Below are 453,167 nucleotides of genomic sequence, written 5' to 3'. Positions count from 1 at the left end.
AAGCATAGACCTAATGCATCCCAATTATCTCGATTTAAATGTGGTCTTGCATTGATTCTTCAACAACTCAGGGTGTACATTTCTTGAAATTATGTAATCATTAATTTTACCATTATTTCATGGTTATAAAGCAAAGGTTAATCTTTTGAGCAAACATTACTACATTATAGACAGGTGAGTCACTGAGAGTGGCTCAATGTACTATCATAACAGGTTGCTGATCTGGTGCAGACTGGAAGTAAAAAGGGGCCGTGAATCAGATCACAAGTCTGACTGGAAATTGGTTGGGGCTGTACCCTACATGGTGAGTAACCAATTTGCTCAGACCAGTAGCTAGTTTGAAGGGCTTATGAATTCTAATAATAGAAGTTACCAACTACTATGGAAATAAAAATTGGATATTTCAAAGTTTCCAACAAAACATTAGAACTTGTTCCTCTGGCCACAGATGCTGCGTAACTCAATTCTAGCATCTACTGCACTGTTATGCTTTGATTTTGCCTTTCCAAAACATGGTTTAGGGAGGCAGAGATGCCTGCTGGTCATCATCCTCCATATCATTGGTGAACTGCCATTGCAAGAGCCATCTGCTTATGAGAGTTCATTTGTTTTGTGAAAGAAATTTCTGCTAATGTTAGCAAATATGGAAATGGAGTCCATACACATTCAATAAGTACACCAAAAAATACACAGTCTTTAGACATCTCAGACCCAATACTCCTTATTGTATGGGTGGATTACATAAATTCTTCACAACAATTCCAAACAAGTTACTGTTACCTTTGTAAAAGGTTTGCACAGAACCCCATTTTATACAGGCTAAAATAAAAAGCAGCAGGGGAGCCGGGGGTGGGGGTGTGGTTGGTTGTCCATGAAACTCATTTCACTCAGGCATTCTCTCTACTTATTCTTGTTAATCTGAGGTGGATCCCAAGTACCTCACCCTATAATCTGTCACACTAAGTGTGAAGTGACATGATCTGATCTTCAGCAACTTTTTGTTAAATCAAAATAAATCCCTGACACTCAAAAAGCAAATAACTATTTTATAGACACAGAACAAGTTAACTCAACTATTAAACCAAATAAAACTCCTCTAATGGATTCCTGTCCAGATAAATACAATTGCTACTTATTTGACCAAAAAACCGCTCTCTAAATTACAAGCAGGGGGCTGTGTCTTCCAGAATATTCTGGGCCTTGGCTTATCAAGATGACACTTTTGAAGCACTAAACTAAGCCGTTACTCTGGAAGTTGCTCCCTGCTTTTATATCTGTGATGACATATCAATACCACCCACAATAGGATTGGTCCTCGGTTGCCAAAACCATGAGATTTAAATTTAATTGGTCTCCAGATGCCCAATTCACAGACTGGCCAAATTCAAAAAATCCAAAGCCTGTTGCTTAGCCTCACGATACATATATTTCACTTTAGGCACTTCATACATATTTACCTTTTTTTGAAAACTTTAAGCACTGAAAAAAAAACACCACCTTTTAAAAAGGTACCAGGCAATGCTTTTTCCCTGGTATTTAACAATTACACAAACACCAATCCACTGTTACTCTACCTAACTCTGTAATACTATAAAAAAATTTTCCAAATTGTAGTCTCTACCCCACAGTCAGAATAATATTTCTTGCAAGTCACGTTTGTGATCTTGGATTAATTCAAGACATGAACACGTTAATACCATTCCAAAGAACAAATCCCAGCATACAGATTGGATGAACTGTATTTTTTTAAATTCTAAAATATCCATGTTGGAAACATTGATAGGTTAGAGAAATTTCAAATACCAGGCATTTAAGTCACTAACAAAATAGTAGCAAAAAGTGAAATAACCTCCGATCAGACTCCATCTAACAAGGGATGTGTCTACATGAAGACAGTATAAACAGTAAGAAATTTCAAGTAATAGATTTGAACAAATATTTCTGATTTAAACAAACCTTTTGGCATTTTAAAATCTATTAGCTGTATTTTTAAAAACTGTGCACTTTAGCCAAAGGTCAGGTTGCTGCAAGGGGTGAAGCTTTGGCAGAAAGAACCACAGAATGCACAAGTTCTTAGTTAAAGTCACTAACAGTAAGGTTCTCAAGCCCCTTGGAATCAGATTGTTCACCCTGTCCAGATAACGCAGGTCTTCTCAGATGCAAGCATGTATAATTCTCTGGTTCAGTTGTTGACATAAGCAAGCATCGGGTAGTAACATTTAACCTTTGTATCCAAGCGTCAGGAGTCAGTCAGCAATAGAAGAAGCATCAGCATTTGAGGGTAGAAAGCATTTAGATTCCACGGAACAATGAAACCTATGTCGTCCGAGAGTAGAATGCATTGGCTAAGGTACTTGACGATTAATTCACAACCTGACAGGCAGGAGGAACAAACTTCAGACGTACAATTGTTTTGACAGATGTGTTGTAACCTCAGTTGTATTGGAATGCTCCAAGCCTTCTCTTGTACCATGGCATCAGACTGTCCAATGCTTCTCTCCCTTCATTCATTGGTCAAATAAAGATACCCTTAACAAGTCTCAACACCAGGTTAAAGTCCAACAGGTTAATTTAGTATCATAAGCATTGGAAACGCTGCTCCTTTGCATCCATCTGATGAAGGAGCAGTGCTCCAAAAACTCGTGACGCTAAATTAACTTTTTGGACTTGAACGAGAGAGATTTTATTATGCCCACCCCAGTCCAATGTCAACATCTCCGCAAAGATACCAGGACACTGACTTCATGAGTTATTGTATTGGCTAAAGGTTTTGGTGATGCGTGGTCACAAGTCACAAATAACCCAGATAATGCTTCATTTACAGTCCAACATCAATGTGTCATCTCGTATCATATGCTTTTCTGATGAGTCAAATCATCTACCATCTTTTGGCTTTTAATGATTGAATTTTTCAAAAATTTGCACCTTCATAACCACAAAACACTTCAAAAAGATATTGTCACTGCTGTGGTACAGACAAAAAACATGTTGGGTAATTTGAACACGACAAGCTTCACAAGCTTGCAATAACGACTGGATTTTTTTTCTTTGCAATGAGGAGTGAATATTGGGGAAGAACACCAGGGACAACTTCCCTAGCACCTCTTCCATGTTCACCTGACAGGATGCCAGTTTGACATCTCATCCAAAAGACAGCGTTTTCAACAATGTGGCTTTCCATCAGTATGACAGCATAGTATCAGCTCAAATTCCACAATCTTCTGACTAGGGGCAGGAGTGCAGAGACACCAGCTCCAATTTGAAAAATCTCCCATTTCAGCTCCCCTGTCACCAGTAATTAGGTCACTCCCAGAAACAGCATATTCCTACAGGCTTCATTCACAAAGTAAGCTAGATTTCCAAATACAGGTTTTCAGCATTTTTTAAACAAACATTTGTTCATGGAAAGAGGACGTCACTGGCTGGGCCAATATTTATTGCCTATTCTTGAAGTATCAACCACTTTGCTGTGACTCTGAAGTCAGATGTAGGCAAGCAGACTTCCTTACCTAAAAGGAACATGAATGAACCAGATAGTTTTTTTAAAAACGCAATGGTTCTACACTCATCAGTTTTTAAGGATCAGATGCTTCATCATCTGTGCTGAGATTTGAGCCCACATCATGACTCTGGATTACTAGTCAAGTGACAAAACCATTGTGCTAATAAAATGGGAGGAGGGGGATATGGGCCAAGGGAATACCGTACTTATACAGATCATGTCTTTTTCACCACGATGTCACCTTAACAAATACTAAACAATTAGTCGTGGGACAAAGTAAACAAAAACGTATACACCTTAGAGCACTAACGACAACATAGTACATAAAAATTAATCTCACCACCTTAAACAATTAAATGAACAGAAAAGCTAAAAACACCGTACTTGTTTATCAATATCTATAAAAGAGCAGACACTTATGACTACAAATGTCACTCTTAATGAATTAGCCTGCTTGCCCTTCAGTGAGAAGGAAAAATGATGAAAGGTTTGTTACTTGATCACTAACAAGTTGAAGGTCTCAAGGTAAAACCAACTAACCCTACATATTTTCAACAAATATCGCTTCTGAATAATTTATACCGGTAAGATTAATACAACAAATAAATTAACGCCGGGCACCAATAACAGTTTCACAAGTAATAACTTACGGACAATCACTCATTCAGCAACTTCTCCCAGCACGGCGTTTGAAACTAGCCCCAGCTTTAGGAGTTTTGAATTTCCCGCGCCAGCTCAATGTAGCTAAACATGTAATTTACACTCTAAGCTGATTGGAGAGTTAATAATAAACTCCCCCAAGAATCGTGCGAAGAACCCAATTGGTTAAACTGCCCCTCTTAATTTGTCCCTCTGTTAATTTGAGTTGGTTTTACTCGTCGGATGCACGACAAGAGCTACCTGATAAGTCTTAAAGAGCAACCCAATTGGTTAAACAGGTGTCGCGAGTGGGTCTGTTTGAGTTGCTGATATCTATTTCTCCATTTAAAAAGGCTATTTTTATATATTATCGTTACTTTTTAAAATTAACAATCTAGTAAACGGCAGTCTTTGAGTTTAGTACTGTTTAGTTTCACGATGTCAGTAATTGACTTTTTTGTGCGCAAAAAGGGGACCTCGTTCTGTATTATAAAAAATGCAACAATTAGATTAAACAATTCCAGTCAGCCTGCCTATTTTAAAAATACAATGCTCCATTGTGTTTTCACTACCTGCTTAATTTCATTCGAGGGGAAATGGAAACTAGAGTAAGGGGAGTGGGGGGCAATTTTCAAATGCCAACCAGCTATTTCTGGCCACAATTGGGAGTGGGGGGAGAGAGTCCCTTTGGCTTCCAAGATCCCCCTTGCCTTTTTCAGGTTGTAGACATTGGAATTGATCACACCACATATGAACATGTGACATTGAGAACGTGCCAACCTCCAGGAGCAGCCTGTGGAATCGGAAGATATGAATGCCCCAAACTCAATAAAGAGGACAGTTATGCAAAACAAACTGAACCAAACACGCTCAGGTCAAAAATGTAACGCCTCCTCCTTCTCAGCCAAGTACTGAATGTCATTAAAACAAAGCGCTACACACGATACAAAATAATATTCAGGAGAAGCACATATTTTCCAGAATTGTTCTTTTATTGATATATTCAAAGCCCTAATTACTTCCTAATGAGCTCAACATGTTGAAAAAGAAAAGAAAGGCCCCATTTAACTGCTGGATGTTGAGGTTCCAGAGGCACAAATCAATAAGGAACAAGGGAGTTCTCCTCTCAGTCAACATTGCTCAGACTAATCTGATTGGTATTTCTGGGACTTTGCGCGCAAACACATTGCCATGATATCACTTCATTGTGACACTGACTCTGACAAGACATCCACAAAACCCCAGCATTTGGAGATGTCTGAAGACTGATAAGGGGAAAGGGTGGCATAGTGGTATTGTCACTGGATTAATAATCTGAAGCACCAAGCAAGATGCAGGCGCCTGGGTTCACAATCTTATGGCAAATGATGAAATTTAAATTCAATAAAAATCTGAAAGCTGATAATTGATCAGCTCTCCCGGACGAGGAATTGTGGGTGACATGGAAAATGATTTCAAACGGACCTTTTCCCAAGACACAAAATATTCCAAATCAAACCTAACTATAAAGCTGTATCGAGTGTCTATTACATGTCTGAACCACTTTAGTCATTTTCTTGAGTATTTTTCTCTGACACCTTTCAAGCTATTGATTGATTATTTATTGAGAAATTGGGTAACTGAAGAGACCTGGGAATCACACTTTACCTGAAGGTCTTTCATGCCATTAATTTCTTCCTTCCTGTGAAATTGGGTTACTTGCTGCGGCGAACATCAGAGATGCAGCCATATCTTACCACAGTGTGGCACCACATTGCAGCACTCACATACTGTGGCCCCAGGATTTCTTTGTTGTAGTTCCGATTTTATCTTGGGCAGGATAGCCTGAGACATTAACAGACATATTGCTACCTTTTAAGTCTGTTAAATTCTAAAGCTTCAGCACAATGTGAATAACACTAACTTCCTTTTCTCTCTTCAGTGACAATCTTCCATTTAACAAGTTGTCACTTTGATGAAGAATACCCTGGTTCGGGCAAAGGACTAGAGTTATTTATATATGTGAACATCATTAATTAAAACTGGAAGGATTCAATTGTAAGTGGGCGATGTTTCTAAAAATACTGTGGAAATGTACTTTATGTGCAGATTACTGGCTCTCTGAGGATTTGTCTGTTTCTCAAGAAGACTTACAGGAGAAGTAAGTGGGAGTATTGCATCTGTTTGTACATTCCCAAGTGTTGAAAGATGTCTATGAACCTAACAGCCAGAAATAAATGCAGATCAATCCACTTCTCTTGACAATTCTTTTTGTTATTGTGGTATTTTTATGTGGCTATGGAAAGCATTGCTGAGAAGACAAAGCACCTTAATTGTGTTTACACAAAATCACCATCAAGGACTCCTCAGTTAAGTGCAGTGTATAGAATGCCATACTAAAAGCCAAATGACATTTGAAATCACTGCCAACCAAATATGATCAGCTGTCAAGTTTCTGTCAAGTCCTGTCCAAACAGCATTTTGTTCCCATGATTGCACGCCACTATGCTGCCACATTTACAGAGAAAATTTCAGACACTGCAAGTTGTGTGCCACATTTTACAAGGCTGTGAAATAAAGAGCGTTTGAACTTATGATTACAATGATGAGCAGCTAATAAGATGATGATATATTATTTTCTTTGGAGGGTGTCATTTACAACTTAAATTACACTATAAAAAATTACAGATGAGAAACACTGCCAACTGAATGCACTTGATTAGTTCATTAATATTTTGGGATGACAGATTATTCATGAGGGGTTGAAAATGCTTTCGAGCTGTCACAAACTCAATGCCTATTGCAGACAAGCAGCTAGAGATTTTCAGAAGCAGAAATTGGGCCTGACCCGTTCCACTGGATTGTCTTGGGGAGGGATCAGGGGCAGACAGTTTTAGGTGGAATTCTCCCATTTTGAGATTAAATGTGATGGTGGACACTCCGGCGGTGCCTGTCCTACTGGCCAGAATGATGGCTTCCTGCACCAGATCCTTGGAACCTTTTAAATTATGTATCGGCGAGTTCCCTCCAACTCTCCTGGTGGGCTGGCAGCTGACTTGTCTGTCCGCTCTCAACTGATGGGTCCAAACGTTCCAGCACCTATTTAAATACCAGTCCAGCACATTCAAATCACTCTCTCCAGCCCACCTGTCTCCACCAGCCCCTACAATGATATCAGCAGCAGAGGTAAAGGAAAGCAGCCTTGGGAAAAAATCTGTTCCTTGATTCAACCAGCCTCCGCACCAAGCCCATCACCTGTGAGGTGCCCATGCCCCACTTGGGAGGACATCTGGAGTCTTCATCCATCTCCTTCCAGTAAACGGAATGGTGGGTTTGGTGAGCTTTTCACACAGCCTTGTCGAGTTCCCTCCCCTCCATTTTCCCTCCCTCAGATTGGAAGGCCTGATGGGACACCAGGGAGCAGCTGCTTTAATGAGAATTCATGAGATGCAAATTAATGCAAATAGAATTCACACCACCTCAGGAGTCATGCAAGAGCGATAGGAATTCCTTTAAAATTATTGGAAAAAAATTAAGCCTCTAATAATTTAAATAAACCCCAAATTCGAACACATTATCATTGATACTGGAAAGAAGAAAGAAAGCTAATCCAGTTCAAAAGAATGAAAGGCTGTAAATGCATAAAATTAGGTGCAAGTCTCAACATCAGCACAGATTTGCACAACATTTCACTGGGTGGGTACACATGGCAGTCAGGAATCCTTGCACTTACAACTGGGTGGGCAATTAAGCTCATTAAGGAGTCACTTGAAAGTGATTTTAAACAGACAGTTCAATTGGCCAGGTGGCCTTCACCTTTTCACCATAACCTTGATCCAGATCAAGATGAAATGTCAGGGCTGAAATATAATAAAAAACAATGTGGGTGGCTCAACAACACTGTGATTAGTACTGCTGCCTCACAGTGCCTGGGACCCGCGTTCAATTCTGGCCTTGGGTCTCTGTCTGTGTGGAGTTTGCACATTCTCCCTGTGCTCCTCCGGGTGCTCTGGGTTTCCTCCCACACTCCAAAGATGTGTGGGTTAAGTGGATTGGCCATGCTAAATAGCCCCTCAGTGTCAGGGGGATTAGCAGGGTACGTGCATGGGGTTGTGGGGATAAGGCCTGGGTGGGATTATGGTTGGTACAGACTTGATGGGCTGAATGGCCTCCTTCTGCACTGTAGGGATTTTATGATCCTTTTTGAGTTCTGCTGTCAGGTGCTTGAATGTGCTGCAATTCTTTCATCCCATTTCATTTTTCAGGTCTGCAGCTTCTTGAGGCAGCCCCACAGCAGCTATCTGCCCTCAGTGAGCTTGTTAGAAGTGCCTGCACCTTCTTGGTGCCTGCCCCCACCACCAGCACACCCCCCGCCCCTCCCTTAGCCTGTGCCCTCCCACCCATTCACTGGCCAGCCAGCATGGAATGACGTTTGGGCCCTAACACAGCAGATCTCGTCTGTTTCCAAGCCTCTTGCTCACACACATTCAATGAGTGCAAGTTTCAGGCCCCTATGTTTTTCTTAATTGCCTCATCAGTTACTCCTACCATTTTCAAAACAGTAGTAATGGGTGACTTTTAGACAGAATATGGAAACAACATTGATTAGTCGTCAATTCACCCAGCATTTAAAACCTCACCGGCACAGCAGAAAGTTCCTTTGATTTGCAATCAGATGATGGAGCTACCATCATATGCTTCAAATTTTTAATAAATCCTGGGATAAAAATTAAACAGATGCAGAATCCTCAACCAAATAGGTTTTTATCATCCTTTCATAGAATGTGGCTTCACTGGCAAGGCCAGAATCCCTCATTGCCACTACTGAGTAACTTGTGAGGCTATTTCAGAGTTAAGCACACGGCTGTGGGATAAGTCTCGAGTCACGTAGATTAGACTAGTGAAGGACAGCAGATTTCCTTCCTTAAAGGACGTTATGAACCAGACGAGTTTTTAAGACAACTGGTGGTTTTCATGGTCACCAATACTGAGACTAGCTCTTGTTTCCGGAGTTATTATTTAATTGAACTAATTAATTAATTAGCTGGATTTAAACTGCTACCATGGTGGAATTTAAAACATATCCTCAGAACATTAGCCTCTGGATTACTAATCCAGTGACATTAGCACGATACTATCTCATCAACCCCCATTAGCAACTGAGACATTTGCTGCTGTCTGTAAAACCTTTTTATACATTACCCGTTCTCATGGGTAAGAAACAACTGTTAAAAAAAGATTTGGTAAACAACTTCAGAAGTTCTTAATTCAACTCTGATTGGATTGAGTTCAAATCCTACGGGGGAATCAATTAACAGCATGTTTCTTGGGAATTCTATGCTATGCAAAATGTCCTTTTAGGGGGTGGGAAAGAGACCAATGAGCTTGCTTGGTTAGTGCTGAATATGATTTTAATCTTGCAAAGTATCGAGCTTTGCAATTGCAGAATGAAGTGTGTGCATTGCGGTTAATTCTTGCAGTCCATCAGTCTGTTCTCTGTCCAGTATTTTGTTGGAAGAAGAATCTTGTAGAAGTTTGAAACTTGTCACAAATTAATTTTTTTTAAAATTAGGCATTAGAAATGTTAAAAAACAGAAATAAATAGCATATCAGCGCATAATGCCTTTCTTTACATTTACAAGCACTGTAAATGACAAGCTCATTTTGTAGCAAGCCATTGGTTGTGCTGAGCTTTCATTTTCATACAGAGTGGTCAGCAAAACAAAATGCAGTGTGCACAATCACAATCAGTTTATTTGGAATCATGAGCTTTCGGAGAACTGCTCCTTCATCAGGTGAGTGGAGCAATGCTGCAAAAGCTCGTGATTCCAAATAAACCCGTTGGACTTTAACCTGATATTGTGAGACTTCTTACTGTGCCATCCCCAGTCCAACATCGGCTCCCACATCATGGCTACCATCGACACCGCAAACCGCCGGCTCCAAGTGGACAGGATCTCCAAGGAGATTGCGCATATCAATACAGACATCAAGTTTCTACACTCACCTCATGAAGGAACAGCGCTCCGAAAGCTTGTGATTCCAAACAAACCTGTTGGACTTTAACCTGGTGTTGTGAGACTTCTTACTGTGCCCACCCCAGTCAAACTCCGGCATCTTCACATCACAATAACAATGGAATCTGGGCCCTGGTGGACATGTTAGCTTGTACTTCAGCATGGCTTACATTATTTTCCAATCAAATCCTACTGTAGATTGGAGCTTTAGTTTCTTTTTAAGTCGTTCCAGTTGCAGCCAATGCTCTCTGATGGTTGTCATATGGTTATTGGAACAAGCAAGCAGAGTTATCAGGAAAGAACAACTCATGCTTGGCTTCCCCATCGATTTTCATCTTTGATTGGTATCTTCTTAATTTGAAGAGTTAACCATCAGCCTAAACATGGCAGCAAAGAAATGTTGAGATGGCCTGGGACAAGAATACAACCTTATTCTCTGATTTGATGCAGGAAATAGTTTCTCCATCTGCAGTCACCCTGACCAATATGCTGCCATGCAGATGATAAAGTTCTGTTTGGAACCAACTCTTTCAGAGTTCATCCCTTCTAAATGTATTAAAGATGATTTTTAAGTCAACAGAGATGATAAACTCATGACTTGCTAATGCACTTCCCTTGTTCTGTGATACTACAAGTGCCATGTTAATGATGGGTCAGACTCTCCGACCTTGCCTGTGACCGGGATTCTCCACTCTTGCTAGCAGCAGTGATGGAGCGTGGCCAGCTGGAGAATTCCGGACAATGTTGTGACCAGGAATAATTCTTGAGTTACAGGGATGTGGCCAATCACAAAGGGCGGCATGGTGACGCAGTGGTTCGCACTGCTGCCTCACAGCACCAGAGGCGCAGTTCAATTCCCAGCTTGGGTCACTGTCTGTGTGGAGTTTGCATGTTCTCCCCGTGTCTGCGGGGTACTCCAGTTTCCTCGCACAATCCAAAACATGTGCTGGTTGGACGCATTATCCATGCTAAATTCTCCCTCAGTGTATCCGAACAGGCACCAGATTGTGGTGACAAGGTGATTTTCACAGTAACTTCATTGCTCTGTTAATGTATTTGTGGCACTAATAAATAAACTTTAAATGGCATTGGTCATCAGTCTCAACCTTACAGACAAGCTCAAACTTTAAAAAGTAGTCTGAAAAAATATCATAAAGAATTGACCTTGAATTATTTTGTGGTAAATGTTTCTGAATCCAAAACTCTTTCATCCGGTTAAATACTGTTTCTTCTATTTCTGACTTGCAATCTGTGCCAAGTCCTGACAGAGTCTCAATTCTTCACTAGTCAGATTTCATTGCATTATATTTTGGACTTTATTAACTTTCCAATGGGAGGCCTAATAATTGCATACCCTTTATATTAGACATTTTGAATAGCTGTATATTCATGAACAAATGCATTGGAATGCCTTCAAGATTAATAGTGTTGAATGCATCCAAGTACTATTTCTCATGATCTTAAATGCTTTCACTGCTACAAATTCCCGTTTACTGTTGGAGGAAAGAGCTCCTGTCAGAGAAAATACATCTGTTTCATACTATTGTATGGTTTTGGGAGGTAAATCTTTGGAACATTCAGCTTGTTTTCCAAAATCCAAAGACTTCTGGCCTGATTTAAACTATTGACTTCTAAAATATCCACAGCGACTTGCTTTACAAATGTTTATATTTTACTAACATTGTTCTTTTACTTCGTGATGTGACTCCTCATTCGAAACCAGCTGAGGCAAAGTCAAATAATAGACAGTCCTATGACATGAACAACAAAGTCTCAAGTGTTTCCCTGCTGTGTGTGTGTGTGTGTGTGTGTGTGTGTGTGTGTGTGTGTGTGTGTGTGTGTGTGTGTGTGTGTGTGTGTAACATTCTTTGCAGGAAATGTTTATCTATTTTAAAATATGACAGCCGTATCGACAGAGTTTTACTTCTAAATCACAATTGATTAATTGCATAAGTGAAGCACTGGGTTGAAAAAGCTGTGACATTGTGAAAGTTTCCATTCCCACCAGCAGTGGGAATCCAGGCTGGTGGGGCACTTAATTCGGTGGGAGGTAAAAATCTGTTTGCTGATGGTGGGGTGAACTCTGTAAATTTTCTTTCTCGGTGGCTTAAAGGCAGTATGGGTTTCCCAGTGAACATTTTCGTTCATTAGCACCTCATGCCTGCCAATTAATGAGGGTGATTGGAATTATCCAATCCTCTATACACACACCCACAAAGCATCAGACAATGGGGCACTACTAGAGTTATAATGCTTTCTCCAAGTTATGTCAGTACAACAATAACCCCATTCTTCTGCATTGCAGTAATATGTACAATCATACTGGGATAACTTGATTCAAGAAAGCAGGGTTGGTTCATCAAGGCTGACGAGTGACAGTCATAGGAATCCCACCCATTCCAGAAGAAAGTCTGGTTCTTCCACCTTCTCTGCCCCCACCCCCACCCCCAGCCCCTGAGGTTCTAAATTAGAGCAAACTGGGTCAAAATCCTGGAATTCCCTCCCAGCAGCACTATGGATGTACCTACACCACATGAACTGCAGCGATTCAAGAAGGCAGCTCACCACCACCTTCTCAAGGGCAACTGGGGATGGGCAATAAATGCTGGGCTAGCCAGTGATACCCAAACCCGTGAAAGAATTTTTAAAATGTACCCCCGGGGTGATCTTAGTGGCTTGTCCAACTGGTCAGTCGGCATGGTGGGCTGGTAAGATCAGGCGAGAGGTGGAAAATCAGGTTTGTGCCCATTGTTTCGTCTCTCATGAGGTTACCAACCCTGTTTTGCCAGCGAAATCAGCTTTGAACCCATAAAGGGCCGATTTCAATATGCATCACCTAATTTAAATATCAATAGTGAGTCCTGGACGCTACCCTTCAGGCTCACTTGCACTTACTCACTCTCCTGGAAGGTCTGTGAGATTCAGATATGGTCTCCTGTAGGGCAGCGATCAAGAGGGTGGGGACAGCAATTGGTTGGGAGGTGATCGAGGGGTGGGCAATCGGGGATGGGGGAGAATGACAGGAGATCTCCCATTGCATTGTTTATACTTTGTCGACACAGTTTTCTGGGAGATCAGGGCATCTGCGTAATGGTGTCCCTGGAGCTCAGCAGCCGGCTTCCTGGCAAGAATAGGCTCCACCCCTTCCCCTTGGCTGGCGAGAATGACATTTGGTTTTTTTTTTCTAAGTGCTATACGATTGTGTCTGAGAGCTTGCCCAAAAAATGGGCTCAGTTTTGTCTTGGTTTCAGACTCATTCAGAGCTCACAATTTTCTTGGTAAGATTGCCTCCCTAGAGTTTCAAAATTTGAATAGCTGGCATAGAGATGCAAAACGAAATACCTGGATTATTGAAACAAGGTCCTTGTGCCCTCAATTCAAGAATCTATCGTTAGTTTTGACAGTGCAGTACAATTTCCTTTTCTTTGAATACAAGTGTGAGTAAAGAACACATTAAACGTGGAACTCAGCATGGAGTCCGGTCAAATTAAAAAACACTCAACAGTAACAAAAGTGACTTGTTGCTTAAACCTCCAGTAAGGAAAGCTCATGATTTCACATCAGCATTTGCTCCTCCAAATAAAAACTAAATTAATGTGTTAATTTTTTAAAATAGCAGTTTTATTAATGTCTCGCTTAAGCAATGCTGAAACTTGATCCTATATATTGAGTGCAGTACAGTTTCCAAATTACAATGTTGCACCTGTTTGCTGTCCCATATACGGACATAAGTTGGACTCTAGAATTCCCTAGAAACAGGCTATTTCCTGCGCCACACACTGGGGATCAGGAGTAGCCAATGAATGCCCAATAAAGGATGGCTAATGATTTTTTTCTGGAAATACTTGTTAATGATTTTTGCTTACTCAGGAAATTGTGTGAAGTATAAAAGGCAAATTCCAAGAAGACGGCACAGCAGCTTCTGCCCCATCTCTGGTAAGTGATGTGGTGGTAACACTTTTTTTTTACATGTGGATGGTTCATGCATTCACTTGCCCATTAAATTTATCAACAAATCTTAGTATGACGTGAAATTGTGAATATTCTGAAGTTATGTTTGCCATTTCAGCTACTTTGTTAGAAGACAAGTTTTTTTTTAAAAACGAAATTTGTTTTTATTTTCATTCTTAAGATAGCGAAAGAGGTCAGAGGAGGGGCTTTTTTTTAACTGCAGCAATTTGTTGTGATCTGGAGAGCATTGCCTGAAAGGATGGTGAAGGCAGGTTCAATCGTAACATTTGAAGAGCACCTCAATAAGTTCTTGATGGGAGAACATTGGAGAAAGAGTAGGCAGATGCATCTTATTGGAAAGCTCTTTCAAGGAGCCCGAACAAACATGTTACGCTGAATGGCCACATTCTGTTCTGTAAGATTCCATGACACTGTAATATTTTATTTTACGGTGTTCATGGGGGGATTGCCATGTACATATTAAATCATTTCATACCAGATGCAAACAGTGCAATCCTAAAAAGAAGCTAAGGCGATTCTTTTAGTGTTTTATTTGCATCTTTTAAAAAAGCCTCAAGTAAGAACAGCAATTACTTGAGTTGTGCTTTTCTTTGCACTTGCAATTTCGGCATATTTTCTTTTTTAAAGAACAGTTAATTTTATCTCTTACTGAAGAGCCACAATTCATTAATCTACTGACGATAAATGTCAGTTGATTTAAGTTATGTGTTATTTTGTCAGCAAATGCCAAGGTATTTTTAATAATTGAAAATCAGTTAACATTTCTGAAGCAATGTCCACAGACAGAAAGGAAGCTTAGGGAAAAGATGAGGGAAAAAATAAAAGAAAAGAGAAAGTTGGGAGGAAGGGTAAAAGCATGGTTGAAGGAAAAGATTTTTGGGAAGTTCTGAATGGAGGTATGTGAGTTGGCGGATGAGAAAATATAGAGAGTAATAACAAAGGACAGGACAGAAGAGAGGAACACTGATTGTGGGCCATAGGGAGGAGAGAAAGAAGAAAATAGCGGAGATGTGTACAGATGTGTTGTGAGATGAGATGTCTGAGGTATGCTGAGACAAAATTATGGAGGAGGGACAATTGGGGCTGGATTTTACCACTTCTCTCATGACAAGCTAAGAGGTGGAGGGGCCCATAAAATGGTGAGGGATTGTGAGGGATAGAGGGCCAATGTCTTTCTGCTGCCGTGTCATTTTACCCATGTAAAGGTAAAGGGAAGGTAAAGGATCGCATTCCCACCCAAATGAGCGATTTAAATGGACAATTAAGAGCATCTTTCAGAAGCGAGTGTTCATTTTTGTTGTGCTATATGACAGCTCCAGGCTGTTTATTTTCATTTTAAAAGGCTGGGGATTTAAATAGCTTAAGGTTAAGTCACTTAAACAGTGTTATGCTCCAGAAATTAGTGATTATGGGTCAGGGCCACAAAAGGGAACAATGAAAACTGGGTCTGTCTGAACTCCACATTAAGTTCAAATGGCCATGCTTAGTTTTGGCTTCTTCCTGTATGATTCACACTCCATCCCCTTCCCCTACCAACAAAAATGGGATATGTTGGAAATGGGTGTGGGAATTCTGTCACCACGCCATTTTACCAGTGTTCAAATGTTCAAAGGCTCCCTTTTGTAAAGGTCTCTGAAGTTGCCCCAACTTGGTGAAAATCCAGCCCCACATGAGCTCCTGCCTTCCCCAAGGCCTCGAAATTGAGTAAGGCCAGCAACAAAGGTCACAGGTGGATGTATCCAGGAATCACAGTGGGATGTTAAGATAGTGGATTTTGGGACACATCAAGTAGGTTTGCAGAAATATCTCGTCCTCTCTTTCTAGATTGCTTTATTCTTTTTTTGCACCCAGAGGGAGTTCTCTTTCTCCTCGATTAGTTCCCTGCAATCAAGTCAAATTCAAAATGGTTGGCAAAGGAGAGTGTGGAGATGATGTCGATCCCATGCCTTATCTGGCTCCCAGTGAAAAGGAGAAACTGGACTATATGAACAGACCCTACGACATTAAGAAGTCCTGTTGGGTCAAGGATGAAAAAGATGGCTTTATTGATGGACAGATCCAGTCTGAGCAAGGTGACCAAGTCACTGTGAAGACTGGCAGGAATCAAGTAAGTAAAAATGATCTTACAGGTTTGTATTGAGGGAAATAAAGAACAACATCTATTTGTGACATTTTAAAAATTGCATGAATGCATCTTGTGCTAAATGGTGAATTTCAGCGTTGACCTCATTTGCTTTGATAATTGGAGGTCAGGGGAGTTAAGATATTTACCTGAATTTGACCGTCAGTCACTGGTATAAATATCTTGAATTATATCCTTCGAATTGGCTTCAATTTATCAGGATTCGCGTAAGAGTGATTGCAAATGTTGCTTAGAATTTCCATGACATCTTTTCTACTCCAAATGCTTTCTGACCTTATCACATAGCAACCATATCAATAAATTATGCATGTAAAGGTGGGCTCTTCAACCTTGTGGGGGGCACGGTAGCACAGTGGTTAGCACTGCTGCCTCACAGCACCAGGGACCCGGGTTCAATTCCAGCCTTGAGTGACTGTCTGTGTGGAGTTTGCACATTCTCCCCGTATCTGTGTGGGTGTCCTCCATCTGCGACGGTTTCCTCCCACAGTCTAAAGATGTGTAGATAAGGCGGATTGGCCGTGCTGAATTGCCCCTTAAAATTGTGCAGGTTAGGTTGACTGGCTACGGTAAATCGTTCCTTAATGTCAGGGGGGAGTGGCTAGCAGGATAAATACGTGGGATTACGGGGGTAAGGCCTGGGTGGAATTGTTGTTGGTGCAGGCTCGATGGGCTGAATGGCCTTCTACTGCACTGTAGGGATTCCATGAGTCTGTGAAAGGAAATGTGTTCAAGGGGACTGTCAAGACGTACATTAGGTACTATTAGGCTTAACCCGCAGTAAGGTTCTAAGTTGAGCCGAAGCTGTAAGACAAGAGGACATGGGTACAAACGAATATTTGGGAAACACTAAGCACTGAGTCAGGATTCACTTCTTTGTACATTGTGGTCAATGCCATGAGTGGCTTTATGGACAGTGTAATGGAGTCGAAAGCTCAGGGATCATTCAAGAGGGAGTTGTATGGATAGAAGAACGTGGATGGAAGAAGCAGAGATTCCCATGGAAAAGTGAGCTGTGTGGCCCAAACAGCTTCTCTCATCTGTTCTATATCTTTGTGATCTTTATGGCGAGAGTATCAGGTGCTGTGTGCTTGCAAATATACTATAGCATGTCCTCATTTACAAAATAAGGCACAGTCGTAAAGATGTTTTCTAAAAATTGAACGGTGAAAAGGAGAATGTGAAAAGGAAGAATGTGCAGGGTTACAGGGAGAAGATGAGAGGGGCACAGGGTGAATTGCACAATCAGACAGCCACTACACATACCATGGGCCAAATGGCCCTCTTCAGTGCTGCAATCAATCTATGAATTTGTGAAAAAGGAAGCCAAAAATAAACTGTAAAGTTACTTAGCGTTCCAAAAAAAATTAGGATCTATACACCAACTTCCCTTGAAATCAAATGGCAAAACACAAAGCTTCAAGCTGATCAATGGTATTTTGGATATTCCATTTTTATATGATGTTATTTAGATAAAATAAATATCTTGGCAATTTACACTTCTGTCTGTTTTGCTTGGTAACAATCAATGGTAATAAAATCCTCATCATTTAATTGATGACCACGTTTTGCTCCAAAATAACAATCTCTGATGTGCTTTTTTCAGACTGTGACAATGAAGAAGAATGATGTTCAGCAAATGAATCCACCAAAGTTTTACCAAGCCACTGACATGGCCAACCTGACCTATCTAAATGAGGCCAGCGTTCTTGTGAACCTACGTGATCGCTACATCAATATGCGAATCTATGTATGTCACATGGGACTCTTCTGTGCCTATCCATTTTCGTTAAAATTGGGAGAAACTGGTGGGTGGGTGGGGGGTCGGGGGGGGGGGAGTGGGGTGGGGGAGGAGGCAGTGGGTGAGGGGGGAGCAAGCGGTGCTAATAACCTTGGTTAGGAAAGGAGGCAGGAAGGAAGGAGAGAAGAAGGAAGGAAGGGGAATAAAAGAAGAGGAAACAAAGGAAGAGGGTGGGGAAGGAAGACAGGGAATGGAATGAAGGGGAAGGGAAGGAAAGGGAGAGGGTAGGAAGGGGGCAGGAAGGAAGGCAGGGAAAGGAATGAAGGGGAAAGAGAATGAAGGGGAGAGGGAAGGAAGGGAGTGAGAAGGAAGGGGAGAGAGAGGAAGGGAGTGGGAAGGAAGGGGAGAGAGAGGAAGGGAGTGGGAAGGAAGGGGAGAGAGAGGAAGGGAGTGGGAAGGAAGGGGAGAGAGAGGAAGGGAGTGGGGAAGGAAGGGGAGAGAGAGGAAGGGAGTGGGAAGGAAGGTGGGGGGAAGGAAGAGGAGAGGGAGGAAGGGAGTGGGAAGGAAGGGGAGAGAGAGGAAGGGAGTGGGAAGGAAGGTGGGGGGAAGGAAGGGGAGAGAGAGGAAGGGAGCGGGAAGGAAGGGGAGAGAGAGGAAGGGAGTGAGAAGGAAGGGGAGAGAGAGGAAGGGAGTGGGAAGGAAGAGGAGAGGGAGGAAGGGAGTGGAAGGAAGGGAGAGAGAGGAAGGAGTGAGAAGGAAGGGGAGAGAGAGGAAGGGAGTGGGAAGGAAGGGAGAGAGAGGAAGGGAGTGGGAAGGAAGGTGGGGGGAAGAAAGGGAAGAGGGAAGGGAGAGAGAAGGAAGGGGAGCGGGAAGGAAGGTGGGGGGAAGGAAGAGGAGAGGGAGGAAGGAGCGGGAAGGAAGGGGAGAGAGAGGAAGGGAGTGAGAAGGAAGGGGAGAGAGAGGAAGGGAGTGGGAAGGAAGGGGAGAGAGAGGAAGGGAGTGGGAAGGAAGGGGAGAGAGAGGAAGGGAGTGGGAAGGAAGGGAGGAGGAGGAAGGGAGTGGGAAGGAAGAGGAGAGAGGGAAGGGAGCGGGAAGGAAGGGGAAAGAGAGGAGGAGAGGGAAGGGAGGAGAGGGAGGAAGGGGTGGGAAGGAAGGGGAGAGAGAGGAAGGGAGTGGGAAGGAAGGGGAGAGAGAGGAAGGGAGTGGGAAGGAAGGTGGGGGGAAGGAAGACGAGAGGGAGGAATGGAGTGGGAAGGAAGGGGAGAGAGAGGAAGGGAGTGGGAAGGAAGGGGAGAGAGAGGAAGGGAGCGGGAAGGAAGGGGAAAGAGAGGAAGGGAGTGGGAAGGAAGGTGGGGGGAAGGAAGAGGAGAGGGAGGAAGGGAGTGGGAAGGAAGGGGAGAGAGAGGAAGGGAGTGGGAAGGAAGGGGAGAGAGAGGAAGGGAGTGGGAAGGAAGGTGGGGGGAAGGAAGAGGAGAGGGAGGAAGGGAGTGGGAAGGAAGGGGAGAGAGAGGAAGGAGTGGGAAGGAAGGTGGGGGACGGAAGAGGAGAGAGAGGAAGGGAGTGGGAAGGGAAGGTGGGGGAGGAAGGGGAGAGAGAGGAAGGGAGTGGGAAGGTAAGGGGAGAGAGGAAGGGAGTGGGAAGGAAGGTGGGGGGAAGGAAGGAGGAGAGGGAGGAAGGGAGGGGAAGGAAGGGGAGAGAGAGGAAGGGAGTGGGAGGAAGGGAGTGGGAAGGAAGGGGAGAGAGAGGAAGGGAGCGGGGAAGGAAGGGGAGAGAGAGGAAGGGAGTGAGAAGGAAGGGGAGAGAGAGGAAGGAGTGGGAAGGAAGAGGAGAGGGAGGAAGGGAGTGGGAAGGAAGGGGGAGAGAGAGGAAGGGAGTGAGAAGGAAGGGGAGAGAGAGGAAGGGAGTGGGAAGGAAGGGGAGAGAGAGGAAGGGAGTGGGAAGGAAGGTGGGGGGAAGAAAGGAAGAGGGAAGGGAGAGAGAAGGAAGGAGCGGGAAGGAAGGTGGGGGGAGGAAGAGGAGAGGGAGGAAGGGAGCGGGAAGGAAGGGGAGAGAGAGGAAGGGAGTGAGAAGGAAGGGGAGAGAGAGGAAGGGAGTGGGAAGGAAGGGAGAGAGAGGAAGGGAGTGGGAAGGAAGGGGAGAGAGAGGAAGGGAGTGGAAGGAAGAGGAGAGAGAGGAAGGGAGCGGGAAGGAAGGGGAAAGAGAGGAAGGGAGTGGGAAGGAAGGTGGGGGAAGAAAGAGGAGAGGGAGGAAGGGAGTGGAAGGAAGGGGAGAGAGAGGAAGGGAGTGGGGAGGGAAGGGGAGAGAGAGGAAGGGAGTGGGATGGAAGGTGGGGGGAAGGAAGAGGAGAGGGAGGAAGGGAGTGGAAGGAAGGGGATTAGAGAGGAAGGGAGTGGGAAGGAAGGGGAGAGAGGAAGGGAGCGGGAAGGAAGGGGAAAGAGAGGAAGGGAGTGGGAAGGAAGGTGGGGGGAAGGAAGAGGAGAGGGAGGAAGGGAGTGGGAAGGAAGGGGAGAGAGAGGAAGGGAGTGGGAAGGAAGGGGAGAGAGAGGAAGGGAGTGGGAAGGAAGGTGGGGGGAGGAAGAGGAGAGGGAGGAGGGAGTGGGAAGGAAGGGAGAGAGGAAGGGAGTGGGAAGGAGGTGGGGGGAAGGAAGGGAGAGAGAGGAAGGGAGTGGGAAGGAAGGTGGGGGGAAGGAAGGGGAGAGAGAGGAAGGAGTGGGAAGGAAGGGGAGAGAGAGAGGAAGGGAGTGGGAAGGAAGGTGGGGGGGAAGAGGAGAGGAGGAAGGGGGTGGGAAGGAAGGGAGAGAGAGGAAAGGAGTGGGAAGGAAGGTGGGGGGAAGGAAGAGGAGAGGGAGAAGGGGTGGGAAGGAAGGGGAGAGAGAGGAAGGGAGTGGAAGGAAGGTTGGGGGAGAAGAGGAGAGGGAGGAAGGGAGTGGGAAGGAAGGGGAGAGAGAGGAAGGGAGTGGGAAGGAAGGTGGGGGGAAGGAAGGGGAGAGAGAGGAAGGGAGTGGAAGAAGGGGAGAGAGAGGAAGGGAGTGGGAAGGAAGGGGAGAGAGAGGAAGGGAGTGAGAAGGAAGGGGAGAGAGAGGAAGGGAGGGAAGGAAGGGGAGAGAGAGGAAGAGGAGAGGGAGGAAGGGAGGGAAGGAAGGGGAGAGAGAGGAAGGGAGTGGGGAAGGAAGGTGGGGGGAAGGAGAGGAGGAGGGGAGAAGGAGGGGAAGGAAGGGGAGAGAGGGAGGACGTGGAGGAGGTGGGGGAAGGAAGGGGGAGAGAGGAAGGGAGCGGGAAGGGAAGGGGAGAGAGAGGAAGGGAGTGGGAAGGAAGGGGAGAGAGGGAAGGGAGTGGGAAGGAAGGGGTAGAGAGAAGAGGAGAGGGAGGAAGGGAGGGGGAAGGAAGGGGAGAGAGAGGAAGGGAGTGGGAAGGAAGGTGGGGGGAAGGAAGGGGAGAGAGAGGAAGGGAGTGGAAGGAAGGGGAGAGAGAGGAAGGGAGTGGGAAGGAAGGTGGGGGGAAGGAAGGGGAGAGGAGGAAGGGAGGGAAGGAAGGGGAGAGAGAGGAAGGGAGTGGGAAGGAAGGGGAGAGAGAGGAAGGGAGTGGAAGGAAGGTGGGGGGAAGAAAGGGAAGAGGGAAGGGAGAGAGAAGGAAGGGAGCGGGAAGGAAGGTGGGGGGAAGGAAGAGGAGAGGAGGAAGGGAGCGGGAAGGAAGGGGAGAGAGAGGAAGGGAGTGGGAAGGAAGGGGAGAGAGAGGAAGGGAGCGGGAAGTGAAGGGGAGAGAGAGGAAGGGAGCAGGAAGGAAGGGGAGAGAGAGGAAGGGGAGGGGGAAGGAAGGGGAGAGAGAGGAAGGGGTGGGAAGGAAGGTGGGGGGAAGGAAGGGGAGAGAGAGGAAGGGAGCAGGAAGGAAGGGGAGAGAGAGGAAGGGAGTGGGAAGGAAGGGGAGAGAGAGGAAGGGAGTGGGAAGGAAGGGGGGGGGAAGGAAGGGAGGGGAGGAAGGGGAGAGAGAGGAAGGGTGCGGGAAGGAAGGGAGAGAGAGGAAGGGAGCGGGAAGGAAGGTGGGGGGAAGGAAGGGAGCGGGAAGGAAGGTGGGGGGAAGGAAGGGGAGAGAGAGGAAGGGAGCGGGAAGGAAGGGGGTGGGAAGGAAGAGGAGAGGGAGGAAGGGAGTGGGAAGGATAGGGAGAGAGAGGAAGGAGCGGGAAGGAAGGTGGGGGGAAGGAAGGGAGCGGGAAGGAAGGTGGGGGAAGGAAGGGGAGAGAGAGGAAGGGAGGGGAAGGAAGGGAGGGGAAGGAAGGTGGGGGGAAGGAAGGGGAGAGAGAGGAAGGGAGTGGGAAGGAAGGGAGTGGGAAGGAAGGCAGGAGGAGGAATGAGGGAAAGAGAATGAAGGGGAGAGAGAAGGAAAGGGGTGGGGAAGGAAGGCAGGAAGGAAGATCTTGTATTTTCATTTGCAACATATCCTCTAGAACTTTGCAATCCATCTGTACACAGAAAGTTCCAACAAATATCAAATGAGATCAATGCACAGTTAATGTGTTTTGATGGACTTTACTGAGGTACAAATGTTGGCCAGGCACTCGCTTCTCCTTGTCTAGTACATTTCGTATGAAAGGTGGCACTTCAGACAGAGCAGTACTCCTTTCGAAGTATTAAAGTGCCAGTCTAGATTCTGTCCTCAAGCACTGGCATTATTCTATGTCTTACTGACACAAAGATAAGACAACTGCCACTGAGCCAAGGCTGACATGTCTGTAACAGGAATAGAGGTCATGTTATGCTAAACCTGCCCTGAAAATTCTGAATGCTGTATCTGTAAAGAGAGACTTCACAGAAGGGGTGTTCCAGAATTTTCAAGGACTGGGAAAGGACGAGTTTAAAGTCAAGGACTGTGTAGTGAGTGATTTTAACACAGTCAAGCTGTAGAGCAGAGCTATCACCTGTCAGAAGTCAGACTTAAAGCTTAGAAGAGACAAGGGAAATCTGGGAGACACGAACCATCATTGCAAATGAAAAAGGGTATATGAAGGAAGAGAGGTGAGATGTGTATTTATTATCCTCTTCAAAGATGTAAGAGCTAAAAGAATCCCCCCAGTCCTGAGAGTTGTATTCGAGTCTTGGAATAACTTGAACTTCATTGAAGTGTTTCAGATGGAAATGCGGGTGCTCGAATATAGCAAACAAAGCTTCTTCGAAGTACTGTGAACCTATAAAAGTTCCATGAAGTTAGAGGAGGTACCGAGATCAGGGCTAAAATTCACAAACATTGAAAGTGGTGGGTAGTATTAATTTTAGAAAACACGCATTGTTTCTTGAAGTGTTGAAACAAGTGAAGTTACTGCCCATTATGCCAAAACTTCTTTTTCATATTTCGCATCTTTTTTACATGGAGAGATGGTGGCACAGTGGTAATATCACTGGACTAGTAGTTATGAGGCCCAGGCTAATGTTTTTGGGACATGGGTTCAAATCCCACCATGGCTATTGGAATTTAAATTCAATTGATCAAATCTAGACAATGTAAAGTTAGTCTGAGAAATGGTGACCATGGCAACTATCATCGATTGTTGTATTAAACACATTTGGTTAGCAGAGGTGTTAGTACTCTCTACTGTACATTCTCCAGTGTGGATGTCCCAGATTCAGATAGTAGGTTGAGTGTAGGTGTACAACCAGACATGGCAGCGTGCAGAAGAAGCTACAAAGCAGGCTTAGTGGGCTGAGAGCCAGAAAAGTGAGTACAAAATCTAGGCTTCTGATGGAGCTGTACGCTGTCAGAGATGCTACCTTTCAGTGGAGCTGTGAAACCAATGGCTCATCTGTCTTCTCTGATAGTCATAGAAAACCTCAAGGGACTACTTAGAGGAAAAGCAGGGAAGCTGTCCTTGCTGCATTCGCTCAGATTTATCCCTGAACCAAATTACAGATCAACTTATCAATATCTCATTACCATTAGTGGGACTTCTGCTGTGTGTGAATTGCCTACATTACTATAGAAACCACATTTAAAAGCTATTTCATTGGCTGTAAAGTGCTTTGGGATATTTCTAATGATCATGAGAGGTGCTATATAAATGCAATCCTTCTTTCATGCACAGTAATTGGCTTTGGTTCATTGATGGATCTTCATCATTCCTGTTGCTGAGACACTCATGAAACGAATAATTACTTTATAATTGTAACTTGTCATTTTGGTTGTGTTTCATTTTTTGTAGACCTATTCTGGGTTGTTCTGTGTAACAGTGAACCCATACAAGTGGCTGCCTATCTATGGTGCCAGAGTGGCCAACATGTACAAGGGCAAGAAACGCAATGAGATGCCCCCTCATCTTTTCTCAATCTCAGACAATGCCTACCATGACATGCTCGTAGGTAAGAGATGAATAGAAAGACTGTTTTAGAGATTTTGAAACAAGTTGCATGTACAGAGTATTTGCACCTTCTCTTTATCAATGAATCTTACCACATCCATTTTACTTTTAATTAAACTTACATTGTTATGGCTGGAAGGCTTTGACAAAACATCTATTTACACCATTGTTTCAATCAATGAGTTAGAGGCAGGGCAGATCTTTTCACTGGACTTAGATCAAATAGAGTCTATTTCAACAGTACATGACAGCAAACAATCTACAGAGTTGAATTGAAAAGAATAGGAGGAAACAGCACTCATGACTAAAACTACAGTAACCTTAGTTGATAAAAGTAGGGTGATTTCTCTAGAAAATTGCAGTGAGTGAAGAACAAATTATCAAAGTAACACTAAACCCAGTCACGTACAGCATGTGGTCTCCAGATGGGAGATCATCTCCTTTCTGGCTGGGAAGAGTGAGGTTGCTGTATACAGCCAACGTTTTGCTCTGCTTTTCTTTTCTTCAGTTCTTCTTTTCCATATTTCCCACCTTTTCTATATGAGGAGATGGCAGCACAGTGGTAATATTACTGGACTAGTAGTTATGAGGCCCAGGCTAATGTTCTTGGGACATGGGTTCAAATCCCACCATGGCTATTAGAATTTAAATTCAATTGATCAAATCTCGACAATGTAAAGTTAGTCTGAGAAATGGTGACCATGGCAACTATCATCGATTGTTGTATTAAACACATTTGGTTTGCTAAGGTCCTTTAGGGAAGGAAGTCTTCTATCCTAACCTGGTCTGGCCTACATGTGACTCCAGACCCATAGGAGTTGACTCTTACCTGCCCTCCTGAAATGGCCTCATAAAGACAATTAGGCCAAAACACTGACCTGCCAGCGTTGCCAACATCCCATGAAAAGATACGAAACAAAGTCACTATTGCCAGAATTCTACCACCCCGCCTGCCACGGAATCGGAGCAGGTGAGGGGTGGAAAATGGAAATGCCTGTTGATCTCAGGCGGGAATTTCCAGTCTCGCTCGAGAGAGGCCATAAATCCCATCCTGTATGACTTCCACTCTGTGGAATGGATTTTCGGCTAGGAGACATGTGTTTATACCACACTTTCTGTACGTCTCCCAATCTCTGTATATCATTCACTCTGTATTTCTCTCTCCCTCTCTTTCTCAACCTGTACCCTTTCTTCTCATATCTGAAGGACACCTAGAACCACCAGCTCATTTATAGCCCTATGATTGCAATTATGCTGTATTGTGCTATTATGTTTATTCTGTACTTTCTCTGGCTACATTGGGAGGATCAGAATTGATTTGGCCATACATTCATGCCTATTCACACTAGTACTCACACACATGTACAGTCATATTCGCACACAGGCTGGTCCTTCTCAGTCATTTAAAAACTGAATTATACTGGAAAAAACATTAGTTAACAAATTACAAATTTAAACATAAAGTTTAACGTTTATTACTAGTCACAAGTAAGGCTTACGTTGTCACGGCAATGAAGATATTGTGAAATTCCCCTATTCCAGTGCCTGTTCAGGCTAATGCATCTAACCAGCACTTCTTTCAGACTGTGGGAGAAAACTGGAGTACCCAGAGGAAACCCAGTCAGACATGGGGAGAATGTGCAAACTCTACACAGACAGTGACCCAATTCGGGAATCGAACCCGGGTTCCAGATGCCATGTGGCAGCAGCACTAACCATTGTGCCACCATGCCACCCACATGACATTTCAGTTAAAGGGGAAGAAAAGTCTCCAGGTACATGTTATCACTGTTGGGTACTTACCAAAGAGAATCTCACTGGGCCTATTGTCGGTTTATAAAATTGAGGATCTTTAAGCATCTCAGTTTATAGAATCATAGAACCCTACAGTGCAGAAAGAGGCCCTTCGGCCCACCAAGCCTGCACCGAACACAATCCCACCCAGGCTCTACCCCCATATATCACACCACTAATCCCTCTAAACTACGCATCCCTGGACACTAATGGGCAAGTTCTCAGCATGGCCAATCAACCTAACCCGCACATCTTTGGACTGTGGGAAGAAACCGGAGTACCCGGAGGAAACCCACACAGTCACAGGGAGAATGTGAAAACTCCACACTGACAGTGACCCGAGCCAGGAGTTGAACCCAGGACCCTGGAGCTGTGAAGTAGCAGTGCTAACCACTGTGCCGTCCAGTGGTTACAGTATAGGTTACAGTGTGAGGCTCCATACCCAATCATTCGCTATAAAGTGCTAAGTGGAATTCATGTAAGACTGGTGTAGACCAAGTACACAGCACCTTGCAATTCTTCACTCCATCGTAATTGATTCAATACTGTCTGCTCTTTTTTAGTGGAATAGGGACTGTTGTTTAATTACTTGGTGCAAGTTAAAGCATGAATGCATGGAATTACAGGAAAGGAATACCAACAAGAGTTTAGTTCTGCCATGTGATATCAGCAACATTTGCACAGGAATTTGCTTTCATTTGTCAGCAAATGGTGCTGAAAGTGAGCAGCAGTGATTTAGTACTGTAATCTCTCACCATTGTAAATTCATTCTCATAACACACCTGGGCCTTTCAGTAATTCTGTTTGTATCTAATTTTTTTGGCAGAGCGTGAAAACCAATCTATGCTCATCACGTAAGTGCCTATCGAGATGAACCTGTTACAGTTTTTACTCACATCATAAACTACTGGGGATAATTAAAACTCCATCATTGTGTGAAAGATATTATGGATGATTACTATTATATAAACACACGAGTAAATCTCCATGAACATAATCACAGTTAATCAAAGAATATGTTTTTACAGTTGTTTTTGATATGTGGAAAGCACTGGCAAGACTGCATTGTTGATGAGTCTCTTGAACCAAAACCTGCTCTGATAATAAATGTTATGGGCCTGAATTTCATCATGTAACTGCCAGAATGGAACATGAAGTTGAACATATTTTGTTCCACTAGAATTCCTCCTTATGGGATTATGGAGGCTTGGAAACTCTGGTGGGGGCAGCATAGAGATCTTTGACTGATACCGCCCCGATTCAGCAGCTTATTTCTGGAGGGTTTGCAGGATTTCACAGATAAATATTCTCAGAAAACTATGTGACAGGCCAAGAGAAATCCATTTTGTTGAGAGCAGTGACAAATTGTGTCTTGGACCTCATAATTGCCTTTAAATGCTTCAGGAAAAGGGCATTGGGTCTGAAGGAGAGTTTAGCCTTTGGATAAAGAGGAATTAATTCTTGCTTCACTGCTTCCCATGGAGCCTCTCTGTGTTGCAAACCTGAATGTGCAGGTGATCCGAGCCCACAGAAATTGTGACACCTTCTCCATTGTTGTATGAGCAGACAGTGAAGGGCCATTCCACTGTGCTTCCACTGCAGCCTGATATTTCAGCTCCTTGATCTTAAGCTGTATTTGTTCTGAGTGTCTATTAAGCCATTATGTCAGCAGTCAAAAAGTTATATTATGTCACAAACAGGATTAGCAGCAGGACTCACAGCTGTCTATGCTATAACAAGCAGAGTCCATTTATTCAGCAGAGTCTATTTGAACAGGACAATTAAGCACAATCAGCAGATGGTCTATTTACTTGATGAACTAGAAAAAAATACAAAGCAACGTTTCCCAGTAAAAGCAGGATGACTCCTCCAGCAAAATACAGTTAGTGGAGGATAGTTACATCCACATTACACGAATGAATAAGATCACTTAGAGCAGTGTGGGCTTCAATTGATGGAAAACTACCCAATCACCTCCCTTTTGGATGAGAATCATGATGTTGCTATACACAACCATATTTGCTTTCACCAGACCAAAATGACAGGCAGACCTGCGAAAACAGAGCCACGTTGTCATAAGTCTGTTCCGTCCCAGATGGCTGTGAACCATCCTTTGTGCCTTCATGTCTGAATGGGCTTGCTGCTGATCTCAGTGTGGGATCAGGAGGAGGAGGGAAGATTCATCACTGACCCAATTTCCCCTGCTGCATCTTCCTTGTAAAAGATGGGCACAGGGTCCATGGAACACCTCGGAATCTAGATGGGAACAGATTCATCAGGGTCCTTGATCTCATCCAGATCCCCTGGCATCGTTGGGGGTGAAGATTTGCTGCAGAATTCACCTGCTGTCATTGCCAAGTGTACCAATCAGATACCAAGGTGTTTCAGAGGGGAAATTCTTTCTGTTTCGACCTGCCTTGATCTAAAACTGATGACAAAAGTTCATCCATTTCTATGCTGCAAAGACATGTGGGCTGGGTTCTCCCAGCCGGCTGCGTTGTTCATGTACTGCAGCAGGCCAGGAGACATCAGCGGCAGCCGTTTCGTGGGATTCACGTTGGGCACCCGGAGCTCCGCACATCCCCCAGGCTAAGTTTCTTTGCATCAACAGCTCCATCCTGGAAATCGGTGTGGAGCTGGTTATCATATTGAAATCAGCATTTCAATACGATGAGTGGGCCAGTGATGGTGTTCTCTGGGCCCGCTAGCATGTCCCCCCAGCACCCCCCCACCAACCGCCCCACCCCCCCACCCCCCGCACCCTCCCGTCGAGAGTGGTTCCCTCCAGCTGTGACTGCAAGAGAATCAGTGGGGGAGGAAGGGACTGAGGGCCAGCAGGGTTTGGGGGGGCAATGCTGGGGGAGGCAGAATTGTGGCTGGCCAGGGGTCGGAGGAGGGATCAGACCTCTCCGGGCAGCCAGCAATCTGGCAGCAAGGGGGTCCAAAGGCCAGTGATCGGCGGGGGGGGGGTTGCAGGACTCGCCACTGGTCGGGAGGCCAACAATGTGAGGGCCATTACACATAGGCCAATCACCGCCTTGACAGATAGGCGCACGTGCAGTGGCCCGCTCAGCGCACACTGCTGGCCTTTCGAGTGGAAATAGGCCCCACCCCCTACTTTCCAGGGTGAATCCCGCTGAGGCACTCTGCAGTGTTTGGTGTTGCAGATTTACTCTGATAATTACGCTAAAAAAACCCAGTGGGAATAATTCCTGTTTTCCTGTACGTTGGGAACTTGGATTTTTTTGGGAGCATCCCAGTCTTGGATTTTCAAAAGTTCAAAGAGAAAACCAATCTGAATGTATCAATAATAATTTTTAAAATGTGCCTTTTCCAACTTAGCGGAGAATCCGGTGCCGGGAAGACTGAAAACACCAAAAAGGTTATTCAGTACTTTGCCAATATGGGTGGTGTAAAGTCAGCTGAAGGTGAAACAAAGGTAAGATTTGAATTTGATGGAATTGTGAAGTGGTGTACTTTGGTCGGAAGAATAAGTAGAGACTAACTGGGACAATTTTAAAGATTTCAGGAACATTGAGACACTGGGGGTGGAGGGGGCGGGTGGATGTATCTACACAAAGCACTGAAGGTGGTGGGACAAGTTGAGAAGGCTTTGAAAAGTGATCCTTGACTTTATTAACAGCTTATTAACATCTATGAGCATTAACGAAAGGAAGTCATGCTGAACCTTAGCCCTCATCAAGTATATTATGTTCAATTCTGGGCACAAGTGTGTAGAAATAATATTGAGGCCTTCAAAAGGGTACAGATGAGAATTACCAGAATGGTACCCGAGGGCCTTCGATTATGTGGAGAAACTGGAAGACTGGTGTTGTCCTCGAGCAGAGAATGCTAAGGAGAGATTTGAATGGCTTCAATTAGATAAATAACAAGAAACTGTTTCTAATGATGGAAGGGTCAGAAACCAGAGGAGAGAGACTTAAGTCAATTGGCAAAAGATTGGTGATGTGAGGGGTGAATAATTACATTATTATGATCAGAAATGCACTGAAAGTAATGGAAGCAGATTCAACAGTAACTCAAAAGGGAACTAGATAAATACTTGAAAGTATCAAAAGAATGACAGGACAATGGAGAAAGTGCAGGGTGTGAAATTAATTGGATTCTTTTAAAGAATCAGATCAGATATGATAATATCAATTGCCTCTTTCTGTGCCTTATTATTCTATGCTCTGACAGCAATGGGGAATATTTTCACATGTCGAAGATTGTTAGAGATACATGGTGCTTACAGGATGTCTTGGATAGGATTAGCATGTCTTGAAAGAATTAAGATTTCCACAATAATGGTAATTTGACAACGAGCAATGTATGTCCATTTAGTTCCACATGTATATTGTTCACTTTTTAATCTCAAAGGAGACCTTCCAAGAACCAGATAATATGTTTTTATTATTTATCTGGAAAATAAAGTGAATTATCCTTGAATTTAAGTACCTCCCAAACAGCAGTATATCATCTTATAAAGTACAAAAGCCATGGCTTTTAGGTTTCTAAACAGCTTTGGACAAGACAATGTAAAGACAAGTTTATGATCTTTATTTCTTTCATTTATCCTCCTAAGCATTTCTTCCAGAAAAAATTCTGATAATAAACTTTAAATTTGTTTGAAACATGCTTAATTCAGCCAAAAAATTGACCCAGCTTTGTGAATCAGTTTGAATCACCTGAACTAATTGGAAACCATAGAAACCCAGTAGTGCAGAAAGAGGTCATTCGGCCCATCAAGTCTGCACCGAACACAATCCCACCCAGGTCCTACCCCTCATATCCCAACATATTTACCAACTAATCCCTCTAACCTACGCATCTCACTAAGGGCAACTTTTAGCATGGCCAATCAACCTAACCCGCACATCTTTGGACTGTGGGAGGAAACTGGAGGAAACCCACGCAGACATGAGGAGAATGTGTAAACTCCATACAGACAGTGACCCGAGCCAGGAATTGAACCCAGGTCCCTGGAGCTGTGAAGCAGCAGTGCTAACCACTGTGTTACTGTGCTGCCCTAATTATGACATCGTACCTCACAAAAGATATATTAAATCTGCCCTCATATAAACACGAATCAAAATTTTGACACAGTTGTTAGCATTGCTGCCTCACAGAGCCAGGGACCCAGATTTAATTCTGGTCTTGTGTGACTGTCCATGTGGATTTTCCACGTTCTTCCTGTATCTGTGTGGGTTTCTTCCGGTGCTCCGGTTTCCTCCCACAGTCCAAAGACATGTGGGTTTGGTTGATTGGCCATGCTAAATTGCCCCTTAGTGTCGGGGGATTAGCATGGTAAATGTGTGGGGTTGTGGGCATAAGGCCTGGGGGGATTGTTACCCGTGCAGGCCTGATGACCCAAATGCCTCCTTCTGTATTGTAGGGATTCTGTGATCCTCTGGTCAGCTAACTGAACTAAAAGGTCAGTGATCAGCATAGTGATATAGTGAACTAGCGAACTATGGGATCTGGGCTGTACCAATAAATCTGAGAATTTCAAATCCCACTACGTGGTTGCGTTTAGCTTCTTTTGAGAGGTATACTACCACTGTCTCACAGCAACAAGGGTGGGACAATAAATGCCAAAATTTTAACATTTTTATTGCTGTTACGTTAATACAACATTTATTATTTATCAGCACTTAGATCTGAAAATTGCAAAGTAAGTTTGGGATGAAGGGTCATTATTCACCGAAAATGATTTTAGCCTATCTTGGCTCGGAAGGGTTTTAATAAATTCTTTTTGATGTTACACTTGGAATGAATTCAGTGTAATAGTCTTCGCTGAAAATGAATAAAAATAAATCCTCATGCAGAAAAGGGTGTTGAACTGATATTTTAACTTTCAATTCCTCTTCCTCTTTGTCTTTGTAAAGGGCTCCCTGGAAGATCAAATCATCCAGGCTAATCCTGTGCTGGAAGCTTTCGGCAATGCTAAAACTACCAGAAACAACAACTCCTCACGCTTTGTAAGTCCATTTTCTACTCACCTTTGTGTTTGTTCCGTTAAAAAAGAGATCATGCTGTTACATAATTAAACTTTTTTGTCCTTTATTTTGAGTTCATGATCAACTACTCTGACACTTATGAATAATTTTTGTTTCTGTGTTCCACGGGGTATGGTAGCAGAGAGGTAAGGGTACAATAGCAGAGTTATGTATTAGACTTATAATCCAGAGATATAGGCCAATAACCTGGAGACATAAATTCAAATCCCACCACGATAAGTGGGCATTTGAAATTCAATTAATTCAAGCAATTTGGAATATAAGTAATGACAACCATGTAACCACTATCTTGCGGCACACAACAACACTCTTATGGCACATTAGGGATGAAATTCAATTAATTCAATCAATTTGGAATATAAAGTTAGTATAAGTAATGACGACCATGTAACCACTATCTTGTGGCACACAACAACACTCTTATGGCACATTAGGGATGGGCAATACATACTGGTCTTGCAGGGGTTGCCCAGATCCCCAAAATGAATAAAAGGAAATCTATATTTGATGACCAATATTGAAAATAAATTAGGTTGGATGTTTTATTCCATAGATTTGATGGAAATGTTCAAAACTATGGACGGGTTTGGTAGAGTAAATAAGGAGGAACAGTTTCCACTGCAAGAAGGCAGACAATGCCAGAAGGTTTTGTTCCTCAGTGGGCTGACAATCTCTGCAGTTGGTGCAATCCTTAACGAACTGGATGACAGTGGAAAATTTAGTGAAAGCTATAATATCAAATGATTTCTCCACTTTGTATGTATATCATGACCTGCTTTAGACTGAAGATTAATGTTAATGGGAATGGGTAACTAAATTCAACTTCATTTTGTTTTGTAATTCCCTCAAGGGTAAATTCATCCGAATTCACTTTGGTCCATCTGGGAAACTGGCTGGTGCTGATATTGAGAGCTGTAAGCATCTGGTTTTTCAGTATTCTTTTTTATTTGCTGCTGTGGTTGATAGTTAAAGAACTTTAATCCTCCAATTCGAACATGGAGATGTTTGTAACATACTTCTTCATTTAGATCTGCTGGAAAAGTCTCGTGTCATCTCACAACAAGCAGCTGAGAGAGGCTATCACATCTTCTACCAGATCCTGTCAGGAAAGATCGCATCCTTATTAGGTAAGTACGTCTTTGTTCATAAGCATAGTTTACTCATGAACATACAGGAATGAGCCAGTCAATCAAGAACGCCCCACATAGTTTTCATGTGATCAAGAGGTGTAGTTTGTGTTGCTGTCTGAAAGTAAAAATCCAGCTTAGCTTCAAGCTTTTATTACTCATCTATTTGCCTCTTTCAGCTGAGCGAATCAGCAGTCAGACCTCTTAACATTATGAAGATCCATCAACTGGATTTTTCCTTCCTGACCATAGTGGGAGTGGAAATTCCCGCTGAGAGTTAGTGTGCCTTTCACAGGCCTGTTAGATTTCTAGTCCCACCAGCAACGTATCCCAAAATCCCAGTCATGGGGTGGAATCTTCCCAAGCTCCTGCTGTCAGGTTCAATGGTGGGCCGATGGGAGCACTGAAATCACTTCCACAACAGCGTAAATTTACAGCAGGTAGGCCAGTGTGGAACCAATTTGCATCAAAATGAAGCCCAATTGGAATCTTCCCCTACGCCTAATTCTCCGTGACACCAGCAGTAAAACACACAGGTCCAAAACACACCTGGACCAATGTGGCGTGCAAAAGTTGGAACTTATTTGAGGAAGGCCTGGGGCAGCTTCCAGAATTCGGGATGGAGGCCACAGTGAACCTAGACCTTGGAATACTACAGCAGTGGGCTGGGGGAGCATTTATCAGGTGGATCACAGAGCATCAGTGTGCAGAATTCTCCTGAAACAGGATAAAGTGCCCATACCAGCAGGAAAACTGGCAAGTTTCCCTGTGGTGCTGAGAGAGTCAGGTGGGATTAACCCAGTGATGGATGCAAATTCATGCATCTCAGGAAACCTGCTTTTCTGAGATCAGGACGCCCTTTACCACCAATTCCCCCACCCAAGCGGGGCATCTTCTCCCTCTGACCCACAAATAACGGGTCACAACCCCACACCATGCAGGTAGACGCGACCTCCCCACCCTGCCAGTGAAATTGGCATCTTCTCTTTGTCGGTAAACTTCAAAGGGGTCTGCTCACACCTACAGCTTCTGACAGGGAGAAAGGGAAATCTCTATTGCAGAATGGAATGCTGCAATGATTCAAGATCCTGCCAGGCGACAGGGTGGCATAGAAGTTAAAGTGACCTGGCCACTTCAGAATTTGCACAGCTGACAGGCAGGAATGCAGATATTGATCACAGAACTGCCTGAAATCAGCATGCCAGGAGTTATCTTCAGGTCTGCCAGAGCTAGAAGGGGCAGTCCAACCACGAGACTACATCCCAGAAGAGAGTGAGGAGGTCAGCCCCTTGTCCCCAGCCCAAGCTCCCCTCAACTCCCAGGACCCATGGGGGATTGTCCCTCTGTAACCTGGCAGCGGAGCAAATGCCCCTGGACCTACCTCCTTGACCTCCCCTCAGGGCCCAAGGCAACAGGCCAGGATGTCAACAACTGGGTGCCAGGAGGCAATGCACTGTTGGCACTGCCAAGGCATGTAGCCTGAAAGGAGGGGGGGGTGGGTTCTGAGAGAGAGTCTGGAGTGAGGTGGGCTTCGTAGAAGGTCTGGACAAGAAAGTGTGCTGACTGAGGCATCTGAGGGGAGAGGTGAGTTGGCGGGAGGAGTCAGTTCATGCTCCCCTGGGGCCTAGCACACTAGGCCCATGCTGGTCATTACCAGCCCCAAAGCCCACCCAGTGTATTTCTACTGGAGCAGTGGATGAATAGTGGGGGGGAAGGGTGGGGTCAGAATTGAATGGGTTGTCAAACCTGCTAATTATATTACAATTAGCGGGGTTGCATAATTATCAGCTAGTTACCCATGATAGGCAGGAACCTAATCAGGGCCAGCAGAGTGGGCCAAGAGCATTGGGACAGGTTTGGTGCCTGGTGCCAAACCCGCTTTTTGTCTGACCCCCGATTCCCCCGACCATCGCGATTCTCACCAGGAGCTAGCGGGTGTCTTTGAGGAGCTCCATTGTCCGCCCTCAGAGTGTTCCCAGAGGCCCACTTTCTTTCTTCAGGAGATCTATCTTATTTCTTCAACGGTGGGCCAGTCATGTGAGGCACCTTTTAAATATGGCACCAAGAATGTGATGGCGGAACACACACTATCAAACCCACCTACCATGGAGGATGGTGTAAAACCCCAGGATGTATGATGAATTATGCCAAAGATGGAAGATATGGCATGGTTTCCTGCCACCCTCTGTCCCCACCCTTGTGATGGGACTTAGTCCTGCATGAGAGAATTCCACCCATAGGGCGAAATTGGGAACTGCAGTGGACAGGGGTGGACCGTGCAACAGTCCATTGGCCTTGGCTGGCATATTCCATTCTTCGGGAAAAATCCACCCTTATCTTACATAAAAGAGCAGCATCCCATCAAAGTTCATGACACAACTGATCACATTGGCAGCTGTCTTAGAGTTTCATCAGACTTTGGGTTAAGAAGCAAATATGTTTGCTTTTAAGCTGCCAAGACATTTAAAATAAGCATTGTTATGCAATACTTTCTGTTGGTAATCACAAATGAAAGAAATCAAGTGACGTAAATGAAAAAATGTGCATAGGCATGCGGACAGCTGACTCTTTCATTGTACTATGTATACAAAATGCAATAATTTTATTGCAGAATTGTTACAGTACAGAAGTAGGCCATTCAGCCCCTGATGTCTGTGCCTGTTCTCTATGGGAGCATTTTACATTGTGCCACTCCCCTGCCTTCTCCATACAGCCTTGCATATTCTTCCTTTTCAAATAACAATCTGATTACCTCTTGGAAGCCCTTATTGAATCTGTCTTTAGCACACTCTTTGACACTGTATTCTGGATTCGAACCACCAGCTACAGGGAAGACTCTTCCTCAAGTCCCCATTGCTTCTTTTACAAATTACCTTAAATCTGTGCCCTCTGGTTGTGACCCTTCCATCAATGGGACATTTCTTCCCCTTTACCCTGTCTGGCCCCTCATGATTTTGAAAACCTCGATCAAACCTTTTATTCAAGGAAAAGAGTACTAACTCCTCCAATCTATTGGTGTAAGTTCAGTTCCACCTCCCTGGAAGCATACTTGTAAATATTTTTTTGTACTTGTTCTAATACTTACACATCTCTCCTGGTGTGGCATTCAGAACTGGATGCAAAACTTCAGTTGAGTCAAACTTAACAAAATGTCTTTGCTTTGAAATGCTGCGCCCTTAATTAATAAAGCGCAGGATGCTATCTGTTTTATTATGTTTGAGTATACACAGGGCTGACCTTTCCACCAGCAGGATCTCTTGGTCCCACCAATGGCAACCCCTTCTGGTGCAGCCAGCAAACAGCACAAACTGCCTTTGACATTGGCAGGACTGGAAGATAATGGCGAGATGCCTGCACGGCTAGCATTTGATCAATGCGTGTCACTGGTGCAGCTGCATTATGAACTTTCTTTACGTGCCTCATTCCTCAGTGTTCTCCAGATCTGAGGAAGTATCGGTGCTAAACTAAACAATCACCAGGAGAGGAGTTATGGAACAATAACAGCTTTTCTGAAATTCCTTTTTATATTAAATCGACCCCAGGAGTTTCACTGGAGTAGGATCAGGCAACAATTAGCCAAAGAAAAGATTAGGATAAAGGCTCATTTTTTATACCTTGACTTCCTCAAAGACACATCAATTCAATAAATCTCCTTTACTGGAATTCCTGTTGGATAATTCCTTCGAGAAACACACCAGCACTCACTTGCTCAGTGCTGCTCGGTGTAGCTGGCATGAACTCAGTTGCTCGGTGTTTTCATTTGGATGCAGCTATTTCCATAACTACGTCTGCCCAGAACCAAAAGAAATTCCAGGAGTTTTCTGAATGTCTCCCTCCTGGATTCAGCAAGTATTTAGTTAGCAAACTCTCTGAAAATGCTCATGACTGTTTGGTTCAATATGCTGAATTCAATGTGTGTGTGTGTGTGTGTGTGTGTGTGTGTGTGTGTGTGTGTGTGTGTGTGTGTGTGTGTGTGTGTTGTGCATGTGTAGGTTACAAAGCAAAGTGACTATTCTAAGTGGGCTGGAAATGAGATCCATTAAAATCTGTCTCCTGTCATAAATTAGATGCAGCAAGCCAGACGCTGGATCATTGTCCCATATCTGCTCACACCTCAGCGCCCACTCTCACCCTCCCCTGTTTTCCATGTGCTTCTCTGGGTACATTATCATATTGGGCGTTGCCCCTTTGTTTTTGAAAATATGACTTTTCACATTTCAACTGACCAGAAATTTTGCAATTTGAACTGAAACAGAAAAATTGCTTAAAAATGCAAGGCCACATTCCAAGGTGAAGGTGAGAATCAAAAATTCACCCTCAGAATGGTGTAAAGAGAGAGACATTGATCATAATCTAGTGTGAGTAATAAGGAGCCAATCAAACAAGATTTTCCTGAGTCAAAGAAAGAGGAAATTTATTAACCTCTGAACCCGAGAAAAATAATTAAAATGTGACATTGTGCATGAAGTCATTTGGGCCCACACTCACTCACACGCACACATACACATATTCGCACACACACACACGCACGCCCACACACACAGACACGCACACTCCTTGCACACACACACACACACTCACACATACACACACACACTCACACACACACACTCACACATACACTCACACACACACACATACACACACTCACTCACACACACACACTCACACTCACACATACACTCACACACACACACACATACACACACTCACTCACACACACACACTCACACTCACACATACACTCACACACACACACACACACAGTCACTCACACACACACACACACACACAAACTAGGGGAGCTTGAGTCCAAAAAAGAGATTCAAGAAAATTCAATAAATTGTCCTGTGATTGTAGTTGGGAAACAGATTGTAAATGCTACAACAGATTAGGGTGAACTGGTTTCTCAGGCGTAGTCAGTTGAAGAAGTTGTTGCAATGATTCCAAGATGTTTGTTCACTGGTAAGTTTCTGATAGAATTGGCTTCTTAAACCATGCAACTTACTCCAAAGGGGAGAGAGGGAGAGAGAGCAGCCCTCAGCCTGTTTCCTCTGCTGGAGACATTCTTGACACCACTTGCGTCATTTGCAATCTCTCTTTAGTGGATGGGCATAATTGCCTAAGGAAGAGACATTAGAAATGCAAACGAACAGATATTGAAACAATAGCTAGCACAGACAGACATACCCAAAAGCTTTTGGCAATACAAAATGGGTAAAGTCATTTCTAGATACAGCTGCCCCTCCACTAAAGAGAGATTGCAAATGACGCAAGTGGTGTCAAGAATGTCTCCAGCAGAGGAAACAGGCTGAGGGCTGCTCTCTCTCCCTCTCTCCCCTTTGGAGTAAGTGTGTTGCATGGTTTGAGAAGCCGGCTCGATCAGAAATTTACCAGTGAACAAACATCTTGTATTAATTGCAACATCTTCCCCATCTGACGACACCTGAGAAACCAGCTCACCCAAATCTGCTGTCGCATTGAAAATCTCTTTCCCAACGACAATCATAGGACACTTCATCGTATTTTCTTTTGCCTCTTTTATTGGACTCCACCTCTCCTAGTTTGTGTGTGTGTGTGTGTGTGTGTATGTGTGTGTGAGTGAGTGGTGTGTATGTGTGAGTGGGTGGTGTGTATGTCTGTGTGTGTGTGTCTGTGATGCGTGTGTGTGTTTTTTGTGTGGTGTGTGTGTGTGGTGTACGTAATGTGTGGGGTGATGTGAGTGTGTGTGGTGTCTGTGTGTGTCTGTGTGTGGGTGTGCGGTGTATGTGATGTATGTCTATGTGTATGGGTTGTGTGTGTGTGTGAGCGTGTGGGTGGTATGTGTGTGTGGGTGGCATGTGTGTCTGTAGGCGATGTGGGTGGTGTGTGTGTGTATATTTGTGTAGGTGGTATGTGTGTGTGGCTGGCATGTGTGTCTCTAGGTGATGTGGGTGGTGTGTGTGTGTGTGTGTATGGGTGTGTGGGTGGTGTGTGTATGTGGGTGGTGTGTGTGTGGTGTACGTGATGTATGGGTGATGTTGTGTGTCTGTGTATGTGTGTGGGTCTGTATGTGTGGGTGTGTGTGGTGGATGTGATGTATGTCTGTGTGTGCGTGTGTGTGTGTATGGTGTATGCGGTGTGTGTGTGTGTGGTGTACGTGATGAATGGGTGATGTATGTGTGGGTGGTGTGTGTGTGTGCGGTGTGTGTGTGTCATGTACGTGATGCATGGGTGATGTGTGTGGGTGGTGTGTGTGTCTGTGTGCGGTGTGTGGGTGTGTGCGTGTCGTGTACGTGATGAATGGGTGATGTGTGTGTGCGGTGTGTGTGTGTAGGTGGCGTGTATGTCTGTGTGTGTGTGTGGATGGTGTGTGTGTCTGTGGTTGGTGTGGGTGGTGTGTGTGTCTGTGGTTGGTGTGGATGGTGTGTGTCTGTGGTTGGTGTGGGTGGTGTGTGTGTCTGTGGTTGGTGTGGATGGTGTGTGTGTCTGTGGTTGGTGTGGATGGTGTGTGTCTGTGGTTGGTGTGGGTGGTGTGTGTGTCTGTGGTTGGTGTGGATGGTGTGTGTGTCTGTGGTTGGTGTGGGTGGTGTGTGTGTCTGTGGTTGGTGTGGATGGTGTGTGTCTGTGGTTGGTGTGGATGGTGTGTGTCTGTGGTTGGTGTGGGTGGTGTGTGTGTCTGTGGTTGGTGTGGATGGTGTGTGTCTGTGGTTGGTGTGGATGGTGTGTGTGTCTGTGGTTGGTGTGGGTGGTGTGTGTGTCTGTGGTTGGTGTGGGTGGTGTGTGTGTCTGTGGTTGGTGTGGATGGTGTGTGTCTGTGGTTGGTGTGGATGGTGTGTGTCTGTGGTTGGTGTGGATGGTGTGTGTCTGTGGTTGGTGTGGGTGGTGTGTGTGTCTGTGGTTGGTGTGGGTGGTGTGTGTCTGTGGTTGGTGTGGGTGGTGTGTGTGTCTGTGGTTGGTGTGGATGGTGTGTGTCTGTGGTTGGTGTGGATGGTGTGTGTGTCTGTGGTTGGTGTGGGTGGTGTGTGTCTGTGGTTGGTGTGGATGGTGTGTGTCTGTGGTTGGTGTGGGTGGTGTGTGTGTCTGTGGTTGGTGTGGATGGTGTGTGTCTGTGGTTGGTGTGCATGGTGTGTGTGTCTGTGGTTGGTGTGGGTGGTGTGTGTCTGTGGTTGGTGTGGGTGGTGTGTGTGTCTGTGGTTGGTGTGGGTGGTGTGTGTGTCTGTGGTTGGTGTGGGTGGTGTGTGTGTCTGTGGTTGGTGTGGGTGGTGTGTGTGTCTGTGGTTGGTGTGGATGGTGTGTGTGTCTGTGGTTGGTGTGGATGGTGTGTGTCTGTGGTTGGTGTGGGTGGTGTGTGTGTCTGTGGTTGGTGTGGGTGGTGTGTGTGTCTGTGGTTGGTGTGGATGGTGTGTGTCTGTGGTTGGTGTGGATGGTGTGTGTCTGTGGTTGGTGTGGGTGGTGTGTGTCTGTGGTTGGTGTGGGTGGTGTGTGTCTGTGGTTGGTGTGGATGGTGTGTGTCTGTGGTTGGTGTGGATGGTGTGTGTGTCTGTGGTTGGTGTGGATGGTGTGTGTCTCTGGTTGGTGTGGATGGTGTGTGTGTCTGTGGTTGGTGTGGATGGTGTGTGTGTCTGTGGTTGGTGTGGATGGTGTGTGTGTCTGTGGTTGGTGTGGATGGTGTGTGTCTGTGGTTGGTGTGGATGGTGTGTGTCTGTGGTTGGTGTGGATGGTGTGTGTGTCTGTGGTTGGTGTGGATGGTGTGTGTGTCTGTGGTTGGTGTGGATGGTGTGTGTGTCTGTGGTTGGTGTGGATGGTGTGTGTCTGTGGTTGGTGTGGGTGGTGTGTGTGTCTGTGGTTGGTGTGGATGGTGTGTGTCTGTGGTTGGTGTGGATGGTGTGTGTGTCTGTGGTTGGTGTGGATGGTGTGTGTCTGTGGTTGGTGTGGATGGTGTGTGTGTCTGTGGTTGGTGTGGATGGTGTGTGTGTCTGTGGTTGGTGTGGATGGTGTGTGTGTCTGTGGTTGGTGTGGATGATGTGTGTGTCTGTGGTTGGTGTGGATGGTGTGTGTGTCTGTGGTTGGTGTGGATGGTGTGTGTGTCTGTGGTTGGTGTGGGTGGTGTGTGTGTCTGTGGTTGGTGTGGGTGGTGTGTCTGTGGTTGGTGTGGGTGGTGTGTGTGTCTGTGGTTGGTGTGGATGGTGTGTGTGTCTGTGGTTGGTGTGGGTGGTGTGTGTGTCTGTGGTTGGTGTGGGTGGTGTGTGTCTGTGGTTGGTGTGGGTGGTGTGTGTGTCTGTGGTTGGTGTGGGTGGTGTGTGTGTCTGTGGTTGGTGTGGGTGGTGTGTGTGTCTGTGGTTGGTGTGGGTGGTGTGTGTGTCTGTGGTTGGTGTGGGTGGTGTGTGTGTCTGTGGTTGGTGTGGATGGTGTGTGTCTGTGGTTGGTGTGGATGGTGTGTGTGTCTGTGGTTGGTGTGGATGGTGTGTGTCTGTGGTTGGTGTGGATGGTGTGTGTGTCTGTGGTTGGTGTGGATGGTGTGTGTGTCTGTGGTTGGTGTGGGTGGTGTGTGTCTGTGGTTGGTGTGGATGGTGTGTGTCTGTGGTTGGTGTGGGTGGTGTGTGTGTCTGTGGTTGGTGTGGATGGTGTGTGTCTGTGGTTGGTGTGGATGGTGTGTGTGTCTGTGGTTGGTGTGGATGGTGTGTGTGTCTGTGGTTGGTGTGGATGGTGTGTGTGTCTGTGGTTGGTGTGGATGGTGTGTGTCTGTGGTTGGTGTGGATGGTGTGTGTGTCTGTGGTTGGTGTGGATGGTGTGTGTGTCTGTGGTTGGTGTGGGTGGTGTGTGTGTCTGTGGTTGGTGTGGGTGGTGTGTGTGTCTGTGGTTGGTGTGGATGGTGTGTGTCTGTGGTTGGTGTGGGTGGTGTGTGTGTCTGTGGTTGGTGTGGGTGGTGTGTGTGTCTGTGGTTGGTGTGGATGGTGTGTGTCTGTGGTTGGTGTGGATGGTGTGTGTCTGTGGTTGGTGTGGATGGTGTGTGTGTCTGTGGTTGGTGTGGGTGGTGTGTGTGTCTGTGGTTGGTGTGGATGGTGTGTGTGTCTGTGGTTGGTGTGTGTGTCTGTGGTTGGTGTGGATGGTGTGTGTCTGTGGTTGGTGTGGATGGTGTGTGTCTGTGGTTGGTGTGGATGGTGTGTGTGTCTGTGGTTGGTGTGGATGGTGTGTGTGTCTGTGGTTGGTGTGGGTGGTGTGTGTGTCTGTGGTTGGTGTGGGTGGTGTGTGTCTGTGGTTGGTGTGGATGGTGTGTGTGTCTGTGGTTGGTGTGGATGGTGTGTGTCTGTGGTTGGTGTGGATGGTGTGTGTGTCTGTGGTTGGTGTGGATGGTGTGTGTGTCTGTGGTTGGTGTGGGTGGTGTGTGTGTCTGTGGTTGGTGTGGGTGGTGTGTGTGTCTGTGGTTGGTGTGGATGGTGTGTGTCTGTGGTTGGTGTGGGTGTCTGTGGTTGGTGTGGATGGTGTGTGTGTCTGTGGTTGGTGTGGGTGGTGTGTGTGTCTGTGGTTGGTGTGGGTGGTGTGTGTGTCTGTGGTTGGTGTGGATGGTGTGTCTGTGGTTGGTGTGGGTGGTGTGTGTGTCTGTGGTTGGTGTGGATGGTGTGTGTGTCTGTGGTTGGTGTGGGTGGTGTGTGTGTCTGTGGTTGGTGTGGGTGGTGTGTGTGTCTGTGGTTGGTGTGGATGGTGTGTGTGTCTGTGGTTGGTGTGGGTGGTGTGTGTGTCTGTGGTTGGTGTGGATGGTGTGTGTCTGTGGTTGGTGTGGATGGTGTGTGTCTGTGGTTGGTGTGGATGGTGTGTGTGTCTGTGGTTGGTGTGGATGGTGTGTGTGTCTGTGGTTGGTGTGGATGGTGTGTGTGTCTGTGGTTGGTGTGGGTGGTGTGTGTGTCTGTGGTTGGTGTGGATGGTGTGTGTCTGTGGTTGGTGTGGGTGGTGTGTGTGTCTGTGGTTGGTGTGGGTGGTGTGTGTGTCTGTGGTTGGTGTGGATGGTGTGTGTCTGTGGTTGGTGTGGATGGTGTGTGTCTGTGGTTGGTGTGGATGGTGTGTGTGTCTGTGGTTGGTGTGGGTGGTGTGTGTGTCTGTGGTTGGTGTGGGTGGTGTGTGTGTCTGTGGTTGGTGTGGATGGTGTGTGTGTCTGTGGTTGGTGTGGGTGGTGTGTGTGTCTGTGGTTGGTGTGGGTGGTGTGTGTGTCTGTGGTTGGTGTGGATGGTGTGTGTCTGTGGTTGGTGTGGGTGGTGTGTGTGTCTGTGGTTGGTGTGGGTGGTGTGTGTGTCTGTGGTTGGTGTGGATGGTGTGTGTCTGTGGTTGGTGTGGATGGTGTGTGTGTCTGTGGTTGGTGTGGGTGGTGTGTGTGTCTGTGGTTGGTGTGGATGGTGTGTGTGTCTGTGGTTGGTGTGGATGGTGTGTGTGTCTGTGGTTGGTGTGGGTGGTGTGTGTGTCTGTGGTTGGTGTGGATGGTGTGTGTGTCTGTGGTTGGTGTGGATGGTGTGTGTGTCTGTGGTTGGTGTGGGTGGTGTGTGTGTCTGTGGTTGGTGTGGATGGTGTGTGTCTGTGGTTGGTGTGGGTGGTGTGTGTGTCTGTGGTTGGTGTGGATGGTGTGTGTCTGTGGTTGGTGTGGATGGTGTGTGTGTCTGTGGTTGGTGTGGGTGGTGTGTGTGTCTGTGGTTGGTGTGGATGGTGTGTGTCTGTGGTTGGTGTGGATGGTGTGTGTCTGTGGTTGGTGTGGATGGTGTGTGTGTCTGTGGTTGGTGTGGATGGTGTGTGTGTCTGTGGTTGGTGTGGATGGTGTGTGTGTCTGTGGTTGGTGTGGATGGTGTGTGTCTGTGGTTGGTGTGGGTGGTGTGTGTCTGTGGTTGGTGTGGATGGTGTGTGTCTGTGGTTGGTGTGGATGGTGTGTGTCTGTGGTTGGTGTGGGTGGTGTGTGTGTCTGTGGTTGGTGTGGATGGTGTGTGTCTGTGGTTGGTGTGGATGGTGTGTGTCTGTGGTTGGTGTGGATGGTGTGTGTCTGTGGTTGGTGTGGGTGGTGTGTGTGTCTGTGGTTGGTGTGGATGGTGTGTGTGTCTGTGGTTGGTGTGGATGGTGTGTGTCTGTGGTTGGTGTGGGTGGTGTGTGTGTCTGTGGTTGGTGTGGGTGGTGTGTGTGTCTGTGGTTGGTGTGGATGGTGTGTGTGTCTGTGGTTGGTGTGGGTGGTGTGTGTCTGTGGTTGGTGTGGATGGTGTGTGTGTCTGTGGTTGGTGTGGATGGTGTGTGTGTCTGTGGTTGGTGTGGATGGTGTGTGTGTCTGTGGTTGGTGTGGGTGGTGTGTGTGTCTGTGGTTGGTGTGGATGGTGTGTGTGTCTGTGGTTGGTGTGGATGGTGTGTGTGTCTGTGGTTGGTGTGGGTGGTGTGTGTGTCTGTGGTTGGTGTGGATGGTGTGTGTGTCTGTGGTTGGTGTGGATGGTGTGTGTCTGTGGTTGGTGTGGGTGGTGTGTGTGTCTGTGGTTGGTGTGGATGGGTTGTGTGTCTGTGGTTGGTGTGGGTGGTGTGTGTGTCTGTGGTTGGTGTGGATGGTGTGTGTCTGTGGTTGGTGTGGATGGTGTGTGTGTCTGTGGTTGGTGTGGGTGGTGTGTGTGTCTGTGGTTGGTGTGGATGGTGTGTGTCTGTGGTTGGTGTGGGTGGTGTGTGTGTCTGTGGTTGGTGTGGGTGGTGTGTGTCTGTGGTTGGTGTGGATGGTGTGTGTCTGTGGTTGGTGTGGATGGTGTGTGTCTGTGGTTGGTGTGGGTGGTGTGTGTGTCTGTGGTTGGTGTGGGTGGTGTGTGTGTCTGTGGTTGGTGTGGGTGGTGTGTGTGTCTGTGGTTGGTGTGGGTGGTGTGTGTGTCTGTGGTTAGTGTGGGTGGTGTGTGTGTCTGTGGTTGGTGTGGATGGTGTGTGTCTGTGGTTGGTGTGGATGGTGTGTGTGTCTGTGGTTGGTGTGGATGGTGTGTGTCTGTGGTTGGTGTGGATGGTGTGTGTGTCTGTGGTTGTTGTGGATGGTGTGTGTGTCTGTGGTTGGTGTGGATGGTGTGTGTGTCTGTGGTTGGTGTGGGTGGTGTGTGTCTGTGGTTGGTGTGGATGGTGTGTGTGTCTGTGGTTGGTGTGGATGGTGTGTCTGTGGTTGGTGTGTGTCTGTGGTTGGTGTGGATGGTGTGTGTCTGTGGTTGGTGTGGGTGGTGTGTGTGTCTGTGGTTGGTGTGGGTGGTGTGTGTCTGTGGTTGGTGTGGATGGTGTGTGTGTCTGTGGTTGGTGTGGATGGTGTGTGTGTCTGTGGTTGGTGTGGATGGTGTGTGTCTGTGGTTGGTGTGGGTGGTGTGTGTGTCTGTGGTTGGTGTGGATGGTGTGTGTCTGTGGTTGGTGTGGGTGGTGTGTGTGTCTGTGGTTGGTGTGGGTGGTGTGTGTCTGTGGTTGGTGTGGATGGTGTGTGTCTGTGGTTGGTGTGGATGGTGTGTGTCTGTGGTTGGTGTGGGTGGTGTGTGTGTCTGTGGTTGGTGTGGGTGGTGTGTGTGTCTGTGGTTGGTGTGGGTGGTGTGTGTGTCTGTGGTTAGTGTGGGTGGTGTGTGTGTCTGTGGTTGGTGTGGATGGTGTGTGTCTGTGGTTGGTGTGGATGGTGTGTGTGTCTGTGGTTGGTGTGGATGGTGTGTGTCTGTGGTTGGTGTGGATGGTGTGTGTGTCTGTGGTTGGTGTGGATGGTGTGTGTGTCTGTGGTTGGTGTGGATGGTGTGTGTGTCTGTGGTTGGTGTGGGTGGTGTGTGTCTGTGGTTGGTGTGGATGGTGTGTGTGTCTGTGGTTGGTGTGGATGGTGTGTCTGTGGTTGGTGTGTGTCTGTGGTTGGTGTGGATGGTGTGTGTCTGTGGTTGGTGTGGGTGGTGTGTGTGTCTGTGGTTGGTGTGGGTGGTGTGTGTCTGTGGTTGGTGTGGATGGTGTGTGTGTCTGTGGTTGGTGTGGATGGTGTGTGTGTCTGTGGTTGGTGTGGATGGTGTGTGTCTGTGGTTGGTGTGGGTGGTGTGTGTGTCTGTGGTTGGTGTGGATGGTGTGTGTCTGTGGTTGGTGTGGGTGGTGTGTGTGTCTGTGGTTGGTGTGGATGGTGTGTGTCTGTGGTTGGTGTGGATGGTGTGTGTGTCTGTGGTTGGTGTGGATGGTGTGTGTGTCTGTGGTTGGTGTGGATGGTGTGTGTCTGTGGTCGGTGTGGGTGGTGTGTGTCTGTGGTTGGTGTGGATGGTGTGTGTGTCTGTGGTTGGTGTGGATGGTGTGTGTCTGTGGTTGGTGTGGGTGGTGTGTGTGAGTGTGTGTGTGGGCCTGAATGACTGCATGATGTCACGTTTTTATTTTTTTGCCCTTGGCTTAAAGGTTTGCTCTTTCTTTGATTCAGGAAAATCTTGTTTGATTGGCTCCTTATTGCTCACAACCTTGATAAATACATTCTGATTTGGAAAAGACATAACATCATGAAAAATAAACATTTGTTGTGACCAATCAAGGACATTGAATATAGGGGAACCAGTTCACCCTTTCTCACCTGGTCCTAACAGAGGTGTGTGGGTGCATACGGTGATCCATGTTCTGCTGACTGCTCCTTTTTGGCTGCTTGCCCCAAAGTATTTGGCTTGCCTTGCTTTGTGAAAACAGCAGATGGGCCATTATGAGTAATAAGCACACTTAAACATTTGGGAATTATATCATTACACTAGACAAAATTTCTATGTTTAAATATATTGATCTAACATATGATGCAAATATTCAATTTTATGATTTAAAAATCACTTATCAATGGCACAAATGCTACCCAGTGCCCAGCACTTTTGCAAGTCTCCCTGAGGGAAGGAGTGAAATCTACTCCCTGCCATTCACTGGAGAGAACTTTACCAGCATCCTGGAGACAGGATCATGGCACGGGAGGGGTGGTAAAAATATGGGGAGCCAGCTCTGAATAACTCCCTGATGCAAAGCTGCCGTTGGACCACTTTACTGATGGCAGGCCTGGCTTCCTGTCTGGAAATGCCAAATACTGAAAAGGCTATTTTACCAGGCTGCCAAACCTTTGCAAAGTGAGGAGGTTTCCAGCTGAATGCCATTCAACCTACTCCCATCGCCCTTTTAGGCAATGCATTCAGGATCATAACAATTCATTCTTTATTCTGCCCCCAGCCCCATATCTCCCCAGCGTGTTTGTCAATCATTTTAAATCTGTCTCCTCTGGTAGCTGACACTTCCACAAGTGGAAACAGTTTCTTCTTATGTAGTCTATCACTCATCATTTTGAATATTGCATTAAATCCCCTTCATCCTTCTCTGCTCAGAGGACAGTTCTAGACTTTCTCGCCTCTCTTCTTCACAGGAGTCCCTCATTCTAGATACCATTCTGGTGAATCTCCTCTGACCACCCCCCCCTCCAAATCGCTCACATTCTTTTTAAAGTGTGCTGCCCAGAATTAAATACAACACTCGAGCTGAATCCTAACCAGTGATTAATGAAGGATGAGCATAACTCAATTGAAGGATAATTGGCACAATTATTCAGCTAGGATTGCTACTAATGTACTTCCAATTGCATGTTTGTACAGTGACCACAGAGAAGTTTGTTTCCTTTGCCATCTTATTTCAGCACTGGCTCACTGGGTGGCACTCTCACCTCTAGGTTGTAGATTCAAATCCCACGAGCAAGCCATTTGCACGCGCTTCAAAATAAATTCATTGGGGAAAAGGCTGTAAAGTGCTTTGTGACATCCTGGAGTTGTGAAAGGTGTTGCATAAATGCACGTCTTCTTTTTTTTCTTTTTCATCAGTTGGAGATGAAGGGGTGGTCCGTGAGCATTAACTGTAAAGATTAAAGGAGATAAGGAGTTAATGGTTTTCTTGTTTTCCTCATCAGACACACTGTTATTGGTGGGCGATCCTAATCAATACTTCTGGGTATGTCAAGGTGTCATCAACGTGGACAACATGGATGATGGTGAAGAGTTGGAACTCACTGATGTACGTATTTTAACATGAACTGAAACCAATGGCATGCAGGTACACCCAAAGTGCTGTTAGGATAGGAGTTCCTGGATTTTGATCTAGTGGCAGTGAAAGGTTTACAGGGATTGAGCCAGGGGTGGCACAGTGGTTAGCACTGCTGCCTCACAGCACCAGGGACCTGGATTCAATTCCTGGCTTGGGTCAGTATCTGTGTGAAATCTGCACATTCTCCCCGTGTCTGTGTGGGTTTCCTCCGGGTGCTCCGGCTTCTTCCCACATTCTGGAAGACGCGCTGGTTAGGTGCATTGGCCCTAACAGATGCCAGAGTGTGGCAACTCGGGGAATTTCACAGTAACTTCATTGCAATGTTAATGTCAGTCTTATTTGTGACTAATAAATAAACTTTAACTTTAACTGAAGTCAGGATGGTGTGTGACTGTAGTAATTCAGCCAAACGTTGGTTTCCCATTACCAGCACCCTTTACCATGAAGCAAAGGAAAAAGCCGTTCCTGCCACTTACAGTCAAGTGGTCTTCACCTCAGAACATACAAGTCCAGTCTGAGTAAGTTTACAGCTTAAAAACCCACGCTGACTGCTTCCTATTGGGTGAGCTCCCACTCACTCAGTAAGGCAGCTCGTACTCCATGAAGCCCACAGGTCGATGTATTGATGATTGCCCATTGCTTTCGTGGCTGTTATGACATCTCTTGTCCCTTAGATCCGTGATTCTCCCTCTCTGCGAGGAGGTCATTGGTGAGGGCCCAGGAGTAGGCTCCTCTGCCTCCACGCTAACCTGTGAGGGCCTCGGCACATTCTGAGGCCTTCAGTCTTTCAATGGATGTGGGCATCTTTGGAGAGGCCAAAACGTATTGCCCATTCCTAATCGCCCTTGAGAAAGTCGAGGTGAACCACTTTCTTGAACTGCTACAGCCATGAGGTACAGGTGCACACAGTACCAAGTCTCACAACACCAGGTTAAAGTCCAACATGTTTGGAATTGGTTGGACTTTAACCTGGTGTTGTGAGACTTCTTACAGCGTTCACCTCAGTCCAATGCTGGCATTGCCACATCATGTATAGTTGCACCACTGTGCTGTTAGGGAGAGAGAGTTCCAGGATTTTGACACAATGGTGAAGAAACGGCAATATATTTCCAAGTCAGGATGGTGTGTGATTTGGAAGAATCCTCGCAGGTGGTGGTGTTCCCATGTATTCTCTGTCCCATCCTTCAAGGTGATAGGGGTCGTGAGTTTGGAAAGTGCTGTCGCAGGAGCCTTGGTGTGTTGCCAAAAGTCTAACTCCGTCAGGTTGTTGTTCAACAGCTCTCCCAATTTTGGCTTGAGTCCCCAGATGTGGTAAGGAAGATTTTGCAGGGCTGACAGGTCTGCGTGTGCCATTTGGCTTGACAACTCTTCTGGAATGGCTATTGGGAATCCCTGGAATTGATTTCAATCTCCAAGAGGCTAAACAAAGCATTCTGTGACCATCTAAGATCCTGGCAATGGAGGCCAGGAATGTCCACCAGCTTATCAAAGCCCAGGCTTGGGTACCTGTGTCAGGGTCTGGCTGCCAGCCAATCACAGCCTCTTTGAATCATTGAATCATAGAATCCTTACAGTGTAGAAGGAGGCCATTTGGCCCATTGCATCTGCACCAACTCTCCGACACCCCACCCAGGCCTTATCTCCGTAAACTCCCATAGTTACCCTGTTAATCCTCCAACCCGACACATCTTAGGACACTAATTGGAAATGTAGTATGGCCAATCCACCTAACCTGCACATTTGTGGATTTTTGACCCTACATACGTCAGGAACCTACTCCCTCAGCCACAGAAAAGCCCACCTCGGTGTTGGTGAAGGTTAGTTGATGGAAATATTTGAATGGTTCCAATCAGTTGAGGTGATGCCCACTTGGGCTGCAGAGCTGGAGGAAAGGCCACTGGTTACAAGGCAAGGTGAGACTCAGCTGAGTCTGGCCAGATGCTGCTCTAATGATTATCTAATGTTATTAATTAGTGTTGGATTGAATTCGTGCTGACTGGCTGCACTGTGGTGTGCTGCAGATTTCCATCCCCTGAGAGCAATTGGCAGGGGAATGAATTGTTCAGACTCAGTCATGGAATTTCACTCAGTGTCACAGGCCTTTTCTTTTCGTTTCACCCACTTGCATCACAACGCCGGCTTTCCATTATGTCACTTTCATCGGTGTCTCCTGACATATGCGCAGCCAGGGTTGGCAACCCGATGTGCTGTTCTCATTTCCCGTGTCTAGCTCACTCCAAGCTTTGAAGAATGTCATTTCCTTTTCCAATGCTGTGTAGGAATGCATAGCTTACCCAACTGCATGCCAGACTTCCTTTAGGAGCAAAGAGCCCATTGGGAGCCTACCCTGCAAATTTAATGAGCTCCAGGGACCTAAGTGGGCCAGGGTCAGATTTCATAGTTAAGAATCCATTGCTAGAGTCCATTTTAATTTGACAAAGCACAAATCATTTTCTTAAAGTTAAAGTTTGTTTATTAGTCACAACTGAGGCTTACCTTGACACTGCATTCAAGTTACTGTGAAATTCTCCTAGCTCAGATATTAACTCTAAAGCTTCTCATGATTAGTTTTATACTCGCATTTTTGAGATTGGAATTGCCATTAGTTTTGAAGCTTCATTTTCTTTCTAACCAAAAATTAAACAACACACAAAATGCTCAAATAAAATGACACTGAATGTCTGATCAAAAAGAGAAAATGCTGTAAAATCTCAGCAGGTGTGACAGCATCTGATGAAGGGTCATCCAGACTCAAAATATTGACTCTATTCTCTCTCCACAGATACTGTCAGACCTGCTGAAATTTTCCAGCATTTTGTTTTTGTTTCATCCGCATTAATGTGCTTTTATTGATATAAATGTCTAAACACTAGGTTGCCTTTGATGTACTGGGCTTCAGTGTTGAAGAAAAACTCAATATCTACAAATTGACTGGGGCCATTATGCATTTCGGCAACATGAAGTTCAAGCAGAAACCAAGAGAGGAACAGGCAGAAGTCGATACTCCTGAAGGTATATTTCCTAATTTCAGTTTCAGTCACACAAAATAGCATCACAGAATCCCTAAAATGCAGAAGGAGGCCATCCAGCCATCGAATCTGCACTCACAGAGCATCTTACCCAGGTCAACCCCGTTCTATCCCCATAACCCCATGCATTTACCTCCCTCATTCCCCCTAACTGACACACTGCCAGGTACCTCTACCTTGACAATAGTGTCAAGAAGTGCATTGGCCAGACTGCATAACCTATCAGTCGTGTCATTTCCAAAAAATGTGACAGGAAGGTCTGTGCAGTAAGTAGCTTCTAAATAAATCTGGATAAAGTACATTTGCACAGTATCTTATCATTTCAAACACAGAATCGCTTTGACTTTGGGCAGTAGTGTAAAGTAGGTGATAGTGAATTACTAGCCTGTTGTACGTCTTTCCTTATTTTTATTTCCATGAAATTCACTGTGGAAAGGAAATTGAGCAGTGATGTAAAATGTACTCCACCTCTTGCAGTGACCATGCAGTGATTATATTCACTGGATTATATTCACTGGAATTTAGAAGAGTGAGAGGGGTTATCGTGGAAACTTATAAGATTCCAGTCGGGTTTGAGAGAGGAGATTCAGAAAGAGTATTCCTGATGATGGGGAGTCCAGAACATAGTTTGAGGATAAGGAGTAAACCCTTTAGAACTGAGGCAAGGAGAAATTTCTTCACCCAGAGGGTGATAAATGTGTGGAATTCACGACTACAGAATGCAGTTGAGGTCAAAATGTTGTCTGATTTCAAGAAGAAATGATATATACATTTTGGGGCTAAGGGGATCAAGGGATATGGGGGGAAGGGAGGAATGAGAATATTGAATTCAATGATTAGCCATGATCATAATGAATGGTGAACAAGCTTGAAGGGCCCACTCCTCCTTCGAGTTTCTATGTTTCTTTGTGCTAGAAGGCATTGGTGTCCATTGACCTGGCAAAGTATTGCATTGGTTTGCCATTACCTTCTGCAGAATGGTTGACCAAAAGCTCTCCGACTCTTGCTATCTGCTATTAGACTTATTGGAAGGTTTCACTGGCTGATGATCAACTTGTTTGGCCACGTTATGAATATAGTCAACAGGGGTGAGATCCTCTGGCCTCCTCGCTGCACGTTTCTCACCAGCGGGAGGCGGCACATTGTTTGCCAGCAGTGGGATTCTCTGGTTCCATTGCTGTCAATGGGAATTCCCACTCACGTGTGCAAGGTGCTGCCAGGACTGCAGAAGCTCACTGGTGTGAATCGCCGGAGAATAGTGACCACACCTTCTGTGGTCATCAAGTCCTCAAATGGGAACTGATCCCAGAGCTTCTGGCCTAGAGACACTACCCACTGGGCCACAGGACCTTCCATAAAAAGGATTAGTGATTCAATATCACCCCAATTCTACACCGTGGCTGAAAGTTAAATTTACTCTAGTATCTCTGCAACCTCACTACTTTTATTGTCAGATTATTAAAAATTGTATGAACAAAATATGACAATACTTTATTGTCATATACAGCTGATATGTGATTTATACCGCACCAGGTCTGAATGAATTATTACCTGTTAATAGAGGGTTTTTTTGCTGTATCTCATTGAATAAATGGTCATTGTTTCAAACATGACACAAAGCTACAGAGCAAACAGCACTGTGTGAACATGCCCTTTAGACTTACTTTATCAGTCCATTCACAAAGATGTGACATCAAACTAGCTCAAATATGGAAATGCAGACTGTTGACAATTTAAACCATACAAATAAAGCTGCACTGTTTCTCATGTTTACAACCTCTTATCATGGAGTACTCACTCCAACTTCTCCTGTTTCCAGTGGCTGATAAGGTTGCCCACTTAATGACTCTCAATTCGGGTGAGTTACAGAAGGGCATCACCAGGCCAAGAGTAAAGGTCGGCAATGAATTTGTGCAGAAGAGTCAGAATATGGATCAAGTAAGCATTAATTTTTAATTTCAACTGCATCTATATTATTGAATTTCTTTTTCTGCTTCGAAGATTTATACATCAAAATATATGAAATTAACAGCAATCAACCTCCACCTGCATTTATTTTACTTAAGGCCCAGTTTTCCCCTTCCTCTTCTCCATTTTAACTCCAGTTGAGTTACAACTTCGAGGAACTAAGCACTGTCCAGTACTTAGATGATAAAGTGACTTCTTCCTGTGTGAGTCCAGGCTGCAGATGCGAGCAAAGTATTTGACCACAGGGAGTATAGGAAACAGGTCTGGCCTGTCCTCACATGTGTCCACTTTCCACCAGGGATCAACCAGGAACAGGAACCAGGAGCTGATTTATCCCTTCCTCACCTGAAGGTAGTGAGTCAAATTAGAACACTTCTTGCAAAAATCGACCCTGGGATTATTTGTTACACATTAGCCAGTCACATGAAGGCATCACCAGCTGAACCACTGGGAAATCCACACAGTCAGATCAAGTGTATTCCTCTGGTCATTCGAAAGCATTGGAGGACAGTAGTCATATTTTAAAATGTTTTGGACTTGGAGGATTACAAAGAAAAGAAGTACGTTTTCTTCTTCTCAACTCACTATTGGGTGATACAATTGTGCATGCTCTCACAATGACTTTATCCCTTTTCCAGCCCAGGACCATTGAGACCTGATGCATGACCTGATTGCTTCCCCATCTGTGTTCAGATAACTTAACCCAAAATAAACCAAGAAATAAACACTGGGCTCAATGTTAACTTCTTGCACCACAATGTTGGCAATCTTGTTGGGGAGGGGCCATGGCATCAGTTATAATGGGGTGGGGACAAGTGATATACAATAACCCAGTCCTTTTATGCGCTGACCTGGCCCATACCACATTGTTCCTACAAAACTCATTTCCAAGCTCCGTGCCCTAGGGCTCGGCTCTTCCCTCTGCGACTGGATCTTGAATTTCCTAACCCACAGACCATAATCAGTAAGGATTGGCAACAACACCTCCTCCACAATCATCCTCAACACCAGTGCCCCACAAGGCTGTGTTCTCAGTCCCCTATTACACTCCTGATACACCTATGGCTGTGTGGCCAAATTCCCCATCAACTTGATTTTCAAATTTGCTGATGACACTACTGTAGTGGGTCGGATCTCAAACAATGACGAGCTGAAGTACAGGAATGAAGTAGAGAATCTGGTGAACTGGTGCGACAACAATAATCTCTCCCTCAATGTTAACAAAACAAAGGAGATAGTCATCAACTTCAGGAGGCGTAGTGGAGGACATGCTCCTGTCTACATCAGTGGGGACAAAATAGAAATGGTCGAGAGCTTCAAGTTTTTAGGTGTCCAGATCACCAACAATCTGTCCTGGTCCCTCCATGAGGACACTATAGTTAGGAAAGCTCACCAACTCCTCTACTTTCTCAGAAGACTAAGGAAATTTGGCATGTCAGTCAAGACTGTCACCAACTTTGACAGATGCGCCATAGAAGGTATTCTTTTTGGTTGTATCACAGCTTGGTATGGCTCCTGCTTTGTCAAGACTGCAGGAAATTACAAAGGTTCATGAACAAAGCCCAGTCCATCACTCAAACCAGCCTCCCACCCAGTGACACTGTTTAGACTTGCTGCTGCCTTAGAAAAGCAGCCAGCATAATTAAGGACCCCATGCACCCTGGACACGTTCTCTTTCACCTTGGTCTGGGAAGAAGATACAAAAATCTGAGGATACAAACCAACTGACTCAAGAGTGGCTTTTTCCCTTTTATCAACAGACTTCCGAATGAACCTACCTCACATTAAGTTGATCTTTCTCTACATCAAAGCTATAACACTACATTCTGCACTCTCTCCTTTCCTTCTGTATGAATGGAATGCTTTGTTTAGCGCACAAGAAACAATACTTTTCACTGTATACTGATACATGTGACAATAATAAATCAAATCTAATCAAATCAAATGAACCTATTGCTTGCCAACTCCCACCTGTGCCCCATCCCACAGAGTGATTGTACACCTACTTAAAATCAAAGCCATTCCTATATTGTAAGAGCCTGTGGCAGCCATTTGACTGCTGAGCCATACTATACTGTGATACAACCAGAAAGAATACCATCTAAGGTGCATCTGTAAAAGTTGGTGAGAGTCTTGGCTGACATGCCAAATTTCCTTAGTCTTCTGAGAAAGTAGAGGAGTTGGTGAGCTTTCCCAACTATCGTGTCCTCATGGAGGGACCAGGACAGGTTGTTGGTGATCTGGACACCTAAAAACTTGAAGCTTTCAACCATTTCCATTACTTTGTCCCCATTGATGTAGACAGGAGCCTGTTCTCCTCTACGCTTCCTGAAGCTGATGACTATCTCCTTTGTTTTGTCGACATTGAGGGAGAGATTATTGTTGTTGCACCAGTATTGTCAAGAATTTTTAAAAATTCATTCCTGGGACATGGGTGTTGCTGGCTGCCCTTGGAGGGCAATTGAGAGTCAACCACATTGCCGTGGCTCTGGAGTCAAAGAACAACACAGCACGGGAAACAGGCCCTTCGACCCAACGAGCCCACACCGCCATCTTAACAATGTGTTTCTCCTCCTCTGCCCTTGACCCATGTCTATGCTTATGGTACCCCCATTGGAAACCAGATTAAGGGGAGAATAATTTAGGGACAATTTGTTACACCAATCAGCCTATCTTTGGGGTGTGAAAGCAATGTGAAAGCAAGCACATGAAGGCCAGACCTGGTAAGGATATCAGATTTCCTTCCCTAAACGACATTAGTGAACCAGATGGGTTTTTATGATGACAATACTTTCATGGTCATCAGTAGATTCATAATTAGAGATTTTTTTTATTGAATTCAAATTCCACTATCTGCTGTGGCAGAATTCAAACCCGTGTCCCCAGAACATTCGCTGAGTTTCTGAGTTAATTGTCCAGTGATAATGCTACTAGGCCAATGCCTCCCCAGTGATACTGATGAAAGAAACTTTATCCTTGCTCTTTTTCAGTGCTACAATGCGATTGGAGCTCTGGCAAAGGCTGTTTATGACAAAATGTTCAAGTGGATGGTTTTCAGAATCAACAAGACCTTGGACACCAAGTTACAGCGTCAGTATTTCATAGGAGTGCTGGACATTGCTGGCTTTGAGATCTTTGAGGTAAAGATTCCTATTGTGCTGCAACTTTAAATCTCAGCAAAAGGAAACAACACTCCTTTGTCACTGACAATTATTAAGCCAAAAAAATTACCCATCACAAAATAAAATCTTCTCTCCACTGAGGGTAAATTTTGACTTTGAATGATACTGTAAAAACAAATGGTGTCGGATAAGCTAGGCCTCAGTGAAAATCTGGGAGCTGTGAAATCAGAAGAAAATATTGCTCATTGAATGAAAATGAGAAAATGCTGAAGAAAACCCAGCATCTGTGGAGAGAGAAACAGAGATAACCTTGAGAGTCTGGATGACTCTTCTTCAGACTCTTGTTTCTCCATAGATGCTGCCAGGCCTACTGCGTTTATTCAGCACTTTGTTTTTATTTCAGATTCCCAGCGTCTGCAGTATTTTGCTTATCACTCAAAGTCTAAATAATTCCCCTGTGTTCTGAAAAGCATAACCCACTCATATTGTGAACAGAAATCCAGCTGAAGGGAATAAGTCAATGGATCAGAAATAAAGGATGCAGGTTCTATTTACTGTCAATCGGAGTTAGACTAGATGTCAATCTGTGCTGGTAATGAAACACATTGGAAGATGACAATTCAGGTGGATTCGGTGCAATTTTTGCAACACAAATAAATAAAACTCTGTTTCCTTGCAGCAAGTGGTGCTTTGTAGTTAGTTAGGTATGGAATAGTTCTGAACCAGAGCTCTGGGCTGGAGGTTCAGCAGACAGAGGGATGACATATCCACTTGTGCTGAGTCCAAAACAAGAGGACTTATACATATTACAGTCACAAAGAGAGAATTCATATTACCTGGAGAATAGTTAGAATTTGGAACCTGTTACCACATGGACTGGTTGAGATGAATGACATGAGGGGCAGCGGGAAAAACATGTCAGGGAGAAAAAAAGGAAAGGATATTTTGAGAGGATAAAATCGAATGGGAGGAGGCTCATGTGAAGCAGAAACACTGGCATAGATTACTAGGCCAAGTGGCCTATTGCTGTAAAGCCTCTGTAATCCATTGCAGCCTCATGGATAAAAAAGTATATTTGAAAACTGCGGCTTTGAGAGAATGAGTGGATCAACAGCCAAAAGGTGATTTTTTTTGAAAAAATGAATTTAAATTTTGCATTCTAAACAAATGGGCTGCTCATTCTAGATGTGAAGGTAATGAAAATTATCAATTAATTTTTCAAATGTATATAGATAGAAAAGGAACTTTGTTCTTATTCTCCGCTGTTCTTATCCTTCCACAGTTCAATAGCTTTGAGCAACTTTGCATCAACTTCACCAATGAGAAGCTGCAACAGTTTTTCAATCATCACATGTTCGTCCTGGAACAGGAAGAATATAAGAAAGAAGGAATTCTTTGGGATTTTATTGACTTTGGCATGGATCTGCAAGCCTGCATTGAGTTGCTGGAGAAGGTAATTCTGTCAAGGAAAGTTACATCAGCACATCTCAAAAGAAAGATCTGGTGGATTTATTGTTCTATGTCCTGAGGAGATAGAGTGTCACAGTTTATTTTCTGAGGGTCCTCTTGAGCACCTGAGGACATTTCGTTCCATTAAAGATGCTATATAAATATAATTTGTTGTTGGGTGCTGGAGAGTTGAAACAAAACAATAAATCTTGGAGAGGGAGAACCAAATTTATGGACTAAAGATTCCAGCTGGATGCATGAGAAATGCAAGGGCCTGACTGGTCAAGCCCCTGACCCTGCTTTGTGGATTTTCACACTCACCAAGGTAAGGCACTGTATTGCCGACGAGTGAAAGCATTTCAGCTGTCCAATGCCAACATCACATATTCCAAGTATTGAATAATGTGATGCAATGCAAAGCTAGCTGTGCCAACACTATACACAGCCACCAGATGGGCATTCTTTCTGCATTATTGTAGCACTTTCCACCTTCTAATTCTCCCATCAGCTTCACATCCTTAAATAAAATTTCCAAGTCACACCTAATTAAAGGTGCATTTTCTGTCTGTGGTCCGTATCCATTTATAATTTGAATCAGGTGTTGCAAATTTTCTTTGTATTGCAGCTTTCACTAATATATTTTGATCGCTAGAAATGGCACAGTTTCAATTGATTACAATGACTATTCTTCTTGTTATTTGTTTCCAGCCCATGGGCATCTTCTCTATCCTGGAAGAGCAGTGTGTGTTCCCCAAGGCCACTGATGCAACATTCAAGGCTGCCTTGTATGACAACCATTTGGGGAAGTCCAGCAATTTCCTGAAACCTAAAGGCGGGAAAGGCAAATCGCAAGCTACCTTTGAGCTTGTCCACTATGCTGGCACGGTAAATGTTTTTGCTGCTTCCGGAGAAGTGCATCACTCTGAAATTCCACAAAAGAAACTTGGTGGTGGTGGGTGTTGGACAGTGGGGAGTGAGGGTGTGGTTAAATTGGTCAACATTAATAACTGCAAACAGGCTTATGGCAAGTCCTGTCTGAAGTGAATTAGTAAAGAAAATTGAGCATGGTGTAAACTGAGTGTGCTGAATCAGCAACAACCCATTTCAAGCAACAGTCACTAAACAATTACATCCGCCCCCTCTGTTAAACCTAAAATGACCAACTTGCCATTCATAGCACGGCAAATCAATTCTGCCATATTTGTGCTTGAGATAAACCTAGATATTGTTCTCAACTTGTTAAACAACAGAAAAGCTGATTAAAGAACATTCCACAGCCATGCCATAGATTTGCACATTCACCAACAATGACACAAATGCCGGAATTTTAATGTCTTGTCCGCCCCAGAATCGGGGAGGGTGAAGCTCACAGAACGGCATTCTCCAATGGCCTCGGGTGGGACTTTATAACAAAGAAGTCATTTATGATGATAAGTCTAAGTGTGATAACACACTACCCTTACATATTATCATTCATTCCTATGTGTTCCATATTGCAATACTGTGCACAAAAATGTTCCATATTAGTTAATAATCACAGGAAATATATTTGTAGTCTCAATTAACATTATTAATGGACTCACAATATTGATCCTGGTTTATAATGATTTAATTTGTTGTTCTCAGATCTGTGAGACTGAAATTTACCCAGAGCCGATTTTAATTTGAACACTGCTGTCCTGATGAAAATCAAATAGTCGGGCAGGTGAAATGTCTCAGTTGAATTCGATAGACCGATTCCACTGCCTTTCTGTGAGTTATGGTCTTAATCACACCAAATTGGCAGCATGTAGTGTCAGGAACAGAAGAAGTCCAGGACGACAAATTATAAGGTCCCTGGTAGTCCAAGAGGAACAGGATTACTCCCCCCTCATACAATGAATAAAAATTCATATTTCCCTTGACCTAAGGTTCCTTACCCTGTTCCATCCCCGAAACATGAACACCTTTTCTGAGTCATGTTGAGGTCCAAGCTGGAGATGAGGACAGGATTTTTCAGCCCTGACTGCTATTGGGATTGTCTGATCCCACCAGAAGTCAATGGACTTTCAGTTGGTCCATCGGATTTCCAGTGGTAACTCCCACCACTGACAGGGTTGGAAAATCCTGGCTGAATTTTTGGAATTCTTTTCCAGAGAGCAATGACGTATTGGTAATTGAATATTTCACCTCATGAAGGAACAGCATTCCGAAAGCTCATGATTCCAAATAAACCTGTTGGACATTAATCTCATGTGAGACTTCTTACTGTGCCCATCCAGGTCTAATGCTGGCTTCTTGAATATTCTTCATGAATATTTTTAAGGCAGAGGTAGATAAATTCTTGATAAACAAGGGACTCAAAGGGTAGCAGTGATAGGCAGGAAAATGGATTTGAGGCCACAGTTAGGTCAGCCATGATCTTATTGATTAGGACCAGGCTCAAATGGGCCAAATAGCCTACTCCTGCTCCCAATTCTTATATTTGCGTTTCTTCTGGACCTTCAGACACCAAAGTTTGAATTTATGCTTGTCAGCTACTCTTCCTGCTCAACTCAGTTGATTAAAATCTCCTGGATTTCAGATTGCGGACATTAGGATGTCATCCAACTTGGTCCTTGCTTGCAGGCTTCCACATTCAGTTAATGTTGCTTTTAATACTATATTGCTCTTTCTCCTCACCAGGTTGGCTACTGCACTCAAGGTTGGCTGGAGAAGAACAAAGATCCCTTGAATGAAACCGTGGTGGGTCTTTTCCAGAAATCTTCCCAGGCCTTGCTGCCTGTTCTCTTCAAAGAAGAGGAAGCATCAGGTGAGTTTTTGGAAATATAGGTTATCCTTAGGGTGAGCCTGAGAAAAAGGATGAGCAAAAGGTGGAAACCAATGCCATCAAGTGTTGAGAAGTGAGTAATGCAAGGATAAAATACAAGTTTCTTTCATAAGTTTCTGGTGAACTTGGTAAATGTTTTAACCTTGATGAATTTTTGATTGAACTTTTGTCAAGCAGTTTGGTGTGTCTTTCCATGTTTTGGGCATTAACAATCAGCATGATCCGTGTGCTTAGGCATGGAGATACCCATTAACATTAATCTGTCTCCTGCATAAAACAGTGAGAGCTTTTATTTATTGAGTGCAATTGTTTATTTGGCAAAACCATCTCTTTGCAGGTGGCACTAAGAAGCAGAAGAAAGGCTCGTCTTTCCAGACAGTTTCTGCCTTCTACAGGGTAAGAGCTCTGCATAGATTTCCCAACAGAAACAGTCAGCACCTTCTCTCGCTTCCTCTTTGAACTCTGCTTCTCTATTCTTCATTCTCCTTGCCCTCATTTGTGTCCCTTCACATTTCCAGACACAAGGAGGAGTTAGTCATTATTTTCACTCCGTTCTTTACCTACGCCATTCTTTGACCTTTTTTTTGCCTTGTCTAAGTTCACCTTGCAACAACCTTTATTGTGCCATTTCTCAACATTATAGGAACAATTGAACAAGCTGATGACCACACTGCGCAGCACAGCTCCGCACTTTGTCCGATGTATTGTGCCAAATGAAAACAAACAGTCAGGTGAGTTCTACTCTCACACGCCATTCTGTCCAAATGGTCAATGCTAGGATTTATACTCCACTCAAGCCTTCTCCTGCTTTTCTTCATCTAACATGATCAGCATATCCTTCTATTACTTTCTCCCTCATGTTCTAATCTTTCTTCCCCTTTACTGCATCTATGCTATTGCCTCAACTATTCCTCTGGTAGCGAGTTCACATTCTCACCACTCTGGGTTATTGAAAATATTTTTATAACTGGGCAACAGTTCGTTGCTCAAGAACTTGATGGAATGGAAATGAATGGGAAGGGACTTGACAGATTGGAATTTGAAGATTGAGTGATAATAATATCCATTAAACAAAATTAAATGTTAGGCCCAACTGTATTGGAGTGTTGTTAATTGTGAATGTGTGAATTATATTCTAGGTGTGTGTGATGCTGGCCTGATTCTTCACCAGTTGGCTTGTAATGGTGTGCTGGAAGGAATCCGTATCTGCAGGAAAGGTTTCCCCAATAGACTGCAGTATCCTGAGTTCAAACAGAGGCAAGTACATCTAGGCTTACCTCGATACAATCGCAACACGACCAACACTTGAGCAAGTCCATTGGTGTCACTGGAAATAGGTTGTCACCTTCCACTTATCACCATAGGAATCAATTAATTGTTTTTATATATCACTTTGAATGACACAAACATTTCCTAAAGTTCTTGACAGGAGCATTGTCAAAGACAAAATTTGGCACCAAGTGACATGAGGAGATGATAGAACAAGTGACAAAAAGTTAGGTCAAGGAAGTGGATTCTAAAGGAAAAGAAAGAGAGAGGTAAAGTGTTATAGGAAGGGAATTCAGAGCTTTTGATTCAGTCATAGCCATCAATGGCAAGGTAATGAAAATCAAGATGTGCAAGAAACTTATATTGGAGTAGCAGAAAGATCCCAGGAGGTTGTAGGATTGGAAGAGGTGACTGAAACAAGGAGCGACGCTATCGAAGGATTTGAATACAAGGATGAACATTTTAAGATTGAGGCATTATCAGACCAAGAGTCAATGTAGATCAGCAAGTAAAGGGATGGTGGATAAATAGCTTAAGATATGGGCAGCAGCGCTTTGGATGAGTTCGAGTTTGCAGAGGCTGTAAGATGGAAGGTTGTCCAGGAGAGTAAGGTTGAGTAAACAGTCAACAAAGCCACAGCTAGAGTTTCAGAAGCCAATGAGCTGGCAAAGGGGCAGTTACAGGTAATGTTACAGAAATGGAACTTGATGAAATCAGTGTTGGAGAGCATGTGGGGTTGGAAGCTCACCTCAGGATCAATTAGGATACCAGGGTTCTGATTAGTCTGGTTCAACCTCAGACAGTGACCAGGGAAAGGGATGGGATCAGAGTTTGTGGGCTCCAAAATCTATTATTGTGTCTTAATCACTGCAAAACAGAAAAATAAACTTAAGTTAGAGAGACAACAAACATAATACAACCTGCAGGCCTACATAACATTTGCATTATTTAACTAACTGTTTTTGTTCAGGTACCACATCTTGAACCCAAATGTCATTCCGAAGGGATTTGTTGATAACAAGAAAGCATCAGAATTGGTCCTTGGTTCCATTGGCCTTGATGAGAACGAGTACAAAATTGGACATACAAAGGTAACGATGCATCATCAGGTCAAATAGGAAAACTCTTGAATTCTAAAATTACGCAGAAGTTACTGCAGATATGAGGATGCATTTGGGAGAAAGGATAGATATTGCCATATTACTTTCAAATTTGGTTGTACATTGTTGTTTGAAAAACACGTGGCCCTGATATCCATTTCCCTGTCATGAGCACCTTTTTCTTAATCCAGATTGACTCTGTGCCCAACACAGACCCCCCCACCAGCACCAGGGAATCCTTCTCCCCACCACAGAACTCCACCCCCGCCATGGAATCCACCCCTCTCAGCAGACACAGGCCCGAACTGCCTCCATCTCCCAGCCCCAGCAGACACAGAACCGCTGGCACCTCCCCCACTGCACTGCCCTCAGCACTGTCCAAGCGCTGTCCCATAGCACTGCTAGGGGGCAGTGCCAGGGCAATGCCAAGGTAGGGCCTAGGCATGGCTCTCTCTCCCCGGGGCTGTACTGATCTGTATGCTCTAAGCAGGTTCTGTTTGTCAGTTCCCCAATTTTTAAATCTATTTTAAACTTTGCTAGTTGTGATGTCATGTCGTTGGGTGAGGGTGGGGGATGTCACAAGAGAGAGGCCCACTAATTATATTGAAATATATTCAAATGCCATTCCCATCATTGCATGGCAGTAACACTGTTACATCACTGTCAGGGGAGGGGGGGAGTGAGGAATATCTAGTGGAGAAATCCCACCGGTGTAAAAATTATTTTGAGACTCTCCCTGGATTCTCCACCCCACCCACCAAAAACGGCAGCAGAATTTGCCCCCAGTATTCCAGTTGAGGTCTAACTCGTGTCTTGTATAAGTTCAGCATAACCTCCTTGCTGTTATACTCTATGTCCGTATTAATAAAGCCCAAAATACGAAATGCTTTAAATGCTCAAACTGCCTGGCCACCTTCAATGATCTATGCACACAGGCACTAATCTCTGCTCCTGCACACCCTTAAGAATTTTACTTTTTATTTTACTGCTTATCTCTCTTTGTTCGTCCTACCAAAATGTATCACCTTGTATTTATCTGCATTGAAATTCATTCCCCACTCATCTGCCTGCTCCACCAACTTGTCTGTGTCCTTTTGAAGTTCTACATTGCCCTCTTCAAAGTTTACTAGGCTTTTAATAGGGTAGAGAAAGAAATTATTTTCTTTGCTGGAAAGTTCAATTACAAGGGAGCAGAATCTTAATATTAGTTTTTTTATTCATTTCCAGGACATGGGCTTGGCTGATTGACCAGCATTTATTGCCATTCCTAGTTACCCTTGTTCAGAGTTCAGAGTCAACCACAGTGCTGTGGCTCTGGAGTCACAAGTTTGAGGGGTTGAATGGTACTCTCCTGTTCCTATGTTCTATTCAATCTTGGCTGTCTTATGCAAGACCAATTCTTACTTACATCAGAAATGAAACAGAGTAAGAGATGTGAATTCACAGAAATTTAGGATGTATTTCTTTAGTTTAGTGGTTGCAATTATCCTTAGTACTTACTGCTGTGCTGGGATGCTGATGTTTGTGATGCAGTTTACTGGCGTTAGATACAGATGGAGGTAAAATCTCCCATTTGAGTTTGTTATACAGTTCACGTTATTTTTGTGTACTTCGCAGGTATTCTTCAGGGCTGGTGTTTTGGCTAAACTAGAGGATTTCCGTGATGAGCGACTGGCAAAGATTATGACAATGATTCAGTCTCGTTCCCGTGGGTTGCTGATGCGTATAGAATTCAAAAAGATGTTGGAGAGAAGGTGAGATTCTGCAATCAGTAACACTTTATGTATGATTCCTCCAATTAAAATGTATTCTGCATCGTCTTTAAGTAATATTTTTCATAAAATCAAATCTCGTCACAAAGGCATTGCGAGAAAAAAAAGGACAAGGCCTATTTAATTTGCCTTCTGTCATCCTGACGGTCACGTGGTATAATGGAGCTGTTAACAAATCTGAGCAATCAATCTCCATTAATTAGTCTACAGCAGATCCAGACATGACATGAGGAAAGCCCCTGTGGTTGAAAGCTTTAAAGCCAGAAGTCTAAAGGCACCTTTCTTTTCCCCAAGCACACTGCACTTAACTCCACACGTCCATATGTATTAGAGATTTATTTTGTGCAAACCACACAATCACATCATTCAAATGAACCGAGATTTTATGCATACCTGCAGCAAATATAGCAGTTCACAATTCAGTTTGGAAATTCCTGACCAGTGTCCTGACAGCAAAACAACTTCAACCCAGCCTCCCAAATTCTCCTGGAAACATTTTATCAGGTTATTTGCACATTTTGGATAAGCACAGGAATGACTGTCATGTAATGACTGGGTAAAATATAATGAGAAGGTGATATCGGAGTGAATAAAGAGGCAAGTTTTTATCTACTGCTAAGATGTACCTTTCTCCCACTCTTTTATCTCCAGAATGGCATTGATAGTTATTCAGCGTAATATCCGCAAATTCCTGCAATTACGTTACTGGGGCTGGTGGAAGCTTTACACTAAGGTATTTATTACAATGTGTTTTTCCAAAATCATATCATGTAAAAAATAACTTCTGATGTTCTTATGCTGAGCTATAGAGATTCAGATCGGTATTAATCCTTACATCAGCAAGGTCAATGTCGGGCAGAAAAGGCAATGGCAGCTTTGTCTGCCTTATAGTGCAGCACTAAACTTCAAGTTCCACACCGTATCACTGGCAAGGCAGCCTCCAATTTGCACGTCCCACCAGCAACTTAAAAAAAATGAAGATCAAGGCACCATTTTTAAAGGCTGCCCCACCACACAAGGAGTGAATCAGCTCCTGAATGCCCTCTCCCCCATGCCCCTGAGCACTACCTGGGCACACCCGGAACTCCCTGGCACTGTCCAGGCAGGGACAAGGCGGGTATTCAGAGTGTGCTGGGATGTCAGGGCAGTGCCAGGGGGTGCCTGGGTAGTATGTGGGAATGATCCTCTCCTCTCACCTCTGGATTCCCCTGGGAGGTCTACTCACCAGGTGCGCAACTTCAGAGACCAGTCATGATTGATGCTGTTCTGACATCATGCCAAAATGGATGGATGTTCAGACAGGGGGTGGGGTGGGGTACGATTCTGGCATAGCGGATTGATTATCATATGTTAATTTATTCTAATGATGTTCCTGTGGAAAGTACCAGCCTTTGTCTGCTTTGGGACTTCCTACTAAGTTAAATGCAATATGAATGCAGAAATAAAAGCAGCAAAAGCTGGCAACACTCAACAGCTCTGACAGCATCTGTGAGGAGAGAACCTGATGAAAGGTCATGACCTGAAACTTTGAACTGGATTTTATAGCCTCGATTGAGTGAGACCTGGAGTTCCGGCCTGAGGTCAATGGACATTTCTGTTGTCCGCCACTTGCCCGCTTCGATTCTGTGGCGGGTGAGGTGGTAGAATTCTGGCGATCAGCTCTGTTTCTCTCTACAAAGACAGTTGCCAGACCTGCTCAGTTTTTCCAACATTTTCCGTTTCTATTTCAGATTTCCAGTATCTGCAATATTGTATTTTTGGATTACTATATCAATTCAGGTTGTTCTTACTGTCTGTTCCACAGTACCTGTCGTTGCTAGCTATGCTTTGGATAGCAGACTGATTCAATCCTGTTCTTTGTAGGTTAAGCCTCTGTTGAACGTGGCCCGTCAGGAAGATGAGATGAAGCAGAAAGAGGAGGAACTTAGGGCTGCGATGACACAGACCAATGATCTCCTGAACCGTGTCAAGGAACTCGAGGAGAAGACAGCAACTCTCTCACAGGAAAAGAATGATCTCTTACTGCAAGTCCAGGCTGTAAGTAATCTGCAACTAGCAAGCAATAAGTCATAGCCATGTTAACATAAGAAACTTTAATTTACCCGGGACTAATTTAGCCAATTCTACTTTAGTACATGTGTAGTGATTAACTTCATTATGACAGTTGTCTTAGTTGACGTGCAGCATCTCTGAAAGTGCAGCACTTCCTCATTACTGCTTTGGATCAGCCAAGGTCTGTGTTTCAGATTCTGAAATGAGACTAGAACCACAACTTTCTGACTCAAAGGCAAGAACGGTACCCAATGAGCCAAGGTTGACAAAGCATACATTTTTCTTCATTCAGTCACCCTCACCTACGTGTAATTCTGTTTTATTTTTATATATAAAGCATACGAAATACAGGAACTGTGATCATATCAGACATGTGCCTATGATTCATAAAGCAATGATTGTACTCGATAATAGTAACAAATATTTTGAATTCTGGCACTGATATTAAAAAAATCAAATCAATAACTTTTCACTGCAGAGTACAACAGCGCACAAGTTTCTCCTATCTCTCAACAAACACTTCATCCATACGCTGACATACATCCGCATATTCATTATTTACAAGGATTAAGGTGATGGACATGGGGAGAATTTTGTTTACTCAGCAGATTGTTATGATCTAGAATGCATTGCCTGAAAGATAGTAGAAACAGACTCAAACACAATTTTCAAAAAAGATTTGATAAATATGAAAATGAAAACAAGTTGCATGCCACAAGCAAAGAGCAAGGGATTGGGTCTAATTGAATGACTCTTTCAAAGACACAATGGACTCTGTGATTCTATGATATTATCACGTCGAAGCAAACGGTCTAAGCAACATCACCAGGAAATTACCTGCATTTCCCTTTTCCTCATTCACAGGAACAAGAAAACATCACTGATCTTGAGGAACGTCTGACTCAACTGATGAAGACTAAGATGGAGTATGAAAATCAGATCTCAGATATGAAGGAACGGCTTGAGGAAGAGGAGAACGCCAGCTTAAGTCTCTCAAATAACAAGAGAAAGCTCGAGACAGAACTGTCTGACCTGAAACTGGATCTTGAGGGTCTGGAGACAACACTTGTAAAAACTGAGAAAGAAAAGCAGGTACCATGAAAATTTACCTGCTTATTATTTCCCTTGCAAAGCCATTAAAAGGCCGAATGTAGTTACATTTAAAGTCTGGAGACTTATAAATGTCTACATACCTGCAAGTCCATTCAAGACCCTATTTCCCCATACCCATCCCAAGGTTTCATTGATATCCAGCACATTCATGGACAAGTGAAGGAGGTGGAGCCTTTCCCAACAACTTTCTGCATTGCTGAATTAATCTTTGGACAGGAGGTTCAGACTCCAGGCAGACCCCAATTTGAAGATAGAGCAAGATTCTAAACAATAGAAATCCACCAGGACTGATTTCCCCTGGATTTCTGTGTCCTTACCTTTCCATTGCCACCCCAAATTTGGGCAGTAATAAGACAAAAATTGTACCCCAAACTCACCCCCAATAGTACCCTCAACCCTGACCCACTGATGTCAACTGAGAATTTAGAAATGGCCATGCTTATCTCATACTTCTAAAACAACGAAAAAAACCCCTCAAACCTCTCCATCTGCTATGGAATTCCCCTCAGTCTCAAACAGTCTGAAAGACGTGCTAATTAGGTGCATTGGCCATGCTAAATTCTCCTTCAGTGTACGTGAACAGGCGCCGGAGTGTGGTGACTAGGGGATTTTCACAGTAATTTCATTGCAATGTTAATGAAAGCTGACTTGTGACAATAATAAATAAACTTTAAACAGCAGCTTGTCTGTGCACTTGCATACATGTACAAATAAAGACATGCACACATTTAATGGGCAGGATTTTCCACTCCTTCCTGCCAGTGACCACCGCTCCCCCCCCCCCACCCCCCTCACCATAGGTTCACCAATTGTGCACGGCACAAACAATGAGAAACCCCATTGACAGTGGCAGGGTCTGGAAGATTCTACCACCAGCCAATGACAGACTGCCTCCACTGCTGAGAATCACATGGAGGGTGGGGTGCTGAAAGTTTAAAGTTACCATCCAGTCATTACCTGTTTTATTCAATCTCACTAGGCTCTAGATAGCAAGGTTCGCTCGCTGACCCAAGACCTCAGTCAAAGAGATGATTCAATTGCCAAGCTGCAAAAGGAGAAAAGAGCTTTAGATGAACTTCACCAGGTTGGTATGAGTCTACAGAACCCCTACACTACCAGTTCTATTGGTACCTTTAATTATTTTGAAATTTCCTATTATTGTCACTGCTCTGTTATCCAATGAGTTTGTAGCTACATACAGTTGAGCTAAGTTGCATCAATCCATTGAGTGTACGGTCTGTGAAAATGCTATTTCTTCACGTCTGGTGTTGAGATTCAGATCACTACTAGACTAATAGAATTAAAGCAGCTTCTATCTGATGGTGTTCAGTGTGTTGTCAGAGTGCTCATCATGTTTACACATGACTGCTTTGCTGCTTGTAGCAATTAACAATACTTTTCGTGGAAATGATGCCACAGGACTTCCTTCATAATTGAACCTACTGAATGTTGATGCCATCATAAATAAGTGCTTACTGTGGGATTTATAAATAAACAGCATCAAATCTTCAACTCCATGACAACACAGTGATTCGTAACTAACTTCACAATGGGTGTATTTACACCAGATGAACAGTAGTGGTTTTGGAAGGCAGCTCACCACCACCTTCTCGGGCAATTAGGGATGGGCAATAAATTCTGGCATAGCCAGTGATGCCCACATCCCTTGAAAGAGAATAAAAAACCTTAGTTAAATCAATGTACTTGCAGCTCTATTAAAACCAAAGTATCTGGAATCATCCCTCAATCAAATAATATTTTTGTCCTGTACTATTATTCCAGAAAACACTGGATGATCTTCAATCTGAGGAAGATAAAGTCAATCACCTCACCAAGACCAATGGAAAACTCAACTCTCAGATCCAAGAGGTAAAATATGTTACTGTTTGCCATGGTTGTCCAAGTTTTTTGCCTTCACTGGCGACATACTGACATACTTGTTTGTTAAGGGTCCTTAAAGGTTGTGCAAAAGGTTTAGATGCATGTTCCCATTAATGTGGATATATACATATCCAAGTGTCCTGATTTGGGATTTATCCATCCATAACACAACAGTGGGATGAATAAACATTTCCAAATTTACTGATTTACCACATTGAAAAGGGTAAATCTGAAGTATAAATGAGAATAGAATGGAATTTCTCAAGGTTTTGTGGACAGGATATTTAAAGGTCAGTGGTGCATGGCTCACGAGTAGCACTTTGGAAATCCTGGCCTGTGATTAGTAGCATTGTAACATCCTTGAGACATCTTCCCTCTTTAACTTGGATCAAATCAACTTGTCAAATGCTTGTAGTCAAACACTTGACCATTGTTTAATCACCTGACAGCTGGAAGATAACTGGAGCCAGGAGAAGAAGATCAGGGCTGAGGTGGAGAAAGCTCGACGAAAGGCTGAGGGTGACCTGAAGATGACAATTGAAAACCTGAATGAGATGGAAAGAGCAAAGATTGACCTCGAGGAGATTCTCAAGAAGTGAGTGGTTTACTTTTCAGCTATCAAAATATACATCTATATATTGTGATATTTCTTGCTGTGGCTCAGATCATCTTCTTCTTTAGTGCATTGGGATTATTTTGCTACAAGCAACATTAATGGCATTACATAAATCTAAGTTGTTGCAGAAGCATTTTCTCTGAATATAAAGTGTTAACCATTTTGAAGTGATGAATTAGAGAAATTGCTTCCCCAGTCTGAGTGAGGAATTATGACAATGAGTTTTTCTTGTAGTGCCCGGCATATTCATAACCCTTGACGTTACATTATGTGAACATTCACTGTTCCAATAGTGTCATTTCAAGACATTAACATTTTGTATATTTCCTATCTATGATACAGTACACAGATGTTAGTTCTAGCAAGGGCAGAATATTGTGGGAGCTAGAAATCTGAAATAAAAACAGAAAATGCTGGAAATACTCTGCAGCTAAAATAGCATCTGTGAAGAGAGAAACAACTCTCAGGTCAATCACCTTTCCATAATTAAGGGAATAACTGCATCCTATTTAACATGTGGTTACTAGGCAAGCAAATAAAGTCTGACTGTGCTGAATAAGTTTCAAAGCTTTTTTCAATGTATTACAAATGCACTATTATAAAGGGACAATTAAGAGTTGTTAACATGTTCTATATTTCTACTACCTACTACGTCAACTGTATTCTTTCTCGCTTGTCATTGTGACCATTTAACATGCACTTTGCATTCACATGCTGGCTGATGTCATGGTAATGCTACTTTCTTAATAAGAGCTACTTTTTACTTGAGGATTAGATACAGTAGAAAAATTATCTCACTCAGTATAAGTGAATATATGAACAAAATGGTAATGCAGGAGTAGTACAAAATGTGCTTCTCTGGAATTGATAACAAGAGGGAATTCAAAATAAATTCTTCCAAACCTATGAAAGGAGCACCAAAATTTCAAAATAATTTGTTAGAAACTATATTGCTGTCATACCCAGAAGTATTACTTACAGCCTTTACTCATTTTTATGAGGTTACAAGTCTTTAACAGTCAGCTGCATTGAAGAAAAACTGAATTATTGAAAGAGAAAATCCTGCTCTAAGGTTCTAAATAACTTTATTCATTAACTTACAGTTGTTGCTGTGTGAATGCAATCTGGGCATCTTCACTTCACTAAAGAATCTACCTCAGCTATTGATTGGAACCCCTCTGTCACGGTCTTGATTGCAACTTTACACCTCTTATAATTTTTGCAGGAGAGACATGGAGATCAATTCCTTGAACTCCAAGTGGGAAGATGAACAGTCGCTGAATTCCACGCTGCACAGGAAACTTAAAGAGCACCAGGTAAAAAAAAGGCGCAAATCCAATGAAATCATGTTCTTATTGAAAGTAATATTTATTGGAAAGAAACTTTCAGAAGTTTTTTTCCAAAATTGGCTGATGCACTCAAAGTAGGAATGGGGTGGAGGGGAATTGTAATTTAAACTCACTCACTGGATCTAATGGACATTAGACCTGCCCAATGTTAGTCTTTATAGGTTGATATCTCCTGTCAAATGTCTAACGAATCCAAATTAACGACAAACGAAACCAAATATTAACTTAATCACAACAATCATTTTTATTCCACACTCGTAATTATCTGCAAAGTAACTGCTTAATGTATGTGTTATCTTGATTTGCTTTCAATACCAATCTCTTGGAAGAAATATTTTGAAGGAACTAATCTGCAGTTTTGCTTCACCTCCGTGAATTTCCAGCCTTGGGTACCATTTGTGAATGTGAGCACCTGGTCCCACGAAGTCACTTTATTTTCTGCAGATTAGTATTTAATATGTTCACTTTCAGGGTAACATGATTTGAAAAGTTCTTCAAATGTCATTTTATGTTGACTTACCCTGATTCAACATGTCGTTAAAAAAAAGCTCTTCTGCAAAATGCAACTGTACTGCTGTAATGTTTAGCAAACAGAGTGAAAGATTTGAAATGGTAATGCTACTGTTTGTATTTCCAGTCCCGAATTGAAGAATTGGAAGAGGAACTTGAGGGAGAACGGGCCATGAGAGCAAAGGTGTGTAAAACAAAATCAAATACAGAAATGAAAGGTGTCTTGCACTGGAAGCAATCTGTCATATCCGTAGTAACCTATAGTTAAATATAAGCATCTTTGTCAAACTGTGATTGTTTTACTTTTTGTCTGTATGTAAGGGATACTTAATGATTCCTCCGCATTCAAGTCAGAACTAAAATCCTGGACAGTCGAGTGGAAAAGTATCGAGTGGGGTCAGGGGGAAGTGTTGGGGTCTAGGGGCAAGCAAAGAGTAAGCAAAGCTTTGAATTTGGGCGTCAGGCCCTTTGTCTTACTCATCTAGAAGATGCTGAAGAAAGAAACTGGCTACCATTAAGGAGCAAAGTGTGCAGCTTCTGGAAGGAACAGTGACTGAAGGCTGTAGACACTTGGACAGGTAGCACAGCAGCCAGTGGAAACCAGTTCAAAAGGGAAGGAAACTTAAAAGGGGCACAGCTAAAGAGGAGTGAGTCACGTTTTGTGGAAGAGAGAATGACAGAGTGACGAAAGTCATAAAAACATTGAACAGAGAAAACCGATCAAAAGGATAACATTTCCACCATCTTGTTTAAAAGGAGCAAAGCAACTGAGAAACTGGAGTGGTGGGTGGGGGAGCTCATGGGAGATTTTACAGGCCTTTGGAGTCAGCTTTGGAGGTGGGTTGGAGGGAGCAGCAGCGGGAAAGGTATTAGGTGGGGCAGGGGGGGTTGATTGGGCGGGTGGGGTGTGTGTGGGTGATTTGCTGACACGGTCCTGCATATGGTCATCACTTTTCCAGAGGTGGGCTGAATCCAATGACGGTGACTTGCCCGCCAATGATAGGAAGCTAATTATGGCAAATAATCAGGTGATTCAGTGTAATCTCCCAGCCACCCTATAATTTTCACATGTGCCAGTAACACAGAAGAGGTGACTGAAAATTGGGCGATCTGAACGTTGTGAGAGCTCAAGGCTTTCTAACCTTGAACAGTAAGAAATGGCACACCAGTGGTCTTCAGTTGTAGAAGCTTTCCATTGTGTGAGAAGCCTTCGATGTTTCAGTGGGGGATCATTTTGGGCTTAGTGACCATTATTCCATAAGAGTTCAGGTAGTCATGTTTACGGACAAGAGTGGCCCTTGGGTGAGGGTGCTTAATTGGGCAATGACCACTCACATCCAAATTAGACAGGAACTAGGGAAAATGGATTGGGAGTGGCTATTTGAGGGCAAATCCACATCTGGCATGTGGGAGGCTGTTAAGAGCCAATTGATTGAAGTGCAGGACAGGAATGTCCCTGCAAAAATGAAGGAAAGAAATGGCAAGATTTGGGAACCATGGATGACAAGGAAAATTGTAAGTCAAAAGAAAACAGGAAGCATATGATAGGTCTATGTATCTAAAAACTGACAAAGCTCTTGAGGAGTACAGTGAAAGTAGGAAGGAACTTAAATGTGGAATTAGGATGGTTTAAAGGGGCCATGAAGTCAAGGAGAATCCCAAGGCTTTTTATGCATATATTAGGAGCAAGAGGGTAGCAAGAGAAAGAGTAGGTCCACTCAAGGACAATGGAGGGAAGTTATGCTAGGAACCACAGGAAGTGGGTGAGATCCTTAAAGAGTACTTTGTATCAATATTCACCAAAGAGAAGGACATGATGGATGTTGAGGTCAGGGTTAAGTGTATTAACATTCTTGAGAATGTCATTATATCAAAGGAGGAAGCGATGAGTTCCCTAAATTGCATTAAGATAGACAAGTCCCTGGGGCCAGATGATATCTATTCCAGGTTACTGCGGGGGGCAAGGGGAGAAATCGCTGGGGCCTTAACATCCCCAGCTATATCTTTATGTCCTTTTTGACCACAGGCAAGATTCCAGGGGACTGGAGAATAGCCAATGTTGTTCCGTTAGTTAAGAAATGAAGCAGAGATAATCCAGGAAATTATAGGCTGATGAGCCTGACAAGAGTGGTGGGGAAGCTTTTGGAGAAGATACTGAGGGACAGGATATATGCACATTTGGAGGAAAATGGACTAGTTGGTGACAGGCAGCATAGTTTTGTGCGGGGAAGATCGCCACCAACTTGATTGAGTTTTTTGAAGAGGTGACAAAAATAATTGATGAGGGAAGGGCTGTCTGGGCTTTAGTAAGGCGGTTGAAAGATCCCACATGACAGACTGGTACAAAAATTAAAATCACAAGGGATTCATGGTGGACTGGCTAGGTGCACACAGAACTGGCTTGGTTATAGAAGATAGGAAGTAGTGATGGAAGAATGTTTTTCAAAGTGGAGATCTATAGCTAGTGATGTTCCGCAGGGATCAGTGCTGGGACCTCTGTTGTTTGTAGCATGTATACATGACCTGAAGGAAAATGTGGGTGGTCTGATTAGTAAGTTTGCGGATGACACAAAGATTGGTGGATTTGCTGTTAGTGCCGGGGATTGTCTGAGGATATAACAGGATATAGATAGATTGGAGACTTGGGCACAGAAATGGCAGATGGAGTTTAATCCAGAAAAATGCAAGGTGATGCATTTTGAAGAATCAAATTTAGGTGTGAATTATGCTGTAAATAGCAGAACCCTGAGGAACATTACAGAGGAACCATACAGAGGGATCTGGGATTCAGTTCCTTAAAAGCGGCAACACAGGTGGCCAAGGTGATTAAGAAAACTTATGACATGCTTACCTTTATCAGCAGGGGTACTGAGTACAAGAGTTAGGAAATAAAACCTTGGTTAGGCTACATTTGGAGAACTGTGTACAGTTCTGGTCACCACACTAACAGAAGGATGTGGAAGCTTGGAGAGAGTGCAAAGAAGGTTCACCAGGATGTTGCCTGGTCTTGAGGGTGTTGGCTAGGAGGAGAGGTTGAATAAGCTTGGATGGTTTTCACTGGGAAAACAGAGGCTGAGGAGCGACCTGCTAGAGTTCTACAAAATTATGAGAGCATAAATAGGGTGAATAGTCAGAGGCTTTTTCCAAGGGCGGAAGTATCAATTATAAGGGGTATAGGTTCAAGGTGAGGGGGGAAGTATAAGGGACATGTGCGGGGGACGTTTTTCACAGAGTGATGGGTGCCTGACATGCTGCCTGATGCTGCCAGAGGAGGTAATGGAAGCAGGCAAATTAGCAATGTTTAAGAGGCATCTGGATGAGTACTTGAATAGGGAGGGAATAGAGGGACCAAGTAAGAGCAGAAGATTTTTTTTAGTTTAGTCAGGGCATCATGATCAGCACATGCTTGGCAGGCCAAAGGGCCTATTCCTCTGCTGTACTTTTCTTTGTTCTTTTGAACAAATGTTGTTGGAGGTGATGCAGTTGCTGGCATTCTCATCAGACTGATTGCAGCTCTTTTGTGTTCTTCCTCCCCCTGCTGCTGCATTCCTCTCAGTAACATTCACTCAGACACCGTGAACTTTGGCCTTACAATGGGACATGCTGAACCAACCTCCCCTCCTCCTAAACTACCTCCTAAACTACCTGGAAAGAAACTCTTATTTGGGCCACTTTCCCTGAAGGTTAAACCAGAAGGCATTCCTATTGCTGCAAATGATGTCAAGACCCAAACCTGATGGTCAAAAAGATTTCTGATTCAATAAAGTTCTGTCCTGGGTTTGAGCTAGAATTCTCAATTAGAGAGAGTGATAAGAGGAAAGGACACATCTGCACAAGAGGAATTGGAAGGAAGAAGTAAATATACTGAGGAAGTCAAACAAGGCCAAATTAGGATGACTCAATCAAACATGTGACAAACAGAAGGGTAATATAAAGAGGGGAACATGAAGGTGGAAATACAGAAAGATCCTGTCAAACAACATGGGCTTATCAGAAAAACAAGTCATAATTGAGGTTAGAAAGTAAATCAAAGATAATTAATGCCTATGAACATGAGTATAGAGACAAACTCACAATGAGCACAGAACAATAGATTTCCAAAAATGTAAGAAAGTGAAGTATTAATTTGAAACGTTGAATTAAACCATATCAACCAAGAGAAAAGAACAAAGACCTTTCAGCTGACCCAGCATGTAAAACCTAATTCTAAAAGAAACACTACACATCGAAGATAAAATGTTATTTCTCCCTGCAGCAATTAGCAAACTTCATTGGTGGATTGTACACTTTTTACAATTGATATTTACAGATTCATGCGTGCATTCAAGCATTTCATGTATTTGAAAGGAGATCATTATACACGGTCACTACCTAAGCTTCCTCTGCCACTACATTGTGGTGGAAGAAACTCTTAAGGTAACCAATTAGAACAATCAAAATGGCTTACGTGACACATTTAGTATAGTCAGTGAAATGTGAATTTACTGTAACTTTAACGTTCTATGTTCACTGTGCCTCAGTGATCCATAAATAAGTGAACTACATCGATCACCCCTCTGCTGACCAACCTAAATCAGATCCCAGTTTGGCAAAACCTCAATCTTAAAATTATCAACTTTGTTTCCAAATCTCTCCTCAGTCTCATCCCTCCCCATCTCTGTAATCTCCTCTAGCCATGAACCCACTGAGATCTCTGCATTCCACCAATTCTGGGCTTTTGCACATCCGTGATTTTAATTGCTACACTTTGCCAGCTGTGCCTTCAGTTGCCTAAGCCCTCATCTCTGGAATTTCTCCTTAAATATCCCACCTCTCTATTACACTCTCTCCTTTAAATTACTTGTTAAAGCTTCCTCATTTTTTGACCTGTCAAATTCTGTTTGATAACAGTTCCATGAAGTGCCTCAGGATCTCTTTATTATGATAGAAGGGTTATATAAATGTGATTGTTGCTGTAAGTTGAATAACCAACTTCCAAAAGAGACCTTTACTAAAATTAGACCTCCAATCCGTGCAGGTTGAGAAGCAGCGAGCTGAATATTCTCGTGATCTCGAGGAGCTCAGTGACCGGCTGGAAGAAGCTGGTGGAGCCACAGTCTCTCAGGTAACTTCACTTTCCAATAACAAGTTTGTAACTCTCATCTATACATCCCAGCATGACAAAAGAACCAGAAGGGAAAGGGACAACTTACCTTTTACACAGTGAGTTATTGTGATCTGGAAAACACTGCTTGAAAGGGTGGAGGAAGCCAATTCAATGATAGCTTTCAGAAGGGAATTGGATAAGTATTTGAAACAGCAAATAATTCAGGACCTTGGGGTGAAGAGGACTAATTGGATAGCTTCTTCAAAGGACTGCAACACACAGAATAGACCAAATGGCCGCATCCGATGCTGAATAATTCTATGTCAGAATATTTTCTGTCATTTAAACATGTGTCCTATTTTTGATCTAAGCAGTGTGGCGAAGTACTACACCCCTAATAAACAAAAAGCCAAATGTTCATTATTAGCAGATCAGAAAAAGAAAATCCAATGAAATTAATTTTTCTTTAGCAATGAGATTGAAATTTTGGATGCAAATCTGTAAGAAACCTCTGCCCTTTCCATGTCTATAGATTGAGCTGAACAGGAAACGTGAAGGGGAACTTCTCAAACTGCGGAGGGAGCTGGAAGAAGCAGCGCTGCAGGCTGAGGCCACAGCTTCTGCACTGAGGAAGAAGCACACTGACTCCATGGCTGAGCTGACAGAGCAGATTGAGAGCTTGCAGAGGGTCAAGTCCAAACTTGAGAAGGACAAGCAAGTCATGAAAGCTGAAATTGATGACCTTAGCAGCAACTCAGAGAACCTGCAGAAATCCAAGGTAATGGAACATGGACAACTAAAGGAATTCTGACCCAATCTGCCTGTTGGCTGGAAGGGTGGTACATGTGTTTGGAATGTATAGTAACAGCATTTGCAGATACAAGATCCACAGTGCCACGCTGCCTCTGATTTGGCACTTAAGTGGAAATTATCAATCAAGTTTAGAGAAGTTCCCAGCAACATTAAGTGGAAAGTGTTGAAATTACATTCTGGGGCACTGGGACTATTCATATCATGACTATTCTCACTCGATCAGGGCAAACACAAACACACATCACTGGCATGGTTCAGCCTCCAGAGAGGACTTCACTCTACATTAAACTTGGCGACACTTTATCTGGGAGCCCTTAGCACTAATGATAGGGGCTAGGGATAGATTTTCTGAATTCTAATATCAAACAAACCAACTCGGCTGGGATCCAAACATTTCCAAACAATATTAATTAAGCCATCATGGTTGAACTTTTGAGTAAAATAATTTCCATTTGTAAGAGTGCCTTCCACAACTTCAGGACATCCAGCATCCTGATAGGGAGGTGGCAGCATAGTGGTAAAATGATGAGACTAGTAATCCAGAGACCCAGGCAAATGCTCTGGGAGAATGGTTTCAAATCACAACATGGTTGGTGGAATTTGATTTCAATTAATAAATCTGGAATGTAAAGCTAGTCATGGTGACCATGAAATTGTCATCAATTATTATAGAGACCTATCTGGTTCACTCACGTGCTTTAAAAGAAAGGAAATCTGCTGTCCTTATCTGGTTTGGCCCACACATGACTCTTAACTGTCCTTTGAAATATTCAATTCAGGGGCAAGTAGGGATGGGAACTAACTGCTAGCTTTGTCAGTGATTCCCTCTTCCCAAGAAGGGAAAAGGAAAGTTCTTTATTTGAAGTATTTTAGTTTTTACAGTGCAGTAATTGTTGTAATGTATGAATGTTGCAAGATATACTCTAAAGGGAATTGAAAATTGCCTCTCAAACTGGAAAGCATCATTATAAATTACCAGTAGTTAAGTGTTGAGTCTTTAGTAGAAACTTGCATCAATACAATGCTTTTCACAAACAGTAGCCATCTCACAGTACTTTACAGCCAATGCGATATCTTTTGAAGTCTGACTCTTATAATGTAGGAAGTCTGGCAGCTAATTTATAAGCAGCAAATGTCCACAAACAGCAATGTGATCATTGACAGATAATCTGTTTTTCCAATGCTGATTGATGGATAAATATTGGCCAGGACCCTAGGGGTCAGGGATGGCTTCACGACTCCTCCTTGAAGGAGCATCATGGGATGTCTTCCAACTACCTGAACAAATAGATGGGCCACAGTTTAACATCTGATCCAAGAGGCAGCACCTCAAACAGTGCAGTGTTCCCTCATGTCAGCCTTGATGTTTGTTCTCAAACCCTGGAATGGGATTTTATCCCAGAACCTTGCAATTCAGAGGTAACTGTGCTACCAACAGGGCCACAGATTGCACACTTTAGCAGGATTGCATTGTTGGTAGAAGGAACTGGGTAGGGTAGATCTGATTCAACAGGAGGAAAGTGTAAAATGTGCGCGTTTTCAGTGATGTATAAGCATTCCTTTTTCCTGTGTGCAGTTGAATGCTGAAATGCAGGTTCGCAAGTTGGAAGACAACTTAGCAGAGGCCAATGCCAAGTACAATGAAATGGAAAGAAATATGAATGAAGTCAACACTGTGAAGACCAGATTGTCAGGTAGTATATAGCTTATTCGCTGTCATGCCACTTTAGATTCTAAATCGTTATTGTCATACAATTTTTCAAAACATAAAATATTTTACCTCAATTTGTTTTCTGCATGTGATAAAGTAGAAGCAGTGTCTGTTACAAGCTGAGATTTTCTTACCAGCAGTCGTGTATTGATGTGAAATTGCTGACCTTAAAGTAAAATTAGCCAGGAAATGTGGGCAGTACTTTTTTTTAATGGAATTTATCCTGAATACTGTTCTTTCCAAATTGGGCTTGATAAATTCTTCAGCACTTTGGACTCAATGTATTTGTGACTTAATTTTCTGCAATTTAGTTTCCTATTTCTTTTACATCTGTTTTGTCCTGGGCCAATTTCCAACCTGGTCAATGGGCAATGCTTTTACAACATTGAATCTCTTATCCCGACAGTTTCTCTGCAGCAAGTGATCTTCTCACTGCTGGAGTCTCAGCAGCATTGACGCATCACAAGTTGTACTGGATTTCGTGACTCATTTGCCAAATATTCTTGGCCACAGAAGAGCACAGATTCAAAATTACTCTTAAGCAGCACTTGACACATTTGTGCAATTTTTCTTTGTTCCGTACATTGATGGGAGGGTTAAGTTGATTCCTTTAAACAGGTTGACATCTCCATTGATATAGTGGACAGAGAAATCTCATGAAAAATGTCTATATTCCCTGCAGACATTTCCAACAGTAACTTCTCACCTTACATGAAAGCACAAGGTCTCAACAAAGATAGATTGAGGTAAACGAGCTTCAGAACAGCTTCAATTTCCCAACTAACCATTCTTCTTCAATTTTCGTTTGGCCAGCTGAGAATAGTGAGCTGAGTCGTGCATTTGAAGAGGCGCAGAGTAAACTGAACCAGCTGATTAGGATCAAAACTAGCCTGTCTTCTCAAGTTGAAGATCTGAAGAGGCAACTGGAAGAGGAGACAAGGGTGAGATATAATCACAACTGAAAAAAACACTCATGACTTGATTTTAAATCTAATGTAAAAGTGACTGGAGAGAAATCATTCCATCTGCGGGATGTGTGACAGTTAACAATCTCGACAACATTTTATTTGAAAGGTTTAGTTTTGTCCTGATCTACATCAATTGAGAACTGAATTAATAGTGACCAAGCTAACGTTACATAGCACCTCTCTCTGGATAGATCTGATTTACACTGTCACATAGAGACAAGGTGAATAATGAATCTGCAGCCCATTTTGCAACTCTCTCTTTTACTTTCAATGACTCATTAAAATTTATCCCACCTCCATTCAATTTTGAAAACATAAAAAAGCATTATGCTCACACAAAAATCCACTCCATCAAATTAGGGAGATCTTTTTTCTTCAGTATTGGTGGATTTAATAGCAGATTCAATAAACGAACGAATCATCTTAGAAGAAATTTCACTAGTTGTCCCCTTTTCTTACTGCTTGCACATACAGGTTAGAACCATGCATTTGGCTCGTGGCCCTTTGTATATTTTGTTATTCTTTGCAGCATGGTAGATAATAACACTGATACAATATGTCACATTACAGGCTAGAAGTGGAGCCATGGTGGGTCTAGCCAATGCTAAACATGACATGGACTTAACAAAAGAGCAATTGGAGGAAGAACAAGAGAGCAAAGCTGAGCTGCAGCGACTAGTCTCTAAACTAAACAGTGAGGTGACAACATGGAGGACCAAATATGAAACTGATGCCATTCAGAAAACTGAAGAATTGGAAGAGACAAAGTAAGTGAGCAGACAACAGTCATCGATCTGAAATATTGGATGGAATTCTCCAACTCCCCTGAGCAGGTTTTCCCGTGGTGGAGCAGTTGCCAGTGGGACCTTCCACCAAAGTCCCACCAAAGTCAATAGTGATTTCTATTCCTTGTCCAAGCGCCTGTTTGAAGGAACTTGGAGTGAGGGGGTCAATTTTAGTGGGAACAGAAGATCCCGCTGGCAGAAAGGGCTGGAGAATTCTGTTCATTAACTCTGCTTTCTCCACAGATATTGCCTGACCTGTTGAGTGGCATTTTCTGTTTTTTTTTGTGAGTGATCAGGCAGTTAATTGAACATGTTCTCAGTTAAATAAGAGTATACACAATAGGAGCAGGAGTGAGCCATTTGGCCATATGAGCTATCCATGGCTGAACCTCTACATTAACTAATCGACACGAACATCCACTTTCCAGCCCTATCCCCAAATTCACTAATTTCCAAAGTGCCCAAAAATCTAGCAATCTCATTATTGAATATACTCACGGACTGAATATCACAGCACTCAGAGAATTCCAATGATTCACAACCCCTTGGTGGAAGAAATTTCTTTGCACCTCAGTTATAAAGAGCAATGGAGTTCTCCCTAATGCTCTGGTTAATAGTCATCTCTTAACCAACACCTAAACAGATTACCTGGTTATTATCACCTTGCTTTCTGTGGGATATTGCTGTGTGCAAATTGGCTGCCACATTTCCTTGAGTAAAATAGTGATTATGAATGTATTACTGGCTGCGCAACTTTTTGGGACATCCTAAGGTTAACAAGATGCTATATAAATGCAAATCTATTAAAGTATTCCTTTTTTTTGAGACCTGGAGACATGGGTTTCTTAATAACATGGACCTCCCAGATAGCAATGTAATGCAAACACCTCAACCTTTGTGCTGCTTGACTTCTCGTTGAATGACACATCTTCTGTTATGATGTTTTTTCATTTACAGGAGGAAGCTGGCTGCCAGACTGCAGGAGGCTGAAGAAGCAGCTGAGGCTGCACAGGCCCGAGCAGCTAGTCTGGAAAAATCTAAACAGAGGCTTACTGGAGAGGTGGAAGATTTGACCATTGAACTGGAAAAGGTACGACTTCGAAAGAAACTGCAAATGCAAATTGGATTGATTTTTTCTGACATTATAAGCACAGATCAGCTAGCGTTCCCAAACTTCCGACACCAACCAGGAATAAAATAATTAATCATCAGAATTATTGCAAGGAACCACCAACATAAAGTGTAGTGGCAGTTTTTAAAAACCGCCAATATTTTTCATTTTTAAAATACTGAAGAAAAATTAATAAATAAGTTTGTTGAGGTCATGTGATGAAACTTTCAGGAATGTTCCCAATCAGAGTTGGCAATCCTAACAGCAGTGCTGCATTCAATGCCTGGTTCACTCATTCAAAATACTTACCCAAAAAGTTACAATCCTCTTCATATATCCTCCACTGCGCTCACAGACATCCCAAGAAGATTCAAACCAAACAAAATACAGGCATGATCTCTGTAAGGTTATTTTTGTATGGAATATAGTTAATGCCTGCTCTTCTAACTGTTCCTAGGCAAATGCTGCTGCAGCTATTTTGGACAAAAAGCAACGCTCCTTCGACAAAATGATGTCAGAATGGCAGCAGAAATATGAAGAATTGCAGGTTGAACTTGACAGCTCACAGAAGGAGTGCAGGTGCCATGTGACAGAAGTCTTCAAACTTAAAACAGTCTATGAAGAGATTATTGAGCAGCTTGAGGTTGTGAAGAAGGACAATAAGAATCTACAAGGTGGGAACTTGACATTCATCATAAAACATTTTTATAACACAGAACAACCAGCTAGTATTTTGATCCTCTTTCATATTACAAAGGTGGCTTGGGTGTCTTACTACTCAACACAGATGAAGCAGAACTACAGCAAAACGCACACGCACGCACACACACGCCTGATTATAGAGGATTACATGCAGACATACAGATACAACAAATTTCATATGGCCAGTTCACTTTATTTAGCAGGATTGGCACACTGTAAATGTGGAATTCATAAAAAGCTTCTCCCTTTTATCTTATGGAGAATCTGTTAATCTTCAGTTCATTGCTGAAAAGCTGCTCAAGCCATTTATTTCTCAATCCATTTTGACCACCGTATTTTCCACTTCCAATTCAATTCTGAGATTGCTTGACTACCTCAAACAGTGAGATTTGATGCAGAAATCAGTTATCACATCTAAGTGAAATATAGCCATTTCAATTTTGTTATTAAAGTATTTTGATTTTGCTATATTTTCATTCTGTCTGTCACACTGTAATGCAGTAAGTTACAGAAGCTATTTTAGGCAGTTACTCTATTAATGACAGAACCACAAACAATATTGTACCAAAGGTCTTGGTATATTAGAAAGCATTACAACAAGGAGCCTCAACATAATGAAGGATTTCCTTCACAATATCAATGGCAAATCTACCATATGTTTCACTTTTATGAAGAAATGTATAAAGTGATCCCATAACTGTGCCAAAGGTTCATAATGCTACAATGCTGGTGTGCCACCGTGCAATAGAATCACACATTGTCATGGGGCAATTTGAATGTTGTGCAATCATATACTGTGTCTTGGTGAGTTGTCATCTCCATTGATTTCAGTGGAAATAACAATTGAGAGAGATGGAAAACAGGCTGCCAATTTGCTGTCACCTATCTTACACGATCGCCCATAACATTTTACGCAGAAGGGGGCCAATCAGCCCATTGTGCTCAAAGGCCTGTCCACTTAAAGCATGTTACTTTGCCTCTTTCCCACACCTTTTTAAAGCAGAAAATATGGAAAGTTTTTGTTTGCCTTGTGAACAATGGATGTATTACTTTTCAGAAGTCTAGCTTCAAATGTTTTGATGTAAACAATCATGCATTTCACTGTGCAATGTTCTGTGAATCTTCAGATGAGATTAAAGAATTGGTGGACCAGCTTACTGAGGGTGGAAAGAATGTGCACGAGCTGCAGAAATTGAAGAAAAAGCTGGAAGTTCAAAGGGATGAACTGCAGCTAGCTCTGGAAGAGGCTGAAAGTTCACTGGAGGTACTGAAATCTGATTCAGTGAATGTCATTCAAAGCAAAGGCTTTAGTCAGAATAAAAATGCAACTTGTATTGCATGAAGCATTAGCACCACAGTATAGGCTTGGGAACTGTCCCAAACATTTGTTAGTCTGCTGCATGCACTAGACAAAGTAAATACCTTAGACAGTTCATTTTGAATCATGAGCATGCAAAATTCAATAGGTACGCTTATACCAAGTTGTTTTACTCTTTGATGATATTACAGCTATAATGAAAGTGCAAATCAAACCTAGACTTGACATCAGAACAACTTGGTGTAAGAACCCGTAACAGAGACAGTCTCAATCCAATTAAAATGGAAGTCACTTCAGGTCCTTTCACACGTAACATTGATGTGAAGCTTGTGATGTAAATGCACTTACATGGCCAGTTTATGGGTGAGGGGAATATATGGGAAAACTAGACTGTCACCCTTAGCTGAATTGTCACATCAAAGGACTGTTGATACTGAGATGCAGTGGCTAAATGCAATGATAGAAAGCTGTAAACATAGAGTTCTGCACAACAAAAGCTCAGCACCTTGCTAACTGCACAATGCCACAAACCAGTCAACTTTTATATCACATTTACATAATACTGGTCTCATGTCTTACCAAGAAAAATAAAATTCCATAATTACTTCCATCCCTGTGTGATACTCCATTGCTGAGATTCTAGCCTTGTGTGCATCCCGAGCCCCTTCACTCCATTAATGGTGAAATAGTCTTCAATTGTTTCTCTGACAAAATGTCCTCAAAATTCATGTTTTTGGCCAAACTGTCAACAGTACCTCAGATTCTGTTCTTTTGGCTCAATATCTATTGTGAGGCCCCTGGAGAATTTTCTTTATGTTATAAATCCTACATAAAAACAAGACATAGGTATTTTGTGCCTCATCAGCTGAATTTTCTTTTCTGTGCTGACAAGATTTGATCTTGCATTTAGGCAGAAGAGGCTAAGGTCGTCCGCGTTCAACTGGAATTGGCACAGGTGAAGGCAGACATTGAGCGGAGAATCCATGAGAAAGAAGAGGAGTTTGAAACCACAAGGTATGTAGTGTGATAGTATTGTCATTCTACAACTTTTAAAGGTACTCCTGATTTTGATTTAAGCAATATGATTGCAATGATTTAAGAATTATACCCTGCATTGAAATATCAGGATTGAACATTGCCAATAGTATCTACTTGATACTTTATTCTTGTAATGTTAAATAATCAACTTTCTCTTTCAACAAAGAAAGTTGCATGTTATTGGGTAAAGACATCTCCATGACATTCACCACTGTTGGTCGCTATTGGTAAGGTTTCTAATGCTGCCTTTTCCTATTAACTTACAGAAAGAACCACCAGCGTGCCATTGAATCATTGCAGGCCAGCTTAGAGGTTGAGACCAAAGGCCGTGCTGAGGCACTCAGGCTGAAAAAGAAAATGGAAGCCGATGTCAATGAGATGGAGATCCAACTGGAACACGCAAACAAAAACAATGCAGAGTTGGTCAAAACCCTAAAGAAACTCCAGCAACAACTCAAGGTACAGATGAGTTGTTGCCTTTTGCTTCATTGTAAATTATTGCAATCTCATCTTGCAAGAAAGGTTGGGTAGTTTCATGTTAAGGAGGTAAGAAACAAAACTGAGGTAATTGGAATAAGATAAATACAAGCCTCGTCATATAAAGGTTACTTAACTATGGTAGGATTACAAATATACTTACAACAGCGAATGCATATACATCATCCTTTAAGGAGTTAACAGTTCCAAAATCCTTCACAGGTGTGTTATTAGAAAAAGTTACCCTGAGATGCAAAGGAGGTATTGGGGCAAATGAGAACGGTCTTAAAGCAGACAGTGAGATAAAGGAAAGATATTTCAGAGCTTAGGGCCCAGGCAGATAACAGAAGAGTGAAGGTAGTTGAGATTGTGCAAGAGCTCAGAATTGGAGGAGTGCAGGAAACTCAATGAGTTATTGGAATTCAAGAGGTTTCAGGGACAGCGTGAGGCAAGGCCATGCAGGAATCAGAAAAGAATTCTTACATCGAACCATTGCCTGACTGAGAGTCAGCCAGCAAATGTTGACACATTCAACAATCTCATTGCTGACAGGATGATCCTTTTGTCCCCTCAGGATACACAAGCACAAATGGATGAGGATTCTCGTAGACACGAGGAGCTGCGTGAGCAGTTCAACCTGTCAGAACGACGCATTAGCCTTCTGCAGACAGAACTGGAGGAACATCGCAACACTCTAGAATCCAGTGAACGATCTCGCAAGCTCACAGAACAGGAGTTGGTAGAAATTACTGAACGGTACAATGAACTCAATGTGCAGGTAACTACTGAAGTCAAATATTCACAGACTATTAGACAAAGATCACTAAAAAAGATAAACAAACATTTTGCAGAAGTAAAGGAGTCACAAATCAACATTGTATTATAATATCTTTACAGAGAGCTTGGTTTTATACCCAAAATGTATTTTCTATTCTGTCTATCTGGATCCAAACTGAGATAGGTTTTGAACAGTCTCAGTCTTGTTCTTAAAAACCTAGACCACAAGGTTCAAATTCCAATTAGAAAATGGAAGCATTGTTTGGACGTGGTCAGATTGCTAATCGGAGTTTCTAGTTAAGGCTCATTAATACTGAAGCTGCATTATAAAACGTTATAATGTATTGACACAGGGCCTGGAGCACCATGGATGAGTAAAGCAGATGGAAGAGATCTTACCAGAATGGGAAGTCTTTATTTGAAGTGGTTAACTGATCAGACTGGACAGAATGAATTAAGTGCTCAAACTTTCTATTTTCATCCCCTTCAGAACAGTACTTTGCTGACTTATAAACGTAAGCTGGAAGGAGATCTTCAGTCACTCACAAATGAACATGAAGAATTGATCCACGAGTTCCGTTCTGCCGATGAGAAGGCAAAGAAGGCCATGAGTGATGTATGTTTGCAATCTTGGGCCACCATGTAACTTAGATGTTCTTGTTCACTGAAATAACATTAATCTACCTATTCTTTGTATGACATAATTTTACTTAGGCTAATTAATTTGTAAGTAAACCAAATTAACATTTTACTTACGTCCAAGCAAGAAACAGACATCTCCTAACTTTTCATTGTCAACTTAAAAAGGAAATCATTTTCTATGGTGTTATTATTGTTATTTTATCATTACAATTGAATGTCATATTGAATTTTTTAAAAGATCACAATATTGAATCTAAATTTCTTGTTGCTTCATTACATAGATTTTAGAGAATAATCGCTGAATTGTTTAAATTGCAGATCTCTCAGCTATTGATAATTTTGGTTCAAACAGGATATGTATAAAATGTAGGCTGTTTACAAGTCATTGCATCAATTTCATTTTCTCTTTTGTTTAACTAGGCTGCCCGTATGACTGAGGAGCTGCATCAAGAGCAGGAACATTGCATGCACCTGGAGAAGATAAAGAAAAACTTTGAGATTCAAATCAAGGATCTGCAGGTTAAACTAGAAGAAGCTGAACAACAAGCCCTCAAAGGTGGTCGACGCATCATCCAGAAACTGGAAACCAAGGTGAGAAGAGCAAGAAAATAGGAATGAATGAGGGTTGAATTACCATAGAAAATAGTTCAGCTTCAGAGTGTTATTTCATTGCATCATAACACCTGAGATATTAAAGGGAGAAATAAACCACAGACCATTGATTTATTAATCTAAATATAGAGGCCTAGATTTTCACTCGCAATTGGGGAACTTGAGTCAGGAAATCTCCCGGTTGCCGCACCCATCTCAGGAAAAAGTGTCCTCCCACCCAACCCAGCCAAAATAGGATCTGTCACAAATGGAGATGAGACATGGCCTGGACCGTCATTTTTCGCCGTTGACTGAATTGAGTCATCTTCTGGCATAAACCTAAATTATTGCTAAATTAGAACATATACGTGAGTAAAGGAAGATTTGTGTTGGATTAAAAACATCTCAGAATATTTCGTGAGTTAATATTGACCTGCTAGTTGGAATGGTTGATCTTACTGGCCCTTAGAAATGGCTGTCACATGTCTGGTTGTAATGTTTCTTAGATATCAGAAAGAGATTGGGACATCTGGAGGTCACGAAAGATGCTGTATCTAAGGTGCTGGCACAGTGGTTAGCACTGCTACCTCAGCGCCAGGGACCCAGGTTTAATTCTGGCCGCAGGTCACTGTCAGTGTGGAGTTTGCACGTTGTCCTCCAGGTGCTCTGGTTTCCTCTCACAGTCCAAAGATGTGCTGGTTAGGTTGATTGGCCGTGATAAATTAACCCTAATGTCAGGGGATTAGCAGGGTAAATATGTGAGGTTAAGGGGAACAGGGCTTGGGTGGGATTGTGGTCAGTGCAGACTTGATGGGCCAAATGGCCTCCTTCATTGTAGGGATTCAACAATAAATGCATATCGTCCATCCTATCTTTATCTTTTTTCTGGTCCACTGATCCTGAATTCTGATGGAAGTCCATGTTACTCCTCTCAACCGAGAAATTTCACATTTATTTAATATTTATTTCCCATGCTTTAGATTAAGGAGCTCGAGTCTGAGCTGGACTCAGAGCAGAAACGTCACGTTGAAACAGTGAAGAATCTGCGTAAGAACGAACGGCGGCTGAAGGAGCTGATCTTCCAGACTGAGGAAGATCACAAGACCAATCAGCGCATGCAGGAGCTGGTGGAGAAACTGCAGAACAAACTGAAGAGCTACAAGAGGCAGATTGAGGAGTCTGTAAGTGAACTCAACATTGTCCTTGCAATAAGTGTTTAAAGAAGAGGTCATTGAAAGCCATTATTCTGAATAAATCACTCTGGAAATTCCTCTCGAAATCCCTTTTTTCCAATAAAATCCACTTCTTCATCCATGTTTTAGATTACCCTCCCTTTCTTGTCTTGGTGCCATATTTTTCATTTTGTCCTCTGCGCCTATTACCTTCATTGGGAGCAGGGGTATGACCTTAGATGGCTTTTATGTGGTTCAGAATAATGCCAAAAATGTGGTTTTGAGTACCCCCTCCTCCAGGCTGAAGTAGATTTGGGACCCACCTCCTCGTCGTGCCCCTGAGAGTGGAAGGCAACGGCAAACCACCAATCACAAAAGCTGCCAAGAAAACAGCACATGGTGAAGCATCAACAGGCAATGAGCTTGGACATCAGAAGCTCTCGCCATCATTTGTTTCCTTTAAAGGACCGTAAAGAAAGTATCAGAAAACGGCGCAGAATAAAGTGTCCTCGGGGACCGACTGGTCTCTTGTTACAATGAGAGACCAGCAGAACAGCCACCCACCCCAAACCCTCCCGTCCCACCAGGAAATTTCAAGGCTATAATATTATTTGTATTTTCAGTGTCTAAGTTGGTTTGTAAAGAAGACTTCATACAGAACTTTACTCAATCTACTGGCCAAATTCCAAGCCCCACCTCCACAATATTACTTTCCAGTTGCCAAATAAATCAACTGTGAAAGATTATCCATTTAGTAATAGGGATGTTAGTTTTTCATCTCAATGTCAACCAATTTGGAGAACGTATTCTCCAACATTCAGCTGCTGGACTGTTACAGTTGTTCCTGATAGAAAGGACCTGGTGATGACAACCCCTTTCACAGTATTACTTTGCTTTCATCTCCACAGGAGGAACAGGCTAACCAGAGCCTGGCAAAATACAGGAAAACCGTGCACGAGCTGGATGATGCTGAAGAGAGAGCTGGCATGGCAGAATGTGCACTGAACAAACTTCGCACGCGGAACCGGGTTTCTGCAAGCAAAAGCTTCAGCACAGTCGAGGTCATCCAGGTGTCTTCCAAATCTGCCACTGAAGAGTAGAAGGATGCTTTCCCATCTCAGCTGGTAATTTTGACCTTTTTGATCGAAAACACATTCAAAAATTATTTTCTTTTTGTTTTTTTACTAGTTATTTGCTTCAGTATTTTTTCTGGCTAGTTTTAAGTTTTTTTAAAAAAAATGTATTTATTTGTGTCACAAGTCGGCTTACATTAACACTGCAATGAAGTTACTGTGAAAATCTCCGAATCGCCACACTCTGGTGCCTGTTCAGGTACACTGAGGGAGAATTTAGCACCTAACCAGCACATCTTTTGTCCAGTGAGAGGAAACCAGAGCACCCAGAAGAAACCCATGCAGACACATGGGATAATGTGCAGACTCCACACAGATAGTGACCCAAGCCGGGAATCAAACCCAGGTCCCTGGTGCTGTGAGGCAGTAGTGCTAACCATATCTTTGATGACAGCTTCTTCACAATTTCGTGGCAGTTTTAAATTATACATCTGTTTCAGTTGATCATTTTTTTCCTTGTATACCTACTCCCAAAACAGTGAAAGCATCTCTTTATATGTTTTCAAGGACTCATCCAATCAATTGCCTTCCACCTATATGATCTGAATGTATGCAATTAACAGATAACAGCCTCAAGTTGCAGCCATGCTCCATAACTTTCCTGACCATCAGCAGGTGTATAGACTAGAAAATCATGTCAGGCAACAGGACTTCACCTGATCTCATTCTTATCTGATACCCACATACACCTGCACGCAAGTTTCACAGGACATCAGTCCTGAATTAAGGACTCTGGCCAATTTTTCTCTAACCCAATCAAGGGTGACTGAGGCCATTTGAAGTACCTTTGTTGAATCCTGATTGAGATCAGCAAACCGAGCACAAACTGGAGATCAAACTGGGCAATTCATTCATCCAGTGAACATCTGGGTGGGGGGGATCAGCCCATATCAAAAATTCTTTTTGTTGGTAAAGCATTGATGTTAAAGTCATGGGGGAAAAGACCCAAAAGGGTTACTGGGGAAATGAGCTCTGACCTGTGAATATGAGGATTATCTCCTTGTCTATATTGAGTTAGCCCAGATAGTCGGCAATGCCTCTAAGGTGATACATCTATGGAATCTGAGCTCCTCCTTTCAGTCACTTTTCAAAGATCCCTGTTGGTCAACAGCACCTACAGACTAGATCAGGACTAAGGCACAGAACTTTCTGGGCAGTGATTTCTTGCATGGATGAAGAAACATGGGCCAGGATTCCCCCCAAAAAATTCGAAGTGTCGAATTCGTGGGAAAACTGGAGTAATTCACACTGTTTTTTTCCCAATGGGATTCATACTCGAATCTCCCACACTCTGTGCAATGCAGAGGCCACCAGCGTGAATATCATTATATTTCAGCGGGTGGGGCCTATTCCCACACATGAGGCTAAAACCAGCAGGCCTCGGCACGGTGGCCCCAAACTGTCAGTCTTCCTTTGCTGGCCAGCTTGATCACTGGTCAGCCTGGGATCCCCACAGTCTTCCCTCACAATCCCCTCCCCCATGGCCCGATCGCAGTCCCCCCTGGCTATTCCTGGGCCAGCCCCAAACAACCTCTCCCCATGTCCCGGACTGCCCAATCTCCGACCGCCCCTCCAGCAGTGATGATCCCCTCAACCCCTCCAGCAGTGATTGACCACCCCACACCTAGCCTGCCCCAATCGTTAGACTCCCTCCTGCCCCGAGCGGATCCCAATGCAGACCCCCACCCCCAAAGATTGCCCCCTAGGCCCCACCTCCAATAGGCCACATAGGCAGTATTGAGGTGCCCCCTGGGCATGGGCACTTTGCCCCCTGGGCAGTGCCAGGGGACACAGGCTGCCAGTACCGGGATGCCCATACCCAGGAGGCACCACCCCTCACCGCTTGACCCCTTGGGGGACCCCAACTGCATCCTCCTTCATTCCACAGGTCATCCCACTAGTTCCCTAAAAGTGGGGAGCCAGTGTAATCCCTGCAGGAGTGAAATAACCCTGGCGGGGTGAGAGAACTGAGTCCCGGGCCCACGAATAGCATTTAAATAGTATGTAAATTACTATTTAAATACTAGCCCCACCTCCCAGTTGATTTCCAGCACTGCGCAGATGGCAATGGAAATCCAGGCCTGGGAGATGCAAGCAAGACACTATGATTAGTCAGTAATTCCATTTTTGCTGTATCATTGCCTAGCAGGATGGTCGAACGTGGACGAAGGTATATGACCTTTGGTTTTTTTTTCATCCAGCAACGGCATATCCTGATCAAAGCTCCATAAAATTCACAACTCTAAGACTGAGGAAATCTACAAAATATAATTGTCAGAAATCTACCGCCTGCCCACTCCGGAATTGGAGCAGGCAAGGTGTGGACAATAGAAATGTCTGTTGACCTTGGGCAGGATTTTCTGGTCTCGGGTCAAGCGAAGCTGTAAAATTCCAGTTAATATGTACAGTAATAATATGTACAATTATGAAGTAAAGGAACGTAAGAGATTTCCATCAATCTTAAACTTGTTTAATTTACTTTCAGGGTTATGTGTGTCTTCCCTGACAGCTGTCAATCATTAATTGAAGGCGATATCTGCCAGAAAACCTTCCAGTCTTTTCGAGGAATATTGAGTTATTTATCATTGAAAAGTGCAGAAGTGAAACATCTCTCTATTTTTTACCAAATTGTTGAGCTAATTTGAAGTGGTCCATTGTCTTCCAACCTGCATAAAGTGAGCAAACATCTATGTTGGTAATGCTGACAGTTGGAAAGGAAGCTTGCTCCCTCAAGTCAAGGATAGAGTGTGCAATTTAATGTATAACCTGGCTGATTGTGTAAATACCCATGCACCCCAATTACCTGAATAAATGTATAGTGCAGTAATAAGCTCAATGCAGTTGTCTTTTGTGTTCATTCAATGGGAATTCAATTCATAGAAATTAAAATCATCTTTCAAATGTTGCTCTTGCCGACATTTGATGACATCTAAAACTGGATCATGGTACGGAAATAAAATGTGTTGCACTGTACATGCGAGGGGCCATAATGCAAGTCCAGTGAAGCTGCAATGAGAGCCTCTGCATACACCTGATGGTGCGTGAGTTTACAGGGCAACAGGTCAGCTAATTTAAATACTTTGACAGTACCTGTGTGCACTGTCTGGTATTTCAATAGGGAAGACTGAAAGTGCTTTACTGAGTTGAGGCCAAATGCAAATTGTTAAAGTGCTATATTGTACAGAAGGAACAAACATCCAATCAGAACACACTTACTTCACTCATTTTCTAAGCCCCTTGATGTAAATAAGAAAAATAATAAACCACACTGTCTTACCATGAGTCAGCGGTTGGGTAGTTCAATTTAGTTTATTTATTAGTAGGCTTACATTAATATTGCAATGAAGTTACTGTGAAAATCCCCTCATAATACTGGCTTTGATGAGTCAAATCTTGAAACAGACCAACATGTACATGAGTTTGGTCAGCATTAGTTTTATAATATGGTCTACTCCTACTCCCAAATTGCACACTTGTAACTGGTTTTCTAGGCCTCTCTCTCAAGCAGGTCAACCCTGACTGATTGACTTTGAACATCAAACTTTTGTCTCCAAGTAAGAATATATAAATGATAAGCATGCAATGCTGGGACTGGTCTTCCTTGATTTAAATAGACTTGGGGCAACATTAGATGAAGTCAAATAATGAGCGGAAGGTGTTTCCTTTTAATGCAACACTAATGTTTTATGTGTCAGGACAGCAGTCCTTTTCAGTGTCTTGTTTCAGTGAGAGGCTTTAGTGAACAAGTCTTAAGACGTCTGCCTTCTGAGACAGCCTCATGGCATAGTCACATGACTATGGAAGCCAGATATGTCAATAAGACAGTGACATTTCAAAATCGAAACACATAATTTTTTTTATAACCGTGATCATAGTGTGCAGCTAGCATTAAAAAACATGCTGCTGACTGTCTGCATGCTTTAGCAGGGACCACAAGTTTGTGTGAGGTTATTACCATATTAGCCTGTACTACTTAAAGCCAGTCTGCATCTCTTAAAGAGAAGGTGCATTTTGGCTTGATCACACGCTGGCAGTGGCTGGGGAAGAGGGTCCAAGCTGAAACAGCACTGAATAATGGGACACAGGATGGAAAATATGCTACAAAGTTCTCTGACACAGCATTAGAGGCCATGGTGTGGGAGTTGGATCAGAGAAGAGAGGTGCTCTATCCCAAGGAAGACCCTTGAGACAGACGTTACAAAGGCACTGGGAGCAGAAAGTCATCACTGCTAGCAGTTTTGCCTTGAATGCAGTGTCCGAAGAAGTTCAATAACAGTACACAAGAGGTCAAGGTCAGTGAATGTTTCTTCAAATAACATATGCTTTCAAAGAAAGCAGGAGCCTCAAACACTGCTCCAATTGCTATTTCCTACCTCCACTTCACTAACATTCCAACAATCTCCAACAACAATCATTCATAGCCCACATTCATAGTTTCCTCTCACCCTCACACACTGAACAGTGCTTCTAGCCTCAATTCCACATCTCTCAACGAGCACATGCTGTCAGCAATTCAACCATGACAGGCACATCACCCACATACTGCACCACACTCACTGACACGTATCCTTCTCACTTATCGGACAACATGGTGCAAAAGCAGAGGTAGCAGACACTCACCAAGGGAATGTATGACTGCATGTCTTTGCCTTGATAGAGAAGGTGGTGCTCATAATTACTGGAGCCATGACTGAGGCCATGGTGAATAAAAGAGCTGAAACTATCATATGTGATGGTCTGTTCATACCTATTCTTCCTCCTTACGTTCCATTGCTCCCTCATCCCACAATCTCTATTGACTCACAAGCTACAGGCAGCATAAGCATGCACCTCTTCCTTTCTCTCCTCTGCAAACTGCAACCTTACCCTTCTGCCTTTCCCTTTTCAGACACCCAAGGAGTGCAAACTGGCCAGGCAGTGGAGGAACAGCAAAAAGTGGAAGAGGAAGAAGACACTGATGATAAAGAAGTGCCGTTCTTCAGTCTTACACTCACAGCCATGAGCTGAGATACTGTCACTGCAGCCCAGCACTTGTCTTCCAATAGATTGCTACAATTTCTGAGGTGCCCACTTGGGGAAAGGCACCGAGTCAATGGAGAATGAACCTCCTGCCCTTTCTCAGGGTTACAGCATTCCCACCCCCCCCCCTACCTCACCTCACCAACCCAGACCAATTTCACTCCTCCAATGCCCTGTGGTTGCCGGTCAGTCAGCTAGCCCAGATTGCTGAACACATGCCGAGGTGGTGGAGTCGGAAGCTGGGTCCTCAAAATCCAGAGCTGCTTCAGGAAGGCCTCTGTGGCCACCTTCAGCTTTTGCTTGTGACAGTCAGCAGACTTCCATCAGCCATGCTGCACTACATAGGAGCACGAAGACAAGCGAAGACACTAAGAGAATGCACAAGGTGATAAATTGCCTTTTGTATGGAATATTGGATGATGTGACTGATAAAAGTGGTTTGAAATGGTTGTTCTGTGGTGGCTTTTATCTCATCATTATGGTGAAGCAATGCTGTCATAGACAATAAGAGATGGGGCATATGATTTAGGACTGAAGTAACTGATGAATAGGAGTTGCCTTACTGGTATCGCAGTTGGATGAACCAGTCATGGACAGCCTGGTCAGGAAAGTAGGTATATTGTTTGATACCCCCCCCTTTCTTCCTCCTCCTTTTCTTAGTCCTTGATCCTTCTTTTCTTTCTCCTCAACCCTTCCCTCCTCAGCTGAAGTCCTGGTGGCCAAGACTGTACTCTCACAAGAAGGTAAGGCTGTGTGGCATGCAGCAAAACATGAACTACACTCTGTTGAGTACTTCAGAAAGGTCCATGAAGCAAACCTGTTAAGGAGTCCAATTGGCTGTCTAATGACATTTCATGTGGCAGGATGGCTCTCGTCATATACATACTGCCCACGAAGGTTAGTGGGGTGAAAAGTGAGGACAAGGGAGACCTTATCTGAAAGGGAAGGGTGAGATGAGTGAAGTGGTGCTGCTGAGATATTCCATTTTGTTTCTGATTCTAGCACCCACAGTATTTTGCTTTTAAACAACTGACTTGAAATGAGTTGATGATCCTTTTAAATATGGCTGGGCATTCCTTGCTGATGCTGAACAACATGTCTAGCGGTGTGTGTGTGTATGAGTTTAAGAGTGGGTGCTAACTGGAGCATTGATGTTAAAAATGTCCCACTGGAATCACATCAGTGTTCACAATGACTATCACCAACTCTGCGTATTTCTTGCGCACATTCCTTGCAGCCATGCAAACAACCTCTCCAAAATGGCAGCCCATACAACCCACATCAGGAGTATGCAGGTGAAATGGATGCCATTTGGTATTAAAATGGCACTAAAAGAGGCAGCTGCTATGCAACTGGATTTTGTGGTGACTGAATTCTTTCACATTCTAACTTTTTAAACCTGTATCTTTTCCTAGTCCCTTTCTACCTTGGCAGCCACAGGAGTTAGACTTTTCAGTGTCTGTGTCTACTGACAGTTTCACAGACAGACAGAAGTCACAGTGTTGCTCATCGCAATTGATGAGTGGTATTTATTTGAAGTATCCAGTCAAGCTGCCCAGCTATTTATAATCTGGACCCTTAGAAGAACACCTTCCATTTAGTATACTTGCCACCCTTCGTCTTTTCTAAATAACCTGAGAGAATATATATTGGCTGGATATAGACTGGTTATATTGTAACAGTGATGCTTTAAAAAGTACTTTGTTGGTTGTAAAGAGTTTTGGAATAACCTGAGTTGTGAAAGGCACCACATACATGTATTTCTGTCCTTTTTTCTAATCACAGTTTTTCAGCATCAGAACTGTTTTCCCAAATTCGATGAAAATACTTTAAATAACACAATGTGGCCCACTAATTTAAATAAAATAGAGATGTCAATGAACATGTTATACTCAGTTCTTGTGCAGGCTTGGTGCACTGAAAGTGCTTCTGGAGCACGCTATCACAAAGCTTCAAACCTCAGGCTGTTGGCATGAATTATTAACTCCATGTTTTCCAAGATTATTTTCTGGATGATGCATTGCTTAGTATGGTGCTAACCCACACAAATTAGAAAGGACAGTGGTTCCAACCCAAGCCTGCACTAAATTAGCTGAGCTCAGGCAGGCAGCAGTGCAGGCAACACAATCAGCCTCAAGGGCAAATACCACACAATCATAAAAAAGCTCCAGCGCAAGAGTCCATTCAGCTAGCATTGCCTCTGAGCAACCAGAATTCTTGCTTCTGTATGCTACTCCAATGGCACTGTGAGGAAGTGTCAATGTTTAAGATGCCATATGAGGCCAGGATTGGGCTGGGTTATGATGCCCCTCCATGAGGAACAGCCAGGAGGAACTTGGCACTTAGGCCCATGCTGAAGAAATGACTAATTAATGAGTAATTGAAGAAATGAGCTTCTGGAGAACTGCTGACATTCATGGGCCCTGTCATGAATCAGTTCATTCAGGAAGCCAGGGAGAATAACCAAGAACTTGCATGTTTCAAAATTAATGTTTTGTGCTAACTAGCCAAGAATTAATTTTAAAAATAAGAAATCCCTATTGAATAAATGGTGACAAATCATATTTTAGTTTCCTAACCAGGAAGGAAAATCTAACCAAGACAAATATTTATTAATGTACACCTAGTAATTTATCAGTGTCCCACAGCTCTGGCCTTTGCTGATATATTATACATTTCTGACATTTATATGAACTAATATATGAGCTGTGCATGAGGCAATGCACTGTGCAGAAACCAATCTATCTTTTATTCATGCATAAGACATGTAATTTAGCTGCATAAATCTAGTGCCTAATAGAAACATTTCACACCAGTGAAAATAAAGTAAAAATTCCATTAATTCAAAATGTCATTTAAGAATCTCCATTGTGCAGAATTCCAGAAAAGTATGAAACTTCGGATCAAAAGTATGTGCAGAAGAAATTTGGATGATGTTATCCTGGAACATTTCTCAGTTAGGGATCCTTTATATACTTTGCCAGAAGTTTTCTGTAAATCCTCACTGATGCAAGGGCAAGAGTCTTGCACTGATTTCTCCTGAGGAAATTCTTATGTCCATCTCAAGCAGAGTTAGAATGGTTTCATTTCTCCATGAACACATTTAGAGTTGTTTGTGCTGATACTGAGTTAGATTTACCAAAATCCTGCTCAGCTCATTCACCCAGCCCAGACATTGTCCTGTGTGGGAGACCAGACGGCATGAGATTCCTTGACCTACTGAATGGGCATAAATTTACACCCAAAAATTTAGGCACAGTCCAAATCTGCATAATTGGGATTGTTGGAGTTTGGGAGCCACCTTTTTCTTTATTGAGACCGATATTCTACTGAACTAATACTATTATCAATCTCAGAAAGACAAACATTGCCAGGGAAGGCACCCATTCCCCTGCACACATTCACAAAGTCGAGGTCACGGAACTAGCCTTCCTAATGCTCAACCTAATAATAGGGAAAGGAGGAGAATCAGCAGAAGGAATAGGTTCTGAGGCACCATAGCTGAAAGCAGTCAAACACCTTTTCTGCATTCACACTGTTGCCCACGTTGGTCATGCTATGTTTGCATCTATTTTCTGTATTTCATGTTTCTGGGTGGGCAATCACGATTCTGCTGGTGGCCAGACCAGCACAGAAACCAGTGTAAACTTCAGCATAATTTCAATGTGAATGAGATTGGAAAATTCTGGCTTTTTCCCCCCTCTTTATACGGATCTGACTCCATGTATGGACCAAATGAACTTTGACTTCATTTATTATTGTCACATGTATTAGTGTATAGTGAGAAGTATTGTTTCTTGCACACTGTACGACAAAGTATGCTGTTCATAGAGACGGAAAGAAGAGGATGTAAAATGCAGTATTACAGTCATAGCCAGGATGTAGAGAAATATCAACTTAATGCAAAGTAGGTCCATGATGGCAGCAGGGAAGAAACTGTTATTGAGTCAGTTGGTATGTGACCTCAGACTTTTGTATTTGTTTTCCGATGGAAGAAGGTAGAAGACAGTGTGCCCAGGGTGAGTGGGGTCCTTAATTATGCTGGCTGCGGGAAGTGTAGACAGACTCAGTGGATGCGAGGTTGGTTTGCATGATGGATTGTAATTGTAATTTGCATGATCGATTGCAAATCCTCCTGGTTTTTCCAAAATAATAAAATGCCTTTATCTATCTGACTGAATGCAAAGTCAATGGGTGCTACCTTACTGGCTCACTGCCCCAGTTGATTGGCACAGCAAGTGAGAGCAAAAATCCGATTTTGCGCTGTTGCATAGGATTGACTGCATTTCAATCCTATTGGCGTGGTGGTTTCTAGCCTTCTGCCTTTGCTGGCATGACGTCAATTCAGCGAGAATCATTGCTTGTTTCTATTAGCGAAGACCAGATGTGAAGGCCACGCTGGGAGAATTAGAGGCCAGGTGGTCGGGAGCATGGTCAGGCAGTACCCATCGGGCAGTGTCCAAACTGACAAAGTGTGGGAAAATTACAGTGCCAAACCTGTCCAAAAAACAGATGTGGAACACACCTGTTTTCAGACTTTAATGACCCTTTATTGGGAAAATTCTGCCCATAGAATTCCTTTCCTATTTAACAGTTTGAATCAGATATGGGCAATCCCAACATTACAGTTTTCTACACTTGTCGTGGAAGCAATGTGGGGTTGGATAGATACAGTAAGAAGTCTGACAACACCAGGTTCACAGGTTGGACAGATCTCAATGATCCTGCCTGAAATCAGGCCGGGTACCAGTAGACACTGGGGAAAGATGGGTGAGCAAGGCCCATCATCAGATTTTTATTGAAGGTCAGCACTGTCTGCTGCACGTTGTGTCGCTGTGCTGTAGAATGTGAGGTTGCTATGCAGTAGGGCAAAGAAGGGATCCAAAGTTCACCAGTGCCGGAGGAAGAGGTTGGGGAAGTGGAAGGCGATGGAGCAGATAGATGCGCAGACATAAACTTTTCCAAAGCTGAGCAGTTATCAGCCTTTGTTCCGTTCCTCCTTTCATTCATGAACAGATCAGCAGCAATTGTGGCAGAGAATCAGACTTTACTTGGAGAGCAGCAAACACCAGTGGTGGTGAGTACATTGGAGAAAGATACATTTGGGAAGGGAGGCATTGTGGAAAAGACACAGACTGCGGGGGGCCAAGGAAGAAGGAGCGGCTGCGTGGGACATAAGGGAAGGAGAGACTGCAGAGCCATGGGGAAAGGAGACACAATGAGGACCTGGCACTGAGATGCTGCAGAGTCACAAGTGATAGAAGAGGCTGTGGTGTGCGTGAGAGTGAGTGAGTGTATGTGTGAGAGAGAAAGTGAATCTATGTGTTAGACTGAGTGAGTGATTGTGTGAGAGAGTGTGAGAGTTTCAGAGAGCGTGACTGAGTGTGTGTGAGAACAAATGAGTGGCCGCAATCTTACAGCCTTGTCTCACCTGACTTTCGGTGAGATGATAAGATGGTAAGATCAGGCACGAGTCAAAAAATCAGATTTGCACCCGGTTTTTCATCCCCCTCCCGTCACTGTTTTGCCAGCAAAATTGACTCTGTGCCCTGGAGATTATTGTCAGGCTCACTGACCTCTATCACCTCACCAGCTGAGGTTCTTCCTGAATCACAGAGGCGGCATGGTGACACAGTGGTTCGCACTGCTGCCTCACAGCGCTAGGGACTGGGTTCAATTCCCGGCTTGGGTCACTGTCTGTGTGAAGTCTGCACATTTTCCCTGTGTCTGCATGGATTTCCTCTGGGTGCTCCAGTTTCCTCCTGCAGTCCAAAAGACTTGTTGATTAGGTGCATTGGCCATGCTAAATTCTCCCAGAGCTTGACGGCTGAAAGATTTTCACAGTGACTTCATTGCATTGTTAATGTAAGCCGACTTGTGACACGAATAAATAAATGTTTAACTTTAAAAAGTATCGTGATCAGATGTGATGGCCTTCCCAGGAGCATCAGAGGCCATTGAAGCCCCTGGATGGTCAAGGGCAGGAATGGGCAGTGCCATGGGCCAGAAGGGCAAGGGGGCAATTCTTCTGAGGTAGGGAGCAAGGGAAGGGGAACTTTGAAGTGGGGGTGGGAGCGATGGCATGAGAGAAAACCTTTAAGAGTGGGGTGCAATCAGCGAGGGAGTGGCAATGTCTGTGGAGGAGTGTCCCGGTTTCTGTGGGGAGGGATGTTGGGGGAGGGGATCTTGGCAGGAGATCTCTTAGTACACTTGGAAATCAGGGCACCTGCACAATGGCACCTCTAGGGCTCAGCAGCCGGCTTCCCTCTGCTGCCACTCTGCGTGAGAGATTGGTGGTGGGGGAAGAAGGAGGATCGGTCCGGGTGGGTGGGAGGGTCCATCAATCCGGGCAGGCTAGGGACCTGCAGGGACAATTGGTCCAGGCAGGTGCAGGAGTCACAGGGATTGGTCATCCAGGTGCATAGGGTGTTCACGGATGTCAATCGGTCCAGCTGGGTGGGGGAGTCGTAATAGGCCATGGGCTCCTGCAGTAGCTGGAATGGGAGGCCTGCTTTAAGTATGGATCGTGGCTGAGAGCAGTTGAGGCTGAGTGACAGCTCAGTGACAGCGCAATGACGCCCTCTGCTGCTCTCAGCTAGTGTTTGGGCGATTAGACTCTGCCCCTCCCCTACAGACAAGGAACGGTTCTTGAGGCTTTTTCATGCACTGAGTGCATAAAATCGCAGATTTAGACTCACCCAAAAAACAGATCAGAAACTCTCCCATTTTCGCACACATCATGGACACATACCAACAGATATTCACACCCATTCACAGAGCGGGTGAGGGTGAGTGAGTGAGCATCCTGAGACTGGGAATGAACCAAAAACACACACTCTGACCATCTCACAATCCAATGGTCATCTTCATTAATTTTTTAAATTATCAACTTATTGCTTTGACTTTGCTTTATTTTTGCTCAGTAAGTTGATTCTTCTCTGAATGCTCAACTTGTTTTTCAAATTCATGTATTCTTCTGAAATTTGCTCATCGATCCCTTGAGTCAGAAAAAAATGGACATGAGGCTGTCCATGCAAAAAGGTTGGACAAGCCTTCCATAGATTCTTGAGTTATGGCAAGTCAGTGATTTCCTGATGTAACAAGGGGCTTGCTCCAGCCCCAGCCCTCCACTCAGCAACAAATGAAGGTTAGCTTCATTTCTTGTATAATTAACTGGTGGGCTATCTGGGAAGCTGTTCCGACACAGTTGAGAGGGGATACATATTGCTGCCGGCACCCATTTCCACTGGAATTTAGTGCCTTTTAGAACAGATATAACTTTGACTTACATAACTTACAAACCAACTCCACCCTCTCAATTCTTGAGCCATGTTTGTTCCCAAAAACAGACAGAATTATGGGTCACTAGTATGTGTAAGATTGTTTTGCATTTGTAACAAAGCTGAAGGTGTATTTTGATAAATTCCAGCTACATGTTATGTAAATTCTACTGGTTTTCTGAACGTAGATAGCAGTAATTTCAAAATAAAACCAAGGATGCCAACTCTCAAGACATTTACTCGTGTGATATCTGATCACACAACACCTGCCCACACTTATAAATGTTACTGTAAAAACAGAGTCTCTTTTAGTTGTATCTCTGTCAATGATTTTGAGGCATTCATTGTCAGACGAGATGTTTGAGAACCAGAAGGCCTCCCACATGTAGATGGAACAAGTGTAGTGGCCCATTAGTTGGAGATTTGGAGAAACAGCCTTGCTTACAGCACAATAAGAATATCATGAGGAGTTAGTGCCGTAACTGTTTTTGAAGTTCAGAAGGAACTAGAAAGTTGGCACCACCATAATAGTGTTGAGGTAATCACAAATCAGGAAATTGATGCATTCACCCTCAATTTTGGGAAAATTCCAGACAATCCCCCAGGCAAGATGAACAACCTTAAGTATGACATTCGTCCAAGGACTGTAATGGAATATCTCTGTGATTAGATCTGAGAAAGATTTTATAATGCTCTGAAGTTGCAGATATCTGAATGTGAAGCAGCCTTAAAGTAACAGCACCTCCTTCGTCTACAGCTGCACAAGTTTGGAAGCTGACCTTTCTTTGTGCAGCTCTGGCAGACTGGTGCCTTTGGAACGTGAGTCTGGCAAAGGATTTTTTGAAAAATGAACACACTTTGGTGTACTTTTTATGAATGAAGTACTTGAGAAGGGAAGACTGACAGACTAATAGGATGTCCACCTTAAACTTAAGACTTAAGACAACTTAAAGACTCAAACAGAATAAAATGGTTGGGTAGGGGCAGTAAGGCCTACAACATAAATACACACAGAGGTCTCGCTAATTGACTGGCTAGGTTCACATATCTTTAATCAGATACTATAAATCTTACACAGCTTTTCCTCGCCATAAAAAGTAATTACGGGATAATATGAAATAAAGCAGTTTCTCATGCCCCTTAACTCAATAACCTGAGAAAGAGAAATATAACCTGCCTTTATTGTGATGTTAATTTTTTTTTAAATAAGACTCAAGTGGAAAAGACAACTTCTGTTCACAATGATGACAATGTGAAGATTATTTATTGAATAACTTGCGCAGTGCAATTATTCACCACTCAATCATTTTTGTCACAATAATATTATTGTATTTTATAGAGTGATCATCTGACACAAAGGTCTGCAATTTATCACAGCATTATTGTTAATATTTTACACATTGCAGATATATGCCAATACACGTTTCTTCTTTTGAACTCTACAGATGTACTGCTTTCCTATAATTTTTGAAAAAATTATTTTTCTAAAAGATGATCTCCTGGGAGGTTGAAGTGATTTTAACTTTCAAGATTTGAATGAGTTCTCAGAACATTACGAGAATTTTCCGACAGAAATATTAAACATGAACAACATAAGAACTGAATGATTTCAAAAATATAAACATCAATATGAAATGCAGTTAAAATTATGGGACTTAATCTGAAAACTGACTGGGAAATCTCACATATTACACTCAGAATAATGGAGCACTAGATGCCAATCAAACCAGTTTCACAGAACTATCCAATTAGTTCCACTGTCTCTTTCCCCATAGTCATGATGTGGGTATGCCGGCGTTGGACTGGCGTAAACACAGTAAAAAGTCTGACAACACCAGGTTTTAGTCCAACCTATTTATTTGATAATATACTCACAAGCTTTCGAGGGACACCCTCGAGTGTCCCTCGAAAGCTTGTGAGTATATTATCAAATAAATAGGTTGGACTAAAACCTGGTGTTGTCAGACTTTTTACTGTCTTTCCCCATAGCCCAGCTATTATTTTCCTCTTCAAGTGTTTATCCAAATTACGTTTTAAAAATGAAAGCACATTATTGCAGATGCTGGAATCTGAAACAAAACCAGAAAATGCTAGAAAATCTCAGCAGGTCAGACAGCATCTGTGGAAAGAGAACAGAGCTAACGTTTCAACTTTGGATGATTCTTCGTCAGAATTTTGAGCTTGCACCAATTACCTAAAGTCAAAGTCCTTTAGCAATCAACCTCCCACTCTCAATGGAAACAGTTTGTCGTATTTACTTGATCAAAAGGCTTTATAATTTTGAACACCTTTATTAAATGCCCCCTTAATTTCTCTGCCCTGAGGAGAACATTCCCAGTTTCTCTTCATATAACTGAAATTCCTCAACCCTGGTTTCATCTTGGTAAATCTCCAAGACTTTGACATCTTTCCTAAAGTGTTACTCTGAATTGGATATAATACTTCAGCTGATGCCTACCTGACCAATGACTTGTCACACAACTATTGCTACTAACCCCCAAAAAACTGGGATTGAAATGGGCTGAAATCATTTTTAACCCGAGAATAAGGGTTATATCTCAATTCTGCCCATATTCAGTTTCTCTTGAACATTTAATTTCTGTTTGGAGGAGGCTATGGGTAGACCTTCCACCCACAAACCCCTTCCCCTGCCCACCATCAACTGATGTGAAGCATGGGTGGGGGATGGTGCGTGGTCAGTGGGGGTGGGGAGAGGAATTCCTGAGAATCACCTGGATATTCCTTCCTTAAGATTCACAGGGCAGGATACGCAAATGACTCTCACCCCCAGAATTGAAGGGGTGGTGGGGGGGGGGGGTGGTTTCTTGCTTAAGGCATTGGGGAGCAAGAGATACCCTCAGCAACACATACATCAACAAAATGAAGGTGCAAAAAATTCAAGGCCGTTGTTTATATGACAAGTTATATGTAAAGCAAAATGAAATTGACTGGCAATGTTTCCTAAAATGGAGCAGGAATGAGGCTCTGCTGTCTGGCTGTCAATGGCGTCATCCACTCTAATACACACTGGTCAGTAATGAACTGCAGTCGAAAACAGATGTCCCATGCAAAGCTGCTCTAGCAGTGGCCACTGCTGCCAAGCTGCACCACCCTTCTATGATTCTATGATCAGTTGGTGTTTGACTGCAACATGTAGAGAAAGACGCAAGAGTGACAGAAGTGGCAGGAGGAGGAAATAAAACATTAAGTGCGTCTCTACCCAATGAATAGCACTGAAAAGAGAGAGGGAGCAAGAAGGGGTGCGTTTTGGAAAAAGAGAGAAATTGTGAATTCAAATTTTGTCCAGTACCATATTTATACAGTAAGTATATTTTTAAAATAATGCTTCTTCAAGGTACATTCATGACTCATTAGATAGCAAAGCAAGACATAACTATACGCAGCAAGACCTGGACAACTTCCAGGCTTTGGCTGAATAATAGTAAGTTATATCTGTGCCACACGAGTGCCAGTCAATAATTCCCTCTAACAAGAATAAATATTTCCCCTTGATATTCATTCGCATTACTATCACTGAATTCCCCTACCATCAACATTCTGGGAATTACCACTGACCAGAAACTTAATTGGACCAGCTATATAAATACTGTGGCTACAGGGTGGAGACTGAAATTCTGAAGCGACTGACTCATCTTCTGACTCCCCACTATCTCCAAGGCACAATTCAGGAGTGTGATGGAACATTCTCCACTTGTCTGGATGAGTGCAGCTCCAACATCACTCAAGAATGTTGACTCTATCCAGGGCATAGCAGCTCACCTTGATCAACTACCATCTTAAACATTCATGTCTTTCACCATTAATTAACAGTGGCAGCAGTGTGTACCATATGCAAGATGCACTGTAGCAACTCCCCAAAGACTCCTTTGATGGCACTTTCGAAACCTGCGATCTCCACCATCCCAAAGGACAAGGGAAGGAGATGCATGGGAACACACCACCTGCAGGTTCTCCTCCAAGCCACACACCACCCTGACTTGGAACTTGATCGTCTGTCCTTAACTGCCATTGGGTCTATATCTTGGAACTCCTTTCCTAACAGGAACGTGCGTGTACCTACACCATATGAACTGCAGCAGTTCAGGAGGGCAGCTCACGCTCTCAAGGGATGAGCAACAAATGCTGGACTTACTAATGACAGCCACTTACCAATGGGTTTTATAAACTAGAAAATTGACAGGATTATTTTGTGAGATCTCTTTTGGTCAGTCAGCGGGTGAGGAAAACAAAGTTCTCTGCCAAAATGGAAAGACTGAAGGACAACAGTCAAGTGTGTAAAATTAAAATAATAATAAATATATATATTTAATTGCTTTAATTTTTTTGTACATCACTTTTTTAAGCTTGAAAATATACAGGAGGATAAAACTTATCGATTGGAATTTACAGTTACTTGTGACAATTGCACTATAGAAAGGTTAAGCGGGGAAGTGTTCTTACCGAGAAGAAAAAGGGTCCATTCGTCATGGAAAATAGTGACACAATGGATTCCATCACAATTTCATTGCACACTCCTGCAAGTATAAAATAAACATGTCAATGGTTTTCAGTAAATTTTGATACCCTGAAGCTGTGTATTTTTGTAACCTTTTTCTTTTTTGCTGGCTCTAGACGGAGTGCAGAAAAGGTTTATCAGACTGATTCCTGGAACGATGGGATTGATGTATGTGGAGAGATTGAGTCAGTTAAGATTGTAGTCACTGGAGTTTAGAAGAATTGATTTATGGATAAACATATGGATGATTGGAAGAGTGTAGGTTAGATGGGCTTTAGATTGATTTCACAGGTCGGCGCAACATCGAGGGCTGAAGGGCCTGTATTGCGCTGTAATGTTCTAGGTTCTGTGAATGAGTGGTGGGAGGGATCCTATAGGAACCTACAAAATTCTAACAGGACAAGACAGGGTAGATACAGGAAGGATGTCCCCGATGGTGGTGTGTCCAGAACTAGGAATCAGAGTCTGAGGAGACAGGGTAAACCATTTAGGACAGAGATGAGGAGAAATGTATTTACCCAGAGTGGTCAGCCAATAGAATTTGCTACCACAGAAAGTAGTTGAGGCCAAAGCATTGAGGATGCGATCTTATGACCCCATCCCGCCCAGCTTTCGGCAAGGCAAGGTGGTAAGATCAGCTGGGGGGGAGGGGTGGTGGGGGGAAATCAGATTCATCCACAGTTTTTTTGCCTCCCCCAATTGTACCAGCATTGTTTTGCTGGTAAAATCAGCTTTGCACCCAGAATTAATTGTCACTTTAAACCCACATTCCTGCCTATCCTGATAACCTTTCAATCTCGTTCTGCATTAAAGATAAGGATAAGGATTGATCTAGTTCTGCATTAAAAATATTCAAAGATTCTCTTTCACTGCCTCTTGTGGAAGAGATTTCCAGAGAGTCACAATACTGAGAAAAAAATTCTCATCTCTGTCTTAAGTGAGTGACCCCTGATTAAACAGTGACTGCTAGTGCTAGATATTCCAACAAGAGGACACATCCTCTCCACATCACACTGTGAATACTCTTCAGTGTCTTAAATGTTTTGAGCCTCTTTGGTGGAGCCCGTCACCAAAATATCATCCAGGTCATACTGGATGCCTCCGTAAGCCACTCAATAGTTGATCCAATGCCTTCTGGAAAAGGACTGGTGCTGATATGATGCAAAAGGTAAGACACTACTAGTGGAAAGATCCCACTGAGTTACTATCATCAGAGGTGGTTGGGACTCTTCTGCGACTCTCATTTAGAGATCGGCCTGTGACAAGTTCATCTACGAAAATTTCTTCCCCCCTGCCAATTCACTAAAGAGGTCCTCAATGAGAAGAAATGGGTATTGGTCCGCAAACAGTGTTGGGTTGACGGTGACTTTGAAGTTCAGATTCTAAGCAGGCCATTTGTTTTGAAACTTGGAACAATTGGGGTGACCCATTCACAAGTGGTTATTGGTTCCAGTGCCCCCATGTTCACCAGCTATTCTAGTTCTGCCTCTGCTTTCGGCTGGATGGCCTACAGTACTGGTTGCGCCTTCAGACTCCCTGGACAAATCTCTGGCTTCAGGTGAATTTTAGTGTTGACCTCTTTCATCTCCCCTCGAACATGGCTTGTAGACTTGTTCTCAGGTCTGCCAGCCTATTCACTGCACCCCAATTTAATTACAATTTCTGCAACCAAGAGCATCCAAACAAAGCAGGATAGTTGTTCCTGATTATGTACAATGGTAACTCTGCACATTGATTCCTCAGTTCTACCTTCACATTTCCTTTCAGTGGTACCATTTATTCTGTGCAGGTATGTAAAATAATCTTGGCATGCTTCAATGCCAGTGTTTTATCTTTATACAGAATAAGCAATCAGTGGCACTGCTGCCCCTGTATTCACCTCCATATTAACTGTCTTCCCTTCCATCTTGGGAAGGACCCACGACCAATTGGCTGAGGTTAAGTTGAAATTCTGTAGATTTAGGCTCTTCTGCATCCTCTACAGATTCAGCCGATTCCCTGTCCCCTTCCGGGCTGGCGACATGCAAGTTATACCTTGTCCTTAGGTTAGTCTCTCTGACTCCCCCTTTCCTCTCTCAGTTGTGCCCTACAATTTCGGGCAATATGCCCCACCTGCTTACATCTATGGCACTGAACTTCACGAGTCAGGCTTGTTGACTCTTTGGGGCCATTCTGCACTTCAGTTACTTTGTATGCTCAGGCACCGACACCCTTCATTTGCAGCCAGTTCCATCGTGATTGCTATTTCAAAGGATAATTTAAAGTTTAGGACCTTTCTCATTAAATGTTTTCGTTAGATAACTCCATTACAGAGGCCACAAGCTAAATAATCCCAAAAAGCATCTTGAAGAAACCCACTAAATTCGCAGTGTTCGACCAATTTTTTATAAAATGGCCACAGATGAAGTGCTGGGCTCTCCTTCCATCTGAACCCTGTTATAAAACTGAAAACGTTCCGCTATCACTGGTGGCTTGGGTGCAAAATGGTTCCCTCACACCTCACACCATTCCCCAAGGTCTTTCTCCATAAGCTTTTCTGGCTACACCAGATTTCTAAGCGTAGTGAATACCTTACTCCCTCTGGTGCTGAGAAAGACCACTACCAGAAGGTCTTCATCCACTTTATTAGCTTTTAAATATGAATGAAAATGCTCTGTATCTAACATCCATCTCTCCATTTCTTCATTGAATGGCCCCGTTGTTCTGAATTTCTGCCATTTTCACATCTTGCTGGCAGAAACTTTTCCCAGCACTTGCGTTTCAATAGCCCCTCAAAGCCCAAGTCCCCTCATTTCATGTTCTTCACGCGAGCCACACCCTCACCAACCATGCTCTCACTATCCTTCCTATCAAATGCAGCCCGACTCCCCTCACAATTGCTTTCTCACAATCATCTCAGTGCTCCCAGCGTAGAACTCCCTCTCTTATTCTGGCCATTGACTGTGGTCCGAGTCGTTTGCCTTTGGTCCATTTTCCAGCAAGTACCTTTCTCTAAAGGTGTTGAATGCAGCCTGTGTTGCCTAGCAACCTCTTTCCTCAATGCCTAGGCCACTTCCCTGCGAGTTTATCCCAGCACCTCATCAATTCATGCCATTCTCAAAATCTTCTTTCTTCTGAAAAACCGGCAGTAACAAGCAGTCTGTGGGCTGTGTCTCAGCCTTGTCGCCAGGTCCAATTATGGACTATAAAGAAACCGTGAGGTAAATGGGTGTAAAACAAACAACAGTTTACCCAATGTAACAGTAGCACAGTCAGTACAAAATTGACCTAGCACACTCCACCCTTTATGCCCTGGGTCATCGAAACCACACTCTTAAAGGGGCGTATACCCAACTATGTACATAGCAACTTTCTAATAGCTTTCCTAATTACTTGCTGTACCTATACACGAGCCTTTTATGATTCATGCACCAGGGCACCCAGATTCCTCTGCACTCTACAGTTGCTCACCATTCAGATAATAAGCTTTTTTTTATTCTTCCTGCCGAAGTGGACAGTTTCACATTTGCATTTGGAAAGGAGAAGGAGGGAAAGGGCGGGAGCATGGATGGTGCAGATAGAGCAACAAGAAGAGGGTGAGGAGTGGAGAAAAGGAGAGGGCAGGGAGAGGACTGATATGGTGGTGTGGTGGGGGAGACAGAGAGAGCAGCAGAAGGGAGTAGGGACTGTGGTTAGAAAGGGGGAAGCTGTAGGGAGAGGGTGGAGCGGGAAGTAGTGGGCAGGTGATTAGGGGTGGGTGGGGGGAGCAGGGTTGTGGAGGGGAAGGGTGGGGGCTGGAGGTTGGGAAATGAGAAGGGAAGAGAAAGCGAGGAGCTGGGGTGGATGCAGAGATGGGTGAAATTAGTTGGGGGAGGAATAGTTTGTGGGGGAGGGGCAATTGGAAGGGCAGGGGCAGTTGGTAGAAGGGATGGGCATTAGGTGGGAGTTGGTGAGGAGGGAGAGAGCAGTTGGCCATGGGGATGGGGCAGTTGGGGGAGGGAAGGGGCATTGGGTGGGGGTTGGTGGGGAAGGAGAAGCTGATAGGGGTAAAGATCATTTGACTATGGGTGAGGGCTGTTGGTCAGGGGATGGGGCAGTTGGCAGAGGAGAGGGACATTGTACAGGGAACAGGAAGTCACTGGTGGTAGAGAGCAGTTGGCCATGGGATGGAGGCTGTTGGCGATGGCGTTGGGGCAGTTGGTCGGGGGATGGGGCACTTTGATTTAATTATCGCGTGTATTACTATACAGTAAAAAGTATTGTTTCTTGCGCACTATGCAGAGAAAGCATAACTTTCATAGAGAAGAAAACGAGAGAGAATGTAGTGTTACAGTCATAACTTGGGTGTAGAGAAAGATCAACTTAATGTGAGGTTGGTCCATTCAAAAGTCTGATGGCAGTAAGGAAGAAGCTGTTCTTGAGTCAGTTGGTGCTGAGTCAGACTTTTGTATCTGTTTCCTGAATGAAGCTGGAGGAAGACAGTAAGTCTAGGGTGCGTGGGGTGCTTAATCATGCTGACTGCTTTGCTGAGGCAGCAGGAAGTGTAGACAGAGTCAATGGATGGGAAGCTAGTTTGCATGATGGATTGGACTACATTCATGACCTTCTGTAGTTCCTTGCGGTCTTGGGTGGAGCAGGAGCCATACCAAGCTGTGATACAACCAAAAAGAATGTTTTCTACAGTACACCTGTAAAAGTTAGTGACAGTCATAGCTGACATGCCAAATTTGATGGCCAGGGGATGGGGCAGTTGGTCAGGGAGTGGGGGCAGTTGGTCGGAGGATGAGCAGTTGGCCAGGGGATGGGGCAGTTGGTCGGAGGATGAGCAGTTGGTCGGAGGATGAGCAGTTGGCCAGGGGATGGGGCAGTTGGTCGTGGCAGCGGGAGGAGTTGTCGGGGAGAGGGACAGTTGGTTGCCGGGTGGAGCCATAAAAGGGGTGGGGCCAAAAAGGGGCGGGGCCGGGTCTCCTGTCACCACAATCCTCCGCGCGCTGCGTCTGACGGCAGACGCTGCTGTGGTGACGTTGTGTGCGTCAGTTCCGGTGTTTGGAGGCCCGGGGCCTGGGCTGCGGATCGCCATGGGGGAGCAGGCTGCGGGAAGGCGATTCCACACACTAACAACTCTGTAGAAAACACCTTCCAGCACCGCCTTCAGCGCCGACTGACATACCACGGGAAGGAGGGAGGAGCCGCTGCCGGATCCGCACTCAGAGTTGGTGAGAGACCCGAGAAACAAGCCTGTGCTGTCTGGAGATTAGGCCCGTTCTCACTGGGGCAGTGACAGGGGACCCACAGCCTCCCGGTGACCCCCAAACCGTTACTGTGTCCCCCCAAACTCCATCGCAGTCTGTGCTCCCCAGACCCCATCACAGCCTCGCTGTGCCCCCCCCAGACCCCATCGCAGTCTCTCTGTGCCCCCCCCAGACCCCATCGCAGCCTCGCTGTGCCCCCCCCAGACCCCATCGCAGCCTCGCTGTGCCCCCCCCAGACCCCATCGCAGCCTCGCTGTGCCCCCCCCAGACCCCATCGCAGCCTCGCTGTGCCCCCCCCAGACCCCATCGCAGCCTCGCTGTGCCCCCCCCAGACCCCATCACAGCCTCACTGTGCCCCCCCCAGACCCCATCACAGCCTCACTGTGCCCCCCCCAGACCCCATCGCAGCCTCGCTGTGCCCCCCCCCAGACCCCATCACGGCCTCGCTGTGCCCCCCCCAGACCCCATCACGGCCTCGCTGTGCCCCCCACTAAACCCCTTCACGGCCTCGCTGTGCCCCCCGCTAAACCCCTTCACGGCCTCGCTGTGCCCCCCGCTAAACCCCTTCACGGCCTCGCTGTGCCCCCCGCTAAACCCCTTCACGGCCTTGCTGTGCCCCCCGCTAAACCCCTTCACGGCCTCGCTGTGCCCCCCGCTAAACCCCTTCACGGCCTCGCTGTGCCCCCCGCTAAACCCCTTCACGGCCTCGCTGTGCCCCCCGCTAAACCCCTTCACGGCCTCGCTGTGCCCCCCGCTAAACCCCTTCACGGCCTCGCTGTGCCCCCCGCTAAACCCCTTCACGGCCTCGCTGTGCCCCCCGCTAAACCCCTTCACGGCCTCGCTGTGCCCCCCGCTAAACCCCTTCACGGCCTCGCTGTGCCCCCCGCTAAACCCCTTCACGGCCTCGCTGTGCCCCCCGCTAAACCCCTTCACGGCCTCGCTGTGCCCCCCGCTAAACCCCTTCACGGCCTCGCTGTGCCCCCCGCTAAACCCCTTCACGGCCTCGCTGTGCCCCCCGCTAAACCCCTTCACGGCCTCGCTGTGCCCCCCGCTAAACCCCTTCACGGCCTCGCTGTGCCCCCCGCTAAACCCCTTCAAGGCCTCGCTGTGCCCCCCGCTAAACCCCTTCACGGCCTCGCTGTGCCCCCCGCTAAACCCCTTCACGGCCTCGCTGTGCCCCCCGCTAAACCCCTTCACGGCCTCGCTGTGCCCCCCGCTAAACCCCTTCACGGCCTCGCTGTGCCCCCCGCTAAACCCCTTCACGGCCTCGCTGTGCCCCCCGCTAAACCCCTTCAAGGCCTCGCTGTGCCCCCCGCTAAACCCCTTCACGGCCTCGCTGTGCCCCCCGCTAAACCCCTTCACGGCCTCGCTGTGCCCCCCGCTAAACCCCTTCACGGCCTCGCTGTGCCCCCCGCTAAACCCCTTCACGGCCTCGCTGTGCCCCCCGCTAAACCCCTTCACGGCCTCGCTGTGCCCCCCGCTAAACCCCTTCACGGCCTCGCTGTGCCCCCCGCTAAACCCCTTCACGGCCTCGCTGTGCCCCCCGCTAAACCCCTTCACGGCCTCGCTGTGCCCCCCGCTAAACCCCTTCACGGCCTCGCTGTGCCCCCCGCTAAACCCCTTCACGGCCTCGCTGTGCCCCCCGCTAAACCCCTTCACGGCCTCGCTGTGCCCCCCGCTAAACCCCTTCACGGCCTCGCTGTGCCCCCCGCTAAACCCCTTCACGGCCCGACTGTGTCCCGTCCCCCAACTGTCACTGTGTCCTTCAACCCCCATCACGGCCTCCACACATATACACACACGGCCTTCTGGCAAAACACCCCCACCCACCCTCTTCACGGCTTCTGGCAAACCCCCCCCTGACAGCCTTTGCCCTTTACCAGACATGTCCCCATCACCCGTTCCACCCCATTGCACCCCCATCGCTGTCTTCTGCCCCTTCACCCCTTGTGCCCCTTCTCTCCCCTCCAACCTCATCGTCTGCCCCCAAAATGTTCCTCACATCAAGAACTGTGGGTTGATTTGTGATGCTGTCTGTGCTTTACAATGTGTCTAGTGTGAGAAAGGCTGCCCTGTAACTTAAGGGGGCTATGTATGTATTGACACACACGGCCCTGTTGTATTCCTGGCTCTGCTGACGTGGTTATGTGAGGTCAATGTGTTAATGTTTATTCCTCATCCCTGCCTCCTTCTCCCCGCTTCCAAAAAGAATGTTGTATTGGACCCAAGTTCCCAGCACAAAAGGAGACATTAATATTCAAAGCAGTTCATATTTAAAAATGAGCAGCCCACTCTCCCCCAGAGAAAGCTAAGTTGCCATTGAGATATGGATATACCCAGCCTGCTCCCTCAACCTTGATGTGTATTTGTCCAAGGATGGAAAATCATATAGGCTGCTGATGATTATATATGTTTTATGTCTAAAATTTGTACAATTCATGAGTCCATATTTTGTCATCAATTGTGCAGACTTTCTATGCAAGAAAAATTTGATTGCAAAGCAAATCATGGCGCAAGAATACGTTGGCTTTGTTCAGTATCATATTATAAATGAGAGGTGCTTGGAACCACATGCTGTTTGATTTGCATCAAGCACCCGGTTGACGTGATTCACAAAAGGGTTATGTTTTCAAACTGAAAGAAGTGACTCCCATTCCTCTGAGTCATAATTCATAGCCAGACTGGAGCTGTGCTGTGTCCTGCAATACACATGCAAGAATTTCTGATAATTCTAAAATCCAGCTTCGACAAGAACAGCTTACATGATGAAATGACAGTGCAGACAGGAGGATCATGGGTTTAATCCTTGACTTGTTCAGAGGCAGCAGGGTTGCCAGATTTAGTTGTGGCTTTTGGGCTTGGAAGGGGAAAAACCAGCCAAGGTTCCTGTATGTAGAAATTTCCTGAGAAGGTTGAGTATAAAAGCAGAAATGCTGGAAATAGTCAGCAAATTAGGCAGCTTCTGTGGAGAGAGAAACAGTTAACATTTTAGTTCAATCTTAATCTGAGCTGACAAGATTTGGTACAAGCTGCAAACATCACTCCTCTCTTTCTCCTGACAGTCACTGTCAAAGCCTAAATATTAATAGGCACTTTGAGAGGCCTCAGAGTACTCTGTGACAATGATGATTTTCCTAGCATTGAGACCTTCCTGAGCCTTGTATGCCACCTTACACCATTCTTTAGTCTCTGGTTAAGTGTGTTAAGGCCATTCCTCCCTGTGTGTCACTGTTTGGGCCTTTGCATCCCCTTCACTTGAACTTTTGTGAACTCATTGTACTGTCAGCCTTGGCTCAGAAACTGATAGATGATGAAAAACTTGTTCTCCCTTTCTCCAATTCTGGCAGGTGCTTGCTCAACCTGAGGCACTGCTGGGTCTTGAACTGATCCTGAACAATTGTCAAGGCGCTGTTGACATTCACTTTATCATCTTTGCATACCCCAAGAGCAGAAGGAAGAGTTTATCCAATTATCAGATTATAAGGTTTCTTTGCCACTGCTTCCAGGGTCGTGGCTAGCAGTTCTCCTTGAACCAATATCAACAGAAACAGATTATCCTGTTTATTTAGTTTGCTGTTTGTGAGATCTCGGTGTGCGAATTATTCACAGATTTTGTTTACAAAACTACTTTGTTTCCAAATGCAGCCCCCCCCCCCCCCCGCCCCCCAACCACTTTGGTCACCTTCAACGACAGATTGCCATAATGTCTGCAGTTTTCTTCGTGCAACCTGATATTCTTTGAGATGCATTGAGCTATTGTATTTGTAAACTGTGACATTTCTTGTAAGAGTGATGAATATAATGAAAACAAAATAATATACTATAAGCCACTCCCTACAAAGGTCCATCCATCTTAACTGGACCGGCAGATTTATCACATAACAGTGCATATTAATCCTGACACAGAACTTAATGTCCTAATTAAGCAGCTGTGTCTCAATTAACTTGAATACAGCAAGATGCTTTACAACTTTTGTCAACACTACCTTCCATAAATTGGACAATGGGGGACCATCCCTGCAGCCAAACATTTTTTCAAGACAAAGGAGTTTAATGTTTTTGAGCAAAGTAAGAGCGTGAAACCTACTTTTTCCCCGGTGATAACATGGCTGAAAATGAGATTTGTTTTTAAATAGTGAAATAAAGTTAATGCGAGAGAATTACATTTAAAAAAAATGGGCAGTGTGCATTGTCTGCTGTATTTCCAAGTATGCTCAGAACCCACAACTTGGTGGCAAGAGAGGAATTGGAATGCGTACTGTGCGGGTGTTGTAGGAAATTTGGAAATAAAATGCATCCAAATTTCTGTCCCTTGGTTTAAAAGGAAAGGATTGATTGCCATAGTTCAAATGCCTGGCATCTAGAATTTTAGTGCTGGCTCATATCAACCTTTTAAATGGAATCTTTTTGTAGAAGCTGCAAATTTGGAGGAAAAGAAAGTCTGGTGATTTATCAATTTCCTGACTTCAGTAGAACCACTTGGAAATAATGGGAAATAGTCCAGTGAAAGCACAACAGGGAAAGTGAACGCAGGCTATTTTTATGTCAGTTAGCAGTATTCCAATACAGTGTAATCGCAGACATATGAAATTATCTTATTGCTCCACATCAACTGTGGCAAACTGCCCTCACTTCAATTGTAGAGTTTTTTGCTGGTGGGAAAGACACACTCATGGTTGTGGAATTTTCATTGGTGAGACGAGAGAAATAACAGAATAACTTGTGGTGATGAGTTGGGAATATTAGCTGAAAGTATTATGCATTAGTCTCAACATATTAAATATACCTACCACTTTAATTTCAATCCAGTATTTTTATGTTTCCGTATTTAAACGGAGAAGATAGGGGAATAAGACAGGAACAGGCATTTGTCAATAGATCTGTTATTTAAAGCTATTTACTTAACTCTGTTTGGATATGGCAAGTCATGTGCCGTTTTCAAATGGAGCATATTGAACTCTGCCTGAATTACTAAAGGCTCACCTCAGACCTCGGGCTGAGGCACAAGTAAACAATGAGCTTACGTGTATTTTGCACCTTTTCATAACATCAATGTGTCCCAAAATACTTCACAACTGATGAAAAAGAGTAACCATCATTGTAATATAGGGCATTGCAGCCACTCATTTAGACAGAGCAAAGCAATGATACAGATAACTAAACCTCCCATACTTTCTCTTCATCTGTGCAAATGGAATCAAAGCATGGGAGGTGGCAAAGGAGAGATTGAAGGAAGCCATGGGTGATTGAGATACTTTCCCCAAAATAGTTTATTCCAAATAATAATATATACATTGGATTTATGTGCAAGTTAGAGTGTTTACATAGTGAATATCATGGTTTTGATGACATGTCTTTTTGCACTTAACCCTTTCCCACTTAAGAGAAAAATGGGATCAAGGGTTCACTCTGATGCAAACGAGAAAGACCAGTTCGTGCTACTTAGGCAGTATGTATTAAACACTGTTATTTATCATTCTCTGTATATTGAGTTATCGATTGAACAATAAGGAAGTACAGGACCAGACTATGCTGTTCACTTGTGCAGTTTGCAGAATAACTTCTTATCTCCTGATGTCTCGGAGATATTTATGGTTACAGATCTTACATTGGTATGAATAGAGGTACAACAGGATGGTTTGTGGTGATGGATTCGGAATGATAGTGCTGCTCTGAAGAGTGCTGGTTGAGGGTATGCATTAGTATCTATTTTAAATACCCTACCTCTTAACTTTAATCCAGTTTTTTATGTTTGTATATTTAAAGTGGAAGGAGAAATCAGTATTTTGGCCTTGGAGGGAATGCAGAGGAGGTTTACTAGGCTGATACCGGAGTTGAGGGGGTTGAGCTATGAGGAGAGGCTGAATAAACTAGGCTTGTACTCGTTAGAGTTTAGAAGAATGAGGGGAGATCTCATTGAGACATATAAGATGATGAATGGGATGGATAGGATAGAGGTGGAGAGACTCTTCCCGCTCAGAAAGGACAGTAGGACTAGGGGGCACAGCCTCAAAATAAAGGGGGGGCGGTTTAGAACAGAGTTGAGGAGGAACTTCTTCACTCAAAGGGTGGTGAATCTCTGGAATTCTCTGCCCGTTGAGGTGGTGGAGGCTGCCTCGCTAAATATTGTTAAGACGCGGGTTGATGGGTTTTTGATAAGCGAGGGGATTAAGGGTTATGGGGAGAGGGCGGGAATGTGGAACTGAGCCACGACAGATCAGCCATGATCTTATTGAATGGCGGGGCAGGCTCGAAGGGCTGGATGGCCTACTCCTGCTCCTATTTCTTATGTTCTTATATCTTGGTGGGACTTGCAATAGTGTAACACTGCAGATCTGAATTGTCATTAGCCTGGACAGATTTGTGGTCTGAATCGAGATCATCGAACAGAACCATAGGATCCCTCCAGTGCAGAAGGAGGCCATTTGACCAATCAAGCCTGCACTGGTTACAATCTCACCCATGCCCTATCCCCATAACCCCACGTATTTACCCTGCTAATCGCCCTGACATTGAGGGGCAATTTAGCATGGCCAACCAACCTAACCCTGCACATGTTTGGACTGTGGGCGAAAACCAGAGGACCTGCAGGAAACCCACGCAGACATGGAACATGTGCAAACTCCAGACAGATCGTCACCCAAGCTGGGAATCGAACCCAGGTCCTTGGTGCTGAGAGGCAGCAGTGCCAACCACTGTGCCACCATGCTGTCCTGATGTGCTTTTGAAATGATGTGGAGATGCTGGCGTTGGACTGGGGTAAACACAGTAAGAAGTCTCACAACACGAGGTTCATAACAGGTTTATTTGGTAGCAAACGCCACTAGTTTTCGGGGCTCTGCTCCTTCGTCAGGTGAATGGGGAGTTCTGATCAAATATAAAGGCACACAGTTTACAGAATACCGATTAGAATGAGAGGCTTTACAGGTAATCGACTTAAAGCTGCAGACAATGTGAGTGGAGATAGCATTAAACATAGGTTAAAGAGATGTGTATTGTCTCCAGACTGGACATAGGTGAGATGTTACAATAGTGTAACACGCTATTTGTAATCCCCATGACTTGCCTGGGCTTGCAACATCTCACTTATTGTCCTGTCTGGAGACAATACATGTCTCTTTAACCTATGCTTAATGCTATCTGCATTCACATTGTCTGCACCTTTAAGACTTTATTACCTGTAAAGACTCGCATTCTAATCTGTATTCTGTAAACTGTGTGTGTGTCTTTATATACCCTGTTTGCGATCAGAACTCCCCATTCACCTGACAGAGGGGCACAGCCCTGAAAGCTAGTGGCGTTTGCTACCAAATCAACCTGTTGGACTTTAACCTGGTGTTGTGAGACTCTTAATGTGCTTGAAATGAGCAATTTTTATAGGTGCAAGATGTTAAAATGAACAAGTGTGTAGATTGTGCATAAGAAAATTGTATTGGCACAGCAAGCAAGAATTCATTTTATATTTTGAACTAATTTACTGGTGCACGCAACTTGCTTGTCTGAACAGAGCACTCGTCACATCATTACCAGATAGGCTTTGAAGAGCTTCATTCCATTTCATCTTATTCTTCCAGAATAGCAGCTCAATCCCCTGCCAGTTAAGTGTTCAGATGCTGAAATGAATCCAGTGTTTCTAGTCTTAACCACTGTTCCAAGTTAGCTGTTCTAGCTGTCGGTCAACTTAATAGGAGCAACCCTTTACCATCCAGCAAGATAATCTCTGCCCAATTTCCAAATTCCTACTCTATCCCTATTTATTTATCTTCTCTTAGTGTCCATATATTTGTTGAACACATGACCGAACATCGACAACTCTCTGGGATAGCAAATTCCAAAGATATACAATCCCCTAGCTGAAGAAATTTCTCCTTATCTCAATCCAAAATGGCCGATAGTATTAGAATATGACTCCTATTTCAATATTCTCCAGCCACAGATCACCTTGACATCTGAACCTAGCAAGCCCTCTCATGGTTGTGAACTCCAGAGAATGTGGGCCCATTCTATTCTCTCTCTTAGAAGACAGCCTGGTCATCTTGGGAATCAAAATAGAAATGCTATCCTTGTTTCATCCCTAATAGGTTAAATCTTTGTCTATAGATTGGATCACAATAATGATAAAAATTGATTTTTTTTGGCTTTGCATTGTAATTTATTATATGGAGGGCAAGGACTTTAAAGTCCTTTAAAGTCAAATTCCATTTGCCTCTGCAGTGTCCCCCAAGCCCTCAATCTCAATTTGAACTGAGTTATAGCCTTTAAACAAAACAGTAAAGCTAATTCATAGAAGAATTCATGAGAATCTTTTCTGAACCTCAAATTTAAAATTCTCATCCTTATTTTTGAAGTCTTTGGTGATCTTGCCACCCTCTGTCTCTAATCTGAGCGTGACACCTCGCTGAAAAATATGTCTTTGTCATTCTGGTATCTTGAGCATCCCAGATTTTTAATTGCTCCAAGATTGGCTGCTGTGTCATCAGATGCAAAGGCTCCAAGTTGTGGGATTTTCTTCCTGAAAGTCTCTACCCCTCTTCCTCCTTTCTGATGCTTCTTAAAACCAACCTCTTAGACCTTTGGCCATCTGCCCGAATATGTCTGTGGCTCAGTATCAATTTTTGCTTTATAACACTATTGTGAAGTGTCTTGGGACTTTTTTTTATCACTTTCAATATGCTGCATGAATGCAAGTTCTTGTACAGAGTTGCGAGGACACAGACTGTATGGCACCTGAACAGCTTGTGCCAATCTCCAGATGCAATTTTACAAGTCATCCGCTTCATCCTGGACCACAATATCTTCACCTTGAACATCCAGTTCTTCATCCAGACATGGTGACCAAATTTGCACCTCAATATGCCAACATCTTCACTGCACAGGACCTTCAACCGCTGCAATACAGTAGATACATTGATGACATTTTCTTCCTTTGGACTCATGGTGAACAATCACTGAAACAACTATATGCTGACACAACAAGTTCCCACCATCGGACTCACCATGGACTACCCTCCAGAATTGGTTGCACTTTTGGACACATGCATCTCCATCAAGAACGGTCACCTCAGCACTTCACTGTACCACAAGTCCACGGATAACCTCACGATGCTGCACTTCTCCAGCTGCCATCCTGAACACGTTAAGTAAGCCATCCCGTACAGACAAGCCCTCTGTATACACAGGATCTGCTCAGATGAGGAGAATTGCAACAGACACCTCCAGACGTAGAAAGATGCCCTCATAAGAACAGGATATGGTGCGAGACTCACCAATCAACAGTTCTGATGCGCCGCAGCAAAAAACCGCACCAACCTTCTCAGAAGACAAACATGAGCGGTGGACAGAATACCCTTCGTTGTCCAGTACTCCCCGGGAGCAGAGAAGCTATGACATATTCTCCAGAGCCTTCAACGTGTTATTGAAGATGAACGTCTCACTAAGGCCATCCCCAATTCTTGCCTTCAAACAACTGCACATTCTCAAACAGACCATTGTCCTTAGCAAACTACCCAGCCTTCAGAAGAATAGTGACCACAACACAACCTTACCACAGCAACCTCTGCAAGATGTGCCAGATCATCAACACGGATGCCATCATCTCACGTGAGAACACCAACCACCAAGTACACATTATGTACGTTTGCAACTGGGCCAACGTTATCTACCTGGTACGCTGCAGGAAAGGATGTCCCGACGCATGGTGCATTGGAGAGATCGTGCAGATGCTACGACAACAGGTGAAAGAACACCGCTCAACAATCACCAGGCAAGAGTGTTCTCTTCATGTTCAGGAACACTTCAGCGGTCACGGGCATTCAGTTTCTGATCTTCGGGTAAGCGTTCTCCAAGGCCTCCTTCATGACACACAACAACGCAGAGCCACTGAGCAGAAACTGATAGCCAAGTTCTGCACACACGAGGACAGCCTCAACAGGGATCTTGGGTTCATGTCACACTGTGTAACCACGGCTCCTCTCTCCTCCCCCTCCCCCTCCCCTCTCCCCCCCCCCCCCCCCCCCACACACACACACACACACACACACACACACACACACACACACACACACACACACACACACGAACGACTTGTCTGGGCACAATCTCACTAACTGTCCTGGCTGGAGACAATACTCATCTCTCTAACCTGTGCTTAACTCCCTCTGCACTCACATTGTCTGTACCTTTAAGACTTGATTATCTGTGAAGACTCGCATTCCAACCATTATTTTGTAAATTGAGTTTGCGTCTTTATATGCCCTGTTTGTGAAGAGAACTCTCACTTGCCTGATGAAGGAGCAGCATGTGCAAGCTGGTGGCTTGTGCTACCAAATAAACCTGTTGGACTTGAACCTGGTATCGTGAGACTTCTTACTGTTACGTTGGAGCATGGCTCTTTATGCACTCTTCTGGTACTTGGCCCAAGTTGCAACTTTATACACCCACACTGTGAAAAATGCCACTGTCTCTTTATCCGTGACCAATGCCAACCATGCTTTCCAAAAGGATTTGCTGGGGAATTACCGAAAATGTCCCTGTTGCTTGGAATCCTCCCTTGATAGGGCAAGTGCATCTGGGACTAAGGTAGTCCCTAACTGAAAAAAGTTAGTTCAGGAGCAATGAAGGATTAAACCTGAAACTTCCTGGTCCACTTAGTTTGGTATTGCATACCAGATAATGCATTTATTTAGCATTTAGAAATTTCTACTGTAAAATCTTTTGCTTTTCTTTGCAATTTGATACCTAGGTTGAAGTCCCTGACAGGCAATGTTGAGAGGCTATTCAACTATAGGAACCATTCTGTCCTCACCATTGACCATACTAGCACACTTCCATAGGTCTGTTTGATCTTTGATACTGTTACAACCAGTCTAGGTTGCTAAATTTTTGTGTCATACATGCAACTGCTTTTATTTGATAACTTCCTGGCTTTTTAAATTCTGCAGATCTGAAGGTTTGGGAAGGTCCATTATCAGTGCTCACTCACAGTTAAATCTGAGCATAGAGATGAGCATTGGCAGCATGGGAGTAAATTAGTGAGAACGTTCATGTATTCAGTACACAGGGCCCACAGAGCTCACTGGCTAATCCAGCTTTACAGCAACAATGTATGCTAATTACACTGGTTCCTGACTCTTTCTAATTGGTTTTGGCCAGGCAAGCATGTTCACTGTGGTGATGCTATTGGCTATTCCAGATTCCACGCCAATGTAAGAACGTTGCCTAAAGCCAATTTATTAGCAACTTAGTTCGCCCTTAAAGACAGTGGGCGTGATCTTACTGGCAGTTCATGCCAAGCTCCTGCTGCAGCAAAGTTGGAGAATTTGGCAGCAAGCCAAATCGCAGCAGCAGGATGGGAAAATCTCGTTGGTCTGACAGGTCATAAAATTCTGGCCCAAGGGTTTGACTACTCCTGCTTTATATCAGCTTTTCTGCTGGAGGGAAGTGGGTGCCTGGAAGATCTGGTAGTTTCCTAAATTTTTCCAATAAGTTACAGTGAAATATAAATCAGAAGCTTTCTCAGGCTAATAGACTTGCCGAGGCATGTCTAAATTTTAAGTAGCAAAATTATCACGTCATGGGTACTTTTGGGCAAATTCCTTGGGCTTGTATTTCTGCATTCTAGAATCATTGTTCATCTAATGTAAATTTACTCTCTTGGTAAAATGCTTTTAGTTAGCATATCGTAAATGTTTGGAAATGAAGAGAAAACACCTATGTTTGGAAAATGACCCAGATATTTGGGCGTGATGATATTTCAGATGCTAGTTTTGCAACTTCCCCTATATCACTGCATGATAGCCCTTGTATGTATTCACACTCTCTTGCTCTTATTAGCCACCTCATTCTGTTCTCAAGTTACCAATGAAAATCTTACAACTTGAAACAAAAGCATTTGCCCCAAAACTGCCTGTTCTTCTTTCCTGCTGCAACCATCAGCAGCAGTAATTGAGGATTGGAAACTAGTGCACAGAAGAGGTGTAGTCAGAAAAAAAACTTACTAAGTCAAAGAGAGCAGTGAGGAAAAGCTTGGTTAAATTGTCAAATAGGACAGTGAAGGAGATTTTGAGCAGTCTCTTTCAGCCCGAATTGGTGGCAAAGGCATGTAATTAGTGGTGGGGCTGAAGACACTGGCTTTGGTCTTGTCATTGTTTACCCGAAGAAAATTGTGGATCATCAAAGACCACGTCAAACAATGAGATGCTGGAGAAATAATGCAATGTATACATATCAGTGTATATGTGGAAGGGGATTGCATAGCTGTAAAAGGGAGAAGAGACCAAAGAGAGATGTTTAAGGGACCCCAGAGGTAGCTGTCAGGACAGGACGATAAGATGGAGAAGCTCTGCTGACAACTGTATGAGTGAAGATATTTGGTTTGACTTTGTCAAAGGTTGCAGAGAGGTCGAAGAGGGATGATGTACCATTGTCATTGTCCCAGCTTTCATTTTATGGCTTTGAGTCAGACCATTTCTGACAGGTGGAAATCTGATGTGATTAAAATAGATTACGAGAAAGGTGGACAGAAATTTAGGAGGTAGCAAGATGTTCAAGGACTTTGCAGCTTGAGTATACGTACTGATGCATTGATGAACGGTTGGTATCAGCTGGTATTGAAATGTGACCTGAGGTGCGACTCCCACCAATTTTTGTCTCTTTCTTTCCAGTGGTTCATGTTATGTCAATCATAGTGCGCCTCATTGGTTCTCATTCTGTCTTATTTGCTTTCCATTGGCTGCTAATACTCCCAAATCCAAAACTGCTTTTCTCTCTTAACATTATTAGAGTCTTGCTGAACAGAGTGAAATGTTATGTTCTCTGATAGTTTACCCATCGACTTTATTCTCTCTAGTTGTCTCTTGCCAGTTGCTATGACTCTGGTAACTAGGAATTGAGTAACCTTGCAGCAGATTATAATTTAATTGCCTATGTGCCAATACCAAGTTACTGTGTTCTATAACATGCATCTTGATATTTGTTTCCATCTGCTGACCTCCATTCAATTTTAGGATAGATTTAGACTTTGGAACATGTGATCAGTATTAATGCATTTCTACAAAGTGCCTGTCTCTGGTGTTTTAATGGAGGCTTTAATCCATTTAGTTGTAACCATGCAATGACTCTATTAAAATATCAGATAAAGGTTTTGTGTGTAAGTTTTAGGTGCTTTATCTGTTAATGCTTGGTGTAGTTTCAAGACATTGGTATAATGACATTGGTTTTACTGTGATTACTGACATGACGGGTGCTGTTCGTTGTAGACTAAAGACTTGAGTGAAAGTTGGAGCTGCTGGCGACCAGTCAATTCATCAATCATCTGCTAGAAAATGGGTGCTTGTAGGATCATAAAAAGAACTTGTGGCATTTTCAGTATGGTGAAAAAAAGAGAAACTCATTCATGGCATGTGGGCATTGCTGGCTGGGTCAGCATTTATTGCCAATCGCTATTGCCCTTGAACTGAGTGGTTTGCTTTTGGCCATTTCTGAGGGCATTTAAGAGTAAATGACATTGACCAGATAAGGGCAGATTTCCTTTCTTAAAGGGCATAGTGAAGCAGATGGGTTTTCCTCAAATCCTTGTAAATGTTCCTGCCCCCGTTAACTTTAAATCTATGCCCCTGGTTATTGACCATTCAACTAATGGGAGAAGTTTCTTCCCATCTGTGTCCTTCAACGTTGTGTACACCTCAATGAGGTCTCCCGTCAGCCTTCACTTTTCTCAGGAGAACAACCCAAGTCGAACCAGCCCCTTCTCATAGCTGAAATGCACCCACCCGTTTGGTCTAATTTTTCCTCTAAATTGCTGATTTGCCCCAAATTTCTATTATATAATATTTTTGAGAAAAGAAGATCTTGCTGAAATAGAAATTTCCAGTTAGCATTTAATTGCTGGCCCCCTCTCAAATCTGCCGCCTCCAGCAAAAGCTGCAAGAAAATCCCACTTGTTCCAAGTTTCCTTCCAAGCCACACATCACCCTGATTTGATGAGAGATCACTCATCTTTCATTGCTGGGTCAAAATCCTGGCACTCCTTCCCTATGTGCACTTCAGAGGTTCAAGAAGGCACTACCACTTCAAGGGAAATTAGATATAGGTATGAAATACTGGCATTAAGAACATAAGAACATAAGAAATAGGAGCAGGAGTAGGCCATCTAGCCCTTCGAGCCTGCCCCGCCATTCAATAAGATCATGGCTGATCTGTCGTGGCTCAGTTCCACATTCCCGCCCTCTCCCCATAACCCTTAATCCCCTCGCTTATCAAAAACCCATCAACCCGCATCTTAAAAATATTTAGTGAGGCAGCCTCCACCACTTCAACGGGCAGAGAATTCCAGAGATTCATCACCCTTTGAGTGAAGAAGTTCCTCCTCAACTCCGTTCTAAACCCCCCCCCCCTTTATCTTGAGGCTGTGCCCCCTAGTCCTACTGTCCTTTCTGAGCGGGAAGAGTCTCTCCACCTCTATCCTATCCATCCCATTCATCATCTTATACGTCTCAATGAGATCCTAACGAGTACAAGCCTAGTTTATTCAGCCTCTCCTCATAGCTCAACCCCCTCAACTCCGGTATCAGCCTAGTAAACCTCCTCTGCACTCCCTCCAAGGCCAAAATATCCTTGCGTAAGTACGGCACCCAAAACTGCACACAGTACTCCAGCTGCGGCCTCACCAATGCCCTATACAGCTGCAGCAAGACCTCCCTACTTTTATATTCAATCCTCCTCGCTATGAAGGCCAGCATCCCATTCGCCTTCCTGACCACCTGCTGCACCTGCAAGCTGGGTTTTTGCGACTCATGCACAAGGACCCCGAGGTCCCTCTGCACCGTCGCCTGCTGCAGTTTTTCGCCACGTAAGTAATAGTCCTTCCTACCATTCTTCCTACCAAAGTGGACCACCTCACACTTGCCAACATTAAATTCCATTTGCCATTTCCTGGCCCATTCGCCCAGCCTATCTAGATCCTTCTGCAGACTCTCCACACCCTCCGCACAATTTGCCGTTCCTCCAATCTTGGTGTCATCAGCAAATTTCGACACCCTACACTCGGTTCCCTCCTCCAGATCATCTATATAAATGGTAAAAAGCTGAGGCCCCAGCACTGACCCCTGGGGCACTCCACTAGTCACCATCTGCCAATCCAAATAGCACCCGTTGACCCCCACTCTCTGCCTCCTATTTGACAACCAATCCTCTATCCACGCTAACACTCTACCCCCAACTCCATGTCCCTCGACCTTCTGCAATAACCTCTTGTGAGGTACTTTGTCAAACGCCTTCTGAAAATCTAGAAAGACCACATCCACCGGCTCTCCTCTATCCACCGCCCTAGACACATCCTCATAGAACTCCAGTAAATTTGTCAGACACGACTTCCCTTTAATGAAACCATGCTGCGTCTGCTCTATCAAGCAATTCCCTTCAAGGTGCCTCGCAATTTCCTCCTTAATGACAGATTCTAACATTTTACCTACCACAGACGTTAAACTAACCGGCCTATAATTCCCCGCCTTTTGCCTGGCACCCTTCTTAAACAACGGCGTAACATTAGCCGTTTTCCAATCATCCGGCACTTCCCCGGAATCCAGCGACGTCTGGAAAATAACCACCAAGGCATCCACTATCACCTCCGCCATTTCTTTCAGAACCCTCGGATGCATTCCATCCGGTCCTGGGGACTTGTCCACAATCAGCCCCTCCAGTCTGTCGAGCACCGCCTCTCTAGTAACAGTAATGTCATTAAGACCCTCCAGTCCTACCACCTTTCCGTCGCTAACACCCAGCAAATTATTCACGTCCTCCTCCGTGAAGACAGAAACAAAAAAGTTATTCAATACCTTAACCGTATCCCCATCCCCTACCACTAGGTCCCCTTTCTCATCCTCTAAAGGACCAACGTTCACCCTAGCCAGCCTCTTCCTTTTTATATATTTATAAAAACTCTTGCTATCCTTTTTTATATTAAGCGCTAGCCCAGCTTCATAGTTTCTCCTACCCTTCTTTATCAACTTCTTTGTCAATCTTTGTTGACATTTAAACCTCTCCCAATCTTCTTCTCGCCCACTACTCTTAGTTACTCTAAATTCCTCCGCTTTTAATTTAACACTTTCCTTCACCTCCTTCGTTATCCACGGCTTATTACCTCTCCTCCTATGGTCCTTTTTGACCATCGGAATAAATTTCTGCTGAGCACCAAGAAAGATCTCCTTAAAGATCCTCCACTGCTCCTCAGCAGACCCTCCCTCCAATGCGCTCCCCCAGTCCACATTCGCCAATTCTTCCCTCATCCTACCGTACTCTCCTCTATTCAAACAAAGTTTGACGATGTGGAGATGCCGGCATTGGACTGGGGTAAACACTGTAAGAAGTCTGACAACACCAGGTTTAAGTCCAACCAATTTATTTGATAGTAAACTCACAAGCTTTCGAGGTTAAACTCTTTGTCAGGTGAATGGAGTGTTCTGGCCTCAGACAGAGCATATAAAGCACAGACAGTTTACAGATTACTGATTAGAATGCGAATCTTTACACCTAACCTGCTATTCAAGTCTTTTTTAAAGTGGCCGACAATGTGAGTGGAAGAGGTTAAAGAGATGTGTATTGTTTCCAGACAGTACAGTAAGTGAGGTTTTGCAAACCCAGGCTAGGTTAGGTGTAAAGATTCACATTCTAATCGTAATCTGTAAACTGTCTGTGCTTTATATGCTCTGTCTGAGGCCAGAACTCTCCATTCACCTGACAAAGAGTTTAACCTCGAAAGCTTGTGAGTTTACTATCAAATAAATCGATTGGACTTAAACCTGGTGTTGTCAGACTTATTACCAGTGACACCCACACCCCATGAATGAATAAGAAAACTAATTGTGTAACGTCTATTTATCTTTTCTGTAATTTTTAATTGTTGCTTTCCTTTTTGTTCTGAGGAGAATAACTCAAACAATTTTAAGTTCATAGTCCTTGGACAGAGGAACAAATCGTTCTTTTGCCCTCCTATATAGCTTTTTTAATCCTTGGTAGTTGCAAGTCCAGAGATCACAAACGTGACTTGTAATGATGCCTTTACAGCTCATACTCTTGCATGAGTTTCAGTAGATCTGATTCTAAGTATCTTAGATTTAATTACTCTGTTCATTAGTGCAACAAAGAATGTCAGTTACTTGAAACTAATCTAACTGTTCTGTGCACAAAATACTCCTGTAGCTGTTTAACATAACCATTGAATCCCTACAGTGCTGAAGGAGGCCTCTTCGCCCATCGAGTCTGCACCAACTCTCGTAATGTGTATCTCTCAGGCCTAAAGCTGGCTCTGTCCCTATAGTAGTCATGATGCGGGAATGCCGGCGTTGGACTGGCGTAAACACAGTAAAAAGTCTGACAACACCAGGTTTTAGTCCAACCGATTTATTTGATAATACTCACAAGCTTTCGAGGGGACTGCCTCTTCGTCAGGTGAATGGAGTGTTCTGGCCTCAGACTGAGGCCAGAACTCTCCATTCACCTGACGAAGAGGCAGTCCCCTCGAAAGCTTGTGAGTATTATCAAATAAATCGGTTGGACTAAAACCTGGTGTTGTCAGACTTTTTACTCTGTCCCTATAACCCCACGTACATCCACTATGGCCAATCCACAAGTCTTTTGACACCAAGCGGCAATTTAGCATGACCAGTTCACCGAAGCTACACATCTTTGGATCATGGGAGGAAACCGAAGGAAACTCACGCAGTCTTGGGGAAGTACATACAAACTGCATTCAGACAGGCTGGTGTTGAACCTGTGCCTTGGAGCCGTGAGGCTAACCACTGTGGCACCTTAACTGAAACAAGCTCAATTTTCAGACCAAATTCAGGAAAATAACTATAGATTTCATCCTATGAATTAAAAATGCACTTCTGTAGCAAACATAGCGGAATCCAAAAGATGTCACCCTGTATGCATTACCATTTTATTTTAAATAGGGGCAGAAAAAGACAAGGTGGAAATTGATTATCATTTCCTACCATAAAGACACTTAATTTTTAACTAATAGAAAGATGGGGAGAAGGCATGACCTGATTTTAAGCTTTTCAATGTTGATGTTGGACTCAATCCCTCAATACCAAACGTGAAAGGATTTAATGGAAAAGGAACAACTGATTGAGTGTATCCTTTCTTGTCTTCAAGCTTGTAGTATCCAAAATGAAAGTTGGAATTTAGGCTTTGGACATGATAAATGAGTGATTGTCTCGGAAAGTTTCTGATAATGGCACATTCTTGAAAGATGATCAATGTAATGTCTGAGAGCTTAGTGCCTTGTGTTTTGAAATAAGAACTGAATGAAGAATTGCACTCTAAAATTGACTAAACTAATATAAATTACTAGTTTTTGGACACTGTTTACACATTTGAAATTTTTTTTAGGATTTAAGGGTTAGGGCTTTCGGAAAGAGTTTAATGAATTTCAAGTGAAAAAAATGTGGTTACATTAAATCTTGCATGTCCCATGTTTGTTTTTGGGAATTGGCTATTTTAGCCATAAAATATGAAAAATGTATTGCAAATTTTCAAAAAGTTGCCTTTTAGTTTTGAAAATGGCACCAAAGGCTGGATTCTACATATAGGAAATACATCGAGTCATAGCCATATATGGCACGAAACAAGGCCGTCAGGCCCTTTGAATCTATATCTGCTCTCGGTAGAGCAATCCAGTCAATCCAATGCCCTGTAGGCCAAGGTGTATATTTTCTTTATACACCCAACTCGTTTCCTTTAGAAATAATTGTTTTCACTTCCACTACCCTCCTGGGCAGTAAGTTCCAGATCAATACCATCATATTGGGATGTAGCAAATGTATTCCTTTTAGTAAGAAAAGACCTTTGCTGTTGATTTCAGCTTAGCAAACATGGATGAACTTCAATGGATAATTTGAATTTCTTGTAACTGGAGGTTTGGGAAGGGCTGTTCGTGTTGCTTTGTTGATTTAGTAGATTTTTAACTACAAAACCATGATCTTGCAGTGTTGACAATTTGGGCTCTATCCAATGATAATGAGAAACTGCAGTGTGCAATGGTGCAGAGGGACCTCGGGGTCCTTGTGCATGAGTCGCAAAAACCCAGCCTGCAGGTGCAGCAAGTGGTCAGGAAGGCAAATGGGATGCTGGCCTTTGTAGCGAGGGGGATTGAATATAAAAGTAGGGAGGTCTTGCTGCAGCTGTACAGGGTCCTGGTGAGGCCGCAGCTGGAGTACTGTGTGCAGTTTTGGTCGCCGCACTTACGCAAGGATATTTTGGCCTTGGAGGGAGTGCAGAGGAGGTTTACTAGGCTGATTCCGGAGTTGAGGGGGTTGAACTATGAGGAGAGGCTGAATAAACTAGGCTTGTACTCGTTAGAGTTTAGAAGAATGAGGGGAGATCTCATTGAGACGTATAAGATGTTGAATGGGATGGATAGGATAGAGGTGGAGAGGCTCTTCCCGCTCAGAAAGGACAGTAGGACTAGAGGGCACAGCCTCAGGATAAAGGGGGGGCGGTTTAGAACGGAGTTGAGGAGGAACTTCTTCACTCAAAGGGTGGTGAATCTCTGGAATTCTCTGCCTGTTGAAGTGGTGGAGGCTGTCTCGCTCAATATTTTTAAGACGCGGGTTGATAGGTTTTTGATAGGCAAGGGGATTAAGGGTTATGGGGAGAGGGCGGGAATGTGGAACTGAGCCACGACAGATCAGCCATGATCTTACTGAATGGCGGGGCAGGCTCGAGGGGCTGGATGGCCTACTCCTCCTATTTCTTGTGTTCTTATGTTCTTAATATGGAGTTAAAAGTTGTATACGGCCTGAAGTTGCATGTGCATGTTTGTGTGGCCAAGAAGATGCACAGTTTGGAACACAACTGAATTGGAGTAATGATCTGTAGTTTTTTTGGATCTGATTTGAGCAGAGATTCCAGTGAAATGTGCACCTGTTTCTTCATTGTCAACAGGAATACACATCTGAAGTTCCTTCAACATTAAATTAGCATAAATACATTGGCAGCAATAGGATGCTATGGAGTGCATTGCGGTGCTCTGCATAGTGCCTCACCATGAATCTCTTGCCTATGGTGCTCTTCTTTGTCCATTATACTGACCAGTGATATGTCTGGTAGGTGTCTGAAAAGTCTCAGCTGAGGCTGGCAGCATTCTAAATACAGGCCAGATTTCATTCAGAAAGATTCCACAAAATATTGTGGCAAAAATCATTCCCAAATTGTAGAAACCAGACGTACGCTGAAATCAAGTAACCTTGATCTATGCAACTCCTAGATCTTTTGGCCGTGAATCTAAGTAAGTTTTGTTAGTCCAGGAAGCTGAAGTGACTTTGTCTTTTATGTATGAATTGGAAGTTTGAAAATGAGCTGCAGAGAATTGTATTGACTGCATCTCTGAATTGGTGCAAAATCAGAGAATATATCATGTGGAAAACAAAAGGAATTACTGGGATTTCGACTGATAGGTTGCGGAAGTTCGCACATTGCAATGCTTGAATGTAAAACCAGTACAAATCAGTTGCATGTAAATTTTCTCCAGGGTAAAAACAAAAGACAAGTTGCTGTTGCACTGTAGTTGTGCCGTGATGTTCCGCCTCAACCTCTCTAATTTGTGCTCTACGTCAGAGAGACTAAACGTAACTGGGTGACCACTTTGTTGAACTCCTTTCGTCCATCTGCAAGCAGGACCCAGATCTTTGTTTGACTTGCCGTTTCAAGACACAACCCTACCCCACTGTCCACATGTCCATCTTTGGCCTTCAGCAGTGTTCCAGTGAAGCCCAGCGTAAACTGGAGGAACAGCAGCTCATCTTCCAATTGGGCAGTTTACAGCCTTCTGGACTGCAGATTGAGTTCAACAATTTCAGAGCATGAACACTCTCCTCCACCTCCACTCCATTCCCTTTCACTTGATTTTATTTCTTCTTTTCATCATATTAATCCATTTATATTACTTTGTTCTTACTTTTATTTGTCCACTCCTGAAATCCGACTTTCCATCTTGTTTTTGCCTCCCCCCGCACCCCTTGGGCCTTCTGTCATACCCCTTCACTCTGCATCTTTGTTTGCCGTTGACACATTCTGACCTCTTAATGCTCACTATCAGAACCATTCCTAGCTTTTATCACCATTTACATTCCCTTTTTCATTTGTCTATGCCATTCCCACCTTCCTACATCTTGTCCTATTTTCCTTCTGTCCAGCTGTGAAGGGTCATCTGGATTTTAAACATTGGCTCTATTTATCCACAGATGCTGTCAGATCATCTGAGATTTTCTGGCATTTTCTGTTTTATGTGTAAATTTGTATTCACTGTCTTTATCATGTTTCGATTATATCTTAAAATTCTATGAATCAGTAAAATTGACAATGTTCCGCTTGTAAAACGATGTGTGAAGAAGAAACACTTTGAAACCCACTGATTTATAGCAATAATATCTACAATTCAGTGTGCATTTGCTCTGTGGTTTAATCGGGGAGCTCAAAGTTTGCCTGTTGATTTCCTCTTCTGAGGTGTGGCAGCCATTTCCTCAGCCCCAGTTCATGCTGGTGAAACCAGATTGGCATCCTGATGATTTAGCTGGCAAGTCTTGGCAGAACTGTGTATGAATATAAGGTAGGCTTAGTTGCCAGTAATGACCCACTATTAAAAAAGTGCATTGGTATTGGGCTAGAAGCTAAATTATAATAATAGGTTACATAGACTTTGCTTATGTTCTCTTGAATAAAGAAGATTAAGGGGTTATTTAATTGAGATTTTCTAAAGGATAAAAGAAGTGGATAGATATTGTTTCCACTGGGGCTGGGAGGAGTGTAGCAAAAGGGATTATATGCCAGCAATTAGTGCTGGCTGCTCAAGGGCATGTGGAGTTGAGATATATCAACCATGCCCTGGATGAATGGTGGTACAGTTTTGAGGAGCTGTGGTTGATTTCTGTGACATTCACTGTATGCAAAGATGGTCAAGCAGGGAGTTCACTGTTGGCATTGAAGATCATTGTATGAGGTACACGCTGTGGAATAAGCGAAGTTGAATGATGGAGCTTGCATTTGTATATCATACTGTGGTTTCTCTTGATCCTATAAATATCTTGAAATTAACTGACAATGAATTGCTGTTATATTTTATTTAGGTAAAAGCATTGGTTGCAGGTTAACTGAACCAGACATCAGTGTGAATTGTAAATTGTCTCACTGGCTACTAAATGTCAGACAGAACGGTAAACTACTCCAGGTTTAAGTACTGTGTTTTATATCGGTCACATAAGCTGCACTCTGCAGTGAGATATGATGGGTCCAATTGCCCTTTGATTACTTAATCAATAAATTGTAATCGTCCCGTCAGGGGCAGCAAGCTTGATCAATGCACGATGTACTATTAAACAGAACCTTTGCACATCATTGTTTTCTGGGAAAACTTGAGTAACTCAGCTGGACGTGATCTGGTTTAAGGTCCTGTTCACAAACCTTAAAGAGCTGCCGTGCAGGACACTGGAACAAATTGCATAATGTTACCATGTGATGTGCTTTCAGCTCCACTTTCCCTGTGAGAGACTGCTGATTGTCAAAAATAGCAATTGAACACTACTATCTCGACCAGTCATCAGATTTGTCTGTGTTTGTAGTGGGTGGCACCATTGTCAGTAACATGGCATCAGGCCTTAATTAGTTAACAAGGAAAGAAACTGGATGGACCACCTGGCATTGACCTTGGCACCAAAAAGAGCAGTGGCACACCTAGCCCTATCAAGCCTGCAAAGGTTACCTTATTAACATTTGGGTCTTGTGGAGAGCTGTTTGACAGACCATTCAAGTGTAATCTGGCATAGTCATACTCATGGTATCATACCTTACGGACACTTTCTCAGTCACCACCATCACTATTCCCAGATATGTCCTGTCCCTTTGGCCAACCAGAAGTGTTGGCATAGTCGTATACAGTCGGGAGGGAGTTGCCTGTGACTCCTCAACATTGACTTTGGTCTCCATGGTATAACATCCTGCTGATTGTCACTTAGCACCACTCCTGACCAAGTTGGCCAAATACTGAGGATAAGCCTGTTAGACTAGGTCTACAGCAGGTAGTGGGGACCCAACAGGAGCAAAACACTACTTGATTTCGTTTCCACCAACTTAACTGTCAAGATGCATCTGTCCCTGACAAGCTCAGTAGGCATGATCACTGCACAACCCTTGTGTTGATGAAGTTCTGTCTTCACCTTGAAGATGCTACCTGTTGTGTGGAAAAACCACTGCTAAATGGAATAGTTTTCAGTTCTGGCAACTCCAAATCGGCACCCATTAGGTATTGTGGGTTGTCAGCAGCAGCAGATTTGTATTTAACCATAATCTGTAATTTCATGGCCTGGCACATTCTCCACTTCTACCATTAGCATTAAGCTGTGGGATCAACCCTGATTAAATCGAGAATGCAGGTTGGCATGTCGGGAGCAGAACCAGGCATACCTAAAATGAGGTGCCAGCCTCATGAAGGTATAACACAGGGCTACTTGCATGCAAAACAGTGTGATCAGCAGGTGATAGACGAAGCTAAACAACCGACAACAAACATTTCTAAGTTCTGCCATATCAGTCATGAATAGTGGTGGATAATTAAACAACTAAAAGGAGAACAAGACTGCACAAATATCCCCATCTTAAATGACGGGGAATCCCAGCAAATCAGTGCAAAAGATAAGGCTGAAGGATTTGCTACAGTCTTCAGCCTGAATTGTTGATCCATTTGGCCGACATCACAGTGCCAGTCTTCAGTCAATTCGATTCGCTCTACGTGATATCAAGAAATGGCTTAAGTCACTGGATATTGCAAAGACTATGGGCCATGACAATATTCCAGCAATAATTATGAAGACTTGTGCTCCAGAACTTGTCGTACCCCGAGCTAAGCTGTTCTAGATTAGCAACAGCACTGGCATCTACCCAGCAATATGGGAAATTACCCAAGTATGTAATGTACACGAATAGCAGGATATATCCAACCTGGCCAATTATGCTCCATCAGTCTGCTCTTGATCACCAGTAAAATGATGAAAGGGGTATGAAGCAGCACTTAGTTCACAATAACCTGCTCACTGATGCTAAATTTGAATTTTGCTGAGGCCACTCTGCTGCTGACCTCATTAAATCTTTGGTCCAAACATGGACCAAAGAGCTGAACTCCCAAGATGAGGTGGGAGTAATTGGCCTTGACATCAAGGCAGCATTTGAACGAATGTGGCATCAAGGAGCCCTTGCAAAATTGGAGACAATCGAAATTAGAGAAAGCTCTTGACTGGTTGGAGTCATAGCAAACATGTCTAATGTGGTAATAGTGGTTGTTGGATGATGGTCCTCTCAGCCCTGGGACAAAGCAGCAAAAGTTCCTCAAGATAATGTCCGAGACCCAACCATCTTAAGCTGGTTCACCATTGACGTTCCATCCATCACAAAGTCAGATTGCCATTCACAACTCAACATACTGAAGTAGTCTCTGCCCCTATGAAGACGTGGTTAGTGACAATTTACATTCAGGCCACACAATTGCTCGACAATGACCATACATAACAGAAGACAATCAGCCTAGTGAACCTTCTCTGAATTGTTCTAATGCAGATTTACCCCTGAAGAAACCAAAACATCGCGCACTATTATTGGTGAAGTCTTGCCAATTTCAGTTGTAACAAGACTTCCCAACTTTTAAACTCCATCATCTTGCAATAAAGGCCTACAATTCATTTTCCTTCTCAATCACTTGAAGTACCTTCTGTGATTCATACACAAGAATCCTCATGTGCAGCATTTTTTAAATAATACTGTGCTTTTTTGTTCCCCCTGCCAAGGAGATAACCCCACATTTTCCCATATTATGCTTCAACTGGCAAATTTTTGTTCACTTCATCTATCTATCTTGACTGCTTCTTTGTATCCTCATCACAACTTGCTCTCCTGCATATCTCTGTGTCATCAACAAATGTGACCACAATGGAGTTGGCCCCTTCATCCAAGTCTTTGATGTAGATTTTAAATAGTTTAAACGCCAGCACTTAACCCTGGCACTGGACAGGCAGGCAACGTAACCTTCATAAGTCACTCCCTCGGCTGCAGAGAACACCATCTATTCCCTTACAATATTCTCCCCTATTAAAACTACGTTTCCTTTTTCTCCTCTCATGTGGATGACCCCCATGCACCATCGTGCTATATTCAGTTTGCTCATTTTTCCTCCAGTTCCTCCTCCTCATTCAAACAAACTGCAAGAACATCAAGAGAAAATCCAGGAAAATGTCAGCAGGTCTGCCAAAGCTGTCACAAAACCTCGTCTGGACTTGAAACGTCAACTGTTTTCCCTCCTTATAGAAGCTGCCAGACCTGTTGGTTTCAGATTCCTGCATCTGCAGTAATTTGCTTTTATTTTAGATCATAGAACCCTACATTGCAGAAGGAGGCCCTTCAGTCCATCGAGTCTGCACCAAACACAATCCCACCCAGGCCCTACTCCCATATCCCTACATATTATACCCACTAATCCCTCTAACCTACGCATCCCTAGACACTAAGGGGCAATTTCTTAGCATGGCCAATCAACCTAACCCGCACATCTTTGGACTGTGGGAGGAAACCAGAGGAAACCCACACAAGACCCGAGGAGAATGTCTGTGTGGAGTTTGCACAGTGACCCGAGTCGGGAATCGAACCCAGGACCCTGGAGCTGTGAAGCAGCGGTGCTAACTACTGTGCTGCCCATTTTGCAAGAACGTGAAACCTGTTGGACAAATGCAATGAAGGAACAATGATGTTCCTTCATTCTTAACCTCTGGATCTCCATGCCTATTGTCCCTGAAGTACTTAATCCTTGGATGTGACTGCCTTTTGGAACAAAATGTTGAGGCTCCTTTTCCTGCCCTGATGCATTGAAGTGTCTGAAGCTCAAACTCCAGGTTCTCAATTCTTGAGCTGAAGTTCCTTGAGCTGTGGACAGTTTATACACATGTGGTTGCTATGGATCACACAGACATCCACTAGAAGCCACGTACAACAGCTGCAACACATCACCTGCCCTATCATCATATGTGTTTTAAACTTGAAGCCTAGCTAAATAAAATTATCACGTCACAATTATCCATAGTTATAATACAGAGATGAATGAATTAGGTTTTTAATTGAGTGTAATACTTGTTTTGAGTGTAATACAATGAAGCACCATCTTCATTGGGCCTGTCAGAACAACCCATCATCAGCTGCCAAGAAAAATGCTTTTACTGTTGCTTGCAGGACAGTCCAGAATAACCTGCATAAAATGCAGGATGCCTGGCTGAGCGCCAAGGCAGATGAAATACAGGGATACGCTGACAGTAATGACTTGAAACGGTTCTATGAAGCCCTCAACACTCTCTACAGACCTCAATCTCTTGGGAATTCCCCCCTCCTGAGTACAGATGGTACAACTCATTACAGAGAAGGCTCAGATCCTGCAGAGATGGGCTGAACACTTTGTCTTCAACCGACCGTCATCTAATAACAATGAGGCAATAAACAGGATTGCCCAGGTTCATATCAGTAGTGCCATGGATGACCCAACGTTAGTAGCCAAAGTCATGAAAGCTATCAGCCAGCTATCCAGTGGCGAAGCCCCAGGGGCAGATACTGTACCCACAGAGATTTACAAAGCTGCTGGTCCTGTACTTGCTTACTGAGAAGCTCGCCGAGATGTTCCAGTCCTTTTGGAAGCAAGGATCCATTCCTCACAAACTTAAAGATGCATCCATCGTACACCTCTACAAGAGGAAGGACAATCGGCAAGTATGCGACAACCACCAAGAATCTTGCTGCTCTCCATCACAGAAAAAGCCCTCACAAGAGTCCTGCTAAATCGTCTGGTCGCTCATCTGGAACTGGGCCTGCTTCCGGAGTCAGTGTGGCTTCCGCAAAAGTCGCGGGGTATTGACATGATTTTTGCTGCGCGCCAACTTCAGAAACGTCAGGAGCAGAATCGTGAGCTGTGCACAACCTTTGTTGACCTCATGAAAGCCTTCGACACTATAAGCCGACAAGGTCTGTGGAGGATCATGTCAGAGTTTGGCTGCCCTCCCAAATTCATTCAGATGGTATGCCAGTTCCATGATGGCATGATAACCAGAGGACTGGATGGCGGAGAATCCTCCATTCCCAGTCACCAGTGGTGTAAAACAGGGGTGTGTGCTCGCACCCACACTGTTCAGCATGATGTTTACTGCCACGCTCAGTGATGCCTTGCAGGGCAGTGTTGCTGGAATCAGCCTCAAGTACAAAGTGGATGGAAAGCTCTTCAACCTGAGGAGACTTCAAGCTATCACCAAAGTGAAGGAGACTGTTCAGGGAGACTTCCTCTTTGCCAATGACTGCACCCTGTATACTGGCTCCAGAATCAGAGATACAAGTCAGTATGGACAAATTTTCCATGGCTTGTGACAGCTTTGGACTCACCATCAACATTAAAAAGACCAAAGTCATGCACCAGCCTGCTCCTCGTGCACCGTACACAGAAACCATAATCACATTCTAAGGGCAGAAACTGCAGGCAGTGGACCAGTTCACTTATCTTGGCAGCGCCCTCTCCCAAGCAGTGACTATTGATACAGAAGTTAACTGCAGAATAGCGTAGGCAAGTTCTGCTTTTGGTAGACTGCATTCCACTGTATGGGAACGTCAAGGAATCAGCCCAGCAACAAAACTGAAGGTCTACAGCGCCGCAGTACTCACTCCCCTCCTGTATGCCTGTGAAACGTGGACTGTGTGTCGAAGGCATGCAAGACAGCTCAATCATTTCCACATGACTTGTCTTTGCTCACATGGGGCGGGGGTGTGTGGGAGGCAGGCACGCAGAAGAAACGTTTCAAAACACACTCAAGGCCTCCCTGAAGTTGCTTGACATAGCCACGACCACCTGGGAAACGCTGGCACAAAACCACCCTACCTGGTGCTGCCTCATCCACAAAGGCTGTCAAGCTCACGAAGCAAGGTGTATTGCTGAAGCACAATTTAAGCACGAGCTGTGCAAGTCCAGAGCCATCAGTGCAACAACTACAGTATCTACACAAGTCTGTCCAGTATGTGTCAGGACATTCCTTGCCCAAATTGACCTGCTCAGTCATCTTTGGACACACCACAATCAGCCTCAGAATATAAGAACATAAGAAATAGGAGCAGGAGTAGGCCATCTAGCCCTTCGAGCCTGCCCCGCCATTCAATAAGATCATGGCTGATCTGTCGTGGCTCAGTTCCACTTTCCCGCCCTCTCCCCATAACCCTTAATCCCCTCGCTTATCAAAAACCCATCAACCCGCGTCTTAAAAATATTTAGCGAGGCAGCCTCCACCACTTCAACGGGCAGAGAATTCCAGAGATTCACCACCCTTTGAGTGAAGAAGTAGTTCCTCCTCAACTCCCTTTATCTTGAGGCTGTGCCCCCTAGTCCTACTGTCCTTTCTGAGCGGGAAGAGTCTCTCCACCTCGATCCTATCCATCCCATTCATCATCTTATACGTCTCAATGAGATCTCCCCTCATTCTTCTAAACTCTAACGAGTACAAGCCTAGTTTATTCAGCCTCTCCTCATAGCTCAACCCCGTCAACTCCGGCATCAGCCTAGTAAACCTCCTCTGCGCTCCCTCCAAGGCCAAAATATCCTTGCGTAAGTGCGGCGCCCAAAACTGCACACAGTACTCCAGCTGCGGCTTCACCAATGCCCTATACAGCTGCAGCAAGACCTCCCTACTTTTATATTCAATCCCCCTCGCTATGAAGGCCAGCATCCCATTAGCCTTCCTGACCACCTGCTGCACCTGCAGGCTGGGTTTTTGCGACTAATGCACTAGGACCCCGAGGTCCCTCTGCACCGTCGCCTGCTGCAGTTTTTCGCCATGTAAGTAATAGTGCTTCCTACCATGCTTCCTACCAAAGTGGACCACCTCGCACTTGCCAACATTAAATTCCATTTGCCAGTTCCTGGCCCATTCGCCCAGCCTATCTAGATGCTTCTGCAGACTCTCCACACCCTCTGTGCAATTTGCCATTCCACCAATCTTGGTGTCATCAGCAAATTTCGACACCATACACTCGGTTCCCTCCTCCAGATCATCTATATAAATGGTAAATAGCTGAGGCCCCAGCACCGACCCCTGGGGCACTCCACTAGTCACCAACCGCCAATTCGAATAGCACCCATTGACCCCCGCTCTCTGCCTCCTATTTGACAACCAATCCTCTATCCACGCTAACACCCTACCCCCAACTCCATGTCCCCTGACCTTCTGCAATAACCTCTTGTGAGGTACCTTGTCAAACGCCTTCTGAAAATCAAGAAAGACCACATCCACCGGCTCTCCTGTATCCACCGCCCTAGACACATCCTCATAGAATTCCAATAAATTTGTCAGACATGACTTCCCCTTAACGAAACCGTGCTGCGTCTGCTCTATCAAGCAATTCCCCTCAAGATGCCTCGCTATTTCCTCTTTGATGACGGATTCTAACGTTTTACCTACAACAGACGTTAAACTAACCGGCCTATAATTCCCTGCCTTTTGCCTGCCACCCTTCTATGACTAATAGTGTTGAGGTCCTCATCAATGATAACGGATGAACAATGTACTTGTATCTCACCAGCGCCAGTTTTAACTACTGCTTAAGTTTAGAGAAATAAAACCTGAAAACCCATCACCTACTTGCTCACCTCATTAATCTCTATGGTGTTCACGTTTCTAGCCTTGCTGTTTCCGGTTCCCTCTCTTGGGCCACTCCTTTTTGTAAAAGTCCAGAAAAGCACCTCCTACCTTCCCCCAATGACTCCCCTCACCGACCAAAATACCAGACTCGATACCATTGCGGTAAATTTCAAGCTTCAACTTTGTGTAACTTAATTTGTGCATCTGCTAACCTCCTGTATTTACTTTGGATCAAATTCCAATCTAAGTCTGCAACTGCTGGCTAGGAGAGCAGTTCTAATTCACTAACTGCAGCTGCCGATAGCAGTGAGTTGTTTATTGATGACTAACACTGAATTAAATTATAGTTAAGTTAAATGTTGAAAAGAAACTTGACTAGGTTTTAGAGAGCAATTAAACTGTAAAACTTTCTTGTTTATCAAAATCCTGGAGTTAAGCACTTAGTCTCATGACATTCAGTCACAGAAACTGCTTCTCCTCAAAAATTGCAACATGAACTGATGTGGCGACTGTAACGTTTGTTTTTGGAATCATTGCCTAAACCTGCCTCAAGTTTCTTCTGAATGAGAAGCTGTTGACATTTTTTTTGTTCCTCTAGCTTTCCTTGCCAATTTTCCACTATTCCCATCTCCTTTCCTGATATTTACCCAAAGGAGTACAAGTCCATAGGATCTTCATGTAACTCCATAACCTCTTTTCCCCATAGGTACTGTCACCATTTTTGGAAGTCTTCCTGCTAATACCAGTCAGTCTAGAATATTAGCAAAACCTGTCCAACATGTTCAAAGGAAGTCAACACTGCTCTCTCATACCACTGTTATTTAAAGAATGAACCTAATTTTACCTTGTCACAGTTTAAAGCAAATAGTTATATGGGCTTTGTAATTAAACTATGATATGCACAACATTCTTTCACTTTTGCACAGCAAGGAAGTGTGTGAAAATCTGAGGAGGACAAACTTCACAGGAGGAAACGTACCCCTGAAAAATGTTGTTTGTCTCTATTTAAAATGATAAATTAGTTTAGTTTAAAAACAAAGTAACCCTTACTTTTCAACATGTCAAAGTTTAGTTCAAGGATCACATTTAATTCCCTTGTTGGATATCACAGACATAGTTTTCCACCACCATCTGCTTGCAGGCATTCCACCCCCACCCTTCAATCTCGGACTTAGGCCCCCACAAAACCTGGACTTAGTCAGAATTGGCTGACAAGTGATGAGTAATATTCACACCATGTGAATGCCAGGAAATGACCATCTCCAGCAAGAGAGAATCTAACCATTTTCTTTCATTCAATGGCATTATGATTGCTGAAATTGTCACCAGAGCCTCCTGAGGCTCATCTTTGACCGCTTTGGCTCAATGATGTCAAAGTACCACAGCTTCAATAGCAGGTCAGAATTTAGATATTTTACAGCAATTAATTTGCCAAAACCTTTCCACAAGTTATAAGGGGAAAGTCAGATGTTTGATGGAATATTCCCCACTTGCTTGGATCAGCGTAGTTCCAAGAACACTGCAAGCTTGACACCTTTCAGGGTGAGGTGACCGCATGATTGTCACCCTGTCAAGTATGTTAAACATTGACTCACTCTGACAGTGACAGCAGTGTGTACCATTTACAGAACATGTCCCAGCAACTCACCTGAGATATCTTTTATAGCAATGTCCAAACCCAGAAGCCCGTTTATCACCAAAAGGAGAAAGGGCAGCAAACGTTTCTAAATCTCACCTCACCCCATGGTAATGTTGTTTTAAAAGAACTCTTCGTGTCTGTATTGCATTTAAAATCAGTGGCATTTTATCGTCAGTTTATAAAACTTTTTTTGACTTGCCAGTAATATTTCTTCTCCCGATGTCAGTTGATTTGAATCATTTTGCAAAACCAATAGGAGTAACGTTGTTACAGTTCACTGCACCTATTCACTTGGTATCATTGCCCTTATTCTCCCTGTGCACACATTTGCTGGATGCTCCTCATTAGTTTAAGGAAAGAAAACAAGATAACTGGTTGTATGTGCAGTGTACTTTCAAATATGACCTACAAAACAACCAGTACTAAAACCTGACCACTTAACATTTTTATTTGCAGGCTTTGGGCAAATCAGAACATGTCATATAATGGTTTTTGCAATGTGTTCACAGTGGAGGGAGCTTTAACATCTGTGACTCTATACCGTAGGTTGAGACTTAGAAATTGACCCCCACGTAAGGCTAAGTTCTTTCTTGTCCAAGTGCATGTTTATTCTTGACTGATGGGTTGATCCCCAGTTTTTGAGTTAATAAATGTCTCTTTAGAGCAATTTTCACGTTCAGAGTCGACCTCAATTTATCAGCTCAGAAATATATATTTAGGGTTATAAGTGCTTTATTAGTTGGTGTACAGGATCAAGCAGGCAACATCGGCTGATTTGCTCAGATGTGAGGGAGTTTAAGATGCACCTACACAGAACAAACCAAGCTCACTGATCCACGGAGCAGACTGTGCATGGCAATCGATGAACAGAAATGGGTCCTTCTACAAAAACAATGAAGTACAAAGCCACTTTAAAGCTAAACATAACATTTGCCAACTCATTACTGTGCTGGAGCAAGGGAATTTGGCATTGATGACAAGCTGGTGTAAGAATGGAAGGAGGACAAATTCACTCTGAAGAAAATTCCCAACACCAAATGTGTAATCTAAACAGGGCGCATCACTGGCCTGATCTTGCAAATGATGTATTAGATTGGACTCTGATTGTCAGGATGGTTGCAGTGTTATGAGAATGCAATACATAAGTGCATTGTGAGCCAGATATAAATATGCACCTGAGACATAAAGCAGTGATGTAGTGACTGTACCATGAGAAAACCCAATTATCAACAAACCCCATCTTAATAGCCTCTGTCATTCACCATATATCCTGATTGCCCTTGTTTGTAACAGTGGTTGCTGAACAGTAGGTAATGGAGCAGTGGGCTTGCAGAGAGAACCTTTGAGGAAGTGGACTCTCCCCCTGCCCTCCATTTCCTGAAAGGAAGAACCCACAAAACTGCCTTGTTCCACCATGTAGCAACTTGGGCACCATGAAGAAGAGACAAACAATGAGATTGGATGCTGTGGTGGATGTGTGGAGTATCAGGACAATATCAGGAACCAGTACATGGCGGGGGGGGGGGAGTTTTGTGTGAACAACAAAAAAAGTAGCCAAGAAGAGATTAAAATGCAATGGCGAGTTTTTGTGGAGACCACTGACCTCATGGAGCTGAGATTGCCAGGAAGGTCCCAGATCAAGTGGAGAGGTGTTACCTGAGAGATTTAAGCACAGGATTGGAAGAGGAATTGGTGACTGACAGGAAGAGATGGAGAACATCGATCAACCGACATTGTGACCCCCAGTAAAATGGGAGGAACTGAAAGGAGGTGAAAAATTGGGCTTGTGCCCACACTTGCTGCCAGGTCAGCACGTGACTGCAGGTTTGGGGCAGTCTGAGCTGAATTCAGTACTGTTTCTTGTTTGAATAGAAGCGGAGATCGCTGGGTGCCTAAAGAATGTGGCATCAAATGCACCTTGAACACCAGTGGAATTGCTGAGATGACACCTCCTCCCACTGGCTGCCCATTGTTTACATGCATCTGAGGGTTGATTGCCAAATCTGCAATCATTGAAAACTCTACACTTGAACACTCAATCGAGTTACAGCCTTGCAAAACTGGTTATCTCGGTGTGTTTATGTAGAAGTTGTATACAGTTAAAGAAGCCTTTTATTCAAAGCTGAATGCGCAATTAACTGTTGCTGACTGACTGAGGCGTTTCTGGACATATCGAGTATACTCCATTGAATCAATAAATCTCTCTGAGCATACACACACTATAACCTGTGCTTAATTGTGCATTAACATCTTATCATAGTGAATACCTTCCAATATATTTCCAAATATGAAATTTTTAGTTTAATGTCCATGTTGGAGCCAAGTCTTAATGTTCCAGATTTTGTCGATTGAAGATCTTGGAAGATATTTAAGCAAATCGTTCATTGCTGTGCAGCTTGAACTGCACAGTTCCCCTTCTGTTTTGTAATCAAGTAATTATTGACGCAGTTAAGCTGAAATGCTAATGGTTGACAATACATTGGCTGAAGTATGTTGTCCGTTATTTGCAGGTATGTGAAACGTTTGGAGTGCTAGATTCTGGTTTATTGTGCGGCGATGGCTGAACGAAGAGTGGAGGAGGAGGTAATCAATGTTTCCATGTACCAAGGAAATTCCCACAGTGGTAGGTACTGCAATGTCACATCAATGTTGCTGTTTTATTTCATGTAGTTTTACTGTGTTAATGAATGATGGCAAAAGTAATGTGTTAACAGGAGCTGCCTTTGCATAATTTTTCACATGATTAGTAATATTTCTTCAGCACGGATACCATTCCATTTCTTGTATTTGTGCAGTTTCTTGTGGAGACTATTTCAGCAATGAACATTCAGCCCTTCTCCATTCAATTAGGTCATGGCTGATCCATTTGCATTTATCCTGCTTGGTTCTGTAACTTTTAATATACTTACCTAACAAATCTATTAATTGGCTTTGAAATGATCCTTGTCCCCAGCAACTTTTTAGGGGGGGTAATCCAGGTTTACATTCCCTTTCACAGTTTAAATTGTACACAATTGCATTTGCCAAATTCATATTGATGATTATTTGCCTCCAGAAGTGTAAATTGATTTAGATGTTGTGTAAAACAGATCACATATGCTGCTCCATCATCAAAATATGTTGGAATTTGTACAATTTTAGTATTTTTGTAATATGAGTGATTGCATTAGGAGATTGAAGTGAAACAATATTTCCCTGAAGGTTATTCAAGTAACAAGTTAATGTTGAGTGCTTGGGAGCTAAAGCTATGTTGAAGAAATATTTCTGGAATGGAATCAATTTTTATTAATTTTTTTTCATTTTGGCTCCCTTCTGATGAAATATCCATGAAAATATCAAGGTGGTGGAGGTACTAATTGGGAGCCAAATCCCTTATGTTCAGCTTTAAAAACTTGTAATTTCTTTGTTTTAATACTTAAGGTTGTTGCTTTCTTTATAAGATGAAAGCATGACAATGCAGCTGTTATTTTGTTTAAAACTGTTCTTTTATCTCTTTTCTCTCTTACAATTATTCTGACTCCCTGTTTTCTGAACAAATCTAATGGGTGAACGCGTACGTTGTAAATGCTTTTACCATAAATATCTATTATATTGAAACTGATGTTTACCCCTGACCCCCAACCTTTTGAGTTAACAACATGCAGTTTGTATGTGATCACCACCACCTTGTTATACTGCTGTATCTTGCTAAAGTGCTGAACGTATATTTTAATAGAACCATAGAATTCCTACTGTGCAGAAGGAGGCATTTCGACCTATTGAGCCTGCACTAACAACAATCCCACCCAGGCCCGTTGCCCGTAACCCTACATATTTACTCAGCTAGTCTCCCTGACAGTAAAGGACAATTTAGCATGGCCGATCAATCTAACCTGCACATTTTTGGACTGTGGGAGGAAATCGGAGCACCCAGAAGAAATCCACGTCGACACAGGAAAAATGTGCAAACTCCACACAAAGTCACCCAAGACCAGAATTGAACCAGAGTCCCTGATACTGTGAGGCAGCAGTGCTCATCAATGTGCCACCATGCTGCCCATACTTGTGAGAAATTGTACTTTGTGAATTTTTATTCTCTCCTAAATGCTGGAACTGGAGTTAGGAATTAAACATTTTGCCATTTTGACATTTGGTGTTGTGTTAAATACTCCTCGTTAAGTTGTCTCCTGGGCTGATTGAAGAGTAAAGCTACTTGGATTCTGTCTTTGATGTGACACAATCCCAGCCACAAGAATATTGGTGCATTGGGCTGATGAGATTTTTCAATAGTTTGTTAGCCTCTTAGTGAGACTGCTTATTGTGCCGTTTTTATTTCTTAGTCCTTCATTCAGTAGCAACAGAATTGAACATGTCTCAGCTTAGTCCACCCAGCCTTAAAGCTGACAAAAAAAAAATGCAAAGCACCTCAGAATTTAAGGAGTGCAGATTAGGTAATTCAGTTCCCCTTCCTGGTTGGTTTGGAGGGGGTGGGGCTGGTCTTTTTCTCCCAACGCTGTTATATGACTTGGTTCAAAATACCCTTTTCAAAAAGATAAATTATAAATTTATTCAAAAGGGAGACACACGGGCTGTGAGCTGTATTCTACTTCTCAAAGTCCTTTGTGTAAGCTGTTAGCTGCCCAGAATAGAGCACTCCGACCAGATAGCAGACTACAGTTATTCAAGTCGACCAGTGTAACTTTGCACAAGCATTCTGCAGGCACAAATACATTTAAGACTGCCTCTTATTTTGCATTTTGAAGTTGTGGAGAGAGTATGATGAATGTAACTAGGAATTTGTATAATTGGAAGGTAGACCTGTCTTTCATAAAGTAGGGCAGGGTATGTTGTCAGTTAGCCTTAAACCCAAACTACTAAGGGAAAAAGGCAGTAAAATTTGGGCAAGCCGCAATCATATTGACAGTGGTTGTGCTTTTTCTTATTGTAAACAATTAAAACTGACTAAAATATGATCATTTTTTAGTTTGAAGGAAGAAACACTGCAACTAATGGATATGTAACCCATAATAAAAAAGCAATTATGCAAACATAGTTCGTCAAGCAGAACCAATCCTTGGACTTCACCAGCTTGACAGTGTGAAGATAATCCACCCTGGCATTGGCCTGTAGGAATTGTTCCCTGCTCCGTTCACACTTTATCCTAGCATCATATTTCACTCCATCCATGTTGTGTTTCTCACTCTAACTGTCCAAGGCTTTTGCATTTATTATCAAGCTGCTCAGTCTCCTGACCATATTATTTGCTACCTGTGGGCAACACAACGAGAGTGAGACAAAGTGTCAACCAATGTTGTAGTTTTGTGTTGCATCCAAGTCATTTATTCTCCAATTTCTGTTCCAGTATGGAGAGACCCTCGCCATACTCCAGTCATCACCATCACAGATGATTCTGACTCAGATGATGATCCACCAGTTGCGGCCATTGAGAATCAACTGTCAGAGGATCAAGATGTTGTACTCATTGAGGTATTGCTTTGTTTTTCTTGTACTTGGGGAAACAGATGTGTATAAGAACCATTGTGAAGGTTTCTCCAAGGACTGAGTCTTTCGAGAGTTTACAGTGTCAGTTGCGAAGACTGAGCAATTGATCACAGCAAGGGAAATACCAATGGATGCACTTTTGGAGAATGATCCAGAAAATTGGGTCCCTTCGTTTTTTTGGAATATATTTTTGTACCTCCTTCTTTGAAACATGTTAATGTGCCTATCTGTATGTGCTACAGTTCCACAAGCTATTGTAAACGAATATAACATTTACCAATGCATCCATGTTGATTTGTCATTTAATGTCAGATGATTAACCCCATTCAGCCTGAGTTTTTGACTACCTTGGATGTTTAATAAAACTGAATCGGTTGGCAAAAAGTAGTTCTTGTATACTTATGAAACATATGTGCTCTAACTCCATTTGCCCAAAGGTTTTGAATAAATTTTCGTACACATCTCAAACTTTTATCCATAATGGATCATAGAAATCATAGAAACCCTGCAGTACAGAAAAGGCTGTTTGGCCCATCGAGTCTGCAACAACCGCAATCCCACCCAGGTCCTACCCCCATATCCTTACACATTTACCTACTCATTACTAATCCCTCTAACCTATGCATCTCAGGACACAAAGGGCAATTTTTAGCATGACCAATCAACCTAACCCGCACATCTTTGGACTGTTGTGCACGGCAGCTCTTCTATTTGCCACCACTGTTATCCTATTTTAAAAAAAAGACTTGCATTTAAAAAGCATCTTTTCTGATCTCAGGATATCCCCGAGTACTCTAAGCCAGTTGAGTACTTCTGAGGTGCGGTCACTGTTGTGAACTATGTGACAGCTAAATTGCACACAGCAAACTCTCACAGTGACTAGATAATGAAAATAATCTGATATCTAGCAAGAATGTTATTTCACAAGAAGCACAATACTATACAAAAATTCCTTCATGCTGTAATATTTAATCTTTCTAATTATTTAGCTCACTTTGATCCAGTTTGTAAGATGGATATTTCAGCGTTAACCTTTTAAAATGTTCAATGCTTCCTACATTGATGGAGGGGTTTTTTCTTCTTCTCTCCATTCCCCTCCTCTTCAGTTCCCCCACTCACCCCAACTGCCCCTGTAATACCCCTCTGTAGCACCTCTGTCCCCCCCTCCATTTGTTTCTCCCCGATCTTTCAATCTACACCCCTTTTCCCCCTTTCCTTTAGTCCAAATACCTAGAATGTAGCTCTGGAAACTCCTTCCTCAGTCTGTCTGCCTCTCTCTGCACCTAAGATGTTCCCTTAAAAATATCTCTTTAAACTTCATTGTCACTTGCCCTGATATCTTCATGTATCTTAGTATCATATTTTGTCAGATTACACTTATTTGAAGATCCATGGGACATTTTACTATGCTACTGGTGCAACTTAAGTTTAGGTTATGGTGGAGGCAGTAATATTGAGATCAGAGACAGTGGGGATAAACACTTTCTGGAACTGTTCTGGGGATTCAAAGTATTTCATCAAGTTTATCAATGGTTTGGATGAAGAAATGGGATTTCTTTATATCCTAGTTTGTGGACAACACCAAGTTAGGAGCCAGAGCAAATGGTGCAGCTGAATGAGAAGTTCTAAAGGGAAATAGATTGAGCAAAACCGTGGTCAATGTGGAACTGAAGTCACTTACTTTGGACCTGAGATACTCAAATTGAAGTATTTTAGAAATTGAAAAGCTTCAAATTGGAGAAATTGAAGTTGCTAGGATTTCATTGTACACAAAGCGAGTGAAGAGATACAAAATCCAGCTTTTAAAAAAAGGTAATGCAATGGCAGCCTTTATCACAGGGGTCTGAAGCACGACGTGAGGAAGTCGGGGAGCTACTCCATGGTTTTTGAGAGTGTGTTTTAATTTCTGTCAGGAATACTGTGCTTCAGTCTGAGCAATGAAAGACTTGGCAATGGTGCAGTGCACATTGACCACCAGTTTGAAAGGTTACATTGCCAGTCTGCCAAAACTTGATTTGTATAAACATAGGCATGGACTGGTGACTCCGAGTAAGCTGTTTCTGTGTTTTACATCCCATGTAACCCTACATATTTCCTTTAAGACAAAAGAATGACTATTGATCTAATTGTGGTGCTTAAAATTTTAAGTGAATTTGCTGTGATAGATGAGAAACATCTATTTTCTCTGGAGCGTGAATTTACAACAAACGGGCAAAATCTAAAAATGAGAACCAAGTCATTTCAGAATGAAATCAGGAAGCGCTCCTTCCCATGCACTGTAGAAAATTGCAAATCTTTTCTAAACTGTTATGATTGATTGGGTCAGCTGAAACTTTCAAGAGTGAGATTGTTGGGTAAGGGTATCATGGAAAATGGTTCAAAAACAGTTAAATGGATTTTAGTCACATCCATCACATATCAGTCATGATCTAATTGAATGGAAGAGCTCCCTGGACTGTGTTCATTCTTCGTTACCTCAAGACATTGTTTGTTTCCTGTTTTTTTTTTTCCGTAATCATGTTATGGTTGTCTAATCAACAATCTACCCCTTGCTTCATTGCACTCATAGTCAAATCTCAATCATTTATTAAACTGTTGAATGGGAAAGGGAGTGTCCAAGTAGACAGACTGGTGAAATATACAATGTAACTAAACTAAAACATGTGCACAGTTTTGGTCCCTTAATTTGCCAAAGAATATATTGGCCTTGGAGGGAGTACAGAGAAGGTTCACCAGGCTGACACCGGAGATGAAGGGGTTGGCTTATGAAGAGAGATTGAATAGACTGGGCCTGTACTCGTTAAAGTTTAGAAGGCTGAGGGGGGATCTTGTAGAGACACATAAGATAATGAAGGGGCTAGATAGGGTAGAGGGTAGGGAGATCCTTCCCGCTTCGAAAGGATAGCAGAACTAGAGGGCACAGTCTCAAAATAAGGGGTCGGGGGAGGGGTGCGGTTTAGAATGGAGCTGAGGAGGAGCTTCTTCACTCAGAGTCGTGAATCTCTGGAATTCCCTGTCCATTGAAGTGGTGGAGGCTACCTCGTTGAATATATTTAAGTCACAGGTCGATAGATTTCTGATAGACAAGGGAATTAAGGCTTATGGGGAAAAAGCGGGAAAATGGAGTTGATCCACTTCAGATCAGCCATGATCTTATTGAATGGTGGGGCAGGCTTGAGGGGCTTGATGGCCTACTCCTGCTCCTATTTCTTATATTCTTATGATGTAATTCAGCTGCAAAAAGTTGAATCACCCATTTTGCTAATTCAAATAAAATCAGTACTGTAATTGTTGCGAATTAGAATTCATTTTGTGTTTTGTTTCTGTTCATTGCTTGATGAGTCATTTGATAACTTGAAGCTGTTTAAGTTAGGACTTATTTAAAGTTGCTTTTTTTCCCACAATATTTTATCTTCACTCTGAACTCCCATGCGGGTTTTGCTCAGCTTGTGATGAATTTTCAAAAATTAATGTTGGACTCCTTGATGTGCAAGTGTATTCTTGCCTGGCAAAGGTACTGGCCCAGCACTAATGAGTCAGATTTGCAGATGGTGCTCGACTATTTGGGCCGTTTCACCTGAGCAAGATGAATAAGGTAAAATATCTAACTGAGGATAGTGACTTTTGTAGTGTATTGTATTGTAGTGCATTGCATCATGCTATTAGCTATTATTCATGAAGTGAAATGATTTTCAAAGTCTGATACAAGTTTGCATTTGGCTTGCATTTCTGAAGAAAACTGAGTGACAGCTCAAGTCCTTGGGATCAAAGAAGAAGAGAAATACATAACCCAGAATTTCTTCTGACTTATGCCCATTCCACCGCCCCATCTTCAGCAATTCAATGGGAACGTTGCTGAAGTGTGGACAGAAGACTTGCACCATTAATTCCTGCTAATGTTTCATCATTAAGCCCCTTTAATATATGTAGAAATTTGACATTCACTTTTTCAGACTTAATTTTTAACTACTTGTATTTTGTCAAATCTCTTCCAGACCCCAGTTCGACAAATTCGACCTCCTATCATCATCCAACCTGCATCTGGATGGCGAAATGTGCAGCAAGAGGAATTACTGATTGAAAATCATGGAGGCAAAGGAAACTTTCAGGAAGAGAGGAGGTCTATCTTGGTGGCTCAACCTAAATTTATGTCAAATATGGTAGAGGAAAAGGCAGAACCTGACCAAGCTCCTCAGCGAGTCAGCGAAAATCAGGAGATTGCCCCAGGGGATCAGCATCACATTGCACAAAGGAATGAAGAACAAAATCGGGTGGATCCTGGAGTTGCTCTTGGTCCCATTCAGGATGTGCAGGCTCCAGGTGTCCAAACTGATGAAATTGAACTGCTGGCCATTCCTCTTTTTCCAGCAGCAAAAGTGATGGAAGCAACACAGGAAGAAGCATCTGTGATACTAGTGAGGGAGCAAGACTCTGTGTTAGCTCAACCAGACATTTTACAGGAAGCTGTAAGAGAAGAGGTTCAGCAGGTTGATGATGAGCAAGTTGGGCAGGCGAACCAAGGGGAGGGTGTAATAGATAATATATTAGGCTTGGAGAATCTTGAGGAAGCGACTGGTGAAGGCCAAGAGATTTTGAAGTCACTCGTGAAAGAAACTGTAAGTGTTTATCTTTGTACATTGAATCTCTCTTCAGTCAGTTTAACCTGTTTCAAATGAACGTATTTCATGATTCCTAACATGCTTCCTCAGCATGTAGCAGAAACAACTGTACAGGGCATGGGTAAGATTGCATGCGGAGTATGGTGTACTATTTCATCTACTTATCTTTGGAAGAACGTAGTTGCAATGGAAGCAATTGAGAGGGAAGGGTCATGAGGCTGATTGCTGGGGCGAAGGAGGTATCTCATGAGGAAAGCTTGAGCAGTGTGGACCTATACCCGGAGTTTCTTCGAGCGAGAGGTGATCATATTGAAACATGGACGATCTTGAGGGGTCTTGAAAGGATAGACGCTTAGTAGATCTTTCCTCTCGTGGAAATCTAAAATAAGGGGACACTGTCTTAAATGGATGACTCCTTATTTTTAAACTGAAGTTGAGGAAGAATCTCTTCTTAGAGGGCCATTAGTTCTCTTCCATATAGAACAGTGGAGCCATTGTTCACTTTGGTCTTAAATATATTGATTGTTGATCAACAAGATAGTTAAGGGTTATGGGTATGGGTAGGAAAGTGGGGCTGAGGCCACAGTCATATCAGCCATTATTAAATGGTGGAGCAGGCTCAATAGGCTGCATGGCCTACTCCTGCTTTTATTACTTATACTCTAATGAAACCGCCGTATCAAAAAAGGAATTCTTTCCTGGTTTCTGTCAGGTTTTAAACATGAGTTCATTGAGTATCTGAGAGCAAATAATTCATAGGAATAAGCTATTTAGCCCCTCAAGCTTGATCTACAAGCCACTGAAATTATTACTGATCTGTGGCCTAACTCCACTCACTTCCTTTTCCTCATATTAATATATTTGGTTAAATAAAATCGACAATCAGTTGCCACTAGCAGAAGTGTTCCAAATTTTGACTATCCTTTTCATGGAGACCTGTTTCCTAATTTCACTCCTGAAAGGTCTGACTCAAAGAAGCCAGTTAGTCTGTTGTGTTTGGTTTCCTCCAGTCTGCCCGATTTGTTCCCTTCAATATCTTAAACTTTGAATCACCTTTCAAACCACCTAAATTCTAGGGAATACAGCCCTGGTTTGTTTAGTCTCTTCCCGTAGCTTAATCCTCAGAGTTTCATTCTAGTAAATGGACACTGCACTTCCTCCAAGGCCACCAATGCCCAGAACTACTCTCAGTATTCCAGATATAGTCAGACATGACTTTGTATAACTGAAATATGACTTTTATTCCTGTAGATATAAAGGCTAGCACTACACTGGATAATGTGATCGTATTCTATACATGTTCATGAAGTTTTAATGATTATATACCTCGATTCCCAGTCTCGTTGTACCTCCATTATTTCCAGCTTTCCAGCATTTGTGTAGTACCATACTGTATTCTTTTTAGGTCCAAATTAGATGAACTCACATTTCCATACTTTGATTTCTGTTTGTCACTGTTTCGCCCTTTTGTTTAATCTATCAATGTTGCTTCCATCGCATCTGAAGGTTGACACATGAGTGTGGCATTCCTTCCACTGTAGCATAGACCTCAATTCTTTATTGAAATACTGGATTGAAGCTGGAAACCCAGAATTCTGACTTGGAAAATAATGCTGTCAATTGAACCCTGCTATGATCTATTTTGATATCCTAAACTCTGATAATTTGGGGGAGCCCAGTGTGGCAGCACAGAACCAAAAGGTTAACATTTCATAAAGTATTGCATTCTGATATTTTAGTCAAATTGGAGATTTAAAAGATTTATATTGACAGAGTCCTGTCTTCACATTGAGGATACTCTGCACCATGTTGTTACTACATTACCACTTTACTAAATAGGATAGATTTCGAAGAGGTCTAGCAACTCAAAACTGCGCATCCATCAGGCATAGTGGCATCAGCAGCAACAAAATATAGTCAACATCCTTAACCAATAACCTCACGACACGGCATATCCTCGACTCCAGTAGATCCGGTAGAAGCAGCTGAGGGACTTCACTGGTGCGTTCTGGGAGAAGTTGGACCAGTAACATCTACCAAGAAGTGGGAAGCAGAAGATCTGGTGTCGAGGAGTGGCAAGCCCAAAACACTACATTGGTGTTTCCCTCCTTCCTTCCTTCCCTCCCTCCGTCTTTAAAAAAAAGGCCACTGTGATGAGGTAAAAGTGAAGGTAAGAGATGTGGGAGATCTGTGATGCTTCCAGCGTCTCAGACGACAACATCTGCAGGAAGTGCAGCCAATTGCAGCTCTCCAGAGACTGCGTGGACAGGTTGGAGCAGCAGTTGGATGCACTTAGGGAAAGTGTGGTAGTTAGGAGCTTTAGAGATGTGGTTGCACCGAAGGTGCAGGCAGATCGATGAGTGACCACTCGATGGCAGGCAGTCAGTGCAGGAATCGCCTGTGGTCATCCCTCTCTCTAACAAGTACACCATTTTGCATACTGTTGGGGGAGATGACCTATCAGGGGATAACAGCAGCAGCAGCCAAAGCAGTGGTTTTGATAAGCAGGGAGGGACAGAGGACTAGAGCAATAGTAATAGGGGACTCTATAGTTAGGGGTACAGATAGGTGCTTCTGTGTATGTGAAAGAGACTCAGGGACGGTATGTTGCCTCCCTGGTGCCAGAGACTCGAATGTCTGTGAATAGACAGAAAGCGTTCTGAAGGGAGAGGTTGAGGTACATATTGGTACTAATGACATAGGTAGAAAAAGTGGTAAGGTCCTGCAGCAGCAGTTTAGGGAGTTAGGAGGAAAGTTAAAAAACAGGACCTCTAGGGTTGTAATCTCAGGATTACTCCCTGTGCCACGTGCTAGTGAGGCTAGGAATTGGAAAACAGTGCAGCACAACATGTGACTAAACAGTTTTTGCAGGAGGGGGAGGGTTTCAGATATCTGGACCATTGGGGTCTATTCCAGGGCAGGTGTACAAGAAGGATGGGTTGCATCAAAATTGGAAGGGCATAAATATTCTGTTCGGGAGGTTTGCTAGTGTCATATGGGAGAATTTAAACTAGTTTGGCAGGGGGCTGGAATCCAAAACAAAATTGAATGAGCTGAAGGGGAACCAGAAAGTAGGACCAGTAAGACTCTTGAGAAACAGCAGGCCAGGTGGGGTTGCTTATCAAAGAGGGTTTGGTGGACTGAAGTGCATTTGTTTCAGTGCAAGAAGTTTAACAGTTGAGGTCGATGAATTTAGAGCTTGGATTAGTATTTGGAATTATGATATTGTTGCCATTACAAAGACTTGGTTAAGGGAGGGACAGGATTGGCAGCTTAACATTCCAGGATACAGCTGTTTCAGGCAGGATCGAGGGGGATGTACAAGAGGTGGGGGGGTTGCACTATTGTTTGAAGAGAATATCACAGCTGTACTCCGGGACAACATCGCAGAGGGCTCATACAGCGAGGCAATATGGGTGAAGCTCAGGAATAGGAAAAAGTGTAGTCACAATGTTGGGGGTTTACTATAGGCCACCTACCAGCAGGAGGTAGAGGAACAGATATGTAGGCAGATTTTGGCAAGATGTAAAAGTAGCAGGGTTGTTGTGGCAGATTTTAACTTCCCCGATATTAACTGGGATTCACTCGGTGCTAAGTGCAGGGATGGGGCAGAGCTCGTAAGGAGCATCCAGGAGGGCTTCTTGAAACAGTGTGGAGATAGTCTAACTAGGAAGGGGCCATACTGGACCTGGTATTGGTGAATGAGCCCGACCAGGTGATCCATGTTTTAGTAGGGGAGCAGTTTGGGAACAGTGACCACAATTCAGTAAGCTTTAAGGTACTGATGGATAAAGATAAGTGTAATCCTCAAGTTAAGGTGCCTAATTGGGGGAAGGCTAATTACAATAATAGAAACTGTAAATTGGGGGCAGAAAATTAAGGGCAAATCAACATCTGCATGTGGGAGGCTTTCAAGTGTAAGTTGATAGGGATTCAGGACTGGCACATTGCTGTAAGGATGAAGGGCAAGTTTTGGGAAACTTGCATAACGAGAGATATTGTGAGCCTAGTCGAAGAGAAAAAGGAAGCATTTGTCAAAGCTCGGAGGCTGGGAACACTTGAAGCAAGTGTGGACTAGAAGGAAAGGAGAAAGAAACTTATCGAGTAAGGAGGGCTAAAGGAGGTCATGAAGAGGCATTGGCCAGCAGGATTAAGGAAAACCCCAAGGCTTTTTATACATAAAGAGCAAGAGGATAGCCAGGGAGAGGGTTCGCCCACTCAAGGACAAGAGAGGGAATCTGTGCATAGAACCAGAGGAAATGGATGAGGTATTAAATGTGTACTTTACGTCAGTATTCACCAAAGAGAAGGACTTGATGGGTGATGAGTTTGGAAAAGGATGTGTGAATAGTTTGTCATGTTGAGATCAAAAAGGAAGAGGTATTGGGGTTCTTCAGAAACAATCAGATAGACAGTCCCCAGGGTCTGATGGGATATACCCCAGAATACTGAAAGAGGCAAGGGAAGAAATTGCTGGGGCCTTGAGAGAAATCTTTGTATCCTCACTGGCTAGAGGAGAGGGTCAGTAAGAAGTTTCACACCAGGATAAGGTGCAACAGATTTATTTGGTAGCACAAGCCACAGGCTTTCAGAGCGCTGCTCCTTCATCAAGTGAGTGGGAGTTCTATTCACAAACAGGGCATATAAAGACACAAGCTCAATTTACAAAATAATTGCAATTGTGTGTTGTCGTGTGCTGTGAAGGCTGCTTTGAAGAATGCTTGCCAGAAGATAGAGGCCCATGACTGCTCAAGTGTTCCCCATTAGGAAGAGAACACTCCTTGCCTGGTGATTGTCGTGTGGTATTCATTCGTCCGTTGTTGTACGGCCTGCATGGTCTCCCCAATGTGCTATGCCTTGGGCCATGCTTTTCTGCAGCATATCAGGTCGAGAACTCCCATTCACCTGATGAAGGAGCAGTGCTTGTGCTACCAAATAAACCTGTTGGACTTTAAACTGGTGTTGTGAGACTTCTTACTGTGCTTCCCCCCAGTCCATCTCTATGTTACAGGGGAGGTCGCAGAGGATTGGAGAATAGCTAATGTTGTTCCTTTGTTAAAGAAGAATAATCCAGGTAATTACAGGCTGGTGAGCCTTATAGCAATGGTATGGAAATTACTGGAGAGGATTCTTCAAGACAGGATTTATTCCCACTTGGAAATAAATGGATGTATTAGTGAGAAGCAACATGGTTTTGTAAAGGGGAGGTCATGTCTCAGTAACTTGATCAAGTCTTTTTAAGGAAGTGACAAAGATGATTGAGGGAAGGACAGTGGATGTTGTCTACATGGATTTCACTAAGGCCTTTGACATGCAGACTGGTGTAGAAGGTGAAGTTGCATGGGATCAGAGGTGAACTGGCAAGGTGGATACAAAACTAGTTTGGTCAAAAGACAGAGGGTATCAGTGGAAGGATGCATTTCTGAATGGAAGGCTGCGACAAGTGGCATTCCTCAGGGAACAGTGCTGGGACCTTTCCTGTTTGTAATATATATAATTGATTTGGAGGAAAATGTAACTGGTTTGATAAGTTTGCGGATGATAGAAAGGTTGGTGGATTTGTGGACAGTGATGAGGATCCTCCAGGGATACAGCAGGATATAGATCGGTTGGAGACTTGGGTGGAGAGATGGCAGATGGAGTTTAATCCGGACAAATGTGAGGTAATGTGTTTTGGAAGGTCTCGTACAGATAGGAAATACACAATAAATGGCAGAACCCTTAAGAATATTGATAGGCAAAGGAATCTGGGTGTACAAGTACACAGGTCACTGAAAGTGGCAATGCAGGTGGAAAAGGTAGTCAAAAAGTCAGACAGCATGCTTGCCTTCATTGGTCGGGGTATTGAATTTAAAAAATGGTAAGTCATGTTGCAGCTTTATAGAATATTAATTAGGCCGCACTTGGAATATAGTGTTCAATTCTGGTTGTCACACTACCAGAAGGATGTAGAGGCTTTGGAGAGGATACAGAAAAGATTTACCATGATGTTGCCTGTATGGAGGGCATTAGTTATGAGGAGAGGTTGGAGAAACTTGGATCGTTCTCACTGGAACGACAAGAGGTTAAGAGGTGACCTGATAGAAGTCTACAAGATTGAGAGGTATGGACGTAATGGATAGTCAGAAGCTTTTTCCCAGGGTGCAAGAGTCAATTACTCGGGGGCACATGTTTAAGGTGCGAGGGGCAAGGTTTAAAGGAGATGTACGAGACAGATTTTTTACACAGAGCGTGGTGGGTACCTGCAACCCACTGCCAGGGGAGGTAGTGGAAGCGGATACAGTAGTGACTCTTAAGGGGCAACTGGATAAGTACATGAATAGGATAGGAATCGAGGGATATGGTCACTGGAAGGGTAGGGGGTTTTAATTCAGTCGGACAGCACAGTCAGTACAGACTTGGAGGGCTGAAGGGCCTATTCCTGTGTAATTTTTGTTATTCTTTGTTCACTGCACCATTAACACCAAGGAGGGGAATTAATGAAGCATGCAGAGGATGTGGCAGGACAAGTATCAGGCACACCTAAAAATGCGGTGTCAATCTGGTGAAGCTATGGCCCAGGATTTCTTGCATGTCAAACAGCATATACAGCATGCTAACGAGAGAAAGAGCTAAGCAATTCCACATCAACAAATCAGGTCTAAACTCTCAGTCCTGACACATCGAGTCATCAATGGTGGTGGACAATTAAATAACAAAGAGGTGGACACTTCTCAAATAAACCCATCCTCAATAATGGGTGAACCTTTTGCAGTAATCTTCAACCAGAAGTAACAAGTGGATAGTCCATCCTGGCTTCCTCCTGAGGTGCCCAGCATCAGAGATGCCAACCTTCAACAAACTTGATTCACTGCGTATGATTTCACAAAATAGTTGAAGGCATTGGACCCTCAAAAGACTATGGGCCCTGACAATATTTGAGCAATAGCAAGCAAAGACTTGTGGTCCAAAACTAGCCGTGTCCCTCACCAAGGTGTTCCTGCAACAGCATTGACATCTACCTGATAATCTAGAAGATTGCCCAGGGATGTCCTGTCCGCAAAAAGGAATACAGTCCAATCCAGTCAATTCCCGCCCATCAGTCTACTTTCGATCATCAGCAAAGTGATTGAAAGTATCAACAACAGCATTATCAATATGCATGATCTCAACAGTAAACTGTTCACATGCTATGTGGGCTCCACCAGGGCCATTTAGTTCCTGACCTTGGTACAGTGTTCATTCAAACATGGACAAAAGAGCTGAATTCTGAGGTGGGATTGACTGCCTTGAGAGCAAAGGCAGCATTTGGCTGATTGTAGCGTGGAAGAACCCTGACAAAACTGGAGTAAAAGAAAATCAGGGAAAACTCTGTTTTCGAGCTTAGCACAAAGGAAGTTGGTTGTGGTTGTTGAGAGCTTAATCCTCTCCGTCTCAGGACACCACTCTGTGAGTTCCTCATCATAATGTACTCGCCCAACCGTCTTAGCTACTTCATCAATGACTTTGCTTCCATCAAGTCGCAAGTGGGGTTGTTTGCTGCTGATTTCTCAATCTTCACTAGCATTCTCAATTCCTTATACTGAAGCAGTCCATGTTCATGTGCAGCAAGATCTGGACAATATTCAGGGATGGGCTGATAAGTGGCAGGTAACATTTGTGCCACACCAAGTGCCAGGCAATGAATCTCCCCAACAATGGAGAATCTAACCATCTCCCCTTGACACTAAATGGAATTACTGTCAATAAATCTTTCACTATAAACATCCTGGGAGTTACTATTGTCCTGAAACTGAACTGGACCAGCCACAGAAATACATGGAAGATAAATGCTGGCCTAGCCAACAACGCCTACAACATGAATGAGCACAACACAACACAACACAACAACATGAATGAACATTAAAAAAAATCTATAAAATAGGTTTATATATCCTGGCAGTTAGTATATTTTATCGGATTTAAATTACAACCCTGATTCTGCTAATCTTAAACAGCACAGTTAACTTTCACTTCTGTCTGCCTTTTCTTTATAATGCTTTGATTGTCATTTCAGGTATAGAATTATGTGTTACTGAGGCCCAATGATCACGAAAGCATTTCTTTTAGATTTGTTTTCCCTGTCCAGATTGCCTAATACTTTGTGCATCATGTCCATCTTGCATCGAAGACTTTGAAACCTATACAGAGTTGCTGTGTTCAAATAGTTGTCTGAACGAAGCTCTTTACTGCTCACCTTGAATTATCCTGGTGTGGTTGAGTCAAGACACAGTAATTAATAAACTACCAAACAATAAATATTGTAATTCAGAGATCTGTTAAGTTGCATGATCATGGCTAATGTGAATGATCAATAATATAAAAAAGTTATCAAATTTATTAAATGAAATTTTAATATTATAGTGCTCGAAAGATCTTGCTGCATTGAAAGATCTTGCTGCAATGTGGAAATGATGTTTTAAACACATTTGCTGAAACATAGATCCTGAAAGGCTGTTGTTTTAAACCTTTTGTCTTGCTGCAATTATTTTTCTTGGTGCTTACAGCTTTCATTTTTATTACTGAACCAGCTGAATATGTAGCCAAATGTACACTCTTTAAGATAAGCCAGCTAAATGGTTGCGCTCTTGTCCAAGTTGGAAGATCATGGGTCAAACACCTCTTGAGATTTCCGCACACAATCTAGGCGAACGCTCCAATTCAGTACAGAGTGAGAGCTGCATTGTCAGATGGACGTAAAAGATCCTGTGGTATTGCTGGAAGAGCAGGGACGGTTTCCTGGGCCAACACCTAAAAGTAAAGTTGATTTGTTCATTTACTCCTTCACTGCTTGTTGGACCTCATTATACCCAAATTGTTTCCTCCATTCCAAAGAACGCTTTTGCCTACAAAGGTGATAATAGCTGCTACGTAAGTGCATGTTTGGTCTTTCTTTAATGAACTCCATAAGTTTCCAATTCCTCGAAAATCTCGTCATTCCAAATTGCTGCACCATTTTTTACTTTGAGGCCTACGTGTCACAAGAATCTGGAACTCATTTGTTCCTGCATGACTGGAACTTGATTTCTTTCCCTGATCTTTATTGATTCTTTCTTTCCCTTGTCATTAGTTACATAAATAAAATCCTTTTTACTTTGTTCCTATGTTCTTTCGGCTTCTAAACTGGAATGTTTCGCCTCCTAACCTTTTTTCTTGCACCACTGTTCAAACTTGTATCCATGGAAATGAATTTGTGCCCAACTTTAACCACCACGTTGTCCATTGGTGCTTCACAACTCCTGTTCTTTTCATCCAATTAGAAGTGCCAATTCATGGTTATGCATTCCTTCTTATACCACAGATTTGATGCGGTAACTTTCAGACGACCTGAGGGACAGAAGGGTAAAGTATCAACACAAAAAAAACATTGAAAGTTTTTAATATTTTCTGATGGCCTGAAGTTATCATCTCCACTGCCTCAATCCCATGCTCACTTGCTGACCTCTGTTGGCTCCCAGTCAGGCAAATCTAAGTTTTTGGTGATTTTCACAGAAAATTCACTGCAGTGTCAATGTAAGCCTACTTGTGACAATAAACAAACTTTAACTTTAAAATTCTCATCCCAGCTTTTGACTCCCTAACTTGCCCCTCCCCATTTCTATTGTCTCCCCCAGATTGAAAACCTCACTGAGATCTCTAAGCATCCCAGATTTTCATTGGTGTGCTGCTCGCAGCTGTGTTTTCTACCTAGGTCTGAGGATCTGGAATTCACTGCTATGTCTTTCCATCTCTTTATTTAACATGCTGTGCTTCATCAAGTCTACTTTTGACCAAGTTTTTGATCATTCAACCTGCGCAAAGATATTTTGGCCTTGGAGGGAGTGCAGAGGAGGTTGACTAGGCTGATACCGGAGTTGAGGGGGTTGAGCTATGAGGAGAGGCTGAATAAACTAGGCTTGTACTCGTTAGAGCTTAGAAGAATGAGGGGAGATCTCATTGAGACGTATAAGATGATGAATGGGATGGATAGGATAGAGGTGGAGAGACTCTTCCCGCTCAAAAAAGACAGTAGGACTAGGGGGCACAGCCTCAAGATAAAGTGGGGGCGGTTTAGAACGGAGTTGAGGAGGAACTTCTTCACTCAAAGGGTGGTGAATCTCTGGAATTCTCTACCCGTTGAAGTGGTGGAGGCTGCCTCACTAAATATTTTTAAGAAGCGGGTTGATGGGTTTTTGATAAGAGAGGGGATTAAGGGTAATGGGGAGAGGGCGGGAAAGTGGAACTGAGCCACGACAGATCAGCCATGATCTTATTGAATGGCGGGGCAGGCTCGAAGGGCTAGATGGCCTACTCCTGCTCCTATTTCTTATGTTCTTATGTTATCTCCTTGTGTGGGTTGGTGTTTGTTTGTTCCTGTGAAGCATCTTGGGACATTTTAAAACACAGGGTGTTGTTGTGTTGATTTGTTTCGGTATCTGGAAGAGGGTGGGTTGTCCTGTAGCACGCTTATTGAAGCATTGGTCAAAATCTGTATTGGCATCTTTTCTGCCTCAGTGTAGCAACATTTCCTTTTCCTTTAGCAACTGTTTCAGCAGAGAGTGCTGCAACTGTGTTTGAAAGTAAGCTGCTGTGTCAATCATGTGCAAAGTGACCTTGTAAGAAATGCAAAGTAATATTTAATTGCAGCAATGAGAAAGCTGACTTCACTGGGGTAATCCAATTTGGAGATGGCAGAGGAGGTGCAGGATAATCTATTATTAAGAGCTTAAAAGGAATTGGACAGATATTTGACTGTAAAAGAATTTCTTTTGGCAGCTTTCCATTATGGGTATTTTTCTTGCTCTATAAACTGATGGCTCAGCGTATTCCTCAGTGCACCCTGGTTCAGGGAGCATAGAGGAGCAGCATTAGGCATATCTAAATATGAGATGTCAACCAGGTGAGTTACAACACAGGACTAGGTGCACGACAACAACACAAGAAGCATGTTGTAAAGATAACATACGGAGCCCATTCTCAGCTGATCAGATCAAAGCTCTGCCGCGTTGTGCATGGTGGTGGACAGTTGCAAATGATTGGACGAAGAGGCCCAAGAAACATTGCCATTCTCAATGGTGTAGAATCCAGCATATGTGGCAAAGACCAGGTTTCAGCTCAGCCACCACCTGATGCCCCCACCATCCCTGATACCAGTCTTGAGCTAACATCACTTCATTTGACATGAGTGCACTTAATACAACAAAGGCCCCATCAGCTTCAACACTGTAGTGTTGATGACTTGTTCTTCAAAAATAGCTGCATCTGTAGCCAAACTGCACCAGTTCAGCAATAACTTTGACATCTACCCAACAAAGTGGAATATTACCCAAATATGCATGTCGACAAAAAAGCAAGACAAATCAAATCTGGCCGAGTACTGCCCCATCGCTCTTCTCAATCACCAGCAATGTTACAGTCAGCAGTTCGAGCAAGCTTTTTACTTAGCAATAACTTGCTCACCAATACTCAATTTACACTTTGCCGGGACCACTCGATTCCAGATCTCATTGCAGCCTTAGTCCGAAGATGGGTGGAAGAGCTGAATTCCAGAGATGAGGAGAAAATGACTACTGTTGAGTTCAAGGCAGGAATTGGCAGAGTTTAGAAGGAGCTTTAGCAAAGTTGAAACCAGTTGTGAATTAATGGAAAATACTGTGGCTTTAAGAGCAGGTCAGAGCTGGAAATTCTGTGGCAACTCATCTCCTGACTCCCCACAGCTGTTCCATCATCTACAGAGTGAGGAATGTGATGGAATACTCCACACTTGCCTGGGTGAAAGTGGAGCTCCAGTGACATTCAAGAAGCTTGATACCATCCAAGATAAAGCAGCTCGCTTGATGAGCACCCCATTGCCATCTCAAACACTCACTCCCTTCACCACCAGTGCACATGTCATCATGTGATAGGTATCATGTGCAAGGTTTAGTGAAGCAGCTTGCTAAGGTTGAAACTATATTCGGCCCCTACTCACTGTCACTGGGTCAAAATCTTTGAATTCCCTCCCTGATGACACGGTGAAAGTCTGCATCAAATGGAGTATAGCAGTTGAAGAAGACAGCTTGTCACTTTTGGAATGCTGTTATGAACGTCAGAACAGTAGCCTTGCTAATGATACCCTGCAATTGAATTTTTAAAAATTGCCCTTTCAGATCTGCTGCTTTGGTTTTGAACCCACCAGACTAATAATGGTTTGAAAACCTTTTACCTGTAAAGATATGGAATACTGCAGTGTTAACCCGTTGCCTTGAATCCTGCATGCAGCTGAACAGTAATACAGTCTGCAATAAATAGACAATCTTAGAAGCTACAAGACAGTGACGACTGTGGAAAAATAGTTTGCCCCCTCCAACTTCGAGAACAAAATATTCACCAAGAATTTGAGTTACCATGGCATTGGGTTAACAGAGTAATGTCTCTGGTGCATAAGAGTAATACAAATTCAGTTTTGTTTTGTGGACAGTAAACTCTTCTTGTATCTGATATTCCGCTAACCAAGATTTCATTTTTCTCAAATGCCATTTCAATTTAGCTTGGCTTTTCTTGCAGGTAAATCTGTTTCCTGATATAGAAGAACAGTTTGTTGAAGAACTGATTATGACAAATGAAATCTGGGATTTGAATGTGTAAGTAAATTATTACAATTATTTGGAAGTGAACAGAAGCTTTGTGATCAACAGAAAAAGATGGTAGTGGGATCTTAATTTAAAATATTTCATGTCATTATATTGCTCTGTGTGGCATTTTTCTTGGTTGTCCCAAACAATGCCACCTTTGCACTAAGAGTTTCCTCAAAACACTGATTAGGACCATATCTGATGAGATTAAGTTTTTGCAATCATCAAGCAGCACAGCACAGAAGGTGGCTATTTGGCACCTTACATCTATACCGTTTGTAAGAGCTAGCCAATTAGTCTCACTCCCTGACTCTGCCTCCATATCCTTAGCCATTCTACCAGAATCCTTCATGATTTTGAACATTACTATCAAATTTCCTCTTGACCTTTCGTGCTTTGAGATGAACCACAGCTTCTCCAGTCTCTTGATATAATGTGAAGCCTGTTATATCTTGTTCTATTCCAACAAATCTCTCCAACTTTTGGAAGGCCTTGATAACCTGATAAAAATGTGAAGCCCAGAATTAAATGCAGTACTTCAGTATGAGCTTTTCAAAAATATCCTTTCTCTTGACATTGTATTCAAGTTGTTCCCTTTCTAACCCAAGCTTTAACCAAAACGATTTACTGAAGTGTATGACTGCATCGTAGAATGAGGGCCCAGGAGAGAAATCATGGGCCCTGATGCTTCTCCTGTTGTGGGGCCCTTTTGACTAATTAAGAAAAAATATTTGTATGTTTTTTATTAAGCAAACAGTCTCTCTCAGTGCTGCCAAGACATCAAAACCATTTTTTTAAAAGAGACTTTCATCCCGAACCAAAATGTGAAAATGATATACCAGGCACTTATTGTGTTCTTGGTTGACATTATGCTTCATGTTGAAGAGGAATAGGGGTTCAAGGCTGATGTATTGCATTTGCCGTTCCCAATGTGGTCTGTTCTATATTGGAGAGACAAAATGCAGACTTGATAACAGCTTTTCGGAACACCTTTGATTCACCCGCAAGCAGGACTCAGTCCTTCCTATCGCTTGCCACTTCAAAGCACCACCCTACTCTCTTGTCGCCATGACTATTCTTGGCTTTTTGCGGTGTTCCAGTGAAGCCCAATGAAAACTGGAGGAACCACAGCTCATTTCCGATTAGGTGCTTTCAGACTTGTATTGAGTTCAACAATTTCAGAGCATGAACACCTCCAACACCACTCCATTTCCATTTATTTCATTTCATTTCATTTCTTCTTGTCAGATTAATCTGCTTTTATTACTTAATGTTTTTATTTTTCATTTTCATTTCTGCCATTATTTCATTTGTCTACTTCTAAAATGTTGCTTTTCATCTTCTTTCTCACTGCCCCCTCACTTCCCCCAACTCCACCCAACTAAGGCCATCTGTCACATGCTCACATTATCTTTTGACACATTCCAATCTCTTAATGGACACTATTAATACCATTCTCAGCCTTTATCATTATTTAAATTCCCCATATCTTTTGTCTGTGACATCTTTGTCAATTTCTCTCTCCTCCCCCATCCCCCACCATCCTTACAGTATAAATCTTGTCCTATTTTCTATGTCTTCAGCTCTGATGAAGGGTCATCCAGACTTGATGCTAGCTCTATTCTCTCTGCACAGAAGCTGTCAGACCTGCTGAGATTTTCCAGCATTTTCTGTTTTTGCTCCAGCTATTTGCTGCGTCAGCTATAAAAGTGCAACAAAGTAGCAGAGCAAGAATGCCCCACACATCACAGCTATTCTGGGAATCCAGGGGAAAGCCCCTCCAAACCTTCTAAGCCCAGGAATTCCAGGGGAGTTATTTTTTCGAGACTATCTTTGCATTTACCTATAAGTCAAGAGTTGATGAAGTGAATTCAGTGTGAGGAAAGTTAAAGGGGTGGGTCACAAAAGGAATCGATCTTTAGTTTCAGATGAGTAGGCTTATTTGAAAAATGTGTTCGTGCCCAGGGCTAATGGGGGCATGTTGCTCACCACTTGGGGACAAGCATTAATTCCCTGTACAGCCATAAAAGGTTTGGCTTGATTTGACCAGAGGGTGGTGAGTGTCTGGAACAAGCTGCCAGAGGTGATAGTAGAGGCGGGTATAATTTTGTCTTTTAAAAAGCATTTAGATAGTTACATGGGTAAGATGGGTATCAAGGGCTATGGGTCAAATAGGGGCAATTGGGATTAGTTTAGGGGTTTAAAAAAAAAGGGCTGCATTGACAAGTTGGGCCGAAGGGTCTGTTTCCATGCTGTAAACCTCTGTGACTCTACAGTTGTTGAGGGAAGGATTTGCAGTTTTGTTGTGTAAGAGAACATTTGAGTGAGATGCACTCTCTTACAATCTTGACAGATGAATACTTCTTGAAAATTTAAGAAAAATGGATCTGGCATGCCATTGCTCATATTAAGTTACAGGATCTTTACTGTCTATCTTCCATGAATTTATTCTCTTAATGCCATTGGTTTTCCATCTGGCTTTTTTTTTGGCCTGATTGTTCTCATTTTGTTTGCTCAAGCAAATTACTGTGTTTGCTTCCATTCTCTTCATTTCTTTCTTCCATTCCATCTTCTGCTTACAACGCAACCACATTCCCTTGCAGCCAAATACAGAAGCAAAATACTGGAAGTCCTGAAAACTTGAACTCAGAGTAAAAAATGGTGGAAAACCCCATGCTGGGCAGTATCAGCAGAGAGAAAAAAATAACAAAGAGCAACCCAGCACGGGAAACAGGCCCTTTGGCCCAACGAGCCCGCGCCACCTTTTCAACAAAGCATTTTCCTACACCTACACCTAATGTTTCAGGTTGATTAGTTGCCATTGCCTGACATGCTAAAAACTTTCAGCATATTTTGTTCTTATCACATACAACCTAGTACATTAATTAATCTTGTCGCCATTCATTCGTTGTTTCTCCACTGCACTAAGCTGCAGAACTGTCATTTTTCAAAATGCTTATTATACCATGAATAGTCTACAGTAGAATTCTTAACAGAAAACTTTGTTCTGATTTGTTCATCCAGCAGCAAGAGTCCTTGGTAACAAACAATAATAAACAAGAAAATCAACTTCACAAAGTAAATCCAAAGTGAAGTAAAGGTTAAATAAAGATCCTTCATTATGCAACCATTGGGAGCTAATGCATCCCCCCAATCCCCATCTACTTCCTATTTCTAGCACAGTATGTTGCCATTGGTTATGTTATAACACTGATGGAGAGCACAAGATTTGAAGAAGGTAGCAGAGCCATATGGAAGTAGGGGACAGGTATCACAGTGCCAGAAGTGGGTACCTTGAATATAATTTCAACTGTAATGAAATGTGGCATCTCGGCTTTGGGAGTAGAAACTGCTTGAAGTCTCAGCAGCAGCATGAACAATGAGGGAACTACTGCTTTTTCAAATGTTTAAGTTAAAATGTCAGTTATCTGGAAAGTCTACCATGGTAGGCTAGAGGCAGATCTATGAGACATCACTAAAATAGGAGTCCTGGATAAAATCCAAGTCGGAGTTGAGGAATGGTGTTGGCAAAAGAATGAGCCAGTGTTGTTGCTGAAAGGTGTCTGGGACAGCAGGTAAATGGTTTTCAGAGATGTCCTCAGAACAATGAAATATGTCAGGGCAAGCTGATCATCTTGGGATGTTTCTTTGATTTTGCTTACTGTTAGTTCTATGACATCCATACTGATTTATAATTTTCCAAGTGGTTCAACTTGATGGCACAATGGTAAGCATTGCTGCCTCACAGCTCCAGGGACCCGGGTTCAATTCCCAACTTGGGTCACTGTCTGTGTGGCGTTTGCACACTCTCCATTTGTTATGCATGGGCTTCCTCCTCAGTCCAAAGGTGTGTGGGTTAGGTGGATTGGCCATGCTAAATTGATCCTCAGTGTCCCGGGAAGTGATAGTTTAGAGGGATTATTAGGGTAACTAAGCAGGCCTAGGGCCTGAGTGGGATTGTGGTCAGTGCAGACTCAATAGGCTGAATGTCCTCCTGCACTGTAGGGATTCTGTGATTCGGCGCATTTGAATATTATATCCCGGTTTCAATTTGTGGTTATAAACGACTCAGCCCTGGAATGGCATATTCCTGTAATCAGATGACTGAACACGGAAACTTTCTGTGTCTCAGATTTCACTTCCATGCTGACATCGGCCACGTTCAATTCAAATATCATTTCCTCCTCTTTCCTCCTGGTAGGTGTTAAGAGATGTAGGTTATATGTAAAATATCCCATAATTATTGAATAAAACTCAAAGTTTGCTTGATTCATGTTTTTCAACATGGTCGTAGATAACTAGCCACACCACGTGCAACAGAAAGTATGTCTTGAGCCAAGGCACAAACCCTGGTGCTTTGCACCTTCTGCACCCCTCTCTCCTGGACCCCTTAATAGAATAACTTTCCTTTTCCTGTTCTCCATCACCTATGACTGAACACCCTTCTTGGTCTCACTTTGCCTGTCCACAGTCTTGGCTAAGATTCATTTGTGCGAATTATTAAGAAACTGAAAGCTGCTGCTTCAAGGAAATATTTTCATGATGATGATACTTGACTAAAACTTGATTGAAAATGGCAAAAAATGTCCTCCACCTACCCATAATCCTGATCGTTAATGAGCCATGTGAGATTTTATTCTATTTCCAGTTTTTTTGCCCAGTTGGAAGTACATTTTAATGAACAAACCTGAGAGGTTTTGTGAAACTAAGCGATAAATTTCCCACAGTCCTCCTGCAATTTTATGAAGTGTTCATTTTGTAGCAGCTTGTGATTTTAGAATTCTGGTTCTCTATAATGTTACATTGAACATTGCCATCAAATCAGAGAAGGCAAGATAAGACATTAACCAAAACTGTGTACTATATAGAATTGCTGAGGGATATGAAATGATAAATCACCTTAAGGATTGGCTACTGATTGTTACAAAATGTTGACTGGCAATGTATATGAGATTTAGAGAAAATATAAGTTAAGAGAAGACATTTTTAAAGCTACGAAATCCTCTGTGGTTACAGTGTACATTGAAACTTGCACATTGGCTTCCATTGAAGATATTTTCTTTCTCCCACCCTTCGTGCATTGACTAAGCAGAGACCATTTAATAGCACTGAATGGATGATTCTGTGCTTCTGTTCAACAAAAATGGAAGCTGCTTGTGAGTTTATACAAATCCTAACTTGCCTTCTGTCCTTATTTTCAGCTTGTGCAACCACCTCCTGGAAAATCCTGATTATCCGAAGAAGAATTTAATTTTCACATACAGCAGCAGTTTGCTTGAAAGTAACGAAGAGGTAACTTGGCTTATTCTTGTCATTCCATATAGAATATTCTTTTAGCTTAAGTGCTCAGGGGCAACTGGGTTTAACTATTGTGATCTGCAGTAGGTTTATCTCCTGCCATGGGCTAGAGGGACATGACAGAGTGCCTAGCCTAAACTGTCCTGATTATGGGAATAGTGGGGCGAGAATGTGTTGGGTTAAAGAAAACTTTGTACTTTAGAATTGACTTACTTTGGTGTTCTTTATTTTTTTCCACTTAATAATGGTTTTGAGTGGCCACCAACATGTTGTTTGTGCCAGTTTTCCTCCAGGTACAAGATAGCTATCTGAACAATTCTTGCGCACTAATGAATTTGTGCATATGTATGTTTTCTATTGAACAGAAACCCAAACTGGATTTTTTTGACTTTTCAAAGCTTGCTCCTGTGAACCAGCAATGTTTTCTTCAGGCTTCTGACCTCCTCATGGCAGATTTCAAAATGTTAAGCAGTCAAGACATCAAATGGGCTTTACACGAGCTCAAGGGACACTATGCAATCACCCGCAAGGTTTGCACTGCCAGATGCTATTTCCTGGTTTTTATTTTATCTTTTTCTGTTTTTAGTTTATTTATTGATTACTTACCATACTGAAGAAATGAAGGATCAACACCAGTACTGACATTTAGATGGCAATGTTACATGAACATTTGTAATATACACTGTCATGTTTTGCAATTTACCTGCTCCTATATTAATGTGTGAAGTAAATGAAGTTTGGTTGTCGAGGGCTGTGGAAACTTTCTGCTAAGTATTCTAAAGACCATGATCAGGAATAATGGCATGGGGTACTTAGATTGGAGGTTCAGGCTAACGACTTGTTGAAATTGATTTTATCAGCCAAATTGGTTTATTTAATGTCTTTGGAAAATACGCAGTAGGAAAATGATTCATATTTTACTAATTTTAAGATCAACAGGTTAATTGTGAATAAGTAATTCAAGCACACTCTGTGCACAAACCTGCTGTATGTAAATGGAGTGGACTACCTGTGTCCACTCGGTTAGTCAAGAACTTGAGTGTTGCCCTACTGTCACCTAGGGCAGATGAAATAATGGCAGACCAAAGACCACAGAGAATTCATTTTGATGCATGCTACTATAAGAGAAGCTTGGGTTTTAAACTAACCAGTCATAGGTGTGTGCTAATCAGTTAGTAGATGAGCCATGTACACCAGGAAGGTTCCAGGGACAATCTCTCTTTATCTCTGCTCTATGAATGCTGATCCCAGCTGGGGCAGTAGAAAAGAACTACAAGTTTGATTGTCTTAGGCTGTGTTTTTTTTTAAAAAAAATTGGGCTTGTTTCCTGCTCTTGTATTGTCCAGTGGTTTGTGTTGAAAAACGCCTCCTCCACTGGCAACCATGCTTTCAGCTGTGTCTGCTTAAAGCACGCAATCGCCTCCCTTGACTTCACTGCCTCTCTCCTCTCCTCTCCTGAAATCTATTGATTCATTCAGTTTTTGGTTACCTGTCATGATGTCTGCTTATCTGGCTCAGTATCAAATTTTGCATGGTGGCTCTCGCGAAATGCCTTGACGTTTTATTCCATTAAGGCACTATGGAAATGCAAGTTGTTAACGTATCTGGAATTGGAGGGCAAGCAACAAAATTGAGTGAGGGGAAAAATAGAAAATGTTGTTTTGCAATGTCCAACCTTTGCAGCACTCCATTCTTGTGACTAGATATTAACCGTGTTCTTTAATCTGGATTACACAGTTTAGTGGCTGAAGTTAAGACTGAACTGTGAGACAAGTATGGGTGTCAGTAATGTTGGATTCAAAATTGTTCCCTAAATGATGGAAGTTGTACATTTGTGCTGTGAGTTCAGTGTATTGGGGGAGATGATTGATGTATTGACATGTTCTTGGTTCTTAGCCTGGCAAGTTGATTTCCGCAGGTAATACTCTTAATGCTTGCACAAAAGCAAGCCGAGGTCATTTGAACAAAATGATTGAAGTGCCGCTGCCTTCCAGATTTGCATGGTGATTTAATCGCTCTGAATGTAATCTGGCTTTTGTATTTTGAAAAAAATATTTTTATTTTCATTTGAATAGACTACAAAACTAATTGTTGCTCCGAGGAACATTTTTTGTGATTGCAACAAGTTAAATGCTACCATTTGTGGTTTGAATCGTACATTAAGTAAATTGAGTTTTAACTTTTTCAGGGCATTCATTTAGATGCAGCAGCATATTTAGTAGGGTCAAAGCTGCTTAGGAATTCCTTCCATTTAGAAATAAAAATTGCACTCAACTAGTTAACCATAGGACCTTTATGGTACCTGCTTTTCCTTTGTAATTCAAATCTAAGACCAACTGTTTTTATTCTTTGACCTGTGCACTGTGACTGCTGTTTTATTGTTTTCTTGCTGTTTGTAGGCCTTATCAGATGCAATTAAGCAGTGGCAGGAAAACTCACCACAATCCAGTCAGAAAAAGAGCAGACGAAAAGAAATGAGCTCATCTAATTCAATCAATTTTAAATTTGAACAAGGTGAGGAATGAAAGCTGCTACTGTATGGAATACCCATGACTGTTCTGACAGTTTGGATTAATGTTCCTTGAAATAGTAAAATCTAATTTAGCCATAATTTTTAAGTGCTTGTTGTTGCTTTTAAGTGAATGGGTTGGGCTCCAATTCCATTTGTAGTTCATTTGAGTAATTCGGAAAAACAATCCATCTCTCCTTGCCACAAACATGTCAAGTACTCGGGGTGGGCGTTGATATGCATCATGTATCTCACATTCTGATTGTGTTGCATGTTTATGTATCAAAATGCATACAATACACATCTCCCAGTACATTTGCAAAAATATTGCAATATTCAGATATAACCTATTCCTAAGGTTATTCAAAATGGAATGTTGGCAGTCATTTTGAAGAACAGCTTGAAAAACCACAGATTATTTACATCTTTTCTCTTCCTTGCGGGATTTGTCATAAAGACTCTTGCATTGAATACCCAAGGTAACACTTTTGTTAACAGTCTGGGAGAAGATGCCTGCTAACATATGGAAATGTGTCCTTTTATTGTGCTTGGCAACCTTCATGTTGCTGTGGACTCTGTTTTAATCCCACTCATTGGAAACAGTTTAAAGTCTTCCAAGAACACCATTATAATGAAAGCCAGATAGTGTTGCCATAATATCCCTGATTACGCCATGAGTTTGTACCTCCACTGAAGTTTAAGTATTTCAATATGACCTTAAACATTGCTTTTGTGTGCCTCATTCACTTTGAAACCATTTAAATGTAAAGTAAGTGTTAACCGTCTGCAACAAGTAGAATTTTGAAAATCAAAATAGGCTTGTGCATTGGATTTCCAAAAATATGTAGTTATGTTCATTTTTGCACTGCTCGAAAGATTAAACTTGGAAGCTTTTAATTCTAGCTGTGTATTGCATTTTTCCTCAGGTGCCTTTAAAATAGAGAGACGGATGCGCTTTCTAGAAAACAAAAGACGACACTGGAGATCGTATGAGCAGGATGGCCTTCATCCACTCGTGCGACAAGAACTGAAATTCTTCCATCAGAAGATGAAAGAGATGGAAGAGGTGAATGACGTGTTTAGAAGGAGAATGTGAACTTGGGGGATTGTACAAAACTGGAAGCTTCAAGGTCCTGAAAGTTTATCTCAAGTAATGTGGTTTTGTGGCCAGGATTCTGTTTTCTTCAGTATCTCGAATCTAGATGAAAGGCATTGTCCTGCATTGTATTATTGATGGTGAGAGGGAAACCTCTGATCGTTGCAGATGAAAAAGACGCTTCACTTGGATACAAGATGTTCAGGAAAGATAAATAAGGATAAATGGGGTTGGGGGGGGTAGTGACAGTATTGAATAAGGAGAATGTTACAGTACTGGAGAAAGGAGATGTTTTGGATGGGAAAATTTTGGTTAGAGTTGAGAAACAATCGAGGTACCACTGCACTAGGTATATTCTTTACGCTGCCAACTAGCAGGAGACATATAAAAGAGCAAATTTGTAGGGAGATTATGGAGATGTGCAAGAATGATAAGAGAAGTGATAATGGGGTCTTCAGTTATCCTAATATAGACTGGGGTATAAAAATATGAAAGGCCAAGAGGGACAGGAGTTTCTGAATTGTCTACAGGGAAATTTTCTCTATCAGTATGTTTCCAGTCCTATGAGGGACGAGGCATTGCTGGATCTGGTTCTGGAAGATAAGCCGAACTATGGGAAAAGGCAAGGAGCAATCAAGAGTAGGGTGGCACAGTGGTTGGCACTGCTGCCTCACAGCGTCAGAGACCCAGGTTTGATTCCAGCCTTAGGTTACTGTACAGGTCTCCCTGTGTCTGCATGGATTTTTTCCCACAGTCCAAAGATGTGCAGGTTAGGCGGATTGGTTATGCTAAATTGTCTCTAGTGTCCAATGATGTGTAGGTTGGATGGGTTCGTCATGTGTGGGGTTACAGGGATAGGGTTGGGAGAAAGGGCCTGTGTCTGTCAGTGTCAGTGCAGTCAGTGGGCTGAATGGCCTCCCTCTGCACTGTCAGGATTCTGTGATTTTAAAAATAGTCAATTGAGGAAGGGTCAATTTCACTGGGTAAACAGGAGTGAGGGACTTCAGTGACATGGATAGATTGGAGAAGGTAGAGCCACTCTCCTTAGAGTAGAGAAGCTTGAGAGAAGATGTGATGGCTATTTAAAATCTAATGATCCAGGCGGAGTTGGTACAGAAAGATTGTTCCCATTGGTGCAAGGGGAAGCGATGGCCGACTGGTATTATCACGAGACTATTAAACCAGAAACTCAGCTAATGTCCTGGGAATCTGGATTGAATCCCGGATGGTGGAATTTGAATTCAATAAAAAATATCTGGAATTAAGAATCTACTGATGACCATGAAAACTTTGTCGATTGTTGGAAAAATCCATTTGGTTCACTCAAGTCCTTTTAAGGTATAAAGTCTGCCATCTGGTCTACATGTGACTCCAGGGCCACAGCAATGTGATTTGACTCTCACCTGCCCTCTGAGCAAGGGCAATGAGGGATGGACAGTAAATACTGGACAGCCAGCCACGCCCATGTCCCACAAATGAATACAAAAAGGGTCAAGAAGCTTAGGACACAGATACAAGATGAATGGCAGAAGAACCAAAGGTGGCCAGAGGGAAAACTTCTTGGCATAATTGGCTGCAACCTGGAAAATCGTGCCTTTCAGAAGGAATTTAGATGTTTATCTGAAGTGAAACTGAACACAGTTACAAAAAAAGAGAAGGGGAGCAGGACTAGCTGAATTGGCCTGAACTCGATAGGCTACTTGTGCTATGACAAGTCTATCTTTTTACTTTTCTGTGGGAAAGCTTCCATGTGAAATATACTTTTTCACACCAGCATAGTTTTGCTTAAATCATATTTGTGACTTAAACAGCGTAATTTCACCATGTCTCTGCCCACTCCCCATTCCCAATTCTAATTCACATCCTTCTCCCATTCCATTCTCTTTGTCCTGTTTTGCTTTCTAATTCTATACTATAGCCCATATTTTAAATATATTGTAGTGGATCTCTTGCCCCATTTCTCATGGTGAGTTGGGTTGCATATTGCTCTGAAGGGGGTTGACGGTGTTGGATGTGAAAATAGAGGCTGATTTGGGAAGGAGTCAGAAGAAATCTTACGAAGCTTGCACCAAATTTAAATAACATACAGCCCTTCCAGAACCTGCTCCAAGCTTGAGTAAATGTGGATTTTGAGGGATAAGGATAAAGAAAAAAAGTTGTCATTATGTTTTAAAAACTGGGATATAAAATATCCATTTGAAATGTGTCACTCAGCGACCAACTCTTGAACTTTGGGAACAAATACTTCCAAAACCAAAAACTTGAGAAAGTTTAAGGAAAAAAATGCTTGTGTTGCCAGCTCCCTGGCACCCGAACCAGTTCATGCATTGAGTAACTGAGTCATAGTCTGGACTTCACTATTCCAGCTGAATTTGTTGACCTTCATGTGGGCAGGACGTGGCTGCTACAATGAGCCTTGGCACCTCCAATTTAGGAAAGGGACTGAGAATTTGATTCTAGATTGCAAGTGCCCAACAGGATTTGTCCTGATATGCTGCTCCTGTAGTTAACTGTCCCAACTTTACATTTGAATAAATTGCTTGGATGCTGGAGGGTTTGTGGTCCTTATGGAACTGTATCTTAAAAGGGAGCCTTAAATAAAGATCACCAAATGGGGGAAGAGCAGCAGGCAAAGAAAACTTCAGAAGTTGGATGGTTTGCAATTCACTCTTGGAGTAGTACTTATAAATCTCTTTCTGTTGCAGTATGCAGATTTTCAATTTGCTATGCAAATGAATGAAGAACAATATCAAAAGGTAAGCACAAGATAGACAATACTCCCAAGTCAGCATATTAACTTTGTCATTTCCAATTTTGGAGTAGCACCCAATTTCATAAATCTTTTCTAAGTTACCTTGTTTTCTTTCAAAATTGGCCATGCTGAGAGCCATCTGAATGTTCCATTTGTGCATTTAAGTACCGATGCATCACCTCAGATTTTGTTCTGTGATTTGTTCTGCCCTTTGGATTCTGGTTGAAAATAGGCATGTTAAGAATCATCCATGCATTGGTTTGTTTCATGAAATTTTTTTTAATTTTATTCCATTCCATTCCAATCCAATCCGATCAAATCAAATCCAGTTCTGAATCCCAACAAGTTAGGACATTCCCGATCCAAGCTGACAAGACAGGGCTCTCACCTCCTGTTTTGGGCTTGATCTACATGATCCAAGCTGATAGGAGTAGGTGTAACTCCTCCTCCAAGGCTTGATCTCATTTGCATCATAGCCATAAGGCCGAGATGTTGCCTTAAAAATTGCTTCAAATGAAGCTAAAATGTAACCTAATGACTTCAATCAAGTACAGCATGTCATTACTACACTTGACCTTAGCCAAAAGGCCGAGAAGTGATTGTTTCATGAAATGCTGTAATTAAATGCAAACATGTTGAATTTTTGCCAACCCACGTTCCTATTCCTTCTGTTGTCTGTCTGTTCTGTTTTTCCCCTTTCAGTTGTGATAAAGGCTCAGACCAAAATGTTAAGTTGTCTTTCCAGATGACACTGAACCTGTTGTCATTCCTAGCATTTTATTGTTTTAAAATCTTGTACCTTGTGGATTTTTAATTTTCTTAAAGTAACATTCACCTTTCCCTTGAAAAGCTTTCTGAATGATCTACATAATGTCTTGTCCATTAAATGCATTGCATGCATTTTTGAATGATGTCACCTGATTTCATCAGGAAAACGTAGGATCAAGCATTTGCAATACATTCTTCAGGATCCGGAAATTGGATAGCATAGAAGGCTGTCTTTCAAGTGCCAGACTCCAAAATGGTGGGCAGAAAGCACTTGCTTAAGCATGATCCCCAAACACTCCATATTTGCTCCCCCTCCTCAACCCAACACTTCCCACACCAACCATTATGTATGTGCACTACCTGCAGCCCTGTTTTTAAATTGTGTTTTCCACTCCTCCCACAGCACTGTCTTTATCCTATTGAGGCCCAAGGTTCAAACTCCCTGTCTTTAAGATTTAAGTATGGACATGCCAGAATTTCTAACCCAAGATGTTTAAAAATATTTTTTTACATGTTTTTCTTGTAAGGCAATTCTTCAAGGTGCAAGTATTCAGATGTTTTCTTTGCAGGAGAGCTGCAGTTCAACAGCTTTACTGTTGTTCTGAACTGTTAGTCAGAATTATTGTGCTGTCAGCAGCCAGTTATCTCTTTAATAATGCAGATATTCCTGCACCCCCGCGACTGAAGTCACCAACAGCAATTGATAAAACGGCCTCTTCAAAACAAAATTGTGTACGTTGTGTTGCCTTGCTTTTTTTCTACTGAAATCTCAGTTGCATTTCTCCATTTGAATGTCCAAAGTCAAATTGATTGTAGTGTTTCTGTCTGGTTCAAACAAGCCTGCTTTTTGCTCAAACATTAATGCAAGTTCCAAGGCGTCCATGGAGATGCTGGACTCCATGAAAACACTTGAGTAATTTTGTTCATGAAGGCCTCAAAATGGAGATTAGATATATTGATGAACAATGCTACGGGTATGATTAACAGCAAGCCAGAGTGATTGATGCAGTCAGCACAAATATTGCAAATAAAGCATTGTTTTGCTTAATCGCCATACTTCGTCATTGCCTTCTATTAAGAATTCAAGATGGTTTCAATAGAAATGACAGGAGTTTTCAAAATATGCTTGGAAAATCTACCAGTACTGTTCTATTCCAGCTGCTTAATTCAACTTACTTGGACTTAATTAACAATACAAAAAAAGTCAAATTGTCAAAAGTATACTATCCAGCATGTGGACAAAATTAATCTGCAATAAATCCAACTCTTGCTGCTTACAGGATGGACAGCTGATTGAATGCGGCTGTTGTTACGGAGAATTTGCCTTTGAGGAGTTGACACAATGTAGTGATGGTCACCTCTTCTGTAAAGAATGCCTCGTGAGATATGCACAGGAGGCTGTTTTTGGAGCTGGCAAGGTAAGGACACAATTTAAAAGAAGTGCCCTTTGAAAAACCAGAGGCTCATGTCCTTAAGGTCTAAGTGCATACCTGGAATAAAAAGAGCTTAATTTCTATAATCATGTACCTTTTTGTGACATTACCTGGTTCCAGCTATTTCATTGTACAAGCTGTCCCAAGTTTTGTCGTAAACTGCATATTAACAGATGCAAGAGATTGGCCAAGCTGTTGGTTTCCTCACCATTGTACTGTATTGTATGAATAACAAGTTGAAATGTGATATTTATTACAGAAAGCTAAACTGTGGGTTGATTCTCCATTTTTAATTGAGGATGTGATCCGATGCCATGACAATTAGCACTAGCTCTTTATTGACAATAAGGAAATGTGGCTTAAATGTCGGCACAGTGCACTGAAGACAGAGGGAAGCACAAGGACAGTATTGAACAGATTAAAAATGACACAGTATTTGAACTGCTAGAATGCAATAGTCGGGGTGCTAAAGCTCATCTTCCTTCGCATGCCTTTGGGTCGAGAAAGGAAAAGACATCAAGCTAGTACTTCTGATCCCTAACCAACAGTCACAGTGTCTTGTTCAGAATTTAGGTGAGCCAAGTAAATACTTCAGGTGCCAATTGGCATTCGCTATCCAGGCACAAATATGAACAACAGCCAGTTGGTTGAGATATTAGTGTGTGGCCCATCAGAGTGTATGCCAGGGTGAAGTTAGCACTGACTGGATGGAAGCAAACACATTTCTCTCTCAGCTGTGGTATTGGAGAAACAGTCTGAAGTCCATCAGGATTGTGTGCTCAAATGAGATGCCAAGACAAATCCAGGTTGTGAAGCTGAGATGGAGTATGATATGAAGGATCAGAGATGGAGCAGGGAAGATTCTTTTGAGGAATAAAGGAGAATTGAGGACAGACTGAGAGAAGAATCTTGATGAATTGGGATTAAGCAGCAATTAATAGTTTTTTGGGTTGTGGTTCTTTTGGCATTCTGTGTAGTGCAAAGTTTGCACTAGGAATGAAGATCATGTTCTGATAATTTAAGATACTTTGCAACTCAGTTCTGTGTCTAATTAATTTTATGAGCAAATACAATTTTGATAACCAAAACTGTTTGGTATTGAATGTAAGGTGGCCAAACAATCAAACCGAAGTGTTTCCTGATATATTTGCATCTGTTTTCCTTTGTTTCCAGTCCCAGTTGAGCTGTATGGATAGTTGCTGTAGCTGCACGTTCCTCAATGGTGAACTGGAAAAGGTGTTGCCAGAGAACATACTATGCAAATACTATGAACGTCAAGCAGAGGAGGCGATTGCTACAGCCTGTGCTGATGAACTAGTACGGTCGGTATCCAACACACGCTGTCTTCTACACTTGTTCATTAAACAGACCTTGACCAGTGTTCAACCAGCACCTAGCTCATTAGGCACAATTGCGAGTTGTTTCATGTAACTACTGACTGTTTATATTGAACAGTTGTTAGATCTGAAAATGTAACTTAATTGCACAGTGTTGGCTTTCACTTTATTTAAGGAATAAGAAAGAGTTTTATGATCCGTGTCCAAAATTGTTTTGGAACTAGAGGTGTTCTTGTCGCGCACAGTCATTGTTGCAAGGTAGGAAACACAGGAACCAGTTCGTCCACAGCAAGATCCCACAAATAGTGGTAATGACCAGACAATCTGATTTTAGTGATGTTGTTTGACAGGTACATATTGGCCAGAATACCCAGGATAACTTCCGTGTTCTTTAAATAGGGCCCGACGAGATGCTGGTTTTGATGACTCATAAGAACATAAGAAATAGGAGCAGGAGTAGGCCGTCTGGCCCTTCGAGCCTGCCCCGCCATTCAATAAGATCATGGCTGATCTGTCGTGGCTCAGTTCCACATTCCCGTCCTCTCCCCGTAACCCTTAACCCCCTCTCTTATCAAAAACCCATCAACCTGCTTCTTAAAAATATTTAGCGAGGCAGCCTCCACCACTTCAACAGGCAGAGAATTCCAGAGATTCACCACCCTTTGAGTGAAGAAGTTCTTCCTCAACTCCGTTCTAAACCGCCCCCCCTTTATCTTGAGGCTGTGCCCCCTAGTCCTACTGTCCTTTGAGCGGGAAGAGTCTCTCCACCTCTATCCTATCCATCCCATTCATCATCTTATACGTCTCAATGAGATCTCCCCTCATTCTTCTAAACTCTAACGAGTACAAGCCGAGTTTATTCAGCCTCTCCTCATAGCTCAACCCCCTCAACTCCGGCATCAGCCTAGTAAACCTCCTCTGCACTCCCTCCAAGGCCAAAATATCCTTGCCTAAGTACGGCACCCAAAACTGCACACACTACTCCAGCTCGGCCTCACCAATGCCCTATACAGCTGCAGCAAGACCTCCCTACTTTTATATTCAATCCCCCTCGCTATGAAGGCCAGCATCCCATTAGCCTTCCTGACCACCTACTGCACCTGCAAGCTGGGTTTTTGCGACTCATGCACAAGGACCCCGAGGTCCCTCTGCACCGTCGCCTACTGCAGTTTTTCTCCACGTAAGTAATAATCCTTCCTACCATTATTCCTACCAAAGTGTACCACCTCGCACTTGCCAACATTAAATTCCATTTGCCAGTTCCTGGCCCATTTGCCCAGCCTATCTAGATCCTTCTGCAGACTCTCCACACCCTCCGCACAATTTGCCTTTCCACCAATCTTGGTGTCATCAGCAAATTTCGACACCATACACTCAGTTCCCTCCTCCAGATCACCTATATAAATGGTAAATAGCTGAGGCCCCAGCACCGACCCCTGAGGCACTCCACTAGTCACCAACCGCCAATCCGTATAGCACCCATTGACCCCCACTCTCTGCCTCCTATTTGACAACCAGTCCTCTATCCACGCTAACACCCTACCCCCAACTCCATGTCCCCTGACCTTCTGCAATAACCTCTTGTGAGGTACCTTGTCAAACGCCTTCTGAAAATCAAGAAAGACCACATCCACCGGCTCTCCTCTATCCACCGCCCTAGACACATCCTCATAGAACTCCAGTAAATTTGTCAGACACGACTTCCCCTTAACGAAACCGTGCTGTGTCTGCTCTATCAAGCAATTCCCCTCAAGATGCCTCGCTATTTCCTCCTTGATGACGGATTCTAACATTTTACCTACAACAGATGTTAAACTAACCGGCCTATAATTCCCCGCCTTTTGCCTGGCACCCTTCTTAAACAACGGTGTAACATTAGCCGCTTTCCAGTCTTCCGGCAGTCCCCCGGAATCCAACGACGTCTGGAAAATAACCACCAAGGCATCCACTATCACCTCCGCCATTTCTTTCAGAACCCTCGGATGCATTCCATCCGGTCCTGGGGACTTGTCCACAATCAGCCCCTCCAGTCTGTCGAGCAGTCTCTAGTAACAGTAATGTCATCGAGACCCTCCAGTCCTACCACCTTTCCATCTCTAACACCTGGCAAATTATTCACGTCCTCCTCCGTGAAGACCGAAAGAAAAAAGTTATTCAAGACCTCAGCCATTTCCCCATCCCCTACCACTAAGTCCCCCTTCTCATCCTCTAAGGGTCCAACGTTCACCCTAGCCAGGCTCTTCCTTTTTATATACTTATTAAAAACTCTTGCTATCCTTTTTTATATTAAGCGCTAGCCCAGCTTCATAGTTTATCCTGCCCTTCTTTATCAATTTCTTTGTCAATCTTTGTTGACATTTAAACCTCTCCCAGTCCTCTTCTCGCCCACTACTCTTAGCTACTCTAAACGCCTCCGCTTTAAATTTAACACTTTCCTTCACCTCCTTCGTTATCCATGGCTGATTACCTCTCCTCCTACGGTCCTTTATGACCTTCGGAATAAATTTCTGCTGAGCACCAAGAAAGATCTCCTTAAAAATCCTCCACTGCTCCTCAGCAGACCTACCTTCCAACGCGCTCCCCCAGTCCACGTTCGCCAATTCCTCTCTCATCCTACCGTACTCCCCTCTGTTCAAACAAAGGACGCGTGTCCGGGAACCCACTTTGTCATCCTCCATCTGCACCAGAAACTCCACCATACAATGATCACTCTCCCCAAGAGGATCCTTCACCGCAAGGTCCCTAATTCTACCCGCCTCATTACATAACACCAGATCCAAGATAGCTCGCTCCCTCGTCGGCTCCAACACACACTGTTCAAGGAAACTATCCCGGCAGCATTCCAAGAACAACTCCTCGAGCCCACCGCGTCCAACATGGGTCGACCAATCAATATGCAGATTGAAATCCCCTATAACTACGGCCGTCCCATTCCTGCACGAAATCTGAAAGAAACCACCAAAGTGCAGAACCCCACCAAACATTGCACTGGAATGCTCACCTAGATTTTGTACCTTGTCTGTGGAATGCTGTTTGTTGAACTTCCCACACAAACTTAGTGTCGCATCTGCTGTCTTTACTTCAAAAACAGTGTTTGTAAATGCTTCGGAAGATAAAGATGCTGTGTAACGTGCAAGTTTTTACGTTTTCCCATATATAGGAGCGCTAGAATTAGGAAGTCTTGCTGCATTTATATGCAGTTTTGGTGACTGTGCATGTGGAGTGAAGTGTACACCCCCACTCACCCCAAAACCCTGTCCCTCACCCATGCCCTGATACACAGAAAGGATTCACTAGGTTTATTTCCCCTAGAGTGAACATCTTAGTCATCACAAGTTAATATCGCCTTTTTTTTGTAGTATTTTACTTTTGCACCTTGCCTGGTTTTGAATATTGCATTTCATGATGCACCAGTGGGAGACTGAGAGAGTTGGACCTATTGTCAATCCCTACTGCAAGGTGCAGTGCATTGCTTCAATGTGCTGCTCCATCTAGTGGTCTGACTGAGAGCTAACCAAGCTTGTCCTTCCAAAACAGAGTTGACTCACAAATGCTGCAGACCTGGACTTGAATGTTCAATCAAGAGTGACTGGGTTGCCTTTATTAAGAAGCTTATGTTAATTGTACCTTATTTTCTTTAATGCATGAATGTGTTGCTGATTGCTCTGCTTCCATTTAACTGGATGAACTTGCTGTCAGTGACCTTGTCTGCTAGCCTATATTCAACCAAGTCATTTATATAAACAGTAAATGTTGAGGCCCCAGCACAGATCCTTGTGGCACATCACTGTTTACAGTCTGCCAACCAGAAAAAGATTCATTTCTGACAACTGTTTCCCATTCTCTAGCCAATCCTCTGTCCATGTCAGTATGTTAACCTGTACATCATGAACTTTTATTTTCCGCAATAGCCTTTGATGAGGCCCCTTATCAAATGCCTTCAGGAAATCTAAATGCTGTGTACCCATCAGATCCCCTTCATCCACATCACGTGTGACTCCTTCAAAGCACTGCAATAAATTGGTTAAACGTGATTTCCTTTTCACAAAACTGATTGCCTTGAATTTTTCGAAGTGCCCTAATATGACATCTTTAATAATAGCTTCTAACATTTCCTCACAACAGATTTTAAGCTAGCTAGCACGTAGTAATTTCTTGCTTTAAGTCTCCCTTTATAAATAAAGGAATTACATTTGCTATTTTCCAATTTAGTAGAGTTTTGGAAAATCAAAACCGGTGCATTAATATCTGAGTAGCCACTTTTAATCCCCGAAGATGAAGTCCATCAGGATCAGGATTTGTCAGCCCGCAGCTCCAAAAATCTACTCAGTACCGCTTCTCTGGTGGTTGCAATTTTCCTGAGTTCCTCCCTGTCTGATTCCCAGCTATTTCCTGATTCTCAGCTATTTGAGATGTTACTTGTATCCTCCATAGACTGGTACAAAATATCCATTCAGTTCAGTTGCCATTTCCCTGCTTTCCATTATCAGTTCCTCTGATGCACTTTTTATAGGACCAAAGTTCACTTGGTTAACTTGGTTCTCTTGTTTAAATATCAATAGAAATTAATCGTATCCGTTGTTATATTTCTAGATAGCTTTCTCTCGTAGAGTCCCTACAGTGCAGAAGGAGGCCATTCAGCCCATTGAGTCTGCACCAACTCTCCAACAGACCCAATCCCCCTAACCCAGTGAATCCCCGTAACCTACGCTTGGGACACTAAGGAGCAATTTAGCACGACCAGTCAACCTCAACTGCATATCTTTGATCTGTGGGAGGAAACTGGTGCACCTGCCCAGGCAGACGCAGGGAGAACGTGCAAACTTCACACAGCCAGTGACCCAAGGCCGGAATTAAACCTGGGATCTGGCACTGAGAGGCAGCAGTGCTAACCGCTGTGCCACCATGCTGCCCATATTTTGTTCAATCTTCTGACTTGCCACTAGTCTTTGCGCTATTATATGTTCTTTTTCTCTGAATTTATTCTGTCTCACTGTAGTTGGCTTCAGAAGGTGCTGTTGTGAGAAACTATCCTAGAAACATTCTATGAACACTACTATTGCCCATCTGATGTTTCCAGTCTGAAATAAATTAAAATCCCCAATGATTATTGCCACGCCTTTCTGACAAGCTCCAATACTTCTTCCTTTATATGCTATCCTACTGTGCAGTTAGAAATTGGGAACCTGTACACCACTCCCCCATACTGACAAGTGACTCCTTTCTAATTTCTTATCTCAACCCAAACCACTTCTACATCCTCATTTTTTGAACTTAGGCTATCTCTCTCTAATGTGCTGACATCAACATGAATTGCCCTCACTGCTGTCCTGCCTAAGATCAGCGAGCAGCACAAATCGGGAAGTGAACCTGGGACCTCGCTGGCTGGATACTAAGTAATAGGACTGGATAATTAAATGTACTTCTATGTGGAATATTTACTGGTTAAATTTATGTTTTATGTCACGTTCTTTGTCCCAGGTGCCCATTCTGCAATTTCCCAGCACTACTGGACAAAGACATCAATATGTTCAGCTGCCCCAACCCTCGTTGTCGAAAGGTAAGAACCTGCTTCCTTATTGAAAAAAGAGCAGTAGCCCTTTGAGTGTGCCTGTATGAAATTTGGTTGAAGAATTTTAATCTGATTTCGTCATTCATAGTTCAACATCACACCGTCCGTTGTGTTTTTCAGAGTCATGTCCAATCAAGGTTATGTGCAATGGTGGCATAGATGTTGAAAATCACCATTAATATACAGCCATTAAGTCAAAAATACTGTCTGCAAAATGCAATTGGTTTTATATACCTTTCAGGGCATGTGGAGGCAGACACACTGGCATCATTTAAGACTTACCTGGAGAGTCACATGAGCAGACCGGGAATGGAGGGATACAAACGAATGGTCCAGTTGTACCAATGAGCAGCACAGGCTTGGAGGGCCGAAGGGCCTGTTTGCTGTGCTGTTCTTTGTTCTTTGATCTCTTTAATAAGGATTATTGTTTGTTGCTGCAGATTTCCCAAATGCCTTGCCTTGGGAAATATGTAATTGACAGTTATCTCATTTTGCTCCCGATGTGCTGCATAACTTAACTATCAGCGATAACTAAAATAGTTTAGATCAGTACTGCATCACCATATGATTTGCTAGAATTAACCAGTGCCTCAGTTAGGGTAAAACTAGAAATAAAATCATTTTTTAATGCTAACTTAAATCATATTGTGCTTTAACTGCTTTATTTTTTCAACTCTATACTGTATCATAGACAATTAATTAACACTTCACTAATGCTGGTACAGTGTTGTGTGAATGAATGTAATATAAGATGTTAGTGAAATTGAGTGAAGGAGAGAAGTATTCAGTCATTGAGAAAAGGGTATGCCATCTCATTCCAAGATCAGATCAGAAGGTAGTTAAAACTGCACTTGGACGTGTTACGTAAACATAATCACAGGTATCTGTATAGGAGGATTAATCTGTTGCCAGGAAGATGTAGGCAGATGCAACTTCGAGGGGAAATGGATTTCCTGAGCTGGTGATTGGGAACAATATTGTGCGGGGAAAAACGCATGCTTTTCAACATGGGGATTTAGTGTCTATTTGTTAAATTGTCTAACAGGTAGGGGGTTATTTCCTTCATACTGACATGTCTCGTTTTTTGTCAAGAAATAAAATCTGAGTTGAGTCTGCGCACTGTGACTAAAATGCATGTAATTTGACAAGCAGAATGTTGTATTGCCTGAAGCAGAATTGATCTTCAAGTGTAATAATAACTGTGCAAGTCTGGGAACGTTTTTTTTGTCCAAGCAATTAGCAGTGTTGGATTCAGTTAGTTAGTGTTGGATTCTGTTCCTGCTTGCACTGAAACAATTGGAATTGGGTAATATCAATTTAAAACTTCAATTGGTTTATGAATAGTGTGTGTAATGTTTTGAGGCTGCTATCAGATTATAACATTGCAGTTTTTTAAAAGTTTTGATTGCACGTGTCAGGCTTTGGTTCCAAGTAAGTTTGTACATTGTGCACACTGCTTTCTGTTTCTATCCATTTCCTTTTTCACATCTTTGGCATTTTGTGCTCTACTTTGTGACGTTACTGCTGGTGATGTGACGGTACTTCTGTTGGCAAAGGAAATATGACCTTTGTTTGGCAACACTCAGTGACTCTCCTTCCCATTCAACAAGTACAACTGAGATATGGAACTCAACAGACAAAAACGATTAGTTGACACCACCAGGAATACTGGATTAAAAGATCAGTGAAATTAACATAAAATGCTGCAAACATATGGGAAGATAGCCTCCTATTTGGCATGGAGGTGCATTTTTACAACTAACCTGAATAACTTGCAATACATTAGTTCAGTGCCACTCATAAGCAACTATTTTGTGATTTTTTTTGAAGCAAGTATTTCATTTTTGGTTCACAAATGTCAGGCAAAATCATATGGAATCCCCACTAGATGGTGCTGTTGGACTGTGTGTTGATGTGAGGTTCCAGGACTGAAAAATCTGACTATCAGGTTTGGATGGGCGGTGGGGGGTTGGGTATTGATAATACCAAAGAATTTCTGTGTTCTGAAATTGGCTCTGCACTGTGCCTGAATGTGCTGTTTGTCACTTGTGTTACAAATAGCACGCTTGCACCTTTTGCAAAGCAATCATCACTTGTGGCAAAATTATTAAGTGTTTAGCATTCAACACATTATAAAACATAGATGTAATGTGGTGAAATAAAAAGTGAGGAGGAGAGGCCAGTCAGATTCTGTTTTATGTCTGGCCAAACAACGGGTACTGTGGCTTATGAGGCTTTTGTGGACATCTTTTCAAATTTTGTCTTGTTTACGTTTAGCTATATTATACCAAAAAAAAGCAAAATACCAATCCATCAATTTCACAAGTTGCTCTTTACTCAAGCTATTGTGAGATAGTCCGAGGATAAATCAGTTCAAGATCTAATTTGGTGGGCAGATTTGAAGGAAGGAGAGACTTGTGGTGAATTGCTGTTCAGATTATTTAGCTAAGAGTTAAGGATGACCATTTTGTGATTTCGTATTACTTGCATCCTTGAACTTGCATTGTAAAACAGTGTGGAAAAGTGCTGTGATTTTTACCTTCCCCCGCGGTCCCCGTTCTTTGCAGAAATGTGTCCTGCTGAGAACAGAGTAAACTTAGTGGTGGGTATGTAATCGTTTCTGTAAAAATATGATTGGCACATTTTGTTATCGAAAATGCAGAATGATTTAAAACCTTTACAGGCTTCCTATAGATGCTCACGGTACTCAATCTAACAGGAAAAACAGTCACTGAAAGTTAATTCCTGGCTGACATCCAAACATCCAATTTATAAGGCAGTAGCCATGGAAACCACTGAAGGGGAAGTTATGCTGACCTAGATAAATGTGCCAAGTGCAAGTTAAATCTTGGAATCTGTGGAATGAAAGTGCCAAACGGAAACTGAGTTGCAGGCTTTCTTTTAAATATTGAAGACAGTTGCTTCCTGTTCTTTAAGGAATATATTTTTACAGGCTTGTCGGGGCAGTATCTTTTACGTTAGTTGGCATGCAATGTCATGAAATACTGAAATTAAAGTTAGCACAGAGGGATCACAAGTGTTGGCGTTGAGCTATAAGCAGAAAAGTGCAAAAATGAGCTAATAATTTACAGGCAAGTTTATTTAGTATATGTCCCTGGAAATGTTTTGGAATGCTGTTTATATAAAAATGCAGCAAACCCAGTTCTTGTACTAAATCTGTTTCTAGTTGCAGTTATGTTTGAAATGTTCAGGATGTTCCCTGGCATAAATTCATTCTAGGCTTTATTTGATTCCTGCTGTCACTGTGCTTATCTAAGTGCCAGAGTTTGTAAGAAAAATATGGCAAGTCGTGATGAATTTTCCTTAATTTATTAAGTTACACCAAGGTTGTCATATGGTGGTGGAATTTTAAATATGCTTCAGTGCTACAGCTGAGGATTTGTCCTGTTTCAAATCATAAAAATCTTCCTCTTTTTTAATACGAGTGCATAGCTCCCATAAATGTTGCTTAATGCTCTGTTTAAAATTGTTTCTTTAATTGAGTGAGTGTCATTCTTTTTGGGAAGGAGATAGCACAAACTGGTTTTAATATTGAAGTGTTAGATGCAGGTGAGATGATTTGCCGACACTTTGTTTCATGTCTTCATCTGTGGTTGGATCCAGATTAACTGGCCAAACACTCCAAGTTTGTGAAGTATGAGATTTAAGCTTGCAGCTCCATGACAAGGTGTTATCGTTTCCCTTATTGAATGAGCCCTCCAAAAGCAATTTCTGTTCTTCAAAATCTGGCCAGGTACATTGTGCCAGAATTAGCTTGTCATGGTTAATTCTGGAGAGAGCATTACTCAACCTGGTATGCTGGCCATCTTCTGCTATTGTAGCTTTGTTTTACTTTAGTCTGGCAGCAAAGACTGGTAATAAAATTAAACAAGTATTGATAATTTATTTACTGTCATTTCAATGACCAACTCCATGGACACTGAAACATGTAGAAATATACATTTTTCCATCAACATTTCTGATAAATGGACTCTGAAGAATCTTGAAATGACTTGATGGTGAACTCAAACTAATAAACAGAGCACTTGTGTTACTATCTAATCCTCGGATCTAGCCTTGCTTCTTTATAGTCGTCTTCTCAGCAAATGTGTGCAGTTTTTAGCCTAAGTTATGTTTTGTTGGGGGGGTTTTCTGGAGCTTATACTTCGTTGTATTTATGTTGCATATTCTATTTATTGGTGTCACAAGTAGGCTTACATTAACACTGCAATGAAGTTACTGTGAAAATCCCCTAGCTGCCACACTCCAGCGCCTGTTCAGATACACTAAGGGAGAATTTAGCATAGCCAATGCACCCAATCAGTGCGTCTTTCGGACTGTGGGCGGAAAGTGGAGCACCCGGAAGAAATCCATCCAGATACATGGAAAACGTGCAGACTGTCACAGGCAGTGACCCAAGCTGGGAGCCTAACCTGGGTCCCTGGTGCTGAGAGTCACAGATCAGCCTTCCATCGTGTGCAGTGCTCTTCCAGATGTTTCACATATGAGGTCAAGTTCCAGTTCATTTGAGGCACAGTAAAAAGTATAAACAAAAAGCCCACTTTGATAGAATGGGACGTGGAACAGATCTGCTGGCCTTTGCTGAGTGCGGTGGCTGGCTTATGTTCTGCAGTTTCACAAGTTGTTTTCCACTTCGACTGAGGTGGCGGAAGGCCTGTGAAATAACTGGGAAAGAGACCATGCCCAGCATCTGTTTTAGAGGGCCAATATGCAATAGGATTGAGATTAGTTATTAATAAGGAACTGAAGGCAGTTAGTAAGGTCCACCTGACAACACACAATACTCCTCTTCCCACAACCACACAATCATGCATTTTAAATGTTTCAGCTGGCCACCATGTCCAGTAAATTAACTTACTATGCGAAGATAAATCTTTAATGAATGGCCAACGAATAATTGTGCTATTACTATAAGCCATAGTAGCAAATGAGCCATTGTAGCAGAAGTTTTAATCTACCTTTTAAGGAGATTATGCCTCCATTAAAATGTAACAGAAAATTTCTGTTAAACTTTGTCATTAGTATCAACGATGGTGTTTCTGGCCCTCTGTTATAAGGTTAAAATGTATAAGGTTTGTTATAAGGTTTCAAATGCAGACAACGTTTGAAATGCACAGCAGGTCTTAATGTGAATATTCACCAGAATTTGGTTTCAGAGGTTTTTGTTGATTTTAAACCAGACTTATCCTCCATGAAGAATCATAGAAATCAGTGGGGGAGGAAACAGTCTTGTTTGTGGCAGCCAAAAAACACTATCCAGCCTAATCATATTTTCCAATTCTACTTATCCCTGCAGCTTGCAGCCCTCCAAAAGCGTATCCAAATCATTTTTAAATGCTGTAAAGAAATGTGTGTTTTTGGGACTACAGCTCATGGCATGCAGGGTATTCTGGCACAAGTGGGGGAGAGGGACAGGCAACCTGTTTGGAGAGGGTGCTCAAACGGCGGTGACAGGGTTTGGGGGCATTACAGTGCAAAGATGAACCCACAATACAGATCAGTTGGGAGCAGACTCAGAGAAAACAAAGCACCATGCACTTGATGTGCTGCCATTAACTCTGCTTCAGAAGGCCTGGGGCTCAAAAAAGATCTGGGAGCCATTGACAGCTCTGCTGTGAGGAGTTTTGATTCACGGAACCACAGGGGCAGTATTTGCTTGGTGTAGCTGAGAGCTGGGCCATGCAGGCTCATTAGGGGCAGTTGTTTGGTACAGCTAAGGAGATTGAGGCTTCAGGGAAGTTGAGAAGCAGTTGTTTGCAGCATTGTGGCTCAGGAAAGTGTCAGTGTTTAGGGTTGGCGTTTAACCTGGCCAACATATTGAGATGCAATCTTGGATGGAGTTCACCTCACTTGTAAAAGAAGGCCAAGAAGGCTGGGTCTTGGAGTGCGCCTGAGAGAGATCTGAAATATTTTGCTCTTTGAGGCTTGTCCCTTTGGAACTCAACTGCAGTGGATCTGTCATCTGGGGATTGGCTGGGCTCTTCGAGGAAGAAAAGCTGAAATGTCTTGAGTGAATCAAAATTTTAAAAGAATTTTTATAACTGCAATCATTGACGTCTGGGTGGATGACTGAGAAACCTGGAGATCTGTCTTGGTTGTGCCTGCCATTTAATGTGCAGTTTGTAACAATTGGGTTGCCTATTCTAGAATCAACAATGCAATGAGGGTTTCTTACCCTTTGTTTCCTTTCAGGCAAAGTTTCAGACCTCACCACCCTCTGGGTGAAAGAACTTCTCCTCCATTCCCATCTAATATTTCTACAACTAATTTAAATTGAAGTCCTCAAGTTATTGCTCAAAGAAACTCTGTCCTTTGTACCCACTGCCTCAAGGCCCATTTAGAATGTTGTGCATTGCAATCATATCTCCCGTCAGCCTCCCCGATCCAAAAAAAAATCCCCAGCCAATCCGTTCTTTGCATGTAACTAAAGTTCCTGATTCCTGGCAGCACCATCATACATGTTTTCTGTACCTTCTCCTTCCTTGAATGCAATGGTGAAAACTTTACACAGTGTTCCAGTTGCAGTCTAGCTAGTGTTTTGTACAGTTCTAGAAGAACCTCCCTGCTGTTTTATTCTATACTTAGAAAATGATCATGTATGTCTTTAGCACTGACCCTTTGGGGACATGTGGGCATGTACTCAAGTCCCTTGCTTTCTCTACTTTTTTGAGTTTTCTCTCATTTGTTGTGTTTTCCCTCCCCAAATGCATTACCTCACACTTCTCCAGAATGAATTCCATCTGCCACTTTTCTGCCCACCTGACTCTTCCAGTTGCTATCTTCTGTGCCTGATCTCCAGCCAGTTGAAGAGAAGCAGAATGCCTGAGCTTGTGGCCAAGGGTGGCATGTCATAGAAGGCATCCAAGCAGGCACCAGCTTAAGTCACCAACACCCGGAGGAAAACCCTCAAGCAGTGCTAATCCACCAACTTGTACAGGGTGCTGACCCAGGCCCACCCTTCCACCCAGATCTCAATCCAGACCATGAATGTCATGAATTCTTTTGTGGCCGACATCTTCAAGCGCATTGCCTCTGAGACCTCGCACTTCAACTACAACAAGCGGCCCACCTCCTGCTGCAGAAGGAGCTGGCCAAACACACCATCTCCATGAACACAAAAGTGGTCACCAAGTACACTCACTCTATTTCAGTCAGCCATGCTGAAAGACTAAAGTATATAGCCCTGGTCTTCACCAACAGTCACACTTTGCATATTACCTGCAAACTCTGAATCATGCCCCCAAATTTAAATCCAGATCTTCAATATATGCCATATAAAGCAAGGGGCCTGATTCTAGCGCTTGTTCGGGTCAATGCACCCAACCAGCACGCCTTTCGGACTGAGGGAAGAAACCGGAGCACCCGGAGGAAAGCCACGCAGACACGTGGAGAATGTGCAAACTCTGCACAGTGACCCAAGTCAGGAATTGAACCTGGGTCCCTGGCGCTGTGAGGCAGCAGTGCTAAGCCACCATGTCACCCCACACCAATGCTCAGAGTGGACCAGGCAAACACAAATCCATTCCTTGTTTGCACCAAAAACGAAATTCAAATTCTAACAATCCAATTCATGGTCTTCACAAGAGAGACAAATCCTAAGATCCAAGCTGACAAGATATGGCTTTGCATCCACCTTGAGCTCGATCTGACGCCTGATCTTACCACTAAACTTGGTACCCTCATTGAATTTTTTGGGAAAGCAATAAAAGGATCGATTAAATTAGGTGGATATGACCATCCCTTAAATTCATGATGACTGCCCTTGATTAATCTATGCCCTTCCAAATGACAGTACTGTCGTCTTATTTACAAAAAGGCGAAGCAGCTTCCCCATCACGCAGTTGAAATGGAAATTTTAGGTTGTTGAAGCATTTGGACCTTGTGCAAGTAGGGCTCTCCACCGGTTCAGATAGATTTATGTGGTGAAAGATGCCTGTTCACAAAATAACCTGATGGATCTGATATTCCAAATGAATGTAATTGGGCATAGTAAAGCTGACTTCAAGTCCGATGAATATCTGCAACAGTCCCAAGATACATTATTTTTGGTTTAAAAGGCAGAATGAAGCTATCATGTCACCCAGAAAGTATCTCATCAGATGGCCTTTTAAAATAATTCTCATGCAGTCAGCATTTCAGTAATTGCGTAATTCACTGCTACAACACATGCATCTTTCTGTAATTTAGTTTTTTTGTCAATGAACTTTGGCTACACCTTCAGCAAACATTCCAACAACCCCACTGTTTGTGTATTGCTGCCACTGTCACATATTCTGGGGATGATTGGAAAGCAGTATCCTGGGAGGTGGTCAACTTTTGAATATACTGATCAGCTTTTCCTTGCCTTCTGCATTGATGGCACTGCTCCCTCACAGCACCAGGGAACCAGATTTAATTCCAGTATCTGGTGACTGTCTGGAGTTTGCACATTCTCCGTGTCTGTGTGGGTTTCCTCTGGATGCTCTGGTTTCCTCCCACAGTCCAAAGATGTGCGGGTTAGGTTGATGAAAAATTGCCTTTTAGTGTTGGGGGACTGGCATGGTAGATATATGGGGTCACGGGAATAGGGTCTGGGTGGGATTGTGGTTGATGCAGACTGAATGGACCAAATGACCTCCTGCTCTGTAGGGATTCTGTGAAGTGTGGGCTTGTGTTTCCGAGGTTACTTGAATGAATCAGTGTTAATTTAGTGTTTTTCTGTTCTGAACTTGGCCAGCAGGTGGAGCATTTTGTAACAGTTGAAGGGTGATGGGCAAAAAAAATCTCAGCCAAGGCTGGAAAAATATTGGTACCAACATTCGCTTCTGGACCTTTTGGTATCATTGCTACCTAGCGAACTAAATTCAAAAGTTTAGGGTATTGAAGTTTGGTCGTTTTCAGCAGTCCTTTTGAATGGAAAGCTCCATGAGGTGAAACATTTTGTGCAAGTTTCAGCCCAGCTTCTTGTGATTGGGCAATTACAGAGGAACATTGGGAGATGTTGAGAAATTAACAGCTGGGACCTTCTGTTCTTCCTGCTGACTTCAAAATTATGGAATCTTCTCCGGCAGGAGGTCATTTGGCCCAGTGTGCTTGCAGCAGCTCTTTCAAAGAGCTGTCCAATTAGTTCCATTCCCCTGCAATTTTCTCAAATTGAAGTAGATATCCAATTCCCTTTTGAAAGTTACTTCTGAAGTTGCCTCACCACTCATTCAGCTTGTGCTTTCAAACCGTAATTAACTCCTTCATAAAATAATTTTCCTTCATCTCACCTCTGAGCCTGTCACCAATTACTTTAAACCTGTCTGCTGATTGTCGATCCTCTGCCACTGGAAGCACTTACATTTTATTTCCTCTATCAAAGTCCTTCATGTTTTTGAATACTCGTATTGCGTCATCAATCACCCTATTAAATCATGGGCATTAATATCCCAGTATGTTTTTCTCCTGACTTAAACTGCCTGTGAACTGGAAAGATGTGATTTTCAAACTGTATTTTGAGAGATCCAGAAAATATTGTTCCACTCCTGGGGACCCCAGTCACACATTCCTGGGATAATAGTAAAATATCATGCAAGCTATGCAAAAGTAGTGTCATCACTGCAGGAAATGTTGCTTATTAATGTGCAGTGGCAATACTGTGCTGGTGAAGTATCAAATGTGGGATATCCAATTACAGATCCAAAATCCATTCATCTTGAGGATGCCAGCTCAAAAACTCTGGAAAAGAACACCATCAAAAGTAATAAATGCTGTTTCAGCTTAACTGCTTGAAAATAAACTGGGTAGGTACTGGTCAAAGCACTGGAAGTGACGAGGTTAAATGCAGCTGGAGGCAGTTTGATGCTTTTGCACATTTGGGAATATGGTTCACACTCTTTCAGATCAGAAAAAATGTTAAACAGTTTTAACTGACAGTTTCTACCTTTGGTTAGGAAATCCCTCAAGAGATTATACAAATAAATTGGGTAGAATCCATAATCAACTAAGCTGCCATTTTTCACTTCTATTTTTTTCAATTGTTTTTATTCTTTAACGGGATATGGGCATCACTGGCAAGGCCAGCATGTGTTGCCTATCCTTAATTGCCAGAACTAAGAAGCTTTCTGGACTATTTCAGTGGACAGTTAAGAGCCACCAAATTACTGGAGGTACAGGTAGGTCAAATTGGGTAAGGGTAGCCAAATAATCCTTAATAAAGGATGTCAGTGAGCCAGACAATCAATAGCTTCATGTTCATCATTACTGAGTCTAGCTTTCAATTCCAGATTTATTATTTGGTTGCATTTAAATTCCACTGGCTGCCATAATGGAAAATGTTTGCGACCAGCATTTTGACTGACGGTGGTGGGATTTGAACCCATTTCTTCAGATCATTAGCCTAACCCTCTGCTGGCTTACTTATGGTAGCAGTCCCGATTCTGAGATACAAGTTGTGGATTCACATGCTACTTCAGCAATGTCACACAGTCTAGGCTGACAATGCAGCATTGCCTTGGCGCTGTGTTGAAATCTCAGATTCTGTCACTCAAATCAGACCCAAGCTCAAGTCATTCAAACTAAAGTTCCACTGGTCTTTTTTTTTCAGGTGGATATCAAAGAAGAATGGTAACTCCCAATATGGCCTGAGTAATGTTTATTCCTCCAGCCACATCATCAAAACAGATTTAACTTGTCATTTGTCTCCTGGATGGTTCTGGGACATTCCTAGACTCAATGTTTGCTACACTTCCGTATGTCACGGGAGTGACTACATTTTAGAAGTAATTAATTTGGTTTGTTGCGTTTCGGGACCCCTGAGATCATGAAAGTTGTGATTAAATGCATATTTCTCCTTTTCCTATTGGAGTCAGCTATTTTCCTTCCATTTTGTTCCTAGCTGTTCCAAATATGGTGTCATAATTAATCTTAAATGGAGTTCACTCAACAAAAGTCACTCCTGTTTAATAAAACCAAATATATTGCCTTTTGAGTTTGTTGTTCCAAATAGAAACCCACATCAGTCTAAATGCTGGTCACTAACATTTTCCATTGTAGCTTTGGAGCATCCCCTTCCTGCCCCCAATCAGATACATTTCTCCCGAATCTCTTAGGATTATGTTGGATGTACTGTGCAGGAGCGGGCCTACTTAGTTCACACCACTGTTTATGCTCATCTCAAGCCTCCTCCCATCTTGTATAATTCTACCATTGCAACCATCCCCATCTCCGTCATGCCTGACTTGCTTTCCCTTAGATGCAACTATCCTGTTATCTTGAACCACTCCCGATGATCGCACATTCCACATCCCAACACTCTTTGGTGAAGAAGGTTCTTCTGAATTCCTTATTGGATTCCTTGGTGACTATCTTATATTGATGATCTCTAGCTTTGCTCTTGCCTACAAGAGGAAATATCTTCTCTGTAACCAAGCTATCACAGGTTTTATTATTTTAAAGACCTCCATTAGGTCAATGCTCAGTTGTTTTTGAGAGGGAAGACCCCCTTGTCAAAGTTTCCTGATATGTATACCCAAGCATTTCTGGTATCATCCTTATAAATATTCTGTACACTTTGTCCAGTGAGTCATATCTTTATAATATAAAGGAGCAACTAGAACTGCACGTGGTACTCTTGGTGAAGTCAAATCGAGGTTTAGTGCAGATTTAGCATAATTTTTGTTTTTTTTAATTTAAGCTTCTTTATATCAAACAAATTTGTATCCCTTTGCTGTAGTACACCTGGAAAATCAGGTTCTTGTCTTCTAAAACTGTTAGCTCATTGTTTGAGCTTGATAGAATGGCATTTGAATGAGCCCAGCAGTTTTTGATTTGCAGTCTCTTGCTTTTAGAGTCACAGAGCAAAACAGCACGGAAACAGGCCCTTCAGCCCAGCTGGTTCATTGTGCTCTCCCAGCTAGTCTCAATTGCCTGCATTTGGCCCATAACCCTCTAATCCTTTTCCATCCATGTACTTAACCAAATGCTTTTTAAATGTTGCTGTTGTACTTGCCTCAACCACTTTCTCTGGTAACTCATCTCCTATACGCACCACCTCTGCGTGAAGAATTGCCCCTCAGGTTCCTGTTAAATCTTTCCCCTCTCACCTTAAACATATGCCCTCTTGCTTTGGATTCCCCACCTTAGAGAAAAGACCTTGGCTACTCACCTTATTTATGCCCCTCAAGATTTTATAAACCTCAGTACGGTCACCCCTCATTCTTTTTCTCGGCACTTCAGAGCTGTTTCTGAAATCTTTCATATTTCTGAACATCTCCTAATTTCTTTCTTCCTGGCATATTCTTCGTTTCCATTCCAATTCCAAATGAAGTTCCTTGGGGTAGTGATAAATTATGAATGATGACAGAGAAAGAAAGGAGGGTGGATCTTGTACATGATGCTTGTTTAATTGGACACATATAATAGCATCTGTTAACTTTAAATATGAAACCACCTTGCATAATTGTAGGCATGTGTTAGATTATATTTAGAAACATGTTATCCAGTAGATTCCATTTTTAAAAACAATTCTCCTGATGCAGACCAGTTTAGGGGCGAGAGAGAAAATAAATACATATCTCGGAATTGAAGTGGAATTGATTGTGACATAAATAACACCAGGCAAGCATGCAAATTCAGCACCAACTTCAGAAGTCTAATGGGATGTCATGACAAGGAGCTGATCCAAAACAGCTTGCACAATTTAAAAAAATAAGTAGGTCTTTGCTGAAATGCAGTTTTCCTTGAAAACCACCCCACTTTATCATTGATGGCACTCGATATAGTGCTTCTTTTTTTGGCATTCGATGTGGGGAAAAAGGAAAAAAGAGTCACAAAATATGAAAGACATGCAAGGTGAAAATGAATGGGATTTGCTTTACTATTGTCACGTATTCGGATACAGTAAAAAGTATTGTTTCTTGTGCACTAAACAAACAAAGCATACCGTTCATCAGGAAATTGAGCCAATGAAGGTGATTTTGGGAGCGATAACCAAGAGCTTCATGAAAGAGATAGAGTTTAAAGAGGAGTGCACAATGGAAAAGCATGCACAGGCTGATGTAGATGAAAGCGTGTAACCCTGGAATCTTTGCAGTGCCGAAGTAGGCCCTCTAGCCCATAGAGTCTGCACCAGCTCTCTGAAAGAGAATTCCACACATGCTCTTCTCCCTCTGCCTGTAAATCTCCCATCCCCACCCCCACCCCGGTTGAAGGAAACCGGAGTATCCGGAGGCAGTTGTCACATGCTTGGAGAGTGTGCAAGCTCCACACAGACAGTCGCTCAAGGCCAGAATTGAACCCAGGTTCCTGGTGCTTTGAGGGGGACACTGCACTATGCTGGGGCAGACGGATTGGCAACCTGTACAAGAGGTCAGTGTCAGAGAAATAGAGTGTTCACTGGAGGAGAGTTTAAGATTGGGGTTGGATATCACAAAGATGTGGTCATATAGGAATGTAAAACATGACGGGAATCTTCAGTTTAAAGCATAAAGATACCAGGGAACAATGGAAATCAGTAAGGTCTCGGTGATGGAAAAGCCGATTTTGATGGGTCATGTTATTCAGATAGCAGAGTTTTGGATGGGCTGAAATTGATAATAGAGATTAACAATGGGAGACTGGTCAGAAGACCACTGAAACAGTTGAATATGGAGGGAAAGTGCATGGATGAAGGCTCGAGCAGCAGATTGGTCCAGGTGAGACAGCTGGACAATATGAAATGGGGGGCATCAGTGACGAGGATTCAGCATTAGAAATCCTGTTTTTAATGGAACAGGATGCCAAGGGGTACAAGCAATCTAGATCAGATATAACTTGAGTGTGCCCAAGAGGATAGAAACAATGGCATAGGGACAAATCCTTTGAAGGGGCTAAATACAATTGCTTTAGTTTTTGCAATGTTAAACACAGCAAATCACAGCACAGCTAAGACTGGACAAACCAGCTGCCAAGGCAGTGACAGTGCTGGGGTCAAGGCAGATGGTATGATCGACTAGTTCAGAGGCTGCAGAGGGAGCAAGGTGGGTCAGGTCACTATGGTCTCAGCCACAGAGACATTTGTGACTTTGACTCAACTGCTATTACTGCTGTGGCAAGGGCACAAATGATTTGCAAGGTGCCCTTCATCCCATCTACGTTTAAAGTTGCATAACAGCATTTTGGTAAAATGTCTTGTTGATCAGAGTGGGAATTTTCTTGTGCTAAAATGCAGAACAAAGGACCAGAAATGAGCATCAGCCTTTCTAAGTATAAAAAACCCTCTTATTTCTGCGACCCTGCTAAGTGTTTTTCTACATCAGCTCCATTGCCTCTGTAGCCTTTGTTATAATCTGGCCAGCAGTATGGAACATGCTGCTCCAAATGTATTCTTACCAAGATTTCCATCAAACCTAGCATAAGTTCTCCAGTTTTCAGCTCTATCCCTGTGGAAATAAATCTGTACTTGACTTGGTTTTTTTTTTATATGGTCAGTGCGCAGCTGTTTTTCATAATTTGTTTGTATTTCTAGGTTCCTTTGCTCCACTACCCCATAACAGACTGGTGAGCAGAAATGCTTGTGTAAATCTTGTGTAATTTGAGATTGTTCCTTTGTTGTAATGCTGTTTTATATTTGAGTTAATAAACTGATCTTTAAAAATTAATTAATGGGATGTGGCCTTCACTGGCTAGGTCAGCATATATTGCCCATTCTGCCTGCCCTTTGAGAAGGTGGTAGTGAACTACCTTCTTGAACCACTGCAGTCCATCTGGTGTAGGTACACCCATTGTGCTGTTAGGGAGGGAGTTTCAAGATTTTGATCCAGCCACAGTGAAGGAACAGTGGTATATTTTAAAGTCAGGATGATATGTGGGCTTGGAGGGGAACTTCCAGGTGATGGTGTTCACATGCTGAACTTGACCTTCCAGATGCTTAAGGTTGTGGGTTCAGAAGGGAATCTTGTGTTCCTGCACTGCTGCCATTTTGCAACAGTGGTGGATGGGGTGCCAATCGACTGGGCTGCTCGAACCAGATTCAAGTTTAAAGTTGATTTATCAATGTCACCAGTAGGCTGACATGAACATTGCAGTGAAGTTTCTGTGAAAATCCCCTCATCACCACACTCTGGCACCTGTTTGGTCAATTTAGCATGGTCGATGCACATAACCTGCACAACTTTTGGACTATGGGAGGAAACTGGAGCACCCAGTGGAAACCCACACAGACACAAGGAGAGCATGCAGACTCTGCACAGTCACCCGAGCTGGGAATCAAATCTGGGTCCCTGGCACAGTGAGGCAGTAGTCTCAACGACTGTGCCACCTTGCCACCCGCTGTTGAGCTTGTGTTGTTGGAGCTACATTCATCCAGATAAGTGGAGAGTATTCCATCACATGCCTCGTAGATGTGGACAGGCTTTGGGGAGTTACTCACCGCAGGATTCCTTGCCTCTGACCTGTGCTTGTGGCCACAGTATTTATATGTTTGGTTTCTGGTCAATGGTAACCTCACATGATCTTGATAGTGGGTGATTCAGTAATGGTAGCACCATTTGAGTGACATGGGGTGATGGTTAAATTCTCAGTCATTGAAGCCTGTGTTACTTGCCATTTGGTAATGCAAACTTGGATATTGTCCAGGTCTTGCTGCACATGAACGCAGACTGTCTCACTGTGTGGAGTTGTGAATGGTGGTAAATAATATGCTGTCATCAGCAAACATCCCCACTTCTGATATTCTGGAAGGAAGGTCATTGATGAAGCAGCTGAAGATGGTTGGGCCGAGGGCACATTTGCTAAATGAATAATGGTTTATTAATTCCGAAAGGACCTTTTATAGAGGTGCACATTTCCCTCTTCTCTAGTTACAGGAACTCAAATTGTTGACTGTCCAATTTTGCTTGTACTCATTATTTCATTTGAGATTTGTTCCTGACAAGTTCAAATATTTATTCTAGTAATATTGGTGGAAAAAATTGGTAGAAAATCAGGCAACTAGTTAATTTTCAGTTGTTGTAGGCTCCACTTGAATGTTAGTAATTTGTTTTGACTTGTGCTGAGTGTACTTGGTTTAGATTTTGGTTTCTCTGAAGTTAATCTCTGCGTTGACACCTGTATAGGCACACGATTGACTAGAATGGGGAGACAGGAAATCCGTTTATATTTCTCACCCTCCTTGCTCTTCCCTGACTCCTGCATCTGTTGGGATATGTGTCTGTGTGTGGCAGTTGCTAATTTCTGATAACTGCTCCATAGTAAAGATGAATCTGTCTTTGTACTGTTTAAACAACAAGGCCAAAATGCATAATTAAATTGGACTTGCTTTTTTATTTGAATTTTCACACACAGCACAACAGGAAGGAGGATGGAAAGAGATGAAAACATTTAAGGGAACTTGGAAGCTATGTCAATTGAAGCTGTGTCCAATGATTTTTGTTTTGAACCATCTGTAACAATTGATATTTTCATGTCTGGCCAAAGTTTCCAGTTTTGCCACAGGTGGACACTTGATGTTTTGCTGCAGTGCATTGATGCGATTCACTCTTCTGTTCTATCTGCACAGCTAAGAGGCTTGGGAATTCTTTTGCATTATTGAAAGGAAACACCAATTCAAGTGCTCAGTTGGCCTCTTTCGTTGATTGAACTCATTAAGAAGAGTTGAATAACTGAGTCATATTGAGCAAAAGGTCATTGATGCGACCCTGCACTAAGCTGTGTTGGTTGATGTTTGTGAAACCGTTTCCATTGGCCTTCGCGCTCCTGAATTAGGCAGGGGGAAATTCGCCAGACTGTCCACTTCAAATGATCTGCAAACCATACTGAACCTTCTTACATGTGTGAGTACTGATTGAAGACAGGATTAAGATGGCTGTGACTTGCCTCCTGCAGACGAATATCCTGTAGGCAGTCACTTGTGTTTGCAGTTGCAAGTATTGACACCCTAACAAGGTATGAGAAGCCTTTGAACATCTTCAGTCTCATAATGCAGCAAAGAATCAATGGCTTCATGTGGAGGGAAAACAGAACATTTAACACAGGGGAAAGAAGTGATAGAAATGTTTTTGTAGCGTCAGGCAGTTGGAAGTGTTTTCAACTGATCATCTCCACTTGCAAACACTTCCCTTTAACCTGGAAAATACTTAACTAAACATCTGCATAGCTTTCTTGTTGGACATGCAGAAAATTGGAGATAGTGGCAGAAAATTGGCACGGTTGAAACTTTGTATTTGTGCTAGGTCCCTATGTAAGAAAAAAGACTTCCGTCGCAAGATGTACATGTGAAAAGGGGTGTAGGCACTGTGAAAGGGCAAAGCCACACTAGTGCTACAAGAATATGATGTTGCTGAGAAGTGGGGACTCCATTATTAACAGTGACATTTATGCTTCTGTCTGAGTGTACGCACTATCTTTCTTGACACCTCGTTTCCTTTTGGTATGATTGTCACATTCATCCACGATGGTTGGTGAGGGGATTTTTGTGTGGTGGCCCAGAATAGGGGAAAATAAGAAGACTGAACCAGAAAAGGATCAAATTAGGTCCTGTGGAATGACTCACCAGGTTGTGACTATTGCATGCCTGCACTGCCTGATGAGAGGATGAGTGCTGGCAGCGCAGTGTTTTTACATGCTCTGCAAGACCTTATTACTTTTTTAAAAAACACTGTGCAGTTTTGTACGCTCCATTAGTTGAATTCGAGCAAGCTGCCTGCTGTGAACCTGCTCGTTAAATGTCATGCCCACTGAGATCCTGTCAAATCTCATTTCCAGATATGCAGTGTAAAAAGAAATGTTCTTGTGGTGCATGTTTGCTACTTTATAAAATGTAATGTACAAATGATAAAATAAAATTCTGTCAAGTAATGCTAACGCTGCTTCTAATGAGCTGCCCAATGCTGCAAGACACACAGCCTTTGCACATTTTAACTCTCGTCCCTGTGGATGTTTCCTTAAAAGTGTACTCTGCTTCTTTAGCACGCTGCAGCTCCAATCTCCATTATTTCCATATTAGGAAGCAATAACGTTGCAAGTAGTCCTTTTCAGTCTCTCATCGTTTTCACTTCCTCATAGCATATTGTGTAGCCAGGACATTAACCAATTGCATATGTAGAAAGCTGTACAGAATCAGTTTTATGTTTGCTTTACATGAGTGCCAACACAGAATAAATAATTTTGAATATATTTCGAAAAAAAACTCTCCCTTCACTTGTAATTCAGCCTTGTCTTCATAATCATCCTTGTTCTAGAATTGCTAGACAAAGGACTGTAGACATTGACCTCACAGATCCACAGAATTGACAATCTTAGCATAGTTGGTAAGTATTTCTTCTGCAGCGTGACTTTTAAATGTGAGCTGACTTATACATTAAATTGTTACGCTGCAATCTTTTATTTTAGCAAGGATTAGCCAATAAATGTCACAAAATGGAGGGAACTGTTAATTTTTGGATTAGTTGGTTTAGCTTGTATATTGTTTCACTTTGGTAATTACATTCTTGGGTGTTTTTAATGTTGGTTTTAAAGCTTGTATTAATACTTAAGTCATTTGTGTGTTCTTCCACCAGCATCGCTACTGATTCTGTTGAATTGGAGAAATAATTCCTCATGTTTTGTTTTAATCCCTTTCAAGTAGAACCCCATTTCCAGAAACAATACCATAAGTGTTCATGTTTATTGATTCCAAGTTGACTGCTCAGGTCAGCATATTAACATTCATTTCTCAGTGTGCTCCAGACAGCGTCTTGGGTTCAATGAGATTAATCAGTTCCATAGTGACTGTCTCATGATCAAGAATTAATCTCACTGCCCAATATCTAGTCAGATGGTAGGGTGACCTTTGAGATCACAGCAGTGAAAACTCTGCTATAGGAATTGGAGACTGTCATCTCCAAGTTTCTCCACATGACCATATCTGAAGTGAATGTGACTTAATGAAATGCAGCCAGATGCAAATCAACAAGCTGGTTAATTTCACAGTTGTTAAATGAATCTACCAAGTAACATTTGCAGTAAATTGCACGTCAGTTCAACAAGCCAGCCTATGGTTTCAAAAATAAATGATGCGACACTATTCCTCTAAGTGGGCCAAACAGTGACACTTTATGGCTAGCCTTTTCCTCAGAATCTGGCTGATTGCAGCTGAAGAAAATGAAGCTGGCTCTGAGGTGTGACGCTCGCAGCAGAATTTGATTCTCTTGTTCCCATAGTTGGACAGGAAGCCAGCAGCTTGACCTCTAACCCTCTGTCCTGGTGTTGGCCTGTCGGCTGCCATTTAAACTAGCTTCACAAAATGAAACTGGAAGGATGGTTTGAGGATGGGCTAAATATTCTTAATGGATGCTGCATTCTACAAATTTGTCAATCTGGGTCATGTGTGCACCTAGCAGTTCTTCTGTCCAGAGCATTTAACTTTGGTGAAAGCAATTTTTAATTGAAAAATAACATTTTAGTATGTCTCAGCAATTGCAAAATGTCAAAAATTATACTTAACGGCTTGACAGCCATGAATCCAAGTTCAAATACTAAAACAGGTAAGTTTCACTGATTTGCGGGGTGGGGTCCACTGTAGTGGAAACCAGAAGGAGCCAGAGTGAAAGGAGCACAGGGATTATAGGGCTGGCAGAGATATCCCACCAAAGATAGGGATGGCTGACTCACCTGCATTTTTTCCTTGTTAGTGATGGGTAATTTAGCAAAACCTATGGTGAAGGATTTGGGTTTTAAGTGATACGGATGACTGAAATAAAAATGTTTTGGTTTCTCAGACATTTGCATGCATACACGCAAGAGATTCAGACTTGAATTCTGATGCATGAGGGTTGTCGACTTCAGCTGGGTAGATATCAGGGTGGCAAATATGCTCAGTTGCTTCTAATAGCCATCCAGTGAATTGATCAGTTATGACTCTGGAGTGGTAAAAACAGTATTGGAATTGCCTGTGATCTGTATTGTTGAATAACCAGTTGGCACTTGCTGCTGCATCTCAACATGAAGCATTCTCTGAGATATCACAGGGCTGCTGGCACCTTTAAAGTTCTATCCCAATTTGAGGAGACAGGTCCAAAGGTACTTGGGATCCATTTTCTGACATATTACTCAAAGCCATGTAATTGATTAATGCTCTGGTCAAGAATGACGTAGTGACCCTGTTACTTGTATTTGGGCCAACTGAAGAAAATGTTTATATTCTACAATGTAGTATATGTAGATTAATCCAGATAAACAACAGTCTGTTCCCAACAAATGTTACTCAGATTTTGCTTGGATCAGAGCCTGAGATTATAAATGGCCACTTGGTAAATTTGCAGGATATTTTACCTTCTCCAGTCCTCAAACCTCCGTTTCTGAACTCCTTCACTTTGGGACCCTTGCGTATCCCTGGTTTCTTCTGCTCCACCATTGGCAGCCATGTCTTTGTCTGTCTCAGTCAAAACTCTGAAATTACTTCTCTGTCTCTGCCTTTTGTCCTGTCCCTTACAACCCACCTCTTCGACCAGCCTTTTGGCAACTGCCCCAACTTTGTTTGGTGCAGTGTCAGATTCTTTGATAGTGTAACTGTGTAGCACCTTTGGATGTTTTACTGCATCGGAAATGCTACATAAATGGAAGTTGTTGCAATGTACTTTTTGGCTAGTTGGTTGTTTTCTTGGTGTAATGGTTTAGACATGGTCTTTGTGTGGTCTCCTAAATCCTGAATCAGAACTCCAAAATCTGTTAGTATTAGCAACTTGAAATAACTGAAATTACTGGGGTATGGATCTATTCCACACACATAATAATTGGCTGCATGTGCATTTGTGTATGCTTGTGTGTGTTCATGCTTGTTGGACAAGGTCGATGTTGGCTGTGATGACCTCTGCCTCCCCCACAGCCACATACTTATCAGACTTGTTTGTAACATTGAGTTTGTCAAGTAAAGGGATATTGGAGTTTTTGAGTCACAACACACTGAATTGTTGCTTCATAAATTCTACCTTCACTGTTTCCTTGATGCTTAATTCAAACAGCTACCATAAAAGGACATTGCTAGTGCGAACCACTACCACAGGAAGACAGAAGAGATGTTATCAGCATTTCTTAATGCATGCGTGGTTAATAGTAAGCACCGAGGTTGAGGATTGAAACACATTTTCTAAACTATGGCTTCTAAAACATTATTTCCTGTCACAAGCATCATGAAAATGTAGCCCCCATAGTATCCTAAATAGCACCTTGTATATGTCAGTTTAAATAAAATTCTCTTAAATTATGCACTTGTGTTTTTACTGATGTTGATTTTGAAGTGCTGAGGAGGATTTCACGTTGCAGTACCTTGCACCAAATTTTCTTTCGAACTGATTTGTGAATTCCAACCCTATTTGTCCGCCCCCTCGAAACCTAGTTCTTAAAGCACAATTTATAAATTGAAAAATAGCTTATGCACAAGTGTTACAGTTTGTGTTTTCCAGCACCATTAACTAAATAAAATATCAAAGCACGTGACAAAACACGTAGTTGCCGTTTTGTGAAAATTGTAAGTGAAGGGAGATCTAACAAACTGCCTGGGTTTGGAAATAGCAGCTTCATACTTAAATTTCTGTAGAACTGATTGCATCAAAGGAAGCTGGACAGGACATGGGTGATTAGCCAGTGGACTTGAAAGCAGGAATGGGAAGAATGAAGTGGCATAAGCAGTCAGGAACAAAGGGCCATAAAGCTTTGGGAGGGAGGAATGCCCCAAGGCAGTGGTACTGAGGCCAGAGAATGAGGGCCGAGGGGCAGATTATACTGTACTGGAGGGAGCAAGCAATGAAATATTGGCTGGAGCAGTGGTTGCACCAGCAGACGCGCGGAGTTGTGGGCAGCAGGGGCAGCGGTGCGGTGGGAAGATGGCAGGCAATGTGGCACAGGGATTTGAAGTTGAGGATGAAGTTGAAATCATTCCTCCAGGAGATGGAGAGGCAGAGTTGCTCCACAAAGATTTGGGTAATGGTGATGTAGGTCTGTATCGATGGTGGTCAGGATGTGGATGACAACATGATGTCATTTTCTGATTGAGCCCTAGATAATGGAGAGTTGTTTCAGAACAGCTGGTAAGGGGAACATTGGAGGTGATTGAATTCCCAAATCGTATGCCCTTTAGGGATGATCAGCTGGTACCATTGTAGCTGACTTCCCATTGATAAATTGTTGCCAGTGTCGCGCCTCGTGGAATAATTTTAAAAAACAGCTAGATATTGTGTTGACAGGTCTGTAGATCTTTGAGGGGTTTAGTCGCTTGAATGGGGTCCTGACTGGTGTGTCGCAACCAAAATAGAGTTGTCTCGGGCAAATTACAGCATTATCTATCTAACTCTCGTGCAGATCATGCTGAGCGTTGCAGTGACCCAGAGATTACATTAGGTTGTGAAATCCACCACTGATTTTTGATTCACTTACAAAGTGATGAAACTCTGTGTCATCTGCATGCATTCATTTATCAGTGACAAGTTGCATATTCCAGTGACTGTCTGCTGCTCAGGATTCCATCTCAGGTATAAAGCAGTTGGAACGTTGTTTCACTCTGTGAAGGAAAATCATCCATTGTGCTTGCTATGAATGTATCAATGCACAGCCTGCCAATGAAGATTGGGTGCGAAGTTTTGATTGGAGTTGTTGGCGCCAGAAGTTCTCAGGACGAGTTTCCTTTTGTGTTCTGCTCAAAACTATGTTTGCAGTGTTGCAGTTTGTTTGAGCTGTTTCCTTCGCATCTTCCTCTTAACTCCTCTGCAAGAGTAAGTTACATGAGTGCCTAGCAACAGTAGTGTAACTTCTCCAATTGGCCAGTCTTCATGAAGTGTCAGCAAGCTATGAAGGGGAGCCTGATTCTACCTTCACTCAAAGATTGCAAATCAGCTGCGATCACAGCGTAACGATTAAAATAGGAGTTGTCTTTTCTTTTGACAAAAATATAAAATCTGGCAAACACGTTACAAAATGTTTCCATTTATTATAACGTAAAGTAGGATGATATTTACATTTTCTCCAGAGATCAGCATTCACTCAAGTGCTTCAGTTCAGTATGAGAAGATAACACATTTGAAAATGTCCGCTTTAGAATGCAGAATACTTTACAAGTGATATACCTGGTTCATGTTTCACACAATTCAAATTATTCATACAGTCTGAGGAGTTTTACCAGTTAGAAGGGAGCTTTCATTTTAGGAAGCAAACTAGTCATACCCCTCCTCCTTCCCCACCCTTCTGCCAAACCAATCTGCCAAAAGTGCAATAATTAGCAAGCAGTGTCAGGCATGTGGGGTTATTGGGCCACTGAAACCCTATTGCTCCTTTTAAGTTAAAATGCTCACCACTGGCTTCCAGAGAGAGAATGCAACTCAAAACCAGAGTTCAAACTACTAGAGCAAATGTGCCTTCTGAAAGGGTTAAAATGGACTTTAGAATTTGAATCTAAAATTGTTGCCTAATTTGGTCAAAGTTACAGCAGAGACAACCTGCCTGGTCGAATCATATGAGCAAGAGGAAATGGTTCTTATCAAGGGAGTTACAGATCGACACTCACTTCCTCTTTAATGAGGAAGCAGATTCTTGCATGTTCCATTTTTTATGATCTATTTCTGACACAACACAATGTATCTATCTTTCCAAAAAAATTTGCTTAGTAGAAAGGTTTTGACCGGAAAGTTTAAGAAGGAAGTTATCACTTTTGTTTGACATGCTGCAGGCATTTTCAGATCTGTTTACTGTTGGTATGTTTGCACAGAAGCAATGTGTTGCAGTGAAACGGAGAGCATCATCCCAAATTTGGAGAAAAGCTTGGTTTCCATAGTTTCGAACTCTGAAACTGCTTCAAAAGAAATTTGAACTCTGTCCAATGCTGAATTCTCCAGAGATAAGACAAACATTTAAGCTGAAAGCTGTACCTTCTTCCAGTTTCTTTTCTAATTAAAAAAAAACTTTTAGAGTTGCTAGAAAAGAAAAGCAAAGTAGAATTCAAGCCTTAATATCTTGAGATTTAAGCAGAGTCAATGTTAACTAGTGATAGCACAGATTCAAATACTGATGCCAATTTAACTTTTCTCCTGGGCTGCTTGCAGCATTGACCATGGGATTTATCTTCAGTTCCTGGAAATTCCTCAGTAATCTTGGAGGGTTTGTAATCTGAGGTTGTAAACTCCCACAGGTAGGCTGCCATGAAGTTGACACACTGTCACCGTAGCAGCTGGTCGCACAGATTAGTGACAACTCTACCTGACCAGACTTGCCCGGCAGAAACAATATCCTGAATGAATTTTCCTGCAGCAGAAGTCATCACCAGGAGAAGGAGGGTTGAAAAACTGAAGACTTGGTGATTATTTTAAATTGCAACTAATAGGGGGTTAAGTTTGTACTCCCAATGTTGTTTCCCTGAGTGACAAAAATAATTTACTTCTGCTGGTAAAATCACATTTCGCTAATCTCTTGGGTAAGTTCCCATTTCCACTCATACTGCTCTGGTGTCACAAGAGGATAAAAGGGGGATCTGAAAGACCGGATGAATTACAATCTTAGCCAACAACAAGATCAAATTGCATTTATAAAGCATCTTTCATAAGAACATAAGAAATAGGAGCAGGAGTAGGCCATCTGGCCCTTCGAGCCTGCCCCACCATTCAATAAGATCATGGCCGATCTGTCGTGGCTCAGTTCCACTTTCCCGCCCTCTCCCCATAACCCTTAATCCCCTCTCTTATCAAAAACCCATCAACCCGCTTCTTAAAAATATTTAGCGAGGCAGCCTCCACCACTTCAACGGGCAGAGAATTCCAGATATTCACCACCCTTTGAGTGAAGAAGTTCCTCCTCAACTCCGTTCTAAACCGCCCCCCCTTTATCTTGAGGCTGTGCCCCCTAGTCCTACTGTCTTTTTTGAGCGGGAAGAGTCTCTCCACCTCTATCCTATCCATCCCATTCATCATCTTATACGTCTCAATGAGATCTCCCCTCATTCTTCTAAACTCTAACGAGTACAAGCCTAGTTTATTCAGCCTCTCCTCATAGCTCAACCCCCTCAACTCCGGTATCAGCCTAGTAAACCTCCTCTGCACTCCCTCCAAGGCCAAAATATCCTTGCGCAGGTGCGGCGCCCAAAACTGCACACAGTACTCCAGCTGCGGCCTCACCAATGCCCTATACAGCTGCAGCAAGACCTCCCTACTTTTATATTCAATCCCCCTCGTATCCCAAAATGCTTCACAGGAATGTTATCAAACCAAATGTGGCACTGCCAGTTTTTTCCCTTGCAGAAATTTGAAATGGCAGCACTCAGTATTTGTAGCTATGGAAAATCCAAAACAAAAATTGAAAATGCTATTATATATAACTGGTCAGCCAGTGCCTGAAAGACCAGTGGATCAGCGTTTCATGTGTTCTCTGTCAAATTTGTTTCATGCACTGCACCCTTGGAAGAGCCCCTGCATATGTCCACCTTTGATTTTTATTAAGTAGTGTGTAGGGCAGTAATTTTCTTGGAACTGCTCCCATTTGCAGCAGACAACGTAACACCTCAGGAAATTCCTGACCACCATAATAGCAGTGTTGTTGGTGGGTGACTTTCAGCTTGGAATCTTGGATTATGGTTCAGCTGACTTTCATTAGAAGAGATGAGAGGTGCTTATCTGTGGCTGCTAGTGTTTCGTTTAAACAGAGACTTTCCATCTTTTATCGTTCAGGAGGGTATGAAAATATTGACGCTCACAAGCCTGGCTTTTTAACTTGAGGAAGATGGAGTCTACTATCTTAGAACATAACATAAGAAATAGGAGCAGGAGTAGGCCATCTAGCCCTTCGAGCCTGCCCCGCCATTCAGTAAGATCATGGCTGATCTGTCGTGGCTCAGTTCCACATTCCCGCCCTCTCCCCATAACCCTTAATCCCCTCGCTTATCAAAAACCCATCAACCCGCTTCTTAAAAATATTTAGCGAGGCAGCCTCCACCACCTCAACGGGCAGAGAATTCCAGAGATTCACCACCCTTTGAGTCAAGAAGTTCCTCCTCAACTCCGTTCTAAACCGCCCCCCCTTTTATCTTGAGGCTGTGCCCCCTAGTCCTACTGTCCTTTCTGAGCACCATCTTTCTTGCACCATCACTTTACAACACATAATAATTAACAAATACAGCAATCCCTCAGAGCAGACAAATGGAAAATGAATGACTTCGGGAACTCTTAAGATTGTCCCACAAATCCTCTGGGATTTTTGTGACCCTATTTTGAAATTCTATGCTGTTGGTTGACTTGCTTTGAGTTTACTGCCAGTTGGAAATAATAAGTAGATTTTTTTTCCAGCTGCTGCAGTTCATGTGGATATGGTTTTCTAGAGATTTCCAACAGAGGTCACTCTCTCAACAGGTTTTAGTCCATTTAAGGCTTTTAACTGCTATTTCAAAGCTGATTGGCTGAATGAATTTATGCCGGTGCTGTTTATTGAGCAGAGACATTTCTGTTTGTACAGCATAAGTTGTGTTTACTCTTAGACTTGGTTTCTGTGAAAGACCATTGTAACTGTGAGTGAAGACCATTATTCGAGGTGGAGACCACTATTATACATTGTGGTTTGCACCATGGTTTTATTTCATTGTTCAAAGGAAAATATTTTAGAGGGGCCCAAAATAGAAGAAAATCTCAATTTTATACTCAAGCACGCTGTTGAGTTTAAAATATTCGAGCAGTCTTTCAAAATCATACAGTTGTTTTATGTTTCCAGCCAATTTTTGGAAAGTCAGTGCTCAGCTTAGCTTTTGCATTGGAGGAGTGACTTCCAAGTGTGCGGTGGGCTGAATTTCATACAGAACTTTGCTGAGTGCAGAGGGCTCCCTTATCCAGACAGCGTTATCCAAGATCCACATTTCAAAGAGTCTGTGATCAGTTCAGGAGCCTAGCTCTCTGATGAGATGTTAATCTGAAGCCAGGTCTGCTCCGTTGAATGTAAAAGATCTGACAGTAGCATTTTGATGAAGAGCAGGGGAATTGTCCCTAGTGTGCTGACCAGTAAAATCCCCCAACTAACAATTTAAGCAGGTAGTCTGGTCATCATCTCAGTGATGTTTGTGGGTGCCTGCTGTGTGAAAATTCACACCCATATTTCCAGCATTAAGCAATGCATACACTTCAGAACCACTTCATTGATTAGGGATATGTCTTGAGGGTATCATAGGCACTGTATAAATACAACTCGATATGATATATATGTTAAAGAATGCAACTGACAGAAGCAGATTGTCTGCGGTCAGTTCTACCTTTCTCCTAAATAGAAGAAAATGTTCTGCAGACATGTACCTGTCTGCTATTCATTTTCGGAGCACGTAGTTGTACGTTACATTAAAGTTTCAAGTTTATTTTTGATTCTTGTCACAAGTAGGCTTACAGTAATTCTGCAATGAAGTTACTGGAATCTGTTCAGCTACACTGAGGGAGAATTTAGTACGGCCAATGCATCGAACCAGCACATCTTTCACACTGGGAGGGAAACAGAGCACTTGGAGGAAATCCACACAGACATGGGGATAATGTGCAGACTCCACATGGACAGTGACCTGGGTCAGGAATCAAACACGGTTCCCTGGTGCTGTGAGGCAGCAGTGCTCACCACTGTGCCACCATGCTGCCCTTCATGAGATGTTTAAATTATTTTTATCTCATTTCTCACTGGTATTGCCTTTGATGCTGGTTCTCCTTACCAGATTAATTACAGGAATCTTGTTAGAGCACTCTGTTAACACCATTTGTTTGAAGGAAGTTTTAAACATTACAGTTTCCAGTAAACTTGGTGGCGGGTCGCCAGATTATTAAATCACCAGTGCTTCACCAGAAATCGTAATCCCAATTTTTTTAAAACTAAGTTAATTTGGATTCTGTATTTTAATGTGAACAAGCAGTTATGCCCTTGCCTCTTCTTTCTGTAGACCAACAGGAGACTTGTATAGCCAGTTATACCCTGCTTCTCTCATAAACTTTATTCGTAGTTTATGCAAGGTTCCGGTCCCCCAGAATCCAAATTGACTGGCAATTACGCACGGCCTTTCAGCAATTCTTAGTAAGTATTTTGCCTTAAGCAACAGTGATCAGTTCTCCCCAGTAACTCTTTGGAAGCATTGCACTTTGCAGTGCTCAGTTTCATGCCTCTTGTCCATTTATTATGAGCTATTTTATTTATCAAGGTGAATAGAGCAGTATCAAGTAAGCTTAGTGCCCTTTAAATATGACAATGAATCAGCTAATGATTGTAGTGTTTGATTTGTGGCCAGTGCAGTGCTACTCCACATTAGTGTATTATTAACACTACATTTCAGAGTGATGGGTGTTTTTGTGCTTCCCCTTTGTCTGCTCCAGTCTTGGGGCATATTTACAGCTCAGCATTTGAACCAGAATCAGAGTTAGGTTCTCTTTCTGTTAGTTGCGTTCCACAGTATGATCGTAAAGTCGATGAATAGTATTTTCTTCGGTTGATAATACTATCGGTCCACTGGGTGGCACAGCGGTGAGCATTGCTGCCTCACAGTGCCGGGGACCTGGGTTTGATACCAGCTGGGGTCACTGTGCGGAGTTTGCATGTTCTTCCTGTGTCAGCATGGATTTCCCCTGGGTGTTCTACTTTCCTCTCTCAGTCCAAAAGACGTGCTGGCTTTGATGGATTGGCCATGCTAAATTCTCCCTCAGTGTACCCGAACAGGCGCCAGAGTGCGGCAACTAGGGGATTTTTCACAGTAACTTCATTGCAGTGTTAATGTAAGCCTACTTGTGACTAATAATAAACTTTAACTTTCAAATTTTTTGATGGTTTAAAGTGGCCTTCTCCTTCCAAGAAAATGCAATAGCCAGTTCCCCAATCTTTCAGTCGTATTTGGCTCAACTTCATTTGTTCATTGTCAAGTTTCTTCAATCTTATGCCATGTTGTATTGGGGTTTTTTTCTTTATTTGTGTCCATGTGATACTGGAACTGCATCCTTGGCTGTCTCTTGAATTTTCAGAAGTATCATGAGGAAATTCTGAAGTTTCAGATTCAACAGAACTGAAACTTCTTTCAGTTGGCTGATTACCTGGACCCACAGTTGCAGTTTTTGACGGATTTTAGGTCATGCAGCTTCTAAGTGTTAGTGAAAAATCATGACCCTGAAAACTTGTGCTTTCTTATGGACTGCATTTGTTGCAAGCTTTTTTGAACATAGCTTAATAAAAATGCCTTTGTTTTGTTGTTTGATTAGATTTGTGAATAAGCATAAATAACTTCAAGAGCACTTTGGGAAATAGTGTCCAGCTGTCAGGAAAACAAAATGGTTTTTGGCCTGTTAAATTGGGTGAGAATTATTCAAGGAATTGATTGCTGAGAAGTGGATTTTTGTGTAAAAAAATTTCAGCCAAGCAGGACAAGATTTTTTAAAAATACTTCATTCCTACCTGAGTTACAAGACCAGTGTGTGGAGTGGACAGGGCAATTCCTTAATCCATCTCTTTTCTTGCTCCAGAAGCAATTCAAATGAATCCAATTCATGGTCCCCACAAAAGGGACATACAACATCCAAGCTGACGAGCAGGCATGACAGCTGATCTCTCACTTGATCCTACACTTGATTCTTGATTTGATTTATTATTATCACATCTATTGGGATATGGAGAAAAGCCTTGTTTCTTGTGTGCCATACCATCAAAACATACCGTTCATAGAGTGTGGAGAAGGAAAGGAGAGGGTGCAGAATGTAGTGTTACAGTCATAGCTAGAATGTAGAGAAAGGTGAGCTTATTCTATCTTAGTTAATGATCCTAGCCAAAAGGACAAGGAAGTATTTCACTGAATATACAACACATTAATTAAATTATCTTTTTCTAACTTGTATCTTTTTTAATGTTGCTGTTCTGTAAACTAATTTTGACAATTCTTCACAATGCATTATTCATTGAACATGCAAAAAATGTTTGTAGCCATATATCTCTGTACAAATTTGGAAAGTAATCCCCAAACGGTAAAGCCTTTTGTGCACACTGAATTCTTTCTCATTTACTCATACTAAATAAGCTAGGCTTTTTACTTTGTTATTTTGTTTAACTGACATCCTTCCTCTCCTTAAGCAGACAAAGAAAGCTTTATATGGTAAAAGTAATGAGCAGTCCATTGACCACAGGACGTGGTACACAAGTTCATGCAGATACTTAACCTGTTGATAGCATTAATCATTTTCAACTCTGATCAGTTGCTAGCATGCTTGTATTTACTGCAGCTTAATGAAGAATATATTTTGCATATGTTGCCTTTTTCCTCTCATTGTTACAAAATTACATTTTGAAGATAAATTTTGAATTTGATTTCATTTCTTCAGGCAATTTTGTCATCTCCTTCCTCTTGCCTCTTCTCCTGCTCCCTCCCCCCCACCCCCGAAAAGGGTAAAGTCTGTCTATAGGTTTGTCTGCAACCACCTCGGAATGCGTATTGGCGAATGGTCTGTGTACAACAGGATGTGGTGAAACAATCTGGATTCACATGGTTACCTGCTAAGTGGCCCTTCTGGGAACTGCCCTAATTGTAGATTGTCAACTTGAAGAGCTTAGGGCTGTAATTACCTGGCTGAAGGGAAAAATGGAATGTAGACTATACAGAACCATTACAATTAACTAGAGGTTTGTGGTTCTGAACATTGCAGAGTATAATCGGTTAAACCCACAGACCCAGCATCTGCAGAAGCAAGGTGCACTTGAAAGGAATCATCAGATTAAGCACAAACTACTTGTATATATGTAGCATATTTAACATAAAATATTTCAAGCAATTTCCTAAGAATGATATGATAAAAACATTAATGAAGACGTTTTTTGTCACCAAGCCATGGAAGGGGAGATTGGGAAAGACAACCAAAAGATTGATCAAGGTGAAGAAATAGAGGGAGGGAATTTCAGAGCTTATAGCCGGACAGCTGAAAGCATTGGCAGAGTGATCAAAATCTGATGCACAGGAGACCAGAATTAGAGGAGTCGAGAGAGCTTACACATTGTCTTAGTTTGTGCAGGTAGCCATTTGCAATGGAATGATGCCATTGCTCACTGACGTGAGAGAGAGAGACATCAGTCCATCTGAGTAGCCCATGAGGCTAACAAAATCTTTCCTCTCTGATGAATGAGGCATGGCACAGTGGTTAGCACTGTTGCCTCACATTGCCTGGGACTTGGATTCAATTCCAGCCTTGGGTGATTGTGGAGTTTACACATTCTTCCATGACTGTGTGGATTTTCTCAAGGTGCTCTAGTTTCCTCCCATAGTCCAAAGATGTATAGATTAAATGGATTAACCAAGATGAATGCATGTGATTATGGTGTTAGGGTGGAGGTAGGGAAGGTAAGACGCTCTTTCAGGGAGTCAGACTCGATGGGCCAAATAGCCATGAAGGGATTCATTCTATGGTTCTGATTTTATTTAAAATTGTCATAGGAATGTCGATGAACTCCACCGCTGACTCTGGTTCAATGTTTGGTATTGAGCCATGGATGAGAAGAATGCAGGTTCAATCTTTGGGTTGTGCCGAGTTCATTAATGTCAAGCAAGCAGTGATGGGGAGAACTTAAAGAAAAAGAGGTAGAATTCTTAGTCTGAATTGCTGATCAAGGACTTGCAGGTTAAGTACTCATACAGCTATAACTGGATTTAGTTGTGATGCTTTCCATAGTGGAATTACCTCACCATGGTTCTTCATTAAACACGAAGTTTGGTTCATTAGGAGAGCTATCAGAAAGTAGCAATACCAGTGGAATAATGCTGCCCAACAAGAGCCATGATCTCTAAAAGATGAATAAAAAAATCAAAGTGTAAATTTGGTTTTAGGCTTCAGCACACAGATATTTCTGATTATGCTCTGCCATTGATGGGTGAGTGGTAATTGGGGTTGCTTGAAGGGAGTTGGGGCACTTGGGCCCTGAAGATGCTTCTTAGGAGTGCAACCCGGAAATGAGCATGTTTTTGCCATTTTTCCAGAATGTCCTAGGAAACTGTCCTGTTGTATAAACAAACCGTTTGAACAACAGTGACTCTGAGAGCTGATCGAGTACCACTTTAACACAGACTGCCAGATGCCACAAGAGTGAAGATACCTTGCACAAATTACACATCTGCATTTCTAAAATACATGTACGTTTATTTATAAGATTATTTTGGTACAGTTGTAGAAATAAGCAGCGCTACCTGAAGTTTCTGTTAACTTCTGGTGAAAAATGATACATTGATGTGTTACAAAGTAATAAACTCATTTAAACAATGAAGGCACATATTCTGTAGTGCAGATGCCAATAATGCAAATCATAGTTTTGTTATCGTGAAGTAGGCTGAAAGGTTACTTTATTAAAAAAAGTGTGTCAAATCTGATGTTTTGATGCAATCTGAAAATTTTATTTGATAACCTTACTTCTGAGTAAGGTTTCCCAAAGAAACGTGCGCCATATCTCAATGAGGATAGATGTTCATAAATACGTGGAATGTAACTGCTGAAACCTCATTGACACAAGACTCTACATTTTCAAAATTGCAATATTTAAGGCCTTAGCCACTTCAAGTCAGCGGAAGATTCAGTTTAAAAGACTGGCGACCTCTTTTCGAGCAGTTGTTAAATTTACGGTCGGTTCAGTCCACAAGTGCAGACATTACCTTCCTTCCCAACACGGGCAAAAAAAAGCCTGCCCAAAGTTACTGATGCATTTTAGTTGCAAACAGCATAATCTGAGAAGGCCCTTTTTTTAAAGCTCACGTTTGTTTTGCACTGCCCCCTCCTAACCCTTCACCCCAGATTTCTGCAATTACTAACTTGTATTCATTCCAAGAGTTGTATCTCATCCTGTACTTCATCCAAGAATCTAATCTTCAGACATGAGATTGGACAGTGAATGTTCAACTGTAGGACCACCGAAATAAGCCCCACTCTTCTGTTATCCACAACTATTACTTTCCAGCATAAGAAATACTTTGCTCTACCATTCAGTCAGATCATGGGTGATCATCATCTCAACTTCACCTTTCCACACCGTAATGACATCACTTGATTCTCTCTTTGTATCCAAAAATCCATCAATCTCAGTCCTGGATATATTCACTGACTGAGAATCCACAGCTTTCAGAAATAGGAATTCCAAAGATTTGTCACCTTGAGAATGAAGAGGTTTCTCAGCATCTCAGTCCATCATTGGCATTCTCTTATTCTGAGATTGATTCTTAGTTCTAGACACCCCATCCAGGGAAACAGTCCTCCCCACAATATCCTGTTAAGTCTAAATATTATTTTTTTCAATGAAATCATCTCTCTCTCAACTCCAGAGAATATAGACCTCGGCAACTCAACAGAGTTTCTCATGACAGGCTGATTTCCCATCCCAAAAACAGTCTTGGAAATCTTGGTTGCCCTTCCAGGTATATCCATCCTTAATAAGGAGGTCAAAACCATTTACGGTATTCCAGGTGTGGTTTCACCAAGACCCTATCACAGAATGGTTCCAGCAAAGAAGAACATTTAACCCTTTGTATCTGTGCCGGCTGTCTGCAAGAACAACCCATCAATAGTCAATATCTTGTCTTTTCCCGTAGCTCGATAGATTTCCCAAATAATTCAATTCCCTTTTGAAAGCCACAATTGAACCTGCCTCTGCCACACTCTCGGGCAGTACGTTCTGGATCATAACTACTCAGTGCAAAGAGAAATTTTTCCTTGTGTTGTCATTGCTCCTTTTGCCAATTACTTTAAACTAGCATCCAGTGGTTCTCTATTCTTCCACCAATGGGAGCATTCTCCATCCAGATCCTTCACAATTTTTAATATTTCTATCAAATGTCCTCTCAACCTCCTTTAGGCTGAACATTCCCACCTTCTCCAGATTGTCCACATAATTGAAGTTTATCATGCCATTCTTGTGAATCTTTTCTGCACTCCCTCCAATACATCTTTGAAGTGTGGTGCCCAAGATGACTCTGCATGTCTATTGCTGGACAGTGAGCAGAAGATCCTGTATGTTGAAAAAGTATTTTAAAAATGGAGAGATACATTGGATGCTAGTTTATAACTTAACAAAATACTTGATTGAGGTGCTAATTTTAAGGGAAAAATGGTTTGCCTCGTTCACCCTTCCTCCACCAAGTAGTGGAAATGAAAGCATTGTTGCCCCCTCCCCCATTCTTTTACATGACTCTAGCCATGCAAATTGGGATCATTCCTGCTTTGAATTCCTTGTTCTCAAATTGCACATCTGGATTCAGAATCATAAAGGTTGAAGCCAGAAAACTGCTTTTAACCTGAACTTTACTTGGCCTGCTTTTGGGTTCAGCTACTTCTCTGATTCTTATCCCACAGTGGTTAGCACTGCTGCCTGACAGCTCCAGGGACCTGGGTTCGCTTCCCGGCTTGGGTCACTGTCTGTGTGGAGTTTGCACATTCTCCCTGTGTCTGCTTGGGTTTCCTCCCTAGGTCCGAAAGACATGCTGGTTAAGTGCATTGGCCGTGCTAAATTATCCCTCAGTGTACCCGGACAGGCACAGGAGTGTCACGACTCGGGGATTTTCGCAGTAATTTCATTACAATGTTAATGTAAGCCTATTTGTGACGAATAAATAAACTTATTAACCTGCAGTTTGTCGATGAGTGCTGCCAGGCCCAAATGCTGGAAACTAGTTTAGTGGCTTGTTTTATTTCAGGTAAATTATCTTGCTGCTGCGTTTCGGCGAAGGGCAGAAGCAAATTAGCTTGTCTGGCATTCCAGCTCCAATCTTCCAAAACTAAAGCAGCCAGCAATTCACCACCATATTGTCTGTCAACTGAATCTGTACAAAGGCATCTTGGAAAAACTAAATGACTTAGATTCTGTCCAAGTCGTCACTTTACATCTGGTGTAAACGGTGTTTTGATGGGAGAACTGAAGATTCTCCATTGTCCAGAGAAACTTCCAACAAAGCTGCCTTAAAGTTGTGGTAAAGTCATCACCAGTTTGTATAAAGAAAATGCAGATTAGGCCAGAGCAGCAGTTTTAAGAAATAGATTAAAACAGCTCACAGCAGATTCAGTAAAATCAACTACAAGCATAACTTGGTTTACCTGAAGAGAGTTTTTGAAAATCTTTCTCTTTATTCCCCCTGCTATCCCATCCTCCATCCCGGATCCGGCCCTCTTCAGCGAAATAAGGCCAGCCAGTCACTGCAAGGTGGTTGTGGTTTTTGGGGGTTTTTTTTTGCAAGCGTTCTACAGCTGTGACATGGTCACACTTTTTTTTCCCCCAGCACTTTCCACTACAATGCTTCACCTCAGGAAGAGAGGTGCATGTGTGTTAAACGCATGCTCTGAATGCTTTATTACCCAGGAGGCTACGAGACACTTCCTGCAGCATTCGTTTAGTCTGGCAAGCTGTTAGAGCATTGCTCAGCTAAAGGGGGCCCAGAGTGGCATTTTTGCAAAACTGTACACCCAATAAAAGGATTTTCTCACCACCTTCCAGTAATTGTACCAGATTGCATAAGCACATTTGAGGAAAATTAGTTCATAAGCTTGCCACATTTTCTCCCCTTCAGACTCTTGTTGATGGTACTGAATGCAAATTACTGGATGAGCTCAACTTTCCCTTCAACCACACTTGGGGAGTTTTGAAAATTGAACAGATAGGCTTCAGAAATCCATGGAATGATTCAGACGGCTTGACATGATTTAGTTTCCATATTATTGGTGATGTCATATGTTGCTTTGATTTAAATAGACCCAGCTGAGATTTATTTCCCTTCAATTTTAAAAGATATTTTGCAAATCAATTTTGCAAAAACAAAACTTCACACGTCATTCTGCACTTTGGGCAATACCCTTCAGTATGTCCAGGATTGTTCTAATTTTTCTTTGGAGCTCCTGAAACTTTCCTGACATAGTAATTTTTTTTTCAAGTTGAGGCAAACTCCTAACGATCAAGATCGGTGGGTTTTCTTTTCATTTCTACCTGTTCCTTTTATTATTTCCCTTGTCGATGTTGAATCATTGAATTAACGATCTGTAAACCTGAATCTTTAGATAATTAGTGAATTGATTTTGCTATTTGTGGTGAGCCCAAAACAAGGGGACAAAACTATAAGGTAGTCACTAATAAACGCAGTAAGAAATTAAAGAGAAACCTCTTAACCAGACTGGTTAGAATATGAAACATGTTGACAATGGAGTTGTTGAAATGAATTGCATGTATAAGGAAATGAGGTGAGTAAATGAAGGAGAAGAAAATAAAAGGAGAGTTTGATAGGGTAACATGAAGTTGAGTGAAGCAAGGCTATTGTGGAACATAAACACAGACAAGGTAGCAGATGTGTGGGAACACCTCCCAAATCACACGCCATCCTGACTTAGAACTAACTATATTGCTGCTGCTCCACTGTGATTGGGTCAAAATCGTGCAACACCTTTCTTAATAGCGCTCAGTGTTCCTGTACCACATGGACTGCAACAGTTCAAGAAGGCAGCGCACCGTCACATTCTCGAGATAAGTTCAGAATTGGACAAAAGATGCTGGCCTTACAAGCACCACCCACATCTCATGAGTGAATGAAAAGAAGATTGGTGCTCTACAGAGCAGTAACATTTTCTCCTCTCATTCCTTTCTCCTCAGCCAGCTCCACACACATGTGTGCATGTATGTCGGTGTCCTTGGACAGTGAGTCAGAGAGGAATTTGTGTTTAAATTCCCCATCTTCTTCTTCTCCTGGGTTCTAATTAAGCACATTTCTGGGAAACAATGTTTTAAAGAAAATACTTCTGATTTTGAACAAAAAACTGAAGCTGTGACCTTTAGTTAGATACGAATGCTTAATGTCGTTCTTCGAGATGAAAAGTGCAGAGGTGAAACTGCTGCAATAGATTGCAGTTTGAAGCTTAAATAGGATGAAGTGGGGGAAAAAACTCATTTGTATAAAGACATCAAAAGCCCTCGTCCATTTATCAATTATCTGCACTAAAGAAATGATGGACTATTATTTCCGAAAATAGGTAACATTTCGGGAAATAGACTTTATCTCCCCTTTTGACCAGCATAAAACCTGTTTCCAAGTTTATCTCTAATATCTCTAAATATTAGCAAATCTTACTTGGGAAATTAATGCCAATTGCCATGAAGGAATGATGAGAATTGTTTACTGTGTTTTGATGATAATGGTATCACAAAGAAAGACAACATACTTATACATGTTGCTTGTCTATTTGTTTTAAAAACATGTATTGAAATAGCACATTTCTCAATTTCGACACAGTCCAAAGTGCTTTCTAGCCAATGGAGTATTGAAGTGATGTCACTGTTAGAATGTAGGGAACGCAGCAGCCAATTTGTGTAATGTATGGCCTGATAAACAGCATTGTGGTGATGACCAGGTAATTTGCTTTTATTGTTGTTAGTTGAGGGGTAGATACTGATGAAGGCACTGGGAGAATTACTCTGTTGTATTAACAATAGTGCTATGGCAAGTTTCACATTAACTTGAAGCCTTGGTTTACCATTGCAACTGAAAAATAGCACCTCTGACAGTGCAGCACTCTCTCAATATGTATATTCATCGCCTTGAATGCGTGTTCAAATCTCTAAAATGGAGCTTTGACCACGTTTCTGACTCAGGCACACATAACACCACTAAACGAAGTCTGACACTTCATTTAGCATCGTCAATGCACCTAACCAGCACATCTTTCAGGCACTTTAGTGGTCACAAACATTGGGTATTTATATTTATCCACTAAGTTTATTCCCTTCATGAATAAGCACCACACCGAAGTTTCACTCTTGGTGTAGAATACTAAATAGAAGTTGTCTTTCAGATCTCTGTTCGTAATATTTTAAGAAAACGTACTGCATGGTGTGAAACTGAATCATATCAGACAGTAAGATTCCAGTTGTGTTCCAACTCCAGTCTCTGCAAATTCGCCGACCTTCTCAATGCTGATGGGGGAGCAAGGGTAGAGATTGACCAGAATTGCCTGTTCCTGATTAATATTTAGTTCCTGCTATTGGAAGGAGACATTAAGTGGTTTGGTGGATTAGGCTCAGCTGTGTTTGGACCTTCCAGCACTTGCTGTCTGGGTTCACATCTGGAGGAGCTGAATTTTTAAGCCTTAGTGTATTGCAAATGCCCACTTTGTGTGCATGTATTATTAAGTGTACAGTTGTGCCACTTTATCCGTGACCACTTCAAACACGTGTTCATTCTTTCAAATGGATTTGCTTTCTCTATTTCAATTATTTCTAAAAGCTAATTTAAATCGCAAGACCGATTCCAGAGCAGCCCACCATAACATTGGTGTAAAAACAGTGACATTTATGTTGTTTAAAACTATCTTCCTCGAAAGTAACATTTATGAATGGGGAAAAAGACAATTGAAAAAAAATTCATGCAGTCCTTTGCATGCTATGTGCTTGTGTGGGAGTAGCCATTAGAGGGCAGCGTTGGCACAGTGAACAAGTTGCAGTCACGCCCACAGCTCTGCTGCAAAACTGCTGTGTTCCAGCAGACAAAGTTAACAGATTGTGGATCAGCAGAGCACAGAATAGTGTTGAATGACATAAACATGGATAATATGTTATCTTCACAAAATGCTCTAATTATAAAGCACTGACATTGTCTATTAAGGTTGCACAGAGTAAACTTGTTCCATTTAAGCTGAACTTCCAAAAGGAACTTTATTCCATTGACTTAAGCATTTTTTATATTCATTCATGGGGTGTGTGTGTCGCTGACTAGGCCAATATTTGTTGCCCATCCTTAATTGTCCTTGAGAAGGCCGAGTGAGTCAGACCTTAAAGCACTGCAATTAATGATGTAAGTGCATCCTCTGTGCTGTTAGGAAGGGAGTTCCAGGATTTTGACCAGGTGACAGTGAAAGAGAGGCAATTTATTTTTAAGCAATATAGTGTGTGGCTTGCAGGGGATCCTGCCTCAGTGGTGTTTCCATGACTCAATGACGATGAAGGAACATCAGGATGGTGAGTGGCTCGGAGGGGAACTTCCAGGCGATGGTATTCCCATGTATCTGCTGCCATGCACATATATGGTCCATTTCTGTTTCTGGTCAATGGTGTTGATAGTAGGGGATTCAGTCAACATAATGCCACTGAATGTCGTGGGGAGGTGGTTGAATTCTTTCTTGGTGGAGATGGTCATTGTCTGGCTCTTGAGTGGTATGAATGTTTTTGCCACCCATCAGCTGAAGCCTAGGTTTGTGTATAAGGACACAGACTTCTTTAGTGCCTGAGGAGTTGGTACTGAACGTTGTGCAATCATCAGCAAACATCCTCACTTCTCAGCTTATGATAGAAAGGAGGTCACTGAAAAAACTGCTGAAGATGATTGTGCAATGTCATTGAAATAAATGTCAAGAAACGAGACAACAGTATTTCCAACTGGGAGTAGTTTACTTCAAATCTAACCTGAATCAACCGAGGAATAATGCGGTGATGTAACTCATCAGCCAAAATAAATTGACGTCTTAGAAACTAAGATGGCTTGATTTGTTAAGAATTGTTTGACGTCCTGATGCCTGAATGTGTATGCTAACCAGACTGTGATACAATAGTGTATACAGCCTTAAATATCAAGGTCATTGTTCTGAATGCTACTGTAATTAGTGTGTGATCAGTCTCCTGCTTTCAGTTTGAGCTGTTGTGCAAGATTTATGATAAATCTCGATAAATTCTTCTGAAATGGTTTCAGTATTGGGTAATGATGCATCTGCTATATCTGGGTGAGTCTGTATGCAAACTGCATGGCATCATCACTGCACAGCTGCCACTGTTATTAACACCAAATAGATGATGATCATTGTATTAAAGCAGACTGGGGAGAGATGGGTTTTGTGTCTTCAAAGAAACTCCATTTTAATTCTTTGGAGAAATGGATTTGTAAAACATATCTGCAAACAGTGTATCAAGAAAATATCTGAATGGCCCTAAAATGATTCAAGTTAATCTTGAAATTGATGAAAATATAACTACAACTTACTTCTATTCGATCGTCCTTTCCAATGTTACATTTTTAATGTGTAAATAGTATACACACACAGTTATAATTTTATAGACCTGTGATCTAAGCATGTCAAGGAACAACAATGTAGTGTGCTATAGGATTAAAATTAAGCTGGAGCTTCAGTAGGACTTTTTTCCATTTTAATTTGCATTCTAAGCATTTTAGCATTTGTTTCTTCTGATTAAAGCTGGTGTTTTTTTTGTGCGGTGTGCCATTTAAGATCCAGATAAGACATGATGAGTTCCTCCTCTGACGTCTCCGCGTGCCTAGAATGACAATTGGGCGATGGTGCAATATGCAGTACAGCACATTTGTCTGCTCTTATTCTCTGTCTTCTCAGCCACAATCCTCTTCCACTCCCCTGTTTGCTTTCCTAATTTCTAAGTTCCGATTTAATATCGAAATAAAATGAACTGTTCGTGTGCGTTTCTGAGCTCTTTATAGAAAAAAGCGTATGCCACCCCGCTGGCTCTTCATGCCGCAAATGTGATTGTTCAATCAGCTGGGAGACATCGTCATGGAAACTGCATCCATATGATGTTGGGAAGAGTGCTGACGCACCAACAACCAGCTCCTGATTATTTGGCAGATCAATGAAAGTTGGGTGTTAAATGCCACAGTTAAAAAGGATAAGCTATTAAAACTGTTCCTAGCTTGTGCATTAAACTCACTATTATTTTACTTTTGAGTCAACACAGCAGTTGATGGTCAGACAGCTGATGTGTGTAGTGCCAGGTTTTTTGCTGCAGCGATGACCCTGTGCTTCAATACATTTCTCATTAATATTTTACTGTAGGATTGCGTGTATTTCTAAAATAACCCTCTCCTGGCAAGGCATTTGAGTTGCGAGGTAGTTCAGATGCAGGATCATTGCTGATATCTCAGCTCTCTTCACTTGTGATGTCAAGCTGGGATGGGATCTGTTTGCAGCAGATATTGGTGTGCACTCTGGTTAGTTCACACAAGGTCTCCTTTTTAAAACACTGATTTTAGGGCACATGTGGAAGCTGGTCTCTAAGATATTGTGGAACTGCAGATTATCAATGTACACAATGCATTATCGAGGCAAATGATCAAACTGAGGATCACTGAGACTCAAACCATCTTGCCCTAGAATGAAGCGAATGTATTGTTTTTAGTATGCCAGTGTGTGTGTGTGCCATGCTATTAAGGTGTGCCACTTCTGGGACTGGATTTTAGCTAAATTTGGAGATTTCTGACAGACCTGTTTTAAACTTAGCCACAGTTGGAAATTCTGTCCATTTTTGGCTAGGTTATGTGGAATAGTTGAACATTTCCTCATTATTTGTGGCAGGGTCTTTTCTGTTGGCTTAAACGGGAAACAAGCATAATACAATGGGGGAAGTTAACAGTTTGTTTGCATCTAGTAGGTCTGAATCACAAACAGCTGCCCAAAAGTGGGGACTCCCTGCTGGAAAAGGTACAATCCACCCAATAAATTTCAGCAACAATGACCATAGCCTCATCTTATATAACTTCTTTATCTGTCTGCACATGACAGACTTGGACAGATGACACAAAGCTCTGCTCAACTAACTAGGAACAGCAACAACTTGTGTGCGTTCCTTTTAATGTTATGAAACATCCCAAAGCACCCCACAAAGAAGCTTTATAAAACAAAATATGGCCCTGAGCCACAGATGACCGAAAGCTGAAGGCATATTTCTTAAGGAATGGCTTAAAGAACAAAATCAAGATAGGGGGCCAAGAGGTTTTGAAAGGCAAATGCAGAACTTACCTCCGAGGTTGCTGAAGGCTCGGCCACAAACAGAGCGGTTAAAACGGGAGTTGCTCGCTGCTGGAATTCAAGGAGTATAGTCATCTTGGCAGTGTTTCCTGAGGTAGAGTGCAGGTGTTGCAGTTGTAATGTTGGAAAAGATTAGAGATAGGAGGCCAGGCCTTGCAGAGTTTTGAAAATTGAGATATTGTTTAACCAGCAACAAGCCTAGGTCAGCACAGAGTGAAAGTCATTTGGTAAGCGTTAGGACATACGCAGCAGAGCTTGGGATGACCAAGATTTGCAGAGGTTAATATGTGGGAGGCTCACCAGGGATGCATTGGAATAATCAAGTCTGGTGAAGGTACCAAAAGGCACAGATAAGAGTTTTAGCCACAAAAGAGCTAAGGCACGGATCCAGGCAAGACAAGGTTACAAAGGTGGAATAGGTGGTTTTGCTGATGGTGTGGCTATGTTCAGGAGCTTATTACAGGGTCACAAACGATGGCAATCTTGAGAACAATCTGGTTGAGTTTCAGGCGGTTACTAAAGAGAGGGATGGAGTTGGTGGTGAGGGAGTGAATTTTATGATGGGTGACAAAAGACAATGGTTTCAGTCTTCCCAGTATTTAATGGGGGTAAATTTCTGCTTGTCTGTACTGGTCATCATATAAACTGACAATGTAGGGACAGTGTAGGGACTAAGAGAGATGGTGATGAGGTAGAACTGGGTGCAGTTGGTGTACATATGGAAACTGTTTTGTTTTCACATGGTGAACCATGTGGCAGCAAATAAGTGAAAAGTTGGAGAGGCCTAAGGAATGTTTCTTGGGAGACACCAGAGGTAACTTTGTGAGAATGGCAAGACAAGTCATTTATGAGGTTTCTCTGGCTATGATTGGATAAATAAGAATGGAACCCGGTGAATACAATCCCATCCAGATGGATGACTTTGGAGAGGTGTCAGAGGAGGATCGTGTGGTCAACTATGTCAAAGGCTGCAGGGGTCAAGTAGAATGAGAGATCATTGATCTTTCACTGTCATGTAAGATGCCATTTGTGACTTTGACTTTTAATGGAGCAATACTGTGACAGGAACAGAAAACATGGAGTTCCGGGAAAGATGGACACAAATTTGGAAGGTGACAACACTTTCATGGACTTTGGAGAGGAAAATGAGTTCAGAAATGGGGCAATAGGTTGCAAGGATATTGAGATAAAGGATTTATATTAAAGAGGGAGTTGATGATGGCCAATTTCAAGGAGGGAGCGCAGCTGTATTGTATGACAGGCTAATTTCTAGACTCGTATTTAAAAATGTCATCTCCCTCAGATTTATTTGACCCTGACCTTTGTAAGTAGGCAGATGCTGAGCGACAGAGGTAACTCTGTTCTCTAGCAAACTGTGTTTGAGAAGAGCATCACCCCTGGATCTGTGTTTTTATCCTGAGGCCTTGAACCTGGTGTTGTGAGACTTCTTACTGCATTTGCCAACCGCAGATTATACAATTACTGCTAATTCAAGACATCCACAGTTAAATGCCACAAACTTTCCTCCTCTTTGAGTGATATTGCCTGAGAATAAAAGGACAAGTTTAACTTTCTTATGCAGAGGTGATTTCAAGAGGTATTTCATATGCACTGGAGAAGCAGAAATAATTCTTATGGGAAGAATCCAAATGAATTGTCTTTTCCTTGATTTGTAACCTGGAACAAACTAAAATGTTGGGTGTACGCACATGAGGAAACAACATACTGGCTTAGGACATGAAGGACATAAAGACCCTTGTCAGATCCCACTTGGAGCCCTGTGTGCAGTTCTGGTCGCCTCACTACAGGAAGGATGTGGAAGCTGTTGAGAGGGTACAGAGGAGATTTACAAGGATGTTGCCTGGATTGGGAGGCATGCCTTATAAAGATAGCTTGAGGGAGCTAGGTCTCTTTTTCCTGGAGAGATGAAGGTTGAGAGGCAACCTGACAGAGGTTTATAAAATGTTGACAGGAATAGATAGGGTGATTCTCGGAGGCTATTTTCCAGGGCTGAAATGGTCGCTACGAGAGGACACAGGTTTAAGGTGCTGGGAAGCAAGTACAGAGGAGATGTTAGGGGTAAGTTTTTCACTCAGATGGTGGTGAGTGAGTGGAATCGGCTGCCGTCGGTGGTGGTAGAGGCAAACTTGCTGGGGTCTTTTAAAAGACTTCTGGATGAGTACTTGGGATTTAATGGGATTGGGAGTTACACATAGTTCTATGGCCTGGTAGGTATGGTTATGATCGATGCAACTTGTGGGCCGCAGGGCCTGTTTGTGCTGTAGTGTTCTATGTTGTAAAAATGTGTGAAATCATGGTGACGCATTTAGCACTACTACCTCATAACGCCAGGGACCTGGGTTCAATTCCCGGCTTGGGTCAGTGTATGGAGTCTGCACGTTCTCTCCGTGTTTGCATGGCTTTCGTCCGAGTGCTCCGTTTTCCTCCCACAGTCCGAAAAACATGCTAGTTATGTACGTTGGCCATGCTAAACTCTCCCTCATTGTACCTGAACAGGCGCTGGAGTGCAGTGACTCGAGAATATTCATAGTAACTTCATTGCAGCGTGAATGTAAACCTACTTGTAACCAATAAATGAGTGATAGATTTTGTGGTGTCACAGGTGGGTAGGTTTCCCTGTCTAAGAGGCACTATTTTTAATTGATTTGAAATTAGTCTTGGGTATCGGACGTGAATTTAGTCAATCACTTTTTTCCCCTCTTCGAGACTATTTTTGGGGATGTGACACAGCTGCAAGACCTTTTCGTTTTCAGCAAGTTATCAACAATCAAATTCCATTTAAGTTGGCGTGTACCCCATCGGTAATATAAGATGCAATATTTTATAGCCTTTTGTTGCTGGTCAGACTCCAGATCATTCTTGAAAACTATGCATTGGTTTACCCATTCATCAAATAGCATTGCCTCATCCTGGAGTGAGTTCCTTGAGTACTAGTTGTCAATATTTATTTCAGTTCTTCATGTGCAATGAGTTTTGGTTGACTGTAGGGACATCATACCCAAGTTGAATTTCATCATTTTTCAACATCCCATTAGCACATATTCCACTGTCACTGGACAGTTAGATGACTTTTTTTACCCACCCTCTCCCATGCCAGTTGATGCTGACCCCCAACTAGATCACTCTATTGCTCCAACTGACATCACGTAACCCATCAAAGACTGAGTTTTAGTTTCACAATGCTTGAGCCTGTAGCATTTAATGTCAAATTTGAATATGCTCAAATGGCAAAAATTTGAAATGCTTTAAAAACACACACCTTTTTATTCACTTCTTCCCCCCTGTTTATTCATGTTTGGCCATACCAATTATCCACCTAAAAAAAAAATGACAGGAAACCTTGTGGTAACTTACTTCTGGAATTGCAATGTCCTTGCTACATTGCAAAAATTAGATTCACAGATTTTGAAATGCGGCTGCCAAGAAAATGTGAATCCTCAATTAGCTGATATTTAAATGAAAGATGAGATCACTGTCGGTAAGGCAACTATATTAACGGATTCAAATTCTACAGTGAACTCCACAATTTATAACACAAACCAAAAGAATTTTCTGAATAAATGGAGGTATTGGTCAGCACATTAATGCTATACGTGAAAATTGAAGATTTCATGCATGGCTGGGACTGTAGTTGTAAAATAAAATAAAGTGGTTATAAGTGGATTATTTCCTATGTAAATAGACTCCATTTCCTTTTCTCTTTTCAGAAGGAAATGTTGGGAAATGGGTTACGGTAGAAGCAGAAGTAGGTGATATGGAGGTGGCTGGAGAGTGATTCAGCACGAGTTAGTAACTGAGAAAGGGTTGGAATCATGTCAAAGGTGAAAGCATAATTGTTTCAGGCTTCCCAACCTTCAGCTGGAGAAAATTGGGTGATCCACAAGACTGGAGGTTGGACAAGCAGTGGGAGATTTGAGAGGTGATGGAGATTTCGAGATGTGTTGTCAACACATAGATGGAAGCTGATCTCATGTCCTCGGATGATGTCACCAGGGAACAGGATGTAAATTAGGAGGAGCAGCGAAATGAGGATAGATCTGATAGTGTGAGATTGGAACCAAAGATGTCGTTCCCACAATCAAGTAAATAATAGCATAACCAAGCATGGAAAGTTTCACCAAGCTGGATGGTAGACAAGAAACTTTGAGAGGATGGTGCAGTTGACCTTTGCCAAGAGAGCCCTTTGGTGGCAGCAACAGAGTGATCTTTGTGACTTTAGTTAAAACTGTTCTGATGCTGGGGAGGGCAGAAAACTGAGTAGCAGGATTAAAGTAGCGTTTGAGAGGTGAGCGGTCAGCTTTGATGAGGGGCATGGGCCAAGTCTCCATCAAAGATGACAATGCAGTCATTTACAATTAAGTTGCAGATGGTAAAAAAGCAAATATCTTGGCAGGAAATGTGGGAAGGGTTGGCAATTCTTGATCCAAATGGGCAGAATGAGCAGGATGGGAGATTATTGGTTCAGGGTAGGCTGCGGTTGATGTGCTGCATGGGACAGTTGGTGGGAGGGGATGGGGTATAGTGGTGGCTGGGAAGGAACAAGAGCCTCCGTGACCCCTTTGTAGATTAAAAGAGAGGCGTTATGAGTTTCTTGGGCTAATTTGAGGGGGATTTAAGCTTGGCATGGTGGAAGAAGATCTGTGACGGATTGAGGTACAGACGAGGTGGTACAGTGGTTAGCACTGCTGCTCCATAGCATCAGGGACCCGGGTTTGATTCCTGGCTTGGGTCATTCACTGTGGAGTTTGCACATTCTCCCCCATGTCTGCATGGGTTTCCTCCAGATGCTGCTCCATTTCCTCCCACAGTACTGATTAGGTATATTGGCCATGCTAATACACTTAGTGGCAGGGGGACTAGCTAGGGTAAATGCATGGGGTTATGGGGATAGGGCCTGGGTGGGATTCTGGTTGGTACAGATGTGATGGGCTGAATGGCCTCCTTCTGCACTGTAGGATTCTATGATTCTGTGAGATGGTCCAGGTATCTGAACAGATAAATGAGAGATGATGACAAAGTCGGGAGAGAAAGGTCTGAAAGATTATAGGAGAAAATAAAGAGAGTTGGAAGTAACTGATTTGGGCCAAGAGTGGCAACCAAAATGTGTGTTTGAATCGATGAGTTCAAATTGGTACAGCAGAGATTAGGGGAGATGTGCCTTGATTGTAAATGAATGTCAGGGGGACGACTATAACATTAACCCGAGCTATCTAAAGGTTCCTTGCTTTGTCACCTTTCTGGACTGCACGTGGGTGTTGGCAATGGACAAGGTCAATCTTCAGTCATCTGCTGTTTGACATAGATCTGTTGTTAGTGAGAGTAATTTAGAACCCTGAACATTGCTGGTCATTTTATTCGCCTCAAAGTGAACAAAAAAAAATGACTTTCTGTCTGAAGTTGGAGAAGGTTTTAAAAGCTGAAATTGCTGATCACTCTACAGGCATAAAATTGCAATCAAATTTCAAATTTCCTTGACAATTCTTAGCTCGTTGTAGAAGTGAAAGAAGAAAGTCATCCATTTTGGCGTCAAGTATGTAGCATTCTCAGCATAGAAAATAAAAGCAGTGTTTCTAGTTGTTACACTTGTTAGTTTCAACCAGGATTATCTGAGGGGTTTTTATTTTTAATTTCCCCTTTATTTTCACCCTCGAAGCGAAAAGACATACTAAAACATTGATGTATCTGGTGCAAGTCATACCAAGTGAGTGGAGAAAAATGGTTTCTTAATCTCCGTTGGCAGTGTTGAATGCAGCTAGGCCATTCAGTGCTTTGGGCCTATTCTGCCATTCAGATTGAACATGATAGATCTGTATCCGAACTTCTTTTACTCATATTGGTCACAAGTTCAGTCTTTTTCATCTTGTACTTTTTTCCCTTTAGTAAACAGGGTTCGGCATAGTCTCTCTAGGTCAACTCTACTCAGTCAAGCAATTCCTGTAATGAAGCAAGGCAAATTTCAGTTCTCCTTTCTGCAGTTTTTAATGAATAGTCAATGAGTGCCTCATCAGCCAAGGAAGTGATAACTTCTGGGGTTTTTAGTTAGTGGGAAGAGTGAACATGGAAATGCTGATGAAATTTACATCCAATTCAGAACCGATGGTAACCCTTTCAACTTAAGATAATTGAAATCAATAACTCGGGTATCAGAAATACAGTCATTGCTGTTTGCTGATGATTTCTGTCCTCATCTCACACTAAGCAGGGCCCTTATATAATCATGGGCTCTTTCTTAAAAGCAAGTTGACAAAAACGGGCTAACCATCAGTTTGAGCAAGACAGAGATGCAACAAATTCTGACTGTACCCCATTCACTATAACTATTAACAACACAATTTTGCAGACTATCTTGGAAGCACAATCTTCAGAAATGTCTGCATTGACAGCAAGGTGGCAAATAGAATAGTTAGTCTGCTCAACATTTGCTAACATCCATTGTACCTGAACACAGTTGGAATCATCTGAATGTTATAACAATTTCTGTATGCATACTAACTTGTAAATACTAGGATATTTCCTTCACTTTAAACTTTGAACGTGCTCAATTTTTTGACTGGCACTACCAACATTGGTGTATATTTGTAGAAGGTAATCGTCAAATACCTACAAGCACTTTATTTATGCCATTTTGACACTATACGAGTCCTTTATGAGCAAGCAATTTATTTATGCTGGAAATTAACAGGAGCCATGATTTCAATTGCGAAGGGAAGTGCAGAGATCTGCACAATGAAAAAGCCTTTCAGTTGCAAAATCAAGACTCCACCTCGTCCAAAATTGCAGCAAATAATTTCTTCCTTATATGGCCTGGTACTGCTTACTGAGGGTATGACTCGGTTTGAGAAAGCATGGGAGATGAGTGGCTGAGCTAAAGCTGCAGGGAGAAGGGAGGAAGTGCATGACTCAGCTCCAGCAGTACTGAATTAATCTGTGTAACATAGCTTGGAGGGTGCAGCACGGGGAAGAATACAAAATGCTGTAGCCATTATTCTGGATTGAGAAAGCACTGTAAGCTGTGACATTTCAAATTGGGAGACATACCAATCGGCTAGTTTTGATCAGTACTAAATCTATTTGTAAAGAAATATTCTCAAAGTCTGATTTCTTGTCTGGTTGTGCATTAAGTAGGCTATTTTACAGCACAGCTCTTAAGTCTGGGACAAACAGATGTTTCAAATCAAAGGGAATGAAAAACACTCCTCCTGATACTGTCTGCTTTAAAAATAAGCTTGATTCCATCCTATCCCTATTCAGCCCACAGCTCATAGACACATTCCAGTTCAAGACAGTTGAAAATTATACAACAGTATGAAGGAGCTTGAATACTAAAAAATAATCATTCTCAAAATAAAAGTGGAACCTTTCATGTCACGCTGCTTCCTTCAGGTATGGGTAATGGCAGGAGCCTGTCTATCACAGAGGCTGGGCTGGTTTGAGCTGTCCCTGTTCTTACAGACATGCTATGCCTGTCACTGTCTGTCCTGCTTGCTGCTCATTGCACGAGGTCCTAGAGTCATTTGTAGGGTTTCCCATTCTTAAAATGGGTAAAGAGTTGCTCTATATGATGCAGAACAGATTCTTGTTTACATTCCAAGTGTGAGCAAGTCCAGTTATTTTTATCAAATAATTTGTTTCATTGTGTCAGATGATTTGCATTTCATGTGGCAAAGTAAAATACTGCAGATTCAGGAATTCTGAAGTAGCAAATTCTGGAAGTGCTCAGCTGATCAGGCAGCACTTGTGGACATGAAATCAGATGTAACACCTTAAGATAAATGACTAGTTCTAACAAGACCAGTGACCTCAAACAATCATATCAGGTTTGTTAATATGGTGCAGATTATGTAAAAGCTTCATTATTCACATGGATAAATTGTTATCACTTGAAGGTATGTCACCCAGTGGATATTGTTTGTCATTTATTTCATTAATCAGTTGCTGAGGTGTTTCCTGAGACTACAGGCTGCTTATTGTAAGGCACCATGATTTCCCAATCTAATAAGTTACCTCAAAGTTACCCTATGGTGCTGGTATAAAGCTAACCTTGTTGAAACACAGCAGTATTTTGCTTTAATTTTCAAGCCTCTCAGCAGCATTTCAAAAAATGCATTTGACATGAAGCAATTTTTAGCATTTGTCCAAAGTATTGGAGGGTGTTGTTCAATTTGAATTCTTGCCTTTCATTTTTAAGTGCTCCTTATCGTAGCCAGGATACGGATGGGTGGGTGGTTGGGAGAGGGGTGGGGGCTGGGCCCAGGGAGAGGTAAAATGTCTGAGGAATCATCATGATCTGCTGATGCACACTGGTTTCCCATTGGCTTTATTCAGTAGACATACAGGAGCAAGTCATCTGCATCCCCATTGAGACACAAAGTGGTGACGAGTTTGGGTTCAATGACTAAAAAAAAGCCATCTTAAATGCAAGGACTTCATAGTGCAGTCTTCTGTTTCCTTGTTCAGATGTGCACTTTATAAAGTAGTCAGCTCTGGTACTTCTATGTTGAGTAGCTCATGGCCAATTCTTCTCAAACGTTTGTGCATGAATTGCAAATCAAAATATAAATATATTTTTGTTAGTACGTTTGTCATTCTCTGACTAGCTTCGCTAGAATTGAGAGCTCATGAAAATTTGCATTCCAACAGAGTCTGACTGACTACTGTTGCCCAGTTCCCCCAGCAATGAACACTCAATATTAAATGGATTATGTAGCGGATGAACTTGCTGCGTTGCAGAACTCTGCACACTGGCCTTGGATTGATCCTCTGTCAATGCTTAGTTGGTCACAGGGAAGGCATTGGTTTTGATGCTGCAGTGAATCTCGGGTGTCTCCTGTTGCCGTTTCTGGTTGGCCGGTGGCAGCTGAGCTCCCCTTCGTGCCATTTTCCATTGCAGTTGTGACAGTGTTCACAGTTGAGTTATCCTGTTGGATAACACTTGACCATCAATCAAAGAATCTTTTTCCCATGAGCAGCATTTTGTTTATAACTAAGAGGAGAAAGTGTTGCAAGAAAATGTGTGAAAATGCAAAAGAACATTGAAGAAAAGAGCAGCAGTCGCCCATATCACCCAACAGACTTGTTGCTCCATTCAGTATGATCATGGCTGACCTTGGGCTTCAATTCCCCTTTCCTACCCACTGTGTAATTACTGAGACATGAAAATTCTGTCCACTGAAGCCTTAAGTGTACCCAACAATGAAGGTTCTGCAACCCACTGGAGCAGCTAACTCCAAAGATGTGAAGAAATTTGTCCCCTCAATCCTCACTGACCAACCCTTTAACCTACAATTGTACCTCTGTTCTTGATTCCCAACCAATGGAAACCCTTGTGCCTATCCTGTCAAGCCCGTTCAGAAGCTTAAAATATAAAGAAAACACTGGGGATGCTGGAAATCTGCAATAAAAACAGACAATACTGGAAAAACTCAGCAGGTCAGACAGCATCTGTGAAGAGAGAAAACATATGGATTTGAAAAGTTAACTATCTCACTCTGCCAATGCTGCCAGACCTGCTGAATTTCTCCTGCATTTCCCTTCAAAGCTTTGTATGTTTCAATGAGATTGCCTCTCATTGAAGTCCAGAGAGCGGAGATCCAGTTTACTCAGTTTTTCATCATGGGTCAATGCCTTCATTCCAGGGACCAATCTAGTGAACCTTTGCTAGACTGCCTCCAAGCAAGTATATTTTTCCTTGCAATATAGATACCAAAATTGTGCGCACTAATTCAGGTGTGGCCTCACTAAAGACCAGTACAATTGTAGCAAGACTGCTTACTTTTTGTACTCCAAACCCCCTTTGTTTTAATACTTCTGTGACTTCCATTTTCTCTGATTGCTGCAATGTCCTGGAGATGATTATATAATTCCTCGAGGCTCCTGGGAAATCTTGGAAGTGCTGACAGCCCTATCTTTGGCCAAAAAGCAGTCAAGGTTCGCACTTGTTATTGTCCAGTGACCACTGCTGGGAAGCGTGGGTGGATGTTCGGCGAGCGAAGAGTACTGGAGTACTATTTTAGCTGATGGCTTTGCTGTCTTAAAAAAATGATCTCCTGATGCTAATTGTTAAAGTTCACATGTGACTGACTTAACAGTACAAAGTAGCAATCAGCAACGTTTAGTCATGAGAGGTTTTATATCTCATTTGAGGTTTATTGAGAGGTGAAGTAGAATGTTGAGGGAATACTGTCATCGTTGTTTCACTGAAGAAATACAGATACTTTGCTCAGTATCATATGAATTAAAAATACTGGTTTTCATCCAATAACCACTGTAACCTCTGAGTACAATAAATGAGGTTAAAAACAGTCTTGTGGTATTGGCTGTAATGTTTGCTATAGCAACCCTCCACATGTTTATAGTTATTTGGTTCATGAGGAGCGGGAGCTGAAAGTTTGACCTCTGCCCCTCAGCTGAGCTCCCACTGCCACATGACCCTGCACATTAACTGTGTCCAATCAGAGAACACCAGCTGTCACCAGCAGTGTGCATTTGTGCTTTAATGTGAGCCAGCAGAAAATGAAGTGTTTTTAACTATTCGAGTGCTAATCTTTGTTTGAATCTGACAGCCCTTCACCATTTTCTAGTCATTTTTAATTATTCATTTCAGCTCAGTAAAGCCAGTCAGCAGTTTCTTGTAGATTCCAGATGATTTTGGAGCAGAATTGTTGGAGTGATTGTTGCAGCTCAATTGGGACACACTAATCTACTTAAACACAGATGATTACACTGGAAAAGTAATTTAAAAAATCAGATGGAAGAGAGGATGTTATTTTTCTGAGTACATGTATTGAAATAATTTTACAGGTTTACTGCTTTCAGCATTTGGAGTGGGTGAGGGAGACCATAAAGAGGTTGGGCCTGAAGGAGTGCTGCAAAAGCAGGCTATTAAATGAACTCCTCTGCATCTTAACAGATCAGTCTTTCCACATCCCAGCCCCCAAAGCTACTCTAGTTTCTTTTTCTCCTGTCTTTCCTCTGCTTTGTGCATGTTCTTTTTTTTGTTGGCATTGACCCTGAAAACTGTCAGACAAGCACATTGAATCAAGAAGGAATTCACCATGAACTGCAAAAAAAAACCCAATGGGATCCCAGATGCACCAGTCCTACAATGCAAGAGAAATGTACAAAATTGCACCAAAAATGAGAGAGGAGACTGAGCCCTCGTGTTCAGCATTATAAACTGGTATATTACTTGTGACCTAAAGCCTTATAGTTTAGCTGTGAGTGTGTGCCTGTGCGTATAAATATTTATATATAGATGTATGTATCATGTCGATCTCATGCAACTATGGGGGCATGCGTAACAAAATCTTAAAATGTCAAATTAAACATATGATTCGATATGTTTGTTCAGTGAGCCTTTGAGCTGAGCATGAGGTTCCAGGTTCAGTCCTCAGTCTGTCCTGGATTAGTGAGGGGGCTGCAGTTAATCCGTGTCATTTGATCAGGAAGGAAAATTGTACTGGGTTCCCACTCTTAATTTGCGATCCAGAGGCGCATCTCAAATTGGATGAGAGTTATGATGAATTGTTCAGTGATACTGGCTGCCCAGCCTCATATAAATGATCATCACTTGAACAGCACAGAGGCGGCGCACATGGCCTTTGGGACCAAACTCCAGGAGGTATTGATGCATTCAAGAGAAGAATGCAGCAGAGAAAATTGGCCAAATGGTTTTTGTTTTAAGCAGCACTTGTGCAAATTGAATCATCTGTCTGTACAAGCTCGATGTGGAGTCTGCATTATGGTACTTACTTTATGAACGCTTGATTTTAAAATCGGTTGAGAACACTAAGAAAAGCTGCTGATGGAAGCTTTGGTTTAACTGAATACTCCTTTGAGTTCACCAAGCAAATGAACACAAACATGAACTTAAGCTTGATCAGTCCAATGTTCCAGTGCACGTGTCCTACTTACCTTGATTTGTGACGTTGGTGCAAGTCCTGTCTAGAGTCAGTGAATAGAAGGTTAAATAAGTTCTGTGCAACTATAAATACACAGCACAGTGGTTAGCACTGCTGCCTCATAGCGCCAGGGACCCAGATTCAGTTCCGGTCTTCAGTGACACTGTGGAGTTTGCACGTTCTCTCACTGGCTGCGTGGGTTTCCTCCAGCTGCTCCAGTTTCTTCCCACAGTCTGAAAGACATGCTGGTTCGGTGCATTGGCCATGCTAAATTCGCCCTCAGTGTACCCAGACAGGTGCTGGAGTGTGGAGACGAGGGGATTTTCACAGTAACTTCATTGCACTGTTAACGTAAGCCTACTTGTAACACTAATACAAGTGTTACACGTAGGCTTAACTTTAAACAGTATTTTGGAAATTTGCGTGTGTTTCATTTCACTTTCTTAAATTCCTTTATTTGTGGTGAGAACTGAAAGATGCCCTTCCTGTACCTTTGTAATTCACACTCACACACACTCTCTCTCTCTCTCTCTGTCTCTCTGTCAGATCTATCTAGTTTTTTTTAAAGTATGTTTTTAAAGTATGCATCTTGAATACTGCTGAATTTCACAGTTAGTTAACAATGCTTAACCTATATATTAGTAATTGATTTAGGTAAACACTACAGTTATGTTATTCTGAGATTTGTAGAGAGTGCAAAGTTGCTTTATCTTGCTTTCTCTTAAGATTAGGTCAGTGGAGAAGGATGAAGCTAGGTCTGGAGTTGAAGATGTATCGTCTTTGATTTGAATGAATCTGGATCACAGCTGACTTGTGATCTGGAGAAATTACGTCAAGCATTGCCAGGTCCTGCTCTCCTCTATCCATGTATCTCCCTATCCTGCAATGCAAAGATAACTCCATGATTGTCTCCTTAAACCCCTGCCTTCCATCGAAGCAATGTATGAGGCTCTCATGGATTGCTTTGTCAAAAAATCAAGACCATCTGTTCAGTTGTCTCTGTTGTAACCTAGGTTTCCCTTGCCTTGAACTAGCAGCTTTCTCGCCAATCTCCACCTGTTTGCTGACATGGTAAATGCTTGCCTCACCATGGGTACTGCTTCCCCATTCCACTTTCAAATCTGTTGGCAACATCCTCCTCTGAAAACCAACCCTTCATACTAAAGTCCCAAAAAAAGTACTGCCTCATTTCGAGTCCCTCTCCCTCTAAACTCCTTACACATATTGTAAATCTGTGCCCCTTCTTCTCATAGCTCCATTTAGAAACCTCTCCAAGAATGTTTCTGCCCTTACCATGGCACTGCCAATCCTATTCGAAGTCTCAGATGGTATCCTATGTGACTGTGATATGATGCACTCTCGATCCTTATCCTTGTTGGTCCATCTATGTGTGGTCTTCAACATACCAGGCCACTCTGCCCATATGAGAGAGCCTGTCCATATTTTGTTATCCAGTTAAATTGAATCACCTATAACAGCTTCCCAGTCTGCTCAGGCAGTGTTGTGGAATGAGTCAAAATACCCACCAGTTAAACACTGGAAAAATTTAATTCATTGTCTTTGGTCCCCATGACCCTCAATATCCATCCCACTATTTTCATCCATGCCCATCCATCTGCATCAGGTTCCTTAAGTACCCGGTTTGGTCCCAAGACTTTTGTTCCGATATTCTTTCCACCATCAACTGTCTGTGTCCTTGCCTCAGTCCGTCTGTTGCTAAAACCCTCATCTCTGCTTTTATCACTTCCTGACTTGACTCTTGTAATACTTCACTGGCTGACTTATCCTCCAGAAACTCAACATTACCCAGCAGTCTACTAACCATATCCTGAACTGCAGCAATGTTGGTTTACTTCAACCATTTCATTCTATTTACTGAGTGGCATTGACTGAGGCAGATTTCACATTCCATTCAAATCTGTCATCCTTGGAAATATGTGAAGTTTTCCTTTTTTTATTAGTTTCATATTTCTATTTTACGAAATTAAAATCCTCAGGATTGTTTTGCCTGGTTGGAAAGATTGAACAAAAGCAGGGAGGTGTCAAAGGAGAGGAGCAATGGAAGGACCCTTTGATAGTATAATGAGATCTGAAGTAGCAGATCATTTTCAAAGGAAAACTTATTCTGGGAAGTGTTCCTTTGGTCAGCTGGCATTCTTGGATGAGCAGGTGGCACTTGACATGTGTGCACTTGTTTTTATAAACAAGCCATTTCTCATCTCTCCTCGAGATTTTGGTTGCTTTTGCCTGTAATTTTCAAGTGGAGTCAGGCGTGCACTTCGATTGCAAACATCTCCACACTATTCTTCCATGAGGGGTGTTGTAGCCAAGTTTGTTTCTCTATATTTGGCATTAACACGCTTGCAGCTAGTGCTGGCTGCTAACTACAATTGGGACAGGAAATTCAGAGTCAGGTGTAGTAGCGTACTGCTGCTGTGATCTAAAGCTAACCCAACATAACAAGGCTGTGATTCAGCACCCTACCGATTCTATGGTGGGTGGCACAGTGGTTAGCACTACTGCCTCACAGCGCCAGAGACACGGGGATGACTGTTTGTGTGGAGTTTGCCCATTCTCCTTGTGCCTGCATGGGTTTCCTCCTCGTTCTTCAGTTTTCTCACATTGTGGGTTAGGTTGATTGGCCATGATAAATTGCCCCTTAGTGCCAGGGAATTAGCAGGGTAAATACATGGGGTTATGGGGATAGGGTCTCCGAATGGGATTGTTATCAATGCAGGCTTGATGGGCCGAAAGGCCGCCTCCTGCACTGTAGGGATTCTATGAACTAGCAACTGGATTAATCCACAGAATCAGTGTTTCACCAATATCCTTGTCTTGTCCCAGGGTTAAGTAATGTTCCCCCTCAAAAATGCAGCGGCAACTATTGTTGATGTGACTTGTGTTGCTTTGCAGCTTGTGACACATATATTTGATTGGCAGTTGCTGTCTATGTAATCTGTTTTTGTGGGCTATTCACTGCTGCCAGCCTTCAGAGAGATTTTAGAGTAGTCCCTATGGAGAGCTGTAATCCTAACTTTAGATTTGCATTGCTAGATTTTATGTAATCAATAACATTTTACATCTGTGTGAATATTGTGCAAAGCACACATACATGAAAAAAGTGTGAGAATATATGTTGAATGGCAAATCTCATTTAATACCCCATTTTGTCTGGCTTCAAGCTGAAGTAAAGCTGCAGAGACTTGTTTGTTCGCCATTTTTAAACTAATAAGCATGGAATAGAATTAGTCCTGAAAAGCTCACTCAATCTTTAGGTTTGGCATACAGTAACTAAATTCTGTCACTCACATTGGTCTCTGCCCCCTGAAAGTAATGAGCGTGTGAGAAGACTGTAACACAGTGTGCTGCCTCAGACAGCCCTGCATTCACAAGCACAGTCGTGTTTTGTTTTCAACACGGGGAAGAAAGACTGGGGATAAAACCTTCCCCCTACATCCATGGGGAGGTCATAAGCTGCTTTCAAGGGTGATTTTTGTCGGTTTTGGCTCTGGTCCATCAAGACTTACGTCGCCTTGTGTTGTCGATTGCAATTCCACCCGTCTACCCCACCTGCTCTAATGGCTAGTTTACTCTGTAGCTGCAGCTGGTTACATATGACCCATGTGAGCAGAGCTGCTGGCATAAAGCCAGTGCAGAAGGCAGCAATTGCTTTTGTAAGCATTTACATTCTCTTCGGTAAAACAAGCACTTGGCGTATTACTTTTCTTCACAAAATTTAAATAGCACCTTGTTCAAACAAATTGAACTGTATATGGCACTTCGAAGGACTATTGCTATCTTGGTTCCTTGAACCATTTCCTTAGCATTCTTATTCAGTGCTGTGACGGAGGCAGAGAACGGGACAAACAACCCACCCTCCCCCACTGAAAAATTGCTTTTCATCATCTACAGCCTCTTTTCTTCCCACCAGGATGTCCCTTAATTGTGGCATAAATCTTGTCACGAGCAATCCTGCAGTTTGCATTCTGGCCCTTTGTGATCCAGAATTGTGATCCAGGCTACTGAGTCCAAATCAAAAAAATAAAGGAGGCTAATGTTTTGCAATATCTCAATTGGCAAATGCAATGTTGCTAATTGAATATCTGGCCCCATGAGGCATTAGTCGTTTTTTCAAATGGTAAAATTTTAGTTTTACTTGAGTTTGCATGTAGAGCGTCTCGCACCTGATTTATTGACACAAATAGGCTTTTAACTGGCACTCTGATCATAAAGATTGTTTCTCTGGTGGCAGAATGTTTCATCAAAAGAAGAAAAACAGCAGTGGCAAAAAACTGGCCAGAAGACTGTGTCCTGTTTTGCTTGAGCTGTCTTTGGAAGGTTTTAATGGAATCTATCTGGGACATAGCTACACTCAATTTGGCTGCAAAAGTAATTTTTACATGCGAGAACATGCACAAGTGCACTTTTTTATTTGAAATTTTCTTGTTAATTTGACAAAACGGCGCATGCACTGTTACAAGAAGAAAAAAGTGGATGCTAGTCAGAAAGAATGAAGAATTATAGAAGCAATTTGGCCCATTATGTCTGTGCCAAGTCTAGGAGCAGGATGAACTGTGCCTAAACAACCCAGCCAGACAAGAACAATTTTCTCTCCATTGTATTGATGTGTGTGCACACTCAAAAGTGCACACTGTCCTGTTTCCTGAATAGTTATTCCAAAGGCCTTTCGCAGTGAGTGCATACTTCTGTGTTCATTTAGGACATTAAATTCTGATGCCAATTGGGCATTTTCACTGCATCAAAGGCAGTATGTGAAACTTAAGCCAGAGTATAGATCCTTTTATGCTCTGGACATATTACAATTAAAAAATGAACAGAGATTTTCGAGATTTTTCATGTTGGCAGAGGGGGTGTTCAAATACAGCTTCCAGAAGTGCTGAATAATGTGTTTAACTAGTTGGCTTTCCATTTAACTTTTTTTTACTCCAGTCAATTCCACGATGATCCGGGACGTGAATGAGACGATGCACATCAAACGCCACTATCTGGATCTCCTTTAAGATCCTCATTCAAATAAACCCCTTTGAACAAGTTCGACATTGATAGCTGTCAAAAGTTCCAAGAAGCTAAAATTGAAACAAGAGACAGTTGCCCTGTTGTGGCTGTGTTGAGTTTTTCTGCTTCAGATTTCTCTCTGGAATTCAGTAACAGTTTGAGGTGACAAAAACTAGTTCTATCATCAATTAACTTCTGTTCACAATGCAGCTTGGCTCAGATGGTGACCTTTCAATGAGAAGTCAGGTGCCCATGTATCACTCCAGAACATTATCCAGATTGACAGCTTGGTGCATTACTGACTGACTGCTGCATTCTCATTGCTGTCCTTGAGTCAATAAACTGAGGCCCCATCACTCGATCAGCCTTTTTTCATTGGTTTAGGTAGGTATTGCAAATCCCGTGTCATTGCTTGAAGAGAAGTTGGGGCATACTTCCATTAGTGATTAATGCACCTCTCTCCATCAGCGTACCTCTGAGTTCAGTTGATGGAATCCCTGTGTGCAAAATTCCTGCCATGTTTGTTAACAGAATAGTTACTGTGCTTAAAAAATATAAGGCATATTTAGCCAGTTTAAAAGTAAAAACAAAAGACTTGCCTTTACAGAGCACTTCACAGCCTTGAAACATCCTAAAATGCTTTATAGCAATTGAAGTCCTGTTGGAGTGTTGTCACTGTTGTAGGAAAGGCAGTAGCCAGTTTGTGCACAGCAAGGTGCCACAAAGAGTAATGGCCAGAGATACGCTGCCCCTTGTCAAAATAGTGCTGTGAGATTTTTTTATTACTCCCACCTGAGAGAGTGGACCAAACCTTTGGTTAAGGTAGTGATATGGCATTCTGTAAATATAAGGATTTTTTTATTTGCTAGTAACAGAATAATTGTTAAATGTATAATTTGATGGCCATGTGCTACAACTTTTGACAGCTAAATATGTAGAACTTGTTCAGAGGTTTATTTGAATGAGATCCGAAAAGAGGTTTGGGTAGTACTGCTGGGTATGTATTGTCTCTTCCATGTTCTGCATCTATGTCTGATAAAGACTGCACCTATTTCTTGGTATGTAGCTATGATTAATGCCTGTTGCTGCATTCATGTCCTTATATGGATGTTTATAATGTTGTATTCCCTTTATGACTGAGATTAAGCAAATAGCAATGTTTCAAAACACAAGTTGTGTTTTAAAGAATTGCACAGGTACCCCTTCCTAAGTCCACAGAGCATACAGCAATGCCCTTTCCTTCATAAAGTCCTCAGCTGGTGAGCTAAGTTTTTTCCAGTCTGGCTGAATATGAAACCCAAATTATTCACACAATTTTGAAGTATAGGTGTTGTAGCTCATTGTGGTTCCTACGCTCAGTGAAAGGTCACAGAACTCATGCCTGAGGCTGGAACTGCCTCACGCTGATACTGTGGGTTATTTTTAGCACCTGTATATAAAGTGCATTCAGTCCTACCCCAGCTGCCATACCGGTTTAGCTCACTGACTGTGCTAGCTGCCTTCTCCCTTAACACGGCAAACATCAGTTTGACTGTAAAAAAAAATCTTAACTTCAACAGCAACTAGAATTGACGTTTAAATTTTACAAGTGTTGTCTCAATCCATAGTCAGTCACTGACTGGGACTAGATTACTCATTTTTAGCAGTTTTATTGAAGACTGTTAAATCAGTGCTGTTCTCTGAAATAGGATGTTTGCCTGACTGCAGGTCACTGTTTTATTTATATGTGAACTTTTCTTCATCTTACATCACGAGAGGAGTTTTAATTCTCAAAAGCTGCTGTCCTGATGCAATGTTTGACCTTTCAACCTGCTCAGTGAAGAACTATATTTGATTGCTGCAAATGCAGATAGTTGTATCGAACCACCTCCCTGAACTGCTGTAGTCCTTGCATCGGTGCACCCATTGTGCTGTTAGGGAGGGAGTTTGGTTTGATCCAGTGATGGTGAAGGAATGGCAATATATTTCCAAGTCCGCATGGTGTACAATTTGTTGGGGTACTTGTTCAGAATGGTTATCCAGGGTTTCATTCCAAATTGAACATCCTGAGGGCTAACAATGACCAGAAACTGAACTGGACCAGCCATATAAAAAAAGGTGGGCTGCATGAACATGTTAGACCAGGGGCCCTGCACCAAATAATTCATCTTCTGACTCCTCAATGCTTCCACCATCTACAAGGCACAAAGCAGTGTGATGGAATACTCCCCACTTGGCTGGATGAGTGCAGCTCCAATGATACTTGAAGCTGGAAATCATCCGTTGGCACCCCATTCAGAATTATTTACTCCCTCCAGCACCAACACACAGTGGCAGCAGTGTGTACTATCTACAAAATGCAGTAACTTGCCAGCACTCCTGTGACAAGACCTTCCAAATCCCACACCATGACCATAGTAGGACAAGGGTGGTTGACACACAGGACACAACCTGAAAGTTGCATTCCAAGCCCCACACCCTCCTGACTAGGAAAATATTATCAACATTCCTTCACTGTCGCTGGGTCAAAGTCCTCCTAACAGTACGTGGGTGTGCCTACACCACGTGGACTGCAGCAGTTAAAGAAGATCTGTGACATCATGTGCAGTGGAATGCTGATTGAAACTGTTTGTGTAGCCTGGCACATGAAGAATTGCACTTGGGCAAGGTGCCAGGGGAGCCCCCCACAAAACTGTGCCTTCAAATGAGGAAAGAGCTCTTTTGGAATAAGAGGAAATAAGCAAAAACACAAACCTTAAATGTTACCTTGAGGATTTGTTTTTTCCCATTCATTCATGAGCGTGGCTGGCTGGCTGGCCAGCATTTACAGTCATAGAGGTTTACAGCATGGAAACAGGCCCTTCGGCCCAACTTGTCCATGCCACCATTTTTTTTTCCAAACCCTGAAGCTGATTCCAGTTGCCCGCATTTGGCCCATATTCCTCTATACCCATCTTATCCATGTAATTATCTAAATGCGTTTTAAAAGATAAAATTGTACCCGCCTCTACTACTACCTCTGGCAGCTTGTTCTAGACACTCACCACCCTCCTGTGTGAAAAGAACACCCCTCTGGATGCTTTTGTATCTCTCCCCTCTCACTTAAACCTATGCCCTCTAGTTTTAGACTGCCCTACTTTTGGGAAAAGGTATTGACTATCTACCTTATCTATGCCCCTCATTATTTTATAGACCTGTATAGGTCACCCCTCAGCCTACTATGCTCCAGAGAAAAGAATCCCAGTCTATCCAGCCTCTCCTTATAACTCAAACCATTGAGTCCCAATGGCATCCTAGTAAATCTTTTCTGCACTCTTTCTAGTTTAATACCCTTCCTATAATAGGGTGACCAGAAGTTTCAGTATTACAAGTGTGACCTTACCAATGTCTTGTACAACTTCAACAAGACGTCCCAACTCCTGTATTCAATGTTCTGACTGATGAAACCAAGCATGCTGGATGCTTTCTTTGCTACTCTGTACCATTTATTCACCAATTACTGTCCATCCCTAGTTGCCCAAGGACAGTTGGGAGTTAGCCACCCTTGCTATGGGGCTGGAGTCACATAAAGGCTAGACTGGGTAAGGACGGCAGATTTCCTTCCCTAAAGGGCATTAGTGAACCAGGACAGTTGACAATGATTTTGTGGTCATCAGTAGATTCTTAATTCCAGACTTTATTTATTGAATTCAAATTCTACTGTGTGCCATGGCGATCCCTGCCTCCATTTTCACTCTCCTCAATGAATACATACCATGTATGCATAGTGGTATTATCACTAGACTATTAATCCAAAACTCAACTAATGTTCTGGGAAACCAAATTCGAATCCAGCCTCTTCCTGGCCATGGCTGGATTTGAACTCAGTTCCCCAGAACATTCGTTGAGTTTTTGGATTAATAGCCTAGTGATAATACCACTATGCATACATGGTATGTATTCATTGAGGAGAGTGAAAATGGAGGCAGAGATCTCTAGAAAATTGAATATTTTTATTGTTGTGCTGTTCAGATGACAAGTTTTGTCATCTTAAAGCAGCACAGTAGTTAGTGCTGCTGCCACAGTGCCAGAGACCCGGGTTGGATTTTCAACTTGGGTCACTGTCTCTTGGAGTTTGCATGTTTTCCCCTGTGCCTGCATGGGTTTCCTCCGGCGGCTCCGGTTTCCTCCCGCAATACAAAAAACGTGCTGGTTAGGAGCGTTGGCCAGGCTAAATTATCCCGCGAATAGGTGCTGGAGTGTGGTGACTAGGGGATTTTCACACTAACTTCATTGCAGTGTTAATGAAAGCCTACCTGTGACTAATAAATAAATGAACATTAAATATAAATAAACTTTGGCATGGCATTTTGAGTTTGAAGTTTGAATAAACAGGATAGTTAATGTATTTAGTGAATGTTTTAGTTCATTGTATTTTTTACTCAGACAAATTGTTCGAGTGAAATATTAAGCAAGCTAATTTCGAAATATAAGCCTCCTAGCTGCAGTCGGAGAAATCATTTTTCTGTTTAACTACGCCCTTTCCTGGCAGGATGACCAGAAAGCTGCATTGCAGTGGTGCATACAGGATATTTGACTTCAGTAAAGGTGCTCAGCGAAAGATTAGAGAAAATCTGCCCTCTTTCCACCCACCTTAACTAATCTAAATGTTTGATTTTGTTTTTAAAAATGCTGTATTTTAATTTAAATGCTGGAGATGGCAGCGGCCTCTTTTGTTTAGCTGAAGCATTGTGTATCAGAAATGTGAATCATCTTTCACCACTAGGGTTTGCTCAGTCACTGCTGAAAAGCACTTGCAGGCGTGGCTTTGCAAGCAGCTTTTAGGCAACATGCACTTAATCTTTTTTGTTCCCAGTTTTAATTATTATTCTGCTGAATCTATTTTCAGGCTGAATGCTTCTACAATTCAGCAAGCCAGGATTTTTTAAAAAATAGTCACCGTATCCTTAAGCAAATGACCTCGCCAAAGATTTAATTCACTAACAGAATTATTCACCAACAGAAATATATTTTACACAGCATACTTTCTGCCAAGGCTTTAGTGATATGAGAGCAATCACTGGTTCCTTACTGTGCCACTAAGTACATACTTTGAGTGGTGCACAGATGATTGGTAATAAATTTTGCAGAAATGCATGTCAGGATGTTTGCACTAACATTGCTAGTAGGATCTGGCAGCTGTAAAATAATGTGCAAATTCCTGAGGCTTGTTTGGGATTGGAGGAGAAAGAACCTTGAGACATCTATTAATTCTCATATTTCTTTTTAATTAACTACAACCACCATGTCCCCCAAAGTATTACAGATTTTAATTAATATGAATGCAAAGCCTTGTTAGCACGTTTAACATTATCAGCAGAATATAGTTTGCACGCCGCTCAAAATATGGAATAATAAGAAAGACTGGGCAAACTAAAAGATTGTACAATTTGTTTATTTAGCAATACATCACTAATGCAGTAAGGTGCTGGTTACTGATGAATATATTAAACTCAGCAGCCTGATAATCAAGGAGTTCTGCTGTGCATTGAAGTTAATTTGTAACCAACCTTTGTTATCTCTCTTTGATCAGTCTGAATTAATTGGGCTATCTAATGGTTAAAAGCCACTAAATGGAGAACAGTTCAGCAAGTTAAAATGGAGCTAAACCAGAGAAGCCAGGAAAGACCTCGGTTCCAGCTGAGTAGGACAACAGTAGTGATAGAGTGCTCCAATTAACCTCAGCAACCCTCAGCTAGAGTGGGCAGGAAGTAAGAGTCCATCCTCTCCAGTTGCTATCCAATCTGCCCTGTTAGCATGTGTTAATGTTGATTATGTGCCAAATGATCATTGGTTGTGGTGCTGTCACGCCGTTGAATAGGTTGCTGATGGTTACATTGAAATTGAGAGAAATAGAACTCTTTGCTGAAGCAACTCAATACACTTTGCTCATCTCTTCCTAGAGCTCTTTGTATTTATCTGTGCTCCAAGTCCCTTTTTCTGAATCTAAATTCTGAAAAAAAAATCCTGCCCTCTCCTTGCTCTTCATAACAATTTAACATTGATATCCACTTATTGCTAACTCATCCAGAGGATATAGTCGCTCTCTATTCATGTTATCAAAAAATTTCATGACTTTAAAAACATCTTTTTAAATCTATTTCGTTATTTTGGCCATCATAATAATCTCTGTATCTCCTCCTCCATCTCCATCTCCCCTCCCACACGCAGACAAATCGCGCGCGTGCATGCACACGCACGCACACACACACGCGCACACACATACATATTTCTCTGTCCCTCCCTCTTAATTTTGGGCAGTTCAGATGTACAAGCATAGTTCGAGAGACAGAAGTTCAGCCGCCCTGATGGGGAAGGTTAGCAGCAAGCGATAGAAGGATTTTTAGCCAGTGCTGAAGAAGCAATTACAGGTTCAGAAATAGAGGGAGGAGGAATGGCAAGGAAGAAATAAATTAATGTAAGCACCTTCATATTCCCAAAATATCCATTGCACTGGACAATTAATTACTTTTGAAATGTAAAATCATAATGTAGCCAAACAAGATACTGATTTTGAACACAGCAAATTTTCACATTTACATTGAGGTGTATGACCTGAATTATTTCGGAGGTGTTGGATGAGGGATAAATGTTGACCTGGACAACTTCAAGACCTTCCATTAGCTGCCACAGGAGCCTGGGTTTAACATCTCAGTCAAAAGATGACACCATCAACAATGGAACACGCTAGTGTCCTGCTATTTGTTTAAATTATAGATTAGGACCTGAACCCACAATCTTCTGACCCAAATGTGTGTGTGTGCCAGCACTGAGCCAAGCTTATAGTACAAGATGAGATCAGACAAATGTATTTTGACAATGTGGAGAGGAGTTATAGCCACAGATGAGAACCGAATTTATTGTGGTTGTTTATGGCTGAAATTAAATTTTCACATGAATGAAGCTTCCAAAATTTGAATATAAAATTGGTTTACTCCCAAATAAATTGAATCTGTTAACCCAGCCTTCGACTGCCCGACAAATGTCAGTTGGTGTACTTGGGACTATAGTATGCAGTGAAACGATGCCTTCAGGTGAAAAAGGGAACAAAATTACCAGCTCTGAGTGGTAATTTTCCTGAAATAAGGGATTCCAGTCTCATAGCTGGCAGAAAATAATTCTAATTTCCAAAAATGCGCAATTTTATCAGAATTTCAGAAACACTTCACCTCAAATCCTGAGTGGTCAGAAATATCAGTCTTTTGACAAGTTTATATTTGACATTTAAAAAGACTGTTCTGACTTGCTTCACTTGTTAAATATTAATATGCTAGCTTATATTTATTTGAGGATCATTATCAGAAAAAGATGCATATTGTACAAAGAATATGATTTCATTATCATCCTTCACTAAGATTTGGAGTTTCTTGGTTAAGGTAGTTTCGACCTTTTAAAATTTTCCTCTCATATAAAAAAATCCACCGCTCCCCCCCCCCCCCCCCCCCCGCAAAAAAAAAGCAATTGGCCATTATTCATTGGCACACTTTCACAATAAGTGCTGGCAGGCTGTTTGCCTCAGGGAGCTTGATCCCATATGCACTATTCCAGCAGCATTCACAGGATGGTGATTAGGAGCAGCAATCCTGGCTGGTTTTCTCCCCCTCCCCAATAAACCCCAGCACTGTAATTCAAGTTCATCTCTGCACGTCTGAATATCAACAGTTTTGACTTGGATTTTAAAAATCCATGATGATTATGCTTGAGGGCAGTATACATGCATGTAATTGTGCATGCCCCTATTTACTGCTCTGTGTTCTGCAAAGCCTGTGTCTGTTCAGTGATGGAACGCTTGGCAAAGATCCAGTGAATCTAAAACCAGCTAGACCAGTTGACTGATTTCTTCACCAAATTTGAGTTAGTATAAGAGGCATATGTCGAGGACCTAACCTGATCATTGCATTATTTACAAAGCATCATCAAAGTTTATACTTCCTGTCAATGCTGACATCAAAGACAAACATTTATGCATCGCACTTGCCACGCCTTCTTCCAGATAACAGTATTCCTATTAACTGTGCCTATTATATGCAAACTTGAATGTAATCAGTCACTGAACTACGGTTGCATTAAATCTGTGAAACATTTTCCACTGGGACAAGGTTTTTCTTTATAACCAGCAAGGTCATTTGTGTTTGTTACTCTGACACCCAGTATACAAAGTAAACCAAAGCTGAATTTAGTCGATGCAATTGGTCTCAAATGATAATATTTATTAAACACTTTAAAAGACAACCAGCAAACTCAGTCAGTTATTTATAACCTTTACGGACCCTAACTCACAGCCGCTTCTCCTTTCCTGTCAGTGTGCCTTGATCACATCAACTCTGGACAGACTGAGAATTATGTTTCAGTTCTGCCCCCCCCCCCCCCCCCCCCCCCTTCATTAAGATGAGGAATCTAACAGAATGGATCTCTCTTCACTTTTTTTTGTCAGCACTAGGCACTGCCAAGTCAACATAGCTCCCTTCACTCTGACACAATAATATGGCTGAGTGCCCATGAGCACCCCACACAGCACATGGGTGATATTTCTTCCATTTCTCACACCAGGCATCTGTTCTGAGTAAGGCTGCTAATTGATGCCAAATTAAGTATTTATTCTACCTTGATAAATTGCTGCAGGGTGGTGAAAATAGAATAGGTAAAGAATATTACGTAGAAATATGAAGGATCAGAAAATGTTACTGAGACGCCCCCCACCCCCACCAGCCCACAAGATTCCAAGTTATTCCCCCCATGATTTATATCTGATCGTCCAAAGGACAGATTAATTCAACAGTATTGCACAATGTGAACTGGGTGTGGTTTTATGCATTGGTTTAAGTGTACCTCAGGAGAAAATAATGTATTCGCCACATCACTATGTTGTAGAGGGTTGCCGTCTTTCAGTGGAGGTGTAAAGCCAGACCTCCGCCACTTCTTTGGCGGGACAAAGAATAGATCCTGTGGCAAAAACAGAACATGCTGGGAAATCTCAGCAGGTTTAACAGCATCTGTGCAGAGAAAATAGAGCCAAAGTTTCGAGTCTAGATGACCGTTCGTCAGAACCCATGACACTTTTTGGAGAAGATAAGTAGGTAGATTTATGTTTGTGCTGAGAATCAGAAGTTTTGTGAACACTTGATAAAAATGAAGCAGAACTGTCCACGTAGCTTAAATGCATCCCATGATGTCATGTGAGTTGCAAGTATCAAAGAAAGAGCTTGAATTTATCTAATGCCTTGGTTATCCTCAAAATCCCAAAGCCTTCAAATTACATGTCAAGTCAAGTCACTGCTTTGTTGGCGAATGTAAGGTTTCTGTAAACGGGAAATTATGTGAATAACCACACAATCTGTTTAATAGTCAAGGATGAATGTTGATCAGGATGAGGGTGAGAAATCTGGAGCACCACCCCCAAACATTGAGGCAAGGGTCATTTGATTAGAACTGAAGTTAACATACTTTGTTCAGCAAGAGTAGTAAGGATTCCAGAATCAAGGTGGCGAAATGGAATTAAATATAGATCAGCCAAAATCTAATTGAAAGGTGGAGAACTAAACATCTCTGTTCTTATATCCTTGTGGCTGAGGGAACTCTTCTGTTCACATCGTGCCGTGGAATCTTTTTAATTTGTCTGGACAGTTTTAACATCATATCTGAATGACGACATTTCGAACAATCAACACTTCCTTGATATAAGAACATAAGAACATAAGAAATAGGAGCAGGAGTAGGCCATCTAGCCCTTCGAGCCTGCCCCGCCATTCAATAAGGTCATGGCTGATCTGTTGTGGCTCAGTTCCACTTTCCCGCCCTCTCCCCATAACCCTTAATCCCCTCTCTTATCAAGAACCCATCAACCCGCTTCTTAAAAATATTTAGCGAGGCAGCCTCCACCACTTCAACGGGCAGAGAATTCCAGAGATTCACCACCCTTTGAGTGAAGAAGTTCCTCCTCAACTCCGTTCTAAACCGCCTCCCCTTTATCTTGAGGCTGTGCCCCCTAGTCCTACTGTCTTTTTTGAGCGGGAAGAGTCTCTCCACCTCTATCCTATCCATCCCATTCATCATCTTATACGTCTCAATGAGATCTCCCCTCATTCTTCTAAACTCTAACGAGTACAAGCCTAGTTTATTTAGCCTCTCCTCATAGCTCAATCCCCTCAACTCCGGTATCAGCCTAGTAAACCTCCTCTGCACTCCCTCCAGGGCCAAAATATCCTTGCGCAGGTGCGGCGCCCAAAACTGCACACAGTACTCCAGCTGCGGCCTCACCAATGCCCTATACAGCTGCAGCAAGACCTCCCTACTTTTATATTCAATCCCCCTCGCTATGAAGGCCAGCATCCCATTCGCCTTCCTGACCACCTGCTGCACCTGCAAGCTGGGTTTTTGCGACTCATGCACAAGGACCCCGAGGTCCCTCTGCACCGTCGCCTGCTGCAGTTTTTCGCCACGTAAGTAATAGCCCTTCCTACCATTCTTCCTACCAAAGTGGACCACCTCACACTTGCCAACATTAAATTCCATTTGCCATTTCCTGGCCCATTCGCCCAGCCTATCTAGATCCTTCTGCAGACTCTCCACACCCTCCGCACAATTTGCCTTTCCCCCAATCTTGGTGTCATCAGCAAATTTCGACACCCTGCACTCGGTTCCCTCCTCCAGATCATCTATATAAATGGTAAATAGCTGAGGCCCCAGCACCGACCCCTGGGGCACCCCACTGATTAAGTTACAAGCTGAAGTCTGAAAATGACTTCAATTCAGCCTTCACACTACCCAGTGAGACTACTATTAACTTTTTGATTGGAGTTCCTCCAGTTGTAATTAATTTTCAGCATTCTGATTTTCAGCCAATAATAAGTTTTTGTTAAAAATAGCCTTCCTGAACCTCCACCTCAAAATTCAAACTGGACAGAATAGCAGAGACAAAATGCAAGCTTAAATTGACCTCAGTTTTTGTGTGTGTGCATTCCTGAAATAGAGAGCTGCTGCATGTCTACTTAAAGATTCTCTGGTGAGCCATATAGCAGGCCACAAATGCACTTTACAGACTTAGATGCACAATATATCTCTCTGTTTTAGATGCGAAGCTTCAGGAATGATGTTTATTTGTCTTTAAATTATTTTTGCAATTTACGGCATAATAGGTCATGCCCTTGCTTGGTGCATTTTCTTTCATTCGGTTTTGCTGATACATTATGCATGGTGTTTTTGAGGTCAACAGAAAGCTCTTGGAACATCCAACAGCACTGAGCTCAGTGACTAAGAGTGTCCGTTATCAATAGGGGTATGAGTGACAGATGTCCATTGGGAACAGCTTTAATTGTTCCTGACGACTGATTGAATTGAAGTGTTCAAGTACTGGTAACAAACATAAATGGAGGAAATATTTTGATTTTAATGATTTCAGTTTCTTAATATTTGCCTGCAGTTATCAAAATGCACAATGATTGTTATAAATTTCAAAAACTGTTAAAAAGAACAAATTCATGACAAGTACTACCCTCTCACATTTAGATCAGTCAGAACATGGCACCGAAGAGCAGGACTAGGCTACTTGTCCCTTCAAGTTTGCCCTGTCAATTGATAAGATTGTGGCTGATCTGATTGTGGCCTCAGCTCTTTGCTACCCCCTCCCCCCTCCTCCCCATAACCTCATCGATTCCTGATAGAAACAGGAGTCAATCTAACTCAACCGAGAGTCAATTCAGTGACCGCTGCTTAATGAGGAAGAGAATCCAAGTGACATCATTTCTTTGCATCTCCATCTTAGATGGAACACCCTTCATTAAACCATATCTCCATTTCTGGTTACCCACCCAAAGAGAGAAACATCCTGCTCGTGTCTACCCTATCAAACCCCCTCAGGATCGTATATGTTTCAATGAGATCCCTCATTCTTCTAAACTCCAAAGGATACAGGCCCAAACATTCAGCCCTCCTTCGCAAGATTAGCCCTCCCTCCCAGGAATGAGTTGAGTGACCCTTCTCTGTACTGCTTCCAACAGAATTATATATTTTTTGAAATAAGGTGAACAAAACTACACGAAGTGCTCCAGATGTGGTCTCAACAAGAATCTGTACAGCTGCAATAAAACTGACTTACACTTCACTGGAAGACAATGAACGTATTACTGCAAAGGGCAAGGTTCGTGCATTGGAGTAGAGAGACAGAGACGGGTCAATAGAAAATACATTTCAGCTTCAAATCATGCTAGCTGAATATTCAAACTCTATTTCCTCTACCCAAAAGCCCATACTTTTCACTGCCTCAGGCTGTTCCATTTCCCTGCCTCCCTCTAACACACTCCTTAAACCAACTTCTTTGGTCAGGCTTTTGCGCGCCCTTCCTCCAATCTCCCCATCCTTGGTTTGGTACGCATCTTCTGTGTGAAATACTTTGTGTTGTTTTCTACATTCAAGGTGATGCGTAAATATTGGGGGTTATTATGGGTCTGATGCCCTCTGTAAGCGAGCAGACTGTTGAAACTTGCATATGTGTAATGATTATGTAGGTGATAGAGCAGCGTACTATTAAAGCCTGTGTTGTATTGGAATAGTTTTGTCCAACCGTTTTGTGGGGAGGTGTCAGACTTCTGTTTTTTCTTGCTCAAGGGACTGATAACAAAACTTCAGAAAGATAAATTTTGGCACAGCATTGCACATGATTTTATTTTCCATTAGCTTGCACAAAAGTGAAATAGCATTAAAGCAATAAATTGTGTTTTTTTAAATAATTAATTAAAAAGACCATTAGAATGTGAGAAGCTAAGTGTATGTTTGTGTCCGACTCACTCCTAGTCTAAGTGTGCTCCCTCACACCCACTCCCACAGTCAGTGCGGGTAAGTATGTGTTGTTTTGAGAGTGAAAGTAGACCATTTTCACTCTTTGTGCTCGCTCAATCTCACATGCAATGAGTCTTTTCACGCTCCCCACCTACCCACCACAGGCTCCAATAGCACCCTCCATTCTCCCTCTGTTAAAATGTTTTACAGGTATTTGAAGTAAGTCCATTAACAGTTTCCAAGTTTGCTTTAAGAGATGCTAATATCATTCCCTTTTACAATCTGTTCGTATGTGCTTGTGTGTTAACAAAAAATAGTTTTCATCTGTAGACATTCCCTCCTGCACCTGAGGAAAGTAATGCTCAAAATGGCAGGCTTCAAACAGAAATAACGCAGTGTATCTCTATGAAATGCATTATATCATGTTGCTTCTTACTCGGGTGAATACAATTTATTGTCTCTCATGAATCATTTCCTCTTTTTCCAGGAAAGTTGCAGGAAGTGTCAGGTGTTGTGGAAGGACCATGTTGGACTATCGTGTGATCAGGTGGTTGAGAAAGATGAAATCAAATTCAGAACATCATTGTAAGTAGCTGACTTTATTTTGGACTCAAGTCCAGAAAAGATTTTATGGTCACATCTCAATTGAATATCTTGTTTTTTTTTGTGCAGTGGCACTACAGGAGCAGGTGAGAATTGACTGAAAATTTGCTTTCTTAAACCACTTATCATAGAACTCCTACAGTACACAAGAGGCCATTTGGCCCATCAAGTCTGCACTGGCTCTCAGACAGAGTATTATGAAGTTTTAAAAGTTCATTCATGTCACAAGTTGGCTGCAATGAAATCACTGTAAAAACAAAATTCCCCCACTCCCAACCTCTGGCACCTGTTCAGGTACGCTGAGGGAGAATTTAGCATGGCTAATCCATCTCATCTGCTCATCTTTTGGACTGTAGGAAGAAACCGGAGCATCCAGATGAAACCCACATAGAAACAGACAGAACGTGCAGATTCAGCATAGACAGTGATCCAAGCCAGGAATTGAACCCAGGTCCCTGGCATTGTGAGGCAGCATTGCTCACCACTGTGTCGTCATTACATTATCTGCCTCTGCCCAATTCCTGTAACTTCACACATTTTATCATGGCTAATCCATAACGTACACATCTTGGAGCAATTTAGCATGGCCAGCTCACCTAACACCATCTTTGCACAGTGGGAGCAAACCAGAGAACCCGGAGGAAACCCACGCTGACAGGGTAGAACATTTAGTCTCTGCACAGTCACTGAAGACTGGAATTGAACCCCAGCCCTTGCCATAGTGAGATAGCAGTGCTAATCACTGTGCCACCATCTTCTTTAATATATTTTCCATTTTGAAACATACATTTCTGACAGGCTGAAGATCTTTCAGCAGTTATCAAATTGAAGTTGAGAACACATAATTCAGAAAAAGAAACAACTCAGAGCAGAAAGAGAGATGCAGAAAGGAGTGAAAGAGAGTGATAGGAAGTATAGATTTGACAGGAGAAAGATCATGAGAAGATATGAACGAGACAGGAGAGACTCTTACAGGAGGTGGTAAGAGGCAGAATATCAATAGTCACAAACAGAAGAAATGGAGTAGAACAGAACCAGCTGAGGGACAGAGTTTAGATTGAATTGGACATGTTTTTGATTTGATTTATTATTGTCACATATATTAAAATACAGTGAAAAGTATTGTTTCTTGCATGCTACATATATAAAACGTAGTTCCTTGCAGTCTTGGGCAGAACAGGAGCCTACCAAGCTGTGATAGAACCAGAAAGAATGCTTTTTATGGTGCGTCTATAAAAGTTGGTGAGGGTTGCAGCTGACGTGTCAAATTTCCTTAGTCTTCTGAGAAAGCTAGAGGTGTTGGTGGACTTTCTTTAACTATAGTGTTGGCATGGGGCGACCAGGACGGGTTGTTGGTGATCTGGACACTTAAGAACTTGAAGCTCTCAACCCTTTCTACTTGTTCCTATTGATGTAGACAGGAGCATGTTCTCCTTCATGCTTCCTGAAGTCAATGACAATCTCCTTCGTTTTGTTAACATTGAGGGAGAGATTATTGTTGCTGCACCAGTTCACCAGATTCTCTATCTCATTCCTACACTCTGTCTCATCCTCGTTTGAGATCTGACCCACTTAAGGTGGTGTCATCAGCAAATTTGAAAATCGAATTGGAGGGGAATTTGGCCGCACAGTCATATGTGTATAAGGAGTATAGTAGGGGGCTGAGAACACAGCCTTGTGGGGCACAGGTGTTGAGGTTGATTGTGGAGGAGGTGTTGTTGCCTATCCTTACTGATTGCAGTCTGAGAGTGAGGAAGTTCAGGATCCAGCCGCAGAGGGAGGTGCTGAGGCCCAGGCCACGGAGTTTGGAGATGAGTTTCATGGGAATAATAGTGTTCAAGGCTGAGCTGTAGTCAATAATAGGAGCCTGACGTAGGTGTCTTTGTTATCTTGGTGTTCCAGAATTGAGTGTAGGGCCAGGGAGATGATGTCTGCTGTGGACCTGTTGCAGTGATAGACAAACTGTAGTGGATCCAGGTAGTCCTGTAATCCAGGTAGTGACAAGTATTCTTTGTCACGTAAACATGTGAGGCATGATTGTTTTTGGTGGAGTTGGTTTTCTTCATGCTTATTTGGAAAAATAAATGAATTTTTTGCTCCGAAATTTTAGGATATTACTTAAAATTCATTTCAGTAAAGTCACCCTGCAGTGAGAAACAGTGGCAGTACAAAAATACAACTTCACAGTGAGATGAATAAAACCATTGTAATCCAACACCAGTGCCATTTGTATTGCAGTTAATTTTATGGTCTATACATATATTGAGTGATGCTTCTATCCCTAGCGAGCAATGTAATGTTTTATAGGATGTATCCCAACTCTGAATTTTTGATATTATCGTTTCTTCCTCCATCCTTGAGACATTTGTGGCAGACATACAGGTCATACAGCAAAGGCAACATCTGACCAATGGCATTTTATTCAAGTTGTTGGTTATTCAGCATTTGGGATCTTATGACCTAGTTTTTGCCCAACACCAGCACTCAGGCACATCCCAGGAGGAGAAGCTGCAGAATTTGTGGCTTGAAGCCGGTTCAAAGGTATGTGGATTAGGTTGATTGGCCGTGCTAAATTGACCCTAGTTTCAGTGGATTAGCAGGGTAAAGGTGTGGAGTTACAGGAATAGGACTTGGGTGGGATTGTGGTCAGTATAACTCGATGGGCTGAATGGCCTCCTGTACTGTAGGGACTCTATGATTCTATGCAGCAGGATCAACTGCTATCCTGGGGCTGAGTGCAGCACAAACCTGTCACTGAAACTGAAGCACATCTCTACTGCTGCCCCTTCCCCATGCCCCAATTTGTGCTTTTGGTAGATGGAGGCAGAGAGTGGTCTGAACATGAAGGGAGGATGTAATCAAGGTGTTTGAAATGATTGAAGAGTAAGATAAATGAAACAAAATCTGTTCCTTCTGAATTAATCGAGAACAAATAATAAACTTAGAGCTGAACCATTCAGAAGTTAAATTCTTTCTACATCTGCTCCAAAAGGCTATGGTTGCTAAATCATTTTAAACAAAGGCAACATCTGACCAATGGCATTTTATTCAAGTTGTTGGTTATTCAGCATTTGGGATCTTATGACCTAGTTTTTGCCCAACACCAGCACTCAGGCACATCCCAGGAGGAGAAGCTGTTGAATTTTTTGTTAAGAGTAGTGAGGCATATGGATCAAGGTCAGGTAAATTGGTTTGGCATACATATCAACTGTGATATTATTGAATGATGCGGAGATGCCGGTGTTGGACTGAGGTGAACACAGTAAGAAATCTGACATCACCAGGTTTAAGTTCAACCGATTTATTTGATAGTAAACTCACAAGCTTTCGAGGTTAAACGCTTCGTCAGGTGAATGGAGAGTTCTGGCCTCAGACAGAGCATGTAGAGCACAGACAGTTTACAGATTACTGATTAGAATGCGAATCTTTACACCAAACCTACTATTCAAATCTTAAAGTGGCCGACAATATGAGTGGAAGGAGCACTGATCACAGGTTAAAGAGATGTGTATTGTCTTCAGACAGTACAACAAGTGAGGTTTTGCAAACCCAGGCAAGTCACGGGGGTTACAGATAGTGCAACATGAACCCAAGGTCCCTGATGAGACCATCCTCATGTGTGCGGAACTTGGCTATCAGTCTCTGCTCAGCGACTCTGCACTGTCACATGTCGTGAAGGCCGCCTTGGAGAATGCTTACCCGAAGGTCAGAGGCTGAACGCCCGTGACCACTGAAGTGAATCTCAAACAGACCATTGTTTGCAGCAAACTCCCCAGCCTTCAGGAGAACAGTGACCACAATACCACACAACCCTGCCACAGCAACCTCTGCAAGACATGCCAGATCATTGACATGGATGACATCATCACACGTGAGAATACCATCCACCAGGTACACAGTAAATACTCTTGCAACTCGGCCAACGTTGTCTACCTGATACGTTGCAAGAAGGGATGTCCCGAAGCATGGTACATTGAGGAGACCATGCAGACGCTACGACAACGGATGAACGAACGTCGCTCGACAATCACCAGGCAAGACTGTTCCCTTCCTGTTGGCGAACACTTCAGTGGTCACGGGCATTCGGCCTCTGACCTTCGGGTAAGCGTTGTCCAAGGTGGCCTTCACGACACGTGACAGTGCAGAGTCACTGAGCAGAGACTGATAGCCAAGTTCCACACACATGAGGACGGACTCAACAGGGATCTTGGGTTCATGTTGCACTATCTGTAACCCCCGTGACTTGCCTGGGTTTGCAAAACCTCACTTGTTGTACTGTCTGGAGACAATACACATCTCTTTAACCTGTGATCAGTGCTCCTTCCACTCATATTGTCGGCCACTTTAAGATTTGAATAGCAGGTTTGGTGTAAAGATTCACATTCTAGTCAGTAATCTGTAAACTGTGCTCTACATGCTCTGTCTGAGGCCAGAACTCTCCATTCACCTGACGAAGAGTTTAACCTCGAAAGCTTGTGAGCTTACTATCAAATAAATTGGTTGGACTTAAACCTGGTGTTGTCAGACTTCTTACTATATTATTGAATGGCAGAGCAGGCTCAAAGAGTTGAATGGCCTCTTCCTGTTCCTATGATAGAATCAGAGAATCCCAACAGTACAGATGGAGGCCATTCAACCCATCAGGCCTGAATTGACAACAGTCCCACCCAGGCTCTATCCCTATAACCCCACGTGTTTACCAGCTCGTCCCCTTGACACTACGGGCCAATTTAGCCAATCAACCTAACCCGCACATCTTTGGACTGTGGGAGGAAACTGGAGCACTTGGAAGAAACCCACACAACATGGGAGGAATATGCAAACTCCACATAGTCACCCGAGACCACAATTGAACCAGGGTCCCTGTGAGGCAGCAATGCTAACCACTGTGCCACCCTCTGACATTTCCATGGCAACATTTCCATGGTGATAACTGATTCTGAATGGACCACTAAAACACTGGGTAGCTGGTATGTTTAATTATAAACGATGGGATTTCCAGGTTTGAAGTGCCATTCTGCTTATCTTTGTTGACGCATTTACCAGCCTGATATAAGGCAATATAAAAGATATCAACCACTATCTGTCAGACACGGGGCATTCAGAATTCCAGCTTAAAGTAGTCTATAATGCTTTAAGTTTCTATCGCCATTTTGATTATCCCAAAGGACTTTATAGCCACTTACAATTACTATAGATAACATAGCCACCAATTTGTGCGCAGATTGCATAAGTGGAAATGTGATAATGCCCTGAGACTTGTTTTGGTTTTAAATGATATTGTTTGAAGGATAATATTCACCAGGAAGAACTCCACTGCCCTTTGCAATAACACGATGGGATATTTTACATGCACCTGAGAGAGCAGAGGGGACACTGGAGTTCCTGCTAAGACTGTGTGCTCATTTTCAAGAAATCTGACCTTGTTACATGCTGGCTAAAGAAATGCACCAAAGAGAAAATATGAAAAACGAACCATTGTTTCCTTCCTCTTGGTATGTTGTTACTACAATTCATAGTTTAGATTGTCACAATTTAATTTCAGAAATAATGTAAATCTGCAGATGCTGCTATCAAACACCACCAAATGTATTTCTGTAGCGCCTTTGAATGTAATAAAATATCCCAAGCTGGTTTGTAAAATTAGCATGAACCAAAGATGGAGACATGGACATACGTAGCCAAGGATTGATCAGGGAGTCAGAAGTTTTAAGGAGTATCTTAAAGGGATGATTTAAGTAAAAAGGCAGCAAGGTTTCGGGTGGATTTCCTAAGCTTTGGAGTGCAATGGATATTAGAATCATAGAAACCCTACAGTGCAGAAGGAGGCCGTTCGGGCCATTAAGACCGTACTGACAACAATCCCACCTAGGCCCTATCCCTGTACCTTTGCATATTTACCCTGTTAATCCCTCTAACCGATGCATCCTGGGACACAGGGCAATTTAGCATGGCTAATGCTGTCAAACCCGCATATCTTTGGACTGTGGGAGGAAACTGGAGCTTCTGGAGGAAACGCACGCACACATGGAGAGAACGTTCAAACTCCACACAGGCAATGACGAGGATTGGAAGTGGAGGATGCACAACATCCCAGGATAGGAGGAATGCAGAGCTCTGAGGGTTGTCAGGCTTGGTGATGTTACGGAAACAGGAAGGGTGAGACTACAAAGGGAGTTAAACAAGCATGTGAGCTATTGGGGAATTGGAGTTGATGCACTTCACCAAGCACAGGAGTGATGTTTAACAGGAATTTGGTGAGAGTTGAGATACGGGCAGCAAAATTTTCAATGACGTCAAGTTCACGAAACATGGAAAATGGGTGGCTAGCCAAATGAGTATTGGAGTTGAATCTGGAGGTAACTCGAGAATGAATGACAGTTTCAGCAGCAAATGGGCCGCAGATGGGGTAATATTACAGATTGCAAGAGGGAGATCTTGGTAATGCAAAGAGTATGGAGTCAGAAGCTGAGCTTGGCCAAAACATGTGCTGAAATGTGAGAGGTTCTGGTTCAGCCCAAGAGGATGGCCCAGGTGAGGACAGTATTGTATGGCAAGGGAACATGTTTGTAGCTTACCTATTTCTCTGCTCAGTCAGAGGATATTTTTGTTCTGCCAAGAATGGATGTTGGGCAAGCAGCACTATATCAGAGACAGTAGAACAAATATGCAACTTGAGATAATTCAGCATTGTTGAAACTCAATTTTGATGTTGCATGTGCAAAATTCATTTGTAAGTATAAAACAGGTATTCATAGGCAAGGTTAAAAGAAACCGGTCAGGAAAACAACTAATCAGGGTTTGAATTTCCATGTGCCCACCGTCCTGCTCAACATTTCCTATTTGTACTGAACATCTGTCCCAGAAGGGTTGATTGCAGGAAACCATTTTTTCTGTTAAAAATTTCCACTTTGTTGCCACAGCTCTCCCATTTCTGAAATGTGCCGCATGACTATCAAAGGTAACACCAACTGATTGCCAAGTTGAAAAGTAAGCTTTCCTTCATTTTTATCCCCTTTCTTTTCAGATATTTCATATTGAAACGTGGTCACAGGAGTCACACTTTGGTACCTCATCCAAGCAGGTGTCCTTCCTGACTTAATCTGGATAATGACCATCTACAATAAATGGCAGAATATTTAGTGTTCAGAGGGAAGCACCACAAAAATACCTTCCCCTCCTCTCCAGCCTTCATCCAATGCCCCACATTCTGGGGTTTTCCAGGTCATAATCAGAACTATCTGCCTTTGCTCAGCTTACTCAGTCCAGACCAATAATGAAACATTGACTTTGGTTTGCAACCCTCAGTTCCACACAAGCACTGCAGTTATCTTTGAGCCATCAGAGAGGCTACCTGCTGTGATTTAATTGGATATATACTCGGCTTAATGAAGAAATACATATTTAATGAACAGTGGATTGTCAAAAACATCCAATGTAGCATTAAACCACTCAGCCGTATGCATATTTGACACCAGACGCGGGTATTGTCTGGGCGTATACATTATTGCCACAGATTTTGCAGACGGTGTTTTTTTTTCTAATTTTGTTTAGGTATGTCTAGTTACAGATCACAATTTTCAAAGAATAATGCTAAAAGCTGATGATCCCTTTCAAGTGGAATCTTGGCATTTATTGCAAAACAACTAGTTTTTAAAAGTAATGTTGTTGCGATTGTATGACGCGTTGGTGAGACCATGCCTGAAGTTATCGTGTCCAGATTTGGTCTCCTTGCTTGAGGGTGGATGTAGTAGCACTAGAGGCAGTTTAAAGAAGGTTCACCAGATTGATCCAGGGATGTTAGGCTGTAGTTTGAGGAGGGTTGAATAACTTTGGCCAATACTTGCTGGAGTTCAGAAGAAGGAGGGGGAATCTGATGGATGTAAAATGCTAAAGGGGATTGATAAGGTGGATGTTGAACAGATGTTCTTGTGGGACAGTCTAGAACCAGAGGTCATAAATATCAAATGAAAAGAAGTAAGTTCAAAATTGAGGTGAGGAGAAACTGTTTTTCTCAGATGATACTGAATCTGTGAAACTCACTGCCCCAGAGTGCAGTGGAGACAGAATCAATCAACAGATTCAAGAAAGTAATGGATATGTCTCTGATTGAAAGCAGGATCGAGGGCAATGGGGAACAAGCAGTAAATGAAGTTGAGATGAGGATAAGATCAGCCATGATCATGTTAAGTGGCGGAGCAGACTCGAAGGGCTGAATCGCCTCTTCCTGTTCCTTATTCCTTTGTTACTAACATATGCCCAAAAGTGAGAGCTGCCAAAAATCTTATAATTGTGGTCCAGTATATCTATGCTAATCAAAAATTAACTCCTTGACACAGGTTGACATGTACTGTCGCCTCCTGTTGAATTTAGTGATTAACATGGTTCTGCGCCAAGAATGAACCCATGGAAAGTAGATCAGTTTGATGCTTAAGTGATCTTCAACATCAGGCTTAAGGGTCAACATTGATGTACGTTTGTGCTGTTTAAAAGCAAGAAAGTAGTAGGTGTTGAAGAAATTGGTATTTATGGTGTTCCCCTAGTGATGGAGCAGGAATACGTCATCCCCCAATCTGACTCAGTACAATGTGTTTAAAGCAGAAAGGAAAATAAATAAAGGGTGATATATAATTTCCCTTTACATCATGTACAATTGGTGTCTAACTTTAGTGATGTATGGAGCCAGTCAATCAAAGGGAGAAATTTAGTGTAGGGTTACTGCTACTGTAAAGGGAAGAAATATTTTGGTTATTCTGCATTGTGCAACGTTTTGGGCCTCCTGTAATGGAGGAGATGGGTAAGTCTAACTAATCCCTCAATGTAAAGTTGCAAGATTCTCAGCTAATTGTCTGAAAGTGAGGAGCGGCACACTAATGACAATAAGAAAATTTGCCTAACGAGTGTGTTTGAGACAAATTGAAAGAGCCCAGTTGGAGTTTGGAATTTCAAGAGTATACATATTTGCTCTACCAAGCCAAAGAGCAGACTGCTGAAGGCAGAAATCACATTGCGAGTGTTGACTTTGTGGGGCAGGAAAAAAGAGCAGAATGCTGTGCCAGCACTTAACAAAAAGAGCTTTATAGTCTTATTTTTTAAATTGAAGCTTAATATTTTCCATTTATATATTGTGTGTGCTAAGTTGAACTGCAGTACATGTGTTCAGGCACTGAAGAGTTAGCAAGGTAGGAAGTTCATTGTATCTTAGTATAGAACTGTTCACGGCCATCTGAAAATGTTGTTTCCTCGCTGCGCAATTTAGGAAATGACAGATACATTTGCCATTTTCCTGAGGACATTAAACACCATGGCCGTCAGATGTGGTTTCCTTTTAGACCATCAATGCATCCTGCTGTATACAAGCAGGAAGAGCCACATTGAGTGGGGCGCAATGAGAGCCATAAGTTGTACAGAAAGGATGACCCTCGCAATGCCTTTTATATAACTGGTTAGCATTTTGCATCATAGATATCTCACCCTTACGTTTGCAACAAAGTTGAATCATTTAAACCTTTTGTTGCAAGCAAACAAATCCACTCTTGAATGCACCAAAGGAGAAATTGTGAACAGATCCGAGTAATTCCTCTTCAGCACAGAACAAGCACTCGGGCATCTCGGAGCCCACCAGTAAAATGTATCCATAGCGTGATCTTGGCAACCTTGCAAAGCTAGGAAAATGTTTATTGGAGAAAGGTATAATATTTCTGAGCACAATTCCAGACGGGTGTAGAACGTCCCCAGCACAAAAATAGAAAAGCATTACTCAATTGCTTGTTATTTATGGCCCTCTATCTAGACTAATTTAATTGAACTTTCCTAGTTCAGTCTAAAAATACACAATTACCATAGCATGGTGGTTTCCACATAGCAGGATATCAGTTTGAGAATGTGAAAGACTTTGCCTTTTTGTTGGAAAACATGTGAAAAATACTTTTAAAATGTGTCACTCTAATTTTTCAACTTGTGGTTTAACTGACCTTTTATCCCTTTTTTGAGTTTCTGACTGTAGCTGAAGAATGACTCCATAGATGCATTTGCCTCATGCAAGGGTCCTTTTTCACTAAAGATGTTTGTGCTGCCCAATTACCATGACCCCTGTACCCCAGTCGCCCTACCTAGATTAAGGTTGCTGAGGTCAGAGTGCTGCCACTCTTAAGATCACTTTAATTGACCACAGATTAAGGATTATGCCTGCCTGGTTTGAATGTCTAATTGAAAATCTGAAGCAGGGGTTTTCTCCCAGATGCTCAGTGTTGAGCTAAATCCAGCTAAATACAAAGACTTGCAAAATACAGTATGCTGCTTTTTTATTGATCATCAAGTGCCAGGAAAAAGGCAGCCAGGTGTGCCAACTCCTTTCTGAAGTTTACAATGCAATGGCAAAACATTTTCAAAATGTAATTTCTCGTATCTGCCTTATCATCCTAACTGGATGTTCCAATCACATTGGTACACATTATTTACCTTGGCCAATTGCACCCTGTCTTCCAGCAAAATTAGAAATTTATTTGTCTATGAGACCCAGAAGTTACTACCTGCTGTTAGTAAGCAACCTCACTTGAGTAAATCCGTAAGATTCTAAGGTTGCTTTCTCACCGTAAGCCGCAGAGTCGAAAAGTTGATGTCCCACTGTCTCATTCTGCCTTATTACCAGTAAGAATTGAATATTTTAATCAGCGGAATTGAATACTTTATGTACTTTGGGAATACTTTTACTCATTTTCTAGAGTATGAGAATTTGAACACTCTGCCTTTTCTGTTAACATAACTGTATTTTGTGGCATTTTGTTCCCAAAGAATGTGGCCTGTCTCATTGACTCTTCCCATTATGCTCCAGGGCAGTTTGCATTTTGGCCAAGGTGCACAATACATTGAAAAATGCTTGTTTAAACCTAAAGTATACGTGAGTGCCTATGCAAGTAGTACCTTTGTATAAAATAAGTATAAGGCACATTGTGGTCTTTATTCTCAGTTAATTTCCCCTGTTTAGGAATCTTAGTTTTTCAAGCCTCTGGGTTTTTTTGAACCCATCTAACAGAATCTTTTTTACTTAAAATCCCAGCCCATCAAGAAAATGCTGATCATGTTTGTTAGAGGGAAAGGCAGAGCCAAGCAACACCGCAGTGTGCTCCAGGGCAACATCCAGGGTATCACTATTCACTGGGGCGTCAAGCGCATCTTCAGGCTGATCTGTGAAGAGAGATCTGAGGGGTCCTAGGTGTACCTGGAGAAGGTCATCAGGGATGTGGTGTACACCCTGAGGTGCTGAGGGCAGACCCTTGATGGCTTCAGTGGTTGAGGAAAGTTTTTAAGAAAGATTGCGACTGGAATATTTTGTGCAAATGCAGTGTCAGCATCACATTGGACTTGACAGAATGTTTTGCAGTTATTTAGAATCTCAAATGACCGCGGGTCACCTCAAAGCCCTTTCCAGTCAGAGAGGTACTTGTGTGCTCTAATGTAAAAAAACAACCAATTTACACTCAATGAGGTCCCACAGACAGTGATATGATAATGGCCAGATAATCTGTCTTTGTGATGTTGGTTGAGGGATAAATATTGCCTAGGATCCTGGCAAGAGCCCTCACCAGCATAGTGCCATGAGATCTTCTGCATTTATCAACAAGTTCCATCTGAAAATTTGCACAGTATATCTTGGCAAATTGCTAGCCCCCAAGGAATTGTACGAAGGAGAGGGGAACATTAAAAAAAAGCGATTTGGTCACCCTATTATAGAAAGGATATTATTAAACTAGAAAGAGTGCAGAAAACATTTACTAGGATGTTATCAGGACTTGATGGTTTGAGTTATAAGGAGAGGCTGGATAGAGTGGGACTTTTTTCTCTGGAGTGTAGAAAGCTGAGGGATGATCTTATAGAGGTGGATGAAATCATGAGCAACACAGTTCAGCCAGGTCGTCAATATCTTTTTCCAAAGCTAGGAGACTCTAAAACTAGAGGGCATAGGTTTAAGGTGAGAGGAGAGAGATGCAAAAGGGTCTGGGGGGCAATTTTTTCAGGTGGTGAGTGTCTGGAATAAGCTGCTCGAGCTAGTAGTAGAGGTGGATACAATGTTGTCTTTTAAAAAGCATTTAGATACTTGCATGGGTAAGATGGGTATAGAGGGATATGGGCCAAATGTGGGCAATTGGGATTAGCTTAGGGGTTTGAAAAAAAAGGCGATATGAACAAATTGGACTGAAGGGCCTGTTTCCATGCTATAAACCTGTATAACTCTATGGTTTAGATCAACAACATTGGCCTTGTCCAATAAATTGAGAATTCAAACAGAGTGATCTTGTGTTTGCAGTGAGGAGAAAATGACAGCAGCAGCGATCAGGAAATGTCACAAATGTACAATGGGCCTCATAAAATCAGAAGGATGCAACAGGATGTCCTGTCGCTGTGGGGCGCAGATCTGCTACCTCTGCCGGGCTCCAATAAATGGGTATGACCATTTCTGCCAACACCCACGGTCACCGGGAGCACCTTGTCGTTTATGCAAGAGGTGCTCGTTATGGACAGATCCTAAGGTAAGATGTTGTGCATTTCAAACAATCCTGTTAATTTCAGTGCAAAATTCTAATGTATCACTTGACAAACAAGGCTTGTTTTAGTTTTTCCAGAGATGGACCTCTTGTACAGAAAAAGAAAATGCCACTTGTACTCTAAGGGTTATAGAAAACAGTTCATGCGGCAAAAATTCAACATACATTCAGTTGTATTGATAATCCACCCCTGACATCATGTTCAGGTGGAATTGCTTAAAATAATTTCGAAGTATTCGTTCAATTAGCTATGTTAATTAATGTGATGCCATCCTCATTTCAGGGGAATGGGTACTGTTCAGTCTTGGCTGATGGTAAATGTCAAGTTGCCCAAATCCCAAAGTGAAACTTAAAATGGCTGCCAGAATGTTTTCTGCAATATGTATAGTATGAGGAGATGCTCTGAAATCAGGAAATGATGTCTCTGACCACTTTTGATGACTTTTATTAAAGTAAATGCATTTTAAAAATAAATTAAAAATTACACTGAAACACAAGAATGGTCTCACGCAGCTAACAGTAATTTAAAACTATTCCACAAGATCTTAACTTAAAACTACACTCAGAGCTAACATCCCCTTTGCTTGGCAAGTATCCTGAAAAGTTTTAATTTATAGAGTTTTAATCATTTTACCACAGTGTCTTTTTGCTCTTGGTGACTCCTCCGAGGCTGACAGCAACTGTTTCGACAGCAACTGTTTCCCCAGATCTGGGAGATGTGACCAGCTTGATTTGATTATTGTCACGTGTATTAACATACAGTGAAATGTATTGTTTCTTGCGCACTATACAAACAAAACAAATTCATAGAGAAGGAAAGGAGAGAGTGCAGAATGTACTATTACAGTCATAGCTAGGGTGTAGAGAAAGATCAACTTAATGCAAGGTAAGTCCATTCAAAAGCCTGACAGCAGCAGGGAAGAAGCTGTTCTTGAGCTGGCTGGTATGTGATCTCGGACTTTAGTATCTTTTTCCTGGTGGAAGAAGATGGAAGAGAGAATGTCCAGGGTGCATTGGGTCCTTAATTATACTGGCTGCTTTGCTGAGGCAGCGGGAAATATAGACAGAGTCAATGGATGAGAGGCTGGTTTGCGTGATGGATTGGGCTACATTCACAACCTTTTGTAGTTCCTTGTGGTCTTGGGCAGAGCAGGAGCCATACCAAGCTCTGATACAACCAGAAAGAATGCTTTCTATGGTGCATCTGTAAAAGTTGGTGAGAGTCGTAGCTGATGTGCCAAATTTCTGGGAAATTTAGGCAGCTACCGACTCGTGCAGACTTTGGTGTTTTCTTAAAGGAATTTCTTCTCATTCTCCATTGTTTCATCCAGTTTCGTCGAAGTGCTGTTTTCCCAGAATAAACTCCTTTATTTTAGTTCCTATACTTTAAAAAGTAACTTAGCCTATCTTTACCTCACTTAAACTTTTACACCTTTACTGTTGTTTTAGACTTTTGCAGTCACTCTGTCTCTTAATTTAAGTTACAGCAATCTCACCCCCACCACATTGTTTTCCAGTACATGGGAGATGTGACAGTGATATTCAGCAAAAAATGATACTTGTTCCTCATTTTTCTGACACCTCCCTTTTTCAAAGAATTAGCTGTTATGATTATTTTTTCGAACCTTTTCACATTAGTTGATACACTTCTCTATACACTATTATAATAAGATGCATGCATTAACAGCATAGCACAGATAACGTTCCTTTCTCCTCAGACTTCAAATATCCAATCTTTCTTGCACTTTAAATCCTTGATAATGCATCTGCAATTAGGTTTTCTCAAGACATACCTATAATCTATAAGTTAATGGTTGTAGTAATAAATTCTGTCTTTAAAAGTCTAGCATTGCAGTCTCAAACTTTTCCAATAACTTCAGTGGTTTATGAGCAAGAAACAGGCTCTTTGGCCCACCAAGTCTGTGCCAACACAGTTGCCTCTCTAATATTTTCTTGCCTCTTCGAGGTCCAGATCCCTGTATCGCCTACTGGTTCATATATCTATCAAGATGCCTCTTGAACATTGTTAGAGAATCTGCTTCCACAATCTCTTCTGGCAGTGCGTTCCAGGCATTTGCCATCCTATATGTGAAAAACTTGCCCCTTACATCCCTTTTAAACTCCCCCCACCCCCCCTCCTCACTTACAATCTGTGCCCCTGAGTAATTGACTCTTCGACTGAGGGAAAAAGACTCTGAGTATTCCACTCTACCTAAGCCTGTCATAATCTTGTAAACCTCTATCAGGGCCCCCCTCACCTTCTGACGCTCCAGTGAAACAATCCAAATTTATTCAACCTTTCTTTATAGTCCATATCCTCCAAACCAGGCAACATTCTGGTATATCTCTTCTGCACCCTTTCCAATGTATCAATATCCTTCTGGTCATGTGACAACTAGAATTGTGCAAAGTCCTTCAAACGCAGCCTGACCAAAGTCTTATACAGCTGCAACATGATTTTCCACTTCCTATACTCAATGTCCCAACCAATGAAGGCCAACATGCCGTATGCCTACTTGACCACCTGAGTTGCCACCTTCACAGAACTGTGGATCTGCATGCCTAGATACCTCTGTGTATTAATATTTCTAAGCACTTTACCATTTACTGTATCCTTTCCTTCAGATTCATGTAAATAATGGCAAGTACCTCTCGTAGAATGGATGAAAGAGGTTTCAGCTTTTGTAACGCCAGATAGCTTTTATCAGTACCAACTCAGTCTGGTATGAAAAATGCACCAGCAACTTTTCGAAGACTGATGAAAAAGGTTATGACTGGACAGAGTTTTGATTCTATCACGATAGTGAATACCAATTGAACATAAGGACATAAGAACATAAGAAATAGGAGCAGGAGTAGGCCATCTGGCCCTTCGAGCCTGCCCCGCCATTCAATAAGATCATGGCTGATCTGTCGTGGCTCAGTTCCACATTCCCACCCTCTCCCCATAACCCTTAATCCCCTCTCTTATCAAAAACCCATCAACCCTCTTCTTAAAAATATTTAGCGAGGTAGCCTCCACCACTTCAACAGGCAGAGAATTCCAGAGATTCACCACCCTTTGAGTGAAGAAGTTCTTCCTCAACTCCGTTCTAAACCGCCCCCCCTTTATCTTGAGGCTGTGCCCCCTAGTCCTACTGTCCTTTCTGAGCGGGAAGAGTCTCTCCACCTCTATCCTATCCATCCCATTCATCATCATATACGTCTTAATGAGATCTCCCCTCATTCTTCTAAACTCTAACGAGTACAAGCCTAGTTTATTCAGCCTCTCCTCATAGCTCAACCCCCTCAACTCTGGCATCAGCCTAGTAAACCTCCTCTGCACTCCCTCCAAGGCCAAAATATCCTTGTGTAAGTACGGCGCCCAAAACTGCACACAGTACTCCAGCTGCGGCCTCACCAATGCCCTATACAGCCGCAGCAAGACCTCCCTACTTTTATATTCAATCCCCCTCGCTATGAAGGCCAGCATCCCATTTGCCTTCCTGACCACCTGCTGCACCTGCAAGCTGGGTTTTTGCGACTCATGCACAAGGACCCCGAGGTCCCTCTGCACCGCCGCTTGCTGCAGTTTTTCTCCACGTAAGTAATAATCCTTCCTACCATTCTTCCTACCAAAGTGGACCACCTCGCACTTGCCAACATTAAATTCCATTTGCCATTTCCTGGCCCATTCGCCCAGCCTATCTAGATCCTTCTGCAGACTCTCCACACCCTCCGCACAATTTGCCTTTCCACCAATCTTGGTGTCATCAGCAAATTTCGACACCATACGCTCGGTTCCCTCCTCCAGATCATCTATATAAATGGTAAATAGCTGAGGCCCCAGCACCGACCCCTGAGGCACTCCACTAGTCACTGACCGCCAATCCGAATAGCACCCATTGATCCCCACTCTCTGCCTCCTATTTGACAACCAGTCCTCTATCCACGCTAACACCCTACCCCCAACTCCATGTCCCCTGACCTTCTGCAATAACCTCTTGTGAGGTACCTTGTCAAACGCCTTCAGAAAATCAAGAAAGACCACATCCACCGGCTCTCCTCTATCCACCGCCCTAGACACATCCTCATAGAACTCCAGTAAATTTGTCAGACACGACTTCCCCTTAACGAAGACTCTTCCCGCTCAAAAAAGACAGTAGGACTAGGGGGCACAGCCTCAAGATAAAAGGGGGGCGGTTTAGAATGGAGTTGAGGAGGAACTTCTTCACTCAAAGGGTGGTGAATCTCTGGAATTCTCTGCCCGTTGAAGTGGTGGAGGCTGCCTCGCTAAATATTTTTAAGACGCGGGTTGATGGGTTTTTGATAGAAGAGGGGATTAAGGGTTATGGGGAGAGGGCGGGAAAGTGGAACTGAGCAGCGACAGATCAGCCATGATCTTATTGAATGGCGGGGCAGGCTCGAAGGGCTGGATGGCCTACTCCTGCTCCTATTTTTTATGTTCTTATGTTAAACCGTGCTGCGTCTGCTCTATCAAGCAATTCCCCTCAAGATGCCTCACTATTTCCTCCTTGATGACGGATTCTAACATTTTACCTACAACAGACGTTAAACTAACCGGCCTATAATTCCCCGCCTTTTGCCTGGCACCCTTCTTAAACAACGGCGTAACATTAGCCGCTTTCCAATCTTCCGGCACTTCCCCGGAATCCAGCGACGTCTGGAAAATAACCACCAATTGCTGCAATTTGACTCTATTGTTCTTGAGCATAAATTCAATTTATTTTGCATGTTTGATAACATTACTGGATTCAATCTATAAGATGTTGCTTGATTGGAACAGAATTCCCCTCAGCTACATTTATTCATTCAAGTTTATTCAGGGTGGCTCAGTGTTTAGCACTGTTGCCTCATGGCCCCAGGGACCAAAATTTGATTCTGACCTTGGGTGACTGTGTGGAGTTTGCAAATTCTCCACATGTCAACGTGGATTTCCTCTGGGTGCTCCAGTTTCCTCCCACAGTCCAAAGTTGTGTAGGTTAGGTGGATTGGGCAGGATTACAGGGATAGGGTCGTGGTAGGAACAGTCTATTAGCGAGTCAGTGCAGACTTGATGGGCCAATGGTGGCCTCCTGCACCATTGGAATTCTGTAGTTCTATACTCACATATAGTTCTAATGTGACTGCAATAGTTCTTGCAATCACTTTGATTCTTATCTGATAGGTAATGCAGTATTTCATTCAAATTTTAAGCACTTACTGTCCAACTTAATAGGAGGAAAATCAATTTCAGAACCTTACATCCTTTCCCAGATTCATCACCAATACTTTTCAATTATCCTCTCTATCAAAGTACCTTTTGAGCATATTTAAATGGCACACTTCATTTTTTTTTTGTATCTGGCATTCTTACCAAATAATTCACTTTACTTTTAGTTTATTTTCAAGTTTGTAAGACCCACCAAACCTTGTTTTTAATGATTCATCTGATACAGACAACAAAACCTAACACATTTTCCCCAGCAACAAATCTGAGTCTTTGCCTCCCTATTTGCTTCTGTCTCTATCATCTGCTGTGATAGTTTAAATGCTTTTTAGCCAACATGCTGTGTTCAATCCTTCCCTGATCTTCGTCACTTGGTCCAAAGTGTGGTTTCTGAATTCTGACGTAAACTTACTTCTCCTGAATTCGTTTACATGTCTTCTCACTTCATGACAATAAGACAGAGAAGCAGAATTAGGCCACTTGGCCCATAGAGTCTGCTCTACCATTCAATCATGGCTAATATTTTTGTTTTTTTATTCATTTGTGGGACATGGGCATCACTAACTGGCCAGCATTTATTGCCCATCCCTAGTTGCCCTTGGAGGGCAGTTGAGAGTTGCTGTGGATCTGGAGTCACATATAGGGCAGACCAGGTAAGGGTGGCAGATTTCCTTCCCTAAAGTACATTAGTGAACCAGATGGATTTTTCCGACAATCAACAATGGTTTCATGGTCGTCGGAAGATCCTTAATTCCAGATTTTAATTAAATTAAAATTCCATCACCTGCTGTGCGGGATTCAAACCCGGGTCCCCAGAACATTAACTGAGTTTCTACATTAATAGTCGAGTGATTGTACCACAAGGCCATCGTGTCATAGTATTATCTCTTTCCACGTCCCCATTCTTATGCCTTTTGCCCATAACCCCTGATCCTCTTATTAATCAAGAACCTACCTAACTCTCTTGAAGACACAGCCTTGTGTGGCAAAGAGTTCCACAAATTCACGACTCTCTGGTTGAACAATTCCTCCTTACCTCTGTTTTAAAGGATTACCTCTTTAGCCTGAAGTTGTGCCCTCTGGTCCTAGTTTTTGCTGTTAACGGAAACATCCTCTCCATGTCCACTTGATCCAGGCCTCTCAGTATCCTGTAAGTTCCAATAAGATCTGCGCCCGCCCCTCCGCCCCCCAGCCCATCCTTCTAAACACCAACAAGTACAGACCCAGAGTCCTCAACTGTTCCTCATATGACAAGCTCTTCATTCTAGGGATCATTCTTGTGAACCTCCTCTGGATCCTTTCCAAGGCCAGCACATCATTCCTTAGATACAGGGCCCAGAACTGCTCACAGTACACCGATGGGGTCTGACCAGGGCACCATGGGCTCTTAACTTATTTAACAGTCTCCTGTGTGGCACCTTGTCAAAGGCCTTGTGGAAATCTAAATAAATCATGTCCACTGGTTCTCCTTTATCTAACTTCCTTGTTACCTCCTCAAAGAACTCTGTTTGTCAAACATGACAGCTGCAGAAGTACATCCCTGCTGTTGCAGTCTAGTCCTCTTGACATGAATGCTAACGTTGCATTTGCTTTCCTAATTGTCGACTGAACCTGTACGTTAAACTTAAGAGCATCTTGAACAAGGAAGCTTAAATCCCTTTGTGTTTCTGATTTCCTAAGCATTTTCCCATTTAGAAAATGGTCTGTGCCTCCGTTCCTCCTTCCAAAGTACATAATCTCATACTTCTCCATATTGTATTCCATCTGCCACTTCTTTGCCCACTCTCCTAACCTGTCCAAGTCCTTCTGCAGCATTTCAAATAATTGGTCCCCACACGGATGATTTAATACATATTTGATTTGTTATAGTCACATGTATTAGTATACAATGAAAAGTATTGTTTCTTGTGTGCTGTACAAACAAAGCATAGAGACGGAAAGGAGAGTGCAGAGTGTTATAATAATAGCTAGGGCATAGAGAAAGGTCAACTTAATACAAGGTAGGTCTATTCAACAGTCTGATGGCAGCATGGAAGAGGCTGTTGTTGAGTCAGTTGGTATGTGTCCTCAAACTTTTGTATCCTTTACCCGACAGAACAAGGTAGAAGACAGTATGTCGGGGTGCATGGGATCCTTTATTATGCTGACCGCTTTTCCGAGCCAGCAACAAGTGTAGACAGAGTCAATGAATGAGAAGTTAGTTTGCGTGGTGGACTGGGCTTCATTCATGGCCCTTTGTAGTTCCTTGTGGTCATGGACAGAGCAGGAGCTGTACCACGCTGTGATACAACCAGAAAGAATGCTTTCTCTGGTGCATCTGTAAAAGTTGGTGAGAGTTGTGGTGGACATGCCAAATTTCCTTAGCCTCCTGAGAAAGTAGCGGCATTGGTGGGCGTCGGGATGAAGGGACCAGGACAGGTTGTTGGTGATCTAGACATCTAGAAACCTTAAGTTCTCAACCGTTTCCACTTCAGCCCCATTGTCGTTGCACCAGTTCACTAGATTCTCTATCTCTTTCCTGAATTCTGTTTCACTATTTCTTTGAGATCTGACCTGCTACAGTGGTGTCATTGACAAACTTGAAATTTGAGTTGGAGGGGAATTTGGCACACAGTCATAGGTATGTCAGGAGTAAAGTAAGGGGCTGAGGACACAGCCTTGTGGGGCACCGGTGTTGAGGATGATTGTGGAAGAGGTGTTGTTGCCTATCCTTACTGATTGCAGTCTGTGGGTTAGGAAGTCTAGGATCCAGTTACAGAGGGAGGAACTGAGCCCCAGGCCATGGAGTTTGGAAGTGAGCTTTGTAGGGATAATGGTGTTGAAGGCTTAAGTGACAGGCTCATTCTTTAGATCACTGAAAACATAATGGGGTTTGCATGATTGATCTTATTGTTTGATATTAGCAGACCTTAGTTCTTGCATGAAAAAGCTTCTTATACTGATTGTGTGCCAACATAATGCTTTGAAAGGATCTAATTGAGGACATATGGGAACATTTCTAATGAAATACAGCTAAGAAATTTCCTACATGACAAAATAGCCCAGCCCTTTGCTTGTGGCTGAGTTGATAGACGACTTTCTACCATTTTTACATCTTTTGCCTCACTTTCACAGAAGCTTGGCATGTTCAGAACATAACTAGGAGCAAAAGTTGAACATCTGACCCTTGAAGCCTACTCCGCCGTTCAATAAGATCATGCCTGATCTTTTCGTGGATTCAGCTCCACTTGCCCGTCTGCTCACCATAACCCTTAATTCCTTTACAGTTCAAAAATCTATCTATCATTGCCTTAAAGACATTCAGTGAGGTAGCCTCAACTGCTTCACTGGGCAGGAAGTTCCACAGACTCTCAACCATTTGGGTGAAGGAGTTTCTCCTCAACTCGGTCCTTACTTTGAGGCCATGCCTCCTAGTTCTAGCTTCACCTGCCAGTGGAAACAACCTCCCTGCTTCTATCTTGTCTGTTCCCTTCATAATCTTACATGTTTCTGTAAGATCCCTCCTCATTCTTCTGAATTCCAATGAGTATAGTCCCAGTCTACACAGTCTATCCTCATAAACCAACCCTCTCAACTCCAGAATGAACCTAGTGAATGTCCCCTGCACCCCTGCAGAGGACTTTGTCAAGTAAGATCAAAACTGTGCACAGTATTCCAGCACAATGCAGCTGCAACATAACCTCCCTGTTTTTAAACTCCCTTCCTCTAACAGTGAAGACAGAATTCAATTTGCTACCTTAATTACCTGCTGCACCTGATTCTTGCACAAGAACACCCAAGTCCCTCAGCACAGCAGCATGCTGCAATTTTGTACAACTTAAATAATAATCCATTTTGCTGTTCTTCCTACCAAATTGGATGACCTCACATTTACTAACATTGTATTCCATTTGCCAGACCCTTGCCCACTTATTTAAACTATCTACATCCCTTTGCAGACTTTGTGTCCTCTGGATACCTTGCTCTACTACTCATCTGCAAACTTTGTCACAGTACATTTGGTCCCCAACTCCAAATCATCTATGTAAATTATAAACAGTTGCGGTCCCAACACTGATTCCTGAGGCACACCACTGGTCATTGATTGCCACCCAGAAAAGCACCCATTTATCCCCACGCTTTAATATCTATTAGTTTACCAATCCTCTATCCATGCTAATACATTACCTGTAATCCTTGCACCTTTTGCATTTTGTGCGGTACCTTGTTGAATGGCTTCTGAAATCCAGATATACCACATCTACCAGTTCCCCATTGTCCACTGTGCTCGTAATGTCCTCCAAGAATTCCATTTAATTGGTTAAACTACATTAAGCCTTGACTCCCAAAAGGAAACTCGCAATGGCGTTTGTCTGATGGTATTGGTGTCCATTTTAGGGCTTTTTTTTCCCCATTGACTTGCAAAAACCACATCTTTATTTATTGCAATTGTCTGTTTCTCATGATTAGAGAGTGGCGATGTTTATAGGTACAGGAAGTAGCTATTCAGCTAGTTATATTTATGCCAGCTTTTTGTGAGTATATTCCAAAACAAACCCTATTGCCGTACTCTATCTTTCTATAATAATGTTTACTCCACTGCTTCAAATATTTTTCATGTCCCCAAAGGGGGTGGGTCTGCCTGGATAAGATACCCCCCACCCTGGAATTTCCCACAATCATTTTTGTCTGGCTAGTTTGGCAATTTGTAGTCCAGGAAGAACAAGAAAATTGCCAGCAGTATTTATGATCAGAGACATTTGCGTATACTTTTGAGGACAAAATGGAAGCAGTTTTTGAATTTTCCAACATATGATGTTTCTGTTCATGCTTTCCAGGTTTTCTCCTGTGCTGCACTTTTGCTTTCAATTAAAGGTGGAAAATATATTTTGACCATATATAATGACTTGGAAATTAAAGAACAGAAACAGGTCATTCAGCCCATCAGGGTCTATGCACGTGATTATGCTCCATGTGGAGTACTGACTACGACAATTGGATTGCTACTTTATCACCATGTTTCATGGGGGTATTTTCTAATTTTTCATTCTTTTAATTCTAAAGTTTTAAGTGCGAAATGTTTAAACTGACAGCATTAATTAACTAATCATAATTCATGTTGGTATTTCAGATCCTTCTGTATTGTCCACCAATCTTTGACAAGTTTCTGATCAAAATCAAGCTTTTATTTTTCCATGGAAATATTTCGGCATTTATTATGAGCAGATTATTGCTAGTATTTAAAGCTAATCAGAAAAAACCTGCCCAGAATTAAAACTGGTGCTCTGTGTGAATGTGTTATGAATAGCTGTTAAAAATACTCATTCAGTGCTCTCTATTGCTTGTTGGTGTCTTGTATGCCCTTCTCCAATTTGTTGATCTTTTTGTTGAAAGCATTCACTCATTTTGACACAAAAATCAAAGAAGATAATCCCACGTCGGCCCCAGGTTGCGAATGGTACTAACTGCAGGTACTTTGGCGTTTGGCCAATTTACTGCTGGGTAGTCAACATCGGTGCCTTCCTCATGAGCTGATGCATGGTATCTGCATTCATTTGGGAATAGTGATGGCAGGAGGTTGAGTAATTGACTATTGCCTTTTTGAACAGGTTCTAAATTCAGAAGCTGAAAACAGTGGGACAAATCAAAGCTTACACATATTGGCAGGTGCTCCTTTAAGATCATTCTGGGGTCAAATGTTACAAGACAAATTCCGAATCATTACGGAGTGTGCCAATGGGTCTGGACAGTGGGTCTCATTAGAATGTTGTGTCTGTGACCCACTTTCTCTTCAAATCCAATTTTCTTCCACTAATGTCAGAGTACATTTGTGCAATAAATTTCAAATAATGTCACTGTTCCCTTAAACACGTTTTCCTGGAAAAGTAGCACTCTGATACAGCTTTGCACTATTTTATAAAGATACTTTTTGAAAATCTAATGTATGCGAAGACATCTGTGCAGGTTAGAGTCTTATTTTGATGATTTTTTTTAAAGGCCTTGGTTGTTTTTGTCGCTTCCATGGCAGTGATTTTCAACCAACTTATGCTGGGGCTGTACAAACAGCTTTAACATGGCTCTACGGTGTAAGTTAGAGAATTGCTGCAACCCATTAAAAAAATTTAGCATCACATGCAGTCTATAGGTTATTGCACCCGAGTTAGAATTAAACCCATTCTTCAGAGAATTAGTCTTCAAAGCATAAAAGTGAGGAAATAACACGACAACTGATGACTCAGTTGTTTGAGCAGTGAGTAACGGAGCTTGACAGACTGGAAGGTTTTCGGTTCAATTCCTGGTCTGTATTCGACTAATGCGCTTATGTTCAGACAGATATTGAGGTGCTGTTGTATAGCCTGGGTAGATCTTATGTTTGATCTTGGATCTGTGCTAGCAGTGTTCACCAGTAGGATTAGGAGACCCAGTGAATTGCATGGACAGGCTGTGATAGTCCCTAAATGAGATTCTTGATCGCATCCATTGTGTAGATTGAAATATGAAGATTGATGACTTGAGTGAGGCACAGGAGTGGCAACAACAAGCAAAAGTGGAAGAATTTGGTAATGTAATGGAAACTCCCAATTTTGAACAAAAGAACACGTTGCATAGCCTTGCGCAGTTGTGTTGAATGCTGACTATCCCTACTAACATGAAGTAAATAGAAATTTCCCAAAAGGCCACCTTTAAATAAACATCAGCAGTTAGAATACACAGTGGTGTCATGTGTGGAATTAGTTGTAGTCATTTAGAACATATACCATTAGGCAGCTGCCTTGGGACCTTGTGTAATAGCCACTTTTAAATATTAAAAATTAAATTCCATTTAAAGGCTCTCAGGTGCAAGAGTGACTCGTGTCCCATGATCTCTCAGTGCTACCAATTAATGTAGATTTATTCTTTTATTGTTTTACGTGTCTGGGTAATTTGCTGAAAATCTCCCCTGAAACAGTTAAATCCTGCACGAGATCAAATGTCTCTCCTAACCTTCTGTTGATCATTTCTCCCGAGAGGGAGAGACTCCTCTGCATAACCTTGTTATGTATTATGTTTGTGTTGCTATCGATACAACATTTTTGCTGTTTGTCAGGTGTCTTTGAGTATGGTGACGACACATTCAATGCAGAGCAGAGTCAGTGGCTGCAACCTGCTAGCCACATTTGTCGTTTTCATCAGCTCTCTCAGACTGATCCTGCAAAAGCAGCAAAGAACTCGAGAATGCCCATTTTCCTTATTGAGATATCAACTTGTCAAATAAAGGAAATGCTGGAAATGTCAGATCTGCTGAACATCTGTAGAGAAAGAAACAATGTTTCAGGTTGCTGGTTCTTTCGGAGAACTGAGAATTCTTTGAGGTCTAACAGTTTTCAAGTTGAGCAGGGAAAGTGGGGAGAGGAAGGAAGAACAAAAGGGAAAGCCTGTGAGAGGCAAGAGAGATTTAACGACACAAGGGATGTCAGTGAAAGGCTGAAAGAGCGAGGAACGGAATAAGCTTTTTTAAATGTCTACCGGAGCCAAAAATAAGATGGTAGAATCGCCACTAACAGTGGCCAATCAAAAAAGAAAGAAGGCAGGGTTGATGATTTGGCATTTTTGAACTCAATGTTGAGTCCAAAAGGCTGTTCCAAGTGCTTAGTTGAAAGATAATGTGTTGTTCGTGCAGCTTACATTGAGCTTCGTTGGAACAGTGCAGTAAGCCAGAGTGGGAGTGGAGAGGGGGATTAAGAGACCAGAAGATCGTCATGCTTGCCAAGTGAACTTTCTGCAGAGTATTTCCAGAATTTCCTGTTTTTATTTCAGATTTCCAACTTGCACAGTACTTTATTCTCATACAAATGTGCCAAACAATGCACATTTACCCAATGTATTAAAAAAAGAGCTAAAAGCCCAGTGTAGGCTAAAACACTGACAAATGAATTCTACTCCCCTGTGTACCTGCAGATTCTTCCCATTGTGTTTTGTTCACCCTCTGAATTTCTCGAACTTCATTAGTTTGCAGGGGCAGCTTTCAGGTAGATTTCCCAGTATGCAGCGAAGGTTACACCAGGACAAATGAAGTGCATCATACCCAGTTTTAATCTGTATTTCGTTTTTTTTTGCACAACTTCAGCATCGTAGTTACATATGTGCAATGATCACTGACTGATGATAGTGGAAGATTAAATTTTAGGTAAATTTAACAGGAGGTATATCGAACACAGAAAAACTACAGCACAAAAGGACCTTAAACCTGTGTCCTCTCGTAGCAAACATTCCAGCCCTTGGAAAAAGCCTCTGAGAATCCACCCGATCTATACCTCTCAACATCTTATACACTTATCAGGTCACCTCTCATCCTTCGTCTCTCCAAGGAGAAAAGACCGAGCTCTCTCAACCTATCCTCATAAGGCATGCCACCCAATCCAGGCAACAACCTTGTAAATCTCCTCTGCATCCTTTCGATGGCATCCACATCCTTCCTGTAATGATGTGACAAGAACTGAGCACGTTTTCCAAGAGAGGTCTGACTAGGGTCTTATAAAGCTGCAACATTATCTCCCGACTCCTAAACTGAATCCCTCGATTGATGAAGGCCAGTACACCATATGCCTTCTTAACCACATCCTCTACCTGCGAGGCCAATTTAAGAGTTCTATGGACCTGGACGCCAAGATCTTTCTGATCCTCTACAGTGCTAAGAGTTTTACCCTTGATATTATACTCCTTTATCCCATTTGATCTGCCAAAATGCACCACTATACATTTATCCGGGTTGCAGTCCATATGCAAATATGTGTTACGTTTAGGTGGCAGCAGTCTTTGTGGAATGAAGTAAGGCTCAATCTAACTTGGGGCAGTTAGCCTTGGGGAATTCACCCTTCAGCCTTGCTGAGGGCCAAGTGTCAAGTGAAAGAAATTCACAACACAGGTGTGAGTTGGATATATCCATCAATTTATCCCCTTTTTGGCTGCTGCAGACAATGTGATACTTGTCAAGGTTGTTGTCAAGAGAATGGATGTGTTGCCGCAATCCTCGTAGGTCATTTGTTGTAGCTTGCCTCATCGGAGATGGTGGTAGGTTTCAGCCTGCAGCTGGACAGTACTGTCATTAGGTGTCCTCTGTTCCAAGATAGCTACGAGTTTAGTCACAGGTGGCATATATCTGTACCTAGCTGCTCACTTATCCATGCCCTGTGAAGACTGGTATCCATTGGTCGTTTATCGGGAACGTACTGCTTCTTGAGATTATGACATTCCGCAACTGGTGCATTTAAAGGAAGCACCAGAATTACCAACAGCCAAGCATTTCTGTATCTTCATGTCATTCAGTTTTTGCTTCCATTGGGATCAGGGTCCTCTACAAATGCTAGTATGTACACTGTGCAGTTACATATGTGAGAATACTTGTGGTGAGCAAAGAAAGCCATGCAGTCTTAACCTATCACATTCCCGACATCCTTTGCAAAGTTCAGATACAGAAACTCCATTGTTAGCTACGTGGTTTAAAAAAAATAGTGCAACCTTAGTGCTGAAAAGCAACAATCTGTCATTAAATCATACTTGGGACATGTACTTTCTCAACATGCAGCATTTAAACTTTAAACAGATGTAATTATGAATGGCAGTCTTACACATGAATCTTCAGGGATTGCAAGCAGGGGAGCTTATTTACATATTTCAATTGACCAATCCCCACAATCCTGTGCCTTTTCTGAGATGTATTTTGCTGCTTGTGATCTTAGACTCTTCAAAAAGAGGAATGTAATGCCAGATTTTTTACACAGTTTTTCAGCTGGTCTTGTCTAATTTAAGTTTGTGAGTTGGTCAGACCCAGTCTCCAAATCAAAGCTACTAATTTGTGTTAAATATAGATGCTGCTGACAGAATTACACAACTCCCTGCGTAAATGGAAAATATAACATGGTACTGGATACAAACGTATAAGTTTTGGCTTTGTATCACATGCTGAACTCCACACACAATTGAAGTTGGTCATTTAGCCCCTCTGACGTTCAGTGACATGATGGCTGATCTCAGACTTCACTCCCCTTTGCCCCATATCCCTTAGTAGCTTTGGTTAACAAAAATCTATCACTCAGTTTTAAAATTAACTGTTAGCAGAGAGATTTGAAATGGAGGTATGTACTGCACGTGTTCATTAGGGACAGTCCTGCTGCCTACAAACACCCACGTACCGCAGGCGAGACAAACAACCTACTCTGCAATATCTTAGCTTAGATTATATCTATGTATATCTCCACTTTGCCGTTCGTCTATCTTTTCCTTTCACTAATTTGCTCAACAATTCTGGGTAAAAGTTTTGGTGCTTCAAGTTTACATGAACTACTGCAAAAATATCACTGGATTAGTAATTGAAGTGTCCAGGCTAATGCTCTGGGAGCACAGATTCAAATTCCATCATGACAGCTAGTGGAATTTAAATGCAAATAATTAATACACCTGGGATTGAAAGGTGGTCTCAGTAATGGTGACCATGAAACAATAATTGTTATAAAATTCCACCTGGTTCACTCTATGTTCTTTAGGGAAAAAACTCTGCCATCTCAGCTGGCCTGACCTACATATGACCCACACCCATATAATACAAGTTGACTCTTAATTGCCCTCTGACCGCTAACCTCTGAAATGGTCAAGCTAGCCACTCAGTTTAAATGCAGTTAGGGGCGGGGAATAAATGTCAGTCCAATCAGTGACACACATGTCCTGTAATAGAAATTTGAAAAAAGTATCACCTCCTTCCTGTTCTGGCTGAATTCCCACTCTCCCCAAATTTCCAATGCAGTTTAGTGGCACTTCAGTCTTTTTAGGACCACTCTGTGCATCAGCCAATACTATTGACTAAAAGTTAAATTCAAAATATTAAAATTAATTTTAATAAATGTTAAATTTTACAACCATTCTGTGCAGTCACCTCTCAGATAACAATCCAACTTAGGGGAGCAACAAAGCCTTTATCCAATAGCCTCAGCTGGAGAGGGTTGGCATATGGACACTTGGGGGTTTCTGAATGGACTACCAACTTCACCCACAGCACATGTGCAAGGAATTGTGCTTATCAGTAGGTTACTTTTGAAATTTTCATGATTCCAGCTTTCAGGTTTTTACCCTATTAATGAAAAGGTTTAGTTGCATTAAATTCTTTAATTTTACCCTTCTTTACTTCAGCCAAAAAACTCAACCCTAAAAGGTGCCAAACACACAAAGGAATCCATTTTGAGCTGGACATACTGTAGATGGCCAGTATTAATAGACTTTGACGAACACAAGGGGTCACAGGTTCAAGGTGAGGGGGGGCAAGGTTTAACACGGATGTCAGAGGGGATGTATTTTACACAGAGGGTGGTGGGGGCCTGGAATGCACTGCCAAGCAAGGTGGTAGAGGCGGACTCGCTGGGATCGTTTAAGACTTAACTGGATAACCACATGAACAGACTGGGAATGGAGGGATACAAACAAATCATCTAGTTGGAAGCATAAGCAGTGCAGGCTTGGAGGGCCGAAGGGCCTGTTTCCTGTGCTGTATTGTCCTTTGTTCTATAAGACAACCCTATTTTGTTCCATATTAAAATGTGTGTTTTAGGCCTATACTCAATGTGCAAGGTTTTTTCAGCTAATTAAGTATGTTTAGGCCAAAACTCACGTTTGTAATAGGTCCATTTTTCAGCTGAAAAATACATACTTAGAATTATGCTCCCGTTCTAAGTTAGTGCATGGGATTGTCACAGGCTGTGTTGCCAAGATACTGAATGGGAGTTTAAGACGCAAAACACATTTGAGCAGAATGAGCATTCTGCATGTAGCAACCAACAAATGGAAGTGAATCCTCCTGCAGAAAGAATGAAGTACAAAGCCACTTTCAAGCTAAAAGTTGTAACATCTGCTAACTCATTGAATAACTGCTGCAGCAAGAGCATTTGTTGTTTGTGGAAAATTGATGTGGAGAGTTAAAGGAAGAGGAATCTGCTGTGAAGATGGTGTGCAAGACCAACTGCCCCGTGGGAACAGGGACCAGCAACTGGCCTGATCTTAAGAAGCATGTACAGGAATGATTCCTTAATCATCAGAATGGTCACCAGAAATACAATGCATATATACATGCAAGTGGGCTAAATCAAACCAAATCCAGCAAAGATTTCAGAGCGATAGCTAATTTGTATAGGCTTATTGTAGATGAAAATGTCTGTTGTTGCAACAGAAATCCAAGATCACTCCCGAGACTACCAAAATTGGTTTCTAGCAATTCACCAGACATTGCACAAACAGCAATACCTATAAAGCTACATCAGCAACAGGAATGAAAAGCCTGTGAATTTGTATATGCTTCTGCAAGCCAGTCAATGATTATGCTCGTGCCAAATGGAATAGATAACTTTCAGACGTGGAAGTATGCATACAGCTTCGCTTGATGTTTTGTGTGACGTCATCATCAAATGCTATTAATGCACAAATTGTCATCTGATTCCAAGAAGAATATCCAATTCAATGGACAGAGAGGAAGATAATTCATTGTGGAGGGGTGATTCTGGAAGCAAGAGCCAAATCTGATCCAGAGTGGGGTTCTGACATTCTTGTCTGTCAAAGTGACTTGGGATGAATTTGATAAATTCTTTGAAATTCTACAACGAGTGTCTGCGTTGAATTGCAGTTTATGTTTCCCACTAGCGACAACTTACACTAAAATTGGTGGTTCACGTTTTATACTTGGCGTATGAGTCAACCCCCAATTTCAAAAGGATTCTTTGAAGCATCAAAGGTCAATTTATACACCATGATATGTGGTATTTGGATGGATTACACTTCGCTAGCTCTTTGTGAAATAGGTTACAATAGTTTGCAACTAAATTACTTAATATCCCTTCCTTTACTGTGAAAGTTATTGAGCTTCTTCTATTCTCTTGAAAGATTTCATTCAAACCACCTTCAAAGATTCTAAGTAAAATTCAGCTTAAAACTGTAGACTAATGATACTTTATATAACAGCAACTTGGGCCAAGTAGATTTTAAATAGTCCTAAATTCAAAAGGCTGCCTATCAAATATAGATTTGAAAAAATCTCACTGTTTATATTTGAATGGAGTGGCATGGCTCCTTTGCACAAACTGCCTCATTGTTGGAATACGGTATTGATTTCTGTGAATAAACTTGGTTTCAAAGCCTTTAGGTATCATGGCTAAACTAAAAAAAAGTTCAATATCAGACTAAATCTGGAACAGATATACTTTAGTCACAAAAGCTTTTGGGGAGGGAGGAGCTGCGAGGCAGGCAGATGTGTTAAATTGGATGTAGTGCTTAGATGTAGGTTGAACAGAGTGCCAGTTTTATGAATAGTATGGTTCCAGCTGAGCAAGTGAATGGTTGGGAATATAAATTGCCTAAAGATTTGAAGCAGAAGAAGGCAGAAGCAGATGGGAGAGAGCACAGACTGTTCATTACTTTGGGTTACTTGCGCAAAGAACCAGCACAGAAATAGTGGGCAGATTTTCCAATCCTGCCTGCAGCAGCAATTGTCACAGGCAGGACAGAAAATCTGACAGACCAGCCAATGGTCCGTTATCTCTGGGCAGGAATTTCCAGTCCTCTGGCTGGGATTTTCCAGTCCTGCCTGAGTGTCAGTGGTCTTCTATACTGAAAATATCTGTAGTTCTGGGAACAACAAAAATCAGCTTAATGATCCAAACTGCAAAAGAACTCTCGAGCTTATGGGACAGTTGGTGAATTCAAGAATATATTGTCTAAGTACAGTTTGGTAATAGCAAGATAGAAATCCTTTGGGGAAGAGCATCACCCTTTGTTGTGCAGAATCTAAAATAGTTAGTCTTTCATCTAAGTTGAACCAAAAATGCCTGCAAGCCTTGGGCCCCAACCACAGTACACACAAATTTGTTCCTAACCTTATTTGCCATCAAAGTTAGCAGATCATTCATCAGTAATCTGAGTAGCATTTTTCATAATGTATTCAGTGTGTGCATTGTGGTTGACAGTTTGCATCTTTTGGCATGTTCTGGATGCCTGGTACCCAATATCAATGCACCCCAAGTCATCGGCACACTTTAAACTCCAGTCTTCGTGTTTCTTATTAAGCTGGTGTCTAATTTTAGGTTGGAAGAGTAATTAACTGCGGAACATTTAGGGAAGTTGCAATCTATGTCCTGGCTTCTATTCAAAGTTCTGATATTTTATGTTCTTCACAGGTCGATTAATGTAAAAAGCACCTAAATAACCCTGTGGAACATTTCTGCAGTCCTGGATTTAATTCCAGTTCTAGAATTATAAACGTGACATCAACATTGACTTGAATTAATTAGGTGATTTGAGAGGAAGCAGGTTTGCTGCAATTATCCCTCTACAAAATGCGTTCTATCACTCCACTGATTTGAAGTTGAAAATTTTGTTGTTTTTACAGTATATGGCTTTCAAAAAAAATGCACTCAGATTGGTAGATTCCTGAAGTAAAAGCAAAAATAACGTGCGTGCTGGAGATCTGAAATAAGAAGTGCTGGAAAAGCTCAGCAGGTCTGGCAGCATCTGTAGAGAGAGTAGCACATGAGTCCGATATTGGACTTGAAACATTAACTCTGCCAGTCCTGCTGAGTTTTTTCCCACTACCTTTTGTGTTTTCATTTCTTTGTAATCCTGAACATGTATCGAGCAGTTTCATCACCATAATTTCATTGTTCTGGTTACATATGACCACCTCCTCATGAGTATTTGCCATCTTGATTTAGACACCTTCTTGGTCAGCTTGTCACTTGATCAGTATCCTGACTGAACAGTGTTGTGTCAGTACCAGCATCACCACTGCAGCAATACTTCACGAGCAGGGCGCACCACTACAAGGTAGTTTTGGATGAGTAATAAAATTAATCTTTGCAACATCACTCACAGCCCAAGGACATTTTTTAAATTTAACCATTTGTAACTTTTATTTTTGTTGGATATAGCGAAAATTCTCAGTACAATGTGAATTTAAATTCTAATTGTGTTAATTTCGGACTTTAACCATATGCCAATCGGAGACAGTTTGGTGAAGTAACTCAGTGCATTTTTAGTACGTTAGGGCTTGCCGAACATACGATAGTTCTTGCCTTCCAGTTCAGACTTGCTGTGCGACTTGTTCAATGACAGCTGCTGCTTATTAAGCCACAACTTGGTGTAATCAACCTGCGATAGATTTCTCAATGGAGGTGATCATCTGTTAATTTCCATTGTGCCCTTACTGGCCCTCTAAAGTATCAATTACTTGTTTAAAATAAAGTTTAAAATAAAAGAATCTTTCATGATGTTTTCCCTGCCCACTTCTTCAGAATAGAGTAAATATGCAGCCATGTCCCCTTGAACTCATCATCTCAGACTTTGTTTAATTGGTATTAAATCAGACCCCTACCCATTTTGCTGGGAGGTACAGTGGTTAGCACTGCTGCCTCAAGTTGCCAGGGACCCGGGTTCAATTCCTGGCTTGGGTCACTGTCTGTGCAGAGTCCGCACATTCTCCCAGTGTCTGCATGGTTTTCCTCTGGGTGCTGCAGCTTCCTCCCCAAGATCAAAAGACGTGCTGGTTAGGTGGATTGGCCGTGTTAAATTGTCCCTCAGTGTACCCAGACAGATTCCAGAGTGTGGCGACTCGGGGATTTTCACAGTAACTTCATTAAAGTGTTAATGTAAGCCTACTTGTGACACTAATAAATAAACCTTAAACTTATCTTTCTCTTTGTGGCCACAGTTACTTTTAATGCAAGTGATAGAATGATAAAGTTTCTTATATCCTTAAAATTAATAAAGATGATTACAAAGTGGGTAGTACTTAGAGATGTTATGTGGGATATATATGGAATATAATAAGTGAGAATAGTTTTGAAGTCTGCTTTTATTTGAGATAAGACAGCATGCCATGTGTGGGAACATAGATTAATCAGTCCAGATGTCTAATTGATCTGTAGGTATTAGGATATCCTGCTGAACTTTGCCACGTTGTGTTTTTGTTGTATCCATCCGTGTTTGGTATGTCAATTAAATACAGGTTTGCTTAAGTTACAGAACTTAAGCGAAGTCTGGAATTTCCCGGCTGGTCCCACAAGCAGGACCTTCGGGTCCCACCAGTGGTGAGCCCCTCCTGTGGGTTCCCTAGCAGTGGGGAGTGCAAACAACAGGAAACTCTGTTTACAGCAGCGGGAACACAAGACCCCACCGTCAACCACCGTCATGTTAGGGGGGTGCACATGCCTCGGCAAAACGAAAATTCCCATCCACCGTCTTTTAAAATATATATCAGTCAGTGCTTGAAAAGTGTTTGTGCTAAATACAAAACAGCATTCCACTAACATATAAAATTTAAAAGCATAATTACAAAAACTAATTTCAGAACTGAATTCCAAACTTACAAAATCAATGATAGTTACCTACTGAGAAAGAAAGACTTCTTTTCAACACATTGATCTGCAGTGATTTAATGCACAAGGTTGAATTTTTTTTGCACAATAGATCTTTGCATTTAGAGAATATAGCTGATAATTGCTGGGAGAGTGCGTGGTTCCATACAGCAATTATTCAACCTTGAAGTCTTTCATCATTTGCTTAAGGGCCATATGTTTTTTCTCTCTTATCAGTTGTGTGTTTGTGATGCTAAGACCAAGTCATGTAATGAGCTAATGTCCCAGAAATGAGCATAAAATCATATTGGGTTGACTGTTTGATTTGACTAATGCCATAAGTAATTAATAAACCAACTGTAATTATCAAATTGGGCAGCACAGTGGTTAGCACTGCTGCCTTACAGTGCCAGGGACCCAGGTTCAATTCCAGCCTCATTCACTGTGTGGAGTTTGCACATTCACCCTGTGTCTGCATGGGTTTCCTCCGGGTGCTCCAGTTTCTTCCTACAGTCCAAAGATGTGTAGCTTAGGTTGATTGGCTATGCTGAATTGATCCTAGTGTCAGGGGCATTAGCAGGGTAAATATGTGGGGTTGAGGGAATCGGGCCTGGGTGGGATTGTGGTTGGTGCAGACTGGATGGGCCAAATAACCTCCTTCTGCACTGTAGGTATTCTAAACTTTCCAACAATAATTGTGTGAAAATGGAAGTCAATTGCTAATATAAAACAATGCAATCCTAGTAATGTTGGTCTCGGCCAATCTAGTAACAAGTCAGAGTGTATTGTCCTCTAAGAGTGTAAGACATGTCCTGCTGTGCTTTAAGTGGCTAACTGTTATAATAATTATACTTGCACAGTGAATTGATTAGTTCGGATATTTAGCCCCGTACGCCCCATTTGGTCCAACCAGTCTATGTTGGTGTTGATGTGCCACTCGAGCCTATATCTATCGGTATTGTCCTTTATTTCCTTCCTGCTCTTGTCCAGCCTCTCCTCAAATGCATTTTTAAAAATTCAATTGTGGGACATGGCATCGCTGGCTGGCCAGCATTTATAGCCCATCCCCAGTTACCCTTGAGAAGGTGGTGGTGAACTGCCTTCTTGAATCACTGCAGACCAAGTGCCGTGAGTTGATTCTCAACAGTGAAGAACCGCAATATATTTCCAAATCAGGGTGATGAGCGGCTTGGAGGAAAACCTGCAAGTGGTGGTTTTCCCATGTATCTGCTGTCCTTGTCCTTCTGGATGGAAGTGGTTGAGTTTGTAAGGTGCTGTCTAAGGATCTTTGGTGTATGCTGCAGTGCATCTTGTCAATAGTACACACACGTTGAAGGCGGAGGGTGTGGTGCCAATGAAACAAACTGCTCTGTCTTGGATGGTGTTGAGCTTCTTGAGTGTTGTTGGAGCTGCACCTATCCAGGCAAGTGGGGAGTATTCCATCACATTCCTGACTTGTGCCTTGCAGGTGGTGGAGAGGCTTTTTGAAGTCAGGAGGTGAGTTATTTGCCGCAGTATTCCTAATCTCTGACCTGCTCTTGTAGCCACTGTTTATGTGATGAGTTCAGTTGAGTTTCTGATCAATGGTAACCCCAAGGATGTTGACAGTGGGGGATTCAGTGATGGCAGTTGAATGTCGAGGGGCAGTGATCCGAGTGTTTCTTAGTGATGACGATCATTGCCTGGCATTTGTGTAGTGTGAATGTTGTTTGCCGTTTGCCAGCCTAAGTCTGGATATTGTCCAGATCTTGTTGCAGTTGAATATGGACTGTGTTTATATCAGTGATGGGCACCCTGCATCCCAGGGGTCACATGTGGCCCACCTGGATTCTGACCGTGACCCATGAGACACCTTGACCATTGCCTTCATGCAGGGTTGCCAGATCCTGCTTGTTGCCATCTGCATGGTTTTTTCCTGTTGACATGAGTAATGTAAAATTCTCATAAAGCAAGGGCACACGTAGTGATTCCAAGCAACATTGACAGAGAGAGCTGTGCACTCTCTCTGTACAATCAAAGCATAAATTTTTTTTTGACTTTACCCTTTGAAGTTGAGGACCATTCTATTAAGATATGAATGATGAAACAGTCAGCATGCTTTGAATCTACTCAGTCTCATTCGTAGGGTGATGGTTCGTGAACATCTTCAATGTTGCAACCCACCCATTTGAACGAGAGCCATTCATGCAGCCCACTCACTAGCCATGGTCGCCCACCACTGATCTATACAACTTGCTTCAATCACTCGCTGTGGTAACATGTTCAACATTCTCACTCTTCTCTGCATAAATAAGTTTCTTTCAATTCCCTATTGAAGTCGTTTGAACTATTTTAATGTACCAGTCTCCCATCTCTAAGGAAGTGATTGTCGGCTTTTAAAGTGTCAACACATAATTACTGAGATACTGGCCGTGGGCAGCTGCAGCGCATGATGCCTAATTGCAATCTGGTGCTGTTGGCGTGGGCTGCTACACCCAAATGTCCTGTTCACACAACAGTGAACTGCTGCAACACTGATGGCCTTGTCACCTCCCCAACGCTGCTTCTTAGAGACTGCCTCTTTCCAGTTTCAATAGCAATGGTTCAAAAACAAATAGATTTTTGTTTCTCTTTCCTCCCTCCAGCACACATTTTGGCACATCAGTGTGAAATTGTGTGGTATGAAGTTGTGCCTTGCAACTCTCTTCCTGTGGCGATAAGATGGACAGGAAAATTGGGAGGGACTATTATCAGCCTCTGCTTCTTAGTGTGCTGGAGGTCAGCATTCATTTGAGTGTTACACATTAATTTGTTGACTTGTGTCCTAATTGATTGATGTCTCTCCAGCAATAGTAACAGGAGGTTCTGTTTGAATTATTGAGAACATGGTGGTGGTGTCGACCCATTATTCTGCTCCTTTCTTGTCCCTCTGACATCTCATTCTGAAAAAGCAGGAGGGAGAAGCAGAATGTTACCAAGGCATATCAAGATGGAGAAAAGAAATCAGATGAACAGATGGAGAAATGGCCTTGTAGCTGAAGGGAACTGAATGATGGGTGACATTTTCTGGGCAGATGGTCTTGGGCAAAGGTGGAGAGGAGTTATGGTGAATGGTAGGGTGGGTGAAAGCACACGTGGGACACAAAAACACTAGTACAGGCCATTAGACCAGAAAATCTGTTCCTGTGTTATCGGTTCAGTAAGGTAGCACATGTGGTTGAGAGGTATGGGTTTAAAAGCTCAGCTTGGGGTCAGAAAAGCGTGGTTCAACGCATAGCAGTGGCTGGGGAGGAATTAGATTGGGAGCAAAGATCAGTTGTTTGTGACTGTTTAACTGGAAGACATTGTGACTCATCCAAAGCTGAATGTTAAGGCAGGCAGTCTGATAACTCAGGCAGTGGAGGAGTTGAAAGAGGAGGTGGAGACAGAGAGCTGGGTGTTAAACTGCAATTCAAACCAGAATTCCAACAGGGTCAAATACTGCAAGCTTCCAGCTAACATTGCTGGAGACTGACTTCGAATAACATATATATCTACTGTGCAGAATTGGATTTAAAAGTCCATGTTTGTTTGAAACATAAATTTTGTAACATGTCTGTTGTGCATCCAATCTGTCCTCGCACCTGTAAGGTTATTTTTCTTTTTTATATGTTCCTTGCTTTTAATTCACATCTCTTTCCTCTTTCCCCTTACTGGATTCTAAGTTTTCTTTCGTTTTTCCTGCTGTTCGATATTTCTTTCAACGGTAAATGTTTATTTTACCATAGGCTCTATAGCAGACTTTTACCATTCGTTTCCTCGGTTCTTACAGCTATATATGTCACAAAATGACATATGGAGCTGGTGAGTTTGCTTGTAGCTATAATTTACCTTATTAACTGTGAACTGTATCTGTTTATAAAGTGGAAGCAGTTCGGAGTTAGTTGAATGGTCTCTTTTTTAGTGCACCAATTGTTAGTGAACAAAAGCAGTTCAATCATGGTAATCCCTTGAAGGAAAATGGTGCATTATTCGAGGATAAATCCTGCAGATTTTGTTGAATAAAGTAAAATCAGAATGATGGCACTAATTTTGGACTGAAAACAGAAAATGACATTTGGTCAGTTACTCCACATCTGTGGGGAGAGAAAGAGGCACACTTTCAGGTATTGACCTTTCATCAGAATTATGTGCTATTGTTGACCTGAAACATTAACTCCTCTCTCCACAGATGCTGCCTGACCTGGGTATTTCCAGAGTTTTCTGTTTTAAATTTTAAATTTCAAATTTCCCACATCCTCCGTATTTATTTGGAGCTGCCTGAGCCAACAGGAACCACAACGCAGATATGCCACGTTTACTCAATCTAGCCACAGTGCAAACCTTACCTCGGCTTCCTCAGAGCCAGCAGATCTGGTGACCTATTGACAGTAAAATAAATGGTCTCCTGGCTACTACTTCCTTGTGAAAGAACCATCATGCCAAAGAGAAGGATGACCGTTCATTCTGAGATTGCTAAAAATACATTTTTTGTGCGCACCGCATTTTCTTCTGCTTCCCATCGGATAGATAAAATGTCTTGAAAAACACCAGGCATATTATTAAACATAGTTAGCATTATCAAACACTTCTTGTTTCATAACAATATCTTGTGTTTAACTAGATGTATGTTTTGGAGGCTGTCCAACCTTATCAAGATTGTGCTATTTTCACTTTGAGGGTAATAAACATGCAGCTGATAAGTGTCTTGTATTTAACAGGAATTAATAGTGAAACAAAAACTTTTTTATGAAATATTTCTCCAGAGCTGTACTCTAATGCTCTTATTTTTGTGTGTGCCATTGTGAAATGATATTGTAATACTCTCTGGTTCCGTAAGTCAGAAAAATGCAACATTTATTGTCACCTCAAGACATCACAGAGTGCTTTACAACCAATGAAGTACCTTACAAGTGGTGTCATTATTGTAGTGCAGGGAAGCAAGGCAGTCCATTTGTGTGTGGTAAGTTCCAACTAACTGCAGCAAGATAATCCAATTTTTCGTGCTGATTGGAGGATGAATGCGAGACTGGGAGAACTTCCCTGCTGCACTTCTATATGGGACATCGGATCCTTTGCAATACCTGAACAAAGTAGACCAGGCGTTGATCTAACATCTCATCTGAAAGCTGGCACCTATGACAATGAAACACTCCTCTGAACGTTCGCTATTTATGGGACCTTGCTTGATGCATACAAATTTGCTGCCTTGTTCCTTCTATTGTAACAGTGACTGCACTTCAAAGTACTTAATTGGCTGTTAAATACATTGGAGCATCCTGAGCTAGTGGAATGCACTGTAGGAGTGCAAGTTTATCCTCCCTTTCTATCGATTGGTCTTTCTATCTAATTTAATGCAAATCTCATGACATCTGTATAAACTGACCCCTTCGGGTGAGACTAGGATTAGGTTGGGTTGTGATGTCTCTTAGAATCTGTCTCTTCTGACACTGGCTGATTGTACCCCCAATGCAGTGTAGGTGAGAGCAGCTCACCTACGCTACTGAACTTTAGCTCAGAGAAAACCTAATGTAAAGCTTTGAGCAGGTGGGCATTTTGACCTTCTGACCTGGCTGTCCTATCGACTCATTGCATGTGCGTTCATCCTGGGAAACTGCTACAATAATTTCCAATGTATTGTCGATATCTTATGACTATCACCATCGATAACGACCTCAATATTCTGACAGGAAGATGACGAGAGACTCATCAGAGAGATTCAAAATGAAGCTGAAAATGAACAAAAGAAAAGGATTGGAGGTAAGTCACCTTATTAAACAGTTACAATTTATCAAGATTTTAGAACACAAACTTGGTCCAATTGCTGCTAATGTTACTCCCCAACACAAGCATCCTTCCACCCGACCACATCTCACCTTGTCAGTATAACCTGTCCTTTTTCCCCTCAAGCTGATTTTTTGCATTGTATTTATTTTTGGTTAAATTTGATGTTGCACTAGCTATGACAGTAGCACTACAGCAGATTTGTAGGCATTTGAAGCATTTAAGATTCCCTGACATTATGTGGTTATCCCTTTGACCAGTCTCTCTCCATTTGTTCAGCTTCTGAGAAATACAAATAGGTTTAATTCATTGACCAAGCAAAGTATCTAAACATAAAGCGTCACCAGTTTCTTTATTACTGATAAACTCACTAAATTTTTGTTGAATAAAACACAATACTTTTACCTAAAGTTTAGACAAAATTTATCCTTTCCATCAAAGTGCCTCTTAAACTAAATCCCTTTCAGCAAAACAACCTGCATCCAGGGAATACACAGAAAATGCAGCGCTAAACAAAAGTTGTTTTCTTCACAGCTTCATGTAAAGAAGTGGTACAACTAAAATTTGCGTCTTTAGCAAGTAAACTCACTCTGCATCAAAGCACCAGCTGTATTAACAATGCTGGCAAACTGTTTACTTCAAAGAAGACCATGAGTCCATAAGATGTTCTCTTCTAGTCAGTGCGGCAGCCCTCTGCAAGTCCATTTTTAACTGTTTCAGCTTTTTAGTCCATAATGCCAATAATTTGCAAGATGGTGGGTTTTATCCTGTCTTTTGGTGGATAGTTGTTAATCAACCTGTTCTCAAGGACCACATTGTAGTCCCAAAATACTATCCCAGTCTGATGGGACTTAGTCAAATGACTGTGTTGTATAGAAATTTATTTATCATGGAAATCTAGCATCAGCAACTGTACAGTTAATTATAACCCAAATTTTTAAGTGTTTTATTTGTAAATAAATTCATTCGTGATATAAATGTCAGTCAGCAGGGTAAAGTGCTTTGCCTGTGAGATGTGGGAGATCTGTGAGGCTTCAAGCTTTCTGGATTGCTACATCTGCAGGAAGTGCACCCAACTGCAGCTCCTCACTGTGTGGATTGGTTGGAGCAGCAGTTGGATGCACTGAGGAGCATGCAGGTGGCAGAAAGCGTCATAGACAGGAGCTTTAGAGACATGGTCATACCCAAAGTGCGGACAGATAGATAGGTGACCACTAGAAAGGGCAGACAGTCAATGCAGGAATCCCCTGTGGCTATCCCCCTCTCTAACAGGTATACCGTTTTCGATACAGAAGAGTGATAGTTATAGGGGACTCCATAGACAAGGGCGCAAATGAGCATTTCTGTGGCCAGGAAAGAGACTCCAGGATGCTATGTTGCCATACAGGATGTCTCTGAACAGGCATGAGACATCCTGAAAGGGGAGGGCAAACAGCCAGAGGTCGTGGTATACATTTGTACTAACAACATAGACAGGAAGAGTGACAAGGTCCTGCAAGGGGAGTTCACGGAGTTCGGTAGTAAGTTTAAAAAAGAGAACCTCGAGGGTTGTAACCTCAGGATTACTTCCTGTGCCATATGCCACTGAGGCTATGAATAGCAAGCTAGTGCAGCTGACAGGTGGCTAAAGAGCTGGTGTAGCGGGGACGAGTTCAGATATATTGATCATTGGGATCTCTTCCAGTACAGGTGGGACCTGTAGAAGAAGGACGGGTTACACCTAAAGTGGAGGGGCACCAATGTCCTGACAGGTAGATTTGTTAGAGTCACTCGGAAGGGTTAAACTAGAGCAGTAGAAGAAATAACTGAGGGAGAACTACAAACTAAGGCCAGTAAGATTAAGAGGAAGAGCATGGCAGGGAGTAGTTGTTGAACACAGCAAGACTGGTGGTCTGAAGTGTATTTGTTTCAATTTGAGGAGCTTAACAGGTAAAACAGATGAATTTAAAGCTTGGATTAGTACTTGGGAACTATATTGTTGTTGCTTTTACAGTGACTTGGTTGAAAGATGGACAGGATTGGCAGCTAAACATTCCAGGATTTAGATGCTTCAGGCAGGGTAGAGGGGATGTACAAGGGGTGGGAGAATTGCATCGATGGTTAAGGAGAATGTCACAGCTGTACTGAGGGAGGATACCTCGGAGCGTTCAGGCAGCAAAGCAATATGGGTAGAGCTCAGGAATTGGAAGGGCGCAGTCACAATGTGGAGGTTTATTACAGGCCTCCCAACAGCCAGTGGGGGATAGAGGAGTAGATATGCAGACAGATTTTGGAAGGATGCAAAAACAACAGGGTTGTTGTGGTGGGTGATTTTAACTTTCCCTATATTAAATGGGACTCACTTATTGCTAGGGGCTTGGATGGGGCAGAATTTGTAAGGAGAGTCCAGGAGGGTTTCTTGAAACAGTATGTAAATAGCCCAACTCAGGGAGGAGCTATATTAGACCTGGTACTGGGGAATGAGCCTGGCCAGGTGATTGAAGTTTCAGTAGCAAAGCATTTGGGGAACAGTGATCATAATTCCTTAAGTTTTAAGGCACTTGTGAATAAGGACAAGAGTGGTCCTTGGGCAAAAGTGCTAAATTGAGGGAAGACAACATTAGGCAGGATCAGGAGAGTGTATATTGATTGGGGAAGGCTGTTTGAGGGTAAATCAACATCTGACAGTTGATTGGAATTCTGGACCGTCATGTACCTGTGACAATGAAGGATAATTGTGGCAAGTATCGGGAACCCTGGATAACGAGAGATATGATGAGCCTTATCAAAAAGAAAAGGAAAGCAATTGTAAGGTCTAAAAGGCTTCGGACAGATGAAGCCCTTAAAAAATGTAAAGAATTTAGGAAGAAACTTAGAGTTAGGAGGGCTAAGAGGGGTCACAAAAAGTCCTTAGCAAACAGGATTAAGGAACATCCTCAGGCATTTTATACGTATGTAAAGATCAAGAGGGTAGTCAGGAAAAGGGTTGGTTTGCTCAAGAATAGTGGGGGTAATCTATGCATGGAACCAGAGGAAATGGGTGTGATACTAAATGAATAATTTGCCTCAGTATTCACCAAAGAGAGGGACTTGATGGATGAGGAGCCTAGGGTAGGGTGTGTAGATATGCTGGGTCATGTTGATATCAAAAAGGTGGTGCTATTGGGTGTCTTAAAAAGCGTTAAAGTAGATAAGTACCGAGGGCTTGATGGGATCTACCCCAGAATACTGAGGGAGGGAGAGACAGAAATTTTCATATCCTTATTGGCTATAGGTGAAGTTGGAGGATAGCCAATGTTGTTCCATTGTTTAAGAAGGACAGCAGGGATAATCCAGGAAATTATAGGCCAGTGAGCCTTGTGTCAGTGGTAGGGAAATGATTGGAAAAGATCCTTAGAGACAGGATTTGCTCACATTTGGAAACAAATGGACTTATTAGTGACAGCATGTTTTGTGAAGGGGAGATCGTGCCTCACTAACTTAACCAAATGAATAGGATTGTAAGAGGATACAGTGAAATACAGTCCAGTTGGAGACTTGCGCGGAGAAATGGCAGATGCAGTTTAATCTGGACAAGTGTGAGAAAATGCATTTTGGAAGGCCTAATGCATGTCAGAATTATGCAGTAAATGGTAGAATCCTTAAGAATATTGACGGGTAGAGAGATCTGGGCTTACATGTCCACCGATCACTGAAAGTGGTAACACAGGTAGGTAAGGTAGTTAAGAAAGCATACAGCATGCTTACCTTCATCAGTCAGGGCATTGAGAATAGAAATTGGCAGGTCATGCTGCAGCTGTACAGAACCCTAATTAGCCCTCATTTAGAATATTGTGTACAATTCTGGTCACCACACTACCGGAAGGACGTGGATGCTTTGGAGAGGGTACAGAAGAGGTTAATTACGATGTTGCCTGGGTCTGGAGGGTATTAACTATGAAGAGAGGTTTGATAAACTCGGCTTATTCTCACTGGAACAAGGGTAGTGGAGGAGTGATCTGATAGAGGTTTACAAGTTTGAGTGGCATGGACAGAGTGGATAGTCAGATGCTCCTTCCTAGGCTAGAAAAGTCAAGTACTAGGGACATAGGTTTAAAGCGTTTGGGGAAAAGTTTAGAGGAGATGTGTGAGGCACATTTTTTACACAGAAGATGGTGAATGTCTGAAACGCGCAGCCTGGGGAGGTGGTGGGAGCAGGTACAATAACGGCATTTAAGGGGCAACTAGACGAATGCATGATTGGGTGGGAATGGAAGGATACTGACACCAATAGTGTATACGGTTTTAGTTTAGGGCAGGCATCATGATCGGTGCAGGCATGGGAGGCCAAAGGGCCTGTTCCTGTGCTGTATTGTTCTTTGATCATTTTTGATTTTGTACTTGTGAAAGAATGGACATTGCAATGCCATTATATGATACCTTCCTGATACTAGTTACTGAAGATCATTGCAGGCGAGATGATTCCCCAAAGGCAATGAGGGAATACCAGAACAGTTACTCCCAAGTGCACTAGCTATGACAGAAAGTTTCTGTTGCAGAGTTATGGGAGTTGATCATTTGTTCGCCTCTTTGTGCAGGCAGTATTGCGCATATTTGCCACAATACTCCAATTTGATTAAACATTAAAATTATGGCAAGATGGAGTTTTGTCTATGTTGAATTTTTTTTAACTTGTATGTCTGTGCTATGTTAGGGTTAACTCCTGGAGTAGCTTGCCTGCAGCTGCTCCCAACTCCAAATGGACAACTTGTTTTGGTGCCCTGTCAGCATTCCGAAGGGACCATTCCCTGCATCTAAAGATTCACTCTTTTTTCTTCCCCAACTCCCCATTCCCTTTCCTCAGCATCTTCCATTGCAATCCTCCCTCCTCAGTGTCAATTTACTACTTTCAATTTGTATTGGCTGACAGTGTGGTCTCCTCTGCAATGGTGAGACTAAAAGCAAGCTGGGTGAGTGCTTTGTGTAACACAGTCACTCAGTCCGCAAGCAAGACCCCAACCGTCTGGTTGCCACTTAAATTCAGCATTTTGTTCTCAAGTTTACATGTCTGTCCTCGGCCTGCTAGTATGTTCCAGTGAAGCCCAAAGCAATTTGAAGGAACAGCACCTACTTTCCGATCAGGTACTTTACAGCCTTCTGGATTCAATATTGAGTTCAACACCTTGAGACCATGATCTCTCATCTTCCATTTTGAACTTTAGTTTCTTTCCCCTGTTGCACCCCCCACCCCAGCGCCCCGCCCCACCCCCAACCAAATGTCAGTCTGTACCTTGTTTTCAGATTTTATATTTTTGCTTTCAAAGATTACCTTTATTCTGCTATTAACAGCTACTGTCACAGTTTGTTTTCTGTACTCTTACAATTTCCAATCCCTTTGCTTCTTATTTCATGACAGTTTTGTCATTTAATCCCCCACCGTCTCACCTATCCCTGACCTTGCATCTGATCCTCCCCCTTTTTCAACAGCATAAATCCCATCACATTTTTAACTCTCTCCAGTTCTGAAGAAGAAGGGCCATGAAACATTAACTCTGTTTGTCTCTGCACAGATGCCTCTGGACATCTGAACATCTGGACATCGGGGGGGTGTAGCTCTGCTGATTAAGGATAGCATCAGGGTGGTAGCAAGGGATGATATTGGAGCCAAAGAGCAGAAAGTGGAATCGTTGTGGGTGGAGATTAGGAACAGCAAAGGGAGGAAGACGCTGGTGGGTGTCGTCTATAGGCCCCCGAATAATGATCTGGAGGTGGGGCGGGCTGTTAACGCGCAAATAAGTGCGGCGTGCAGGAATGGGACGGCTGTAATTATGGGGGATTTCAATCTGCATATTGATTGGTCGACCCATGTTGGACGCGGTGGGCTCGAGGAGGAGTTCTTGGAATGCTGCCGGGATAGTTTCCTTGAACAGTGTGTGTTGGAGCCGACGAGGGAGCGAGCTGTCTTGGATCTGGTGTTATGTAATGAGGCGGGTAGAATCAGGGACCTTGCAGTGAAGGATCCTCTTGGGGAGAGTGATCATTGTATGGTGGAGTTTCTGGTGCAGATGGAGGACGACAAAGTGGGTTCCCGGACACGCGTCCTTTGTTTGAACAGAGGGGAGTACGGTAGGATGAGAGAGGAATTGGCGAACGTGGACTGGGGGAGCGCGTTGGAAGGTAGGTCTGCTGAGGAGCAGTGGAGGATTTTTAAGGAGATCTTTCTTGGTGCTCAGCAGAAATTTATTCCGATGGTCAAAAAGGACCGTAGGAGGAGAGGTAATAAGCCGTGGATAACGAAGGAGGTGAAGGAAAGTGTTAAATTAAAAGCGGAGGCGTTTAGAGTAGCTAAGAGTAGTGGGCGAGAAAAGGATTGGGAGAGGTTTAAATGTCAACAAAGATTGACAAAGAAATTGATAAAGAAGGGTAGGATAAACTATGAAGCTGGGCTAGCGCTTAATATAAAAAAGGATAGCAAGAGTTTTTATAAGTATATAAAAAGGAAGAGGCTGGCTAGGGTGAACGTTGGACCCTTAGAGGATGAGAAAGGGGACTTAGTGGTAGCGGATGGGGAAATGGCTGAGGTCTTGAATAACTTTTTTGTTTCGGTATTCACGGAGGAGGACGTGAATAATTTGCCGGGTGTTAGAGATGGAAAGGTGGTAGGACTGGAGGGTCTCGATGACATTACTGTTACTAGAGAGGCGGTGCTCGACAGACTGGAGGGGCTGATTGTGGACAAGTCCCCAGGACCGGATGGAATGCATCCGAGGGTTCTGAAAGAAATGGCAGAGGTGATAGTGGATGCCTTGGTGGTTATTTTCCAGACGTCGCTGGATTCCGGGGAAGTGCCGGAAGATTGGAAAGCGGCTAATGTTACGCCGTTGTTTAAGAAGGGTGCCAGGCAAAAGGCGGGGAATTATAGGCCGGTTAGTTTAACGTCTGTTGTAGGTAAAATGTTAGAATCTGTCATCAAGGAGGAAATAGCGAGGCATCTTGAGGGGAATTGCTTGATAGAGCAGACGCAGCACGGTTTCGTTAAGGGGAAGTCGTGTCTGACAAATTTACTGGAGTTCTATGAGGATGTGTCTAGGGCGGTGGATAGAGGAGAGCTGGTGGATGTGGTCTTTCTTGATTTTCAGAAGGCGTTTGACAAGGTACCTCACAAGAGGTTATTGCAGAAGGTCAGGGGACATGGAGTTGGGGGTACAGTGTTAGCGTGGATAGAGGACTGGTTGTCAAATAGGAGGCAGAGAGTGGGGGTCAATGGGTGCTATTCGGATTGGCGGATGGTGACTAGTGGAGTGCCTCAGGGGTCGGTGCTGGGGCCTCAGCTATTTACCATTTATATAGATGATCTGGAGGAGGGAACCGAGTGTATGGTGTCGAAATTTGCTGATGACACCAAAATTGGTGGACAGGCAAATTGTGCGGAGGGTGGGGAGAGTCTACAGAAGGATCTAGATAGGCTGGGCGAATGGGCCAGGAAATGGCAAATGGAATTTAATGTTGGCAAGTGCGAGGTGGTACACTTTGGTAGGAATAATGGTAGGAAGGATTATTACTTACGTGGAGAAAAACTGCAGCAGGCGACGGTGCAGAGGGACCTCGGGGTCCTTGTGCATGAGTCGCAAAAACCCAGCTTGCAGGTGCAGCAGGTGGTCTGGAAGGCGAATGGGATGCTGGCCTTCATCGCGAGGGGGATTGAATATAAAAGTAGGGAGGTCTTGCTGCAGCTGTATAGGGCATTGGTGAGGCCGCAGCTGGAGTACTGTGTGCAGTTTTGGGCGCCGTACTTACGCAAGGATATTTTGGCCTTGGAGGGAGTGCAGAGGAGGTTTACTAGGCTGATGCCGGAGTTGAGGGGGTTGAGCTATGAGGAGATTGTCAGGTGATACAACAGGATATAGATAGGTTGGTGCAGTGGGCAGATAGGTGGCAGATGGCATTTAATCCTGACAAATGCGAGGTGATGCATTTTGGAAGGAATAATGCAGAGAGGAGTTATGTGATAAAAGGTAGGCCGATTAGGAGTATAGATGTACAGAGAGACCTGGGAGTGCAGGTCCACAAATCCATGAAGGTTGTGTCACAAGTGGAGAACGTTGTTAGGAAGGCTTATGGGATGTTAGCCTTTATAGGAAGGGGCTTAGAGTATAAAAGCTGCCGTCTAATGCTTCAGTTATACAGAACGTTGGTTAGACCGCATTTGGAGTACTGCGTCCAGTTCTGGTCACCTTATTACCGGAAGGACGTGGAGTCTCTGGAAAGGGTGCAGAGGAGGTTTACCAGGATGTTGCCTGGCATGGGGGGACTGGGTTACGAGGAGAGACTGAAGAGACTGGGGCTATTCTCCTTGGAAAGAAGGAGATTGAGAGGGGACATGATAGAGGTATATAAGATACTGAAGGGAATAGATAGAGTTAATAGTGAGAGACTGCTCCCTAGACTGGGTACGAACACAAGAGGTCATCAATTAAGGGTGAGGGGGGGGAGGTATAATTTGGAGGTAAGAGGAAGGTTCTTTACACAGAGAGTTGTGGGGGTCTGGAATGCGCTACCGAGTAGGGTGGCGGAGGCAGGCACGTTGGACTCGTTTAAGATGCAGTTAGATAGGCATATGAGTGAAACGGGAATGGAGGGATATGGTAGGGGCTATTAAATAGGGTAAACCTCGGGAGACACCGGAAGGGCAGGCTGTATAACTAATATGTTTTGTCTTTATTCCACAGGTGGAGGTCCACCTCGTGTCAAGCGAGGGGCATGCACACGGCAGGTTGTGCGTGGGCTGCTCTTGGAAGTCCAGGAGTGGCCTAGTACTTCATGTCGGTGTGTGTGCTTGATCCTGGACCGATAGACGGGCTCCACAACAGCTCAGTGACTAGCACTGCTAGCTGTGCAGATACATGGATTTGGGCCTGTGTCTGTGGGAGTTTGCGCATTCTCCCTGTGGTTGCGTGGGTTTCCTCCGGGCGCTCCGGTTTCCTCCCACACCCCAAAGATGTGCTCTTAGGCTAATTGGTTTCCACCAAATTGACACTATTTCTTCCCTGAATCTGACTGAGTAGGGTCCCATTCGTAGACATGCAGGGTAGAATAGGTGTAGGGCGATGCGGCGGCGCGGGCTCGTTGGGCCGAAGGGCCTGTTTCCCGTGCTGGGTTGTTCTTTGTTCTTTGTTCTTTGTTGAGAGGCTGAATAAACTAGGCTTGTACTCGTTAGAGTTTAGAAGAATGAGGGGAGATCTCATTGAGACGTATAAGATGATGAATGGGATGGATAGGATAGAGGTGGAGAGACTCTTCCTGCTCAGAAAGGACAGTAGGACTAGGGGGCACAGCCTCAGGATAAAGGGGGGGCGGTTTAGAACAGAGTTGAGGAAGAACTTCTTCACTCAAAGGGTGGTGAATCTCTGGAATTCTCTGCCCATTGAAGTGGTGGAGGCTACCTTGCTAAATATTTTTAAGAAGCGGGTTGATGGGTTTTTGATAAGAGAGAGGATTAAGGGTTATGGGGAGAGGGCGGGAATGTGGAACTGAACCACGACAGATCAGCCTTGATCTTATTGAATGGCGGGGCAGGCTCGGCGGGGCAGGCTCGAAGGGCCAGATGGCCTACTCCTGCTCCTATTTCTTATGTTGTTATGTTCTTATGACCTGTTTAAATTTTTCCAGCGTTTTGTTTTTATTCATGTTTCAAACCCTGTGTCTGAACCAATTTAATTCATCATCTGTAAAGAAAAAGAGACAGAGGTTGCATGCTCAAACCCCACTTCAGAGATTTGAATGCACAATCTAAATTGACACTTCAGTGAATTACTGAGTAGTGCTACACTGTCAGAGGTACCCTCTTTCAGATAAGGCACTGAACCAAGGCTCTATCTCCACTCTCACATAGTAAAGATTCCTTGGCACAAATTTGAAGAAGAGCAGGGGGACTTCTGATATCCTGCCCAATATTTACCCCTCAACCAAAACCATGTGATCTGACTACAAAATTGCTGCTGGGGGAGGCTAATTGGCTGCCACATTTTCTATAATGCAACAGTCCTTCAGTATGTACGACAATTCAGAAATAATTAGACTGATAGAATCCTGCAGAACAGAAGGAGACCACTTGGCCTATCATATCTATGCTGGCTCTCTGAAAGCACAATGCAATTAGTCCCAACTCCCTTTTCTTTCATCATAATTGTATAAATGTTTTGCTTTAAGTATTTATCCAGTTGTCTTTTGAACGTTACAATTGAATTTACTCCCACCACCCTTTCAGATATTACATTCCGATCATCACAGCTTGCTGTGTTTTTAAAATTCCTCCTGCCACTTCGGGTTCTTTTGTCAATCACCTTAAATCCATTTTCTCAGGATAATGATTCCTTCTGCAAATGGAAACATTAACTCGATTAATTCATTCCTGATTTTGCAGACCTCTGTCAAATCTCCTAAACCTTCTCTGCCCAAAGGACAGTGCGGTCTCTGCACATAACTGGAGCCCCTCCTCACCGATGCTCATCTAGTGAATCTCTTCTGCACCCATGCCAAGGGCTTGACATTGTCCCTAAAGTGTGGCACCAAGAATTGAACACAAATCTTGAGCTGAGGCTTAACCAATGTTTTATAATACTAATGGAAATGACGGAGGCTTTGAGCACGTATTTCATATCTATCATAATGATCAAAGACAAAACAATTGTTCCAAGAATAGTAGGAAATCAACAGGGAGAGAGGAACTTAACACATTCATATCATTAGAAAAAAGGTAATAGTAAAACTAATGGGACTAAAGGTGAACTCATCCCCTGGGCCTAATGGCCTGCACCCCAGAGTATCAAGGTGATAGTGGGTAGAATTTTCCAAATTTCCTCGATTCTGCAAAGGCCCCAAAGGATTTGAAAACTGCAAATTTAATGCTCTCGTTCAAGGAAGGAGCGAGACTGAAAACAAGAAACCATAGGCTAGTTTCTTCTATTTATTCGTTGGATGTGGGTGTCACATGGCTTGGTCAACATGTATTGCCCATCCCGAATTAGACTTGAGAAGTTGGTGAACAACCTCCTTGAACCACCACAGTTAGCCTGATATTTGTCATTGTGAAAGTGCTGGGATTCATTATTAAGGAGGTAGTCGCAGGACATGAAAAAAATCATAGTACAGAGAGTCAACATGATTTCATGACAGGAAAATTCATGCTTGACAAATGTATTGGGGTTCTTTGAGAATGTAACAAACAGGGTGGATAGAGAGGACCAGTAGATATCGTGTATTAGATTTCCAAAAAACATTTGATAAAGTGCCAGAGAAAATGTTCCTGCACAAGATCATTGTCAGAATGCTCACTAACGGCAAATAGAGTCAGATTAAATGGTTGGAAAAATGTAACTAGTGGGGTAGTACAGGAGATCAGTGCTAGGATTCCAAATATTTACTTCTGTTAAGGATGTGGATGAAGGGGTCAACTGTGTTGTAGCAAATATAGGCAGGGATGCAAGTTGTAAAGGGGACACATTCAGTTAAGTCGGTGACAAAGGATTGAGAAAAATTGAAGTTGCCCACTTTGGTAAGAGTATTAAAGCAGTGTATAATTTAAGTGGAGAGAGACTACAGAATTGTGTGGTAAGAGGGATCTGGATGTTAGTGTGCAGCGAGTAATTCGGAATGTTGGCCTTTATTGCAAAGTGAATGAAGCCTCACATTAAAGACACACAAGGAATTTTTTCAGAGGGCTGTTTAATCTCTCCTCGAGAACTCTGGCAGCTGGGTCATTTAATATATTCGAGGATGAGTTAATGTGTAAGGGAGTCGAGGATAATGGAGGGCAGGCAGGAAAGTGGAGTTAAAACCACAATCAGATTAGCAATTATCTTATTGAATGGCCTCCTTCTGTTCCTATTTCTTGTGTTCTTAGAATTCCTCTCCTTGTTCTTCCACCAAAATGGATTACTTAACATGTGTGTGCACTAATCAGCACCTGCCATGTGCTTGGCCATTTCATTCATCTATCTTCTGTCCTCCTGATATGTTGCTATTCTCCTCATTAGTGCTGCACTTCCAAGTTTTATCGTTTTGTCTTGACATTATGTGCTGTATTCCCAAGTTCCAGCTTTCTGTTCATATCGAAAAGAACAATGGTTCTTATGCTGACCCCTGGAAAGCACCACTTTCCAGTCTGAAAAGCAATAATTTTGTATCCATCCTGCCACTGCCCCTTTTAATCCATAGGCTTTAACATTGCTAACCAGTCTAAAAATGGTAACGTTTTATTTTAGCATCACAAATAGGCTTACATTAACACTGCAGTGAGGTTATTGAAACTTTATTGAATATTACTTGTACATCAACCACTCTGCTTTCATCAACCCCCTCCATCACTTCACCAAAGAGCTTGATTGAGTTTATCAGTCATGACTTTGTCTTTAAAAATCCATGCTAATTTTCATTTATTAGCCCTACTTTCCAAAGGATAATTAATTTTCTTCCTTAAAATTATCTGAAAGTTACCCTGACCTACTCAATAGGCTGACTGACTTGTAGTTGACAAGGTTATTCCTTTCCCCATTTGTAGACCACCTTTGTGATTTCTGTATCTGAATATGAATCTTACACTTCATAAAGTTCCTCTTACTGTCTTATTTTAACCTCTACCTTTAGTAATCCAGGGAACTGTCGCTTTGAGTGCCCCTTTCCTCTGTATGGCAATATATCTACTTTGTACTCAAAACTTTGAAGGCCTCACTGTTCAGTTAGTGCTGTGCCTTCAATTTATGATTTCAATCCACCTGGCCAGATGTCTTTTTCACTCATTGAAGGTCGTCATCCTCTCGTTCAGTTTTCTGGCACTTAATTATAACTTGTTCTTTACATAACTATTCTAAACCTGGTGATATGATCACTGAAATATTGTCCACTTCTGTTCTCAGAACAAAACCCAACACTGCTTTGTTCCTCACAGGGCTAGAAATGCATTGCCCGGTTACACTGTTAATACCCTAACCTATGTTAAGAGAACTCTCCATTCTCACCTCTCTGAACAAAACATCTTTGTCATTTGCCTGCAAATGGGTTCCAGTTGCTTACTGTTATTGGATAGTCTATAGTGTATAACCAGTAGCAGAATACTGTTTCTAATATATAATTCTAATCAAATTGCCTTTGGTTCCCCAACTGCATCATTCCTTTTCAATTTTATAACTGGCTGTTTGATTAATATTGCACCCAACTTTCTTTATCCACTTCCATACCTTTCTTGGATATCTTGTAGCTCTGAAAGTTAAATTCCCAATACTGCTGTTATTTGTGTCAGATATCCGTTGTTGCCACTAAATCAATTCCCTGTGGCCACTTCTGCCTTCAACTCAACTTTATTTACCATGGTTCGTGTATTTACATATAAGCAATCCAAGCCCATCTTAACCTGCCTTGCATTTTCGCACATCAGATCCCTCCCATTCAGAATTGTTCTTTTCTCCAGTATTATTTGCCTCTTGCACACCTCGGTGTACTTTTTTTCTCTTCTGTCGTGTTTCGCCCTGGTGTCCATCCCTTTGCTGAATTGCTTAAGCCTTCCTCCCCCAGAGTGCTGATCAACCTCCCAGTAAGGACATCAGCCCCAGCTCTGTGGAGGCCTGTTCATCTTGAACAGATTCCATTCTTAAAGTCACAAAGCCGATGAACAGTGGACCGGACACATCCAAATCCATCTCCTTGCTTGCTCCAAAAATCAAAATCAAATTGAATCCAATCCCACAAGAGAAACATACAAGATGCAACCTGACAAAGAAAGGGATTGCACCCCATCTTGGGCTTGATCTGACGCTTGATCTTAGCCAAAATTTTTCCTAACCCTCAGTTGTTTCCAGTGTTGAAGGAATCTGAAGGCTGTCTTTCTGCAGCATTTCTCCAGCTTATGAACTTATTCTACTAATCATACATTCACCTGCGTGGCACTGCGAATAACTCAAAGATTATGATGTTTGAGGCTCTGTTTTTAAACTTCCTTCCTAGCTCCTGAAACTAGCTGCAGTGCCTCTTGCCAGCTTATGACATTTCTGCAGGCTCTCAGTCACCATAAAGCATGTTGGGATGTCCTGGGGCATGAAAGGTGTATAGAAATACAAGCTCGCTCTTTGTTGAATATGATGACTGGATCACTGTACTACTTATCTAGATGATGGACATAACCAGATGCACTTTATATTGCAGGACATACTGAATTGGAGATAATGTCTAGCATGTAACTCTGAGTTTGTTGTTTGTGAATGCCCATTTTCTAATGCAGTAACAACTTTTCCGTTTTGATTTACTTACTTTAGAGCAAGCTCCTAAAAGAATTGGGCCTCCGCCAGAGGATCCTCCTCCCAAGAATGCAAGAATTGAAGATAGAGGTCAAGCAGTACACCCTGGAGTGAATTTCAATCGCAATGATCTTCCTCGACCAGCACCCATGATTCCTGAATTTCCCCCAATCCCACCTGTACCCCCTCATCTGCAGGTCCCCTTTCCCCCTCCTCCGTACTTTCACTTCAACTTTGATGCTTTACAGCACATTAATTTTGAACACGAGTATCCCATGCACTTTGGTCCACAGCCCTACCACCGCCGTCATCGCCATCAACATCATTATCATCACCGCCACCATCACCACCATCCTCACCATCCTCCTGAGCCTCCGCACCATCATCATCCACCGCACCATCACCATGACGGTCCCCGTGAACGCCCAAATGTGCCGCCAGTTTACCAGCCACCACAGGACCGTATGTTGTTCAACTTTGTACCGAGGCCAGAGCAGCATAACCTTCGATGACCAGCATTGCCCTTGTAGACTTTATTTTGAGCCAAAGAGACCTTTGGTGTTTGTTGTTCTGTGAATGTTTAAATGAAAGGCCACAGATAGATTTACTGTAAATACCGATCAAATAAACCATACTTTTTTCCACATGCAAAAGGCAAAGATTTTGTTGTTTTCTTCAGGAGAAAGAAGTTTCACTTGGATAAGTATTAACGAAGAATGAAATGTTTTCTTTCCGAACAGATGCTCCTCAATTTGATTCCAAGGCCTGCGGTTTACTTCCAATTGTCCAGTTTATTGGTCACGTGCTACTCACTGAAGCTATTCATAATGAGAGCTTAGCACCTGGCACTTGGCAAAGCCCAATTCCTCAACTGAGACTGGTGACATGGCTATTTGTAACTGCTGTCTATAACAGCTCAAGCAGGGCTGTTAGTGAAAGCTGAAAGGGGCACAGATCACGTAAGCACCTGGTGTCACACATACCACATGCCCAAAATCAGCCATTCAAAGAGAACGAGGGCATAGTGGCAATGTTGCTGCACTAACACTCCAAAAGCATGGACTTACTCACTAAAGGAATGAGTTTAAATCCCACCATGGAGTATGTGTTCTATTAATTAAAACCTCGAGAATGGAAAGCTGATCGCAATAATGGTGACCATGAAACTGTCAGATTGTCAAAAAAAAAAATCCATTTGGGTTACTTGTACCATTTGGAAGAAATCTGCTGTCCTTATCCAGTCTAACCTGTGTGTGACTCCAGAGCCACAACATTGTGGTTGATCCTTTACAGCCCTCTGAAATGACCCACTGATCCAGCAAGTCTTCTCGAAGACTGGCCTTGGCAGTGAAGCTCATATCCCATGAATGAATTTTAAAAAAAGCTCCCTGCAGTCATGCGCCTAAAGCACTGCTTCCATATATTCTATCAATGGATGTATGCACAAAATTGAATGGCATCACTTCCCTTGATGGCTCAACTTCTAACATCCATGCAAACCAGGAAGATAAAAACATCGCTATTTATTAAAAATTATCCATATTGCATACAATATTATCTTGTAAAAATATTACAATTTGAAATCTGTGAATCAGCAAGATTCCTGCTGATTGACTTCATGGCTTGCGGGTGTCACTGACAACGTCAGCATTTGTTGCCATCCCTAATTGGCTTTGGTAACCAACTTGTAATCTTCAGTATTCTGGAATAGGAATTTGGTGGCTTCACTCTGGCATTCTCAGCAAAATACATTGAATAGGCTTCCTAAAAAACTTGAAGTGATATTCCAGTGAGTAAACAAAGGCCCCCATGTCTCTGCTGAATTACTTAATCCTGACAGTGGTAACAGTAAGAGTACGATCTGCATCAATGCCTCTAGGTTAATGTAGAGAATATTATTGAAAATTTGCACTCTGGATCCTATGGCCTCTGCTTGTGGCCTACCTATTTGACCCAGCTTTTGGTCAACTTCCTTCTTATGTGCCCTGCTGTCTTTGATAATTTTCTGTGAAGCATCTTTGTTAATTATGTAAATGCTGCCAAAGAAAATGCTTAGTGTGTGTATGTATGGAAGTTGGGTAAGATTGAGATTAGCTGTGATTTGTCCCATGCCATTATAGCTGCAATGTCTGCTGGCACTCCTTGTTGAGGTCAAGTACCAGGAGATTTGTGCCAGCTATAAAGCCAAATGGTGCCCTGAACTCAGTGCCTCATGCTGAATGGCACTGATTCAAATGGAATATTTAAAATGTGCCAACAGTAAAAACTGGCGTACTATTTTCTTGGCACTTTCCTGGAGTGCTACCGTTAGCCTGACTACATGTCCAATTTCCATGGTGATGGGCTTTGGAAACGTTAGTAACAGGAAAAAGGCCATTACTAAGGCAATTTTTGGGATGGAATTTTGATCGGCAAAATATGAGAATGATGTGGAGCTGCCGGCGTTGCACTGGGGTGGGCACAGTAAGAAGTCTGACAACACCAAGTTAAAGCCCAACAGATTTATTTGGAATCGCTAGCTTTCAGAGTGCTGCTCCTTCTTCAGGTGAGTGACACACTTTAACCTGGTGTTGTGAGACTTCTTAAATATGAGAAAGTAGCAATCTTGATATAATTGGAGACCAAGAGAAACATTTGGATTTTGAAAAGACCAGGCTTTGGTCTGACATACAAGAAACCCCTATGACAGTGCTTGTTTCAGTTTTATTCGATGCCAGTTTTCTTTTGTCAGCCTTGACAAAATTGGCTTGTTGACTGTAAGCCACATCCAGCTGAGCTGAATCTAATTTGTAACCTTCATTCACGTATCCTTTCCTCTTTCTGATAGTTCAATGGATTACACAGGGAGTGCTGCACTGTTAGAGATGGCATCTTTTAGATGAAACATTGAATCTGTTTGCCATTTGGAACTGAAAGATCCCATGGTATTGTTTCAAAGAAAAATGGAAGTTGCCCCAGTTTCCTCAAAAAAAATCATGAAGGGAATTCTCGTCTCCCGTGACATTAACTACAATTCAGGGCTCCCATCCATTGATCTGAGTCACACTTGCAGCTAAATTTTTTCCAGTCTTTCCTCAGTGTTTCCTTTATTTTTCTCTGCTTCCATTAGGACCAGGTTTCATGCAGCAGTGATATGATTGAATGGTTCAGAAGCCAAGATAAAGTGCAAGAGTAAGTGGTTTCTTCCTTTCATTGTATTAGATTATGCCTCATATCTCCGTTTTTATGTCCAATCAATGGTTCAACCACAGACTGAAAATTAGTCTGCTTCTGCAAACAGTCTTTCTTATGGGTGGCACAGTGGTTAGCACTGATGCCTCATGGTGCCAGGGAACCTGGTTCGATTCCAGCCTTAGGTCACTCTTGTGTGGAGTTTGCATGTTCTCCCCATGTCTGCGTGGGTTTCCTCTGGGCGCTCCGGTTTCCTCCCACAGTCTGAAAGATGTGCTGGTTAGGTGCGTTAGCCATGTTAAATTCTCCCTCAATGTACCCCAATAGGCACCGAGGTGTGGCAACTAGGGGATTTTCACTAACTTCATCGCAGTGTTCATGTACACCTACTTGTGACACGAATAAATAAACCTTTTTTTAAAAAAACTTAAACTTAAAAGTTCTTTTACATTGTTGCTTCTGGAGACCAGGTTACATGAGTATCAGTGTTGATTCTAGCAGTAGTATTCTTTAACACTGGTTTCCTTAGTCCAGTTCTATCATAGAACCAGCAGATTGTGGATCTCTGAATCTGCCATTGGACTATAAGGTTGTCTATTGAATAACAACAATAATTCGCATTTGTGCTGTTAACACAGTAAAATCATCTCAAGATGCTTCACAAATGAATAAGTTGCGTCAGATGGAAAAATATTAGGAATGAGGCAAAAAGCTCTTTAGTTCCAGGGTTTAAGTTGTCAGCAGCTGAAGGCACAACTGCCAGTGGTGGAAGCATGTATCTCAGCTGCACAAGAGGCCAGAATACAGGAGCACGGAGATTTCAGAGGGTAGTAAGAGATGGGACAAGGCCGTGCCGTGGAGCGATTTGAGAAATTTAAAACTGGCATTGCCAGCCCAGCAGCCAAGGCAGGTCAGCAGGCATGGTGAGATAGGCAATTGGCATTTGGTGCAGGTTAAATTTTTTTTTTAAATTTCTTTCATGGGATGTGTGTCACTGGCTGGGCCTGTATTTTACTGCTCATCCCTAATTGCCCTTGAGATAGCATTTAAGAGTCAAACACATTGCTGTGGAGTCATATGTCGTAAACACAGTAAAAAGTCTGACAACACCAGGTTTAAGCCCAACCGATTTATTTGATAGTACACTCACTAGCTTTCGAGGTTACCCCCTTCGTCAGGTGAATACCTGACACATGTCATATGTCATAATAGTCATATGTCGGCCAGACCAAAGAAGGATGGCAGATTTTCTTCTCTAAAGGACATTAGTGAACCAGATGTGTTTTTACAATAGTCGACAGTGATTTTATAGTCAACCAGATTTTTATTAAACTTAACATTGCACCACCTGCCGTGGTGGGATTTGAACCCAGGTCCCCTGAGCATTATCCTGGATCATTGAGTTATTAGATGAGTAATAATACCATTGCGCCACTGCACTATAGGTTTCCATGAGCTCTCATCCCATTGCAGTAAGTACAGAAAACTGTCCTATATGTACTGAGTCTTGTCTGTCATATCACAATCCAGCATCTAATACTGACTACAAAAGGGAGTGATTAAGGCATAGAGATTGCAGTTTCTAAGACATGGCAATAAAACCGACACCATTTGGCAGCTTTATGTTCAGAGGATATAAACATTGATGATACAGGGTTTGGTATGAATCCAATCTGTTTATTCTGTGTCTTAATCCTAAATCAAGACAACCTTTTTACGCTGTGTTGCAGACTGGGTGCATTCTTGCTTTTTAGACTAAAATTAAATGCAAACATTCCAAAATGGTGCATTTAAACTAAAAATAAGATGCAGACGAAATTTTTAAAATTGCAAATGATTTCTGAAAAGAAGATTGTTTCGGACAGGGTCAGGAGAGAACTGGAACTCTTGAATTTTTTGCTCTCTGTAAATGAGCGTGCTTGTGGAGAGGAAGATGTGTGGTTCTGAGCCCCTAGAGTATGTGTGGTCAATTTAAATAACAGCAGCAAACATTTGAGAGCTTAAATAAAAAGGATTATTTATTCACTCCGAAGGTCTAGTGTTATGTCAAAAACACACGATACATTTCAAGAGAATAGCGCACTGCAAGTTGTAAACAACTTGTTAACATGTTTGTCAGGAAAAAAAAGTCACTACAGGCCTGGCAAAAGTGGCATTTCCACTCTGAAAGGGTAATTTAAATAACTATATTCATATCTCGGATTATTGTAAGATTCCCTGCTGTCCAGCAGGTAGAAATGTTGCCACTTTTTCTTGTTTATAGGTGGACTTGGAATAGGAATCAGGCTGGGAAACGTTTTAGATGTATTGCTCTCTAGGTTTAAAGAGGTGAGGTTCTAATGTTTTTTCTGCCACTGATGTCTCATAGCTGGTAATCAGTGGAGTCTCACTGCATTTCTTTCTGGGATGTAAGAGAAATGCAATTTGTTATCTGAAGACAGTTTAATTCACATGATCAACTTCTGTTGCCCATTCAAAATGGTCTGTAAGTCCGAAATAATAGACTACACAATGGGGCAATAGATGGGGTTCTTCACACTTACTCAGGATGAATTCGTTTTGGCCCAGCTCTGATTCTCAAGGCTCCAACTCCGTGACATGGGGAAGGATAGAGGGAGAGGGACAGACCATAGAAAGGTCTGTTGACCTCGGGCGGGATTTTCCACTTTTGGCCTGAACGTGACCACAAACTCCTACCCATGGAGTCTGGACTTGTGTTTTTGGTAAATCCACAAGTGATGGCAAGTGTGTAAATGCCACAGATAGTATTTATCTTGTTGTCAAAGAGAAGAACTCGACCCATAGACATTCAAATAGGAGCTTTCTGAAAACTTGAGATTGCCTGTGTAGAAATTGCAGAAGTCACCTGACATTTGAACATAAGAACATAAGAAATAGGAGCAGGAGTAGGCCATCTAGCCCTTCGAGCCTGCCCCGCCATTCAATAAGATCATGGCTGATCTGTCGTGGCTCAGTTCCACTTTCCCGCCCTCTCCCCATAACCCTTAATCCCCTCTCTTATCAAGAACCCATCAACCCGCTTCTTAAAAATATTTAGCGAGGCAGCCTCCACCACTTCAACGGGCAGAGAATTCCAGAGATTCACCACCCTTTGAGTGAAGAAGTTCCTCCTCAACTCCGTTCTAAACTACCTCCCCTTTATCTTGAGGCTGTGCCCCCTAGTCCTACTGTCTTTTTTGAGCGGGAAGAGTCTCTCCACCTCTATCCTATCCATCCCATTCATCATCTTATATGTCTCAATGAGATCTCCCCTCATTCTTCTAAACTCTAACGAGTACAAGCCTAGTTTATTCAGCCTCTCCTCATACCTCATTTGGTAGCCCTCTTACCCATCTTGTTAATGTCCACTTTGTTAAATAAAAGTTCAAGAAAAGTAAATACTGAGTGCAGCCCACAGTTAAGATTATGAATATGACATACCTTCACTGAGCTTGGCAAGCTGAAATGGTCGTTGTATACAGGGGTCATAGCATCAGCAACAGGAAAATAGATTTACATTTTGGATTCATTTACTTGTTGAAACTGTTGAGCAAAGAACATGAGTTACTCCAAACAAAGGAGAGTCGTTTAAGAAGTCGATCTGCAAAGGGTGACACAGTGGTCAGCACTGCTGCCTCAAAATGCCAGGGGCATGCGTTCAATTCCCAGCTTGGGTCATGGTGTGGAGTCTGTACATTCTCCCCATGTCTGTGTGGGTTTCCCCCAGGTGCTCTAGTTTCGTCCCACAGTCCAAAGATACGCGGGTTAGGTGGATTAGCCAGACTAAATTGCCCCTTAACTTCAGGAGGGCTAGCTAGGGTAAATACATGGGGTTATGGGGATAGGGCCTGGATGCGATTTTGGTCAGTACAGATTCAATGGCCGAATGGCCTCCTTCCCCACTGTGGGACTCTATGATTCCATGAAATTGCTTAATAAGCAAAAAAAAACTTGTGTATACCACCTTTTGTGACCTTGGGATTCCAAAGTGCTCTGCAGCCATTTCAATCATGAGATGTTAAGAACAAGAAAATAGCTAAGGTGCTGAAACAGTATAGGAGAAGATCAGACAAGGAGAGAATGGAATATGATGCTCTAAATTAATCAATTTAAAGTTGTTTTAATTATCTATTTTGATTGTTATTTAATTTTCAGAACTGTCTATAGCATTGGGAATTAAATCTAGATTTATAGAGGCCCTGTAAATGAAAATTAAATACTAATTTCATTAGAGCTGTGCTCTGCTCTGTAAATTGTCACTGGAGAGTGGATTATTATTAAGACCTGGTTTCCCTGTCGAGCACGGTGCTTGCAATCGGAAGTTCCTTCACCATTAAAGAGATGTGTTTTGTTGATAATTAATGATGAGACACTACTCTAAATAGTCCTTGTGTTCACCCTGAAGCCAAGCAGAAAAGAGAAATTATAAGATGTTTCACTGTGACTGCCACTGTTTCTTCAATTATCTTCTGTACTTCATTATCCCCCTCCCACCCATTTCAGAGCAATATCTATGTGCTATTTTAAGATATCCTCTTCTGTCACCTGTTATTCTGTAGAAAATATCCATGCCTCCTGACACATATTAACTCCCAGTCTGATGACACCTCTTTTTCATATCCCTCACAGCCTCACCTCTCTTTAATCTCCACCAAACCAATAACATTGAGATCTTTAGTCTTTTGATTTGATTTGATTTGATTTATTATTCATAGAAATCCTACTGTGCAGAAAGAGGCCATTTGGCCCATCAAGTCTGCACCACCACAATCCCACCCAGGCTCTACCCCCACATTCCTACGCATTTCCCCATTATTCCCTCTAACCTACCCATCTCAGGACACTAAGGGGCAATTTTTATCATGGCCAATCACCGTAACCTGCACATCTTTGGACTGTGGGAGGAAACTGGAGCACCTGGAGAAAACTCACGCAGACACAAGTAGAATGTGCAAACTCTACACAGTTGTCACATGTACTTGTATACAATGAAAAGTATTATTGCGCGCTATACAGACAAAGCATACCATTCATAGGGAAGGAAAGGAGAGAGCGCAGAATGTAGCGTTACAGTCAGAGCTAGGGTGTAGTAGAGAAAGATCAACTTAGTGCGAGGTAGGTCCATTCTAAAGCCTGAAGGCAGCAGGGAAGAAGCTGTTTTGAGTCAGTTGGTACGTGATCTCAGACGTTTGTATCTTTTTCCTGACGGAAGGAGGTGGAAGAGAGAATGTCCTGGGCGCATGGGGTCCTTAATTATGTTGGCTGCTTTTCTGAGGCAGCAGGAAGTGTGGACAGAGTTAATAGATGGGAGACTGGTTTGCATGATGGATTGGGTTTCATTCATGATCCTTTGTAGTTTCTTGCTGTCTTGGGCAGAGAAGGAGCCATACCAAGCTATGATACAACCAGAAAGAATGCTTTCTATGGTGTACCTATAAAAATTAGAGTCGTAGCGGATGTGCCAAATTTCCTTAGCCTCCTGAAACAGTACAGGTGTTGGTGGGCTTTCTTAACTATGATATCGGCATGGTCTCCAAGTCTAATGTCTTGTACACCTCGAGTTTCCTTTGCCTCACCATCAGTGGATCATGCATCTCTGCAGCCTTGGCCCTATGCTCTGGAGCTCTCTCCTTTAATCTCTCACACGCTTTTTTCTGAATACCTGCCCTAAAATCTCTTTGTGGCTAATCATTTATTTGAGAAGTGCTTTGCGGAGGAGGCGGGTTTGACACATTAAAGGTTCTTCTGCAGATTGCTGCTATTGTTGTTGTCATGTCTGTTTGCTCTCAGTTAGTCAGCAGTGTCAGCTTGTTAAAATATGTAAACAGAGAGGGTGGAATCTTCTGAAAAAAAAGGCACAAAGTTTCAGGACCTGACTGAAAACTGGTGTCCCAGAGAAAAATGCCGCCTTTTTCTCCAGATCCTCTGACACTTGGTCAGAAAACAGGTGGACATGATTCACACTGATGTTGAGAAGTGGGGCCTCAGCTCACCAGCAAAGACCAGCTGCACTGGGATTGGGGTATCCTTTAAAAATGGCACCAATCAGAGCAGAAAGTTAACTCCAACCGCTTCCCCCCCCTCGCCCCACATTCACCCACCGAGGAGGTCTCAGCGGTTCCCCTTCCCACCACCTTCCACCCGCAATCAAAGCCGCCATTTCTTTCATCCAAGCCCCACCCACCCCCGGCAATGAGTCAGCGCACCCCCATTCCACCCCCCCAACATCCCCTCCCCTTCTCCCCCCCCCCCAACATCACCTTCTCTTCCCCCTCCCCCAACATCACCTTCTCTTCCCCCCCCCCAACATCACCTTCTCTTCCCCCCCCCCCAACATCACCTTCTCTTCCCCCCCCCCAACATCCCCTTCTCTTCCCCCCCCCCAACATCACCTTCTCTTCCCCCCCCCCAACATCCCCTTCTCTTCCCCCCCCCCCAACATCCCCTTCTCTTCCCCCCCCCCCAACATCCCCTTCTCTTCCCCCCCCCCAACATCCCCTTCTCTTCCCCCCCCCCAACATCACCTTCTCTTCCCCCCCCCAACATCCCCTTCTCTTCCCCCCCCCAACATCCCCTTCTCTTCCCCCCCCCCAACATCACCTTCTCTTCCCCCCCCCCAACATCCCCTTCTCTTCCCCCCCCCCCAACATCACCTTCTCTTCCCCCCCCCCAACATCACCTTCTCTTCCCCCCCCAACATCCCCTTCTCTTCCCCCCCCCAACATCACCTTCTCTTCCCCCCCCCCCAACATCACCTTCTCTTCCCCCCCCCCAACATCCCCTTCTCTTCCCCCCCCCCCAACATCCCCTTCTCTTCCCCCCCCCAACATCCCCTTCTCTTCCCCCCCCCAACATCCCCTCCCCTTCTCCCCCCCCCCCAACATCCCCTTCTCTTCCCCCCCCCAACATCCCCTCCCCTTCTCCCCCCCCCCCAACATCCCCTTCTCTTCCCCCCCCCCCAACATCCCCTTCTCTTCCCCCCCCCAACATCCCCTTCTCTTCCCCCCCCCCCCAACATCCCCTTCTCTTCCCCCCCCCCCCAACATCCCCTTCTCTTCCCCCCCCCAACATCCCCTCCCCTTCTCCCCCCCCAACATCCCCTTCTCTTCCCCCTCCCCCAACATCACCTTCTCTTCCCCCCCCCCAACATCACCTTCTCTTCCCCCCCCCCAACATCACCTTCTCTTCCCCCCCCCAACATCCCCTTCTCTTCCCCCCCCCCAACATCCCCTTCTCTTCCCCCCCCCCAACATCCCCTTCTCTTCCCCCCCCCCAACATCCCCTTCTCTTCCCCCCCCAACATCCCCTTCTCTTCCCCCCCCCCAACATCACCTTCTCTTCCCCCCCCCAACATCCCCTTCTCTTCCCCCCCCCCCAACATCCCCTTCTCTTCCCCCCCCCCAACATCCCCTTCTCTTCCCCCCCCCAACATCACCTTCTCTTCCCCCCCCAACATCCCCTTCTCCCCCCCCCAACATCCCCTTCTCCCCCCCCCCAACATCCCCTTCTCCCCCCCCCCAACATCCCCTTCTCTTCCCCCCCCCCAACATCCCCTTCTCTTCCCCCCCCCCCCAACATCCCCTTCTCCCCCCCCCAACATCCCCTTCTCCCCCCCCCCAACATCCCCTTCTCCCCCCCCCCCAACATCCCCTTCTCCCCCCCCAACATCCCCTCCCCCCCCCCCCCAACATCCCCTCCCCACCGCCCCCCCCAACATCCCCTTCCCCAAATCAGATCAGAGCTAGTAACTCTCACCTCCCCCACTCCCAAAACAGCATCGGACACACTCCCCCATCACAGCACCCACCCCCACCCACTCGACCCCACCAAACAATCATTGCCAACAATTCCCCAAACATCGCCAACATCAGACCCTCTTCCCCACCCCCGTCCCAAACAGCTTCTGTGAGAGAGCAAAGGGAATCCCTTCTGTCAAATGGGATGTCACTTTTTAAGGGGGCAAGGATATTCATGGGACCAGACCATTTCAAAGGTTTCACAGTATACAGATGGGAATAAAGATACTAACCAGCAAGGTGCCTGGACCTGCACCAAACCCTGCCTGCTGGGGTGGGGAGGAGGGTGGTGGGTGGAGGAGGTGTTCAGATACATTTCTGAAGGACCTGAATTGGGTTCCAGACCAATGATGACATAGCAATGAACATTGAGGGGATTCATTAAATTCCTGCCCACTCTGCATGGAACCCTGATTGGGGTTGGCACAGTGGCCTGGGACACTCGCGAAGGGTTTGACACTCAGTGGGAATCCCATTGTGACCCTTCCACTGGATCCAGTGGGCCAGCAGCAATCCACCTATCAATTAGTGTGAGTGGAGAATTACCTCCACAGTTTGTGTGGCATTTCTAATGCCCAGTGGAGGTGTGAAGCACTCTGCATGGCACTGTGGCATGATGCAGGATGGCTCAGGGTTCAAGAGAACAGGTTCAAAGGGTCTTGGATATGGCACTGGTAGAGGAGGTTCAGAGGTCACAGGATGTCCTGCACCTGCAATGGCGGGAGGACAGGACAACTCCCCTCCCTCCTCACACAGCTGCCCCTCCCTCTTGCAGTATAGAATCCCTACAGTGCAGAAGGAGGTCTTTTGGCCCCTTGAGCTTGCACCGACAACAATCCCATCCGGGCTCTATCACCATAACCCCACTTATTTGCCCTAGCTAGTCCCCCTGACACTAAAGGACAATTTAGCATAGCCAATCCACCTCCCTGCACATCTTTGGATTGTGGGAGGAAACCAGAGCATGTGGAAGAAACCCACACAGACACAGGGAGAATGTGCAAACTCCATACAGTCAGTTACCCAAGGCCAGAATTGAACCTGGGTCCCTGGTGCTGCTGGCGCCGTGAGGCAGCAGTGCTAACCAGTGCCACAGTTAGTTCTGAACTGTTTGTCTTTGTGTCCTCTTCCCACTCCATCCAGACCGAAGGGGCAGACTCTGAGCAAGAAGCTATTGTCAGAATAAATGTTGGCTGAATGTTGGGGATGTTTTGATAAATTGCCACAAAAAAAATCTCCCGATGTGTTTGAGAGTTCATGTCACAGCTCCGGAAACCATGACCATGAAGTATTCCTTTAAGTAATGAGTATCCCTTTAAATAGTCACTATTCCGTTTGGTGGAAAGCAACATCAATGTTCTGTTTACTCTCAAACAATTCATTGTTGTTAGGAGAGGGCCTTCGTTGAAGGCCATCCAGTCTCTTGAATGGGCACCGCCAGATATTTAAAGTGAATCTGTTGTTTAACTAACCACAGGGCAGCTATTCCTCATGACCACCTCAACTCTTCCAAGCAGATATCTTGGACTAAACACAAACTAAACTAATATTTCAGTTAAAGAAAAGCAAAATATTGCGGATGCTGGAAATCTGAAATAAAAACAGAAAATGCTGGATAAACTTAGCAAGTCTGGCAGCATCTGAGGAGAGAGAAACAGAGTTAACTTTTTAGGTCTAAATGACCTTTTGACAGAACCACAGCTCTAGATTTCCGTCAAAGGATCAGTTAGATCCAAAACATTTTTTTTGTTATATCCAATCAAAAAGCAAATTGGTTCAATCAAAGTCCCTACAAGGGATACAGTACAGATCCAAGCTGACAAGACAGGACCCATTTCCTGTCTTGGAACAGATCAATAAGATCCAAGCTGATTGGAGCAGACATTACACCCCCTCCCAGGGTTGATCCAAGCTTCATCTCGGCCAAAAGGCCTAGATGGCATTTTAACAAATTGCTTCAAATAAAGCCTCAGTGTAACCTCATTGACTTCTATCAAGTGGAGGACCAGATACTACACTTGATATTAGCCAAGAAGCAATTCCAAAACATTAATTTTGCCTATCTCCTTCAATGCTGCCGGACCTGCTGAGTTTATCCAGGTTCTATTTCAGTTAAAGAGCCCATTTCAGACACTTCAACTCATTAAAACATCAACTCTCGATTGTTTCTGTTTTCCTGCCATTAGGTGTGACTTCCTCCTAATCAATTGCCAAAGTGTCTCCTTGATAAATAAATAATAGCTGACAAGTTAAGCAATTGAAGACCATCTAACAGCTAACAAGATATTATTTCCATCCTAATTGGCTCCGCTCTGTCTGCTGAACATCTAGTGCTGTTATCGAGTAACAGAATCAGTGGTAGTGCTTGTTTGTCCTTCCAAAAACTGATTAAGCTTACAAAAAATGCAGCTACTGTACATGGGATGATGAATTCAGTGCCAACAGATCTTAGATCTCCAAATAGAGCTACCGGGATAGTTTTGGAATTTTCCCTTGGCCTCGGGTGGGATTTTATGATCCTCGTGCGAGCGAGGTTGTAAAATACCAGCTGTTTTGTCTCAACTATGATCTGTTGATAGTGTCTTTCCTCCGAGTTGCAATGTTGAAGTTCAAATCCTACGTAAGAGAGCGCAAAAATTTAGACTGATATTTCGGGCTGGTATTGAGGGAGGGCTGACTGTCAGAGGGGAAATCTTTAAAACTAGACATTAAATCCTCTCAGGGAGGGATGAGGTTAAAAGATGTCATCACACTATTTGGAATCAGAGCAGTTGTGTTCTCTCTGGTGTCCTGGCCAACATTTATCCTTCAACCAACATCATTAAAACAGGTCAGTTGGCCATTATCTGTTTTTGGGAACTTACATTAGAATAGTAATGACTCTGGAAGCATTTCATTGATTGTAAAGTGCATGGCATGACTTAAGAGCTTCAAAGGTGCTATATAAATGCAATTTCTTTCTTAGTGGCTGGGTACTGAGCCCATCAGGGTGGTCAACTCTTCAGAGTACTTGTGGAGCCTCCAGAAATGAACATTCCTGGACACTTTCTTATCTGCAGCAGCACTGGAACAACACACCATCCTCACAAACTTTGTAGTGTTTGCAATGTTCTAAACAGTGCAGAATTCAAGAGGTTTTCACCAGGAAAACACAGGATGAAAACCTGGACCTCTGTGTTAGCCAACTCTTTCTCATCTCAGAAATATTTGAACAAACCAAAGTAGTCCCAAGCATTCTCAAGCGAATAAGTCATGTCTTCTTTAGGAGTGCATAACCACAGAGGCCCAATCCCGGATTTCCAGATTTTGGGACATCTCAAAAATTGGACCAAGTCCAAGTCCAAACACAGACAGTCCAAGGCTGCCGTAATTCCAGCTACCGATGTGGGGGGCTTGGTGTAAACTGCAACTGGTAAATCACCTTTGCACACTTTGAAGTCAGTAAGAAAGGTAAGCAAAAACAGTGCAGCTGGGAGCCTCTGTTAATCTGACATTAAAAAAAGATTCTACTCTTAAATTTCAAACTCTTTGGGGCATTGCCTGGGCACTGCTCTTCTGTGCCAGTTTGCAGATGCATCGGCAATATTTTACACCTGTTGCAAACTCAAAATAGTGTGAGATAGCCTCACGGTGGAGCTTCACGTAACTTGTCTTTAAAACTATCGATAATTAGATTGGGACCTGACCCTCCAGGAATATTGAGGCTCAGTTTTGTCTGTTCCAACATTCGGCTGAGGGGTGTTAAAGATTTCATTATCCAAACTATCGAGTATGTGCTGTCGAATATGGAGGCAACACCGCCAAAAGCTGATCAATAAGCCCTACTGTTGTTTGTAGGATCTTGCTGTGTACAAAATCACCACCAAATTTCTTCAGATGACTGCAGTCACTGGGTTTTGAAACAACTGATTGGAAGTAATCAGAGAGAAAATGACAAGGCATAATCAGTTCAAGGTCCCTTCCACTTACAAAATGTCCATCATAGATTTCCAAATGTCAGCGTGCTAATAAGAAAAAAGAAAATAAAAGATAATGAAGTGCTTAGCCTCTGCGTTATGTAGAGAATCAGCAGAATCTGGGATAGGGCCCATATGTTTCTGAATGATGCACTCCGACAGAAAGAAGACACAACTTCTTCACCTGGGGATGTCTGGGGTGATACACCTTGTGCCCAGATCCTGCCCAAGCAGTAAAGTAATGTGGGGTCAGTGAGGCTGTCAAGTCCGAAAAGAGGAAGGTCAAAGATCAGAGGATCCATTGCAAAGCTCAAGTTTCAGCAGTTTGGAGGCAATCTGCTGCAAAATTTGTGAAGAATCCTCATGTAACTTAAAGTCCTATAAAAATGTCAAAACTCCAGGGAGTGTGGGAGGACAAGGGAATCCTTGGAAAGCAACAAAATTTTCAAATATATCACACGTGTACACTTGGTCATAATGTGTGTTTTTTTTATCTAGACTGCCGACTGGCTGGTTGTATCTCTAGAGGTTTGATCATCGTGTAACCATTGATCATGTGACATTTGATCACATGATATTAGATTATATGACTTTTTCCCCACTTTCGCTCAAACATTATTGTATTTACTTTAGTGTAGTATGTCACTACACTAAAGTAACCTACAAACTGGCACAGAGGAGCAGTGCCCAGGCAATGCCCCAAAGAGTTTGAAATTTAAGTATAGAGTCTTTTTATAATATCAGGACAACAACAACAACTCACATTTATAGAGCACCTTTAATGTGGCAAAATGTGCTTGACAGGAATGTTATTAAACTAAATTGACCCTTAGCCACATAAGGTTCGTCCCTCCAAGCTACACACTGTGCTGACTTGGAAGTATGTCGCCTTTCCTTCACTATGACTGAGTCAAAATCCTGGAATTCCCAATGGCATTGGATATTAGGGTTGCCAATGATATATGAATGTATTCCTGCTGGTCTCATCACGAGTTGCCACATGCTCCAGCCATCGGTCGACCAATATGTCCATCCTTGTGGTTCCTGCCTTCCTGCACCAATTGGAAAGCAAAAAGACTCATGATGAAATTGGGTGATGCTTGACTAACAGACTTTATTTTCCAATTTTCAATATTTTCATATCTCCTAAAGAGAAATGTTCGAACAAAATGACAAAAGAACAATATTAATGATTTTTCTCCAGGGTTACAAAGAGCTGTGTCTTGGATATTGATCTTGGTTTCCTGGAGAGTCCAGGCCAATTCTGGAGGTTTGGTAACCCCATGGTGGGTGTTCTTATGCCACGTGGACTGCAGCTGTTTAAGGAGAAGCATTAGGGATGGGCAATGAATGCTGGCCTAGCCAACATCGCCAACCTCCCTGGAAAGAATAAATTTAAAAATCATTCAGAGAGGTGACAAAAAGTTTGGTCAAAGAGTTAGGATTCAAGGAGCATTCACCGAGAGCCAATCAAAATATTTCAGCCTTTTTGTTTTGTGGAGTACACACATCATCTGTCAATGGAAACCAGCCTGTGTAAGACATTTCCTGAGCTACTGCTGAAATGGTTTTCCCGACCAAGAAAAACATTCCACAGTTTCATAAGCTTTCCGTTTCCCATCCCCCATCACAGAGGGCATAAATGTTGAAGTAATTTCTAGCACTCCCACGAACTACCAAAATCACAACATTTACATTTCAAAAGTCATTTTACTTTTGAACTTAGGAGGAGATATATTAATTATTGTAGGATATGGCCCAGTCATTCTACCCATCATGCATCTCTGAAAGTTCCATCCAATTACTCCTACTCACCAGCTCATCCCCGATGACCCTGCAAATTTTTTTTTATTCATTTGTGGGACATGGATGTCGCTGGCTGGCCAGCATTTATTGCCCATTCCTCGTTACCCTTGTTCAGAGGGCAGTTGACAGTCAACCACATTACTGTGGCTCTGGAGTCACATTTAGGTCAGACCGGGTAAGGATGACAGATTTCCTTTTCTAATGGACATTAGTGAACCAGATGGGTTTTTCCAACAATCAATTCATGGTCAATCGATTCTTAATTCCAGATTTCTTTTCTTGAATTCAATTCCACCATCTGCCATGGCGGGATTCAGATCCGGGACATTCCTCAGAACATTAGCTGAGTTTGTGGATTGATAGTCTAGCCATAATACCACTAGACATCACCTCCCCTGTTATACGTTTCAGCTGTACAGCCAATTTCCTTTGGAAAGTCAATTTTGAGTATGCTTCCATTCACCCTGCATGGTCTTGGAGTGTTTGCAGGACAGATCTCCAGAGATGACAGTGGTGCTAACAGGGCTAAATCAAGTTGCATTGATGAGATCCACATTCATCTGAGTACAGGAGATTAAGTGGTGATCTAACTGTGATGTTTAAAATGATTAAAAGAGTCGTTAGAATAGATAGTGAAGAACAATGACCTCTGGTAAGTGGGAGTCCAGAACACACAGGAATTAACTTCCAAACGAGAGCTGGCTGCTGAGAAGTAATGTCAGGAAATATTTCCTCACACAGGGTATAGTGGAAATCTGGAACTCTCTCTCTGACAAGCTGCTGGGGGAGCGGGGCTGGGAAGCCCACAGAAAAGTTCAAAGCTGAGATTGATAGAATGTTGTCTGGCTAGAATGTCAAAGGTTACAGAACTGATGTGAGCAAATGGAGTAAAGATGCATGTCAACCACAATCTAGATAGACTAGCTGTGAGGAACTGAATGTTTCTGCCAACCCTCTCACCAGATCAGTGCTGCATTCTTACCTCTGGATAAGTCTGAATTTACACCATTAAAATTGATTTGGAAGTGTTAGTCACTTAGCTGTAATGCAGGCCTTGGGGGAGATTGAAGGGATGAATTTCTCAGAAGGCTCACCCCTATTTTACTCTTGTGGACTTTGTGCTGACTGGATTAAGGAGACTGTGCTTACCCCAGTCACAGTCAGACTGTGCTTACCCCAGTCCAACGCCAGCATCTCCACATCATGGATTAAGGAGATGAGATTCACATTCCCAAAGCTATATCATTCCGAAAAAATGTAAAGTATCGGACTGTGGTTACAAGTTTCATTGTGGTTACTGGTGGGTCACATTTATGACTGCTTTGGCAACACTAAATCACTGGATTTTTAAACATGTGCTGTCCTTTTGGTGCCTAACTGCTCCCTAATTTTCTCTTTCTTCAACGTGTACATGATTCAGAAATTTTCACCCAAATTAGAAGTTCACTTTGAAGAATGAGGCATTTCTGAATGAATGCCCTGTGTTTTTATTTGATACATGATGAAAACCAAAGTTGTTGAATATATTCTGATAGTGATGACTGTTGGGGAATAAATGCCAATCTCAATCATTATTCCGGAATACACTGTGATTTCTGGATTCTATATTGTAACTCTGCTTTTTAACCACGTGGGACAGTTCAAAGGTTAAGTAAGAGCAGCTGTTCCAATAATTACAGCAAAGTAATGATGACATTGTGCTTGCTCATTAAATATTAAAATCACATTCAATCTCTCTCAGTGCTAATCAGGGTTAACTGTGCCTGCAGCACTGGCAGGATGCTGAACTCCCAGCCTAGCTCCCTTTTTCTATTCTAAGCCACCTTGGGGGGATCTTACATATCCCGAGACCTCTCCTGAATTTCTTCTGGGAGATGACTCTTTGTGTAGAGCCATTACGTCAGTGCTCATAAAGCCTCTGCATGCAGGCAAAAAGTCTACAACAATGAGTAACTTAAATTCTAACCACAGCCATGAGCTGTTTCTGATATTGAAGGCAACGGCAGTTCCTTATGGAGCAGAGACCAGTTGCAGGCTGTCTATCTGGGAATCCCCTTTTTTACAGTGCTTTGTAACTTTGTGCAATGATTAGGACTGCTCCCTCACAGTGCCAGAGACCCAGGTTCAATTCCTGGATTGGGTCACTGTCTATGTGGAGTTTGCACGTTCTCTCTGTGTCTGCTTGGGTTTCCTCCAGGTGCTCTGGTTTCTTCCCACAGTCTAAAGATATGTGGGTTAGGTGCATTGGCCATGCTAATTTCTTCCTCAGTGTACCCAAACAGGTGCCAGAATGTGGTGACAAGGGGATTTTCACAGTAACTTCATAAAAACAGAGATGGAACTTGATGCTGTAATACAAATAATCATGGGGATCAAAAGTGATCCTGAAAAATAATTCCTTATTTTACAAAGCTAGAATCCATGAACGTGTATCACAGTGTAGTTCATGTCTCATTGAAGTAGATGTTTTGGTGGCACAGTGGTTGGTACTGCTGCCACATTGTGCCAGAGACTGGGTTCAATTCTGACCTTGGGTGACTGAAACAGAATACTGAAAGCCCTGGATACAGTGGACATGGGGAAGATGTTTCCATAAATAGGAGACATCAGGACCCATAGGTCATAGCCTCAGAGAAAAGGAATGACACTGTAGAACTGAAATGGGGAGGAATTTCTTCAGCCAGAGGATGGTGAATCTGTGGAATTCATTGCCACAGAAGGCTGTGGAGGCCAGGTCATTGAGTGTCTTTAAGACAGAGATAAATAGGTTCTTGATTGGTAAGGGGATCAAAGGTGGGAGAATGGGTTGAGAAACTTATCAGCCATGATTGAATGGTGGGGCAGACTCAATGGGCCCAATGGCCTAATTCTGCTCCTGGATCTTATGATTGAGTGTGTAGCATTTGTATATTCTCCCCATGTCTGCATGGGATTCCTCCAGGTACTCTGGTTTCCTCCCACACTCCAAAGATGTGCAGAGGGTGGATTGGCCATGCTAAATTGACTCTTGGTGTGCAGGTTATGGGGGTTAGTGGGGTGGATGCATGGGGTTACAGGGGTCGGGCAGGCAGGGGTAGGCCTGGTAAGATGCTCTGATGAGAGTTGGTGCGGACTCAGGCCAATAGCACTGGAGGGATTCTAGGAGTCTATGAAACAATAAATCACAAAGGGGATGGAGAAGGGGGTTCCCTTTCAGCACCTTACAATGATCTTTTCCTGTCACTATGGGATGTCGCTCTCCTTTTAATCCTCTTTGCTGTCTGTTTGTAACTTCCCCATTTTCTTATCATTCATTTTCTACCTTCCTCTATACAGTTGTGATGGACGGTTATGGATTGTGGGCCTATTTGTATCCACATTGGTGTCATGAATCAGCATTGTCACTCAGCAGAGCAGTAGTATAATAGTAAATTACTCCAGGTCTGACTTGAATGTCTTACTTCTTTCTGTGTTTGGATCTTATGCACAAATTGTTAAATGGTGAAAGTTGAAAATGTGCTAAGCTTTAATTGGACTTTTAGACAATGTCTTGTCTGTTTGAGAACGTTCGTCATTGGTGAAGCACAACTCAGTGTAGAATCATAGAGTCCTACAGTGCAGAAGGAGGCCATTCAGCCCACTGAGTCTGCACCCACCACAATCCCACCCAGGCCTTATCCCCGTAATTCCACACATTAACTCTAGCTAGACCCCCTGACACTAAGGGTCAATTTAGCATAGTCAAACAACTTAACCCACACGTCTTTGGACTGTGGGAGGAAACCGAAGCATCCAGAGGAAACCCATGCAGACACGGGGAGATTGTGCAAACTCCACACAGACAGTTACCCAAGTGGGAATCGAATCCGGATCCCTGACGCTGTGAGGCAGCAGTGCTAACCTTTCTGCCACCCACAGTGTCTGATACTGATTGATGGTATAACTCCATGTTGAGCTAGAGAGGACTGGCAGTGAAGTTTGTGTCAAAACATCAAAAGCCCGTACATATAATAAAATCCCACTGGAGGTTTTCCTTAATAACAGTGTGACAGATTTCTGACCCAGGAGATGATGATTCACTCTGTATGAAGCATTGTCGGCTGTGTGTCTCACGATTCCTCTGGCAGGGCGGTCAGTCTCCCTACAGAGGAAGTCAGTGCCTGAGAAGGGTCACCATTCGCTGCCCTCTGCTTAGTCTGGGTTCTCAGCTCAGCCAGCTAGGTTTCTCACTTCTCTTTCTCGTCCAATGGCCTTTCCAAAGTGTCAGCCTCCAGAGGCCATGACCTTTCCTAAGCATAAGCCTCCAGAGGTTATGGTTGTCAGTGATAGTCTCCCAGTTGTCAATGTCAATGTCCACCATCTTTATATTTCACATGTAGGTATCCTTGTAGTGGAGATACGGATAACCAGCACATCGCTACCCAGTTCATGATGCAGAAAGTCATTGGGTTTAAGGCTGTCATTCATCTGCTGAATGTGGCTGAGCCACAGCAGATATCATTGGCTTAGCACTGAGTGTTTGCTGAGGGAATTAGCACACTCATGGACGTCTGTGTTGATCACCAGGTTCCACCAAGAAATACTGAGGATACATCTGAGACAGTGAAAGTGGAAACTATTCAACCTTTTCTCCCTGCATGGCTTATGTTGTCCAAGTCTCACCAGTGTGCTGATGACACAGCCTTGGTAGCCTGGCAGTGTAGTGTTCTCAGTCTAATCCCTGTTGTTCTATACTCATCTTGGATTTAACAGCTGCAATGCATGTGTCAATTTCAGTATCAAAGTGACAGATTGCTGGTGATTGTGGAGCTGAGCTATGTGAAACTATCAACAACCTGCAGCTTCACATTGTCAATGCTGATAGGTGGCGGTGTAACAACATCCCAAACCATGGCGTATGTCTTCCTGATGCTGAAGGTCAAACGAAACACTTCACAGGCATGAGAGAATCTGCCATTTGCACTGAAGGTGTTGCTCAGTATGGAATGCTAATGTGGCATCGTCACTTATTTTCATGGACACCAGCAACCTCAAAGTACTTTACAATCAATGAAGTTCTTTTGAAGTGTCGACACAGTTGCAATGTAGGAAATGTGGCAGCTAATTTTCACTCTGAGAACACCAATAAAGACCAACATAATACTCGATTTGAGAGATGGTGATAAAGAGATAAATTTTGGCCAGCGTAAACTCCATAGCTCTTCTTCAGAATAGCACCGTGGGATCTTTAAATCCACCTGAAAAGGAAGGCCAGGTCTTATTTTAACATTTCATCTGAAGAACAGTGTAGCAGTCCCTCAGCCCTGCACTGGAGCGGAGTGCCAGCCTAGATTTCTGAGCTCTCTTCCTGCTTCAACCCACAACCTTCTGACTCAAAGATCAAAACACTACCATGGATTAAACATGACCTTGAAGCAGATGGATAACCCAACTTCTTTTACGTTTTACAATCCTTTCTCCTTGACTTCCTTACTTCCTTATTCACCTCCTTTTTCTATCCTGGCTTCTCCAGCCCCAATCTTTTTTATTTCTCTATCATTCAAAGATAAATCCTGGCACCTCCTGAAGACAAGCTGTTTTCAATGGCTGTGGATCTTCAGGTAACCAAGCAACCTGCCAGAATTAAACAAGTGTTCCAGTTTGACAGATTGAGTGGGAAGCTGGAGTGAAGGAGATGAGAGCAGCTGGAGAGAATAAGACAACTTAACTGGAGATCCAACTTAAATAGAATCATAGAATCTCTACAGTGCAGAAGGAGGACATTCAGCCCATCGATACCAACAAAAATCTCACCCAGGCCCTATCCATATAACCCCACATATTTACTCTGTACCCTAACACCAAGTGGCAATTTAGCATGGCCAATCAATCTAACACGCATTTCTCTGGACTATGGGAGGAAACAGGAGCACCCGGAGGAAACCCGCGTAGACTCAGGGAGAACGTGCAAACTCCACACAGACAGTGACCCAACCCAGAATTGGACTTGGGTCTCTGGCGCTGCAAGGCAGCAATGCTAACCATTGAGCCACCGTGCCGCCCCCATCTGGAAGGAAACAAAATAAAAAAAGAGATGGACGCCGTTAAGAGATTAGAGCTTTAACAACATGGGACTTTTTTTCCTTACTCATAGGATGTGGGCATTGCTGGCTTGGCCATCATTTATGCCCATTGACATTTAGTTGTCTTGCTAGTCCATTTAAGAGTCAATCACTGTGGATCTAGAGTCACAAGTAGGCCAGACCCAGCCAGACTTCCTTTCCTAAAGGACATTTGTGATAGGTTTTTATAACAATCGTCAGTGGTTTCACGATCATTATTCCAGGTTTTTATTGAATTCAAGTTTCACCATCCACCTTGGTGGGCTTTGAACCTGGATTCCCAGAGCATTATGCTGGGTCTCTGGACTACATCAATTCAATAGCAATGCTACTGCACCACTGCCTCCCTGTGCCATTTCTATAGCATTGTCAATGAAGTAGTCTAACCCAAGTTGGCAGGATTTGACACTAAGCCATATAAGGAGACAGGTCATAGAGGCAGGAAATTTCTCTCTCCTCCAATGCTTCCAGATCTGCTGAGTATTTCCAACACTTGCTGTTTTTATTTCAGGTTTTAAGTAGTGTCTTAAAGGAAAGAAGAGAGAGAGTGTCATCAGTAATTTCAATTAATAGCACTCTCACTCCTCTGTTTCAGAATATTTTTGGATAAAGTTCCACTCCAGCATCGAACACAATAATCTCCGGTGTGGTACCGAGTGACAGCTGCACAGTTTGAGGTGATTTCAGGTGAGACACTAAAACAAGGTGCGGATTGTTCTCTCGTTTGAACAATACCAAGCGGGTTATTCTCAGTTAATATTTATCTCTCAATCATTGTTATGAAAACACATTATCTGTTCAATACCACATTTGGAACATAATGTATGTAAATTGGGCTGTTCCGTTTCCAACATTGGAACAACCCAAAAGTGAACATACTGTAAACTTACTTAATTGGCTGTAGGAAGTTTGAAGTTGTGGACATCCCTATGGAAATGTCAGCCCTTTCATTCTTTGCACAGCTTTAGGAAGGGGAATTCCAGGGCCTCAGGAGCAGGAGGCAGTCACCGATGGCGGAGCATTAAAAACTTGGGTGTGAAAGACGCCAGAGTTAAAAGGGTCTCAGATCTTAAAGCTGAGAAGCTTAAAGTACAGATATTTGCAAATGTCCTGATTTGGAAGTCAAATCATCTTTTTATAAACCTCATTGGATCTGCAATCGCTTTAGTAAGGACAGAAAGAGTTTGTGAATGTTGTTCTGGTTGTCTAAGTGAGTTTGGCCTGTCACACAGACCCTTCAAACAGCAGACTGAACAAAAAGAGCTGGATGGGGAATCTTTAATAAGAGTAAATGTCACTAAATGCTGTACCAGCTGCAGAAGAGAAAATGGTTCCTGTTCTTCAGCTGTTTAACCATTGTCTCCACTATTCGGCCAATCATTAATCAAGCTTATTGCATTTTTGGCAGGAAGGATTCGGTTATAGACTTCAAATTCTGTGGAATTTAGAATCTGTGTGGCAATTTTAAAATTCTCAATCTCATTTTCAAATCCTTTTATGGCCCCACTCTTCTCCATCTCAGCAATATCCTTCCACCTAGGAAGATGTGATGTGGAGAGGATCCTGGAAGGATAGGTATCTGTGTATCATCCACACCTTCACCACAGTAAATTCTGTTCCTTCCTCTGAATCGTTCATATATATTGTGAAGAGCTGCAGTTCCAGCACTGATCCCTGTGACACTCCACTGGTTACTGCCCTCCAACCTGAGAAAGAGCCCATTATGGCTACTCGCTGCTTCCTGGTAGCTAGCCAATCCTCTATCCATGCCAGAATATTAACTCCAATACAATGAGCTTTCTCAGTAGGCTTTGTATGGCATCTTATCAAATGGAAGAACTCCAGCAGCCTCATTTGCCTGATGAATTCCTCTGTGTCTGCTGCGAGAGTAATGGGGTCTATTTTGGTGATGGGGCAGAAATTGAGCCCCCGGCTGAGAACTTCAATTTTATCTGGTTGAAGTGTGTGTCCATCAAGTTGACAATGGACCTCCCTGCAGTGGTACTGTTTTCTACTGTGGTACCGGGAGAGGCTTGGTTGCTGTTGGTGGTGATGCCGAGTTTGTCAAGCTTCCTGTTCTTGGAGTGCGTGTAGATGGCGTAATTCCTTTGTCTCTTCTGCTTGGCAGAGTTTCACAGTTGGTCTGCATCCTGAGCGCAAGTTGAGAATATGGACGCTATCTTGGTTTCCAGGATGCTGTGTTTGCTGCAGAGCTGGTGGTGTAGAGGAGTGAGAGAGAAGTGCAATGGCAAAGTCTGTGTTATAGAGTGACCTGAGTGGGTTTGTGATCTGCAGTCCTTTGGGTATCTTGTCTGCTTTCTTGCATCTTTGTGGAAACTTGATGTCTGTGTCGATATGCATGATCTTACTGGAGATCCTCTCCGCTTGGAGCCGGCAGTTTGCAGTGTCGATGGTAGCCATGGTGTGGGGATGCTGGCGTTGGACTGGGGTAAGCACAGTAAGAAATCTCTCAACACCAGGTTAAAGTCCAACAGGTTTACTTTGTAGCACAAGTGACTAGCTTTCGGAGCGCTGCCCCTTCATCAGGTGAGTGAGAGTTCTGTTCACAAACAGGGCATATAAAGACACAAACTCAGTTTACAAAATAATGGTTGGAATGCAAGTCTTTACAGGTAATCAAGTCTTAAAGGTACTGACAGTGTGAGTGGAGAGAGGGTTAAGCACATGTTAAAGAGATGTGTATTGTCTTCAGCCAGGATAGTTAGTGAGATTTTGCAAACCCAGGCAAGTTGTGGGGGTTACAGATAGTGCAACATGAACCCAAGATCCCAGTTGAAGCTGTCCTCATATGTATGGAACTTGGCTATCAGTCTCTGCTCAGTGATTCTGCGCTGTCGTGTGTCGTGAAGGCCGTCTTGGAGAACACTTACCCGAAGATCAGAGGCCGAATGCCTGTGACCACTGATCACCAACAGGAAGAGAACACTCCTGCCTTGTGATTGTCGAGTGGTGTTCATTCATCCATTGTCGTAGCGTCTGCATAGTCTCCCCAAGGTACCAGGCCTCGGGACATCCTTTCCTGCAGCGTATCAGGTAAACAACGTTGGCCGCGTTGCAAGTGTATATACCATGTACGTGAGGACATACAGACGCTACGACAGTGGATAAGTGAACCTGCTCGACAATCATCAGACAAGAGTGTTCCCTTCCTGTTGGGGAACACTTCAGCGGTCACGGATATTTGGCCTCTGATCTTCGGTAAGCATTCTCCAAGGCAGACTTCACGACACACGACAACTCAGAATCACTGAGCAGAGACTGATAGCCAAGTTCTGCACACGTGAGGATGGCCTCAACCGGGATCTTGGGTTCATATCACACTATCTGTAACCTCCCTGACTTGCTGGGCTTGCAAAATTTCACTAAGTGTCCTGGCTGGAGACAATGCACATCTCTTTAACCTGTGCTTAACCCTCTCTCCACTCACATTTTCTGTACCTTTAAGACTTTACCTGTAAAAACTCGCATTCCAACCATTATTTTGTAAATTGAGTTTGTGTCTTTATATGCCCTGTTTGTGAACAGAACCACTCACCTGATGAAGGGGCAGCGCTCCGAAAGCTAGTGGCTTGTGCTACCAAATAAACCTGTTGGACTTCAACCTGGTTGTGAGACTTCTTGCAGCATCTATTGCCCATTCCTAGTTGCCCTTGGAGGGCAGTTGAGAGTCAACCACATTGCTGTGGCTCTAGCATCACATGTAGGCCAGACCAGGTAAGGATGACAGATTTCCTTCCCTGAAAGACATTGTGAACCAGATGGGTTTTTCTGTTTTTGATCCTTTAAAAGAATGAGCACTTGGCACAAAATAACGTTGAGGGCTATGGGCCAAGTGCTGGTAAATGGGATTCAGTGGGAGGTCAGGCGTTTCACATGTGTCGGTGCAGACTCAATGGGCCAAAAGGCCTCTTCTGCACCATATGAATCTATGATGCCAATGCTGCAACAGTAAGAGCACCTAGGAAATGTGGTCCTTCTTGTAACATCGAATCAACAGGGATAGGAGGGAGGTGGTGGCACAGTGGTATTGTCACTGGATTAGTAATCCAGAGACCAGTGCAATGCACTGAAGACCTGCGTACAAATCCCACCGTGGCAGACGATGGAATTTGAATTCAATAAAAAATTAGAACTAAAAGAAGCAGTCTGGTTTAGTAATAATGACATCTGTTCTGGCCTACATGTGACTCCAGTCACAGCAAGGTAGTTGACTGCTCTCTGAAGCCATTCAGTTCCAGGGCAATTAGAACCCACGTCCCATGAATGAAGATGAACAAGATTCCATTATGCTAATCTCTGGAATCCACACCTTCTGTCTCTCTGCAATTGCCAGGGATTAAATATGAGGCCACAGAATCTATCTGAATTATTGGAGGGTTCTGGATTTTTGTACCTTTAATCAATAGCATATCAGCAGCAGTTAGAACAATATACCTGGACACTGGGAAACATGTAGATGGCCGGTACAGTTACTAACAGAAAAAGCACCATATTTGTCAGTGTAATGTTATATCAGGCTCTCGATAAAATTTGATCCATTCTCACAGGATCCCACCCACACGAGCTGGGGAAAGAGAAACCAAGCTGCCTGCACATGCTGCATTCTTTCATTGTGTTACCAAGGCAACAGCTACTGCAGATAAATGCCACGGTTGTGCCATTCTAACTGGCTGCCTCAGTCATCATCTTTCGATTATGAAAAGCGGGCAAACCCAGAAATAAGCAGTTTATTTTGTAGCAATTTGTTTAATTGAAAATTGTTATTCTGTCAGGGAGGGGCCATCTCATAATTTGACCAGTAAGGATGTTACTGAAAGGGTTGGAAAGTACCGGGGGGGTTGGGGGGGTTGCTGTGATGATGGGTGGGACGCAGGATTTTAGCACAAAGACACTACCCCTCCCCCCATCCTAATCCTGCCAGCACAGTTCCAGTTTAAACTTTCTTGCTGTGTTGTGAGGATCGAAGAGGAATGCTGAGAATGTCCACTGCTTTGCCGACTTCTTAATGTCCAAAATAAGCTGCATTTGTATAGCACCTAGGATGCAGCAAAATGTCCCACAAGAAACATTAGCACCTTTCAAATGTTCCAAATTGCTGCAGTGAGTAATGTGGTAAACATAACGGCTGACTTACTCACAAATTACTGCAGTGACTAATGTGGATTTACTCACAAATTACTACAAATGAGATCATCTTGTTTTGTAGTGTTGTTGACAAAGGGTAGGACATTGGCCGGGAGATTAGGATGAACCGTCCTGCTATTTGTTTGGTAGTGTCATGAGGAGTTGTTGCATTGATTGGAAAATGGCTAATGTTACGCTGCTGTTTAAAAAGGGTAGCAGGCGAAAGGCAGGGAATTATAGGCTGGTTAGTTTAACGTCTGTTGTAGGAAAAACACTTGAATCCGTCATCAAAGAGGAAATAGCGAGGCATCTTGAGAAGAATTGTTTGATAGAGCAGATGCAGCACGGATTCGTTAAGGGGAAGTCGTGTCTGACGAATTTATTGGAATTCTATGAGGATGTGTCTGGTGCGGTAGATGGAGGGGAACCGGTGGATGTGGTGTTTCTTGATTTTCAGAAGGTGTTTGATAAGGTGCCGCACAAAAGGTTGTTACAGAAGGTTAGGGGGCATGGAGTTGGGGGTAAGGTGGATAGTGTGGATAGAGGATTGGCTGCCTAATAGGCAGAGAGTAGGTGTCAATGGGTGCCATTCGGATTGGCGGTTGGTGACTAGTAGAGTGCCCCAGGGATCGGTGCTGGGACCTCAGCTATTTACCATTTATATAGACGATCTGGAGGAGGGAGCTGAGTGTAAGGTGTCGAAATTTGCTGATGACACAAAGCTAAGTGGAAAAGCAAATTGTGCGGAGGGTGTAGAAAGTCTGCAGAGGGATCTCGATAGGCTGAGTGAGTGGGCGAGGACCTGGCAGATGGAATACAATGTTAGCAAGTGTGAGGTTATCCACTTTGGTAGGAATAATGGTAGGAAGGACTACTACTTAAAGGGCGAAAAGCTGCAGCATGCTACGGTGCAGAGGGACCTGGGGGTCCTTGTGCATGAGTCGCAAAAACCCAGCCTACAGATGCAGCAGGTGGTCAGGAAGGCAAATGGGATGCTGGCCTTCATAGCGAGGGGGACTGAATATAAAAGTAGGGAGGTCTTGCTGCAACTGTACAGGGCACTGGTGAGGCCGCAGCTGGAGTACTGTGTGCAGTTTTGGCCACCGCACTTGCGCAAGGATATTTTGGCCTTGGAGGGAGTGCAGAGGAGGTTCACTAGGCTGATACCGGAGTTGAGGGGGTTGAGCTATGAAGAGAGGCTGCATAGACTGGGCTTGTACTCGTTGGAGTTTAGAAGGATGAGGGGGGGATCTTATTGAGACGTATAAGATGATGAAGGGGATGGATAGGGTAGAGGTGGAGAGGTTCTTCCCGCTCAGAAAGGACAGCAGGACTAGGGGGCACAGCCTCAAGATAAGGGGGGCGCAGTTTAGAACAGAGTTGAGGAGGAACTTCTTCACTCAAAGGGTGGTGAATCTCTGGAATTCTCTGCTCGCTGAAGTGGTGGAGGCTACCTTGCTAAATATATTTAAGACGCGGGTAGATAGGTTTTTGGTAGGCGAGGGAATTCAGGGTTATGGGGAGAAAGCGGGAAAGTGGAACTGATCCACTTCAAATCAGCCATGATGTTATTGAATGGCGGGGCAGGCTCGAGGGGCTAGATGGCCTACTCCTGCTCTTATTTCTTATGTTCTTATCCACCCCAGAGAGTGCCGACAAAGCCTCCATTTAGTGTCTTATTTGAAAGAGGAAGCCCTGCCTCAATGAGGTGACTCTCTCAGTCCTGCTCAGCGGGCGTCAGTCAATGCTAACGTTCAAGATTGGAAGCTTCAGAGGCAGAGTGTGTTAGCACTGACCTTTCACAAAATGGGAATATTGGGAGGATAAGTTAAAGGAGTTGACTAGATGTTTAAGGGGATGTTAAAAACGCTAGCGAGATGGGGTAAGGCAGAGAGATTTTGGCAGGAGCTGGAGACTCTAACCACACATTGGCTCCCAGTCCAGCACCTTCCCGATCTCTGACCTTCTTCCAGGCCTACAAGTCTTTGAGATATTTACACTCTTCCAATTCTGGCCTCTATGATTTTCACCCTTCAGTAGTTATGCCTTCAGCTGAAGGCCCTAAGAGTTCTGGAATTCTGGTGGGACAGCATGTTGGCACAGTGGTTAGCACTGCTGCCTCACAGCTCCAGCGTCACAGGTTCAATTCCAGCCTTGGGTGACAGTCTGTCTGTGTGAGTTTGCACATTCTCTCCACGTCTATGTGAGTTTCCTCCGGGTTCTCTGGTTTCCTCCCCACTCCAAAGATGTGCAGGTTAGGTGGATTGGCCATGCTAAACTGGTCAGTGGGATTGGCAGGGTAAAAACACAGGATTATGCGTATAGGGCCTGGGTGGCATTGTTGTTGATGCAGGCTTGATGGGCTGAATGGCCTCCCTTTGCACTGTAGAGATTCTATGAAATTCTCTCCCCAAACCTCTTCCATCCATTGGCACTGTGTACACTTCCCGCTGCCTCGGAAAAGCAGCCAGCATAATTAAGGACCCTACTCACCCTGGGCATTCTCTCTTACATCTTCTTCCATCAGGAAAAAGATATTAAAGTCTGGGATCACGTACTAACCAACTCAAAAACAGCTTCTTCTCTGCTGCCATCACAGTTTTGAATGGACTTACCTCGCATTAAGTTGATCTTTCTCTACACCCTAGTTATGACTGTAACACTACATTCTGCACTCTCTCATTTCCTTCTCTATGTATGATATGCTTTGTCTGTATAGCATGCAAGAAACAATACTTCTCACCGTATACTAAAACATGTGGCAATAATAAATCAAAACAAATCAAAATCCTTCTCCTTTCCTGCCTCATTAGTCGTCGGCTCCAAGGTCTCCTTATGTGAAATGTTGAATGTTGTTTGCCAGTGTTCATGCAAAGTGCCTCGGAAAGTTTTATTGTGTCAAAAAGGCGATTTAAACGCCAGTTGCTGTAATTGTTGAGTGGACGGAGGGTTGAAGAGGCTGGAGATGTGTCAGGCCAAAGTAGCAAATTCCAAAGGCTTGTCGGCTCTGTGACTGTTGCTGTGTGGGATGGGGGGAGAAGGCCTGGTTTAAGAGAGCTGGGAAAAGTGAGTGTGTGAGCAGCACCAAACACAGCAAACATTTGAAGCAAATGAAATCTAATCATCTCAGAGATGGCAGCGACACACTGTGCGGTAGAATTCTTATAGGAATTCTCCAGATTGTCTTGCAGAGAGTTCACAGAATGACGGGACTTTCCACATGGAAATTAACGGCTTTCTTGTTAACGTTTGACATCAAACTTATTCATATCTTCCACGAAAGTTGCAGAGTTTGAGCTGCACTGATGCCAAATGTGGCGGAACCTTCTGGAACGAGATGTCATACTCTCATACTCCCTGGCCCCTACACACTCTGAAGAGTATTTCCATGGATTTTGCAATAGACACTGCCAGTTACAGTGGTTAATATTTATATGTCCAATATCTCATTGAAACCTTACAGTCTCCACTGACCACAATCCCACCCAGGCCCTACCCCCATTTCCCTACAAATTTACTCGCTAATCCCTCTAACCTACACATCTCAGGACACTAACGGGCAATTTTAGCATGGCCAATCAACCTAACCTGCACATCTTTGGACTGTGGGAGGAAACTGGAGGAAACCCATACAGACACAAGGGAAATGTGCAAACTCCACACAGTGATCCAAGCCGGGAATCGAACCCAGGTCCCTGGGTTAACCACTGTGCTACCATGCTGCGCTCACAGGCAGAGAATAATGCAGCACAGGAGGCCATTCTGCCCATTTGAGTCTGTGCCAGCTCTTTCAAAGGGCAATTCTGTTAGTCCGCTGCAATAGCTTTTACATGGATATTAGGAATTTTCTTCCCAGTCAGATATTTATTCAATTTCTTTGCAGGTATCAACATCTCATGTCCTTAAAAAAATGATACTCAATCCCTTTGAGACTCATAAACCACTGTCTATCTCCAACCTGTCCTTCCTCATGTGTCTTGAACGCATTTGGAGGTAATTTGAACTCTTGTGCGATGATGCAAGTTGAATGATACCAATTGGTCTATTTATTTTAAACATATCTCACGATTCTTATTTCAAATCTTTGAAGATTGTTTTCTGCCCCAGCAGAGTGATCCTGACAAATCTGGGTTACATGTAATGGAACAGGCTATAGTTCAGACAGAAAAATAAACACCTCTTCAAACAATTTGTAGATTGACTGTTTAGCTTCACTGTGAAAACGACCCTGAAATAACACCAGAGAACAAAGGATCGTTCAGGAGCAACAGACAAGGCTCCCAGTATTGTAGGTTGGCACTCAGTAAGGAACAGATTTTCACGTGTAGTTTAATAACTCTCACATTCCTGCCTTTGTATTGAGAGGATAGATTTACTGTATAAACAAAAAGAGCAAATTAGATGCTTGAAAGTCAGGCACAGGTTTTTTATTGTTGTTCCTTTACACACTGTGGACCCACAATTTGGAAATGTGATAGCATATGGTCTCCCTACATAGTTTCCAAAGGAGTCTAGACATCAGCCGTGATGTAAAATGCAAACAGATCTGATTTATAGGCAATGGAGGAGGGAGAACTGACTTAAGCCACAAGTTAAATCGACACACTTTTAAACTCCCAGGTGTTTAAAACTCTCACCTTTAGTTTCAAATCCCCCATGTCTCTGTAACCTCCTCCAATCCTCCAAACTCCCTAACTTCAATTCTGGCCTCCTGCACAACCTCATTTTCATTGCTCCACCATTGGTGCCCTCATCTGCTGAGGCCCTCAGGCCTGGAATTCTTTCTCTCGCCATTTTCTCCTCTTTACAATCCTCCATCAAACCTACCTTGTGGACCAACCTTTTTTGATTCATACATGAAACATGGGCATCATTGGCTGGCCAGCATTTATGGTCCATCTCAGTTGCATTTGGAGGCCAGTTGAGAATCAACCACGTTGCTGTGGCTCTGGAGTCGTATGTAAGCCAGACCAGGTAAGGACAGCAGATTTCCTTCTCTAAAGCACATTAGTGAACCAGATTGGTTTTTCTGACAATCAACAACGGTTTCGTGGTCATCAGTAGAATCTTAATTCCAGTTTGTTTAAATTGAATTCAAATTCCACCAGCTACCATCGTGGAATTTGAACCTGGGTTCCCAGAACATTAGCTGAGCTTCTGTTTGAATAGCCAAGCAATAATACCACTAGGCCATCGCCCAGCCTGCCCTAATATTTCATTATGTGCTTTGGTCTTAAATGTTATTCAGTGCCACTTTTCTGGTGAAGTACCTTGGGACATTCTCCTATGTTAATGATGCCATGGAAATACTGTGGGTAGAGTTGGTATGTTGAAGCAGTGAAGGCAGATATTACAATCTATAGTGAGGCTTGTTGTCTGGGTTACCAGCTCCAGAACCTCTGCAGAGCTAAAATTACAAAGAATGCTTCTGTGGTTTAGATCACAGGAGGCTGGCACCCATGATCTTTATCTTGCTAGACAAGCTTCCTTTTATCTTGAGAGTGGAATCCAACTGATTAGTCCTATTCTACTGCCACAACTTGAACACATTAATTTTGAGAGGAATTTGCACAAAGTCTTTCACACCCTTCAGAAAGTGGCACCTCTTTTGAAAAGCTAGAATCCCAGTCGGACTCTGAGTCCAAGCCTAACTTTCTAGTAAGTAGACCTCCAGTGATGTGAAATGACTATCTAAACATCCAGAGATTTGGATAAACACACCTTCATGTAGAGTATGGAAAATAACTGAAAAATAGATAAAACATGTAAATTGTTCTTTTTGTTTTTCGTCCTTTAATTGAACATGACCTTGTCATGTTTTGACTACAGTGGGCTGCATTGGGAGGACTATTGGGTCTACACAGTACAATAGTTTTCATCCAGTCTAATTTTAGTGAAGCTGGACAGAACCATTATCAGCAGATGCACAGAACTGGATTAACAGATTTGAATGGGAGTCTGAGTTAAACTGATCATTTTCATAAACTTCTAACATATTCTGAAAAGTATTTCCATGGATCTTGCAATAGAGACTGTCAATAACACCGGATAATATTTATATGCCCAATATTAACTCATGGGCAGAGAATAGTGCAGCACAGGGGGCCCATTTGGGTATGTGCCAGCTCTTCCACAGAGCAATTCTGTTAGTCCACTGCAACAAATTTTATACGGATATAAGGAATTTTCTTCCCAGTCAGATATTTATTCAATTCCTTTTTGCAGGATGTATCAAATTTGTATTCACCATCGCCGTCAGTTGGTTCATTCCCAATCCTAACCATACATTGTATACAAAAGCTTTATTTTTGCTTGTCACCTCTGGTTCATTTGTCAATCATCTTATTGTCCTTGGTCATTGACCCTTCAACCATTAGAACCATCCTCATTTACTCAAAATCCTTCATGATTTTCAGATCGTCTCTTTTCTGAGGAGGCCGACTAAGGCTTCTCCAGTCAGTCCATGTAAATGTAATGCCTCATCTCTGGAACTACCCTTAACAAAGTTCCTCTGAATCCTTTTGCAAAGACTTCACACCCTTCCTGAAGTGTGATGTCCCGAATTGGGTGCAATATTCCGGAGATAAACTCCTCCATATGTCTCTTATGGATTGAATTTTCATCAGTGGGGCAGATGACGGGAGTCAGAAAAATTCCCAGCTCGGCTTGCCTACAAAGAAAGTGCCCACAAAGGCAGGATCTTATTGCCAGGGGAGGGAAAGAGCTGGAGTTGGGGAAAATGATTGGAGGCAGCTACATGGACTGTCAGGTGTGGAGGTGGGTCATTTAAAAGGCCCTCTGCAGCCCTCACACCCCCCACCGTTCCCTCCACATAGTCCCCATTCATCCCACCTCATGTTCGCCCTCCCACACACTGTGACCTTTCATATGTTGCTTGATTGACAGCTCTGGCTTTCTGCAATCAATTTCAAAATGTTTATTTACACAAATGAGGTGGTTTTTAAGGGCTTGTGGTTTTTATTAATAATACTTTTTAGGCTCAGAATGATTAACACTTCCATTGCTCTGCAGTGGTGGCTTTTTTTGACATAGTGGAAAGTAATGAATGAATGACTTTTTTTTAGCACATTCTACTGTTACTGTTGGGTTTGTTGATTCTCCAAAGTGTATAGTGGGTACCAAGACATGACGTAGGGGACCCAGGAACCATAGCAGGGCTGGGTGGAGGGGCCTGACCTTGGCATGGGGAGGTGGGAGGAGGCCCTTTTGAACTCACTTTTTAAAAGATGCCCTCATGTAGGCTAGGGTTCACAATGCCACTGAGGGACAGTGAACCATGACCCTAAAATCTGGACTCATCCAGAGACACTGCAGAGGAATAACTCTGATGTGGATGTGCCGGTGTTGGACTCGGGTAAACACAGTAAAAAGTCTGACAACACCAGGTTGGACTAAAACCTGGTGTTGTCAGACTTTTTATGAGGAATAACTCCCCAGTGGAGCCCACCAGGTCAGAAGTGCTGGGCTTTTGATCCAAATCAGTCCACACCCTTCAACGGCACTGCCAAAAATTGGACATTTTGTATCCATGCTACCACTTTGACCCTTTTATCCCATGAGTTTTAATTTTACTAATATGTGGCACTTCTCTAAATGCACAACATCAAATTGTACTCTCCTCACCCAGTTATCTCAAAAGAACTCGTAATCAATGACGATTTTAACAATCACCTGGACAAGTGTGAGTCTGTTAACTTTTCCCAGATTGTTTTAAAGTTGTATTATTAGTACAAAAGACAAAGCTGAAGCATTTGTAATCACCTTCAGATGGTAGTGCCAAATGGATGTTCTGGGGTGAAATTTACCAACACGGGAATTGTAGTAGGCAGTGGGGGCGGAGGGCTGACCATGGAAATGTCCATTGACCTTGAGTGGGATTTTCCTGTTTGAGTGAAGCGAGGCTGGAAAATCCTACCCTCCACCTTGCAAGGTCACAGGAAATTACAGTGCCAGCCTTCAGCAATTTGCTACATGACATCAAGAAACAGCTGAAGATGCTGGACTAAGGGCCCTGACAATATCCCAGCAACAGTGCTGATGATTTGTGTTCCAAAACTTGCCACACCACTAGCCAAGCTGTCCCAGTACAACTATAACACTGGCATCTACCTGGCAATGTGGAATGTTGCCCAGCTGTGTCCTGTCCACCTGCATTGCCATTTTCAGTGACCTTTAATACTGTTAAGTTTGATGAGGACTTGTCTGTTGAGGTAGTATGGGCGGAGATTAGAAATAGGAGAGGAGAGGTCACCCTGTTGGGAGTCTTTTATAGACCTCCTAAAAGTTCCAGAGAGGTTGAGGAAAGGATTGCGGAGACGATCCTGGTTAGGAGTGAAAGTAATAGGGTAATTGTTATGGGGGACTTTAACTTTACTAATATTGATTGGAATTGCTATAGCTCTAGCTCGTTAGAGGGGGCAGTTTTTGTACAAAGCGTGCAGGAAGGTTTTTTGACTCGGTATGTTGATAGGCCAACTAGAGGTGAGGCTATATTGGATTTGGTGCTGGGAAATGAGCCAGACCAGGTGCTGGACTTGGAAGTTGGTGTGCATTTTGGTGATAGTGACCACAATTCGGTTATGTTCACCTTAGTGATGGAAAGGGATAGGCATGAACCTCGGGTCAGTAGTTTTAGCTGGGGGAAGGGTAATTATGAGGCTATTAGGAGAGAATTAGGAAGCATAGGTTGGACTAGGAGACTACAGGGACTGGGAACGTCCGAAATGTGGAGTTTTTTCAAGGAGCAGCTACTGCGAGTCCTTGATAGGAATGTCCCTGTCAGGCAAGGAGGAATTGGTAGAGCTAGGGAACCGTGGTGCACTAAAAAAGTTGATTCGTTGGTTAAAAAGAAAAAAAGGAGGCTTATGTTCGGATGAGACTTGAGGGCTCAGGTAGTGCACTAGAAAGCTTTAGATTGGCTAGGAGGGAGTTGAAGAGTGAATTAAGAAGGGCTAAAAGAGGACATGAGAAGACTTTGGCTGATAGGATTAAGGAGAATCCTAAGGTGTTCTATAGGTATGTTAAGAACAGAAGGTTGGTTAGGGCAAGATTAGGGCCAGTTACAGACAGCAGAGGGAAGTTGTGTGTGGAACCGGAAGAGATTGGTGAGGCATTGAACCAATATTTCTCTTCGGTGTTCACGCAGGGGGACATGAATGTAGCTGAGGAGAACACTGGGTTGCAGGGGTGTAAACTAGACAGTATTGCAGTTGATAAGGGGGATGTGCTGGATATTCTTGAGGGTTTGAAAATAGATAAGTCCCCTGGTCCGGACGGGATTTACCCTAGGATTCTCTGGGAGGCAAGAGAGGTGATTGCAGAGCCTCTGGCTCTGATCTTCAGGTCGTCGTTGGTCTCAGGTATAGTACCGGAAGATTGGAGGATAGTGAATGTTGTCCCATTGTTTAAGAAGGGGAACAGAGACTTCCCCGGGAATTATAGACCGGTGAGTCTTACTTCTGTTGTGGGCAAGGTTTTAGAAAAAATTATTAGGGATAGGATTTATAGTTATTTGGAGAGTAATGAATTGATTGGAGATAGTCAGCATGGTTTTGTAGCGGATAGGTCGTGCCTTACTAACCTTATTGAGTTTTTTGAGAAAGTGACCAAAGAGGTGGATGGGGGAAAGGCAGTTGACGTGGTATACATGGATTTTAGTAAGGCGTTTGATGAGGTTCACCATGGTAGGCTTCTGCAGAAAATGCAGATGTATGGGATTGAGGGTAATCTAGGAAATTGGATCAGGAATTGGCTAGCAGATAGGAGACAGAGGGTGGTGGTTGATGGTAAATATTTGTCATGGAGTTCAGTTACGAGTGGTGTGCCTCAGGGATCTGTTTTGGGGCCACTGCTGTTTGTAATTTTTATTAATGATCTGGATGAGGGTATAGTTGGGTGGATTAGTAAATTTGCTGATGACACCAAAGTCGGAGGTGTGGTTGATTGTGAGGAAGGGTGTCATAGTTTGCAGGGTGACTTAGACAGGTTGCAGAGCTGGGCCGAGAGGTGGCGGATGGAGTTTAATGCGGAGAAGTGTGAGGTAATTCACTTTGGTAGGAATAACAGATGTGTCGAGTATAGGGCTAACAGGAGGACTCTGAATAGTGTGGATGAACAGTGGGATCTAGGTGTATGTGTGCATAGATCCCTGAGAGTAGGGAATCAAGTAGATAAGGTTGTTAAGAAGGCATACGGTGTCTTGGCGTTTATTGGTAGGGGGATTGAATTTAGGAGTCGCAGCGTCATGTTGCAACTGTACACAACTCTGGTGCGGCCGCACTTGGAGTATTGTGTGCAGTTCTGGTCCCCACATTATAGGAAGGATGTGGAGGCTTTGGAGAGGGTGCAGAGGAGGTTTACCAGGATGTTGCCTGGTATGGAGGGGAGGTCCTATGAGGAGAGACTGAGGGATTTGGGGTTGTTTTCGCTAGAAAGAAGGCGGCTAAGAGGGGATCTTATTGAAACATATAATATGATTAGAGGTTTAGATAGGGTGGATAGTGATAGCCTTTTTCCTTGGATGGAGAAAGCTAGCACAAGGGGGCATGGCTTTAAATTAAGGGGAGGTAGTTATAGGACGGATGTCAGGGGTAGGTTCTTTACCCAGAGGGTGGTGAGGGATTGGAATGCCCTGCCTGCTGCAGTTGTATATGCGCCTAGTTTGGGGGCGTTTAAGAGATCCATGGATAGGTTTATGGATGAAAAGGGATTGGTTTAGGTTAGAGGGTCATTGTTTTGTAACTGGTCGGCGCAACATCGTGGGCCGAAGGGCCTGTTCTGCGCTGTAATGTTCTATGTTAAGGGTGCTGCCATTTACTGTATAATTCCCATCTGTATTAGACCTTCCAAAATACATTACCTCACATTTGTCTGGATTAAACTCCATCTGCCATCTCTCCACCCTAGTCTCCAACTGATCTATATCCTGCTGTATCCTCTGATGATCCTCATCACGATCTGCAAATCCACCAACCTTTGTGTTGTCTGCAAAATTACTAACTAAACCTGTTACGTTTTCCTCCAAATCATTTATATGTTACAAACAGCAAAGATCCCAGCACTGATACCTGAGGAACACCACTTGTCAATAGCTCTCCATTCAGAAATGCCCCCTTCCACTGCTATCCTGTCTTCTGTGACCAAACCAGTTCTGTATCCATCTTGCCAGCTTACCTTGCTCAACAGTTAAATGATGGAAGGGCAATCAGCAACAGTGCCATCAAGCAGCACTTGCTAAGCACTAACCTGCTCAGTGATGTCCAGTTTGGGTGCTACCAGGATCACTCAGCTCCTGCCCTCATTACAGTCTTGGTGTAAACATGGACAAGAGAGTGGAATTCCAGAGGTGAGAGTGGCTGCCCTTAACCAAAACAGTAGTTGGCCATGTATGATATTAAGAACCCCAGTAGAACTGGGAGTCACAAGCAGGGGAAAACTCCCAGTAGTTGTAGTCACACCTGGCACAAAGGAAGATGGTTTTGGTTGTTGGAGGTCAATCATCTCATGATGGAGGGAATGCCATTGATGAAGCAGCTTAAAATGCCTAGGACATGACCCTGAGGAACAGCTGCAGCACTATCCTGTGACTGAAGTCAGAAATGGGGATGCTCACAAAAAAAATTGCATGATGCTCAGCACCATTCACAACTTCTCAGGTACTGACAGTCCAAATGCAACAAGACCTGAATAAATCCTGGGTGTTACCTGGGCTCAAACTTTAATACTATGGCTGGGCTAAACCTATATGTTTACTGTGGCTACAACAGGTCAGGGGTTGGGCATTCTGTAACAAGTAACTCACCTCCAACTCCCCAAAACTTGTCCATCATCTATAAGACACAAGTCAGGAGTATGTTGCTGAATAAGTGCAGTTCCAAAAACATTCAAGGAACTCAATGTCATCCAGGACAAAGCATCCTGCTTGATTGGAACCACAAAAGCAGCAATGTGTACCATCTACAAGATGCATTACAGCAACCCATCCAGCATACTTTCAAATCTACTACTTTTACCACCTAGAAGGTCAACAGATACCACCTGCAAGCTCCCTTTCAAGCCCCTACACCATCTTGACTTGGAAATATTATCACCATTGCTTCACTGTCACTGGGTCAAAATCCTACAACTCCCTCCCTAACAGCACCGTGGGTGAGCCTACATCACAAGGACTGCAATGTTTTCCACCACTTTCTTCACATGGGCAATTAGGGATGGGCAATAAATGCTGGTCTAGCCAGCAACACCCACATCCCATGAAAGGAAAAGCTTTCACAGCACCAGCATTAAGTTGGCTTGTTTATAGGTGCCAGTTTTACCCTTCTCCACTTTTTTTGAATGTGAATATTTGCAATCTTCCAGTTATCTGCCATCATCAGTAGATTTTGGTCCACTGTTTATCTGACAACCATTTTACTATTGATAGTCTACAGAAAACCTTTAGATTTCCTGTTAACTGCCAATCTACTCTTGCACAGCCTCTTTTTCCATTTAAAATAATGGATGATTGTCCCTTCTATCATCAAGTTAGCATCTATTATACACCCTTTTTCTACTTCATCCAATACTCCTGGTTTATGGTTAGCATGAGAATCAGCTGCACCCTATGTTACTGACTGAAGTGGGAATTTTTACACCCAAGTGTAAAGAATGATAGTCAATAGGTTGTGAGACTACATTAAGCTGCATTATAGCCAGTTCCAATCCTGCCCTCACCCACTATTCAAATTCTGGTTCAAGCCAAGATCCTGGATTGTCAGTGTTGGGGTGATGGACCCTATTGGAAAAGAATATCAGAGAATGTAAAAGTGGAACAGCATTGTGATGCACCCCACAATTAAAAACAGGCCACTGCTATCTCTATAGAACTAAATACTGGATAAACTCAGCAAGGCAGACAGCACTTGTGGAGAGAGAGAAATATTCTTTGGAATTTTCTCCTTTTATTTCAGATTTCCAGCATCTCTTTTTTAGCTTTTATGCTGCTATCTAGTTTAGACTTAAACAAGATGGAGGTAGTGAAGGGTGGCCTGTGGAATAATTCTAAGAGTCAGCAACTCCAAGAGGGAAAACTAAAATGTAAAAAAACTGAACAACTTGCATGAACAAAGTGAACTACAGTGCAAACAATACTCAAAGTTGCAGGCCCAATATAGATAAGAAACAGAGATAAGCTAGTAGAACCAAATGATACTCAACTGACTCAGAACTCTAGTTTCTCTCTTGACAGATGCTGCCAGACTGGAGTTTATTTTCCAGTGTTGTGTTTTTATTCCTTTGTGCTCATGGAATCCCTACAGTGCAAAGGCCACCATTTGGCCCACTGCATCTGCACCAAACACAATCCCACCCAGGCCCTATCTTCATAACCCATTTATTTATTTACACTACTAACCCCCTGACACCAAGGAGGAATTTAGCACAGCCAATCAACCTAACCCACACATCTTTGGACTGTGGGAGAAAACTGGAGCACCTGGAGGAAACCTATCCAGACATGGTGAGAACATACAGACACCATACAGTGATCCAAGGTCAGAATTGAACTGAGGCAGCAGTGCTAACCACTGTTCAGTAACACTGGGATAGACCAACTGTGCCAAATGACCAGTTTGTGTGCTGTAAAATTGTGTTGTCTCTTGTCAAAATTATTAATTTGGCACAAGTCAGAAAACACCCTCTGGTGATTAACACAGTTGTGGTTTTTGGCATATGCAACATTTGTTTTATTTGACATGACATTCCTCAAGTTACACAAATGACATGTACAAAAAAGAAGAAAAGAGATTCAAAATAAAGTGGAATACAGTGTTACTTCTACAAGATACATTTGGGTGGAATAATTCAACATTTGTGAGGTGAAACCTTTAAGCTGGCACCATTTTTCAATGTCCTGATAACTGAGCATTGACCATTATCCTGACCTTTGAGAACATTTGAAGGTGTCTTGACACAGAAGCAGAATTTTGGATCAAGCAATGTTTGAATTTTATGCACAGTACAGTGTAACCAACACTTAAAAATAAATCTCATTACTTTTTGGACCATGCTTGTAAAAATTCAGTATGTTTTGGATGAAGAAACCATAAACTGGAAGGTGTGAGTTGACCTCTGTTGTCCCCTCACACCAAATGAATCTGCTCCTTGGACAATACTCAAGAGGTTCCACATGAAGATGTGGGTTTTGGCAATTATTTCCCTCCACAACAAGTTACAAGACCACATGCATTTTCATAAAGTACATTGCTCAGTGATTGCAGAACTGCATTAAGAGACCCTACCATGGACCACTAAAAGTAGTTTATATTCTAAATGCCTGTCCATCTTTCACTCAGAACTAGCAAATGCATGAATTTTTTTTTAAAAAGCTGCCTTAAAGTTCCAATTTTTTTTAAACAAATATAGTCCATCCAGAAAGGCATTTTGCAAAGATGACTGTTCCAGTTTTTCAGAGGACCCACCTGATTGGATTGTTAGCAATTCACTTTGGGGTATCCAGTTTAGTCTGTTATATTGGCACATTGGAATTTAGGTAGGAGGGAAGGTTCCTGGTTTTCCAGTTCTAGAAGAATTAAGGCTTTAAACATTCCAGAAATAACCCCAGTACAAAAAAAAATACTAAGAATTCCAGTAACCACTGGATCATTGGGGAAGAGTAAATGAGACTATATCCCCATCTCCAGTGCCAGCAACAGGTTAGATGGCTGTGTCCAGTGTTTCAGGATTACCCAATCTGAGCAGTTATGAAATATTGTTTTGCAATTGCAGGGCATTAACTGACAAGGAATATATGGATCCTATCTGATGGTGTCTCTTCCAACTTTTAATACACAAACGTATAGCAAAAATAAAAAGCAGTGACTTATTATCTTGTGTCTCCAGTGAGATAGAAAGTCATCAACACACTGAATGCACTTTCCAAAGGACAGCTCATAACAACAAAAGCAACTTGCTGAACTACAGATTGGATAAACAAAAAGGAATGAACACACAAGGCCAGCTTATGTCATTCCACATCCATACGGTTTTATTTTGGGAGATGTAATGCTCTACAAATCCCTATACCTCTCTCTTGTACCAGTTTTGTTCTTTTTTCTAAAGATTCCTAGAACCATTGGATATAGTTCCGACACCAACATCTTCAGTTACAATGGAAACTAGAGTTCTGGTGACTTGTGTTTTGTTCAGTGCGAGAATGAAGTGAAGCTTTAAATACTACAGGCAGGGAAACTGCTCAATCCTTTGGGATGACGAGTGTGCAGTTTATGCTCAAGTCCACATGAGCTAAACTGCCTTCTGCTGAAGAGGATTGGCTTTCAGTGGCCACTGGGATCTGGTATCGAGTCAGCACAAAGAGCTCCCCTCATCAGTTGCGCCCTCCCCTCCCATCACAAGAGGGCACAAATGACCAAACACCCAGCCCGGCAAGACCAAAGCACTTGTGAACATGGCTAACAATATCAGAGCAGCGGTTAGTATAGCAGTTGCAATCCATGGCCTGAGGCACATGAAGCAAGTTGTAACTATAACTTTGGCATTACCAAAGTTAAAAAGATATCCAAGAAAACCTAACAAAAAAAATGGAATGCTGAAAGGAATGTCACGTGATATTGAATTATACAGCCTGCACAGACTTAGAGAGATCACCTCTTTCACTAATAACTATCGTCAAGATGAATATAGAAAATCTGCTTAAAAAATTGTTGTGATATGTAGTGAAAGGCAGGCAGGCATTGCAACCCATGGTAGGACTACTGCAAAAAAACAAAATGCTGGAAAGCCACATTTATACATAAAGTGCATTCAATACTCCCAGAGGGTTGAGGAGTCAATGCTATCAGCAGATGCCTTCAGCACACCTGCATGATCCCCCTTCAAATACTTCCCATCAATTTTAATTGCAACTTTGTTGTAATCACAGAACTCAAACAGGAAATCCACAGGCTGATCACTGCTGCTGGTGACAGAGGAGTCACTGCCAACCATCCAGTACTTCCCAGTGGAATCTGCAAAGGAATACAAAGACAGTGAGAACCAGTCCTGACTCAGAAGCATAAACCTTTCAAAACTAAATGTACACACCATTTGTCTCACACCCATCTCCTGATGCAAAGATTTATGCAATTATTGTAGCATGTCATGGTAGCAATCACGTGCTATTTGGTTTGGCCCCTGGCTCTTTATATTCATAAAAAATACATGACCCAGGTGAACAGTAGTAAGGCAGGCCATTCATTTCCAAAAGGGGAAAAAAAAAATCAGTCAACTGGCTGAAGCTCAAAGGTTAACTCATGTGACTGAGTAGCAAACGGGTTCAAACAGCTTCAATTTCAAGTTCAAAATGGCTCAATTGAGTTTTCCTGCTCAAATCTGATACCATGAGCTAAAACACAATCTGATACAGGCATAGATAAAAGCAAATCAGCAGTAATCTGAAACAGAAGTGGAAAATCTCAGCCAGTCTGACAGCATCTGTGGAGAGAGAATCAAGCTAACAGAGTCTGGATGGCTATTCATGACAAAGGGTCATCTGGACTTGAAACATTGGCTCTATTCTCTGTCTACAGATGCTGTCAGACTTGCTGAGGTTCACCAGCATTCTGTTTTTGTTTCAAAAATGGTATAGATTTGATCCACCACCACGTGATGGAGAATATTGGTGCGTGCGCTACAGAAACTGGAGTGTGGGGGAGTGGTCAGAGGGAATAAAAACAGTTTTGTTACTCTGCTGTCAGTCATTCTTGTTGTGACATGCACAAACATGGCTGCCAATGAAGAACAGGAGTGGATTCAACTGTAAGGCCTTTCATGGCAAAGCAATTAGTCCATCTACATACACTAACTACCCAGAGTCAAACTTGAAAAACAGGGATGAGATTCCAATGTTCAAGAAACTATGTTCTACAGGAATTTATTCCTTCAGGAGAGGAAGTTGCAAAGGAAAAACACAAGTTGGATCATTTACCTTTCAGTCTGTAAGCACCATCATTGAGCTCTAACTGGAAGACATCGTATGAGGATCTGTTTGAGTCTAAGGTTCCAGTCACTTTCCGACATCCAATAAAGCCATGCTCTCCTCGAAGGGCTATAATAGGCCTGTTAATCAGTTTCATTACAAATTCTTCGGACTCAGCTGGAGAATGAAAAGGAACAGGTGAATGTTTCTGCAATTTGGAAGAATGGTCACTTCATTAAGAGGCATCAGGAGAGCACCTATTCTTTAAATACACACACCATAATGGGTCAACATATTCAGGGAAGGAGAAAAACCTGGGAGTAGAGCAGGAAGAGAAAACGATGCGTAATTTTAGTCCCACAGTTGTTTGAAACCTCAGGGGGTGGAAAAATCTAACTGGATTCAGTTACACAGAATTATAGAATCACTTCCTGAATGGCATGGAAAACACCAACAGAAAGCGAAGGAAACAAACTTTTGGTTTACCTGCACGGGGTATTTGAACTAAAACAGTTATTCAGGATCAACACATGGCTCAAAAACATTAAGTTTAGCAGATGAGAAAACCTGCAGTAGCAATCAATTTTGATTCATAACTCTTCAAAAGTTGTTCATTGCCAGCACAAGGCACCTAGATTAGTAGAAATCGCTAGACGAAAGGTAGTCCTCTATTATCCTGTCAAAAATGATCAAATGTCTTGATTTGCAAAGACATGGAAGGGAGAGTGAAAAGCATCCAATTCCCTGGGGAGTTAGAACACAACCTTTTCAATATTGAAAAAGTTGGTATATCTGTAGCAATTTTTCTTTACTGATATTAAACCCCAGAATTTCACAATACTATGCTACTTCACGATTCGCAAAAGTACTGGAATAAACTGCTTCCTAGATTAGCAACATGCTGGAACACCAATTCATGGAAGGTTAGAAAGAGTCATCATGAGGTCTGGGTCAAAAAAGAAAGGGACAGGCTCATCAAAATCTGCTGGCTAAGGAGAAGAACTCAGCTTTTGTTCATGTTGAGTTTTAAACATGAATGAATAGAGTTTTCAATAAACCTTGAAGTATTTTGAGTTTATCTGCAACTTAGTGCAATACTTTAAAAGAGGATAAACAGCTAAAAACTGTTAGCTGTTTCTACTGCTGTGCAGTAGCCAGGTTGAAGGAGGAAAATTGGGATGGTCAAGATGTAGTGCAAAGTAAAGTGCTTTTACACCAAACTGCAACAGTGAATGCTGGAATAAGGGGACAGCATTGACCACAACGAAAACAATCATATGTCTCCTTGTAATGAGATAATGTGTAGAGCAATAAAGCTATTGAGGCCCCCAGGAAGGCAGGTTAAAATGGAGAAAGGCAAATTTAATAAAAAGTTACACAGAGGTGGAGATTCAGAGAGACAAATAAAATGTACTTTGGCAGAGATTTAGAGAATAAAGGAAGAGGGAAATACTGAGAGGTAAATGGAGTACTTTGCGGAGACTCAGGAATTAACAACTGGAAAAAGTTCAGACAAATGAATTATTCTCAGTCGTAACATTTTCAGTGAGTAAGGAAAGGAAGGAGGAAGTTGACAGAGTTATCAGTATAGGAATCTTTCGTGGTGCAGTCAGACAATATTTTTTGATTGCATACAGACCGAGCTATGTACACACAGGTCAATAACACTGATGATTTTAAACCATTCCAACACAGATTGGAATAAAGGTTCTGTATGTTTTAAAGTTTTGTAGTAAAGTTTATTTATTAATATCACAATAAGTTTATTTATTAGTGTCACAAGTAGGCTTACATTAACTGCAATGAAGTTACTGTGAAAATCCCCTAGTTGCCACACTCCAGCACCTGTTCAGGTACACCGAGGGAGAATTTAGTACGGCCAATGCACCTAACCAGCATGACTTTCTGACTGTGGGAGGAAACTGGAGCATCTTGAGAAAACCTACATAGAAATGGGAAAAACATGCAGATTCTGTACAGACAGTGACCCAAACCAGGGAATTGAACCCAGGTCTCTGTGCACTGTGAGGCAAGTGCTAACCACTGTGCCACTCTGCTGCCATATGGAAACCAAGGTGGCCTCCCAGCTCAATTTGTCTCAAATAGGAAGTTTTTAGGCACTGGGGAAAGAAACAAGCATTGCTTGATTTGTCTCTGGAGATGAATTGGTGAAAAGAACCAAATGAGAATAGGAGAAAAAAATGCAAGAGCAGAAAAGCAAGTTAAGAATCAAAGAAAAGAATGCTGGACTGGAGAAGCAAAGTTCAGTGACAGGATGTGGCCCAAAGTAACCGAGCAGAAGTTAGCAAACAGGTCAACAAATCAGCAGTGGAAAAACAAAGTGTAAAATACAAAATAAACGTAAGCTTAAAAATATTTAAGCTTAAATATATTTCTAGAAAGGTAAAATCAAAGCAGGAGACTGCACACCCATGTCCACTGCTCCATGGCACCAGATGAAGCCTGCCTGATTTGGAACAGTTTGCAACAAAATACAATGCAGGGTGCAAGGAGGAAGCATAAAGAAGCTAGAAGCAACAGACAGGCTGGACTTACATGGTGTTTCTATGCTGGCGCACAGCTGTCCATTCTTTTTAGCTGCCACATATTTTCCATTGACAGCCTTCAGAACAATTCTTTTTGCACGCCATTCAATGTCGAAGTAGCAGTTACCATTTCTGAAATGAAATTTTAAAAACTCCTTGTAGCTTTAAAAAAAGCATTTCATTTCAATCTAATCACAGCACATCCATAACAAACAGACCCTGTAATCAGCACCGGTTGGTGCTAGTGCTTTTCCTCAATTTATTCTTTTACCAGATTCAACCTGTTCTAAACAAAAGGGAACTGCCACACACTGTTGAAGAGTCAGCTTCTGGAACTTTAATCCTTGCCTTGTTTTCAATGTGGTTTGAAGATGTATAGAATGAGTACAATTGCACACCAATTTGAAATTTATAATAATCTTAAAAAGACAACCACACTGTCAAATTTAGATACAACTACAAAATTGTTGCCCAAATGGTACTCTCAAGAACCTAAGGGGGAACATCTTGGACAACACTTCTTCATTGTTCATCCCTTTCCTGCCTTCCAGCTCATACCACAGCAACAAAGCTGGACATTGTCCTGCTTCCAGTCCAGTCACTATAGACAGCTCAAGTAAAATTCTTCCCGCTTTGCAAGTGTCTGCTTCTACTCAACATAGCACAGATTGTTAACAGGATCCACACACCTGTCAGTTAGGGCAAAATTAAGACAAAGAGCCTTTCCTTGCTGAGAGAATTTATCAAACACTCCTCGTATCCACACAGTGTCCCAGTTTTAGCTGATGAGTTCCAGAACCCATTTGTCTCAATGTAATTGATAAAACATTGACATATTAAGCTTTGCATCCATCCCAGTCTCTAGTCCATGCCACTTAATAGACAGCACAACCACTCAAACTTAAACTGCATCACCAACTTTAGTAGTGTCCTAACACCAAATTCTTAACTGAGCAGCTATACATTCTGAATAATTTGAAGGCAACATGCATTAAATTCTCACATCGTGCAACAGCCAAATTAAAATAATTATTTCAGTATACTATACCAATTCTCTTAACATACAAGAACTGAGCCAGAAATAACAGACATCACAGCATACAAAATGACCTTGGAAACCTGCAAAAATCTCTCTCAAATCCGAAGGCAACACCTGGTCAATAAACCATGGTGAGTGATTCAGTGCACAAAGTGTTTGTAAAACTGTCAAATTAATTACCTTTGGCATCCAAGCAAAGACTTCATCAAATACATCAAGTCACTTTGATGCCATCATAAGGATCCCACTCTGGATCAGATTTGGTGCTTTCACTTTCAGAATCATCCCTCTACAACAAATCATTGCTAGCCACTGAACTGGATAGTCTATTTTTGACTGAACATGGGTCACTATCCTGTGATTTTATAATGAAATCACAAAATATTCAGTAGGCAGCTTGCATATTTCCATTGAGATTTTTCCCCCTCTTTCAGTCATCCAGTGAGAACACCATCCTCAAGGCAAAATTCCAAAAGTTGAACAACAGACAATGGACCCCAGTACAACTGCAACGTGGGCGTTAAGCCATTTAACCTGGTACCACCATGAATCTAGTCATTTTCATTAGAACAGTTTCTGAACCTTTCTACTATCTGCTGGCCATAATCAAAATTTATGGGTGCTTCAATGTTGCTGATGTGACTTAATGGGTACGTGTTTTTGCCACTGTCTGATTGTTTTTGGTGACTGGGAAAGATGGTGGGGGGAGGAAATTAATGGGAGTCCCCAAACATACCCCGAGGAGGAGGTGGATCTTTTTTTAAGTTTTAATAGCAGCCGTGGTTGCTGACATCCACCAGCCTGATGTCAGGGATTATTTCCTCCCATTGTTTTTTACTCCCAAGTATTTGGAATTATGGCAGGAAAACGCAGCAAGACAGCTAATGGGCTGCCTTCTGCTTTTCCCGCAGGAGACAACCCAAGGTTTTTGCTAATCTCCAAGCAGTCTTGCTGTCTCTCCTGCTGCAACACTAGACATTTTCATTCTACAAACAGCTAAACCAATTAGCTAAAAGCAAAATACTGTGTGAATGCTGGAATCTGAAACAGCAATTAGCTTAAGCTTGACTCAGGAACTGGTTGGAAATGTGTGTATATATGACAATGTAACCGTTCTGATACAGACCAGGCTGGTCCCTGTTTACATGGTGTATATAGGTCTTGGACAACATCAGGGTACCTCACACCATTAACATCAAATCTTCTCACTGCAGCAGTTACTTGAGTTAGCAAATATTATGACTATGCATCATTAGTTTTGCTGGAGGAGCCATTTCTGTTGATCACTCACCATGCTAAATGTGGTCTACTCTATGTGGACGCATCAAACTCCTGCCAAATTATTGTATCAGCCAAGCAAAATATGCATTTCCAGGGTGACAAACTGAGGCAGACTATTTCCATAGCTGAAAGGTGGAAGGTTGATTTTCATAGCAAGAAAGTTTTTGGCATAGAAGAAAATGGGGTTGTTTTACATGCCTCAAACTACATCACATACATCTACTGCAGATGCCAGCTGCATTAGGAAGGGGAAAACTAATCTTGATTTATGGGATTTGCAATCAGAGTTCTATTGCTAGTCAATGGTTTAAGTTAAACATATTGGCAGTTTCAAATATTCCAGTTTAGGCCCAATTTTAAGATAACCTGTCATCAAGATTTAAACTAATTTTGTGCAAGTTCTAAACTTTTCCCTACCAGGACTTAAATCAGTATAAAAATCAACTGTGTTCATTTCCAGATGACACTGGAGCACATCTGCTCATTACAATCGTTCAATAGAAGATTCCAATCACATACAGTTTAATTTCTTCAATGTAATGAAGACTTAAAAGGAGGAAGCACTTAGAGGATACAGATCAGGATGTAGAAAAGCCACTGCAAAATCACAAGTAATTTGACTACAAGTCTTACATTCTCAAAAGACATGCAATGTATTTTAACATTTAGAAATACTTAAAATACAAGCATTCCACCAAGTTTCAACATTTAGGCCATGATCGTAGTCAAAAAAAAAAGTGGTCAAAGAAATTGCTTTTCCATTGTAAAACTTATGGATGTTTATATAAAAAGAGGCCCAGTTTAGTAAATGTTTGTGGTTTTCTTAAAAGTAACCACAATGTCATTAGATGTTATTTAACAATGACAGCTGGTGACTGCACACAAGATTTTTGCTGAATCCTATAGCTCATCTGTATGTGGATCTGCATTCACTTACTTTGTCGAGGCAGTTGACTGCACCCCTCCATTAGATGTCAGAGTCCAGTATTTCCCAGTGCAGGTTCGGAAAGCACACTTTTTGGTCTCTTTGTTGATTTCTAATTGGAAAGTCTCCTGGTCACTTTCTTCATCCTGGTTCGCAGACAGGTCCATTCCTTTTGCAGGGAGGGGGTTGGGGGGGGGGGGGGGGGGGCGGTGGAAATCACATCAGAATTCAAATCAGAGCCAAAACAGAATTGAATCACTTCTCCACATTCAAGCAACACAACAGAACAGCAAACGAACCAAATCAAACCGGTTTTGCTGCAGTCAGACCGAAACCTGATATACACAACTAACCGGTGGCATGTTAGAACAAAAGCTACCACAATTGGGGTTAGTTAGCGCAGTTAACTCGTCCGTGACTCAGGACAATGCCAACAGTCTGGGTTTGATTCTCAATCCAGCTGAGGTAGACTTGGGACCTGGAGACTGAATAGCAAACAATTCATTGACAAAATACTGTCAAGGCAGTGGCCAAGGATAAAGCATCAGCAAACTGAGCCCTGGGCTTGCCTTTGGGCAGAGCACACATCAGGTTAAAGTTCAGCATGATAAGCACTCAATTAAAGACTGGAAATGTAAAGAGGCAGACGTGTGCAATTAGCGATATCCTGTCCATTGTTATTTAGCACCTTTGAGATAAATTTCTATTTCCAAGAATTTGAAACCACTGCACTCAATGTCAAGTCAGTTAATTGGACAAAGAGGAAATGGTTGTCCAGAATATTTGCATTTTACCCCCAAGCCTTAGAATAATAAAAGGGCTAAGGAAAACATTCACCAAACCAAAATAGTGGGACTAAAATACATTAAATAAAGTTTGGACAGACAAATGATAGCAATTCTCAAGAGCAACTGTTGGTTCAGTCTTCTGTTTGGACTAACATTACACTTCAAGGGCTAAAAATAGAACCATCCTTTTTTGGGAGGATCCAAAATTTGAATTTTCTCCTCCAACATTATGAAAGAAAAGTAGAAGTGAAAGCAAGTCACTTCTTTATAGTTTAGAATAAAGGATGACTACATTAGACTGCAAGATATAAGCTCAGCATAACAAAATGCCTCCAAAACATTTGGACTTTAGAAGATAAAGATGTAACACATTTGCAATTTTGCACATGTAAAGTGGGTTGTAGTGGGGAAGAGGGAATGGTTTTGTGAAGGGGAGGTTGTGTCTCACTAACTTGATTGAGTTTTGAGGAAGTGATGAAGATGATTGATGAGGGTAGGGAAGCAGATGTTGTCTACACAGACTTCAGTAAGGCCTGTGACAAGATCCCTCATGGTAGGCTGGTGCAGAAGGTGAAGTCATACGGGATCAGAAGTGAAATGGCAAGATGGATTAGAACTGGCTCGGTCATAGAAGACAGAGGGTAGCAGTGGAAGGGTGCATTTTTGAATGGAGGGCTGTGATGAGTGGTGTTCCTCAAGCATCAATGCTGTTTTTGTGACTGTTGCTGTTTATGTGTATGTACAGAAGGTTGGTGGAATTGCTGATAGCAATGAGGACCATCAGAAGATACAGATCAGTTGGAGACTTGGACGGAGTGATGGCAAATGGAATTTTATCCAGACAAGTTCAAGGTAATGCATTTTGAAAGGTCTAATACAGATGGGAAATATACATAAATGGCAGACCCCTACAGAATACTGATAGGCAGAGGGATCTGGACATATAGATACACAGGTCACCGTAAGTGGTAACTCAAGTAGAGAAGGTAGTCAAGGAGGTATATTGCATGCTTGCCTTCATCGGCCAGGGCCAGGAGTTTAAAAATTGGCAAGTCATTGTTAAGTCACATCTAAAGCAGCTTTATAGAACCTTAGTTAGGTTGCACTTGGAATATAGTATTCAATTCTGGTTGCCATACTACCAGAAGGACGTGGAGACTTTGGAGATGGAACAGAAAAGATTCATCAGGATGTTGCTTCATATGGGGGATATTAGCTATCAGAAGAGGTTGGAGAAACTTGGTTTGTTCTCATTGGAATGACAGAGGTTGAAGGGCGACCTGACAAGTCTACAAGATTATGAGGGGCGTGGATAGTCAGAAGCTTTTTCCCAAGGTGGGAGAGTCAATTACTTGGGGGCACAGGTTTAAGGTGCAAGGGGCAAGGTTTAAAGGAGATGTAAGAGGCAAGTTTTTTTTTTATGCAAAGGGTGGTGGGTGCCTGGAACTTAATGTGTGGGGAGATAGTGGAAGTAGATTTGATAGTGACTTTTAAAGGGGCATCTGGACAAATACATGAATAGGATCCCTGGAAGCATAGGGGTTTTTAATTCAGACAGATAGCATGATTGGCACAAGCTTGGAGGGCCAAAGCACCTTCTCCTATGCTACAATTTTCTTTGTTCTAAGAGTTCATCAGCTCTACCACAGCACTGTTGGATATTGGTGTGGTTACAAGAGGGATTAGGCCCATGACTGGATGGCTCTAAACTAGCTGTGGAAAAGTATACAGATTCAGCAAGTTAACTGGAGGCCAGGGAGAATTGGATTGTAACTTATTTTGAATTCCATTGCAAAACATTCTAGCCAGCCACAAAACCAGATTATAGGCTAGATGAATAAGCTGGAATTTGCCAGTTTTAAATTCACTGGGTGGGGGAATGGCAGACTAATGTAGCTATGTAGAAAAATTACTACACAAGAAATTTATGAAAAAAGAAACCATCTTACCACTCCATTTAAAATGAGTTGTTAAAATTGCGCATTTCCCTTGAAAATAAAATTTCCAAAGATTCTGTGGCAGTTTTCTTTTTGAAATGGTTGTGAATTTTGACAGGCCACTTCAAAAAGGTCTTCTGCCTTCCCCAGCTCCCACATTCCAATGAATTCGGGAGGAAATTGGCAACAGTAATTTCGAGGAACAGTTGAAACAAAGAAAAGCCCCAAAGATTTCTGTTCATCCCATTGTAGTAGGGGCACTCATTGCAGAGGAAGCTGTATTCGCAGCTTTAGAGTCAAGCACAATCAGAATAAAAAGTGTTTAAAAACAGGCAACAACTTATTTTGGACACTAGCCAACAAACTATTTATAGCAACACCAGTTAAGAATGATTGTGTAGAAGTGTAAAATGGAGGCTTAATGCTTTTAAATTATTTTAGTTTCTTTCTAATGTTCCCCAGTTTACCTCATCTGTCTAAAGTTTGCTGAGAGTGTGTTAAGACCTTAAGCATTGCTTAAGCTGGCCCTTCCTTGTGAATTAGATGAACACTGGTAGCCACACAAAAACTGAGCAGCCTTTATCAATGATCCCATGAAGATAATTGCAGAATTGCTACTCTGGCAAATCTTCTTGAGTGAGTCCATCTCCAGGCTCTAACACTATAATTCAGCAGCACATCACCTGGTCTATTTAACCAGTGAACTTTCAGAGAACGCATTTCAACCAACCTCAGAATCAAACCTTCTTTTAAAATCCAAATGTGGCCACGAAGCAACCTGGAAAGTACCGTGTGTCAAAATAAACAGGCCACTCAACTTGATCAGTTCAAAAGAGATTTTCAGTATAACACAAGCCATGACAAGTAGTGCTGAGAGGAGTTTGAGGTCCAGCCAGTACAAAGAAAGGGATTATCACTCAGAAAAAGAGTGGAGCTGACAGCAGTTATTGGCCATGCCATTTAGTTGAGGGAACAACCTTTCCTTGAAGCAAACCTAAATAAAAATTAAAACACTCACCCAGTGTGACGTGTTAGTGGAGTCCCACTTCTCCCTCACTCAGGTCCAAGAGCAAAATGGCCTGCTGCTTTGTCAGTTCAGCTCTTTTAATTTTGGGATTGCTTACTGACTCAGAGCTTTGTGCACCAGGTTTGTGTGGTGTCATGAGCTTTCAGAGCATTGCTCCTTCATCACCTGATGATGCAGCAGCACTCCGAAAGCTTGTGATACCAAATAAACGTGTTGGGCTTTAACCTGGTGTTGAGAGTCTTCTTTCAGGGATCTGTGGTTAGCATGTTAGAGAAGAGTAGCATTAGGGTTTGCTGGGCTCTTTTTACAGCATTGCACATTGGTCACCACTAGTTTAGGTGAACATTACATTTTACCATCAAGAGCAGGAGGAGTACTCTGTCCAGCATTATTCTGTCAATCACCACTAGATGAATTAATTCTTCATTCATATTGTATCCTGTTACACTTTCTACAGTTCTGTTCCAAATGTGCACCCAGTAATTTAATTCCAGAACTCTTGATAATATGAAGTAATGTGAATCAAGACATTGGAGGCACAATTATTCATTCAAATGCTTCTTTTGGCGATAAACACTGGGGCCTACACTTCCTTCAGCGAATTACTGTGACCAGAGACAGTGCTTAAAAAACCCAAATTGAAGCTTGGCGAGACAGCACATCTACATGTATAGGATTGCCCACTTTTCCAAGTTTATTTCCTCACTCTGTCCAACCTGCCCTGAGGTACAGCAACTTTATATATGGAGGATGAGGGGCAGAGCCACTCCTATAGGTTTGCCACAGCTACAGTAAGCACAAACCATTTCAGTCATTACTCAATGCCTGGTGATTTGGTTTACTCAGTATTGTATCACAGTCTGGATTTTGTTTGGAGGATGGGAGCAGTCTGGATAAAAAAAGGAAAAAAAACAGACCAAAATCTACAGGCAGTGAATATTTTTTGCATAGTAGAGTGCTGACAGGATAAAAGTGATTGCAAATTGTTCTGCAGGTTCAATGACAAGTCATTGCATTTTTAAAAAAAGTCTGATCTTTTGCTCAAGTTTCATAACGTGACTAATTATTTCAGTCACGGCACTCTCAGCAGAAAAATGGAAGATGGGAAAAATATACATAATCCCAGATGATTGCCATGAATTCACATGTTTCTACAAGCTGATTTCAGTGTCCCTTTCAACTTGTACATCAATTTTCTTTTGATACTGCCTTACTGCTCAAACTCAAAGCCAATACAAGTTAGTTTACCCTATTATAATAGATGCTATTGCACAGCACATTATCTTAAATGGCAATAGCATGGTTAACTCTTTCACTGGAGTGGGGATGCACTGTGCCCACTCTGCCAAAAGAGAACCTCTGTCCAACTAACATGTCTCATACCATGAACTGCTTGATGGTAATTTGCTCCAATCCATCAGCTCCCCTTCCTTCCCACCCACACACAACCCCCCCCCACCCCTAACCACCACACTGTGCCAGTATGGGAGTCAGCTACACTTACTCAACCCAGTTGCTATGCTAACGCATTTCAAGCCAGGAGAATGGATTGCCATGACAACAAGAGGTCAAAAGTCAGGTCATGAGGGCTGCTCTGCACCTCTTGGATATCATCCACTGGGGTGGGGGCAGGGAGCGTTCACAGCAAAGTCCCCCGATGACCTCAAGCAAATAAGGAAAATCACCCACCAAATGCATATTGTAACATGAGAAAAACTTACAAGGCGTAAATTCAATACTACACAATTATAACAGCAACGTGTTCCTTTCCGCACTCAGGAAGTGTTCACTGGCAGCTGATACCCTAATAGGCTTTGATATACAGAAATCATTCACACCCACGTATGAATAGGCCTTCAGTCAGCTAGTGCATTGACTGACAAAAAGTACAATGAAAGCAAAGATAAAACAAAAAGCAAGCAAAGATTTGCTGGGCAAAAGAAAAATACAATCAAGACTTCTGTCTGTCCTTTATTCAAAGGACATGATATCAGTGTGTATGTGCGAGACAGCACCAAAACATCACAAAACTAAAAGTTAGCAAGAACTGTACTTGCTGGACCAGGTCTCCAGCTATTACAAAAGCCAGTTTAGATCAACAGGGCATCTCTTAACACAGCAGCTCACCAACATCTGGCTTCAATTCTTAAAATCAGTCTTTGTCCATTTCTCAGTTTGGTCATTAAGCAGCAGAAAAGATATTTCAAAAATACATTGTGGTGTCGAGATAACTTGTACTGCTTCCTTCAGGTCAAAAGGATACAGATTTATTCACGATGTAATCCCATACATGAATACGCCAGACAGGGAGTGCCTTTTGTCTACAGCTGCTGAGCAAAAAGGCTAGTGTGCTTCATAGTGCATCATTCATTGAAGGTCTATGACCAATACTGCAAGGCCATCAGGAAAGCAAATAGGGGGATTGAAGCTAGATGAAATACCATCTTGTTAATTCAAGCCTCAGAGGCCATATGTAGAATACTATGGACAGTTTTGGTCCCCTGAAGTAGTCAGGGGTTATGGAACATCAGAAAAACGTTTCAGAGCAGGGTCATTAGATTGACACCTTATTAAAAAAGGAGTGTTCTGGGACAGGTTCAAAGACTTTAGCAATTTTTTAAAGAGTAGTACAGACTGAAAGGTCAAACATAATGACAGCTAGTCGTTCAATTGGGCCAATGCAGAGAACCACTCTGATACTCAGAAATACTGTTAACCCAAATAACTAGTATCTGTGGAATAAGTTACCGGCACCTGTAGCTAGTGTGGATATGTACATACAATTTTAACTCAATTCATAAACCAACACATTGCAAAGATCTGAACAACTGCTTTTACAGATTATAGACTAAAAGGGCTTACTTCATACTCAAACTTCAGACAAGCAAAACAATGCATTATCCTCGATACCCTCTTCAGTACAAGTCTAAGAGACCAAGGAATGGCCAAACATAAACCAGTAATGTAATTTCAATTTCTCAGCTAAAATGACAATATTTATTTACAATCTTTTGTGTGTGTGTGTGTGTGTAAAAAACTTGGAGCAACCACTATCTGGCTGGAAAAAGTAGGTCAAGGATGAAAAAAGATACAATAGCTTTGGTGTCATACTGCAACAGGTACTAGCTTACCAAGAGTGAAAATCTGTAATTATTATTCAACAAGGAGTAAGGTTTGGGTGTTCTGGACTTCAGCTACCAAAAAAGAAGAAAAACTGATCAATCATCTAACCGTGAGACATTGATGGTATAGATCGACAGCCATTCTACATTCATGCCACTTCAAGAGTTCCCAGACAAATGTAGATACTACTCAAGCACCTTTACAGTAGAGTCGTCATTTTTCAGCATGTAATTCATACCAATAAAATCAACTATTCATTAAAAACTTACTTCTAGAACTGCACTACTAAAACCAAAATACAGCAAAAGAAACTGAAGTACAGGCAGGTTCCCCAAAAAGAAAAACAGTGAAAAATTATTTTGGTCATGTATTATCCCATTAGGATTACTCGAAAATCACTTGGGAAATCAGGTATGGAGCTCCAAGGTCGATGGGAATAAAAAAGGATAGACTAGCATATATAAAAATTTCCTTTCCTTTGTTGAAAAGTATTTAGTATGGCAAGATAGTTATCAGTACAATAGAATAACACCCAACAAGGGGGTTAACAAATATATATTCAACAGTTTCACTCATCTTTGAGTGTATCACCTTGTGGAAGACCCAAAATTAAAATTAACATAAAACTGGATTCTAACTCCTTGTTGCCAAGCTAGATGCTGAAATATGCATAAGAGAATATATTTACATAACAGATACAATTGTCAACCCAGTGTTGCCATTTCTTGAAGTTTTAATCTCCACACCAGGTACAGTATAGTTCAGTTGGGATTACTTCTTATTGCTTGGAATAGAATTCCTATTGACAACTACTTAGCATTTCTGCTCACAGGCTTGGGAAAAAAATTGCAGTTAATCCCACAAAAGGAAAACCACAGCAATGAAAACCAAAACTCAATGGAAATACAGTGCAAGACTGAAATGACACCATTCCACAATACCCCCATGACAAAATTTACATGACTGATTTTATCATTACATACAATTTTTTAATCATTTGTGCTGCTCAAGTGGTGTCCACCAAAATCTCTCTCTCCCCCAGGAAAATGTCCAGAAGATGCAAGCTCCAATATGAGAGTCTGCAGAAGGATCTAGATAGGCTGGGCGAATGGGCCAGGAAATGGCAAATGGAATTTAATGTTGGCAAGTGTGAGGTGGTCCACTTTGGTAGGAAGAATGGTAGGAAGGACTATTACTTACGTGGCGAAAAACTGCAGCAGGCGACGGTGCAGATGGACCTCGGGGTCCTTGTGCATGAGTCGCAAAAACCCAGCTTGCAGGTGCAGCAGGTGGTCAGGAAGGCGAATGGGATGCTGGCCTTCATAGCGAGGGGGATTGAATATAAAAGTAGGGAGGTCTTGCTGCAGCTGTATAGGGCATTGGTGAGGCTGCAGCTGGAGTACTGTGTGCAGTTTTGGGCGCCGCACCTGCGCAAGGATATTTTGGCCCTGGAGGGAGTGCAGAGGAGGTTTACTAGGCTGATACCGGAGTTGAGGGGATTGAGCTATGAGGAGAGGCTGAATAAACTAGGCTTGTACTCGTTAGAGTTTAGAAGAATGAGGGGAGATCTCATTGAGACGTACAAGATGATGAATGGGATGGATAGGATAGAGGTGGAGAGACTCTTCCCGCTCAAAAAAGACAGTAGGACTAGGGGGCACAGCCTCAAGATAAAGGGGAGGCGGTTTAGAACGGAGTTGAGGAGGAACTTCTTCACTCAAAGGGTGGTGAATCTCTGGAATTCTCTGCCCGTTGAAGTGGTGGAGGCTGCCTCGCTAAATATTTTTAAGAAGCGGGTTGATGGGTTCTTGATAAGAGAGGGGATTAAGGGTTATGGGGAGAGGGCGGGAAAGTGGAACTGAGCCACAACAGATCAGCCATGATCTTATTGAATGGCGGGGCAGGCTCGAAGGGCTAGATGGCCTACTCCTGCTCCTATTTCTTATGTTCTTATGTCCACCAGCATGCTAAACCAAGACCTGACTACAAATCAGACTCAACCACACATCAGTGGGGCAGGGTGAGCCATTCAACTCAAGTTGGTTCAGCCATGAGCTAACAAAATGCCAACTCAGTATGCCATCTCCACATTCCTCAATGACCACAGAAGAAAAAGCCATTGCTTTTAGTCTTAAACCAAATTTTCACTATCTTGTTGCCTGGTAATAACATTTTAAGTTAGAAAAGGTTGGCACTACAATCTTCCACAAGTAGTTATTCAAGGTTCAAAGTGAAGTGATCCTTTCCAAGCTACTGCAGAGCATTCTGGATCCTGGGGAAAGTGAGTCTGGGGGAATTAATAATGGAAAGAGATGCAAATGAATTGAACAGATATCTTGCATCAGTCTTCACTGTAGAAGATACGATAACATCCCAGAAATAGCTGTAAATGGAAGGGAATAAGGAACTCAGGAAAATTAAAACCACCAGGTAAGTAAGGGGTACTTAGTAAATTGTTGAGGCTGTGGGCTGACAAATCCCTGGTTCCAGATGAACTTCATCCAGGAGTCTTAAGTGGCCAGTGAGATAATTGACGCAATTTAAATTTTCCAAAATTGCTGAGATTTGGGAAAGTTTCCACTAGATTGGAAAATAGCAAACGCAACTCCTATACTCAAAAAAAAGGGAGGGAACCGGAAAACTTGAAACTACAGATCGGTTAACTTGGCTTCAATATTTTTTCTCTGGCTGGGCATTTAGAAAAAAAAAAATCAAGGCAATCGGGCAGAGTCAACATGGTTTTGAGGAAGAAAAATCATGTTAAATCAATTTATTTTAGCTCTTTGAGGAAGACACATGTTTCGGATAAAAGGTAAATGCACTGTGTTTTTTCAGAAGATAAGGTGCCATAATCAAAGATCATTGCAAAAAAAAGCTTAGATGTACAGGGCAGCATGTGTAGATTATTTTCTGTTAGCTAGCCAGGGAGTAGACATGAAAGGGTCCTGATCAAGTGATCATCAGAGGGATCAGTGCTGGAGTCTCAACTCTACAATTTATAGAAATGATTTGGACAAAGGGACAAAAATTGTGATTGCTAAATTTGCTGATGATACAGATAAGTAGGGATGCAAGTTGTGAAGAGGACATCATTAGGTTATAAAGAACCTGGTCAAGTGAGTGGACAAAGATCTGGCAACTGGAATATAGTTTGGGAAAATGTGAAATTGTCTATTTTGGCAAGAAAAATAAAATAAATTATCTAAATGAGAAATGAGCACACTCTGGAAGTGCGGAAGGACCTGCATGAATCAAAGAGGCTAGTAGCAGTTATAGCAAGTAAATTGAAATCTAATAGAATGTTATTGTTTATTGCAAAGAGAATGGAATATAAAAGTAGGCTATACTTCAGTTGTACAGAGCAATTGTGAAACCACTTGTGTACAGTACTGGCCTTCTCTATTTCAGGAAGGATGTAAATGCATTAAACATTCAGATGCAGTTCACAGAAGGTTTATGGACCAGAACCAGGAATAGGAATGGACAGGTTGTCTTCTGAGGAAAGGGCCAACAGGCTAGAGATGACTTGACTGAAACCATTAAGATCCTGAGGAGTCTTGACAGGCGAGATCTGGACAGCATGTTTCCTTTCCTCTTGTGGGAGAATGTAGAACTAGGGGTCAAGGGATTGAGTAGCCAATTCCTTTTCCGCATTTTGTATGTTTGAGACAAGTCACATGGACATGGTGCGGGGAGGGGTGGTTTAAATAATTATTACTTCCAGAATGGAGATATTCTTACTTGAAACAAATATGTTTCATCTTTTCTGCCAAGCAGATATTACATTCTGCCAAAAAACATCTAATGTTGCTGCCAGGGCTGAACTAAGTTATATCCATTACATTTATGGATGATAGTTTAAATTAAATTCACTGCTATTTATAAGCCTCAATGTGGGGCTAGAAGCGACTTAACTTTATTGCCGATTCATAAAAATTGTCATCAGCCTATAATCTCTCCAATACACCTGCTGGCAGTGGTGATAAGAGCAGGAGAGTTATCCAATCAGCCATATTGCAGAAGGCAATGGCAATAGTACTGCTGTGGTTTGCCAAGTGTAATCAATGTCATCCACGCCCTCTTTGCGCATGATCCCTGAAGGAGATCAGCAGCTGAGACAGCCCCTTACCTTCTGCATATTCCACCAACATGAAATCAAAAAAATTGAGCAAGTCAGGTGATTTTGAACTGAATTAGCTAGACAAACTGGGATTTGAACAAAATCTAGAACTCTTATCTCTCAAATTTGAATGGATTTTGGGTTAAGGCAAGGGTTCGTAACCTTGCCGCTTTATTAATCCTGGCAAAATCGGCCAACTTTTAACTTTCCAACACACCTGCCAGAAACAAACAGTTCATTTCCCCAAGGAAATTGGGGCCTTAGTGACATTGTTAGGGCTCTGATTGCAATCCTCAGGGACATGAGTGGACTTGAACACTACACCCACTGGTATCACAAAAATATTTAATGCTATTGTGTCTCCCAGCACCTATCTGCAGGCTGATATTCCCAATACTGAGCAACAGGAAACTGCATCAGGACCCATTTGGTTTGGAAATTGGGAGTGCTGAAACAGACCAAATCAAATAATGTCCCCACTATCTCAGTCACAAATGGAAATATTTTGAAAAAGGCCTCCCTCCCGAAGTGGAATTGAATTCCTCACTGGCATACATTGCCATCAGTGCTTAGCACTCAATCAGCATCATGACCAAGTCATTACTGTTCATGCAAACATCAAGGCAGGTTATTCAGCTACAGAAAGTACTGGTGTATGGATGCATGGTCTCAGAACATTTATCTCCCATTTGTCTTCTGGCAAATCATAGGTATCATTTTAGTTTTAATGTCCCAAGATGGAATTGTCAGCAAGGTCAGCATTTATTGCCCATCCTTAATTGCTCACTATAAGCTGATGGAAGGAAGCTGTCCTGAACAACTGCTGTAAGGTGAAGGTTCTCCTATAATGGATAGCGTCATAGGATTTTGACACAGCAGCAATCAAAAGCAATATATGCTCAAGTCAACTAAGGCAGTGAATTTCAAAGGCAATGTATCCCCAAACACATCCCTTATCCTTCAAGCTGGTGGAGGTCATGAGTTTAGGAAGTGCTATCAAAAGAGATGGTGAGTTGCTGCAGCTTATCCTGTAGCTAGAACATACTGCAGCCAGTGTGCAGTGACCAAGTTGCCTAATACAACAGATAAAGCAGTGCATCAGTTCTTTGCACCAAATACAGCTTCATGTGAAACAACAGGGTGGGGGGATACATGTGAGAAGTTACTGAACTTCCCAAATATCACAAATTGAGCAAACAGGAAGAACACTGACACACACACACCTGTGGACAACATCTACTGTACAGCTTTAGTCCAAATTTATATAGACACAAGAAAATGCTTTGTAGGCTAAACAATTCAAACTGGCTGGAACCCAATTCTACACGTGCAGTGAATAAGCATTTTGGGCTCCAGTCCAGCTAAACTGCTTTCCTTTTCCTCACTACTTGAGGATCGACTGAAGAGATTTTCCTTAAAATGTTAACATGCCTGGATTGTGTGCGCAGTTATTTCCCCACCCCTCCCCCTTTAACTTGCAAAAGGCAATTAGCAAAACCAAGTGAAGGGAGGGGACAATTACCATGGACAAGTGGCAGCTGGGAAAAGGGAATAGGAGGATGAGCAGCTGTGTTCTTCTTTACTGGTACAAAAAAATCTCATCCCATTTAAAAAGTGAGGATGAGGAAATTTAAAAATGCACATATTCAGGCTGAGTAGATGCCTATGTTCTGCATTAGATGTGACAATAGTAATTTCTCATGAATTTTTTTTGTTAATGTTAGACAATTCCTGAACACAGTCCAAGTGGAAGGATATTCTATTGATCACTCCATTAACTGACAGGGTCTCTAGGCATTGAGAAGTAGATCTGCACTTGAAACAGATTTAGATTCAGTGTCCTTCTTGGGAAGGACTGAGTGCCCAAGATGGTATTGTTTTCAAGTTCCTCTACACATTTACTCCTCTTCCACCTCTGACCTCCACAAGCCTCATTTCAAGTTTCCTCCCATTCTCTTTACATATCCCCCATTTCCATTACTGCAACATCTGCAGTCAGTCAAGGCTCAAAACTCTGGAAATCCCTCCTGATACCACATAGCCCCCACCCCCTCCTTAAGATGCATCTTAAAACCTACCTACATCTGCCCAAATTTTGTCATTGGGCTCACATCACCTGTAGTTTGGCCACAAATTTTCCTTGATAATGTTCCAGCAAAACACAATGGAACATTTTGCCATATTTAAATTGTGCTAGGGACATGCTAGTTCTACAATTGGAACCAAAGCATGAATGATCACACTTCTTATAATCTCAAGACACAAATACATCTTCCCAGTCTCCTGCAACCAAAATTTGAATCTTTCCCCCTTTTTTAAACCTATTGCTCAATCATTGTAACACTTGCCGCCCTTAGAATTTAGAAAGAATAATTAATGCAAAGATTATGAGAAAAATTAAAATGTTACAATACTCCATGAGATCAGGGGGGCATTTGATCAAGTGGTCGAACAATTTTATTTTAAATAGCGACAGAAGGGTTAATTTGAATGCTCCGCAGTCTGGATGCAGTGTGAAATGTTGCACATTGCTTTCTGCCTCTCTGGCAGACGAGGCGCCCACATTATATTTCTGTCGGCGGATCCCGAGGCTGGTAGCAAAGTCCTCCCTTTAAGAGCTCAAATAACACATCTGGTTTTGTTCTACAGTCACGGGTGAGGTCACGCTGATGCATTTTTTTTTGCAGGGCTGCAGGATTTTAAATATCTATATTTCAGACCATAAGGGCAGCTCGTTTCAAAGTGGGGTTTGATCCAGTCTCTGCTAAACCAACTATACATCCCTGCTTGAACCCCATTTTGGGGGAACATTTCAGTACATTTCCTTTGTTGTGGATGAAGCCAATTTTGTTATTTAACGCCTCATTGAGAGATACAGGAAACTACTGATGAGATAAAGCGCTAGACCAGATTTCGACTACTCATTTTCTGACCACCTTAAGAAAAATCACCTGGAAAGGCCAGATTTCCATAATCAACATTTACAACTGCATGACTTGAAGTTTATTTTGTAGTCTCCTGGTCAAGGATATGGCTGGTCACAATCCTCTATTGCGCACACACACCAATTCTCCACTAGAAAGCTGAGTGTTGGCTGGGAGAGGAGTGATCAGCTTTGGCAGAGAATTGGAAGGAAATGTTTGGATTGTTCGCTGCACAATGGAACGATTATACCATTCCTGTAATGAAGGAGCAAAGCAATTGTGAACAGCTGTACAAAACCGTTATCGCAGACAATGAGAGAGAGCAACTAAAATCCCTGCCTTTCAGCATGGGGAAATCGGAAAAAAAATCCCCCCCCCCCCCCCCCTTAAAAAAAGGAGCGTCTACCCTGAGTTAAAGTAATTTGGTTTGACCTAAAAGAGGCCTTACCTTACAGAAAAAAAAGAGTCTGGGAATCTGTTGCATTCACTGCTCCTCCCAGTTACCCACTTTTCAACGCAATGTTAATCATTTGGAAGGCCACAGAATTGAGACTCGGTCGAGCTAGTTAACCTTTGACACACCGCCCAAAGTAATTAAATACCGTTACCAAGAGAGATAGGAAAGGCTGGGATGGATGTGTGAGGTATTTATCTGGGGTCACGCCTTCCACCCCCCAAAAAAAAAATCCTGCAGGAAAACAATGGAATGAAAATAGAAGCCATGTTGGAGAAATTCTCCCAAGCCTCACAAATAAATAATTCTCCCAGCAAATAGAGGAGGGAATGGAATTCTCAATCTCAAAGGATGTCCACCTTTCAAAAAAAATGAAGTGAATACAGATGTTTTCTCAACATTGGCCTCCCCTCACAATAGGGGTCATTGATATTGGTGGAACATAGTTCTAAAAGAAACCCTTACCTTGCCGGATGGAGACATTCCTGCCATTGGCAGCCTTGAGGACCACCTGTGGGTGGCTTTGCTCCAGGACAAAGAGTTCATCCTTGCCCACCTTGCTGCTCTTGCCAGCCTTCATGGTGCCAGTGGGGCCGGAGGGTGCCAGGTATTTGCCTTCGCAGTCCCTGAAGGCCACCTTGCCCGACCTGAACTCCAGGGTGTAGCCGGTGCTGCGGTCGGGTTTCTCCACCAGCTGCCCGTCGTTGCGGAGGAAGCGGTTGTCGCTGCTCTGGATACTGTACTTCTGGTCCTGGAAGACCAGCGTGATAAGGGAGTCCACTCCCCAGGGGGTGTCGCGGTCAATGGCCAGCTCGTCCTTGGCGCTCAGGTGGGCGTACCGCTTCCTGGTCACGCTGAAGATGTTGGCCTGCGGGTGCATGGCGATGTGGACGCTCCACTTCTCGGCCACCGAGATGGTCTGGGCGAAGCAGGTCAGCCGGTCCTCGGTGCCGCCAAAGTAGCGCTTGTGGGGCTCGGACTGCAGCGACCAGCGGCCGTCATCGTGAGCCACGATGAGGAACCTGCAGTCGGCGGTCGGCTCCTCACTCTCACACCACACATTGCCGTCCTTATCCGCCGCCAGGTACCGGCCCAGGTGGCTCTTGAAGAAGACCACATTGGAATCCTCGCCGTTCTGCTCCAGGGTCCAGATCTGCTTCTTCTTCATGCTGGTCGCCGAGGCGTTGATCTTGAAGCCAAAGGCTTCAGCCGTCAGGTACTTCTTCCCGCAGTTGATGAGCCCAAACTGGATCTGCAGACTGTTACTGGGGTCGTTGGCTGGCATGGCTGCAGACTTTGGCTCTTTTGTTGCTTTAACTCTCCCTGGAATCAGAGCTTGGGGTTTTTTTAAAAATGTTTCCCTGTTTAGTGGATTGGTGTTGCACGGTTTGTATCAAGTCCCTTTGTTTGAATGAAGCCCCCAGTGAGTGTGTCTTTGTAAGCTCTCAGCCTCCTCCAGCAAGGCTGAGCTTGCAGTCACCCAGCCCTCTTATATAGAGTGCCTGACGTCAGGCAGCAGCACCGCCTTTTTAGCAGCGGTTCAGCCACGCTGCCTTACACTCACACCATTCACTCACTACTACTCCAATCTTTCCTGTCCCTGACGGGGTTTATCCTACGTTTTCCTGTCCCTGATGGGGTTTATCCTGCTTTTCCCTGTCCCTGATGGGGTTTATCCTGCTTTTCCCTGTCCCTGATGGGGTTTATCCTGCTTTTCCCTGTCCCTGATGGGGTTTATCCTGCTTTTCCCTGTCCCTGATGGGGTTTATCCTGCTTTTCCCTGTCCCTGATGGGGTTTATCCTCCTTTTTTTAAATGCACACAAACTCTTACTGTGTGTAACCAATTGACAAATACAGTTAGCTGTGTTTCCACTGCCTTTTCCCCTCAATAAATCATTGTTGGGATCATTGTTGGCCCCTTGAGGTTGTTCCTAAACTCCCTGTACCATAGAGCCCAACAGTGCAGAAAGAGGCCCTTCGGCCCATCGAGTCTGCACCAACCACAATCCCACCCAGGCCCTACCCCCATATCCCTACATATTTTAGCCCACTAATCCCTCTAAGCTAAGCATCTCAGGACATTAAGGAGCAATTTTAGCATGGCCAATCAACCTAACCTGCACATCTTTGGACTTTGGGAGGAAACTGGAGCACCCGGAGGAAACCCACACAGACACGAGGAGAATGTGCAAACTCCACACAGACAGTGACCCAAACTGGGAATCGAACCCAGGTCTGTGGAGTTGTGAAGCAGCAGTGCTAACCAGTGTGCCACCCTGCCACCCTGGGACACTGGCCCCTTATCCTTGAACACCTTTTACTTAACAAAAATCAATCATAGATTCAAAGAATCCCACCAGTGCAGAAGGAGGCCATTTAACCCATTGAGTCTGCACCAACTCTCGGACCATCTTAAACAAACCCAGCTCCCCTCCTATCCCTATAACCCCACGCATTTACCCTGCTAATCCTCCTAACCTACACATCTTGGGACACAAAGGAGCAATATACCTAACCTGAATATCTTTGGGAGAAAACCGGAGCACTCGAATGAAAGCCTCGCAGACACGGGGAGAATGTGCGAACTCCACACAGTCACCCAAGGCTGGAATCGAACCCAGGTGCCTGGTGCTGTGATGCAGCAGTGCTAACCACTATGCCACCCCAATCAATCAATTAAATCAATCAGATTTAAAAGCTCCAACTGATCAATTGCTCTTTGTAGAAGTGTGTTCTAAACTTCTGCCACACTTGGTGTTTCATAGTTTCACATCTGTGTTTAATTAACCAGCTTTTAGTATTTAGTCTATGCCTCACAGTCCTCGACTTCCCAACCAATGTTTTCCCCCAACTTACCCTATCTTGAATAACGAGATATTGGATTGCCTCGGTGTTATCAAGCGGAAGTCCCCCTATTTTGTTTAGAGGGACCATTTTGCAAATGAAATCATAAAAAGGAACATGTATAAACGTAATGTTATTTTCAATGGCCACTACACATTCTGAAGTGTTCATTGGTCAGGGAACCCCAGGCATACTCTCTACCACCCTCTCCCATCCAGAATAAGATACAAAAATCTGAGGTCGCATACCAGCTGACTCAAGAACAGCTTCATCTCTGCTGCCATCAGACTTCTGAATGGACTTAACATATACTAAGCTGTCCTTTCTCTACACCCCAGCTATGACTATAACACTACATTCTGCACCCTCTCCTTTACTTCTTCCCTATGTACTCTATGAACGGTATGTTTTGTTTGTATAGTGCGCATGAAACAATACTTTTCATTGTATACTAATACATGTGACAATAATAAATCAAATCAAAATGCCTGCAAACACTGTTCCTTCTCCAGGGTCAGCTGAGTGCATATTGGATGGTACTATGGAGGCAGGTAGCCAAAGTGATTAGCGCGGTGTCCAACCTGTGCCTGTATTCACAGCTGTATGTTAATCTCGACAAACTACTAAATTTTAACGGTTGATTCATTGGCACTTGATAGAGAGCGCACTTACCTACTTGCAAGTGGAGATGTGTTTTTTATGTCAATTACTGTATTCAATCCCTAAAGTTATAATTGTGGTTTTACCTGATGGTCCCAGTTGAATTAAGACTTGTCCTATAATCAGAAGCTCCCATGATCTTTTTACACTAACTCCATACCCTAGCTCACCCATCACCATTGTGCTTACTGAATTATAGCTGTTCCAACACACTAATGGATTTCTGGGCTCTCAGCCAAGTCTTTATGTGCATTCTTGGCTGAGAATCCAAGCATCCATTAGAATACTGAAAGACCTGAACACCAGGGAAAGCATTGCTTGAATGACAACTCTGGCTTTCTGATTTGTCAACTACACAATATTTGTCTGCACAAGATGAAGAGGTTTCAAGTGCTTGTGGTTCTGTTATTAATAATAAGGGAACCAAGAGGGAATTCAGCCATGTTGAGTTCCAAGGGAGTAAGGCAATGTTGGATGGCCCCTACTTTAATGCTATGAGTACTACAGGTAATGCTGACAAGTTAAGGGCATGGATTGACACGTGGAATTGTGATATTGTTGTCATCACGGAGACATGTTTGAAGGAGGAGCAGGACTGGCAATTCAACATTCCAGGGTACAGGATCTTCAGGTGAGATAGGGAGGGTGCAAAAGAGGTGTTGCATTATTAATTAAGAAGTCAGTTACTGCAGTAAGGTGGGTTGATATCTTGGAAAGGTCTCCAAATGAGGCTTTGTGGTTAAAGCTTAGGACTAAAAAGGAGCAGTTACATTGCTGGGAGTGTATTATAGGCTTCCAAACGATCAGGGGCAACAGAGGAACAGACATGTAAACAATTCACTGAGGTGTGTAAAAATAATAATAATAAATGGGTAATTGGATTACAGAATTTCAACTTCCCCAACATTAATTAGGATGGTCATAGTGCAAAGAGTTTAGAGGGGACAGATTTCTTGAGATGTATTCAGGAGAGTTTGTTATGTCAATATGTAGAAGGTCCAACAAGGGAAGGTGCAGAGCTGGATCTAATTCTGGGGAACAAAGCCAGACAGGTGTTTGACATGGCAGCGAAGGTGGAAGGGCATTTTAATGATAGTGACCACAACACAGTACAATTGAAGCTTGTCATGAAAATAAAAAGCTGGTCTGCAAAAAATGGTTTGGATTGGGGGAAGGTAGATTTTATTACAATAAAGAGGATCTGACCAAAATAGACTGGAACAGTTTCTTGTGGAAAATCTTTTGATTTTGATTTGATTTATTATTGTCACATGTATCAGCATTCAGTAAAAAAGTATTATTTCTTGCACATTGCAGACAAAGCATACCATTCAAAGAGAAGGAAATGAGAGACTGCAAAATGTAGTGTTACAGTCATAGCTAGGGTGTAGAGAAAGATCAACTTAATGCAGGGTAGGTTCATTTAAAAGTCTGATGGCATCAGGAAAGAAGCTGTTCTTGAGTCGGTTGGTACGTGACCTCAGACTTTTGTATCTTTTTCCTGATGGAAGAAGTTGGAAGAGAGAATGTCTGGGATGCATGGGTCCTTAATTATGTTGACTGCTTTGCCAAGGTAGTGGGAAGTATAGGCAGAGTCAATGGATGGGAGGCTGGTTTGCATGATGGATTGGGCTACATTCACAACCTATTGTAGTTTTGTGCGGTCTTGGGCACAGTAGGAGCCATACCAAGCTGTGAGACAACCAGAAAGAATGCTTTCTATGGTGCATTTGTAAAAGTTGGTGAGAGTCATGGCTGACATGCCAAATTTCTTTAGTTTTCTGAGAAAGTAGAGGCGTTGGTGGGCTTTCTTAATTATAGTGGGGCATGGGGGGATCAGGACAGGTTTTTGGTGATTTGGACACCTAAAAACTTGAAGCTCTCGACATTTCTACTTCTTCTGTCTACTTCTGCAGCAGAGCAGTGGGGAGGCATTCAAAAAGGAAATGGAAGAGTACGATGTGTTCCCTTTAGGGTGAAAGGTAGGAGCAACAAACCCAGAGAACCCTGGATGTTTGGGAATATTCAGGACTCGCTAAGAAGGAAGAGAGAGGCTTTCAGCAGGTACAAAGGGAGCAAATCAGCAAAGGCCATAGTGGAGAATAGAAAGTGCAGGGTGGAACTGAAAAGAGTAGTTAGAAGAGCAAAGAAGGGGCATAAAAATGCACTGGCTGGTAAGATTAAAGAGAATCCCAAGATATTTTATAAGAATATTATGGGGAAGAGGATAACCAGTGACCAAGGGGGCACTATGTGCATGAAGCTGGAGGACACTGGTAGGGTGCTAAACAAATACTTCACATCTGTTTTCACTCAGGAGAAAGAAGATGTAGGTGCAGATTTCGGGGAGAGGGACTGTGAAGTTCTTGAACAGTTTGACATAGGGAGTGAGGAAGTATAGGAGGTTTTTATCAGGCTTATTGGAGAAAATTCCTGAAGGAGAGAATTAATCTCCACTTAGAAAGGCAAGGTTTGATCAAAGCTAATCAGAATGGCTTTGTTAGAGGGAGGTCATGCCTAACAAATTTGATTGAATTCTTTGAGGAGGGGACCAGGTGTGTGGATAAGGGTAACACAGTTGGTGTAGTTTTTATATGGATTTCAGCAAAGCATTTGGCAAGGTCCCACATGACAGACTGATGAAGATGGTAAAGATATATGGGATCCAGGGTAACTTGGCAAGTTGGATCCAAAACTGGCTTAGTATTAGGAGACACAGAGGGTGGTAGTAGAAGGCTGTTTGTGTGACTGAGGCTGGTGCCCAGTGCATTTCGCACAGATCACTGCTAGGTCTCTTATTGTTCATTATATATATATATGAACACTACAGATGAGAATGTGGAGGGGATGATAAGTAAGTTTGTGGATGACACGAAGTTCGTCAGGGTACTTAACAGTGAAGAAGAAGCCTTAGGTTGCAGGAAGACGTAGATGGGTTGATCAGGTGGACAGATTAGTGGCATATAGAATTTAACCCTGAAAAGTGCAAGGTGATGTATCCTGGAAGGAGTAACAAGATAAGGGAATACTCAATGAATGGCAGGACACTCGGAATCTGAGGAACAGAGGGACCTTGGGATGCTTATCCACAGATTCTTGAAGGTGGCAGGACAGGTTCATAAAATAGTTAAGGCATATGGCACACTTGCCTTCAGCCGTGCATAGATTAGAAAAGCAGGGAGATTATGTTGGAGTTGTACAAAACTTTGGTTAAGCCACAGCTGGATTTCTGTGTGCAGTTCTAGTTCCCTCACTATAGGAAGGATGTGATTGCACTGGAGGGAGTGCAGAGGAGATTCACCAGGATGTTGCCTGGGGTGGAACATTTGAGCAATGAAGAGGCTAGATAGGCTCAGGTTGTTTTTCTTTAAAGCAGAGAAGACTGACGGGAGACCTGATTGAGGTATACAAGATTATGAGGGGCATGGACATGAGTGGATCGGAGGCAGCTTTTCCCCTTAGTTGAAGGGTCAGTAATGAGGGGACATAATTTTAAGGTGAGGGGCAGGAGATTTAGCTCACATCCTTTAAAAACTACATGGATGAACACTTGAAATGTCATTCAGGGCTACGTGCCAAGTGCTGGAAAGTGGGATTAGTGTAGTTTTATTGGTGCAGACTTGATGGGCCAAAGGGCCTCCTCTGTACTATATAACTCTATGACTATGACTCTAATACTTTAAAGAGGCTGCATGATTGACACTTTTATTGAGCTGCAATAAAAAAGAGTATTTTTTAAGATAGTGAAAAGTTAGAAATTAATGATTGTTTTGTATTTCCTTTTTTACACATACTATTGTCATTATACTTTTCACTGGTACTATACAGCGTATAATGGATGAATCGGTATTTGAGTTCTATAGCTTGGCATAGGGTCCATACAGATTGGATGGTATGAGGGAGCATCCCATTACATAGGGCACATGAGAGATCACAGGGTGTGGTGAGAAGTATCCCTTGGCTTGGGAAGCATGAGGAAGACTTTTCAATATGGTTTTCATAAGGACCACTGGTGTAGACTATGGTTCACAATATCTCTGACAGGCCGTGATCCATGACACAGGACTAGGACATACCTGTCTCTGCAACAGAGTCAGGGTGCATGCTCACATCCCAAACCAGCATGCACCCTTACAAGGCATTATTAAGGGTTAGAAACGGCAGGAATGGATCTAGAATTCCAGAAGTGGGTCCCAGCCCTGAGTTCATGAAAATTCAGTCCACCGTTGTCACCCCTCCATCTCTTGATAATCCCTTTCAGCTCTGCAATCCTGTGAGATCGCTACACCATCTCCTTCAATTCGCTGAAGACCCCAATTTTCAACGCTCCATCAATGCTGACCCTGTTTTCAGCTATGTAGGCACTAAACTCTGAAATTCCCACCCCAAACCTCTCTCCCCCTCTCGCTGCTCCTTTAAATCAATCCGTAAAATTTGCTGCATTGACCAAGCTTTTGGTGTGTCCTAAGATCTCTTTATGGTGGCTCAGTGTTAAATTATGTCCAATAAGGCTCCTGTGAATCAACTTTGGAGGTTTTGCTAGATTAAAGATGATATATAAAGTACTCAGCCTCATAGACTAGAAAGGCCAAAGCTTGATCGCCAGGTCATGTTGAGTTTAATGATCGATGGTGGTGAAACGTTAGTCAGAAATTCCATTCCTGATTGCTATTTAGTGATCCCTGTAGGGAAAGGGAGAATTGAATTTAACTGTGATGCTCCCAGTAATTCAATAACCGAGCAGAGGTGAGTATCTAAATTCACATAAGAGGAGACAACCACATTCCCAACAGACATTGGAGGACTGCCAGTGCCAGTAGAATTGTAGCCAGTATGAGATAGCAGAGAAAGCTGGATAGGAAGGCAGAAAGGGCTTGTTGGGGGGATGGGAGGAAGAGTCCTTAGTTGTTAGTTCCACGGACTTCTCAAAAATTATGTGAACTAGAAACTATTATCTCTTAAAAGAAGTGATGAGAGTTGTTATGAATATGATTCATAATGAATCCAGTCAGTTGCTCAGTGCAGGGTAGATGCTGGTCTGGTTTGGTGTTTGCATTGGGGCATATTTATTCTGTAGCAGTTGATTAATGGAAGAGGGTTTCAGAGTAGAGATCTCCATCCTTTTCAATATTTAACATTAATTATTTAGTTTCAGTTCACTAATGCAAGCAAGGATCTATCCTTTTGAAAATCCGAGTATATTGTAGTCACTGATGTAATTTGTCTGCCATTTGCCAAAGAATTGAAGAGCCAGTAGCCAGTGCCTCTAAAACTATGTTGACTGTGCATATGAGCTCCATGGTTTTTGAAGTATCGCAATAGCATCCCGTAAAACACTTGTGTATTCCTTGCCTACTGCTGCTATTAAAACCAACTCGTCCATGATTCCCTGACTTCACTTCCTCATTACGTACAACGTGACATAATCAGGTTTCAATGTAACCAACACAAGAATAATGCAGAGGATTTTTATGGTTAGCAGCACATGTAAGTTTTAGTGATTGAGCAATTCATGTGAATGACTAGAGCTTGCAATTTTACTAATTTGTTTCCTGTTATTTTGTTGTCTTTCCAGTGGTTGCCTTCAGATTGAGTGCAAAACTGCTGACATTGAACCACTGAATTGGAAATGCTCTGGAGACCAAAGCTGGAGTTTGTTGTGCATCTACAGGTAACAAGGGATACTTGTGTGGAAAGTTTACAACGTCATAAACTCTGTTAATGTCAAGCTGTACGTGAGCTCACAGCTGAAATGGAGCTGGATGAATTGATGGTTGGAATAGTAAACCCGTACAATGGTTTGTTTGTACAACTCACTAAAATAGACTTTCAGATCGCTAACACCTAATTGATTCATTTCACACCTTCATCAGTGCTCTGGCAAGGTTTTGGACTGATGCAAGAAATGTGCCTCAGTTGGGATTAATTCTATCATGCAGAGTTTTTGCTTGGTATTGTCATTGGCATAGTGCTCCCTTCAGAAGCACGTCTGGATAAAATAGTTGATCAGGGTTGCTGGGTACTGCAGTTCCAAGTTTAAAAACAAGTTTATTTTTATTATTGTCACAAGTAGGCTTACATTAACATTGCAGTGAAGTTACTGTGAAAATCCCCTAGTCACCACATGTCAGTGCCTGTTCGGGTACACTGAGAGAGAATTTAGCATGACCAATGCACATAACCAGCACATCATTTGGACTGTGGGAGGAAAGCGGAGTACCTGGAGGAAACCCATGCACACCTGGGGAGAATGTGCAGACTCCGCACAGACAATGACCCAAGCAGGGAGCTGAACGCGGGTCTCTGGCGCTGTGAGGCAGCCTTGCTAAGCACTGTGCCACCCCTGCATTTAATGTAAGATTTGTAACAACAGTTTGAGTTCATTTGTGAATTTCTTTTCCTTGTATCCAAACACCTCCCCCCATCACATAGTGTTGCACCATTTTGTTTCAGTATGTCCACGATACTGGGACAGTGAGTTTACCAAACCTTTGTTCCTTATGTTTTTTGGGTAGGGGAAATGGGAAGTATGAGGAGCCTCAGGGAGAACAATTCCAGACAGGTCAAAGACAATCTGTACTCACCTTGCAGTCAGACCTCTGTGAACATTTACAGGGAAGAGCGGCACGGTGGCACAGTGATTAGCACTGCTGCCTCACAACGCCAAGGAGCTGGGTTCAGTTCCTAGCTTGGGTTACTGTCTGTGCTGAATCTGCACATTCTCTCCATGCCTGCAAGCCAGTTTCCTCTGGGTACTCTGGTTTCCTCCCACAGTCTGAAAGACGTGCTGGTTAGGCGCGTAGGCCATGCTAAATTCTCCCACAGTATATCCAAACAGGTGTCGGAGTGTGGCAACCAGGGGATTTTCACAGTAACTTCAGTGCAATGTTAATGTAAGCCTACTTGTGACGCTAATAAATAAACTTTAAGGGAAAGGTGTACCTATGTGACCATGACAATGGACATCACATTAACTTACAACCATAATCCCAGGATATATTCGTGTTGTCTGCTGCAAGATCCCTCATTCTCTCTAATGTGCATAATAAGTTGGCACTATAAATGGCATTTGCAGCACTTGTGTCCTCTAGTCCTTTCTCCTTGTCCCCATCCAGACGTACGTTGATTAGCTATGGTAGATGCATGGCGTTCGGAGGAAAGGGCGGAGGGGAGGGCCTAGGTACTACGCTCTTTTGGAGAGTTAGTGCAGATTCAATGGGCCGAATGGCTTCTTTCTGCACTGAAGGGATTTTATGGATATGGATACTGCAATGGTACTTTCCAGGGAGAGTCTTGAAGTGCCAGACAGCATCACTGTCCCTGCTTCAAACTCTGAAATCCATGGAATGGAGGTTGGAATATTACACTGCTCCAATACTTGGTAACAGAATCAATTTCTAACCTGTGTGCAATTTTAAGCCAGTGACTGGGTTCTGCCAAGTAATTTTGCTTCCAAACACCTTCACATATGCTGAAACATCATTGAATCATAGAATCCCTACAATGCAGAAGGAGGCCATTTGGCCCATCAAGTCTGCACTGACTACAATCGCACCCAGGCCCTATTTCTCTAACCCCTTATATTTACCCTGCTAATCCCCCTGACACTAGGGTTAATTTAACATGGCCAATCAACCTAACCCACACATCTTTGGACTGTGGGGGAAAACCAGAGCACCCGGAGGAAACCCATGCAAACACGGGGAGAACGTGCAAACTCCACACAGACAGTGATCCGAGGCTGGAGTTGAACCCAGGTCTCTGGTGCTGTGAGGCAGCAGTGCTAACTGCTGTGCCACAGATAATTGCAGCTTTTGCAGAGGCTGTAAACATTCTTGTTTCAGTAGGATGCCATGACCTTGGAGATGAACATGTAAATACTTCATTGCCTCTTCCTTGTCGATCTCCCTCTCTTTTCCTCTTTCTCTAGGTCAAATTTGACTCCCTTTACCCACCTCAATTCCTGTTGATCATATTGTATCTGTGTCTGGTGGACATCAGGATGCATTCTTGTTGAGTTTGCTGCTTCCCTGCCATTTTCTGGGATCACATTCATGTTGAAATGAAATATGAGATTATTATATGCTATGATTAGCGTTTTCTCTCTTTTTTGCAGAGAAAGCTGGTTTGTTCATGCTGGTAATTTTGCACCTAAAGTACACTTCAGTGATCTAAGACTACCTTACAGCATTTATTCTGTAACTTTCCATTAATCGTTAGTTAATTACCCAATGTCACATAGTAAAAACATCTGAACGTAATACCTTAATCATAACATGTGGAGTAAGCAACTGTGTCAACTTACTTTAGTTGTGCTTTATGTTATGACTGGAACTTATCTATCTGTCTGACTGCTGTTTTATAAAGTTTGCTTTGGTGCTTAAAATAAATGCTACAGTGTTAATTATGTCTTCAGTTCTCACATACCAGTACTCAAGGCTACCGTTTCATGTTTTTCTTTGTTGTTCTGCATCCTTGGAGGGAAAATGAGAGAGATTGCTCATAGCTGTTGTTTTGTTGATTCTCTTCCTGGACTTAGTGGTGCCCAAGGCAGACTTTTGTCTGTTTCCATAACTAACTTTTCATGGAACAGGTCACCAGTCTGTTGCCAGAGGCTTATAGCTAGAGGGACGCCACTCCGCATCAAGCATGGACGACCAGGAGTGTCTCCAGCCATTAGTGTGTGTTGGAAGGATTTTGAGGGTTGATATTCAACCTGTTTGGCAGCCTTCCTTAGCCACCAAGACCTGGGGTGGGACTCGAACCCAGAGCTTCTGACTCAGAGGCAGGACACTACCCACTGTGCAATAAAACCTCCCTAAGTATTTCAGCAGTTTACTAAATGGGAACTAAATTTCACCCCCCCACCCGCCAATCTTTTCATTTTTGCTGACGCTTTCCTGGAAGTGTACGGTGGCACCCCAAAAGTGTTGCTTAAAATTCTCACCCTTGTGTTTATATTCCTTTATGGCATCAGACGTATCTGTAATGTTTTCCAGCTGGAAACTCTCACTTCGGATTCCTGCCTCTCATGCATCTACACCACCCCCACCGCCTCCCCCCCCCCCCCCACCCCCCTGCCCCCACCCAACCTTCCACTCCATCGTCAAAACATCAAAACCAGTGACGTAATTTAAAATAGAAAATATTGTAAATAGTGAGTAGACCAAGCAGCAGCAGTACAGAGAGATACTGAGTGAATGTTTTAGGTTGATGATCTTTTATCACAATAACAAAGTTAGAGATATAACAGAAAGGTGTGCCATCAGGGCAGCATGGTGGCATTGTGGTTAGCAGTGGGACCCCGTGTTCAATTCTGGCTCAGGGTGACTATCTGTGTGGAGTTTGCACATTCTCCCCATGTCTGGGTGGGTTTCCTCCACGTGCTCCGGTTTCCTCCCACAGTCCAAAGATGTGCAGGTTAGGTGGATTGGCCATGTTAAATTGTCCCTTAGTATCAGAGGGGTTAGCAGGGTAAATGTATGGGGTTATGGGAATAGGGCCCGGGTGGGATTGTGGTCAGTGCAGAAGCGATGGGCCGAATGGCCTCCTTCTGCACTATAAGGATTCTATGATGACCTCCTTCTCTCAGCTTCTCCATCTTCCTCGACCTTGAGAACCGACCTCTTTGACCACACCTTTGGTCACCTGCCTATACAGCTTCTTCTTCAGTCCAGAGTCAGTTTTTGGCTATAAAGGATCTAAGCATGAATTTATTTGGAATAACATATTGCACCTCTGCTTCCACTAAACTTTCAGGGATATTTCAGGCTTATCACTCGACTATATTTAAAGGGTGACTTTCAGAAATATTAGCAATGATGGACTCAGAAAACACTTAATGAAAGTTGATTACTGTATTGCTAATTAAATCTGATTATATCGTAAACATTGCTTTCCTGCTGCAAGCAATTCAAAAGCCAGCAATATGTGTTCAGTCAGTTTGGTGCTTTTCCTTTGGAGCAACCTATGGTGGGCACACGAGATCCTGAGGGAGTTTTCCCACTTTTCCACTATAACTTCAGTGGGAGGACAGAGAGGCTGCCAGGGAATCCTAATGATAGGCCATTTCCTGAGAAATTCCATCCATCTCTTGCCAAAGCTAAGCAGGAGAGTTGGAGTGCCCTGCCAGAATTTCAGGGCTTCTAATTAGGAGTTAAAAGAGTACATTGTTAGTTCTGATGGCGGCTACATTCTGTTCACCATTAGCGTAAGATTCCTGTCTGGCTACAAGGCCCGTGGATCCACTAACAGGAAGCACAATTCAGGAGTGTTGAGAGAAGGCCCAAAAGTGAATAGTTTCCATGTCAAAAGCACTACTGACGAATTGTTACATACAAGGGAAGAATTATTCAGTCAGAGCCTTGGAAACCCATGTCTCTTCCAACATGATGTGGCGATGCTGGCATTGGACTGGGGTAAACACAGTAAGAAGTCTTCCAACACCAGGTTAAAGTCCAACAGGTTTATTTGGTAGCAAAAGCCACTAGGTTTTGGCTGCCCCTTCATCAGCTGAGTTCTGAGTCTTCCAACATTCGCCATTTGACCATTTCTATTCCCTCGCCAGTCCGAAACGATTGGAGGCAATTTTAGCTGAAGTTGCCAGGTGAAATGCTGATTCTGATGGGGAACAAAATCAAGTGAGCTGTAAAACCACAATTGGATTGGTTTGGTCAGCTTCTCAATGGGAAGGCTGAAGTTGAACTGTTGTTTTAATACCTCAAAGCTGAGATTTTCCAAAATGTGGGGTGCAGATTCACTTTCACTGGCAGCTCAGTTCACTGGTAGCTCAAATGTAATAAACGGGACTTTCTCATTTTTTGACTAAGTGTCGACTCAGATGGGAAAAGTTGGGTGTAGACTGCTGTTTCCACTACCAGTTCCTCTGCTGGCTTTTCCTGCCATATCGTTTGACGTTTAGTCAAAGGAAATCCTGGAGGTGGGTCCCACAATATCAAGCTAGCATTTTGGAAGGGGGCCTTGATATCGCAAAGATACCGGCCAGAATTCTCTGACCTCCCTGAGACTGAGATTCTCCAGTCCCGCTGCAGTGAATGATGTCTTGGCTGAGCACCAAATTCTCCATTCCTGCTGGCAGTGGTGGGCAGGGCGTGGAAGATAAGAGAATTCTGGTCACTAATTAAATAAATGAACCCCTCCAAACTCAGAATCCCTCCTTCCCTGCAGATATGAAACCCCATCGCCTCCTCCCTGGCACTGGCCCTCTGCTTGGTTATAATCCACCCTGGGGGGAGTACTTACTGATGTGCCCCTGGTGGGTCCTGTTCACCAGTTCCCCATTCTCTTGACAGTGTGAAGCCACTGGAGGTGGGCCGGATCTTCCAAGGGGTATGACTATATTTAAATAAATTCAAATGAGTTTCCAGTCATTGTATGGCAGGAACTCTGGTATGTCACTGGTGGGGGTGGGAACAACCATGCGGGGAAATTCCATTAACATCAAAGCTCTTTTGGGACTTCCTGAGATTCTCTGTCCCTTCCTCCATTTCCGCTGCCAAAAGTGGAGGTGGAAACCGCTCCCCCCCATATAGCAATCCACAAAATATTTTCATCCTCACACCACCCTCTATGTAATCTTGATACACGTGAGGTTGTATGGTGGGGAAGGAGGGGGTGGTGGTGATGTTCCTCGGGGTAGTGGTTGGGGGAGGGGGGCAGGTGGCTGTGGATGGGCGCCACCAACCGTCCGAGGACCTTTAGGCCCTTTCTGCTTTGTTGCCATGAGTTGAGCAGATACCCAATGTGCATCCTGGTTCAGTTAAAGACAGAATGGTTGGTAATAGTGGAAAAATAATCATTCTTCTTGTGTGTTTGAAAAAGCTGCATCTCTAAATTATAACAAACAACTTCATCTAAATTTAAAATCCTTTGGAGAGGATTACTGTTAAGCTGAAATTATAACAAATTTACAAAGACTTTGCAGCCCAATAATTAACCTTCCAATGGAGGCTAAGTAGTGGAATAAAAATTACGGAGTAAAAGAAAAGACAGAACCAAACAAACACTAGAAAGAAAAACCCGACTGAGCAGATGTAAATGATACAGATGGCCAGGGCACGATGATCATTTTACTTTGCAGCTGCATCAGCGAAGCAGATTGGAAACCAAAAAGAGAAATTCAAATAAACAGAGTAAAGGTCCTGTATGGAGCTGCCTAAGATGCTTCTTCAATGATCACTCGCTAACGCGTATGATCATCCACCTAAGAAACTCCGTATCACTGGCCATGGGTTCTGTGGGTCCTTGTGTGGCTGATGAGCCAATCCCAGAGCCACATCTCCAACCGTGCACCTGGCAGGTGTTTCTGGGGCGGTGGGTTCAGTCCTTGGACTCAAGGTCGCTGGGGTTCCTTTCTCAGACTCCTTTTCCAGGCTTTCTCTTATTGTCTGTTGTTCTCAAAGAATTGTGTCCCTTCAATCAGGAGGTTCCTCCAGGTAGGTTTTTTTCTGAACAAGCGTCTCCCTGGCCTTATGTCTATATTGCATTTTTTGAGGTAAGCCTTCAGAATGTCTTTGAAGTGCTTCTTTGTTCGGGAGCCTTATTGAGTTGGGTGGAAAAGATTTGTTGGGACTCTGATATCTCAAGCACATGGCCAGTCGAGTGGAATTGGTTTTGGATGATCATGGCCAGTCCAGTGGTGTTGGTTTTGGATGATCATGGCCAGTCCAGTGGTGTTGGTTTTGGATGACCATGGCCAGTCCAGTGGTGTTGGTTTTGGATGATCATGGCCAGTCCAGTGGTGTTGGTTTTTGATGACCATGGTCAGTCCAGTGGTGTTGGTTTGGATGACCATGGTCAGTCCAGTGGTGTTGGTTTGGATGACCATGGCCAGTCCAGTGGTGTTGGTTTTGGATGACCATGGTCAGTCCAGTGGTGTTGGTTTTGGATGACCATGGCCAGTCCAGTGGTGTTGGTTTTGGATGACCATGGTCAGTCCAGTGGTGTTGGTTTTGGATGACCATGGCCAGTCCAGTGGTGTTGGTTTTGGATGACCATGGCCAGTCGAGTGGAATTGGTTTTGGATGACCATGGCCAGTCCAGTGGTGTTGGTTTTGGATGACCATGACCAGTCGAGTGGTGTTGGTTTTGGATGACCATGGCCAGTCCAGTGGTGTTGGTTTTGGATGACCATGGCCAGTCCAGTGGTGTTGGTTTTGGATGACCATGGCCAGTCCAGTGGTGTTGGTTTTGGATGACCATGGCCAGTCCAGTGGTGTTGGTTTTGGATGATCATGGCCAGTCCAGTGGTGTTGGTTTTGGATGACCATGGCCAGTCCAGTGGTGTTGGTTTTGGATGACCATGGCCAGTCCAGTGGTGTTGCTTTTGGATGACCATGGCCAGTCCAGTGGTGTTGGTTTTTGATGACCATGGCCAGTCCAGTGGTGTTGGTTTTGGATGATCATGGCCAGTCCAGTGGTGTTGGTTTTGGATGACCATGGTCAGTCCAGTGGTGTTGCTTTTGGATGACCATGGCCAGTCCAGTGGTGTTGGTTTTGGATGACCATGGCCAGTCCAGTGGTGTTGGTTTTGGATGATCATGGTCAGTCCAGTGGTGTTGGTTTTGGATGACCATGGCCAGTCCAGTGGTGTTGGTTTTGGATGACCATGGTCAGTCCAGTGGTGTTGGTTTTGGATGATCATGGTCAGTCCAGTGGTGTTGGTTTTGGATGACCATGGCCAGTCCAGTGGTGTTGGTTTTGGATGACCATGGCCAGTCGAGTGGAATTGGTTTTGGATGATCATGGCCAGTCCAGTGGTGTTGGTTTTGGATGATCATGGCCAGTCCAGTGGTGTTGGTTTGGATGACCATGGCCAGTCCAGTGGTGTTGGTTTTGGATGATCGTGGCCAGTCCAGTGGTGTTGGTTTTGGATGACCATGGCCAGTCCAGTGGTGTTGGTTTTGGATGATCATGGCCAGTCCAGTGGTGTTGGTTTTGGATGACCATGGTCAGTCCAGTGGTGTTGGTTTTGGATGATCGTGGCCAGTCCAGTGGTGTTGGTTTGGATGACCATGGCCAGTCCAGTGGTGTTGGTTTTGGATGATCGTGGCCAGTCCAGTGGTGTTGGTTTTGGATGATCATGGCCAGTCCAGTGGTGTTGGTTTTGGATGACTATGGCCAGTCCAGTGGTGTTGGTTTTGGATGACCATGGCCAGTCCAGTGGTGTTGGTTTTGGATGACCATGGCCCTCATGCTGGTGTTCTTCACTCCTTCAAGGATGCTGATGTTAGTATGCCTGTTGCACCAGCTGATGTGGAGGATCTGTCTCAGGCAGCATTGATGACACCTCTCTAGAGTCTTGAGGTGGTGTCTGTATGTAGTCCAAATTTCTAGGCAGTTTAGAGAGTTGGGAGGATGACTGTCTTGTACACTTTGGTATCAGTGTGGATGTTGCGGTCATCAAAGACTCTGATCCTTGCTACTCGGGGACTGGATAAAATGTTAGATTTTCACACCAATGTCAGCCTTAGATGAGAGGTGGTTCCCCAGGTAGGGGAAATATTCCATGTTTGGAAAGGTTTCTCCATTAATCTTGATGGAAGGAGAGACTGGATCCAGCCCAAGGGTAGGTGGTAAAGGATTTGAATCTGTTTTGAGGTTGAGGCTTTTTTGGCATGCTTCTGCAAAGGCATCAGGCAAGTTCTTGAAGATTGCCTTCTGAGAGAGCAGAGATGATGATGTCATCTGCATACTGAAGTTTCATGAGTGATGGACTCATTCATTGAGTGCTAGAATTTCCACTGCCTCAGGGAAGTCTGCCAGATGTCCACACATCTTTTGCTGATTTTCCCAATACTGTTACTCAGAAAGTGACTCCTGAGGCTTCACATTCCATCCACTGGAGCATCAATGCAACATTCCTCCCTCCTCCGATCGGGACTATGTACAGATGTCTCTGCCTTTGACACCATCTCCTAGGACATCTCTTGATGCTTAAGGAATGATCCGGCCAGGAAGTGAGGGGGATGTCAGGAGGGGAGGGGGTGAATGTTGGTGATGTGAGACATGAGGGAACAGAGCTAGGACCTGTGTGAAACACAAGAGAAGTTACTTAGGTAGAGCCCTTTTCATAGTGAAAGCACGTTCTGATGTGCACCATTGCATCTCACCATGCTTGAGTTTCCTGTATGACACAACCCCATCATTACACTCCTCCTCATGTCTATGTCCCTTTACGCTCAATGAACTGAGATCATGACCTCCAACACTGCCACCATGTTCCAAATGATTTCAGCACCTGCCTTTATCAGCTGCTAACAGGCAACTGTTCAGGCAGCCAGGCAATCTCCATCTGTCCCACAGGTCAGATGTGTCTCAGCCAGGCTGACCCATGCCCAGTCTAAGCACCCTTTGCTCTTTTCGACTGCAATGTTAACATGAATTTATGTTAGTCTACAACGCGTGGAGGAATATTGCTCTTCACTGTTGTGCATCACAGTGCTCATTCACATTGTTCCATGTGTGCCTATAAGATCTGCCTACACATATACGCCTCAATGCTGAAGCAGTGGTATGAGCCAGGTCTCGCACCTTAGCTGCAAAATGTGGATATGACTCTTCCCTTGGTGCTCTGTGTGGATGGACAGTGAACAGGACCAGGCTCATTATCCCAGCCACTTGCTGCCTTGCCACTCATCTATCAGCATGAGCCCACGCTGTTGACCAGGTTCGTCACATCTGCACACTGTCACAGCACAACTGATGGATGCAATAGGGCTGTCAGTGATCATGGAGCACAGCATGATACCTTAGAGTCACAACGGCAACATTCGTCACGTTTGGTCAGCTCCTTACCACCCAGCTTCCAATGGGTTAACAGAAGGAGCTGGACAAACATTCAAATCGTGGATGAAAAAGTAAGATCACTGGCCACTGCTTTTTCATTTGGCAAGTTTCTAGTTGTGATACAATATCATACTGAATGTGACCACAGGGATTACAGCAGCTGAGTTATTAATGGGATGCTGCCTACAAGGCTGTCTGGATTTGGTCTTTCCAGATTTGAAGGGAGGGTGGAGCAAGCCTCTCAGAAATAAAACAGGACAGAATTTTCCAGGTTGATGATTTATTTCTGGCTGGGAGCTTTGCAGCAGGACCGACATGGATTGCTGGTAAAATTGTCAAAAGAATGGGACTGGTCTCCTACATTTTAGAAGTACAAGATCACCATGTAAAAAAAAATGTGGATCATCTGAGGCAGAGGGTTAGCCCTGATCCAGGGAATCAACAGCTGTGTCCTGTGGTGATCCAGGGATTCCTGTTGTTAATGTGGTGCAGAGGCAACCCACGGTTTCTGTAGCTGGGAAGGTAGAAGCAACTGAGGAGGATGTTAAGCCCTGATTGATGAATTTGCTTTTTACATCTGCCTGGATTCTAAACTCACGGAAAGACCCAATACCAAGTTGGGACGTTCCTCCAGAGTCCGAACGTCTCCAGACTAATTGACTTTGTGAATGAGTTCTTCCTGGGGATGTGCCATGAATGCCAATGTTCAATGATGTTTCTTTTGTTTCCTTCACGAGTGGACTCAGGAATTAGGGGGAAAGAAATAACCTGGCCCTTTTAAAGGGGGCAATTCTTTGAGGGCCATGTGATTGGCCGGACCCTATGGAGAGGGAAACTTAGCCAATTGGGAGCAAGGGCGCGTATCCTGGGAAGGGAGGAACCTCAGTCAGAGCCAGGGAGGAGATGAGAGTAGACTTGTGTATGAGTTCTGTCAGACCCTTATTTTGTATATATATATATAGTATTGATAATAAATCATTCATTGGTAAAGCCAGAATAAGTAGCTTTTGACTTTACTACACGTGAGTACAGAGCTCCTGCTGCAAGCCCTGTTCAAACATTCAAAATGTGCAATGATAGCGATGTCAATTTGGGTGGAATTCTCCTATTTGAGACTAAATGTGAAGGTGGGCAGATCAAATGATGCCTGTCTCGATGGCCAGAATGATGGGGTCCCACAGCAGATCCTGTGCTTGGAACATCATTAATTATGCACAAGCCAGTTCCCCTCTGAGTTACCTGACCAGCTGATTCATCTGCCATCCTTAGTTTGAAGATCCTGGTGCCGTATTTAAATACCAGTCCAGCATACTCTGATCACTCTCTTCAGCCCACCTGAATTCACCAGATCCTGCAGGATGTCCAGAGGGAAAAGACTCGCAGCCTCAAGGAGAAATCTGTTCCACGATTCCACCATCCTCCCCACCCATCCCATCACCCGCAAGGTGCCTATGCCCACTTGGTCCAATGCAGCTGGAATCTGTGTGTCCCCTTCCTGTATCATTATGGTGTCCCTTTGATGCAGTTGTGTATGAGCTTTTCAAGCAGTCTTGTCAGGGTCCAGCTTCCCTCTTCTTGGTCTTTCATTATTTGTTTTCTTCATCCACCTATCCACCTCCATACCTCTCTGCCTGCCTTCGTGTGCTCCCTTCCACTCCGCGCCCCCCCTGCACATACCTCCTTCCACATTGCCCCCCCTGTGTCATTGTCAGGCCACCAGAACTCCCCAATCTTCTCTGCTTGCTCCCCACCCCGGCCAAACTTCAGATCTTTGTTGCAGTGGATGCATGAGTCCCACAGGACAGTGCTGTCCAGTTAGACACTGGTGTGTGGCACCGGGGGTGGGGGGAGACCTCTGTACTGCTTAACTCCAGCAGCACAGTGCTATCAATGAAGACCAGTTTGGCATAGAGATGGAGGGCAGGAACTGGTTTGTCTTGGCAGAGTGGTGAACAGTGCCTCAGGAGAGGTATGGCAGTGTTGCACTTACCTTGACGTTTTGGGCAAAATGAGGGCCGTATTAACACTGATAGGATTTCTGATGTGACACAAGATTGGAAAGCCTGACAGGATGCCAGGGGACAGCTGCTTTAATCAACACTCATGAGATGGAAATGAACGAAATGGTGTATGTGTCTCCTGCCACCGTTAACCCACCATTGGGAGGATTGCGACATCGTTTAGTGCCAGCAGGTTTCTGACTTTTTGTCCCCCGTCAGGTTCAGTGCGTGGCCTATCAGCAAATTCCACCCTTAGTATCTATCATGTTTTGGTTTGTGACATCTTGCCAAATCACCTCATATCACAGATGAATCTTGTTTTGATCTTGCAAAGAAAGAAAACAAGATGAGTGTTAACAGTTTATACAGCTGTGCCCCACACTCATGTCACCCTAGGTTACTCAGATTGCCGCCTGTGGTCTAACAGTAATGGTACAGCTCCCAGTAAAGTAGATCCCAGCTTCACTGTCCAGTTTGGAAGGATGTCAAGGCCTTCGAGGGGGTGCAGAGGAGATTCACCTCAAACAGCAGCAAGGGTGGAGGATATGTGGGGAATCGAGAGCAGCTAAAGATGTTCTTCTCAAAATGGAAAGTTTACCAGAGTTGTTCAAAATCATAAGGGGTTTTGCTAAAGTAAGTAATGAGAAACAGTTTCCACTGGCAGAAAGGCTGGTAACCAGGGGACTCCGATTTACAAAAATTGGGAAAAGATCTGTCGTGGGAAGCAGGATTGTGGGGAAAGCAGGGTGGGTCATGGAGAGAATTTGCTTTTACTCTGATTCATTCTGATCTGGAATGCACTGCCTACAAAGATGGTGAAAGCCTGTTCAATAGTATTTATCAACAGGGAGTTGTATGGGAAGGAGAATGGAAAAATGTGTGGTATTATGGGGAAGATGCAGGGGAGTGGGACCAATACAGTAGCTCTTTTAAAAGAGCCAGTGCAGGTACGATGGGCTGAATGGCCTTCTTATATCCCCCCTCTGGGGTAGAATTTATTCATACCAACAGTGACACTTGAGCTTGTAATGAATGAGAAGAGTATTTTTCACCACACCTGATCCCCTTTCCACTAAAGCTCAGAGACCAATAGTTTAAACTCTTTTTGGATACTCATTTCCTGTTCTCACTGTTATTTTTACTTGTTTAAAGTCAAACATTTTGGCAATATTTTCCAAGTCAATAGCTCAATGAAAGAAATCTCACCCTTATGTTTAAATTCCTTCATAGTCTTGCTTCCTCCTCCTTTGTAACATTCTGCAGTCCTACAACTTGCATGAACTCTGTATTCCTTTACATCTGACTTCTTGTGCATCCTCTACTTGCTGGTGGCACCTGCAGCCTCACAGAGCCAGGGACCAGGGTTCAATTCTGGCCTCGGGGGTCACTGTCTGTGTGGAGTTTGCACATTCTCCCCATGTCTGTGTGGGTTTCCTCCGGGTGCCCCAGTTTCCTCCCACAATCCAAAGATGCACGGTTTAGGTTGACTGGCTATACTCAATTGACCCTAGTGTCAGGGAGATTAGTAAGTAAATGGGGTTACGGGGATAGAGTCTGTGTTGTTGGTGCAGGCTTGATGGGCTGAATGGCCTCCTTCTGCATGGTAGGGATTCTATGATTTACCCACCACTGGCAGCTGTACCTTCAGTCAACTAAGCCCAAAGCTTTCTCGATCTCTCCACTTTAAGTTGCTTGTCTGAAACTCACTGTTTTGATTGAATTTTTGGTTCAACAACTTCAGGGCATAAACTCTCTCCCCACCTTTCCATTTATTTTATTTTATCTTATTTATTTTTACTTTCAATTTTCATTTCTTCATTTGTCCACTTTTTAATAATCTTACTTTCCATCTTGTTCCAATGGTCTCTCTCCCTGCCACCAACCCACTAGCAGCTGTCACCTGTTTCTGGTTAAAAGTTAAAGTTGATTTATTAATGTCACAAGTAGGCTTACATTAACACTGCAATGAAGTTACTGTGAAAATCCACTGATTGCCTCATTCCGGCACCTGTTCAAGTACACTGAGGGAGAATTTAGCACGGCCAATGCATCTAACCAGCGCGTCTTTCGGGCTGTTTGAGAGGAAACTGGAGCACCCGGAGGAAACCCAAGCAGACACAGGGAGAACATGCAAACTCTGCACAGTGACCCAAGCCAGGAATTGAACCCGGTATCCTGGCGCCATGAGGCAGCAGTGCCACCGTGCTGCCCATCGTCCTTTAACACACTGCTTACCTTTGTTCTACTATTTACACATTCTGATCTATTATGTGCTGCTACCAGCACCCTTCTTAGCCATGATTAGACCACCATTTACATTCCCTACGTTCTGTTTGTCCATGACATCTTTGTCAATATCGGCTCCCCTCCACTCCCCCACTGTAACAGTTAACATTGAGCTCTGACAAAGGCTCATCCAGACTCAAAACATTAGTTCTATTCTCGCTCCACAGATGCTGTCAGACCTGCTGAGGTTTTCCAGCATTTTCTGTATTTGTTACTGTTGATTACATCCTAGGAGTTGCCTTTGAATTCGCAGACTTCTCACAGTCCCATTAAGCTGAATGCCAAGCTCTCAGAATGTCCTGTTGCCCAACAGTGGCACGGGAATGGATGAGGGAAATATATTGTAGGCTGCACATTTCCCTAATTCGTATTAGATTACTATCCAAGCCCTCAAGATACAGACTAAACTCCCCAAAAGTGTCAGGATTTCCAAAAATGACCAAAGAGGTTTGTAACCCGTGGGAGTTAGGTTTCCTACAATCTCCAAATTTCAGTTCTTCCCACCTATGTTGCTCCTTTAAACAACCCACCCTGGCCCCAGGAATGGTTGGGTGAACATTTTTAAATTTGTTCCTGAATTTTGTCTGCCATCTAAAAATGTGTACTTGATGGTGAAACTATCCTCTTCGTACAACTGTATTCTATGTTTGGTCAGATTCAGATTTGTAATTAAATAGTTAAAATTATTAATAAATTTGTTACTTTTTTTTCAATTCTTCATTTGTGTTTGAGATTAATCTTCCTGGGGATTGCTAGGTACAGTAAAACTCTGACATCAACGGTTAAGGCATCCTGTGGACACAAGGCCTTTTTAAGACCATCCACCAGATATTTACTTGTCTGATAAAAAGAGATTGTTTTTCCCCAGATAAAGTGGATTTTTATCAGTTAAAACTATTCCAGTCTAAAACTTGCAGAGCTGCAGAGAGCATTTAATGACAGAGGGATTATGAAGCAAGCTGCTGCACTGTCTTTCTGTTCAGTCCCATTGCACAGGCCTGTCACATCAGCTTCATGTGCATTGATATAGCGCCAAAAGCATAGTAAAATATCCCAAGATGCTTTCACAGTAGCGCCTCAAATAAAATTTGATTCTGAGACACTAAGGAGATAACCAAAGGCTTGGAAGTAGATTTTAAGAAATGTCTGAAAAGAGAGAAGGGAAGTGGAGAGGTTTAGGGAAAGAATTCCAGAGTTTAGGATGTAACATCTTAATATCAGTGTTCCCTTTAAGATGTACGCACACGCAACCTGATGGCAATCTTGAAGGGACTAGGCAGTGCAACAGGCAGCCAGTACACTGCAGATAGACGTTAGACCAAACATTGTCCCTTATACTCACAACCCAACATTTTGGAAAGCTCCAACGCTAATAAACAACCATTTCTAGGTTGGTCTGACTCTTCTAAAAGATGACAGGATTAGAACATGAAACCTTAGACTGTAAAAGTATAAGAGAAAGGACATTGAGTAAACTGTACAGCCTCTTGAGTCAGCTGTGCCTCTTAATATCATTGTTACTCTTTAACCTCAATCCACTTTCCTACCTGATTCCCATATCCCTAACACCTACCAATATGTTCAGTAAGTGAGCAACATCTGGGGTAGAGAATTCCAAAGTTCACGACCCTTTGAAGAAGTTTCTCCTTATCTGAGTCCTAAATTATTGATTCCTTATCCAACTGACTCTCGTCATGAATTCACTCCACCCACAAACATTCACTTTTTCCACCACTAATGCACAGTGGCAGAAGTGTGAACCATCTTCAAGGTGCACTGCAGCAGATCACTGAGGTTCCTTAGACAGCATCTTCCAAACCCACAATCACTACCATCTAGAAGGACAAGTGCAGCAGATACCACGCCTGGAGGTTCCCTTCCATGCCACTTACCATCCTGACTTGGAAATAAATTGCCATTCCTTTACTGTCACTGGGTCAAAATCCTGAGAATTCCCTCTCTAACAGCACTGTGGGTGTACCTACACATGAACTACAGTGGTCCAAGGTGGCAACTTACTGCCACCTTATCAAGGGCACCTTCTCAGAGGCGATGGCCTGGTGGTGTTACCGCTGGACTATTAATCCAGAAACTCGGCTAATGTTCTCGGGACCAGGGTTTGAATCCCACCACAGCAGATGGTGGAATTTGAATTCAATAAATAAAAACTCTGGAATTAAGAATGTACTGATGACCATGAAACCATTGTCGATTGTCAGAAAAACCCATCTGGTTTCGTTTAGGGAAGGAAATCTGCCGTCCTTACCTAGATTGGCCTACATGTGACTTCAGAGCCACAACAATGTGGTCGACTCTCAGCTGCCCTCTGAACAAGGGCAACCAGGGATGGGCAGTAAATGCTGGCCAGCCAGCGACACCCATGTCCTACAAATGAATAAAAAATAATTGGGATAACCAATAAATGTTTGTCTAACTAGTGAGGTCCACATTCCTTGAATTAATTTTTAAAAATCTTTCTTTAGATAGAGGGACCTAAGCTGAACACAATAGTGCAGGTGTGATCTCACCAAGCCTGTGCAATTCCAGGGAGGCAAGGTATAGTGGTATTGCCATGGACTAGTAATCCAGAGACCCAAGGTAATGTTCTGGAGACCTGGGTTCAAATCCCACCATGGCAGATGATGAAATTTAAGTTCAATAAAAATCTGAAATAACGCTGCTCATGAAACCATTGTTGATTGTTGTAAAAACCCATCTTGTTCACGAATATACTTTAGGGAAGGAAATCTGCCATCCTTATCTGGTCTGGTCTACATATGACTCCAGACTCACAGCAATGTGGTTGACTTCTAAATGTCCTCAGGGACGGACAATAAATATTGGCCCAGCCAGCAACGCCCACATCCATGAAAATACTATTTTAAAAAATTCCTTATTCTTTGTATTCCAAACTTCTTGTAATAAAGGCCAACATACCATGTCCTTCCTAATTGCTTCCTGTGCCAGCATGTGTTTTGTGTATAAAGACCTCCAAATCTCTTTGATTACCAACATTTATTAGTTTCTCATAATTTAAAAAATATTCAGATTTTTCTATTTTTTCTACCTCACAGTTCTCCAGATTACACTCCAATTTTCCACCTCCTTCTCCAAACACTTAACCTGCCAATATCCCTTTGCAGCCTTTTTACATCCTCCTCACTTTCCCACCAAGTTTTGTTTCATCAACGAATCTTGATACATAGCACCCAGTTCCTCCATCTAAGTTATCAATGTCGATTGTAAATGGCTGAGGTCCCTGGAGACTGGAAGCTCGTTGGGTAACAACCTGCCAACCTGAAAATCAGTTGTTTATTCCTACCTTCTGGTAAGAATTCTCCAGCCTCGCCTGCGGCTGGGATTATCCAGTCCCACTGCTGTGAACAGCGATTTGGCTGAGCGCCAAATTCCCCGTCCTCATTGGCAGTGGTAGTGAGATGAGTAAGACCGGAGAATTCCAGCCTCTGTTTTTTTTGTCCTTTAATCAGTCCACCCTACGAGCTGATATATTACTCTAACCCCCATTTGCTGTCATTTTGTTTAAAAACCTTTCATGTGGGAACTTATCCGATTCTTTGGTATTCCTGTGGAAAAAAAACAGAGAGAATCCTTTATCCATTGACTGGGGTCTGCCACCTGATTCCCTATATGACCAGTCCACTCATAACTATTTTGCGTTATTTCAACAGTATGTATGTGTGCCGAGGCCAAAAAAGTGACAAGGGGCCAATTGGTTTTGCTCCTGGCTAGCCTATCCTCAAACTCTGTATCGATATTTTTGTCACATATTCAGACCTGCCACATCGATGAGAATGTTTATCTAATTCAGTGTCATCTTTAATTAGGGTCAGAGCAGTAAGCCAGGCCCATGTCAGGTTACAAGCCTCATTAAATGCTTGTGAAGTCAAGTACGCTTTTCTGTTCTGCTTTTTTGCCTGAGAAAATGCAGGCACTGGAACCCTCCCTTTCTACAAGTCTAAGCGTTGAGTTGGATTGCTGTTTGTTATGTGCTGAAACAGTGCATCCATTCATGTGCTGCTTGGTTATAAGGCTGTCAGAAATTGTAAAATATCAAACATGAACAATGTTAACTTCACCATGGAAACCAATAGGGGGAGGGGACAGCTGAAACAGAGAACAGGAGCTTCTCTCCCTCCCTTCATCTGATCCGCTGCAATTTTAAGTTGTGAGTGGCAAGCACACCCAACCCCCAGCTAGCTTGGTTCTTTTTCATTCTTTCTCAGGATGTGGGCGTTGCTGACTAAGCCAGCAAATTTATTGTCTGTCCCTAATTGCCCTTGAGAAGGTGGTGGTAAGCTGTCTTCTTGAAGCGCTGCAGTCCGCATAGTGTAGGTACACCCACAATGGTGTACAGGAGGGAGTAGTTCCCCGCATCTACATCAAAGGGTAAGGCAAAGATTTTATGTTTCAAGAATTAATCTTTGCACAGGCCTGCTGGAATCCAGAGGCTTAGTTTTCTCAGATTTGCCTAAGTCCAGCAAATTTAATATCCTAAAACACTGAAAGTGAAAAAGTGAAAGAGAACTAAAGGATGTAGAGTTGCTGATGATCAAATTCCCACTCCACTTGTGTTGCCAACTCTGGCTGGATGTATTCCTGGTGGTTCCATCACTTTGTCTTGCCTTTTGAGTATTTACAAAAGCCTGGAGCAGATTTCAAACAACTGAAGCTCCATCCAACAGAAAGACCATTTTTGGGAGCTGAAGCGATACAATGACAGCTGAGTTCATTCATCACCCTTGACTTATATAATTCTTTCATTTACAAGATCCTTAAGTGCCATTGGATGGTGTGAGGTTTGGAATTTTGAACAGTTTTCTTACAGTGTCAATGAGGACAGAGTTTTCTCCTTTTACTGTTATAGTTGAATTCCAAGTACCATGACACATGTAAACAGTGTCTCTTTCTTATTCTCTTTATGCTGTTTACTATACAAAGGAAGGTCTTAAATCTTGGTCAATCCAAGCATTGTAAACATGTCCACTTTGGCCCAGAAACCAGTTCCAAATATTTGGGATCTGAACAAGTTCAAATGTGTGAGGAGACAGCAAGTTTCATCTCAAAATGCTCCATATGGAATGGTTCCCATTCACTTGTCATCTTATCATCATTATGATTTAGTGGGAGCCACCTTGTCTCTCACTCAGAAGGCGGTGGTGTCATGCCTGTGCTTTGCACATACAACTTAGGTTAGCCCACTAGTGCACTACTGAAGAAATATTACATTGTGGAAGGTTCTGTCCTTCAGATGAGCTGAGGCCACATCTGTCCACTCAGATGGACGCACAAGACCCCAAGGGGTTATTCAAAAAAAGAGATCATCTTCCAGAGTCCCGGACAATATTTATACCTCAACTAACACCTGGACAATTATTCCATTGCCGTTTATAGTAAGGACATTGTTGATTGCCTGTTGCAATTTCCTGCCTTCTTGCTACACTTAAAAAAAGTGAAACAAAGTCAATTAATTAACTGTGTAGCAGAGATTGTGAAAGACAAGTTTTTTTCTTTCTTCTCTGCAATGGTACTGAGCAAATTTCAAATAAAAATTCAACTTAAAAAACATACTCCGCCAGGTTGTTAAGACGACTGAAAATGTCTGTGGGATCTGTGGCTTATAAATAGAGGCACAGCGTACAAAAGCAAAGGAATTATGTTCAATCTTTACAAAATCATTAGTTAGGCCTCAGTTGGAGTATTGTGTTCAATTTTGGGCACCACACAATAGGGAACAGGTCAAAGCCTTGGGGACAGCACAGAAAAGATTGACTGGATTAGAACCAGGTGTGAAGAATATCACTCATGTGGAAAGACTGGAGAAGCTGGGAGTATTTTCCTGAGAGCAGAGGAGGTTATGGGTTGGATGGAGGTGTTCAAAATTACGAAGGGTTTGTGAGAGTAAATGAGTAAAAACTTTCCACTGGTAGGATGGCCATTAACTCACAGATTCAGTTTCTTAGTGATTGGCAAAATGTTTTGTTTTCATGTAAGAGGTGTATAACTGAGCCCCCGGAGAGCCTACAAGCTGTAAGTTCATGCTTGCACAATTGTAAGGTTATTTCTTTTGGGGGTGGAGAATGTTAGTAAGAATCATGACAGTTTACTTTTGTCACATGTACATTGAAAATTATTGTTTCTTGCACACCAGACAGACAAAGAGAAGGAATGGAGAGGGTGCAGAATATAGTGTCATAGCTAGGAAGTAGAGAAAGATCAACTTATTATGAGGTAGGTCCATTCAGACGCCTGATGGCTTTGAGTTCATCTACCACATTTCAATTATCCCTGCAAGATTGTCCTCAGATGATGCTGTCCATTACAATGCCATGGAGGGGGGGTGCCGTTAGTTCCTGTGCAGACATGTCCCACACAGTAATGAGCAGGATACTGGACGCTAACATAAACATTCAATAGCAAATCAGCGCAAAAACACAAACATTAGCTGGAATCCTCTTCCCTCCCACAAGGTGAGGAAGGAGGTGTGTGGGCCTGAGGATTTGGTGGGTTGGTGTTGGCACCAATATCTGCTCCCAGCACCAGGCTGCCCTCTTGATATGTGGCCTGCACAACTGGTAAAGCTGTGTGGGCCGTGTGTGGAATCTGTGCATGATGGAGGACAAGCTGCCCCCCCTCCCCCCAGCACTCCTCCAGGGTCGCTCTGTGATCCTCACTCTCCAGAGGCTCTTCTTCCAGCTGCAGCCATGGCCTTCTCTGTTGTGCTGGCCTTTGATTGGCCAACAGCTCTTGGTGGGCGAAAAGGTCATCTTCCAGGATGCTCTGTCTGGGAGAAAGGCCAGCGCTGTTCACCCTAACTGCCTGATGGGCAGAAAGTACCGTGGGCCTTCCTCCTCAGACTCAGCACAGGTGTCTTGCCACTTTCTCAGGCAGTGAGTGAGACACCCACTGAGAAACAGAAAATTCTGCTCACTGTTTCTTCCACAATAAAGGAAATGTCACTATGGTGCAAACATCAATGCACCAACCATGAGGCATCACAGCACATTTAGTTCTCTAACAAAGCAAGGCAATCAGGAATAATATCCCTGACAATGTGGGTTTCTGACCCACATTTTACTCTGATAGCGGAATTCAAAAACATTCATGACAGTCCCAGCCCTGATATCAGAATTAAAGGACAGAGGTGGTTATTCTGCAATCGGCGGAAAGGACAGGATAAAGTCATGTTAAGACTGTTACCAGAAGGATAGACCAGAAACGATTTACCACTGACATCAGTTTCTTTCTGGCAATCTGCCACTGCTGATCTGACTGAAGCAGGTCAATTTTACTTCAAGGCTTACATCCAGCATCAGTCTCTAGAGAAGGGACACAGCTACAAGAACTTGACATTGACATTAGCTAAGTCAGCTGTACCTCCTTTGGGAGCAATCTTGCCACTAGGCATAAGGTCATGGGTTAAGTCTCACCGCGGAGACATGTGCACATACTATGGGCTGACAGTCCCAGTGTAGTACTGAGGGAGTGCTGCACTGCTGGAGGTCCTAACCTTCGAATGAGATAATAAACCGAGGCATCTGCTCCCTCAGGTGAACTTAAAATATCCATGGCACTATTTTGACGAGGAACAGGGGCTATCGCCCAAATGTCCTGGTTAATACTCACCCCTTAACCAACATTGTTAAATACATTATCTAATTACTATCAAGCTGTTGTTTGTGGGATCTTGCTGTGCAAAGGTTGGCTACATTTCCTACATGACTTCATTGACTGTGAAGCACTTTGGGAGCTGATGAAGCTGTGAGAAATGGTATTTAAAGGCAAGCCCATTCCTTTCATTCTTTTGTTCCTTTCTGCTTATTTCTGTGGATATTTGGAACATCTCTGTCTCTCTCCTGCTGTTCTCAAGGTGCCAAGTGCTGCCAGGGTACGATGAGGTTCATACCTACCACAGAGTGCCACTTCTTTCCTGTGAACCCAGGCAGCAATGGGGAGAGATCGGGAGATGTAATGCTTACTTATGCTGCTGGAGGGGAGGGGCGGAATTTTGTGCCCATGTTTGCAGTGAACATGAACAGCTACACGGACACAAAATCCCACGAGAGTCAGCAAACAAGATTCTTGTCGGTGAGATTTCATTTCCCAGTTTTCCCTGCTCCTTGCTGGTGACGTAACGAGATTCCTGCCCACAAAGGGTGGGGACCTCAGTTTCATATGTTTTAGTGTATTAGCATATTATTAAAGATCTTCCCAACCACATGATCCCACCTCATTAAGTATTGGTACGTCCCTGCCAGTGAGGTTTGCAACAGCTATATAAGAATGCGAATCAGTCAAGGGGCACCCACTGGGGGAGAGGGATATGTCTGGGCAGTGCCCTGGAAATGCCAACCTGTGCCAGGCAGTGGTGGGTGGGTCCACTGGAAAGCTCTATTGGGGGAGTTCCCCTTATCTGTGGTGCAGAGTGTTCCTCTGATGCTTATGGAGGCAGTCCTCCATATCCATGGTTGAGGGGGAATTTAATTCCAGCGCTGATTGAGGTGCCTTTTAAAGATGCCACCCAGATCTCCATGGCGCCAGCCTTACCGGCTCTATCAGACCCCAACCCTGGAACCAATTTCACTTCCCCTCCCCTACCCTCCCACCAAACACAGGGGATGTCAAGATCAATTATGGCTCCTTGTTGCTGCACTAACTGAGGCACTGGCCCAAGACTGAAGAGAAACCTTCTGGTCATGGAGTCAGAGTAAGTCATGCTCCCAGATTCTCTGTGTACTGAATGCTGGAAAATCTGGTCTGAAAACTCGGCAGTGCATCTGGAGAGACACACATCGGTTTTCTGTCAATCCTGACACTCTGACAAACTTTGGTGAAATTCCACCCAAAGAGTCATAGAGTAATGATTAGAAGTAGGGAACTGACCTCACTCCCCCTTCCTGTACTCCCCACCGAACACAAGGGCGTGTCACAATCAAATATGGCTCCTTGCTTTCACAACCGCTGAGGAATTGCCCCAAGACTGAAGAAAGAACCTCCTGGTCAGAAATGTCCTTCTGCTGCACAGAAGAACATGGGGGAATAGGAGAGGGCTAGGGGCAATCCATAGAAACATCCGTTGACTTCGGGCAGGATTTCCTGGTTTTGGGGTTAACGAGGCTGGAAAATCCCGCTAAGTGCTGACGATGTTACGACTTGGAGAAATTACAAGAATAGTAAGAAGACAACGCGCTTTGATTTTGTGATCTGGGTGCACGAAGAAGCCTCAGAGATCTTTACATGGAGAGAAAGAAAATGCCAAGCAGAATACAGGAGATTACGGGTGGAGAAACTGACTGCAAGATATGAGTGACAGGTTCTTGAGAGGCTTTTGAAGCAAAGTGGTCTAGTTGTCCTCAGAAAGTTTTCCAAAGACAATTGAGGTACTGGGCACAAAGGAATTTGATGAAAAGCAATCGAGCTTTTTGAATGTCTCTAACAGCTGGAGGTAACTGCAAAATAGACGGATGTCTAACACATCCGACCTTGGTGGTTGATGACAATACAGAAATACTTGGGAGAAATTGCTTTGTTGGGATATGTCCAAAAGAGCATCAGATACTGTACAAGATTAAAGCTGCCAGATAGCTTTTTAATGCTGGGAAGGTACTGTAATTGGAATAATGTTTTAATAACTCAGGATTCCAAGGTGACAGAAAATATTGGGCTAAAAATTCATCCTAGTAGTAAGGAAAAGACAGTCCTTTATTGTGTATATGTTACTTATATATTGTTATTGTAGATATATACCGTTATAATATCAGATATTATTATACTATGTATTATTATATGTACCTACTGCCATCTCAGGATGTCCCAAAATGAGGTAATCTTTGAAATATCATCATTGTTGTAATGTAGAAAACTTGGCAACGAATTTCTGCACAGCAAGATCCCACAAAAAGTAATGTGATGATGAGCAAATAATCTGCTTCAGTGATGTAGATTGAGGTATAAAAATTGATCAGGACACTGTAGAGAACCACCCTGCTCTTTTTAAAAAAAATAATACTATATGATCTTTTACATTCACCTGAAAAAAGTAGATGGGGCCTAAGTTTAACATCTCCTCCTAGAAGACAGCACCTCCAGATTTGAAGCACTCCTTCAATATGTGTTGGGATTTTTGCACTCAACCCCTTGAGTGAGACTTGAACCCATGATCTTCAGATTTAGAGACCCAGGTGCTTTAATCTGAGCTATTACTGTCACCTAAGGGGATTGTGATCTCCATACTTGATGAAAGTGATTCATGATGTGGAGATGTGGCATTGAACTGGGGTAAAACAATAAGAAGTCTCACAACACCAGGTTAAAGTCCAACAGGTTTATTTGGCAGCACAAGTTTCAGAGTCTCAGGCTCCTTCATCAGGTGAGTGAAGAACTGTGTTCACAAACAGGGCATATAAAGACACACACTCAATTTACAATTGTGGACAAGTCCCCAGGACCGGATGGAATGCATCCAAGGGCTCTGAAAGAAATGGCGGAGGTGATAATGGATGCCTTGGTGATTATTTTCCAAACGTCGCTGGATTCCAGGGAAGTGCCGGAAGATTGGAAAATGGCTAATGTTACGCCGTTGTTTAAGAAGGGTGGCAGGCAAAAGGCAGGGAATTATAGGCCGGTTAGTTTAACGTCGTTGTAGGTAAAATGTTAGAATCCATGATCAAGGAGAAAATAGCGAGGCATCTTGAGAATTGTTTGATAGAGCAGACGCAGCACGGTTTTGTTAAGGGGAAGTCGTGTCTGACGAATTTATTGGAGTTCTATGAGGATGTGTCTAGGGCGGTGGATAGAGGAGAGCTGGTGGATGTGGTGTTTCTTGATTTTCAGAAGGCATTTGATAAGGTGCCTCACAAGAGGTTATTGCAGAAGGTCAGGGGGCATGGAGTTGGGGGTAGGGTGTTAGCGTGGATAGGGGATTGGCTGTCAAATAGGAGGCAGAGAGTGGGGGTCAATGGGTGCTATTCGGATTGGCGGTTGGTGACTAGTGGAGTGCCCCAGGGGTTGGTGCTGGGGCCTCAGCTATTTACCATTCATATAGATGATCTGGAGGAGGGAACCGAGTGTTTGGTGTCGAAATTTGCTGATAACGCCAAGATTGGTGGAACGGCAAATTGTGCGGAGGGTGTGGAGAGTCTGCAGAAGGATCTAGATAGGCTGGGTGAATGGGCCAGGAACTGGCAAATGGAATTTAATGTTGGCAAATGTGAAGTTGTCCACTTTGGTAGGAATAATGGTAGGAAGGACTATTACTTACATGGCAAAAAACTGCAGCATGCGACGGTGCAGAGGGACCTCGGGGTCCTTGTGCATGAGTTGCAAAAACCCAGCCTGCAGGTGCAGCAGGTGGTCAGGAAGGCTAATGGGATGCTGGCCTTCATAGCGAGGGGGATTGAATATAAAAGTAGGGAGGTCTTGCTGCAGCTGGTGAGGCCGCAGCTGGAGTACTGTGTGCAGTTTTGGTCGCCGCACTTACGCAAGGATATTTTGGCCTTGGAGGGAGTGCAGAGGAGGTTTACTAGGCTGATACCGGAGTTGAGGGGGTTGAACTATGAGGAGAGACTGAATAAACTAGGCTTGTACTCGTTAGAGTTTAGAAGGATGAGGGGAGATCTCATTGAGACATATAAGATGATGAATGGGATGGATAGGATAGAGGTGGAGAGGCTCTTCCTGCTCAGAAAGGACAGTAGGACTAGAGGGCACAGCCTCAAGGTAAAAGGGGGGTGGTTTAGAACGGAGTTGAGGAGGAACTTCTTCACTCAAAGGGTGGTGAATCTGTGGAATTCTCTGCCCGTAGAAGTGGTGGAGGCTACCTCGCTAAATATATTTAAGACGTGGGTAGATAGGTTTTTGATAGGCAAGGGGATTCAGGGTTATGGGGAGAGGGCGGGAATGTGGAACTGAGACACGACAGATCAGCCATGATCTTATTGAATGGCGGGGCAGGCTCGAGGGGCTAGATGGCCTACTCCTGTTCCTAATTCTTATGTTCTTATGTAACTCCAATCAAGAAAACTTCAGCAGTCACGGGCATTCTGCCTCTGATCTTCGGGTAAGTGTTCTCCAAGGCGGCCTTCACGACACATGACAACGCGGAATCGCTGAGCAGAAACTGATAGTCAAGTTCTGTACACATGAGGATGGCCTCAACCGGGATCTTACACTATCTGTAACCCCACGACTTGCCTGGGCTTGCAAAATCTCACTAACTGTCCTGGCTGGAGACAATACACACCTCTTTAACCTGTGCTTAACCCTCTCTCCACTCACATTATCTATACTTTTAAGACTTGATTACCTGTAAAGACTCGCATTCCAACCACTGTCTTGTAAATTGAATTTGTGTCTGTATATACCCATTTTGTGAACTCACCTCTTCACTCACCTGATGAAGGAGCCTGAGACTCCCAAAACTTGTGCTGCCAAATAAACCTGTTGGACTTTAACTAGTGTTGTGAAAATGATTCAGGCAGCAAATAAACTTTTTTGAGTTGCCTGTTAATTTCCATGATTGAAGTGCTAACACAGCCACGTTTTACAAATATGGACTCCCTGGAGCCCCATGCTGTATCCAATTCAATTCTAGAAATGACAAAAATGGAGCTGCAAATTAACCTTATTATTCTGGGGAGTGGCAGGGTGGGTGGGAAACTATAATCAACATCACACCACATGTTTCATTCAGTTCAAAACCTGCATCTGCCAAACATGCCTCATTGCACCTTGTTCCTTTGAAATTCTTGCTGCACGTACAGTTAGCAATGACATTTCGCAGATACAAGCTACATTTACCAAGAAGAAAAGCTGCCAACCTCGATTAAAGTGAAAATATCAACTTGATCAGCGACAAGAATTTCCATTATTTTTAAGCCCTCTGGGAGTATACTTGCTGAGTATGAAAGCCCAATAAGTAGTAATCTCAGGTTTTGATATGAATGAATAATGAATAAATCAAGTTGCCCATTAATAAGATTTATACATTATTCAAAAAGTAATGCTGCTATATTTCTGCCACTGTGTGGCAAAGGATTAATATCTAATGCTGAATGCCAAGGGGAGTGTATGCAGCTATTAATCACAGGTTGCGTAATGAGAGGACCCTAAACTGTATTAGTTGAATAACAAAGAAAACCAAAAGGTGCATGGGGATGAAGAATAATTCCAGAGTGCAATCCCAGGGTTCAGACTGTGACAGGAAAGGTCAGGAGCATTTTGGACAAACCCTGAATCAGAAATTCATACCCTGCTTTTCATTATGTAAAAATCTGCATTCATGTCAGCACCTCTCTCACCGATCTTTCAAAGTGTGTTGTAGACAATAAATTGCTTAGATATGCAGATAGTTCTTTAATAAATGCATCTTCAGGTGTAGCTGACAAAGCTGGCATTGATTGCCTGTTCCTAGTTGCTGTGAGAAGATGGTGGCAGGGCTTCTTGGTGAGCTGTGTTAAAATCAAGTGTCTGCTAGGCTACTTCACAGGGAGAGTTGAAAGGTGATCCCATAACTGTGCAATTGACAGAATAGATCAGAGAACAAGGGCTGTCAATCAAGAATGTTTTCCCTAGTGCAGCTGTACCAACAATCCAATAGATCTCTGGACTCTAAACCAATATTTTGCGTTTCTAAGCAATTCGATGGGTGGGATTCATGTGGCATGGCAGGGGGTGGCATGCCATTGACTGGCAATGGGATCTTCTGATCCCACCGTTGTCCATGTGACTTCCCACTGACTTCGCCCCACACCACTGAGAAACCCACAGTGGGGATGTACGGGCGACAGGACCAGAAGATCCCAGTGGCGTAAATGGCCATAAAAGTCCACCCATTGTCTACAAAATGCTTTAAAATATTGTTGAAAGAGGTCTTAACATGTATGCAAATATTTCCATAATGAAAATAATCTGTATACAGTGCACTTTCTGATTCAGAGTTTGTCCAAAATGCTCCTAACCAGAACAACAGGATGGGTGAAAAAGTTTTAAAAAATAACTTTGTGCTTTCTTTCAAAAACTCTCAGCAGAAGCCTATGAAAGTGTCACTCATCCAAACCTTTTAAGGTATTAACAACAGAAATTGCAAGCATTTTTCATCTTGTGTAAATAAATGTTTACAATTGACAACATAGATCAGAGAATCAGAGCTGTCAATCAAGCAATGTTTTCTCTGGGACACAGATAGTTCAATAGCCTAATGGACGTCTGGGCTTTCAGCCAAGCTTCATTGCACATTTGTTCATTGCTTCATTTTGGATGAATGGGCATGCAATTTCCATAGGTTGGCATATAGAGCATGCAGGGTCATGGGGGTAGGTGGAAGAGCACAGATTAACAGGGAGAGTATGAGGGGCCATAGAGAGTTGGTAGGGGCATAACTTGGCATAGAGGATGTAAAGGGTATAAAGAGCCGCCATCCAAGTGCGGGGGCACAGCTTGGCATGAGGCGTGGGTAAGACCTTTCAAAGGATTCCCTCACCCAAACCATGAGTCACAACACTTCTGAAGTGTTGTGAACCACGGGTCCTTTGAAAGGTGGCTTGGGACCTGGGTTCGATTCCCGGCTTGGATCACTGTCTGTGCAGAGTCTGCATGTTTTCCCTGTGTCTGCGTGGGTTTCCTCCGGGTGCTCCAGTTTCCTTCCACACTCCAAAGGTGTGTGGGTTAGGTTGATTGGCCATGCTACATTGATCCTAGTGCCAGGGGATTAGTAGGGTAAATATGTGGGGTTATGGGGGTAGGGATTGTGGTCAGTGCAGACTTGATGGGCCGAATGGCTCCTTCTGCACTGTAGGGGTTCCATGATTCTACGACTCCATGAAATAGTGGAGGACTAGGACATGCCTATCTGTGCTATGGAGCCTGCAAAGTCAGGAGTGCAGGTGCACCGGCCTGCACCCTTAACCTGCACTGGTGAAAATTGGGGATGCTGGGAATAAAGCCCAGAATCCCGGAATCGAGTCCTGGCCACCATCCGTACTCCTCTGCGGAGTCTTCTCGACTTCCATGTTGTAATGACAATCTGGAAACATTTAGCTCAGACGATTATTCAAGTCCACTTCTGTGAGTATCCAAATAATATGACTGATGCTCCTGTAAAGTTAAAAAAGATGGAAAATGGGATAAAAGCTGCCTTGCCCTGATCATTACTTTTTAACCACTTCCTCAAAGAACTCAATCAAGTTTGTGAGACACGACCTCCCTTTTACAAAACCATGCTGCCTATCATTAATAAGCCTATTCTCTTCCACGGTCTCCACCCCACCACCCATGGCACTCCACTGGGGCCAGCTGTTAACTCTTTCAGCTTGCCCAATGTTACGCTGCTTACCTTTGTTTTGCCATTAACACATTCTCAATGTGCCGCTATTGGCACCGTTCTTAGCCATGATCATCATCATTTACATTGCCTTTGTCTTTTGTCCAATCATTTTTGTTAATCTGTCCCTAGCTTCCACCTATCGCTGGTTCTCTATTCAGTCCCTACTGCTTCATCTGCCCCCCAAAACAGTACAAATCTCATCCTATTTCCAATTCTCCTTAGCTCTTATAAAGAGTCACCCAGACTTGAAACAATGGGCGGGATTTTTCTTCCCTTCTACGGTGTGTTTCATGGTGAAGGAAGGCATTGTGCTCTTCACTGGCGGTGGGATCTTATAATCCCACCATTGTCAAAGGGGCTTCCTGTTGAATGCACCCCTCACAGCTGGGAAATCCGCAGCGGGGATACGCTGTTGGTGTGATTGTAACCCACCAGCATAAGCCATTTTGGCCATTAGCCCTATTCTCTCTCCATGGACGCTGTCAGATCTGCTGAGCTTTTCCAGCATTTTCTGTTTTTGTTTCAGATTCAATCATCCAAGCATTCTCATTTAACTGAGAAATTTAACAATCCTCAGTTAAATTTGCTTTTAACTGAGGAAATCATAACGATATTGATGGGATTGCTAACCTCCAGCACTGATTTAAGTCTCTCCGTAGTAAATTTGAATCACCAGGTCATTAACATCTTTGAACACTTTAGCTAGATTTGTAATGAAAATTTTGGATATGGCTGGATTTTGGATTTGATCTAGAATCAACCAATTGAGTAAGGAAGAAATTATTTGCAAAGCAATTAGCATGGCTTGGCAGCTGTCGTGGTTCCCCAGGACGACAACTGATTTTAACCGTTTGAAACACAGAGTCTGAGTCGTAATCCTCCAAGCAGTAGACTTTATTTTCCAGTACAAGATGATAAAGCCGGGATGTCCGGATCAATCCAATGAATCATTCTGCTTACAGTCTTTTTATGCACATTACAGCTCCATATCTCAGAACTCTTACCTTACCCTTAGATTTCCTTGTTTTAGCCATCATTATTTCTGGGCTAGCCCTTTATCTACCCTGCTTGAGATTGGTCCCTCATTAATACATCTCTTTGCCCTTGAAACCATGGTAGTTCCAGTCTCTGCCCTTATCTAAACTATTCTGTTTATACAATAATCGTGGTTTAGCTAACTTAGATCAATTAGTGAAGAAAATGTGTTTATTTTACTCTCCTTTTTGCTATAGTCACGTATTAAGCTGGACAACTGGACAATGTCCAGTGTTCCTCAGGAGGCTACTGTCTATATTCATTAATAAGTGTTTACTATACCAACTTTGGTGGGTTACATGGGTAATTATATTGGTTATATTTCATTCAGTCATATCAGTCTGACTACTATACTAATTACATTCGATAACATACTTTGAGTGCCATGCTGGTTTCACTCCATCTTCCATTTTGAACCTGCTTCATCACACGTATTTCAATTACAAGTATTAGAGCAAATTCTCTTACATGTCCCCCCTTTGAGACTATCTTCTAGTCTCATCTTAGTTTTTCAAAATGCTAACCCAGATAGTCATTTTGTTTAATCCTCTTCATTTACATGCATTTCTATCTTATTTACAGGCAATGTGGGGGAGCCAGATGTTTTGGCCAGGGATCAATGTCCCTATTCTAACTTTTATCATGGCTTATCTATCAAAGTCCTGATCTTAGGTTGCTCCCCCAGATTACCTGTGGCTAACAGTTATCAGCCAAAAACCTTCCCACTCTTGTCTAGGAAAGGGAAAAAGACCGATCACTGTGTACAGACTAAGTTTCTTGGCCTCAATAGGGTGTGATTGCTTGTTACAGGGCGATCTTCCACTGACGTAGCTATTTCATGGAATGACGAGCTCCAGTTTCGACCATGGTCATTGTGAATTCATTCAGCGAGGGCAGTTCAATACTTCCCCATTTCTTCATTTCTTTTCCTGAAATCGGATTGCTTGTTACTTGCCTCACCATCTGTCGTACTGCCATTCTAGCCAGCAGGGATCTCAGGACCGGTAAAAAAACAACAAAATATTAAGCCCATGATGATTATTGTCACAATTACTATAGCACCTGCCTTAGCAAACCATGCCCCCCATCTTCCAAACATGCTGTCTAGCCAGTTCCATACTTCATGCCCAAACCCGGCATTCTCCTTCACCTCCTTCCTGAGATTCCGCAGTTTATTCATGGCTTGAGTAAACGACCCCTCTGGATTGGTATTATTAGGAATAAAGGTACAACACTGGTCCCCAAACATAACACATACTCCTCCTTTCTCTGCCAAAAGCCAATCTAATGCCTGTCGGTTTTGCCAGGCCATTTTGCTTGTTGCATCCAATTGTTCACCCAATGCCTCAAGGGCATCATTTGTATAATTAATAAACCTTTGTTGATTATAATAGATATAATTAATCCATTCAGTGTTTTTGCTGGGGTGATCCAGACCAAAATAGATTCAAATCCAGCGGCTATCTTGTTCCTAGCTTTAAATTCATTAGGAACGCCTCGGGGCTGTCCAATTGCATCCAATTTTACCTCAGGATCAGGGGCGTATGCTCTTTTAACCTTTCGGGATTTTACTTCATTTTCTACCGGCAATACCACAGTACTTTGAGCCAGCATGACTCGGGCACACAATCCCATCCATTTTGGCGGTAATCGTGCCAACAACCCTTTTTCTGGGCCACATAGCCACCAGAGACCAGCCAACTGCTTTATCTGTATATCCAGCACCCCCGGAGGAGGTGGGGTCCCCCCTTTCTGCGGGATATACAAGCTGCGAATATCGGTCACATCCCATATCCTTTCACATCTCCCTGCATACTCCCCTAGCTCGGTTCCCTTATTATCCTCTCTCCAGTAGCAGTCTTGAATCTGTAAGTTTGGGTCTATCCTCCACTCTTCAGGGGTCTCATCCATCGTTATTCGTGGCCACTTTGGGCACCTTGAAGCTACATTATATGTGCCATTTCCTACTCCGACATATAGAATGCAGTGGTACTGGCATACTGGCATTTTCCCCTTACAACGATCACTGCATATGGTTCCCGTACAATTTATCATGCGGACAGTAACTGTCTGATTCCCTACAGTGTGGGTACGCAGGTGCGTTGCATATGTTCCCCGACAATTCTCTTTTTTCCAGTTTTGTTGCCAAGCCCTACACTCCCCGGATCCCCACGGTATGTCAATTACTTGGGTGTGGGGTCTCTCTGATGCACATACCACGCACTCTCTCCCATCATAATTTCTACGACCTGTATACTCCGCCCATTTCCACCACTTATTTCTTTGTGCTTTTTCCCACATGGTGTCTGTGTTCACTGATCATTTATGCTTTATTCATCTTGGCACTCTACCTCCCCTATTCTGTATCCACGTGTCTTCTGTATTCCATTTTCCTTTATTGTGAGTCAAGGAAGTCCCGGAGGGAAATGGTTTCCAAATCCCAGGTGGGAAAAACGGCCCCTGCCCTTCCCTCATTTCCCTCTGTGCTTTGGCCAGCAGGCCCAGGCTGGACGTTTGTATCATCAGCCAGCTCAGGCACAGAATCACTTACCATCCTCTTCCCCTTCTTTTCTAGTTTGGCTCTGTTCCTGTTCCCTAAGACCCTCTCTTTGCGATTCCTCCTCTTCGTCACTACTGCTTCTATCCAATTGATCAATATCCTCAACCTCCCTATCTTCTGGAATTCCCAGCACCGTCTTAGTACAATGATTTAAGTGATACCACAATGTACTGCCTTCTACTTGCAGGGCCGTGGGAGAAACTTTGGTGACTTCAAACGGTCCTTCTCTTCTTGGTTCGTTCCAACGCCTCCAAAACTTTCTGATGTATACTCGATCTCCCGGTTTGATCTGGTGTTCTGCTGTGGGACTCTCCTCCTCCTTGGCTTTTTCCTGTACAAATATGTATGATAGTTAATTGTTGAACATACTCTCGTGCGTCCTGATCTAAACACTCCAGCGTGGGACCTCCTGATCCCCTTATCTTTGGCACCGGCATTATTCTTCCTGTCAACATTTCATGTGGACTCAAATGCGTAATTCTGTTTTCCTGACTTCTGTATTGCATCAGAGCCAATGGGAGGGCATCTATCCAGTTTTTACCTGTTTCACTACAAATTTTACTTATCTTAGCCTTAAGAGTCCCATTTGCTCTTTCCACCATCCCTTGGGACTGCAGATGATAGACACATCCGAACTCCTGCTTTATTCAGAGTGCTGAGAGTGTTTCCCTCAGTGCCCTTCCAATGAAAGCAGATCCATTGTCTGAACTTAACTGCATAGGTATGCCGAATCTTGGGATAATTTCCTTTGTCAGGAAGTTAATCACTGTTCCAGACCCTTGATCTTTGGATGGTGTGGCTTCTATCAATAATGTGGATCTGTCAATAATTACTAACATGTATCTTTTCCCTCTTACCACCTTTCCCATGTCCACATAATCCAAACATAAATGTTTAAAGGGCCCTTCAGGGATAGGTATGTGCCCTATCGGGGCGGTAATGCCCTTCCTGATATTATTCTGAGCACACACTTTGCACTGACTGAGTATGTAGTCAGTTGAATTTTGCAAGTATGGTGACCAAAACCCTTCTTTTTTGATCTTACTGGCCACCTCTCCTCTTGCGCAGTGATCAACTCCATGTGCTTCGCTGATCAGTATGGTTAGTAGTGGTGTGGGTGCTATAATCAGGCCCTCTCCATTCCTCCACAGCTTGTCATGTGGTCCCTGTAATGCTCCCCTATCTTTCCACATCGTCTTTTCAGCTATAGAGGCTTCCTCCTGCAATTGTGCCACATCTTCTAATGTAATTTGGGGTTCAATATTCCCCACGCCTGGCCCTGGGTGTGGTCTTGCTATTTCTACTGGGGCTATCATAGTCTCAATGCACCCTGATGCTTCTTTGGCTGCCTTATCGGCTTTGGCGTTTCCCTGTGTAATGCTATCCGTTCCCTTTTTATGTGCCTGGCACTTAATTATTGCTAACTCCCTTCGACTCATCATGGCTCGTATTAATGTCCTTATTTGACCTTCATGCTGTATTGGTCCTCCTCCACTTTGCATAAATCCCCTCCGTCTCCATATTGCTCCAAACAAGTGGCAGACCCCATGTGCATAAGCTGAATCAGTATAAATCTCCACTGCTTCCCCTTCTGCTAACTCACATGCTCTAGTCAACGCTTTAAGTTCTGCTAACTGGGCTGAGCAAGGCTGCTCGCATCCTTCCGCCTCTATCACTTCAAATGTTTCCCCCTTTTGTTCAACTATGGCATAACCTGCTTGATTTCCTACATGATCCCTATAGCACGAACCATCAACATACAATGTCCTTTTCCCTTCTGTGTCCAACTTATCCGCCTTCAAGTCCTTTCTCAGTTTCATAAACGTTCTAGTTTCTCTTACACACTCATGCTCCTCTCCCTCATGTGGCAAAGGCATATAATCAGCCGGGTTGACCCTATTACACTTTACTATCGTAATGTCAGGGAATGTGGTCAACATTCAAAAATGATGAATTCTAGATGGCGTCAGGACAAATTTCCCTTGTTCAATCAATTCAGCTACCTTATGGTATACATGTAAGTTTATTGGATACCCCATTGTAACTGTGGCTGCCTTTTCATATGCCCACCAGGCCTTGATAACAAGGAGGGTATCCCATTGCTGCATCATCTAGCTTAGTGCTATAATACGCTATGGCCTGCCTTCTTCTGCCTTTACAACTCTCCTGCATTAATACTGCTGTGGCAGATCCTGCTTCCCTATTGCTTACAAATAGATCAAAGGGCTTATCATATGCAGGTAAGGCCAGTGCTGGTGCCTGTGCCATCTCTTTCTTTATGTTCTCAAATGCTTCTGAGGCCTCCCTATCCCATATTAATTTGGCTTTCAATTCTTCACATCCTGCCTCTTTCATTATCTTTTGTAATGCCTGTGTCTTTTCTGCGTAACTTTCTACCCATTCTGAACTGAATCCTGTCATTCTCAAGAATGTCATCATCTGCCCCACCGTCTGTGGTCTTGGAACCTTTAATACCGCTTCTATCTGCTGTGCAGCTATCCTCTTCTGCCCTGCTGATATTTCCCTTCCAAGGTATTCTACCCTCTTCTGACACAGCTGCAGCTTTTTCCCGGATACTTTGTGTCCCCCTTCTGCCAGTCTTCCTAATAGTTTCAAACTATCTTTTCTACATTGTTCTCTCGTTCCTGTGCATAATAATAAATCATCCACGTATTGTATCAATGTTCCTTCCAACTGTATCCCCTCCAAATCTGCTCTCAACACCTGATTAAATACATGCGGTGAATGTTTAAATCCTTGGGGCATCCTATTGAATGTGTACTGTTTCCCTTCAAACATAAATGCAAACAGATACTGGCTTGCTTGGGCTAATGGCACACTGAAAAATGCTGAACATAGGTCTATCACAGTAAACCATCTGCTCTCAGGTGGTATATTGGTCAACAAGGTGTAGGGGTTTGGAACCTCTACCGGCATATCTTCTACTACCTCATTAACTGCCCTTAAGTCATGCACCAATCTCCATTTTTCCCCATCTGCCTTTTTCACTGGTAGTAATGGCGTATTGCATCTGCTATGGGTTTCCTTCAACACTCCTGCTTCTATCAGTCCCCTAATTGTTCCTCTAGTTCCCTCTATTGCTTCTACCTTAATGGGATATTGGGGCCTATATGGTCCTTGACATCCCCTTTTTAGCCTGACCTCCACTGGAGTAGCATTTTTGACCGTTCCCACATCAGTGTCCTGTCTGGACCACAGCTCCTGTGGGAGGGAATTCAAATCACTTTCCAAGCCTTCTCTCCACTCCTGTTCTTGCTCCTCATCTTTTGCCTCCATAATTACGTGTTTTGGTCTCCCAAGCATCTTAACATCCAAGATTATTTTTATCATTTGTCCATCTGTGGATATCCAAATATCTACATTGTCTGTTTGAACAAATTCTAATTCTCGTGCTCTAAGAACCATTGGTCCCAGGTCCTTCGATCTACACCCAGGATTCACTTTCAATGTAACATGTGGTTCTGCCCCAGGTATAGAGAACCATCTGTTTACCCATTCATTTCTCACAATTGTAAGGGCTGCTCCCTCTGGTCCAGTTAAAATGCTTCCTGATTTTACTTCCTGCTCCAGTCCTGCCTCCTTTCCCCATTCCTCCTGTATCTCGGGTCTTTGTTCTTCATCAAATATCATTGTGCTGTGCAATTCTGTTCTTGGCCATTTGGCTTGTGGGACCCAAGTATCTATAAACTCTCCCCAAACTTCCCACATCTGCTGTCTAACTTGCTCCTCTATGTCTCCCAACCAATACGCATTAACCCCTTCTTCTCTTCGTATTCCAAGTGGATACATTCCCGTCAAATTAATTCCCTGGTCTGTACATTCTAACTTTAATCCTAAACCTAGGATTGCATCCCTTCCCAGCAAATTTAATGGAGTTCTATCACACACTAGCACGGGCACATAGGCAGTCTTGTTTCCAATGGTGACAGGCACCGGCACTGTCATCTGTGTTAATATTGCTTTCCCCGAGAACCCCACAGTTTTCACAAACTGGTTTGATAATGGTAGGTGATCTGTATATTTTGCTTGTATGCACATACATGTGGCGCCGGTGTCTATCATCATGGGGACCTCAACCCCTCCTACTCTAACACTAACTATAGGTTCTTGGTCTGCTGTATCTGTTATTTGTACGTACTGTCCTACCATTCCGGGGTTCTCTGGGCCTCCCTATTGGGAACTCTGATGATTCACGGGTCCTTGGAACATAGGGGGGCTATTCAGCGGTATTTGTGCCACCTGTTGGCCTGCCTGCTGCTGATTTTCTCCCTGTCTTTGGGGATTCCGTGGACAATTTCTCTTTATATGTCCTGCCTCTCCACACCCCCAGCATACGCCTGGAGGGCCAGGCAGTGGTCCCTGTCTTAGAGTCTGATAGTTTCCCTGACTCTGTCCCCTCTGATTCTGATAGGGTGGCCTACCATTTCCCTGTTTACTTTGTCCTTGCGTTTCTCCCGCCAGTATTTGCAACTCTAACCGGGGTCCTGATATCCACTTCCCTGTAACACCCTTCCCTGGCACCAACTTTCTTTCCCTTGCTAAAGGATAGTAGGTTTTCACTTGTTCGTCTATATGTATAAAAACCCTGTACTGGCCAGATCCCTTTACCAGTTTTCCTAAGGTTTCTAATTTTACCTTATTCAACCAATTCCTATCTGCTATTCCTTCCCAATTTACATATGGCCATTCATCTTTCACCTCATCCAAATTAGTTATATACATAATCTTCTTCCAATCCAGTATCCCTTCCGTTTTTATACCACTCCCTAATTTCTCTTTCAGCCTCCTTGCTAGTATTTCCCTTAGAACACGTGTACCTGTTTTCACTACTTGGAGACTTCGTTAGCGTATTTTCTCCAAGTTGTTAATTATTACTCTGAATATGTTCCGAATCTCCCTTTTGCTTTTACTTTCCACGCTGCTGTCCCAGACCAGTCTGTTCAGACTGGTCTCTCACTTTTTATTCTCACTGCACTGCTCACCCGCCTTTTCTCCCACTGATTCCCACCTTTGCAGCTCTGACTACCGTATTAGGTAAGAGAATAATCTCTCACAGACCTCTCTCCCTCTCGGTTGACGTCCTTTATCTGAGGTCCTGGGTAGGTTCGGTCTGGCAGGCCTTCCCACACTTACTCTCCTTGGGCAAGTCGTAACCTGGAATCCTGCTCCAAACCACTCGACTAACCTAGTTGCATCAATTAGCGTTCGGCTCTTTTAGCGTCTCACTTTTTACCCATTCACAGACAATACAGCAATCACAGCGCGCTTTGCATGCAACACTTTACCCTTCACATCAGACTCAGTCTCTCAAAATTTTACAGAATTTCAGTTTTACCCATGCAGGATGTCTTTTAGGTTGGGGAGATCCAGGATCAGCAGAGAACTGGGTGCGCCGGGCCTCGAGACCCCTTTTTCCGACGACAAGGATTTACATGCAATATAAGTCTGCTCACCTTGCCGTCAGAATGCTGGCTTTGGGATGTCCAGCCCCAGTCAGACCACCGTCCCCGCCGCTCCTTCCAGACGCTATTTTCTGGGTGATCTCACACCAACCCTGCTCGCAGCGCCAAATTTGTCGTGGTTCCCCAGGACGACAACTGATTTTAACCGTTTGAAACAGAGAGTCTGAGTCGTAATCCTCCAAGCAGTAGACTTTATTTTCCAGTACAAGATGATAAAGCCGGGATGTCCGGATCAATCCAATGAATCATTCTGCTTACAGTCTTTTTATGCACATTACAGCTCCATATCTCAGAACTCTTACCTTACCCTTAGATTTCCTTGTTTTAGCCATCATTATTTCTGGGCTAGCCCTTTATCTACCCTGCTTGAGATTGGTCCCTCATTAATACATCTCTTTGCCCTTGAAACCATGGTAGTTCCAGTCTCTGCCCTTATCTAAACTATTCTGTTTATACAATAATCGTGGTTTAGCTAACTTAGATCAATTAGTGAAGAAAACGTGTTTATTTTACTCTCCTTTTTGCTATAGTCACGTATTAAGCTGGACAATGTCCAGTGTTCCTCAGGAGGCTACTGTCTATATTCATTAATAAGTGTTTACTATACCAACTTTGGTGGGTTACATGGGTAATTATATTGGTTATATTTCATTCAGTCTTATCAGTCTGACTACTCTACTAACTACATTCGATAACATACTTTGAGTGCCATGCTGGTTTCACTCCATCTTCCATTTTGAACCTGCTTCATCACACGTATTTCAATTACAAGTATTGTAATTGAAGAGCAAATTCTCTTACACAGCACACCTCATGGATGGACATGTCACTTGACCAATGGTAGGAGTGTTAAGATGGGGCAATGAAGGCAGGGTGTCATGTGACAAAACATCCAGGAATCCAGAGATGGTAAGCCTCGGTAACAAGGGCGGAGTGGGAGTAAGACTGTAAGGTTTCGGATGTGCTTTACTATGTGGTCTAATTATCTACTTTTTATGTGCAAACTGGGACAGTGAGTGTAAAGAAGCAATTTGCAAGCTAAACCCTGTCCTGTTTATAACACAGCTCCATAATATAAATGGAACGCAAGCCAAGCAGACAGAATAAATTTCAGTTTGCTGTGAAACTGCTTTGCAGGAACTAAACCTCCCGTTGACAATAAAGAGTGAAAATAAACATCCTCTGGCACCAGATGGTGTTTAAGGGGCCTTGTGTCTGCTTCTTAGGCTCTCACATAAAGTAGAGCTACGAGATAGAGGTGGAGGGGGTGGGGACAGGCAGAGTATTGAATGGCTACTGGCATCCCTCACGTGAACCACTGCCTCCAAGTAAAGGAAATAGCCAGTGAAAGGAGATAAAAGGGAGAACTGATCCATATGGTTAAAGTTTTGAATTGCAAGCGCCTTCTGTTTGAGATGTCCAATCAGTTTGTGGTCCATTGAATTGTTAAGGAAATCAGGTGTTGGCATCCTACTGAAATACGCTGACAAGACGTATTTAAAGATTTAAAGATCGTTAGCAAGAGGGTAAAGTTCCTGCTTTTGAATTGTCTGCAAAGTAATCCCTTTTTTATAAAAAAAATTCTTTTGTGTGTCACTAACCGGGGAGGGGGGAAGGGTAGTTCTTCACAAGTGTATCACAGCGCCTGTGTGGTGATTTGCTGGGCTCACACTCCTGTCAGGGGCAGACCCCATTGTGGCATTCAGTAAAGATTTGGAGGGCTACACATTCATTTCAAAGTGCAGCCTTTATTCATCAGCCAAATGCAATGTATCAAATATCAACACATCAATTTGTGGAAAGATTATTCTATCACAAGATCTCAAACAATAGAGTGTATTGGATAAGAAAATATAAACAATTTAGGGAAATGTAATTTCTGGGCTAGGATTATTTTATGTTTTCCCTGGATCTGTATCATGGGATAATGGGAATTTTTGATTTGCTAGATATCTGTTCAATGTTCCTGTGTCACCCAAAGTTCATGCTCAGCAACAGTACTTCGTAAAGGCTTTCTTATTCAATGGAGGTGAAATGGTTTGATTATGGATGGAGTTTGAAGCATTAACGTCTGACTTTATTTTCAATTGATCTTATGCACAGAAACAGGCCTGTTCTAGCTCCAGACAGACTTCCTCCCAGCCTCCTTCATCTCACCCCATCAACGTATCTTTTTATCCCTTTCCCCCTCATGTATTTATCCAGCTACCCCTTAGATGCAGCACCCTCTGTGGCAGCCAGTTCCACATTCTGGTCTTCATGATACTCCTGCAAATATAAAATGGAAAAATATTGTTTAGTGAACTGTTGGGTCTGGACTTGCTCCTCCCTCGGAGAGAGCTGTCGGTGCCCAATGAACTGCATGGTAACATGATTCACTGCCATCAGGAGAGTGGGGGAGGGGGGGAGAAAGCTGTTAACCTGACAGACCATTGTTAATTTTGTATGTGGTTTGCCCCGAGGGTTATTTTTCTCCCTAGGAGGGTGGGAGTTGAATGCTTAGGCTGTCCTTTCTTTCATTTCAAGAACATTTTAAGTGAGGAGGTTCGACATCCTGATCCTCAAAGTACTTTTTGTCCTCTTTGTCAGCCTTTGTGAAAATTCTTTGTGAAGTGCCATGCAGCAGGATGTCTGTCACTGCTGGATTTAACTGGGAATCTGATGCATTCCCAATTTGTTTAGGTTATTTGCGCAAGTATCACCAATGCAATGCACGTAACCAGGAGGGAAGCGGGAATCATTCTGGTGTGAAGTTACTGAGATTACAGCCACATTTTTCCTCAATTTCAGCCGATTGTCTCTTGCACATCAGGAAGACCAGGCTGAGGGAGTGGGGCAAGGTGATGAAGAGGGGTAATAAAGGGGCTTCTGCAAAATACATACACAATCTAATGCACATAAGGCCATTCAGATTCAAGTGGGTGACCTCAGGCTACGGATGGTTGCAGTTGGTTGACTCCATTGTGCTCCTTCACTGCAGTAAGGAGACGCTTTAAACTGAATCTCCATCATTTGCACATACATTCCAGCTCAAAATAAGTAAGGCGCATGATGATTTAGTTCAATTTTTTGGGCTGAAATCAGACTGTTTCAATTCTTTCATTATTTCTGGCTAAGATCAAGCCCAAGGTGGGGTGCAATGTCTTGTCTTCTTGGATCTTGTATGTCCCTGTTGTAAGGACCGTAAATTAGATTCAGTTTGAATTTGAATTGGTTTTTGGAGCTGATTGGCTTTGTAACCCTGAGAAAGGAATAAAATTTTTAAAACTTGTGTTTTCTTAAAACACAGGGAACCTGCAGCAACACGTTATCATCTTTAAGGATCAAATAACATGATGTAACTGTGGCTCCTCCTCTTCCAGATTTAAATAAAAAGATGAATTAAATCATTATAAACCTTGACTGGATAATATGTATGTCGATTCTGAAGCTAAAATCTGACAAGTGGCAACAGACAATTTAATTTTTATAAAATATATGAGCTGGATGATACCAAAGGCTATAAAATGAACAGGTTTCCGAGAGGCAAGAACACAGCAGTCCCCCTAGGTGATGTTTGTGCTTGCAGATAGCTGTGAGAACATCTGTCTGTGGCAGCTGTGTAAAATTGGTTCAATGTGCAGAATACTGAATGCAATATTGCACAGATCCATTTTGAGCTTCTAGTTCACTGCAGTTTTGAGAGGGTACAAACTGGATTAGCACCAGGTCACTGCCAGACACAAAGTGCCTGAATTTTCCCAGCTTGTCCTAAAGACACACTTGACCTTCTCTCATCTCTTGCTCTGTAACATAATATATCATAGAATCACAGAATCGCAGAAGGAGGCCATTCGGTCCATCAAGTTTGCACTGACCACAATCCCACCGAGACCCTATCCCCATAATCCCATGCATGTACCCTAGCTAGTCACCCTGACTCTATGGGACAATTTAGCATAGCCAATACCCCGAACCCACACATCTTTGGACTGTGGGAGGAAACCCATGCCGACATGGGGAGAACATGCAAACTCCACACAGACAGTGACCCAAGCTGGGAATCGAACCTGGGTCCCTCACACTGCGAGGCAGCAGTGCTAACCACTGTGCCAGCATGCCACCCATTAAAATATGGAAAGTAAATGAAAAAGAATCATTTCTTGTTTGTTTTCATTCTTTGTCACATCAATTTTCTCTGCCTTCACCTGGTCTTAAAGGAGTGGTAATGATATCAAGATGGAGTAAGTAGACATACCATTGATGTTGGAGCTCCATTTTGAAAACCAGGTGACTGGTTCATTAAAATGAGGCCCCGACTGTTTGCTTGCTGGTGAAAAAAATCTCTATTCAAAAAAGAACAAGCAAAATTTCCCAGTGTCCTGGCCAACATTTAGCCCTCAACCGATATGTCCAAAGCAGGCCATCCATCCACTCATTTATTTCTTTGTTATTTGTTGGATTCACTGGAAAAAGTTACTTCACTGAAAAAAGAATTGTTTGGCTGCAAGGAACCTGGGATGTCCGAAGTTCTATAAGTACTATATGAATTCAAGTTTTCTCTTTCCAGGTCAAGGAAGTACCTCGACAACATCAACATCAACATCAACATCAAGCACTTTTAAAGCAATAAAATGTCTGAAGTTCCTTCACAGGAGTGATATTGAGTAATATCTGTCCATGAACTCCTCTCTCTTGTAACAGAGTGGAGGAGACAGGGCAAACAGATTTGAGGTGATCGGTCGTAGTAAAGAGGCTGGGTTATCTTTGCTTTGCAGGGTGATCCTGGGAAAGCGAGCAATTTTGGCAGATGAGAGCAGGGCTGTATAGTGCTTTATATGGTCCACCGAGTTGCCATATTGTTCAAGTCTACAGTGCAGAAGGAGGCTATTCAGTCCATCATGCTGATTCTTGAAAAGAGATGTCCAGTTTATTCCCACATCCATGCCCTCTCCCAATTTCCCTGCAATTTTATCCCCTTCAAGTGATTGTCCAGTTACCTTTGGAAAGTTATAATTAAATTTGCTTCCATCATACTTTCAGGCAATGCCTTTGTGCTCAGAACAACTCACAACATGAAATTGTTTTTCCCTCATGTCACCTTTGGCTTGTTTGCTAATTATGTCCAATTTTGTCTTGAAGTCCTAAAAATGCAGTTGTTTGATTACGGCAAGACCAAATCACAGGATACATTCACAATGTAAAGTGCAGAGAGGTCAGTTTGAGGTCAGGATACAGACATTTACATTTCAGATGATCTCAGAAATGACAGGAGGGAGGTTGTCCAAGGAGTCTGAAGCTGTCAAACATGCTGAAGACACACCTTTTATAAAAACAAATAGGTGTAATTAAACCCAGCACTAATTAATACTGCAACACTGTTTCCCAGCCACGCCTAGCAACCCTTTTGTGGGACATTTGTACAGACACACATCAACGTACATTTTGTTGACATCAGGGCCAAATTCAACTTGTATTGCCTGATGTTAACAGGGCCACACTTGCCACAAAATGGGATAAGTAGCCTCAACTCTCCCAATGTGACTGCCAATCAGCATTTTAGATCAGTAGAGGGTCAGAGCGTGCAGACTCCAATCACTTCTGCTGGTGAATGAGGGGAAGGTGCCAAGGTAGATTTGATATTTTGCAGGCATGGAACTCTGGAACCCCACATAAATAATCTGGGCAAATGACCCTCCTCACCTTGGACAGGTCCCATGTAATCCCCCAAGAGGGGATGGTTTTTTTTTATATACAATGAGTGGTTAGATGTGGAATGCTAGCTCAATGGACACAGATTCATTATTACCCTTCAAAAGGGAATGGAATAAATCTGAAAACCTCATCCTTGAAAATCTGCCATTACACAATTAAGAGAAAAGTACCTCCCTGAGAAATTGGCCATGCTCCCTATCCGTACTCCCCTTTGGGAACCAGTGTAATTGTCATGAAGCAGCCTGCGGGAGCTGGAGGCTGTGTATGTCCTTCAGGGACTAGCCTGTCTATCTACTCGTGTCCATCCCAATACTTTCTACTGAGTGAATTACAACCTTAATCATTGACTCTAAACCTCTCCAGGGTCCTGAAATATTGTGTAGTCCTGTTCACATCTGCCAGCTAGTATTATCTGTTTACAAACAGTTTTACCATTTTGGATGTAAAGAGGAATTTCAGAGTATTTTCAATCTACTTACTCCCTTCTGTGCCTCACACTAGATTTGAAACATGAGCTACCATTAAAAATGACTAACAGCTGAAAGCTTCTAACATAGACACCAGCAAGTATAACCCCATCCCCTCCTCCAATGTTCTGTCCTGTCCAGACTGACCTATCTTGGGAATTGATTTCATGGGCTTCAGATACACTCTGGTTCTCCTTCAAGCATGGTCCCAGACAAGGCATGAACATATATGAAAGTGAACATTCTTCATCCATGGCAGGAACTGTCTTCAACACTGGAAACCCTCACCTGAAATCATAGAATCCCTACAGTGCAGGAGGAGGCCATTCTGCCCAGCAAGCCTGCATCAACCACAGTCCAACCCAAGCACTATTCCCATAACTGCATGTATTTACTTACCCTGACAATCTATGTACTTGATATTCCCCCGACACTAAAGGGCAATTTAACATGGCCAACCCACCTAACCCACACATAGAATCATAGAATCCTTACAGTACAGAAGGAAGCCATTTGGCCCATCGAGTCTGTACCAACTGCAGTCCTACACAGGCTCTAACCCCATAAGCCCACATATGTACCCTACTAATCCCCCTGACACTAAGGGTCAACTTAGCATGGCCAATCAACCTCACCCACATGTTTTTGGAATGTGGAGGAAACCAGAGCGTCCGAGGGAAGCCCATGCAGACATGGGAAGAATGTGCAGACTCCACACGGACAGTCATCTGAGGCTGGAATTGAATTGAACCTGGAAACGTGGTGCTGTGAGGCAGCAGTACTAACCACTGTGCCATCGTGCCGCCTGACAAGGGATCAGTAACAGGAACATTCCTTTCAATGCTGAATCAATGGGACACCAGCTGGGCTCAATGGGCTCAGTGCAGGCAGATATTTAATTGAAACAGATGTAAAATCAATCGCTCTGCTTAGGCAATGGATTATTGCAGAGTGCGTCTGCCAGGCAAGACTGTTGTGTTACATTATGCTGATGCCGATCAAAAATTGTCATTTCATTTTTAAAAGTAACCCAGTTAGGTATTGCTAGATTTTTCATTGACAAACAGCAAAACCCATCTGGAACAGCGTTCAAATGAAAATGATGGCAGTCCAGAGAAAGTTCACTAGGTTGATCCTGGGTACGGAGGGTTTTCTTATGAGGAGAGGTTGAGTATATTAGGCCTGTACTCATTGGAGTTTAGAAGAATGAAAGGTGACCTTATTGAGACATACAGCATTCTCAGGAGGCTCGACAGGGCAGATGCTGAGAGATTGTTTCCCCCATGTGGGAGAGTCCAGGACTAGAGGGCACTATCTCAAAGTAAGGGGTCATCCATTTAAGGAGGAATTTCTTCTCTCGGGGGGTAGTGAATCTGTAGAATTCTTTACTGCAGAGACTGGGGTGTTAAGTATGTTCAAGGCTGACATGGGCAGATTTTTAATCAGTAAAGAAATCAAGGGTTATGGGGATAAGGTGGGAAAGTGGAGTTGAGGATTATCACATCAGATCAGTCATGACCAAATTGAATGGCAGAGCAGACTCGATGGGCTGAATGGCCTACTGCTGCTCCTCTGACTTATGATCTTTCTGCACATTATGTAATGGGGCGTAACTCAACTTTTGTTTATAGACAAACTCTGTAAGAATTATCTAAACAAAATCCTTCTGTTTTGTTTTGGCTCACCTAAATCCGTTCCTCCCATGCAGGAACCTTTAACCTGCTGCCTAGTCACATACAAAGTTGAATATTTTCAATTTTAAATTATTACTGGTCAACTTTCCTATTTATATCGGACCTTCAGGTGGGATCAGGCTACCTGAACTGCTGATGCATGATCACTTTCTCAGAAGTTGCCAGTTCTGGTTGGATATATTCCTGGAAATTTCGTCATATGATCCTGGTTTGGGACACTACCTACATGGAGTTTGCATATTTTCCCTGTGTCTGCGTAGGTTTACTCCAGGTGCTCCAGTTTCCTCTCACAGTCCAAAGATGTGCAGGTTAGGTGGATTGGCCATACTAAATTGCCCCTTAGTGTCAGGGGGGCTAACTAGGGTAAATACATGGGGTTGTGATGATAGGGCCTGGGTGGATTGTGGTTGGTGCAGATTCAATGGGCCGAATGGCCTCCTTCTGCACTATAGGGATTCTATGCGTCTATCCCTTACCTCCATTGGTTATTCAATCACAGCCTTGTGACTTATCAAGTGAACATTGAACAGATGTTGAACAATTTCCCCATCAAATTTATAATTAATAAATGAAAGAGCTGAAAGAAAATTTAAACACACTACAAATTTTGTTTCTGAAATGCCTCTATGATTTTTCTTCTCAGTGGCTTGCAGCAGTGTCTTGGAGATGAAGTTTTAAGTCTGGGGGCTGCAGACTAATTCTGGAAACTTGGCAAATTTAGCTGTGATGGTTTATGAGGCTGCTGCAGATTCTGCCTCCGTGGGAGGGAATGTGGATAATCAGACGAGGGATTGAATTTATTTGTTAAACCTAAATACTTTTAATCTTCCTGCGCTGGGCAAAGATTTCCAACCTCTCAACCATCCATAACAACATTAAATACCAGGAAACCACTGACACTTTTTTTTTGACCAGCATTGCTGAATTGAAAATAACATGAACTACACTGCAGGTAGCAGTCCTGTTATTTGCATTCTGTTATAACACATCCTCTACACCTCGGCACAGTACGCGCCTGATCTTACATCTGACAGACAGTTCTGCAAGTTGTGTGGAGCAGCAGGGAGCTAACAGAATTATTTATCTGCCCAATCTTTCTGAACCACCTAGTCATTTCACCATGAAGAATACACAAGAAAAGGAGCCCTTCCTTCAAGACTATTTTTGGATATGGTGTTAATAATATGTTGTAGTGTGCACTGTGTTATGGGGCATAGACGTTCACGAAAGTGTGGGCAGGATTTTCTGGCACTTCCTAGCTTTCTTGTCTACTGAAGGTGACCCCCCTCCCTGCTCTTTGCCCAAAGGGTGGTAGCAATGCAGGCCCCATCACTGGCCATTGACTTTGGTGGGCCTGGAAGAGCCTGTTGGTGGCCAATGGTGAGCTGCCTCCACCAGTAGAAAAGCCTGTCAGGGGTTGGGGGAAATCCCAGCCTATGTTTGCCTATTCTTAATTTCTCACTGTTTGTGAGGGCCAAGAAACAGAAAAGGCACATCTTATTTTTGTGACAACTGTATCAGACTCCTATCAAGCTTACCATATATATGCATTTTGTTCCTAACATTTCCTTGTCGCTAAGTTGAGTCCAGTATTCTCTATTTTTCCAAAGCTTTTCCTGTGCTCATTGGCCCACATTGATCCCTCGTGTGGCAAAACATTTATTTTAAAATTCTTATCCTAATTTTCAAATGCCTCCATGGAATCATTCTTTCTCTGTAATCTCCAATTTTACAATCTGCAAAAACCTGTGTTTTTCTAATTCTGGCTTCTTGTGTACTGATGTAGAGATGCTGGCGTTGGACTGGGTTAAACACAGAAAGAGGTCTCACAACACCAAGTTAAAGTCCAACAGGTTTATTTGGTAGCACAAGCCACTAGCTTTCGTAGCGTGGCCTCTTCCTCAGGCTTCTCACCTGATGAAGAAGCAGTACTCTGAAAGCTAGTGGCTTGTGCTACCAAATAAACCTGTTGGACTTTAACCTGGTGTTGTGAGACCTCTTATTGTTCTTGTGCATTCTCAATTTTGACCACTGTCAGCCATGCCTCCAGCTTCCTAGGCCCTAAATTTTAGAATTCCTTCCCTAAAGCTTTTGGCTTCTTTCTCCCACTTCCTTTACAACACTCTATAAAACCTAACCCTTTATGTGACTCAGTGTCAAATTTATTTTGATTTGCTTAGCGAAAAGGTCATAGAATCCTCCAGTGCAGAAGGAGCTCATACAGCCCACTGAGTCTGCACTGACCACCCAGGGCCTATCCCCATAACCCCATGCATTTACCCTAGCTAATGTCCCCAACACCAAGGAACAATTTATCATGGCCAATCCACATACCTTTGGACTGTGGGAGGAAACTGGAGCACCCACAGAAAACCCACACAGACACGGGGAGAATGTGCAGATTCCGCATGGATAGTGACCCAAGCCCGGAACTGAACCTGATTCCCTGGCGCTGTGAAACACAGTAAAAAGTCTGACAACACCAGGTTTTAGTCCAACCTATTTATTTGATAATATTCTCACAAGCTTTCGAGGGGACAGCCTCTTCGTCAGGTGAATGGAGAGTTCTGGCCTCAGACAGAGCATATAAAGCACAGACAGTTTAGAGATTACTGATTAAAATGCGAATCCTTACACCTACTTACTGCTGTGAAACAGCAGTGCTACTACTGTGCCACCCTAAAGGATATTGTTTCTGTGATGTTGTACAACCTCAAAGGTGCTATGTAAATACAAAGGGGTTGTTGAAAGAATTTAAATAGGCTAAATTGGCTTACTATCCTGTAATAGAAACCAATCATTAAGACCAAACCTACCCCAATCCTTTGCCAGTGCTAAATTGCCACTATATTTTAACAAAATACGTTTAGAACTCAGAATTTCAACAGTGATTTGAACAAAAGGGCTTTTTGAGATGATTCGGCAGTCATTGCTATCGGCTGCTACTCTCGATAAAATACTGCCATTCCAGAGCAGGTGGAAATGAAAAGTGACACTCTGCAAGCAGTTAATTGTCTGTCTCACTATTTTGCTGGAAGAACTCCAATTTCAAAGGGTTAAGGTTAACACTCCCTAAAGATACAGCTCAAGACATTGGGCTACTTTAACTCGGAAACAGTGACCTCAAAAAGCTTTTGAAAGGGGTGGTGGCAGTGGCGGGCGGGGGAGGGGAATGGGTGGCGCGGATTAGAAAGGCTGAGATGAAAGCTAACTTTTGATGGAGTGGAAACTGCTGGATAAAATGACTGAAGCATTTCCCAAGGTGTGGGAGCTGGGGTCCTGTCAAACTGATCCTGACTCAGCCCTTTTCCTATTCCGCAGCCAACGTGAACAGGAAAAAAAGGCAAAAATAGGGATGCCAAAAATAACAAGAAAGAAGGAAACTGTTGCTATCCTTCACAATTGATAAAGCAAAAACTGTTGAACACAACTATTGGGCACCTGCAAAAATGACCAAAACACGAGAGGGGAGAAAACTTTCAAACTGAATGCCCTAACAGTCATGTAAACTTGTGAATGCGAGCAAATCATAGCTTAAGTTATCGAAAAATACTTGGAACATTTTCCTAAAGAATTTACATGTGAAATGACAGTGTGCTTTGGATACCATTTCATGAATACCAGCCAATCATCACAATGACTGAGAGAGTTCTCCCCACTCCCCGCCACTGCACCAGGGCCAGAGGGAGAATTTATAGCACCCAGTCCTCTTTCCAGGCCCCCATTCCTCCCCATATTCTATTTGTGAGATAATTATGGATAACAAAAGCCGTCTTGCCCCAGTTCATATCATCTATTCAGAATGAGATCCGAACAAACAGATTATGAACAAGAGCAGGCCATTCAGCCCCTCGAGCCTGTTCTGTCATTTGACAACCCTGTTTGTGATCAGAACTCCCACCCACCTGACGAAGGAATAGCCAGTTCCGAAAGCTATGGCATTTGCTAGAAATAAACCTGTTGGACTTTAGCCTGGTGTTGTGAGACCTCTTACTGTGCTTACCCCAGTCCAACACCGGCATCTCCACATTAGTGCACAAGAAGCCAGAATTATAAAGACACAGGTTTTGGCAGACTGTGAAATTGGAGCTTACAGAGATACAGTGATTCCATGGAGTCCACCCACTTGACGAAGGAACAGCCAGTTCCAAAAGCTCATGGCATTTGCCAGAAATAAACCTGTTGGACTTTAACCTGGTGTTGTGAGACTTCTTAATTTGATAACATTGCCAACATTATACCAGTGACTGCAACTCATAAGTACTGGCTGGAACTTTCCCATTCCACCCGCCATGGGAATCAGAGTGGGCGAGGGGTGGACCATGGAAAGATCTGTTGATTTTACGTCTTTGGAACAAGTGAGGCCATAAAATCACACCCAGTGAATTGGTTGTGAAGTGATTTGAGAATTTGTCGAGATTTTCTGTTCTTCCCTCCGCCCCATGGTGTGTTTTCCGCCAAGGTCTGTGGCCGTTTGTATGCGTTGCTTGTTCTGCAGCTTGGGAACCTACCACAGGGGGTTGACTTCAGCAGGACTGGACGATTCTGACAGCAGGAAGGGCTGGAAAATCCTGCCCACTGTGAAAAGTGCTATCTAAGTGTAAGCTTTGTCTTTCTTTCATTAGACTGGCATGTATTCAGCAGAGTGTCCATACCAAAGGTGAAATTTGAGCCCTAATGCTGAGGATAATCACAGAGAATCATCCTGAATTGGACGGGTGAGGCTCACAGAATGGAATTCTCCATTGGCAATGGGCGGGATTTTACGAACCTTGCCCAAGTGAAGTCATAAATTGACAGCTATTCTCCCAAATGCCTTATTGACATATAAGTATCAATATTGTATGGCCTGTGGAACACTAATTAAGACAGATGCTTATCATTATGTTTTGATTATGGGAGATGCTTTGTTGTTATATATTTTTGCAGTATCTTCTGTGCCTTGGTTCAGTAAATTAAAAATCGTAAAAGATTACACAGAGTGATGCATGCCTTACAGAAATGACAAGGTTACAGAAATTATATAAAATCTATACACAAAACCAGTATTTGGAAAAGATTGGTATGTTAAAATTGAGGTAATAAGATACATTTAAAAATGCAGCTCAACATATTAAACTTATACATATTCCTAAACATAAAAATCAAGGGAACTACATCATTATACAAACTGATTGCAGAACTTAATTCTAAGACAAAGATATTGTGAAGGGAAATGACTGGTTCTCTTTTAGTGCATTACAGATTAAAACTATACAAATTTTGGATATAAGGCTGAATGTTTAACACTCCATTGTTGTTTTCTTACACAATAGGCCTTTCTAACTTCCCTCTGAGTCATTGGTATGAAGTACCACTGATACTTTTTAATTGCCAGGGCATATGATAGTCCTAGACTCGGACTACTCAACCATAACGGTTTTGCTCTGTAATTAGACCATGAAAGTATAACCTTACACGGCTTGGGGCCAGGTGGTGTTTCTCACTTCTTAAGTGATGATACAACTGCGAACAAAGAACTATTCATGTGATGTTCTCATGTCCAACATTGACCACAATTAAACAGAATATTGTATTGGGTCAATTGATGAATGAACTTCAGTTACTTAATCATTACACATAACTAAAGTACAAACTAACTGTAATCATTATTAGATCTAAACTTTTCTACAACTCTACTTCATAGAACCCCAGATATAAAAAGTGAATGACGTCATGGAGAATTTTTGACCATTGAAATAAGGACTTTCACCGTCATTAGTTAAATAGGGTGCTCAGCTTGCCAGCAAATATTTGATTTGGATTAGCTTATAAAAATGTCAGTCATTGAAAATAGCATTTAGAAATGTAACTGGATTTTAGTTAGAAACATTAACATTTATTAATAATTGAAAATTGTATTATGTGGGCAGAAGACCAGTTTGGAGGTCAAAAGAGACGCAAAATTGCAAATGGTCTGGTTCATTGTGAGGCAGTATTCAGGGAGGATGGTGAAATTGGTGGGAGGGTGTGGACCTTGTAATGGGAGGGTGTGGACCTTGTAATGGGAGGGTGTGGACCTTGTAATGGGAGGGAGTGGACCTTGTAATGGGAGGGAGCGGGGCTTGCAATGGGAGGGAGTGGAGTTTGTAATGGGAGGGAGTGGGGTTTGTAATGGGAAGGAGTGGAGCTTGTAATGAGAGAAAGTGGAGTTTGTATCAGGGATCACAAACTATAATTTTGATCTTTCCAGTGTTTAATTGGATGAAATTTCCAGTACAGGACAACCATCCAAACAACACAGGAGCAATGAAAGGATCAAGAGAGATTACGGTGAAATAGAGTTGGTGTCATCAGTTTACATGTAGAATGTGACTTGGTAATTTTGGATAATACACAAGCCACTAGCTTTTGGTGTGTTGCCCCTTCATCAGTCACCTGATCAGTCCCCTATTCCACTCACCTGACGAAGGGGCAGCGCTCTGAAAGCTAGAGGCTTGTGTTACCAAATAAACCTGTTGGACTTTAACCTGGTGTTGTGAGACTTCTTACTGTGTCTAAGGTCGAGCAGAATACAATGTGGACTCCCAGATGAGTGAAGTGGAATTTAAACAGGACTGCTCTACTTGCATTCTGTATGTCAAGCCCAAGCCCTCAAACATTTATCTTACCAGCGCAATCTGCGGAGAAGAACATGAACTCATCACAATGTCAGTGGAGGATAATGCGGGTAATCTCAGCTCATCTAGCCAGAAAGAAGCAATAGCTCCCATCTCTGAATTCAATTATTCCTAAATGACTACACATTGCTTTTGTCTATAGAATATGCTCAGAATTCCACTCCAAATATTGATCACTATTCAGACCAAAAAAAACTTCCTGCACTTATATAACATCTTTCAGAACCTCAGGATCTCCATTGGTTCTGTTCGCTGTATCTAGTTGGTTAATGGACATGTAAGTACTAAACCTAGCATGGTGGCTATGAGTGGCCAAGAGAGGTAGGTGGGGAGACACGCCTTTCAGAACCCTGGGACCTCCAAAAGTGGGTTACACAAAGTACTTTTCAAGTGTAGTCACTGTTGTACTGTAGAAAACACAGCAGCTGATTTGAGCACAATATGTTCCACAAACAACAATGTGATAGTAGCCAGATAATCTGTTTGGGTAATGGTGATTGATGGATAAATGTTGCCTAATAGGTAAGCCATCTATTGGCTCAGATGTTTCAATATGCTAATGGATGCCTGGGCTGTCAGCCAAAAATACATAACAAGGTAGAAATTCATCAGAGTAGTGAAGCACTTGAAGCCCAGGGTAACATTGTTTGAGTGACAGCTCGAGCACTCTGACCTTTTCTGTCAATTGCACAGTGTTTTCTTTTACAGAAGATAAAGATGTTTCAAGAATTTGCCGTTTCGGTTATTGATATTTTAAAGTCTGGATGATTGATACTTTTATTAGCCTGTAGTCAAAAGGAGTTATTTTTAAGAAAACAAAAAGTTAGGAATGAATGACTTTTTCGAAAGCATTGTTTCATGCAAAGTATAGGATTCATTGCTTGTATATGATGCATAGAGATAGTTAATAGGCATTTAAGTACTGTAGCTTGGCATTCTGGATATGAGGGGCTACAATTTGGCCTTGGAGGGAGTGCAGAGGAGGTTTACTAGGCTGATGCCAGAGTTGAGGGGGTTGAGCTATGAGGAGAGGCTGAATAAACTAGGCTTGTACTCGTTAGAGTTTAGAAGAATGAGGGGAGATCTCATTGAGACGTATAAGATGATGAATGGGATGGATAGGATAGAGGTGGAGAGACTCTTCCCGCTCAAAAAAGACAGTAGGACTAGGGGGCACAGCCTCAAGATAAAAGGGGGGCGGTTTAGAACGGAGTTGAGGAGGAACTTCTTCACTCAAAGGGTGGTGAATCTCTGGAATTCTCTGCCCGTTGAAGTGGTGGAGGCTGCCTCGCTAAATATTTTTAAGACGCGGGTTGATGGGTTTTTGATAAGAGAGGGGATTAAGGGTTATGGGGAGAGGGCGGGAAAGTGGAACTGATCAGCGACAGATCAGCCATGATCTTATTGAATGGCGGGGCAGGCTCGAAGGGCTAGATGGCCTACTCCTGCTCCTATTTCTTATGTTCTTAAGGGATAGGTGGGGGCATACCTTGGCATGGGGAGCACAAGGAGGACCTTTTGAACTTAACGTTCAATGTGCTGTGAGGTGCTGTGAACCACAATTAGGTTGATAGGTTTTTGATAGGCAAGGGGATTAAGGGTTATGGGGAGAGGGCGGGAATGTGGAACTGAGCCACGACAGATCAGCCATGATCTTATTGAATGGCGGGGCAGGCTCGAGGGGCTAGATGGCCTACTCCTGCTCCTATTTCTTATGTTCAATTCTTTGAAAAGCCACCTGTCTCCATGAAAACAACAGAGGACTAGGACATACCCATCCCTGCAATGGTGCAGTCCAGATCTGGAGTGCTTACAACCTGAATCAGCCCACACCCTTAAAAGACACTCCTGGAAATTGGGAATGGGATCAGGATACTCAGTATCAGATCCGGGCTGCAATTTTCAGCCTTTCATGAGTTTCCTCAGTTTCATGGAAATCCAGCTCCCAATATCAACAACTAAACTTGTCTTATGTCTGCATTAAGATTGCTCTGTCTTCTTTATTGCTAGTGCCTGGCAGATTAATGCAGCCAACATAGCTCTAATGTTAGCTTCGACCCTTGGTTTTACACAGCCTGAGAGGGAGAAGTGGGTGCTGGTTCCAGATAAATCAAAACTCATTGCAGTATCGTGATTTGTATTGGACTTACTGTATTGGATTTAGTAGCATGTTGTTATTGTTAAATGTATCATAACACCATGCGGTGGGAATGAATAAGTCCATAACTGAGTTAGATGTTGATATAATATGGTATAGTAAAAAAATCAAGAGCAAGCACTATCTGCCACTGAGCTAAAACTGATGCACGAACAAGAGATCAAATCCACGCTTTCTTCAGTATTTATGGATATGCAAATAATTGTTTTCCAAACACAAAATGTCATATATTGTGTGAACTGCATCAATTAAAATATTGAGAAACCTCAGAATTTTCACTGTCCTAAAGAATGTCATTTACAGTTAGCTGAGATAAGAATAAGCTTTAATGTGCATGAGTTTCTCCTCTGCTCCAGCCGATCATTATATAGATTCTTTTTTTGGCTATTTTTGTGTTAGTTTATTTTTCTGTTCCTTTAGATGTTTTACTGCATTAATGGGATAAATGCAATTTGTCGCTGTGGAGGCAAGCTGGAGCTCTAAAAACAGGAACTTTGAATTCAGAACAAAAAGATGCAAATCAGATTGAACAAGCCTCAAAGCTCTCATATCACAAGCTTCAGCAGGTCACGGTGGGTCGGAAACCTGGGCACAGGCTCGATTGCCTGAAATGTTGTGTGCTGCTTCTCTACATTCTTAAAGCTAGACTGATTTGGAAAAGTTGGCATTAAAGTTGTGGATTTTTTTTGCATTCTGCTGCATTTGTTTTAACAAGTGTTCCCTCAAGCATTGCCACTTGCTATTCAGTTACAGTTAAAGCTACCAAAATGCTGAGGCTGGGGGCCCACTGCAGGATAAGGGATATAATTTCCTGAAGATTTTCACCGAGTTGGGCCAACAAAGGAGCATTTTAAAAATGGCAGGCAGGACAAATTCCAGGATTCCAGCTTCCATTTTCTGTTACTGGCAATTTTTAGCAGTTTGGGTTAAGGGTTTGGTTTGATTTATCGTTGTCACATTTATTAGTATACAGAGAAAGGTACTGTTTCTTGCACGCTATACAGACAAAGCACACCGTTCACAGAAAAGGAACGGAGAGAGCAAATGTAGCGTTACGGTCATAGCTAGGGTGTAGAGAAAGATCAACTTAATGCAAGGGAAGTCCATTCAAAAGTCTGACAGCAGCAGGAAAGAAGCTGTTCTTGAGTTGGCTGGTATGTGGCCTTAGACTTTGTGCAGGCAGTCAACCTGCACACAGCATTCCCGGCTCCATTGCGGAGGATTTAAATCCCACTGCAGTGTTTGCAATTTTATTGGAGCTGGATTCCTGCTGTGAATGCTACCTCTTGTTAGAGGTGTGAACAATGGGGGAATCCCGGTCCCACTTGAGTAAAAAAAAGACAAAGAAAGTCACCCCCTCCTGGAATTCTTTAAACACAAAACAAACGTTCTTTCAGTTTTGATAGTGTGTATGTCCCTACAGACTCAGGGAGTATAAAGAATCATGAGGTAGGCTTGGTATCTCGAAACTGGAAGCTCTTTATTAGAGGCGTGCACTTTTCCACAGTTGGATCTGCTCAACTGGGCCCCACACTAGGGATGAAGTAGAAATGGTCAAGAACTTCAAGTCTTTAGGGGCCCAGATCACCGATAAGCTGTACTGGTCCCCCCCATGCCAACACTGCTGTTAAGAAAACCCACCAACGCTTCTACTTTCTCAGAAGACTAAGGAAATTTAGCAGGTCTGCTACAACTCTCACTAACTTTTACAGGTGCTCCATAGAAAGCGTTCTTTCTGGTTGTATCACAGCCTGGTATGAATCCTGCTCTGCCCAAGGCCATAAGAAACTACAAAAGGTCTTGAATGGAACCCAGTCCATCACGCAAACCAGCCTCCCAACCATTGACACTTCCTGCTGCCTCGGAAAAGCAGCCAGCATGATCAAGGACTCCACATATCTCTTCCATCTCTTCTGTTGGGAAAAAGATACAAAAGTCTGAGATCATGTACCAATTGGCTGAAGAACAGCTACTTCCCTGTTGCAATCAGACTTTTGAATGGACCTACCTCGCACCAAGCTGATCTTTCTCTACACCTTAGCTATGACTGTAACACTACATTCGGCACTCTCCTTTCCTTCTCTATGAAGGATATGCCTTGTCTGTATAGCGTGCAAGAAACAATACTTTTCATTGTATAATAATACACGACAATAATAAATCAAATCAAATCTAACTAATTGTCCTGGGTCATCTGACCCGCATTCTTAAAGGGGCAGTCCGTACCTCAAACACGAACATACAATATATACACATATCACAGGTAGTTGGATGTATTTTAACTGTAGTGGTTGTTCATCGCGTTCTGTCCTGAAAGGAGACCGTTACGTTGATCAACAACATGCCAATTTATGTGCTCTGGGAGGAAGAGGCTTGAGGTTTGAAAATAACCCCTAATAAGTGCTCACTTTTATTGATGAGTTTTATGAACACAGCACAGGATATTATGGTCAGGAGGTTACCATCACAAAGTCTCGCTTGGGGAACCTGATGAATGAGTGTTGATTAATTTTCTTTCTATTTCTCTAACTTTTTCTCAGAAACACTAGTCTATGGTTGGAAAGGCAGCAGATACTGTCTGATCCCCTGCCCAAGGCTGTTCTGCATGTGTAAGCCTTGACACTGAGTGCTAGCAGGCTACACAGCTACAGAGGAAATCACAAATGTCCAATCCCACCCACAATTAGCAGGCAATGACAGGCCTAGCACATCCTGTGAGGTCATCGGGAACACAGGCAGGGTTTCCCAGTTGCCTGCAGCTAATTGTAATAGCTCCACTCAGCTCAAAGATATTAACCCCAGCACAGACTAAAGAAAGAACTTCCCTTTATATAGTTATGTGACTGCAAGACATCTCAAAGACAGTGACAGATTTGAAATGTAATGTTTTAATGTAGAAAGTCAGTCAGCCAATTTATGCACTGCTAGTTCCATCAAACAGCAATTAGATCATTCATCTTTAAGTGTTGTTTGATGGGTTAAATCTTCATAGAATCCCTACAGTGCGGAAGGAGACCATTCAGCCCATCAAGTTGCACCTACAATCCCACCCAGACCCTATCCTCTTAACCCCACGTTTTACCCCTGACACTAAGAGCAATTTAGTATGACCAATCCACTCAAACTGCAGCTCTTTGGACGGTGGGAAGAAACCAGAGCACCCAGAGGAAACCCTGCAGACACAGGGAGAATATGCAAACCCCACACAGACAATGACCCAAGGCCTGAATTGAACCTGGGTCCCTGGTGTTGAGAGGCAGCAGTGCTAACCACCATGCCACCGTGGCCAAACGACATGAGGAGAACTCCCTTCCCCTAATCTTTTTCAGATAGTGTCATGCGATCTTTTACCTCAACTGAGAAGGCAGAAGGGGTTGTGGTTAATATCTTATTTGAACTATAATATAATGTCCAACAGCAGCGTTTCCTGAGTATTGCACTGGCAAGTCAGCCTGGATTATCTGCCCAATTTAAATCCACATCCTTCTGACTCAGACGTGACAGTGCTATCATTGAGTCATGGATTGAATCTGAGGCCTCCTCCTCTATTGTTCAGTGGCTTCCACCCTGATTGTCAGGAAGGCTATTGGGAGTGTTCACCTTCTTACGTGAATAGAATTGTAAATATCCAAAACCATTTGATTGGCATTGAAAGTGAAGGCATTGTTGTGATAATACTCTGAGGGGAAGTGTTTTCAATCTATGTTTTGTCTCCTTTGAAACTGTGAAATAAATCTTATTAACAATCCCTCTTACCTGAGAGGAGACATTTCCAGTTCTCCCAATCGGAAGGTGACTTCTTGAAGACTGTTTGTGTCAGTCAGAAAAGAAAGCTGCTTGGGTGATGTATGTGGTAAACCAACCTCCGTTCGGGCAAAGTAGTGATTGATGTTCCACAACTGCAGTACAGAATGTAGTGAAAGTTGTTTAAAATGTTGAGCTCTTCTGCATGTTGCCTGAGGAATTTCTTTGCGTTTCCTCAATTTTCTTTTATTTTCTGAAAGTGCAAACTCTTCTCAAGAGTAAACCTTGACACCATCATATTCCCATCACTCACCATTCCGCACTTCCTGGCACTCCAGACTCAGACCTAATATCTAGATACTCCACCTCACACTCACATACATTTCAGTACTGCTTGTCTCACATCCATGTCCTGCTTTTCCACCTACCTCCAGCTATTCAAACATGGTACTCCATCCAGGCAGCCATTGATGGAGTCTCCAAGAGTGGAAAATGTGGTGATGTGAGTGACCCAATTAGGTGGGAGCAGAACTTTCAATTTCCCAACAGTGGGTTGAGAAAGGCAGCAGTTGTTGAGCCTCATGCTGTTCTGTGGTGGGTTCCCATATCCTAGAATGCCTACAGTGTACAAGGAAGCCATTCAGCCCATCAAGTTTGCACCGACTGTCCAACAGAGCATCCCATTCAGCCCCTATCCCTGTAACCCCACGTATTTACCTAGGGACACTAAGGGGCAATCTAGCACGGCCAATCCACCTAACCTGCACATCTTTGGAGTGTGGAAGGAAACTGGAGCACCCGGAGGAGACCCACACAGAAACATTGAGAACGTGCAAACTCCACACAGACCTGAGGCCGTAATTGAACCCAGATCCCTGTTGCTGTACACATGTATTATGATGTGGAGATGCTGGCTTTGGACTGGGGTAAACACAGTAAGAAGTCTTACAACAACAGGTCTACTTGTTAGCAGAAGCCACTAGCTTTCGGAGTGCTTGCTGCCCTTTCATCAGATGAGTGAATAGAATTCCCACTCACCTAATGAGGGGGCAGCAAGTGCTCCGAAAGCTAGTGGCTTTTGCTACCACATAAACGTGTTGGACTTGTTGGTGTTGTGAGACTTCTTACCACATGTATTATCACATGTAATACATTTTCATTCCATTAACATGCATTTTATAACAAAAATACCTTTATTTATTGAGTGGACTGAAACTACAGTATAACTTTTAAGAAGACTGGCAGTGATACTTTTAAGTGAAATAAACAGCAGTTCTTAAATTGCAAATGACAAAACTATCGGAAAGGTGTTTTGCCATTTGTAAGTAGCCCAGGGGACATTTAGCTTAAATGAGTATGAATGGCTCATCCTCTGAACCATTCACAAACATGAAGGCATAATCTGTGTGTTCAAATGGGTGTGGATCAATCCATTGAACTCAAATCACTTTGGACAATGAACCCCAGCTGATAAGGAGGCTCCACCAACCATTAGTCTAATCACCATAGACAATAGACCCAGGCTGAGAAGAATCACCTTCCTCAGGCCATTCAAACAACTCACAACAGTAAACGGACCTGGAATGAGTGTTCCCCAGCTTGCTATAATCATATTTAATCACTGGTTAGTTTGTGAATGCATGTCATTTGATAGCAAGCTTACACTTTGAGGCATATTTTCCCTTTCCACCTGCCACAGGAATCGTAGTGGAGAGAGGCGGACCATGGAAAGATCTGTTGGCTTCAAGCGGGATTTTCCAGTTTCAGGGCAAATGTGGTCGGAAAATCCCGCTCTTTGTGTTAAAAAAGAAGCTGCATTGCTTTTCCAGAGTTGGACTCAGAGAGTGGGTAACAGTGAAAAGAGAATTCATGCTCCCTCTCTTTCTCTACTGCCACTATGCAAGTATGTATCTGACCAGCCAAACACTGCAAGCAGTATCTTCAAGGTAGACCAAACAGCTGCTGATTTCAGAGAAAGAGACACAGGTTGCCCATCAAGTGTTTTAAGTTGCCTCTGCACAGAACCTGCAAAAACCTTCAGACACAGCCTGAAGCCATCCAATGCATCAGCCCACAGGATCCATAGAAGCAAAATACTGCAGAAACAAAAACAGAAAATGCTGGAAAATCTCAGCAGGTCTGACAGCATCTGTGGAGAGAGAATAGAGCCAAAGTTACCAGTCTGGATGATCCTTCATCAGAGCTCTGATTTTGTTAGAGGGTCCATATATTACTGACGTCCTTCTGGACATTGAAAGAAATTAACTGACCTTCTCTCCTTGTAACCAACTTCTGTGTGTGTGATTCTCTTAGATGTGGGAATGTGAGCTGGAATGTTTCCTAAAATTATTTTTTATCTCCTGGGTGTTAAGGACAATAAACACTATTTCCTTGTCTTTTAAAACTTACAAGAAAACCCAGTTGTGATTCTCCCATCCGCGCACGCCACTTTTCTGGGGGGTCCGGCTGGGAAATGCGGATCTGCGGCCTTGAACTGGGATTTGCGCATGCAGGAGGAATGCATGTGTATCTCCCAGAGCCGGTGAGCAGTTGCCAGCCAGACCACCCTGGAAACTAGCGGGAAGGCAGGTAAGTAATTTAAATCTTTTAAAAATCTATTTAAAGTATGTAGATTTGCTAATTATCAGGTTCATTCTGGCGGGGTTCAGCCCACCTCCCCACATTTGGGAATGGTGCCCCCTGGACATGGGCACTCTGGCAGTGCCAGCCTGTGCCCCTGGCACTGCCCAAGGGGCAAAGTGTCCATGCCCGGGGGCACCTTAGCATTGTCCATCAGGCATTGGGCAGTGCCAAGGAGGGTCAGGGCCTATTGTGGGCAGGACCTAGAGGCGAGGATGGAGGGATCCCGTTGCCATTCTGCATTAGGATCGGTCTGGGATGGAGGGAGGCCAGCTATCGGGGTGAGCTAAGGGGAGAGAATGGTGGTAGTCTGCCGCGGTGGGAGGGCCTGCCTCCCTAGGGTGGGTATGACCCTGGTCATACCACAGCAGGTGGTGTTTGCTGGGGTGAGAGGGGTGGGCTAGACATCGGGGCACACTGGGAAGGGGGGGGTGGTTGTCCGTGATAGCCCAGGAATTGCTGTGGGGGCCGCGATCGGGCCAAGGTGGGGGGGGGGTGGTTTGAAGGGGCAGCACTGCAGGGGCCCCGGGCTGACCAGCAATTGAACTGGCCAGCAAATGGGAGTTTGACAATTTGGGGCCACTGTGCATGTGCGGAGTTCCAGAACAGTCAGACTCCGGCGCGAATAGGCTCCTCCCCCCACCCCCGCCCGCCCCCACCGGGTTTTTAATAAGATTCATGATTGGGACCTCTGCAGTGCACAGAGTGCAGAGATTCAGGTGAGAAGCTAAACTGTCAGAACTGTTATGATGTAGAACAGCTTTGCCACCAATTCAGCACTTTTGGGAGATGTATCTTTTGAGTCAGAGCACTTAAACAGTTAAATACTCACTAAAACGTCTGTTGCAGTCAGCCAAGAGGCAGAATGAGAGGGAAGCCATTCTACCTTTCCTTCTGGCCATAGCAAATTATGTACGTGCTACCTTCAACCTAAAGTGGTGCATGAGAATCTTGTCACACCCGGTTTACGTTCATTGGAAGGTGACATGAAACAATCGACCTTCTGAGGTCAGTAGCTTCCCCATGTTTAACTCTGTGGCATGAGGGAGGGGAACAGGATACTGGCAGCTTGGACCAGGAAGGGTGAATTATTAGTGAGGGGGGGAAGGGGTGGTGTGAGATCAGGCACATCCAGGAGTGGAAGAGGGAGGAGATAGGATGGGTGTGGTGGGGATTATGGAAACAGTCAGCAAAGGAAAGAAAATGAGGAGCCTTAAGGGTAGTGTCAGTACTGTTCACCTGTGGATCCATCTCAGGCTGTCAGAGTCCATTCAGTGCTTTGTATTTACTTCGAGCCTTCCTGCCAAGATTGATTTTAGACAATGTCCTTTCTGATGCAGGAAAGGGAGGGCCAGCTGAGCCTGTAAGTTCAGCCATGTCCCAGAACGATGAGTACAACACTGGACACTAATATCAACAATCAATAAAGAGTGAATGCCAAAAACACAAGAAAGAAATATGCCTAACCACAGAATCTCCATTGTGCAGAAAGAGGCCATTCGTTTCCAGCCAAAGAACTGTGCCCTCCATCCTGTCCTCAGAACCCCACACATTTTCCATGACCAATCCACCTAACTTGCATCTCCTTGGATGATAGGAGGAAACCGGAGTACCTGGAGGAAACCCATAGGGAGAATGTGCAAACTCCACACAGGTTACCCAAGGCTGGAATTGAACCCAGGTCCCTGGCGCTGTGAAGCAGCAGTGCTACCCACTGTGCCATGTGCTGCCCTGACTATTTCCAGTAAGCAGCAATGTGAGCCAGCCATGAGGCATGCCAGTACATTTAGCTCTCTGACTAAGCTGGTCTCAACACATATAAATAAAGTGAAAGTAATACAACGTGAATCAATTAAATTTGGTGCTCTAAAATAGTATGTTAACGGCAATGGAGTTGGGCAGGAAAGTTGTGCTTGTGATGAAGAGCTTCCCTGTTGACGAGGTGGCTCTTTTATTGTCCACCTGTGTCTGTCACATGGGCCTGAATTTTCACTCCTGAGTTGGAAAATTCCTGACTCCTTAAACTTGACTCGGGAGTGAGTGAGTGTGCCGGATCGTCTGATTTTTGCTGTCAGACAAAAAACAGCTCTCACACTCTTCCACCATCCCTCACGCATTCCCCACGCCCCATCCATGCCCCATCCATGCCTCCACCCACCCATAATGGCCCCTCTTTCCCCCCATGCCAATTTTAATTGTAATGACGTGGGCATCAGAAAAAGTGGAAGAGTTGCTCATTTCCTGTTGGGAACGAACTATTGCAGTTAAAATTCCATCTATTACTTGTGCGAGTCTTGGCGAGTGTTGTTGGCTAATTTAACAGTGTGGCATCTCCCAGCTGAGCCCAATACCATTTCACTCAACATGGATGGGGCATGGGGAATGCGTGAGGGATGGTGGAAGAGTGTGAGAGCTGTTTTTTGTCTGACAGCAAAAATCAGATGATCCGGCACACTCACTCACTCCCGAGTCAAGTTTAAGAAGTCAGGAATTTTCCAACTCAGGAGTGAAAATTCAGGCCCATGTGACAGACACAGGTGGACAATAAAAGAGCCACCTCGTCAACAGGGAAGCTCTTCATCACAAGCACAACTTTCCTGCCCAACTCCATTGCCGTTAACATACTATTTTAGAGCACCAAATTTAATTAATTCACGTTGTATTACTTTCACTTTATTTATAGGGTTGACAGCCAATGGTCAGGGGTATGAATCCTGGATGATTTCCCATTGTAAAAAGTCTGACAACACCAGGTTTTAGTCCAACCTATTTATTTGATAATATACTCACTAGCTTTCGGGGTTACCCCCTGCGTCAGGTGAATGGAGAGTTCTGGCCTCAGACCTGAGTCTGAGGCCAGAACTCTCCATTCACCTGACGAAGGGGGTAACCCCGAAAGCTAGTGAGTATATTATCAAATAAATAGGTTGGACTAAAACCTGGTGTTGTCAGACTTTTTACTGTGTTTACGCCAGTCCAACGCCGGCATACCCACATCATGATTTCCCATTCCCAACCCAAGGATGTTGAAGACAATTATAGAGTTCCTGCAAGCGCTCCAACTGAAACTAGCCAAATCCATACTGTACTAACCAGAGATGGGGCTCACTCTGACTTACCAGGAACATAAGATACCCTTTTCAGGATGTATGAGGTGAGAATTAGAATTATTTCTCACTCTGGTAATATGGCACAATTTCACATTGTAATCTTTGGATTGATGAAATATTAATTGGAAAGTTTTTTGCAGGTTACATCAATTAAAAACGAAACAAGCGTTCATTGAGAGGAACTTTTGGTTTGCCAGTCTGAAA

The 453,167-nt window shown here is 42.9% G+C and overlaps 4 protein-coding genes across 4 annotated transcripts; 3 read left to right on the top strand and 1 right to left on the bottom strand.

Annotated features, from left to right (window-relative positions):
* The first annotated feature begins 16,027 nt into the window (after positions 1-16,027).
* On the top strand, positions 16,028-93,443 carry LOC145354649 (myosin-16-like). Its single transcript, XM_080206080.1, has 44 exons — positions 16,028-16,216; positions 17,856-17,999; positions 24,178-24,334; positions 26,954-26,981; positions 29,470-29,566; positions 32,016-32,108; positions 32,998-33,061; positions 33,176-33,274; positions 48,156-48,259; positions 51,163-51,301; positions 53,138-53,256; positions 56,277-56,426; positions 57,691-57,861; positions 58,566-58,742; positions 60,522-60,648; positions 61,004-61,062; positions 61,310-61,397; positions 61,806-61,923; positions 62,906-63,026; positions 64,653-64,789; positions 65,459-65,540; positions 66,671-66,844; positions 67,724-67,951; positions 68,952-69,056; positions 69,755-69,841; positions 70,303-70,448; positions 71,695-71,785; positions 72,456-72,512; positions 77,346-77,432; positions 77,947-78,192; positions 79,804-79,921; positions 80,752-80,879; positions 81,477-81,673; positions 82,649-82,781; positions 83,260-83,476; positions 84,632-84,768; positions 85,733-85,836; positions 86,127-86,319; positions 86,912-87,115; positions 87,605-87,730; positions 88,177-88,347; positions 89,328-89,528; positions 90,428-90,643; positions 93,138-93,443. Exons 1-43 carry the CDS (start codon positions 16,052-16,054, stop codon positions 90,617-90,619), a joined length of 5,781 nt encoding a protein of 1,926 aa, XP_080062206.1. The 5' UTR covers positions 16,028-16,051; the 3' UTR covers positions 90,620-90,643; positions 93,138-93,443.
* A 19,032-nt stretch (positions 93,444-112,475) lies between these two features.
* rnf216 (ring finger protein 216) lies at positions 112,476-314,334 on the top strand. The gene is made up of 17 exons (XM_080206384.1): positions 112,476-112,662; positions 146,544-146,656; positions 149,375-149,499; positions 153,510-154,130; positions 166,677-166,753; positions 171,946-172,036; positions 172,408-172,572; positions 174,442-174,556; positions 175,478-175,617; positions 178,353-178,403; positions 180,448-180,585; positions 181,774-181,922; positions 187,419-187,497; positions 259,452-259,549; positions 271,875-272,097; positions 299,352-299,421; positions 313,710-314,334. The coding sequence occupies exons 2-17, from the start codon at positions 146,590-146,592 to the stop codon at positions 314,201-314,203; spliced, it is 2,703 nt and encodes a 900-aa protein (XP_080062510.1). The 5' UTR covers positions 112,476-112,662; positions 146,544-146,589; the 3' UTR covers positions 314,204-314,334.
* A 41,023-nt stretch (positions 314,335-355,357) lies between these two features.
* Positions 355,358-380,248, bottom strand: LOC145354848 (fascin-like). The gene is made up of 5 exons (XM_080206385.1): positions 379,247-380,248; positions 364,421-364,577; positions 361,174-361,295; positions 358,627-358,794; positions 355,358-357,667 (listed from the first exon to the last, which is right to left on the bottom strand). The coding sequence occupies exons 1-5, from the start codon at positions 380,064-380,066 to the stop codon at positions 357,465-357,467; spliced, it is 1,470 nt and encodes a 489-aa protein (XP_080062511.1). The 5' UTR covers positions 380,067-380,248; the 3' UTR covers positions 355,358-357,464.
* LOC145354849 (uncharacterized) lies at positions 365,503-452,583 on the top strand. Its single transcript, XM_080206386.1, has 3 exons — positions 365,503-366,048; positions 387,862-387,957; positions 452,537-452,583. Exons 1-3 carry the CDS (start codon positions 365,864-365,866, stop codon positions 452,562-452,564), a joined length of 309 nt encoding a protein of 102 aa, XP_080062512.1. The 5' UTR covers positions 365,503-365,863; the 3' UTR covers positions 452,565-452,583.
* Positions 452,584-453,167: the final 584 nt, after the last annotated feature.

This window comes from Carcharhinus amblyrhynchos, chromosome 18 (genome assembly GCF_965287045.1).
Source record: "Carcharhinus amblyrhynchos chromosome 18, sCarAmb.v2.hapA, whole genome shotgun sequence".
NCBI classification, from domain to species: Eukaryota; Metazoa; Chordata; class Chondrichthyes; order Carcharhiniformes; family Carcharhinidae; genus Carcharhinus; species Carcharhinus amblyrhynchos.
The sequence above is the reverse complement of the archived record's forward strand: the minus strand, read 5'-3'. Positions and strand labels throughout refer to the sequence as shown.

Bases quoted from the DNA above. Each gene is read 5' to 3' on its own strand.
- LOC145354649 (XM_080206080.1), top strand. From the start codon at position 16,052: ATGCCTTATCTGGCTCCCAGTGAAAAGGAGAAACTGGACTATATGAAC. The intron at 51,302-53,137 runs GTATATTTCCTA...TCCTGTTTCCAG, and splicing joins AGAAGTCGATACTCCTGAAG to TGGCTGATAAGGTTGCCCAC. The intron at 69,057-69,754 runs GTTGGTATGAGT...CTATTATTCCAG, and splicing joins CTTTAGATGAACTTCACCAG to AAAACACTGGATGATCTTCA.
- rnf216 (XM_080206384.1), top strand. From the start codon at position 146,590: ATGGCTGAACGAAGAGTGGAGGAGGAGGTAATCAATGTTTCCATGTAC. The intron at 154,131-166,676 runs GTAAGTGTTTAT...CTTTTCTTGCAG, and splicing joins AGTCACTCGTGAAAGAAACT to GTAAATCTGTTTCCTGATAT. The intron at 175,618-178,352 runs GTGAATGACGTG...TTTCTGTTGCAG, and splicing joins AGATGAAAGAGATGGAAGAG to TATGCAGATTTTCAATTTGC.
- LOC145354849 (XM_080206386.1), top strand. From the start codon at position 365,864: ATGGAGGGCTGTGATGAGTGGTGTTCCTCAAGCATCAATGCTGTTTTT. The intron at 366,049-387,861 runs GTAATGCATTTT...TTGTCTTTCCAG, and splicing joins TTTATCCAGACAAGTTCAAG to TGGTTGCCTTCAGATTGAGT. The intron at 387,958-452,536 runs GTAACAAGGGAT...CTTTATTTATAG, and splicing joins AGTTTGTTGTGCATCTACAG to GGTTGACAGCCAATGGTCAG.
- LOC145354848 (XM_080206385.1), bottom strand. From the start codon at position 380,066: ATGCCAGCCAACGACCCCAGTAACAGTCTGCAGATCCAGTTTGGGCTC. The intron at 364,578-379,246 runs GTAAGGGTTTCT...TCCCTGCAAAAG, and splicing joins GAATGTCTCCATCCGGCAAG to GAATGGACCTGTCTGCGAAC. The intron at 358,795-361,173 runs GTAAGTCCAGCC...TTCATTCTCCAG, and splicing joins CGCCAGCATAGAAACACCAT to CTGAGTCCGAAGAATTTGTA.